Genomic DNA, 508,758 nt, shown 5'->3' on the forward strand with positions numbered 1-508,758 from the left:
GGTTGGTTTGTATTTTGATATAGATGCAAGAGAAGGTATGTTAGATCTCAGCACTATGTTCACTAGGCCCTGATGAATGAAGAGGATTTAGCACATGTGAGTAAAAGGAGGAGGAGGAAAACATCTTGAGCAAGACATTGTGATGCTGTGGGGGAAGCAAATGGGGGTAAGTTGTTGCACATATGAATTGTCCCACTCATAGCATTTTTACAAACCAGAGAGCTGCTATCAGTCTGGCCAGGAGTGTCTAGGTAGATCATGCCAAATGCAAGAGGCTGGATTCCTGTGAATCAGGGGAATTTTATGTACTTTGATGTTTCAAATGTGGAATATATGGTTAAGTAAATTGCTCGTGTCCTCAGGCAGATGGCTTTGATAAGTGTGTAAATACCCCCATCCAATTAGAATTCTTACAGATGAATATAATTATTGTATTATCTGTGTAGTAAGGACAAAGCTGCACATCCCTGCAGTGAACATGTTAACTGTTAGAGATGGCATTAAGTTCTGCCAAAGCAGGTGATATACTTTTGCACCAGCGATGGACTGGCTATGGAGCTTCTGTATACACCAGATTTGTCCATCATCAGCTATCAGGTATGCTTGAGGCTAGTTTTAATAATGCATTTTATATTTAGCACCCCTTTAAATTCTACCCTCCTACAATTTACACTACCACACTGTCCCTAAAGTTCATTAAGTCTCAGTCTGTTAAGTGTTTCTGAATAGTATTTGGTTTTCTAATTGCAGAACCCAAACACATAACACATTAGCCAGCTGGCTGGCCACTAATTACAGTCACTGCCTCTGGTCAGTTTTCTCCTTGTTCCACAGCTGCGGTTGGTAGTGTTTTCTCAGCTGATTGTTCTTGCTAAGGCACAAACTGTAGCTGATGTTGGTTTCTGTTGAATTTACCACTTCTGGTCTTGATCACACGATCTGGGTGCTGAATGTTGTTTTTGACAGCTGGAATTGTTCATCCTTGTCTCCTCCTTTGCTGTGCTGCTTCTGGTGAGTGTGGAGGTAGTTCCTCCCATCCCCAAAGCACTGCAGCCCAAGAACACCATCCAGGACTCCTGTGCTGCTCTTGGGCTCTGCTTCTCCAGGGGAGGGGCAGGACTGCCCCCACATTTATCAGAAACAGCACAACACTGGGTACGGGGCAGGCTCAGGTGCTGGCAGGGGGGAGTGGTGTGTGTGACCTCTTCATGCATCACCACTGATAATCATTCCAAACAAAACCAATTTGCACATTTTTTTCTATAAAAGGTCTCCCCTGCCTATACGCTTCCCAGGCATTCCTTTTCACTCTGTGAGTATCACTTTTCAGTTGCTGTCAGTGAGTGAAAAGTAACTACCTTCCCCGTGGAGCTGTGCTGTTGCAACAGTACAACACCTAGAGCCTAGGACAGGGGTGAACAACCCCCAGCATGGGTGTCAAGAGTGGCAAATGAGCCAATTTTCATCAGCGTGTGAGGTGGGAGCTCAGCCCTGCCCCTCCTCCCCCATGCAGCTGGGAGCTTGCTCAAAGCCACGCTGCCTGTGGAGTAACAAAAAACAGCTAATGCTGCCAACCGCCATCTAAATGGTAAAATGCTGCGTCTTAATTTATTGATTAATGAAGCTGTTGTTAAGTAGGACTACTTGTGACTGTAAAAAGTATCATCAGCACTCAGACCAGACATAGAGGTCAAAAGGTCAAATTTCAGTACGCTGCCTCAGAAAGGTTGCTGACCCCTGCTCTAGGGCCTGGCATCTGCACTGAGCACTATGGGTTTGTGCACGTCTGAGTATTTGGGAGCTGCAACAGCTGTCGTTAAAAAAAAAAAAACTTTTTTGAAAGCAATTTCTTGATGTGGACCTCAGAATCAAGATGTGTTGGCCTTTAAGTATTCATTCGATAGCTTTGTCATAATATAAAAGGTCTTTTTGGTATTTGGCATCATTATTTTTGGCCTCTAGCCACTTCTGGCATCAGAAGAGTTCGATGCCAAAATGGTACCTCTTGCTTGTCAGTAATGTGAGTCACCTACCTGACTGCATTGTTATGTATAACAGCTGCAAGGTATCCATATTTCATGCATTTGGTACATCACGTGGCTCTGGCTGGACAAGTATCGTCTCTTGAGTTTATGAATTTTTCCACACCTTGTGCAGGCTGAATTCCTGCCTCTAAGCCTGGGCACTCTCTCTCCTTGCTTCAGGGATTTTGCATTCATGACTTTCAACACTCATGTTTTCTGTTTATACTCTCTAAGCCAGTTTCAGGTTTTTCAACTTTCTCTAGGCCAGTTTTGCTGTTTTGCCAGTTCAGACAATTTTACTATTTGAATAGCTGTGACTTGGGTTAAATCTCTCTTCAGCAGATGTAGCTGTGAAAGGCTTTTATCTTTTAATCCAATAACTAGTTTGTCTTCTAAATTTCCATGTTTTGCATTCCCAAAATCACAGTTTTCAGCCAAAGTATGCAGAGCTCTTATAAAACATTCAGCATTTTCTCTGACTCTTGAATTTTCTGGTGAAAACATGCTTTCATATACCACATTTCTCTGAAGTATAAACTAAGCATCAAACATAGTCAGAACTAACATCAAAGGTTTAAATATATGCTCTGCCTGCTTCCCCATAGCATAAATTAAAGTTGATAACTTTATATCTCCAGTTTTTAGGTTGCATTTTTTTGCGGTTCAGAATCTTGCAGAATCATGTTTCAAGTCTGTCAGTTGTAAAGGTTTGTCAATGGTGAAGTTCTCTGGGGCATTGAATGGTGGCATGTTGATGACCTTTGTTGCTGTCCCTGCTGATTTAGTTCTTAGTTTACTTCTGACACCATGGCATGCTCCCCTACTAGATATGGATTGGCTGCAGAGCTTCCATATACATGCTAGGTATGTTTGTCACATGAACCTTTGATGTTGTGCTAGGTATAGCTGAGGTTAGTTGAAAATTGCTGTGTTACAAAGAGCACTACTTAGTGTCTGAACAGTTTAATGCATTTAACCATCCATTTTGTAGGCAAGTTTCATTGTGTGCCATCACCATGTACTCTGACAAACCCCTTGGAAAGACAGATTGCTAATCTAACAAGTGAAACATATAAGCTGTGTCTACACGTGCACGCTACTTCGAAGTAGCGGCACTAACTTCGAAATAGCGCCCGTCGCGGCTACACGCGTCGGGCGCTATTTCGAAGTTAACTTCGACGTTAGGCGGCGAGACGTCAAAGTCGCTAACCTCATGAGGGGATCGGAATAGCGCCCTACTTCGACGTTCAACGTCGAAGTAGGGACCGTGTAGACGATCCGCGTCCCGCAACGTCGAAATTGCCGGGTCCTCCATGGCGGCCATCAGCTGGGGGGTTGAGAGATGCTCTCTTTCCAGCCCCTGCGGGGCTCTATGGTCACCGTGGGCAGCAGCCCTTAGCCCAGGGCTTCTGGCTGCTGCTGCGGCAGCTGGGGATCCATGCTGCAGGCACAGGGTCTGCAACCAGTTGTAGGCTCTGCGTATCTTGTGTTGTTTAGTGCAACTGTGTCTGGGAGGGGCCCTTTAAGGGAGCGGCTTGCTGTTGAGTCCGCCCTGTGACCCTGTCTGCAGCTGTGCCTGGCACCCTTATTTCGATGTGTGCTACTTTGGCGTGTAGACGTTCCCTCGCAGCGCCTATTTCGATGTGGTGCCGCACAATGTCGAAGTTGAACATCGACATTGCCAGCCCTGGAGGACGTGTAGACGTTATTCATCGAAATAGCCTATTTCGATGTTGCTACATCGAAATAAGCTATTTCGATGTAGGCTTCACGTGTAGACGTAGCCATAGAGAGCACACAGACTGACCCCATCTCTGTATTCCAGTCTCTTGTAGATGGGTGTGTGTGTGTGTGTGTTTCAGAAAAAAGTCTAGAAATAACAGCATTAAAAAGATGACTGCCCTGTCATTTTCCAAGCTAACCCATCTGCCTGTGAATTGCTGAAATATGGTTGAATTCTGTTGTACTGGGTCTTGTATAGAAAAAAAACAAACCCAACATCATTTGCTAAAAGAAAAGCCAGACTGAATTACTTAGTCTGCTCCATTAAAATAATATGTAAACATGGGCCTCATCATTTAACTGTTACCCATTTTGATAATCTTTATCAACTGAAAGCCAGTTCTAACCCCTCCACTTTATTTTAGACCTTACTTGGAAGATAAACATCCCCCCATCCCTAAATCTTCCCACAATTTGCATTTAGATTGTTCAGTGCCCACAGTCTGAATAAGAGACTTTCTCGCTCTGTCAGACAAAACCTGATTGCCATTTAGTACAATGGCAGCCAATTTACATTTCCATTAATGCAGAGCCCAGACAATTATCTGAGGGGGGAAAAATCAGAATAAAGCAGTTGCTCGCCTGTTCTCCTTATGTTTAAGTGGGCAGGTGTGAGGGGACAGGAAAATGCCCATGAACAGGAGAAAATTAAGTTAAGTTATCCCATGTGAAAGAGTAACAGAGAAGGAGCTATGCTAGTCTATACACTATCAAAACAAAAAGCAGTCAAGTAGCACTTTAAAGACTAGCAAAATGGTTTATTAGGGGAGCTTTCGTGGGACAGACCCACTTCTTCACGCCATAGCCAGACCAGAACAGACTCAATATTTAAGGCACAGAGAACCACAAACAGTAAGCAAGGAGGACAAATTTCTATGTTAAAGAGACACTGAAGATATTTGGCTCAGTTCAGTGGTGTGTCTATATGTCCTTTGTGCTAGCTCAGAGGGACCATGAAAGAGCCACATATCCTCCCAAGGGTGCTCCTTGGATGGCAGCTTCACTGCTCTAAACCCCCTCCCCCAGCCCCGCCGAGGCCCTCCAGCCATTGGGCGTGTTTTTAATGTAAGGTGGCATGGCTACAGAATTCTGTGCCCTGACTATTCTCCAGATGCCACAAGGCCCCTTTGAGCCATAGCAGCTGAGGCTCAGGGTACAGTCCCATCCAGCAGCTTTCAGGTGGGGAAGATGCAGACCTTGGCCCTTGCTTGAACCTTGCACTGGCACACGAAAAGTCAGCCCTCGTGCCAGGCTGCTCCTATAGGACAAAAGGGCTATTTCTGTGAGTTGGGGATGAAGGTACGGCTAGCAGTGCTTGCTGGGCTGGCCTCAGGGAAAACTGCTCCCTGGGCAAACTTGTATTTTGCTGCCCTGACCCCAAAAGCCCCTGGCTCCCTCGGGCTCTCTGGGCTTCCCCCGTCCCATCATCTCTGGGCTCCGCTGCCTCCTCCATTGTTTAATTTGTATTAAAATAGACTCTAGAGCTCAGCCCTGGCACACATTAAGCACTGGTAGGGTGACCTGATACCAGTGTGTGCTGCCCTGGTTCCCGGCTCTGAAGGCGTGGCCACCGTTAGCAGCAGAGCAGAAAGAAGCGTGGCCTGGCGTATGGTGTATTGCCACCTTTACTTTTGTGCAGCTGCTGTGGCTTGTGGAGTCTGGTACTTGGGTATGTGGCTCAAGAGGGGCTTTGTGCTGTCACACGGAGGTTCGTCTTGCCAGAACCAAGGGCCCTCCCACAACTTGCTGGCTATTAGGTGCACCAGAGATGCCATTTAAGAGGTGCAGCGTGAGATCGTGACAGGAGATACTGAGGGTACAACCACCATGACACTGTATCCTGTTAAAACAAAAAAGCAGTAAAGTAGCACTACTGCTTTTTTGTTTTGATAGTATATAGACGAGCACAGCTTTCTCTCTGTTACTGTATCCTGTTAAATATCACTTGTAGTGGAACCAGAAAGAGGCTGTGGGTTGGAAATCAGGGCCTGATGGAAAGGCAGACGGCGTTCAGGAAGGTCACAGCAGAAAGGCAGACGCCTCCCAGTCCCACTCCTCTTTAGATGGGGATTGCAGGAGGCACCTGGGGAAGCTGATCTCAGTCACATTCTTTTATTGCCCTTTGCACCCACCTGCCTGACTTTGGGAGCAAGTGAGTGAAGCTTATTATTGGTGCAGGTGCTGGTTGGTTACCTCTCGTGTCCTGGTTCTGGCCAGCAAACGGGGAGGAGCAGGAAAGAGGTTGGCAGGCAAGCCCTGGCAGAAAACTGGGGCTGGGGGGCGGGGGAGCACTAATGTGACCCAATGCAATGTCCCCTACCATGATGTGTCACCTCTCTTCAGTGAAGGGATGGGAAGGGAGCAGGCTGATCCCAGTTAGCAGTGCTCTGTGCAGAGCTAAATGTGTACCCCAGTCCTGCCAGGAGCCAGGGGAAAGGGCAAGCTCATTCTTGGGCAGGTGGGGCTCTTGGTCAGAGGGGAAGAGAAGGGAGGTAGGTAGACCCAGACCTGCTCCACTAACACACCGCCAGGTAGCAAGGCTTCTCCAAGCCCCATCCCTGCCTGCCAGCCGGAACACACAAAGACAAGCTACGAACACACACTCCTCCTTCAACCCCCACATCAACATCAGTCACCCACCCTGATCATCCAAGACAGCCTGACCCACCCACTCCTCACATGACTCTTATGGGGGTGGGCTCTATCCCAGAAAAGTGGGGCACCTACCCCAGGTACCCACGTCCATGGCTGCTGCTCCCACCAGAGGAGTTACCTGAGAGCATGAGGCTATGCCTATGCGGCAGAGCTTTTCAGAAATAATGTATCTTGATGTTCTAACATTGAAATAAGTTCTTTCTGCAAAGAGCATTCACACTGCAAGAGCATTTCAAAATGGAACGTTCCCACTAGCGAGCCCAATTTCAAAACAGGGGATGCCTCTCTGGAGGCCAATTAAGTGGTAATTATCTCTGCTTAGTACATGCTGAGTCAATTTCAAAAATTGCAAGGGAGAGGGGTTGGCAAAAGTCATTTGTTTTGGTGGAGTTACTGTTTTGAGTTAAATATCCTCTTATTCCAGAATCACAAACTTTGCAGTGTGGACACAAGGGTTTCCCCTATCAAAAAAAGAGGCTTTTCCATACCACTCCCTGAGTGTAGACAAGCCCTGAGTGTATCAAGCTGCAGCCTGGATGTCTGTTTTTATTCTCTTGCTCCCCCACTGACCCTGGCAGGGCTGGCTGAAGTGGTTGGGCTGACCAACTTGGTGCTGATCACTGGAAAAAAACCTGGCTAGAATGGCTTGCAATGGGCGGATTTCTAAGTTTTGTATGAACAGTGTCAGACAACTTTACAGAGACATAACCGTGTACCTTGCACAGAAGACAATGTAACAGAAGCCACTATGATGCTTTCCGAGCAGCCATCATAATCCAAACCTGTAAAACAGTCAAACAGGATTATACAAAGAATGAGAATTGAATTACTGTACAGTACATCCCTCCTTTTCCCTTTGCTTTCTTTTTTGTCTATTCTGTGATGCTTCCCCCCACCCACTGTCAAAACTTTCAGCTTCTGCCCACCTCCTGCCTCAAAAACACATATGTTAAGGTGGTGGTTAAATAATTTTGAGGGAGCAGCGAACGGTAACAGATATTGGCACTAAGACTGATAGCAGAGAAAGCTCGATGAAAGAACAAAACCGTATACACTTGCTTCGTTGATTTTCAAAAGGCATTTGACAGTATAGACCAGAAAGTGACTTGGGTGGTGTTGGAATCATACAGAGGGGATAGCAGACTAATATGGTTGTTGAAGGATATCAATGATAATGCAGAGGCAGTGGTGAGAACATGCGGGGAGTTGGGAAGTTGCTTTAAAACAAGTAGAGGTACGAGACAAGGAGATCCAATATCACCAAGTATCTTCATTGCACATCTAGAGAGAGAGAGATGGACAAGATCAAGGAAGAGGTAGAAGGGATATCTGTTCACGAGAAAAGAATTAACAACTTGAGGTTCACAGGTGCTATAGCTATCTTTGAGGAAGATGAAGGGAAAATGGTGCAGGTATTAAACGAAGAAGGGAAGCGGTACGGACTGATTATGAACATCGATAAAACAAAAACAATGGTATTTGGGGATAAGGAAATAGGAAGGAAGATCAGTGTAGATGGTATTGAACTAGAAAATGTAGAGAAGTTCACATATCTGGGGAGGAACATAACGTATAATCTAAACTGTAAGAAGGAAATAGTGACTAGAATAGTGAGAGCAACAGTGAGTTTGAAGGCAATGGATAAGATCTGGAAAAGCAAAGCAATTAGCTTAATAATGAAACTGGGCATCTTGAAAACGTGTGTATTCAGCAGCATGTTGTATGGATGTGAGACATGGGTGATATCGAAAGATTCGAAAAGAAGATTGGCATTTGAAAGGAGTTGTTATAGAAAGATTCTGAGAATAGGATGGATGCAGAAGGTCACCAATGAGGAATTATATAGAAAGGTACAGCCGAAAGAGAATCTGCTGCAGAAGGTTATAAAACGGAAGCTACAACTATTTGGACATATTTGCAGAATGAACGATGAACGAAAAATCAAGACCCTGGTATTTGGCATAATGGACGGTTCGAATAGGAGAAGCAGACCCCACAGAGAATGGATAGATGATATAGTAGATTGGTGCGGAGCTAGTCTACAGAAACTAAGCCACTCTGCACTGGACAGGGAAAGATGGAAGAAAATAGTGAGAGAGGCATCAGACACCAACGGGTGCTGAGCCCACGGTTATTGATGATGATGAGGGAACGGTAAATGCTATAATAATATAAGATCAATATGCAACATATTGATAATATTGTTAAGACTATATTAAATTATGTATAGCTCTATGGCATTGTCACGTTAAATGACCCCCTTAGTATCAATAAATGAAAGGCAAAAACCCGCAATACCTTGGCTTGGAGCGTATGTACGTTGTGAGTGAAAGCAGAGCCATTCACTCAAGAGGGCTAAAATTTCAAGAAACTTAGCATCAAGGGATTGTAAGGCTGCCAGGCTGTTACGGGAGACAGTGATTGATTGCTGTGCATGTCCAGTAAAGGACAGAGGTAATGAATTTAATCTGCAGCAAGAGAAATTTAGATTAGGTATTAGGAAAAGTGGCCAACGATAAGTAAAATTATGCTCTGGAATGGGCTTGCAAGGGAGGTGGTGGAATCCCCATTGTACATCCGTCAGCAATGTGCTAGATAACCTTGGGCCCTTGTCTGCACAGGGAGTTGGACCAGATGACGCCTGAGTCCCCTCTAGCCCTACACTTCTATAGCTGTATTAGTCTGTGAAAATGCCAACACTCCAGCTCCAGCTAGAGCTCCCCAGACCCTTCTAGGCCATACTACTGCTATCCAAGGGATGGGCAATGATTTTTAGTGGTGGGGGGAGAGTTGCATGCCAAGAATCTTGCCCGCCTTTGGCCTAGACATTTACTCCCAGTTTTGTACGTGTTCGTTTGATATTTTTCCTTCTCCAGTTTAGTATTTTGCACTTGTCTTTCCTAACTTGCATCATGTTGAATTCAGACCGTAACGCCACTGGGCTCCGCCTGTTGGCCAGCTGTGGCATCACAGATCTTGCTGAGCTAGCGCCCCTCCGCCGACAGCTCCTCTCGCACTCTTGTGGTTTCTCTGCGTGGTAACTCAGCCGTGCGTCACCATTTCTAGTTCACCCCGTGCAAAAATGTCTTTAGCAGAAACAAAGCCTGTTGCCCTCTCTGGGGCTCATCCGCTAGCTGGTTTCAGTTCAGCCTGCAGCCCACTCACTGGCCTCAGTCAGCTTTTGTTGGGGCCAGTTGGGGAAACCAGGAGAAACCGCTGTCGGTTCTGAATTCTAGCCCACGAGCCTGTCCCAGGCACCTGTGTTTGCTACTTTTCCTTTGCTGCAATTGTTCCCTGGGCCTCTTCCGACCTGTTAACTCAGGTTCACATTGCTGGGGTCTACAGGCAGTTTGTTAAATGGCCCAGGATTACATGAGGTACATTCAAAATGGTAACTTCACAGTCAGGTGAAACATGTAAGAGCCAATGGACACAGAATTGGGCTTGACAGCTGCTTGGGCAGTGGGGAAATGCAAATTTGATACAGTTTTCTTTGTAAGAGAATCAATATCCATGTGACACTTGTTGACCAGGGCCAATTCCAGCGTGTCAGTCATTGGATGAGCCCACAGAATATTGGCTGACGCTCTGACTGAGGATGACAGATGGTCTGAGCAGCCCCCTCAACAGTATGTGTATTTGAAAATCTCTAACAAGCCAGTCGTTCCTCTCAGGATGGAGGCACAATAGCCAGAAAGGAGGACGGACGCCATTGGGCTCAAATATTTTCCCTCAAGCTCTCATCATATTTCAGCACAGTGTCAACTTTATACTTACTGGGCACCATTTCTGGACTATCTGACAATGCGTTCTTGGCATTTAGCTGCTGACTAAATGTTTGAACTGCCATTGATGCCTTCCTTACATCCTTCCCTTGCTCACTACCTCTTTAAATGCTGTCCTTACCTGCACCCTTCAGATGGTCACGAATTGCTCACACCCATGTCTGGTATGCACTCATCCGCAACCACCTCCCGGAGCTCCCATTTGCTCCTCAGCCACACTGTGCTCTCCCACTGTAAAGCCTTGCACTCCTCCAACTGCTTAGCTTGCATCAAGTCAGAGGGGACCAGAGGCCAACTCCAGGAGCTGGGGAAATGGATTGACTGGCATCTTTTCCAATCTATTCTGGGGCTCAGGTTGAGTTTAGAAGTGCCCTCATTTGGCAGTGAGGGGATAACTTTCTCTGCCTCTGTGATGCTGTGGGTGCTTTCTCTCTCTCTCTCTCTCTCTCTCTTCCTTTCAGCCTGAGGAGTGGGACCCCACAATAAGAGATCTTTTTTCCTCTCCCGTTTTCTATGGATCCCAAATGAGAAAGGATGTCTTTCCCTGGTTAGTGTTAGTCCCCTGCCCAATTCACAGGCCAGGTTGGGTCAATTTCATGGTCACAGGATTTTAAAGATGATACATTTCATTGCCTTGTGGGTTATCCTGGGAAGGAGCAAGGCTAAGGGAGTAAACCCTGACAGAAAATCCGGAGGGGAGTCCTAAGGAGGTTCTGTGCCAACTTCTGGCATTGACCTGGCAACTCCTGCAGCTGAGCTGGTGCCAGACGTAGAGGTTATCCTCTCCTTTGGACTATATCAGTAAAGCTGAGAGGGGAACACTGGTGTCTGGGCAGCCCAGGGTCCCAAAAAATTGCCCAAGCTCGCGCCTGGAGAGGTACTCCAGCATTGCTTAACAGCATTGAACCAACACGGGACGTAACAGATACCGATTATAAGCTCTCGCTCGATTGGCATAGAGAACGAGCGCCAGGGGTTGCCTTAGACGGTGGGAGAGATCGTCACATCTCGCTGGGCAGCCCCCAGCCAGAAGGGTACTGTCCTGCCACAGTTCACCTGCCTCACTGGGTGCGGGAGGCTTAAGGTTCCCAAACCTGACAAGTGACTGAAATTTGAGCATCAGGCAACCCAAGAAGAAAATCAACAAGAAAAGGACACCATCAAAGTTTTAAGCTTGCTTGCTGGCATGTGGGGACCATGCTGACTGGTTTGACTGAAGATCTTCAGGACATCAGCGACACCCGAAAGACCGCTGTCATCGATGAGGAACTGAAGAGGCTCCAAGTTGACACAGCTGCTCTGCAAGAGACGCGACTCGCAGATTCGGGATCTCTAAAGGAAAAGGACTACACCTTTTTCTGGCAGGGTGAAGCCCAAGAAGAACCCAGGGAGCATGGAGTTGGCTTCGCCATCAGAAACAACCTTCTACAAATGGTGGAATTAGTCATGGGCAGATCAGAAAGACTCCTTCAGGTCATACTTCAAACTTGCGCCGGTTCTGTCCACCTGATCAGCGCTTATGCTCCAACCCTGTTCGCCGCACCAGAAGTAAAAGACAAGTTCTATGATATGCTTAGTGCTGCCATAGCGCAAATACCTGCTCATGAACAACTGTACATTTTGAGTGACTTCAATGCGAGAGTTGGAGCCGATCGTGACTCATGGCCTTCCTGCTTAGGCCACTTTGGTGTGGGAAAAATGAATGAAAACGGACAGCGTCTTCTCGAACTTTGCACATACCACAATCTGTACATCACAAACACATTTTTCCAAACCAAGCCACAGCACAGAGTGTCATGGAGACACCCATGCTCAAAACACTGGCATCAACTAGACGTGGTCATCACTAGACGTGATAACCTCAGAAACATCCTTCTGACACACAGCTATCATAGTGCTGACTGCAATACAGATCACTCACTAGTTTGCTCCAAACTCAAGGTGAGACCCAAGAAGCTGTACCATTCTAAACCAACTGGAAGGCCCCACATTGATGCCAGAAAGACGGCAAACTCAGAGAGAGCTGAACAGTTCAGAGAGACCCTCAAGGAGAATCTGCGCAGCAGCCCTGGGGGTGCCGATGTGACACCCAGATGGCAGCATCTGAGGGATGCAATATACAACACGGCCTTGTAGGTGTTTGGAAGAAGAGCCAGAAACACAAATGACTGGTTCGAAGCTAACTCCGATGAGATGATTCCAGCCATCGAAAAGAAGCGCGCTGCACTCCTGGAGTACAAACGCTCACCGAGCCAGAGTACCCTGCCTGCACTCAGAGCAGCCAGAAAAACAGTACAGCAGACAGCCAGGTGCTGTGCCAACAACTACTGGCTCGAGCTATGCAGCAGCATCCAGACCAGTGCTGACTCTGGTAATCTCAGGGGAATGTACCAGGGTATGAAGAAGGCATCAGGACCCACCCAGAACAAGATGGCCCCTCTGAAATCCAAATCTGGTGAAGTCATCACTGACAAAGCCAAACAGATGGAGCGCTGGGTTGAGCACTACTCTGAGCTGTACTCATGCGAGAACATTGTGGCTGATACAGTCCTCGATGCCATCAAGTTCCTACCAGTAATGGACAAACTGGACCAGGAACCAACTGTGGATGAACTGGAGAAAGCCATCGATAGCATTGCAGTAGGAAAGGCCCCGGTCCAGGGTGGTATACCACCAGAGGTAATCAAGTGTGCCACAGACACTCTCCTGGAACCCCTATAGGAGCTACTGTGCCCGTGCTAGAGAGAGGGAGAGGTTCCACAGGATATGCGTGACGCTAACATCGTAACCTTGTATAAGAACAAAGGAGACAGAAGCGACTGCAACAATTACCGTGGAATCTCCCTCTTAAGCATCACTGGTAAACTGTTCACTCGCGTCATCCTCGGCAGACTCCAGAAGATTGCTGAGACAGTGTATCCTGAATCACAGTGCAGATTCCACGCAGAGAGATCTACCGTTGACATGGTCTTCTCTCTGAGGCAGCTGCAGGAGAAATGCACGGAGCAGAGGAAGCCACTCTATATTGCCTTCATCGACCTGACCAAGGCCTTCGACTTGGTCAGCAGGGATGGACTGTTCAAACTGCTCCACAAGATAGGCTGTCCACCACGGTTACTCAAGATGATCCAGTCTTTCCACAAAGACATGAGAGGAACCATCCAATATGACGGCACATTATCGGATGCTTTCAGCATCAGGAGCAGCGTCAAACAAGGATGCGTGCTTACTCCGACATTGTTCGGGATCTTCTTTGCGCTCTTCCTGAAGCATGCCTCTGGATCTTCAACAGAGGGCATCTTGCTGCACACAAGATCTGATGGGAAACTGTTTAACCTTGCAAGGCTGAAAGCTAAGTCTAAGGTGCGGGAAGTCCTCACCAGAGACATGCTGTTCACAGACGATGCTGCTGTAGTGTCACACACAGAAGACCAGCTTCAGAAACTGCTGGATCGGTTCTGCAAAGCATGCAAGGACTTCGGGCTTTCCATCAGCCTGAAGAAGACAAATGTACTTGCCCAGGATGTTGCTGACCCTCCATCAATCAGCATTGACAGCTATTTGTTCGAGGTGATCCACGAGTTCATTTACCTTGGGTCCACCATCACTGACACCCTGTCATTGGAGTCTGAGCTAAATAGGAGGATCAGAAAAGCAGCCACAACTCTGTCCAGATTCAGCGAGAGAATGTGGAGTAACATCAAGTTGTACACCCACACCAAAATGCAAGTCTACAGAGCCTGCATCCTCAGCACCCTCCTTTACGGCAGCGAGCCTTGAACCCTGTACGCCCGCCAGGAAAAGAGGCTGAACGTCTTCCACTTGCGCTGCCTCTGGCCCATCCTTGGAATATCATGGAAGGACAGAATGACCAACACCGCCGTCCTTGAGCAAGCTGGAATCCCAACCATGCAGACCCTCCTCAGGCAGCGGCGGCTCCGTTGGCTTGGCTGCGTCCACAGGATGAATGATGGAAGGATCCCAAAAGACATCCTGTATAGTGAGCTAGCCTCTGGCGAAAGACCTCCCGGACGCCCCCAATTGCGCTACAAAGATGTTTGCAAGAGGGACCTCAAGGAGGTAGACATTGAGCCGGACAGCTGGGAGGAGCTGGCAGACAATCGCAGCAGATGGAGGCAGAAACTACACAAGGGCCTTCAGAAGGGTGAGATGAGGATCAGACAGCTAGCAGAGGAGAAGCGAGCCCACAGAAAGCACAGTGAGGACCTGCCAGACACCCATTACACATGCAACAGATGCAGCAAGGACTGTCACTCTCATGTGGGCCTTCACAGTCACAGTCGACACTGCAAATGATGATCCCAAATGGAACTATGAAGGGCGTGATCTATAGTCTACGTAGACTGAAAGATGCTGCTGCTACTACTACTACCACGTCATTATTTCAATGACAATATTTAAATCTGAACGTGTAGGGGGGTTGTAAGTGTAGGGATCTAAACCATAAAGTGGTTTTGTGTGTGTGTTGGGGGGGTAGTGGTCACCAATTTATTGTCGTGGGAGTTGCAATACTGCTACCCTTATTTGTTTGCTGCTGCTGGCAGCAGCATTGCCTTCAGAGCTGGGCAGCTGGAGAGTGGTGGCTGCTGGTCAGGAGCCCAGTTCTGAAGGCAGAACTACCACCAGCAGCAACACAGAAGTAAGGCTGGGCTGGCCTGGTAACGTCACCCTTACTTCCGTATTGCCTTCAGAGCTGGGTGTTCAGCTAACAGGCACTGCTCTCCAGCCACTGAGCTCTGAAGGCAGCACAGAAGCAAGGGGGACAATACCACAACCTAGCTAAAATAATTTTGTGACCATCCTGCAATGCCCTTTTGGGCCAGCCCCTCACCCCCTAGTTTGCGATGCACTCGTCTGCACCATGCCATCACTATCCTGTTGCATAAAAGCATAGAAGATTTAATGGTAGGAAGCAGAGCCCACAGTCTGGGCAGGACTCATATTTCCATAGCTCTGCATTTGTGAGGGCCCTAGTTATTGTGTGCCTTCCCTTTCCAGGAGGGTGTTCACACTCTAGAGACAAGCACGAGCCTGCCTGGTCTGCAGAATAGCATTCTGCTCTGCGCACTGCTCATGCTGCCTGTTCCAAGACTCTGCGAGCACCAGCCTGGCCATTGCAGCGACAGGGAATCAACCTACTTGGCAAAAGGCTCCTTACCTAGTGGCACAGTCTAGCACTTGGATGTGGCTAATAGCTGAGCAGCACGTGAGAGCAGTGATGGTGAGCTCAGTCCATAGCCAGGTGTAGCATTTAACTCCAAACACTAAAGCTACGCTGAGTGTGCAATTACACATCTGTGGTTGGCTGTGACCACTGAGACGTGGCAGCTCAGACTGCTGGGCAGATGTAGCCATTTAGGTTTAGGCTGCTATGCTTGGACGCTCCCACCTTGCAGGGCCTAGACTCTGCCCTCCCCGTCTGAACCCAAACCTCTGCATTGCAATGAAACAGCCTGAGCCGCAGTGGTCAAACACTCTGGCATTTAATTTCAAAAAGGGGAATTACACTAAAATGAGGAAGCTAGTTAAACAGAAACTAAAAGGTAGAGTAATTAAACTAAAATCCCTGGAAGCTGCATGGAAACTGTTTAAAGACACCATACTAGTGGCCCAACTTAAATGTATACCCCAAATAAAAAAGCACAGTAAGAGACCTAACAAAGAACCACCATGGCTAAACAGCCATGTTAAAAAGGCAGTGAGAGAGAAAAGGGCAGCTTTTAAAAAGTGGAAGTCAAATCCTAGTGAGGAAAATAGAAAGGAACATAAACACTCCCAAATTAAGTGTCATAAGCTGCGTCTACACGTGCACGCTACTTCGAAGTAGCGGCACTAACTTCGAAATAGCGCCCGTTGCGTCTACACGAGTCGGGCGCTATTTCGAAGTTAACTTCGACGTTAGGCGGCGAGACGTCGAAGTCGCTAACCTCATGAGGAGATAGGAATAGCGCCCTACTTCGACGTTCAACGTCGAAGTAGGGACCGTGTAGACGATCCGCGTCCCGCAACGTCGAAATTGCTGGGTCCTCCATGGCGGCCATCAGCTGGGGGGTTGAGAGATGCTCTCTCTCCAGCCCCTGCGGGGCTCTATGGTCACCGTGGGCAGCAGCCCTTAGCCCAGGGCTTCTGGCTGCTTCTGCGGCAGCTGGGGATCTATGCTGCAGGCACAGGGTCTGCAACCAGTTGTCAGCTCTGTGTATCTTGTGTTGTTTAGTGCAACTGTGTCTGGGAGGGGCCCTTTAAGGGAGCAGCTGGCTGTTGAGTCCGCCCTGTGACCCTGTCTGCAGCTGTGCCTGGCATCCCTATTTCGATGTGTGCTACTTTGACGTGTAGACGTTCTCTCGCTGCGCCTATTTCGATGTTGGGCTGAGCAACGTCGAAGTTGAACATCGACGTTGTCGGCCCTGGAGGACGTGTAGACATTATTCATCGAAATAAACTATTTTGATGTCGCAACATCGAAATAAGCTATTTCGATGTTGGCTGCACGTGTAGACGTAGCCATAATGTAATAAGAAAAGTGTCATAATGTAATAAGAAAAGCCAAAAAAGATTTTGAGGAACAGCTAGCCAAAAATTCAGAAAACGATAGTAAAATGTTTTTTAAATACATTAGAAGCAGGAAGCCCGCTAAAAAAGCAGTGGGGCCCTTGGACGATAAAGATATAAAAGGAGCGATCAAGGAAGACAGTGCCATTGCGGAGCGATAAAATGATTTCTTTGCTTCAGTCTTCACGGCTGAGGATGTTACAGAGGTTCCTAAATCTGAGCCAGCCTTTTTAGGTGACAAATCTGAGGAACTCACTCAGATTGAAGTGACATTAGAGGAGGTTTTGGAGTTAATTGATAAGCTGAATAGTAACAAGTCTCCAGGACCAGATGGCATTCACACAAGGGTTCTGAAAGAACTCAAATGTGAAATTGCGGAGTTATTAACAGTGGTTTGTAACCTATCCTTTAAATCCACTTTGGTACCAAATGACTGGAAGACGGCCAATATAACGCCAATATTTAAAAAAGGCTGTAGAGGAGACCCTGGCAATTATAGACCGATAAGTTTAACATCAGTACCAGGCAAATTAGTAGAAACACTAGTAAAGAATAAAATTGCAAGGCACGTAGAAGAGCACGAATTGTTGGGCAAAAGTCAGCATGGTTTCTGCAGAGGGAAGTCGTGTCTAACTAATCTATTAGAATTCTTTTAAGGGGTTAATAAACATGCGGACAAGGGGCACCCAGCGGACATAATATACCTAGATTTCCAGAAAGCCTTTGATACGGTCCCACACCAAAGGCTTTTATGTAAATTAGGTGGTCATGGGATAGGAGGAAAGATCCTTTCATGGATCGGGAATTGGTTAAAAGACAGAAAACAAAGGGTGGGAATAAATGGTAAATTTTCACAATGGAGGAGGGTAACTAGTGGTGTTCCCCAGGGGTCAGTCCTGGGACCGATCCTGTTCAACTTGTTCATCAATGATCTAGAAAATGAGGTAAGCAGTGAGGTGGCAAAGTTTGCAGATGACACCAAGTTGTTCAGGACAGTCAAAACCAAAACAGTTTGTGAAGAACTACAAAAAGAACTCAGCAAACTGAGTGATTGGGCAGCAAAATGGCAAATGAAATTTAATGTGGGTAAGTGTAAGGTAATGCATGTTGGAAAAAATAACCCAAATTACACATACTACATGATGGGGTCAAATTTAGCTACGACAGATCAGGAAAGGGATCTTGGAGTTATAGTAGATAGTTCTCTGAAGACATCCACGCAGTGTGCAGCGGCAGTTAGTAAGGCAAATAGGATGTTAGGAATTATTAAAAAAGGGATCGATAATAAGACAAAAGATATCATACTTCCCCTATATAAAACTATGGTACGCTCACATCTTGAGTACTGCGTGCAGATGTGGTCTCCTCACCTCAAAAAAGATATATTGGCATTAGAAAAGGTTCAGAAAAGGGCGACTAAGATGATTAGGGGCTTGGAACGGGTCCCATATGGGGAGAGGCTAGAGAGACTGGGACTTTTCAGTTTGGAAAAGAGGCGATTGAGGGGCGATATGATAGAGGTATATAAAATCATGAATGGTGTGGAGAAAGTGAATATAGAAAAATTATTTACCTTTTCCCATAATACAAGAACTAGGGGACACCAAATGAAATTGATGGGTAGTCGGTTCAAAACTAATAAAAGGAAATTTTTCTTCACACAGCGCACAGTCAACCTGTGGAACTCCTTGCCCAAGGAGGCTGTGAAGGCCAGGACTCTATTAGGGTTTAAAAAAGAGCTTTATAAATTTTTGCAGGTTAGGTCCATAAATGGCTATTAGCCAGGGATAAAGTATGGTGCCCTAGCCTTCAGAACAAGGGCAGGAGATAGATGGCAGGAGATAAATCACTTGATCATTGTCTTCTGTTCTCCTTCTCTGGGGCACCTGGTGTTGGCCACCGTCGGCAGATGGGATGCTGGGCTGGATGGACCTTTGGTCTGACCCAGTATGGCCATTCTTATGTTCTTATGAGCCCTGTGAGTCAAAGGCAGCTGGCGGGGCCACCACCTGGCATTTAATTGCAGCACTGTGCAGACACCGCCTCACTGTCTCTAACACAGAAAAGGGTGGGAACAAGGGTGGGTGTGCTTGGCTCTGCCCCCATTAAGGCACCTTCTTTGGCTACTGCTGATCAACACACCTGAGCTTCATTCATCAGCGTGGCCTCTTCCATTGGGCTGGCTCAATTCAAAGGTTTCATGTCATGGCCCAGGCCTTTAGAGGCTTGCGAGAGGCCTGTGGTGCTGCTACTCAGTGGTAAAAACCAAGCAGCACACTGCATTCTGGTGGGGTTTGCAAAGTCACTGGAAAGACACCTATAGCCGCTTGGACAGTTTCTACATGAAAGGCTGGGCTGTGAGGCTGAGGCCTACTCCCAACTCTGTCATCTCCTGGCCACCTTGTTAGCACAGATCATTTGTTTGGGTTGGCATTGGCTGTAACTATCTAGCTGCTGGTTTCCCCATGCTTAAGGGGCAGCTGACATCAGGCAGTGCTTTTGGGATCAGGAAGCTGCTGCAGATGTTGCCCAGGTGGGTCTGCTTGCCAGAAGTATTCAGACTAGGCAAACCATGTGGCCATTTCTTTTAACCTTGCTGGAATGCCTATCAAGCATTTCAAAGTGCTCTGAGTGGACCCGAGTCTCCACAAGGCACGTGGCACGCATGGTCAGTCATATTTCTCATGTTGCCTTTTGGTGCTGTGCTCGTTAGGAAGATGATTCTGCTGAAGGGCTGAGGAATTTCTCTGTGGTTTATTTGTAGTTCTTTGCACCCACACCTGCCAGCTGAGCCGGCAGCGTGTCAGTTGATTATGCAAGGGGTGGCCAGCTGCATGCGGCTTCTTTTCTCAATGAAATGCAACTCCTGCTCAGAGCCGCACGGCTGGATGGTTCACCACCGCTTGCGCCGTGCCGCCGCACCTGGAGGGTGACGTGCGTGACTGCAGCAGCGGTGGCTCTGGTGAGACCCAGGCACTGGATTAGAGCCAGGGATGGGGAAGGACGGGTGTGCCTGGCTCTGGTGGAGGGGTGGGAGATAGGGTTAGAATGGAGGGGGCTGAAGGAGCAGTGGGTTAGAGCAGGGAAGGGGGTGGAGTCACGACTTTAGTAGCCAATCAGCAGAGTATATTTTGTGTACTTACAAAACATCTAATGTAGATTGACAGATAGATTAAAAATAAACATATAATATGTGGCTCTTTGCACTCTGGCTCCATTTTGGCTCTTAGTCTCTAACTGGTTGGCCAGCTGCAGGAGCCTGGAAACTGACCAGATCTGGTTCCCATCTCCCCTGCCACTTGCCAGTCAGCTTCCCCTTTCCCACAAGCTGGGAGCCAGGAAACAGGCTAAAGAGCCTTCTCCCTCCCTTCCCCCAGCTGTGCAGTTGTCAGATAGCCGCGCTGCTGGGAGGAGGGAGGGAGAAGCTCCATCCACAAAGGGAGGGAGAAGGTTCCAACCATCCTCTACCTTCATTTCTTTTTCAAAGTCACCTTGGTCCAGATCTGCACAGCAATGAAATTTCGGAGTCTAAATATCGCCCAGGACATAGAGCCCTATGACTACCTTTGTTGTGAACCTCAGGACACGTATTTTATTTAATCTCTACGACCGCCCAGGACACAAGATGCTGGCGATTGGTCATCAATGGCCTATGCTCCGAGATGTAGGAGAGGCAAAGGCTTACTACTAGCTAACTAAAGATGGAAAACTCACTCCTGTGATTTAATGTTTATTTTATTTAAAGCATCAGAAACACAGTCCTCATAGTCATTTGTACTCATCACCATCAATATTTCCTAAATCACGGTTACATTCATGTATAACAAAAACATTTTCTGAGCTGTGCAAAGTACAAAGGAATTGTTCAATTAGTTGAAACCATTTCTAAAATGGTAAATCTGGCACTTTACAAAATGAGGCTGCCAGAAGGATTCGTTCACTTTTTTTTTTTTTTCCTCTTGTAGGAAATGCACACACACACCAGGACTTCCTCAATGGCATTAGGTCATTTATCTTGCATCAGCGATCAGTCTTATGTTCTGCAGTTGTGCTCTTTAAGTGGAATTGTTCAGTTATCAAATTAATCCGTAACCACAACTATTTTGGTAAGCTGCAAACCGAGGCCAGAAACAGCAGTTTCCAAAATATCAAACACCAAAAAATATTTTGCCTTATAGCAGGCGTGCTTTGCCCTCAGCCATCTATTGTTAAAATTTATTATTGACCTGACTGCAAAAGCCATTTAAAAACGCTCACTTTACACCATGAATAGACGACCACAAATAGAGGGTGAGTTGCATGTGTGGCCTCTTGTGGCTCTGTGTCCCCTGCTTTGCCCCCCCCACCATGCACCTTTCACTCAGTGGGGCACTGGAGCCCTGCGCTTATCTGTCCCTCCCCCTCCGTCCCAGCACTTTCAGAGCACTGTGAATTGCCTGATGTGTACCCCCATCCCTGTTCCTCCCCATCTCTCCCGAGCGGAATGCTACGTACAGCTGATGTGCCGCTATTCAAGCTCTGGGAGGGAATGGGAAGTGCAGGGATGGAACATGAATCAGGAAATTTGTGGCTTCTCTGAAAGTGCTGAGGGGAGGCAGGAGTAGTAATTGTGGGGCTCCAGTGCCCCGGTGCCCGAGCTGTGCCTGGCGGCAGAGGGCAGCCAAGGGGTCTGCAGGCCGCTGCTTTGCATGGACACTTCTGTATTGTCTTGCATACCAGCATGTGTCCTGTTCGATTTAAGCCTCAAAACACTGAAATCTGGAATTATTTTAGATCTGATTGAATACAATGTGATTCGTGTCTCATTTCTCTGGTGAGAAATGCCGCACCAGTAAATATGCCTTGGGGCAGGATTTTAACAGCAATTTAGCCACTACAACTTGTCTGAAAAAATCTGTTTAAGACAATGTTAACCCAGAACTTTTTAAATGTACATATGTATCTAACACATGTTGGGGAAGCACTGTCAGTTTGATAGCTGACTAGATCATGGCTCAAAGTGCAGAGATGCCATTTTTGAGTTGGATGGAATGACTGGATAGCTAGTGCTCTCTCTTCTTAAATCAGCCTTCTGCTGAAGACATTCCTTAAAGCTCTTATCAGTTTATAGGCAATTTCCTCTGACCAAGAACCATTATTTTACTGATGACTGAGTACAGCCTGGAGCATGAGCAAATGCAGTAATGTTGAAAACACACTCCCCGCATCCTCCAAAATAACGTCTCCATGATTTTGAGGGTGCAATACTTGGGCACAGACTGTGTTTTGGAATCTGTCTGTTACAAACAACAGGAAGAGAAACTTATTTTACAGAGAAAAAAGTCATTCAGCTCAATGTAAGTAGGAGTGTTCACATATACACATTCTGATATGTGCTAGCATACATGGCTTGAATGAAACTACATCTTCAGCATAACAAATACTGAAAATAAAGTAATGTCATATGCCCATTGGGCCTCTTCTTTTTACTAATATCATTTCCAAGTTGCTGCAACTCTAGCATACTCTTGAATGACCCCCATATCCTGGTCTGAGCAAGCAGCCCATCACTAAGAAAGGCATTGTACAGGCATCATTAAGCATACTCTGTTGTTACAACTCGGCTATGGGAAACCACAACTGAATCTCTTTTTTAAATAGTCCCACACTTGCATTATTGGACTGTTCTCTTCTCTGTTTGATACCAGTAACTGCACAAACTCGCTTTACAATTATTGCACCATTAGGTCCCTTGAAGATGAAGGGTTATACTTCCTGACAGATTTTGTACTGTAGCTTGACCAGTTTGGAACAGAATTGAGAACTGTACATTTCTACAGTTAAAAAAAAACATTTTGACAATGCTAATTACAGCTGCTGCAGTTCAGCTCTCATCTGTCTAATGCAATAACAGAGGAAAATTCCACTACTTCTGTGCTCATTGGAACCTGCAGTGTTCTTTTTATTGCCATATAAAAGTCAATTAAAATTGCTCCTTGGGAAAATGCTCCCAATTCTTGAAACATTATCGTTGCCTAGACAGAGTACTGTGCTTTCTTCAGGTTCTTAAGAAACTACATATTCGGAAAGAGCAAGTTACATACACACACATATATCACCGCCTAATCTGATTTTTCTCTCTTGCTTCATGTAGTACTAGCAAACATTTTCATCCCGATGAAATCTACTCCCAGGACATTTCAGAATTCTGATGTTAAATGTGAAACCTGTTGATGTTTCTCTTAACAGTCCCTCTCTTAAGCCAAATAGGAGCTTCCTAATAATAAAATAATAGTAAGAGCACCAGATGTATGAAAAACAGGAAATGTCTGATCTATTAGGACTATATATAACATATCTATTATATATATGTATAATAATTCTTACATTAAATAGGTATTAAGTAGAGCAACAAGGTGAGTGAAGTAATATCTATTATTGGACCAAATACTGCATCACTCATCTTGCTCAATAGCCTGGGAACAACACAGATGCAACAACACTGCAAACAATTGAAAAAAAAGGTATGTCCTACCAAAGGAAGAAAAAGAGCAATGGAAAGAAGGATGCTGGAAAAATGCTGTACATAATATGGATAGACCATAAACCACAGGGGTTCTGCTCAAATGACTGTAATTTAATGATGCAACCATAGTTCCTCAAGGATCTGTCCAGTGCATCTCACAGGTACTTCAGATGAAATGCGACTCTGGTCACTAACACACTTACTGACATCCTGATGCAGCATATTTTGAGGTATATAGAGAGCATGACACTACCATTTTGAATTCTTCATTCTTTTTTGCACCATCATGCACAAATGTTTAGCTAGGTTTTCCCACACTCTCCCCTTTTCCCCCAGGAAAACTAAAAGCCCAGATCAAGAGCTCCCTACTCTGCCTCCTGCCACACTCAGCTCCATCTTGCATAGGCCAGTAATAAGAACACTGCAGCTCTGACAAATAAGTTACAGCAATATAACAACTTTTTAAAAGATATTTTCTCTGTAATTTACATAAAGGAGAACAGTTGGAGTTTAGTTTCGATACAAACCAAATGTGCATCCTCTCAGTCTAAGATTCCAAGTGGAAGGCACTACTTCAACATACCACTGTATGTACTGTACATGGTTTCAGAAGCACAGCAGCTACTGTGTTTCCGGAGCTGTAGAATGAAGGGCCTGGGGAGTCTTTGGACATAAAAATGGCAGTGGATATTTCAGTCACATTTCTCCTTGCTGTCTCTTCCTGTGCTACGGCATTTCCCCTGAAAGGTCTTTCAGTTCAGAGAGCCATGGTGGGGAAGCAATAAAACCCTCAGAAGCTCTCTACGAAGCTTCCAGGGAAGAGGCCCGTCCTGCCATTTCGTTGCAATGTCCCCTTGTACCAGCCATCCTCTCTTTTCTTGTGCACAAACACAATGTCGCCTTCTTTCAGTTCGATTTCTGCTTCGCTCTGAGGAGGATACGGAACCACCACACGATACCTTTGAAAACCGAAAAAAGAGACTTCATGAAACACAAATCAAATAGCATGACCTTGTTTTTAGAGTAGGTCCATCGCAAGGGCCCAGCCCCAAAAATCCAACTGCAGTCAGTCCAGAAGCTCTGAATGCTAATTTGGTTTGCCCCATATACTAGATCAGCGTTTCTCAACCAGGTGTATGTGTACCCTTGGGGGTACACAGAGGTTTTCCGGGGTACACAGGGGTCTTCCAACTCATCAAAAGATTTGCCTAGTTTTACAATGGGCTACATAAAAACACTAGTATAGTCAGTACTATCTAAAAGTACATTCAGACAATGACTTGCTTCTAGTGCTTCATATGCCTTACGCTGAAATGTAAGTACAGTATTTCTATTCCAATTCATTTATTTGATGACAAGACGGTAGGAAGACAGCACATCTCCAGTAGCTGTCTTCTGGGACATTTTTGCGTGTGTTTCTAAGTAAGGAGTTTTTAAGTGAGGTGTCAGTATACAAAACAAATCTGACTCCTGAAAAAGGGTGCAGTAATCTGGAAAGGCTGAATGGTGCTTGTTTCATGACCTCAGATTTCCTCAGGACCAGGTTTCCCAGCCGGTGGTACGAGTACCCTCAGGGGTACATGAGAGACGCTGGGGAGTACTTATAAATTTTTGTTTTTTTTAAAAAATGGGTACTTGATTAAAAAAAAAAAAGGCTGAGAAACACTGTCCTTGATCACTTACGTCTGCCTGAATCCACGCCACATCAGACGTGGGCTCGTCATCTCCGAGAGCTGTACAGGGTCCAGGCTGATCACTACTCAGCTGGGAGACTTCCCAGGAAAACCATAGGCACCATGTAAATGAGTTCAATAGATGACCTCTTCCTTCTCAGTCTGTACTGGCATAGGCACCTCACCTGCTCCAGGGGGTGCTTTGGAGCTGGAGCACCAAGGGTTAAAATTAGCAGGCCTGAGCACTCCCTAGCAGCCCTGGATCAGCTCCCCCTCCTACTCCAGCACTTCCCCGCTGATCAGCTCCGCCTCCTCCCTTCCTGTGCCTCTTGCCCACCACATCAGCCCTTCTGCCACATTCGAGAGGCTCGGGGTTGGTGATGGGAAGGAGCGATGATGTGGTGCACTCAGGGGAGGGAGCGGAAATGGGGGCATTCAGATGAGGTGGGGGGTGTAGCTAGGGCCTGAGCCACTGACTGAGCATCTCCTGGCATTTATAAAAATTGGAGACCTTGAGTACTGGAGCAATACCCCAGGATGTCATTGAAAGCTGCCTTTTTAATGATATAAAACAGCTCCTGGGCTCATGTGAGCATCACTGAGCCCATGGCATTTTTTTCAAAACAGGGCACATGGGATGCTGGGTCCAGCATCCTGGACAAAGTCCAGTTTAGGAAATGCCACTCGGACCTAAACGCCCCCTGAAGTTTCAGTTGGGGATGGGTTTCTTTCACACTGCTTGTGCTAGACTGTGGCATTGTGGTGCACCGCTGTACAATCGCCATGTGTGACTCCACTGGGGGCTGCAGCTCGTAGGAGAACTGCTTCCACCACTTTTAAATAGAGCCAGGTGAAGAAAACGTCACAGAAATGTTTGTTTTCACCAGTTCAGCCAGCATTCATTTTACACTGTTCTGGGATTCTTAGAGTGAAAGAACCTTTGCAAAGACACATCTGTGTATCCTTCTAAAACTGTGGTGTAAGTATCATAACCAGTCATGGTGTGGGACATCTGGGAGACAGCACGGTTGGCATTCAGGACATGACACGAGGCATTTAGCAACAGGTCAGGAGGATTATATTATTGGGAAGAAATGGGGTTAGAAGGATTTAATGAGTGAGTAGGTACCTAGAAATGGGGTTGGAATGGTCCCCTGCAGTTCTGCTTTCAAAGTGAGAGGGGCTGCCAGAAGTTACTTAGCGGTATGTGTCTGGCCTGGTGGGTCTGTCTCCAAATCAGTAGAACTTGTATTCATTGGCAAGTCATCAAAACCAATCGTTAGTTGTGAAACATTTTGGTTTCAACAAATTGGCATTATCCAGGGGTAGCCAGCTCTGGCAGAGAATTCCCAACCAGCTGTGTGCACAGAACTAAGCACAGGAGTCTAGCAGCTGGGTGTTCCTCCTCAGGACATGTCGCTTCAGCTGGCATTTAACAATCAGTAACTGTCTTGCTAATTGCCAAGCAACGAGTACCATAAAGATTGTTAAAGAAAAGCCGATTACTTAAAATTATTTAGAGATTATTACCTATTGCATTTGCTGCATGGTCATTAATTCCCATTTAATGCTTATAACAGTCAAGTGTTTATTTAAAATAATGGCCTGTCATAGTTAAATTAAATATGCACTGGAGAATCTCTAAGCACAGCACTATCCTAAATTCACTGAATTGATTCCCAGTGGATTGAGAGCACATCAAGGGCCTTTCCGAAACTGAGTGACAGTAGTTAATTTTCTTTGAAACCACAGCTTGGATACCTGCTGGCTGCTGTGAAACCACAGACTCATACATGTGAGAGTGAAATTGCTTGATCTGGCTAAAGGAACTGCTCTCTGCAGCTGGGCCAAAGATCCAATTACACATAAATGTTTGGCCCAATTTAGACACAAGAGCTCTGCTTTAAAACCTGGTTAGAATCTTTTTAGGTTGCTGCAGCAACACAGCATGTAGAATACATATCTGTGTCAAGAACCATCAAAAATCAATTAGTCATCTTTTTCCCTTGGCCACTACATTTAGCTGTCACGTTTTGCTGAGTGGAAGAGCAAATAACAGAGGCTGAAGAGTGTGGTGGTGGCTGGCTACACGAAAACACTTACTGTTGTTTGCAGAACCGCCACGCTTACATTATGAGGCTTTGCCAATGACAGCCATTATGTAAATGAATGCACACATTATTTCAGACACTGTGCTCCAGCGTTGATTAATTAAATTATCAGAACGGAACAATTTTAGCAAAGACAATGCCAAACTTCAGCTCACTGAATTCAGATCAGCTGAATATATGTTCAAAGCATTTGTCCTGTTGTGTTCCAGATCTCAGAGTTGTTTATGGACAAAAGGGATCAAGCCTCACAACAGCTCAGGGAAGCATTTTAACCCAATTTCACAGATGAGGAGATGAAGGCACAGAGAAGTGAACTTACCTTGGGTAAAAGTTTGCAGGAGTTCAGGAAATAGAATCGCTGTGTTATGGACTGGTATCTTAACCCCAAGATCATTTATTTAAATACATCATTTGAATAGAGAATCTTGCTAATGGCTGACAGACCCACTGCTATTTACTAAATGTTTCAAACCAGGAAGACAGATGATCAAAAACATCCTGTCTATCTCCCTCTAACGTTGGCAGTCCTTGTTTGTAACAAGGAGGCTTGACCCCCCACCTCTGGGGTCACCTGGACAGGCTAGGTGTCAACTTGTGTGTCCAGGCATCATCTGACAAGCCCTGATGTCTGTTTTTTTAAATCTGAGCATGAAGAGGTGGAAGGGCTTTGGGGAAAGAGGTGGAGAAGAGGTGGGACTGGGCCAGCGTGTTGAGGAAAGTGGCGGTGTAGGGGTGGGGCTTGGGGGGGAAGAGGTGGAGCTAAGGGGCAGGGCCATGTCAGCCTGGTTATATCCTACTGGAAAGGTGGCAATCCTAGGACGAAGGGATTCTTTAAAGGTCTAAAACATAACTCCAGGATACACTCGTCCCTCGTTAAACGCGTACTCTACTTACGAGTACTCGCTAAAATGAGGGACACACACACACTTAACTTTGTTCACTATGCGAGTGAACTTCCCCTGCTTATATGAGCCAGCTGTGGGGTCCCTGGCTGGAGGGCAGGAAGATCCACAACCCCAGCCACCCCTCTCCCAACACTCCCCCTGATGCAACTCTTCACACGCCCCCCCCATCCCCCGCCCCCAGCCTGGCCTGGCCTGGTCCCTGACGCCCCAGCCCGCTGCACCCCAGCCAGGTACTACTGCTGCAGCCCGGAGGAACAAGCCTCCACCTCTTCCACTGGAGCCGCCACCAAGTTTTAATCCTCCTCTCCTGCTCATGGCCCTAAACTACCCTCAGCCTTTAACCCTCCACAACCCTGTCCCCCAACCCAAGGTTCACTCACCTTTCAAAAGCAGTGCCACATGCTGCAACTCCTTCCCCAAGTTAGGAGCCCTGAGAACCTAGCAGAGACTTTTAGCTGTGTTTTAATGGAATTTAGTGTCTCTGTTATGCGTTTTCGCCTACGAGCAGTAAGTTGGGAACTAACCGTGCTCCTATAGCGAGGGATGAGTGTACCACATTACAGAAAGCACTTTTTTTTCACTTATTTAACAACTGTAATTCAATTTTAATTAACTAATCAGGATACTTCACAGTAGGACTGTAAAGATATAGCAGATTTAATTAAAAAAAAAAAACCTGAAACCTTAGCAAAGAAAGATCTTCCCTTCAGAGCTGCTAAGTAGCCTTTGTTGTGACATGGCTATATATTCTCCCCTGAGAATTCTGGGTTTGCAGACTAGGGAAGTGAAACTTATTGCAGTTCTGATGTACAAACCAAAGACTCATATGGCACTGCTGCCGCAAAGGGGCTGCTAGATGCCATAAATCATTCCAGTCAAAGCTTGTGATGCCATCAGAGGCCTTTCACTTGTTTTTTCTCAGCAACCTCCTTACAAATGCACATTACTCCTATTTTTAAATCTCCTCCATCTTCCTCCCCAGACATGCCCCCCTCCTCCTGAGAAATCCCGGCATGCTGTCATCCCCTCTCTGCTTCTCTTTTCCCTGGGCGCTACTTTGCAATAATAGGTTTTCTTTCATTTATGGCAGAACCTCTCAATTTATGTGGAACTCAGAAGAATGTTGGAATCTGTCACTGTCACACTACATTCAAAATTTCATAATTTAGACACACAAATACTTTGTGTCTATCACAATTATGAGCGCGTAATACATTTATTATTGAGGTTGCCTGACATTTCCCATTATGAGATGTTGTTTTCAGCTGCTTATAATTTTGCAAAAGTGTAACCATTTCAGTTGAAATTTTCCATGAGGGCTGGAAACAGGGCTTCCTGTTTCAGAGCAGGGACTAGAAATTTGGCAGAATGGGGCCTATTTGTCAGAGATCTGACAAATAACTGGGTGAGACTGGACTGAAGGCTAGAATGGGGAAGATGGTTTGTGACTGGGAGTTATGGGTGATGGTGGAGACTGGCATTGTGGTGGGAGGGCGAAAAGCCTGAGACTGGCAGGGCCAGGACACCAGGCGAGGGAACAGGGGGGGCCAACTGGTGAAATGGTGGGAAAACACCAATTAGATGAGGAGCTGGACTTAGATAGGGACTGGCTGTGCAAAGAGACTGGGCACACGGCTCAGGGAACAGGAGACTGGGAGGTGCCAAGGAAGGTGAGGGGAGAGACTGTGATTGGATGAGAGGTCCAAGGATGAAGAATGAGGATGGGGAGGTGGGGCTATATGATGATAGCCTTGTTGCCATGTGCTAAGACCCGAGAATGCAGTAAATGAAGTTTTACCATCGGGACATGGTGCCAACCACTGAGGCAAGCAAGCAACCCTCCCCACACCCCCTTAAAGTTTTCTCTTTTACACACCACAGTCTTTTCAACATTGCTGTGTGCGCATTTGTATTTTGCTGAAAAAGACTGCGGAGTAAAGTCCTTCTTTCGTTTAGAACGGCCCCAGGGAACTGACATGAGGTGCCTATTTTGCCTCAGCCCTATCAGCCAGACCTTTGAATCTTGCACCCGCGGTTCCTTGTGGGTAGCTTGAGTGATATCAGCGGGACTTGCTCCTGCGAGTGAGAGCAGCAGGGTCAGGTACTCTCACTCCCCCGCCCCCATCAGTACGGAGCGCTGCTGTAGGGAAGAGCCGACCTCCAGAACAGCTGTGGCATTCCCGTACCATGGCAATCTGTCAGCAGCAGCACATACATGCCAATATAAGGAACACATTCAGCCCAAAATGGTATTTGGCATTGCAATACTTGCCAGTTAGTCTGTGCAACACAGGGACATTCATAACAGCAACGAAGGGTCCTGTGGCACCTTACAGACTAACAGAAAAGTTTTGAGCGTGAGCTTTTGTGAGCACAGACTCACTTCATCAGATGCTGGTCTGATGAAGTGAGTCTGTGCTCACGAAAGCTCATGCTCAAAACTTTTCTGTTAGTCTATAAGGTGCCACAGGAACCTTTGCTGCTGTTACAGATCCAGACTAACACGGCTACCCCTCCGAAGGGACATTCATAGCGGCTGTGAATTTTCTCATCTCAACACCTGGAAATACCGAATGGTTTCTGGCATACAGCAGCACAGGTAAAGCAGTGTTAGGTGAAAAACAGTAAGAAAATTGCCCTCCAGAATGCAGTAACAGGTAATAAACCTTATAATCCTAGAAGACTGGTTGCACATGCAGCAAAAGACACAGGTAAACCAGGACAAATGTGCCTTCCTCTCCAGCCTGACTCCCCTAAAAACAAAACCAGGCTCTGAAAATACATCAGGATACCAAGTTAAAATTAAATTTCCTTTCCACTTTCTCTGCCCATGAAAATGGAATATGACTATAAAATTATCACTGGCTGTAATAAGGTTAATCTCACCTTCCTTTCTGATTTGCTGCAACTGCTGGACACAAAGGAGTGCCATGCAACAGGCAGAAGTCCTCTTTACCAGGTGAAAAACAAGCTGTAAGCCATTAGAATTCTTTACACCTCTAACACGGTACAAATGTCAAATGCTTGGTTTGTGTTCTGTAGTCTGTGTCTATTACCTACAGGAACTGTAACCCAATTTTAAAGAAAGCAGTGTCCTGACACTGCTGGCTGCATGCACCCAGTTGGAATGTTGTAAATATTAAGGAACGTGCTCATCCTTCCAATTTTGCAGTGTATAGTCTCTGTGTGCACTGATGGACACCGGGAAATTACAAGCCACTTATAGCTAAGCGTACCAAAATGTTTGTCAACTCTGCCCTTGTCTTGACTGGGACTCCCTCCTTTTCATAAGCCCATATATTTAAACTCTCCTCTGGAATGCCCCACTCATGCATCTGACAAAGTGGGTCTTTGCCCACGAAAGCTTATGCTCCAAAATATCTGTTAGTTTATAAGGTGCCACAGGAGTTCTTGTTGTTTTTGAAATGTTTTGAAGTTTTAGTCTCCTTTTTAATTTCATCCAGCATCTAAATATATTTATCCAATCTTTTTTTTTTCCCATCCATACAAATAAAAAATTTCTTCTACTGGGGACATGAAATACATCACAATTCAAACAAGCAAAATATGGAGTTCAGATGCTTAGCGCAAGTTCCTCCACCACCAGATATGAAATGAACAAGCAGTTTCAAAAATGTAATTTGTTAAAAAAAATAATTTGGTACTTCTGAGCAATTTGGTGATTTAATGAGCACAGATGGTTGTGGGATGAATTTAGAAAAGACAAGTGTTTTACGTATCTGCCTAGATTATTCCAGGACTAAGCATTATACTTCCTAGAGTGTGAAGGTAATTAATATTCCCCATTATATGCACAGGGAACCATATGATCAGTTAAGGAATGCAGATACACCAGCGACATGGAAGTTAATTCATAAATCAATTAGACAATCTTGACTGCTGTGTATAATTAAGATTATTCCAATTATAGCTTATTTTCAGACTTTAGACTCAGGAAATCAAAATGCTTAAAATCAGAACACAGTTTTACTACTGCATAAAGTATCCCTTCTCTGCAGATCCAGTTGTTCTCACTTGTAATGACACTGGTCATACAGAACTCATGCTATGTGACTTTTTTTCTACCACCACTCCATGTCACTGCAGTAAATACCGTCACCAGTTTCACTGTTAGGCACATCTCTAGGTGCAGTGTCAGACTGGAGAAATATGGGCTATGCTCCAGCATCTCAAGCCGCCCCCTTTGGAAATCAGCATAGTTGAAGTGGTGTTTTCAAAGCAATGCCACCACGGCCAGCACAAGGGATGCTGGCAGATGTCTGTCTTGTTTCTCTCATATTTTTTCTGGGGCCTTGTCCATGTCAAGTCTGCACTGGTTTAATTCAAGGTGATATTTTAAACTGACATAATTAAACTTGTTCAAACCTGGGTTATGTCAATTTACCTTTCCTTACTGAGTCAAGCTCAATAGATACATGTCCAAGGCAGAGAGTCCACACAAGATTTGGTTTTGCATTCTTTCAACTCAAATCGTTTTTAAACCAATTAAATCTCAAACCCTCATAACTCTGAAAACAGACAAGGCCGGACATCTCTGCATTTCCTTCCATTTAGTCTGTTCTCCTTTTTTCTTCCCCGTCTTTCTTTTTTTGGCATTGCCACCTTGTCCCCTCTTTCTGTGTTTGAAAAATCAGGGGCTTTATGGATAAGATGTATGGTGGATAGCCAAACTCTAGACTTATACTCTTTTTCTTTGTTCTAATTATCAGCCCCTTCTGGAATAAAAGGACTTTGGAAGCAGAAGACCTAGTAAATGACTTCAGTTACCATGAAATTAAAGAAGAACCTCGTTTACTGCTGCTTAATAGGCCACATATATTGGCAAACACACCTCCAGGGCTACTCAGTGTACCAAATATCGCATGACATTCCATTGTGATTATTAAAATAGAGTGCTCACCATTTAAAAGTGGCATTTGCCAACAGTTTCCACACCCAGTGGCATGAGATACCACAGCTTTCTCCTCCACTTAGAATAGGAAATAATTGTGTGATGAGCATGATTTATCTGTTGGTGGACACAGACAATTTAAAGGTGATCAGCATAGCTGCCTTACAAATGTTTTGGCCAACTTGCAAATATGCAGTTGGGCCTGAATTTTCTAATCCTAATACATAAGTGGACAATCTATAGCAGCCACATGCAGTCCATCAGGATAATCTGATTGCAGGCTGCGAGACATTTTGCTGATGTCAACCATCCGCAGGCACCCACTCACTGCAGCTCCCAGCGGCCACGATTCTCTGTTCCTGGCCACTGGGAGCTACAGTAAGCAGCGCCAGTGCATCCCTGTGGCCTCTTCACCTGTAGGTATCACCCCATAGCTCCCATTGGCTGGGAACAGAGAACCACAGCCAATGAAAGCTGTGGGGGACAGTGCCTGTGGATAGTCCCGCTGGCCACAGATTGCCCACCACTGAGCTATAGCCTCCTATGGCTTCCAAAAAAAAGAAGGTGGCAAAATTGCAATACTGCTCAGATAAGTCAAATGTTGACTGTGTCCCACAAACACACCTTTAGGTGCAAGCGACGGGGCACATAAAATTATCAGCAACCTCACCTCATAGGCAGAGGTAACCTCTGTTGGTTTCTAGCCTACCTTTCCCGGGGCAATGGCTTGGGTTCTGGCCGGATGGCTGCCATTGAAGAAGGTGGCTGCCTGGCAGGAGAAGGAATGGAAAAATTCAAATCCAAGGAGCCTGTTTTTCTGTGCAGTGGCTCCATCCCCATGGCGCCTTGCATCTCGCTTTCAATTGGGCATGAACCTGCCCTGCCATGGCTGGAGAGCGAGGCGAGTTCAGGACCCACTGCTCCCTGCAGAGCTCCCTCCACTGCTCCCTGGGGGTCTGGCGTTGGAGACACAGATGGAGGGGAGCGCGACTTCTTTTTCGTTGATGCTCCTGCTAAAAGTTTCAATAATCCGCTCTTCTTCTCTTTCTGAAAGGAAATCAACAGGCTACACGTGAATGCCCAGCTCGCGGGCTGGTATTAAGGACTTCAAGTAAACAGCACCATTCAATTTGTTTCACATCAGAGAAAAAGAAATCTCACCATTCCATATAATAAAATCTATAAAATATATGACTTTATGTGGGGAACCCATGTAATGTTTGCTCCTGTGCTAACAGAGACCCTAGCAGAGCACCACACTGCTTTGCTTGGTAACAGGGGAATGGATCCCCTTGTACCATCATGCTAATGGATATGTTTAAATATCTTAAGGGAAATGCAGCAGTTTCAGTGTGACACCTAGAATTTAAAAGTACAAACATCTCATCCAGGAATATAAAAAAAAATCAGCCTGCCAACAAAGCTGGTATTCAGCAAGAGGAAGAAAATCCTTTTGTATTTATTCATAGCAGACAGCAAACCAGCTACGCTTTCCTTATTCTTCTACTTCAGAGTTACTGATCAAGTTTTAATTTCTACCAATCCTCTTTTTCAACCATTCTAACCCTCATCAATGTTGTATCTCTTTTTGCCAGACCATCTTCATCGCATATATCCCATAGGGCTTAAAAGCCACTAAATGCAGTGGAAGCAGCTGCAAGCTCCAGCCCTGGGAACTAATGGTCCCTCTAGTTTTCCCTAAAGAGTGGCACAATAGAATTTGCTCAAGGGTAAAATTAACCTTTTTGTGGACAGTCTGTGCAAAAGCCTCCATGCTGCAAAGTCTCCAAATCCTACTGCATCTGGGGGTGTGTGTGTGTCGCATGAGTGAAGCCAGCAGGAGAAACGCTTGCTGGACTGAAGACACAATGCAAAAGGGTAGTGCTGGAGCAGGCCATATATTTGCTATTAAAGGAGATCCAAAGGCTTCGAATGTTCCCATAGGCTTCCTACAATGAATAGCCAGCATCTGCCTGCTGGAGGAAGTAGTCTAGCTCCTTAACTCTTTCTTAACCTCTGCATAAAGCCATCTCACTTGGCACTGAGTAGGCAGTGGGGGTGGGGTAGGGTGAACTTCGCCAACAGTCAATGTCTGTAGTATGAAACTTGTCGTCTACTGAAACGCAACGGGAAACCCAAAATTGCTTGAACTGTTTGAGGTCTGTTATCAACCCCTCACTACCACCAAAACAAAACAAAAATGTGTAAGAAAATCCCACTTCTGAAGAAACAAGGAATGAATAAATGTAAATTAGTGTAATGAAAAAGCAGCATTTTTACTAGGTCACAAACGTCCCAGTCCATACTCAGGCAAATCTCACAGTGGTTACAGTAAGAATTCTCCATCAACAAGGACAGAGTTGGAACAGAGGATCTAAGGTCTGCATTCCTCTCCGCCCACTCCCTGTCCTCCATGACTAGGAGGGAGCTTAAACATGCTGGTCTGAGATGGGGAAAGCAAATGAGGAAGGCGCTGACTCTGCAGAATGCTTCCTGCTCCCCCCACACCCTGAGGGAGCCTCTCCAGAAGAGTGCTGCACGGACGCAGATTTGCAAGTGCAGAGAGGATGGGACTGTGTCTCAATGTTTCTTCCCATGCCCAGGAGCAAAAGGGAACAAGCAGCACAGGGAGTCTCAAACTTTATAGCTTGGTGATCCCCCTCTGACCAAAATTACTACACCGCCCAGGAGGGGGAATGAGGCCTGCACCTGCCTGATCCTTTCCACCCTTTTGTGGGGAGGGCAAAGCCTAAGGTCCCTGCTAAACTCCTTCTCTATGACCCAAAGAACCACCATAAGAACCTCACTAAAAGCTCCAGAAAATAACTTTGTTTCTCCAAAGCTGTAATGATAAGAAATTGCCCTCCTCACAACATCAAGTTCAGAGATCCTTCATGAGGGCGGATATCTTCCTTTTCCCTATAGATCACTGACACAATGTACTTTAATGACAGTAGCACACTAGCTTCAGCCCCAGGCCTGGGGACTGTAACCTGAGCCCTACTGCCCACTACTAAAGCCCTGGGGCTTCAGCTTTGGTCCTGAATGGTGTGGCCCAGGCTTTGGCCCCCGTCTCCAGCAAGTCTAAGCCAGTCCTACTCATGACCAACTTTGGGGTCTTACCCCACATTTTGAGACCCGCCGAGTTAGCACATATAGAACATGGCTCCATACCCTTGTAGGCTGTCCCTAGGCAGTGGCAGCTTAGTTTGGATAGGACCCATCAGGCACACAGCAATGCAGAGCTGTAGGGCTTCCATGCGCATAGGTCATGCTTTTGGAACGCTCTCAGATGTGGGACTGGAGCCATGTCCTCTTTTCTCAGGGGGACAAACCCTGCCCCAATGGAAGAATTCCTGGAAAACTGTGAGTCAGAACTCACCCTAGCTGGTGATAAACCCAACTGGGGAGCACTAGGCCCTGAATAAGGATTTCAGGCCTTGGCTTATAATAATGAATATCAGCCATTATGGTATTAGTTTTTAAGTCTAATATACACACCGCTGCATTACCAGAAGTTACAAAACTAACAACAGTGAATTAAAATGCAGATAATTTATGAAACTTCACCTTTACAATAAACCATTGTCCTGATGTAGACATAGGTGCTGGAATTAAGAGTGCTGGGGGTACAGCTGCATCCCCAGCCTTGAAGTGGTTTTCCTCATGTATCCAGGGTTTACAGTTTGGTTCAATGGTGCTCAGCACCCCCACAATACAAAGCCGTTCCAGCACCCCTAGATATAGTAGCTGAAAATTCCTAAATGCCATGTTTTCAATTTGGAAAAAACATAGATTTCTGAGTCCTTGCTACGGAAATGCACCTTATCTTGTACTTCTCAATGTCATCTGGAAAAATTCTACCAGACATTTACTTTAAACACATGCACATTCAGAACATGAGCCTCTTCGGCTACAAAGTTGAGTGCGGGGAGGATGGGAGTGCATGTCAAAACAAGTCATATCCTGGAACACTGGGTACAAACTGAAATAAAATTGCAACCAGTACCTCCATAATGCAGTATACAGCAGTGCCTCCATTTACACAAGGGTTCTGTTCCCACGCACCCTCATGTAACCCATGTTTCGTCTAAGATGGGGTGGAGAGGGGCAGCTTTTCTCCCCTGTGGAACACAAGTTCTGCAGCCAGGGAAACAGCAGGAGTACCTGGAGCTCCTTTTGGAAGGTAAGGCCTGGGGCTGGGGGTGCAGGCAGTTGGCAGGATTAAGCCAGGTGGTGGGCTGGGGCTGTGGGGGACTGGGCGGGGGGGGGAAGGGGCATTAAGCGAGGGGTGGGTTAGGGCTGCAAGGAGGTGTGGGGGATGAGTTGGGGGGGCTGCAAGGGGGGGGTTTGGAAGTGGGACAGAGGGGTTGAGCTAGAGCCATGTTCAGGTGGTGAGCCGGACTGTGGGGAGATTGAACTGGAACCAAAGGTAAGGCGGGGTTGAACTGGGGCCACGCATGGGGGGGGGTTGAACCAGGGCATTTGAACCGGGGCTGTGGGGTTTGAGCCAGAGCCAGGCGTGGGGAGGGGGGTGAGCTGGAGCCGCACGCAGGTGTAGGTGGTGAGCCGGAGCCGTGCTTGGAGGGTGAGCCAGTGGGAGGTTTTAACTAGGACAGCGGGGTTGAGCCAGAGTCGCGCCAGAGGGAGTGAGCTGGAACCAGAGCCAGGTGTGGGGTGAACCGGAGCCTTGCATGGGTGGTGAATGGGCTGGGGCGGGGTGGGGTTTGAACTGGGACTGTGTGGGGTTGAGCCAGGGCTGGGCACAGTGGGATTTTGAGTTCTGGAAATCATGGATTTCAAGGGTTTACTGTACTTATAAATAAAAAAAAACAACCCATTTTTAACTATACAACCATGCCACTGCAAGGAGTCTGTTCACTTCTCTGTTATTGTCGATAAAGTTCAAACCATTACCTAATATTATATTAAAATATTCAGGCACATGAAATTTAGATTTATTTGGTCATTTGTTTTCTAACAGGATCCCTGCAGGGCAAAAAGCATAAAGAAATTGCAGTACATGTAGAAGAGAAAGCTTCTGTCTGTCTTCCAGGATAAACACTGTTTAGAAACATGAGACAGATTTTTATTTATTCTCCGTAGACACAATGTCTTGTGCAAGATTTACAGTGATGCTCTTTTACATGCTGATTACTGAATTTATTTGTCAAAGAAGCTTTAAAGAATGGAAGAGGAAACACAATGAAATAAATATAAACATATAGTACCCAGATTGAATTCACTACAATTCGCCTAAAATATCTAATATCTTTGCTCCAAATGTTTTCTGATGTGTTCTCTTCTGCCACGACAGAACAATAACAGAACAGAAAGGCATAGGAGAGCAAAAGCAATTTGCAAAGTGTAACTCGTACATGGTACCTCTCGGACTGATGTTGAAGTCTGAACCTCACCTAAAAAGCTAACCTTGCCACCAGATTTTGAAGAGGTTCAGATCCAACACTGTGGTAAGGTATGTCTGTATTTTATGTCTGACTCTATAAATTAAGGGTCTAATCATGTTCAGGTGCTGCTGATTCCAATGGAATCAATGGAAGTTGATGGCACATGACTCACGAGTCTGATGAAGCAGGTCTTTGCCCATGAAAGCTTATGCTCCAAAATATCTGTTAGTCTATAAGGTGCCACAGGACTTCTTGTTTTTGAAGATACAGACTGACACCGCTCTCTCTCTGATACTCAGTACTGCATAGGATTAGATCACAGCGATTAAATTCGTTCACTTGGCAATATCAGAAAATTAAAAAAAGGTCCCTGCCAAACACCTTCTCTGTGACTCAAAGAACCACCATAGCAATCTCACTAAAAGCCCCAGAAAGTAACTTTGTTTCCCCAAAACTGTAATGATAAGAAATTGCCCTCCTCATAATTAAGTTCAGAGATTCTTCATGAGGTTGGATACCATCCTTTTCCCAATAGATCACTGACACAATATACTTTAATGCCACTGGCACACTGTCTCAATATGTATTTTAAGTTGTTTCACACAGTACAATATCTACTGAATGGCTCCAGAGGAACAGTTACAGTGTATCAATGAGGGCTTTGGGAGCCTTTAACTGGAAGACTTACATGTGCGGAGTAACTGTATAAACAGCAATTAAATTTGCCCCTAGTATTTCCCTGAGCCCCAGTACTTGGAGTTTCAGCCCTGTGGATGATTCCAGGAGCTCCCACAGGTTTGAAAATAATTACTGGAGCTCTACTTCAGGTGGCTCTGGGTGAAGTTAAGTTCTGCTTAGGTGGTAGCAACTTTTCCAATTAAATAGCTCCGCAAATTGCATTTTCAGAAAAAAGAATCTACCTTACAGGCTGCTGGTCTCCTACAATTTATTTGATGATTAAAGCTATTTCTAAGTCACAAAGCAGATATTTTATCTATTTATAAACACACACACACACACATCCATAGTTTATCACAGACCTCTGACAAAGAAATATATATATATATATATATATATATATATATATATATATATATATATATTCCCTTCTGTAAATTAAAAAGTGATGGGGACTAACTTTTGAAAAGGTTGGCATAAATTTCTACACACAAGCCATATACTCCCCTGTAATAGGGAGGTAGAAGGAAAATGGTGATGCATCCTTAAGAGTGGTAATACTATAATAGAATCACATGGAAGCATTTTTTTAAAAAAAAATATTTTTTTCCCTAGCCTGATAAGCATTTTATAAACTTTTTAGACTAAGCTCTGGGTTTGAGGAAAAGACGAGACAACATGAGTTAATGGACTGAGTGTAGGACCGGTAGATGGGAACTTGGTACTGTCCTGCTAATCATATTTCCACCATTGACTCACTGTGTGGTCTTCACAAGACACTCAGGTGTAGGTGAACTGCAGAACAAGCCCGTCGCATTGGCACTATGACTACATTACAATACTGATACCTTTGATTTTAGACAACTCTAAACAAAATGTTTAAATTCATCATTTTCTCCCCTTTAACTAGGTCCTGTGAGTGCTGTATATCTGCTCTCAGCCTATTATCTCACCTTCCAATTCCTCCGAAGATGTTGCCAAAGCTCGCCGACAGAAGGAAAGCTCTCAGGATTTGATATTCAGGAATTTTTAATTTAAAAAGCAGACACAATTGTTTTGAACCTTCTATACTTGGCAGTTCACCATAAAACTCTGTGTCTGCTTCCACATCTGTAGAAGGGGAAGACATAAATTCTACCTACTTCACAAGGGGATGTAAGAGTTAATTAATGGTTCTCAAGTGGTACATTTCTTTAAGAGTGGCCAGCTTCTTCCTTGAGTTTTTAGCAGCACAGAAATACTGTACTCTTCACCCATTTAGCCTTCCAAAATGGAATCCCAGTAATGATTTATTTTAAGTGGCCAATTATGATGAATAAATTTAAAATTTTGGTGTAATAGCAGACATCATTCATCAGGAATTAATTTAATATTTATAGCTGTCCTGGGCAGGTCTTTCAACAGCAGTTTTACTGTTATTCATCTGAGCATTCATGAATGAACATTAGGGGTCGTCTACACTAGCCGGCTACTTCAAAGTAGCCGGCACAACGTCAAAATAGTACACGTCGCGTCTACACGTGCCATGAGCTATTTTGATGTTGAAATTGACGTTAGGCGGCGAGATGTCGAAATCACTATTCCTATCCCAAGATGGGAATAGCTCCCTACTTTGACGTTCAATGTCAAAGTAGGGCGTGTGTAGACAATCTGTGTCCTCCTATGTCAAAATAGCGGGGTCCTCCATGGTGGCCATCAGCTGAGAGGTTGAGAGACACTCTGTCCAGCCCCTGTGGGGCTCTATGGTCGCCGTGGGCAGCAGCCCTTAGCCCAGGGCTTCTGGCTGCTGCTGTAGCTGGGGGTCCATGCTACGTGCACGGGGTCTGCAAACAGTTGTCGGCTCTGTGGATCTTGTGCTGTGCAGGCTGAGTGTGTCTGGGAGGGGCCCTTTAAGGGAGCGGCTTGGGGCTTTGCTAGCTCCTTATTTCGATGGGGAGCGCTTGTGTGTGTGGACGCTCTGCATTTCCTTCTGGGGCGGCTCCTTTTGACATTCTCCTTCGTTACTTCGACGTTGAACATTGATGGCACCAGCCCTGGAGGATGTGTAGATGATAAGCGTTGAAGTAGCCGATTTCAATGTTCTTACGTTGAAATAGGCTACTTCGACATAGTGTGCTAGTGTACACATAGCCAAAATGTATGCAAGTTAGTTACAGAATCTAGTAAATTTTGGGTGAAGAAGCAAAGTTTTTGGAGGCCATAACTAAGGCCTCTCTGGAATAAAAGATTGGAATTAGGAAAAATGTATTTTCCTCTTGTCTTCACGGAACAATGTCAAGACTCCTTCCTTTGCCAATAGAAGGCAATGCAGATTCCTGGGTCACATTCTTTTGTCAGAGGTCTGTAATGCACTTTAACAAGCTTTGGAAGTATTTAGCTTACTTAGTCTCACAGTCAAATATTCATTGGATGATGAATTATGTTTGGCTCTGTCATTTTCCTAGATCTGCCATGTTGGCAGACCCACTGTATAGTCAATACCCGTTGGCTGCTGCCAACATCTTTAAATAGCAGCTAGTGTGTGGTTTGGTTTTTGATTATATGTTCAGAGTCTGCACTTGCACAGCACAGTTTTTGTCTGAGAATGGTTTGAGAGCAACTTTGATGAGATCATGGTGGACTATGTAACCCTAGGAAGGAAAATCAAGGAATTCGGAGCACAAGTGGTGTTCTCATCTATCCTCCCTGTGGAAGCAAGGGGTCTGGGTAGGAATCGTTGAATCACGGAGGTAAATGCGTGGTTGCGTAGGTGGTGTAGCAGGAAAGGATTTGGTTTCTTTGACCATGGGATTCTCTTTCATGAACAGGGATTGCTGAGAAGAGATGGGATCCACCTAACGAAGAGAGGAATGAGCATCTTTGCAGGCAGGCTTGCAAACCTATTGAGGAGGGCTTTAAACTAGGTTCCTTGGGGGACGGTGACACAAGCCCTGAGGTAAGTGGGGAAGGAAGAGGGAACAATCAAGCAGTTTTCCTGGGTGAAGAGGAGAAAGTGGGCCAATCAGCCACTTCTCTAAGATGCTTGTATACAAATGCCAGAAGCCTGGGGAACAAACAGGAAGAATTAGAGGTCCTGGCACAGTCACACAAGTATGAGGTGGTTGGAATAACAGAGACTTGGTGGGACGATTCGCATAACCGGAGCACAGTCATGGAAGGTTATTAACTGTTTAGGAAGAAGAGACAAGGGAGAAAAGGAGGAGGAGTTGCGCTCTATGTGAGGGAGCCGTATGATTGCTCGGAACTCTAGTATAAGGAGGGAGAAAATCCAGCTGAGCGTCTTTGGGTTAAGCTTAGAGCCAGAAGTAACAGAGGTGATGTTGTAGTTGGTGTCTGCTGTAGACTGCCAGATCAGGGAGATGAGGCTGATGAGGATTTCTTCAGTCAGCTAAATGAAGCTTCCAAATCACAGGCCCTGGCTCTCATGGGAAACTTTAATCATCCGGACATTTGTTGGGAGACCAATAGAGCAGCACACAGACAATCCAGGAAGTTTTTGGAGAATGTTGGGGATAACTTCTTGGTACAAGTGCTGAAGGAACCGACCAGGGGCCATGTGCAACTTGACCTGCTGCTCACAAACAGGGAAGAACTAGGAGGAGAAATAGAAGTGGGTGGAAACCTGGGCTGCAGTGACCATGTGAACGTAGATTTCAGGATCCAGACAAAAGGAAGAAGGGTGAGCAGTAACATAGAGACCACTGATTTCAAAAGAGCAGACTTCCACTCCCTGAGAGAACTGATGAGCAGGATCCCTTGGGAAACGAAGATGAAGGGGAAAAGAGTTGAAGAGAACTGGCAGTATTTTAAAAAGTCTTACTGAAGGCACAGGAACAAACCATTCCGCTGCATAGTAAGAAATGCAAACATGGTAGGCAACCAGCTTGGCTTACCAGGGAAATCCTTAGTCAGCTTAAACTCAAAAAGGATGTGTACAAGAAATGGAAATGTGGACAGTTGACTAAGGAGGAGTATAAACATACGGCTGGAGAATGCAGCAGTAATCAGGAAAGCAAAACACAATTGGAACTGCAGCTGGCAAGGGACGTGAAGAGTAACAAGAAGGGTTTCTACAGGCATGTTAAAAATAAATGGGTTATCAGGGAAGGTGTGGGGCCGTTACTGGATGAGGGAGGTAACCTAGTGACAGATGATGCAGGAAAAGCTGAAGTACTCAATGCTTTTTTTTGCCTTAGTCTTCACGGACAAAGCCAACTCCCACACGATGGTCCTAGACAATGCAGTATGGGAAGGTGGAGGGCAGCCATCTGTAGGGAAGGAACAAGTTCTGAGCTATCTAGAAAAAGCTAGATGTACACAGATCCATGGGTCTGGATTTAATGCACCCGAGGATACGGAGGGAACTGGCAGATGTCATTGATGAACCTCTGGCCATTATCTTTGAAGACTCTTAGAGATCAGGAGAGATCCCGCATGACTGGAAAAAGGAAAACATAGTGCCCAGCTTTAAAAAAGGAAAGAAGGACAATCCAGGGAACTACAGACCGGTCAGCCTTACCTCAATCCCTGCGAAAATAATGAGGGGCTCCTCAAGGAATCCATTTTGGAGCACTTGTAAGAGGGGAAAGTGATCAAAAGTAGCCAACATGGATTCACCAGGGGCAAGTCCTGCCTGACCAATATGATTAGCTTTTATGATGAGGTAACAGGATCTGTGGACATGGGGAAGTCAGTGGATGTGATATACCTTGACTTCAACAAAGCTTTTGATACAGTCTCCCCCCAAATTCTTGCCTATACGATAAGGAAATATGGGTTGGATCCTTGGACTATAAGATGGATAGAAAGCTGGCTTGACAGTCGGGCCCAATGGGTAGTGGTCAATGGCTCAATATCTGGATGGCGGTCGGTTTCAAGTAGAGTGCTGCAAGGCTCAGTTCTGGGGCCAGTGTTGCTCAACATCTTTATTAATGACCTGGATGAGGGACTGGATTGGACCCTCAGCAAGTTTGCGGATGACACAAAACTAGGGGGAGAGGTAAATACATTTGAGGATAAAGAGAGAATGCGAGTGACCTGGATAAATTGGAGGATTAGGCCAACAGAAATCTGATGTGGTTCAACAAGAAGAAGTGTAGAGTCCTGCACCTGGGACAGAAGAATCCCAAGCATTGTCATAGGCTGGGGACCAACTGGCTCAGCAGCAGTATGACGGAAAGGGACCCAGGGGTTATGGTGGATGAAAGGCTGGATATGAGTGAACAGTGTGCCCTTGTAGCCAAGAAGGCTAATGGCATACTAGGGTGCATTAGGAGGAGCATTTCGAGCAGATCTAGAGAGGCAGTTGTTCCCCTCTATTTGGCACTGATGAGGCCACATCTGGAATACTGTGTCCAGTTTTGGGCCCCCCAGTAAAAAAGGATGTGGATGTACTGGAGCAGGTTCAGCGGAGAGCAACAAAAATGATTAAGGGGCTGGAGCACAAGATCTATGAGGAGAAGCTGAGGGATTTGGGCTTGTTTAGTTTACGGAAGAGAAGACTTAGGGTTGATTTAATAGCAGCCTTCAACTTCCTGAAGGAGAGCTCGGAAGAGGAGGGTGAGAAACTGTTCTCAGTGGTGTCAGATGGCAGAACAAGGAGTAATGGTCTGAAGCTAAAGAGGGAGAGGTGTAGGTTGGATGTTAGGAAAAACTACTTCACCAGGAGGGTGGTGAAGCATTGGAATGCGCTGCCTAGAGAGGTGGTGGATTCTCCATCCCTCGAGGTTTTTAAGTCCCAGCTTGACAAGGTCCTGGCTGGGATGACTTAGTGAGGGTTGATCCTGCTTGAAGCAGGGGGCTGGTCTCCTGAGGTCCCTTCCAGCCCTACGATTCTTTGAATTCTTAATTTAACAAATAAAATTAAGCCCTCACAAATTTTTTAGTTTATGATTAATAAAAAAGTAATTGTAAAAGTGGAGCAGAGTTATAATTAAAATAATATATCAAAATATTTAAATGCTGGAATTTTCAGCTTCACAGTAAGCTGATGGTGCTTTTTGATACCTCAAAAACAACCTCACCCTGGGCTTATAAACAGCTCTTCTGTTAGCCTCAGACATTTTCCTGAGCCTAGGATGTGGATAACTGAAGGGTTTTCCAGTTTACAAGGTAACAATCAGACCATAGTCTAAATAAACACCGAAACCAAGGTGTTCTATGTATATAGAGAGAATGTACGTTTGCCAGACTAACTCAGTGTTTTTTTTCCCTGTAGACTAACAGATATTTTGGAGCATAAGCTTTCGTGGGCAAAGATGTTTCTGATGAAGCGGGTCTTTGCCCATGAAAGCTTATGCTCCAAAATATCTGTTAGTCTATAAAGTGCCACAAGACTTCTTGTTGTTCTCGAGCTACAGACTAACGCGGCTACCTCTCTGACACTTTTTTTTCCTGCATCCATCCTAAGAAACAGAAACTTTCATTCTAGCTTGTTCTATATAAACGCCCAATACTGAATTTCCTTCTAACCCAGACGCATTAAATGCATGAGGAAACTTTATTGCAGTTGATAGAAAAATGGGCTCCAGCCAATTAAATTAGGTATTTTTCATGTAGCACCAGCTACATCAATAGATAAGAAAGCCTGAGAGAAAAAGTCTTAATTAAAAAAATAGTTTCACTGCTATCATCTGGGAAGGGGGGTCAGTAAAAACCAGGGAGCACTTCCTCAGGTCAGTAGTTATAAACCACCATCCTGTGCTGCTTATTTAACCTTGCTGAGTCCTTGCTGCAGTCAGTATATATTACAGTCTGGGACACTGTGCTTTTTTTCTGCTATTCCAAATCACCATTCTATCAGCAAAAGCTAGGATACGTTATATGACTTTTGGATTAAGTCGTCTACAGAAATTGTTAATTCAGCTAAAAAAGGTCTGAATGAATTTTCAGACTTGGATCATGGAAGATTTTAATTGCTGGAATTGGAATTGGAATAATTACCTAAAGAAAGGGGAAGAGTATAGGAGAGAAGAGCCCAAATGAGAACACAGAAGCCGTGTCTACACGTGCACGCGACTTCGAAGTAGCGGCACTAACTTCGAAATAGCACCCGTCACGGCTACACGTGTTGGGCACTATTTCGATGTTAACATCGATGTTAGGCGGCGAGATGTCGAAGCCGCTAACCTCATGAGGGGATGGGAATAGCGCCGAACTTCGACGTTCAACGTCAAAGTAGGGACCGTGTAGTCGTCGCGTGTCCCGCAACATCGAAATTGCGGGGTCCTCCATGGCGGCCATCAGCTGGGGGGGTTGAGAGACGCTCTCTCCAACCCCTCAGCTCCATGGTGGCCGCGTGGAGCGGCCCCCTAAAGGTCCCCTCCCCCACCCTTTCTGTGCAGGAAGCCGAGAGAGCGTGCAGGCGGCAGCCCAGACATGCGGCCAGCCTGCACGCTCTTGAGCAGCCCCAACAACCCCCAACCAACTTCATGGCCGCATGGCAGCCCCCCCAGCGGACCCCCCTCAAGGGGAGCCAGGGCAGCAAGCGGCAGCGGGGCCCCTCCTGGACGGAGGCCGAGCTTCGGGACCTGCTGGGGCTCTGGGGCAAGGAGGAGGTGCTCCAGGTAATGGGGAGCAAGAGGCGGAATGCAGATGCGTTTGCTCGGCTGGCCGAGGGCCTGGCCGCCCGGGGTCACCTTGCCCGCACTTTGGACCATGTCCGGAGTAAAGTGAAAGAGCTGCGGCAGGGTTATGCCCGGGCCCGGGATGCGGCCGGCCGATCTGGGGCCGCCCCCGTCACTTGCCCCTTTTACAGGGAGCTCAGGGACATCCTGGGCCCCCGGCACACCTCCTCCCCTCCGGCCACTCTTGACACCTCGGCTGAGGAGCCCCAGCAGGCCCCGGAGCCGGAGTCCGCCCCAGAGGTAAGCCCCGCACCCCGGGGGCCCCCCCTGGAGCCCACCCCTGGGGCATCGCAGCAGCAGGAGGAGGAGGAGGAGGAGGGAGACTCCTCCTCCGCTGAGACGGGGCTACACATCATCCTCCCCTCCCGGAGCAGCAGCCGGGCGTCCGCCCCCTGGGTGTCCCCGGACTGTGGGAGTGGACCTACAGGTATGTACCCCCCCGGTGCACACCCCCGGGGTTGAGGGGCGGTGTAGACGTAGCCTAGTTTTGATAAAGCATGATTTGCTGAAAAACATTCAGTGATCATCATTCAAAAGGTCAGTATTTATTAACAGATAACCTACAGTGGTAAGCGGGCTAATGCTATGTTATCTCGTGTACTACATTGTGTGATTATCCAAAAAAAATCCAGGGACCCAAGTACCTCAGACCCTCATCTTATGTAGAATGAGCACACAGTGGCCTTATTTGATGACGGGCTACATTCACCATGCCATAACATTGACATCAGGCACTTGTGATTTTTTAGCTGGGACAATGGATGACAACCAGTGCCCCTTCACACCCTGGTAGAGTTGCCTCTGCTGGTTTGCAGCTGCATATTTGCATGACAAAGTGAACTTAATCTGCAGCAAACCTCTCAGGAGAGGCCCCCCTCCTATCCACCACCTGGAGATGTGCTGGGCAGAATGCAGCTCCACTCTCCAGGACCCGTTAGGCCCTGGTCCGCTCCCCATAGTGCCCTTGGGCCCAGCTCAACCCCTGCATCCAAATGGTTTATGAACCATGATTTGGTCACTGGTATCCAACGGAGTGTGACTCCTTATGTCACCCCAGGGAAGACAACCCTATGTGAAAATTCCCCACTGCCTTGTGGGTAGGTTTGGGAGATCCAAAGGCTATGGGAGTAAACCCAGACAGAAAATCTGGAGTGGAGACCCTAGGGCAGTGTAGGCACCTGGGGCTGTGGCTGTGCCCGTAGCTCCGGGCGGGACCACAGCCACCCCGGCTGTCCCGGGATGCTCAACGTTTGTGGCATGAGCCCAGCCCTCAGTTCAGGGCGGGGCAGCAGCACAAGGGTTGAGGAACAAGCCTAGCAAGGGCTTACCCCGTGAAGGAGGGGGTAGGGGGTCGCAGGCCCTCCCACACCACTGTGACCCGGCCCGGGGCCCTGTGGGTCGCTTACACATGGCCACGGCGGTGGGGATCCAGGCCGCAACACACCGCCATGGGTTCTGGTGCAGCGTTCCCCGGGCCACTTCCTACCTCCACCTCCGTCAGGGGAAGGCCCCAGTCCACCTGATCAGGGGGTCCCCAGAGGTCGGCCCCCTCCAAATCGTCTACCTTTGGGGGCTCCGGCCAGTCGGTCATCTCCACATCATTGGGGTGGTCTGGCAGCAGTAGCACAGTGGGTCCGAGGTGATCCTCGGCCTGGGGGCTGCAGGGGTCCGCTGGAACTCCGGGGAAGGCCGCTCCTGGGGCCTCATGGTTGCTAGCCCCTGTCTGGCTGGCTGGGCCTGGGGTTTCCTCCAAGGAGGGGGTCCTCCACCGGCATGAGGGTCCTGGCAGATGGGGGAAGTCCGGCTAGGTCCCCTGGGGCATCCGAATCCGTAGCTGTCCGGGCTGGTCTGGGCCGCTGAAGGCTTGCTCCTCCTGACTGGCCGGGCGGCAGAGGGTTCTCTGCCCCTGGCATCTGGGAGCCCACGAAGGCACCCACTCCCTGCCTGGAGGCCCAGGCTTTAATGGGTCCCGCACTCTGCCCGTGGCCCTTCTGGCTCTAGGCCCCGCCCTCTGAGGGGCAGGCCACTGGCGTTCTGGCTCCGGGACCGCCCACCAGGGCTTCTGCGCAGCCTCCTCTGCCTCTGAGTCAGTGGGAGGCCACAGTGGCTCACTACAGGCAGTTAGCAGAGAGGATTCTTCAAACCTGCTTTCCAGCATCTCCTTGCAGTCACTTCAGTTCCAAACATAGTGACTTCTGTCTTTCCTTTGCATTCAACTGCAGTGACTGAGAGGGGGATAGTGCCACTTGAGCAATGCACTTGCTCCAAACACTAGCCCAGGCCATGCAGTGTGTAAGAGGGTGCCAAATGGAAAGGACACTGCATCCTTGCTGAAAGCATGGAAATAACACAGGAAGTGGCAGTTATGAGTTATAAGACCCCCTCAACCAGCGAAGAGGAGGAGGCCACAGGTCACCTTCATCGGTGGGAGGAGTCATGGTGCTCCACTGGTCAGCTACTGCCCGCCTCAAGCTGGGCAGCCCCCGGTCAAGAAGGTGCTGACCCTCCACATCTGCCTTCCTCATGGGGTGCAAGGGGGTAGATCGAAAATCAAGGAGTAGATGCAAATGAAGTACCTGCTACAAAACGAAATAATAAATCAGCTTGCCTCCTGCTCATAGCTGGAATGTGCGGACCATGTGTCCGGTACCACAGGCCCATGACATTACGAACATGGCTCAAAACAGCAACCATAGATCAACAGCTAAACAAATTGAATGTCGACATCTCTGCTCTCCAGGAAACCAGGCTGGCAGATGCTAGGTCAGTGAAAGAAACCAACTACATTTTCTTCTGGAAGGGCCTGAGTTCAGAGGAACACTGCCTCTGTGGAGTTGGATTTGCTGTTTGGAATAATCTGCTGAAATCTATAAATATGCCCACGTCTGAATTGGAATGCGTTATATCCTTGACGCTGTGCACCAAGTCAGGATATGTCAACATCATCAGTGCTTATGCACCCACTTTGGCATTTTGCACCGAAGACAAGGACCACTTTTATTACAATCTTCAGAAGTTACTGACTCCTTTCCAACTGGCGAACAACTGTACATCCTTGGCGACTTCAATGAAAGAGTTGGACACAACCATCAGTCCTGGCTCTTCTGCCTTGATCATCACGGTATTGGGAAAATGAATGAAAATGGTCAAAGACTTCTAAAATTCAGTTATCCAAATCAACTCTGCATCACTAACACTTGCTTTAACTTGAAAGAGTGTCAGGTTTCATGATGCCACACCATATCTGGTCACTGGCAGCAACTTGACCTTGTATTGGTACACAGGAAACATCTCAATGCCATCAAATTTACATGCACGTACCACAGGGCAGATTGCGACACTGATCACTCCTTGACCATCAGCAGAGTAAAAATCATTCCAAAGAAACTTTATATGACAAAGGAATGCAGTAAGCAAAGATCAATACCCTCAATACCAGAGATGCACTGAAATGCTCTGTCTTCGCAGGTGATCTCACTTACAAAATAGAACACAAACCTGACCAACAAGCCGTTGATGAAACATGGTCCAAGCTGAGAGATGCAACATATGATTGTGCCAAATCTGCCTTTGGAACATGGAAATTCTCCAACAAAGACTGGATCAATGAAAATGCTGACATCCTAGACCTTTTCTCGAGGAAAAACACAAGGCACATCTGAATAACGTAAAGAACCCATCTCAAAGCACAAGAGATCAACTTTGACACGAAAGATCTCTTCTTTAGAGAGAATCCAGGCAGTGTGCGAACAAGTACTGGGCTATCTACGTTCTAATATTCAAAAGGCATATGATTTGGGCAACCTGAAAACCACGTATAATGGACTGAAGAAAGCACTTGGACCAAACATTACCAAAGTTGTCCCACTGAAGTATTTAAATGGACAGGTGATAACAGACAAAAAGCTGCAGAAGTCCAGATGGGTGGAACACTACGCAAGTCTTTAGTCCCATGAGCGTACAATACAACCTGAACTTGACAACCTCATTCCAACTCTTCCAAAATGTCTGAGCTAGAACCTGTGTTCTTGCCCCACCCTCTTCAGTATATTCTCTCAGTTCTACTAAATTGCTCATTTCAAAACTCACGCAGTGATGTATGTCTCCACACAAGATTAGATGGCTCTCTCTACAACTTGGCAAGACTCAAGGCCAAAACTAAGGTCAAGAAAGTCCTCATTAGGGAACTCCTTTTTGCAGATGATGCAGGTCTCATCACTCATAATGAAGACATGCCACAGTCACTGATGGATTCTCTGTCCAGAGCCTGCAAGTTGTTTTCCCTTGACATAAGCATGAAGAAAACTCTTGTATTCACTCTAGGTGTACCTCAGCGACCCAATGTCATTCTGGGTAACAGCTCATTAGATGTGGTTCAACATTTCTGTTACCTTGGATCTATCTGTCACCACAAACCTATCCATGAATAAAGAACTGAACATCAGAATTGGGAAGGCAGCTACTATTTTTGGCAGACTTACGAAATGAACATGGACCAATCCTAAGGTGACAGTGAAAAAAAGATACTAATCTACCAGGCATGTGTACCGCGCACCACCACTGCGAACCACCATCTCTTGAGACAAAAAGGGGCCATATACATATAAATATATATGGTGTGAAAATTCATGGCACATGTGCATTTTTTAATTGAAACCACAAGCCAAATGCTCAGAAGCATGTAGGACTTAAGAATAATATCTTTAGCTTTCAAATATCATGAGTTACAAGGCAGAGTCATGACCTATGGAGATTTTAAATAACTCTTTAACTTAATATGTGGTAAGCAATAAAACAAAGTTTTTTAAAGCAGATAAACCCTATCTACAGATCAATCTTTGTCAATCTGACCTGGCCATTTCAAATGAAAATTTCAAATGAAAGAAAAGCTGAAGCTACATATACACTACATCATGAAGTTGACTTCAAGTTAGCTCAATTTTACATCTTCACTGTGAATACCATCAGGCTGATTTTAGGAAGCACTAATGTTGATATTATAACACCATGGAAAGCAACTGGGTATTGCGTCAAGTTCAAATTTAAAAATTCGAAGTAAGGCTAGTGTGGAAGCACCATATCTTAAATCAACTTTATTAGCCTCCAGAGGTGCCCTGTATGTATCCCACAATGCCCAACAGTTGTCGGCTTTGGCCGCTCAGGTGCACAGGAATTCAGGAAGTCCACAAATTTGAATTCTACATTAGGCTGTGGTGGCTAGCCTGTGGGGTTATGGTTGTATGAGAGGCTGAAAAACTTCCTTCATTATGTACCCATTAAAAATACCTCCACCATTGAGTGGTTGCTACTTCCCTGCACAGGATACAGCAGGAGAGGCCAATTTTTTTGTTTTTCAGATCTGGTGCCAGGCCCGCTCCACCACATGGTAGCTAGGTTGTGGAGGTCACGCTTGTATGAGAGGCCGAGAAACTTCTTTTCTGCAATTCACATTTATACAGGGGCAGCCTCCCCCCCCACCTTCCCCCACAGGTGCCATACAGTCAGGGTCTATCCCACACCCAACAACATCACGTGGCAAACTCCTGACACAATAAAAACGCACGCCTGCACTGCAATGCAGACCATGCCAGACAGCACGATGTCCTGACTTGTGCATCATAAGGGAAAGATTTTCAGTGTCTGGCTGTTGCCGGGGAAGTCACCCTCCATGGCAAAAATTTCAGGGGCTGGCAGTTGCTAGGGGAAGTCTCCCCCGCCACAGCAAAGATTCTGAGGCTGGCTGATGCTGGGGGAAGTCTCCCTGCCCATGGCAAAGACTTTGGGGATGGCTGTTGCTGGGGGAAGTCTCCTTCTGAAGCCAGCCTATTTCGTTTCCTTTCCCCGGGGATTCCCTACTTTTCCTTCTGAAAAAATGGCTGTTCGCTTTTCACAAGAGGGGAATGAAGCCAATGCAATGTGGGAAGATGACATAACATACCCACAACCACTTGTGGGGCATTTTTTCTCATATTGCACCAGCAAAAAAACCCCAGAATGCTATGGGGCTGAGGGAACTGTCGGATTGGTACCCACAATGCACTGCTGCAACAGTTGATGTCTGGCAATTCAGTGTGGCAACACTAACTTGACTTTGTGAGGACTCTGTGGGGAGGTGAGGATATTCAAATTCGAATTTATAAAACCCATTGTTGTAAATTCAAATTTAACAAAATTGTATTTATATCATAAGCCGTGTCTACACGTGCACGCTACTTCGAAGTAGCGGCACTAACTTCGAAATAGCGCCTGTCACGGCTACACGCGCCGGGCGCTATTTCGAAGTTAACTTCGATGTTAGGCGGCGAGACGTCGAAGTCGCTAACCCCATGAGGGGATAGGAATAGTGCCCTACTTCGACGTTCAACGTCGAAATAGGGACCGTGTAGTTGTTGCGCGTCCCGCAACTTCGAAATAGCGGGGTCCGCCATGGCGACCATCAGCTGAGGGGTTGAGAGACGCTCTCTCTCGAGCCCCTGCGGGGCTCTATGGTCACCGTGGGCAGCAGCCCTTAGCCCAGGGCTTCTGGCTGCTGCTGCGGCAGCTGGGGATCCATGCTGCAGGCACAGGGTCTGTAACCAGTTGTCAGCTCTGTGTATTTTGTGTTGTTTAGTGCAACTGTGTCTGGGAGGGGCCCTTTAAGGGAGCGGCTTGCTGTTGAGTCCGCCCTGTGACCCTGTCTGCAGCTGTGCCTGGCACCCTTATTTCGATGTGTGCTACTTTGGCATGTAGACGTTCCCTCGCAGCGCCTATTTCGATGTGGTGCCGCGCAACGTCGAAGTTGAACATCGACGTTGCCAGCCCTGGAGCACGTGTAGACGTTATTCATCGAAATAGCTATTTCGATGTAGGCTTCACATGTAGACGTAGCCATAGTGTATTTGTAGCCTTAGAAAGGGAAATAATCTGTAGTAATTCCACAAAGCTCTTAAGTATTGCTTTACTAGGACTTAAGCATGTGGTTAATGTTAAGCATACACTTGAGTACTTTGTTAAATTGGGCCTGAGGTAGGACTTTGTAAAGAGATAAAGACACTTAACATATATTTAAATATTAAAATCAGGTAAAAAGAGGTCTTTTAAAATAACTAGAACCAAGTTAATAAGTTAACAAGGAAAGAAAAACTAGATATTGAAGTACAGTGAGTATTAACTATTAACAGTGTTCTTCAAATATGCTGCAAGAAACAGAAAAGAGAAAATGGGTTAACTAAAATATTGGAAGAGAGAGGTTAAACTACAACACATTCGTTACACTGGTATTTCTCTCTCTCTCTCTCTCTCTCTCTGTTTAAATAGAGGAGGAAGTTGATGGAAAGATGGCTGTCCTATTTCAGCATAGTTCCTGCTCTGGCACAAAGGGTTACAATGCACAGTGTACATTAGATATGATTATCACAAGAATGGCAACTTGTAAATTAGACAATGTATCATATGTCCAGACAACAACTTTCTTGCGAATGGGAATGCCAGTGGGAAAAGCTAAGACTCAACTTTATTTTTTACTAGAAAATTAGAAACTTTTCAATTAGCCTTATAAAATTATTCAACACTACACCCCACTAAAGTTGAATGACCCAAAAAAGAGTGGGTAAGAATTCTATTCCACTGATCTCAACGACCAACCTTTCATGAATTTAAGGTGGGGAGTTTCGCTTAGTGACTCTACTGGCTAGTGGCTGCACTGAAGAGTTCAGACGAGTGATATCTGGTTCTAGCTCTGCCACTTGCCTGTGACATGATCTGAACATGACATGGCTGAGGACTGTTTTTTGAAAACAAAAAGTCCAGGTAAATAGCTGCAGGCTTGGAAGGGACATTTTAAAAAAATGGAAGTTCTTTGTTTGACATTAGGGTAAAGGGGGAGAAATACCATAACACCACAATCTCTAATACTTAAATTATGGATGTAGGTTACATTAATTGAAGTAGAACTAGGGCTCTCTTCTAAGAAATCTTTCTAGCCCAGCACCTTAGAAACTAGGCCACTGCATGGCCATTTCAAAGTTTTTGGCTAGTGTAGACGTAGCCATAGAGTATTAAGAGCAGAGTCGGAAGAGATAATGCTATAAAACAATTTAGCACCATAAAACTGAGAGTCTCTATGTCTATCAACCTTAAGAATAATTTCACCTTAAATCTGATTGCCAAATAGGCACAGGGCAAGTTTTTTCTTCCACATACACATCTCTACAACAAATCATTAGATTCACTGAGAAATCAGTATGAAATGCGCCACAATTCTTTACATTTTTTGCTACAAAACAAATATTAAATCAATTATGTAGTCAGATAGTCAGACATTGTATTTTATGGAGCAGTTAAATGAATTGGTTGTACAATATAAGAATTTGTTGAAAAATATTTAAAGAAATAGAAATAATACATCTAAACTACAGAGGAATCTACCTTGTATTTACTGAGTCAACATTTTATCAATAACTTGAGATTCTGAAATGAGAAAAGAATTTATAAATAAATCAAATGTTAAATAAATCAGAATTAGTTTTTTAAATACCAAAATATTTAGATTATTGACTAGTTAACTCTCTGGTTCTAGTCTTCCTTATAAGAAAAAAATGGTTTATTGGCCACTGCCTGTTTTGGGGTTAACCCCCACATTTGGGCCATGTGTACACGAGCCCAAAACTTCCAACTGGCCATTTCGAAGTTTGCTAATGAAGCACTGAAATACATATTCAGCGCCTCATTAGCATGTGGGCAGCCGCGGCACTTCGAAATTGACGTGGCTTGCCACCGCACGGCTCATCGCCGCACGGCTCGTTCAGACGGGGCTTCTTTTCGAAAGGACCCCAGCTACTTCGAAGTCCCCTTATTCCCATCTGCTCATAGGAATAAGGGCACTTCAAAGTAGCCGGGGTCCTTTCGAAAAGGAGCCCCGTCTGGACGAGCCGTGCGGTGGCGAGCTGCGTCAATTTTGAAGTGCCACGGCCGCCCGCATGCTAATGAGGTGCTGGACATGTATTTCAGCGCTTCATTAGTAAACTTCGAAATGGCCATTTTGAAGTTTTGGGCTAGTGTAGACTTGGTCTTGGAGAAAGCCACAGCACACTAAATCGTTGAATAGTTCAATAAAAAAGAATCAACAACCAAATGTTGTGAGACACACTCTAACCTAATACATACAAAGTTAACACTATTTGCTGGCTTTCAAGAAGGTTGGATTTTATTTTGAAAGCAAACAAAATGATTTAGCTTTGCTTTGTAACCTTGTAAAAGGAGAGACAGCTGAGATTTGTAGTTTCATAGAAAGCAGAAACATGGGTAAAGTTTTGATTTTTTTAGAGGTTATCTTATTCCATATTTCTCATGTGTCTACTCCCACTTGGCAAATGCTGTTATGACAGCCACACTAACTCAGGCAGGAATTTCACCAGTGCTAACAAATTAAGCAATACTGAGATGGCCTCTTGTGCTCAGATGGGAGACTGGCTGACAAAAGTGAGGTGTTGGAGGAAGTGTATTCTTCTCTCAAAATCAAGGCTAGACCTAAAAAGAGGCCCCAGCTACACAATGCAGAATTACAAACTCTGAATGTACTAGAGCAGGGGTCATCAACCTTTGAATCTCTGCCTGTCATGGTAATCCACTGGTGGACTTTTACTGACACTGGCCATGCCCCTGCCTTCTCCAGGCTGGCAACTCCCAGTAGCCATAGATTGTGGCCAATGGGAGTTGTGGGAAGTGGTGCCAGCTGCAGGGACATGATAACCCCTGCTTTCTGCAGCTCTCATTGGCCTGGAACAGTGAACTGAGGCTGCTGGCAGCTGCAAGGCTGTACTTGTGGACAGTCGATGTTAGTAAAATGTCTCGTGATCCACCAGTGCATGACCCTGATGGGACAAGAGTCAAAGGCTGCCGACCACCATACTAGACATGGCTCATAAATATACAGCCATGAAATAATTTCACAAACAGTTCATAAATGAGGCATTTAATTACAGAATGAGCAATAAAACACGAGTTTATTTTTACAGATTTTATTACACCTCCAGTGAGTGTGCCCTAGAACAGGGGTGAGCCAGGTGGGGGGGCAGGGCCACTTCAGAAGAGGCTTGACATTTCAAAAGGGGAGGTGCAGCATGAGTCACTACTACATCTCAGGCCCATCCATCTAATTAAAATGTTGAAATATGGTTACCTTTTCTATGTACGTGTAGTCGCATTTATGTACCGATTAACAACGTTTTTACATTTCACACACTTATCTTCCTACCTGTGCCGAAAGGGATTTATTTTTTCATATAAACATAACCAAAATTTCCATTGATTTCGATTACCTTAGAGAGGTTGCGGGGGCCGGGGGAGAGAACCTGATAACTGCAAGGACAAAAAGTGGAGCTTGATATAAAAAGTTTGCTCACCCCTCACCTAGAAGCTAGGAGAACGAACGTTGCTACCCTTCTTACAGCATATTTTTGGATATTAGCAAAAAGCCAGTCATGCTGTTGTTGTGATAACATAATATTAAAGCTGAGGGCAGAATGAGAATTGTCCCATTGCTTGTTAAAAAGTTTCAATACCTGATCTGATCAGAGCCACATGAGCATAAAATGTCTGTCATATCAGTGCTTTTCCTGTCCGTGACAGAGGGCAATGCAGATATGTGAATGGGTTAACTTGTTCAATACAGTTACCAGCAAATCATTTCCTCCCAGATGTCATGACTCTTTGTATTGTAATTAATGTGTTCAATTTTGCAAAAGTTAACATGGCTTAGTAGAAGCTGCTTAAATTAAGCCTTTGTGAGATTTGTAATAGGTGTACCCATTCTGGCAGAAAACTCCCCTATGAAGCCTCTAGGGGTTCCATGCCAGTCCCAAGCCTAGATGAAGGAGGAGGGTTCGTCACATGAGTGTCAACGTGCTGACCGTAAAACAACAACACAAATGAAATCTGATGTCAGTACGACCAACTGATAAAAGATGCCGGCTTGGACTTTGCCTGGATAAACAAAGTCTGCAACTCAAATTGAGCAACTGGGGCAGGTCGATGACTTGGCTACTGAAAGAGAATTACAATTAACCCATATACTGTCCATTGGAAAGTGGAATGTTCAAATGCTGTGGGTGACTGGAAAGTTAGAGCTGCTTCAAAAGGAGATGGAGAGATAGTGATGCGATTTACTTGAACTGACAGAGATACACTGGATGGTATCGGGAGAGATGTGCAGTTGCAAAGTCATTTGATCAGGGAACAAAACAAAGCATGAGGCAGGAGTCAGATTCCTTCTAAGCAGAAGTGCTAGAGGAGCATTGTTAGGATACAAACCAGTGAGTGCGAGAATGATGGTAGGGAGACTCATACTTGTTCAGGTGTATGCACCCATGTCGGCTAGACGGGGAAGAGACTGAGCTATTCTAAAAAGACTTGACTAAGATGCTGGAGGAGATACCAAAAAGAGATGTGTTGATCATCAGAGGAGATTGGAATGTGAAGGTCAGAACAGATAACGACGGTTGGGAGAGAGTCATGGGAAGATTTGGAGGCAGAGAAAGAAACAAATGAGGCAAAAAACTAGTAGAGTGTGCTATGGGGCATGAGATGGTGATCAGCAATATGAGATTCCAACAAAAGGACGATAGGAAGTAGACACGGTGATCGAAAAATGGGAAGTCCAAGAACATGACAGATGTGATTTTGAAAAGAAGGAAATGGGCAACATCAGTACAGCACTGCTGAACTTTCCAAGGAATGAATATGGACTCAGACCACAGTCTAGTGATTGTGAACATCAAGATGAAACTCAGGAAGAAGTATAAGACACAGTTCAGGAACTGAAGAGATGTGGTGAGGCTAGCCACGGAAGAAACAGGGAATGCTTATAGAGCAGCGCTCGAAGAGAAGATGAGGAATGCAGCCACAGAGAAAGACCTAGATGAGAGAGTTGAAGAGACAGCAACAGTGATAGAAGAGGAATTTGAGCAGATGGTTCCACAAGAAGAGAAGATCAATAAGTGGAATACACAGGAGATGCTGAACTTGGTCCAAGAGAAGAAAGCACTGAATATCAGAAGGGATGTTTCTGAAAGGGCAGAACAGGGTGAAATTCAATGGCGTAAGAAAAGCAGCCAGAATGCATACGGTGAAATGGTTGGCGGAGCAGTGTGAAGTTGCAGAGAGTGTAAGATCAGGGAGGTGTATAAGATGATCAGGAATATTGATAAGAAGTGGCAGCTGAAGCAGATGGAGATCAAAGACAAGAATGACGAGGTACACATGAGCAAGGAGAAGATTGTGCAGTGATGGATGCGATATTGCACTGATCTGTACAAAGCACAGTTGGACCCACAGGTCTCAGAGAGACTGACTGAAGAACTGAAAGAGATATCACTGCCGAGCAGTGAGACTGAGACTGAGATTTTGAAGGAGGAAGTAGAAAGAGCAGTGAAATGAATAAATTAAAACAAGAACCATGGAAATGATCAGATCACAGGAGAGATTATCAAATATGGCTGAGAAAGTATGATTCAGGAAATACACCAACTATGCACTATAGTGTGGAAAGAAGGGAAGGTACCTAAGGAATGAACAAAATCTGTGCTAGTGACAATAAACAAGAAAGGAAGAGTGTCGGAGTGCAAGAACTATGGAATGATTGCCCTCACAAGGCCTCTAGGCAAGGTGCTGAAGATGATACTGATGGAGAGACTGAGATTGCAGATAGAAGAACATCTAGCAGATGAGGAAGTGGGATTCAGGAAAGACAAAAGTACTATACAGTAGATATTGGCACCTAGATTGATAGTGGAGAAAGTGTGACAAAAGAACAAGAACATCTACAATTGCTTTGCTGATTTTCGGAAGGCATTTGACAGTATAGATCAGAAAGTGACTTGGGTGGTGTTGGAATCATATTGCGTGGATAGCAGACTGATACGGTTGTTGAAGGGTATCAGTCACAATGTGCAGGCAGTGGTGAGAACATTTGCAGAATTGGGAATTTGGTTTAGAACAAGTAAAGGTAAGAGACAAGGAGATCTGATCTCACCGAATATCTTCATCATGCATCTGGAGAAAGCTATGGATAAAATTAAGGACGAGGTAGAAGGAATATTGGTGCACAGGATGAGAATTAACAACTTGAGGTTCGTGGATGATATAGTTATCATAGAGGAAGATGAAGTGAAGGAAGTGAGAATAGTGCAGGTGTTAAATGAGGAAGGGGAGTGGTATGGACTGATTATGAACATTGATAAAACAAAAACAATGGTATTTGGAGATAAGAAAATAGGAAGATCAGTGTAGATGGGATCAAACTAGAGAATGTAGAGAAGTTCACGTATCTGGGGAGCAACATGATGTATGATTTAGACTGTAAGAAGGAAATAGCGACTAGAATAGCAAAAACAACAGCGAGTTTGAAGGCAACAGATCAGATCTGGAAAAGCAAAGTGACTAGCTTAGCAATGAAGCTGAGCGTCTCGAAAACGTGTATTTAGCAGCATGTTGTATGGATGTGAGACATGGGTGATAATGAAAGATTCAAAGAGAAGCATATTAGTGTTCAAGAGGAGTTGTTACAGCAAGATCCTGAGAATAGGATGTATGCAGATGGTCACCAATGAGGAATTATATAGGAAGATACAGCCAAAAAACAACCTACTGCAGAAGGTTATACAACAGGGCTGTGTCTACACGTGCCCCAAACTTCGAAATGGCCATGCAAATGGCCATTTCGAAGTTTACTAATGAAGCGCTGAAATGCATATTCAGCGCTTCATTAGCATGTGGGCGGCAGCGGCGCTTCAAAATTGACGAGCCTTGCCGCCGCGCGGCGCGTCCAGACGGGGCTCCTTTTCGAAAGCACGCCACCTACTTCGAAGTCCCCTTATTCCCGTGAGCTCATGATTGTTCATGAACAATGCCTGAACAGCTGTAACTTTCTTTGTATAACCTTCTGAGGTAGGCTCTCTTTCGGCTGTATCTTCCTATATATTTCCTTGTTGGTGACCTTCTGCATTCATTCTATTTTCTGGATCTTTCCATAACAACTCCTCCCAAATGTCTATATCCTTCTCTTCAAATTTTTTATCACCCATGTCTCACATCCATACAACATGCTGCTGAATACACATTTTTCAAGACGCTCAGCTTCTTTCCTAAGCTAATCACTTTGCTTTTCCAGTTCCTATCCATCACCTTCAAACTGGCTGTTGATTTTGCATTCTAATAATTATTTCCTTCTTACAAGCTGATCATACGTCATGTTGCTCCCCAGATGCATGAACTTCTCTACGTTCCATCAACACTGATGTATCACACATAATTTTCAGAGATGGACCTCAGTGGTTTTTCAATGTGTGATGTTTTAGTATGCTCTACATTTGAATTCGTATAGTTGGAATCTACCAGGCTGCTTCTTCTCTAGGTGGCAGAGGGGTTGGCCTCACTATGATGTGTGCACCACAGATCAGAAAGTAAAGGGCAGGGCAAGATCACAGATGCTGAGTTTATATTGGCATTCATTTATGTCTGTAAAGGAATTATGACATCGTCTTCACAATTAGGAGCTACAGTCAGCCCACATCATCATCATCTACAAGGAAGCAAAGGAGTATGTATCACAGTCTGGGGCAGACCTTTACCAGTGCTTGGGACATGGGCAGTCCAGCCTGGCAATCAGCATGGTGGTCAGGAGCCAGAAGCTAACAGGCACGTCTGAAGTTAGAAGCTCTTATGTCTCAGATTCCAAAAGCTGGAGCCAGGGTCAGACAGAAAACAAGAGACAAAGTAATGGTCAGCAGTGAGTTGAAAGCCGAAGAGCCATAACCTAGGTTCAGAGACGGGGGGAGCGGTGAGAAACCAGGATATCAGGGTTTAGCGACTGGAACTGAGGGCAGGAGCCAGGACCAGTGTGATGTCAAAGTCAGGAACTTGGATTCAGGCAGCATAAAACAGAGTTTGTAGCAGCAGGCCACGATCCACAGTGTTGCACAGACAACTTCCCAGGCCCCTCTGCAGATTAAATTGCAGACCTGGCCCAATCAGGGGCTCTGGAGCTCCTCCACACAAACTGCTGTGTGCAGTACCCACGGTGGAGGATAAAGCTTAAGTCTCCAAGGCTGTGTCTACACTAGCACAAATCTTCGAAATGGCCATGCAAATGGCCATTTTGAAGATTACCAATGAGGTGCTGAAATGCATATTCAGCACCTCATTAGCATGCCGCTGGCCGTGGCTTTTTGAAATTGCCGCGTTTTGCTCCCGTGCGACTCATCCATTTGGGGGTCCTTTTCAAAAGGAGCCCGCCAACTTTGACATCCCCTTATTCCTATCAGCATATAGGACCACTATCAGCAGGTAGGAATAACAGGATTTAGAAGTTGGCACCATCTGGACAAGCTGCGTGGGAGTGAAACGTGGCAATTTTGAAGAGCTGCAGCTGGCGGCATGCTAATGAGGCGCTGAATATTCATTTCAGCGCCTCATTAGTAATCTTCAAAGATCTGTGCTAGTGTAGACGTAGCCCAACTCTCCCGTCCCTAACAGAGGTGTTGGATAGCGGAGTGGATGTAGCCAGGGCCTAAGTGCCAATGGGAACTGGTTCAGAACTGGTGGAGCCTCATGGCGGGCTGCATCTGTGAGGAGCTGCAGAGGCAGGCTGTGCCGAGTGCTGGGGGTGGACCAGGGAACCTGAGTAAGTGCTCAGGAGGGATACAATGCAAAGAGGATCAATGGAAGGGCTGGGGCTGTTCTCACATGCTAGCTGGGCAGGCTGCACAGCACTGCTGAGTACTGTGGGGGCGAAAGTGCCCCTTTACACTGGAGGGGAGAATATCTTAATTTACGTCACTCTTCTCCCAGTAATCTGCCTGTGACAGAGTTTTCATTTCACAATTGCCTAGAAAGGTCTGAGAAGGGAACAGTTGAGTGGATTGATCACACCTGAGGGGAAACAGGTGACGCAACTAATTCCAGATTGATGATGTTGAAGGAGGAGGCGCAGGTGGGGCTAGTGAAAAGCCTAGAAGTCAGTAGCAGATAAGGATGGCAGCAGAGAGCTGCGGGATGGAAGGCTGTTGTCACTCTCTGGGCATTAGAGGGGGAACGAAGGAAACCCAGAGAGAGAGTAGAAGCGCATGGAACCAGGCCCTGGAAGGAAGGGTTCTCCCAAAAGGGAGGGGGAGCAGAACCCTGAGAGAGGCAGAGCAGGAAGCATCCCAGGGAAACAGCAGCAAGAAGGGGCATTGCAGAGCTTAGCTGCTGATCAGTGTCCCAGGGCTGGAAAGCTGAGTAATGGGTGGGCCCGTGTTTCCCTATATTGCACTGGAGAAGTGGTACGGACAGAGCAGTGGGCCTGGACTTTGATAGAGGGTGGGAGGTGGAGGGGAGGGAGAGTATTCTGTTGACAGATTCTCGACAGAACTCTGCATTTGCCTGGACAGTCTTATCCCTCAAAAGTCTGAGGCAGAACACTCTGGCTATGTCTACATGTGAACGCTACATCAAAATAGGCTATTTTGATGAATAACGTCTACACGTCCTCCAGGGCTGGCAACGTCGACGTTCAACATCGACGTTGAGCAGCACCACATCAAAATAGGCGCTCCGAGGGAACGTCTACACGCCACAGTAGCACACATTGAAATAAGGGTGCCAGGCACAGCTGCAGACAGGGTCACAGGGCGGACTCAACAGCAAGCCGCTTCCTTAAAGGGCCCCTCCCAGACACAGTTGCACTAAACAACACAAGATTCACAGAGCCGACAACTGGTTGCAGACCCTGTGCATGCAGCATGGATCCCCAGCTGCGGCAGCAGCAGCCAGAAGCCCTGGGCTAAGGGCTGCTGCACACGGTGACCATAGAGCCCCACAGGGGCTGGAGAGAGAGCGTCTCTCAACCCCTCAGCTGATGGCCACCATGGAGGACCCCGCAATTTCGATGTTGCGGGACGCGCAACGACTACACGGTCCCTACTTCGACGTTGAACGTCGAAGTAGGGCGCTATTCCTATCCCCTCATGGGGTTAGCAGCTTCGACGTCTCGCCGCTTAACGTCGATGTTAACATCGCAATAGCGCCCAACACGTGTAGCCGTGACGGGCACTATTTCGAAGTTAGTGCCGCTACTTCGAAGTAGCGTGCACGTGTAGACATGGCTTCTGTCGACAGAGTACCATTGATATGAGTGCAGAGTAGACACTTCTTTTATTTGCATACATCTGTCCTTTATAATTTGTCTTTGTTTCCACTTTCTGTAGGACTCTTTTGTGAGTTTCAGGTCATCGAAGATCTCCTAGTTAAGCCATGGTGGTCTCTTGTCATGCTTCCTATCTTTCCTATATAGTGGGATAATTGGCTCTTATGCGTTTAATAATGTCTCTGATAAAATTGCCAACTCTCTCAAACTGTTTTTCCCTTTAGACTTGCTTCCTGTAGGATCTCACTCCAAATCCCAGAGTTAGTTGAAGTCTGCCTTTTTGAAATCCATTATCTTTATTATGTTATTTTCCTTTTTAAAACTCCTCAGAATCATGAACCCAACCATTTCCTCATCACTGTCACTAAACTGCCTTCCACTTCCAAATTCTCAATCAGTTCCTCCCTATTTATACAAATTAAATCTACAGCTCCCTCTCCCCAGTAGATTTCTCTATCTTCTGAAATAAAATATTGATTCTGAGATACCTCAAGAACTTGTTGGACAATCTGTGCTGTGCTGCATTGTTTTCTCAACAGATGTCTGATTAGTTGAGTTACCCCATCACTGGTAAATCCTGTGCTTTGGATGATTTTGTTAGTTGTTTTAAATAAATCTTGCCCACCTCTTCTTCTTGTTTAGGTGGTCTGTAGCAGGCTCCTATCATGATATCACCCTTGGTTTTCTACCCCCTTATTTATTTCCATCTCAAAGTCAGTCAATCATAGAATCCTAGGGCTGGAAGGGACATCTGGAGGTCATCTAGTCCAGCCCCCTGCTTCAAGCAGGATCAGCCCCCACTAAGTCATCCCAGCCAGGACCTTGTCAAGTCGGGACTTAAAAACCTTGAGGGATGGAGAATCCACCACCTCTCTAGGCAACACATTCCAATGCTTCACCATGCTCCTGGTGAGTAGTTTTTCCTAGTCAAAGTGTTTGCATTATTAATACAGTAAACTCTTTCATATCCAGCAGCCCTGGGGCCAGGAAGTTGCTGGAGATTCAAATATTCTGGACAACAGAGAGGTATCCCGAGCAATTCATAACACTAAAGAAAAACAAGATTAGATATTAAGAAACAAACAAAAATGTATGCAGAGTACTTTATTTACCAACAATAGTGGTACTGTACCCTGTAAACTTATACTGTATTTGCTATATTTATTTTCATTTACTTTTGCTGTACTGTACTTATAGAAAATATAACTAACATTTACTTATGTTTAAAATGCCGGTTATTTGACAGTTTCAGATGATAGACTGTCGGATATGGAAGAGTTTACTGTATATAAGGCAACAACTCCTTTCTTCCCCGCCTGTCCTTGCTGCAAATTTCAGTCCTATATTTTTTCACACAACATGCACAGTACTTCATCTTTTTCTTTCCACCACTCCCTCGTGTGTGCTTGTCATCTGTGATTTCTTTGGTTTTCCCCCAAGCAAAGCTAAGGATTTAGTAAACAACACAAGCCCTATCCACTATAAAATGAAGCCTTTGTAGATGCCAGCAGAATGCATTCCTACAGACTTATTTTAAAGCCAAGGTTTTCTCCAGTGACAGTTTCTTTGGCTTCACCTCCACTTATATCTAGCGCTTGTTGAGAAACAACTTTCCTACACTACAAGAGTTTGAGATTTCAAATCTTTCTAAACACCTTAATGTGAGGTGAAAAATCATTCTCTAAAATTTTTCAGACTCAATAATCCAAATTTTGGAGGAAACAGGTAAATCAAAGAATGTTTCACTTTTTATATATTTTAAAACAATTTTACTGTAAGTTAACTAAACTTTCAAGAATACCTGAAAAAACATTTTATTTTGTTCAAAATGGGGCACTTCTGTAATTCAGAACTTATTTTTTTTAAATAAAACTGGATTTGTCTAAACCAACTCCTTCTGATATATCTGATAGAGGAAAAAACAATTTTTTGTGAAAATTCTTGAGCGGCTCTATTAATAGCCACATGGTACAGTCCAGTGACATGATACCAAGAAAATTTCCCTATAGATATATGAAGGATCCTCCAATAACATTACAAGAAAAATGGGATTTCTGAGGTCGCTTCACAAGAAAGTCAAGGTGCGAAATTTCTGTGGGGAGTTTGAAAGCATTTACTAACATAAAAATCTGAAGAAGAAAAGGAAATTTTGATCATGCCTTACTGCCTTTGACCTAAACAAAAGAACTCTGGCCAGTCAAAAAGATAATCTGTTTTCTTGTAAAGCAGAAGTATGCTATGTTTTGACAGCTGGGGTTCAGACTTGCGGTTGGGTTAATTGTCAGTCTTGAAAGTATTCATCAGTTGGTTGCCAGGGTTGTTAGGTGTGGGTTTTTTTCTTTTTTTTTCGTCCTTTGATTGAGTGATTGAGCTTACATGATGGAGGGGAAAGCACTGGAGGGACTTTAAGCATGAACTCTTTACCCCAAATCTGCACTTTGTGGCCTGAGCTCACATGATCAGAAAAAAAGGCTTCCGTAAATCTACCAATTTTTTGGTGAATCACTTGATGGTCACAAGATGAGCCTGCTGAAGCATGGAAAGAGGGAGATGATCTGCAGAATATAGCCCACTTTGCTGTGTTGAAAAGAAATGGATCTTTCACAGTACAGAACTTATTCTTTAGCTTTTTTATATTTTTAATGCAAAACTTGACAATGCTGCTAATTTTGTTTTCTACTCTCAGAGGAAATAGAACCAGGAGAGAAACTAAAGTGCGGTGCTTTTCTTTATTTTTCCCATGCCTTTTTGTAAAATTCCAATTTCTTCTCAAATGTCAGAAATATTTTATACCACTTCATCTCTATTAAGGTTACTGAATTACATTTCCAAAAATACGATGTCAGTCATATTGAAAGCCATTAGTTTCTTTTATTCTTACTTTCACCAAAGTGATGATCACTATTTTGGGGATTTAAAACTAATAAAGTCAGGGGGAGATGCTCAGCACCTCACGGTTTAACTGATGTTAAATTTTCTAAAGGAAGAATTCAATTTTTAGTAAATGTAAAGTGATAATCCTTTTCATTTACACAAATGTTAATAATCTATGAAAGCTGCAAAACATATATTAAAACTTGGTCATTGGAAACTAAGGGAGCTCTGATCTGGTCTATTATGCAGTATGCTATGCTGAATATATCAGTCTGATGAATAGTGTCACAGTTTAAACAGGTAATCTAGATGAAGAATTTTTCTGTGAAATCAGGAAAAAGACAATCTGACACACTCTTAATTTACTGAACCAAATTTTCAAAGGGACTTCAAACCAGCTCCAAATTTGCATCTGTAATTTGTGACCTTAATTATTTTTGTGCCAAATAACATGAAGTTGTACGAGCAGGTGACACGTAAGGAAAAAGATATCTATCCCCTTTATTGTCTACTCAGTTTTTACATGCAAAACTGTAGGTGTATGTTCAGAGGCTTTTCCTGAATAACTCTTGTTAGCTTCACATCAGTAAACAGCAATCCCCATTGATGTGATCTGTTTAACAGATTTCTGCAGCTCCTACATAGATTCCAGGAACTTGTTTGTTGATTCTATCCTATTTTAAAGTTGCGAGCGGATTTTTTTCCCTGTATACTTAGAACTGTTTAATTTTGGGTTGCCAATTTTCAAACATTTTCTGTACATTCTTGTTGCTAAAGCAAAAAAGAGCCAGTAAAAGTTACGGTGCATTAACAGGCTGCTCACAAGAGCAATCACTTATCTTCAACTTTAGCAGACCCCATGCCAGACATTTATAGGTATTTAATCAAAATTCTCATCAGAAATGAAATGAGTGGATTTCACAGAAAGTTTAATTAGATTGGTCAAACCACTCAGTGTGACTTGATTGATTTCATTAAAGTAATAAAGAGCATGTTTAATGAAATGTTCATTCATTCATTCATTCATTCATTCATTCAAATAAGTGGCTTTATCAGTGGTGCTAAACAGAGAGAGAGAGAAAGAACGTGTGTGTGTGTGTGAGAGAGACAGAGAGAGAGAGAGACTGAGACAGAGAGAGACAGACAGACAGACGGAAGATATGATACAAGCTATTGGCTGAGGTGGAACTAAAGACTGTCCTGTAATTGCATGTTTTCAGATTCCTTTTACCAGCTGAATTTAGAGAGCCCTCATCCTGAGTGAAGAGGTAGGATCCGTGATTTATGAATACATAACACAGCTCTTTAGTTTCATTCTCTCACAAAGATCTCCATCTCCTTCTTTCAAATAAAGGAGGAGAAGGAGGGTGGGGAATTCTGAAAGTTTAGTGAGGATCACAGTTATATATTAAGTTAACAGTTGTCAAGTAACGAACTAGACAAGTAGTTGAAAGAATTCAAGTACAATTGCTACCATAAAATGAAGCCATTTGCATTCACTTCCATTTTTGGTCATTTTCCCTGTGATCTGGTGACATTTTAGGGATTCTCTGTTCAATCCCCTGGAAAGGAATCTGGAATGGTGATATATTATTCCTGGAGAAGAATAGTGTCTACCTCTGAACCTCATAATGGTTTAGGATGGGTGGTCTGTGGTGAAACCAATAAGCAGGAAATGACAATTTCCAATGGCCCCTTCCCCACTGAACACCTTCTGTCCCTTGAGTAGGTAGAAGTAAAGACCCAGGACTAGGAAATGATGAAGCACTTCTGGCAGGGAAAAATGATGTCCATTAGTCACACTTCCATTGTGCTTCCTTCTTTCTCCAGGCCAACTCAGAGGAAGGATCCTGACCCAGGAAGTGACTGGGCATTCTCCAAAAACAGCAGTCACTTGGTGAGTCAGGACCTGGAGAGAAGCCAGTTCCTGGGAGCAAGAGGAAACACTTACAGAGCTGCCTGTGGAGCAGGTTGTGACCACTGGACAAAATGGAAAATATGAATAGTGGTCTACTTGAATTGTAGAGGTCTACTTAAATTCCATGCCATGCATACTTGTTGGCACCTGCAGGCGGGAAGTGCTGCCTTCAGAGATGAGTACCAGGGCAGCAGCTGCTGTTCAATACTCTACCTTCAGAGTTCACCTTGAACTATAACTGGTTAACCCTCTGGACTTGCCAAGCTTCCTTTCTTCTGACAGCCCTAGTACAAGACCCTTCCACTTCACCTAGGTCTAGCTGCTGAAGCATCTTCACCGTTTGCCATTAAGACGTGGTACACCTGGCAGGCTACTGGTGCCTGAAGGGTTTGGTGTCCAGCAGCACTGAGCAGCCATGACAATTACAGGGCTTCCTCCACCATCTGGGTTTATTTGACCCTCTTCCCTGTTATGTATCATGCCTCCCACTTTCTGTGCTTTGCCCAGAACTTAGTGATTCTCACTGGGCCCCTCATCCTCTTGTCTGCCCCTTTACTTCCACCCTTCCTGCCATTCTGTGTAGTGACTCCAATTGCATGGCCCAGCTTCTACCACTTATCTATGTCTCCCCTCATGCTCTACTTGCCCTTTATTCTGACCTCAACCTTGTATTCCTGTGGTGTCTCCCTTGCCTTGGGGAGGGACTGGTTAGTCCTAGAGGAGAGAAATGTGGGAGAAGGTGTAAGGCTGAAGGCTTAAGGTTGCAATTGCACAGTTAACCCGAACACCTGCAATGTCAGACCTGCGAGTGGCTTCATGTGAAGTCAATGGATGCTTGGTTCCTCAAAAATCAGCGACCTTCACATAGTGCCTAAACATGAATTTAGTTGCCAGGTTGGAAAGTTTTGGCCAAGATGTTTCACAAATAATCTGAAAGAGAGGATTGGTGCCCCAGATTTCCAAAGCTGTGCATGGGGATTAATTTTGCTGAATGGCTCTATCCCCTGCACTGCTCTAAACAACTCAGTCCGGGGGGTTACTTTCGCTGCCTCACTTTAAACCACACTATGGGCTCATGACAAAATATGAGGATGTCTGGACTATGCTCATATCAGACCTACAGGGCTGACCTTCCACCTCTGTCCAGATCTGCACTTCATCTTCATGGCTCAAGCTCTTCTCTAGTACCGAGCAGCTCTAAGGCCATAACTAGCCTAAATCTCATCTTCCAACAATATCTGTCCAGATTGTGCATACAACAGGTGCACAGTTGGGACTGGACAAGCCTCATTCACCACTTCAGAAAAGAGGGGATAAGAATGAAATACCGTCTGAATACACTCAAGGGCTTATTGCTCAACGCACAGGACAATTAGGCTACGTCTACACATGCAGCCAACATCGAAATAGTCTATTTCGATGAATAACGTCTACACGTCCTCCAGGGCTGGCAACGTCGATGTTCAACTTCGACGTTGCTCAGCCCAACATCGAAATAGGCGCAGCGAGGGAACGTCTACACGTCAAAGTAGCACACATCGAAATAGGGATGCCAGGCACAGCTGCAGACAGGGTCACAGGGCGGACTCAACAGCCAGCCGCTCCCTTAAAGGGCCCCTCCCAGACACAGTTGCACTAAACAACACAAGATACACAGAGCTGACAACTGGTTGCAGACCCTGTGCCTGCAGCATAGATCCCCAGCTGCCGCAGAAGCAGCCAGAAGCCCTGGGCTAAGGGCTGCTGCCCACGGTGACCATAGAGCCCCGCAGGGGCTGGAGAGAGAGCATCTCTCAACCCCCCAGCTGATGGCCGCCATGGAGGACCCAGCAATTTCGACGTTGCGGGACGCGGATCGTCTACACGGTCCCTACTTCGACGTTGAACATCGAAGTAGGGCGCTATTCCTATCTCCTCATGAGGTTAGCGACTTCGACGTCTCGCCGCCTAACGTCGAAGTTAACTTCGAAATAGCGCCTGACGCGTGTAGACGCGACGGGCGCTATTTTGAAGTTGGTGCCGCTACTTCGAAGTAGCGTGCACGTGTAGACGCAGCTTTATATGCCATTCTCTCCTGCAGAAGGACTAAGACCAGCCCCTTTAAGATTCCAAAATATCATTTTTACCATCACTTCTTCCAGACTTTTTTGCAAGGGCTATCGGTTTTCAGCTATGTTTTACATTACTGAACTAATATAGGTAGTTTACTGATAATTGCCAATGAAGATCAAATAATCATGGCTTTACTTTTCCCTCAGACACATCATTAAATTTAAGCTCTACAGGTTTGGATAAATTTACAAATATTTTAGAAAACAACAGAATATAACTGTGCCTGTGTAATTTTAATGTGGAATCTTACAGAAATTTATCAGTAAAAATCTACACACATCTGGAATACTTTTCGAGTTTTTTAAAAAAAGTACCAAAATCCCACTGCACTAAGCCCTGCTGAGGAATACATTTCTGAGATTACATAGATCTTAAATAAATTTGCCAATATACCATAGGATCTTTTCCTTACAAAAGAAGTAACTGAGATTGCAAGTAAAAGTATTATACCATTCATGTATCATGGAACACTCAGTATTAATTAGGAATTCATTGTCTGCAAACAGATACCTAAAATTTCACATCTAGAGCAGAATTTGATGCTTTTCTTCTGACTGCTGAAAGACATCAAAAGCATGCACCAGGAAGAAGAGTAAGGCTGGATTTTAAAACTTGCGTTCCTCCTCTTCTGTGAAACTAGTATTTATCTGTGAACCTGTGCACATGTTTTATTTACCAAGTTTCCTTCATCTCAGTCAGATCTCTAATTACAGCGTTATTGTGTACACAGTGCATGTTTGTCCTACGCAAGTCTGTCACTATGGAATGACTTTGTGAATTTAGAAAAAAAAAATTCTGCAAGTCCAGGAGAAAGCTAAATTCCTCGCCTCTCAAGCTGTTCAAACACAAGCCACAGCTTGCTTACAGGCAGAGTTTACCAGTAGGCTCTCCTATGGTGGCCAGTGCACAACTCTCAGAGTGGACGCATGGGAACTGTTTACACAGGGCAAACTCTGGGTGGAAGTAAAATATTTGTTAAGAGTCTAAAAGGCTGAGAATGTTTAGAGCCCTGGCTTTCATTAGCAACATGTTTAAGGGGTAGACACTTGAATATCGTTTCCAGTGTTGATTCCTCAAAGCCTAAATCTACAATGTGTCAATTACATCCTGCAATGAGTCACAGTAATCCCGTTCTTTGTTTCACTGAACCATGGCAATGCAATTTTCCGGAAGAAATGAAGATGTTTACAGAACTATTAACAGCTCCTACCATGTATAAGTCAGCATTCTATTCTCCTTCCATCACCAGCCACCAAGACTTGTACCGCCTAAAACTTCTTCCATGTAATTAGGCTAAATAAATTTCTCACTTGGCCACCCGGTTGTGAAGCCAGAGACTCTCTAATAATGGCTACGTCTACACGTGAAGCCTACATTGAAGTAGCCTATTTCGATGTGGCGACATCGAAATAGGCTATTTCGATGAATAACGTCTACATGTCCTCCAGGGCTGGCAACGTCGATGTTCAACATCGACGTTGTGCAGCACCACATCGAAATAGGCGCAGCGAGGGAACGTCTACACGCCACAGTAGCACACATCGAAATAAGGGTGCCAGGCACAGCTGCAGACAGGGTCACACGGCGGACTCAACAGCCAGCTGCTCCCTTAAAGGGCCCCTCCCAGACACAGTTGCACTAAACACCACAAGATCCACAGAGCCGACAACGAGTTGCAGACCCTGTGCATGCAGCATGAATCCCCCGCTGCAGCAGCAGCAGCCAGAAGCCCTGGGCTAAGGGCTGCTGCACACGGTGACCATAGAGCCCCGCACGGGCTGGAAAGACAGCGTCTCTCAACCCCCCAGCTGATGGCTGCCATGGAGGACCCCACAATTTCGACGTTGCGGGACGCGGATCGTCTACATGTTCCCTACTTTGACGTTGAACGTCGAAGTAGGGCGCTATTCCGATCCCCTCATGAGGTTAGCGACTTCGACGTCTCACCGCCTAACATCGAAGTTAACTTCGAAATAGCGCCCGACGCGTGTAGCCACGACGGGCGCTATTTCGAAGTTAGTGCCGCTACTTCGAAGTAGCATGCACGTGTAGACACAGCTAATGTCTTTCTAAGCTGTTTTGACTATGTAAGATTGAGATACCAGCCATGTAAAATGCCAGAAGGCAGAAATGTAAAAGATTAACAGCTAACCTCATTTCTTGTATGCAAATGGATCATGCTTCAGCATAACAAGTGAACAGATTTAGAAAGTATGAAAATAGTTGTAGAAATGGATGCCCAGTGGGTACATAATGAAACGCTGCTTCTGCCTCTCACAGAAAACCTAGTGAGCAAAAGCATCTCTTGATGTTTGTCCTTTAATTCTCTTATTCAAACGTAGGAATGGGGGATATTTGACATCTACAGAGGATTAATTTATATACCTTTTTCTATGACAGTTAGCAAGGAAAAACCTTAGTTTGTAAATGCAGACAACCTGCAGGCTCAGCAAGCCTGTTAAACAAGATAATTTGGCAGATTAACCAGGGGAAAAAAATCACATCCCACTCTTCCCCAAGAGGCATTAATCAAAAATACAGGGTTTTAACAAGGAAGTTCAGTGGAAACAGAGGAAGAAAAGTAGAAAATTATGAAAGTTTTTCACACAGGCATGCTGCTTCCCCAACTGCTAGACAACAACAGGGAAGATGATTACCTTTTCATTCTTCCTCTCCTCTGCTTTGCAGGAGCTGTTGGTTGGGCTGGAAGTCACCAAGCTGATGATTGGCCCATTGCCAGCCTCTCCATTCAAGTTGGCCGCACTGACATTTGGAGGAGTGATGGCTGCTGCGGCTGAAGTGAGGGGAATGATGGGCCTGGCACACTGTGCTCCAGGAGGAACTTGGACAGAGGCCTGGTGGATGTGTTGTGGAGAAGCCATGGAGTGTGGCCGAACTGCAGTGGCTGGGAGCCGGGATGGGGAGTTCTGGGTTCTCAGTGGTGAGACAGTTGCTGTGGGTCGCTCTGGTACCTGGGCAGAGGGGTATGCTGCTGAAGAATAACAGGAGGGAAAACAAAGCGAAGAGTGCAACTTGTTATTGATGCAAGTCAAAGTGCCACCAATTTTATTATATTTTATGGTAAACACACTGAATGCCTAATGGTAGACTGTCCACAGGAGTGGTAAAAGTTTGTCTCAACATCAGAATGGATTGTACTGGAAGTAGAGCAGGGCACAATTTTTCATCCAGTCCCCTCTTTTTGCTGAAGAACTCAGATTCAGGTCTACCAAAACATCGTGGTTAACCAACAGGTCAACCAAAACCTTTGTGTTGACTCCGGCAAATTGTTTCATTCACATAAAAGACGTCAGTAATGTCTAAACCAACTGCTTTGACATTCTAAAAATAACACTTATGGGTTATCTGCACTGGATCCATTGGAGTACCATTCACAGAAATGAGAAGGAGAAGATTGGGGTGCTGCCAGCTTCCCTTGAACTCAGCAGCTCTGTGCATAGAGCACTCACTTGGGACAAGAGAGACAGGCTCGCATTCACACCTGGAGCAGGGACTTCAATCCAGGGGGGTGTCCTAATCACCAGACACTTGGCTATTGTGATGTGGTTTTCTCTCACTCTACTCTGCTGAAGCTGTTCTACTGTCTATCAGGCTGTGGCCACACTTGGCCAAAACGTCAAAATGGCAATTTCAAAGATTACTAATGAGGCACTGAACTGAATATTCAGTGCCTCATTAGCATTCGGCGTCTTCCAGCCATGGCCCTTAGAAAGCGCCGCTTTTGAACGCGCGTGGCTCAGCATGGCTGCACGGGGGTCCTTTTCGAAAGGACCCTGCACATTTCTAAATCCCCTTATTCTCCTCAGCTGAGAGGAATAAGGGGATTTCAAAATGCACAGAGTCCTTTCGAAAAGGACCCCCATGTAGCCGCGCCGAGCCGCGCGCGTTCAAAAGCAGCACTTTCGAAGCACCGTGGCCGGAAGCCTCCTAATACTAATGAGGCTCTGAATATTCAATTCAGCGCCTCATTAGTAATCTTCGAAACAGCCATTTCGAAGTTTTGGCCAAGTGTGGCCGCAGCCTAAAAGACCTGAATTGTCATTAGACCCCAGACAGAGAACACAAGACTGATTGTACAGCCTATGGTCAGAGTATTTACCTGGGAGTGGGGACCGCCAGGTTTCAGTCCCTGCTCCAATGGCAATTTAAGTGTTTTACACAAAGTGGAACAGCTTTAAGAGATACAGAAAGAGACTTGCTCTAGAATAGCCTATTGGTGGCTAGGGCACCCACCTAAGTGTGGACAGATCTTGGATTCACATCTCTGTTCCAGAGTCAGGATTCCTACCTAGGTCTCCTGTCTTCCACCTCCTAGGTGACTGTCCTACCCACTGGGCTTTCAGGTACAAGAGTGCACATGGGGACAAGAGGATCAAAAATGTAGGGTTCAGGTTAAACAGATTTTGTTTTCTCCAATTTTTCAGAACATCACTACTTCACATGGCACTAACTGAAAGTCTTCTCCTAATATGAAGCACACAGGCTGTGTCTACATGGGAGCCCACCATTGAAAGGACATAATCGAAAACCAGGAATCAAAATCTCGGCATTTGAAAGTGTACAACCACATGGCAAAGGCAGATCGCAGATCTGACCCCCTCTTTTGACAATCTGTCCCGTTCTTTCGAAAGGGAGAGTCCACATGGCTAGGAGCACTCTTTCAAAAGAGTTGTGAACAGGGTTGCATGGCTGCCAAGCCCTCCCAGGGCCCACAGCCAGCTGCTTCCTTAAAGGCCACCCCCTTCCCATTTCCCCCGCCTGGCACTAGCCGAGGCCCGCTGAGCTGCCAGAAGCGATGCAGATCCCAGTGCAGCAGCACCATGGCTGACAACACCCTGCTCCTGGCACTGGATGGATCAGTCGCCATGGCTGACCCCCTCCTCCTCGAGAGACAGAGCAGTGCCCCCAGGGACATGGACTCCCCTGCAACCTGCACCCTACCCCCAGCACCCATGGAGCCACCCCAGCAGTTCAGATTGGTGGGAGCAGTTGGTGCTGGGGCAATGGGATGATGCCACTTGGCTGCAGAACTTCTGCATGAGCTGGGACACATTCCAGGAGCTATGCCACTGGCTGGCACCCGCACTGAGACACCAGGACACCACCATGCAGCCTGCACTCCCCCTCGAGAAGCGGGTTGTGATTGCAATATAGAAACTGGCCGCCCCAGACTCCTACCACTCAGTCGGGCACCAGTTCGGGGTGGGCAAGGCCACCATTGGAGCGGGCCTCTTGGAGGAAAGCTGGGTCCAGGGCACATCCCCAGCATGCGGAAGGGGAAAGGGGCCCCTGGGCCTGAGGCACCACGGGGGGTTGCTGGCTGGAAGGGGGCTGGAGGACCCTGGGAGCTGCTGGACACAAGGGGGCATGGGGACCCCAGGGCGGCTGGCTGGGAGGGGGCATGGGAGGGACACTGGCCGGGAACATCCTGCCGCACCCTAACGAGAGCACATGGTCTCCCCTCCATGCAGGTTGTCCATGCCATAAACACAATGCTCCTGCACTGGGTTGACCACGTCAAGAACCTGGGGGTTTCTCATCGCTGGGGTTCCCAAACTGCTTCCGTGCCCTGGATGGGATGCACATTCCCCATCCATGCCCTGCCACACAGCGCCAGCCACTATATCAGCCAGAAGGGCTACCACTCGGTAGTCCTCCAGGCCCTGGCAGATCACAACGGCTGGTTCATGGACATCTACGTGGGCTGGGCATGGTGCTCCCATGATGCCAGGGTCTTCTGCAATTCCAGTCTGTGCCAGCATATGGACGCCAGTACCTTCACCCCCAGCAGGAGCTGCTGGTTGGGGACACTCCCGTGACATTCTACATGGTCGTGGATGCAGCATACCCCCTACTGCTGTGGCTGATACGGCCCTATATTGGCCACTTTTACCCCAGCTGGGAGGCCTTCAACACCTGCCTCAACCATGCTCGGCATGTGGTCAAGCGGGCCTTTGGGAGCCTCAAAGGGTGGTGGTGGTGCCTCTTTGCCTGCCTCAAGGTGGGGGTGTGCAACATCCCACAGGTGGTGGGTGCCTGCTGCGCCCTTCACAACATTGTGGAGGGTAAGGGGGATGCCTACATCCAGGGGTGGGCAGCTGAGGCCTCTGGAGGGTTCGAGCAGCCAGCCACTGTTGCCAGTCACCCGACGAACCACAAAGGGGTCTGGATCCAGGAGGCCCTCTAGGTGAGCCTCGCCCTGGGCTGCACTGACTCCCTCCAACACCCATCCTTCACCGTCCTCCCACGCATCGATCCCCCACCACATGCAGCACCACCACCACTGCACCCGCACCTCCCCCCAATGAGACTATGGGACATGGGCATTGGCATGCAACAAACCTTTAAAACTATCAACCACAACCTAATGCTTGTGCAATGTGCAACTATTTACAACGAGGGGGTTGGGGGCCAGCCATCTACATCGTGAGGTGGAGAGGGACCTGACATGGGAGGGTCACTCAGGGATGGGGGTTGTGGAGCGAGAGCCCTGTCAGCCCCAGGATCCCCTTCCCCCTGGGTGTGAGCTCATGGTGGGGCTGGGATGCGGCAGGGAGAGCTGGAAGGTAGGGGCACTGGGGGATGTCAGTGGGAGAGTCAGCATGGGGTGGGGTGGGGGCCTCTGCAGGGAGGCAGGGACCTCTGTGGGGGGGAGGGGCTCTGCAGGGGACTTGGGGGTTGGCCAGCGGGTGGGACAGCATGGCGCTCCAGGAGCCTTGCTACATTGCCCACGTGCTCCTGCAGGGTCTCATGGATGCCCTTCAGACAGGACATCAGCCAGTCCCACGCCTCCCTCTGCCAAGCAAGGTTGGCCTCCTCCAACCAGAGACTCTGCTCTGCCAGCTCGGCCTGGTGGAGGCTGGGGGTGTCATCTCCCGTGCACCGCCATGGCCTCCAGCTGAGGGCATGGTGCATTGATGCTGCTGGAGGCGCCTGGCCCCTGTCTGCTCTTCCTGGGGGGCTCTCAGGGACCACCGAAGCCAATGGGCTGTGTGGACCTTCAACTGCTGCAGCTAGAAGGGAGATGGACAGAGTGTCAGTCCCCAGTCTGGACCCCACCCCCCCATCTCCCTTGGGAGCCCTGTCCCCCTGGGAGCCCGTCTCTCCCTATCTTCCTGGGGCCTGGGCATGATGGGAGCAGCACCCATGCAGTGTCAGGAGTGCACTGGGGTTTCCCCACCCAAGGTGGGACCAACCCTGGGGGTGGACCGGCCTTGCATACATCCCATGATGCATCTGGGTGCCCAGAGCTGTCCATGGGGCCAGGTGCTGGGTGGTGTGGGCAGATGCCAGGGGTGTGCTGTGGGCCTTGGCCAGCTGGGGTGTCTGGCCCCAGATCTCTGGGCCTTTGCATGGCCCACTGGCGCCTGTGTTGTTCCTGTCCTGCCAGCTGAGGTGCGAGCCCAGCTGTGCACTTACCAGGGGGTCCCTCGATGAGCTCTGGTGATGCCTGGCTCCCTGTGGCCTGGCTAGACGACCATGAGGGGACGTTTATGATGAGGTTGCCCTTGTCGCTGGACCAGTCCGGGTTGGTGTCCCCCCTTGGCTTGGGATGGCTGGTCCTGGCTCCTCAATGCCCTCTGGATCGGGCTGGTCTGCGGACGTGTCTAGGACCACAGGGGGTGGGGGCTGTCCTGGGGCCCCAGGATAGAGTGGAGCTCCCAGTAGTAGAGGTAAGTGGTGAGACCTGCCTCTGAGCACCTGGCCTCGTTCTGAACCTGGGTGTAGCCCTGATGGAGCTCTTTAACTTTGCTCTGGACTTGATCCAGGGTTTGCGCCAGATGGCCATGGCTGTTCAGTCCCTCGGCCAGGTGGGCAAAGGCTGTGGCATTCCTCTACTTGACCCCCATCTCCCGGAGAATCTCCTCTTCTTTTAATAGACCTAGGAGGTCTTGAAGCTCAGGCTCCATCCAGGAGGGGGCCCTTTTTTTCTACAGGGCTGGCTCCTGGGACCCCTGTGAGGGCTCTGAGGGGGGGACCCTACAGCTCCAGAGGCTACCAGGTGCTGGCCATGAGGCCCCTGCTGTCATCGGGGCAGCTGAGAGGGCATGCTGTTGGCAGCTTGTGCGCTTGCAGCTCATCTGCTCTCAGCTTCCTGCCTCGGGGTTTCTGGGCCCGTGCGGCTTTGAGAGTGGCTGGACATGTGGATCATAGAGCCCTGCTGCTGAAGGGCAGAGTGTCTCTGTGCTCCAGCTGGGCACCGCCATGGAGGACTCCTCTTTTGAAAGAGCGTGCTGTGGAGCACACATACCTTCTTTTGATGTAGTTTTTTGATTGGGGGGAGGTTTCCCACTGCGGGATCGAGGTCTGGTTTTCAACATCTGAGCCGCATTCCTCCAATTTCCAATTGAAAAAGCTCATGGCACGTGTAGACGTTCCCTCTGTTCTTTCAAAAGGGGGCCGGTCTTTTCGAAATAACATGCACATGTAGACATACCCACAGTGTCTTAAGATAAATCCCCACAAGTCATATCATCTCATGTACACAGCGCTGAATGTACTGTTGACTGATAGAATAATGGTGCCTCCATGGGATTTATTATTCAAAGTAAACACAAATATACTCCTTATTAAAATAAATTCCTGCTTCCATTTCATTTTCCTTCCTCAGACAGCTAAACTCTGCTTCACCTCAGCTGATCACCACCATGTACCAGAGAATTACCGCTCATCTATGTAACAATAACTATAACACACTAACTATCAATGCCAGATCTCCAAGGATCCAGGAGACTATAGAATGCTTTATGTGTCAAAAAGTATAGCGCACAGCGCCACTTTCATTTCTGTGTCTGTCTTTTCTGATCTCCCAGCGGGTTTGTCACTTTGTCACAATCTGAATACTGGTTATGGCAAAGAATGTACAGTGGAGAGGAACAAGCCAGAGTTAGGCATTCTGAACACCTAAACAATCCTGTTGTTCTCTTATAATTCAATTTTTATACAGCAGCAAAATCAACCTGAGGAGTTCTGCAATGGGATCTTACTGAAAACATTGTTTTAGTGCAATTAAAAATATTTTCTATTCATATTTGTCAGAACACCACTTGCTCTTACATTGTGAGGGGTTTAAATCAGGAAAGGACATCATCCCCTGCTCCAAATACAAACCATAATGAGTTCATCACCATTTGAGGTCATGAAGCAATTCCACCCAAATCTCATACTTACATCATACACAGAAGACTGGTTGCCTATTGCAACGTTTTTAGTTTCTTCTTAAAGCATCAGATATTAATTACATATGGAAGGTAATCAGCTAGATGGACACTGGGCTAGCTGGTCCCTTACTATATTCCAGGACAGCAACTGCTACTGACTCTCTTTCCTAGTTACTCCCTGATCCACAGAGACAGCTTTTATAAGTGTTGCTTTTAGCAATCCAAACTGTCACTCATCTGCCTTGAATTTTTTGGAATCTTGTGTTCTAGCAAGAATCAACAAATTCAGATTTTTTTTTGTTTTGTTTTCTTTTTTACTTTGATCACCTGACAACATGTAATTAAATAAATGGGCCATCCCTAAATGCATATTAGAAATGGGTACAACTGATTTACTCCCACCTAAATCAGCTTATCCCAATCTTTAGGTACAACTGTATTTGTGGGTTGACTAATCGTATGACACTCTTCTTTGGGCTTTGTGTAATCCACAGTACCTTGCACAAGAAACCAAATCTTACAGCCCTCTACAAACCAACACTCAAGGTCTGAAAATATTGCAACAACTTGATGATAAAGACACAAATGATGGAAATTCACTGCATGCTGCTACCTCCCTCTAGATTTAAGGCTAATTCAATGGTCATATTGACACACAGTCTTCATTTAACACAGGTGTCAGTGTTTCTAGGCTTGGCGGAAACTAACAGTGCCAAAATCAGCTAAAAGAAATGGTCTGAGAAGAATCAGTTGTGAGCAAGGTTTTTACAGTCTATTTGGTAATTTCATCATCTTTGCTATAAACATCTGTGGGTTTGGATTGTGCTCTGTCAGTCATGCTATTCATTAGCAATGTTCAGTGAACACTTGTTTAGGACTGCTCATATGCCATTTTTTCTATCTTGCTACATTAGTGACTTTGTGAAAAAATTGATTTGCTATTCATGCATATTGCAAGCCAATAAGTACATGACTTGAATATTGTATATGTGTTTTTATTTAGCTTGGAATCACATTTTTTAAGGACATAGGATTAAGGTTTTCCTCTCTGCAAGATGAGATACATAGGAGCTCTGTAGGATTTGGGCTACTGGACAACAGCCTGTTATGGTCATTGTGGAATGGTGAAAGAGAAACTGAACTGCAAGATTCCTGAAGTCAACACTAGAAATCCTGCTTATTTTCACTTTACTGTGTGAATTACATGTTCAGGAAAGAGGTGGACAAATTGGAGAAGGTCCAGAGAAAAGCCACAAACATGGGTAAAGGTCTAGAAAACATGATCTATCAGGGGAAATTGAAAGAATTGTGTTTGTTTAGTCTAGAAAAGAGAACACGTAGAGGGGACATGAATATAGCTTTCAATACGTAAAAGGTTATTAGAAGGTGGAGGGAGAAAAATTATTCTCCTTAACTCCTTATGGCAGGACAAGAAGCAATGGGCTTAAACTGCAGCAAGGGGGGGTTAGGTTGGACATTAGGAAAAACTTCCTCACTGACAGGGTGGTTAAACACAGGAATAAATTCCCCAGGAAGGTTGTGGAATCTCTGTCATAGGAGATTTTTAAGAGCAGGTTACAAAAACACCTGTCAGGGATGGTCTAGATGGTGCTCGGTCTTGCCATGAGTGAATGGAATTGGCCTTGATAACATCTCAAGGTTCTTTCCACTTCTGCAGTTCTATGAGATTGTGTAACTGTGCATGATATATTTGAGGTTTTAAAATAAACCTCAAGTACCCATGGAAAGTATGAGAAGCACAAAAAAATATAAAATAAAAAGCCAGTAGAGCTATAGCTCATGAGTTATGCCACCCTCTGACTACTATGCAAGCCAAGATGTTGGAAACATTATTGAGACATGGTGTCAAAATCACGTGGGACAAGGAGACTGTAGGGAGTGTTGTAAGGTAGCTTTTGAAGGCAGAAAGTATCTATGTGGATTAGCTGAGAATGAGAAAGGGAGTCTTTGATGCATCCATCTGTGCTGAAATCATTTTGCAACCACATCTCTTCTATACATGAGAATACTTCTTTGTGGCAGCATGGAGACCTGAAGCAACAGGATCTGTCTGAAAGCTTCTAGGCTGCGTCTACACGTGCACGCTACTTCGAAGTAGCGGCAGTAACTTCGAAATAGCGCCCGTCACGTCTACACGTGTTGGGCGCTATTTCGAAGTTGAAATCGACGTTAGGCGGCGAGACGTCGAAGTCGCTAACCCCATGAGGGGATGGGAATAGCGCCCTACTTCGACGTTCAACATCGAAGTAGGGACGTGTAGACGATCCGCGTCCCGCAACATCGAAATAGCGGGGTCCTCCATGGCGGCCATCAGCTGGGGGGTTGAGAGATACTCTCTCTCCAGCCCTTGCGGGGCTCTGTGGTCACCGTGGGCAGCAGCCCTTAGCCCAGGGCTTCTGGCTGCTGCTGCTGCAGCTGGGGGTCCGTGCTGCATATACAGGGTCTGCAACTAGTTGTTGGCTCTGTGTATCTTGCACTGTTTAATGAAAGTGTGTCTGGGAGGGGCCCTTTAAGGGAGCGACTTGCTGTTGAGTCCGCCCCGTGACCCTGTCTGCAGCTGTGCCTGGCTCCCTTATTTCGATGTGTGCTACTTTGGCGTGTAGACGTTCCCTCGCTGCGCCTATTTCGATGTTGGGCTGAGCAACGTCGAAGTTGAACATCGACGTTGCCAGCCCTGGAGGACGTGTAGACGTTATTCATCGAAATAGCCTATTTCGATGTCGCAACATCGAAATAAGCTATTTCGAAGTTGGGTGCACGTGTAGACGTAGCCCTAGAGAGACAAAGATATATTATACTGCCAGGTCTGTGTAAACTGATGCTAACTTGGTTATTATTACAAGCTACGTGACATAGTGACATATTTGATGCTGTTTTCCAACAAATACTCCAATTGCACCTCATAAGTCTTCCCAAACTGTGAATATGTTTCAAAATACTCATGGTCTGACTAGAAAGGCTGATGGTGACTAGAAAAACGGATGGAGAGAAAACCTGGGGAGCTTGCTAATCTGTTCGTTTCAGCAGGACATAAACACACAATGTTTATAGGGGACGCAAAAGGAACACAAGCGAATGGTGTGAACAGCAGACTTATGGACAATAACAAGCTGTTTAAATCTATTAGGAAGAAAAAGTATCCTAAGAATGGTCTGGGGCCATTACTAGGCAGCAATCATTAATTATCAGTGGGTTTTCTGAAAGAAGGGAAAAAAAAAAGAGAAGTCAGTACTCAGCTCCCTGCACCCCCTCCCCAGCCAATCCCACGTCTGGGGCTGCCAAGGTGATGGTACTCAGTACCAGCAAGTATTGGCACAAAAAAAGCACTGTTAACTATAAGTACTGCACAAAAGGACTAAATATTCAATAGATACATCTGTTCTGTATTTGAAAATAAACTGGCAATGTACTAACACATAACAATTCTTTCTAGTCTGCTAATGTCATCTGATGAATTAAAACTGCATTCACTATAGCTAGAAATTTCTAAATCAGTAGGTCCAGATAACTTGCAACCAAGAATTTTAAAAGATTTGGGTGAGGAGGTTTCTAGACCACTTACTTTGGTTTTTAATAAGTCTTGGAAACCACAAAAGTTTTAGGAGACTGGAAAAAAGCTAATGTTGTGCCAAAGATAAACAGGATTACCCAAGTAATTATAGGCTGTCCATCTGACATTAGTCCTGGGCAAGATAATGGAGCAGCTGATATAGGACTTGATTAATAAATAAGTAAATGTCAGCATGCGTGAATGCTGTTTGTTGGCAGCTTTGTCGACAGAATACTTCACCCATGGTGAGGGAGTTTTGCTTTGTCAGCAGCAGCAGAATGCTCCTGTCGACAAAACTGTGTTCATACTTTCACTTGGCACAGCAAAACTTTGTTGTGCATTCTTTTTTTTTTTAGCATCCGTGAATAGCAGATGTTGAGTCACTCAAGTGCATGTGCAGACACAGCCTAAGTAACTATATAGAGAGTGAACATTCAAGAATGGGGTCTTTAATCCAGTGGAGGTACAACATGATCCAGTGGACAGACAGTGAAGGTGGACAAATTCAGACAGTATATTTTAACAGTGAGAGTCATTAACCAGTTTACAAAAGTTTGTGGTAGAGTCTCCATCATTGGCAATGGCTCAGTCAAGATAGGATGTTCTTTTAGATGATGCACCTAAGAATTATTTAGGGGAGGTCAAACTAGAAGATTACAATCGTCCCTTCTGGCCTTGGAATCTATGTATCTACTCCCTGAACTGTAAAAAAAAATTGTGATAATTAGATTATATCCTAGAGTGACTTCGCTGCATGTATTATGCTGCTGTTCAGTAAAATAAGATTTAGATTTATGTGTATTTGATTCCTTTTCCACTTGGCCTCTGTTACAAGGAGGTCATCAGACCAGATGATGATAATGGCCCCTTCCAGCATTATTGTGTGAATCTGTACTTTATATTGCAGCATACCTTATCTCGTCTGTTCTGAATTTCAAATCTTCAGTTGCTAACATCCCCCAGTGTTTCTCTATCTGTCTCCACAAACCGACGGGCTCAAGTCACCACAGAATATTAAAAACAAACCAGCTTTAAATTGTGCCATAAAGATCTACCATGTAATTTACTTTCAATTTACTCCACATTGCCACTATTTACCATCAGGAAAGCATTGTAAGTTCTGCTCCAAAAAGCTCTTCTTGCATGAAAAAAGGGAACTGGAAACAACACTGGCCTCCTGCTGTGTACACCTCTTATTCCCATTTCAAAAAAGTGGCACTATTATTTGTATATCTGAGTTCTCCTTTGCCTAACGTAGACTTTCATCCTTGAAGCCCAGTGAAATATTTCTTCATTTTAAGTCATGTATTACTTGCTTTGTGGTGAGTGCCATCAAAGCCAACTGAACTCAGAAATGTTAATCTTCTTAGAATGAGGGATGTGTTATTCTCTAAACTAAATTATATAAATATTTGCAACCACTGTAAACCTATTTCAGCTGTGACAACAGCACAATCTGATAAACACAGCATAGTTCCCAGAGATCAATAGAAGTCCATAAATATTAGACACAAATAAAGCATATCCTATTGCATGCTGGCTTAGCTTTGACTAAAATGAAAGACTTTCAGAGGAAACCTAGAGACTCCTGTCGGTACCAGTGGTTTGTTCACAGGGGACACCATGTCAAATTCTGAGAAGGTAAGGCAAGAGGCATTAGGGGGACCATACATACCCATCTGCATGGCACTGCGAGTCTGGCTGGCCATTTGCTGAGCTGAATATCTCATGCAGCTATTCATCTGAGGAGACACTGTCTGTTGCTGGGAATGAGTCTGAGGTGCAGTGATTGGAACAACAGGTCTGACAGCAGTGGCTGTGTTTGTAAGGCTTGCTCCTCCGGGGTGAACAGCTCCTGGGGATCCTTTTATTGTCTGAGCCCCGCCTGCTAAGCTATTCCTGGGCTGGCCACCTCCTACAGGCACTCTAAAGAGAAAGGAAGTGTAATGTGAAAACTCTGTTAAGATATAGTTACTTATCTATTGCAGAAATTGCTATAAGCTACCAGAAGGACCCTGAAATGGGACATGATACAAATTAAGGCATTCAAAAGAAGTAAAGGTGAAGTATTATACTTTGTTTATATTTCCCAGAAAAATTTGTATTTTGGTGGAGTTTTTCATCTTCTCTCCTGCCCCCAGGTGGGGGAACTCTCAGGTTCGAATGTTTTGCATATGATGCAAATGTTATAAAAAACAGAAAGATCAACTTTTGCTTCTCCCTCAACTGGCCTGAAAGCCAGAATTTCTGCTTTAATGTGTTCTAATAGACACCTGCGTATCAGCAGCTAAATCCAAAAGAAATGGATTTTGCCAAAATGCTGTTTTCTACAGCAAGGCTATTTTTGCAGGTGGCCAGGGACAAATGAGAGAGATAAGAATATTAACGTAGGGTCTGAGCTTCATGCAAATTTTCATGGGAAAAGAGATGGGCAGCATCAAATCCCTGCCGTATGCCTGTTGAATCAGTGTGGCTACATTCCCATTTGACTTGGGGGCCTCAGAAACAGTCGGTGTGTTTGTCTTTGGATTTTCATATGAACCATTCACCTAGTGAGCCCAGAGATTAAGTGAGATCAATTCACTTTACTTGGAAGGGAGATCTGTTTAAAAAATAAAGCACTCAACCCTATAAAACTGAGCCCTAGCAGGTTACTTTTGTTTGACACATTCTCCTACCTGCTTAGATCCAGAGACTTTTTTTATTATCCATGTAGTCTGAATGTCTGGGCAAGCAGAGAGAGGAGCATGAAAGTCTTATACTGTTTCTTTATGTAGCCAGCTCATCAGAGCCCTGTTTTCCTCACCACAGACTTATAGCAGCATAGCTACTTCACTCAGGAGTGTGACAACCCATACTCTCAAGCAAAGTAGTTATACCCAGCTAAGCCCTGGTGTGGCAAACACTCTGTCAACATATCTACTGCTTCTCGTGGAAGCATCTTAGTAATGCTGACAGAAGATGCAACGATGCTCCCATCAGTGTAGTAGTGTCTTCACCACAGCGAAGTTGCTGCTATAGCTTTTTAAGTATAAATCTGCCCTGAGTCTCATTCTTTCCCTCCACTGACATAGTATCGCTGCAGTCAGTAGGGGTGAAAATGCTTTACAGATGCCAGCTGTCTATTTGCTCTCACATGGACATGTATAGTGTATTCTTCTCAGCTATTCAAGTGCATGGGTCCCCCTTCACAACAGGTAGTGCTGCACACCAGGGCAAACAGCTTTGGTGCTATTCTTTTCCCATTGCCCTCCCTAATCCATCTCATTGTACTATGACCCATAAGAGGAGGAGAGAAAAGAGTCCAGGGTAAAATATGAGGACATGACACAGAAGGGGGCAGGGAGAACTAATAAGGTTGGAGAAAATGGAAGGGAGATTAGATCGGGGAGAAAAAGATAACAGAGGGTAACTAAGGGTATGTCTTCACTACAAGGAAGATCAACTTGGCCAGGGTCGATCTTCTGAGGTTCGATTTCATGTGCATAGCAGAGACATGCAAAATGGAACTATCAGGGGTCAACAGTCAAGCTCTTACTACACAATCTTGCAAGTAAAGGAAGTCAACAGGAGAGTTTCTCCTGTCTACATCCCTCAGTGAGGTCAGCCAGGTAAGTCAATTGTAGATAATTTGGAGACTGGGGGAGATACAGGATGACTGGAAAAAGGCAAAGGTAGTGCCCATCTTTAAAAAAGGAAATAAGGACAATCCAAGGAACTATAGCCCGGTCAGCCTTACCACATCCCTGGCAAAATAATGGAGGGGATCCTCAAGGAATCCATTTTGGAGCACCTGGAAGAGGGGAAAGTGATCAAAAGTAGCCAACATAGATTCACCAGGGGCAAGTCCTGCCTGACCAATCTGATTAGCTTCTATGATAAGGTAACAAGCTCTGTGGACATGGGAAAGTCAGTGGATATCTTGACTTCAGCAAAGCTTTTGATACGGTCTCCCACAACATTCTAGTCCATAAGTTAAGGAAATATAGTTTGGATCCTTGGACCATAAGATGGACAGAAAGCTGGCTTGAAGGTTGGGCCCAACAGGTAGTGATCAATGGCTCAATATCTGGATGGTGGTCGGTTTCAAGTAGAATGCCGCAAGGCTCGGTTCTGGGGCCGGTGTTGTTCAACATCTTTATTAATGACCTGGATGAGGGACTGGACTGCACCTTCAGCAAGTTTGCGGATGACACAAAACTAGGGGGAGAAGTAGATACGTTGGAGGCTGGAGAGAGAATCCAGAGTCACCTGGATACATTGGAGGTCTCGGCCAAAAGAAGTCTGATGTGGTTCAACAAGGAGAAGTGTAGAGTCCTGCACCTGGGACGGAAGAATCCCAAGTATTGTTATAGACTGGGAACCGAATGGCTCAGCAGCAGTATGATGGAAAGGGACCTAGGGGTTATGGTGGATAAAAGGCTGGATATGAGTAAACAGTGTGCCCTTGTAGCCAAGAAGGCTAACGGCATACTAGGATGCATTAGGAGGAGCATTTAGAGCAGATCTAGAGAAGTAGTTATTCCCCTCTATTCGGCACTGGTGAGGCCGCATCTGGAACATTGTGTCCAGTTTTGGGCCTCCCCAGTATAAAAACGATGTGGACGTGCTGGAGCAGGTTCAGCAGAGGGCAACAAAAATGATTAAGGGGCTGGAACACAAGACCTATGAGGAGAGGCTGAGGGATTTGGGCTTGTTTAGCTTACGGAAGAGAAGACTTAGGGGTGATTTAATAGCAGCCTTCAACTTCCTGAAGGGGAGCTCTAAAGAGGAGGGTGAGAAACTGTTCTAAGTGGAGTCAGATGGCAGAACAAGGAGTAATGGTCTGAAGTTGAAGAGGGAGAGGGGTAGGTTAGATATTAGGAAAAACTACTTCACTAGGAGGGTGGTGAAGCATTGGAATGTGTTGCCTAGAGAGGTGGTGGATTCTCCATCCCTCAAGGTTTTAAAGTCCCAGCTCAACAAGGTCCTGGCTGGGATGACTTAGTGGGGGGTTGATCCTGCTTGAAGCAGGGGGCTGGACTAGATGACCTCCTGAGGTCCCTTCCAGCCCTGTGATTCTGTGAGAAGTCAATTCCAGCTATGCAATTGCCGTAGCTGGAATTGCGTATCTACAATTGACTTTAAGGTCTAGTGTAGACCTGGCCTAAGACTTTGTCTACACTTCTAAGTTTTAAGCACTGGGAGAGCTCCTGTTGCATTGTGTGCAAACCACCTCCATGGTAACGGAACCGGAAATGTGCTTTCACTGGTTCTTTACAGCGCTGTAATGTGCTGTGCTCAGGATGTGTTTTTTCATACTCCTGAGCAAGAAAGTTAAAGCTCAGTAAAGTGACAGAGTAGACAAGCCTTAGACCAGAATGTAGGAGTCTGGATGGGTGAGAGGACTTTAGAGAGAGAAATAATTTAAGTGTGGCAGAGAGAGGAGGAAGTAGTAGAGGGTGTGTGGGGGGTGTTACACTGAACATGGAAAACAGATAAAGTGAAAGGCCAAACCAGAGAAGAAACTCTTAAGTCGTACCAAACGAGAGTGAAAAGAGGAAAACAATTAAAAAGTATTAAGGCTGAGGGAAAGTGTGTATTCAAACACTAATAAATGGATGCAACTAGCTGCAGTGAAAAATGTGAAGACAGTAAGTTAACCAAGAGAAGGAAGAAATGTACTAGAAATATCAATTGCTACATGTTTTCATTGCTCATTTTTACATCACTCATTTATGTTGTTTTGAATCCATCTTCAGGGTGGTGTGGCTGTTTTTTTGTTTTTCCCCAAACTGGAAAATCGTGAACATTTCCCCCACTTCCAGACCGTGAAGGGCGACACACGGTCTAGGGCTCTTGCCCCTTTTAGTTCCTGTGTGTCACCCCCAATGAAACTGTGAGAAGTTGGCGAGTAGGAAACAGGACTCAAAGGCCATGTCTACACGTGCCCCAAACTTCGAAATGGCCATGCAAATGGCCATTTCGAAGTTTACTAATGAAGTGCTGAAATGCATATTCAGCGCTTTATTAGCATGCGGGCGGCAGCGGCGCTTCGAAATTGACGCTCCTTGCCGCCGCGCGGCGCGTCCAGACGGGGCTCCTTTTCGAAAGGATGCTGCCTACTTCGAAGTCCCCTTATTCCCATGAGCTCCTGGGAATAAGGGGACTTCGAAGTAGGCGGCGTCCTTTCGAAAAGGAGCCCCGTCTGGACGCGCCGCGCAGTGGCAAGGAGCATCAATTTCGAAGCGCAGCTGCCGCCCGCATGCTAATGAAGCGCTGAATATGCATTTCAGCGCTTCATTAGTAAACTTCGAAATGTCCATTTGCATGGCCATTTTGAAGTTTGGGGCACGTGTAGACGTAGCCAAAGACAGCTGGCTAATTCATCTGCAATAGGCTCAATTCACCAATATAGCAACACACCCTGCCCCTGTGTGCACAAGTAGAGATGCATCCCTGAAGGTTTAAAACTCCTGCTGGGAGTCCCATAGGTACCCACCAGCAGAGGGAGCCTGAGAGATGCTTCAAATCAGGACGTTTCCTGGGTGCCTCATCCCTGTCTCCTTCTCAGCTAACAATGCAGAGCCTCCCTGCCCCTCACCACCCCTGGTATTCCCGGTCCCCCCGACACTCCTTGCCCTGCATGCTCCTTTGTTTTGCTGGCTGAAGAAAAGAAAACAGGTCAGCCAAAGGCCATGATAAAGGGGGAGAGTTTGTTTTTTGTATATTTTTCTTGATGTTTTCACTTAAGGTACTGCATATGAGAACAGGCTGCTTTAATTACACATTCATTTCTAATGGAACATAGAATTAATCATACAACAACTCATGTGGTGCAGAAAGCATTTTTGCCTTTTAGCACTTTGAGGTGTCTTGTTCTAGTTATGACATGCTGCATTTAGCAAAGTCTTGCTGATCTGGATCGCCAATACCACAGCATGAACCTCTCACTTGTTAAGTGCTAAAAAGTCAAGTACCCCAGGCAGCCAAGTTGCTGTATAAAAATCAGGTGTAGTAATTTAACTTAGTGAATAATTCAGGCATTACAAAGCTACAGTGTTAATTCTTTTGGCACTAAAATGCAGCCTTGAAATGTAAGAGTACAGGTGAGGCAAAGCAAACGCATTACAATTATTCAGAGTGTTGAATTTGTTTTGTTTCAGTTCAGATCATCAAACAAACAAACAATGGTTATTATTGGCTTGAATCAGTCTGAAACCAAAATCAATATTAGTGGGAGTAAATTCAAAAAGAGAGAAAGAGTTGAAACTTAAAACTGAAACTCTGCATTTTTCACCATTTGTCTTCAATTTTATATGAGTTTTCCTAGTTTTTTGTGTTTTCAAATAAATACAATTTTTTAACGAGCAATTTGAGCAAACTAAAATAATATCTGCTAATATTTACTCTGTCTTACTGGACATCTGGGCTACGTCTACACGTGCACCCAACTTCGAAATAGCTTATTTCGATGTTGCGACATCGAAATAGGCTATTTCGATGAATAACGTCTACACGTCCTCCAGGGCTGGCAACGTCGATGTTCAACTTCGACGTTGCTCAGCCCAACATCGAAATAGGCGCAGCGAGGGAACGTCTACACGCCAAAGTAGCACACATCGAAATAAGGGAGCCAGGCACAGCTGCAGACAGGGTCACGGGGCGGACTCAACAGCAAGTCGCTCCCTTAAAGGGCCCCTCCCAGACACACTTTCATTAAACAGTGCAAGATACACAGAGCCAACAACTAGTTGCAGACCCTGTATATGCAGCACGGACCCCAGCTGCAGCAGCAGCAGCCAGAAGCCCTGGGCTAAGGGCTGCTGCCCACGGTGACCACAGAGCCCCGCAAGGGCTGGAGAGAGAGTATCTCTCAACCCCCCAGCTGATGGCCGCCATGGAGGACCCCGCTATTTCGATGTTGCGGGACGCGGATCGTCTACACGTCCCTACTTCGATGTTGAACGTCGAAGTAGGGCGCTATTCCCATCCCCTCATGGGGTTAGCGACTTCGACGTCTCGCCGCCTAACGTCGATTTCAACTTCGAAATAGCGCCCAACACGTGTAGACGTGACGGGCGCTATTTCGAAGTTACTGCCGCTACTTCGAAGTAGCGTGCACGTGTAGACGCAGCTCTGAGGTGAATGGATAAATCTGAGTTTGGAGCGTGGGCCCTGTATCAGGTGTGGCACCTGGCAGGAAGAGATGCTCCAGGTACTGGAGATGGATCAGAGGAGGCTTGGTTGGGGAGGCACTGCATTTTTCTTTGAGTGTGAGGAGTTATTGTTAACTTCTGGGATCGGGGGGATTTCACCTCTTTTCTCTCCAGGGGCAGCCTCAAAGTTTGTTCATCTGTCTCTGGCGCCTCCTGCTGCCTAGGCCTGGCCTTAGGGCAAGGTAAGCAAGGACATTGCATTGGGCCCTGCACCTCCAGGCTATGTCTACATGAGAAGGTTTTTTCGACAAAATCGTGGTTTTGCTGGAGAAACCTGTGAAGCGTCTACACGTAAAACATGCCTCTTCACGTTCAGAAATAAGGCCTTCGTCAACAGTTTCCTGTCAACAAAAAAGCTGCATAGACGCTCGGGGGGCCATTTTGTTAACAGACAGGGCTTCCTGTTCTCTATTTCCAGCTGGCCCTTCTGTTGAGAGAGTGGCTGGGCAGTCTGGCTGCTTTCTGTCAACAAAGTGGATTGCTCTTTCGATCTGCTTTCGTGTGCGGACTTGCTCTGCCAACAGAGGTTTTGCCAGAAGATCTCTTCTGACAGTAATTTCTGTCGACCGATCACTGTAGTGTAGACATAGCCTCAGGGTCCTATGTCCCAAATGAAAATAGCATCCACCACCCACTGGCTGGGCCCTGCTGCTGGAGCGTTGCCTTGGGCTGCTGGGCTGGCTCCAGTATACAGGCTGTTCCTAAACTTCCTCTCTCCACTCCTACTCTTGTGGGCTAGCCTCCTTCCATTCTCATTCTCACGTCTTTCTTTTCTCAGTGCAGCAGAACCATTTGGAACTGGAAGTGTGCAATCAGGCAGCATTAGGGACAAAAAAAGGGTAAATACAATACAGTACTGTGTTAAACACAAACTACTGAAAAAGGGGCAAGGGGAAGCAGCATTTTTCATCTGCACAGTAACATTTCAAAGGTGTCTTAAGTCCATGTTCAGCTGCAAACTTCTGAAAGAGCCATAATGGTTTGTTCAGTGTCGTGAACATTTCAGAGTTACAAACAACCTCCACTTCCAAGGTGCCTGTAACTCTAAGGCAGGAGCAGAGTATGGGTTCATGGGGTCCTGGGACAGAGTCAGTGGGGGTCCCTTCTCACCTCTTCTGCCTGCAGGTCTGCCCACCCCCTGCTCCTTCCAGGGAAATTGAGTCGGGATGCAGGAGCTTGCCCTGTCTCACCCAGCACTCCTGTTGAGAAGCTGAGTCATGGCATGGGGGCTTCCCCTACTTGCCCATGAGTCCTGCAAGGGAGCAGGCTAAGAAACAGGGGCTTGCCCTGCTTTGCCTGTCAGGTGGGCAGGGCAGGGCAGGGCAGGGCAGGGCAGGGCATGTCTCCATATGCTGACCCCACCCCACAGCAGGAACGCCACATGGGCAATTCGTGAACTTTTTCCCAAGGGATCCCAGTCAACTGAAGTGTTTGGGAATGGGCCCCACTGGCTCAGTGGTTAATCCACTGCTGCTCTGAGGGTCTACTGTGTGCCGGAGCTGGCTTTTCTAACACCAATCACATGCTTATTTGTTATTTCGTTTTCTTGTTTTATAATGAAAATATGTTCACAGTTGTTTTTTAGAATATTGAGCTTAAAAGTGATGAACCTTTAATGAGTAGCTCATTTTTTTTTCACTCTGGTTCCAGTTCAGGTTTAGTAGGTAGGATAAAATTATGGATTGGGCTTGGTTCTGCTTCAAGTAAAAACAGCACTTCAAACTGGTTCACTGGTTTGGTTCTGGTTTCACTCCATTTATTTTGCTTCTCTTTTCAATTTATGTGTGTGTCTTTTGTTTTGTCTGTACTATATCCTGTACATTGCATATAGAGTAGGAAGGGATCATATCTGAAGGCGGTTACTTAGACCCTCCTTCTCAAATTTCCAGGTTGTCTGCAAAATGCTGTTAGAAACCACCTTTGTTTTGGAATCGCCAGACAAAATTCTGACCAATGAAATTTTGCAAAATCCAAAACTGTGTTTCTTCTCACCCCAGTCTTCTACTGAAGCACAGATGGTTGAAACATGAATAATTTATCAAACTTAACCTTCCACCTCTGAACTTTGGGGGTTTCTCATAAAATTGAACCTCATTTCCATTGACAAAGGGGGTGCTGTCGTCATCATGAACAAGTCAGACTATGAACAGGAGGCAGCTAGACAACTAACTCCACATTTTATATGCCTCTTTCCTCAGATACCACTTTAGAATTCCAAAAGAAACTACACCATCAACTTAAGGAATTCCCTGCCTCTACGGGAGACCAAATTCACTCAGACGCACCATCTGAGCCCTGACCCACATTATTTTTTTTACTGCCTAAAATCCACAAACCTGGAATCCCGGGATGCCCCATCATTTCAGGTATTGGCACCCTTACTACTGGACTATCCAGCTATATAAACTCCCTCCTTAACTCTACACCACCAGCACTCCTAGCTATCTCCGAGATACCACGGACCTCCTGAAGAAATTACAAAACATTGGAAACCTTCCTGACAACATCATCCTTGCCACCATGGATGTAGAGGTTCTCTACACCAATATTCCACATGAAGATGGACTACAAAACTATCAGAAATACAATCCCTGATGTTACCACAGCAAATCTGGCACCTGACCTCTGTAACTTTGCTCTCACCCACAATTATTTCCACTTGGGGACAATTTATACCTCCAGTTTAGTGGCACTGCTATGGGCACTCGCATGGCCCCACAGTATTCTAATATTTTTATGGCTGACTTAGAACAACAATTCCTTAGCTCTCGTCCCTTTTTTATCCCTCCTTAACACAGGCTACATCAATGACATTTTTATCATTTGGACTCATGGTAAAGAGACTCTGGAAGAATTCCACAGAGATTTTAACAACCTGCACCCTACCATTATGCTCAGCCTTGACTATTCCACATGAGAAATACATTTTCTGGACACCACAGTACAAAACTCTAATGGCCACATCAATACAACTCCCTACCAGAAACCCACTGACTGCTACACTTACCTACATGCCTCCAGTTTCCATCCAGCACACACCATACGATCCATTGTTTATAGCCAAGCCCTTAGATACAATTGCATCTGCTCTGATCCTATGGACAGAGACCGAAGACTACAAGACCACTACCAAGAATTTATAAAGCTTAATTATCCACCAGGAGAAGTAAAAAAGACAGATTGACAGGGCCAGACGAATACCTAGAAACCAGCTACTCCAAGATACGCCCAAGAATATCAATAACAGAACACCACTTGTCATCACTTATAGCCCCCAGCTCAAACCCCTGCAATGCATCATTAAACACCTGCAACCTATATGATACTACACTCCAGAAGGCCCTAGGTGACAGGCCTGTCCTCTCCTACAGACAACCTCCCAACCTAAAAAAGATTCTCACTAGCAATCACAGGCTACACCACAGTGATAATAATCCTGGAACTTCTGCTTGCAACAAACACTGCTGCTAACTTTGTCCACCTATTTATTCTGGAGATACCATCACTGGACCTAACCATGTTAGTTACAAGATCAAAGGCACATTCTTGTGTACTTTGACCAATATTATCTATGCCATTATATGCCAACAATGCCCCTCTACAATGTGCATTGGGCAGACTGGGCAAAGTCTTTGCCAAAGAATGAATGGACAAAGAGCAGACAACAGGAATCGCAATACACATAAGCCGGTCAGTGAACACTTCAACGAAGTGGGCCATTCTGTTAAAGACCTGAGAATTTGTGTCTTAGAACAAAGAGATTTTAAAAACAGATTATATAGAGAAAGTTGTGAATTGGAGTTCATATTTAAATTCAACGCATTAACAGTTGGTATAAACAGAGGCAACAATTACCTCACACTTTACAAGGACTGCTTCCCTTCCTTCTATGCTCGTAATTATCTCAGGCAAGACACTTAACACCCCCATCCCCTCTTCAGTCCTATGTACTTAATTTGTCAGTTTTTATTGCAATTCTTTTTTTGGACCTCTCTACTTATAGATGCCAGTTTGTACTGGAAATGAAATTGATCTGATGAAGCGGGTCTGGCCCACGAATGCTCATCACCGAATAAATCATTTTGCTAGTCTTTAAAGTGCTACATTTCTGCTGTTTGTTTTGTTCAAATGACCCTGAAGTTTTGGTTTTGTAAAACCAAAATATAAATGCTGAAGTATTGAAACACTAACCACAATCTCTCAGTTTGCTCATCCTAAATGTAAACACCTTTAGTTCCATTTTTGGGTATGGACTCCATAGCTTATAGGTTCTTTAAGATAATGGAGTAGGAAATCCAGATAAAACACAGTGATTTTAAGCAATTAATGTCTCTTGAAAATGTGACAAGCATCAGAACGGTAGCCGAGTTAGTGTGTATCTTCAAAAATGACTAGAAGTCCTATAGTTAGTTTTAAATTTCAGACTCTTCCCCAAAAGCTTTTCTAATGGGATTTTTCCATCTTGGTTTTAGAATCATTCCCACTTTCAAAAACAACAAGAAGTCCTGTGGCACCTTATAGACTAACAGATATTTTGTAGCATTAGTGAGCAAAGACCCATTTTGTCAGATGCATGAGTGGGGGGCTCCAGAGGGGGGTTTAAATGTATGGGCTTATGAAAAGGAAGGAGTCTTCCCTTGACTGAGACTCCCTCCTTTTCATAAGCCCCTATATTTAAACCCTTCTCTGGAACCCCCGACTCATGCATGTGATGCAGTGTGTCTTTGCTCACAAAAGCTTATGCTCCAAAATATCTGTGAGTCTATAAGGTGTCACAGGACTTTTTGTTGTTTTTGAAAGTGGGAATGATTCTAACACCCAAATCAACAAACCAAAATGGAACAATGCCATTAGAAAAGGCTTTTGGGGAAGAGTCTGTAATTTGAACCAACCCTACCCATTTTCCATGTTTCTTTAGAAGTTGGAAACCTGTCCTCCTCACTGTACAGTCCTGCTCCTATGCAGAGCTACTTAATAATCTCTGGCCAATGGTCCTCACCTGGAAACAGGAGTCACATAGTTGCCTGGAAAGACTCCAGACATTCCGGTTCTCAGAGATGTCCCCTTGAACCAGCCATCCTGACACTTCTCAATGACCCGATACATTTCGCCTTTACGCAGCTCCAGCTCATCATTCTTCTGAGGCTTGTATGCATACAGAGCCAAGTAGCTGCAGGGAAAAGTTACATACATGCTGAGCAAAGTGAGGATACCAAAACAAGTGATGTTCAGTCTATCAGCGCAGGAAAGCCCTGTGACACACACGCTGCTCAGAAACATTGATTAAAAAGCGGATATAATTAAGTTATACATCGTAATGAATAACAAAGAGCTGGTTGAGTGAATACTGCTATTCATCCTTGCCCACATTATGAGAACGAAAGGAATAATTTATTAAATTAAAAGGCAGCAACTTTAAAATGGACAGACAGAAATACTTTCTTGTACAATGCACAACTGGCCAGCAGAACTCACCGCCACGAAATAGCACTGAAGCCAAGACTTTAGCAGAATTGATAGTCAGATTATATATACCCATGGGTAGCAAGAATGTCCAGAATTACAATAATCAGGGTTTTTAAAAAGCCAAATGTCTTGCAAGGATATAAACTCATATGGTTCAGAGCTTACTTCAGACTGTAACTATGGGGATCAGGAAGAAACTTTTCTTATGAACAAATTATTTCATAAATGCCTGCTGCAGGGTTTCTTCATCTTGGGTTACCCACTGCCAGAAACAGGACTCTGGACTAGATCTACCACTGGTAGGGTCCAATATGAGAATTTCTGCATTTCTCTGTGTGTGGATAAGACAATAATCTTTTAAAACTTTCTTACGACCAAATCATGCCATCCTTATTCAGTCAACACTCCCGTTAAAAGCAATGGGATTTTCTCCACAGCAAAGACTCAAGGCTGGCTATACTATTTTTATTTCAATGCAAACCACTTAATCTTGATCTCAATATCCATAACTTTTAATATATTTAGTTGTACTTTTATTTATTCCGTTTCCTTTTATCTCTGTTTTGTTCCTGCTTCATTACTTCAGGGACATGACTCCTGCTATGAAATACTGCAATTTACAGCTGCTAAAATTAGTCTCAGTGTTTGGGGAGATGCTTGTTGAAAATTCAGAATGATTGCTTGTACTTTAGGGGATAGCGAGGAAGCCTGTTAAAGAAAAACAGTAAGAACAACCACCTCACAGCAACTTCTGTCTTATAAAATCAAGATTGTTGACCCCATCTCCTTGTCACCAATAAAATAAGGAACTTTCCAACCAGCGCTGTTTATGATTGCTCCTTACTGAATGCTGTTTTGAAGGCAGTACAGAAGGACTGGAACAAAAGGATAAAAACTGTGAAAATGTAGCAGAATACCTTCACGTTGAGGAAAGGTTAGAAGGGGTTCAGTGCATACCAAGTGAAAAGTATAACCACAGTAATGGCTGACCTGCAACCAATAAAAATGATGCTTGGCTATTTATTTTGACTCTTTTTGGACAGTGTTTCTCAACCAGGGGTACGTGTATCCTTGGGGGCACAATGAGGTCTTCCAGGGGTACATCAGTTCATCTAGATATTTGCCTAGTTTTACAACTGACTACATAAAAAAACCACTAGTAAAGTCAGTACAATCTAAAAGTTCATTCAGACAATGATTAGTTTCCACTGCTTCACATGCCTTATGTTGAAATGTACGTACAATATATCCATTCCAATTCATTTATTTGATAATAAGATGGTAGAAAGTCAGCAAGTTTTCAGTAGCAGTCTTCTGGGATATTTTTGCATGTGTTTGTGAGTAAGAAGTTTTTAAGTGAGGTGTAAGGTGGTGGTATGCAAAACAATTCTGACTCCTGAGAAGGGTACAGTAATTTGGGAAGGTTGAACAGCACTTGTTTCAGGACCTCAGATTACCTTAGGACCATTTTTCTCAACCGGTGGTATGCATACCCTTACGGGTACATGAGAGAAGTTTGGGGGTACTTATAATTTTTTTAAAAAGGGGTACTTTATAAAAAAAAAGGTTGAGAACACTGCTTTAGAAGATATCATTGAAAAATAAATCCTACTCATTTTTCCCATTTTATGTTATGTTACCTGCCAGTATATGTTTTTTCGATTTTTTCCAGCCAATAAATAAACAACAGTAATAAGTAAAATACAAAATATCTGATAACAGCTCTTCTGGGCATGCTTAGGTTGATGTATTTGGCTCCATTTAACACGTGCATGTGACATACTTCATTAGTCAACAGACAGGAAAAACTATTCTGCATATTATTTTTGTTTAGTTTGTATAACTGGGTAGAAATGACCAGGTCTGTCATCACGCACATGAAAGCTGAGGACATGAGAAGCCACGAGGCTGCATATGAATTTAAGAACACTGAAATACATCTGCCTCACAAGAAACAGGCTACTGTGCGCTGCCCTCACTACAGTGCTCTGTTAGGATAACGAGTGCAGCGGCTGCACAGCTTGGGACCAAGAAGCATGGCTCATCCCCGATTAGTACTTTTTGAGGTCTTTTTATTGTGGGCCTAATTGAGAGGTCATGTGTAAAGTGGTAGTACAACTTCATCTCAATTAGACCGCCTTCGATCTACCCATGCTCTCTGTTCAGCATTTGACTCGCACTGGAATGCCATGGAAAGCTGTTCCTGCACTTTGTTTGGCATGGATGCCAAAAGCTTGCAGGGTTCAAAAAAGCATACACATGGACAGCAAACAGGTGTAGAGCTACAACACAAAGGTCTTTTAAAAATACATAACTCTTTGGGAAGGCTATAACGTCTCATGCTTCAGGGCATGAGGAGCAAGCCTGTAACTATGGTTCTGGTATCACTAATAACTGTATCCCGGCACCTCTGGCAGTGATTCCACCTGTCCTGAGGTAATTTGTTGTTGAAATTGTGCATTCTGGAATTTTTTTAAAGAGCTTAAGCACAGTGTTATCAACAGATAAGGGAGTCGTCTCTTGCGGGACAGAGTTAGATCAGGGCATTGAACATCTGAAAAGGTATTAGGAGGGTTTGCCTCAATACATATCATCACATTAATGTTACACAGGCTCCACAGAGTGACTGCAGAATAATAATATGATTTTTGGGAGGAAGGGGCCTCTGGAAGAAGGACTTCCTTCCGGAAGAACCCCCAGGGGCCGCGCTTCTAAACCGTGTTTTGGAGTCCGGAAGAATGTCTTCCAGACTCCAGGTCACGAGACCTTATGCTAAAGAGGCACAGGGAATTTGCATCTATGCCTCATTAGCATATTTTGGGCCATTTGTTAGCATGCCACCTTCTTTGAAAGTGTCATGTGTAGAAACAGCCAAAGGGTTTCCTAAGGGCAGGCCCATGGACAGAGGAAGGGGTGACAGAGGACAAACAGGGCAATTCCCTGGGGCCTGAAAATTCAAAAGGGGCAGGAGCTGTCAGTTGTCTCTGCCAGTACTTTGTTGGCCAGAGCCCCTGGGCCTTTTTTTAAGTGGCACTCCCCAGGTGGCTTAAAGGCTGGTGTGGGGGCGTGGCACGGTCCAGGCGGTGCTGAGGGCTGACTCCACCTGAGGTCATGGCCCATTCCAGAAGCATGAAGCTGACCCTCCCCACACACCTTACTTGGGAGCACAGCAATTCTGTCATCCCAACTAAGGGCTAGATTTCATGGTACTGAATTTCCTGTTCTGTACAAAGTAGATCTGTCATCTCCTTTTACATGTTTGTGTGTACAAATTTCAGCTATTTTAGGGTATTATACATATATACATGTGTATCTCTAGGTTCACTTGTGTCTTCATATATTTTACTAGAAGGGGTTTGTAGGTACCCAATATATTCACTGGTCTAGGAGAGAATTATTATCACAGATCCTGCTGCTTTTTTACCCCTTAAAATGTTACCTTTGATTTCTTTGTACATTGCACGGAAGAATGTGATTGAACTGTTTTTATGGTTAGCCACTGTTCATCTGAATGATGGTTGTTTCAGTTGTTCCAACGTATGGAAGTGTGCCTTCCGAAAGCCTTAAATTTAAGGGAGCGGGCTGTCTCTAGCAGACAGACACTTCATGTGCTTCACAATGATTCATACTGCTGTAATAAATATTCTGGTAGCTAAAAAAAGGACAGTGTAAAGAAAGTTGACCAGGCCTTTCACTGTTCATTTTTCTATTCTAGCAGAAGGCTTCTGATAAAGATAACTATATTCAAAGAGCCACTGCAATGAGAACTACTCATTCAAATAAAAAAAAAAAAGAATTAAAACCACAAGTAATTTGCCAAATGCCTGTGTGTGATCAACATGAACAGGCTGCTTACATATTAAGGGGAAGTTGGATCTTTGTTGGTGTTCCCTGATCTCCAGCTATTGCACTTGTTCTGGGTCCAGCCACTGTAGCGGTTCCAATTGAGGAGGAATCCTGAAAACATAAAAATAAGAGATATAAGAAGTGAAAGCATTGCCTAAAATATAGGGTACAATACATCCCGTGTTAGTTTCCAAACAAATCCTATTTCCCAGACTTGCCACCTTACTTAAACTGTGTGACAACATGGTAGTTTAGCCTCAGAAATTCCAAGAATACATTTCAGGCACAAGGGACCCCAGCTTGTTAACAGCACTTCCACAGGCATGTCAGATTAGTTCAGCTGTAACTTGCATGTGAACCTTAAAACACATAGGGCTTGTCTACACGAACACCTTCCTTCGAAGGAAGGATGGTAATTAGGGTGTTGGGAGTTTACTAATGAAGTCCTGCCGTGCATAGGCAGCACTTCATTAAGCAAATTCCCCCCCACGGCAACTCCGAAGTTTTAAACTTGGAAGTACTGGCACATGTCTAGTAAGGAGTAAGGGGACTTCGAAGTTGCCCTGGCACTTCGAAGTACTGGCGGGTGCGCCGCGGCCAGAAGCGTGCTGGTACTTTGAAGTTTAAACTCTGGAGTTGCCGCGGGGGGGAGGGAGTGGAAGAATTTGCTTAATGAAGTGCTGCCTATGCACGGCAGCACTTCATTAATAAACTCCCAACACCCTAATTACCATCCTTCCTTCAAAGGAAAGTGGTAGTGTAGACAAGCCCTTAGAGAGCAAATCCACTTGGCTTGCTTATAATACCAGTTCAATATTTATGTTCCTGCAAAGATGGCTATTTGACAAGAACATTTTCTTTCAACTAGCTCATTTTCTTATCCCTAATATTTTGGTTATTTATTCATTCATTTATTGAAAATAGATAATTTTCACTCACTGAAATGTGCTCTTATTTGGATATTACTTTTTATGGTCAGAAATCTTTCTCTCCTTAAAGAATGGAGACACATGGCAGTGCAACTGGAAGCAAGGGGAATAGGTGTGGCTGAGTATATACAGAACTCGATGAGTACTCAAGACACCTTGCTTCAGTACTTAGCTCTGTCGTTATTCTACATGTGATGATGATTGACCTTTTCGGTGCCTCAGTTTCCTCATCTGTAAAATGGGGATTGTGACACTGGCCTCCTAAAAAGAGTGCTCAGAACAAGCTGCTGAACTAGGTCTATGGTCACTGTAACTTAAATTTTAGTTTTCCCAGAAAAGGTCCTGCCTGAGGGACGCTGGGTCTAATTACTAGATCAGTGTGAGCTGAGGAAGCCCAGGAGCTACTTAACCCATTAACTGGAAGAGCCAATAGGCACTCAGGAAAGATGTGCAAGAAGAGGGAATGAAAAAGAATGGGAAAGATTAGTCAGGCAAGGGTAGAGGGAGATCTCTGTGTGTACAGATCTCTTCCTTCTCATTTCTCTAAAGTGTTTTCATGTAAATGTAAATGTTGCTGCACATGACTGTGTAGGGATAATAGATGAGACAGCACAAACAATGGTGGTGTCTATAAACCAGAAGTATTAGAGCCAATTGTAGGAGAAGACAGATGCAGAGGGCCATGCCTGTCACATCTCCTTTACTAAATGCTTTGATATCTACTGATGAAAAGTGCTCTCTTAGATGTGCGTGTTATTTTAATGGGAACATTTGCAAACCTAAAGTTGTGGGGAGACAGGTCAAGATACCTTATGATGACCTGGGTCTTACAATATCTTTCTCAAATTATTGCGTGCTGCACCTTGTGATGTACTTGGAACCGTGTAAATTTACATTTTTAACTTCATCAAAGACCTGATCCTGAGAGTTGCTGAGCTCCCACTACAGTTATACAAGCCAAAGGCTGTGTGGTCCTTCAGCATTTCTTAGGATCAAAAAAAAATATAAATAAATAAAAAAAATCCCCCCAAACTATAATAATCCAGGCAACTCTAAGTTCAAAGAACCAAATACAGAAGCATTAACATCTGTGAAATACATTGCATAGACTGATTCTGAGTTAATATTGAAGTCGTTTGAAACCTTGGGTTCATGTCTGTAAGCAGAACTTGGTTGTGTACTTCTAGAGGTTGCCAAGACATATGGCGGTTATGTACTATAACTGGAAGTTTTTTGGGATGTGTGGTTCCACTCTGTATTACACACATGGGTATACATGTGTTGCAGGCACCCGTGTCCAGAAGTTCTTCCAAACAATTGGCGCTCCTGATCGAGCATGGAGGAATCAGTGCAGGCTGACGCCTCTCTGGTTCTTTCTCTTACTACAATCCCACAGGCTCCGAAGCAGAGGGGAAGGAGGGCAGAGAGTGGAATTAAGAGAAGAGCCACGCATTTTGAAGTCCTTACCACTCAAACAGGTAACTCATTTCTTCTTTGAGTGACAGTTTCAACGTGCATTACATGTATGGCTGATTGGCAGTCTGGGGTATTAAGGCAGAAGGACAACTGACACTGCTGAGTTTGGCTTTTGGAATTTCACTTGGGCAGATCTAGTGTCTCCAACATTCCAACCCTTCTTCTGCACTCCAGTGTAACATAGACAAGCACTACAGACTGGGCTGGATTAAGACTTAAGGTATATCCACACACACACACACACGTTCAGTTTGGGAAAAAGAAGATTAAGGGGGGTTATGATAGCGGTTTTCAGGTATCTAAAAGGGTGTCATTAGGAGGAGGAAGAAAACTTGTTCTTCTTGGCCTCTGAGAATAGAACAAGAGGCAACGGGCTTAAACTGCAGCAAGTGAGGTTTAAGCTGGACATTAGGAAAAAGTTCCTAAATCTCAGGGTGGTCAAACACTGGAATAAATTGCCTAGGGAGGTGGTGGAATCTCCATCTCTGGAGATATTTAAGACCAGGTTAGATAAATGTCTATCAGGGATGGTCTAGACAGTACTTGGTCCTGCCATGAGGGCAGGGGGCTGGACTCGATGACCTCTCGAGGTCCCTTCCAGTCCTAGCATTCTATGATTCTATGATACAGGAAGATCGATGCACAGGTAGTTGATCTGGGGTTCCATTTAACATACCTAGTGGGAACACACTGAATAGAACTGTTGTGGCACTGCTGCTGACACCGGTATGCCTCACAGTCACGAGGAGTAAGGGGAGGAGAAAGGGAAGTGTTAACCTCCCGGTGTATGGGTGGCAGCAGAAATCGATTTTAGATAAGTCGACTCCAGCTATGCAATTCTCATAGCTGGATTTGCATATCTAAAGTTGATTTTACCTCTTAGTGTACATCTTGCAACTCCGCCATGAAGCCTCTATGAGCTCCATGCCAGTCCCAGGCCTGGATGAAGGAGGAGGGGTGGTCAGATGTGTGTTGATGTGCTGACCATCAAACAACAATATGAATGAAATCTGATGTCAGTACAACTAAATGATAAAAGATGCCGTCTCGGACGTTGCCCAGATAAACAAGGTCTGTGATACCAATCTAGCGATTGGGGTTGGGTTGATAAGTTGGCTACCAAAAGAAAATTACAACTAAAATTACAACTAACACATATGCTATTCATTGAAACATGGACCGTCCGAACACTGTGGGCAACTGCAAAATTAGAGCTGCTTCGGAAGGAGATGGAGAGATACCGATGCAATATACTTGGACTGGCAGAGATGCGTTGGACAGGATCAGAAGAGATATGCGGTTGCAAAGTCATTTGGTCAGGAAATGAAGTGAAGCATGAAGTAGGAGTTGGATTCCCTCTTAGCAAAGCAGCAAGAAGAGCATTATTAAGATACAAACTGGTGAGTGCAAGAATGATGGTAGCAAGATTCGAAGCAGAACCATTCAACATCTCAGTCATTCAGGTGTATGCACCCATATCGGATAGTACGTAGGAAGAGATTGGGCTATTCTATAAAGACTTGACAAAGATGGTGGAGGAGATACCGAAGAAAGATGTGTTGATTATCAGAGTAGATTGGAATGTGAAGGTTGGAACAGATAACAAAGGTTGGGAGAGAGTCACGGGAGGGTTTGGATATGGAGAAAGAAATGAACGAGGTGAGAAACTACTGGAGTTTGCTACAGAGCATGAGATGGTGATCTGCCACACGAGATTCAAACAAAAGGCCTGTAGGAAGTGGACGTGGTGATCGTATGACGGGAAGTCCAATAACATGAGATATATGATTTTGGTAAGAAGAAGATGGATAACATCAGTACAGCAGTACCGAATTTTCCAAGGAGTGGATATAGACTCAGACCACAGTCTAATAACTGCAAACATCAAGATAAAACTCAAAAGAAAATGTAAGACACAGTCTAAGAAAAGAAGAGACGTGGCAAGGCTATGTGAGGAAGAAACAGAGAATGCTTACAGAACAGCGGTGGAAGAGAAGATTAAGAATATCGCAACAGAAAAAGACCTAGATAAGAGAGTTGCAGGGAGAGCCATCACTATAGAAGAGGCAGCTGAGCAGACTATTCCAGAAGAAGAAAAGATCAATATGAAGTGGATTACCCAGGAGACGCTGAAGTTGGTTCAAGAGAAGAGAATGTTGAAAATCAGAAAGGATGTTTCTGAGATGGCAGAACAGCAATATAGGGTGAAATGCAATGAGGTAAGAAAAGCAGCCAGAAAAGATAAGGAGAAATGTTTAGAGGAGCAATGTGAAGATATAGAGAGGCATTACAGCGAATGTAAGACCAGGGAGGTGTATAAGACAATTAGGAATATTAATAGGAACTGGCAACCAAAGCAGATGGCAATCAAAGATGAGAACAAAGAAGTGCTCATGAACAGGGAGAAGATTGTGCAGCAATGGACGAGATATTGCATCGACCTATACAAAGCACAGTTGGACCTGAGTGTCTCAGAGAGACTGACTGAAAAACTGAAAGAGATATCTCCACTGAGCACTGAGATAGAGACCGATATTTTGAAGGAGGAAGTAGAAAAAGCAGTGAAACGACTGCAGAACAACAAGAGCCCTGGAAATGATAAGATCACGGGAAAAATACAGCAGACAAAGCATGATTCAGGAAATACACCGACTACGCAATATAGCATGGAAAGAAGGGAAGGCACCTAAAGAATGGACAAGATCTGTGCTAGTGACAATACCCAAGAAAGGAAGTACATTGGAGTGCAAGAACTACAGAATGATTGCCTTAATGAGTCATCTAGGTAAGGTCCTGATGATGATACTGACTGAGAGATTAAGATTGCAGATAGAACATATAGCAGACCAGAAAGAGGGGCTCAGAAAAGACAGAAGTCCCATACAGCAGATATTGGCACTAAGACTGACAGCGGAAAAAGCTTGACGAAAGAACAAGAACGAATACACTTGCTTTGTCAATTTTCAGAAGGCATTTGACAGTATAGATCAGAAAGTGACGGGTGGTGTTGGAGTCATAAGCTGTGTCTACACGTGCACGCTACTTCGAAGTAGCGGCACTAACTTCGAAATAGCGCCCGTCACGGCTACACGCGTCGGGCGCTATTTCGAAGTTAACTTCGACGTTAGGCGGCGAGACATCGAAGTCGCTAACCCCATGAGAGGATAGCAATAGCGCCCTACTTCGATGTTCAACGTCGAAGTAGGGACAGTGTAGACGATCCGCGTCCCGCAACGTCGAAATTGGCGGGTCCTCCATGGCGGCCATCAGCTGGGGGGTTGAGAGACGCTTTCTCCAGCCCCTCAGCTCACTGGTGGCCACGTGGAGCGGCCCCTTAAAGGTCCCCTCCCCCGCCCTGACTCTGCAGGAAGCTGAGGCAACGTGCAGGCTGCAGCCTGCACATGCGGCGAGCCTGCACAGCCATCAGCCACCCACCCAGCAGCGATGGCTAGCCAGGAGCGCCCCCAGGGCCCCCAGGGCACCCCCCCAAGGGGAGCCAGGGCAGCCAGTCTGGAAAGCGGCAGCGGGGCCCCTCCTGGACGGAGGCCGAGCTGCGGGACCTGCTGGGGCTCTGGAGCGAGGAGGAGGTGCTCCAGGTAATGGGGAGCAAGAGGCGGAACGCGGATGCGTTCGCTCGGCTGGCCGATGGCCTGGCTGCCCGGGGTCACCCTGCCCGCACTCCTGATCATGTGAGGAGTAAGGTCAAGGAGCTGCGGCAGGGTTACGCCCGGGCCCGGGATGCGGCCAGCCGATCTGGGGCCGCCCCCGTCACTTGCCCCTTTTACAGGGAGCTCAGGGACATCCTGGGCTCCCGGCACACCTCCTCCCCTCCGGCCACCCTTGACACCTCGGCTGACGAGCCGCAGCAGGCCCTGCAGCCGGAGTCCGCCCCGGAGGCAAGCCCCACACCCCGGGGGCCCCCCCTGGAGGCCATCCCCGGGACATCGCGGCAGGAGGAGGAGGAGGAGGAGGAGGGGGGCTCCTCCTCCGCAGAATCCAGCCTGCAGATCCTCCTCCTGCCATCCTGGAGCAGCAGCAGGGCCTCCGACCCCCGGGGATCTCCGGACCGTGGGAGCGGACCCACAGGTAGGTACCCCTCTCTGGTGGACACCCCGGGGCTGGAGGGGCGGGGGTAACAGAGATGTGTCCAGGGCCCCCCACACGCTCACATGGCCATGGCCCCAAGGACACCAGGGCCATGGCCCTCACAGCACTGCAGCCATCAGCCCCTGCCCCCCCCCACCCTGCATGACAGTGCCATGCCCCATCCCCGGGCCAGGGGGGAGCGGAACCTCGAGGGGCCCCCGGGCGGAGGGGGTGGGACACCCCGCAGCAGCAGCAGCATGTGATGGAGTGGGGGGAGTGCCAAAGGGAGACTCAGGCTACATATGAGCCACAAGAGCCGAAGAGCTCCCAGGGCCAAAGGAGGATCCTGGCGCTACAGCTGGCCGGTGACACCTCTGCCCTGAGCAAACAGGAGGGAGGAGCCGAGCTGGCTTGGAACTGGGGGGCGAGGGCGGGGGCCACAGGTAGAGGCTAGGGGAAGGGAGAGCTGGTAGGCAGCCAGCCAGAGGAGGGGGAAAGCTGCATCCCAGAGGGGCCCCCCTTGGGGTCTTCTCCCCATGACAAGTTGGAAGGACTGTCTCTTCCGACAGCTGGTGCTGTCACTCCTGCCAGAAACTGGCCATCTGTGGGCTAAGAAAGCTCTCCTGCTCTCAGACCCTGCGGGGTGAAGTGAGAGTCGCTCCCACCAGGGGACGGGGTGCAGGGCAGGGGGACCCCTGAACCCCATCCATCACAGCAGCATCTCCCGGGGACGGGGATGGGGAACCTGCAGCACAGGGCGGGGGGGACAGAGGCCACGGCTCGGGGCCCACACTAACGCCTGTCTCCATTCTTCTTTCCCCCCTCCTCTCCTGTGTCCTGCACCTGCACCATCAGAAGGACTGGAAGAGAGCGCCGGCGAGGCCTCAGTTGTCCCGGAGAGCCCTCCGGGACCATCGCTCCAGGGCAGCCCCTCGGCCGAGGAACAACCGGCCCCGCGGAGGGCTAGACGGCGGACCCCGCGCCTACTACCGGCGACGGCGACAGACCCCCAGCTGCTGGCCATCCTCTGCCGGCAGCTGGAGGTCTCAGAGCAGCACCTCCAGCTGCAGGAGCGGGCGCTGGCCTGGCGCCAGGAGGCATGGGGGGCCTATATGCAGACATTCAACCGGCTGGTCGACTACCTGGCCCCCCATGCCGCGCCGGCTGAGCCATCGCCCGCCCTGCCCACTCCTGCAGCCCCACCACCAGCTGCTCCGGCCGTCGCTGGGCCGTCCACCATCGCCCCACCACCCACCCGCGAGGGCCAGAGCGCCGAGGGACCCCTGGAGCCACCTGAGACTCGCCGGCGCTGATACCTTCTGGTCCAGCCCGCTCCCACCCAGCCACGGACCAGACTGCAGGCACGGCGGGGCTCCCGGCCGGGCACGCCCAGTGCTGGGCTATAGGGGCGAGGGGCCCGGGACGTGGCCCCCCCCTTGTTGTATATAGTTGGACTCTTTTGTTTTGGTGCCCCCGTTTGCCCCGTCCCCCCGCCGTAAATAGTTCTCCCCGTTCTCCTCCCTGGTTTCCTTTTTTGATGGCGCACAGTTGTTTGCTTTGTTGTATTGTTTTATTTGTGCACATATTGCTTTTGTGGAACATTTGTCCCTACTTTTTGGTTTGTGTTTGACATATATACTTATTGACCCAAAAAAAAAAAAGTTTCTGAAAGACAAAAAAAAAGTTTACGTTCAGCCACAAGTTCGTGCTGTCATTTGTCCAGGACAAGTGGTGGGGGGTGGGGGGGCGGTGGGGTGCTCCATGGTGTGGGCGTTGGGGCAGGAGTGTGGGGGAGGAAGGGGCGGGCAGTAGGGGGCCTGGGCAGAGTTCACCCCGCGGCCTGTTGCTCGAAGTGGGCCCGCAGGGCCTCCCGGACCTGGGTCCCCTCTGGGTCCACCTGCCGACTGGGGGCAGCAGGTGGCTGCACGTGTGCCCTGCCGGCCTCCGCGGCCCAGCCCTGCAGAAAGGTCTCCCCCTTGCTCTCCACAAGGTTGTGCAGGGCGCAGCAGGCACCCACAATCTGGGGGATGTTGTTGGGGCCCGCATCCAGGCGGGTCAGGAGACATCGCCAGCGTCCCTTGAGGCGGCCAAATGAGCGCTCCACCACCTGGCGCGCACGGTTCAGGCGCTCGTTGAAGCGCTCCTGGCTAGCCGAGAGATGGCCCGTGTAGGGGTGCATGAGCCACGGCCGGAGGGGGTAGGCCGCATCTGCGATGATGCAGAAGGGCATGGTGGTGTCCCCCAGAGGGATCTCCCGCTGGGGGATGTAGGTCCCCGCCTCCAGCCGATGGCACAGGCCCGAGTTCCGGAAAACCCGGGCGTCGTGGGTGCTGCCAGGCCAGCCCACGTAAATGTCCTGGAAACGTCCCCGGCTGTCCACCAAGGCCTGCAGGACGACAGAATGGTAGCCCTTCCGATTGAGGTATCGTCCTCCACTGTGCTGCGGGGCGCGGATGGGGATGTGAGTCCCATCCAGAGCCCCGAAGCAGTTGGGGAAGCCCAGGGTGGCAAAGGCGGCGACAGTGGCATGTGGGTCCCCCAGCCTCACAAGCCTGTGCAGGAGCATGGCGTTGATGGCACGCACGACCTGCAGAGAAAGCACATGGGAGAGCCCCAATGAGGGGTGAGCAGGGTGTGCGTGGCCCTGCCCTGCCCTGGCCCCCCTGCCCTGGCCCCCCTGCCCTGCCCTGCCCTGCCCTGGCCCCCCTGCTCTGCCCTGGCCCCCCTGCTCTGCCCTGCTCTGCCCTGGCCCCCCTGCCCTGCCCTGCCCTGCCCTGCCCTGCTCTGCCCTGGCCCCCCTGCTCTGCCCTGGCCCCCCTGCCCTGCCCTGGCCTCCCCCTGTGGGTTCTCTTACCTCCATGAAGACAGCCCTGACGGTGGCCTTTCCGACACCAAACTGCTGCCCCACGGATCGGTAGCTGTCCGGAGTGGCCAGCTTCCAGATAGCGATGCCGACCCGTTTCTCCACAGGGAGGGCATGCCGCATGGCGGTGTCCCGGTGCCTGAGTGCAGGGGTGAGCCACTGGCACAGCTCCAGGAATGTCTGGCGGGTCATCCTGAAGTTCCTGAGCCAGTGGTCGTCGTCCCACTCCCCAAGCACCAGCCGCTCCCACCAGTCGGTGCTGGTGGGGTAGCTCCACAGCCGCCGGCGTGTGAGGCGGGGGGTGGAGCGGGGTGCTGCAGGGGTAGGGGTTGAGCCCTGCTGCTCTGGGGGCATCTCCTCCCCTGGGGCAAGAAGGTAGTCAGCTGCCTCCCACATGGCATGGGTCAGGGCAAGCCCTGCTCCTGCCGGGAGGGCTGGGTGGACCTCTAGCTGCTGCTGCTGCTGCTGCTGCTGGGGGTCCATGACTGCGGCGCCCAGGGTCTGTGTGCCTATGGCTCCTCAGACTGTGTGCTGTGCAGGCTGAGTGTATGTGGGAGGGGCCCTTTAAGGGAGCGGCTAGCTGTTGCCCCGGAAGCGCTAGTCCGCCTGTTGACCCTGTCTGCAGCTGTGCCTGGCATCCCTATTTCGATGTGTGCTACTTTGACGTGTAGACGTTCCCTCACTGCGCCTATTTCGATGTTGGGCTGAGCAACGTCGAAGTTGAACATCGACGTTGCCAGCCCTGGAGGACGTGTAGACGTTATTCATCTAAATAGGCTATTTCGATGTTGCAACATCGAAATAAGCTATTTCGATGTTGGCTTCACGTGTAGACGTAGCCATACAGAGCAGATAGCAGACTGATAAGGTTGTTGAAGGATATCAATGACAATGCGGAGGCAGCGGCGAGAAAATTCAGGGAGTTGGGAAGTTGGTTTAAAACAAGTAGAGATATGAGACAAGGAGATCCAATATCTCCAAGTATCTTCATCGCACATCAGGAGAGAGCGATGGACAAGATCAAGAAAGAGGTAGAAGGGATATCTGTGCATGGGATAAGAATGAACAACTTGAAGTTTGTGGATGATATAGTTATCATTGAGGGAGATGAGGAGAAGCTAGCGAAAATGGTGCAGGCATTAAAAGAAGGGAAGCGGTACAGACCGATTATGAACATCAATAGAACAAAAACAATGGTATTTGGAGATAAGGAAATAAGAAGGAAGATCAGTGGCGATGGTATTGAACTAGAAAATGTAGAGAAGTTCACATATCTGGGGAGGAACATAACGTATGATCTAGACTGTAAGAAAGAAATAGCGACTAGAACAGCGAAAGCAATAGCGAGTTTGAAGGAGATGGATAAGATCTGGAAAAGCAAAGCAATTAGCTTAAGAACGAAGCTGAGTGTCTTGAAAACGTGTATTCAGCAGCATGTTGTATGGATGTGAGACATGGGTGATATCGAAAGATTCAGAAAGAAGAATATTGGTGTTCGAAAGGAGTTGTTATAGAAAGATTCTGAGAATAGGATGGATGCAGAAGGTCACCAATGAGGAATTATATAGAAAGATACAGCCAAAAGAGAACCTGCTGCAGAAGGTTATAAAACAGAAGCTACAAGTATTTGGGCATATTTGCAGAATGAACGATGAATGAAAAATCAAGACCCTGGTATTCGGCATAATGGACAGTTCGAATAGTAGAGGCAGACCCCACAGAGAATGGGTAGATGATATGGTAGATTGGTGTGGAGTTTGTCTACAGAAACTAAGCCACTCTGCACTGGATAGGGAAAGATGGAAGGAAATAGTGAAAGAGCCATCAGACACCAACGGGCGCTGAGTCCACAGTTATTCATGACAATGTAGACCTTGCAAAAGGTACTATAGATCTGTGTCTAGGAGATCTGACTCCTGGCCTTGTAGGGTGATTTCACTATTTCAGTTTGCATGAGAAAACAAAACACAGTCTAGCACTTGTTGCAAAGAAAAACTTGAAACCATAGAGCAAATGTAACCAGTGCAGCAGTCCCTGATGCTGCAGACAGCCTGAAACAATAGTTCTGAGATATGTGCACTGTCCCATTCATATTCTGAAAGCCACTGGTCTGGTCAATCCCAGGCTAACACCACAGCAGAAACTGACCCTTTATGGCTATGCTCTGCTCATGTCAGCAGGGGCACTCACACTGGCTACGTCTACACGTGCAGCCAACATCGAAATAGTCTATTTCGATGAATAACGTCTACACGTCCTCCAGGGCCAGCAACGTCGATGTTCAACTTCGACGTTGCTCAGCCCAACATCGAAATAGGTGCAGCGAGGGAACGTCTACACGTCAAAGTAGCACACATCGAAATAAGGATGCCAGGCACAGCTGCAGACAGGGTCACAGGGCGGACTCAACAGCAAGCCGCTCCCTTAAAGGGCCCCTCCCAGACACAGTTGCACTAAACAACACAAGATACACAGAGCTGACAACTGGTTGCAGACCCTGTGCCTGCAGCATAGATCCCCAGCTGCCGCAGAAGCAGCCAGAAGCCCTGGGCTAAGGGCTGCTGCCCACGGTGACCATAGAGCCCCGCAGGGGCTGGAGAGAGAGCATCTCTCAACCCCCCAGCTGATGGCCACCATGGAGGACCCAGCAATTTCGACGTTGCGGGACGCGGATCGTCTACACGGTCCCTACTTCGACGTTGAACGTCGAAGTAGGGCGCTATTCCTATCTCCTCATGAGGTTAGCGACTTCGACGTCTCGCCGCCTAACGTCGAAGTTAACTTCGAAATAGCACCCGACGCGTGTAGACGCGACGGGAGCTATTTCGAAGTTGCTGCCGCTACTTCGAAGTAGCGTGCACGTGTAGACGCAGCTACTATGTCCCAATTCCCCAATCTGCCAGAAAGAGAAAAAAGAAGTGAGGCCCTGGAGAAGAAAAGTGGTCCAATCCATAAGCGTGCCTTGGTTGCCTTAATCCAACCCCAACGACAGAGGTGTCCTCTGTAGCCAGCCAGCAGAACCCAGCCCCATCAGGCAGAAACAAAGCATTCTTGGTGTCCTTTTCAGAAGCCTACATATGTAATGACACTGCACATGGTTATGGCTTAATATGAAACATGGGTATTATAAATCCCCATGTACCTGACAACATGGAACATACCAGCTAACTGGTGTTTCTTAGGGTCAGCATCTGACATCAGGTATGAATAAGTGACCTCCCAAGAAAGCTAGTGGGCACTTTATGTGTGTATCTGAAGGTTCTTTATCGACTGAATGGAAAGTAATATTCAGAAAAGGTGCACATCAGTATCAAATAAAGGGCATCTGAATATATATATGTAATGACACATATTACAGATTACAGCTTGGACTCCTGAGCAAATATACTTCAGCGACATGTTGCCTCTTGGGGCTGCTATCACTCTCTCTCTCTCTCTCTCTATATATATATATATATGTATTGAAGGACTGATAATGCCCTCAGAGAACAGGAAATTAAAAGTAAAGAACCTGGATCAGGGCAGAAACTTCATCCCAAATCAATTCTCTTGGTCTTTTCGTTTCCATTCCCTGCTGGTGTGACAACTGGAAGTCCAGTTTTCCACCTTCAATTCTCTGTCTTTTTTACATGTAAGTCATATCTTCACTGTTTCTTTAATGCCATTTTTGATGTTTGATTTTAAAAGACTTTATGCCTTCAGGGAACAACGGCATCTCTTGGTGAGACATGAGAGTTGTGAAGATAGTGATAAAATTGGGGACAAAGTACAGCAGTTTTGCAAGCTGCAGCCTTTGCAGAAAACTATGTTATCGTCAATAAAATCATCAACCAGAAATCCTGATTCTGACTTCAAAGCAAATCCAGCACAGTCTCACTGCAGGGCATTTCCACGTTCATTAATTCAAAGGAAAATGTCTCTTAATATTTTGAATGCATATTTACATCTTATTTCAAGGCTCTTTTTACTACTGTATAATAAGGGAGGAAACGCGGATACTCAACACATACAGGTTAATGCACCACCCCCCTGAAATATTCCAACCAGAAAACAGGGTAATGGTCCTTGAGATTCATACTACTCATTTCTCTAATTCACTGACTCCATAAAACAATGACTTTGGCAATCACTGTAGGTCTTAATGTTCCTAGAAATAATGCACTTAATAATAATGGACTTGATGCACGTCAATGCTACTGACTATTGATGAAAAGTGTTCTACCAAGATCAAATGGCTTCATGAAATGTTAATTACCAAAGTGGGAGCTAAGAGGGTGTTATCAGTTCCAGAAAAAGACTTTTTCCTTTGTAATGGTATATTTGTGAAAACGAATATACACAAATAATTACACCTGCAGCTCGGCAAATGCCACCTGTTACCTCCTTTCTACAAGTATTGTAGCAGATACGATTTAATGATAATTTACTTAGTGCCTTATATAGCCCACAAATCACAGACTTCTGAGACACTTAAGTCGCCTCAAGGTTGCGCATAGTTTGGGGTACAGCTGAGTACTACGTCAACCCTATCACAGCACCAAGTTAGCTTTTGTTCAAAATGGGACAAAACCCCCATGAACATCTGCTCCATAAGTACGAACATTGAAGCTGATCAGAGGTGGAGAATTTATGAGAACAAACCCCCTTAACCTCCACTTATCACTACCCCGTATTCTAAAGAGAGATTTGGGTTGGAAATAGCCTATTTTTGTCAAAACAGTGAGGCATCTTATAGAGTAGTAACAAATTTATTTGAGCATAGACTTTTAGGGTAAAAACCACTTTGTCAGATGCAAGGTGCCACAGGATTTCTCATTTTTGCAGATACCGACTAACATAACTACCCCTATGAGATGTATTTTTGTCAACTTCATCCATGCACACACTTTGTGTAAATATAAGCATGAACTCAGTCCACTGACCAAGTTCAGTACACTTTGCCTGGACATTGTGATACGAAATTTCCAAGCTCTCTAAAATGAATTGTTTGGAGTTATTCCCTAGAGGATCTGCAGGATATTTTAATCAGTTTTCTGCACTTTCCCCTTTTCTGTTTCAGAATTCCCCTTTCAGCAATTGGCTCTAGTGTGTTAGTCTTCCCTGAATGTTATTCAAGGAATATATCTTTTTTCCAGTGTATGACACAAGGGCGCCTTAAACACTCCTGGGGCCTCAAGTGCTACTGCAACATAAATATTAAATAAATAAATAGAAAATAACATCCGTAATTGTTTTTCCTAAAATATCATGCACACTACTATCACATGGTAGAAGAACAGGATGTTCTGATGCATTGTAAAAAGAAGCCCAACTTGCATATTTATATGTGCCTGATTCTCCATAATCAGCAGTTGATTGGCAGGTAACATAAATCACCAAGATTAATCTGCACAAAAGGATTACAATGATACAATATTTTAAAGTGTTCTAGGTTTTCTTCCTTGTTGAGAATCTGAAAAAAAAATCTTTTGTTTTGCTAATTTTGCAAGAAAGAGATTTCTGAACGGTTTAATAAATCTCTCTCGAATATGTTGTGTTTGCTTAACTAGCTGTAGCATACAACTCAGCTGTTGGCTTCTTGGAAAATCTTTCAAAATATATTGATGCTAAAATTATAGGAAAAAAGGTGTCTAACAAATGCTTAAACCAAGCTATTTCTTTAGGAAGATTGCTTTGTATTGCTTTCTAATTAGCTTTTACAACAAGCCTAGAGATTCAGTCAAATAACACAGCTTTAGATTTTAAAGGATTTGAAAACAAATGTAGTACAGGCTGCACCTCTTAAAACCAGCACTCTCTGGTCTGGCGACCAGACTGCGGATGCTCCTGGACCAGAGAGCCAGAGAACAGAAGGGCAGGCTGCCAGGTAAAAGGAGGTGGGCGGCAAGGGGCCAGGCCAGAGCCCCCGCAGCAGTAGTGTGGTGCTGAGGCTGGAGCCCTGCAGGAGCCGGGGAGGAAGCCAGAAACCAATGGAGGCTGAAGTTGAGCTCCAGACGATCTGGGGGGCCAGAGCCCTGGGACACCAGGGTTGGAGCCCCACGGTGGCCAAGGGCCGGAGCTCTGCTGCAGCCCAGGGGAGTCCAGTTGGGGCTGGAGCCCCTGGAGCATGGGACAAACTGAACTCTCAGAGCACAGAGCCCACCAGAGCCCCAAGAGTGTGGGGCTGGGGCTGGAGCCCCATACATGGTCCAGAGCCCCACTGCAGCTCCGGGCCGGGGCTGGACCAGAGCCCCATGGCAGCAGCGATGGGGCTAAGGCTGGAGCCAGAGCTCTGTGGAGCTGAGACCAGCGCCCCCCACAGTAGCAGGAGATCACGGCCCCACGGCAGCCCTGCAGCAGCATGGGTCAGGACAGCAGGAAGCCCCACAGCAGTTGGGCAAGGAGGTGAGAGCACGGGAAGCCGAAGCAGGCACTTGCGGACCCATGGCAGGGAACCTCCCCTGGTCCAGCAAATTCTCTCGTTCAGGTCCAGCCAGGTCCCGATCATACTGGACCAGGGCACTGCAGCCTGCAATTCAATTAGTATAGTACACACTAACAAGCCTTTTGTATTCTGTTGGCATGTTATAAAATACTTGGATAACACATCCCACACACGCGTGTGTGAACAACCCCCCCAAAAACTCTGTGCTTTAAACCAAGCATGAAGGCACAAGATTTCCTGATGACATTCTTTAAATAGAAATGGGCTGAGCAGGCTGCTTTTGGCTCCAGTTCTGGATATTTTTAGCCTACATTTTATGGTATGCAAAGGCCAAAGGGTGAGTTCAGGTTAAACCGTGCCAAAAACCTCTCATGCTGTTCTTATCAGACTTTAATCTCCAGTTGATATCACCCAATTTCTCTTATCTAGAATTGTGGAATTCTCATGAGATCAGCTGTTCAGGTGAAATTTCAGCTATGTTTGGGCAAAATCTCATAAAAAACCGTTCTAGTCAATCTTTGTTCATAGCTTAACTGGTGAGCAGGTGCTATACAGATTTGGATTTAATCTCTAAGTAGAACTAGCCCTGTACGGGTACATTAAATTTCCCTCCCCCAGTCCTGCCTTCTCTCACACACAAATCTGGAAAACCAAGAAAACAGTCCTGTAGCACCTTACAGACTACAAATCTGAAGAAATGCATCTTTCCCACAAACTCTCACCACCTGACAAACAACACTGTTAAAGTGCTACAGGACGGCTTGCTTTGTTGTGTGAAGGTACAGACTAATACAGCTACCCCTCTGAGACTACAGGCAAATTCAAGGTTAAGAATCAAGGTTCTGCACTTGGCCCAACTCCCATAATCCATATGCATGTCACGGTCAGCTCTCCCATAGTACCTGTCAAACTTAGCAGTTTGCAGTTTTAGAAGCGCTCTACGTTTACATTTTCTCAGATACAATTCAACACTTCCAAATGATTTAGACAGACAGGCATGTCCAGGGGATTCCTTGGTTTCCAAATACGGTCTCGTTTTGGGGTGAAGAGTATGTGCCAAGATTCATTCTTCTTGACCTGCCTGCAATGCGTGGCCTGCAGCTAGAAAATCGGCCCTTCCACACAAAGAATGACCAATAGAGTCCCCCGTACAAGGTGAGAACCATTTTAAAGTACAGAGATCCCACTCTGGCAACCTTTCTTCCTCACGCTGACACTATGTCGTATGCACAAAGCCTGTGTACTTCATTATTCATGAGAAGCATTTTCTGTCAAAAACCAGGGGACCTGGAGCAGGGCTGACCTATTACCTTTCTAGAAGCAGGGAAGAATAATTCATAAGGGCTGAAAATGGAAGCAAGATGAGCCATCTGAGGCTTACGCATGATTAGTGTGCTATGAGACTTCCTTAGCTGTCCAGAGTATCTCAGTTATGGACAGCTTCTCTGCACCAGTTACCTAATTCAACTTCAGTTTTATCACAGGCCTGCAGCATAACTACATTTTCAATAAAAATTCATTTCACAAACACGTCAGAACACTTTGCATGATGGACAGCCACTATTAGCTTTTCAATAGCAGTTCTTATGTTTAATGGCCTACACTCAGCATGCAGGCATGAAGCATACTACATGCAAATTCTCCTGAAAGCAAATTAAATGGAGATCAAAGCAACATTCTTGCAACAGAAATAATTCTTCCCCCAACTACTGTGATGTTCCAGAAAGTGCTGTATTTGTGCTTTTTTCCAGCTGTGACCATTTGCAGTTCATAATTTTACCTCCAAGCATCTCTAAGTTTTTAATCAATGAAAAGGTTTTTAGTCACCACTCATTACCAAATGAATTCAAAATAATGTAAGAAATCTATCTTCAAAATATTAACGAGTGAGAAGCAGCTGAGTCAATACCACTTCTATAACAATGAACAATTTAGTAAAGCTTGCACTCTTCAATTGTTGGTTAAATAGCATCTAGAAAGTCTTTTATTATATGTGATTTCATACTCTGATTTTGTCCCAGCACATATCACCGATGAACATCTATAATGCATGCCTTTCTGGAGAAATGAGTGGCTTATAATAACGTAGCATCTTACAAATGAACAAAGAGCATGTCAAAACAAGATGAAAGGTCTGGTTTAAATTAACAAAAACCACAATCTTTTTGTATTATAAGTGAAATGCAAAGGTCTTTTTTAGAGCATTGTCTTTCATATTTATGGGCAAGTATGTTAAAAAGAATATGAAATGTTGTGAAAAGGTAAAGAAAAATATTGAAGTGAAGTAAATATCAATCCTAGTACAAAGACAGGGTAGATGAGGTAACCTTTTATTGAACCAACTTTTGTTGAAGAAAGAGACAAATTTTTGAGCTACACAGAGCTCTTCTTCAAGTGTCGGAAAGGTATTCAGAGGATATGTCTACACTGCAATTAAACATCTGTGGCTGACCCATGTCAGTGACTGAGGCTCACTGGGTTCGGGCTACGGAGCAATTTGATCAAGGTGTACGCATTTGGGCTCAGAAGCTCTCCTTCCTCAAAGGGTCCCAGAGCCTGGCTCCAATCAGAGCCAGAACATCTACACCACAATTAAAGAGTTCTGTGGCCCAAACCCATGAATCCAAGCCAGTTGGCCTGGGCCAGCCATCAGTGTAGAGCTGCAGTGTAGACATACCCAGAGTGTCGCAATTACAGTAAACTCTTTCATATCCAGCATTCTATTATCTGGAACTCTCAAACAAATGCCACTTTAACCAAACGTAAATATTAGTTACATTTTCCATAAGTATCATATAGTGAAAATAAATACAAATAAATACAGTAAATACAGTGTACGTTTATAGTATGCAATACTAATGTTGGTAAAGAAAGTACTTTGCATACATTTTTGTTTGTTTCTTAATACTTAATCTTTTTTTTCTTTAGTATTATACATTGCTAGGGATACCTCTCTATTATCCAGAGTATTTGACTGCCCAGCAACCTCCAGGTCCCTGGGGCTGTCGGATATGAAAGAGTTTACTGTAAATATAAGGTAGACTAGATTGTTTAGCATAAGTAGTTAGCACTTATTCTAAGTGACAATTAAAGATGAAGTGGCCTGTTAACATCCCTGCAATCATCAGACAAAAAATTTAAATAAATAAGTGTGGGGGGGTGTCAGTGAGTTACAGATTGTTGTAATAAACTTAAAATCGAGTGTCTTTATTATGACCATGATTTTTAGTGCCTAGCAGAGTTGTGAATTTAAGCACCCAGGCTTCTACTTCAAAGGTGTTGTATGCAGGTTTCCTCTGAGGATGTGGACTGAAAGGTCAGATATAGAGTGATTCTTTTGTGAAACATGTGTGGCATGGTGGTTTTGTCTTTTATCATTTTCCTGTGTCAGTTCATGAGAGAGCATAGGACTTGGTTTCATCCACAAAGTTGCTACTGGGGCATTTAGTGCACTCGATGAAGTACACCACCTGTTGTGTTAAAAACAACAAGCAGTTCTGATATGTGATAGGTGAATACAGGACCTAAGGATCTTGTCTGGTGTGTTATGGGGGGTATTGATCATTGATGCACTGCAGATGTCTGAAGGTTTTGCATCTTTTGTTCTGCCAGAATGTGAGGCAACTTTGAGGTTTCTTCATCTATGGGGAGCTTGCTTCTGATAATGGGCTGGGGAGCGGCAGTGGGAGGAGGTTGTGTGAAGGTCAGAAGAAAGGATTCCAGGAAAGATTTCTTTAAGAATGGGGTTACAAGTATGGGTTGTAATTATTTAATGATACCCTGAATGGCCACAAGTGTGGAGTGGTAGGTGACAATTAAGGAGGTGAAGTCAGAAGTTTTTTTCCCCTCTGTTGAAGCAGGTTCTCTTGGTATTTGGGTGGCCCATTCAAAGGTGAGATCTCTTGCTGTGGTGAAGTGTCCTTGTTTGATGAAGAAAGCATTAAAGTATATATCCAAGATTCTCTCCTCAGAGCATTTGTTGTGGGATCTGACTGCCTGGCTGTGTTTGGGGTGGATCTGTGAAGGTTGGTGTGGTGATCTGTGGGTTTCTTGTATTATTTGTCTTTAGGGTTCCATTGTTGACACTGATTATGGTGACCAGGAGGCCAGTGCTGGCACAGGAGGTTCTAGACAGAGCTTAAGGAACAGGCAGTGGTTGAAGTTGTAGTTGAAATCTATGAGGGAGGTTAGGCCATGTGTACAGAGAACAAAAAATATCATTGATGTATCTCAGATAGATTTTGTACAACACTTGAATACTGCACTGTGCCCCAGCAATGATTATGCCTCTGACTACAAATACTGATTGCAGTGTGACCACATCACAGAGCTAGATTATGATCCCTTCACTCACAGTGACATATACCTAATTTCACTACAGTCCCAAAGAAGTCAAACTGAATACTGGTGGAGTAAGATAATAGTGTGAATAAGGGCACTGCAACCTGGTTCCAAAGGATTTGGAAATGAACAATTTTTGTTTCAGAAGATTTTCAGCCACTGATATGGTTAAAAGTCTTTCTTGCTCCCGCCCATTGTATCTAAGTACTGCTGTAATATTTCAGCAGAGTGGCCTTTTGTAGACAACTTTTTCTAATTAAAAAGTGGTAGGTTAAGCATGGCTTTTGTGCTTTAAATGTTAATTTCCTGGGCTATTAGTTCAGGTTGAAGCTTTGTATTATTTTACCAGTGTATGGCTACGTCTACACGTGAAGCCAACATCGAAATAGCTTATTTCGATGTAGCAACATCGAAATAGGCTATTTCGATGAATAACGTCTACACGTCCTCCAGGGCTGGCAACGTCGATGTTCAACTTCAACGTTGCGCAGCACCACATCGAAATAGGCGCTGCGAGGGTACGTCTACACGCCAAAGTAGCACACATCGAAATAAGGGTGCCAGGCACAGCTGCAGACAGGGTCACAGGGCGGACTCAACAGCAAGCCGCTCCCTTAAAGGGCCCCTCCCAGACACAGTTGCACTAAACAACACAAGATCCACAGAGCCGACAACTGGTTGCAGACCCTGTGCCTGCAGCATGGATCCCCAGCTGCCGCAGCAGCAGCCAGAAGCCCTGGGCTAAGGGCTGCTGCCCACGGTGACCATAGAGCCCTGCAGGGGCTGGAAAGAGAGCATCTCTCAACCCCCCAGCTGATGGCCGCCATGGAGGACCCGCCAATTTCGACGTTGCGGGACGCAGATCGTCTACACGGTCCCTACTTCGACGTTGAACGTCGAAGTAGGGCGCTATGCCGATCCCCTCATGAGGTTAGCGACTTCGACGTCTCGCCGCCTAACGTCGAAGTTAACTTCGAAATAGCGCCCGACGCGTGTAGCCGCGACGGGCGCTATTTCGAAGTTAGTGCCGCTACTTCGAAGTAGCGTGCACGTGTAGACACAGCTTATATGAATTTCTTTTTTATTAAGTCAAGAACAGAAAACAATAGATGGCAACACCTCTGGAAAGTCCAAACAAATTAGATCTGCATGAACTAAAGTGTGTGTGATTTATCTGGTGTGTTAAAGTCTCTGATCCATGTTTAGCACTTAAGTGTTATTTTACTTAAGTAGGTGTCAGACTTTATCATGGAATAACTACATATTTTGGCACATATACTAGACAGTGTGAGCCATATTCTCATCTCCATTTTTCAGCCTAGAAATGAACAGAATGAGCAGAATGTACAGCCATAAGGTTATGGAGAAAACAGGTGAACGGGAAATTGGCTATAGATTAGATTCTCCCTTGCACTCAGAATCCCTCGCAGCAGGGGTGGGCTAACTATGGCCTGTAGGGTACATCTGGCCTGTCAGAGCTTTTAATCTGGCCAATAGGATGGTCAGTCCAGTGGTGCAGTTGATCTTAGGTAGGCTCCCTCCCTGCCACAGCCCTGTGCTACTCTGGTCAGCACATCCCTGAATCTCTGGGGGTCAAGGGGACAGCAGAGGGCTCTGTGCACTGCCTTCACCAGCAGTCACCACTCCTGCAGTTCCTGTTGGCTGGGAATGGGGAGCTGTGGCCAATGGAAGATGTGGGGGGGCAGTGCCTACAGGCGAGGGCAGCATGCAGCACTGCCTCCGCCCCTGCTTCTCGGAGCAGCATGGAGGAGAGGGCAGGGGGCAGCCGTCAACCGGGAGCTGCCCATGGTTGGCGGCGCCTAGCTGGAGCCTGCACTTCAAACCTCTCCTGCAGCCCAGAATTGAACTCCCACCCACACACTGTATCCCCTCCTGTATCCCCACTTCTGCCCTCAACCCCTAGCCTGAATCTCCTCCTGCATCCTGCACCCCTCTTGCAACCCAACACCCTGCCCTGAGCCTCTTCCCACACCCCAAGCCCCTGCCCTACATTCATGGCCCGCTACACAATTTCCCTACCCAGATATGGCTGTTGGACCAAAAGGTTTGCCCCTGCCTTACATCCACTCATTCTACGGGTGCTGGAAGGGAGGGTAGGCTGTAAGTTACACAACCAGAATATGGAAGAAGATGCAAGTTAGAGTAAGGTGTAGGCTGTGTCAGCTTACACTTTCCAGCGCAGCTCATAAATTACAACTCACCCATTGAAGGAGTGCACACTCATTGCTCTAAGGGTGCATGAGTTAAAATACACACCACCTGTGAGCTGGCTCACCTCCCTGCCTTATCAGATCCCTGCCAGTCCTGGGTAGGATGTATATTGAAAGTTTCTGTCCAACTTCTGGGGAGTTTTCAAGAAAATTTGCATGGGCTCTCCCTGATGACATTCTGTGAGGGAAGAACATGGCCTCTGAAATTGGTCAGTATGCTTATTGTTGTATTGTGTCGCTCTCAGACCAAGAGTTCCTTGGCAAAGGCAGTATTGTTACATCACAGAGTATTTTCTTAGAGGAGTAAATTATTATTTATCTATAAACAGGGCTACGATTTGGTCACCGGTGTTTTTAGTGAAAGCCATGCAGGGCTGCTGACAGAAATGCTGAGCCCTGGGCAAGGCTAGGGGGCAGTGCTTCATGCAGAAGGGGTGGGGCTGGGGACTAGCCTCCCCTTGCCAGCCCTTCAGTGCAGCCCAGCCTGAGTCACCTGGCCCATGCTGCTTAGGGCTGTGGCAGCGATTTAAAGGGTCCAGAGCAGCCGCCCCTTTTTACCACTGTCAGCAGCCCTGGACGCCTCACTCTGCTGTGATTTAAATTGGCACAACTTAAAAGCATCAGGGAGCTCTCAGCTTCTACAGCCACCACTGTGACAGTGGCCAGGAATCCTGAGCCCTTTTAAATTGCCTAGGCCCATGGGCAGCTGCCCCCTTTGCTCACACTCCAGCCCTTACCACTGGCAGCCCAGAAGTCCTGAACAGGTCATGGGCAATAAGCAAAAATTCACAGCCTGGGCTGGCTGCTGCTTGGGAGGTGTCCTGGGGCTGCTGATGGGCGGGGGGGGTGGCCTGGAGGCTTTCCTCTCTCTGCCTAATAGTGAGGGGAAGAGGAAGAAGAGCAGGGTCCTGGTACAAGGGGCTTTAGTCCTAACTGGTGCACCTGTCAGTAAGTTATTACTATAAGATTAAATTTACCTTTGCTGTGTGCATTCAGCATGTGAGTTTCATAATAAATACCCAGGATGCTGCTCTTATTCATTGGCAGAACTGACAGGTTTGCTATTACAATATTCCATTTACAGCAGAAAGTGAGAACACCATTTGTATTTCTTTTGTCCTTGAAAATAATCAGACTACTTCTCAGGATTAAAATGTAGTTCATTACTATAATCAATTATTCTAACACGCTGCATGTAATCCTCCAAGCCCTTACTCCTTGTGTAGTGATTTATGCCCACAAGAAATGGATGCAAAATATTACCATATTACCTTTTACCCTGCTCTGTGCAGGTTTAACTGACTACACAAGGATAAAACAATGGAGCAGTAAGTATCAGAAGGGTAGCCTTGTTAGTCTGTATCCGCAAAGAGTAGTAGAACAACAACAACAACACACTGTGTGTTCAATAACTAGTTTACAATGCTAAATTTTATTGACTATTTTACAGTGTTTTTAAATGTACCCTTCACCAAAAGTAATTAGGATAAATTCTGAACTATTCTCCTTGAAAAATTATGCTCTTTTTTTTTTGGAAATGCAGTGTGTTGTAGCAGTGTCTATGCTGGGATATTAGAAAGATGAGGTGGTTGAGGTAGTCTCTTTTATCTGGTCAACTTCCGTTGCTGAAAGGGACAAGCATTCGAACACCACAGAACTTTTCTTCAAATCTTGGAAAAGTACTCAGAGTTTCACAGCTAAATACAAGACAACAGATAGTTTAACATACCGATACCATCGATACAAAGTGGAAATCTTTCCTGAAGCCACCTCTTGTTCTGCTCTTCAAACAAGGCCCCAACTCTCTAAGCTCATCGTCAGACCCAAGTTTCCTCCAGCTCAGCACAAATCAACTCAAACTGGCACCAGATTCTGCCAGAACAAGAGACACAGAGCTTGTAGATGTATCTCTGTGGCCACAATGATAAATATCTCCCACAATATAGCATGCAAGATCAACAGCTTCTACATATGCTTATCAGAACATACAGTTTGCTTCATCCAACGCACTAAATGCTCCAATAATAACTATTAGGGTGAAACCAGACAATCACTATGCTCTTGAATGAACTCTTACAGGAAACTGCTAAAAGACAAAAATCCCTCTTATGGGATCCGGGGTGGGATCAGTTTTCACAAAGTGTTTCTCTATATTCGCTCTATCAGTCCTCATCCTCAAAAGAAACCTCGCAACACTTTCAAAAGAAACCCAGGAGCTTAAATTCGTAACTTTGCTAGATGGCAGGGTGTTAATAAAGACACTGGATTCAGGGCTTATTACAACAATCTGTAATTCATTAACCTTCCCTTTTTGGTTCTATGACCACAAGGGTGTTAAGTGACTGGTCTCTTAGACTGGTCTCTTTCCAGAGCTGAGGAAGTGGGTCTGTTGCACAAAACCTCAACACCCAAAAAATTATTTTGTTAGTCTTTAAGGTGCTACAGGGCTGCTTTTTTGTTTTGTGCAGATACAGACCAACACGGCTCTCTCTCTGTGTGTGACTCTTAGAACATGTGCTAACTACTTATGCTAAACTATCTATTCAATCCTGTATGTAGCTGTGACCCGCAGAGCACCTTTTCCAGACCTGAGGAAAAGCACTGTGTAGCTCAAGGGTATGCATCCTGAGGCTCCACAGCCACATGCACCTCTTTAAGGACTTCTTTGTGGCTCCTGACACTATAATTGCAAAGTAAAAAAAATACCCTCCTGATTATTTTCGATAAATGGTGAATGTCTCAAAGCCCGAAAATGAATCACTCATATCTAAATAGCAAACAAAACGTGATCTTGAAGCGCTGGAAAACTCCCCCTTAAATTTGTGCAGTGCATTGTGGGATATGATACTGTATCTGCGTTTTGATTGTGTTGCTAATAAAAGAGAAGTTACTCACCTGTGTAGTAACGATGGTTCTTTGAGATGTGCCCCCGTGGGTGCTCCACAGTAGGTGTCGGGCTCGCCCCGGCGCCGCAGATCGGAAAATTTCCAGCAGTCTCTGTCAGGTCGCGCATGTGCCGATGCGCGTCGGTCCTTCGCGCGCTTACGGTCACGTGCGCGATCCAGTCCCCGCCAGTTCCTGATCAACCGCTCCGGATGCCCCCGAAAAACACAAAACAGAGCTCCGAAGTGGGAAGGAACGGGTGGGTAGTGGAGCACCCACGGGACACATCTCGAAGAACCATCGTTACTACACAGGTGAGTAACTTCTCTTTCTTCTTCGAATGGTCCCCGTGGGTGCTCCACAGTAGGTGACTACCCAGCAGTAACCCCAAAAAAGGAGGTGGGTACCCGATTTATGCGCAGCTTGCCCTTGAAAGGACTGCTGTCAACAGGTGTGTATCCTCATCAAACAGCCGGTGCATGGCATAGTGCTTGGCAAAGGTGTCTTAGGATGACCAAGTCGCTGCTCTGCAGACGTCTCTCAGCGCGATTCCCTTGACGAAGGCCGTCGATGCCGCCATCGCTCTAGTGGAGTGAGTCCTTGGCGGAACTGGCAGAGGAGTCTTACGAAGCTCATAGCACAGTCTTATGCAGGATACGATGTGGTTTGAAATCCTCTGTGAAGATAGGCCTTCCCCTTTTGACCTGGGTGTGAGGGACACCAGGAGTCTGTCCGTTTTCCGGAAAGGCTTAGTCCTATCTATGTAAAAGGCCAAAGCCCTTCTCACATCTAATAAGTGCAGCCGTGCCTCCTTGCTGGAGTTGTGAGGCTTAGGATAAAACGAGGGTAATACTATCGGTTCGTTAATGTGCAAGTCTGAAGAGACCTTTGGAACGAAGGCTGGGTGTAATCGTAAGACCATCGCTTCCTTTGAAAACACTGTGCAGGGCGGTGTAGCCATTATTGCTGCAAGCTCGCTCACCCGACGGGCTGATGTAATCACAAGAAGGAAGGTTGTCTTCATGGTAAGTAACCGGAGGGGGACCATAGCCAATGGCTCAAAGGGCAGTCCCAACAGTGTGTGGAGGACCAAGTCCAAACTCCATGACGGCAGTATCAGTTTCCGAGGGGGATACAGATTTCCCAACCCCTTTAAGAAATGCGTGACAACAGGATGGGCGAATATGGTTGATCCCTCCTCTTTGTGTCGAAAAGCTGATATAGCCGCAAGATGAACCTTTATCGAGGATAGAGAGAGCTCCTTTTGTTTGAGTTCTAGCAGGTAGTCCAGAAATGTAGTTATAGGGGCGTCCAGAGGTGTTAACTGCCTGGAAGAGCACCAGGAGTAAATCGTGTCCACTTGTGCTCATAAGTCCTTCTGGTGGAAGTCCTCCGACTACACTCCAGGACTTGCTTCACTCCCTCCGAACATGTACTCTCTAGGGTGCTGAGCCATGGATTAACAATACCTGTAGGTGGAGTTCCTGCGGGTGTGGATGCAGTATTGACCCCTGAGCCTGTGTGAGAAGGTCCAGTACTGCCAGTAGGGGAAACGGCCGGCGATGTGCCATGTGCAGAAGCAGCGGGAACCATTGTTGTTGATCCCAGGTTGGAACTATGAGTATCATGCATGCTCTCTCCCTTTTGGCTTTCTCCAAAACCTTGTGTATGAGTGTTATGGGAGGGAATGCATAGAGTAGAGGGCCCTTCCATGGGATCATGAAGGCATCCCCCAAGGATCCCTGTCCTATGCCCGCTCTGGAGCAGTACCGGGGACATTTCTTGTTGTTGTGAGTGGCAAACAAATCGATTTGGGGAAACCCCCATTTGTGAAACACTCGGCGGAGCAGGTCAGAACAGATCTGCCACTCGTGCGTGGGCGCAAAGTGTCTGATGAGTTGGTCCGCCTTTACGTTGTGGACACCCGGCAAGTATGAAGCTCTTAGTGTTATGTTGTTGGCAATGCACCAGTTCCACAACCGAACAGCCTCCGCACAGAGCGCATGAGATCTGGCCCCTCCTTGTCGGTTTATATGAAACATGGTGGAGGTGTTGTCGGTATTTATCCCGACTACTTTTCCGTGCAGGTAATTCCGAAAACACCTGCACGCATTGAACACCGCTCTGAGGTCTAGTATGTTTATATGCAGTGTCTTCTCCACAGGGGACCATAAACCTTGGGTGGCTTCATTGCCCATGTGCGCCCCCCATCCCATATGGGATGCATCTGTTGCGAGAAAGATGGTAATTTGTGGTTGGCGGAAAGGCACCCCTACTAGCAGGTTCTTGGGGTTTGCCCACCATGACAGTGACCTTTGCACCTCCACTGTGGGTGATACCATCCTGTGAACGATATGGGCTGTTGGTTTGTACACGCTCGCCAACCAATGCTGCAGGCCTCGCATGTGCAGTCTGGCATTTTGTACCACAAACGTGGTGGTTGCCATGTGCCCCAACAGCTGTAGACATGTTAGGATTGGAACAGTGAGGCTGTACGTTATTACTTGTATCAGGGATCTGATGGCGCGAAAATGGGCATCGGGCAAGTATACCCTTAATGTAGCAGAGTCTTTTTGGGCTCCTATAAATTCTATATTTTGCGTAGGCTCGGTTTTTGACTTCGAGAGGTTGATGATGAGGCCCAGTGAGGTAAATATGTTTGTGGTAATGCATATCATTCGTAAGACCTCCGCTTTGGAAGTTCCTTTCAGAAGGCAGTCATCCAAGTACGGAAAAATGAAGACGCCCTGTCTGTGTAGATACGCTGATACGACCACCAGGGTTTTGGTGAAAACTCTGGGTGCTGAAGAGAGACCGAATGGAAGGACTCTGTACTGGAAATGTTCTCTGCCTACTGTGAACCAGAGGAAACGTCTGTGTGCCAGATGAATTGTTATATGGAAATATGCATCCTGTAAGTCGAGGGCTGCAAACCAGTCTCCATCGTCCAGTGCCGTGATTATGGAAGCAATTGTAGTCATTTTGAAGTGCTGTTTGCGCAGATACCGGTTGAGGGCCCGTAAATCCAGGATGGGCCTCCAACCTTCTGTCTTCTTCTCTGTCAGGAAGTACCGGGAGTAGAAGCCTTTGCCCTGGAATTGTTTCTGTACTCTCTCCACCGCCCTTATGGACAAGAGGTGGTCCACTTCCTGTTTTAACTTTATGTGGTGAAAGGGATCCTTGAAAAGGGGCCTGGTGGGAGGGTTCGGTGATGGCAATGATTGAAAAGGGATTGTGTACCCCGTGGCTATAATCTTCAATATCCATCTGTCTGTGGTGATGCTTTGCCATTGAGAGTAGAATGGCTTGAGTCGATGGTGAAACATATGTTGAGATTGGCACTGAGAGACGGTCTTGGTTTTGCAGTCCCCGACGTACCTGTCAAACCTGCTGTCTTATGTTTTGTCTGGAGGGGGCGCAGCCCTGCTGTGGCCGACGTCCAGGGGCCTTGTACTGCTGTGGCTGCTGTTGGCGCCCCTGATCATACCCCCGTTGATACTGAGTGCGCTGTGGTTGATAAGTGAAACGCCGTTGCTGAGGGTAAAACTTTTTCCTCCTGTACGGCGGGGTATATATACCCAGGGTCCTAAGTGTAGCTCCCGAGTCGTTACTAGAGTGTAGAACCAAGTCAGTTGATTCCGCAAATAATTTCTGCCTGTCAAAAGGAAGATCTGCGATTTTTACTTGCAGATCCTTGGGAATGCCGGACGTCTGGAGCCACGATTCCCTGCACATTACCACCGCAGTGGCTGCGGATCGAGCCGCTGTGTCTGCTACGTCCAAGGCAATCTGGACTCCTGCTCGTGAAGCTGCGTAGCCTTCTTGGACGATTGCTTTGAGGACCGGCTTTTTATCCTCTGGAAGGAAGTCCATGAGTGAGGTGAGTTTAGAATAGTTGTTGAAATTGTGGTTCGACAAATGAGCGGTGTAATTCGCCATTCGTAGCAGTAAGGTAGATGATGAATAAACCTTTCTGCCGAGGAGGTCTAATTATCCTTGTCTGATCCCCCGGATTTATACTGGGACGTTTTGGCTCTGTGTTGCGAGGATTCAACCAATAGTGAATTAGGCTGTGGGTGACTGAACAGAAATTCCATGCCCTTGGCAGGGACAAAATACTTCTTATCCACCCTCTTGTTAGTAGGAGGGATAGAGGCTGGAGACTGCCATATGTTGGTGGCTGACTCCATAATTGCTTCATCCAATGGGATGGCTATCTTAGATGAAGCTGGAGGTCTGAGATTTTTGAGGAGCCTATGGTGTTTCTCCTGCACCTCCGCCACTTGAATGTCTTGTGACTGAGCCACCCTTTTGAACAGTTCTTGAAACTGCTTTAGATCATCTGGGGGAGAGATATCTCCAGGAACAACTGCTTCATCTGGGGAGGACGAGGAGGCATCGCTGTGATACATCTCCTCTAAGTCCTCAGGTTCCTGGCTCTGTTCACATAGTTGTACTTTTGAGGTTTCCAGGTGGGGTTCCAGATCCTTTGAACCAGTCTCTGACTGGGAAACTTGTGGTGTTCCCCCAGGGTGAGGCAGTGCGCTGTGATGTTGACGAGGCGTTGACGGGGATCTATGCCGAGACCCAGATCTCCTGTGCCCATGTCTCGTATAGTAAGGACAGCCATAGCAACAAGGGCTAGGGCTCGGTGATGGGGACCTGGACCACGACCTGAAAGCGTAGACATGATGTGTAGAATGGCGTGACCGTCGAGATGACACTGACATAGGCGGGGATCCCCTGTGATAGTATTCATAGGGATCCCTGCTTGAAGTTGGTGGAAAACGTCCAAGTCCAGGAGATGGTGGTTGAAGGAATGGAGATGGAGGCCTGTGGCAGGCTGTTGGAGTTGCTGCCCACTGAATCTCTGGGGGAGAGCAAGGTGATAATGGCAGCACAATGATCTCAGGGGAAGGGCTGCGGTGCTGGGTCTTTGCCTTTGCTTTCCCCCACTCGGGCGCCGCAGGTGTTCTCATAGCTGCCGGGGGGCTTGGCACCGTAGTCGGTGCTGTGCTGGATTCCATTGCCCCGGGTGCCGCATTCGGTGCCGCTGTCCTCGGTGCCGTTCGGAAAGACTCCTCTGGCACCATTGGGCTCCGTGCCGGGTGCTCTTGCTCCAGTGCCATCGGACCCACAAGGCTTGGTGCCGCAGAAGCCGGTGCCGACCTTTCCGGTGCCTGCAGAGCCCCCAGTGCCACCTCCTTAACAACCGGAGGCCCCTGCATGGGGACATGCGCTGCGGCCTTCCCACCATAAGAGGCCAGAGGGCCCGGGCCCCGTGTTCCACTCGTCCCGCTCATAGAAATAACTGGCAGGGATCGAGTTGGTGAAAGTTTTTTCTTCCTCTGCACAGAGGAGGTCAGAGAGGCCACCTTCCTCTTGTGCAAGCCTGAAGTGCCCTCCTTATGGGGCTTTTCCGATGTCCCAGGCTGGAGGGCCTTGTCGAACAGGAGCATTTTGAGCCTCATGTCCCTGTCCTTTCGAACTCTAGCTGTAAGCTTAGAGCAATGATGGCATTTTTGGGGGACATGGGCTTCCCTGAGGCACCGAATACATTTACTATGTCCGTCTGAGGCAGGCATGGCTTCCCGGCATGATTCACACTTCTTAAAACTCGGTGAGGACATTGTTTAAGCTTTAAAGTCTTTAAAGTCCTTAAGTGCTAACAGGGCACTTAGCAGTCAATCAATCTGGCAACAGATAACCATTAACAGTCAACAAACAACGTTCAAGGCTTTCAGATAGTGGACCCACCGAAGGCCGCCGCCTCTGTCCTTTTTCTCGCTCCCTTTTCCTTTTAAATCTATGCTAAAATTACTATAACAACTAATTAACAAACTATAATTATTAACAGTAAGTAAAACAGAGTTTATCTGTCTCAGGCGTTGGAGCCGAAGTGGATTCCGTCTGCAGCCGTTGGCGATTGAGAAGGAACTGGCGGGGACCGGATCGCGCACGTAACCGTAAGCGCGCGAAGGACCGACGCGCATTGGCGCATGCGCGACCCAATGGAGACTGCTGGAAATTTTCCGATCCGCGGCGCCGGGGCAAGCCCGACACCTACTGTGGAGCACCCACGGGGACCACTCGAAGAAGAAGTCTTGCTTTTGAAACAGAAAAGGAAAAGGAAGCTTGCGGCATTCCTGCTGTGAAGGGCAACATGAACTTTAAGAAAGAAAACTGAAATTATATATGAAGTAAAACTGGCATAATTAAAGTGGGTTCTGGAGTGAAAGTCAGGAAGACTGGGGCACAAACACACACATGTATCATGTGAGGAAACAGAATATGTAAAAAGTTTGTGAACATACAGCAGGAAATGTGTATCACATTACACATCATTGTGTGCACTCTGTTCTTAAAATAGGAGTTACGAAAAGTATGGTTTGACTTTATTTATTAAGAACTGTCTTGTATCACATGCATTGCGGCTTTTGAATTATTGAGTCTTTACCACATTTGAAAAAAATGACTCTACTTGAGATTTTGGTTGCCAACCCCTGGTATAGATCAAAAGCTTGTCTTACTCACCAACAGAAAGCTGGTGCAATAAAGTTTTATCTGGCAATATAAATGCTGTTTGTCAACACTTTTGCCAACAAAATACCTCCACCCCCTACAAGCAGGACTCACACTGTTGATGTGTTGAGAGTCTGTGGGTTAATTTAAGAGGGGTAAAAAACAAGGGTGATGTCCTTTTAGGAGTCTACTACAGGCCACCTAAACAGGTGGAAGAGGTGGATGATGCTTTTTTTTAGCAACTAACAAAATCATCCAGAGCCCAGGATTTGGTGGTGATGGGAGACTTTAACTATCCAGATATATGCTGGGACACTAATACAGCGGGGCACAGACTATCCAATAAGTTCTTAGACTGCATTGGAGACAATTTTTTATCCCAAAAAATTGAAAAAGCCACCGGGGAGAAACTGTTCTGGATTTGATTTTGACAAATAAGGAGGACTTGGTCGAGAATTTGAAGGTGGGAGGCTGCTTGGGTGAAATTGATCATGAAATCATAGAATTCACAATTCTAAGGACTGGTAGGAGAGAAAATAGCAAAATAGAGATGATGGATTTCAGGAAGGCAGATTTTGGTAAACTCAGAGAGCTGGTAGGTAAGATCCCATGGGAGGAAAAACTGAGGGGAAAAACAACTGAGGAGAGTTGGCAGTTTTTCAAAGAGACATTATTAAAGGCCCAAAAACAAGCTATTCCCTTATGTAGGAAAGATAGTAAATATGGGCAAAAACCGCCTTGTCTTAACAAGGAGATCCTGCATGATCTCAAACTAAAAAAGGAATCCTATAAAAAATGGAAACTAGGACAAATTACAAAGAATGAACACAGGCAAATAACACAGGAATGCAGGAGTAAAATTAGAAGGGCTAAGGCACAAAATGAGCTCCAACTAGCTACAGGCATAAAGGGTAACAAGAAGGCCTTTTACAAATACATTAGAAACAAGAGGAAGACCAAGGACAGGGTAGGGCCATTGCTCAGTGAGGAGGGAGAAACAGTACTGGGGAACTTGGAAATGGCAGAGATGCTTAATGACTTCTTTGTTTCGGTCTTCACAGAGAAATCTGAAGGAATGCCTGACATAGAGAATGCTGGTGGAAAAGGGGTAGAGTTAGTTTTTGAAATAAAAAAAGAACAAGTTAAAAACCATTTGGAAAAATTAGATGTCTGCAAGTCGCCAGGGCCTGATGAAATGCATCCTAGAATCCTCAAGGAGCTGATAGAAGAGGTAGCTGAGCCGTTAGCTCTCATTTTTGGAAAGTCATGGGAGACAGGAGAGATTCCAGAAGACTGGAAGAGGGCAAATATAGTGCCCATCTACAAAAAGGGGAATAAGAACAACCCAGGAAATTACAGGCCAGTAAGCTTAACTTCTGTGCCAGGAAAGATAATGGAGCAGGTAGTTAAGGAAGTCATTTGCAAGCACTTGGAAGGTAGTACAGTGATAGGGAACAGCCAGCATGCTTTTGTAAAAAACAAATCATGTCAAACCAACCTGATAGCTTTTTTTGACACGATAACGAGACTCGTAGATAAGGGAGAAGCAGTGGATGTGGTATACCTAGACTTTAGTAAAGCATTTGATACGGTCTCGCATAATATTCTTATCGACAAACTAGGTAAGTCCAACATAAATCGCGCTGCAATAAGGTGGGTGCATAACTGGCTGGCTAATCGCACCCAGAGAGTAGTTGTTAATGGTGCTCAATCCAGCTGGAAAAGCATAACAAGTGGGGTTCCGCAGGGGTCTGTTTTGGGACCAGTTCTGTTCAATATCTTCATTAATTTTTTGGATATTGGCATAGAAAGTACGCTTATTAAGTTTGCAGATGATACCAAGCTGGGAGGGGTTGCAACTACCTTGGAGGATAGGGTCATAATTCAGAATGATCTAGATAAATTAGAGAAATGGTCTGAAGTAAATAGGATGAAGTTTAATAAAGATAAATGTAAGGTGCTGCACTTAGGAAGGAATAATCTGTTTCACACATACAGAATGGGAAAAGACTGTCTAGGAAGGAGTACAGCAGAAAGGGACGTAGGGGTTCTAGTAGATCACAAGTTAAATATGAGTCAACAGTGTGATGCTGTTGCAAAAAAAGCAAACATGATTCTGGGATGCATTAGCAGGTGTGTTGTGAACAAGACACGAGAAATCATTCTACCGCTCTACTCTGCGCTGGTTAGACCTCAGCTGGAATATTGTGTCCAGTTCTGGGCACCCCAATTCAAGAAAGATGTGGAGAAATTAGAGAAGGTCCAGAGAAGAGCAACTAGAATGATAAAAGGTCTGGAGAACATGACTTATGAAGAAAGGCTGAAAGAATTGGGCTTGTTTAGCTTGGAAAAAAGAGGATTGAGGGGGGACATGATAGCGGTTTTCAGATATCTTAAAGGGTGACATAAGGAGGAGGGAGAAAACTTGTTCTTCTTGGCCTCTGAGGAGAGAACAAGAGGCAATGGACTTAAACTGCAGCAAGGGAAGTTTAGGTTGGACATTAGGAAAAAGTTCCTAACTGTCAGGGTGGTCAAGTACTGGAATAAGTTGCCAAGGGAGGTTGTGGAATCTCCCTCACTGGAGATATTTAAGAACAGATTAGATTAGTCTATCAGGGATGGTGTAGATAGTGGTCGGTCCTGCCGTCGGGGCAGGGGATTGGACTCGATGGCCTCTTGAGGCCCCTTCCGGTCCTAGTGTTCTATGATTCTATGATTCTATGACTGCAGAGTGTGCCTGCTGACAATGAGCCATTTACAATGCCACTTGCTCCCACAAAATTTTTGTCTTTCGGCAGTGGGGTGGGTTAAGCACCTGTGACTGACAAAAGTTTTGTTGCTCACTTGGCAGTGTAGCCAAACCCAAAAATATACTCCCTAACCCATCTAGGTTTTTATCTAAATCTTCACTGTCACCATCTTAGTTCCAGAAACATACTAAATATTTAGATATAGATCACTGTTATTTGATTGACTCGTGGGATTTAAAAATGGACACAGAGTTTATTTTGAAATTTTAATTATGGGTGGGGGAATTAGGCTATGGATGACACAAGCTGCTCAGCTGAAGTCCAAAGAGAATGATTACAGTATATATGAAATATGAAATTGATCTGAAGCAGTGGGTCTGTGCCACAAAAGCTCATCACCGAACAAATCATTTGGTTAGTCTTTAAAGTGCTACATTTCGGCTGCTTTGTCTTTTTTTCCCTCCCAAAACAGGGGTTTGCTTACAAGTAAGAACATGGCTGAATGGTACCACGTTTATTACTTAGAGAACTAAAGTGAAATACTAACATTTTAGGGTAGTCTGAAGTGGTGTACTTGAATAAAAGGTCAATGAACAGCAAAGTGTTGCGCATAATGTATAATTATACGTCAACCACATCCATGTGTTTAGCTAAGGTTCAGGTGACCCTGATATTGCTGGTATAATAAATGGAGCTATTTATCAGACCTTTCTCTTTCTCAGCTCAGTGTTACAGTTATGTTATGCATTTTTTACCTGGGCTGGAGCACTGGATGAAAGATGAGTCAAGTCTCCGATTCTGGCAGCAGCTCGGGGATCACTAGAGCTGATCAAAACTGGAGCACTAATTTCCATGGAATGCCTGTTCTGCATGGCCTGAGCGGATTTGTGTGTCATACTGAGAGCTGTGAAGGAGTGGCGTTTCTTGGCATTCTTCTTGCCATCAATATGCCGCTGATTGGCACTGACTGCGCCTGTATTGTTTAAAGTAGAGCACTGAGCAAAATTTACTGTCATGTTGGTGTCAGATGGCAAAGGGACATCACAGCCAGATGCAGCAGCTAAGCATGTCTTGTCCATCTCTATAAGCTGTTTAGCTGATTCGTTGAGCTAAGTGCAGAGAAAAAAAAAGAAGAATGGGGAAATTAAAGAACTGTCACATCTAGCCATTGAACCTGCTAGTACAAATTCTGCACTCATGATTGCAGTGTTAGGACTTCGCTTACTGAAGCACCGAAATCCTTCTAGGCATTTAAAAATAAATATTGGAGTCCATAATTCCAAGAACCTTCCACCCAGACTGAGTGCAATCCCATAGAAATCAACTGGACTACGTGTAGGTAACATGCTATTCAAAGCGGGCAAGATTATTAGATTTGGGGTTTACACGTGGCAAGCTTTGCAGTTCTAAACTGCAAGCTTTGGAACTGGCCCATTAGGAAATCTATCCCTACTTACTGGACAAATTGTGCACTTGGGAAACTTTTGTTTAAATATTAGCAATCTTTAATATTTTCAGAGGGGTGTTCTGTCAGCATACCAGCCAAGTCAGTACAAGTCAGGCTACAGAATTCAGCTTCCTGAAAGCAGCTACAAGCTTTTAACTCCCGAAGGCTCTGACAGAGACAGTAGAGTATTTCTATCCACTTCAAATGATATGACCAGAAGAAAGAAAACAAAGTAGTAAGGAATATAATTTACCCCCATTTTTAAGGCCCCTTTACACAGCCAAAACAATAAAAGAGGCTGTAAGTGTAAGAATTCAGGTCAGAGGGTCTAAAAGTGAACAGCCAGAAGTGGAAGAACTTAAATCTACAAGCTACTTACTAAAATGTAAATAGAAGTAACTGTCCTGAGACTAACTACAGAAGGAGCCTTTGTCCAGCTTGTGCTGGAACTCAATACTTCCTGCATTTCCTAGTCCTGAGCTCAATCTTCTATACTATATTCTTTCAGCTAGACAATGCCTCTCTCATCTCAAAAGCTAGGCCAGCGTGTCTGGCTAAGTTTAACAAAATTGTTGGCACTGAATAAAATGATGTATTTGTTATTCTATGTACTCATGCTGCTGTATCAGTAAATGTTACCAAAGAAATCACTAACCTCACTTTGTTTATGCCCTGCCAATGTCTCCATTATAATATCTCACTTTCAGAGGGTCAGTATAAATATGTGCTCTAAGTTTGTCAGACCAAAAATATTTCTTCCAAACTGTTTCTAATATTTTTTCTTGAAACATGATTTATATTCTTAAGTTGGTAGAAAATTAAATGCTTTTACAATTGTATCATTTCAATTGAGCATAATCACAATGGTTCCTAGTCTCATCAGGTGCAATTAAAGCCTAATGAAACGATAAATAGGAAACATTAAAATTTATTCCCAAGGACTCTTTTGCACAATTTCAAACTTAGCACAGAGTCCACATTGGGGAAGAGGCAGCATAATACTCATATGCAATTTCCACCAACTTTTTATGATCAATTTAACAGCTATCCATGGCCCTGCCCCCATCAAATGCAAGAACATTCTATGCAGAAATTCCATTTCTCTGACGTTCTTGAGTTTCCAGTTGTTATAACGCATATATCTTTCTTTCAGTTAGAGAAATTCTTTAGACACACATGGGGATGAGTTCTACAAGGCATATTCTGGAGTAAGAAGCATTTTCTAAAAGACTCTCATTGCCAATAGTCTGAGCGTCCCTTGAGAGGTGCTAACAGCTAGAGAAAGGGAAAAGGCACTTGGACAATAACCTTCAGCTATGTCTACACCAAAAAGCTTTGTCAACAAAATTGAGGTTTTGTCAACAAAACTCATGGAGTGTCTGCACATAAAATGCGTTTTGCTGACAGAAACTGTCGACAAAAAAGTCGGGTAAACACTCTGGGGTGCCCTTTTGTCAAGAGAGTGGATTGAAATATTGATCTGGTTTTATGTGTAGATGCAATCTTTTGACAGAAGTTTTGTTGGAACATCCCTTTCCACAGTAACTTCTGTCAACAGATGCTTCTAGAGTAGATGTAGCCTTTATGTTAAACTAGACTACTACACAACAGGGTTTGTATTCAATGAACAGAATCAGTATATGAATGGGATTAACTGAAGTAGACATCTCCACATCTTCACATACATTCTCATGTTCATTTAAGAAAAAGTACACTAAATATTATATTGGATGAATATGAAAATTATTATTGTTATTATTAAATGCTAATTATTACATTAACACTAAAACACCCTAGTCAAGCTTGGGCCCCATTAGGCTGCACAAACTTACAGAGTGCCATAACCTTCACCTTGGAGAGCTTACCATCCAAATCCAAAAACAAGAGAGAGCAAGTGACGATAACAGTAAGAAAAAGGGAGGAGTAATAGGACAGTGCAAGACAAGAATAACAATAATAAAGAAAAAATATGGAGATACACATCTCATAGAGCTGTTAGGGACCTCAGAAGGTCGTTGAGTCCAGTCCTCTGCCCTCTTGGCAGGACCGAGCACCATCCCTTTTTTTTTTCAAATCTATTTGCCCCAGATCCCTAAATGACCCCCTCAAGAACTGAACTCATAACCCTGAGCTTAAGAGGCCAAGGCTCAAAACACTGAGCTACCCCTCCCCCACAGGTAGCACCCTCATATAGCTGTGCTGTGGAACAGCTTAATGATTCCAAACCACTGTAGCAATGTTTTAAAACACAAATAAAATAACAGACTAATAACAGCAACATTTTTCTACAGTCCCCATAAGTCTAATGAACTTTCATCTCCAGTATACAAAGCTTCATTCCAAAGTCAGAGGTGACTGATAAAATGTTGGCATCCAGAAAATAAACATAAATGCTCTGTAATTCTTTCTCCACTCACAACCTCCACAATTAGTGACGTACTGCTACTGACAATGCTGGGACTAGCTGCTGGGAATAACTGATACCATTCAATTAGAAGGCCATTTTACCAGCTGCACTCCTCAATAAGGGACCATTATAGGAACCAGCATAGTGCACTGCACCTGCCAGTTTTTGCTTATCACAGCTGATCCCATTTGAAATTCTTCAGAAATGTCCATTATTTCTCACTTCATCATGTTCTAAATTGGTACAGCCTAATATTTTCCAGAAGGCTCCAAGTAGCAGCAAAACCAGATGGTTCTTCTCCTTTCTAGGTGTTACAGCTCTGCTTACCCAATCAATGGTGACACCCTTACTGAATTATTTAAAAATGTTCAGAAGTGAAGGGTAGACATGAGTTCCACAAATTGTAGCAGTAAGTCTCTTCTCTGGAGCAGAATGTGATGAACTATTGTGCTAGTGAGTACCAAATGGGCTAAGAATATCTGCTCAGAGTTAATGAAGTATTTTTTCAGCCATGCCTCATGGAGATTGAAGTGCTTCTGCTTTTACTCTTCTCAGAGCTATGACTCACTATCTAACAACACATTTATAAAACCCACTTATCAGTCTTAACAGGAATACATTAACAGGCAAACACTGTAGAAAAATGAGCAGGTTGGTGGTAGTATTAGTAAGCCTGTTTCACTCCTACATCTTGGAGCATAGGTCATTGACAACCCTTTGCCAGTGTCCCCTGTCCTGTGTGATCCTTTGCAGTTCTGACCAGATGTATCCGGTCTTTTTAGTGTCTGCCTTCAGGTCTCTGCACTAGGTGTTTCTTGAGAACTTTCTTTTCCTTTTTCTTTGTGGGTTCCGACTTAAGGCTTGCCTTGCAATGTTGGTAGTTGTTTTTCTAAGGGTACATTAAACCTTTGACATACAGACTAATGGGGAGAAGGGGTGCCTGTTAACACAGAAGGTCTGTTATAGCCAGGGGTTTACTCAGAGCAGTGACTCCTCTGGCTCTGAGCTGCTCACGCTCTGAGCTGAGAGTAAGGGCTCGTCCTGGCCCTCAGCCACCCACGCTCAGGGCAGAGTGCAGAGGCTCCTCAGGCTCCGACCCCAACTGTGAGAGGGACGACTTGGCAGTGGCAGCAATCCCAGTCACGGTCAGGGACCCCACAGCTGCAGGGAGCCCAGCCGCAGGGGCTGGGGAGGACCCAGCGGCAGTAGCAGTTACAGCACCTCTCCCAGCTGTGGCCAGGGACCCTACAGCTGCAGCGATCCTATTTTCTTTGCGGGGAGGATTGCTGACGTCTGTAAAACAGGGTCCACTATATCAAGAGTTTACTGTATATGCCGTCTTCTCTTACTGATTTCTTCTGCATTAAGAACGCTTATGAAGGAATGAGCTCCAAAGTTTACCGTGGGAGACAGTTCACAAGGAGCTCCAAAGTGAAGACCCAAGTCTGATAAGGCTGCTAGCTGTCACCATTCCTCTTTCTCCTGGTGTTAGACGGGGTCATGAAGACAACCACAGCAGGGAAAAGAAATGGGACCCACTGGACACTGTGGACCCAGCTGGATGACCTATACTTCGCTGACGATCTGGCGCTTCTGTCCTACAGCCAAGAAGATGTCAGACCTTGCCAACATCTCAGCTACAGTTGGCTTGAACAGCTAGGCTACGTCTACACTTACTAAAAACTTCAAAATGGCCATACTAATGGCCAAATTGAAGAATACTAATGAGGCTCTGAAATGCATATTCAGTACCTCATTAGCATGCCACCAGCCGTGGCACTTCGAAAGTGCTGCGGTTCACTCACCCGTGGCTCATCTACACAGGGGTCCTTTTCGAAAGGACCCTGCCAACATCGAAATCCCCTTATTCCTATGACCTGATTTTGATGTAGGCGGGGTCCTTTCGAAAAGGACCCCCATGTGGATGAGCTGCGGGTGGGTAAACCGAGGCGCTTCCAAAGTACCATGGCTGGCGGTATGCTAATGAGGCACTGAATATGCATTTCAGAGCCTCATTAGTATCCTTCGATTTGGCCATTAGCATGGGCATTTCAAAGTTTTTTGTCAGCGTAGACACGGCCCTAGAAGGGCATAACTAAGACCTTGAAAATCAACACCAGTAGCATAGTGCCAGTCATACTTGGTGGCAGGACACTGGAAGATGTTGAGGTCTTCCCATACCAGGGCAACATTATCAGTAAAAGCAGGGAGGCCGATCCTGACATGAGAGTGTGGATTGGTAAAGCAAGAGCAGGTATGGCACATAAAGAAATGCTGAAAATATTTAAGAGAAAAAGTGAATCAATATGTTCACAGCTGTATCCTTTCCTTTCCTTTTCTTTCCTTTTCTTTTCTTTTCTTTTCTTGATGATCAACATTCAGAGGCTTATCTTCTAGTGCTATTTCAGGTACAAATACATGCCTTGTAAAGGTACTATGGATAGGGATGAAAAAAACCAAGCTGGGAGACTGATTCTTTTTTGTAAATGGATTTTACAGCTTCTTACAAAACCTGAATACAAAACTCCAATTAAACAGTGAGAATTTATACGTAATCTTAACTTCTGTTGTCTTTCAGCTGATCTTCCTACAATAACTGTTTGCAGTGTCAAATCATAACAGAAAGTTCATTAAAACTTCCCAAACTTCGACCCTCTGATTAGCCCAGGAACTGGACATTTCTAGATCCACATATAACCTATGGCAATTTAATGAATCTTTAATTTCAGAATCTGCATTTTCTACCCATCTCTTTGGTGTAAAAATAAAGGCAAGACTTAGGCTATGTCTACATTATGGACCTTAGAATATGACAGCTGTACTGATGCAGCTGTGCCACTGTAAAATCCCCTACATAACTGCTCTCTGCAGGTGGGAAAGAGCTCTCCCATTGGCATAATTAAGTCAACCTCCAACAAGCAGTGAAAGCTGTGCCAGCAGGAGAGCACAGCCCATACAGCGCTGGATGCATGAGTACTTATGCTGACAAAATTTATCTCTCTCAGGAGTGTGCTTTTTCACACTCTCAAGTGTCAAAAGTGCAAATGTAGATATGGTTTTAGGTTGAAATCCTAGCCCCTCTGAAATCAATAGCACAAGGCCCCAAGAGGCTAGGTTTCACCCCAACAATTTATGTGACAAAGTGAGGCATGAGGACACCACAAAAAACTATGCACGTAACCATTCTGGCCAGGATCCTGCCGAGTGCTGAGCTGCATGACCCTGATGCAAGAAAGTGCTTAATTATAAGCTTAACTTTAAGCATGTGAGTTGCCTTTCAGTTTGGGGGCAGAGCTGTCAGCATTTTGGTAGATGAAGTCCTATATGAGGCTTATAATAGGAAGGAAAAGATCTACATTATTTGTACACTAGCAAGTTCTTTTGAAAGATTTTTTGAAAGAAAGGGACTCTTTCAAAAGAACCCATGTACTGTCTACACACAGAGAGTTCTTTCAAATGTAAATTGAAAGAATGTGGCACTCCTTTTGAAATCGCTCTTCCTTTCCCATTTCAGGAAGACCACTCCCTTTCGAAAGCTTCTTCTGAAAGAAAACGTGGGTAGATGGTCTGCAGGGCCCTTCTTTCAAAAGAACAGTCTTCATTTTTGATCCCAGGCCCATTCTTTCAAAAGAGTGGGGGGCTGCGTGGATGCTCTCTTTCAAAAGAGCAGATCACTCCTGATCCGCTTTTGTGTGTGTAGACACACCCTTTCGAAAGAAGTTCTTTCAGAAGAGGTCTTCTTGAACACCTTCTTTCAAAAGATCGCTGTAGTGTAGATGTAGCCCTAATGGACAGGCTCATGTAAGGGCTGAATCATACCAATAAACTTGCGCCTTATGTGAGATTGTCTATAGTGGCTCAGTTATTTGATTTTGGGTCAGACATGGCTAAGATATTTGGATAATAAAGTTTACTTATAGAGTTGCTGTGTCCTGTCCCTGTTAGGAAATGACCACAGTGATGGTAATTGCCCTGATAACTGGGTTTTTGTTGGTCTGGTTTTGTCTGAGAGGCTCAGAACAAGTTTCCTTCTGAGACTAGTTCACCTCCAGACAACTTTCACTCTCAAAAGGAACAACGATCACGTGCCATTTCATTCATGACTCTGGCATTTAGCCAAAGACGGTCCACAACCAGGTCAGAAAAAATGAACCAGGTGCTTTTTTCCCTCCAGTTCTTTATTTGGGTTTTGAATATTCTACTTGAGCTTTTGCCACATGAGCTACAAAAGTAAAAGTCCTAAGCTGGACCATTCAGGGCTACCCTGCTGTCAAAATTATTATTTTATTAGACTCCGAACAGTTGCTACTCTTCCACAGAACATATTACAATGGTTTTCTCTCTCACATACAGACATTTCAATCTCATGTGGCTGTTAAGAAATGATTGGGTGGAAATGCTATCGAAGTTGAGGTGATACAAGATTGAGCTACATTGTGAGTTGGACTACATATCTATACATGGGAGTAAGAATTCACTTTATGCTCTGTGTGACCTACTTCCTCCCTCCTCGAAGCAGGTGGAACAGACAATAGGGGAAGAATTACAAGCTGGCAAGCATGGATTGCCAGATTGCGTATGTGTGTCAGTCATAATTTGCTGCTGACGTAGGCCAATAGTTAATTATGCTTTTGCACCTACACTAGAAACTCTTGCCAGTATACTAATATTGCTTAAGCATGTGATTTCTTTCTCTATATTTTTATATCAGCAAAAAAGCTTTTCTAGTCTTCTATGCATTGGATTATAGATTTGCTTTTGAGTGATCTCAGGCTGACCACAGACACAACTTCTCTGTGGCCCTGATTCAGCAATTCATTTAAATACATTCTTAAATCCCATCGATGGGACTACATTTCATTGCTGAATAAGGATGGGATTACTCAGGAACTTCCAGTTAAGCATGTGCCTAAATATTTTGTTGAATGAGAGCCAGGGTGAGTTGAGGAGTGAAATTTGTGTACAATTGCCAGAAAAACAATGTTTTATGTTTTCTATGGACCTTTTTGGAAGGAGTTACCTAATGAAAACATCAGGGATACTGGTTTGAAAACAGGTATAAACAAAGAAGTTTTGCTGAGTTCATGCCCCATTAAAACAAAGAGTGGAAATCAATGTCTGTTTAATTAAAAAAGGATGCAAAGGTAAGGAAAGAAATATGTATTCAAGTTTTTGGTGGGCACTGTACTAGGGAGTTAAAAACAAATTAAAACTATTGATAAAGTTTCTTTACACTGTCCCTCTGAGAAGATTAAAAATGTTAGCACTACAGACTAGTAATTTTTTCAGCTAATACATATGAAAATGATTGAACACACTGCTATTTTATGCCTCTCAGAGACTTTGGTAACTTGTAGCTCCATGGCTGATTTTGTGATTAAAATAAACAGTATGAATTTATTATAGTGGCTGCAGTTCATAGCAGGTCTTTCTAGAAAAATATACTTCTAAACCTTCAGTAAGTTTGTTACACTAGGGCTACGTCTACACGTGAAGCCAACATCGAAATAGCTTATTTCAATTTAGCAACATCAAAATAGGCTATTTTGATGAATAACGTCTGCACGTCCTCCAGGGCTGGCAACGTCGATGTTCAACTTCGACGTTGCGCGGAACCACATCGAAATAGACGCTGCGAGGGAACGTCTACATGCCAAAGTAGCACACATCGAAATAAGGGTGCCAGGCACAGCTGCAGACAGGGTCACAGGGCGGACTCAACAGCAAGCCGCTCCCTTAAAGGGCCCCTCCCAGACACAGTTGCACTAAACAACACAAGATACACAGAGCCGACAACTGGTTGCAGACCCTGTGCCTGCAGCATTTATCCCCAGCTGCCGCAGCAGCAGCCAGAAGCCCTGGGCTAAGGGCTGCTGCCCACGGTGACCATAGAGCCCCGCAGGGGCTGGAAAGAGAGCATCTCTCAACCTCCCAGCTGATGGCCGCCATGGAGGACCCGGCAATTTCGACGTTGCGGGATGCGGATCGTCCACACGGTCCCTACTTCGACGTTGAACGTCGAAGTAGGGCGCTATTCCGATCCCCTCATGAGGTTAGCGACTTCGACGTCTCGCCGCCTAATGTCGAAGTTAACTTCAAAATAGCGCCCGACGCGTGTAGCCGCGACGGGCGCTATTTCAAAGTTAGTGCCGCTACTTCGAAGTAGCGTGCATGTGTAGACACAGCTTAGGAATGGTATTTATCCTTACAAGTGTGGTGACGTGGACAAATGAATGAGCGTGTAACTACATAAACTATTTCTGCACTTGACACAATAGCATCTTTAAAAGTGATCTCAACATCTATTTATGAGAAATCAAAACAAAACCTTACAATAGTCAAGACGCTTTCTTTGTACTCTCCAAGCTTTCAGCCGTAGTATTCATTCTGCTCCTGCTAGAGAGGAAAAGCAAACCTCCAATTGATTCAAACAGTAATAATATAAATTGCATCCTTAATTATGGATGCTTTAAAGGTTTGGGGAAAAATAAATGAAATTTAAACAGAAGAGTTCTGAAGACTTAAAAGTGAATTGATAAAAGCAAGTATTGTGTTAAAATTATACTAAATACATTTATAATTTCCACATTTATGGAAAGCCTCCCAATTTGTTTAAGAATGGTTTGGCTGTGCTAGATGAGAGTTAAAAAATACCTTCAGCAAGCACTAATTTATATACCCTTCTTTCAAATAACAAGGAACTAATAAAGTAAAACGTGAAAGAGGATATTGTAATGAAATCCAAAGCATTACTAAATAGTTCTTGGTGTTAATCTCTGTAAAAATTCAATGTTGCAAGTGTTCTAATATTTTGCAAAGTAGGGACCAGCAAATGTAGAACAGACTTTTCTGGAAATGATTTATCCACCACTCCCACAATCGCTCTCTTCCTCTGTGATTCAGAGATTAGCTCCACACAGAATCAGGCTGAAAATGAAGCCCCACACATAGACTGTGAAAATTGACAAAGTGACGATGGAAGTGGGGCCATAGCCACTGCTGGCCCCAGGGCAAGCTGGGAGGGAGACACAGCTCCATGCCACAGAAGGGGCGGGGACAAGGACAGAGGGGGCTGGGCCTAGGGCAGTCAGCCCTTAGTGCCACTCAGACTGCAATGCTGGGCCCAACCCCTCAAAGCTGCAGGGAGCAGCACTGCCGCACTGTTTCAAAGCAGCCTGGTTCTCTGGTCACCCCCAGTGCTACTGCTGTTGTGGTGACAGCCGGAGCTTTGGGCCCCGGTGCAACTGCACCCTTTGCTCTTCCTCCCCACTCCCATCAGCAGGCCTAGACAATGGGCATTCTGCTAGGACACACTGGCAACTCTAAACCCCATGTCTCTCTGCAGCTGAGATATGGGGTTCACTCAAATATAAAAGCCAGATAAAACTGTAATCTTGCTCTCAGAGGAAGATAAATCCCTAAACTCATGGCTATGCTGTAGTTGGCCTATATTTCTCTTAACAGACCTCCTGCAAATGCACACGTACATGATTGCCTACATTCTGCAAAAAATTTTTTTCACCTTAATACTGTTCCCTGAAAAGCTGAAAATATTTAATACTATTCTCCTTTTTAACAAGATCTCTCTTGCTTAGCACCATTGTCATTTCTAAATGACCTAGAGGCTGAAGGAATGCAGCATATTAGAACAATATGTTCTTGAAAGAACGTGTCATAGTGATCTTGCAAAATGAAAATAAATGATGCATGCAGCAGGAGTAAACATAACCCATGGGTGGTGAATTTGAAATACTTTTTTCTTTTCCTTTTTCTCCAACAGGCTTTGGACAGAAAATTATTCGTATGGACCTAGGACAAAAAACAGGTTGAGGAATCACATAAAATATATTGTATATTGCAAAGAGTAACTCATTATTCTTCGCAAACATAACATAAATTAATGGAAATTGCTGCTGATAAAAGGAAAGAAAAAAAGCCAGGAAATGAAAAGAAAACAAAAAAAGAAGTTCAGTTTTCTAATTTATCCCACATTTTTTTTGGAACAATTCCAGCTTTACAGCTTTCACCCTTCAAGTATGCTGACTATTCTGTCACTGACATGGCATCTCTAGATAAATGAATCTCAAAACTCCTGAATATCTCCAATGTTTCTTAGGATATTTTTCTTCATATTGACAAGTTTCAGAGGGGCAGGTGTGTTAGTCTGTAACCACAAAAACAACAAGAAGTCCTGTGGCACCTTGTAGACTATCAGACAATTTAGAGCATAAGCTTTCATGAGCAAACGTCATTCATGCATCTGATGAAGCAGGTCTTGACCCAGGAAAGCTTATGCTCCAAATTATCTGTTACGCTACAGGGTGCCACAGGACTTCCTGTTGTTTCTTCATATTGGTTCACTATCAGACAGCTTTTGTCACTCATCGTCATGGTGAGTAATATCTTGCTTCACAATTATCCTGCTGAAACCGATAGGAGAGTTAGCTGAGTAAGGTCCTATTAATGTCAGCATGGTTGTGTGATAGAATGCTAACCCCACATAGGCTGAAAAAAAGGGTTATGTGAGACTCAGAGACCAATGACTGAGATTGGGTGCACCCAGAAGGTAAGACAGAACTCATTATAAATAAAACCCAGATTGAGGGAAAGCAGGTTTTGTCTGTCTAAAGGGCGGGGCAATCCCTTCTGAGGAGAACCCAGAGGAGAGAAGATGAGGAAAAACAGTTACCCATCTTTCAGAACAAAAAAGCAGTCCCGTAGCACTTTAAAGACTAACAAAATAATGTATTAGGTGATGAGCTTTGGTGGGACAGACCCACTTCATCAGACCATAGCCTTACCAGAACAGACTCAATATGCAAAGCCCAGAGGTCCAAAAATTGTTATCAAGGTTGGCAAATCAGAAGAGTTGTGGGGGGTGGGGAAGTTAAGAGTTAGGAACTCTAGGAATGCTCTGGACTAACATTCATATTCAAACTCAACACATTAACATGTGGTTTGAACGGGGACAGCAATTACCTGGCCCATTATAAGGGTTCTTTTACATACTTTGATGTTTGACCTCACACTTAACTTCCCCAGCCCCCGCTCTTCTGATTTGCCAACCTGATAACAATTTTTGGTCCTCTATGTTTTATATATTGAGTCTGTTCTGGTAAGGTTTTGATCTGAAGAGGTGGGCCTGTCCCACGAAAGCCGATCACACTATTTGGTTAGTCTTAAAAGTGCTACATGACTGCTTTTCTCTTTTGATAGAACACAGACTAACGCGGCTACCTCTGTCACTCGTCTTTCAGACCTGTTGTACTTCAAGATGTTTTGCTTATGACTATTCCATGTGAGGTTTGTGCATGTCATGTGTACAGCCACTGAATGTTTTTCCCTGCGTGGTACTTATAGGGCTGGCTCTGGCACCCTCTGGAGCTCTGCACTCACGTGCTGGTATATGAGACATTGCCGACCCTGCACATTTTCAGTTCCTTCCTGACGTCAACTCAGACAGCATAGATGGAGGGTGGGCTATGGAATGGATATAAGCAACAGATACCAAAGACCAACAGTGATGAAAGACAGGTAACTGTTTTTTCTTCTTCGAATTGTTGCTCATGTTGATTCCACGTTCAGTGACTCACAGACAATGTCTCTGGAGATGGGCTCAGAGCTCACCAACGTGCACCTTGCAATATCGCTCAGCCAAAGCTAGCATTTTCCCCAAGCCTGCCAGGAAAGGGTGCCATGGGGTTCAAAGGTGTTGAGACATAACCAGGCAGCAGCTCGACAGATGTCTTGGGCACCTGGAACTTCTAGGTACAGCATGCCATTCATTGCACGGCTTAGCATCTCCTACATGCCAGCAACATGTCAGCAGATCTCCTCAGCAGCCCTTTGCCATGATTTTGCCTGTGTTGCTGTATCATTTAAACTCAGTGACACAAACATTTTCCTCTGATACAGACCCCATGCTCTGCACCCACATTCAGCAAGCAGAGACAGAACATATCCAAAGCAATGAGATTTCACAATTTTCTTTTACAATATGCACCACTATGATGACACTCACACAGAAGATATTAATATGACACTAATGGTGTTATTGAAACTCCTTGTAACCCCAGTCATGGACTCAGAAGATGCTGCACAACTCAAAGACAGTCCTTGCCCCAAGGAGTTCACGTCTAACTATAGGAGAAGAGACAATGGATGGATAACAGGCTGATGGAGGATTACAGGGAAAAATGAAAAAATATACATCAGCATCATAAGCAGTGGTCTCAGCTGTCAAAACGTGGCTTATTGTGAATAGGCTTGTAGGGAAGGATATAAAGGAAGGTAATGAAATGTCTTTGCACATATTTATAGGGAGGTTGTCACTAACATGAAGGGCCACATGGGAGAAAGCATGACAGGAACCTGTTTGAAAATTAAACAATTGTGTGATGGAGACTGGCACCATGGTATGGGAGTCAGTCAACATCTTGATAATGAATGAGAGATAATAGGAAGGGTCGGAATAGGTCTGGAAGGGCCTGGGAACTGAAGAAAGTGGCTTATGATTGATAAGATAAGCAATGAGGTGCCAGTGGAAGAATTCAAAGATGGGGGTCAAAGCATTGGGCTAGGGAAATGATTTTTGCATCAACATTCTGAACAGTTTCGATGAGTGGGGTTTGTGAAGGCCAGAGAAAATTATGTTAACTGTAGTCAGATGTGGGATGATGAGAGTCTGATCGAAGTTTTAGCAGTGTGGCTGGGTAGAGACAGACTGGAGGATCTTCAAAGCTAGCCCTCAAGAGAAATCTCAACTATTTTATGCCTTACAAGGGCAATTTTCCCACCTTTGATATTCACAGGAATGGAACACTTCCTACTAAATATGCTTCATCGATTGGTCCTACCAGTGACAGGTAACCCTTCTGTGCCTCTCTCCTCCTTCCTGCCTACCCCCTCTCCCTCCCTGCAACATAAACCCTAGATTCTATTGGTGTACTCCAATCATCTGAGGAAGTGAGTCTCACCCACGAAAGCTGATGACCTAATATATTTGTTAGCTGATAAGGTGCTACAGGAGGGCTTGTTATCTGTAAGGCCAAATATGTTATCTCTACTACCTGAGCTAAAGCAGAGCTTCTACTCCTCTATGGGCTAGCAAGAGCAGGGCAATAGTCACACACCTTTGTATCATTGCACACAAACAACAGGCAAAGGGCATGTGTACCAGACACCATTCTGTATGCAGAAAGTTAGCCCCAGCCCTGGAATACAGTAGAGTACTCCCTTTCACTCTGACCTGTGCTTTTAAAATCCATTTTTTTTATCCCTCCTTCCCCTAGGAGCTTGGTCGCTGCCATGAGGGATCCCCAGATGACCAGTCACTTTTACTTTTCCCTAGGGGCACTACACTTCTGCTTTGTCCTGGGCTCCAACCCCTTCTGAGGCCCCGCTCCAATCCCTCCCTGAGGCACCTGCTTACTGCTCTCCACTCTTCCCCACGCACTTCTCCCAGCTGCCAAACAGCTGATCAGCCGGGTGTCTGAACAGGTGTGGCTGTTGGGGGTCTGAAAATTTTTGTCCATGCGTGCCTGAGCCCTGGAGACAAGTAACTGACCCAAAATCCTAGACTGACTGGGCGAATGAACAGAAAAGACAGCAGTGGCACTGCTCCTCTCCTCATCAGAGAGCAGACAACACAGACCCTCCTATGGAGTTAGATAGCAGGGAGGGAGGCCAGAGAAACAATGAACCTCCCCCTTCCTCCCTACTGTGGTGTTAGACTGGAGAAGGAGAGAACAGAGTCCCAGTTAGAAAGCAGGCTGCCTTGGCTCAAAACTCACTCATTTTCCCCCGTGTGAGCAGGCAGAGCTAACACAGGAGGCACTAAGGACAGCTCACCTTGTGAAAAAAGATAAAAGAACCCACGTGTTTATGGTGCCCGCCATGAGCTGCCCCTAGCCATTAAACATGAGGAGAGTGTCCTCAGAGCAAAATTAGCCACAATGCCTGACCTGTGATATCACACGCATGCCTTTCCTGATTTGTGCGAAGCCTTCAGAAGTATTCTATTAGGCTATGTCTAGATTAGAGTGATTTGTGAGCAGAATTTTTTGTCAGAAGATATCTTGCAACAAAACCTCTGTTGACAGATCATGGCCAAACTGCAAAAGTGGATCAAAAGAGCGACCCACTCTGTCGACAGAGGGCTTCTGGACTGCCCAGCCACCCTATCGGCAGAACGGCCAACTGGAAGCACAGCAGACAGGGTTGTGCAAGTGTTCCAGAACCCTTTTCTATTGACAGAAGGCCCCTCAGAATGTTAAGATTGTTTTTTTTGTCAACAGATCTCTTTTGACAGAGGCATTTTTCCTCGTGGTGAGCAGGACATGGCTGTCGACAAAAGTGCTGCGTTCTGTCAATTTACTGTGAACAGAGTGCCCTTGGGAATCTGGACACTCCGTACATTTTGTTGGCAAAACACTCGTGGCATTTCCTGAGGTCAGTTCAGTTTGTCAACCCACGACAAAGTCAGATTTCTTGCAGGACACTTCTGCAACCTTGCTTATATTGAGACCCATGTCATGAACCTTTTCTAGAGAGTGCTTAGCACCACTGCAACACACATTAATAAATTCAAATAAATAATAAATTGGGGGAAGATGTAAGAGAGAGGCAGACTAATTTTTGGGTTCTCTGTCTCATCATTTAAGTCCGATCTGTTGAACAGAACTTGGAGTTTTGACAGTGCCTTCTATATATTTTCACAAGAGCAAATGGTGGTCCGAGACATACAAATGACATTGGGTTAATTCGGTTGTCCAGGGATTTAAAAGGCAAATTAAAATTTAAAAACATGAACCTGGAGGTGATTCCTTTCATTGGACAAAACAAAAACAACATAGGTGAACCTTCAAGAATCGCATGCTTACTGACAGGCAAACTGGAGGAAAGTGAAATTCCCAAATAGGTACTAATCTTTCCATTTTGTTACATTGCTTTAGTCCTCCTCTTGTCTTCCTATCTGCAACAGCAATACCTAAACACATACTTTTTGAGTTGAGGCTTGCTTAAAGCACCATTTATTTTTGGCGCAACTAAGTAGTTTTTTAGAATAAAAAAATCTCCTCTGACAAACTGCTTTTCCTTTCAAAATAGCTTTCAGCATGGATCTGTACTTTTGGGCCTTGTCACCTCTTGTGCATTGCACAGAGAAGGCACTAAAGTTCTAGAAACTTCTGTAATCTGAAGCAACAAGCAACTGGGGGGAAGTACTTGCTGAGTTTCATCAGAACATTCAGTCATTGCTCCTTGTTTGACAAGAGGCATAAGCCTAGCCAACCTATCGTAACTCTGCGGGTGGAAAGACGTGAAGCTCTGCAAAATGCTAGCTTCTGAGGACTACTGTATTATAGATAAGTAATCTGCTCTCTCTCTGCTGCTAAATTTTACCCTATTGATTTCTACTTTTAGAGCTTATTGAGCTTGAGAAATGCCAGGGCACAAAAAAAGGCAAACTCCACAAGCAAAACTAATTAAGACACACAATTTATAGCAACAACAGTAATAAAAGACAAATAGCAAAATGCCTATGAGTAATATGCAGATTAAGTATTTGTTGCTCTTGACATGGATTCCTTCAGGCCCTGGTTCAAAGTGGACAACTGTGATACAGTTAAAAATAAATGCAAACTGCTTGAACTGCTGGAACAATCTTCAGAACTTGGCTGTTGGAGGGGAGCAATGGTTAAAACACAGGCTCCCTACAGTGTGACTTCTCTGGATAGAGACCAGCATGACTGTGGGCACTAGAACGACTTCAGAACTCTGTGGAGTTGGTTGGGTACATTGCTGAATGGAAAATGGCACACAAGACCCCAAAACCTATCTTGTTTCTAAGACACCACCCCAAAACATGTGAAGTTGCTCAGAAGACTGAAGTGTTTCAAAGGCTATTTTTATGGCAAAAGCTAACAGTAAATAAAATACTTTTAGGGGGTCCTGTCATCAAGGACAGGAATAGGTATTTGGCCTCAAGTATTTTTCCACTCCCTGGCTACGTCTACACGTGAAGCCTACATCGAAGTAGCCTATTTCGATGTGGCGACATCGAAATAGGCTATTTCGATGAATAACGTCTACACGTCCTCCAGGGCTGGCAACGTCGATGTTCAACATCGACGTTGCGCGGCACCACATCGAAATAGGCGCTGCGAGGGAACGTCTACACGCCACAGTAGCACACATCGAAATAAGGGTGCCAGGAACAGCTGCAGACAGGGTCACAGGGCGGACTCAACAGCCAGCCGCTCCCTTAAAGGGCCCCTCCCAGACACACTTGCACTAAACAGCACAAGATACACAGAGCCGACGACGAGTTGCAGACCCTGTGCATGCAGCATGAATCCCCCGCTGCAGCAGCAGCAGCCAGAAGCCCTGGGCTAAGGGCTGCTGCACACGGTGACCATAGAGCCCCGCACGGGCTGGAGAGACAGCGTCTCTCAACCCCCCAGCTGATGGCTGCCATGGAGGACCCCACAATTTCGAAGTTGCGGGACGCGGATCGTCTACACGGTCCCTACTTCGACGTTGAACGTCGAAGTAGGGCGCTATTCCGATCCCCTCATGAGGTTAGCGACTTCGACGTCTCGCCGCCTAATGTCGAAGTTAACTTCGAAATAGCGCCCGACGCGTGTAGCCGCGACGGGCGCTATTTCGAAGTTAGTGCCGCTACTTCGAAGTAGCGTGTACGTGTAGACACAGCTCCTATATTGTAGAAATATATAACCCACACTTTTTTTTCTGCAGAGATTCTCTCAGGCACCAAAGCAGGCCTTTGAGCTTATCCTGCCACTCTTGCTGGACTCCAGAGATAAAAACCCTGGTGATTTCTCTGCATATTGAATCCTGACGAAGAAATGTTCATGGGTCTATTGCCACATTCCCTGCAAAGCTATAAATTCACTAGCCATGATGTGAAGAAAGGATTCGGTGGACAAAATGGGTGTACTATATCTAAGCCTGAAATCTGAGACTTCCTGTACATTAACATCTGATCTAAGCCGTGTCAATGTTTTATTAGTGACAGGTAATACAATGTGGAATTGCAAGACACAGCAACTGGAAAGAAGATTAATTATGGCACCTTTTTTCCTTAGAGTCACCTTACTTTCAGATGCAAACTTTTAAAATAAGTGTTATCACTTTTTATTTTGCTCATAGGCATTGGTGGAAATTTACAATACACAAATGGTATGAACACATTAAGGTTTTGACGTTAAAAGTGGAAAATTCTTACGTGGAGTTACCATTGTGCTGAGTGGATGTCACCTCTTTTGCTCTTTACATAATGTGTGTATCATATGGAAGCATGATAGAAACATACATGTTGAAGCTTTGGAAAGATTCTTTGACACAACCGATAGTGAGAGCCACTAGGGGGCTCACAAACTACTTAAAGGAATATAACCCAATTCCTACATGTTACAGCGGGTTTTGCAGCTGTTACTGACTGTTTATAATGTATTTCTAGAGTGCCAAGAGCCTGTTATACATGACTTTTTACTGTGCCAATCAAAATAAAGAAACTAAAAAGATCAGTTACAAGTACATAGTTAAGAAGGACAATATGCAATAAAAACAAAGATTGTTGTGTGCCATTCTAGGAGATAAGGGAAAAATGCTGCAGTTGTATTTTACTGGCCTCAGATGGTGTGGTACAGTGAGAGCGGTACAAAAAAATTGGTACCCCCCATGTACATTTAGCTAAAACAAAGATTCAGACAGAGAATGGAGAACAGTTAAAACATTGCACAGTTAAGATGGAAATGTTCCATATAACTTCAATAATCAGGCAAAACAAGGCACCAATGTGATTTTATCCTACTGCGTCCCTTTCTACTTGGATTTTTAGTCTGTTTCCCCTTTTATTGAAAATATTCCTGGTTTTGTTGATTGGCATCTTTGCCTTAAATTATTTATTTTCATATATAGAGTCATTATTAAAAGAGCCTGTTTCCTTAAAGCAAAGGGTTTTCATTCTTGCATTGTTTCTTACTCTCATGAGATAAGCAGGAGTACTGATTCCCACAAAAGCCCCACAAGACAACTTCAGCATGTTTTAATGTGAATGAAAGGTGCAACAACGATTCCTTCGCAATGTCCTCGCATAGTAACCTGTTTTTTGATAAGTATTCTGGTGGAATAGTCCATACAATGAGAAGAACAAAGAAAACATATTCTACTTAAAAGGAAAATGAGTAGTATAATCAGACAAAAGAATCTTATACAAGAAATGAGAGAGAAAGGGCAAAATTCACATAAATGGATGCAACTCCCTTCCTTAACTCCTAGAACTGGAAAGGGCTTTGGAGGTCACCTAGTACAGCTCCTGCTGTCATAGCAGGACCAAGCACCATCCCTTATGTCTACTTACCCCAACTCCTTAATAGCCTCATCAAGGACTGAGCTCACAAGCCTAGGTTGAGCAAGTCAAGGCTCAAACCACTAAGCTATCCCTCCCCACCTGCATACTTTGGGGTAAATTGGTCTTATGGTTTTAATAAAGGAAGCATTTCTGAAATGGCACAACTGCGCTATTTCTATCTTTCAAAACTGTATTTTTATTAACATTAAACAATATCAGCAAGGCTTGGCTGAAGCCTTCTCATCCATTTGGATGCTCCCCAGAGAGAGATTGCTTTCCACTTGGACTTTACTTCAGAGGCCATGAGCAAGCAGGATGATTTCCAGAAGGGTTTGTTCTTTGGGCATTTCTAAGTCATTACTCAAAGCTCTTTTCACACCTAGCATGTTACAAGGCTTTGGGGATAAGAATGGAAAAGAAATAGTTAGCTAAGATAAAGTCCAGGTTTCTCTGCCTTAAACAGAAACTCAAATATTGGGGAGGCATCATTGCCTTTTAATAAGCCAAGAGATGGGGGCTTCTCATCTGCTGTTGTGGCTCTGTACTCTGACTCTCCTTTTCAATGGAGTAGAAATTGCTGCTGTGCAGACCACATACCTTAAGGGTCAAAAAAATCAAGGAAAAATCTAATGTTCGTGGCCCTAACTTGTCAGCCCTAGGATACAAGCGCAATGAGGAACAGAACACATAGGAAGGAAACATTAAATATAATACAGAAAAGTTGGTCCACAAGAAAGAAAAGTTACTCACCTGTGTAGTAATGATGGTTCTTCGAGGTGTGTCCCTGTGGGTGCTCCACAGTAGGTGTCGGGCTCGCCCCGGCGCTGCAGCTTGGAAAATCTTCAGCAGTCTCCGTCGGGTTGCGCATGCGCCGATGCGCGTCGGCTCTTCGCGCACTTACGGTCACGTGCGCGATCCGGTCCCCGCCAGTTCCTGATCAACTGCTCCGTATGCCCCTGAAAAACGCACAAACAGAGCTCCAAAGTGGGGAGGAACGGGTGGGTAGTGGAGCACCCACAGGGACACATCTCGAAGAACCATCGTTACTACACAGGTGAGTAACTTCTCTTTCTTCTTCAAGTGGTCCCCGTGGGTGCTCCACAGTAGGTGACTACCCAGCAGTAACCCCCGCCCCCCGAAAAAGGAGGTGGGTACCCGATTTATGCACAGCTTGCCCGTGAAAAGACTGCTGTCGACACGCGTGTATCCTCATCAAGCATCCTGTGCATGGCATAGTGCTTGGCGAAGGTGTCATAGGAAGACCATGTCGCCGCTCCGCAGATATCTCTCAGCGCCATGCCTTTGAAGAAGGCCGTTCACGCCGCCATCGCCCTAGTAGAGTGGGCTCTTGGCGGAACTGGAAGAGGAGTCTTGCAAATCTCGTAACACAGTCTTATGCAAGACACAATGTGATTTGAAATCCTCTGTGAAGATAGCGCTTCTCCTTTTGACCTGGATGCAATGGACACCAGGAGTCTGTCCATTTTCCGGAAAGGTTTAGTTCTATCGATGTAGAAGGCCAGTGCCCTTCTTACGTCAAGTAAGTGCAACCGTGCCTCTTCATTTGAGTTGTGAGGCTTAGGATAGAACGAGGGCAGCACTATTGGTTCGTTGATATGAAAGTCTGAAGAGACCTTCTGAACGAAGGCTGGGTGTAATCGTAAGACCACTGCTTCTTTTGAGAAGATCGTGCAGGGTGGTGTGGACATTATGGCTGCGAGCTCACTCACTCTGCGAGCTGACGTGATTGCCAGGAGGAAAGTCGTTTCAATAGTAAGTAGTCGAAGGGGGACCATAGCCAATGGTTCAAAGGGCGGTCCCGAGAGGGTGTGTAGAACGAGGTCTAAACTCCATGACAGCGGTATTGGTTTCCGAGGGGGGTACAGATTCACCAACCCCTTTAGGAAACGCGAGACAACACGATGGGCAAATGTGGTTGATCCATCCTCTTCATGCCGAAACGCTGATATAGCCGCCAGATGCACCTTTATAGAGGATAGCGAAAGTCTGTTTTGTTTGAGTTGTAGCAAATAATCCAGAATCGTAGGTATGGTGGCGTCCTGGGGTATTAGTTGCCTGGAGGAACACCATTCGGAAAAATGCAACCATTTGTGCTGATAAGTCTTTCTGGTGGAAGTTCTCCGACTACATTCAAGGACTTGTTGTACTCCCTCTGAGCATGTAGTCTCTAAGGTGCTTAGCCATGGATTAGCCATGCTTGTAGCCGAAGTCTCTTCGGGTGCGGGTGCAGTATTGACCCCCGAGCCTGAGTGAGAATGTCCAGTACTGTTGGTAGGGGAAATGGCCGATGTTGAGCCATGCGTAAGAGCAATGGGAATCACTGTTGCCGGTCCCAGGTTGGGACTATGAGTATCATGTGTGCTTTCTCCCTTCTGGCCTTCTCCAAGACCTTGTGTATAAGTGTCGTGGGAGGGAACGCATAAAGTAGAGGGCCCTTCCATGGGATCATGAAGGCGTCCCCCAAAGACTCCTCTCCCATGCCCACTCTGGAGCAGTACTGGGGACATTTATTGTTTTCTCGGGTGGCGAACAACTCGATTTGGGGAAAACCCCATCTGCGGAACACTTGGTGAAGTAGGTCTGAACGGATCTGCCCCTCGTGAGTGGGCGCAAAGTGTCTGCTGAGTTGGTCCGCCTTGACGTTGTGGACCCCCGGTAGGTATGAAGCCTTTATGATTATGTTGTTGGCGATGCACCAGTTCCAGAGTCGGACCGCCTCCGCACAAAGCGTACGAGACCTGGCTCCCCCCTGTCAGTTTATATAAAACATGGTGGTGGTGTTGTCGGTATTCACGCCGACTATTTTTCTGCGCAGATAATTGTGAAAATGCCTGCACGCATTGAACACTGCCCTGAGCTCGAATATGTTTATGTGCAGTGTCTTCTCTGCGGAGGACCATAATCCTTGAGTGGTTTTGTTGTCCATGTGAGCCCCCCATCCCATATGGGAGGCATCTGTTGTAATGAACACAGTAATTTGCGGTTGGCGGAAGGGCACCCCTGTTAGGAGATTCTTGGGGCTTCCCCACCATGTTACCGAGCTTCGTGCCTCTGTTGTAAGTGACACCCTTTTGTGGACGGTGTGGATTGAGGGTTTGTATATGGTTGCCAACCAATGCTGCAATCCTTGCATATGCAGCCTAGCGTTTTGCACCACAAATGTGGTGGTTGCCATATGCCCCAACAGTTGTAAGCACGTGAGAACTGGAACAGTGGGGCTGTACATTAGTAGTTGTACGAGAGATTCGATGGCACGAAAACGAGCCTCGGGTAAATACACCCTTGACGTGACTGAGTCTATCTGAGCCCCTATAAACTCTATATTTTGCGTGGGGTCGGTCTTTGACTTTGAGAAATTGATGATGAGGCCCAGTGAGCTAAATGTTTTTGTGGTGATGTGTATGATCCGTAATACCTCCGCCTGGGAATTTCCCTTTAGCAGGCAATCGTCCAGGTACGGGAAAATGAAAACTCCCTGTCTGTGTAGGTATGCTGACACCACTGCTAAGGTCTTGGTGAAGACTCTGGGTGCTGAAGAGAGTCCAAATGAGAGGACTCTGTACTGGAAATGATCTGTGCCCACAAGGAACCGGAGGAAACACCTGTGGGCTGGATGAATTGCGATATGAAAATACGCATCCTGTAAGTCGAGGCTGCAAACCAATAGCCATGGTCTAGTGCCGTGATTATTGAAGCCATCGTAGTCATTTTGAAGCGCTGTTTGCGTAGGTACTGGTTCATTGCGCGTAGATCCAAAATGGGTCTCCACCCTCCTGTCTTCTTTTCCGTCAGGAAATACCTGGAGTAGAACCCTTTGCCTTGAAATTGTTCCGGTACTCTCTCCACCGCCCCTATGAATAGGAGGTGGTCCACCTCCCGCCTTAATTCCGGTAGGTGAGAGGGGTCTCTGAGAAGGGGTGCGGTGGGAGGATTTTGTGGAAGTAAAGACTGGAAGGGGATCGTGTATCTCGTGTTTACAATCTCCAATACCCACTTGTCCGACGTGATGCTTTTCCATTGTGGGTAAAATGTCTTGAGTCGGTGATGGAACATGTACTGAGATTGGCACTGAGGTACGGTCTTGGCTTCACGACCCTCGACATACCCGTCAAACTTGCTGTCTTGCACTTTGCCCTGCGGAGGCGCTGCCCTGCTGAGGCCGGCGCCTAGGGCCCTTATAATGTGTTTGTTGATGACGTCCGTGATTATACCCCCGTTGAAATTGGGTACGTTGCTGTTGGTAACCATAATGGCGTTGCTGAGGATAAAATTTCTTCCTTCTGAACGGTGGGGTATATATCCCCAAAGTCCGAAGTGTCGCTCTGGAATCCTTGCTCAAGTGTAGGACTGAGTCCGTCGATTCAGCAAACAATTTTATTTTGTCAAAGGGGAGGTCTGCAATTTTGACCTGTAACTCCTTTGGAATGCCGGATGTGTGAAGCCATTACTCTCTCCGCATTACCACTGCAGTGGCCACAGCACGAGCCGCTGTGTCCGCCACATCCAGTGCAATCTGCACGCCCGCTCGAGAAGCCGCATAGCCCTCTTGCACAATTGCGTTAAGAATTGGCCTTTTATCCTCCGGAAGGAAGTCCATGAGGGCAGTAAGCTTGGAATAGTTGTCGAAATTGTGATTCGACAAATGAGCGGCATAGTTGGCCATGCGGAGCAACAGAGTAGAGGAGGAGTAGGCTTTTCTACCCAGAAGATCCAGCTTCTTTATGTCCTTGTCCAATCCCCCAGATTTGTACTGGGACGATTTGGACCTGTGTTGGGACGATTCAACCACTAGCGAGTTTGGCTGTGGATGACTAAATAGAAATTCCATACCTTTCGCAGGAACGAAGTACTTTTTGTTCGCTCTTTTGTTGGTAGGAGGAGCGGATGCTGGAGTCTGCCATATATTAGTGGCTGCCTCCATGACTGCATCGTCCAGAGGAATAGCAATTTTAGAAGAAGATGGAGGCCTGAGGTTTTTAAGGAGTCTGTAGTGTTTATCCTGCACCTCCGCCACTTGAATATCTTGGGATTGAGCTACTCGTTTGAACAGCTCCTGGAACTGTTTCAGGTCATCTGAGGGAGAAATGTCTCCAGGGACCATGGCCTCGTCTGGCGAGGATGAGGAGGCAGCACTATGGTATCTCTCCTCCAATTCCTCTGGATCCTGGCTGTATTGATGTGATTGCCTTTGTGGAATTTCGAGGTGGGGTTCAATGCCTTTAGACCCAGCCTCTGATTAGGGAACTTGTGGTGTTCCCCCAGGTGGAAGCAGAACACTGTGGCGTTGAGGGGTGGTCGACGGGGATCCATAGTGAGACGTCGACCTCCAATGCTGACGCCCCGCATAATGATGGCGGTCGTAGCAACAGGGACAGGGGCCCGGCGATGGAGACCTGGACCATGACCCAAGGATGTAAGGGTGGTGCCTGGAATGTCGAGACCTCCGAGATGATACCGACGTACGAGGAGAGCCTCTGTGAGAAGACTCGTAGGGATCTCTGCTAGATGATGGAGAAAAGCGTGCAGACCCCTGGGATGGACTCCGAAGAAAAGGAGAAGGACGTCTGTGGCAGGCTGAAGGTGTTGCTGCCCGTCAAATCTCCGGTGGTGATCATGGTGACAGAGGCAGCGCAATTACCTCAGGAGAGGGGCTGCGGTACCTGGTCTTCGTTTTAGCCTTTACCCTCTCGGGTGGTCTTATTGGTGAACTTGGTACCGGAGCAGGTGTCATGTTGATTTCCACTGCTCCCGGTGCCGTTGTTGCCGGTGCTGTCGTCTTCGGTGCCGATGTCCTCGGTGCCGTCGTCTCCGGTGCCTCTGGGGAAGTCTCGATCGGTGCCGCAGTAGCCAGTGCCGGACTGACTAGTGCCTGCACGGCTCTCGGTGCTGTCTCCCCGGTAGCTGCAGGGCCTTGAGTGGTTGCATGAGCTGCGGCTTTACCAGTGGAGGAAGCCAGCATGCGCGGGCCCTTTGTTACACTCGTCCCGCTCCCAACAGTAAGGGGCAGGGATCAAGTAGGCGAGGCTCTTCTTTTCTTCTGCGCAGAGGAGGTCAAAGAGGCAGCCTTCCTCTTGTGCGATTCTGAAGAGCCCTCTGCATACGTTGCCTCCGATGAGGCAGGCTGAAGTGCTTTGTCAACTAGCAGCATCTTCAGCCTCATTTCTCTGTCTTTTCTAGCTCTATTAGTCAACTTGGTACAATGGGAGCACTTCTGGGGAACGTGCGTCTCCCCGAGGCACCGTATGCATCTGCTATGGCCATTCGAAGCAGGCATGGCCTCCCGGCAAGATTCACACTTCTTAAAGCCGGGGGATGGCATTGTTAAAACGTAACTCTGAGCCCTGAGGTGCTAATAGCACACTTAACAGTCTGTTAGGTGATGTTAATAACCGTTGGCCTTTGAAGGCCGACAAACAAAAGCAGCAGGCCTGCCCGGAGGCGGCCGCTGCGGTTTTAAGATAGTCTTTAGCTTTTAACAACTTTTAACAGAGTAACTAACTATAATAACTATAGAACTGCTAACTATGAACTGTTAAAAACTATTAACATGAGAAAAAATAAGATTTATCTGTCTCAGGCGTTGGAGCCGGAGAGGATTCCGTCTGCAGCCGTTAGCGGTTGAGAAGGAACTGGCGGGGACTGGATCGCGCACGTGACTGTAAGCGTGCGAAGAGCCGACGCGCATCGGTGCATGCGCGACCTGACGGAGACTGCTGAAGATTTTCCGAGCTGCGGTGCTGAGGTGAGCCCGACACCTACTGTGGAGTACCCACGGGGACCACTCGAAGAAGAATGTCTCATTTTCAAACATGATTCTGGGATGCATTAACAGGTGTGTTGTGAACAAGACACGAGAAGTCATTCTTCCGCTCTACTCTGCGCTGGTTAGGTCTCAGCTGGAGTATTGTGTCCAGTTCTGTCCACCGCAGTTCAAGAAAGATGTGGAGAAATTAGAGAGGGTCCAGAGAAGAGCAACAAGAATGATTAAAGGTCTAGAGAATGTGACCTATGGAGAAAGGCTGAAAGAACTGGGCTTGTTTAGTTTGGAAAAGAGAAGATTGAGGGGAGACATGATAGCAGTTTTCAGGTATCTAAAAGGGTGTCATAAGGAGGAGGGAGAAAACTTGTTCTTCTTGGCCTCTGAGGATAGAACAAGAGGCAATGGACTTAAACTGCAGCAAGGGAGGTTTAGGTTGGACATTAGGAAAAAGTTCCTAACTGTCAGGGTGGTCAAACAGTGGAATAAATTGCCAAGGGAGGTTGTGGAATCTCCATCACTGGAGATATTTAAGAGCAGGTTAGATAGATGTCTATCACGGATGATTTAGACAGTACTTGGTCCTGCCATTGGGGCAGGGGGCTGGACTCAATGGCCTCTTGAGGTCCCTTCTAGTCCCAGTGTTCTATGATTCTGTGATTCTATGATTAGGATGCGGTCCACAAAAATGTTTCAGAACCTATGATTTAAAGCACTGATAAACTACTCTACCCGAGAAGATTCTGTTCTTATCTGAAGAGCTACGTGATTCTCTGGATCTGCCATGATTGGATGCCAAGGACCTGAACATAGCTTTTTATTCATTTTAATAGTAACAAAAAAGATTTTCTACAAATAAACTAATTACAGGGATGTCAGTGAAGGGTTTTCTTGCAGACGTAGTCATCAATTGCAATTTGCTGATTTGCAATATTGAATAGCTATGTTACAGTTACTGCAATAGAGGAAATAAGTATACAGCTCAGTCACTGATTCATGGGGTTCTTCTTTTATCAGAGCTGCGGCTTCTTTAGAGTTCCCACTATAGTTAGAATTTCTGTTTAACAACTCTAGTTTTGAGTTTGTATTTCTTGAGTATGCTGGTGTGATCTGCCCTTCCAATTACTCGCTGTCCTCCTGTCCCCATTTTTCATTACTGCAGTTTTAAATCTACCAGAGTATGCTGTGTTTTTTCAGACTCCTCAATCTTCCACATGCTATCACAGTGCTAACACCTCAGACCAAAATAACAAATAAAAAGACAGCATTTTGAATACATAGTACAATTCTTAAAGGAGAATGAGCTAATACACAGGTAGCAAGACTCATTGGGTGGGCAAAAGACTATTTAGCAATCTCTTATCTTTTACTGTCATTCATAATTTGGGGTTAGTAACACCACATCATTCAAAACAATCTTGCTTTGTGTCTAGTTCCATGTACATTTCTTTTATAGTATCACTGCCAGTGTTTCCTCAGCAGGTTATCTAGAAATCTGCCCCTACAGGAAACAACTAGATCTCTGTCAACTACAGGTGTATCACACAGCAATGAAAATCTGAAGAGCACCAACAAGCAGCAGAGTGAAACACACTATAATGTTCGTCCCAGTTTTCAGAATAAATTTATTATCCTAAGGTAGCTCCAATATCAGGATGAGGTTGAAACATATCTAACCAGTTTTTAACATGCATATTATACACTTACTTTAAATTGAAAAACATCGCTAGATTTAAACCCCACCCCCCCTGCACACATTACTCAAATTAGCAATGACGTGCTAGGCAAAACAAATTTTGAATGGCTTTATCCATTACGGGAATTTTGACAAACTGATTTCCCACACCTGAATAGAAGTTTCATGTAAGGCTTTGCTTATTTTACAAGATGCATGCAGTTATACATGCTAAATATGCCTATCCATTTGCTATAATCCTGTTCTCTGATGTTTAAGTATCCCACAATGCCTCGCATTAGCTGAAACAAGCTTAGGTATAAGCACATAGGAAGATTGTTGTAATCAAGATGCATTCATTCTATTCTTATTACAAGCTAGGGAAGTACCTTCATGATCAGTACCAGGAATGTTAGCATCTAAAACAACGGCAAGGAAGGAACACAAAAAAAAGGTAGGAATTAGGACAAACTCAGGGGCTGCATTTGAAAGGAGATGTGTGACTTTAAAAATCATCAACATATTAATAGAATACTAGGTGAAACGCATACTTCTGGGATCATATCTTCTGCACAAGGTGACTGTATCACTGCTGTATGAGGCTGCTTCCCAGAGACTGGTATTGTACAGAAACTTTTTCCTCTACCGTACAGGTGGAACCGCTCTAGTCTGGCAACCTCAGTACCTGACGGGCGCTGAATGAGAGAATTTGACAGATCCAGGAGAGGTCAACATTGTCTAGAAGAATTGCCAACATTTCCACTGCTTACTGGTTTCTTAGAAGACATGTAGGGGGTAAATTGTGGCTAAATAACAGCACAGAACACTGACAGCCAGGACTGGTGGCTGTAAACAAACTTTATGGGAAACTTGGCCAAACTCTTCACCAGTGGTTGTCCATATATCTAAAATCAAGCCAGATTACGGATGTTGCTGGATGAGAGAATGCTGGGTTAGAGAGATTCAACCTGTAGTATGATTATCTCATACCAGTAAATCTGACTGACATGAGATATTTGGTCTCTTGAATATACTTCATAACAAACCAGTGTGGTCAAGCAATTTACTTGCTCGCTTATAAACAAAAGATAATATCTCAACCCAAAAACAGTCGTAACAGTCAAATTGTAAAACTTCCGGTGGGGGCACAAGCTCTACGTAAGACCTCTATCATGAGTACGTTAATTCAAACTGCTACTGTTACTGGAACTCAGTGAGGTGGAGTGGCCCCTTAATGACCCAGAAGGTGAAGAACCTCTCCCCCAGTTGTGGGAGTGGAGCCCCACACCTGCCCATTACCTGGCTGGAAGCCAGGGGGTGGGACAGAAAGTATTAAAGCTGAGCCCAGGAGCTCAGTTAAGCCCCAGCCACCAGAGGAACGAGATGCTGGTCCTGAGCTCCTGGGCTGGGAGACCGATACAGCCCTACAGGAGGCTCAAGACTTGCCAGGGCTGCCGTGCCCACAGCTAGACCTCACTGAAGAGGAGCTACCAGCCAGGTCAGAGACCCTGCACTACCCAGATATGCAGGAATCTAGCCTGCTGCCTTGTGAGATGTGACCCAAGGGGGAATTTGGAAGTGGCTCAGGGAGAGCTGAGTGAGCACGTGGCTGTTTGGATCCCCACTGATCCCAGTGGCAGACCAGTGTGCCACTGGTAGTGCCATAAGTTGGGGTACAGTGGAGTGGGTGGGCCTGTGCCTCCAGCACCCCTAATTCATGGTCTTTCTCTCTTGCTAGTGTAGGCATATGTCAGTGTTTTCAGCCCTCAGGCTTGTTAGGTTGCCCAACTGTTTGCTGCCCTGTCCTGTGCTAGGGCCTGGTCCTACATGGTGAACTGTTGGGTATCCTGCTCTGAACCTGGGCTTGGACTTATACGGTGGGAACTGTTTGTGGCACTGCCCTGAGTGAGGATTGAGGCCTGGCTGACTGTGTGCTCAGCCTAATCACCAGAGTGAGCCTCTGGATTACAGCTGCCTGCCCTAAGCAAGAGCCTGGGCTTGTTTGTCTGTCTGCCTGGCCTGACTCTCTGGGACTCTTATGGTTGTTAAGACTGATTCCTATAGTGAGGTGGAGTGGTCCCCCCTGACCCGGGGTGGGGCGGGGGGGGGGAAGAACCTCTCCCCAAGCCTGACCGGGCTACACAGAATCAGTAGCCGCAGAGTGGCAGAATATGCTAATTTACTCATGTCACCACTGGAAGACCGTTTCACTTAGGCCTACTAAACCACCACTCAAAGCACTCATACCCATGCCAGCTTTCGCACCGACAGAGGCCTTCCCAGCCATCCCATCAGATTTATAAAAAAACCACTGTTTCCCCCTGGTTTTGTAAACCTGGCTGTACACCCCTGCTCAGAGACTGTCACGTGTGGCTGTGCCGTTTATGCACTGCAGCATCTCCTGGGCCTGGTCATTCAGCTCCTCTGTTGGAGCCTGGCATTAGCTGCCCCTTCAGAGCAGTCTGTGAGTTACCATGCAGAGTCTCCTTTGATAGGCTGCTTCTGGCGGTCTTGGCCCCTCACTCATCTTTGCGCAGTGCAGCTCAAGAGAACAAAGATCAGGGTAACAGATAATTGGAATCAAGAAAAGGGGTAAGGGAGAGGTGAGAGAAGGATGAAAACTGGCAAAACTAATTGAATGCATCTTACAACTGGAGCAGAGAGAATCACTATTCATTAGCTTCCTTCAAGCAGCCAATTTTTCAACAACAGTTACTAGACATTCTCATTTTAGTATTATTATTCTTGTCAGGTGTGGCATGTGATGTTCAGGCTTTAATGAAACAATCAGACAGAGCACTAATTATCTTTATTTTGTCTCAAATCATTAACTAAGATATTTGGAATAGAACTAATTTCTGAGAGGACAGCACATGAATGCTACATACAATGGATCTGATTTTGTACGGTACATAAATGAAGAGTAACTCCATTGAAGTCAGTGTTTCACCAGTATAAGGCCAGGTCTACACTATGTGGAAAAATTAATTTAAGATATGCAATTCCAGCAATGACAATTACATAGCTGGAACTGATGTATTGTTGAGTGGTTTTCCTAGCCGTCCCCATACGACTCCCCCACCTCTTACTCCTTCTGCCAGTGAGAAGTACAAGGCTTGATGGTAGAGCCCTGATGGTTTGATTCAGCATGTCCGCACTAGGGGTGTGTCTACACTAGGAACTAATGTCAAAAGTAACATCTATGTGAGGCACTATATCAAAGTAGCCAGCAGAGTCTACATGCATTTTGCCTTACTTTGAAGTTACTTCGAAGGAAGCTCAACTTCAAAGACCTTTCTCCATTCCCAGGAATGGAGTAGTGCCCAACTTTGAAGTTTAACTTTGAAGTAGGGTGTGCTCAACTTCAAAGTTATTTTTGTAGTGTAGACCCAGCCTATGAGTGCTAAATTGAACCCTGGAAGACCGACCATGATCGAGTCGATCTTCTGATAAGTACAGACGTACCCTAAGTCTGAGAGCAGAAAAAGGCCCATATATTAGTATAAATCTACTAGTGCTTATAAACCAAACATGTTGTGAGCATGCTACAGGCAAATTACTCAAGTGTGTGATGCACAGAAGCTTTCTGCACCAAGTGATGCCGTTGATCAGCTGTAGGGGAGGAAAACAGATGCAAACTGGTATTTTGAAATGAAAACTTACCTAAGAAAAAGTGCTTGAGACAGGGATAGAATCCTCTGGGGGATATCTCAAGTACAAATGAATATGGAACACATTTAACCAAAATACGGCTGCCAGTCATATACAGGCAGTACTGAGGGGTAACGATCCCAAGCCAATAAGCCAAACAGCCAGTGTTGCCAGCCTCTGACTGGCATATACTGCTCCTCACACTGGTGATACCATTGCATAGGCTGGTGTTGTCTGTAATTTCTGTGCTCCTCTGGACACAGTGATTGCTGGATAGGTCTGCTAACCACCCTAAAGGTGACTGGCAGTCTGGTTTTCTGCAGGAGGACTGGAACCAGATCCTCACCCAGCTAAAATTGCTGTAGTGCCACTGAGATCAACAGCACTGTTCTGAGTTACTTTAGCTAAGGATTGGGCCTAGGGCAGGGGGCTGCAACCAAAATAGTGAGAAGAGCCATATTTTCAAATTCACTTACAAAACAAATATTTCAAGAGCCACAACGCATGTGAATACGAGACGGTCCCTAATAAATAACATCAAACTGTACTTTCTGTAACCCCTATTTTAAGAACAGTGCCCACACGATGATTTGTACCAGTTAGAAAATTTAAGTTACTTTTACCCCTGGATTGGAGGATTGGAAAGCAAATGAGGACAAGGAAAACACTGCGCCTGGGGATAGGCTTTTAAGCAGGAAGGAGGAATGCTTGCATCAACCCTCCAGGCCACAACACCCCATTTCCAGACTCTACCCCTCCTTGCCCACAAATCCACCCCCCATCTCCAGGCTTCACCCACCTCAGCCCCTAAATCTGCCACCTATCCCCAAGCTTTAACCCCCATCCCACAAACCTGCCCCCCATCCCCAGAATTAACTCCTCTGGGCCTCAAACTCACCCGCCATCCCCAGGCTTAACCCCTCTCAGCCCCAAACTGTCTCCTCCTACTCCTAAGCTTTATCCCCCACCCCACAAACCCACCCCCTACATCTGCAGGCTTAATCCCTTTCAGCCACAAACCACCACCCCCATCCCCCGGGTTCACCTGCCTCAGCCCCAAACCCCTGCCCCCATCCCCAGGATTAACCCGGGTCAGCTGACGATCTTCCTCAGCTGCGCATGCTGTCACTGCTCCTTTGTGGCCACCACCTCCTTCTCAGGAGGGCTGCATAGCTCCAGCAAGGGCACTTGACCACCCCTCCCCCAAGCTCTCCCGTGGGCTTAGCACTCCCCCCACCTGCAGCATGGGTGGCTCCCTGCCCTGCCACCACTGCAACAATGGAACTAAATGTAATTGGTTGAATGGCTGGATCCCTCCCGCTGCCCTGCTGGCCATTAAACCAATTAAATTTAGCTCCATTATTTCAGCAGCGGCAGGGCAGGGAGCCACAAGAGAAGTCAGCATGCGGCCCAAGTTGCTGACCCCTGGCCTAGTGTGTCCCTTGAAAGGGTAATACAAGGTTTTTGATGCCATAGTTCCCACAAGGAAAGAGAACGTCTGTAGTGTCCCCATTGAAGGTCTATGCTTTCACAGCACAGCTGACCCTAATTTCAGTTGTTTTTAACCTTGCTTTCTTAGTACAATCAGAGGCCCCAAATAGTTTGCAGAGAATTCAAACAACAAGGAATGTCATGGAAAATGGAATGCAGAGAAAAGGCTAGTGCATTTATTGGCACCTTCTTCTAAGGTGACTGCAAATCAGGCCACATAGTAAATTTTGTATTGTGACTATCTCTACTATTTTCCTTATGTATCCCTGAGATTACACCAACACCCCTTGACTGGAAGGCATTGACATTTCACAGGCATACATCCTGTCCTGTCAGATGGTTTAAATTAAATTGACCAGGATAAGAGTAAATTCATTGAGAGGCTTATATCAAAACACTGGGAACAGTTTCTTGTCTCTGCATTTCCAAAATATTTGTCCTCTTTTCAGGAACTTCAAGGTTATTCTGACCTGCTGCGTGCTTAAACAAACAACATCACCAAAAGAAAACATGCACTAACAGTTGTGAGCTTACCTCCACGTAGAGGATAGGGAAAATACCAATTTTATCTCCCAGCATTCCTTCTGCCCAGTTATCATCTACTCGTCTGATAACAGTTAAAATTTCATCCTAAAGTCAGAGAGAGAAAACCACATACAACACAAAATTAGATTTTATGTGGAAAGAGGAAAATGCTTTGATAATTCTAAATTCATTAGCTTTTTAACACATAAGATTTCTTCAGTCTGTAACTGCTTGCATGCTGTACAGAGGCTGAAATGAAAAAGTCAGCATTTGTCAACAACGTTATTATTCTCTATATTTCAGCAGCAGCTAGAAGCCCCAGCTAAGATCCTGGTGCTAGCCATTGCATGAAAACAAAGGGTGTCTCTACACTTGGAGCTGAAAGTTTAAGTTTCATCTCACAGGGACATAACTGGGCAACCTGATCATGCTAGTGCAAGTGTAACTGAGTGTAGCAGTAACAGTGCAAGGAATGGGAGACACTAGGTCCCTGGAGCCCAGCCGCAGTGTCTTGGATGGGTATTTTCTAGGGGCAGCTGCATGCTCACACCAGCCTGGGCACATTCCAATTTTTTGTATCTTAGCTCAATCAAGGCTAGTACAGTTGTATTTCCTCGCGCTTCCGCTGTGGTTAGAAGCAGTCTTTGTTCCCAGGAGCTTGCAGTCTAAATAGAAGACACAGATAACGGGTTCACAGAGGCACATGCCTATTAAGTGACTTGCCCATTGGCATGCAGTAAGCCAGCAGCAGAACAGTGACTAGAACCCAGCTTTCCTGACTCTCAGGCCAGTACTGCACTGTCTGAATCACACTGCTTACTGTAGGCATACAAGCAGTTTTGCCCTACACCTTGAACATGAAACAACGGCAGTAATTCTATGTTTATCAGAGGTGATTCGCTTTGTTAACAGCAACTGCCATGTGTTGTTGCATCTACGTTTCATGGCCAAATGCTCATGCTGGCCCCAGTCTTCATAAGTGGTCATGCTGCAGAGTGCACAGCGAAGTTCAGCTGGTCCAAGAGTAAGGGTATGAATATGTGGCTTAAAGCCTTATTTGTACCCATCTCCCTTCAGAATCAGTCTCCAAAACAGAAATTGTAATTTCCAACATAGCACAGGATATGTAACACATTATATAATGTGTCATAAAACAAAACAACAATGTACAAATCAAAGCAATGTACAGTTAAAGGTGTAGACTTCTTAGAGTACACTAAGGGTTGAACTTCTCTAGCCTGACACCCTCAGGACATGACCTGTGCCGAAGGAGAGAATTTGCTGGACCACGGGAGGTCAATATTGTCTAGCAGCATTACCAACACTTCCACTGCTCACTGGGCTCTTAGGAGGCAGTTATAAGTGAACAGCTATCTCAATGGAGAGCACTGTTTTCGCAGTTTCTGCTCACATTACAGAAAACAGCTCATAGATAAGGAAGCTTTCGCAATTGATTCCACTTGATGCAAGATTATCATAGTCTGTAGCTCTGGGATGTGAAACAACACAAATAAATTAAATAATTCACTTGATTTGTTCACATCACAACCCATAAGAAAGACAGTGAAAACAGTCAGAGACTGTGTGCTTGAGCTGCTTGTTACAGCTAGAGGGGTGGAGAAGGAGTTTATTCTTCTTGATGTTCTGGACAAAGAGATACTATTCAATGCCAAAGCCTCTTCTGAAATAACTATTTATGATTTTTGAAGAGAATTCCCAATACTTTGTCTCTGCAAAAAAAAGAAACCTTAATTTCTACACCATTCCTACAAAAGGGCTGGGTATTGTGGCTCCATCTACACTAGCAAGTTTTTTTGAAAGAATTTTTGAAAGAAGGGGGCTCTTTTGACAGATCCCATGGAGCATCTACACACAAAATTCATTCTTTTGAAAGTAAATCAAAATAATGCAGAGCTCCTTTCAAAATCATTCCTCCTTCTCCCTTTCAGGAAGAACACCTTCTTTCAAAAGAAAATGTGTGTAGACGCTCCTCAGGGTCCTTCTTTCAAAAGACCAGTCCTCATGGGGCCTGTATTTTTGATCCCTGACCCATTCTTTCAAAAGAGCGTGGGCTGTGTGGATGCTCTCTTTTGAAAGAGCTGATCATTCTTTTGATTTTGTGTGTGGACACACTCTTTCAGAAGTTCTTCCTCAAGAGATCTTCTAGAAGAGCTTATTTCAAAGGAGTGCTAATGTGCCGCGGACACACTCCTGGAAGCTCTACATGAGCTACTGTGCCTGTGCTGGAAAGAGGGTGAGGTTTCACAGGATATGCGCGACGCTAACATTGTAACGTTGTACAAGAACAAAGGAGACAGAAGCGACTGTAACAACTACCGTGGAATCTCCCTCCTAAGCGTCACTGGTAAACTGTTGGCTCGCGTCATCCTTGGCAGACTCCAGAAGATTGCTGAGAGGGTGTACCCCGAATCGCAGTGCGGATTCTGCGCAGAGAGGTCTACCGTTGACATGGTCTTCTCTCTAAGGCAGCTGCAGGAGAAGTGCAGGGAGCAGAGAAAGCCACTCTACATAGCCTTCTTCGACCTGACCAAGGCCTTTGACTTGGTCAGCAGGGATGGTCTGTTCAAACTGCTCCACAAGATAGGCTGTCCTCCACGGTTACTCAAGATGATCCAGTCATTCCACAAAGACATGAGAGGAACCATCCAATATGACGGCGCATTATCGGATGCCTTCAGAATCAGGGGCGGCGTCAAACACGGATGCGTGCTTGCTCCTACATTGTTCAGGATCTTCTTCGCACTCCTCCTGAAGCATGCCTCTGGATCTTCAACAGAGGGCATCTTGCTGCACACAAGATCTGATGGGAAACTGTTTAACCTTGCAAGGCTGAAAGCTAAGTCTAAAGTGCGAGAAGTCCTCATCAGAGACATGCTGTTCGCAGACGATGCTGCTGTAGTGTCTCACACAGAAGACCAGCTTCAAAAACTGCTGGATCAGTTCTCCAAAGCGTGCAAGGACTTTGGGCTTACCATCAGCCTAAAGAAGACAAACGTACTCGGTCAGGATGTTGCTGAATCCCCATCAATCAGCATTGACAACTATACGTTAGAGGTTGTCCACGAGTTCGTTTACCTCGGGTCCACCATCAATGACACCCTGTCGTTGGACACTGAGCTAAATAGGAGGATCAGAAAAGCGGCCACAACTCTGTCCAGACTCAGCAAGAGAGTGTGGAATAACAACAAGCTGTACACTCACACCAAAATGCAAGTCTACAGAGCCTGCATCCTCAGCACCCTCCTTTATGGCAGCGAGACTTGGACCCTGTATGCCCGCCAGGAAAAGAGGCTGAACGTCTTCCACTTGCGCTGCCTCAGGCGCATACTTGGAATATCATGGAAGGACAGAGTGACCAACACCGCCATCCTCGAGCAAGCTGGAATCCCAACCATGCACACCCTCCTCAGGCAGCGTCGGCTCTGCTGGCTTGGCAACGTCCACAGGATGAATGATGGAAGGATTCCAAAAGACATCCTGTATGGTGAGCTAGCCTCTGGCAAAAGACCTCCCGGACGCCCCCAGTTGCGCTACAAAGATGTCTGCAAGAGAGGCCTCAGAGAGGTAGACATCAAGCTGGACAACTGGGAAGAACTAGCAGATGACCGCAGCAGATGGAGGCAGGGGTTACACAAGGGCCTTCAGAAGGGAGAGATGAGGATCAGACAGCTAGCAGAGGAGAAGCGAGCGCACAGAAAGCACAATAAGGACTTGCCAGACACCCACTACATCTGCAAGAGATGCAGCAAGGACTGTCACTCTCGTGTGGGTCTTCATAGTCACAGTAGACGCTGTAAGTGAAGTCCTCAATTGAAACTGTAAAGGGCGCGATCCACAGTCTATGCAGACTGAAGGATGCCTACTACTACTACTACTAGTGTAGATGTAGCCTGTATGTGTAGAACTGTGATGGGTGTTCTCTCCCCACTGTCCCTGCAAGAGAAGGATTGGGACAACTAAGCCAAATCACCCACATAGACTGCAGTCTGAGAGAATTAAGCCTGGGAAGAAAGCCCTAATTAAGGGAAGTGCTGTGTGGAAACAGGGAGGGCTTATAAAGGCAGGAAACTGAAAGCTGAGGAGGCAGCAGAGAGGAAGTTTGCAGTCCCCTCTTTGAGGTAGAGAGGCGGCAGCCCTGTAGGAAGGGGTGCAGGGTGGAGAGCAGTAGGTAGTAGAGATGCAAACCTTAATTACAAGGCTCTGGTCTAGACTCCAGAGTAGAGGGCAGGTCTGGGATTCACCCAGGAAACATGATACTCTTTGGGGACAGGAAGACTACCTGAGTCATTGTTACAGGGACAGAGTCAGGGTGGTGGGAGTGAGGAAGGGGAACGCACTTAGTCACCTGGCTGAAGGGCCAAGGCACAAAGAGGATGGTGTGGTTCCTGGAGACAAAGCGGAGGTGCAGTCTGAGAGAGTGGCAGTGTGTAATCACCAGAAGGGGGCGTAGACCTAGCAAGCTATTCCCTAGAGTGAGCAGGACAAAGTGCCATCCTAACAGTGAATAGCAAATCCATCAAACAAGTCTATAGCTCAGGAGAGAAAATCGGGCAACCAAAAGAATAGATTGTTTCAAAATCCTGCCATAAATATTCTTCTATCCTAAGTTCTGTTTAGTTCCTACATTAAAGACTTTGGGTCAACCCTATATGCATCATTTTACACTTCCAAGGAGATCTGTACACCTTTATGGCCAAATTTTCAAATTCTGACTGATGCCTAAATTTGGTTTTCACTGCAGCTACCAAATCTATGTGTATTAGCAAATTAGGTAATTGTACATGTTGGTATCCAGTGCCATTTTTGTAGGAAAACAGGGTGCAGCCTTTGAAAAATCATCTAGTATTTCCTTGAGCATGTTCTTGAGAAATTCCATGGATCACAACAAATTCTGAAGTGTCAGTTAAAATTATTTATTTAGAGAAAGTTTCATGGCATTTGATAGCTAGCAGCATTCATCTTACATTTTGAAGAGGCAAAGATTTCAATGTCTAATATTTTGCAGCCTTAAATTACTTGTATTGTAGTACTACTTATTGACACCTAGAAAGGTTCCCAACAGGACCACGAACAGCAAAAAAGTCTGCAGCTCTCTTGTGAGTGCCATACAATCTTATGCACTTGACTATTATAGATAAACTAAATTGATTTCTAGGCGGCACAAATGAATATGAGTCTAAAACCTTATTTCAAAAGCTGACTGAATGTAGTGTTATTTCCACAGTGACACTGGGTGGCCCTACTTTTTCTTTTCTTCTTTTTTCCAACTGCCTTAGTATTCGTTACCACCTGACAGCCTCACCAACAGTATTCTAAGACCTGCAATCTCATTTTATAAACATTGTCAGAATGGAAATCAAATATAAATAATTTCAAACCAATTTGTCTTACTGAAAAATCAAACCTTTTGTGAAGAAATAACACAAAATTGTGTCTCCAATGACAATCACAATTCACAGCATGATATTTAATAGAGTCATTTACTGCTGTTAATGCACCAGTACAAAGCAGACTCATTTGCTGTTCCATGGAGATAATGCTATTGGTGTTAGAGAACTGGAAAGATTTCAGTGAAGGCAGAACGGCACAACAAATTACTCTGTGGAGCCTGCCATGTACACTTGCCAGCTGGCAAGAAAGTCCTCACAACAGCATAATACTACAGTGACAACACGACAGATAGAGAAATGCCCCTTGAATTGAAATGTTAATGTTAAAAGTCTGATGGCTGGGAGGAAATACATAATGAAAGTGACCACTGTGATTTTAAAAAAATGCGGTGTGGGGACAAACAAAGGGGGATTTAGCATAGGAGTGAAACTTTGGACTAAATTCCGATCTGAGTGTAAATCTGAAGAAACTGTCCTGAAGTAAGTGGATGACTTCAGGTTTACACTAATGTAACTAAGACTGGAATCTGGTTCCTTGTTGTAGTTGTAGATTGTAGCACTGATGAGCGACAGTGAGTATTTGGCAGTGGGGAGGGAGTAAGTAAAGTGAAAACATCAGTTAGACTGGATCCTGAGTTACTGTGCAAGAATCAAGTAAGTAGAGGTGGTACAGTTTGGTGCACTAAATTTTAATATTACACTGGTGCAAATTAGCTGTAACTCTTTTGAACTCAGTGCAGTTAAACTGGTGTAAAGCTAATATGAGATTACCACTGGGCTCATATAAACAGCTACTCAACTGCTAATGCATAAACTTCTAAAAGAGTTTTAAGCTTACTAGTTTAACTCTACTGAGTTCAAAAGAGTTGCAGGTTATTTGGCAATTGGTATAATATAAAAGTGTAAGACATAAAATAAAAATGTAAAATAAAGTGCCATTTTAAAATAAAATATCAACTATAATACAAAATAAAGTAACAAATATCAAAGATTTCTCAAAACTAATGCATTTCATTCCAGTAAGGATTTTCATTTCAATTTTTCACAGAACAAAATTGGTTGAAATGGACTCGTTCCCCAGGATATTTCTATTTAATTGAAATGGCATTTTCTGATGGAACAATGTTTCCTTATTTTTTTTTTACTAGCTTCAGTTTGCCTCAAAAACCCTACCCCACACTTCATTACATGCTTAGTACCAGTGTACTATCCTGTGGACAGAAGATGAGTCAGCAGCTTTCTGATGAGCTTGGTACAAAATGTCATTCCAAAATAAGGGTTTGACTTCTGATGGCTTCAGATAGGCTGCTGAGGATATGTCTAGTATTCAGACACCAAAGCTAGGTCTACATGTGAGCACTCTTTCAAAAAGGTGAAAATTGAAGTTTGGTGGTCGAAATGGCGGCCATTGAAAGGGAGCACCCGCCACCATTATCGGATCAGCATTTCTATCCACGCTTTCAAAGTGCTGCCACAGGTCTTTTGAAAGAGAGCATCCACATGGCTCCAAGCCCTCTTTCGAAAGAAGGGAGGCAGGAAACGCTGTGGACGGGGTCCCATGGCCAACAAACCCTTCTGGGGCTGCACCCAGGCGCTCCCTTTAAAGGATCCCTCCCTCCACTCCGCATGAGCCAAGTGCTGCCCAGCCTTTCCTAGTACGCTCCAGGTGGCCCTTGTCTGGAGGCTCTGCGCCAGGCAGCTGAAGGCAGAAGCATTGTGCCACTTGACCCCCATATCTTGCAGGACCTCCTCCTCCTTCAGGCCAAGGAGGTCTCGCAGCTCTCGCTACGTTCAGGAGGGGGCCCCCTTTTTTTCCTCCCCCTGGGAGCCATGTGGGGGCTCGGGGGGCGGGGCGTGGGGCTTGTGGTGGGGCTGGCTGCTGGCCATGCTGTGGCGCTCGAGTGTGGGGCTGGAGCATGTGAAGAGGCTGCTCCTAGCACACTCTCAGCTTCATGCCACAGGTTTCCTGCGTGCATGAGGCTTTAAGGCAGTCGAATGCAGGGACCATAGAGCCCCGCTGCTGCTGCTGGCTGGAGCGGCCCCACGCTCCAGCTGACCGGCGCCACGGTGGACCCATACTTCGAAAAAGCGGACTGTGGAGCATCTACATGTGCACTCTTTGTATTTAGTATTTCGAAAGGGGCTGATTTTCCTGATCTGGGATTGGGGTTCAGATTTCAACATCTGCGTCCTGTTCTTTTGATTTCCTTTCAAAAGACGGTTTTACACGTGTGGATGCTCCTCCCGCTTTTTCAAAAAAGGGCTGCTTATTTTGATGTTTTGTGCACAGGTAGACACAGCTCATGCATAGTTGGCCTGTTCTAGCTGGCTCAGTCTTGAAGGGCTTGGGCAAAGGGGCTGTATAACTGCAGATTTGGGCTTGGGCTCCAACCCAAACCCTGGGACCCTTCCAGCTCACACGGTCCAAGAGCTCCAGCCCAGTCCCGAATATCTACATGGCCAATTAGCCTGAGTCAGCTGGCCTGAGCTAGCCACAAGGTTTTAACTTCAGTGTAGACTAGACATACCTATTGTGCCCTCAGCTCCTGCAGACCTCACTGCCTTTGGTGGTAGTGAGTTCTGTCTCAGCAGGACGAAGCATTTTGAAGTCAAGAGAAGTTGATCGTCATGAGTATGTAGAGTAATTGGACTCCCGGATAGTGTGGAAATTCGCTTCTCCTTCCAATGCCTCGGAGCTCATGGACCTTAACATTCATGCAAGAGCATGTCATCAGGCAGGCAGGCAGGACTCCCTGTGCTGCTCCTTAACCTGGCTCTGGCATAATCACAGCACTTCAAGTAAACTACCATCCATAAGGAAGTGCAGTGTTACTAAAACTACTGTGTCCACTTGAAAAGAAATCTCTTAAAATTCCATCTTAAATGAAAAGATGTTCTCAGTTATCAGTTGCTGCTACATTTGAGGGTATATTACCCACAGCGCAGCAGCAGCACAACAAACACAACCTGAACTACACCAACTGTGAGTAAGGAGATGGAAAACTGCTTTTTACTTTACCTTGGTGAAGGTCAAACAGTCCTTGTCTTGGTCTTTATCCTTTATTTCAAAATCATAAAGTGCTTTGCCCTGAGGCGGAGCTTGTGGAAGGGGTTTGATACACTGGATGTAGCTGGCTGGAAAGAATCCATGGTTTCCGTTGAGCTCTCCATGATACCAATTCTCATCCACCTTTCGTCGTAGTATGATAATGTCCCCTTTATTAAATTTGAGGTCACCAGGTTCTTTTCCCTCATAAGGGTAGAGAGCTTTACCATAGGGCAATTGAGAAATACTCTGAAAAACACAACAGACAGTAATAGTAAGTAAAGTGATAATCTGTACCAACCCTTTCCTTCAGTTCTCCAACTACTAGTAGCTAAATGATTAGCAACAACAGAGCTGCCATTGTGATTACAATTTATTGCAATACAACCATAGTCTAAATTTTCCACAGAGGACAAAAAAAATCAACATTGCTACAATGCTTTTATTTAATGAGAAGAAGGATTCTTTCGAAGATGGGGTTTACTTTTGAAAGAGCAGCATCTACAATGGTTTTCTTCTTTCAAAAGAAGCTCTTTTGAAATAAGAATATGCAAATGAGGTGTGAGATAAGTAAAGTTGTACCTCATTTGCATTTTCAATTTACCTTATTTGCATACCTCTTTCAAAAGAGGAATGCAAGTGTAGACACACCCTATATGTGAAGAAATTACATCGTTAAGGTGAAAGTGCACTAAAATGCTGACACACTTGTACTTAGGTTTCAAAATGCTATATAATTATAGGAATGATATGTGTTTGCTAATTCATACATTTGATATGAAAATGGGAATTAATGATAAAAGTATACATAGAAAAAATACTGTACGCACAGCTTTTAGTCTTGGTTAGATTTGAAGTTGCCATTTGATACACAAAATAAACCAAGTTAGAAGGAAACTGGTTCAGTGACTTATAAGTTATGAATTTAAAGGCATTAAGATGATTTTTTACTTCATTTGTTACAACAAATCCAACTGCATTGCTATAGCTTTTGTGCTTAATAAACAAATCCTCTTAATCTTTTCAAACTGCCCAAATCCCTTGCTATTCACTAAGGACTACCGTATGGACTTGCATGAACTGATTTCCTACCCTCATTATAACTTTCTGTACTTTAGTATCTTTCAGACAGTTTACCAAAACACTTAGGAGATCTTGCAGCTCAAACTTGTCTCTTGCTTGCTCCCTAATGTTTCTACAGCTAGAGTGGCAACTCCAATTATATGTAATAGGAATGATAATCTCGGAGGGAGCTAAACTCTGCTAGGACCTATTCACACATGTACTGAAGTTTATGGCAAAATTCCTACAGACTTAAATAGGATTAGAATTGATTCCGCAATGAAGGTGATTGCTTAATCATCGCCTTGACCTGCTGGCGATGACTTCCGAAGTTGTAAATGTGTAGAAAAGAATGTAACAGAGTGAAATTCAGCAAATAATTTAAGAATGCGACCCAGCTCCCAAGTTCCATTTGGGCCACATCATGCTTTGCCCCTTTGTGAGTTCATGGGGCAGAGAGAAATGCAAAGAGCCCTCACCTGGGGTCTCTCTGAGGTAACAGACACCCTGCATGGGGCATGGCAATGTAGCCCATTGCCCTCACAATCACCAGCTTAGTTGGCAAGCTGTGCAAGAAACAGAATGCTTCACTGGTGCATTCCTCTGCCCGCCTCACAGCCCCAAGAGGGATTATGCAAATCCTTCCCACACCTCCTGCTGGGCTGTTGAAGAATTAATTCCCTTTCCTACCACCAATGTCTATCAGGAATGATTTGGCCCTTTGTTCCACAAAGTAATGACATGATATCAAAACAAAAAAGGCAGTCCAGTAGCACTTTAAAGACTAACAAAATAATTTATTAGGTGATGAGCTTTTGTGGGACAGACCCACTTCTTCAGACCAGAAGACCATTACTTTATAATAGAATTACAGTAGCTATGATAGATGGAGAGTTGTAACAACCTGTCTACAGTCCTGAGAGAAAAAGGCTCAAAATGCTCCATGGATTTTTATAAAGTGTAGGTTCTTAGGAGATTTCATTATAAACGTTACAGGGTTTTGTATCGTTTGTGTGTGCATGGATGTTATCTTTTATCCTCTCTTTACATTACAGTAACTGTCAGATAGGACAGGTGACTGCTGGAAAAGGTATAAAAATGAAGGTATTTTAAAAACTTGGATGTTTTACAAGATGTGTATGATTCCTTGATTTCTGAGTGGTGTTTTTTCAGCATAAAGGACTAGAGTTTTATAGGAACAAGAACAGCACCTGCACTTACATAAGCTAAGGTAGGAGTGGGCACTAATTTTTGAAGTCGGGGTGCACTGCAAGGATTTGGAAAATGTTCAAGGGCTGCACTTTTCCATGATATTAATGGAGGAGGGGAGGGGTCTGGGAGAGGGGATGGTGCAGCGGGAGGGGAAGAGGGTTTGGGTTACATAGGGTAAGGGTACAGCAGGGAGGGTAGAAGGTTAAGATTATGTGGGGTAGGGGGGCAGAAGACTGCGGGAGGGAGGATCTGGGGTGCCAGAGGCAGCTCTGTCTGGGAGAGGTACCTGGGCCACTCCCAGTCAGAACCTCTGCAGGACCCTGCGACAGGTTCTCTTCCTGCTGCAACACCCATGCTTCCAAACTGTTGCCTCCGCCATGTGGCTCTCTGCTCCCAATACCGGGGACAGAGGGAGGCTTCATGCACTGCACTGGCCTCCCAGCAAAATATTTCAGCTCCTGCTGGCTGGAAGCCAGCCAAATGGGAGTTGAGGGATTTTGCAAGAGGGTGGGAGCAGCGTGTGAAGCCTCCCCTTCCTGCAGCCTGATGAGCAGTGAGACCCACATGAAGCAGGACGCCACTTAAAGCAGCAGGGCCTGAGGTGGTCCACGGGCTGGATCCAGTGGCTTGGCCATATCTTGCCTGCCCCGAGCTAGGGAAAAAATAGCAAGGGCTATTAATTGTGATGATTCCAGGGCGAAGGAATGGAATGGTCAGGAAGAAATTTCTGCCCAACTTACAGTACAGGAAAAATAGATGGAGATAGTCTACACTCTGCACTTGACAGGGAAAGATGGAAAGAAATGGTCAGGGAGGCATTGGACACCAATGGGTGCTGAGCCTATGGGTGTTGATGATGATGATATCATATCCCCACAGAAGTCTCCTCTTTTCTAAGATGAAAAGTCCAAGTCATTTTAATCTCTCTTAATAGAGCACCCATTCTGAATCCCCAGTCATCTTCGTTGCCCTTTTCTGGACCTTTTCCAATGCCAATATATCTTTTTTGAGATGAGGCAAACACGTATGTATGCTGTATTTCAGATGTGGGTGTATCAAGGATTGACATAGAGGCAATAAGATATTCTCTGTCTTACTTCCTTTTTTAATGATTCCTAATTCTGTTCACCTTTTTGGCTGCTGCTGCACACTGAGTGGCTGTTTCCAGAGAACTATCCACGATGACTCCAAGATCTGTCTCTGGAGCAGTTATAGCCAAATTACTCCCCAACATTTTGTACGTATAACTGTGATTATTTTTTCCAATGTACATTACTTTTTATTCGGCAACGTTCAATTTCATTTGCCATTTTGTTCCTTACTTTTGTGAGATCTTTTTGAAGCTCTTCTCATTCTCTTTTGTTCTTGACTATCTTGAGGAGTTCAGTACCATCTGCAAATTTGGAGATCTACTATGGAGATTTTATGTCTTTCTCTGGAGCACCTGGCATCGCTCATGTCTACACACAGGATACTGAATTAGATGCACCATTGGTCTGTTCTGGTATGGCAGTTCCTATGTTCTTATGACCAGCTCTTAGTGTGGGCTGAGCAAGAACATCTGCCTGTAATTTATACTGCACCACATTGCCATATGTAATGGACCCAGTAGGAAAGGATTTTTCATGATCACTTCATAATTCATATATTGTGCTCATCAAAAGTCAGATCCTATATTTATCTCTGTACACTACTACTTTACTGGGAAGGGATTAGGTACTTAGGTGCTGTCTTGATTTCAAAAAGTGTATGTAATGGATTCTACTGTCTGAATTATAAGTTCCATCACTATTCCACATACGATAGCATTATCTCTGTTGTCTGGATAGGGATTTAATTTCACGGCCTCACAACACAATCTATCAAGGTTATCGTTACCAATTCATCACACTTTTTTGGCTCTATATGACACCTCCTAACCTACTGCTGGAGACCAACAGTGTGGAAGAAAGCTCTCAAACATAATGAAAAACATAATATTACAATAGAAAACCTCCCAAGAACTGCTTATTCTACAGCATCATCCTATGGTGAGTTAGTCATCCTGTTCCTGACGTTTATTTCTGCTGCTATGGTAATGTCCAGTAACACGGAAGCACTGCTCTTCTAAGCATTTTAAAGATTAAAGAACTTGCTGGTGTTACGTACTGAGGGACTGCATGTATCGTGTCAACTATTTCATCCTAGGAAAAACAATCTCATGCTTAACTGAAGGTAAGGTTATAGACTCTAATAGTAATACTGAGACAGGAGAGAAAGTGAGATTTATGACTCTAGGACTCTGCCTATGGAAGACAATCTCTGATACACAATAAATCCCTCGCCAAGTATTCACTACACACAACCCACAGCTGATCCAGTTAGAGCATGATACACAACATATACCATAACAGATCCTTCACTGAAAGCATGTCTATGCTCTGAAAAGTAACTCTGTAAGATGGAGATACCCAGGCAGGCTTAGATCAGATTCCTAATATTTCTGGTTTTTTTTTAACTATTTTTTTCATTATGATGAAAGTGACGTTCCAACAGAGCTAAGGGAAAGGAAACTGGATTGTGTTCTGGCTCATGAATCATTGCAAGAATTGTTTATTGAGTTCCATTTGTTGTTTCTTAATTGTGGGTAACGAAAGCTCTTCAGAATCTTTTTATCCCACTGAAAATTTCAACTTTCAAATAAAAATACAAACAAACAATCCCCCCATCCCTTACAAATATTCGGTCAAAAACTTTCAGCTGAGAACTGAAAAATTTGATTTGGAAATACGACTGCGGTACCTCACGGGAATGATTTTTTTGTTGCTTTCCTCTGAACCTCTCCAACTCATCCACATCTTTCCTAACAAGTGGCACCGAGGATGGTACACTTTACTGCACACATGACAAACATTAGCAACAACTCCCATTAGGCAATATAGAATAATGTCCAAAAAACGGAATCTGTAAGTTTTCATCTGAATTTTTTGTTTTGTTTTGAGTTAATTTTTTTATGTAAAGTCAACAATTTATGCGTAAAGCAGTCACTTTTTGTGGAAAACTTTGTTTAGTCAAAAGTGCAATTTACTGTGGAAAAACAGATCTGATAACAAAAACTGATAGACCCTGTGATTTTGAAAGGCAGCAGTTTGATTTTAAAAATAAACCAGGCTGTGTTTTCAGAACCCCAAACAGAAAAAAGACCTCTTTAACTGTAAACACATCTCAGATACTTAGAGACAGAAATATGAAACCTTATCCTCTCATTCTAGCAGTCATTTTTCAAATGAACTACAGTGGGCTTGGTATGGGTGCTTTAGAGAGAACTTCAACAGCATATTTGGAAAAAAATGAAAATCCTCCTTGTTATGATTCTTCCAGTAATTTCTTGGCGGTCACTCGATAATGAGTAGGATGTCTTTATGTCACCTTCCTATTAGTAAGTCTGTAGATGGCTGCTCAGCACAATTCTAGAGCTGCAGATCTTATCACAGAAGAGGCAGGTGCTGGTAGCTGTTGGAGAGACATAGGGGAGTTCTTGAGTCTCTTTTCTTCTCCACCTCTCCTCATCAGCACTGTGATGGGACCTCTCAAATTGCACCACTGCCTCACGGATTACACTTCTTCACTGTGGACAGTCTTGGGCAAGGTTCTTCCAAGTGTCAACACCGATGCTGCACTTTTTCATGCCTTCAGCATGTCCTTATACCACTTCTGCTGCCCCTAATGCTCCTCTGTCCTTCCTCCAACTCGGAGAACAGAATCTGTTTTGGGAGGCGCTGATCAGACATCTGAACCACATGGCCAGTCCAGTGAAGTTGTTGATGAATGATCATGGCTTCAATGCTGGTCATGTTCACTTCTTGCAGGATGCTAGTGTTTGGGCACCTATCCTTCCAAGAGATATTTAGGACTCTCCTGAAGCAGAACTGATGATGTTGTTCAAACACCTTCAAATGATGCTTGTGTGTTGTCCAGGTTTCACATGCGTACAGTAGCATTGGAACAACCACTGCACAGTATACAATGAGCTTTGTCATGGGATAGATGTCCTGGTTCTCAAAAACCCTTTGTCTCAGGCAGGCAAAAGCGAGCTTGCATGGCTCAGATGATGCTGGATTTCTGCATCAATGGTGACTTCAGCGGAAAGATGACTTCCAAGGTAAGGGAAGTTCTTCACATTTTCCAGAAGTTCCCCATTGACTTCAACAGAAGTTGCATAAGATTCCCCTTTGGCGAGGGTTGGTGGAGCACCTTGGTCAGTGTGAGGCCAAGATTCTTGTATGCTTCAGCAAAGGCACTTAAGATGGTCTGAAGGGCTGTGGGAGAAAGAGCAGCAACCATGTTGTCATCCACATACTAGAGTTCCATAACTGATGTCACGGAGGTCTTGCTTTTAGCTTTCAGTCTCCTGAAATTGAAAAGCTACCCATTTGTTCTACAGACAATCTTCACGCCACCTAGAAGCTTGTCGTCAATGAAGTGAAGGGTCATTGTGATGAAGATGCAGAACAGTGATGGGGCAATGATGCGTCCTTGTTTGACTCCTGTTTTGACCTCTTAACAGGTTGTTTTGGGATCCTTTGTTCAATACTGTGGCAGTCATGTTGTTGTGAAGCAGCCTCAAGATGCTAATGGAATTTTTGGGGCAGCCAATCTTTGAGAGGATGATCCACAAGGTGCTACAACTGACTGCGTCGAATGTTTTAGTAATTATAGCATAGAAGACAGCAAACAATGAAACTTTGACTGGTTATATTCATTAAATTATTTAGGGTTCCAAACAGGTAAACTCATGGAGCTTTTTTTGATTGTGATGGTGACACCAACTGTTTCTGTTAGTCTGTATGTTACTGAGTAGCCCATCAGACTGAAAGATTTCAGTAGGTTGGAAGAATGAACTTTTATTTAGTTGCAGTTTTCTCTCCCTGCATTAGAAAAACAGCAAAAAACCTACACAAATACTATTCACTAATTATCGTGTGACTTCCCCCACTTCCCCTGCAAGACATATCATAGCACATTCCTACAGATAGCTTCAAGCTTCACCAGCTAGTCTTCAAACCTGTGTGCAACCTATTTCTGACGTTATTACTCATCATTCTCTACTTGACTCCTCCAACAGTGCTGTCAGCCAAATTTACAATCTAATTCACAGTTGTAATTTTTTAAAGTTGTGCCTAAAAATATACGGTTCCCACTCTCTCTTGGCATTCTAGCTCCACACGCTTATCCCGTTTACGCTAGCTTTATGTTCCTTACAATACTTTTAGTCATATTTTATCATCTTTAATAGGCACAGATGGTCTTTCCTACAAAATTGTCTAATTTAAAACAGACTGTGACTTTGTCAAAATGAAAACCCAGGGAACCTATGTCAGGGAATGGTTTTGGAGGGAGCCAGAGAGATATGAATAGTAGTATTTTAGCAGTTGGCGGAGAAGGGAGAAGTTAAACACTCCTTTCTCAGCCAACCACTACCCTCCTTTTCCTCCATATCTTTTCTCCCTTCTCTCCCCTCCATTTTCCCAGAACAAAGGTTAGGCTGCAGTACAGCAAAGGTACAGTGAGACGAAACAAGACAGCATTTACTCCTTTGTACCCCCTTCATTCTTTTGTCTCAGGCCCACCCCCTTGACCATGTCTATACCTGCAACTCCAGTATCTCTAACAGACATAATCTTCTTTTCTGCTCTAAATCCTGCCTTATTTCTTACTTTTTTCCTTTATAGCTCAAAATGGCTTCTCAGAGGTTAAATTAGATTAAAACTGGAAGGGGACCTCTCACCCCACATCAGCCAAAGAAGAAGAACTGTAAAGAAGCAGGCTTCCCAACTGGGGGCAGGGGTGGAGGGCCAACTGTCCTTGGGCCCTGCAATAAAAACGGGCCTGGAGCACCTGGCCCTTGCTGCTGCTACTCTGGCTGTGGCCAGAGCCCCAGATCCTTTAAATTGTTGCTGGAGCCCTGGGGGCTGAGAGGGAAGGTGGCTCCCCACAGTCGAGGCAGGGCTCTGAGCAGGCTGCCCACAGCCCTGCCCCCTCTGCCTGAGGCCCCTGTCCCTTCCCAGGCCATGCAGCAGGCCACCCCACCAGTGTTCTCTCTATTTTTTTCCATCCATGTGTACAATAAGTTTGTTATAAGCACCAAGGCAACTGCAGATGTGCACCGCCAGTAGGAAGACATGCTGCCCATGGTGGGTGGCTATGGGCACTCTGCGAATCAGCTGGGCAGCATTTGCATCTCTCCCAGGTGGCTGCCCAACTGCTTGGCTTAGATGGAACACAGCCCTCCTGCCTTGCCTAGGGGCCCAGTGAGGCTGTTGGCTCCACTTTAGAGGTGTGCTGCTTATCCAAACCAGAGAGAGGAAGCTGAGGAACACTTCACCTTTGCTCCTCCTCTTACTGTGACCCTCACACTTTTCTCCTCCTGCACATCACCTCAACCAGCTATCCTCTCTCCAGTAATTACTGCAGACTGAGAAAGATTTCAGCTGGAAGGAATGAACACTTTCTTTGTTTCAGTCTTCTCTCTCTGCATTAGAAAACAACAGCAAAACCTACACAAATACTGCTCTGTCTTTTAGTGGTGTCCCCTCACCACCAGCACTTCCAATGACGCGAAGGACTTGGGTGGGGTGGGGGGGGGTGGAATGAGGGTCTAGATTCCTGGTGAAGCGGCCCACATCTACACGGTCAATCTGCAATTCAAAGTCTGCACTTCAAAATTTGCATGGCTGCTATTATGCTAATGAGGTGCTGAATATGCACTTTAGCACCTCATTAGCCTGCTTTGGATTGCCTCATTACCACGCCACCTCCGACAGGAGGAGAGGAGTGTAGAAGCGGTCTCAGCGTAGAGAACTTATCTCAGCAGGAGCAAACTAGATCCACATAAGGTTCCTCACCTCAGCCTCCATAGTGTAGACCAGGCCTTAGTCAATCACAATAGTAGCTCCACAGCCAAACAGCCTCTATATCTATGTTCTAAGAAATTGATTAGCCACATTGATTTCTCCTTGCATTTCCTAGGCTAACTAGAATTCAGTGAGGACTCACGCACTAAAGTTCAAGAGGCTTTGTTTAGTTTTTTAAGACATAGATTGAGGAATCACATCCCTATCCAACCTTTTTTTCTGCCAAAAAATACTTTGGTATGTTGCTGAATTCTGCCAAAGATTTCTTTTCCATGTTAATCAATCAATCCTGACACAAAAGCCTGGAGCATTAACACACTGAGAAACTCTTTACCGATGCCTTAATGATATGCTGGCAACTCAATAATTCTGCATTTATGTTACAGCAAAGTTAAACGGCAGCCGTTAAGCAACAGCCTGCTGGCAAATTGACAGAAAACAACCACAAAACAATTAAATGGAAATACTGGAGGATTTTTCATTAAAGCCCCCAAAGAACAAAAGAGTTTGTTTCCAGTAATACCCCCACTGGAAAGCTTTGTATTGCAAGAATTGCACACTTTCATAGGTCTTTAGTTATAAAAAGATAAAGCAAAGAAATATTCTGTAAATTTTCTTCAAAGTAATACAAGACTGGTAGACGCATCAAAGATATCAGCTCCAATGTGCAACAAAAGAGGTCACTACAAGCAACAACATCTATTCAGTTCTTATCACACTAATGAAATGCAGGTTCATACAAAAGACACTGTTGTTTCATAAATAAATTTACATTTTTTGGGAAGTGGAAACAAACAGCGTATTATGCAGCCAACCAAATAGATCTTGAAAGAGAGCATGTCACACCACTTAATGTGGTTTTACTAACAAGAATTTGCCAGGAAACACACATGTGCTCTGCTGTACACAAACATCTCCTTCAATTCTCAAACTAAAGGGGCAAATTCTCAGAATGGGAGGTGCATAAATAATCAATCAGATTGGGTCACTGGATTTGAACAGGAGCCATGAGCTCAGTGTTTTGACATCTTAAATCCATTCAGTTATCATTTATCCTGTCCTCCACTGTTACACAGTTCCCAGATCCAACATCAACAACAGTTGTAAAAAGAAAAAAAAACATAAAAAAACTCCTAAAGAGACTGAAATGTCCCTGGGATTTTTCATCACTATCCACAATTGAGATATTTCTGGTCACTGGCTTGCATTAAAACATACATTATTTTGATGAAATGAAACTTCTGTTTCACTGTTCATCAGAGCTGGGCTCAGGAGGTAATATTTCAAATTTGGAGCTTGATTCTGGTTAGGTGAGGCTTCAAGTTTGAACAAGGGTTAGGGTTTTGGCTCAGCACTGCTGAAATCTTGTGACCTCATCTCATCAATCATGACCAAAACACTAGTACTGCTCTATGCCGGAAACCCACTGACTGATATTCTTCCCTACATGCCTCCAGCTTCCATCCAAGACATATCACATGATCCACCGTTTACAGCCAGACCTTAAGCTACAACTGTATCTCCTCCAATCCCACTGACGGAGCCAAAAAAACTATAAGATCTTTACCAAGAATACGTAAAACTTAATTACCCACCAGGAGAAGTAAAGAAACGGATTGACAGGGCCATACCAGTACCCAGAAGCTACTTCATGACAGGCCCAAGAAGGAAAATAACAGAACACCACTTGTCATCACTATAGCCCTCAGCTTAAACCCCTCCAGTGCATCATTGACAATCTACAACGCATGGGGGAACATGATCCCTCACTCTCACAGACTTTGGGCGACAGGCCTGTCCTTTCGTATAGACAGCCACTCAACTTCAAGAAAATACTCTGTAGCAACTACACACTATGCACTAACCCAGGAACTTACCCCTGCAACAAACCCCACTAACAGCTCTGTCCACATATCTAGAGACACCATCACTGGTCCTAACCACATCAGCCACACCATTGGGGCTCATACACCTGCACATCCACTAATGTGATATATGCCATCATGTGCCAGCAATGCCGATCTGCCATGTACACTGGACATACTGGACAGTCTCTCCACCAAAGGATGAATGGACATAAAAACTGACACCGGGAATTGGAATACACATAAATCTGTAGGGAACACTTTAACCTCCCTGGACATCCAATAAATACAATGTAACACAGGTTGAACCTCTCTAGTCTGGCAGCCTCGGGACCTGACTGATGCTGAACCGGAGAATTTGCTGAACCATATGAGGTCAATATTGTCTAGTACCGTTACCAACACTTTCACTGCTTATTGGGCTCTTAGAAGATATTAGGGGTGTATTAGAACTAAATAACAGCACTCAACACTGACAGCCAGGACTGGCAGCTTTAAACAAACATTTAGTGGACCGCGGGAAACATAGCCACTTCCAGGATGAGAAAACATCTGTTGAACTAAAATCATGCTGGATGACAGATGGTGCCAGACATTTACAGGAATGGCACCCGTCCCACTTAACTTGCTTCTTCCACTGGTCCTATTAAGGACAGGTGACTTCCCCCCAAGCTTTTTTTTCCTTCTTCCCCTTCTCCTTCCTCCCACCCTCCCCGCTATATAAACCCTGGATTCTTACTCTTATTATCTGCTCCAAATCTAATGAAGTGGGTCTTACCCAGGAAACCTCATTACCTAATAAATAAACTTGCTAATCTTTAATGTTACAGGACTTGCCCTTGGTGCTGCAGTTGACCCCAATGGACATTCTCAAGTATTGAATCCCTCCTGTCTGTCCCTCCCCTTTTTTCTCCTTCTGTTCTCCTCCCTGTCCATGTTCTACAAAACAAATGGGGGACAGGGGAGAGATAGGTCCATGGTTAGAGCATTGGCCTTGTAAACCCAGGGTTGTACTCTCAGTCCTTGAGGGGGCCTTTCAAGGGGCTGAGGCATATTACATAGGTCCTACTGTGAGTGCAGGGGATGAGATATGTTTATCTCTACGTTTCAACTAGCCATTTTCCAGGCACAACCAAACCCTGACCTTGGTTTAAGTGAGGGTAACAGGAAGCTGCATACCAAATTTAATGTTCATAGCTCTTACAGTTTAATAGGAGTGCTTCAACAAACATAGCACTGACAGACAGAAAGACACCCTCTAAAAGATAGGTAGACAGATCAATCAATAGATAGACAGTCCATTCTTAAGATTCAATGCACAGGGCATATTTAGAATGAAACAAAAGTGTCTCATATTCACAGACCAGGAATACCCCAGGAGTACCAGGAGAAATGGTATTTTTGCACGGGGTGAAAAGGGAAATTTGCCATTCAGGGAACAGACTGTTCCCTCTGCTCTGTACTGCTTGAATGGTGAAAAGGCAGCAAAGAGTGAAAACTGCATGCATCTCCTCTGCTGGGGTTTCCTTGGGCACAGTGGCGTCCCTGATGGACACAGATATGGCACAGTCAGCTTGTGTGCCTCTTCTCTTCTTCCAGCTCTGATAAAGCGGCATGTTACAGGAAAGCAGGAGAGTCAGAGTATCCTCCACTCTGACCATTCCCAGAGGCAGGTACTCCTTTGAGGGCCCGCTGGAAGGACAGAGCTGGTCAGGGAATCAATGAGACACGATGAGCTCCCTGATAGGTCCTTTCCCCACTTTCTTGCACTAACAGAAAGAACTGTACCATGTATGTCTAGCTGTGGTGAAGGGAACCAAACTGCCTCAGTGCATCGTACCACACAGTAAGGATACTGATAATCATCAATAATACTGAAACATTTTAGAGCACACTTGAAACAAGCTCTATGAAACACAAAGGTATATAGTTCATTGTGACTCTTGAAATGTTATTGCTATGTCCCCCTGAAAATAAATGCCAGAGATGCGCTTGTTTTTCCCACTGAACTGTCATATATCTAATTTTTCCTTTATGAAGTATTCTCCATGTCCAAACATCACAGCCAAAGCACCGGCCTATCAATCCAGTCAAGCAAAATCATGAAAAGTGTGCACACGTGATGGATATATTGTAATTAAACACAGCCCACCAGTACAAGACATTAATACTAGTTAAACCCTATAATGCTAATTTCATGCTTCATTACCCTGAGGCATCACACAAATCTCTCACTCCAAGCGAGAGCGAATCCTGTAGCAATGTACAGAATTGCTGCCTTGTCTTCTGATTGGCAGGATATTCTACACAGGCAGCCAGGACCAACCTTCAGCATATGGTACCCTGTCATGCAGAACAGCTTCTCACAAAGCACATCCACTGTAGCAGAGAAGAGTGGGGGGAATACACACTACAAAAAATCTTGGATGGGGAACGGCATGCATCACAATATAAATCCTGAACAAAGAGTACCCATTTTAATGAGACCTGAGTTGACAAGGGCTAAAGGTCATGACCATATGATAGCTGTTTGGTTACCTTTGTGAAAAGGTGGTATGAGATCTTAAAAGAAGATGGGAAAGGAGGGACGGGACGTGGTCTCAGTCCAGTTTCAGGAGACAATATAACAAAGCATCTATAGTCACAAAAAAATTGGCACCCTCAGCAGAGGGCAAGGAATACAGAGAGCTACAATATGACTCTTGGCAAAATCCTCCCAGAACTATCACTGGCCATGAGATATCTCTTAAGGAGCCAAACAGTTTAGCCGCTGTGGGTGACAACCAGCATCTTTCAAGAGCAATGCATTCATTCAGACATAATAGAGTTGACAATTTTTATGTAGCGCTATGTGTATTACTAAAATGGATAGTCCACAGATATAGTCCCCTTCATGGGGAACCCCAAAGAGAAAACAGCACTGATATGTATGTAACAGATCAGGGACAAAGTCCTCTGGGAGGTTAAGTGACTTCCTGTGCATCTGTGAGCTAAACCAGGAATTGAATTCCAACCAGCCAAGTCCCAGGCCAGCAGGGTGCATTCTTTTAAACAGGAATTTAAATCACCCACCCCCAAAATCATTGATTTAAATCGTTACTGAAAAAACTAAGACTGACTGTGCTTAGAATGCACTTAATTTTGGAGTTAGCCCCATTGAACTCACTGAGACTTTTATTTATTGAGAAAACTAGTATAGAACAGGATTCCTTGGAAAACCTGAGCGATGCTGCAGTAACGTAGATTTATGGCATCACCATTATGGTCAGTGGCCATGAATGTCCAAAATAAGGGCCACATATTATGTAATATAAAATAAGAAAATGACTGTGGTAACTGGCAACTCTAGATTTCTCTTACTGCAGCTTTCTGTACTGTATACTTGAGTGATAGATTCCAAACCAGATTAACTAATTAAACAAGCCATAAGGATTAACTCAGCTAAACTTTTTTTTCCCAGCAACATCCAACACAGCAAACAGCATGCGAATTTACTTGTCATATTACACTTATATTGAAAGGCACATAGAAAGTCTTCAAGAATGAAGCATAACAAAGTGAATCATTTAAGTTACTATCCAGCTGATCCACTCAGCCACATCCACATCATTTTTCCTCAATAAGCAGTATTCCTTATGATGTTTCATTCTTGCAACTAGGTCCTGCATCAACATCTCGCACTGTGTACACTTGACACATTCTCCTGTTTTACCCAGGAAATGAATTCCTTCAAACTATTCCTAGATAAGGTGTGTCTTAGGCCCGGAAGCCAGGGGTTTTTCTGTGGCAAAAGTGTTGGGGAATATAGGAAGCTGTGTGTGTGCTCAATAATATCTTCACTTTCTTGTCCTAATCCACTCCACTGTTCCTTTCTAGCTGCTTCCACCCCTTCCAATATGTTGTCCCTTATATTGCCAAGCTCCACCACCACACAAGCACACAACAAAAACAATCCTATACAGCTTGTGCCTGTCTTTGCACGTTACTTTTTAGTTTGCTGAGAAACAGATACAGTAGATCCCCGACTTGTGCGGAGGTTGTGTTCTAGTACAACCCCACATAAAGCAAATTTTGTTTAACTTGGGGAGTCAGGAAACTGACCAGCACAGCAATGCTGGTCAGTTTCTGCCAGCCAGTCAGTTGGGGGCAGCTGAGGACCTAGCTCTGGGCTACTTGCTGCTCAAAGGAGAGGGGAAACTGACCAGCACTACTGCGCTGGTCAGTTTCCCCACTCCCGTCAGGGGCAGCAGCCTGACTCTTGCCACCCCAACAGAAGTGGAGAGACTGCCACCCCTGACAGGAGTCGGGAAACCTCTCCTGTCAGTGGCAGCAGCTGAGTGGGCTGCTGCCCCTGACAGGAGCTGGGAAACTGACCAGTGCAGCACCAGTGGTCAGTTTCCCTGCTCCTCTGAGTGGCAGGGAGCTGGCTCCAGGCTGCCTGCCATAAGTAGGAGCCAGGAAACTGACCAGGACTGCTGCTGCTGAGCTGGTCAGGTCCTGGCTCCCTTGAGTGGCGGATAGTCTGGAGCCAGGTGCCAGCTCCCTGCCACTCGGAGGAGTGTTAACCCAAGATACGTGCAACTCAAGTGTGCTTATCTTAGGGTTCTACTGTATTGAAATCCCAGGACTTCAAGAAGGAAGAGCAAGCAATTTGGCTGGGCAGACTAGAGCCATTAATTCATTTTTATGAAACTGTAATATGTGTAGCATGTTTGTCACGAGACTTAATCATAACTCTTATTTTTAAATGAGAAATTTAGTATTTTATTGATGATTTAAAAATAAAGCCTGATTTAAATAAAATATCCAAATTAAATAAAACATTTTTTTTAATTTAGTTTTTCTTTTTTGTAGCCACTCTGCAGGCCAGGGCCTTAAACACAAAGCTATTCCTGGTTCCGCTGCAGACTTTTTATGTGAAATCTGGCTGCTGGCCCTGTGCCTTATGCATATTTCCAGGGAATCGCGGAGGAAGAATATAATTCACTAAATTTTAAATTTGCAATGGGTACAAAGGCCCTAAATTCTGGGGAAGATTGAAGTCAATGGAGCTGTGACAATTTACACCAACAAAGCCTCTGTCCTCTGAGAAATTTTACATGCATATCTGGATTACTTTCAGCTGTCTGCATTGAACAGAAAAGAGCCTGGGGACATTTCTGGATGAAAGACACCATACACATATAAGTCAGTTACATCTGAAAACAGCGCTTCTAAAAATATTTGTAGCATACATCATATCTTAATAGCCACTGCCTCAATGATCACCTGACTTCCAATTCATTGCCACAAAACATCGCTCTGACAACCACAGCAATCACTTTAATGGAGAATTTATATTGGAAAAACTAAATATTATTTACTTTCTTTTATCGTGATCGAACATTTAGCAACACAGAGGTGAGTGAGAAGCATGTTACCTGCCGGGTGGCTCAGAAAATTTGAGGGTACGTCATTTGTAACATCTAGCATCAAACCAGTGTCGTTATTTTGACAATAAAAACAATACCATAAAGAATGAATACTTTATATAGGGCTTGCCTACACTTGTCCCCAACTTCAAAAGGGGCGTGTTAATCAGGGCCATGGGAGATTACTAGTGAAGTGCTGCGGTGAATACACAGCACTTCATTAGGCTAATTTTCCCCCACGGCAACTTCAAAGTGTCAAACTTCCAAGTGCCGGCATGTGTGTAGCCGTGGGCACTTCGAAGTGCCCATGCTCCTTTGAAGTTCCTTTACTTCTCAAAATTTTGCTAATTTCAGGCTAATTCTCCCCCACATGCTGGCACTTCGAAGTTTGAAGTATTCACCACAGCACTTCATTAGTAATCTCCTGTGGCCCTGATTAACATGCCCCCTTCAAAGTTGGGGGCAAGTGTAGACACAGCCATAATGTCCCATGTATATTGTAAAGTGCCAGGAAAATTCATAGGACTGTATACGTAAAAATAGATCATAGTAAAAATAACATTTAATTAAAACTCAGCTATTCGGGGTAACAAGGACTGAGTCATCAAATGTCTCCTGGAGTTTCAGGCATGTAGAGTGAGCATCCTGTGATCCAGGAAATCATGAGTGCCAACTGACAAAGGACACAGGGCTGTATAGGTATCCTCTGGGTCAGGTATCTGCATGATACAGGTTGAACCTCTCTAGTCTGGCAACCTCGGGACCTGACTGGTGCTGAACTGGAGAATTTGCTGAACCATATGAGGTCAATATTGTCTAGTACTGTTACCAACACTTTCACTGCTTATTGGGCTCTTAGAAGCTATTAGGGGTGTATTAGAACTAAATAACAGCACTCAGCATTGAGAGCCAGGACTGGCAGCTGTAAACAAACATTTAATGGACCGCGGGAAACATGGCCACTCCCAGGATAAGCAAACATCTGTCGAACTAAAATCATGCTGGACGACAGATGGTGCCAGACTAGAGAGTGCTGGATTAGAGAGGTTCAACCTGTAGTTCACTGAAGCATGGCAAGTGAGGTCTCTTCTGAAAGCCAGTAGCCCACTGGATATCAAACATTTTGAAAGGAGTTATTTATCTACACTTAAAACTATGCTCCTAAGGCCTTGAAGTTAAGGCAGGTCACGTGGTGGTGACACACTTGAAAAGTCTCTTTCGTGAAGGGCAGCTATGTCCCTGGCCTAAGCATTTGCGTTCTGGATGCCTTACACTGTGTGCATATTTGACACAGACCCAGGTGCCAACTGAGGCTGTGACATCTACGAGAGGAAACCTACAGGATGAAATGAACAGTAAGGCAAGCGCTGTTTGTGAATCAAGACAAACGGTTGTTCTGGTATGTGTTGGATCCTTCTCTTTGGAGGCAAACCGCCCGTGTGTCTGTCTCATGAAAGCCAAGTCACAGTCTGATTGGCTGTGCCTCTGCAGAGATGTAGAGTAAGCAATAATTTATTAGACACGGAAGTACCTTGATAATTAAATCTAGGCTCCAGAATGTCTGTTACGATTTCATTTGGCATGTTACAGTTTGGTCCCAATACTTCTACTTGCCCCTACTTTAGTCTCTACACTTTGTTAAATAGATTCATTTAAAGTGGAATCAAGATTCGGTGCTGTGAGTTAAGCACAATCTCAGGTAAAACTGGGGTGTACTTCTTTGAAATCAGCAAGTCTTAGACTACGGTGAGCATACCCGTCCTGTCTCCAGGCCCTGGGATTTTGAGTACCCTGCACTAGGGACAAGAGGTGGAAGGTTTAGATGGGGCCAGAGGCAAGTAGCAGGGGCAGGCAGTGGCAGCAGTAGGGGGTCACCTCCCCTCCCCCCCCGCCCCGTACTCACCAGGATGGGTGAGCAGCAGTCTGCTCTGCTCCACTGTGGTCTCCTGGCCAGCTGAGCCTCCCTTCTCTGCAGCAGCAGGAAGTTGCTTCCACTCTCAGCTGCCTGCGGGGAAGTGGGGCTCAGCAGGCTGGGAGGGCAGAGTGCAGCAGAGTGGAGCAGGCTGCTGCTCACACCATGTGGTGTGTGGGGGGCAGGGGGCTGAGAGGAGGTGACTCCCTGCTGCTGCTGCCACCCTCTGTCCTAGGTAATCCCCGGCCAGGCTGGTCAGGGAGGGGGTCTGGGGTCGGGCGGGGGCGCGGAGCAGGGAACGGCCGGAGCTGGGGAAGGGGTTCTAGGAGCCCTACACATGAGACACTGGGGTTCTCTCCCCTCCCCTTGGGACGGCCCTGAGTGGAACAGAAGCTGTGCACTTCACTGAGAGTGTTGCGGGCTGGAGTTTGCCTACTACTGATCTGGAAAGAGACAGTGTAGCCTGCGAGGCCTAGAGGGGAGTGCTTGTGTTGCCTGGGGCTGACACAGAAAAGGCTTCCCCATGCTATGGTGTCTCACCACCCTATGAGAACAAGAAGTCTTGTGGCACCTTCTAGACTAACGGATATTTTGGAGCATAAGCTTTCATGGGTGAAGACCCGCTTTGCCCACGAAAGCTTATGCTCCAAAATGTCTGTTAGTCTATAAGGTGCCGCAAGACTTCTTGTTGCTCTTGAAGCTACAGACTAACACGGCTCCCTCTCTGATACTTGTCACAGCCCTATGTATCTCTGGGAGCTCTGCACAGCCCTAGTAGCTGGTGCACCGGGAGGGCCAAGGATTGTCTTTTCTTAACCCATTTTGGGAAAAGCTAGCCTGTGGGGGAGGGGACAAGGAGCAGTCCTTATAGATGGGCAACTGAAAAGGGTAGAATTTTCAAAAGCGCCCAAATGGCTTTGGATCATAAGTCCCATTATCACAACTGAGTTAGGTGCACACAAGGATGAGTCAATATGTAAGACACTGAGCAGTTAGAGACAAAAATGTAAGTTAGTAGCTACAGTGTAACTGGTAGATCTGTCTCTGCAAAGTATGGGGTATAACAGTTCACAAAGCTCAGGATGGAACAAGCCTCTTTAATTTTCTTCAACAATGAGCAAGCGGAAGAACAGTTTACATTCCAAGAGCACAAGGTTATGTTGCAGTTTATATCACAAGCATGTTCAACTGTACGTTCCTTTATAAGGCTCTTGTTTATTTCAGGATGCAAAAAACCTTCAAACTTTTGTGTGCATGACAATGACATCCACAGCCCAGGCATTCCTGGAACTGAAAATATCTGCAAGGCCTTCCCTTTCATAACCTGAAAGGTAGATTCATTTGGAACACGTTGCTTTACCGAAATAAGATTTTAGTTTTACAAAGCAAAGATGTTTGTTCTGTGCACTTCAAAACCCTGAAAATAAGGGTGTCATAGGTATAGCTGTGTCAGTTTCATAAATGGCACCACTCTTTTTGCTCATTTAAGTCCCATCTAGCCTATCATACAGGCCTACTGTGCTGTATCCATCAATATTTATAAGTTCAAATATCTCTTTTTGCTAGGATTGTGTTTTTTGCAGTGAAACATTTTCAAACTACATGTAGTTCTGTTTTGCCACATGATTTTTTCAAGGTCAATGAAATCACACGTATCATACCTTAAAGAATTCCTGGGTAACAGGAGCCAGCTGTTAATTTGTTTCAGTATAAAGTCTATGCCACAGTTCCCCAATTGTATTTGGGAACTCTTTTAAACCTGAAAATATTTTGCAGAACCCCATTCCCAGGCACTACCCCCTCAACCCCCCTAACCCACCCCCGCATCTCCAGGCTTTACCTTCCTCAGCCCTCAAATCTTTCCCCCCATCCCCAAGCTTTACCCCATCCCACAAACCTGCTGCCCCCTCATCCCCAGGCTTAACCCCTCTCAGCCCCAAACCCACCCCCCATCCCAGGATTAACCCCTTCAGCCAGATGCACCCAGAGGAAAGAAGGATGGCTTGGAGGTGTTCTGCTGGTGGGGGTAAGCTGAGCCACGCCCATGGGAGATGTGTTGCTTCTTGAGTAGCAGGGTGACTCAGTGGTTCTCTGTGGCTCCCTGCCCTGCCTCCACTGAAATAATGAAATTAAATTAAGGTGGTTTAACGGCCAGATCCCTTCTGCCACTCTGCCAGGTATTAAATCCATCAAATTTAGTTCTACTGTTTCAACGGCAGCAGGGAGCCACAGAGGACACACTTATTGTAATGGAATTTTCTTGCTGAATCCTTAATTTCAATACATGGAGCCCCGGAGTTCTGCAGAACACCATTTGGGAAACACTGGTCTGTACTGTTTCCCGTAACCAGTAGCTTTCTTTAATAAGCCATACTATCACACAATGTAGGAACTCTGGGCCAAATTCTCTTTCATTTGGACCCCAATAATGCTATTAATTTTGATAGGGTGGCCTGCTAATGAGGCCCTGAATATTCATTTCAGTGCCTCATTAGTATTGGAGAGTTGTCTGGATGCCTCTTGTTCATAGTCTACTTATCTACACCCTTCTAGTTTCCATCCTGCACACGTGACTAGATCCATTGTTTACAGTCAAGCTCTTAGGTACAATCGCATTTGCTCTGATCCAACTGACAGAGACCAAAAACTACAAGAACTTTACCAAATATTCATAAACCTGAATTACCCACCAGGAGAAGTAAAAAAACAAATCAACAGGGCCAGACGAATACCCAGAGACCAGCTACTCCAAGATCAGCCCCAAAAAGCCAAGAACAGAACACCACTGGTCTTCACCTACAGCCCCCAACTCAGACCACTGCAACGAATTATTAAAGACCTACAACCTATCCTTAATCAGGATGCCACACTCCAGAAGGCCCTGGGTGACATGCCTGTTCTCTCCTACAGACAACCTCCCAATCTCATGAGGATCCTCACTAACAACCACAGTCTATACCCCAGGAATACCAGTCCTGGTATCTTTCCCTGTAACAAAGCCCACTGCCAGCTTTGTCCACATATCTTCTCTGGAAATACCATCACTGGACCTAACCAGGTTAGTCACAGAATCACGGGCACTTTCTCATGCTCCTCTACTAACATCATATATGCCATCATGTGCCAACAATGCCCAGATGCTTTGTATATTGGACAGACTTCTAACTCCCTTAGACAAAGGGTCAATGGGCGCAAAACAGACATCAAAACACTCCAGATCCACAAACCAATTAGTCAACATTTTAATGGAATGGGGCATTCTGTCAATGACCTCAAGGTATGTGTATTACTGAAGAGACATTATCGCACCGTTCTGGAAAGGGAAACAGCCAAGCTGGCTTTTATATTCAAATTCGGCACATTAACACATGGTTTAAATCGTGATGGGAACTGTCTGAGTCACTATAGGGGCTCGTCTGCATACTTGGCTCAATCAAATTTTTGACCTTCCCCCCCACCCCTCCACTCTCTGATTTGCTCACCTTGATTATCTTTTTCTGATTTGTCCTCCTTGCTTACTGTTTTTGGTTCTCTGTGCCTTAAATATTGAGTCTGTTCTGGTCTGGCTATGGTCTGAAGAAGTGGGTCTGTCCCACAAAAGCTCACCTAATAAACTATTTTGCTAGTCTTTAAAGTGCTACTTGACTGCTTTTTGTTTTGTTAGTGTATAGACTAGCATGGGTTACTCTCTGTTACTATTGAAAGGAGAGGGTCTTTTTGAAGGAACCCTGTCCACACGGCTGCTTTGGCTTCCAGAAATGGCTCTTCCGGAAGCCAGATCACACAGAAATATGCAAATGAGACACGAGGTATTCAAATCTGTGCCTAATTTGTATTTCTGATCACCCGCATTTGCATACCCCTTCCGAAAGGGAGGGGCTGTGTAGAACCAGCTCTACTGAAGTGAGTAGTAAGAGAGAGCACAAGATTTGGCACCTGACAAATGCAGTAAAAGCTAAAGGAAAAATCTTTCAGTATAAATTAAATAGGCAATCTTATTGCAAGGTGCTACATGAGATGCTCAGAGAGAAAGGACAGAAAAGTTGATTAGATATATATCCTGCCAGAATGGCAAATAGAACATCTTATAATACAAACAGAAATTCCATCAGGGCTCCATAAAAACAAACAAACCTACAAGAAAGCATGAAAGGAAACCTATTATAGAGACAATCTAGCAGATCTATATTTAAGGTTGCCACGTGTCATATTCTCAAACCATGGCTTAAATCCCTTATATAAAAATGAAATTGCACACTGATCATTCCCAAAGGACACCACTTCTGCCAGGAGCTAAGCTCATTTCCAGAATCCAAGCAGTGCTCAAGATTTTTTTCCTTTTTTTTCTTTTTTTGAACTGAAAGAAATTAAAAAGCCTTCTCCTCTAACATGTTTACAGTCTTATGTTTTTCCTGACTCCTTCACCTTTACAATGGCAGCATTTATGAAGCTGGAATTTTTACACAATGTTTTATTCTGCAGGGCACAACAGGAGAGAGAGAACAATTTTGGGGAGCAAAAATATTTTTAAAACAGCCCATGAGATGTATCTTTGTTATAACTATTTCATTTGTTTTTCTCCTGGAAGATGACAGCACGTGGGATCATTGAGGCAACTTCAGTTTTTTCAATGGTCTTGTACCTCTGCTGTCTGCCACCCCGATGCCCTAACCCCACTTCTCTATGTTGCTTCCTTGTTTCCACGGTTACAACCTTCCCCCTCCCCCACCCTTGCAATGCCTTTAGGTTTCCTCCCAGACTTTTCAGAACATCCTATGGTTTCGTCAAGTCAAACAGATCTGCTAAGAGATCACTGGAGCAAGACTTTCTTCAGACAAACCACAGAGGGTTCATTAGGCTGAGAAGCTACTTCCTTTGTAATAGAGCTATCAGCTTCACATGTCTGGTGACTTGCACCGCAAAGGCATCCTTTTCCACTTTGTCTCAGACAAGCCTCCAGTAGTTCAAGCTCAATAGACAGAGCTCACTCCAATGGACATTACTAGGATTGCTGGACTATGACCTTGCTGACAGACCTTCGCCAGTTGCTGGAAGTCTAGCTGAAGGCACACACTTGTGAAGTAGACAGCAGGGCTGCAGATGAGTGAGCAGAGAAGCCACAGAGTGAGTAGATAGCATTGCTAGCTAGCTTGCCTCTGCAGCCCTGCTACCCACACTGGCTTCTCCAGTCACTTCCCCCCAGCCTGCCTCCATCCTGTTCCATTTTACATGTTGAGAAAAAAAACATGATATCAGTATGTTGATGGCAACATTTAAAAGTGGAGGCAACATATTGCGGCAGTCAAGAGAGCAGAGCATAGAAACTACAGAAATGAAGGGAAGGTGAAAGGAACCACTGGGACATAGGGACTTCAGTGAACGGTGGATTGAAAGAAGAGGTATGTGGAAAAAAGGTGTAGACTGGCAAATGTAGGAATACAGGACATATAGGAGATAAAGAGGTAAATTACAGTGAACAAGAGACTGGGGGAGCATGTTATGAATGGGGAGAAGAGAGCAAATTCTCCTTCCCAACAAACTTTAGCAAAGTAAAAGATGCTCAAATGCATTTTATCAGTGTAGGCACAGTTCAGGGAACATGATCTTCTGCTCAATCTTAATTCACATGTTTTACCACCACCCAACATTACACTTTCAGAATCCTGCTTCTATCCTGTGCTTTATCATCATTTATTATAGGACCCAGAAGGTGCCTCTCTTTTTGTGTTATCTTGTTCCTATCCCTTGCTCATGGAACACACACAGCTTTGCAGTATAAAATGGAAAACATATGTTTCACTATCTTCTTGCCCAAAGTCCTCATAAGGCACCCTTTAAAAGGTGCTCGCTAGGTATTTTAAAAAGCGATATTCATGATTTCATAAAGAACAGATGAGCTAAACCACATCCCAGCCGAAGCTGTCAGAGTGAATGATTAATACAGTAAATAAGCTACATACAGGGTGGAGCTAAACCATTTGTTTATTCTGCTGTTTTGTTGCAAAACTTCAATCAATGAATAAATTCCCCTGACACTGGCACAAAGAGAGATTTCAAGCAGTTCTACCAAACAGTTAATGATTTCTCAGGAAGAACCAGTGAGTCACAGATGATGCCAATCAGGGACTCTGATGGATAGGTGTTAAATACACACTAAGAACACATCAGATGACGGAAAGGACTTTTCCATTCCATATTAAGCTGTCTAGAGCATAAATGCGTTTGAGAAAAATATCTGTGCTACGTTAGAATGGAAGCAGAAGCAATAACACCGACTGAAATGAAAGTAATGATCAAAGGCCTCAGACAGAGGGAATGCTCTTGGGACTGGAAGAATTCAAACAGACGCACTAAAAACAGGAGGCAAAATTCTGATTGAGTAATTAACAGAACGTGGGTGAAAGAACAAGTGCCACTAGACCAGAAAGATAGTATCATCCTGGCATCACCCATGTACAGTGATCTTACTCAGTGCACAGCCTGGGGAGGTATTGTATTTCTATCCATCCTAAGCACAGCATTGGTTGCTGTTATGCTGAACAAAATAAAGAATGCAGTGGATGAAATACTACAAAACAACTGGAGGGGTTCCTTGCAGGTAGAAGATGTGAACAGAGATTTACTTTTTGGCAGATTGTCAAAATTCACTGTTTGTCAAAAAACCTTCTTAATCAACTTCGCTGACTTTAAGAAAGTGCTTGATAGTGTCCATAATGATATCTGTGGAATATGGCTAGAAGCTATGGGATACCAGACAAGCTAATTAATATAACCTTGAGTGTACATGATAGAAGGGGGCGCACAGCAAGATTTGATACAGGCACAGGTGAGTGGTTCGACATATTGATAAGGATATGTGCTATCACCAGTACTTTTTGCACTGGCAATAGGCTGGGTGATGAAGCAGATATAAAAGGCAACATAGAGGGTGTAAAATGAGAGGTGAGCCCCTTGTCCTGCACTTTGCCAATGACACTGCTTTACTAAGTATGACAAGTACCAGAATGATTGTACTCATGTTGGAGATAGACTAGGAAGCAGCAAAAGTCAGAATGGAAGCAAATGGAGATAAACCCAAGATTATAAAGGCAGGAAACGGGACAAAAGATGCAAATGGTGCAGTTGATGGAAAAGAAATCCAAGAGTTCAAGGAGTTCTGCTACCTCAGAACGTTCATAGGCCTGTGTCTATACTGCAGCATAAAGTCGATTTTAAGGCAGTTAGCTCAATTTTACGATGACAGTCTCCTCAATGCAAATACCATTAGGTGGAATTTAGGGGGTGCTGAGGTTGATTTTCTTATGCTGACCGTGCGAATTGGTATAAGACCAACTTCAAATTTAAAAGGTCGGATTAATGCCAGCATGGAAACCGTGTTACTTTAAACAATTTTATTGGCTTCCAGATGTATTCCACATATATCCCACAATGCCCTACAGGTGTATGTTCTGTCTGCTTTCACCTCCCATGCTTTCCACGAGTGCATGGGAGTCATCAGAAGAGACAGGGTCTCAGTTCAGCTAGCAGACTTGCCCCCACCCCGCAACACCATGTGGCGGCTTGGCTGTTAGGATGAGACAGCGGCACATCAAACAGCAGGGCGACATGTCCTGCCCCGCACAGGCTGAAGGCTTCTCCCTATACTGGGTATAGCAGGAGAGGCTGCGCTATTTCTGGGGTTCACATTTGTATGGGGGTAGACCCCCCAAAAGGCGCCATGGAATCAGGAGTCTAACTACCACGTGGTTAGCCCTTGACCCAATAAAAACATGTGCCTGCAGTGCAGTGCAGACCATGCTTCCGGACAGCAGCATGACCTGGCTTGTGCACGGTGAAGGCTCCAAAGGTGGGAAAGATTTTTGTGGGCTGGCTCTCGTTGGGGGAAAGTCTGGTGCCTGCACCATGTTAAGTGGAGCCTTTCCAAACCCCCTGGATCAAAAGGCTTGGAGGGGCTGGCCCTGGCCAAAGCTGTACTATGGGACGTCCCCCCATGTCCTTGTGCCTGCACTATGCTAACAGGAGCCTCTATGGAGCCGGTCTGGGGGGCTGGCCCTGGCCAAAGCTGCATTGTGGGCTCCTCCCACCCCTGTGCCCCGGCTTCCCAAAGCACGTTGCTTGCGGAAGCTGCACAGTTTCTGCGGTGTTCTCTGTGCTGAATCTCACAGGGGGGAAACAGAGACCTGGAGAACAGACACTGTAATATGTGGGATTGACAGCTCCCTAATTTGCTGCCCTGCTCCACTGAATGCAAGAAAATTTACAGGTTTCCTGAAATGCTCATGGATGATTGTAGCCTGAGCACCTTTGCCGGTCCTTTTGGCACCTGTACAAATTTCTCAAGGTGTTCTTTCCCCAGGGCATCATTGAGGTTCCTGTTAGCATGGCGCAGACACCCTAATAGGTGGGACTGACAGCTCTCTGACCTGCTGCCATGCCCAGTGAAAGGCGTTCTTTCCCCAACGGACCACTGATTTTCAGTGGGAGGGTGGCGGGGAAGAAATCCTAGGCACTAAAAAATGAGTCACTTTGTCTTTCCTTCTCTTCCTCTGAGTGATGCTAACCACTGAACACCAATGCCCTCTGGGATTCCCCACTTTTCCTAATTTCCTTCTGAAAATTTGCCGTTTGGCTTCAAAGGGAGTGGAATGAGGGCAACGCACTCTGGGAAGATGATGCTGGGTGCTATCAGGGCGCATTTGGTTAAAAGGTCTGTGATGCAGATGGCTCAAACAATATCTCATTGGTGAAAGGGACATCTAAAAATGGCCTTTTGTTTTGAGGGCAATGCAGGGTGGGAAGATGACATCATACTCCCACAACCACTTGTGGGGAATTTTTTCCTATCATGCAACAGCAAAAAAACCCAGAGTGCTACGGGGCTCAGGGAACTATGGAACAAGTTCTCACAATGCACTGCTGCAACAGTCGAACTTTGGTGATTAGTGGGGACACACTAAGTTGACTTTGTGGGCAGGTGCAGACACTCAAATTCGACTTTATAAAATCGAGTGTTACAAATTCAACTTTGATAAATTTGGCTTTATTTCATAGGGTAGACATCCCCTTTGATAACAACAGAATGTAGCTGTAATAAAGATATTCTGATGAAATTATGAAAAGCAAACACAGCTTTTGGAAGAATGAGCACACAGTCAAACAGAGGTGCTCCCACTTAATTAGAGGTTAGACACTGTGCGATTGTTCTGAGTACGGAGCTTTGTGGAACGGAGATTTCGGTGATGACAAAGGCTGTCATACGTGGCTGAGGAAGTTACTAAAAATTTAATGGAAAGATGAAACAACAAAAGGAAGAGTGAGGGAGCTGTCAGAGCAGGGCATGTTAGAAAGCACCAGACAAGAAATATGTCTCAGGTGGTGGGGCTATGCACACACTATGTAAGACAGGAAACACACAAAGTAAACCCTGAACTGAACACCCAAGGGAGGACAGAGATGACAAGCAGGAACTGTCAGAAGACAGTAACACAGGACACTGAATGTGTGGTTTCAACTCTCACGGAAAGCAGCAGCAATCACAGTCAGTGGAGGAACTGGATTTCCCACTGTATCTGAAGCACAGGAGGACCTGAGGTCTTAGCTAAGAATATTAGGTCAGACTTACAATTGTATCTTACCTGCAGCATACTCATCCAAACAGCCCACACAAACCCAACCACATAAAAATAGCAACAGCTCTTCCTACACTGGGAAAGGCTTTAGCGTTTCTTAAGACAATTTTTTTTCTCACTAGCTGAAGAGTTGATGTTTTCTTGGCTCAAAATGCAAGCCAGAGAGAAGTTGCTCATTCACATACTTAGCATGGGAATGGCTCTACAGTACCTTCAATGATTCAGGACTTTTCAAACAAGAAGAACAGCACATTGCATCTATATCCCATGTGTGTGGCTCCATTATCTAAAAGCTATTAGCAAAACAACGTTTGTGCGAAGACTTCAGTACAGATTTTTCCCAGTTGCCAGCAATACTCTAGTAACATTAGAATGTATATAATTGTTTGCAATCCATTAAACGGGCAAGAAATAATTTTTAGAAATCCCTGAGTTTAAATTTCTGTTTATGGGAAAACTAACATTTTTAGACAAAAACTGCAAAAGATGTTTATATTTTAGGAAGCTTGATTTTTTTTAAATGCAGTGGTATTTCCAGCACCTGATGGTTTAATCTTTTCATCCAGATCCATCACACAGAGTGACTCATTAGCTGCAATTTACTGACACACACAATCTTCACAAAGACGATTAAGAACCACTTTAAAGTCTAAATCCTGCTGACAGCGTAGACCGACACCCTCTCATACACACATCCTAGCCCGCCTGCTACCAGAAGGCATGTAATCAGCTCAGCCTTGATAAGTGTTCAGCAGGTTGAGGAGACAGTGTGCTACAACACTGACCTGAACCTCTGACAGGCTCTGAATACTGAAGAGGTCAAAAAGCCACTCACACACTTACACATCAAACTGTCCTCCCTTCTAAAGCAGGACAGCTCTCTGTAGATGAAGGCTCCCATTAAGAACAGGCTAGCTTTTCCCTTACTTCAGCTGAAACAAACCCATCATCATTCTGATGTTATAAAGCAAGAGTTTATAGAAAAACCAAGGAAAACATGATGAAAGATACAAGCATCCAAAATGCAAATGAGGCTTTTATACCATTCCACTTAAATCCTTTAGGGAAGATTATCTGCACTACATGGATCAAAGTTATGCCTCAAGGGTCTTTCAGCGTTTTCATTCCTCAGATCACAAGGATCCTTGGTGCATTTACAGGTAATACTTTGACAAGACTATATCTTTGCCTAATGCCCAAAAAATCATTGCCTCCACCCAATCCCAATAGTTTCTTGAACAGTGAGTTTAAATGATATTCCCTCTCAGAACTCCACAAACGATTAAACCAAATGTTATGCAAGTCTGAAGGTGACTTAGGTTTGAAGCTCGGTGCCATTTCCAGTTGTAGAGAAACACTCAGGATGAAAAACAGGGATTACACTCTGTTCTCAGTTACCCATGTGGATTATGTTCATTACTATTATTATTTCTATTGCAGTAGCACACAAAAGCCTCACCAAGGAGTCTAGCACAGTGAAGACCTTACCGGACTGGTGCTTTTGGGAACTACCACCCAACAAATCAAATAAACAGCAGCAGCAAGTAACAGGAAGAAGGAATGACTATCCATAGCTCAGACAGAATCAGTAGGCTGGGTCTACACTTGCCCCCAACTTCGAAGGGGGCATGTTAATCAGGGCGATGGGAGATTACTCATGAAGTGCTGTGGTGAATACACAGCACTTCATTGGCTAATTCTCTCCCCCTCCCAGCAACTTCAAAGCGTCAAACTTCAAAGTGCTGGCATGCATGTAGCCACGGGCACTTCACAGTGCCCACACTACTCTGAAGTGCCTTTACTCCTCAAAATTTTGACACTTCGAAGTAGCCGCAGGGGAGAATTAGCCTAATAAAGTGCTGCATATTCACTGCAGCACTTCATTAGTAACCTCCTGTCACCCTGATTAACATGCCCCTTCGAAGCCATTACTGAAGAAAGCTCACGGGCTCTTAGACTAACCCCAGAAGAGCAGCTCACCAGTGGATTGGGGAGGCAACCCAGTCAGCGGTACCAGGAGTCGACAGATGTTGGAGAGAAACACAACTCTGGCTGAGCCTCATCTTCCTTCCTTCTTCCCACCTGGCTGCTGCTCTATCATCCATGGCCGCTACCCAGTCTTACCTGCTTTCCTTTTGGCCTAAGACTGAGGTTTCTGTGAGATTGCTCAGGCCTTCCTCCAAAACATCAGGAACTGTTGGCAAATGGAGAATTGGCAAGTCTTCCTCTAGTTACACTTGTGCAACGCTATTGACCTAGCATGCCCTAGATTACCTGAGAAATGCATTCTTAGTGCTCTAAAAGGAAAGAAAATCAAGATTTTTCTCAACTATTGTGAACTTCAAGGGGGAAATTTATTTCATCCATATTTGCTCTTAATAAAAATACTATATCCTTGCAATCCCTCCGTTACAAATGGCTGCAGTATTTTAGAATATTGCACTCAGAATTCACAGGATAGAAGTCCTTACCATTGTTCATGGCTTGATTCTGAATTCACTCATACCAACCTAAATTAGGAGCTACTCTACTGAACTTAATGAAATTACCCCCGATTTGCGCTGATTGACACAACATGTGGTCTGTGTCTCCTATGCTGTTGCTACACCACACATAATACTTGAAAAAATTAACACATGGAAAATGTTTATGTTGAGAATGCTTTGTTAACTGCTATACTCTGTAAAATAACCCAAACTGTCATAACTCCACGGCCAGGCATTTTGGGCAGATTTAAAGTGGTAAGTCTCTAAATTTTTTAAAATAAACAGATGCTCTCCCGGCAAAGATTTTCACTACCGGAAAACAAGTGAAATCAGAAATAAATGTGGACTTTAGCAATACAAAAAGGCTGAACAACAGAACAGGATAATACCAATGTACATCTTCTGAGTTAATTTCGTACCTAATATTTCTTGCTGCCATCATGATTTAATAATTCATTCACTGAGTGTCGGTAAGACTCTCCAGCTGCAGAACTAAATGGCTCTCACCAAGTTTTGAAAAATGTACTCCACACCTACTAGACAGATGACTAAATCTACTAACCAAAAAGGAAGAACCTTACACTAATGGTATGAAAATTGGTGGGTAAATTTCATTACACCTCATCCCTATTCAGTCTCCCTTTCCCCCAGCCCCTGACTTTGTGCCAGTCTTTATGAGGGGAGTGAGGCCTGAAGTATACGGCATTGGTGCCAGATTATTAAAGGTGCCTAAAGATGCAAACAGATTTACCTTTAAGAATTAGCCCCTTAGTGACTTAGTAGTGGGGTTAAGTATGGGAGCAGTAAATTGTATACTATAAAGCCACTATGAACAAGATTATAAACACATTTAGTATTTTGTTGACACCAAAACCACTCAAGCTTTGCTTTCACAGAATTTTTATGATGCCATCAGAATGCCTCAGAGTAGTTATTCACAGTTACATACATGTTGCCTCAAAGTATTTAAGGTCAGTTATATATATCTTCCAGTCTTCTTGTGCAGCTTATATATACATATGTACACACCTTGAAATGAAAGAGTCAACGTAATGTGGTCTTTGTTCAAGGGGCCTCCTCTTTGGTGTCTGGCAGTATTTCCAAGACCTTTAAATAGAGCTCTGCAAACCCACAGATATCTGCTTCACAGACGTATGCCAGCTTCCTTTGCAGAGCTGCTGCAGTAAGCTGCGAACACCTGATTGTCTGAGTTGGTAATATTTCAGGAATGAAAACTGTGAGATAGCTGCAGGCCTGAGAATCAACTCAGTGTGATACCAACTGACAGCTCTAAGTCTAACAGCATGCTGAGGATCCCTAGCTTGCACAGTTGAGAGCTAGTTCACTGAATGTCAATGGGGAAGGAAGGGAAGCTAATACGTAATATCTCTATTACCATAGTCCTCCCACCACCTTTCTCTCTTCTTTCCCTTGAATATTAAAATCCAGTGAGTTGCCCACATACTGTCTTGAATGGACCTATTTCAGCTGTAAAAATGTGTAAATGGAAGAGGAGTTTGCTATAGGGTGACCATATCTCCCTGTCCCAAATAAGGGACAGGGAGATACGTGGGCGGAGGAGGGGCGCTCCAGCAAGCCCAGGGGAGCCAGGAAGGAGGCTGCAGCCACCGGTGCTCCCCAGGAACCCCGGGGAAGTGTCATCTGCCAGTACTCCCCCTCCACCCTGCTCCTCTGAGGCTCCCACGGAGCTGCTGGCGGAAAAGGTCAGCGGGGGGGCAGCCCAAATATGGGACAATTAATCCCTTTTAAAAAATAAGTAGGGATGCCTTTTTGGCATCCCAAATACACGACTGTCCCATCTAAAACGGGATGGAGGGTCGCCCTAATTTGCCAGTAAAAGGGTGCATGCATTCAGAAATGATGGATAAGTTGTAGTGGTGGAGTTCTCTGTGTCAGCTATTAAGAGTATGACAATTACTCAAGTGCAAGAACCTGACAGTAGATATAGCACAAATATAAACCACTGCAGGATAAACAGAAATATGTCCCCTTAGATATTTCTACAGCTCTGAATATGCTGTAGGCAGACCAAGACTTTACTGATAACATTAACAGTTAAACATGAGAGGTACAAGAAGACAAATCAGTTAATGCAAGTAACTGCAGTTAATAAATTACCAAATTGGGTTCATTATACATAGGCAGATAACCAGAAAGGGAGGGGTTTAGAGTTGAAAAATTCTTATTTGTTGTGCAAAATCAAGTTGAAAAAAATCAAACCCTATGAAAAATTATGACTGATAACATTGCTAATTCAGACATTAAATAAATTCATGTTAAAATAAAAAATGCTAGTTTGAAAAGACCATTTTTTCAGACAATTTCAGCAGAACTTCCAAAGTGTTGATTACTTTGGAAAGTTCCTGAAGATTAAATTCTTGAAAACAATTAATCTGACTTAACGATGTCCAGAAGAGAAGACAGGAGACTGTTGCTTAAAGGAGAGCAAGCACATTAATTTTGGACCAAATTCTATATAAAAGGCATTATAGCAGCTTCAGATATTCCTTTCTAAGTTTGCTTGCATTAACCTTGTTAGAGATAATTATCAACGGCAACATCTTCTTCTCTGAACTCCCGTCATTTGCAGAGGCCATCTTCATGCATTAGCTATATAAATTAAAATAACCTGCATTTGTAAACTGAGACTTGGCCTGGAGTTTTATCCTGAATGTAGACAAACTCTATATGTGGCTAGAATTGCTAATGAGTGAAAAAGTTTAAAGCCAGAAATAACATGTGTTCAGCATACAGATATACAAATATGAGAAGTATTGCTAAAATCATTGTTAAACAGGGTGACTGACTCAGTACGGTGTCCAGAGGAAACTGAAAAAATCTGCCTGGGAGCACAAGACAAATTAGAGGCATCTCATCAAATTTTCAGGAACACCTCAGAGACTAAGTCCTATTTCCAAAAATGACTCAATTACTTCATGGACCAAAGTTCATTGAAAATCAGTGAGACAGCAGACTGCAGCCTCTTATACTACAAAAATCAACTGTAATGTAAGTAAAAGTTACATAGAACAATGTAAAGTTTGCCAGAAGAAAAGCAATTACAATTTCCATCTGCATCGTTACACAAATTGTTAACAAATTTGTAAATCACAATCATCTTACTCCAGATGATGCAATCTGTGTAATAGGAAGCACCCTTTCTTTGAGTATTACTTTGAGCATCTTTTGCTCACCGTGTGGAGTTTACCATCAGCATATTCTTTCTTTTATTAGGCACATGAAGCTGGGATAACACACAAGTCTTTCACCACTGGAGACCTGGATTCAGTTCCTGGCTTAGATGACAAGTGATAATGAGTTTGGTTATTGAATCTCCAGGGAACATTTGTTCACATTAGTAAACCACCACACAATTTGGCAAAATGCATCAGTAGGTGCTAAGAAAAGACTATGGGCAAAATTCTCAAATGACTTGCAATTTATGCATTTCAGCTCAGTCGGTGGGCCAAACTCATACCTGGTCTAACCTTTTTTGACCTTAGAAAAATCTTGCACGGTTTGCAAAAATGCTGAATTTGGCTTCGGGACTATAACAGAAGCCTGGATGCTAGAGCTCAAGAGCAAGGTGCACAGACACAGGTGATTGGGGAAAATATAAACAGGATCTGCTTTCCTGTCTTTTGTCACGCCTGAAACTTTACTATTAATGTTTTACTTTAATTAACAATCACATGAGAAGCTTTTCTGCAGCCTTAGGGTTTGCAAAACAGCAATGCAACTAAAAATGAGCCATAGCCTAAAAAATACAAGACTGTTAAAAACCATGAGATTTTAATTTTTTTTCTAAAGCCTGGGTTCTTTTTATTTTGTTTGCTCCTTTAGGGCTCACAATTTCAAGCCTTTCACCATAGCTGAAAGAGCTCGAAATGCTTAAAATGAGCTGAGAGTCATATATAATCTTCTGACTCCATACACTGGGGCATTGAGGAAAGACATCAAATATTTGCAAAATTACATTAGATATGCATGTTTGGCCTGGTTTTCATGTACACCGTAGGGATGTAAATACTTCTTTAAAAAAGTTAACCAGTTAAACCATTGAAATTATACTGTTTGACTAGTTAACTAAAGGGTGGTGCAGAGCAGCTGGGTTCCTGTGCCAGGGCTGGGGCCATCATGCCGGGGGTCCTGCCAGCCAGCCTGCTATGAGCAGAGGGCTCCTCTGGCCTGCCCTCCATGGGCAGGGCTGCTCCAGCTTGGCCAACGTGCTGCACTGCAAGTTGGGGGCTGGGGGAATGGGGTGGCTGGGCCCACCATGCCATGGCTGGGTTTGTGCCGGCTGGGCACAACAGGCCACAGCTTGGGGCAATGGGGGCTGCTCCCTCCAAGCCTGGCCCTTCAGTTAACCAGTCACCAGGAAAGCATGCCAGTAAGGCTAATGTTTAGGGGGTAACTGGTCAACTTTTTAATCCCTAGGACACAGCACATTGTTCATAATAAAGACCTGATACACGGAGTGCTATTAAGAAACCCAGTATAATTTCCTGGCTGCAACCACCTGATGTTGTATGAGGTGAACTAAAGGTTAATAGGTGAGACCCACTGACTAGTTTCACAGATTTAAGGGTCAGCAACTTGCAGAATCAAGCCCATAATGATGAATAACATACGGCAGAGTCTTTTCCTGTTCCAACAAGAATATCAGCACATTACTTTGTCTGTGGGTGGAGTTTGGCTGTTGCATAAATCTGGAGTGAAATGATGTGTCAGCTGACTCCAATTCTTTTTTTGGCACATGAGCCTCCCAGGAAGGATTGTAAGGAATCTGCCTAATCATTGGGGTATTTTATGAATAAAAGGATAAAGTTTGCTTTTCTTTGAATAAGGAAGTAGGGTGATTCCTCCTACAACAACCAAATATATATATGAAAAAAACATTAGGGAAAAAGAAAAAAATATTAAAAAGTGCTGTCTAATGGACATTCCAAAGTAAGATGCCAGTGAATAGTAACAGAGAGGTAGCTGTGTTAGTCTGTCCTCTAACAAAACAAAGCAGCCGAAACGTAGTACTTTAAAGACTAACAAAATGAGTGGGTCTATCCCACGAAAGCTCATCACTGAATAAAACGTTTTGTTAGTCTTTAAAGTGCCACATTTCTGCTGCTTTGTTTGACAGTGAATAAGTTCATCATCGAAACAGATATTATTCAAATTAGAATTCAAAGGTTGCCTGGCACAAGGAAACAATCCCATCTCAGTGAGCCATTTTGGACTTGAGTTTCAAAGCATTTTGTTGCCTGAGATGCTCAAAGAAAAATAAGTGAACCTGGAATTCCATTTCACAGACTGTGATAGTCAGCCAATTCACCGCGTACATTCCACTGTGACAGAGATTGGGCAGACCACTAAGCTTCGTTCCTTTCACCACAGCTCTTAAATTTCACCTGTGACCACAGGGGCTTAGGCAGTAGGAAATACAGTAAACTCTTGAAGTACGTGCCTTCGAGTTGTGCATAACTCGCTTTAACACAAGTTAAGCACAACCTGAAGTTGCTCTGTGGCTGTCAGCCTGCCTAGCTGCCTGCAGGCTAAAAGCCTTCTCCTTGCCTGCTCTGAGCAGGCAGCCACGCAGGCTAAGAGCTCCTTCTCCTTGCCTCCCCCCACTGGCGCTGATGTCAGGCTGACAGCAGAGTGGCTGATGGAAGGGAGGGAGAAGCAGTCAGGAAACTGACCAGCCCTGGTGGGCTGGTCAGTTTCCTGGGTCCTGCAAGCAGTGGGGATCTGGAAAGCAAGCGGCAGCCTGCGTCCTGGCTCTCCACCCCAACCTGCATGAAAATTTGAGTTACACGGGGTTGCAGGAACGCAACCCCCACATATCTTGGATTCTACTGTATACATTTAAGATAGAAATATGGGTCAGAAAGAATGTTACAGCTTCACTAAATCTATCAAGATATGAAATAATGTAGACAGTGTTAGAGAAACATTTGCTTTTATTTTGTTTTAAAGGAGGATGCCAAAGATTCCAAGAACATGATAAAGTGACAGAGGTAGACATCTGTTGCCTAGTTTGGCTCTTCTCTCCTGTTCTCCAGACTACTATTAAAGTCTGCTTCCGTCTGATGTAGTCCTTCAGAAATGTGCAAGCCTGTCTGCTCAAATATTCTACCAGCAGGAAAGCTACACCAGCTCCATCTTCATCAAAACCCATCATAAACCTTAAACATGCCAGAGAATGCCAGTGAAATGCCAAGGAAAGAGGAGTTTGTCTTTGTCTCTTGCAGACAACAGACATAATGAGCCATGAATCCTTTCACAATCAAGTACAAGTATGATAGTTTATTGCTAGTTGCAGAAGTATTAATAGCTGATATTCTCATGGATGGAGCTTTCCTGCTTCAAAGAGAAAACAATTTCAGACTCTTTCCCGAAGGATATGCTCTTCCAAAAACATTAACTGCAATATGAATCCCCTCACTGAGGCTATGTATACACTAAAGAGTTTTACGACAAAACTTGCAGAGCATCCACATTACAAATGTGTTCTGTTGACAGTAAATCGACAGAACGCGGCACTTTTGTCGACAGCGTTCTGCCGTTCCCCCATGAAGCAGAACACCTTTCTCGCGGTGGGGGTCACGGCCTCAGGGCTGTGTTGCATGAATGACTCATCATCCCTCTTCCTTGTTTTCCTTACAGCTGCACCATCCACGGGCTGGGCCAGCCCCACCGCGGCACCAAAGCAAGCCAGCCCAGAACTGGCACCGGGGTGAGCGGGCACTACAGCACTATGAGGGCATGTCTGCGACCAGAAGGGCCATCGCTGGACAGGCAAGGACCTCCAGAAGGCCCACACTGCCACCCTCTGGAGGCTGACCAACCTCCTGGAGTGACCACTGTAGGATGACCAGGAGTGGTGTGTGTGGGAATGGGGGTGGAAGACTTGGGCCTGTGACCAACTGATGTTCCACTCTGATGATGCCACTGGCGTCTGGTGGGACATGTTGGCCCAGCCAACTGCAGCTGCCACCTCTGCTTCCCTCACTGCCCCAGCTGTCCCCTGCTGCTGCTGCTCGCCCCACCCCTGTCCCTGCTGCCCTGCCCCCACCAGCCATCCCACAGGGCGCGCTAGACCTGGTGCAGTTGTTGATGGACATAGCTGCACCCCCACACTCCAGGCCCCTCCCATAGTGCTGATGGCCATCACGACCTCCAAGGGGAGGAGACCAAACACATGTCAGGGGCTATGGGGGGAGCCTCTGGGCCCTGTCAAGCTCCCCTAACTCCATCTCTTCCCTGCAAGTTCTCCAGAAGCCCCCTTGAGAGGCTGCCCCCCTCCCTGGCAGCAGGGCTGTGCAAGGCTGTGCTTCCCCTGCCTCACATCCCCAACCCTGCTTCCTGAGGGTCCTCCTTGGGTGAGGGACACACACCCTCTCGGGGCCTACAGCTCGAGGGTCCCTGACCTGCATGAGGGCAGCTCCAATGGTGGACTTCCCCAGGCGGAACTGGTTCCCGATGGAGGGTATCTGTCGGGGATGGAGAGCTTTCATAGGGTGATGGCAACCTGCTTCTCCAGGGGGGTGGCAGGCTGCAGCTAGGTGTTCTGTGTCTGGAGTATGGGGGCAAGCCAGGCGCAGATCTCCAGGAAGGACTCCTTCCAAATGTGGAAGTTCTGGAGCTCACTGATGGTCATCCCACTGCCCCAGGATCCGCTGGTCCTACCAATCGGCACTGGTGCTGGATCTCCAGACCCACCTGAGCCTATGATGGGGCGAGCACAGGTGGGCCCATATGGCAGCCATAGCATGCTCCTCAACAGGGGTGCCAGGCTCGCCCCTGCCCCAGAGGAAGAGGAGGATGGCTGTGATGAGGTGCAGCAGAAGGTGAAGCACCTGTGTGTGCAGCCAGTGCCAGCCCAGGGGCTGCTCTGGCACCATGGCGAACCGAAAAGCGCAAAGTTTCTTTCAGAAGGTACGTGAGCCCTGGCGTAGCAGCGGTGTGCTCCCTCGAGGAGGTAGGCAAGTTTCAGCATGGGCAGGTAATGGGCATCGGGAGGTAGAGGAGGGGCCCTCTAAGGGGCTCCTGGAAGGGCTTGCTGGCCGTGCGAACCTGTCCGACAGTGTTCCATGGTCCGTTCTGTCGTGAGAACGTCCGGGCGCCCTGGCTGCTGTCTGTCAACAGAGCGATCCACTTTCGTGTGTGGCCGCACGCTACTGACAGAAGTTTTGTTGGAAGATATCTTCTAACTGCACTGCTTTTTTCTCCAAAAAACAGGAGGTGGAATTTAAGCCCCACTCTCCCCCCCCCCACCCCCCCCGCACACACAGGGGCCCAAACCGCCTCAGGTGACTTAACCACCCTGTGTGGGGCCCAAGTAGAGTGGCCAGATTTTCAGAATGCATATGAGGGACAATACCCTCTCCTTCCCCTGCAGACCCAGCCCCCACAACTACCCCCCCCCTTACTCAATCTGCCTCCCCCAGAGCCAGGTACCCCAGCCCCCTGCTGTAACCCACTGCCCATTCCCTCCCCCAGAACCAGGTACCCCCAACCCCCTGCTGTAACCCAATGCTCTTCCTCCCCCACCCCCAGAACCAGCCACCCCAGCCACCTCCCCTTCCCCAGTCACCCAGGTGACCACAGTAATTTTTCCAAACTAAGTAGTCACTGCACTCTGACAAAAGTGCTTCCAGTTCAATAATGGCTCTTCTGGGGAACCACTGACAAGCTGGTTACAACATGTCCAATACTGGAAAAGCGCTTTTTAAAACCCCTTGTAAACTGCGATACTGCAGAATTTCCCTGGACGTATTTGCATTACCTCATGAGCTGGATTTATCAACTCAGTCCTGTGTGTGTGCTTTGGTCAGACATGCTCTAACTGCCTTCAGGCTACCTAATTCCAGCACACCCACTGCTGGAGCATGGAGCTGCAGAGCCTCATCACTGCTCTGGCTTTGGAAAACACATTTTTTTACTTCACACTGTGCCAAAAATCAGTGAACTGAAGAGTTTCCTATCTCAAACCACAATGATTTGACCAATTTCATATATAAGCAGAGATGAAGAGCAGGACTTGGTGGTGATGGGGGACTTCAACTATCCAGACATATGCTGGGAAACTAACACAGCAAGGCACAGACTATGCAGAAAGTTCTTGGACTGCACTGAAGACTTTTTCTTTTTTATTTCAGAAGGTGGAAAAAGCTACTGGGGAAAAGCTGTTCTAGATTTGATTTTAACAAATAGGGAGGAACTGGTTGAGAATTTCAAAGTGGAAGGCAGCTTGGGAGAAAGAGACCATGAAATCCTAGAGTTCATGATTCTAAGGAGTGGTGGAAGGGAGAACAGCAGAACAGAGACGATGGATTTCAGGAAAGCAGATGCTGATAAATAAAGATGCAGAGCTTCACTGTTCTGGTCTTTAAATCTCCGCCTGGTCAGGTGTTTTAAATATCTAAAAACGTGCGGGATTTTAATACAGGCTGAACCCCTCTTATCTCGAATTCTCTGGTCTGGCAACATCTGTGGTCCAGTAGGACCACAGATGTTGCTGAACTAGGGAGTCCCAGCCACAGAGGTTGTCTGGAGAGAGGCTTCACCTGTCGCTCAGATGGTCTGGAATACCTGTCTATCAGAGCAGTGGGGCTGGACAGTGTCTGGGACTACACCTCCAAAAAGTCCCTCCAGGGCGCCCACCGATGCTCCCCCTGTGGGGGTGTGGACAGTGCTGCAGGGAGATAAGTGTCCCACCTTCACCCCGCCTGCTCCCGTGCCCTCCTCCTGCCCAGAGCACCCTGCACTACTCCTACATCCCCTCCTGCCCTGATTCTCCCTCTTCCACCCTGCTCCTGCCCAGAAATCCACCCTCAGCCTGCTCCTGAGCCCTCCCTCCCACCCCGCACTCTCACCTCCACCCTGCTCCTGAACCCCCCACCCACTGCTGCTCCTTACCTCCCACCCAGACCCCAAACCCTAGACCCCAGCCCACTCCTGCACACTCCCTCCCATCCAGACCCCAAACACCCACCCCTAGCTGGCTCCTGCTTCCTCCCTCCCAGCCAGAACCCACCCACCCACCTCCAGCCCACTGGGGCTGGAGAGAGAAACAAGTCTGAAGCAGATTCTTCAGAGCTTGGTGCTGAGGACTCTGGAGGGGCTCTGGCCCCAGTGCCATGCCATGCAGGGCTCTGACCCCAGCCCTATGGTGGGGACTTTGGGAGGGGAGCTCTGGCCCTGCGGTACGTCGGGGTGGGGCTAGCCTTACACCGTACAAGGTTCTAGCCCTGGCACTGTGACGTGATGGGGGCTCTGAGAGGGGGCTCCTCCCTTGCATCACACAGGGCTTTGGCCCCAGGCCCTCGGCAGGGGTAGGGCTGTAGCCCCAGCTCTGCCCTAGCCACATGGCAGGACTATGGTGAGGCAGGGCACTGGCCCCATGGGATGTCCAGGGGGCCATGGCCCCACACCATAAAGGGCTCTGGTCTTGGCTCCATGATGTGGCGGGGGCTTGGGGTGGGGTCTCGGCCCTTGTGCCATGCAGGGCTCCATCCCCAGCTCTGTGCTGCGATGGCCCCAGCCCCCCAGCTCCAGGCCCACCCCAGCCCCAGCCCCCTTATTTCTCACCCCTCAGCTTTGGCCCCAGCCCCACCACGCACCTGAGCAAGGCCAAGGCTGGCACCGGGGACCTAGTGGAGCAGCAGGCTGGGAGCTGCATTTTAAAAATGGTGGTGGTGGTGGGAAAAAAAAGCTGGCAGAACACTTCCGCTGGACAAAAAGCCCTGTCCAACAGTATTTTCTGTCGACTGATCCCTCTAGTGTAAACATAGCCTGAGATTTGTTCTACACTAGGCAGGTAAGTCAACTGCACATACACAATTCTAGCTATGGCAACTGCATAGCTAGAATCAACTTATCCGCAATGGACTTATCTAACCAACAACGAGGAGTACAGGGTCAACTGCCAGCCCCTGATAAATCTATTTTGCACATCCCCAAGAGACACGCAAAATTCATCCCCGGAAAATCAACCTGGGTAACGTAGACATGGCCCGAGGAAGAATGTAGCTCGTTATCTTCTTAGTGGCAATGTTCCTCTTGATTTGCTTTGATATTTCATCCCATGTACTCCGGTGCCTCAGATCACTGATTGATATTTATATCCTATTTACTTACAAGTATGAAAATGCTTGTGAGGTAGAGCGGAAAGCAACGAATGGGTAGAAGTAAAGAATTAAATCTTAAGGCAAACCAAGACATGTTTTTCATGTATAGCGACAGAAGGGTGAACTGAGTTTGGAAGCTTACATCACAGTAAACTTAATTCAGCAACCATTACACTGAATTTCAAAAACAGAAACTGACCCGTGTACTTCAGGCTTGCAGACTGGAAAGTCAGCTTACCGCCTTGGAATGATGAGGTGTAATGCAGCTGAACTGCTCCTTTGAGATCTCAGAGGCTCCAAGGAGTCAAAATGAATGTGCAGTTTAGTCACAAATAACTGCCCAGAACAACACACGTATTTAGTTGTTGATATGTTGCACTTCTGTCTAGAGTGTGGTCCACAGTCACCTAAGGTAGACATGTCTCTGTCTCTCAAAGCAGACATGCCTGATTTTCCTTGGGTATTAATGTAAACCAGGTATGACTCCACTGAAGGCACTGATACAAAGACAGTGTATATGACAGAAGAATTGGGCCCAATATGATTCTAACAGCTACAAAGATAGTTCAAAGTGTACTAACAAAAGCCCAACTGAATGAAACATTGCCATTAAGAAATATTGGCTTTGCCAAATTAAAAACTGCACTAGCTTTTCAGCTGATATAAATAGATTTAATGCTACTTAAGTCAACAGAACTGTGGCACCTTATGCAGGATGACTATCTGGCACTGCACACTGTAGCATATATATTTGACTATACCACATCTGGACATCTCTGGCTCTCGCCAGGGAAAAAAAAACCTCCTGAGCCCATGTCTACACAACAGCTAATGGCAGCACAACTTATGTCACTCAGGGAGATAAATAAATCATCCCCCGAGTGACGTAAGTTACACCTACATAAGCACTGGTGTGGCCAGTGTTACGTCGGCCAGAGAGCTTCTGTCACTCGCAGGAGCTGGCACAGTTAAACCAGCAGCAGAGCTCTCTTCATTGCTGCTCTGCCTCTACTAACTCCCTATGCAGCCATAGCCTGAGGTTTCCTGCACAGGCACCCATGAGAAACCAGTAAATGAATGAGGGAAACATTTTTCTAGAAGGAAACTGCTTCTATACTATACATGTCTTTCAGACACAACAAAAATGGCTATGTTCTTTAAATAACGATTTATTCAGACTCTTTGTTCCAACTGCATGTGTTTAGGCACGAATGTAAAATGTGTTTTGATCCAACCACTAAAACCACTGGAAGATAAGTTCACATTTAGCAGGCATGGACCCATGCATACTCTACGTGCTTTGAGCCCTTTTTAAGAAAAGATTTTACTGCTTAAAATTGGGGCTCTGCAAATGGTGTGGTGGGAAATCAATGCATTTCAGTCGGCTGAGTGAATCTGAACTAAAACGTTTAGCCTCAGTCATTGTAGCAGCGCTGTGTGAGTACATTTTTATTGTATCACTATACTGTAATGACTGTTCTGGGCTGTAGACACTCATGCTGAGCACACAGAGAGGAGAGGGCCAACTACTTCTCCATGTAGCCAGCTTTCTCTATGGGGTGAGGCTCAGGCAGAACAGTTTCTTCTGAGCCACAGTGGTTCATATCCTGGGAAGCAGAGAACAATCCAAGTGCCAGCTTCTGTGCTGCTTTGGTCCACCATGAAGATGTGGGAATGAATTTTCCCACAACCCATAAAGTATCTGCACAGCCACTTTGCTGTCACCACAGGGATTGGAATCCCTTCTTCAGCTCCTTCCCCCTTGCTAGCTGTGTGCGTCAGCATATTTTAACGGTTCCATCTCTTTCTGTACCTACTCCCTTCACCCCACCTCAGCAGAGCCAAACTCCACATTACACACATCATGCATATATTCTGTGAGGTCCTCGACTCACATTCCACCAATGTACAGCACACCTAGCAGGACTAGCAGCGTGGTAGTGTCATAACAGTTCAGGTTTGTTGAATTCTGTAGCTGGATTCCTCTGGGATCACTTACCTCTCGCAAATGTAAAAGCAGCATGCTAGTACAATACCAAATCTGAAGACCTGGGCAGTGGGATAGACAATATGATAAATATTCCTTCTGTAGCAGAATCATTGAAACAGAAACTCTGCATACAAGATAAAGACCTAGCACTGCAGTACTCCCTCCTTAGTAAAATCTCTGCTTGCATTTTTCTGTATTACTCATTACCACTCTGAGAATGATTTATTTCAGAATGGGAGGGGAGAGGAGACACTTGGCAAAGCAGTTTCTAACTGTTCCAGTCCTCTGCTCTGTGAAAAGAATTCTGGCTAAAATACCAATGAACAACTGATTGCACATTATAAAGGAAGAGAAAAAAACACGTTGTGAATTCCAAGCTGATTCATATCCTGCCTACCCCTTGGCCCCGCCTCCCCAGCACACATTGCTCCAAGAGAACAAAATCCCTGCAAGGAAACAGTCTCTCTTTTAGGGTGAAATTCACTGCCAAAGGCCAGCACAAGATCTACGTCAAACTCAAGTCCCACTTAAACTCTAAGAGGACTACAAAAATTGATTGGTAAAGAGGCAACAAAATGACAACTGACTATCCACCCTCTGATGAAGTGGGACAATCAATAAAAATGGGCTAGCCAATAGTGACACAGACGGTAGATGCATAATTCATACCCTATATCTGTGGGAGGAGGAGAAGCCTGACGGAAGAAAAATAGCCAGCCAGCGGTTTGAGAAATGATGAAGCTCTCCAGATAACTGTGCAGTGCTGACCACATTCCAGAGATGAGAAGAATCTCCCAGTCTGCATTATCTCCTATATAATTTTATCTGATTTTTCTGTAGTGCTATCAAGCACAAGCCTATGCACTGCCTGTGTCCCTCTTATAAAGGAACACAGTGGTTTATAGGGCTTATGCTGACCTCTGACAAGGGATGAATTTTATCCTTGCAGAACAAGTCCATGATGTCACCAGAGAACATCAGATTAGAACATTTATTTTTAAATTTAGACTTACAGATTTTCTAAAAAGAGTCTCTATCATAGGTTCTATTCACCCTTGACATAGTTTAATAATACCTTCTAAGTGCCACAGTTTAAGATAATTCACTGCAAATTCACAACCCTCCCACTGAAACAATTCCCAAATGCCTTCAGGTACAATTTTCCTTCCTCAATTTCAAGTGTCCAGAACAGCTGAGACTGGCAATGACCCTGAAAGGTACCAGAAAAATAGGCAGAAAATACCACAGGTGAGCAGATTCTTCATAATCCTGTGCTATGTCCAGAACTACTCATTTATCCAGGAGATCATTGTCATTTTTCTAACTACTGGCTGAACACTTTTCTTATTGCAGGCTTCTCCTCCCACAGACAACTCATAAATCAGGTATTTTTATCATCTTAGCCAGCCCATCTTTCACTGCATTTTTGGTATCATTATCTGCTTGATGGACACTTCTTCTTGTTAGCTTACCAACCCCGTTAGACAACTCAATTTTGCGGTTATTTATGATAATATGGGGAGCTGGGCTGTGATGATTGTTCCATAGGGGACTGATTGAAGGTAAGGCTTGTAAAGACACTGTTACTTGTTACAGCCACCTGAATAAATGGAAATACTAACTGGATCACAATGAATGCAGAAGGTCAGGGTTAAGCATGCCAACAACCATATGATTTTACTGAAATCTGTGTTGACTCAGTGACAACTGTCAATTGCTTTCCACTGAAGCAACTCTGGGAAGGATATCTCTGAAGGATATGACTGTGTTTCATATGTCTCATTACACTTCAGCTTTCTCACGCCAACACTGGTACACAGGACAGAAACTAGTCTCTTCCATTCCTCTTTCGTCATTTGCCGCTGCTTCCATCAGTCCTACGGTGTGGAGATTCACTGTTCTTCACTCCTTGCTAAAGGTTGTTCTTGGGTACCTTCACTTCTTCACACCAGTTGGTTTCAATTTGCCAGCTTCATGTGAACACCCAGAGTACTTGCATCAAACATGTTCAACACTTCCTTCTGATTCTGATGTGAGAGCTGCTGGTTGGGGATTCTCAGATCTCTTCACTGGTAATGAAATTTTCCCAACCAATACCCAGAATATTTCAAAGATGTTTTAGTTTTCTGACTAATGTATTGGTAGATCACTAGCTCTCAAGGCCGTATGTTAGGACTGAGCTAATATCTGATTTGGGAATTCTCAGTTTTGTTCTGATGCTTTAAATCTGTCATTTCTACACATTATTAAGGTTAGTAAAATGCTGTGGATTCCTTTCCTACCTTTGATGTTATTTCCCTCTTCAGGTCTCCATTGGCTAGTATGTTGTTATTGGGAGGGTGAACAGTTCTATCTTCTTGCGATATTTGCCTTCTAATTCAATGCTACCCCATGATATCTGGATTTTAAAAGTTTGTTTTTTACCATAATTAATCTTCTGCCCTGTTTGACGTGATGTTTTTGCCAAGTTGTCTGTCTGTGTAACTGTGTGGGGATGTTTGTTGCTCGGTAGCACAATAACATTGGCAAAGTTTAGGTCTTTTAAACACTTCCAATCTATACATGTTATAACAGTGTTTGTGTTGCTAGTACACTTCTTCATTTGTTCAGCATTATAAAATGAAGTCCTGTTGCATGTCAGGGTTTCTGTGGAACAGAAATATATCCTACAACGTGCATCTATGCAGGCTCTCAAAGGCCTACTGAAAAAATCAATGAAATTGATGATGGGAAGAGTTATATTGGAAGAGGCAAAGGGGTGCATGAGAAAGTAGATAAAGGTAGTGAAAAGCAGCACAAAGTAAGAGAAATTAAGATATGTTGAAGATCTAGCTTATGAAATTGCTATGATAGGAAATCACAGGTGACCCAAATTGGAAATTTCAGAATAGAAAAGGAGTCCATAAAAACGAAGATGAAAATTTCTTACCACTAAAGTAAAACAGAAAAATAGATGGGAAGAGCATTTCCAAGAGGTCCTCAACAGATCCAGGCCCACTTCAGCCCTAGACTTAATGAAATACACAGGTCTGACCACTTAGACATCAACATGAGTCCACCAGAGATGCCAGTATAGGATGCAATCAAGCAGCTGGAAAATGTTGAAAATGGTGGGAGGTGATCAAATCACAGGTAAATGTAGTTAACACTACTGTACTAATGAAATTGACAGAGGTGTTCAATAAAGTTTTGAAAAAAGAGACTCCTTCTGACCAGTGGGAACCATGGAATCACTGTCAGAATGCACCAAAAAAGTTATCTGATTGACTGCATCGATTAGAGAGGAACTGTATTACCCTCTGTTGTATGGAAATCCTTCTGCACACAGTGGGATACTATATGGGATGAAAGTGGCAGTGGATGTAAAGTTTAAAGAATGGCTGAATCAGGGCCAAGATAACCTATGCAGATCAAACAGTCAAATACTAAGAACTATCATGCTATGTCAATTCTAGAAAGGCCCAATAAAGGAGTTTAACTACTATAAACATGCTATTTGCTGTCTTCTTTTATTAGGCCTTGTCTAATCTCATTAAATTAACAGTTTAATCAGTGGAAATAAACCATTCAACACATAAAACAGAGTAGGCATTAACAGAATATATGAACCGGTATCCCTGTGTATCAGAGGCAGAAAAACATCCTTGAAATCTCTTCAAGTAGGTTAAATCAGTGTGCTATTTCATTGATTTAAATGGTGTTGTACTGATTTACAACACCTGATGAGCTGCCAATTGACTTCTGTGCTTGTGCAGTCATAGGTTGCCTTAAAATTCTGTCTAGCTACCTGCCGTCTTCAAATAAAGTCCATCACAAACCTCACCTATTTCCCCACCTAGTACAAGGTGCCTTTTGTTGACTGTGCTTTTGCTAATATAAAAATGTAACGGGTATATTTAACCAGATACAAACAAACAAAAAAATCCTAAAGCATTGAATTCCAGCAAAAACGTGCTATATCCACACACGTCTCTCTCTAAGGAGGGTGAGAGAATAAACAACTTGCGACAGATGTGCAATCACATTGCCTACTGCACTGCAGAAGGTGCTTAGATGCTATGGTGGTTAGGTATATAAACCTATATAGAGAGTGGAATAGAAACAGTAAAGAGGGCAAATAATAATCTGTTTATTAAGGAATTAGAAATCATTTTTGCTCTTTGGCTTTGATCCTGGGTCATGTTCCAGTGTTAGACCACAGCCCTAAGACTGGTGGGAGCAGCCCAAGGAAGCTTTCAACTGCAAAGGAAGATCCATCCTTGTACAGAGTTGCTATGGTGGTATCCTCATATCCCCTACCAGGAGAGGACCATAGTTAGGACTCTCCTTTGTTCGGCCAACATTCAGCTGCTGAAATGGCCCCGTGGAGCTGTTGGTTGCTCGCATGGCATTGGGAACTGTACGTTTATATATATGTCCTAACTTTCCAGATAGGAAATCTGGAATGGACGGCTCTGCAGAAGCCCATGTTCTCTTATGCAGAAGGAGAACTGGGTCACTGAATAAAGAGGATCTTTTTCACACATATTGGGCCCTCACTCATTAATGAACACCAAATGGTACCAGGAGTAAATAGAAACTAAAGAAATAACTTGAGTGGGAGAATGGATGAGCTAATAGCTCCACTGGAATTAAACTCTCTGGAAATGTGGAAGACAACTTGAAGAGATTTAAATAGCCCTTTGCTCTGTACTGCCCAGGAGAGGTAGCCCTATTTCTAACAATAGCAGATTCTGGAACACTTGACATGTTGAGTAGTTTTCAGTTAAGTCAGGCAGAAGGTGCTAAGTATGAAACCGTATTACAGAACTCTGAGAAGTACTGCACTCCCCAGTGTAATCTATGAAAGAGATGTTTTTACCCTGAGGGCTCTAAAAAGCAAGTGAAACCACAGGGGAGCTGCTGACTAATCTACGGCTGAAGTGTCAGTCTTGCAATTTCTGAGGGGATTAACTGAATCCCTGATAAGAGGCAGATGATGATTGGAATCTGGAACAAAAAATCCCTCAGACAGAATACTGGGGGACCCCAAATTATGCCTTGCCAAGTAAATCAGAATTTACCAAGTAACAGAAGTCACCCAGTCTAGGATGAAGCTTATGGCAGCTGCACAGTGTTCCCAAAGTGTAGACACGCTTAAGAATCCAAAATACCACAAGAAAAAAGGCCTGATGCAGACAGGCACATGAAGGCTACGTCTACACGTGAAGCCTACATCGAAGTAGCCTATTTCGATGAATAGCGTCTACACGTCCTCCAGGGCTGGCAACGTCGATGTTCAACATCGACGTTGCGCAGCACCACATCGAAATAGGCGCAGCAAGGGAACGTCTACACGCCACAGTAGCACACATCGAAATAAGGGTGCCAGGCACAGCTGCAGACAGGGTCACACGGCGGACTCAACAGCCAGCTGCTCCCTTAAAGGGCCCCTCCCAGACACAGTTGCACTAAACAACACAAGATCCACAGAGCCGACAACGAGTTGCAGACCCTGTGCATGCAGCACGAATCCCCCGCTGCAGCAGCAGCAGCCAGAAGCCCTGGGCTAAGGGCTGCTGCACACGGTGACCATAGAGCCCCGCACGGGCTGGAGAGACAGCGTCTCTCAACCCCCCAGCTGATGGCTGCCATGGAGGACCCCACAATTTCGACGTTGCGGGACGCGGATCGTCTACACGGTCCCTACTTCGACGTTCAACGTCGAAGTAGGGCGCTATTCCAATCCCCTCATGAGGTTAGCGACTTCGACGTCTTGCCGCCTAACGTCGAAGTTAACTTCGAAATAGCGCCCGACGCGTGTAGCCACGACGGGCGCTATTTTGAAGTTAGTGCCGCTACTTCGAAGTAGCATGCACGTGTAGACACAGCTGAAGCTCCGTCGGAGTCACATGAAGATGCACATGCTGTGCCAAACAGTAGAAGATGAACAATCCTTGGGATCTGGAGAGGTTATGCAAGAAAGGCAATGGATTGCACCCCTTTGAAAGGACCATTAGAGTGTGCCCAGCATGGACAGAAAACAATGACAGCACACTAGCTCAGGTGAGTGTTCACAAGGGTAATGGACAAGATTGCAGCAGATGATGATTGGATCATCAAATCACAAGTAAATAGGACATTTATTAGTTTTGAATTAGACACTGGCACACAAGCCTATGTGTTGCCAGAAACACTGGTATTAACTGTGGGAGAAAAAGCAGCTCAAAGTAGTGGAATGATAACACATAAAATTCAGGACTTAAAACACTTGGCTAAACATGGAAACTGATGTATGGGAAAATAACAAGCTCAGAAAGATAAACTTTGTAACAATATCCAGGAAATAATCAGCATTGTTGGGACAGAAGTGTGCCATACCCTTAGTTTCATCAATATGGAGCACTCGTTGGAAGGTAGGGGAGTTTGACAGAGTTTGAAGACATCTTCCAGGGGACAGGGGAGCTCTCAAAAGAATCCAGAACAGAGCTGAATGAGCCCAACCCCCACGCCATTCACGACACAGGAGAGTTCCCCTTGTCCTAAGATGGAAACTCAAAGAGGAGCTGGACAGCCTCACTACTCTAGGAATAATAGGCTGGGCAGAACCACCAGCAGAGAGGACACATTTGCTAGCCATTGTTGAAAAAAAGAGGGTACCCTTCACGTACGTATAGAGAGACTAAGGCTTATAAGGTGATTTGATCTGTCGAAACACAGTAGAGAGAAGATGAGTAGGGGCTCTGAGCCAGTTCTGTAAACCGTAAGCACTGCTGAGTTACACCTAAACAAAAATGTAAGTGCCATATAATGTAAATAACATACCTAGTCGGAGACAAGTTAACACAACAAAGTGTTACAGTATGGTTATGTCTACAGTACATCATAAAGTCAATTTAAAGGCAGTTAGCTTGATTATACAATATCATTGTCTTCTCTGAATGCCACAAGGTCGATTTTAGGAAGCACTAACGTCGATATTATTACATCCACAAAGCGAGTTGACGTAGTGTCGAGTTTGAATTTAAAAGGTTGGATTAATGCTATTGTGGAAATGCCATTTCTTTAAATCAGCATTTTTGTGGCTGGGGGGCCAGTTGAGATGGCACAGACACAGTCACCTGGGTGATCCCAGGGCGGCATGGCAGTCCCCTGCCTGGCATGCTATTTTGCTTATTACGTAGAAGTTGTACCATCCTGCCTAGGCAGGGGTGGCTTTAAAGGGTGAAAGTGGCTGGGGTGGAGGGGGAGCTGAGATGTCACAGTCACCTGGGAAATCCCAGGGCACAGATTTCCCAAGTTGCTTCTGACAAGCTCCATGCCCTATGTTGGACACGTCTGTGCAGTGAAGTGGGAAGCAAAATATCCTTTCTAACTCACTACACCACAAATTGTCTTCCTTCCATTCACGAGTACAGGGAGCCGCAGGCTTTTCTGCTGCCTGAGGCTCTAGTTGTTATGGTTTGCACTTTCCTCAACTTTGCTATCCTACTTTTCCTCAACTTTTATGTTATCCTACTGTACTTCCGGCAGATTGGCCCAAAAATAGTGCACTCTGACTGCATCTGTCATCAACGAGTTGCACTCCAGCAAGCAGCCTGAGTTAGGGGCAGGCTTTGGAAAAAATGGTGTGAAAATTCCTTTGGCTATTTTTTGCAGCTGGTGGGGAGGAGGAGGGGTAGATATCACAAGCAGTAATTTGTTCCTGTATTATTTTCAGGGAGGATGTTTCTGGTTTGAGGGCGGAGGGTGTGGATGGCTGGGGGTGTGAGTTGAGATGGCACAATCATCTGGGTGATCCTAAAACATAAAGTCATTTTGGCACGTATTACAATCCCCTGCCTGGTTCACTAGTTGGCTGACCAGGCAAAAGTCATACATAAAGGTGTTCTTTTTACAGGAGGGAGAAGTGGGGAGCAGCTGAGCAACCAGCCTACATGGTTCATTCACCTTCTGAAGCTAGCCTATTTGGTTATCTGTTTCCTGGGATTTCCTAATTTTCTCTCCCTCCTTCTGAAAAAAAAAAATGGCTGTTTGCTTTCCATGTGAGGGGAATGAGGGCAACGCAATGTGGGAAGATGACATTGCATACCCACAACCATATTGCACCAGCAAAAAACCCCAGAATGCTATGGGGCTGAGGGAACTGTGGGATAGGTTCCCAAAATGCACTAACACAACAGTTGATTGTGAGTCAGTGTGGCAGCACTAACTGGACTTTGTGGGGACGTGAGGATACTCAAATTTGAATTTATAAAACCCAGAGTTATAAAATAATATTTAATAAAATTGAATTTATATCATAGTGTGACCAGTAGTTCCCAAACTTTTTGGCATCTTGACCCCACCTTTTGATTTTTGAGAAACCCTCATGCCCCCCAACCTCTTCTTTACAATCATCCAACCCCACTTTAACAAACACAAACTTCATATAAAAATGTTATTTAAAATTAAAAATAAGCACCAACAGTTTTTTCTTGGCCTCTTGAGGGCGCCTGGTGCAGCCCCAGCTGGCCAGCTGCCTGAGTCCTGTGCCAGCTGCCAGAGCTGCCCATGCCAGCCGCCCACCCGTCTGAGAACTGCTCCGCCAGAGCTGTCTGCCCGAGCCCTGCACCACCAGAGCCAGCCAGCCACCCACTGGGGCCAGCCACCTACTGGCTGCCCAAGCCCTGAGCTGCTGGAACCAGCCACCCAGCCACCAGGCGCCTGCCCCAGTCCGACACTGCCAGGGGCAGCCATCCGCCTGACAGCCTGAGCCACCCGAGACCCACACTGCCCGCCTCAGCCCCGTGCTGCCAGGGAGAGCCACCCGAGCCCTGAAAGTCCTGCAAGCTGACTGGGCCCCCAAACCCCACAAGCCCCGCGAGTGGCCCGCCTGAGCCCCTCACATCCCACAAAGCCAGGCACCACCAGCCCCATCCACCTCACCCGAGCCAGACACTCCCAGTGCCCAATCTAATCCCATCCTCCTCCTTCTCCCGCACCAAACCATACTCATGCAGCTTTGCAGGAGGTAGCTAGTTCCACATGGGTCTTCACGGGCTGCCTCCTTTTTATAGTGGTTGCGCAAGGTCAGCCAAGTAAAATGGCAAGGGCTGAGAGCCAGAAGCAAAGGCCGGATTTTTCTTCAGGCGTGGGGAATGATGGAGGGGGGGAAACTGAGTTGCCTCACGCCGTCCCTGAATTTTCTTCACACACCCCCAGGGGGCCATGCCCCCCAGTTTGGGAATCCACGGTGTAGACACAGCCTAAGGTTAAGACATCACTAATATTCTGTCCTAAGTGACAAGGAAGATTCCATAGTATGGTGAACTATGTAGGGAAATTTGTGCCAAACCTTACTGCTCAAATCAGGAACCTGAAAGTACGACTGTGCAAAGACGTCCAGTGGACATGGGATACAATTCTTAATAAAGAGGTGAAGGAGTTAAAAAAAGGCAAAAGTCCTGAGGTGCTGTGGCAGTAAGTGCAAAATTAAATTGTTCATGGATGCTTTCTGGAAGAGTATTGGCAGTCTTCTCATAGTGGCATGGTCAAGACTGAAGATCAGATGCTTACTTGTCCCAGGCACTAATAAAAACTGAAAGTTAATATGCTAAAATAGAGAAGGAGACATTCACTTTAGTACATAAGAATAAAAATTTCCAAGTCTTTATGTAGGGGAGACTAATCTTCACTTATATTGACCACAAACCACTCATTATAACTGCCAATAGGGGGCTGCCATCCAACTTCTCCCAGCCTCCAAAAAATACAGAGATCGTTTTTCAGTTATAGAGGTACAATTTGCACACCACATACAAACCTGGGAGACAGTGGTTGCAAACATATCCTCTATAGCATTTAGCAAAAATATTGTGAAGCAAATTCCAGTGCTAGACATCAAACAAGTCAATTTGATAAAAAGACCAGTTTGGCCATACATGAAATGGGCACAGTGATTGCCAGGAAAATAGTTAAGGATGAGAACTGGCAGGCAAGCAGGACACCATGTTCCTCACATCACTAATTCAGTCCTGAATTTTGTTTCAATACACTAGGATGGTGATTCTGAAAGTGTTACAGAAAAATATGTGATAAAGGATAGATGAAGGTCATTTGGGGATTGAAAAAAAAATCTAACGGAAGATCTAGTGAAATTTTAGACTGGCCCAAAATGAGCAGCAACGTTGAGGAAACTGTGAAAGTTTGTCTCCAAAGGTGCTACAACAATTTGCATAGTGGGGGTGCTGAGAACCCTTGAACTAAACTGTAAACACTGTATCTATGATGGAAACCACTTCAAGCAGGTGGGTGTGGTAACACCCACAGCACTCCTAGTGCCAGCACCTCTGCCAAAATATGTATGCCAAAGTATGCCAAAATAAAGACAAAGCCCAGACAAAGAGCCCTGATCTGCGGCACATGAAAAATTGCTTCCGTGAGGCAAAAGGGGCACAGATACGTTTATGTTGAATGGAAAAACTGTCAACTTGCTCTGGATTCTAATTCTCGCTTCCCTAAAGTAGCCTTACTAAAGGCTACTACAGCTAGAGAGACGACTGTACACACAAATCTATCTTTCCTAGGTAAGGTATACCTGGCATAGTCATGTCTGACAGTGGGCTTAAGCATTTTGCAGAGAAATTTGGGTTTAAAAACAACCACTAGTCCCCTTTATCCATGATCCAACAGGCTGGGGGAAAATAATACGAGAATAATAAAGCAGTAAATGAAAAAGGTTGTGGAGTCAAACACTTATCTGTATCCAGTACTGTTAAATAATGTGAAAGCACCAATGAAACATGCTTTATCCCTAATGGCACTTGAATAGAAAACTGAGACCTGAAAGGTTTGTAATGGTAGAAGATGATGCAAGAGAACCTAGGGACTTCCAGAAGTATAAAAGACAGATACAGCTAAACCAAAAAAAAAAAGGGCAATATTATTTGAGGGTCTTGTTAACGACGATCACTTCATGAACATGATGCACTGTGCATCTATGATGGAAATCAATGGCTGCAAATGGCAGTGGAGGCAAACGAGGTTGGCACTCCATACTATTAAATTCTGTGGAGAAATAGACGCCATCATCTCCATTCTCCAGAAGGGAGGAATATAAAGGAGCACTAAGTCTGCTGTTTTGTCTGCGTTTGTAGTCAGGCAACAACTAAAACAGGTTAAGACAAGTAAGCTGCAGGACACGGCATTGTCAGAACAAATGGATAGTCAAGAGAGACATGCAAACAAAACCCCAAGGGACAGTGTAAAGCACCTTAGAGAAGAACTGAACATTAAGTTTAGACACAAGGTTGGTTATAAGTATTTGTAACTGTGTGTTATATAAATGTGGTTTGTTAAGTGTTATTATTAAGTTTTGGCTGGAAAAGGAAAATAAGGTATTGGAAACTCTACCTTTATGTGGGTTGGTTTCCCAGACGGGAAGTCTGGGGGAGGAGGGAGCTACAGAAGCCCATGTTCTGTTATGCAGAGGCCATTGGCACTGTGTCACTGAATAAAGAGGATTGTTTTCAAGCAGCTTTGGCACAAAGCGACTGCTGAACTCCGCAGCTGGCAGAGTACAGCAGCCAAGCTACTCTGTTCCGACGTAGGGAACAGCAGTGTGTGGAGTGGCCCAGGACTGGGAAAAGCACAAAGGACAGCCAGGTACACGCTCCCCCTCCCTCATCTACACCATTTGCTCCTTGGCTGCAGCAAGGACCTAGCCTATTGTGCTGAGGTAATATATTCTTTTAATAGTACATCATATTAGCCTTCCACACCCAGGAGTGATATAAACCAGCAGTACACAGCAGATCTCTTCGCTCAACAAAATTATGCTTGTACTAGCAGCAGTGAAAATCAGCCTCCCATGCTTTACCATACCACGCCCCATTTGTGAAACTATTCACTGGCACTTTTCTTTATGAACCAGATTTTTTAAAATACTGACTTAAGCCAACCTCTTAAATTCCAATCGTTAGTGAAAATAGATTTTCATTTACGAGCTGAGTGTTTACAATACCTTTCAGTAAACTGTATGTATAACATTTATAAAACCTGGCAGTGAATCTTAACAATTAATTTTGATTTATGAATCATTGCATAGGCAAATCCATATCAGCTTTAATTACAGGGAAACAAACTACAACTTGCTATGCAACCAATTGTCCCAAAGTAACCTCACAAGTGGTAAGGAGCCCATCCACTTCACTGCTCTTAAGCAACTGGTCTTTGTTGGTCTCTGGTGCAAGTCCTTCAAACAGTTCCCAGGATACTATGCTTGATAGTTCAGGCTCTGATTGATTCAAAAATCAGGAAATAGTTTTGTGAAACCTGTAATATGCAAGACGTTAACAAATTGGAGGCCTGATCCTACAAACCATTACTCATGAGTAGTGCTATTTTGGGCCAACTCTCATTAGTCCCTTGAGAGCCCTGAAACGTCTGAAGAATTTTTCAAAGTCTCATTTTCTCAAGGCAACGGAGTACATCAGAATCTCAGATTTCATTAAAAAATAAGGAAAGGAGCAGGGCACTACCTGAATTCTATTAAAGACCAATTTGAGGACATAAGGAAAATGTAAGGGGCACGTGCGGCTCCTGCTTGCTCGTGGCACAAGGGTGATTTTAGCCTATAAGAAGTGTTCAAATGAACAAGCGTTTGCAGGACTGAGAGCTTAGGGAGTTTTTCTTGAGTAAAGGGTGCAGAATCAGGCCTCCATTTGGTTAATCCTAAAACTGAATGGGTTGATTTCCAAAATCTGACTTTGCATTTTGTAGTAGGATTTATAAATCCAGACTTTTACAAACACAATCAAATTTATGTTGTAGTGTCACAAGCTGTAAATCCAATTATGATTTATAAAAGTAATTTAGGATATGTAAATCTAGCCCTTGATTCTTAAACTTGACAAATGTTTTAATTAAATGCACTGCATTAAATAGTGTTGTCTAAATCAAAATTTTGTTCTGTTCTAAATCAGAGGCAAGACACTTTTATCTCAGAGTCTGAAAAATGCAGATGTATAAATCCCATTTGTGAAACAAACAGCACCATCGCTGTAAAGGAGACAATATTGTTCTGCTAAATATACTAGCATAGAACATAATTATTCATTGTAGATTTATTCCAAAAGAAGGTCATCTTTTAACAGGGATGTTATCAAACATGAAAGTCTGCTAAGCTGGTGCCATATGCCAAAAACTTCAGTGGTGTGGATGACAAACATTCCTGTCCCTTACAATTGCTTAAATGAAACTCACTTTGTAAGGCACTAATTTTTAGTTCTAATAAAAAATATTCTCCTTTTGCTGAGAAGACAAAGCATAATCTAATTTCCAAAATATCCAAAAGCAGATGATCATGAATTAGAAAATTGTGCATTCACTCAAATAATTTTCCTCTTGAAATGTCTCTAATCCCTGTCAATTCTTACGACACATGACATTCATAAATAAAAGATAATTTGCATGGCACATTTGCTCTAACAATTTACTAAATTAAGTAGCAAAACAGGGAGGGGGAAAGGAGCCCTTAGAAGAGAATAAAAAATTAGACTAGATCCAGGAAAGGAAATAGTGTGTGTACAGAGGCCAGCTCTACGTTAGACCTTAAAGTCGATCATAGATACACAATTCCAGATATGGCAATTGCGTAGCTGGAATCAACTTATTTATGATCACCTTACCTGGCCATCCTCACTGGTGGAGGTCAATAGGAGAAAATCTCCCATCAACCTACTTCTCACGAGACTGAGGAATACAGAGGTTGACTGTCAACTCCAATAGTTTGATTTCATGGGTCCCTACTATATGTTGCAAAATTGAACCCCAAAAAGACTGACACTGGGTTGATGTACTGGGCTGTGTAAATATACCCAGAAAGTGTTTACCTGAAAGAAGGGCTGAGACAAAAGGGCCAGGTTATGATATTCTGAGGCCTTAAAATATGCCAAGTGTAAGAGGCCACATAACATAAAAACAATAAATTCATTGTTTCACAGAACCGACACTGAACATATAAACAAGAAAGCTCTATATTTGCATGTATACAAAGACCAAGTTGTACTAACAGAATAATAATCTAACTAAAACATATCGTGCAATATGCATGCTTGCATTATAATATAGTTTCAAATTAATATTTTTGTCTATGATTTCTTAATTTGTAGATAAGAAAATTTTATATCTACAGCAACACGAGAGCAGTTACAATTACACTGACCAGCTACACTTCCAGTAGCGCAATCTGCTCTATGACTGTTTACACATCACATTAATAGTAATACTGAAATTTAAAATATTTGCTTTCACAATTTTGAACTGTTGGAATTTTCCTTTGGCCATACTTTAAAAATACAGTGAAGGTCCTGAAACTGACAGAGGGAAGCCAACCCCAACTTATGGTCCTCAAGTCCCACTCAACCCAAATCCATAAGATGATCACTTGCAAATGCAATCATACAAAGCATGAATAGCGCATAAGGCAGAAAGTGGTGTGCACGCTAAAATACACAATTGTTCACACAAAATAATAAAGAATACACTAACACAGTTAACAAAAGATGGCAGCCTTCCGGCTATGACCAGCCAAGGGGGGGTATTAAACAAGATGTCTCTCTTAGGATGAGTCCCATAGCAGTATAAGATTGGCAAGATTGTTCCACTGCGGTCTCCGATTTCACATTTTCCCCCACTGAGATTATTTAATTATTTAACTAAATTACGAAAATACATTCGGAATTTTACCATTAGCAGCTTGTCAGAAAAACACTTAGGGGACTGATAACAGATTTACTCATAGAAATACTACATCTGCAAGAGCAATTTTTATTTTTTTCTCAGCCCAGGCCCCCCACCTGTCAATAATGAACAATTAGTGAGGGGTAAGAGCAGGGTACAGGTATTTTGTGTGGGCAGATGTGTATATTTTTGTCATAGTTCAAAGAGAAAGTCTTTGTTTAGAGACAATCTTCTTTTTCCACATATCCTTTATTTATCAATTTATTTTGATACAAATAGAAATAGACTCATTTTTTAAAGAACCTTCAAACTGCAAAACTCTAAGCTGTAGCTCAGTTAGCTTATGCCTTAATCTGACACTGAGATAAATAACTAGACATAAAAGGAGCTTTTTCTCACTGGCTACGTCTACACTAGCCCCCTCCTTATGGAAGGGGCATGGTAATGAGTGAGTCTGGAAGATGTTAATGATGCACTGACATGAATATGCAGTGCTTCATTAGCATAATGGTGGCCATGCATAATTCAAAAGTGCCACTTTCAGAACGCATGCAGCCTGTGTAGATGGCGGCCTTTCGAAAGGACCCCCCAGACTTCGAAAGCCCCTTCTTCCAAAAGCCAAATAGGAAGAAGGGGTTTTCAAAGTCCAGCAGGTCCTTTCGAAAGGCCCCCCATGTACACAGGCAGCGTGCATTCTGAAAGTGGCACTTTTGAATTGTGCGTGGCTGCCATTATGTTAATGAGGTGCTGCATATTCACGTCAGTGCATCATTAGCATCTTCTGAATTTGCTCAATACCATGCCCCTTCTGAAAGGAGGGGGCTAGTGTAGACATAGCTATTTTGTTTCTTAACTAACTTGCCTCTAAAATTTAGACATCTTTATAGCTAACTTACCTACGCCTTACTGATCGACACTTACGACATCTGTTACAAGCAAAACCCATCTTCCATTTTTTGGTGGTCATAGTGACTTCTTGATACCAGGAATTTGTAAAGTTTCATAGCTCTGGGACTAAAGAACATTTAGGGCCAGGTTTGCTGCATTTCTTGCGTAGAGGAGATTATAAGATAATTTCTGCCCCCTGAAGAGTCAACTCCTTGAGTCAGTCAGCAGAATCCACTTCACTCCTTCCAAATAAGACCAACATCTGCTAACTGGATGTGTGTGTTCCATGAAACACTGCTAGTATAACTACAGAGTTAGTCTAGAATTGTGATGGTTGGACCCGACTTTCTCCAAAGTTCAGCGCTTAAGTTAATGTTTAAGTTCAGGGCCATTTCTGCCTTAAAATACAAAATAGTACCTTTAACAACAAAATCAGTAGTTGTTTCATCACAAAAAAACGACGAACTGAAAGTGGCTAACTTCAAAAATGCTAGCTGAAGCTGGAATACAACCACTTCAATCCTCCTAGCACTGCAATAATAAGACCCACAACCTTTCCTGACACAGGAGGAAGGCAGGGTTTGTGCTGAATAGATTAGTGAAATTGTTTAAAATAGTTTCCGTCACTTAAAATATTTTCCCAGTCATGCTGCTTAGGACAGCACCAGTTTGGCTTGCCTGCTGCTGTTACTCAAATGAAACATGCTTAAAGACTATAATTTTACGGCAGTACATATCTGGCTATAGCAACCAGAACATTTTTTTACATGGGAATCACATTTTTTGTGTATTTGTTTTCTCACTTCTTTTTCATACTGCTGACACAATTGGCCCTATTGTTATGACTAAACTGTGGTAAAAATTATAACATTCACCACATACATTATTGTAATAACCAAAAGCACAGTTCAGGTGTTCTACCTACAAAAATTCAAGCTTCTCCAAAGTTCTCTAATGATTATACAATAATAAGGAAAGACTATCCTAGTAGTGTCTAGCAGTAAAATCATTTATGTTCCGTAAGTGTGATTCCTGCTAATTATGCAGCACAAGTTTAACAAAAATGCTCAAGGAGTTGCCACTCAAAGGTTGTCTGTTGTTACGACAAATCCCATTTCCCTCAATCCTACTGTTTTGCTATTGCTGTGGTCTAGTGAAATACTGCATTAACATTTTTAAATTTAATGCAGAACATGTATTTATTGGGTAAATATCTCCACGTCATTTGCAGTTTTATGTCTTTGTAATATTTACTGGGTTCCGTCAATTGATCCAAAATCCTTGGCTCAGCTTCTCCAGACTTCATAGTAATTTCTGTATTTATACAATTTTAATTTTTGAATTTACCACTTATTTTTTATCTAATTTGAAATCTGACAAGGTTTTACGGCTTCACTACCGTTTACACTACAACGGCTCCCTTGACTTTAAGGAAACTTTTAGCATAATATTTTCAGCCCGCCTAATATCTAATCTACTAAAAATCTCCAGGAAGCTAGCCAGCATCATGGTAATTCTCCTCCACCACTATTGATTTTAAAATATTTATTCCAGGATGGACTCAGTTCTGATTTTCCTTATTGCTCTTACTGAGTGAAATTCACTTCTGTGCAGAAGGCTTAGTGTTGACTCTTACTTGTATAAATAGGCTAGAGCATTATAATGGGACATACTGCATGAGTAAGATGATGCTCAATGTAAGAATGACAGACTCAAGCTCTCCAACAGTTAACTAGCCTCAAAGGCTAATTTGGATTTTTCACTCTATTATTTAAAGCCCTTCTTTAACTGTGAATGTAACCCCATTAATTTTTATCTGTCAACCTGAAAACCAGAAAAGACTCCCTTCTCAAGTTGTGAGAGAATGTTAACAGAACATACTATTCTAATTGGCTCACTTGTGTGTCACACAGATTTAAATTCCCAATTTATGTTAATCACCATCTGAAAAATCTGTTTATGCAGGAGAAATCCTTTTTATTCTATTTACATTTTGAACTATAGCAGGGAAATAAAAACAAATGTGATTAACATTTATGTAGTCAACATTCATAGGAGAAAACAGGTAAAATATTCTCACTCTCCCACTATCAGAATTTATCCTTTCCAACTTTCCTTTGGACGTAGTTGACTATTTCAGGCTCATGTAAAGGAGGATTCCAGGGTAAGCCCCTCATTTCAATTTAGTAATTTTAGTTCAATCTTCTGTTCACTCACTTCCTATCTCTCCTCATGCCTTCTTGCAAGGCCTCAATGACTGCATCTACACTAGCAAGTTCTTTAAGAAAATCCAGCCCTTTTTTGAAAGAACATGCGGAATGCCCACACAAATCGAAAGGATGCAGTTCTTCTTCCAGAATCCCTCTGCCACTCCCCAATCAGGAAGAGTGGCTCCTTTCGAAAGCTTCTTTCAAAAAAAGCATGTGTAGATGCTCCACAGGCCCTTTTTTAGAAAGAGCAGCCCTCATGGGGCCAGATTTTTTGATCTCTCTCCTGTTCTTTTGAAACAGCGGGGGCTGTGTGGACGCTCTGTCAGAAGAGCAGATTGATTTTTCAACCTGCTTTTTTGTGTGTGGACGCTCTTTCAAAAGAAGGCCTGCCAAAAGATCTGGAAGATCATCTTTTGAAAGATCGCTGTAGTGTAGACATGGCCAATGGGTATGTATATACAGCTATTCTGGAACAGCTTATTTTGAAATAATTCAGCTACACACAAAATGCATTTTGAAATAGCACCCAGCTATTTCAAAAGACAGTGTCTACACACAATAGAGCTTGTTCTGAAACAGAGCCAGTGGACATACTGGCCGCGTCTACACGTGCACGCTACTTCGAAGTAGCGGCGCCAACTTCGAAATAGCGCCCGTCACGGCTACATGTGTTGGGCGCTATTTCGAAGTTGAAATCGATGTTAGGCGGCAAGACGTCAAAGTCGCTAACCCCATGAGGGGATGGGAATAGCGCCCTACTTCGAAGTTGAACATCGAAGTAGGGCACGTGTAGACGATCCGCGTCCCGCAACATCGAAATAGTGGGGTCCGCCATGGCGGCCATCAGCTGAGGGGTTGAGAGACGCTCTCTCTCCAGCCCCTGCAGGGCTCTATGGTCACCGTGGGCAGCAGCCCTTAGCCCAGGGCTTCTGGCTGCTGCTGCGGCAGCTGGGGATCCATGCTGCAGGCACAGGGTCTGCAACCAGTTGTCGGCTCTGTGGATCTTGTGTTGTTTAGTGCAACTGTGTCTGGGAGGGGCCCTTTAAGGGAGCGGCTTGCTGTTGAGTCCGCCCTGTGACCCTGTCTGCAGCTGTTCCTGGCACCCTTATTTCGATGTGTGCTACTTTGGCGTGTAGACGTTCCCTCGCAGCGCCTATTTCGATGTGGTGCTGCCCAACATCGAAGTTGAACATCGACGTTGCCAGCCCTGGAGGACGTGTAGACGTTATTCATCGAAATAGCTTATTTCGAAATAAGCTATTTCGATGTAGCGTGCATGTGTAGACGTAGCCACAATGGCTTATTTTGAAATAGGCTCTATACCCTATCTACACAGCTCCTATTTCAAAATAGCTATTAACTAATAGATTGAAATACGTGCTATTCCTCATGGAATGAGGTTTATTTATTTAAAAATAAGCCAACTGCTATTTTAAAAATATTTCAAAATAGTGGTTGCATTATGTAGATGCTAGCAAAGTTGTTTGAAAATAAGGACTGTTATTTCAAAATAATTTTGCTATGTAGACATACCCTCTGGCTGGGTCTACATGTGCCCCTTCCTTTTGAAAGGGGCATGTTAATGAGCAGGTTCGAAAGATGCTAATGATGTGCTGCAATGAATATGCAGCGCCTCATTAGCATAATGGCGGCCGCGGCGATTCGAAAGTGCGGCTTTTCGAATCGCGCGCCACCCGTGGAGACGGGACCTTCCGAAAGGACCCCCCCCAGTTTTCGAAAGCCCTTCTTCCTAACACCAGATAGGAAGAAGGGCTTTCGAAAACTGGGGGGGTCCTTTCGGAAGGTTCCGTCTCCATGGGCAGCACACGATTCGAAAAGCCGCACTTTCGAATTGCCGCGGCCGCCATTATGCTAATGAGGCGCTGCATATTCATTGCAGCGCCTCATTAGCATCTTTCGAACCTGCTCATTAACATGCCCCTTTCAAAAGGAAGGGGCACGTGTAGATCCAGCCTCTGTCTGTGTCTCCTCTTCTGACCTGATGCAGATGCTTCTATCCTGCTCGCCCTTCAACTCCCCACTTTCAACAACCCTTCTCCGTGATACTTATCAGCCCATGTCCACTCAACAAGATGCTATTTTCATTAAAATAAATATGTAGCCATAGTATTTTGACTTTCTGTTGGCCTATTTCTAGAATTGCTTCCTCCCCAACACAGAATCTGTTCACATAAAATGGTTCTACTTCACTTTTTAATCCTGTATTTGTTTTTTTGTTCTGAATATAGTATGATGTTTTAATTACATTTGTTTGCCTATCCAGTGCCCCCTTCCCAGCCCCCAAAGTGCCTTGGAAGGCAAAGAGATCAAAGTTTCTTACAAATTAAATCATTATTTAAAAACTGGACCATTTTGTATAAGCTGCATTCCTACACGCTATAGAGCTGCTTTCCTTTAATCGTATTCCAGGAGCCTGGACAGAACAGATTAAATGGAATTGCTTCATTTCTAATGACAGACTCATGGCATAAATAGCTCGGAGAGTCTCTTTCATGCAGTAGTTAGTGATTGTTCACAATTCACCTCCTGCTGACAGAGAAGGGCATGATGGAGCTAATTTAACATTTCTTTGGTCAGATTCCATTCGTATCTGAGTGAAAGATCAGTAAATAAAACTGAGGCACTGTTTATTAGGCTGCTGAAATTGTCACAGGTTAGGATATCACACATACCATGTGCTTACAGCAGGGAAATTAATTCACAGTCCTATTCACCAGACAGTGGTTGAAGAAGTGGTCAGTCCATGTGACTACTGTGAAAATCATTTGGGAAGCACTGTGCCCTTTAAAACTGTGGCTTGGTTAAAAAGTTTGGTTGAGAGAAACAAATGAAAGTGACAATTAAATCAAACCACTGAACAGGAATCAAATGTCTTGTTGGCTAGTGCAGTGACCTCTCTGCTGAGTGACAGACACCGGGGCGCTGCAAGGTTAGCACACCCCTGGAGTAATCAGTGATGCAGAAGCTGGACACTATCCAGTGCTTTTGTTGTGAAAAAAAGAAAGGGGAGCTTGTACTGACACTGACACTGACACTACCTATGTCTAACTTTGCACACAGATGGCCACAAACAGCACACAGGGATTTTAGCTCAAACATCAAAGCCAAGTTCACCAGGGAGCAGCCCTGCCTCAAGAATTTACTTTAGTTAGAATAAAGCAGAGACCAAACCCCTAGCTGCTTGCCACAGCTCCCACAAAGAGAGATAGTGCATCACAAAACTAACGGTACAGCTAACTCCTGACTAGGATAGTACTTGGTATTTGGGAGACTTCAGTTCAATTCCCCATGTTGCCATGAAATGCTCATGTGACCTAGGGCAAGCCATTTAATCTCCGTGCCTCATTACTCCATGACCACATCTATATTACAGCGATCTTTTGAAAGAAGTTCTTCCGGAAGATCTCTTCTGAAAAAACTTCTTTTGAAAGAGTGCATCAACCTACATACAAAAGCGGATCAAAATAGCAATCTGCTCTTTTGATAGAGCGCGTCCACACAGCCCTCGCTCTTTTGAAAGAATGAGCCAGGGATCGAAAAATACAGGGCCATGAGGACTGGTGTGTTGAAAAAAAGGCCTGTGGAGCACCTACACATGCTCTTTTTTTGAAAGAAGCTTTTGAAAGGAAGCACTCTTTCCGATCCGGGAGCGGAAGAGGGCTTCCAGAAAAAGAGCCCCGTTCTTTCGATTTCAGATCAAGAGAGTGCATTTTGTGTGTGGACGATCCATGCGTTCTTTTGAAAAAGGGGCCTGATTTGCCAAAAGAACTTGCTAGTGCAGATGTAGCCCACACACAAAAAGAGGATAACAGTACTTCCCTACCCCTGGGGGGCACCGTTCAACTAAAGATAAAATCATAGAAGGCAGGTCTGCCAGGCAAGGCAGGCACTTTCAGAGACAGGTGAGTCAGGTGACCAAATGGAACTAGACCACCCCGACAGATGTTTGTCTACCCTGTTTTTTAAAAAATCTCTAAAGGGGATTCCAACATCTCCCTTGGAAGCCAATTCCAGAACTTAGCCATCCTTACAGACAGACAATTTTTTCTCCTACCTACCCTAAATCTCCCTTGCTTCAGATTACTTCTTGTCCTTCCTTCAGTGCATTTGGAGAACAACAGATCACTCTCCTCTTCTAACAGCTCCCTTTGCAGGCGGTGGGCAGCAGCAGGGGGTTGCCTACCCTCACCACTCAGGCAGTGCAAGCGGCGGCCTGCTCTGCTCCACCTCACCCTCCAGGCTTGCTGAGCCCTGGGAAGCAGCCTCCACCATCTGTGGAGAAGCAAGGTTCAGAGGGCCAGGAAGGCGCAGCGTGGTAGAGCGGAGCAAGCTGCTGCTTGTGCCACCCATGTGCTGAGAATAGGAAGGAGGGGAGGAGAAGGGAGGCAACCTGACCTTTTCCAGGTAATCCCGTTGGTCGAGAAGGGGGAAGGGTGGGAACAGAGCAAAGAATGGGCTGCGGCTGCAAAGGGGGGTGGGGGGAGTTACACATGTCTGGGGCACAGGGTGGGGTGGGGGAGTGTGCCCCCAGGCCCTATCCTCACAGCCCTGTTAATCATCCATTTACACCCAGGGTGATGTATGAAATTTATCTTCAGCAATTCCTTCTATATAATTTGTTCCAGTATTTTTTCAGGACTCAAGAGAAGAAAGTGGGGATGCCTAGGCCACACTCTCATCCAGCATAGTCCATCAAGCTCTCACATGGAATCACAAGGAAAATGCAAAAGAGGATGGGCCAGACAATGTGTAGAAGATCTACTGAGACTGGAGGACAACAACTGGGGTACTCCTGGAGTCAGCTAGAAGTTTCGTCTTGAGACATAGTGAAGCGGAGGAGAGTGGTAGATAACCTACACTCCACCCAGGATGCAAGGGCTTAAGTCAAGTAAGTCACATTTCCACATACCAAATTAGGCTGACTGGCATATAATTCCCCTTGTCCTATCCCCTCTCCCCCTGCCCTTTTTTTTAAAGACAGGTACAAGGCTTTCCTTTCTCCAATCCCCTGGTATCTCACCTGTCCTCCAAGAACTGCAAAAACAATTGATGAAGATTCTGAGATTGTTTCAGCTAGTTCCTTGAGCACCTGAGCCTTCATTCCATGAGGCCCTATAGGAATGAATGCATCTAATTTGTCTATATGTTCTTTGACCTGTTTGTTCCATCTCTTGATTGCCACATCTTCTGTCTTGTTGTTAATATGCACTGAATTAAATGTGGTCACAATCAGATCTGCAGGTGTTTGGGGAGGGGAGGAGGCAAAAGGCACAGCTGCCCTGGGGCCCACCAATTCAAAAGGGCTGAGAGTTCCCATCCACCACTGCTGAAGGAGCAGCACAGGCCCTTTAAATCACCACCTGAGCGTGGCACACTCCTAGCGGTTCTAAGGTGTGACTAGAGGAGGTCATTAAAGAGCTGCTGATGAAGCCACATGGGCTCTTACTTTTCTTCTCTTTTCTTTTCATCAGGACAGTTTGCTACTGCACCTTTAACACTTTCTCCTTGAGAAACTATCACACTCCTGAACTCCTTATTCCCTTAGATTTTCTGTCCATGGGACCTTGCCTAACAACACTCTGAGCTTGCTAAATTCTGCTTTTTTGAAGTCCACTGTCCTTTTTCTGCTGTTCTCACCCCTTCCGGTATGAGATGCGCAGGTACAATAGGGACCATATAGATACCTAAGATAAATAGTTTTTCTTCAAAGACTGAACATTTCTTGCATGCTAAGAAAAATAACAAGATTATGCGTAGTGGCAACACTTCCATCGTAGCAATAGCATGTGTAAAAAATCCTGCTTCATGTGCACAAGACACAAGGATATGGAGGAGAAGGTTATTATTCCCATACATGTGAATCACATTACAGCACCTCATTTCTTCTATATTTTCTATGTTACACTCAAAGTGGAATGCTATTTGTGTATTTTAAAAATCTTCAGAAACAGAAAGAAATGAAGCAGAGAAACCTTGCCAGCTGGGAAGCAGAGGCCAGACCACGCTGGAAGGGAAAAACAGGGCAGAGACTATTCAGAGGGCAAAGCAGTGAGTAGATAGCAAGTGAAAATAAGGCCAAGCGAAAATGAGAACAGGGCAAAACAGAAGAGTCTTATAAACTACTGATGAAGAGGTGCTCGAAGAGACAGGACTACACAGGAATACTCCTGCATTCCTGAAGCCAGTCACAATACACCCATTGAGTTCACCGAGTGTGCAATAAAGGCCTACTTCAAGGCACCGGAAATAGGAAAAAATGAAGACTCCTTGAACCATTAGCATATTAGAGCTAAACCTCTCTGGAGTTTACACTTATACATGGAGATACATGTGTATCTCAAAGAACTGGAAGGGACCTACAGAGGTCATTAAGTCCAGTCCTCTGTACTCACAGCAGGACCTATCACCACCTCTGGAAGGTTTTTGTTAAAATCTAACCCATCCCACAGCCTTGAAAGGCCCCCTCAAGGGCTGAGCTCATAACCCTGGGTTTACAGAGTCAATGCACTAGCTATTGAGCTATGAATTATCCATCCCTCCACCCTTTTACACACACACACTCCCTCATCTTCCCTGCCCCCATTTTGCAAACTCAAAAATATTACATAACCATTTTGAACTACAGGGTGAACCTCTCCAGTCTGGCATGCCTGAGACCAGACCAGAGCCAAATGAGAGAATTTGACAGACCACAGAAGGTCAATACTATCTAGCACAGTACCAAAACTTCCACTACTCACTGGGCTCTTAGAAGTCATTTAAGGACAAATTTTAGCTAAATAACAGCACATAACACTGAGAGCCAGGACTGGTGGCTGTGAACAAACTTTATGGGACTGCAGGAAACTTGGCCACATCCATGATAAGTGGTTGTCCGGCGAACTAAAATCCTGCCAGATTACGGATGTTTCTGGATGGGAGAGTGTCAGATTAGAGAGGTTCAATCTGTACTGGATGTTTACCAGACAGACTGGGCATTCCAAATTCTTTCAAGCATGCAAGTAAGTGACTTTTAATGGTCTGTGTTTTTGAAACCCCAAGGATCAAATGTTCCTGTTTAATTTAAATGTCTCCAAAGAGCAGTGATATGCCTTCGTCAAGTTTGAAAGACACCTGAAGCTTCCCAGAACTGAGAGCTAGGACTTCTACAACAAAAAAACTACCGTATCAATTTCCCATACTTCATAACTCATTACAAAATGAAGGTGTCTGCAGAAAAAATGAAAGGAAGGAAAACTGAATTATTATGGAAAATAGAATATCTACACTACTGGCTATTTTAACTGAATTCACGATTGTGGACTATGATTTATTCTACTGTATATGTCATTCATTGGAATGTCATAGTTCATCTGCAGTTAGTGCTATTTGCCCCATCAAAGAAATCACACACTGTAATACAGCCCATAAATTAAAACAGGATATTTTCATGAACTTGGTCACTAATCAAACAACAAATTATTTTCCAGTTGCACTGTCAAGAATCATTATTATTATGAATCTCAAACAAAAATGCATTTATTAAAGCCACAGACTAGCTAGTAAAATATACTAAACACATACCCTGTGTCTACACATGCCCCTTTCGAAAGGGGCATGTTAACGAGCCTGTTCAAAGGATGCTAATGAGGCACTGCAATGAATATGCAGCACCTCATTAGCATAATGGCGGCTGCGGTGATTCGAAAGTGCGGCTTTTCGAATCGCACACCACCTGTGGAGATGGAACCTTCCGAAAGGACCCACCCCCAGTTTTCGAAAGCCCTTCTTCTGATCACCAGATAGGAAGAAGGGCTTTTGAAAACTGGGAGTGGGGGAGCCTTTTGGAAGGTTCTGTCTCCATGGGCGGCGCACAATTCGAAAAGCCACACTTTTGAATCGCTGTGGCCGCCATCATGCTAATTCCCCAGCCAGAGGGAATGAGATACATGCCACACCATCTACCATTTTCTTAAAATTTTATAAGCATTTGTTCAGACTGTTGAATTTTCAGAATGGAAAGGATGGTTTTATTTTATTTGCCAGTTTGCTGGCCACAGCTTATAACAAAAGGCAGTGCTGCAGTTCATTTATACTAGATTTTTATTTTTAGATGAGTATTTCTAACTTATGTCTATGATGCTTAAAGTATAACAGTGGCTGCCCTTTTAAATGTGTGTACAAAATTAATTTTTTCTGTGTAATGTGTTTTTCCCATCATGAAAAAGATATCAGAACAGAAATGGCTCTTTTATAACCAACTTTTCCCCACTTGCTTGCTCATAATAAAAAACCACACTCAAAAAAAGTTTGAACAAATGATGACGTTTTGTAAATACAAGAAAATAATATGCGACGAATACATTATTTTGACCATGAACATTTCCAGCATTCACAGATGCATTTGTGGTGCTGAGGTATTGAGAACCAAGATATTGTAATCACCAGGTAGGTGAGAAAATAAGTAATATATAATTAGAAAGGGCTTTGAGTTATGTTGAATAATATTTTATTACACTTTCATATAACACGATTAGCATGATAGTACAGACCTACTAAGCTCATACCCAAATTTACCCATATATGGAGGGCCTATACTTGAGTTCCACCTATTATTTTCAAGTGTGACTAATATGATACAAAGGCCTGTTCACAGAGTCTCGCAGGGGGTAATTTCACCCAATGGGTCAAATTCTAATACTCTTAATCACAGTGAATAGTACCTTACTCCACAAGTGGTCACACTGAAAATAATTGGACCATTTCTGGAGCAAGGTGCTATTTAGCATTAGAGCCTAACTGAACAAACAACAGCTAACAAAAAGAAATATACTGCCTTCCAATTTTTCTCTTTCATCTCTAGAGACAATATTTAAAAAAATAAGTGCTTTAACCAGCAAGAAATCTAGTCAATTGTTTAATGAAGTCCATTAGCAACTATTTCTTTATACATAATGCACCCCTTGATAAGAATTTACTTTCTAATAGTCGTTGAAAATGTGATCTAGATAATGAAACATACTAAACGAGTGTGTCTTAATGTGTCTTCTCTGCTGCCAAACACCTTCACTGGCTTCTGAGGTACTCTAATTCATGACAGAATGAGGAAATTGCTTGGCTAAGTCAACATCAGCTGAACATATATTTAAAAGAAAGAAGAAGAAGAAGAAGAAGAAGAGGAAGAAAAGAAACCAGGTTTGGGATATAGTTCTCTGTATAGTTAATCAACAAAGTATATTTTTCCTTCTCACATATTTGTTTCAATTAGAGCTTATTGAGTCATCTTTGCAGCCCCAGAGAGAACCTCAAGCAATCATCACTGCTGCTTAGAAGGTAATTTAGAATGCCGTCTGGAATAGTTGTCCTTTTTAATCATCTACTACATGCTGCTCTTTTAGGATACTGTCACTCAGAGACAGGAGAACAAAAAAGAATATTAAACTGAATGGGTGCCCATTTGAATTTGGCAATTCCCTGCATACAAATGAGATCAATTAAAAGGAAAGCCCAGCTATATTCAGGCAATACTCAAAACCTTGTCTGGCCTATTCCTCCAAGAAAATTAATTCTTCTATATTACTCAAATTGTATACTAGCAAGAAAGAAATTACTATATAGTAACCACTGAAAATGTGGCATAAGTTTTACAGCTAAACAAGAGAACAAACTTCCAAGAGCAAGTCTATCAATAATTTTTTTTTTGGTAAGTGTAGGTTTACTGGCAAATATACTATATCATTTTGCCCAATAGAGTCTGGTTAGAAAAGCAGAAAATAAAATAATGACACCAACAATCTTATTCTCGAATACATATGCATGCACAAACAGTCACAATGAGCAGAAGACAGGCTAAGTAGGCAAACAAATCCTTGGTGAAGATAAACAAGTGTTCCTAAGCTCTTTATCTCAAGAATCTTAACTGCATCCAACAAGTAGACACATAATTATTAAAGTGGCTGAGTACCGAACATACTTAATGACTGGGTTGGGAGTGCTACTGAAGAAAGTGTTGAGTCAGATTCTTATCAGCTAATGGTTGTAGTTCCATTGATTTATAAAGAGTTACAGAGAGGTAGCGGTGTTAGTCTGTAGTGTTACAAAAGAAACCAGCAGTCATGTAGTACTTTAAAGACTAACAAAATAATTGATTGAATATAAATAGATATAACCGGAGATACACATCTCCTAGAACTGGAAGGGACCTCGGGAGGTCATCTAGCCCAGTCCACTGCCTTCTTGGCAGGACCACGCACTATCCCTGACATCTATTTGCCCCAATCCCTAAATGGCCTCCTTGAGGATTGGACTCACAAGCCCAGGTTTGGCAGGCCAATGTTCAAACCACTGAACTATCCCTCCCCTGACTGGAGCAATGCCTGTCTGTAGGGGCTGGGCCCAATTCCCCACTCTGAAGGCAGGGAGGGATATTAGGCGGTGAGCTTTTGTAGGACAGACCCACTTCTTCAGATCTGGAAATAGTGGTGAAAATAAACTGTTTTGTGATTTCTAAAGAGTTATTCCAGATATACCCAATGCAAGAGAGATCAGAGGCTATTACAATGGAATAATATATTCCTTTAAAAATCACTTATTACAATCCAGGGATGTTTTGAACATACAAAATGAAAAAAGGCAAGGACGTGTTGTTAGAAGCCTTCACGATAAATAAAATTGCAATCAAAATGCATGTCTGCCAATTATTTGTTAATCATAGGATCACAGAATACTAGGAATGGAAGGGACCTTGAGAGGTCATCGAGTCCAGCCCCCTGCCTTCATGGCAGGACCGAGTACTGTCTAGACCATCCCTGATAGACATTTATCTAACCTGTTCTTAAATATTTCCAGAAGTGGAGATTCCACCACCTCCCTTGCTGCAGTTTAAGCCCATTGCTTCTTGTTCTCTACTAAGAGGCCAAGAAGAACAAGTTTTCTCCCTCTTCCTTATAACACCTTTTTATATACCTGAAAACCGCTATCATGTCCCTCCCTCAATCTTCTTTTTTCCAAACTAAACAAGCCCAGTTCTTTCAGGCTTCCTTCATAGGTCATGTTGTCTGGACTTTTGATCATTCTTATTAATCTTTTCTGGACCCTCTCCAATTTCTCCACATCTTTCTTGAACTGCGGTGCCCAGAACTGGACACAATACTCCAACTGAGGCCTAACCAGCACAGAGTAGAGCGGGAGAATGACTTCTCGTGTCTTGCTCACAACACTTCTGTTAATGCATCCCAGAATCATGTTTGGTTTTATTGCAACAGCATCATGCTGTTGACTCATATTTAGCTTGTGGTCCACTATAATCCCTAGATCCTTTTTTGCCATACTTCTTCCTAGACAGTCACTTCCCATTCTGTATGTGTGAAACTGATTGTTCCTTCCTAAGTGGAGCACTTTGCATTTGTCTTGTTGCAAAGCTGCTTTTGAAGTAAACAAAGCTCTTTCTAGTAAGCAACTGTTATCTCCCTTCTAAATTTCTACGTGACACACCATCTCAAACGTATATGGCAGCTACAGAAAAACTATTGTCTGGGCATATCTAAAGCACAGACGATAGTTAACATAGATTTTAATTGGGCTGCAACTTAACCATATAGATGTCTGGGACTACTCCACAGAAAAGTGTACAGTGCAGGTAAATCCATGTTTCTTCAAATAACTATCCAGGATTTCCAACAGCCCCTCCCTTCATTTTCATTCAAGTCACCCAGCCAATCCATGGTTTGGACCTTACCATCCACTCTTGCAGCAGACTGGAAGAATTACTTTGAGTGTCTGGCTTACAACATTCCTGCTAATATCTCCCAGGTAAACGTTTGATTTTTTGGAAACTGTGTTACACTATCGACTCATGTTTAGCTTGTGATCTCCTCTAAACGCCAGATCCCTTCCCGCATCACTCCTTCCTAGGGAGTTTTTACTCATTTTGTATGAGTGCAACTGCTTGTTCCTAGAGTACTTTGCATTTCTCCTTACCGGATTTCAAATTTCCAGCAAATTAGATTTACTCTTGTTTATAACAGGAACATAAACCAATATTGGTCCGAAGAGGAGCTACAAGGAGCTAGATTGTGCCTCCTGAGCTATGTGCATGGAGGGGACTCTCCAAGTACAGATCAGCTCTCTTCTACAGACCAAGAGGGATCAGCTGCCTTCCCAGCACTACCCCACTGACGCAGTGGACGCAGGCATCCGTTAGTGGAGAGGACACATGTACATCATGCTCCCTCAGCTCTGAGTAGAACACAAGAAGTTAGACAGTGCCCACCTGTAACCTCCCTGTACACCAAAGAATTCCCCTTTAAGGGAAGTCCCATGGAACCTCTATAGTGATAGCTCTGCGTGGCCAGTGGGCTGCTGGACGGCCATAAAAATCTTCAGGATCTGCAAGGATTGGGGACTAGATCCCCTCTTTCTTCCTCAGGAGGAAGCCCCATCAGAATCTGGAAAAAGAATAAAAATACCTGTCTGAGGAGAAGCTGGCAGAGCTTTCCTCCCACCACTCTTTGGGTTATTTTGGTCACAATCTGTCCTATTATAAATAGAGGGGAATTCCTTGAAATAGGGACCTAAGAAAAGCAGAAGATCTGTGAGGTAGAGAAAGTTTGTGTTTCTAAAAAGAACTCCATTCCTTATTTTCAAAATGTAAATTCCACCAAACACCCATTACCAAAGATTCCAGCTAATTACAGTAATATTTCTTGTGTATGCAGTACTGTACACAATTCCCTGAGCATTCCTCTATGCCACTCAGTCATCAATATACTCCTTGCCCTGGATTGGTTTTTAGAAATAAATAGCAATAACTCTAGTAAGCAACAACATCTTGCCTGAAGCACACTGAATATAGATCAACTTTTACTACTCCCGCTTCCTGAGATTTCCAAGCTACAAGTGAGAAAGGTTTAGTCTGAGAAGCATGGATAATCTGCTATGTTGAGGGAAATCTCACATGCCCTTAGGTAAAGTAATTATTGCAGACATGTGTAGTGTGTGTGTGTCTCTTGTATGTGTTTGTGTCTGTCAACATAACTTAAACTAAACACTTCATCCTCTAGGAATTTGGAAAATGTATAAGCAAGCACCATAATGAGCAATGACAGAGTGCATTAATTTATGACAAGTACTGAGAGCAAGAGAAAACAATGCTTTCCTTTTGGGTAGTTTTTATATTTTTTTCTTATAAAAACAGAAAAAAGTAAAAATAGAAATATTTGCAAAATGAAATACAGTTGCAAAAATGTCTTCTATTTTTTCACATCTAGTATTAATCTGATTTTGCAAGTTTAAGCAAAGTTCCCCTTCTTAGAAAATGCATGGCAGTAAAGTTGATCACACCTTTGTTAACATCAGAGTAAGTCAAGAATTCTTAATTGAATTAGTGATGGATAAGCCACGAACAGTTTAAGAGATACTACTTAGCTAAATGGGGACCATGGATCAGTGCTCATGTGCACACTCTGACAGCATCTAGACCAGGCTGGGGAAACTAATGAACCAGCCTATAGACCAAATTCAGGGATGAATCCTGCTCACGTGCCACCTGAGGCACACTGTGCATATACTAAGAAGATTTGGATAAAGTGTCCAGAAGCTTAGATGTTTATTTAAGCTTAGCTCAAACCTCTGAACCTCTTCAGTGTGCAAAATTGAATTAGATTCTCTTGAGAGCCGATCAGAGCATGATATTACAGTATTTCTTCTCATGAAAAGAAAGCAATGGTTTTTTTTTAAAAAAAAGCCCAATGATTTGATTAATAAATGATCAATTTCTGAGTCATTTTATGTTTGGCCATATTTTCATGTTCGTTTATTCATGCTGGCTCACCCAATCCCCACTGGTAAGTGAGGCTATTAGAAAAATGGGACCACAATAAAACTAGGGACTATATGGCAAATATTAGCTGTGGCACAGTGGTTTTAGCAGGCTTGTTTTTCAAATGGGGGTTTATGTTACAGCTTGCCTCGCTGTTCCTGGAGCTTAAGACTCTCTTAAGGAAAACCTCACCCATCAAATGAGGCCTCCCAAATTGCAGAAATGAAGGCTGAAGAAAGGAAGAGGCAGAAGGACCAGAAGAAAAGCAACAAAAAAACAATGTAGAGGAGTGACAGTAGGAAAGAAGCAAGGGGGACTAACAGAGAATTTGAGAATTGGGAAACTTTTAGAGGAAAGCTGAAGGGCCTATTTCTCCATTCTGTCTGAGCTCCGCTCAGTGCAGGAACAGAATAAGTGGCAAAGATGGGGCATGGACCTTAACTTGTTACCAGCTGTCCAGGCAGCGATGCAGCATACTTGACTTATACACTAGATAGCTAAATAGACAGATAGATTTTCATGGACTGTTCATGCTGGACCTGCCATTTATCCCCATTTCCCCACCCACTAAGGATTACTATTCCAAGACAATAACCCTTCTTCAGCAAGTTTGCCCTCCTCTCTTACACACTGACTAGCCTGCAACTTATTAAGTCCTTATTTGGTACCTCGTTGTCAAGCTACAGGTGGTAGTATAATTGCAGCAGAGAGATCTTTCAAATCCTTTTTCAGTCCAGGCCCTGTCCCAGGTAATCCTCTCCCATCCCACCCACAGGATGGTTTGGGTGGTCGCCATGGGGCCCCCAAAACATGGGACCTGGGGTAGTCACCCCACCTCATCCTATGGAGAGGATGCTCGCGGCCCACCCTCTAGGCACTGCTGGGGAGTCTGGGTTCATGCCACTGCCCTTTCGACGCTCTGCAGCCAGGGACGTGCTGCCTGCCTTCACCGCATTCTGGGACGGGGGTGCTAGTCTGGGGTGGGGACCAGCATCTGCAGTGGGGAGAGGGGGCTCTCTGGTCTCAGGCATGAAGGCCTGAAAGGGTGGGATTGTGAGCTAGCCTCCCTCAGCCGAGAGTTCACACACTGTCCATGACTGAGCCACAGTAAGTTGCACACTGGGGTTCCTCTGAAAGGTCTAACTGGAATCACTCAAATGTGTCCTTATTCATCCCTGTCAGGGGGCCCAGTAAATGCACTCTGATAAGCGATATCAAAACCTGCTAACATACTTTTTACAAATACCTACAGTCTTCTGCTCTTTGCCATTCAGTAGGAAATATTCCACTACAAACAACATGTTTCTGAATCACTCACCACAAAAAAACTTGGCTTAGAATTAAAATAGCTTTGACATAGCGTAGCATACAGATACTGCCTCAGTTACTCAGACACTTCCCCCAACTGCACCAGAAACTTACTTGCAGGCTATGTCTACGCTTTTTTTGAGGTCCCAAGGTCAAAATAAGTAAAGCAGAAAAATTGCGTTCACAGCCACAGCATTGCAAAAGGAGCATTCACATAAGCTGATAATAGCTGTGCTTTGTTCACATGCTTTCATTTTCTATCTTAAAATGGGGAGGAGGGTCAACAAAAGTCATTCACAGAGCTGGAGTTATTATTTCAAGGGAAAAGTACTCGTATCGCAACTTTTCGACCATGGCAGTGGAAACGTTCCACAATTTTTTCCAAACCCCCCTCCCCACAGGTGTAAACAAGCCCCTACAGAAACACAATGCAGACATTGAAATCCTGATGCTCTCGTTCTAATACAAACCCTTCATGCCAAGTTCAGCATCATCAACATGTATTCCAATAGCTGTTTCCCAGGCTCTGAGAACTTCGACCATTTCTGCCAGGCTGACCATTTTGGTCCATGACTAGAAGCTGTGGAACTGAGGAGGAATATGGTCTTAAGTGATAACTGGGCTGAGAGTGTAATGACTTACATGCCCACTAATAATCCAGTAAGGAATTATTTCAGCAAGACATTGGTTGTGCTCTACTGAAAAAGTTTTCAAATGCTTATTTTACAAAAAGCAAAGATTGGAACTCAGAATAAATTTGATGAGAAAGCATACTTCTGCTGAATTTTACATATAAATGACTGTGGTATAGGCAGCAATACAACTGTTCAAAAAGAAATTAACCCATGCAAAAAAACTGAAATTATACATAGGTTTGCAAAAAAAAAAAAGATTGCTACCTTCAGCCTCTTTTTTGCAAACTTGGTAGCAATAATGTGACACTTATACATTAGCTCAATGTGCATACATTTTGTATAGTTTTAGAATATTACAGTGTGAATGAGTTTTTGGTTTACATTCATAAAATCCAACTACAATTTTACAATGCAACTTACTTTGGTATAATTTGAAGACAAGTCAGTGAGCTGTCTACAAGCTAACCCTCAATCTCACAGTACAGCACTACTTGAGTTTGCCAACCAGAATGATTTTCTTTATGCTTTTCATAAGCCCACAGTCAATTGTCAATTTATTCATGGCTATGGTTTCGAGACAAAATATCCTATACCAGTCTTTGCATGCACTGCTACCCTTTACTTTTGCTGTACCTCCATCTGTTTTCACACAAGATCACTAAATCACTAAAATATTAAAGTCCCCAGTAGCTTTACGCCATCTGCTCTCTAGTCCCAACAGAGTAGCCACCTAACCTTTTACTCTGCTTCTCTAGCTAGAGATTAGAACCAGAAATTTCCTAGGCACACTACATACATCTTTTGATTCACCCAAGTTCTAGGGGTGCAGTCACAGTAATCTGAAATATTTTCTATTCAGTCACAATATTTCTGAGAAAGTAGTTGATAAAAAGACACCCAGTGCTCCTGGTTTCACACACACAAGCTAATATCTGGGGTAGAGTTGATTCCCCGTAGCTCAAAAATATTCAATATCCCCCCAAAGCATCAGGACAGAAATAAAACCTTCATTTATACTTATATGCATGATGTAGGGCCTCGGCAACAAATATTCTTGTGGATTATCTTTCTTTTTTGTTCAGCAATTGCTTTCACTCTCCGTAGCAAGGGAAAATATTTTATCACTATAGCTTCGTTTCCATTCTTATATTATGGCAATTTTACCCCACACCAAGCCTGACATAAACAAATAACAGTGGGTACATCATGGAAACACAAAATTGTTCCTGAACCATAGGAGTAAGTATGCTGGGTTTACTTACTCTTTAAAACAAATGATGTGGTCAGAACTACTGTCTTGGGGATTCCCAAAAATTGCTTTGCATAAAACTATAGGCACCACATATTTTGTAAATGCTCTGGGGCACTGATGTTCCCTCTTATGTTCTACGGCCAGGTGTGGAATGAATTTTGTTATGTGCCCCAACAGAGGGATGTGTGACATGTCCTCTATGTACTGGGGAACATCACAAAGCACATTCTACACTGGGACAGTCTGGAACAAGGGTGGGGCTGGGGGTTTGGAACGTGGAAGGGTATCAGGGTTAGGGGGATGAAGGCTCAGGCTGAGGGTGCAGGCTCTGGGGTAGGGCTGGGGATGATCGGTTTGGGCTGTGATAGGGGCTCAGGGCTGGGGCAGAGAGCTGGGGTGAAGCTGTGGCTGGGGATGTAGGATCTGGGATAGGGGACTTCAAAGATGCCCTGGCACTTTGAAGTACCGGCGGGTGAGCCGCTGCTAGACATGTGCCGGAACTTTGAAGTTTAAAACTTCGGAGTTGACGCGGGGGGTGAATTTGCTTAATGAAGTGCTGCCTGTGCACGGCAGCGCTTCATTAGTAAACTCTGAATAGCTTCATTACCACCTTCCTTCGAAGGAAGATGGTAATATAGACACAGCCCATGTCTAGATACTAAGTACTAAGGATTATGCATAAACCCATAATACTCAAAGATCTCTAAAATGCATTATGTTAATTCCCATCAGTGTTGCATAAAGGTAATTACATCCAGCGATTATTTTTATTGATGCTATTTGGTTTCCAACGTTCCCAAGACTGATCTGTTTCATGATTTAAAATTATATCATTAGGTCTTCTGTTTTCTCACAGGCAGGTAAACACCTTTAAATGGGACCACTGAAAAAGCAGCAATTCATTCGACAAACACATCATTTAACTGCTTTCCTGGTAACAAACATTTGGTTACTTAAGTGGCAGGAAAGAAGAATTACTTACAAGGAATTGCCTTCTGGCCCAGTGGTGGATTAATATAAGGGCAAAAGGGGCAGTTGCCTGAGGGCCTTCAGGCGTGAGGGGCCCAAGGCTCTGTAACTCCATTTTGTTTAAACCATTTGTTTTAATGGAAGAAAAGAAATGTGTCACGTCATTCTAACATTACATTAATATTTTAATGAAGGGAGGTGCTTATGACTGTGTTATCCCAGGTCCTATCTGTTCTTAATCTGCCCCAGGTCTGGCCTCTATTGTGCTTTTAACTTTCCTAGTTGGCACTCTTTGAGCGTTTTAGAAGAACACTCTTTACTATAAAGAAAGGCAGATGAATAGGTTACTTACTCGGCATAACAACAGGAATTCTTCAAGATGTGTGTTCCATGTCGGGGTGAGTGGATGTGTACATGCATTTGTAAGTGGATATTTTTGTCAGTACCACTCACAGATCCATGCAGGTGCCTCAGATACCCGAATGCCCCAGTAGGAAAGCGTATATGAGGGAGGAGGCAGATCTGCCACCACTCCAGCTCCTTCTCAGCTACGAAAGTCCAGCAAAAGGACTCCAAGGAAAAGGGGAAGGAGGGTGGGCAATGGACCACCCATCTCGGAGAATTCCAGGTACTGTACAAAATAAGTCACCTCTTCTCCTTCTTTAAGTAGTGTTCCCACGGTTGCTTCGTGTCAGGATATTCCTGGTATTCACTTAACCATGAAAGGTATTAACACTATCGATCTTGAATTGATTACTGAAAATACAGATTTCCAGCACCTCTGAATCATCCACCCACAGATGATTTACAAGAGACTGTAAAATGGATAGATATTGCATAACCTCAAATACAAATAAAACCAACAAGACATGAAACACCGGAAAACATTTTAATGAATCAGGTTAGCAGAAAGTAATCTCAAGTGGCCTACATAGGGAGCTACAAGACTTGAACTGTGGAGGCCTATGAGGACAGAGGCTTTCAAATCTGTGGAGCATAAGGACCTGCGGGAAACAGCTCTCCTTGATCGTTAGTCCTTGCCGCTTTGACCTGTTTCTTAGCTTCTTGGTACTCTCCTTCAGATCTATTCCCCTGTACTGCCATTAACTGCCCCACTTCCCCTTCCTTTGGTACGCTACCTATCCCCAACTAGGAGCACTTGCAGAGGGTGCCTGGTAGAAAATTACATTACTTACACCTACATTTATATTTATTCACTTACCCACTGAATCTGGAGAACAGCATACTGCAAAAGACACACACTCCCTGTGTACCACATTTTTGCTAAGAGCCCCAACTCCACGGAATTCAGAAAGAGTAGTTCTCAGAAACTCCTAGAGCAGATGGAGTTGCTGCTGGGCCACCAACTTCCATGTATCCCTACCTAGTGTATCACATCGTAGTGTTAGCATCCATCTACTAGAGTAGGTGTAGAGTATAGGGTAAACTACTGCTCTTGGGGTGGAAAGGTGGCTTCTGTTGAATAATCATGGTTTACACCTGCAACTTGAGGAACTGTACACTCATTCCACTAACAGCAATAGGAGTCTTCACCTTGATCTCAATGGCTATATCTACACTAGTGAGTTTTTTTGAAAAAGCCTGGGCTCCTTCAAAAAATCCCGTGGAGTGTCTACAGACAAAAATGTGTTCTTTCAATAGTAAATCAGAAGAAAGTGGTACTTTTTCAGGCATCCCTCTTCCACTCCCGGATGAGGAAGAGCACCTTTTTCCAAAAGATACTTTCAGAAAAAAATTGTGTAGACATCCCGTGGGCCCTTTATTCGAAAAGCAGTCTTCCATGGCACCAGATTTTTTGATCCATGGAGTTTCCTGACCCGTTCTTTCGAATGAGTGGCCAGCGTGTGGCCAAACTCTCTCGAAAGAGCCAACTGACTTTGATCCACCTTACTGTGTGTGGTTGCAATCATTTGAAAGCAGTTCTTTCGGAAGAGATCTTCTGAAAGAACTTCTTTTAAAGGACCGATATAGTGTAAACATAGATAGCCAATGGGACCAGAGAGATCGCCATGTTGGTCTGAACTCTAACAAAACAAAACAGGCAGTTATGTAGCACTTTAAAGACTAACAAAATGATTTATTAGGTGATGAGCTTTTGTGGGACAGACCCACTTCTTCAGATCTATAGAATTTCTACTCCAGATCCAATTATATAGTACAGGGGTCCAAAAAATTGCAATAAAAACTGACAAAGCAAATACATAGGACTGAAGGGGGGGACAAGGGAGGGGAGCAAAATTGGACTTCACAGAGCTAGAGCTACCAAACAGGAATATTTGACAAAGATGAATAAGAAAACATGCTTCTAATCTCCAGCCTCACAAAGATGGACTACAAAAGTCTAGTGGATTTTCCTTCTTTGAAACAGAGATTTTTGCCTGACAGTTCCAAAAATGAAACTTTCTTAAGTCTTAACATGTCCTGTTGTTATCCACACAACTCTCAAATGTTAAAGAGAGAAGCCAAATCAGAACTAGTCTTACTCAGAATACATGCAAACAGTCTCTGATTTTGAATAGAACGTGTCTTTATTACTCTCGTCCCATATTAAAATAAAAATCCCTATTACTCCTGCTACCCCATTAATCATAGGTTTTACATAGTTGAAAAAAAACTGTAAGAAAATGAGAACTAAAAGATAACTAGCTGTACATGCTTAATCCCAATTAAGACAAGAATGTTCATTCTCTTGAATTGTGAAGATATAATATTGATTATAAAGGCCATTTAATTCAGCTATTAACACTTTAGCCTTTTCAGGAGACTCAATTTTCACTCAATAAAAAGGTGTGAAACAGGAAAGTCTGTAATTTGCTTCCACATGCAATAGCACTCATCTGCCCATATCAGGAAAGACAAGATCCATGTGACCCGCATGCTTAGTTTTCTGGTCTTGTTTGTCTTCAATATACAGCAGCCCTCCCCCATGCTCAGATTCTTCCACACTACAATGATGAATTGCTTCTCTGTCCTGCTTTTATCTAGCTGCAAATATGAGATAAGTGAATTCTGTCTGCATATCGATGCCACCTGTTGCAAAGCATTAGAACAATATGTACTGAGGGTAGCAGATGCTTCCTACATTGTATTTATCTTTAATACCATGAATCCAGAATATTTTTTTTCCTGCAGTACTAAAACAGGCCAAAAATGAATCCATTTTAAAACCTCACAAGTACATTGCTGCAATCATATCGAAGAAAGCAAGGGCAACCAGGGAAGCGAAGTGGACAGGGAGCTGCAGACAGGGGAGCTTAAGAGGGAGTTTGACAGAGGGAGGCCTACGATGGTTAGGAAGACCCGCAACACCTGTGTCACCACTACTGCTGTCTCCTCCACCTGTGTCTGTAGCCAGACAGACTGCCTGACCATGGATGCCTCTACCCAGATTCTGGTGTGGCTTTGCAGTGACTGTAGCTTGCAATTCCCACTCACTGATATCCAGGCTGGGGGGACCATCCAGTGCGAAAGGTGCCTGCTGGTGGAATCTCTCAGGTGACAGGTGGAGGAGCTACAGCAGCAGGTGGCCAGGTTGAGGAGTATCCGACTCCATGAGCAGTTCCTGGACAGTATTCATGTGGAGACAGCTGAGGTGACTGTCCCAGTATGCAGGACAGCTGATAAACCACTGGTGGAGGAGGAGATAGATCAGGGTGGAGACTGGCAGCTTGTTACTTCTGGCAGCAGGCAGTGTTCCACCCCTGCTCAGAACCCTCCCACTGTGGTACTAGGAAACCGTTACGCTGTACTCTATACAAGAGACAAAGAATCGCCCCGTACGGCAGAGGAGAAGCCTCATACCCCCAAGGCTGGGAAGTCTGCTGCCAGCACTGCGAGGAGGAAACGTAGAGTAGTGGTCATTGGGGACTCTCTTCTGAGGGGGACGGAGGCGCCCATCTGTCGCCCTGACATTTCATCTCGGGAGGTGTGCTGCCTGCCTCGGGCCCGTATCCGAGATGTTACGGAGGCGTTGTCGAGGATTATCAGGCCCTCTGACTACTATCCCATGCTTCTCATCCATGTGGGCACTAATGATACTGTGGGGTATGATGCTGAGCAGGTCAAGAGTGACTTCAGGGCTCTGGGGGCACGGGTGAAGGAGTTTGGGGCGCAGGTGGTATTCTCCTCAATCCTGCCTGTCAGTGTTAGGGGCCTGGGCAGAGACAGGTGCATCCTAGAGGTGAATGCCTGGCTTCAAAGATGGTGTTGCCAGGAAGGTTTTGGCTTCCTTGACCACAGGATGCTATTCCAGGAAGGACTGCTGGGCAGAGATGGTGTTCACCTTTCGAGGAGGGGAAAGACCGTATTTGGACACAGACTGGCTAATCTAGTGAGGAGGGCTTTAAACTAGGTTCGACGGGGGCAGGGGAGCAAAGCCCACAGGTAAGTGGAGAACATGGAAACCTGGGCGATGGGTCAGAAATGGGAGGCAGCATGCGCAACAATGTCAGAGTAAAAAGAGGGTCAGGGCAAAACAGGGAGGCAAGATCAAAGCAAGATCTTAAATGCCTATATACAAATGCAAGAAGTATGGGTAATAAGCAGGAAGAACTGGAAGTGCTAATAAATAAATATAACTATGACATCGTTGGCATCACAGAAACTTGGTGGGATAATACACATGATTGGAATGTTAGTATTGAAGGGTACAGCCTGCTTAGAAGGATAGACAGGGAAGAAAGAGGGGAGGTGTTGCCTTATATATTAAAAATGCACACACTTGGACTGAGGTGGAGATGGACGTAGGAGATGGACGTGTTGAGAGTCTCTGGGTTAGACTAAGACGGGTAAAAAACAAGGGTGATGGCCTGCTAGGCATCTACTACAGGCCGCCTAGCCAGGTGGAAGAGGTGGATGAGGCTTTTTTTAAACAACTAACAAAGTCAAGCAGGGCCCCAGATTTGGTGGTGATGGGGGACTTCAACTGTCCAGATATATGTTGGGAAACTAATACAGCAGGGCACAGACTATCCAGCAAGTTATTGGATTGTATTGGAGACAATTTTTTATTCCAAAATATTGAAAAAGCTACCGGGGGGAAGCTGTTTTAGATTTGATTTTAACAAATAGGGAGGAATTGGTAGAGAACTTGGAGGTGGAAGGCAGCTTGGTTGAAAGTGATCATGAAATCATAGAGTTCACAATCCTGAGGAAGGGTAGAACAGAAAACAGCAAAATAGAGATAATGGATTTCAGGAGGGCAGATTTTGGTAAACTCAGAGAGCTGGTAGGTAAGGTCCCATGGGAAGCAAAACTGAGGGGAAAAACAGCTGAGGAGAATTGGCAGTTTTTCAAAGGGACATTATTAAGGGCCCAAAAGCAAGCCATCCCGCTGTGTAGGAAAGATAGAAAATATGGAAAAAGACCACCTTGGCTTAACCAGGAGATCTTGCATGATCTCAAAATAAAAAAGGAATGGTGTAAAAAATGGAAACAAGGAAAAATTACAAAGGATGAATATAGGCAAACAACAAAAGAATGCAGGAGAAACATTAGAAAGGCTAAGGCACAAAATGAGCTCACACGAGCTACAGGCATAAAGGGAAACAAGAAGGCTTTTTTAAATATATTAGAAACAAGAGGAAGACCAGGGACAGGGTAGGGCCATTGCTCCGTGAGGAGGGAGAAACAGTTACAGGGAACTTGGAAATGGCAGAGATGCTCAATGACTTCTTTGTTTCGGTCTTCACTGAGAAGTCTGATGAAGGAATGCCCAACATAGTGAATGCTAGTGAGAAAGGGGTAGGGTTAGAAGTTGAAATAAGAAAAGAACAAGTTAAAAATCACTTAGGAAAATTAGATGTCTGCAAGTCACCAGGGCCTGATGAAATGCACCCGAGAATACTCAAGGAGCTGATAGAGGAGGTATCTGAGCCTTTATCTATCATCTTTGGAAAATCATGGGAGACAGGAGAGATTCCAGAAGACTGGAAAAAGGCAAATATAGTGCCCATCTATAAAAAGGGGAATAAGAAGAACCCAGGAAACTACAGGCCAGTCAGCTTAACTTCAGTGCCAGGAAAGATAATGGAGCAGGTAATTAAAGAAATCATCTGCAAGCACTTGGAAGGTGGTAAGGTAATAGGAAACAGCCAGCATGGGTTTGCAAAGAATAAATCTTGTCAAACTAATCTGATAGCTTTCTTCGATAGGATAACGAGCCTTGTGGATAGGGGAGAAGCGGTAGATGTGGTATACCTAGACTTTAGTAAAGCATTTGATACGGTCTCTCATGATAGTCTTATCAAAAACACTAGGCAAATACAATTTAGATGAGGCTACTATAAGGTGGGTGCATAACTGGCTGGATAACCGTACCCAGAGAGTAGTTCTTCATGGTTCTCAATCCTGCTGGAAAAGTATAACAAGTGGGGTTCCGCAGGGGTCTGTGTTAGGACCGGTTCTGTTCAATGTCTTCTTCATTGATTTAGATATTGGCATAGAAAGTATGCTTATTAAGTTTGCAGATGATACCAAGTTGGGAGGGGTTGCAACTGCTTTGGAGGATAGGGTTATAATTCAAAATGATCTGGATAAATTGGAGAAATGGTCTGAGGTAAACAGGATGAAGTTTAATAAGGACAAATGCAAAGTGCTCCACTTAGGAAGGAACAATCAGTTTCACACATACAGAATGGGGAGAGACTGTCTAGGAATGACTACAGCAGAAAGGGATCTAGGAATTATAGTGGACCACAAGCTAAATATGAGCCAACAGTGTGATGTTGTTGCAAAAAACCCAAACATGATTCTGGGATGCATTAACAGGTGTGTTGTGAACAAGACACGAGAAGTCAGTCTCCTGCTCTACTCTGCGCTGGTTAGGCCTCAGCTGGAGTATTGTGTCCAGTTCTGGGCACGGCAGTTCAAAAAAGATGTGGAGAAAATAGAGAGGGTCCAGAAAAGAGCAACGGGAATGATTAAAGGTCTAGAGAATGTGACCTATGAAAAAAGGTTGACAGAATTGGGCTTCTTTGGTTTGGAAAAGAGAAGATTGAGGGGAGACATGATAGCAGTTTTCAGGTATCTAAAAGGGAGTCATAAGGAGGAAGGAGAGAACTTGTTCTTCTTGGCCTCTGAGGATAGAACAAGAGGCAATGGGCTTAAACTGCAGCAAGGGAGGTTTAGGTTGGACATTAGGAAAAAGTTCCTAACTGTCAGAGCGGTCAAACAGTGGAATAAATTGCCAAGGGAGGTTGTGGAATCTCCATCGCTGGAGATATTTAAGAACAGGTTAGATAGATGTCTATCACGGATGGTTTAGATAGTACTTGGTCCTGCCATTGGGGCAGGGGGCTGGACTCAATGGCCTCTTGAGGTCCCTTCCAGTCCTAGTGTTCTATGATCCTATGATTCTATGAAAGCAAAAGCACATAGTTCACATTCATAGAATCATAGAACACTACAACTGAAAGGGACCTCAAGAGGTCATTAAGTCTAGTCCCCGACCCTCATTGCAGGACCAAGCACAGTATAATAATTTTAACTTGTTCTTTTTGTTTTGTCTTCTAAACCTACCCTCTTCTCACTGGCATTCACTGTTAGGCATTCCTTCACCATCAGACTTCCTGGTGAAGACCGAAACAAAGAAGTCATGAAGCACCTCGACAATTTCCAAGTTTCCTTAGATTGCTTCTCCCTCCTCGCTGACCAGTGGGCATACCCTGTCCTTGGTCTTCATGGGTAGAGATTTTTTGTTTCCTCCACAAAGAAAATATCTAAGGAATTACACAGGAAATCTTAAATTATCTACAATAAAAAGGAGTCATCTAAGAAGTGGAAACTAGGTCAGGAATATAAGCAAATAACACAAGGGTGTAAGGGCAAAATTAGAAAGGTAAAGGCACAAAACAAGTTCAATCCAGCTAGAAAACATACTACAAATATATAAGAAGCAACAGGAAGACCAAGGAAAGGGTGGGCCCATTGTTTAATGAAGCGGGAGAAACAATAGAAAGCCTGGAACTGGCAGAGGTGCTTAAACACTTTTTTCAGTTTTCAACAAAACGGTTAGTGATGACTGAATACCTAACACAGCAAATGCTAGTGGAAATGGGATAGGATTGGAAGTAAAAATAGGAAAAGAACAAGTTAAAGGTACTTAGAGAAGTCAGATGTCTTCAAGTCACAAAGGCCTGATCAAATGCATCCTAGAGTACTCAAGGAGCTGATTGTGGAATGATCTGAGCCATTAGCTATCATCACTGAAAACTCATGGAAGTTGGGAGAGATTCCAGAAGACTGGAAAAGGGCAAATATAGTGCACATCTATAAAAAGGGGAATAAAAAGAAACCACAAAACTACAGACCAATCAGCTTAACTTCTGTTCCAGGAAAAATAATGGAGCACATAATTAAGGAGTTTATCTGCAAACATCTGGAAGATAATAAAATAATAGGGAGCAACCAGAATGGATTTGTAATTAAAAAATTGTGTTAAACCAATCTGATAGCTTTCTTTGATAGGATATCAAGTATTTTATATAAGGGAGAAGCAGTATGCAAGGTATGTCTAGACTTTCGTAAAGTGTCTGGTATGGTTTTGCATGAACTTCTTAGCTATAAACTAGGCAAATGCAAACTAGATGGGGTTACTTTAAGGTGGATGCATAACTGTCTAGATAACTGTTGTCAGAGAGTGGTTAATAATGGTTTGGTGGGACTGGTTCTGTTCAATATCTTCCTCAACAATTTACATAATTGCATAGAGAATATGCTTACAAAATTTGCAGATGATACCACGCTGGGTGGGGTTGCAAGTACTCTGGAGGATGGGGTCATGATTCAAGAAGATCTGGAGATACTGGAGAAGTGGTCTGACATAGATAAGGTGAAGTCAAATAAGCACAAATGTAAAGTACTCCACTTAGGAAAGAACAATCAGTTTCACAGATACAGAATGGGAAGCACCTGTCTAGGAAGGAGCACCGCATAAAGGGATCCAGAGGTCTTAGTGGACAACAAGCTAAATATGAACCAACAGAGTGACGCAGCTCGAAAAAACAAAACAAAACAAAACAAGGAAACATGTTTGTGGGATGCATTAACAGGAGTGTTGTGAGCAAGATACCAGAAGTAATTCTTCTGTTCTACTCTGTGATGATTAGGCTTCAATTATATCATTGTGTCCAGTTTTCTGCACCGCATTTCAAGGAAGATGTGGAGAAACTGGAGAGGATCCAGAGAAGAGTAAGAAAAATAATTAAAGCTCTAGAAAACATGACTTCTGAGGAAAGACTGAAAGAACTGGGCTTGTTCAGTTTGGAAAAGAGAAGACTGAGAGGAGATAAGGTAGCAGTTCTCAAGAACCTCACAGGGAGTTACAAGGAGGGAGAAAAATTGTTCTCCTTGACCTCTGGCGACATGGCAAGAAGCAATGGGCGCAAGTTGCAGCAAGGGAGGTTTAGGTTGGACATTAGGAAAAACTTCCTACCTATCATGGTGGTTAAACACTGGAATAAATTGCCTAGGGAGGCTGTGAAATTTCTATCATTGGAGATCTCTAAGAGCAAGTTAAATAAACATTTGTCAGTGATAATCTAGATCAGCCCCCGTTTTGATTTTTGAGAAACCCTCACACCCTACCACCTCTTCTTTACCATCATCCAACCCCTCTTTTAATAAAAAAAATTCATAGTTTAAAATAAACACAAAACTTGATATAAAAATGTTATTTAAAATTAAAAATAAGCACAAATAGTTCTTATTGCCCCCTTGTGGGTGCCTGCTGCAGCCCCAGCTGGCCAGTTGCCTGAGCCCTGCACCATCCACCACAGCACCCCAAGCCAGCTGCCCGCCCATCTGAGCCCTGTGCTGCCAGAGCCGCCTGCCTGAGCCCCACACTGCCATGACCAACCAGCTGCTTCAGCCAGCTGCCCGCCCACCAGCTGCCCAAGCCCCGTGCTGCCACAGCCAGCTGCCTGCCCAAGCCATGTGCCAGCCACCCCAGCCACCCCCCCACCAGCCTGAGCTGCCCGAGCCCCATGATGCTGGGCCTAGCTGCCCAAGCTCTCAAACAGGCCTCCTGAGCTCCACGAGCTGCCCACCTTAGCCCCACGAGCCACCTGACCAAGCCCCAGGAGTCGCCTGCCCAAGGCCCTCCCCTCCCCCAAAGCCAGGCCCCTTTTTTAACCCAATCCTCCTCCTTGCTCTCCTTCTTCCACCCTCAACCACACTCACTCACCTTTGCAGAAGGCAGCTAGCTCCACTTGGGTCTTTGCTGGCTGCCGGATTTTTATAGTGACTGCACCAGGTCACCCACGTAAAATGGCAGGGGCTGAGAGCCGGAAACAAAGGCCAGATCTTTACTGGAGTAGGCGGAATGATTCAGAGGGCTGGGTAGCCTGGCACCCCCCTTAGAATTTCTTCATGCCCCTTCTGGGGGCATGCCCCCCAATTTGGGACATCATGATCTAGATGATGCTTGGTCTTGCCATGAGAGCAGGGGACTGGATTTGATGACCTCTCAAAGTCCCCTCCAGTTCCAGTATTCTAGGATTCTATCATTTCATGATCCTGACAAAGCAACAGATTCTGCAAGTCTTATCCACCTGAGCTGACCTCCTGAATTAAATGGGATGACTCACATGAGGAACTTCATTCATGCCTTGCTAATTAATCATCTTAACCTTTCACTTATTCAACTTTGTCACCTACTTCATGTAGATATTTTACTGCCTTATATACATAAGGGCCAAATCCTTCCTACAAATCCTTGTGTAAATCTTCCCTTAAAGTCAGTACTCCAAATGAAATCAAAGTCACTCTTATACATTAATAATCTCTGCTGTTGACATGTTGACATCATGATATGCATTTTCCTTCAAATCCCATCTTTTGTGTGAACATACATTATTGAATGCACAGTAGCCTTTAAACCCCCTCACCATGCTAACCACTGCAATAAATTGCACGATTCCGGGGTTGTTTAACCAGTTTCTAAACATGGCCCAATAAAAAGTCAAAATCTATGAGTGAAAAAAAAAATTAAAAATTCACCAAGGAAATCATGGTACTAGCAATGGGGATTCTGCTCTGACCCCTCCTATCACTCAGAACCCACTTAGCATTCCCTGTGACATTGAAGGAAACCTCATCAGTATGTCTCAAAACACAACGGCTGGTTCAAAGGTTGGGTAATTCCATCTAGTTTCAACACAAAAGCATCCCATAGACTCCTACTCTGATTATCTACTCTACAATATAAATCAAGAGACTGTCCAAAGTGGGCACAGAGATCTAATAATCCTAGGTTTGTTTCAACTGGCCTTATCAATAGCCTGTTATCTTGCCCCACTTTGGTCTAATCTACACCATAGCAATCATGAAAATCAACATCAAGTCATGCATACACATTTATATTTTATGCGCGCTGGGTTAACCCATCAGTGCCAGTGAAACTACAGAAAGAAGACCCCAGAAAAGTAAGACAACCCACAGAAGTTCTTCAGGAAAAGACAGCAGCTACTGCTGTAAAGAAATGCTCCAACTGCAAAACAGCTTTTTAAAATGGTCAGTTATTGGCATGTGGATTAAGTTTCATGCTATTTCACTCTGTCACGTAAAATATTTATCACTCCATTATTGTAATTCAAGGCTTTTTTTCTGCAAGGTATTAAGAAATTTTAGTCAACATTTTAACAGTAACTCTAGAGTCTCATGGTGAAAGATACACATCTGTCATTTTTATTAGTCTGAATCACTGAATCTATTAGGGCCTGAGAATACAGTATAGGGGAAAATCCTACATTGCCAAGGGACTGAGAAGGTGTTTCAATTGGTCTCCAATATCTATTATTCTTTTAATGGATTTCACTATGTGAGGAGGGGGTGCTCTAAATATAAAGAAAAAGCATTTAATGTCTAGTAATATATTTAGTTATTATTTCCTTCAATTTACAAGAGACATTTTAGAAGTCCCTGCCTGAGCTCTGGAGGGCACATTTACAAAAGTATTTCGATTCCTACTGGGATTTACAGACAGGCCTAAGCCAGTTATCTGCTGAGACAGTATCCCACAGGGAGAATACGAACTCCTGCCAGACACTGACAGACAGAGCAACACCCAAAACCACATAACCATTATACTTTCACATTCTGATGACTTGAGGTGCTCTTGATGCATACTGTTTTCTTTGTGCGTGTTGTGCCTGAATCCGGAAAGTGCCAAGCACCTTCTTGAGAGAGACTCTCAGTTTCCACATGAGATGAAGATATTCAGATTCTCATAGGAAATGTCAATCCTCTTGCAGGATCAAATGGTAGGTTACAAGATTTTAGAAAGTTGGACCCTTTCTTTTTCATGTTCAGCCTGCTGTCAGCCTTCAAGTACTAGTTTTGTACTGATATTCACGACTGAATTCAATCATGAGCAGGAAGTCAGCCACAGGGGCTTTGTCATAAACTTCACTGAAAGCAAGACTGGACCTGCTTCCATTTATTAAAAAAATGAAAAAAAATGGAAAGAGCTGCTAGTTTAAAGCCAAAGATATTAATAAATCATATGATTATAATTACTTAAATAAAATCCTTCATAATACATTAGTTAATTAGGAAGTTTTATTTGTATCAACTTTCAATAAGATATTAATATAAAATACATTTACTTTATTATTAGTTTTCTGTCTAGCATTGCAAATGTGTGTCAAATAATTATTTCTCTTTCTCCTTTATAACTAAGATTCTGCTACCGCTTCAATATGCAGCAAACTTAAAATTCTGTGGATGTAACACATTGTGGTCAGTCCCGGGGCACAGATCCAGCAGTATAAACTCAATGTATGACCAAGCAGGAAGAGGAGATGAAGGCTGTGTCTACACGTGCCCCAAACTTCGAAATGGCCATGCAAATGACCATTTCGAAGTTTACTAATGAAGCGCTGACATGCATATTCAGCGCTTCATTAGCATGCAGGCGGCAGCCGCGCTTCGAAATTGACGCTCCTTGCCGCCGCGCGGCGCGTCCAGACGGGGCTCCTTTTCGAAAGGACCCCACCTACTTCGAAGTCCCCTTATTCCCATGAGCTCACAGGAATAAGGGGACTTCGAAGTAGGCAGCATCCTTTCGAAAAGGAGCCCCGTGTGGACGCGCCGCGCGGCGGCAAGGAGCGTCAATTTCAAAGCGCGGCTGCCGCCCGCAGGCTAATGAAGCGCTGAATATGCATTTCAGCGCTTCATTAGTAAACTTCGAAATGGCCATTTGCATGGCCATTTCGAAGTTTGGGGCACGTGTAGACACAGCCGAAATGTAGTGAAGGGTGGGGGGAATGGTCATTTAAACACAAATGTCCACTAGCCAATGTAGGAAGACATTGGATACGCAACTGGGTAATTTGACAACAGTATACTTTTAAAGATTTCTCCATTGTGGTAATGCCCTTTTACGTAGGCCATTTCGTAAATACGCACAAATCTGCACAAGTATTTTTTTAAAAAAATAGATGCTGTACAATTCTCAGATCACTTCATAGTCAGCCCTTAATGTAGACTATGATAGGGACAGAAGTGTCAGGGAAGATGACATAGGTATAAACATTCCATTGATATTTTAGAATCTATAATCATCCTGATTCATACATCTAAGTCAGGCCCAAGTCTAAAATATATGCATCTCAGTTAGACTGAAACCCTTCTCTGTCTTTTGATACAATATGGATGATTTACCTGTTATAAAATATACTCACAGATAATTAATGCACTTGCCCAGCTTTAGCGACTCTCTCAAGCTCAGTTAATTTCCCCACACATTCTTACTCTGGAAATAAAACCATCGTTAAGCAGATTCCACAATATTTCATGAAAGAAAAAAAAAACTTCAAAGATTTATCATTCATAGTTAACTGCATTGGCATAAAATACTTGGTAAAACTAGTGAAGTCACTCTTGGCAACTGTCATGTGCCATTTGCCTTATTTTAGATCACCGACATCTGTCCTCCTCTCTTTCCCCATGTTTCCCCCCAGGTATGATACACTTGAATAGGTAGGAAATGAAGAAGAATGACACATGTCAATCTTCTTCTCACAAGAGTCACCTAAGGCTATTAATTGACACCCCACAACTGTCCTTATTACTGTCACTGCACGAAGCACAAATGAGAGCAGTCCACATGTTCTACAAAGTTCTGAGACCATTAGGCTCAGGAACACTTGATATGAAAAATCCTTTGAAAATACACAAAAAGGAAGTCATCTACGAAGGGAATTACTGGCATGACGTAACAATTCAGTATGTGAAATGATCTTATAAGACAAAGTATTTTGTAAGGGTATACAAATACAATTCCTTCAGTAATTTATCTCAGCAACTTCATAAATAACATAACAGTTGGACTTTGCATGGAAAATCCTCCTGTGTATTGAAAGAACACAAATTTATATAAGAAATATCTGGTGTTTCAAACCAATTTATTGCAAAAGGAGAAGGCAAACTGATGGGAGGGAAGTTAAAAATGCCAGTCAATTTATTCTAAGAATAAAATACTTTAGGTTAACAAGGGTTATCTAAGGGGTAGAGTCACTAACAAATACGTAAATTATAGTGGTTATGATTAGAAAAAGTTTGATATACAGAGCACATTGACAGAATCAGCTGCTAACACAAAAACAGAAATAGCAGCTGATCAGGGGATTTCCATGTTGGCAGGGTCCTTTCAAAAAGGATCCTCATGTAGACGAGCCGCGGGGGAGCAAACAGTGGCACTTTCAAAGCGCTGTGGCCGGCGGTATGCTAATGAGGCGCTGAATATTCATTTCAGTGCCTCATTAGTATTCTTCAATTTGGCCATCAGCACGGCCATTTCAAAGTTTTTTGTAAGTGTAGATGTAGCCCAGAATGGGGAAATTGACTAGCTGAATTAGGACTGCCAAAAGACAGGATTAGGCAGATGGCATTTTTGAAGGTTTAGCTGAGGCTTTACACAAGTCAGTAGGGCTGCATCAGTGTAAGGCCATTAATACTTGTTCAGATTCACCTCATAGCAGTTGTCAAAAGGAAAAAAAATGTGTATGTATCTTGGAACAGTTCTACATCTGGTCAGTAGCTAGCCATTTCAGTGAATTAAATCCAGACAGTTCAGACCTTTGTGTGAGAGTGTGGGAAAGACTGGACAAGCATTGTGAGGAGGCAACTGATTTTATTGTAAGCATAAGAACAACCCCAGAGAGTGTGCAGCTGACAAGATCAGAATGAAAAAGTTCAAAACTGAGATTCATGAAATGCTTTAAAGACTTTAAATTGCAGAGATAACAAGGAAGCATGGTGAAGAAATGGGTTAGAGGTCACACATTTGGTTGATCCTTTCTATGGACAATATATTGCTCTGATTTTATCATCCAGGAGCACAAACCTGTGCGAGCAGATGTGGTGCAAGATCTACTCACATGGGGATAATAATTCCTTGCACTGAGTATGTTAGTGACTAGCACGTGCCATGAAAAGCAGTGAGAGTGAGACCCTTATCTGAATTGCAATTATAATCAGTTTGCTAATGAGATCTGTTTTATGCACCCATTTTTATATCATGCAGGTGTTGTGATTCTGGTTAGATACCACTAGGGCCATTACTTTCTAATAATACTTTGGCACTAAATTAATCTAAGCATATAAGGAGGAGAGTGTATGGTATTCCAGGCTTAACAGGATGTTCCCTAGCAGCCCCAGCTATTAGGCCAATTGCTAAATATTATTGTCATACCCTAGGGCTTTCACTTTGATTTCCAGTCACATCTGTTTGGGTTCTCATGGGCTTGAAAAGTCCATTTCAATATGCTGTAGTTGTATGTTAAAACAATTACAGCAAAAAGTGCCTTGACTATTACAGTGAAAATTTAAAAAAGACTGTTTGGCCTGCATACATAAATTGGAAAATTGAAAAGCTTTTTTTTTTCTTTCTACAGGGTTGTAAACGAGAAAATTATACTTCAGCTTCCAAGAGGATAATGCAAATATAAAGCATAAGAATCAGGTTCGGCCACCAGAAGATGGGATGGAAATTGTACGAAGTTGGAGAAAAAGAGCGTAAGTATCCAAAGACCAATCAGAAGAGCAGTGAAGAAGGAGAAGGGGGAGGAGTTGTAGAGGTTCTAAAGTGCAGGCAGGACAGCCATGCTGGAGGGCTCTGAATTTCCACCCCAACACAAATATTAAGTCCCTACCCTGAAAAGCTTACAATGCCTTCCGTACATGAGAAAAGTGTACCGGTTAAATTGTAATTGGTTGTTAAACTTTTATTTAAACTGCTACAAACTTAAATTTAAGTTTAACTGAAATAAACCAGGTTTAAACAATAAGGGATGTTAAATTGCTGTATTCCTTTAATTCTCCATTCCCTTTGCTAGTGAAAAGCATCTCCAGGCTCTCTTCACACATAGCCATTAGCACGTAAACCACAGCCAGCAAAGTTATATAAACGCTTTCCCAACCACTAATGAACTATACATAGGGTAACACCAGGAAATTCTTAGTTCCAACCTTGCAACTTGAGAAATGTGTGAACTGTACTGTTCAGCAAACTGCTGAAAAATGCAAACTCACTAACAATCCATCATTCAGTGAAAGAAAAAGATTAGTGACCAGCCTTCGCTAATATGAGTAGAGGTCAAACACATCAACCAAAACACATTGCTTTATATAAAACAAATGTATTAACTTGAGAAAGATATATTTTAAGTAATTACAGTAATAAGGCATAAAGGTCAGAATTGGTTGCAAAAGAAATAAAAGATAAACACATAAATTACAGTAAACGCTTTCATATCCATCATCCCTGGGACTGGAAGGTTACCAGGTTTTCAAATATTCTGGATAACAGAGAGGTATACACTCATCCCTCTCTACACAAGCACAAATGGTTCCTAACATTTTGCTTGTAGGCGAAAACTCATAAGAGGGACACTAAATTCCTATTCAAATATGTGTAACAGTCTCTGATTGGTTCCAAGTGCTGGGAGTGGAAGCAGATGGCACTGCTTTTGAAAGGTAAGTGAACCTGGGGTTGTGGGGGTGTGTGTGTTAACGGCTGGGGGCAGTCTGGGGACATGAGTGGGAGGGAGGGTTTAAAAAATGGAGGCGGGTGGGGCGGGAGGGGTAGGGGTCAGGCTGCTGCAGGTTGGGACTGTGGGGGGATGGTTAAGTCTGTGACAGTTTTGGTCTGAGGGGCCAGCAGGGTTAGGCTGCAGCAGTTTGGGTGTGTGGGGCGGTGGGGGACTTAAGTTTCGGCAGTTTGGGTGCACAGGGGCTGGCGGGGGAGTTTAGGTTTCGGCAGTTCGGGTGTGCAGGGGTTGGTGCGGGTGGTTTAGGTTTTAGCGGTTTGAGTGTGCAGGGGTTGGCATGGGGGGTTTGGGTTTCAGCAGTTCGGGTGTGCGGGGGTCAGCGGGGGGGATTTAGGTTTTGGCAGAAAGGCATGTGGGGGTCAGTGCAGGGGGTTTAGGTTTCTGCGGTTTGGGCATGCGGGTGTCGGTGGGGGGGTTAGGTTTTGAAGGTTTGGGTGTGCAGGGGTTGGCGCAGGAGGTTTAGGTTTCGGTGGTTTGGGAGTGTGGGGGTTGGCACAGGGGGATTTAGGTTTCAGCAATTCAGGGGTGCAGAGGTCAGTGGGGGGGGTTAAGCTGTAGTGGTTTGGGTGCGTGGGGGTTGGCGGGGGGGTTTAAGTTGCTGCAGTTCAGGTCTGTGGGGCTGGCGGGGAGGGGGTCAAGCTGCAGCAGGTTGGAGCCACAGAGAGGGGGTGAGTCTCGTATTAGTGGGGGGGTTCACTCGTCCAGTGAACAAAAGGTCAGTAAATGTGTCCCTCATTTAAGTGAGTGCTCATAAATAAAGTACTCATTTAACGAGGGATGAGTGTATCTAGCAATGTATAACACTAAAGTAAAACATGACTAGATATTAAGAAACAAACAAAAGTGTATGCAGGGTACTTTATTTACCGACAACAGTAGTATTGTACACTGTGAACTTATACTGTATTTACTGTATTTATTTGTATTTACTTTCACTAGCCCTACTTATGGAAAACACAACTAAAATGTACTTATGGTTAAAATGCTGGTCATCTGAGAGTACCGCATGACAGAATGCCGGATGTGAAAGAGTTTACTGTATTTCTTAAGTTTTAAAAAGGTAAATAAGAACTGAAGCAAACAAGTTTCTCACATCACCAGCTGCTGTGAACAGTTTACAGGCTGCATTTCCTTTCAGCCTTGAACACGCCTCTTAGTTCAGCGTCCTTCAAGTGTTCGCTGATGTTCTCAGCAGCACCATCAGGCTCCGTGGGCCCAGGGGCAAGATGGAAGGAGGGGGACTGGCTCCCAAGAGGGGGAGGGGCAAAGCTTAGGGCAGTTAGCCCTGGCTGCCCCTTCTCCCCTCCCCCCCCCATGCATGGAGCAGTGCCATGGTGCTTCATGGTGTTTCAAAGGGCTCTGGAGATCCAGCTGCTGTTGTTGCTACTGCAGCGGCAGCTGGAGCTCTGGGCCCCTTTGAAATGCTGGGCTTAGGGGCAACTGACCTCTTTGCCTCCCACCTCCTCCCCGTTGGCAGACCTGGGTGTTATGAGCAGACAGATGTAAGGTAAAGAGAAGTAATCTTATACTGGGAGTTCCCCTTTCTCATACCATTTGCCCTTTTTTGAGGATTACCCGCAGCTGAGATTCAGGTGCCACTCAATCTGTTTGCACCAGAGAGCTGTTTTCCATTACTAATATGCAATGTTCTTGCTCAGACCCTCTTTTCTGCCAGAGGACGGCCATTTATCTAGGTGAAAGTCCCTGATGTTCATTTGACTCTACTGCTTTGTTAGAGTGCCATTGTCTCTGAAAAGCTAGTTGAAGCTTGCTTTTCTAATTTATTAACATATTACAGTAAAATCATTGTTATACAGGACAGTCTGATAACTTCATATACAGAGTTGCCATGTATGTTTTGCCAGAATAATTATATTCAGTAGATTATGAGTTTTCACATGATACCTCACAAGGCATACTTTGTACAAAATATATCATAGGCACATAAAAGTGGCAAATATGAGGTACAGTATGTCATATGGGGTCCAGTATATCACAATAAGTCAGTCCACACGGGGCCAGGAGCAGCAGCAGCAGTGGGGCATCATCTCCCCAAATCTTTAACTCCTTACTGCATGGAGCCAGCAGTTTGGGGCACCCCCCTGTGGGCAGCCTATAAAAGGCCCCTTGGAAGGAGACAGACTCTAGCTCAGGAGTAGGCAAACAAGAATAGTGGGTGGCCCACCTTTACCTCAACTGCCCAATCCTGCACTCAGATCACCCTTCCCCAGGCTGCTCCTGCACCCCCTCCCTCCCAGACTCTGTACCTCCACCTTGACCCTTCCCTTTTACACCCTGCACCCTGAAGCCTCCGGACACTCTTCCTTCCACCCAAACCCTGAACTCCGAGCCCTCTCCTGCACCCCCTCCTGGGTCAGACCCCCACCTCCAGCCTCTTCATGAGCCCCTCTCCTACCCAGACCACCCACCCACAGCCTGACCCTGCACCACACTCCCACCCAGATGACCCATCCCCAGCTCGCACCTGCAAGAGTCTACGACCCAAACCCATTTCCTGGCAGCACCCTCCCTCAATGAAAACCTCAGTTTTGACTCCCCACTAGAGTGGCATCAAAATGTACTAGCTAGGGTACCACTAGGCACTGGGGTGGTGTGCAAAGGGAGTGAGGGAAGTGTCTCTCCATTTTTAGTTTTTCAGTCAGGGACCACATTGGTGAGGGGTTTTGTTTGTTTGCTTGCTTCCTTCTTTGGGGTTTTCTGGGGGCTTCTCACGTCTGTAGGTCCCTGACTGATTTTTCAGAGGGTCAGTGGTCTGCGACCCAAAGAAGTTCCCCCACCCTTGCTCTAACTGATGGGCAGGGACAGCATGGCCATCACTTTACAGAACCAGCAATGAACTGGCATGAGCTAGACAGACATTCCTCATTTTCAGGAATTAATGCTATTACTTGATTGTGAAACTGATTGCACAGATCATGCAATGATTGAGCTGAGAGATTTTCTTCCTGTCATTCTCAGGGACTCAAGGCAGGCGGTTGGCAATAGCTATAGTAACAGAGTGCCTCTGAGTCTTAACAGCAAAGCTAGACATCTGAACTACGGCATCTGGAATCTGGAACATGGGCTTGGTCTTTAATAATAATAATAGTATTTAAAATTAATCATTTTTAAATTTTATACATTAAGCTAGACGTGGTATATAAAACAAAATGGCAATGCTTAACCACAGAGAACTGATTGCATAGATCGTGTTAAATATGTAAAATATGTCAAGTGTTAAATATGTAAAAACCAAGAAAATCACATGTATTAAATAAAAAGACAAGCTAGAGACGTGGTGTACAAATACAAAATGGCACTGCTTATCCATGAAAAACTGGCATGTTAAATACATAAAAACCAAGATAAAGGCCTGCATTTCATAAAAAGACAAGCTATGTTTAAAAAAACAGCAACAACAGGTAAATCTTAGGTAAAATACACAATAAAGAGGGGGAAAGACTAGGGTTAAATACTAAAACATCTAAGAAAAGGTGAAAGTTCAATTGTTTTAAAGTAGACAAGGGTTTAATATAAGAATATTAAATACAACTAACAAGGTGGGTGCAGATGGGTGCAGATCACCACCCTGACCAATTTTATTATGTGTATCCTCTTTCCCTTCCATCATCTCTATTCTGTCCTTTTTATATGGTATGCTCTTGTATATATATTAACTTGTTCCAAGGTTATTTAATCAGTGATTAAATGAATGATTTAAATCACATTACCAAAAAAGCTAAGACTGACTGTGCTTAGAGTACACTTAATTTTGGAGTAAGCCCCACCGAACTTACCGGTACTTCTGTTTTCTGAGAAAACAAGTATAGAATGGGGAGTTCCCTTGGGAAAGCTGAGGTATGTTGAAGTGTAATAGGGAATAGACTCATGGTATCATCGTTATGGCCTGTGACCATGGTGTTCCAAAATTGGAGGCATGCATTATGTGATATGAAAAAAGAAAATGACACTTAGTGGCAGCTGGTAATTCTAGATTTCTCTTACTACAGCTTTCTGTTTTGTATATTTGAGTGATGAGAATCAACTAAGCTAAACTTTGTTTTGTAGCAACATCCAGTACAACAAACAGCGTGAGAATTTACTTGTCAAATCACTCTTATACTAAAAGGCACAGAGAGAGTCTTGAAGAAAGATGCATTTCAACGTTAATTAGTTAAGTTACTAACCAATTGATCCACTCAGCCTTATCCACATCAATTTTCCCAATAAACCGTTTTCCTTATGAGGTTTCATCCTTGCAGCTACACCCTGCATCATCTTCTTGCACTGCTTACCCTTGACACATTTTCTTATTTAACTGCAGGAACGGATTTCTTCAAAATCTATCCAGACAGAATCGCCTTATGCCCAAAAGCCGTGACAATTTTTCTGTGGCAAAAGTGTACAGGAATACAGGAAGCTGTATGTCTGCTGAATAATATCTTTCTTCTTCCTTTCTAGATCACTCCACTCTTCCTTTCTGTGCTGCCTCTGCCCTTTCCTATATATTGTCTCTCTCTCTTTAAGGCAACATCTTAACCCAGAGGTGTGCAAAGTGGGGGGCAGGCACCCTGGGGATGAAATATCATAAGGGCAGGTGCAGCAAAATCAGCTGATGGGTCTCACGGTCATCATCTCATTTAAAATGTTGAAATATGTTACTGTTTGTATTCTCATTTATATACCAGTTAACAAAGTTTCTACATACTTATTTTCTTACACATGCTGAAAAGGGATTTTTCGTATGGACATAACCAAAATTTCCATTGGTTTGGATTACAGTAGACAGGTTGGGGCTGTTAATTGCGTGGATGAAACGTGGGGCCCAATGCAAAAAGTTTGCTCGCTCCTTTTAACTAACTCCTCTAACGTGCTGGCCCAGGTCCACCACCACATAAGCACAGAACAAAAACAGTCCTATCCAGCTTACTATCTAGCTCCCTTACTCCTTGTGAGATTGAGGACTACAGGGGTCAGTTTTCAACCCCTGATGGTTTGATTTTCCACATCCCCACTTAGCGTGTGAAATTGAACCCCAGAAAATCAACGTTGACTGATTAGTGAAGACATACCCTCAAACACTAGTTACCAAAACCATATGCATTATACATATTTTCTACTTCATACCAAATGTTATTATTGTTTTTGCTCTCTGAAGCCATAGTACCTTGGACTGTGAATTTATCAGATCTCACAATTTCAGTACAGAGGGGCTAGCCAGTAGTTGCCTGGGAAGCCCTTAAAGAGAAGAGAGGGTGCTGCAGAAAGCATTGATAGCAATCCATTAACTACAAGAAGTCTTGTGGCACCTTAACGATTAACAGATATTTTGGAGCATAAGCTTTCATGGGCAAAGACCTGCTTCATCAGATGCATGAGTGGGGGGGTGGTTTCAGAGGGGTATTTAAAGAGTGGGGTCTCAGTAAGAGGGAGGGCCACAGCTGACAAGGTCTATTCAGCAAGGTGGAAATGGCCCAGTATCAACAGTACTTATCAAAAGAGGAAAAAACAAGTCAGATCAGATGGGGGATGTGAGCCTTTGTCAGAGCCTAATGGGGAGCTATTAGCACCCAGAGCAGAGAAACTGTCTTTGTAAGCTGTGAGCCACTCTCAGCCTCTGTTTAATCCATGCTTAATGCAGTCAAATTTGCAAATAAATTGCAGCTCAGAGATTTCTCTCTCCATTTGATTTTTGAAATTTTTTTGTTTCAGGGCTGTCACCCTTAAATCTGCCACTGAGTGTCCAGGGAGATTGATGTGTTCACCCACAGGCTTCTGTACATTACCGTTCCTGATGTCTGATATATGTCCATTTATTCTTTTACAGAGAGACTGTCCAGTTTGGCCAATGTAAATTGTAGTGGGGCATTGCTGGCACATGATGGCATATATTATATTAGTAGATGTGCAGAGAAAGGGGCCTCTGATGGTATAGTTGGTGTTAGGTCCTGTGATGATGTCACTGGTGTAGATATGTGAGCAGAGTTGGCAGCGAGGACTGTTGCAGGGGCTGGTTCCAGGGCTAGAGTCACTGGTTTGTGATTTGTAGTGGCTGGTGAGGATTTGTTTAAGGTTGGCAGGCTGTCTATAGGCGAGGACAGGCCTGCCTCCCAAGGTCTGTGAGAGTGAAAGATCATTGTTCAGGATGGGTTGCAGATCACCAATGATGCGCTGGAGAGGCCTTAGGTGGGGGCTGTATTTGATGATCAGTGGTGTTCTCTTGTTTTCCTTGCGAGGCCTGTCTTGTAGCAGGTGGCTTCTGGGTACCAATCTGGCTCTATCAATCTGTTTCCTCACTTCCTTGGGTGGGTATTGTAGTTTGAGGAAAGCTTGGTAAAGGTCTTGTAGATGTTTGTCTCTGTCTTATGGATCAGAGCAAATACGGTTGTACCTCAGCGCCTGGCTGTAAATAATGGATCGTGAAGTTGCCCTGGATGGAAGCTGGAGGCGTGTAGATAAGCATAGCAGTCCGTGGGTTTTCGGTATACAGTGGTATTTATGTGACTGTTGCTTATCTGCACCTTAGTGTCCAGGAAGTGAATTTCTTGTGTGGACTGGTCCAGGCTAAGGTTGATGGTGGGGTGGAAACTGTTGAAATCACTGTGGAACTCCTCAAGATCCTCCTTCCCATGGGTCCAGATGATGAAGATATCATCAGTGTAGCACAGGTAGAGGAGGGGCACCAGGGGACGAGAACTGAGAAAGCGTTGTTCCAGGTCAGCCATAAAAATGTTGGCATACTGTGGGGCCGTGCAGGTGTGCATAGCAGTGCCACTGATTTGAAGGTATAATTGAAGGTATAATCCACTAACTGGTATCCTTTCCTCAAAACTAGCAAGGTATCAGTACCTTAGCCTATTGCTAGTTGTCACTGTGCATTGAAAGAGAGTTAATCAGATGTCTATGAATACATATGATTAAAGATAAGATTGTCACAGAGCTTATGAATTGTGACCCTTTCAGAGACCTCTGTGACATTCTCCACTTCAGCCCTGGGACAGCACGGACACCCAGAGCTCCCAGCCATTGTAGACAGCACACAAACATGCTATAAAGAGAGCAGAGGGACACCCATTGCTAATGGTGGGTGCTGAACACCCACTCTCACTCTCTGCAGTGGGGCTCAAGCCTGCATGCCTCTGGGAATCTTGGGCTTCAGTTGTACCCATATCAGGCCTCCGTCCGCAACCCCCTCAGCCATTATTTTTTGTAAAAGTCACAGGGTTCCATGAATTCTTTTATTGCCCCGACCTGTCCATGACTTTTACAAAAACTGTGAAAAAATCATAACCTTACATGTATGATCATTAAAGATGCCACTACAGTTTTACAAGTAAGAGGCAGTCCTATCGCACCTTTACAGACTAACAAATTTGTTAGTTCATGAGCTTTCGTGGGTAAGACCCACTTCCTCAGAAAGCTCATGACCTAATCATTTTGTTAGTCTTTGGGTGCTACAGGACACCTTGTTATTTGTGAAGCGACAGACATACAGTCTCTCTGAGACTGAAGTTCTATTAAGAAGAGGTGTGCTAGCTCTGGTTTCCTGGCCAGATTTCAATTTGAGCAACCATCCTGCCTACCAATATACCCCTAGCAATTTCAGCTGCATTTACTTAACTTTCTAAACTAAGCTATTCTTTACTATTCCTCTGCCCTGTTAAAGAACCATCATGTTCCATCCCAAAGATGACTACATTCCTACTGGATAAAGAGAATGAATCTTGAATCTCACATCATGTCCACCTGTGCAAACTGAAAGTAACCCAACTGAAGTTATAGGAATTACAGCTGAGCAAAAAACTGGAGAGAGTATTAGCTGAGTCAGATCCACCGTAGACCATTTTAAAACCCTTTGAAAACCTCACACACAAAAGGTGCTATCTAACCATAAGGCATTTATTATATAACATTTGAATATTCTTTTGCTAATCCAAAATTGCTGTAGAAGTAAGAAACAAAAGAAAGTAAGCATAATACTGCCCACAGACTTGGCAACTGCAAAAGAATAAGATCCACTTTGCATACAAATTTACACCAGTTTAATTAAACTTGTGGTTTTTACAGATTTAATTAAACCAGGTTGTTCTGTAGAAAATCTTTGTTCAATTTAAAAGTGGTTTTGCATTATCTTAATTTTTTTTTGGAAGGATTAAGCTAAACCACAATAACTCACTCAATCCAAAATAACATCGTGTTTACAGACCAGTTTACATTGATTTAAATGAATGCATTCCTTAAATTGATTTCGTATAAGCTGATGTGAGATAAATCAACTTCAGACACTCATTCTTTTTCTTTTAAATTTTAAATTGGGAATGTCTACAGACAGACTTGCATCAAAATCAGCACATTGGTTTTAAGGGACACTTTTGTTGTTTTCAGACAAGTGTATGAACATGTAGGCCCAAAGTGTGCTATGATCATTGTATACACCAGTGTTTTCCAAATGGTGCTCCACGGAATCCCTGGGCTTCATGAAGTGAAAATAAGGTTTCTGCTAGAAAATTTCATTACACTAATATTTTATGATTTTAAAATAATAATAATTAATATTTAAGCAATTATGAATTTTATTAAAAACAGTTTTCATTTGTGTTTGCCACAGGAAGGGTCCCTGGGTAATGCCAGCTTAGCCAGAGAGTGTGAACACCAATATCACTACTCAGTGCTGCACGCGCAGTCAGTCAGTGGTGCAGTCACCTGTTATATAACCACTGTAAATCCCCGTACTGTGTCAGGGAGCGTGGATCACTTCAGTGTGGCTTGGGTCAAGAATATGCAGCTTTATCAAGACGAGCAATTCATCTGTTACCCTTCACCAGCACATACCTGTGCGAAACTGGATTATCTAATCACGCAGCAACAAAAACAAAATACCGAAATCAACTGAATGCCACGCCAGATATGTGAATCCAACTTTCCACTATTAAACCAAATATGAAAAGAATTTGCCAAGAAAAAAAGAAAAATTACTCTGTATATTGAAAACTGCCAATATAATGCATATTAGTTTTTGAGTTTTATTTTTATACACATTAAATGTCATTTTTGTTTTTGAATACATACAACTAAACTAAACGTTGATCTCATGACCTTGTTTAGTATTTATTTATTATTATCCTCACTTATTTGTGGTCTGCCTTTTCAGCTCCATATATGACTGCTACTAGGGGTTCCACAAAATTCTTTTGAGTTTAAAAGGGTTCCATGGCCAAATAAAATCGGGAAACACAAGTATAAACCACAGCGGTTCATACCATCTGTTGTTTTTGTGGAACATGGTTTACAATGCATTGGGACTGATTCTGCTTCCAATGGTGTTAGTCAAAGATAACTCTATTAAAATCAATATAATTACACCAGTCAAAAACCAATAACTGGTTACCATTTGTCTCAAAAACAAACAAACAAACAAACAAAAACCTATTTTTAATGGAATATTGATTTCAGTTAAATGGAAATGTAATTGAAAGTGCCTGTTTTCTACAGACAATTTAAACTTTTCGTTGAAAAAACAAGAACTCCTCTGACAACCAAATTTTTTATTTTGTTTTTTTAAACTATTTGAATATTCATAAAAATTCTCCATGGAGAAAAATTATTTCTGAATAGAATTTCTAGCAGTAGTAACCAGACTTCCCAGGGAGCCCTATGGCAAAGATTATTTTCAGTAACATACAAACATGCCAACTGTTGATTCTCATATTTGATATACTAAGAGTAAATATATCCAGGCAGAAGAGCTATTGGATTATTTCTAAACAAAGACTTTACAATCCACAACTTCTTTTTTCTACATATATTACAGCATGTGGTTTCATTCTTTTTTATTTATTTATAAACTAAATCTTGTAAATTTTGTATTCAAAAAAGTCTTATTATATATGTAATCAGCCTCTGCACATCCATACTAGTTGCATTTGCTGTTTTTTTGGCTTCCTTTAATACGAATCGTTTTTGAAGAAATTTATAAATATTTGCTCTGAATATGTGAACAAATGAACTATTTCCTGAGATGTGTCTCTTGATATTTTAAATCTGTGAGTATTTTGGCAACAGGCAATCTGTTCTCTTTGGCTACGTCTACACGTGCACCCAACTTCGAAATAGCTTATTTCGATGTTGCGACATCGAAATAGTCTATTTCGATGAATAACGTCTACACGTCCTCCAGGGCTGGCAACGTCGATGTTCAACTTCGACGTTGCTCAGCCCAACATCGAAATAGGCACAGCGAGGGAACGTCTACACGCCAAAGTAGCACACATCGAAATAAGGGAGCCAGGCACAGCTGCAGACAGGGTCACGGGGCGGACTCAACAGCAAGTCGCTCCCTTAAAGGGCCCCTCCCAGACACACTTTCATTAAACAGTGCAAGATACACAGAGCCAACAACTACTTGCAGACCCTGTATATGCAGCACGGACCCCCAGCTGCAGCAGCAGCAGCCAGAAGCCCTGGGCTAAGGGCTGCTGACCATGGTGACCACAGAGCCCCGCAAGGGCTGGAGAGAGAGTATCTCTCAACCCCCCAGCTGATGGCCGCCATGGAGGACCCCGCTATTTCGATGTTGCGGGACGCGGATCGTCTACACGTCCCTACTTCGATGTTGAACGTCGAAGTAGGGCGCTATTCCCATCCGCTCATGGGGTTAGCGACTTCGACGTCTCGCCGCCTAACGTCGATTTCAACTTCGAAATAGCGCCCAACACGTGTAGACGTGACGGGCGCTATTTCGAAGTTAGTGCCGCTACTTCGAAGTAGCGTGCACGTGTAGACGCAGCCTTTGTGTGTCAGAACATTCTGCAAAATAACTTCATAGGGAAAAGGCCAAAGTAATCTTTGGCAATCCTTACTAATAAAAAAACTGAAATTGAATTTTTTTTTTTAAAAAAGGAAAGCAGGATAGGCTAATCTTTAGACAGAGTTTGTGCTGAAGAAATGCCAGCAATTTTTAGTAGTCCTATTATTCTGGTAGTTTTGCTGTTGTCCTTCCTACAACAACAAGGGACAAGTTTATGGACACTTCATGTCAGCTAATCTCTTCCGGAAGGCGGATGATAATGAGCAGAGCAGAAGATGCACGTGAGGCACGGATTAAAATATGTTATGCCTCATTTGCATATTCCTGCTAGATCTCGCTTAAAGAAGACCCCCTTCCAGAAGCAAAAGCTGCCGTGTAGATGGGGCTCCTTCAGAAGGAAACAGAGGTCCTTCTGAAGGAAATCCCCCTTCCAGAAGACCCTTTTTCTTTCATGAGTATCATCCTACACAGGCATCAAACACACTCATCTGAGGCACAAATAATTCTGTGCATTTAATGCTTTTAGGGCAGTCAGCCTTATTCTCCATTTTTTCCTGAGGGTGTTACTCCAGGGAAATGTAATTTACTTCAGTGAGAATCAGGCTATGTCTCTATAAAGTCAACTGCTATTTAGCTTTCAATTCTCACAATTACATTTGAAAAAGATATCTGTCACTTCAGTAAAAATATTAAGCAAGTACAATTACTATGCATAAAGTTAGGTTCAAAGCATTTAGTTTCTAAGGGGTAGAGGGAAGGAAAATTTGAATATATTACTCTGTAAGTAGTAATGTTTTGCTCTCAGAAGCGCATTCACAGTTCTTACTGGCTTCAATACTAGGGACAGAATTGGGACTTTGGCACAGGCCTTGGATTTCTCTACTCTGAAACAGAACAACAACAAAACCCAGCCTGCAGCATATCGCCTTGGGCAGGGGTGGGCAATAATTTTGATGTGGGGGACACATCAAGATTTTTGTAGGGGGTCACGGGCTGCACTTTTCTATGAAGCAGGTGCAGGGTCTGGGATGGTGGCTGGGTGGAGAAGGGAGCTGGGGTTAGGGGACTGGGGTGCAGAAGATAGTGGTGGTCTGAGAGGGGGTTTGGGCGAAGGAGGGGGTTGACCTGAGGCAGGCATTGGGGCACAGGGTCCGGCAAGGCATATGGGTGTAGGAGAGAGATTCTGGCCTGGGGGAGGATTGTAGGAGGGATGCAGGGTCTGGGAGGGAGTTGGGGTGCAGGAAGGCACTGTATGCCAGAGTCAGGCTCTGGCTGGAAGGCGCTTACCTAAGCAGCTCCTGGCCAGCGGCACTCTCAGGCAAGCTTCCCAACATGCTAGCAGCCCTAACCCTAGACCACTCCATAGCTGCGTCTACATGTGCACGCTACTTCGAAGTAGCGGCACCAACTTCGACGTTAGGCGGCGAGACGTCGAAGTCGCTAACCTCATGAGGAGATAGGAATAGCGCCCTACTTCGACGTTCAACGTCGAAGTAGGGACCGTGTAGACGATCCGCGTCCCACAACGTCGAAATTGCTGGGTCCTCCATGGCGGCCATCAGCTGGGGGGTTGAGAGATGCTCTCTCTCCAGCCCCTGCGGGGCTCTATGGTCACCATGGGCAGCAGCCCTTAGCCCAGGGCTTCTGGCTGCTTCTGCGGCAGCTGGGGATCTATGCTGCAGGCACAGGGTCTGCAACCAGTTGTCAGCTCTGTGTATCTTGTGTTGTTTAGTGCAACTGTGACTGGGAGGGGCCCTTTAAGGGAGCAGCTGGCTGTTGAGTCCGCCCTGTGACCCTGTCTGCAGCTGTGCCTGGCATCCCTATTTCGATGTGTGCTACTTTGACGTGTAGACGTTCCCTCGCTGCGCCTATTTCGATATTGGGCTGAGCAACGTCGAAGTTGAACATCGACGTTGCCGGCCCTGGAGGACGTGTAGACGTTATTCATCGAAATAGACTATTTCGATGTCGCAACATCGAAATAAGCTATTTCGATGTTGGCTGCACGTGTAGACGTAGCCCATGTGAGTCTACACATGCTGCCCCTATCCCCAGCAAAATCTCTCAGCTCCTATTGGCTGCAAACCAGCCAATGAGAGATTTTTGCAGGTCATGAGGAGAGTGTGAAGCCTCTTCTCCCCTTGTCCACAGTCCAGAGAGCCACAAGGAGCAGCTAGCTGCTTTGAGACGTGTTGCTCTGCGCACAGGAGTAGGCTGGGTTAAAAAAGTTTGGTGGGCCAGAGTTGTCTCACGGGCCATATCTTGCATACCCCGATCTTGGAGATGGGGTGGGGGAGATCTAAATCATCCGGATCCCATGTTTATAGAAAACTACACTACAAAAGAACTAACCAAGAACATGTTGAAAGACTTTCTATAAGTGACACGCAAATAATTATTTGTAAATGCCCTTGATTCATTACATGCCAGATCTAAATTAATATTCACACTTAACAATAAAAATATGCTTGTGCTGTCAGAAATTCCTTGGGCATTACTATCAAAAGTCTAAAAATATCTGTTTGCTCAACATAATTTTTTTTCTGAAGTAAAGGTTTTCTTCCCACCTCTCCACTGCAAACTTACTTTCCTTAAATAAAAATAAAAAAAAACCATAAGCCAAATATAGTACCCACCACAATTGCTACTTCAGAGGTACCTAATCTCAAGATGAATGGTCCTGAAGGAACAGAGGAAATTGGCCCAACTGGTTGCCAAGAATTTTACTGAAAACATCTCTCTTCCTCCCTTTACTTCTCTTTCTTTCTCACACACAGAATTTCAACATCACAAAGATTTCACACACAAAAAAAAATCTGAGTCTCCGATGTATAAAGTTTCCTGTTAAAATATTCTGCTTATTATTCCACAACTATCCATTGCCAGAAGTCATTCTCACACGCACGCCAGTAAATATGCTGCAGCTGGCAGTACAATGAAATTGCTCATTCTTATATCTGTTTTGTAACCCTTGCAACCACAACCAAAGAATTTAAGTATGGATAAGACTGGTATTTAGTGGTGTGCATAATAGCGCCTCTTTCTTTCTCTCTGTCAGAGCTGGAATGTTCAAATTCATAGACTGATATGCTTTCTCCTTCCTTTCTTAACTCTCTCCCTGGTCTCATTTCCTGGAAAGACCTCCAGTCTGTCTGGTCGGATGAGTTGGTCATCACACACCATGATTTGTTGTTCTCTCTTCTTTAAAAAAAAATCTGAAATAGATGTTACTCTAAAGTAATTAAATGGTGGTTTAACAGCAGAGGTTCTGATCTGGTTGTTTTCCCCATCTTGAGTACGACTGCTCATTTTGGCCACATCTACCCATGAGGGTTTTTCTGGCAAAAATGGGCTTTTGTCAGAAAAATGTCAGTTTCTTGTTGACAAAACAGCCGTGTAGATGCTCCGTGGCCCTCTTTTTGACAGATGGGGGTTCTGGTTCAACAGGCAGCCCTGTTTGCTGAGCTTCTGGTAAGCCATTCTGTCGAGAGAGGGCCTGTCAGTCTGGCTGCTCTCTGTCGACAGAGTGGATTGCTCTTTCGATCTGCTTTTATGAGTAGATGCAAACTGTCGACAGAAGTTTTGTCGGGAAATCCCTTCTGACAAGTATCAGAGAGGTAGCCGTGTTAGTCTGTAGCTTTGAGAACAACAAGAAGTCCTATGGCACCTTATAGACTAACCGATATTTTGGAGCACAAGCTTTTGTGGGCAAAGACCTGCTGATGAAGCGGGTCTTTGCCCACGAAAGCTTATGCTCCAAAATATCTGCTAGTCTATAAGGTGCCACAGGACTTTTTGTTGTTCCCTTCTGACAGTCACTTCTGTCAACAGATGCTTCGCGCTGAGATGTGGACTCTGTGGATACTTGACAACGTGAGGGAGAGCAGAAAGATTGGGCACAGACTAATTACTGGCAAAGAGCAATGTGGTAAAAATATTAGGCATGAATAATTCATTAAAACAGGATTCTCATTTGCAGATGCTAAAAGAGAAGCAGCGTCTGTTGACGGGGATTAAAAAATCATAGCAAAAGCAATACATTATTTTCTGTCTTGATACAGTGCCTGGCAGAAGTTCAATTTTCTGGAGTAGTTGCTAAGAGCAACAAAGTTAAACCAAAAAGCAGAGATGTCAAATAAGTGTCCCTCACACCAAAGACCTGGCATTTGCTGGAAGCCTGGTCAAATTTGAAACAGGGCTCTGCTAAACTGTGGGTACCTTTCCAAGCAACATACTTTGGAAGCCAGCCTTGTAAATCACATCAATGCTTACATTGCTATTATGACATCCATTAGTGATCCCGTTTGCGCCAGCAGTGACTGTCCCCCCTCAGACTGCTCAGGATATGGACAACACTTAGACTTTAAAACCAAATTTAGAACACCCCTGCTACAAGGAAATACATCATTTAAAGTAAAACCAAGCAGCTAAACAGTTCTTCCATTTCCACTGTATTTTAATTGTTAACAAGCAGAATCAATAATGAGTAGTTTCCACACTGCTCTGGACAAGAATAAATTGCATTTGGTCTATACCTGGTGCAGCGTACATCTATTTTCCAATGTAACAGTTCAGCTATGCTACTTGATATGTTGCAGGAATAGGGAGGAAAACAAGACTCAAATCATTTCTACTCGCGTGAGGAATGGGAGAGGGACACAGTGCCACTACACAGCCTGGTCCCCCTACTGCTCTTTGCTAAGAGTAACTGGCATATGTCCCTTTATTCCCTTGTGCTGATGCACAGAATAAGTCCCCTTATGACCCAGTTCACATGCATAAGAAGGTCAATTGGGAGTGAGACTTTTTAAGCTGTCTACATAGATGTACTGCTCTTTCTGACACCCTTGATTTGGTGCTCTTCACAAGGCACAAAGAGGGCTTCACCACAGGGAACTCTCTCTCTCTCTTTTTTTTAAAAAAAAAACCATGGTACACATGTATAATGTTATGTTTAAACTTCTTTCTGATTCCTCTTTCTGATTTCAGCAGGAAACGATCCCTGATTTTATTGTCTGCTTCAACATTCATTTTCTACATGACAAAGCAGGAGGATTTCTATAAAAAGATATATGAGTATCACACAGAGGAGAGCATAACTCAGCTTAAATCGAGATGCACCACTACCACTGACTGAATTGCCTCATTAGTTATATTTGACATATATAACCTTGTGCACTGAGAATCTGAACAAAGTTTAATTTTAAAAAGGAAAATATGTACATACTGCACTGGTGATATTCCTATGTCAGGCAGCATTAAACTTCAATCACTGAAATTCTGTTTAGACATCCACCCGGGCATACTGAATGGCACCAAGTTTGTTTCTTTTCAATTCTAGTCTTTTAGGGATCTTCTTTTGCCATTCACAATTTTGTATTAATTCTGGATGTCTGGACATTTTCATTATGAGAGTGGGAGGAGGAAACCAACAGTAACTTATCAAGCACTATTCCAGTTTAGGTGCTCCTTTGAGACTTCCCTTGGACTCAAATGCATTTCATTAAGTCAAAAGGACATTGTTTCATGGATGTCTAATTAGATGGGCTTAATGGATTTCTTGTCACATATGTATGCAAATCTTTTTATGACCCTGCAGCAGAATTTGTTATCCGTAACTGCTTTTGCTTAATCTATTTTGTTATGTTTTTGTGGTCTTACAGAATTTCAGAGTTTTCTGAAATTTCTTGTATTTTCGCTCCTTTAATAGAGCAGAGGGAATTTTATATGGAGTTTTTATATTAAATATATTCATTAGAAGGAGTGGGGATTTGTGATGTGAGTTTTCCTCCAGTGATCTCTTTAAAAGTATTACAAATTCCAGAAATTGTAAATGTACCTGTTTCCATTTTAACTAAATGTCCACTTGTGGGGTATTAAGACAGGGGTACGCAAAGTGAAGGCAGGCCTCCTTGGGTGGTGTGAAATTTCATAAGGCAGGGCACAGCACAATCAGCTGCTGGGTCTCAGGCTCATCCATCTCATTAAAAATGTTGAAATATTTATTGTTGTTATATACATGTATTCACATTTATATACTAATTGATTAATGAAGTTTTTACATTCTACAAACTTATTTTCTTACACCTGCCAAAAGATTTTTTTTTTCAGATGAACGAAACTAAAAACTTCCTTCAACTTGGATGGCATTAGACAGGTTGAGGGACCCTGCTCATTGCATGGATGAAAAGTGGGGCCCACATAAAAAGTTTCCTCAGCCCTGTGTTAAGAGAAAGGAAGAACAGAAGCTACTGATCTACTTTCTCTGTAACATATGCTATTTTCTATTCTACAATATCTTTCATACTTTTACATTTATTTTGTATCTCCTTTTATTAGTCTCTTTTCTAGGATAAACAATCATATTGTTGTTTTTGGTGGCCCCTAATTATACTCATCACTCTTCTCTGAAGAGTTCTCCAATATTGCAATATGCTCTTTGATAAGGGTAACCAGCATATAGCATTCCACGTGCAGACAAATCTTTAATTTACATAACCACATTACAATATTTTCATTCTGTTCTGCATTCCATTCCTGGGATATCTTAATATTTGCTTGATTTTTGGACCATAGCTGCAAACTAAGGAGAAGTCTTAACTGAGCTGTTCACAATGATGATTTGGTCCCTCTGACGTTCCTTACAGTTTACTCTAGAATTGGCAATCCTAGATTTTGGAGTTTGTCACTATTCACTCTCTTTTCCAGATTATTAATAAAAATAGTAAAAAACAGATGTCCTGATTCAGAACAGGGAGGCACACTGCTGTTAACCTTTTGCCAAGATGAAAACTGACCATCTATTATTTTGAACCACCAAAATAATTTTTGTCACCCAAGAGAAGAGCTGAACCAAAGTCAGCACAGGTGAAAGGACAATAGAAACATTCTCAGATTGTACAGATCGGGAGTTTCTCTCATGTAGCTTCCCAGACTTCTACAATAAAGACCATAGCCTTCTCTGTACCCTTGATGGAGTAGGAAAATCAGGTCATAGCCTTCCCTTCTCTGTCTTCATCTTTGCCGCCCATCATATCCTACCGTCTTACTTTTTGCTCACTAGTTTTAGAACAACCACAAATGACCCAAATGACCCACTGTTTAGTCTTATCACAAACTAACTTCTGTCGTGAAGTTTACAAAAGGTTAACTAGTTAAATCACAACGTCACGCTCTACCCATCCAAAAAGTGTACTTGCCAAGAACTGTACATGAAAATTACCAAGTCACCCATACTCTTGATTTTGTAATGCTATCCACAATCTTATTATCTGTCTTTATGTCACTCACTGTGTCATTTTTATACTCAAGACCACAAACTTTTTCGAGCAGTGATCTGGCCACTTTGTGAAGTACCCAGTAGTGAATACTGTACTTTTAAACAATAACCACAAGGCAAAAATTCAAGCTGGAAGGACAGATTAATTTAAATGAATACTACTACAAACATTTTTAGTCTGAGTCAAAACATTATTACAGATTATTAATATCATGTGGTCTAAAATATTGCAAAAATATGCATGTCCTCTCTCCATTTGTAAGAGATACAAGAAGGTGGTATGTTTCTGACAGGGTGTGCCCTACTATTATCAAAAACCTTCGTAATTATAAAGGGTGGAGATTCTTCTCCACAAATATAGCACACCTTTTTATAAATGGAATCTATGTGAATATACGCATTTTCAAAAGTGACTAATGGTTTTGGATGCTCAGTTAGGCCCCTTTAAACTGTCTGAAGTAGAGCATCCAAACATTGAAGTATCTCAAATAACTAGCTGTTTTTGAAACTCTAAGCCATTATGTATATTTCGGTGGTTCATTTAATCAACATAAGCACAAAGTAGATATTACTTCTTGATTAAATATTCTCTGACTTAAAATTAAAGGAAACACATCCTCCTTCCTTCCTAAAATTGTCTTTTGCTAAGACAATGCTTTTTTGATTACTTCATTTCCCCAAGTTCCACCAGTGTCTGAATTCAGGCTGGAAAACAAGCACCTTTCATCCATATCATTTATTGTCCTTTTCAGTTTGGGTAAGAATTCAAATAGCACGTATTATGTATTTCATTACCATGGAATCAAGATAGGTCATTCATACATAGCACAGATCAATTGAGCATATTTCTGAACAGTGAATACACATATATAACAAAAAATTGGTCAAGCTGAATGCAGCTTGTCCCACTCATCTGTTATTCTTTCACACAAAGATTGTCAAGGGATCAACTTCAATCCACGCCAGCAATGACTGAAAGCAATTAATGCATATAATGGCTGTTGATTTGGTTTATACCAATGTTTCTCGATGACCAAACCGGCACTGGTGCATAGCATTCTCCTTCCTGATCCCTGAGATTTCCCCGCAACGATTTACGAAGGCAGCAACTCAGTCCTTGGTTACATAAAGATTGAGAAAAGCTGGTTCTATATGACACAAACTGGTGATCTAAATCAGGGCTAACGAACATTGGAAGGGCAACAAACAGGGAAAAACATACTGCCTATGTTTCACGAGGAGTGTGAATGAATAGAGAAGTTTAATATCTAGTGCCAGCAATTAGGTCCCCTTCGACACAACACTAAATTCATGTTTGAAGGAAAGAAAATAAAGGGATTTGCAAAAGTGCAATAAAGCAGAAGGATTAACAAAGAGGAAGGTGGTTTAGTGGATAGAACAGAGCCTTCTCCCTTGAAGTCCCAGTTAAAAGTATATGTGGAAGTGACATAGGGATAACAAGACAATATGAGACAAAAACATCTGAAAGACAAGTGTATTTGCGGAAATATTTCTAAAAAATGAGGATACCAGTGAGGGTAAAATAGTGATAGCAAATGTGCTGATGTAAGGCTTTCCCCTAAAGAGTAAGAGTTTAACATACTGAGTTTAGTGTCATGGTAACATGATTAAAGACAATTATTGGCCAAAGATTTTTCTAAGAGGTAGGGGAGTCAGAAAGCTTTCCGAGCATCACAAAGGAAGAAAAAACTATCAGCTTTTAAAATCCCTTGTGTTTGCCTGATGTCTGAACTCCTATTTTCCTAAGATTTAAAATCTACCCCGAGACTCAAGCTTCTTTTTTCTTTTTGATGTAATTTCTCATCATATTATATACGAATGTCTCCTAAAAGCATCCAAAGAAAAAAGAATAGTGATTCGATCACCAGAAAGGAAAAAGGGCTTTCAAAAACTGGGGAGGGTCCTTTCGGAAGGTCCCGTCTCCACAGGTGGCGCACGATTCAAAAAGCTGCGCTTTTGAATCTCTGCGGCCGCCGTTATGCCAATGAGCCACTGTGTATTCATTGCAGCGCCTCATTAGCATCTTTCGAACCCGCTCATTAACATGCCCCTTTCAAAAGGAAGGGGCACGTGTAGACACAGGGTAAGAAACGACAGTTACGGGTAATATTCTGGTGCAGAGAACTGACAAAAATATAATTCCGCAAGATAAAAAATGTGGTTTCTCTTTTATCTGACCCCAGAAATTTTGCAAGGGTTATATAACAAACAGGCTCAGTAACTCTATACAGACTGCTGAATATTTTCTAAAATATTAAAGAACCAAGAGAGCTCTAAACTAGGATCAGAACATGATATCTGTGCAATCACGTGTGTGTGTGTGTATGTGTATGAGGGTTCACAACGGTATGGAACATGAATGTTAATGAATGAATAAAAATTAAGCCCCCAATTTCATTGCATTTTCTTCCTCTCCTTTAATATTTTTCCCTCTCAGTGAATACATTATAGAATAAATGATGAAAAATACATCTGAAGGAGGTTTGAGTCAAAACATCCCTTTGTTGAGTCCCAGCTGACTCTGTATGCTCTTCAATCCCCAGTTCACCCTGCCTTGCGAAAATTAATTTCTTTTTCTAGAAGGCTATGAAAAATCCTGTGCACAGAACAAGTAAAAGTGCTATCTGGGCAACTGAAAAAATGAGAGATTACTTACTTTAAAGTAACTTGAGTTCTCTGAGATGTTTTTATCCTTATGTGTGCTCTGCTATAGGATGTGTGCGTGTCATGTGCTCTTGACTGGAGACAGGCAACAAGGTAGTGCCTGAAGGCCAATGCCTGCATGGAAACACACCTTGTGCTCCAAAAGAGGGGATATAGGCAGGCTTGGGGTATGTCTACACAGCAGCCTTATTCTGAAATAAGTTATTCTGGAAGAGCTATTCCAGGATAGCTTATTTTGAATAAGTCTGCTGCACATAAAATACATTTTGAAATAGCACTTAGCTATTTTGAAATACAGCATCTACACAAAGAGCCTATTTTGAAATACAGCCATTGGACACGCTAGCTGTATCTACACTAGCAATGAACTTCAAAGTTAATTTTGAAGTTAGGGGCTATTTCAAAGTAGAGTGTGGAGCGTCCACATATGTTTCACATTACTTCAAAATTAACTTCGAAGTAAGGGGGCCCAACTTCGAAGTTCTTACTCCATTCCTGGGAATGGAGTGGTGCTCTATGTCAAAGTTTAACTTTGAAATAGGATGTATGTAGACACTCTGCAACTGCTATTTTGAAATAACGAGTCTGCCCATGGTGGCGGCCCCGGAGGAGCCCATAGACGCTCTGGCCAGCTCAGGCAGGGCTCTATGGTCACTGCCAGCCATGTGTTAGGAAGCAGCTACCCAGCAACCCCAGGCAGGAAGCTGAGAGTGTGGCAGAAGCAGGGGGACTGTGAGCTCCCTGATGCACGGCCCTCTCTCGATGCCAGAGCCATGCCATCTACCCCCAGACGGCAATGGCATCCACCCAGTAGCCATGTGACTACTGGAGCCCACTGGTGAGTCTACCAACAGTTCGCAGCCCCTGGGCAAGTGGCAACAAAGGAGGGGACTCTCCTGGACTCAGGCTGAACTGCAGGATTTCCTTGGACTGTAGGGGGATGAGAAGGTCCTGCTCCAGACAGAGGAGCAGCACCAGAATGCAGGGGTGTTTGAGTGGCTGGCCAGGGGGCTCACCACCTGGGGGCACCCTGTCCAGACTGGGGAGAGCATCCACACGAAACTAAACTGCAGCAGGCATTCTGCCATGCAAGGGACTCTGCCTGCCATTCGGGGACACAGCCGACCCACTGCCCCCCTTATGAGGAGGTGTATCGCTTCCTGGGGGCGAAGAAGTTGCCCGTGCCACGTCACTTTGTGGACACCATCCCCGCCCTGTGCCCTCCGCAGACACAGAGGAGAAGGTGGGTCTGTCAGGCACCACCAGCCCTGTGCCGAGCAACCATGGCAATGAGGCCACGGGCGATGATGCGGGTTCCAGTGATGGGATCCTTGTCATTGCCCTCCCCTCCCAGACAAACAGCCAGGCATCCTTGAGCTGTGCATCGCCCAAGTTCCTGGAGGTAGCAGCGGGTAGGTATGGGGCATTTGGCATGCCACGGGGCCCGGGGACAGGGACCTCCCCTCAAACAGTGCCAGAGTCCACATGCCCAGGGAAGAAAGAGGGGCACTGAACCTGGTCTGACTCTCACCAGGTGGGAACCCTCCTGCACCCGGGATCCCCTGGCACCCCCCAGGCCATCAGACAGCAAGGTAGTGGGGTGGGGACCCATGGAGCAAGGTCCCCGGTCCCCAGGGTTGGGACACAGGACTCATGGGCTGTCCTCCTGTCCCCTTCTGGCTCCACAGGTCCGCCATCCAGGAGCCACTCCAGCCCTGTCTGGGACCAGCCCACAGCTGTGGAGGGCCGGGAGTCCACCTCCCCACCCCAGCTTGCACGCCCATGGGGCTGCCACTGGGCCAGACACCACCGACAATGGAGGGACAAGGAGGCGGTCACCAACCGTGTGGTCATGCGAGAGGCGACCACTGTGCTCCGGGACTGGCTGGCAATGGAGCAGGAGGTACACCTACACATCTCATAGAACTGGAAGGAACCGTGGGAGGTCATCAAGTCCAGTCCCCTGCCCTCTTGGCAGGACCAAGCACCATCAGGTGTGGGTGTGGGTGTGGGTGTGGGTGGCTGACAGCCTCAAAACCCTGACCCATGCTGTAGCCACCCTCCTCACCCAACCTCCCACTCTCTCACCAGCCCTCTCCCATCCACAGCCATACCCCCTGCAGCTGCCTCCCCTCTGAAGCTGCCCACCTCCTAGCAGACCTGTCCTTGGCTGCCCGCTTCAAATTGGCCTGGTGGCTCATGGCCAGTGCGGGCACCCTCTCCTTCCCCCGCATACCTGGGGAGGCTGAACTTGCAGTGCTCCCACCTCACCCCTACCTCCTGGCCCCATCCCAGCCCCACAGGAGGCCCCAGACCCAGGGCTGTAGAGGCACCTGCGGCCTCTGCAGCTCCCAGCTTTCCACCGTGGTGGACAAACGAGCGCTCCACCACCTCGGCCCCTCCTATAAGTTTGGTCCTCCACCCCAGCCCCATGCATCCCTCCTGTATATAGTTTCCCCCTTGTAAATAGGTTCAGGCGTTATTTGGTTGTTTTGAAAAAATATGTTTATTATGATAAACCCCAGTAAAAGATACTGTTCTAACCCTAATCCCGAGTCCCTAAGTGCGTGGTGGTGGGGGAGGAGTAGTGAGGGTGGGGGGCGGGAAGGGAGGTATGGCTGGGAGGGTCACTGCCGGACTCTGGGCAAAGGCCTCACGCAGGGCTTCCCAGACCCTCACCCATCCTTTTGGGCCTGGTGGCACAGGGCAGCAGGCAGCTGCTTCTACCCAGACTCTGAGCCCGCAGCCCAGCCTGGCATAAAGGGCTCCTGTCTGCTTTCCACAACACCGTGGAGAGCACAGCAGACAGCAACCACCGCATGCACATTTGGGAGGCTGATATCCAGCCTCATGAGGAGGCAACAAAACCTCCTCTTTAACCTCCCACGCACCCGCTCAACGGTGCCCCTGCCACGGTTGTGGCAGCTGTTAAAAACATCTTGGGGTGGGGTGGTGCATCCTGTGTAGGGCCGCAAGAGCCACAGGTGCAGCAGGTATGCAATGTCAGCCACAATACAGGGGAGCATCGTTATATCCCCCCAGCAGGAGCTCCCCCAGGGGGACATAGGTGCCCTCCTCCATCCGTCATCCCAGCCATGAGCTGTGATACACCCTGGCATCATGGGCCTTGCTTGACCATCCCCACAGAGGTCCATGAAGCAGCCCCTTGCATTGACCAGAGCCTGGAGAACCATCCAGTAGTACCCCTTCCTGTTCACGTAGGCACCCACAATGTGGTCCAGGGCACAGATCATGATGTGTGTTCTGTACATCATGCTGAAACAGTTCAGTAATCCCAGCCCTGCAAACCCAGCGAGGACGACGTCCAGGTCCCCAACATTGACAACGCGGAGAAGGGGAACGTTATTTATTGCTCGGATGACCTGCATGGGGTGGGAGAAAGACATGCCCATGAATGCCAGGCTGGGTGGTCTCCTGCCCTGCTCCCCAACAGAGCCCTCTCCCCTCCTCCCGGCAGGGCCCCCCTCCCCATAGTGGGTCTGTGGTCTGAGCCAGGCTTACCTCAAGCAGAGCTGCCCTGATGGTGGCCTTGACCACCCCAAACTGATGGCCGACGGACCAGGGGATGTCTGGGGTGGCCAGCTTCCATAGCATTATTGCCATCCTCTTCTGCACAAGGGCGTGCAGGTCACATTCTCGCGTCATGGTGCAGGAGGACTGGGGTGAGCCAGTGGCACAGCTCCTTGAACGTCTGCCTCATCTTGTGGAAGTTTCTCAGCCACCGCTCTTCATCCCAGTCCCCCAACACTAACTGCTCCCACCATTCTGTGCGGGCAGGGAAGGCCCATTGGTGCCGGATCACGGGGGGCTGGGGGCGATGCAGCCTGCAGCCCAGAGCCTGCAGAATGTCTGGCCTGCTGTAGGCAGTCTGGCATACGTGAGCACATGCAGGGTGGGGGGTGTGGGGAGGGGCCCTTTATGGGAGTGGCTGGCTGCAAGCCCAGAAGGGCTTGTCGGCCATGCGACCCCTGTCTACATCATTTCCATAGGGGCTATTGGTGTTTGGATGCTTCCTTCTGAAGTACTGGGCTGCTACTTTGAAATGAGGGCTGGGGGCTTTGTGTGTGTGGACACACAGCTCTGAACTGTGTTATTTCAAAGTTGGACTTTGAAATAAGCAACTTCAAAGTTAAATTTGTAGTGTAGACATGGCCAACATGGCTTATTTCAAAATAGGCTCTATTCCCTATCTTCACAGCACCTATTTCAAAATAGGCTCTATTCCTCACGCAATGAGGCTTACCAAATTGGAAATAAGCCAACAACTATTTTGAAATAGCAGCTGCGCTATGTAGATGCTAGGATAGTTATTTTGAAATAATGGCTGTTCTTTGGAAATAACTCTGCTGTGTAGACCTAACCCTAGTTACTTCTCAGTTGTGATGCCAGAGACTCCACAGCAGAAGGGGACGGGAAGGGCAAAGCACCCACTGGGACAAAAACACCTCAAATGACTGAAGTTACTATAATGTAAATAACCTCTCCTTCTATGAGCATTTGTCTCTTTTGGTGCTACACTGTGGGAAATTCCCAAGCAGTAATTCAAAGAGAAGTGGGTGCTGTGGAGGTATGACAGAAACCTTTTGGAGAAATGTATGACCAAATGCAATGTCATCTCTGGAAGCAGGTACGTTCGAAGAAGCAATAACAGATTTTCTGTCTGCAAGAGGATAACTACAGGGGAGGCTGGGTGGGAAGGCCAACTGCTAGCAGACATAGCAGCACAAGTTAGCAGTGAAACCAGAGAGTCTGACTAGATGGGAAGCAAAAATAATTCAAACACATCAGGACTGGAAAGAAGAAAAGTGGGAAACCAGAGCAATAGAACTGAGCTACCCAGCAGAGGGGAGAAGAGCCCCTTGGAGCACAAGGGATGTTTCTATGCAGGCATTGGCCTGCAGGCGCTAACCAGCAGCAGGGAATGCTACCATCTTGCAATGTTTGATATTTTCTTCATATCCCAGCTCCTCGACTCAAGTAATTTCATGAGAATCTCAGCTTTAGTCTGAACTAAAAGCCAGTGCCTAGCTCACATGGCTGCAAAAAAACAAAAAAAAATAATCTCAGTTTTTAAATCAACTTAATGATTTTTGAGGGGTGGGAGGTAGACTCACTGTTTTTGAGCTCTTGTGGTTGAAAATTCTTGGGATGGGCTTAGCGATGACAAGGTAATAGCAGTCACACCTTTCATCCTTGGAGAAAACGTGAGCCTTGGTTTGAATACACTACTTATTAGTGCATTTATAACACGGGAGGGGAGAAACTGCCTATAGGCTTTTCAAGTAGATGAAAAGGCCAGGAAGGCAAGTGGCTGTTATTTTTCATTTGAGGTGTATAGTAGGTTTTATAGGAAGACAAACTACAACTGGATTCTTGTATGTTTTGCTGACATAGCAGACTTAGAATCCACGACAGCTGATGCTATTGCTGAGGGAATAAGAACCACCTCAGGGGTTGCAAGGATCAAGAAAGAAGAGCTAACTGGCCTGATTTTAAATGGTGCACTGCAGCAATCAGCATGGGTTGTTCAAATTGTGGGCAAGCCAATTTTAGAAAAGATACAGGACATAACACTGTGAGGCGTATTGGCTACAACCTCTTGAGTTTACTGCATTGTAGAACAAAAAGAAAACAAAGAAAACTGCTGAAACTTGAGGGCACCAAAATGTTTATTACAATATAATTAATATTGCAAACAAAACCTTTATCAACTGTGATGGGTCCAGGCCATTAAGCAGCATATAGCCCCGCATGTGTGCTATCTCACATTAGGGTAGGTTCGGAGCTGAGTGTCAAATATGAGAATAGTTCATCTCCCAATCAGTATCTGTCCCAAAGGTCAGGGGGTTCAGACCACAGGTTATCACCAGGTAAGTTTTCTTCCACTCAGACTGTACTCAATTCAGACTAATAAATTCTGAGAAGCACTACCACATTAAGGAGTGAGCAAACAAATCAGCTAATGAAATCAAGGCTGCAGTAAAGCTTATTTTATTATAGTGGGTCGGTGGCACCATGACAGTTAAAGTTGAGACTAATTTACTGCTTTGCAAGTGATTTTTCTAAGTGCTGTAAAATCCAAATGCTTGCACAGATTGTCTTGAAAATTGCTGAGCCTCCTGGGATCCAGAGTAATGTGAATGGTCCAAATGTGTGGCTATCTAAGCTAAGGCTGGCAAAACACAGATTTCTCCCCATCACCCAAGAAATCATGTGACATCAAAATGTTATGTTTCTTATAACTTTTCTGTACACGCATGGAGCTCAAAATAGGGCACTGATCATCCCCAAACTGATGTTTTAGTTTATTTCCTGGTTTTCATATATTTGTGTGCAGGCTGTGATGTTATCTGACAGAAAATGACCCTATAGATTATTGTTTCAACCACTATTCTATATTTGCAACAGATCTAGCATAAATGCTATCAAGCAAGACATCTGTGAAAAGATTATGATTTGCTAGTTATGATTGTGCTATTTGCACGCCTGTATCATTTTTGTATTTGGAATTATGAGTACTGGTTCTGTACTGATAACAAATGTTCGACCCTGAGGTAATGCCCACAAAGTTTTCAGCCAGCATGTTTCAGGGGAACGATTCAAGTTGAATGGCTCATCGAAAGGACACAAATTCACAATGAAGCACTGGAGACAACCAAATAAAATGAAGGAAATTTCCTGGGAATATTCAGATTAGCATGTGTCAATGGCTTCTACCTGCAAAGAACTGACTCATCTATGGATAGGTGATTTGCCCATACAATGACTAATATGCAAATTCTGTCTTCAACAACAACAGATTGTGGCACCTTTGGATGAATCTACACTTCAGCCCTATTTTGAAATAAACTGTTCTGGACAAGCTATTCTGGAACAGTTTAGTTTGAAATAACACTGCTACACAGGCTAGCTACGTCTGCACTAGCCCATTCCTTTTGGTAGGGGCATGATAATGAGGGAGTTCAGATGACGCTAATAAGGCGCTGACATGAACATTTGTGCACTTCACTAACGATAAGCAGATATAATTATGTCAGCCTCTGCAATCATCCCTCATTCTTGCCTACATTTAGTATAGGAAATAACTTGTCATATTGTAAATAGTCGTCACGTTGTTGAAGGCTATCACTATGCTAGTAGTACAAGAGCCATATGGACTGTTAATGCCTTTGACACTTCGGGGATAGTGATTAGTTACTTTACAAAAATCCTCCAGAGCTATAGAGAAATTCTTTAAAAGAATTTATTATTTTTTCACAATTAGAAATACTTTCTCTGGGATCATCTTTGAGAAAAGCAGCCCAACTGGTGCTTTATTTTTTTTCTTTTCCTCAACCAGTACAAAGAAGTAGTGTGTTTTTGTTTTGATTTTTGTTTTTCTAAATAGTTTGGTCTTCGGGGGTTACTTTACACCAGTTTCTGATGAAAATAAGTTATACTGTGAATGTGGCACTGGAGAACTGGTGTCATATTGATTTTGCCATACAAGTTACACCCAACAGGTACCAATACAAAGGTAATCGAGAATAGCTTTTCTTAAGCATCAGATTTTCCCTGCAGATCAACAGCAGGTGCTACTTTCACACACAGGCTTGAGCTTTCTGAATTCAAAAAAGGGAAAATTGAATGATAATAGTGTTGTGATTATTTATAGCGATTAAATCCAAAATAAAAGACTTGCTAAGTTTTTGATTTTCCATGTAAGACTATACAAATCTGGGGGAGGAACATGGTCTGCGTAACATGTTCTAAAATGCCTCAATAAACAGCAAATATTCCATTATTATTATTCATTTTACTACCATGGAAAATGATCAATCTCAATTTTTTTAGTTATACACAAATTCAAATTGAGCGTCCCTTTTTATTTTTAACTTAACCATTTATAGTTTATTCTTTACAATTCTGTTTCATACCCAAAGAGCACAAGAAAAATGTTTCCACATTGTGACTTGTATTTTTACCACAGATATTTCAAACCCACATTTTTATTATGTTAATACTTTCAGAGACACTAAATAACCTATGTTCCATGTCTATCTTAATGATTACCATTTATTCTTCAACTGTGTTGTCCACATCTCATTCCGTACAGTAAATAATGTATTTTTCTCCATTGATTACAATAAAGTAAACAAACCCTTTAGATTAATCAGCAGACATACCATACTACTATTGGATTATACTGGTAGAGAAAAAAAATCAGCCCTTCATTGCTTTTCCTTTAATCGCACAACTCTTGTATGAGCTGTGGTCATTATCTGGATTTAATTAACCATACCTCTATAATGAACCAATATAATTTCTATAAGACTGTCATATTAGAAACACTAGAATAATATAATGGTCTACTGAAGCATAGCATAATCTGTTAAATTGAAGGTACAACAATTCTAAAACACAGCACTCAAGGCAATCCACATATTTCAATGCACTATTCAAACATCCATATTCAATTGCACTCACAAATATTCTTTTGAAAAACAAGTCTGTCTTCTTAGAACATAAATTGGTATGAACCAAAACATATATTGGAAACACTCTTTTGCTTCAGAATATTATGAAAGAAAAATGTGTTGGATTATTGTGGGGAAAAAACCTACTGTTTATGCACATATCCTAAAGTATCTTCTTCCAATATAGCTGTGTCTACACGTGCACGCTACTTCGAAGTAGCGGCACTAACTTCGAAATAGCGCCCGTCGTGGCTACACGCGTCGGGCGCTATTTCGAAGTTAACTTCGACGTTAGGTGGCGAGACGTCGAAGTCGCTAACCTCATGAGGGGATCGGAATAGCGCCCTACTTCGACGTTGAACGTCGAAGTAGGGACCGTGTAGACGATCCGCGTCCCGCAACGTCGAAATTGCTGGGTCCTCCATGGCGGCCATCAGCTGGGGGGTTGAGAGATGCTCTCTCTCCAGCCCCTGCGGGGCTCTATGGTCACCGTGGGCAGCAGCCCTTAGCCCAGGGCTTCTGGCTGCTTCTGCGGCAGCTGGGGATCCATGCTGCAGGCACAGGGTCTGCAACCAGTTGTCAGCTCTGTGTATCTTGTGTTGTTTAGTGCAACTGTGTCTGGGAGGGGCCCTTTAAGGGAGCGGCTTGCTGTTGAGTCCGCCCTGTGACTCTGTCTGCAGCTGTGCCTGGCACCCTTATTTCGATGTGTGCTACTTTGGCGTGTAGACGCACCCTCGCAGCACCTATTTCGATGCGGTGCCACGCAACGTCGAAGTTGAACATCGACGTTGCCAGCCCCGGAGGACGTGTAGACGTTATTCATCGAAATAGCCTATTTCGATGTTGCTACATCGAAATAAGCTATTTCGATGTTGGCTTCACGTGTAGACGTAGCCTATATGTTTATTATTTTTGTTCCATTTCAGGGTCCATGACATGCTAAAACACCACACACACACACTCTCTCTCTCTCTCTTTCTACAGACTCTGACCTGTGGAATCTACTTCTTCCCTTTCTGTTCATCCCAACTGAATGCACATTTTATTATTTCCTATACAAAATGACTTGTCTAGACAGGACAAATGAGTGTTTTGAAATGCCTCAGTTAACCCATGGTAATTAACATGTTTGAAACTTCACATAAGCATAATTTGCAGACATAGACTTTGATGTTTAAAACCTTCAGTGACCCAAGAGCTGGCCACAACTAGCTAACAAATTTTTAACCTCTTTGTCTTGGTCTATTCTAAGGGGATATTGACATTGCAGGGTTGCCACATGTCATGCTGTGCCTCTTGAGTTTTTTTTCTCTTTTTTGCACGTAGGCCCTCTCATCCACACTAAAATCCCTAAAATGCACATGCAGGTGCAGGTAGTTTTCCAATGGGCATGCCTGAGCTGGGGTATGGGTCAAAGATTTTGCTGACATGCGACTGTGCCCTGCCTCCCACCCAGCCATTTTGCAGTGTCAAGGTCATAAAAACTGGGGGTGCCTGGCTCTGGGGGAGGGGGAAAGTGTTGGCCTCTAGTCTAGATCAGGGTGGCCAACCCACAGGTCTCGAGCTGCATGCAGCTCTTTGAGTCATTAGTATTGCCTTCTCAGAGCTTCATGCTGGGAATGCCATCCACTGCTCCATGCAGGCTCCCCAGCACTAGGTGGGAGAAGAGCATGGTTGCTCCTGTGAGTTGCTGGCACTGAATTAGAGCAGGAGTGGGCTGGGGTTCCTGGTTCTGGGAGTGGGAGGGGGACTGGGTTGGGGCAGGGGGTGCCTGGCTGTGGGGGAGTGGGAGGGCATGGAGCCACATATTATATATTTATGTTTGTATATCTATATATCAATTGATATTTATTTTATATATCTATATGTAAAATATAAATATAAATAAATATATATGTGACTCTTTGTACTCTATCCACTGCTATTTTGGCTCTTCATGTCCAACTGGTCGGCCACCCTGGTCTAGATATTTCTCCACTTCCCTTCCCATAACTCCCTGAACTGGGATCTTCTATCCCATGTACGCACTCACTTCTCACACAACCTTCTTATATAGAAGTCACCTGCTAGTGCATATACTGCTGATCAACATTTAGCCCTTTATTTTCTATTGCTCCATTTTCTGAGCTAAGTCACACTTTTTCTAGATATTTTATATAAAAGATGGGCACCCTAGAAATTGCTACTAGCTTGCTAGAGGAGCAGAGCACTGTTCTCGTTACTTTCTAGCATGGGTATACTCAAGACCATGATTCTTCTGAAAGTTCCCGAAACATCCACCTGTATGACGGCAACTGAAAGAAGCTGGCAGAGCTCCTCATGCACCAAACTGAAAGCAGATCAAACACTGTACTGAAAGACCAGAGGGCATGCAATGTGATGGGTTTAACTTCAGATGAGGGTGGAAGCCTCATTTCCAGTTGACATATTTGCTGGATTCTTCTGATCAGCAAACTCTGAGCACGTCTGTGCCATCAACAACCCAGTGAAGTTCTGAAAATCCCAGCCTACAGACAGACTACCAGGGAAGATCAACCCACTCAGGGTCCATTATCTGGGGGTTTTGTTTCTCATACATGTGAAATGAGGCTTTCAGTGGTTAAAGTCAACCCTGGAACTCCTCGCAAGAGGCAAGAAATAAGGAAGGTCAATGGCAGAAATGCTCCCATCGACCTTCCTCTGTGTAGACAGACATCGAAGTTGACTGATGATAAATCAATTTTAGCTAAGAAATTGGCATAGCTAAGTTGCGTATTGACAGTTAACGTCTATGCCCAGTGTAGACATAGCCTCTATCTCTGAAAGAAAGTTATGAATCCAAGCACAGTTCTTATCCCCATCACCCTCAGACAACAATCACCTTATAATAAGAATCACTCACAGTCCCCCCACTATTACAACCCTGAAAACTGAGTTGTCTCCACTGAACTGGTTTGCAACAGCCATCTGCTGTAGCCAACTTTCGAAGGGCAATGGCACTGGTTTCTGCAGTGGTATAGCCTTCCCCATTCTACTCTACTGGGGCTGGAATGTCAATAAAAGTTCCTTGCAGAACTCCATTACAGTCTCCTTCCTCGAGCAGACATTCTGGAGCCACTGCTGGTCACCCCAGGTCTGCATGGGGGATGATGTGATCCAGCTGTGCTGTGCTAATTTTCCTGCATCAGAAGAGCCTGTCTACGTATGGGGATCATGCTTCCATATAGGATTCACCATGGCTTCAATGCTTCAATGAACCCATTCCCCTGCCCACCCTGACAGGTTCCTCATGTTGCATCACAAAGGGCTTCTTAACAGCTCTCTCAGCAACTTGCCTACTCCATTTCATGAAAAATTCACCTAGGTGCAAAGGAATGGCTTGTCCCTTGGTGGGAATGGACAAAAGTGAGGAGTCTACAGATGTGGTGGATTTAACACACTTCCACATGGGATCTGGGAAGGTCCAAAAAGTTCTCTAACAGTACATCACAATCACTACAGGTTGAACTTCTCTAGCATGGCACCCTTGGGACCTGACCGATGAAGAACGAGAGAATTTGCTGGACCATCGGAGGTCAGTATTGTCTAGCAGCATTACCAACACTTCCACTGCATTCTAAACTCTTAGAAGACACTGAGGGGTAGATTACAGCTAAATAACAGCACAGAACACTGAGAGGTGGCTACAAACAAACTTTTTTGGGTCTGCGGGAAACTTGGCCACACCCGTGATAAATGACTAAAATCATGCTGGACGATGGAGGTTGCCGAATGAGACAGTTCCAAATTAGAGTTTCAACCTGCAGAACAGCTCTAGTAAATGTTCTACAGATGCTGGGATATTCCCCCAGAAATCCTAGAAACACTGGCACTCAACACGTGTGTCTGGTGCCAGTGTGGCTCCAGGTATGGGTCACGTGTTGCTCTTCTGTGTGGACTCTTGAGAGATGGGCGTGGCTAATGCATGACCCAGAACACAGGTTCATGCTTCAATATACATAAGAATGGTCATACTGGATCAGAACAAAGGTTCCTCTGGTTAATTATCTTGTCTTCCAACAGTGGCCAGTGCCAGGTACCTCAGAGCGAATGAACAGAACAAGTATTCACCAAGTGATCAATTCTCTAATGTAGGCATATTCTACATCCAAATGCTGTTTCAAAACGTGTTAATTAACATGCACTGCTAATTCAGTTTTAAGCACCAGTCATTTTTTTCAGTCAAGACAAGCCCCCAGTGGATACAACCTCATTAGTGCCATTCAGACAATTGCTGCTTGCTGCAGCTCCTTTGCTCTCTAGATCAAAGCAATGAATTCCATTATCTGCCAAGTACTCTGCTTTAACGTATAATAGCCTGACCAATTCTTTATCTTCCAATATGCCTCAGAATGAAAATGTATCCAGCATGACTACATATTTTCAGAGATGATATCAATGGCCATCATAAATAGGTGGGACGTTCGCCGCAAAATAACCAGAAATACAGTCCACCTAATGTTGGTGCACAGTTCAGTTTCCTGAGTTTAGTATGTTTTAGTCATTCTTAAGATTAAAAGTTTTCTATAGGCTTAAAGGAAATGATTTTATTTGCTTTTAAATGACATGAATAAATATAGATGTACAGATTTTAGTGTACACATTTATTGTCCTATATGACAGGGATGAATCGTGGATGCCAATTGTGCATCAGTCATGAAACAGACTATAAATGCAAAAAATAAGTATTCTAAACAAATTGGTGGAGGGGTTGAAGATGCTCCTTGCCTGGGGCACCCTGACAAGGTCTAGGACTGGCTCAAAGGCATTTCTGAAGACCGTATCTGCCAGAAAAAGAAAAGAATTCACACTTTCCACTCAGTCACTGTCCTATAAAACAGATCTCATTATGGGAAACAACATGATACATCACATTATGCAAAGCATAATCAGATGATCACACTTATTTCAGCATAACCAAAGCTCCTGGATTGCAACAGAACTGGATAATTAAGCAGAAATCATCATGCATTTTCTGAATTGCTTAACAAGTAGTGGTGTCGTAGTAGTCTTGGACTTTGATTCAGATTTAGAATGTCAAGTGACGAGTAAAAGTCCTTTGAAAACCTGTAAAAAGAAAAATTAAACCCAGAAATATTTGAGTTTGTTGCTGCTGTCTTTTATGATTTGCCAGCAGGTGTATCCAAAACTCTATGATGAGACACATGAACAGTGCAGCATCCCACAGTTACAATTCGCTTAAGGACATAATTATTTAAAAAAAGATGAACTCACTCCCAGTTTTAATGTGGCGTATTTAGGGACATCTAGTAATTGTAAGATAGTAGTGCTGATGCAGTGTATTCAACCAAAAAGACAGCATTTAAAGTAAAAAAAAAAAAAATCTCTCTCTAAAACATGGCACGTTAGGGTTTGTTTCAGTGAAGTCAATGTTCAAAGGAGAAATTTCTGATCACAGAATGCTCCACATTTCAGATGAACTACCCGTTAGTTTTATTAAGGCATCTGCAAAACTGGCAGCTAAGAGGTAACATACCCAGGCACAAAGACCAGACCTATTCATACAATTTTAACTGTTAGATGCTGCCTCACTACGCTTATAGCAACAGGGAGGTAGCCATGTTAGTCTGCATTCTAACAAAATAAAACAGCAGTCATGTAGCACTTTAAAGAGTAAAAACTGATTTATTAGGTGATGAGCTTTTGTGGGACAGACCCACTTCCTCAGATCTATCTGAAGATCTGAAGAAATGGGTCTGTCCAATGAAAGCTCATCACCTAATAAATCATTTGTTAGTCTCTGTAGTGCTACATGACTGCTGGTTTGTTGTGCTTACAGCAGTTAACTAACTATGACAGAAAAATAAAAGAGGCTTTTAATATTTAAAAGTGCCTCAACCTGCATCTACAAATCTGCACATGCAGATCAACTACAATAACCCCTCCATATAGCGGACCCCATTTTACCAGACATCGATAACAATGGACGTCTGCTAGCCTCCCCCTACAAAGAAAGTAGAGTACAGTACTGTACTTTACAGTACTGGACGTGGGGACTCACCAGAAACACCACTGGTTGCCCCTGTGGCTGAGACCATCCCTCATCCCAGCCATGGGGGGGGGGGACGGGGGCAGGGGCAGGGGGGCAACAGTGGAGGCAGTCAGAGGAGCCACTGAGGTCAGGGAAGAGTGCGGGCAGCTGGGAGCCGGAGGAGCCACCACGCTCTGTTGGAGCCGGAAGGACCCAGGAAGGTCAGTGAGTAAACCCTCAGATATAACAGACTTCCAGTTTTAACAGATGCCCCTTCCTCACTATTAGTCTGTTACATCGAGGGTTTACTGTAATTCTGTTTGCAGAGGAAATGTATGCTTTCTGCACACCATACCCACACAAAACATAGGACAATGTAACTACCAATTCTAATTTTCATTTTTACCTGTTAAAATTTTATACAATTTTATCTAAATTTTCATTTTATCTGTTACCAAACCTGTCTTTCTCCCTGCCCCCAGTATTTGGGCTATAAGTTCTGATTATGTGCATTCTAAAGAAGCCACCTCTGTATGAGCTCTTAAACAGCAGCCTTCACTGCACTTAGGAAGCCAGAATGCAGTCTGAATTGAACCAATGTAAATAAAGAGAAACTTTGCTAATGCCAAAGAAGGTAACCTGGATGTACAATGATGCAAGAGATCTGAATTTGTCCCAGTTCTGCCCTTCCACTGAAAAAAAACTGCACCAATCTACAAAAGGGCAGCAATAAGCCATAATGTTAGATGACAGAATGAAAATAGGCATTTCTGTATCTAGATCAGACTTGAGTCATGATCTCTGTTAACAACAAATACTTCATCATTACAATATTGCTCAGTCAAAGAAGAATCTGGGAACCACTAGACACACCAGGTAGCATCTTGTGTACAGTGTCAAGCAACTTTAACCTTTTTATCGTATGAATTTTCTTTAAATTATATACGCTCGGGCTGCATCTACACAGAGCTAGGCTGCCGGCAGCGAGATGCAAAGGAGGGGTCTTGAAAATGCAAATAGAACTCATTTGCATATCTGCCTGGCTAATTTGCATAGTTGCGTGAGATCGCCCTGCTGGCAGAAGCTACTGCCAGCAGAAAACAAGGCGTGTAGACGTGGTTCGGTCAGCGAAAACTCCCTTTGTCGGCAGCCCCTTATGCCTGGAAAAAATCAGGCATAAGGGGCTGTCGACAAAGGGAGTTTTTGTCGGCAGAACCACATCTACGCAGATTGTTTTCTGCTGGCAGCAGCTTCTGCTGGGCAATCTTACACAATTATGCAAATTAGACATGCAGATATGCAAATGAGCATTTATTTGCATTTTTGAGACCTCTCCTTTGCATCTCGCTTCTAGCAGCATGGCTCCATGGAGACGCAGCCTCAGTGTCACAATCAGATCTGAGATCTAGTTAGATCTGATTTGTGCCCTCTCACAGCACAACACAGACTGAAAGTGGCCAAACTCAGAATTCTTTTTAGTGTGAGGAATTCTCACTTGGCATAGATCCACCCACCTAGCTGTGCACCACACCCAGGGTGTGCCAGGGATACAGGTGAGGGAAAAGGGACATAGATCATAAATGAGAGGAACTCTGATATCATTTGTAAAATATCCCACTTGGATTCTGCATCAGCAAGGCCCAAGAGCTAGCCCTTAAAATTGTAAGTAGGGGATGGTTTCCACAAGCAGAGCAGCCATGCTTTTTAAATTAAACTGTTTTCATTTACAATATGCAAAATATACATTCTAGGAATGATCCCTGGATCTTCCAGCAATTCAATCCTGTATTTCATAGTACAGGTTAAACCTCCAGCATTCTCTCATCCAGCAACATCTGTAATCTGGCATGATTTTAGTTAGCTGGACAACCACTTCTTATGGGTGTGGTCAAATTTCCCGTAGTCCCATAAAGTGTTACCAGATACCAGTCCTGGCTCTCAGTGTTCTGTGCTGTTATTTAGCTGCAATTTACCCCCAAACGTCTTCTAAGAGCCCAGTAAGCAGTGGAAGTGTTGGCAATGCTGCTAGACAACAATGACCTCCTGTAATCTAGCAAATTCTTTCATTCAACACTGGTCAGGTCCTAAGGGTGCCGAACTAGAGAGGTTCAACCTGTACTTAATATTCGCTTTGTAGGTTGAAAGGAGATGGACAAATTGAAAGGTGATGGACTATCAGGTATTTTCAGTCTGCTAAAACCATTCTGTGCTGCATTAATTGTGCAAAGTGACCTTATAAGACCCAAAGTATGTAAGACCTTAAGGGCCCCTCAGTGTCTATAGGCAGAGGGCCCATTACACTGTAACTCACATCAGACCCGACATATTCACTTCCCACAACACACTGTTGTCATACTATGTCTCTAAAACGTGTCATGCAAAGTACGATGTTATTGGATGACATGTTTGCCCCCCCCAAAATAACTGAGTGATGGATGTATGGGTTGTGTATAAGAAGTCTTATATGTATGTGCTGGAAATATGTTCTTAAAACATGTCTGGGAGGCAGTGCACTCACCAAATCTTCCCTGAATGCACGAATGTGGATTTACCCGTCTGACTGGCTTAATAAGATCCAGGGAACAATGAAAATATATCAACATATAAGGTAAACAAAGCCATCCAGTGGCACAGGAGATAATAAGCACACTGTCTGCACCCTACGAAGGCTTTCTGGTTCTTGAGGCAAAGACAATGGACCATGGGAAAACACAAGGGGAGAACAAAAGAACATTCTAGGTATCCATCCCTCAGGGAACAAAGGTAATGGTATATCATTCTGTGAGCATTAGATCCATTGGCCTGGAGACCTGGAAAAGCTGTAACCCGACGTCAGTGAGAAAACTACTTAGCCACCAGAATGTGTGTTTTGTTTTGGTTGTAGCCTGCCTTACTGCCACTTAAATTTCTGCTTGTTGTTGATAAATTTATTCTAAGTTTACCACTAAAACTCTCTGTGCTGCTACACTGAAGTAAAGTGGGAGCCCTGAAGTAAATAAACAGGTGGGTGTGCACACTGTTTCTTTGGAGGCTGTGAACTTGATTTCTGTAAGTATCCACTAACAGGGATTGGACATTGCAAAGAGACATTTCAGGGGGAAGTAGAGAACTGGGGTTCAATATATGTTACCAGCAAGGCAAAGTTCAGACTGACAGAGTCTTGAAGAGTTTGCTGGTGAAGTGAACAGAATGCTGTGGCAGGGAGCTGGCAGGGACTCTACAGTCCAGCAAAGCCCTCATTTTGCTGAGGCAGAGGAAGACCAAAGTAACTCACAGATTTGGGTGTTGTGACCGGGCACACTGACCCCACACTTAGACTGCAAGGGTTAGCCCTGGTCTCCTAGTTGGTGGTGAACCGGCACCCTGTGTCACTGACTCTAGCTGTGAGGCAACATTGCCCTGTGCAAGGAGAGCACTGTTACTAACTCTGCCCACGAGGCTGCATTCTCCTGTGCAAAGAGGGCGTTGTTATTGATTCTAGCCACTAAGTCACACTGCCTTGTGTGAGGAGCATTGTTAGTGACTCTGGCCGTGAGGCCCTGGAGGAACAGGGCTCTGCTGAGTCCAGCTGCCTAGTCTGGTTTGTCCAGGTAGTCAGGACTGTGGGTGAAGACCCAGACTAGTAAGTCCCATGGGGCCTTACAGGATGCCACCTCTTGAGGGGGCAGCCATAGCAGCCCCATAACAAGTGTCCTGAACGGAACATCATGGTGGAATAGTCTGCAGGCCTTATGCAGCTTGCTAGCTGACTGAGATTCACACCTTGGGAACTGATAGATTAGATTTGTAATTGATTCATAGCAAGAAGGCTGGGAACAGTCAGAAAACATTACAGGTTTTTGTTTTCTGCTTGTTTATTTTGGGTAAGGAAATAAAAGGCGGCATAACCATGAGCAACAGTGAAACTTGTATGAAATTAGAAACAACTGGAACCTGAACAGGAAGAGGAAGAATGGAAAGCTGTGATAGCCATGCGTGAAAACCAAAAGTAGAAAGCTGAGATGAGCACCGGAGTGGAAGGCAGAAAAACAACAAGAAGAAGTAACATACTACCAAACTCTGGAAGTAGCGACAGCTGCTCATTAATGAACCATGGAACTGAATGAGAGGGAAGACCAAGAAAAAGAGAGCATGAAAAGGCAGCATAACCTGAGCTGGTGTGAAAAGTATGGACAGATCCAATATCTCCTAATATTTCCCCTCTCTCCACGGATCTCTCCGCTATGCCCAGCATATAAAGAATCAGATTGTTATTAAAGAATACCTCACTGCTACTTTTGAAATATTCTGTGATTAACTTAAAATCCTGGGAGACAAGGAAGTCCCCACGCTGGCTGCAAGGCTCTCAGGAAAAGCACTGAATACATTTAATGAATTGGAAACTGAACAGTCTTTGAAGTATGCTGAATTTAAAAAAAAAAAGAAAAGAAAAATTAAAAAAAATGTATTTGCAGAGGTTTCAAATTATCCAATACATGTACAGGCTAAGGTCTAGAAACTTTGAAAAAGGGTAATAAAATGAGTCACAAAGATGTGGTCTGATGAAAAAGAGGGAAAACAGAGCTGAGAACTGAAACCAGTTATTAGACCTTTTTTGCACAGGGACATTTCCTGAACATACATTCTGAGGAGGTCAGAGGCCTGTTGATACGGCTGATTCCAAAGTACAAGCTAAAGCGGTGGTACTCGACCAGGAGTCTGAGGTCCCTCTGGTGGGCTGCAAGCAGGTTTCAGAGGTTCCGGCAAATGGAGCCAGCATCAAATTTTCTGGGGCTCAAGATAATTGTCCTGCTTGCTAGACCCTGACACCAGTCCCGGCTTTTATATAGAGAAAAACAGTTGTGGCATGGATGGGACAGGGAGGTTTTTTAGCATGTGGAAAAGACCTCAAAAAAGAAGAAAGGTTGAGAACCCCTAACTAGAGCATCTATGGAGTGCACATTACGAAGAGAAAGGGAGACCCCAGTGTATCCCTTGAAAAGGGGAGGGCAGTTGAGATCCCAAATGCTCATTTCCCTGCACCAACAACCCCCTGGCTTTTACATTCATAGATCCCCTTACAAAGGATTGGGTTCATTCAGTTTGAAATTTTCTGTTTTCATCTTCGATTTTCCTCTTTTTTAAGCCATTCCAACCCCATTTTAATTGTGCCAATTTTATTTCACATTTAAGCTGTGTCTACATGTGCATGCTACTTCGAAGTAGCGGCACTAACTTCGAAATAGCGCCCGTCGTGGCTACACGCGTCGGGCACTATTTCGAAGTTAACTTCGACGTTAGGCGGCGAGACGTCGAAGTCGCTAACCCCATGAGGGGATCGGAATAGCGCCCTACTTCGACGTTCAACGTCGAAGTAGGGACCGTGTAGACGATCCGCGTCCCGCAACGTCGAAATTGTGGGGTCCGCCATGGCAGCCATCAGCTGGGGGGTTGAGAGACGCTGTCTCCCCAGCCCGTGCGGGGCTCTATGGTCACCGTGTGCAGCAGCCCTTAGCCCAGGGCTTCTGGCTGCTGCTGCTGCAGCGGGGGATTCATGCTGCATGCACAGGGTCTGCAACTCGTTGTCGGCTCTGTGGATCTTGTGGTGTTTAGTGCAAGTGTCTGGGAGGGGCCCTTTAAGGGAGCAGCTGGCTGTTGAGTCCGCCGTGTGACCCTGTCTGCAGCTGTGCCTGGCACCCTTATTTCGATGTGTGCTACTGTGGAGTGTAGACGTTCCCTCGCTGCGCCTATTTCGATGTGGTGCTGCGCAACGTCGATGTTGAACATCGACGTTGCCAGCCCTGGAGGACGTGTAGACGTTATTCATCGAAATAGCCTATTTCGATGTCGCCACATCGAAATAGGCTACTTCGATGTAGGCTTCACGTGTAGACGTAGCCTTAATTTCAGATTTCTTTCTTAAAATGTGTGTTGCTCTTCACAGCAGGAATGTCTCAAGCTCCCTTTTCCTTTTCAAAAACAAGACTTAGACTTATCAGCAACATTATCAAAACAGATATATTATCATCTCCCACAATGCACTACACATATTAAAGGGGGATCCAACATTTCGAGATCCAGCATTTCAAACATTTATCCAACATTTCGAGATCCCATATCATTTGCTATTTAGAGATGAGCTGTTCATTTTTGGGCATTTAGACCTTCACTATTTATCAAAAATAATCAGAAGGGTCTTTGAGTTTTTTTTGACTTTACAATTTTAGTGTTGGGAGCCACAAAGAAGTCCTTAAAGAGCCACAGGTTGCAGACGCCCTGCCCTAACATGTTAAGCTGAGTGATTTAGAATGAAGAGCAACAACCAGAACCTAGGATCCTTCTGTCACATACACCCACATGCTCGAGCTGAGCAGATTCCAGACAGAGAGGACAACTGAACCTATAAAACATACTTCCAATAGCATTCAAATGCTGTAGTTTGTAATCAGTGAAGAATAATAGCACCATACCAGGGAACAGATCAATAAGAACAGGTCTATGCATATAAGATTTTGACAGTACAGCTATACCAGTGTACTATTTTGGCAAAGCACTCCTTGGCTATGTCTACAATACATGATGAAGTCGATTTTAAGGCAGTTAGCTTGATTTTACAATGTCACCACCTTCCTTGTGAATGCCATTAGGTCTCTAAGGTCAATATAATTACACCGATCATGCAAGTCTGCATAGTGCCAAGTTCAAATTTAAAAGGTCAGATTAATACTAGTGTAAAAATGGCATTTACTTAAATCCACTTTACTGGCCTCCAGAGGTGCCCCATATGTATCCCACAATGCCCCAAGGGTGTCCACTCTGGCCACTTCCATCCAGGTGCACAGGAAGTAGGTCACAGGAAGCATGTGAATTTGAATTTGGCACAAGAAAGCCTGCAAAATTGAAGGGGGGCCCTGGGCACATTTTGAATTCATTTCTTTATAATCAATACAGCACATGCATCCATGAAAAAATAGCCCCAGCGCAGGGTGATGGCTTCTTCCCTGCACAGGATGTAACAGGAGAGACTGAGATTTTTTCCAGCACTGGTACCAGCCTCTGCCCCAGGACGTGGCAGGTAGGCTGCTGGGGTCATGCTTGTATGAGAGGCCAAGAAACTTCTTTTCTGAGGTTCACATTTGTACAGGAGCAGGTGTCACCAAGCCCCACAGGCACCATGCAGTTGGGGTCTGTCCCCTGCCCAACCACATCACATGGCTAGCCCCTGACCCAATAAAAACACATGCCTGTGGTGCAGTGCAGACCATGCTTCCAGACAACACCATGTCCTGGCTTGTGCATGGTGAAGGCTCCAAAGGCAGGAAGGATTTTCAGGGGCTGGCTGTCTCCAGGGCGGAAGTCTCCCTGCTCAGCAAAGATTTCTGGGGGCTGGCTGATGCCAGGAGATGGGGAGTATTCACCTGCAGCAAACATTTTCAGGGGCTGGCTGGCTGTCATCAAGGGGAAATCTCTCCCCAGAACAAAGATTTTGGGGTCTGGCTGTCGCGGGGTAGAGGGAAGTCTGGTGCCTACACAATGCTAACAGGAGCCTTTCTGGGGCTGGCTGGCCCCTCATAGGCCACACAAGCCGGGGAGCCTGATGGCCCCTCAAAGGAAACATGATCTGGGGATCTTGGTCTTTCCTATGTTTTGGGCAGGGCAACACACACGGGGTGGAGCAGGGGCTGGCAGAAAGCCCCTGAAGGGACCATGTCAACTGGTCCTTCAGCTACAACCCTCCATCCACCAATGTATGTGGGGGGCTGGCCCTGAAGTCAATCATATTTGGGGCTAGCCCCCACCCCACCAGAGAAATTCTCTGAATGGACCATATCAACTGGTCCCTCAGCTTCCAGCCCCGGCCTATGGCGTGAACCATTGTACCAAAGCAAGCTTCAGAAAGTTGGCTTTCTTTCAAGAAAGCATTTTTTATTTTCAGTGCACAGAACTGTTTCCAATATTATTTGCAGTTCAGCCAGTGAATCTACAGAATGTGATTTTATGTTGGATTAACGGTTAGTCCTTAGCCTTCTTTCAACTAGTAACTCTCAGGAAACCAAGATGTGTTTAAATTAGCATCCTTGCTTTCCTTCAAAAGCATAAATAAATGACAAAAGAAGTATAACACAAGCTGTAATCTGTTCCCATAATATTTTCAGATATGTGTTTCATATGCTTTTTGTAAAATCTTTGATAATTCAGTATAAAAGCAAGAGATTTCAGTTAATTTGATGATCTTTGTTGATGCTTTCTTTCCAACCTTCATTGCTTTCAGTCAATTCTTCCTCAAATGGCTTCCTTAAGACAGGTCATACCATACTGTTGTTTCAAATGGGGGACAAGTAGCTGAGGGACCAGTTGACATGGCATAGTCACCTGCGCGATCTGAGAGCACATACACACTATGATTCCCTATTTTTCCTTCCTTCCTTCTGGAAACATGGCTGTTTGTTTTCCATAACAGGAAATGAGGGCAATGTACTGTGGAAAGATGACATCCGACACCCGCATTTTTTCCCCACACTGAACTAGCAGCAAAACCCAGGATGCTCCAGGGCTGAGGGAACTGTGGAATAGGTGCTCACAATGCACTGCTGCAGCAGTTGATCTTTGGCAATTTAGTGTGGCTGTGCTAACTTGACTTTGTGAGGAGGTGAGGATACTCAAATTCGAATTTATAAAACCCAGTGTTATAAAATAAACTTTATCTCATAGGCTGTGTCTACACGGGCATAAATCTTCGAAATAGCCATATTTTGAAGATTACTAATGAGGCGCTGAAATGAATATTCAATTCAGCGCCTCATTAGCATTAGGACATTTCCGGCTGCGGCGCTTCCAAAGCACTGCTTTTGAAAGCGCGTGGCTTGGTGTGGCTACATGGGGTTCCTTTTCGAAAGGACCCGCGCTTTTCAAAATCCCCTTATTCCGATCAGTGAGCGGGATAAGGGGATTTCAAACTGTGCAGGGTTCTTTCAAAAAGGACCCCCGTGTAGCTGCGCCGAGCTGCGCGCTTTTGAAAGTAGTGCTTCCGAAGCTCCGCAGCCAGAAGCATCCTAATGCTAATGAGGTGCTGAATATTCAATTCAGCGCCTCATTATTAATCTTCAAAATGGCCATTAGCACGGCCATTTCGAAGATTTGTGCCCATGTAGGCAAACCCATAGTGTAGCCATAGGCCTCACATGGCTGCAGCTCACACAGGAAAAATTACACTCCCTCTGGGAAAGTTTATGTCAGTGTCCCTGCCCAAAATGTAATAGACTATACTGTTAGAAGTACACTTTTGCCAGTATAATTGGATTTACACTAGGGTATTTTGTCAGCACAGGTGTTTTTGGTCACAAATCACACATCCCATGCCTGACAGACTCTGATATTCCAGGGAAAATTTGTAATGTACACCTGGCCTAAGTCTGAGTAGACAGCAGCAATTCTGTCCACTACATCTAATATAATTAACAAAATAAACATATCCTCTAATCAGACTGTGTGGTAATATGGATCTAGACTCTGAGGGCTTGTCTGCACTACCTCCCTACTTCAAAGTCCCCTTATTCCCATCTGCTCATAGGAATAAGGGGACTTTGAAGCAGCTGGGGTCCTTTCGAAAAGGTACCCTATCTGGATGAGCCACACGGCGGCGAGCAGCGTAAATTTCGAAGTGCTGCAGCCGCCCACATGCTAATGAGGTGCTGAATATGTATTTCAGGGCTTCATTAGTAAACTTCGAAATGGCCATTTGCATGGCCATTTCTAAGTTTTTGGCTAGTGTAGATGTAGCCTATATTAAGCTAATTCCCACCGAGGCAACTCCAAAGTGTTAAACTTCAAAGTGCTGGCTCCCCAAAATTTTGAGCAGTACAGGGACTTCGAAGTTGCCCAGGCACTTCAAAATAGCAGCAGGTTAGCCACGGCTACGCGCGAGCCGGCACTTAGAAGTTTAACACTTTGGAGTTGCCACGGGGGGGAATTAGCTTAATATAGTGTTGCATATGCAGCGCAGCCCTTCATTAACAATCTCCCGACACCCTACATACCATCCTCCCTTCGAAGTAGGGAGGTAGTGTAGACACAGCCTGAAATTTCAGTCTGCTATCTGACACGGATTCCCAAGGTATCTTTATATAAAATTCTAATTTTGTACCCTGCACTTGTGACCCAGTCTTCAGTAGTTCAATGTATTCCCCTTCCAGTGAATAAATCTAACTTAAAGAAGGAAACTGAGAAAAGAAAACCTGAGACCATGGAAACAAAGAACAGAGAAAGGAAGCAAATATACTGTAATCCATCCAGCAAATCATACTTCACTCCTCAGAAGCATGAGTACTACACATTAAAAAGTGGGGGAGGGAGAGGAAAAGGGACTATTAAAATTAAGATTTAGCTTCTTTTTCATTTCTAACAGTGTATTTTTACATTCCACAATTTTCTCTTAAATACTAGCACTGTGCATCTGCTGCAGAATTAATCATTATAACTGTTGGGGGCGGGGGGAGGGGGTTGGAGAATTCTGTGGATGATTATGAATTTTGCACAAAACTGAAATGATATCTTGGTGTCTCATACTACACCCCTCTCTCTGAGTCATCCTGGTGCACCATGTGAGTTCCTGATTGTGGGACATGTACTGAAGCTGGGGAACCTGTCCAAGGAAGGAGAACAGGGGCACTGGATACACAAATTACAAGTCCCGTAAGTCACAGAAGCAACGTTTCTAAATCAAAATTTCTGTTTTCAGAGTTTTCTGTTTTACAACAAGAAGTCCACAGTTCTGGCCACAACCTCCATGACTGAAATGATCTTATCAGCTCTGGCCCTCCTCTTGACTGGGCTCCCTCCTTTTCGTGAGCCTATAAATGTAGACCCTCCTCTGGAACCCCCCACTCATGCATCTGATGAAGCGGGTCTTTGCCCAGGAAATCTTATGCTCCAAAATATCTGTTAGTCTATAAGGTGCCATGGAACTTCTTGTTGTTTTGGGGAAAAATAGTTTTCTTTAAAAAAATTGTCTAGTCCAGTATCCTGTCTTCCAACAGTGGCCTGACCCAGGAGGCCCAAAGAGAATGAACAAAACAGGTGATCCATCCCGTGTCTCCCACTCCCAACTTCTGGAAGAGTAAACAATTAGTTTAATTCAGTATTTCTACCATACACACATCTGGATATAGCAAAGCCAGATCAGCTAGGTTTGATTACATTTATTTTTATTCAATTCCTTTCATTGTCCATAAAGTGTAGATACTGAATTATTCTAATAGCTGTGCTTTATTTTATTTTCTCAGTAGAGAACAGATAATTTGCTCATTTACTTCACTTTGTAACAGTGGGTGTGTCTACACTAGGAACTAACTTCTAAGTTAGACACTACTTCGAAGAAGCCAGCAGAGAGTCTGCACACATTTTCCCTTACTTTGAAGTTAGAGAGCCCAACTTTGAAGTCCTTACTCCATTCCCAGGAATAGAGTAGTACCCTATTTCGAAGTTTAACTTGGAAATAGGGTATGTGTAGATGCTCAACTTTGAAATAAGCAACTTGGAAGTTATCTTTGTAGTGTAGACAGAGCCACTATGTAAAAGAGAGTCACTGTCTAGACAAAAGTGAAATTGTGGCTCAAGCCAAAGCATTCCTGGAGTTTCAGTCCTGAATCTCTTGCTTATTAGACTAGGACAAATCACACGGGTGCAGATTTTCAAGTATGAGTGCTTGTGTATACAGTTCAGTGGACACAAACCCAATTTTATGTTCACAAAAATCTGAAATTGTGGGCCTCTGTTTGTTTGTGCATATATGCATATTTGACATTTCAGCACTTAACCTCTCTGTCTCTGCTCTTCCATCTGTAAAATGGAAGTGCTAATACCATATTCAAAGGGATGGACCAAGGATTTTACTACTTAATGGGTGCGTCTACACTAGGAACTAACTTTGAAGTAAATTCTGAAGTTAGGCACTACATTGAAGTAGCCAGCAGAGAGTCTACACACAATTTCCCTACCTTCAAAGTTAACTTGGAAATAGGGAGCCCAACTTCAAAGTCCTTACTCCATTCCTGGGAATGGAGTAGTGCCCTACTTCAAAGTAGGGTGTGTGTAGACACTCTACTTCAAAGGCACTTCGAAATTGACGTGGCTCGTCCAGATGGGGTTCCTTTTCAAAAGGACCCTGGCTACTTCGAAGTCCCCTTATTCCCATCTGCTCATAGGAATAAGGGGACTTCGAAGTAGCCGGGGTCCTTTCAAAAAGGAGCCCCGTCTGGATGAGCCGCATCAATTTCGAAGTGCCGCGGCCGCCCGCATGCTAATGAGGCACTGAATATGTATTTCAGCGCTTCATTAGTAAACTTCGAAATGGCCATTTGCATGGCCATTTCGAAGTTTTTGGCTAGTGTAGACATGGCCAAAGTTCCATACTTCGAAGTTGTACTTTGAAGTAAGCAACTTCAAAGTTATTTTTGTAATGTAGACACAGCCAGTGTTTGTGCAGCTTTTTGAAAATGCATTAAATGTCATGTCCTATTGTTATTAAAAACTGCATTTAAACAGTAACTTACTTTTTTTAGTCTCAAATACAATAACTTTAAACAGATGTTTTACAAGGTTTAAGATCAGTAAGTTTTTTTGATAATCTTATGCATTCAATTAGAATAAATTGAAAAATAAATAGAAAAAATAGTGCTTTGAAATAAAAGACTACTTTTTAAAAAAAAAACAGTAACTTTTGAAGAATAAGTATTGTAAATGAAGAAATGTGAAATTAGAGTGTGCCATCTGCTAATCTTATTATCAGTACAATTTGGATTTTTAATAACTGTGATTTTTCTCTTTTGATTTGTAGCTCTACATACTGTACATATAATTATATGAAACAGTTGTAACCAATAGTTATAGTCTAGTTATAAAGTAACAAACTAGCCAACTAGGTTACTCCCTACAATTAGTTTAATTTTAGCAAACTACCATTTCAGTACACAGTAATTACTGAAGACACCAAATCGATTGATATGGCCAATAAAATCCATACAATGTCAATCACTATCTCTGATTTACTGTTTCTATGAACAGATATCCTGCAGTCTGTACAGCTTATATATATTTATGCATCTTTCCATGTCTGGAATACAGAGCCTTAAACAAAGAATCAAGATCTTTCTATTCAATATAAAAATAATCGCCATTGAAAACATAAAGTTTGATAAATTTTCTTAGAAAGTTAATTAAAACATATGGTCCACCTGAAAAACTATTAAAGTACAGTCTGCAGGATGCAGACTTTTTCAATACTGTTTGTTACTTTGTATTCTTAAGGCATTTTAAAACAGTCTATTTTGAAACATAATATTTAACATATTTAAAATTTACATGTAGTTGAATTGATCAATCTACTATAACTGTACTTTAGCATGACCATGGGAGTACATATGCACTTTTAGTATTGTGAAAATATTACCATATTTAAGTGTGCCAAGGTTATCTAAAATAAGGTCACACGCTAATAAAACACAGATTGTTTAAAACTGGAACTTGTACATAAATGCTGTCTGGCATTTTGTCTGGTTTTGACAAAACAGCCCACTTATTATATAAAGTGGAACACTGTAAAATAAAGTAATATAAATTGTTTTTCTACTTTTCAGTGTTCACGTCCCAGTGATCAATTTATAGCTTGTACTCCTTTTAGTCTATTACTAATGTTGTACTGAATTACTGTTTCATTTAAATATAAGTATGTGTTATAATTTTATTTGTTGTACTAGTGCAGATTGAAGTAATCCACTGCATATTCAACTGGAAACGTTTCCCTTGCAGAGAGTGTCCAAGTACAAAACAGGCCTAAAGTAATAACACTCTCTGTGGAAGAGGAAATGGAGATTGTTCGCTGAAGACTGTTCTCCTAGGATGGCAGCTATGTCTATGGCTACGTCTACACTAGCCAAAAACTTTGAAATGGCCATGCAAATGGCCATTTCGAAGTTTACTAATGAAGTGCTGAAATACATATTCAGCACCTCATTAGCATGCGGGCAGCAGCAGCACTTCGCAATTGACGTGGCTCATCACCGCACGGCTCGTCCAGACGGGGCTCCGTTTCGAAAAGACCCCGACTACTTCGAAGTCCCCTTATTCCCATCTGCTCACAGGAATAAGGGGACTTGGAAGTAGGCGGGGTCCTTTCGAAAAGGAGCCCTGTCTGGATGAGCTGCACGGTGGCAAGGCACATCAATTTCGAAGTGCTGCAGCTGCCTGCATGCTAATGAGGCGCTGAATATGTATTTCAGCGCTTCATTAGTAAACTTCGAAATGGCCATTTGCATGGCCATTTCAAAGGTTTTGGCTAGTGTAGACACGGCCTATGTGAAATACGTTACACAAAAGGGCAAGACACTGCTGACTAATGATAAACAGGCACACAGAGGCCAGTAGGAGGTGCTGAAGGGAGTCAGAGCACAAATCTGATCAAGAGATGAAGGCTGGTGACCTGACTGGAGATTGTAGGGAGGGAAACTAGGGAGTTAGGTACTGACGGGGAGGATCTAGAGCAGTAGTATTCAGACCTCAGTGTTTCAGGAGCCAAGTTAGTGATCAACATTACCCAAAGAGCCAAAGTAGCGTTTGCTGTAGTATTATGTATTCATATTTAAACAGTATGATGAGAAATACATATATTATGTTACTCTCACCACAGAATGACTGACCAAGTAGTATTATTTATCAGCTTTAGTTGGTTAATAGCATAGTAAAAGCATCTGGATTGGTGAATAACTAAGTCATACAGTGTATTAATATCCTGTACTGCCAGAAGTGACGTATTCAAAAGCCACTTGCAGCAGCTAAGCCTTAGCCTAAGCATGACTGATCTGGAGCCTTAGCACCTGATCCAAATCTCACTGAAGAACACAGAAAAAAACTTGCACTTATTTCAGTGGGCTTTGGAGCAGTCTCCTAATGAAGAATCCAGGAGGACTGCCAGACTGGGACATGGATGGGCAGTCAGTACCATCATTGCTCAGAGAAGCCTTAAGATCCAGATGGGTTAACCATTGGTCACAGATAGCAAGAGCTTCAGCAAGAAATGCCACTTCTGATAGGGGAGCTTAGGAGAAAGCAAAAAAGCATACTTTTGCACACTGCACCTGGCTGAAGAAAGTGCTCATTAAAGTGTGCATGAAGCCTTTCCAAAGAAATAGATATAATTGTACGTATCTGGAAAGGCAATTGTGCTGCCAGCAATTATCATGAAAACCAAAAGTTTTAATCTAATAGTTATTGCACTGTCGGGTGGAAAATATTTCCGTTGAATGCTTACTTTGTTATAAAACTAAAGAATGGCTTTAACTTTAGTTTTAGTTGTGATGATACAATCCTATTGGTACTTATGACCCTACATCTACAATAAATACAGTGTCCCTGGTGAGAGAAGTGGTGGGAGGAGAGAGAGAAAGAGAGTAAGAGAAACAGAGAGAGCAGGTGTGTTAAATAGGAATATAATTTCTATGCAAATGTGTGCCATCATTTCCAAATGGATGACAAGTCCACAAAGGGAGGGGGCGGGGACAAGGGGATTTAGTGCTGGATGCAAATTTTGTTTGAGATTTTATAAAATCGTAGTAAGAATAGCATAGAAATGCCCCGCCTTTCACTAACTGGTTTTCCACAATTCAGATCTCCTAATTTGTACTGAAATGTTTTTCCTTCTTTCATTCCACTCAGTCTGCCAGATGGACCAAGAGAAAATGTTAATTTTATGCAATCACTGCTGCTCATAGTTCATTCAATTCAGAGTTCTCTGTCAAAACTTCCTTAGTCATGATTAAAGGAGGGAGTATCACATCTATCATAACCATCTGGACTGAGAGCTACCAATCTGGACTGATTGGATAAAAGCCTAAACTACACTAGAAGCAAAACCTTTATTTGGGCTTAGGCGATGGAATTCTACAATTATGAACATAAACCATGCCTTGAGCTTGGCACTTCGGGTCTAATCTCTATTTCCTGAAATGTGGTGTGTTTACTGAGCCATAAGACAGCTAAGAGCACACTAATACCGAAACAAATTGTTAGCATTTTGTACCCATTTTGCACAACTGTCAAGATTTTACTCCTGGGGGGAATCCATGTGACTGCACTCCTGCAGCAGGTGACCCACACCCTCACAGGATTCTTGTGCTTTCCCAAAGAAAATGGCCGGGAAACAAACAGAATCCCCCATGCGGGGGACCAGGGGAATGACCACTGGCAAAGGGCTTTTTTCTAAGTTGGAGGGGTGGACTGCACCCTCCCAAATAGAGGCGAGGCACAGGGTTACATGCCACTGACACCTCCCACTATGCACCATTTCTGCAAGCACAGAGCTGTCCAGCTGAAGTACGCTACATCTCAGTTCTGCTGAGAGCCTGTAGCTGAATGCCACCTCCTGGATCTTAGTTCCAATTATTTTCCCCCTCTGCATTCTGGGAGACATCCTATTTTCATGCATCAGTGAGTGCCCGCAGTGGGGTTGGGTACAGGCAAGTGGGGCCTACAAGGTAAAGGAGGTTATGTGGGTAGCGGGAAGAGAAAGTGGGGAAAAAAAGGGAGTGGAATGGGCCAGGAGGAAAGCAATATGGGAATAGTCATAATTTCAAAATGTTTGGCACAGAATTCCCTCAGGAGTAAACATTTACATAAGAAGAATTATACAATCTGAGTGTATCACATAATAAAATTGATCTCCTGAAATAACAAGTTTTCAGTTAAATCAGTGTGGATAAAAACCAATAATTTTATTAAAAATATAAAAATCAGATTTTCTTATTTAAATTGGATAGGTTTTGTTTTATTACATTATTGTATGTTTTTCTTCAAAAAAATAAGCCTCTTTAAAATAAAATTTGAATTTAATAAAAATGCATTACGGCCTAAACTTATTGTAACCTCTTAAAACATTTAAATAACAATTAAATATTATGAATCATTGAGCCACTATTAAAAACTGTGAGTTAAGCAAAAAAGAATCAAGGGAAAAACATCTAACTTCTGAGGTCAAGCTTTATAAACAGGACACAATAGGTCATGTACCATGGAAACTTTCTCACCACCTCATGGAAAAACAGTGATCTGGTCAGTAATTACCAGCCTTTGCTTGTGGATGATTTTGGGAATTTCAAGTAAACAGTCTTGCTGTGTCTCCTGGCATGGGTACAGAGATACAAATAAACAGGAATCCATTGATTTATCCTTTTCTCCCCCACCCCCACCCCACAGGCAAATAAAATACTTTAATCCAACAGGCATGTGCGTTATACAAACAGAAATGTTGGATTGTTTCTAGTTCTTTGGTTATTCTGAGGGGATGGGTAGGTGCGGGGAGTTATGCAATAAGGGAGAAGGAGCAGTGTGCACAGCCAGGTGACAGAGCAGGATACTGTGAAAAGACCAGACAACATGCTTCAGAGTTCAGCCTGAAGTGTTGATTTCAACGCTGGAATCAGGAGAGAAAAAAAGCTTTGGCTGCTGCAGGTCACAAAAGAGATGCTGAAGGCAAAAGAGAGGAGCACGTGTCAAATGCAAAACAGTGCAACAAAGAGATGCAGGACCTGGTTGTCAGAAAGAAATAACATTAAGAAAAATGCTCCTCAAGAGGCAATGACTTTGAAGATGTGGATATGTATTAACAACTGGTTAATAAGCTTTACTTATGCATTTCAAAATGTTTGTGTGCAAAATCCAACTTGCATCTTAATTTGTCATGGGAATATTTATTATATTTATACCATTACAACTTTTTAAATGATTGTAATATAATCAAACATCCTAGGTGAAGATAACCTGTTTTAGCATAAATATTAGGCATTCATGAATTTTATCATTTACAATTTTTTCAGGCCATATAGTATGTTGCTAGAGATAAGTATTTAAAGAGACACAGGTTAATCCTTATGATTTATTAATCTCCCAATAAAACTACGTTTAGAATCAATTATATCAGTTAAACACTGGTACAAATACAAATAACTGCAGTAGAGAAAAATTACGTTTACAATCTCACTCCTTTAACGTAATGCAGTGAGTGATACTTAGTAATACTCGGTGAACATGACCCTCTTTTACCATTTTGTTTCAGAATCTATTTTAGACATAAGAGTTTACAAACATGCATCATCTGTGATGTGTACAACTTCAGAGTCATCTGCTGGTACCACCAGCAGTGCTGCGATGCAGCATATATCAGACAGTAAATTATTTGTATCAAGAAAAAGATCTTTCCTCATCGAGTCAAAACATGGATAAACTCATCATCAGAAGCTACAAATCCCAACAAGACTGCATACATGAAAAGATTACTCAATTCATTTATGCAACAAATTCTCCGAATTGGTTTGGTCAAAATAAACATTTCACTGACATGGCGTAGTCATTTCACTCAGGCTACCCTGCACTGGGATGATCAGACATTGCTGGAGGGTTAATGGATACAGTGTATAAGAAGGAAATTCAACAGTGTGCAAAATATTGACAGGAAATTCATTAATCAAAGTTTTGATGGGTGGAGTAATGTTCACCATGATAAAGTAATAAGTGCTTGAGTGATAAAATAAGCTGGGATGGATTGTCTATTTTACAGAAACAATTACTACATTGGAAAATTTTCAAACAGAATATACTTCAAAGACTTCAAGGAAATACTGCAAATATAAGAAGAAATCTAAAACAGGAGAACAAACGGAACCTGAAAATCATAACAGAGGGAGGCAGGGCTCATTTGATGCATGTTTTCGCCAGACACTTAAGTACATCTCCAACAATACAGGAAAATGTAGCTGAAACTGGAAAACATGTCCAGAACAAAAATTTTGCTTCAGCATCCCTGAAGACAGCAAGAGGATTCACGCTAATTATTATCTAGGGGTATGATGAAATTCCATGGTTGACTGATTTAAACTATTTGTTAAGAACTGACCTATAATTGATGACAAATTGCAAAGACAATACTACCTTCACAGGTAGCAAAAGATGCACCAAATAAATCTAGCTGTAAATTAATGTGTTTTAATTCTTATATCAGCCAATAAAAAGGCACCTTTCCTTAGACTGAACATAACTGATGGAAAAATGGAAAAATCAGTTAAAATCTATTATTTAAATCCAGGATTTCCATTTGGTGATTTAAATTGCCTACGTGAATCACCTTAATTTAAACGAGTCTACCCTGAGTCCAATTTAAAAAAAGTCCACTAGAGAAACCTAGTTTTCTAAGGTAACACCTCTATATGCTGATTTGACTAACTGACCACTGGGACAATAGACTGAGGATGAAGTTTAGTTTAAATATACTCTGAGCTAGTAAAGTATAAGATTTACAGGGTGGAGGAACCAACTAAAAGAAATGGTAGAAATTAAACAACAAACTTTAGTTAGTCTGCAGTTTGCTTCTGCTGAAGAAGTCTGACTGGATCCATTGCCACTTCTTGGTATTTAGGAGCAGCAGTTGCTTGATTTCATCAGCGTGTACAATGAAAGTTGTACCCTTTTCATTTGGATGTGTACACTCATGAATACCCACCAAGGCGTCACCATCTTGAGAGCAGAATCCTACAATGCTCTCAACTTGCAAAACATCTGTAATCCACAGCTACAAAAAATATGATGGTCTCCTTGCTAAAATGGTGTTTCATGTTTGTATAGTAAATGTATAAACCACTGGCTACTAGATGATTTCTGGTGTTGCTTCTCATCTATACAACTCTAAGGCTGTGCCTACACTACAAAAATAACTTCGAAGTAAGCAACTTTGCAGTTGAGCGTCTACAGATACCCTACTTTGAAGTTAAACTTGCAACTAGGGCACTACTCCATTCCTGGGAATGGAGTAAGGACTTAGAAGTTGGGTTCCCAACTTCACAGTTAACTTCGAAGTAAGGGAAAATGCGTGTAGACTCTCTGCTAGCTACTTCAATGTAGTGCCTAACTTCGAAGTTAAGTTCCTAATATAGACGCACCCTAAATGAAACAGACGCCACATGTGAGTGACTGTTTCTGCTTCTGTGTGACAACATAGTAATTATGTTCATGTGAGGCTCTTCAGTTAGTTAAAACACCATGGAACTTTTGGCAGGGACTTTTTGCAATGAATCCCTTATCTCCAGATCTGATCTTCAAAGTCCAGATCAGGGGAACCTTAAGAGAAGACTTGTTTGTTCTCGCAGACTTTTCCTGGGGGAATGAGACTTAGAAGGAGAGGGAGGCTACTTATGTTAGAGATCATAATGAAGAACATACCGAGGACTGGGGAACTATTATCCAGGAAGTCCAATCTAAACTTTATTAATTGCATTTTTATAAACCTTGCACTTCAAATTACATGGGATGTGCCTAGATTTAAGACAAGTGCAGACAGAAACTGATTAAATAAATAAATAGGATGAAACACAGTGGTAGAAATAGCTGTGAGAAATTTGCTCTGCAAGTTCTATAAGGAAAAATTAGATCCAGGTGGAGTTTTATCTGATAGGAATATTTGGCTTATAAGAATGGCCAGAGGAACACACTTGTTTCCCAGATCCACTGTTCTCTGTTGCAGAATGTTTGGCTCCACTCCAAAAACTAACTCATCTATCAAGATTGTTTCACATACAGTGACTGACACTGGTGTATCTAGTACCCCTGATCCTTTCCATTCACCAGCAGTGCACACAGCAGAAGAAATGGAAAGTGATACAACCATGATGCAAACTGAGCATTTGTGTCCATTCTGTTTCCTGCTCATATGCAACTATTTCAAGTCTCAGGTGTTATATGATGGATGCAAGATAAGAGAACCTGAAAAATGTGAAGGGAAGGAACAAAAGTACTGGCATAAGGATACTCATCTCAGACTGGGTCTATTCCCCCCAAATTAGATGTGTAAATATGGGTATATCTACAAAACAGACTTATTCTGGAATATCTTATTCCGGAGTTATTCTTCCAAAATAAACTATTCAAAACAAACCACCTACACTACAGCAAATAAGCAAAACTTGTTCCAAACTACTGTGTCCACACACAATAGAACTTATTTCAGATTAGAACCACTGGAAGCACTGCTTCCAGGGGCTCTAATCCAAGATATTATGTGTACAAGGCAGCATTATTTCAGAATAAATTGTTCCAGAATAGTTTATCTCAAAATGGCCCTCATTCCCTGTCTGTACAGCCCCTATTCCAAAATATATATTTCAGAATAGCAGCTATTCCTCATAGAATGGGGTTACCAAATTCGAAACAAGGTGTTTGCTATTTTGAAGTCATTTCGAAATAGCAGTTGCGTTGTACAGATGCTCACAAAGTTATTTTGGAACAGCAGCCATTATTCTGAAATAACTTTGCTGTGTAGATATATGCAATCTGTCTACATTGGTGGATGTGAAGAAGATAAATCAAAGTTGATGTTCTTTTATTTTGACTTATAAGACACTTAGGCTGTGTCTACACTACCTCCCTACGTCGAAGCAAGGATGGTAAGTAGGGTGTTGGGAGTTTATTATGAAGTGCTGCAGTGCATATGCAGCACTTCATTAAGCAATTTCCCCCTGCCCCCGGTGGCAAATTCGAAGTGTTAAACTTCTAGGTGCCAGCTCGTGTCTAGCTGCGGCTCACCTGCCAGTACTTTGAAGTGCCCGGGGTACTTCGAAATCCCTTTACTCCTCAAAATTTAAAACTTCAAGGCTACGTCTACACGTGAAGCCAACATCGAAATAGCTTATTTCGATGTAGCAACATCGAAATAGGCTATTTCGATGAATAACGTCTACACATCCTCCAGGGCTGGCAACGTCGATGTTCAACTTCGATGTTGCGCGGCACCACATCAAAATAGGCGCTGCGAGGGAACGTCTACACACCAAAGTAGCACACATCGAAATAAGGGTGCCAGGCACAGCTGCAGACAGGGTCACAGGGCAGACTCAACAGCAAGCCGCTCCCTTAAAGGGCCCCTCCCAGACACAGTTGCACTAAACAACACAAGATACACAGAGCCGACAACTGGTTGCAGACCCTGTGCCTGCAGCATGGATCCCCAGCTGCCGCAGCAGCAGCCAGAACCCCTGGGCTAAGGGCTGCTGCCCACGGTGACCATAGAGCCCCGCAGGGGCTGGAGAGAGAGCATCTCTCAACCCCCCAGCTGATGGCCGCCATGGAGGACCCGCCAATTTCGACGTTGCGGGACGCAGATCGTCTACACGGTCCCTACTTCGACGTTGAATGTCGAAGTAGGGCGCTATTCCGATCCCCTCATGAGGTTAGCGACTTCGACGTCTCGCCACCTAACGTTGAAGTTAACTTCGAAATAGCGCCCGATGCGTGTAGCCGCGACGGGTGCTATTTCGAAGTTAGTGCCGCTACTTCGAAGTAGCGTGCACGTGTAGACACAGCTCAAAGTTGCTGCAGGGAGGATTTGCTTAATGAAGTACTGCATATGCAGCGCAGAGCTTCATTAATAAACTCCCAACACCCTACTTAGCATCATCCCTTCGAAGTAGGGAGGTAGTGTACACAAACCCTAAAATATGCAGCATATTTGGAAGATCTAGGGTGAGGGAGATGGAGTAATAATTTAGCTCTCCGTCACAGTTGCAAGTTTTCTAAAGGGTTTTTCATATGCTAACTATAAACATTCCAGTACTGACCAACAAAGTCACAAGTCTGACCCTCCATCTAGACCCAGACTGTATGTCACACATAGGCTACGTCTACACGTGAACGCTACATCGAAATAGCTTATTTCGACGTAGTGACATCGAAATAGGCTATTTCAATGAATAACGTCTACACGTCCTCCAGGGCTGGCAACGTCGATGTTCAACATCGACGTTGCGCAGCACCACATCGAAATAGGCGCTGCAAGGGAACGTCTGCACACCACAGTAGCACACATCGAAATAAGGGTGCCAGGCACAGCTGCAGACAGGGTCACAGGGCGGACTCAACAGCAAGCCGCTCCCTTAAAGGGCCCCTCCCAGACACAGTTGCACCAAACAACACAAGATCCACAGAGCCAACAACTGGTTGCAGACCCTGTGCATGCAGCATGGATCCCCAGCTGCAGCAGCAGCAGCCAGAAGCCCTGGGCTAAGGGCTGCTGCACACGGTGACCATAGAGCCCTGCCGGGGCTAGAGAGAGAGCGTCTCTCAACCGCTCAGCTGACGGCCGCCATGGAGGACCCCGCAATTTCGATGTTGCAGGATGCGCAACGACTACACGGTCCCTACTTCGACGTTGAACGTCGAAGTAGGGCGCTATTCCTATCCCCTCATGGGGTTAGCGGCTTCGACGTCTCGCTGCTTAACGTCGATGTTAACATCGAAATAGCGCCCACAACGTGTAGCCGTGACGGGCGCTATTTCGAAGTTAGTGCTGCTACTTCGAAGTAGTGTGCACGTGTAGACACGGCTATAAGTTTTGGAATCTGTATACACATCAAGACATTTGTGTCTTGGCACAGGTTTCTCCTGACTAGAGAGGCCAGAAAACCACTCTTTGCCATCTGTTGTGAACTGGTGTAAAAGCGCTCCTTGGCATTCAGGTTCACAGCAGAAGGTTTCTCTGAACAACTAAATTCAGGCAACAGTTCATTAGAGAAATTAAAATGGACTCAGACTTTTTGTCTGAGATGAGTATTGTGTAACACCAAATGGCAAGTAAAAAAGTTACTTATGTGTCACTGCTGGTTTTAGGACAGCTCTTGCTCTATTAAAAACCTCAGGAAGGCAATATGTTTTCATCACTGAATTAAAAACAAAAATAATCAGGAAGTGAAACTTCTTGATGCTTTAAATGTTATATTTTATCACTATCTGAATCAGATGAAAATTCCTTCCAAAAATTACTAAAAAGGCCAAGCCTTGAAAGGTGGAAAGCTTGGCAGAGTCAGAATTTATCGCAAGACTCACAATTTTATGCATAAAAGATAAAAGCCAGATTTACACATATTTTAGTTTGGATAAATGATATTCCTGTGTCTGTCTCCAACATGTACAACTTTGAAAACCTGGCCCAATGCATCTGCTGTTAGATATTCGTAACCCAATTATTAGCTAAGGATCTGACTCTTGGTTATGGTACATTTGCATCCAGGGTCCTTGTGCTGACAAGTAGCAGAGCACAAGGCTGCATAAAAGTTTCAGGGAGGCCCTGCCACAAGGCATCTTTTGAGGCCAAGAGAATTGTTCCTGAAGCCAAGAGTAGAATTCAAAGAAGGATTGGTAATTGCTATGATTAATGACATCTGTGCGTCCTACTTCATCAAAGGGAGTCATGTAAGGTTTCTGCTGAAAGGCTACAGCACCCTGATCACCCAAAATCCTCATGAAATGTATGAAGAATTAATACGTAAGGAATCGTGTGTGTGTGTGTATATATATATATTACAAACACACACACTACACTTTTAAGTGAGTTGTAGCAGAAGAGGACACATTTCTTTCTGGTGGAAGATGCTTATCTACCTCTGTGCCCACATGTAAACTGAGTATTGTATAGTTCACAGTGAATGCCTATTTACAGACTGAGGAAAATGCTAATCAAATGAGCAACATACTAGTTAAGAAATTGCAACATTTCCAAGGGATACTTCTACTGGGAAAAAAAACCAAGCAGCACTCTGGCTCAGAAAGGTTGCTGATCCCTGTTTTATACTAGCACACAAGTGAACAGGCCTCTGACCCTGACCTGTCCTGGTTTACCAGGGCAACAAACACACAATCTAAAGTCTAAGCTTAGTTAGAGACTCTCCTAGCTGAAAAAGGTTAGCTCGTCCAAAGCCACTATTTCAGTTCAGCTGCACGTCCTGCTTGGTGGGGGGGGGGCGTTTCCGGCTGCCAGTCCCTGTTCTAGTAAGAGGGAGATGCAACTCCTCCTAGAACCTCCTGCAGCACTTGCACATATCCCAGAATCCTACTGACATTTGAGTCTTCTGGTTTTCAATTTCTCTCTTCAGGGACACCTGGTAACAAAAGCGGACAGTGTACAGTGTTCTGAACACTCTTAGTCTTCACTTAATAACACAAGGAACACACAGAACTATATAAAATAAGGCACATGCTTCTACATATTTCCCTATCTCATGTCCCTCATCACTCTGGAACTTCTTTGACTCTGAGCAGATCCCTCTAAGATGTCTAGGGTCACTTCCTTGCTATGAGTGACTTCTCTTCAGAAACAGGGAGACTTCTCTAGACTCTGCTACCTTCCCTGACTTTGGTTGCACACATAAAACCAAATCCCTCTGGTCTGAAAGTGTCCCTGTCTGCTTCCCGACTGTAGAAAGTTTCCTGTCCATTCAAAATCAACCCTTAGATTTTAAATCTGCCACTGGGTGTCCAGGGAGATTGAAGTGTTTCTCCCACAGGCTCCTGTACATTACCGTTCCTGATGTCCGATTTATGTCCATTTATTCTTTTATTGAGAGACTGTCCAGTTTAGCCAATGTAAATTGCAGTGGGGCATTGCTGGCACGTGATGGCGTATATTATATTAGTAGATGTGCAGGGCAAGGAGCTCCAGATGGTATGGTTGATGTTAGGTCCTGTGATGATGTCACTGGTGTAGATATGTGAGCAGAGTTGGCAGCGAGGACCATTGCAGGGGCTGGTTCCAGGCCTAGAGCCACTGGTTTGTGATTTGTAGTGGCTGGTGAGGATTGTTTAAGGTTGGCAGGCTGCCTGTAGGCGAGGACAGGCCTGCTTCCCAAAGTCTGTGAGAGTGAAAGATCATTGTTCAGGATTGGCTGCAGATCACAAAGGAAGTTTCCTGTCCATCCAAAATCAACCCTTAGGGCTGATTTTTTTTTAAATCCCTACTTGGATGACTCTATCCCTTTGTCCAGCAGGGGGCCTTCCTGCTTTGTCCCATTCCCGCTACCTAAAGTCAAGTTGCAGGAAGTAGCTTCTCTGAGACCCACCCACCATTCTTAGCAAATATATGGTTTGGTCACAGTATAGCTGTTAAAGTTAACAATTTTCCATTGCTCCTGGTCTGCTATGCATTGTGCTGCAGACTATGTTCACATTGATGGTGGGCTACATTCACACAGAGGCATTCCCTGATTCAACAGCTTCATTGCATCAACCAGAATTTGTAAGTTACATACACATTTTCCCCAAATCATTATGGCAAAATTAAGACAAAACATGATGAAGAAAACAGACGAATGGGAGAGAGATGAGGGGACCAGGTTACAGTAGAAAAAATTAATATGCATAAGCAAATCAAGACAGTGTTCTCCATATTGCATGCAGTCACCAGCCTAACCAAAGCCTCACAGCAAAAGGAGGTTTTAAGCATGGATTTAAAAGCAAACTATTTGGTGGCTTTGTTAATTTTTATAGGTTTTCCCAAGCACAGGGAGCAATACAGTACTTGTGGGAAAAGCACAGAAGTATTTGTTAATCAGAGAGCAAAGATGGGACTCAACTCTGCAATCTGAAGTTATATTTAAAGGGTGCTTGTTCTGTTGATATTAAAGGTAAGCATCATGTGCCCTACAAGGTTGAACAGTTAATAATTATGGGTACTGTTTCTACATCATCTAACTTACTCCCTTTGAACAACTACCATAAAAATCAACTTTGTACTAAACAAAAACAAAAACGCATAAAAATGGTTAGTGTATTTGAAAGTCACAAAGTTTTTTCTTCTCTTTCAAAATCATCGTCTTTCACAAGGGGTAAAATTCCTTGTTGGACAGCTCTTCAGTTGCATTTAAAAGTTTATATTTAATATCTTTTCAAAAGCAAAAGAGAAATTTACAGGTAGTGCTAAGCTATTGCTGAGGTCCAATCTTGTTCCTTTTAAAGCAAAACACAAAAAGAAAGAATAGCGAAGACAGAAGATGCACTTTTGGTCTACATCCTTATCACTTGCAAACTGGCTTTTGGAAAATTACAGACAATTACAAACTAGCTGTTAGGAAATGTTGTTCAGGACTGTTGATATGGTCTTATCTGGCACTGGCAAATATTATTGGTATGGGGTTGAATGCACCATTTATAGATTTGTCTTTTTCATTACAGTAATGTTAACAAAAAATTTATTTGTTTTGGCCAGCTAAGCCAGACTCTTAAAGCCAAGTGAAAGATATGAAAGAGAAAAAATAAGGGAGCGAAATTTTAAATTATTGACCCACTGGGAAAGGGGAGATAACAGGAAACCCTAGACATCAAATATTTTGGTTAGGATGCAGGTGAACCTGGGTATGAGGGGGTATGAACTTCTCTCTCCTCAGCCAGGCTGTGTCTACACTATGAGATAAATTCAAACTTACTAATATCAATTTTGTGATTCTGGAATTTCTAAGTTTGAATTTGACCATCCTCACCTCCCTACGCCCTCCTCACAAAGTCGACTTATTGCTGCTACACTCAGCTGTCAAACATCGACTGTTACGGTAGTGCATTGTGGGAACCTATCCCACAGTTGCCTCATCGCCATAGCTTTCCGGGTATGCTCGCTGGTCTTTGGCATCATCTTCCCACATTGCATTTTCCTCATTCCCTCCCCATGATAAGCGAACATCCATTTTTCCCACTGGAAGGAAGGAAAAGTAGAGCATCCACAAAAATGGCAAAAAAGTTTGCAGAAATTTCTTTTGTAGCTGAACTCTCAGCTGGCCAACCACTGAGTGTCCCCACTCCTGTGACTGAATCCAATCCCTGAAAGTAATACAAGGACCCTGAAAAGCTTGAAGAAAGAGAATATAGGAAAGTTTTTAAAAGAGAGTTGCTGAAAGGGAGAGTCTTTTGCTTTCCGGTGCACTACAAGGCTTCGGTGCACAGGCTGTGTTCTGAACTGGCCATCCACTGAGTGTCCTCCCTCACATGACTGCATCTGATCCGTGAAAATAATACAGAAACCCAGACTGTATTCTCAAAGTTAGAAGAAAGAAAATAGAAACGTCTAGGAAAAATGATTTTTGACTTCCCTCTTCACCACGCAGACATTGCCGGCAGGGGTGATGGCAGTGCAATATCATACACTGAACTTATAGTGGAAAAAGGAATCTCAACTAACACCCCCCCATGTTTCTGAGGGGGGTCAAAGCATGAAGACAGACTTCCCCCAGAGGCTGCAAGCACCACTGGTCCCTTGCTAGGGGCATGAGGGGTTCTGTGGGAGGCCAGGTGAAGTGGTCCCCCCAACTACATTAGCCACTGGGGAAGACTTCCCCCCGGTGGCTGCAAGCCGCCAAATATGTTAGTTACTGGGGGGAGAGACTTCCCCCTTCCCCAGGGGCTGCAAGTCCCCAAAATCTGCCCCCCCTTGGAGTCCTAAACGCATGCAAGCTAGGACATAATGCTGAGTGGCAGCATGGTCAACACCAAACTGCAGAGACGCCCTTTTACTGGTTCAACCATGATGTGGCTGAGTGCAGGAAAGACCCCAACTGCATGGCATCTGTTGGGGAGGGAGGGAGGTTCATGCACTAATCTAAACTCCTGAGAAGAAATTTCCTAGCATCTTATGCAAGCACGACCCCCAACACAGCCTTGTTGACACACAGTGTGGCAAGGTAGTGACTGGCACCAGGCAGCGCAGAAAAAAATAAGTGTAAAGACACAATCACAGGGGATGTTTGTAATGGGTAGATGCACTCAAAGCACTAATTGCAAAGAAAGAAAGACGTTTCTCAGGTTCTCATTAAAACATGAGCCCACAGCCACAGGCTTGCTGCTCCCGCTTGGAAATTCATGGTGTTCCTGTACTTAATTCTGGCACACCTGGGCTGCGTCTACACGTGCACGCTACTTCGAAGTAGCGGCAGTAACTTCGAAATAGCGCCCGTCACGTCTACACGTGTTGGGCGCTATTTCGAAGTTGAAATCGACGTTAGGCGGCGAGACGTCGAAGTCGCTAACCCCATGAGCGGATGGGAATAGCGCCCTACTTCGACGTTCAACATCGAAGTAGGGACGTGTAGACGATCCGCGTCCCGCAACATCGAAATAGCGGGGTCCTCCATGGCGGCCATCAGCTGGGGGGTTGAGAGATACTCTCTCTCCAGCCCTTGCGGGGCTCTGTGGTCACCGTGGGCAGCAGCCCTTAGCCCAGGGCTTCTGGCTGCTGCTGCTGCAGCTGGGGGTCCGTGCTGCATATACAGGGTCTGCAACTAGTTGTTGGCTCTGTGTATCTTGCACTGTTTAATGAAAGTGTGTCTGGGAGGGGCCCTTTAAGGGAGCGGCTTGCTGTTGAGTCCGCCCCGTGACCCTGTCTGCAGCTGTGCCTGGCTCCCTTATTTCGATGTGTGCTACTTTGCCGTGTAGACGTTCCCTCGCTGCGCCTATTTCGATGTTGGGCTGAGCAACGTCGAAGTTGAACATCGACGTTGCCAGCCCTGGAGGACGTGTAGACGTTATTCATCAAAATAGTCTATTTCGATGTCGCAACATCGAAATAAGCTATTTCGAAGTTGGGTGCACGTGTAGACGTAGCCCTGGAGAGCAGTGGCCAGAGCAGAGCACCAGGGGGGGAGGCACTGTGGGTTACATACCAGGCACTTTTGGAGGCTAAAACACTTGATTTTAAGATGTGGCACTTCCACACTGGCCTTTAATTGAACTTTTAAATTTGAGCTTGATGCTATACCCATCAAATAATGGTGATATTGTAATCTCGATATTAGTGCTCCCAAAACCAAGCTAATGGTATTTACAGAGAAGACAGTCACGTGGTAATATTGAGTTAAATGCCTTAAATTCGAGTTTATCTCATAGAGTAGACGCAGCCCCAGTCTGGTGTAGGAATCTTTCAGCATCAGAAAAATAAAAGCCCAATAATGTGGTGATAGACTCTGAAAACCCAGCAAATGCTGGGCTTGGCAAGAACCATGATGGCAAAGTTATCTCCCTCATGCTGTTCACTGAACAATCCAGCTGTTTCGTCCAAAGGCCTTAGCAAGTTGTAAAGTAAACCCTAGAAACTGAGTCTTGAAAAAGGTTCAATCTTTTCTCATCCATCAAAGCATTTCCATTTATTCTGATTAGGAACATGTCCTCTTAGTCCAACACCATTTAAACTATTTCTGTAGCAAAGGCAGCCGATCAATTCTCTCAGCTTAATCATCTAGTTTTTACCAGACTGTCTTCAACTTTTGCTTAATTTTTTAAGATGTTTTATACAGGAGGCCAACCTGGACTTTCGTTAGTTTTCACCCACTGTGTACAATTCAGAACACAACCCTTCTGCATATGGCCAGGGCATAGGACGGAGAGCATTATAGGTGAGGAAATTAAGGTGATGAGGAACAGAGTATGCAGATGGATGGAAGGAGAGCAATTGACCAGGAAGATGTCACGTAAATCACTGGCTAAACTGTTTGACTACATTGGAATAATGATTTAGATGCCTTGGGTGAAATCCTAGCTTATTGGTGTCAATAGTTGTAAGGTGTACAGCCTTTATCTGCAGCCATATTAGGTGCCCCTACAGCAAGCAGATAAATGGGAACTTTGTCATTAACTTCCATTAAGCCAGGATTTCACCCCAGCAATAGTACACACACTGTATTACAACACCAAATTTGAACATCTGAAGAATATATTTGAGTTTGAGAAAGATCAGTACTGACAATATTAGATAAAATATTCTTAGTTTATGCATAAAGCAGCACTCAAAACAATGCTTTGAAAAAATATTTACATTATTATTTAGCTGGCAAAAGTTCTGACTGTTTAAAAACATGGATGTTAATTCTTTTCCATGTTCTTTGGTGACAAATATGCAAGTGACCAAACCCCACACCACATTCATTCACTTTATTTTGCCAGAAAAGAATGAGAATTATAATTTTGCACTTAGAGTATAGCTATAAAGCATCTGCGAGGGTGCTTCCCCAAATGTGTAGACAGACATATTAGCTCTCCTTAAACGGGCATGCCAGAATTAACAGTGTGGCCATAGCAGCACAGGCAGTGGCTCAGACTAGCTGCCAGAATATGGACTGAAGTATTTGGAGAAGAGGGCTTGCCTTGACTTACGCTAGCCACCAAATCAAAGAGTTTAGAAATTGAAACTCTAAAACATTTCCACTAATCTGCATGGGTGGTGGGTGAACTGCTGGCTTGCAGAGCCTCCCCTAGTCCCATCCCTTCCGTGTCCACCAGAGCCCACCCAGCCCCCACTGTGGCCACTGGCCCCTACCCCGACACCTCCAGCCCTGCTACTGTGGCTGCTGACTGGCCACTGCCAAAGCTAGGACCCCTTCACCTTGGCGTGTGAGGTTGCCAAGCACTGGAGCCACTGGCCCCTGCCCCACAACCCCAGCCTTCCCCATCCTGGCGCTCCAGGAACTCTGAGCCTTCTTAGTCCCAGAACGCTGCATGGTCTGGCAGCTGCACAGCCTTCCCACCCCATGAGCACTAGGTAGGTAGGTAGGTAGTCGGGGGCCTGACCTGGGATGAAGTGTGGGCAGGGCCACACGTCTGTTTCGGTAGACACAGCTTTCTCTTGTCTATGTTAACGTGATAATTTCCTCCTACCTCTTCTGATACATGCTTAGCTTGAGATCTTAAAAATAAATTTCAGATACAGGAGAGACTCAAGAGACTTGGCTAAACGTGTGGACACAGATTTTTTTTTATCATCATACACTGAACTAGGTGTTGTCATGGAAATCCTCTCTCTCCCCTGGATGTTTAAAGTAAACAGTCATCCTTCTGCCTTCCTTTCAGTTTTCATGAATGACAGCTTAACTACCACTGCCGCCTCTTATCCACAGGTGGTTTTGTGAGTTTAGGGAGCATTTCTCATATTTTTTCACTTAAGCCTGGAATAGAGGTCAAGGTGTCCCTTTCTAATCACTCACCTCTCCTCCCCTCAATTTCTTTTCTATTCCAGCTGACAGCCAAGATGCAGTGCTATTCATTTGTTCATCTATATTCATAGATCACAACTTATCTGTTGCAAATATCCCTTCTTTTACAGCTAAACAGAAGTTTTTATTTGTAGATGTCTTTCACTGTTTGGGAAAAAAAATCCTTCCTGTACACATGTAATAATATGTACTGTTTTCTCCAAGGAGGCTGACATTTACTGGTCTCTGCATCTATTAAACCAAAACGGCTATTACTGAGAACACGTAAGAAAATGAAACGCTGACAAATAAGACAGAAAAACTATTTTTAGTAGTAGGGACAAGTACTCTTTCCCTGAAATGCCATTGATGACAGAATCCTTAGCCACTTGGTCACATTTTAATCATATGTCAAAACACATGTTAAAATTCTGTATGGATAGGAGGTTGCTTCTTTTAAAGGCACTCATCTGTCTCTAAGAGGTTCTTTGGTAGTGCACAATACTGCTAAAAGGAGATCAATCCAGGAGGCTTTTCCTGCAGGTGCAAATTTACTTTCCATTCCTCATTCACAAGTGTACTTTAAAATGAATGACGATAACTAAGACACAGTACTTGCCATTTTCTCCCTTTCACAGTAGGAAGAAATAGCTGAACATTTAACAGCCAATTACTGCACTCTCTTATTAAATCTCTTCCATCTTCCCACGGTAACCATTAGTTACCACACTGCTAAATTCAATTAACAGTTTTCCTTAGGTACAGTCTGCTATTTAAGGTAAGAATTCCCAGAGTAAGTGATTTTTTGAAAGAAGTAAGGTTTAGTAATAAGAGCCAGTGCCATATTAGTGGCAGAATCCAATCAGCGGCTCAGTCTGATGGGCTAAATTCTAACCTGGTGTAAGCAGGTCCAACAGAAATCAATGGAACTGTAACCCCTTATACCAGGTTGAAATTTTGTACAGTCTCTATTGCTATATTTTAGTTTTAAAAAGCACCTGATGAATAGGTAAGACACACAGAATATTAGAGAGACAAGAGACAGATCCTCAGGTGTCTTGGTGCTGTACCACTTCACCACCTTCCTGAATCCTGGGGCTAGTCATTTGATTGTCTGGATACCAAGCAGCCTCAAGGCTGTTCTTAGCTACATCTATCTGCAATGCTCTCCCAATATGCTGTTCTAGCAATCTGGGATCCCCAAAGCACAAGAACCCTCTGGTCATGGCCTTTCTCTCTCCAATTCCACCCAGACAGATTATCACAGCAGATACCGTGAAGGGGAGTTACACAGGGCTGGCAATGCCAAGTCTACGTCACCCAGAAATTCCCCAGTGCCTGAGGAGGTCCAGAGTAGCTAACTAAGTTTGCTTTAAGGCTGTTTTGCACAGCATTTCAGACTTTACAAGGGCCAGGATCTAGCCTAGAGAGACAGAAAGATAAGAGATGGTTGACACTGTAATTGTAATAAGATCTTCCATTTCAGTATTTATTGACAGCAAAGTTACAGAAGTATCTGTGCAACTGCTTTTGTCTTAAATTAGACCATGGGTGTCCAACCTTTTGGCTTGCCTGGGCCGCATTAAGTGAAGAGGAATTGCCTTGGGCCGCATATAAAAGATATAATATAGTTAATGTATATAAATCACATAATAATGTTAAAAGTTTATGATCTTGTGGGGCCGCATTACTAGCTGTCCAGGGCCGCATGCGGCCTGTGGGCTGCGGGTTGGACATGCCTGAATTAGACAAAACATTTAAGACAATGTACTTTGCTTTACTGTTCAAAATATTTCCCTGTCCTCAGATTTAAGATATCAGTTCTTCCCTGACATTTGCAGAGCCACAGCAGCATGCTTATTAGTATATGACACAGACAAAATTGCTGTCTTGTACAACACAATGGTCTTCAACCTTACCCTACAGAAGGAATGCAATTCAGATCCATAATTTATTGGCTGATAAGCTGATGTGTCTATGTCAAAACAGCACAAGCTTTTTAAAAATATTTTTAGGTTTTGGATTACAATCAAAAGACTTTGTGGAAAAAATTGTGCTTTAAAGGAGGCTTCTGAATACAGAGATATTGTGCTGTTTCGAGAAACAAGAAGTGGGAAACCAGCTCCACCATTTGACTTGCTGAGAGCATGAGGGGCTGTATGTGTTTCTTAAAAGAACAAATATTTAGATTTTGCAAAAGTCAATAGCTTAGATCCCATAACTCACCACAGGAAACTTTCCACTCTTCCTTTTTTTCCACGCCAGCTCTTTTCCACCACAACATACACATAGTTACAGAAGTTCAAGTTACTGAAGTAAGATGAGGAGTGAGAGCTAAGTAAAGCACATGCCTATAGCTCTAATACCTGGCTTGGTGGATGCTTCAATGTAAACTCTTCTTTGCTCTTGCATTATTGAAATTGAGAACTAGGCAGCAAAGCAGAGTGTTCAGTAGGCTCATTTGCATGTAAATATCCTTAACATTCTTACAGTTTAGTTATTTCATAGAAGTGCTGTAACTGCTAAGCTCTGCAAATACACAAAGATTTGCAGATATCTCAGAATTTAAATGTTGTCTACTATAGTATATAATTAATAAAACTATTAAAAATGATCAACTACTTCTCCTGCTAAACACAGGATAGGAAAAATATTACAAAACAAATGCAGGTTATAGCATCATGTCTTGTTGAAGATTTTGGTTGACTAAGTCCTATATTGGCTCAAGGAGATACTTGTTCAGGTTGAAATAAATGAACAACTAACTCAGTAAAATCCATTGTTTAAATTTACAAAGATTCTTAGATGTTTTACTTTACTGCTTTTTTTGTTTTGTTAGGTGTTTTAAATATTCAATATTCCAAAAACATTTGAATTATCTGATGCAAGGCTGATTCTGCTTGTCTCAGGATGCAAACTACTCACCAGCTCCCAGCTGTTCTTCTCCCCTTTATTCTCACTGGAAATAGTTTCTGGGGGAAAAAATGGTGTAAACATACTGGCAGTGGCACTAGAACTATTTTTAGGGTGGAGGTGCTGAATTGCACAGCCCTCTGCTCAGCCACGCTGGGTTCATGCCTCGAGTTGCCAACTCTCCCAGTCTGGACACCCCTGGTGCGAATGGCATCCGGTTCATCAAGTGTGGGAGAGTTAGCAACCTAGTGACAGCTGGAGCCAGCTGCAAAGCCCCATGCCAGCAGCTGGACCTGATGTAGGAGCACAGGCTCCAGGGCAGTGACCTGGATCCCATGGACGGCAGGTTTCAGAGCACATGGGGACAGCGGGCAGCAAGACACCAGGGGATGCCAAAACTGTGGAGCTGGTGGGACACTGGAGGCTCAACATAGGGCTGGTGGAACCAGAGATGGGGCCAGACCCTGCCTGCAGGGAAGCCGCATAGAAAACCCCAGGATGCTGTAGCACCCGCACAGCTCCACTTCCCATACCTATGCATACTGGGTCTTTAAATTGTCAGGGGCAGGAGGGGGGGTCCTACATTTCAAGGCCTGCAGTTTTTCCGCACACATAATTCCCAGTGAAATAATTCAGCTATATAAGACACTAGGCAAAGTGGCTAAGAATCGATGATTTTAAAACAAAGCAAAAGATCAGATTTTTTTAATTTAAATCCGATTTTTATTGATATCAGATTTGTTTTATTTTTTAAAAAACATCCATAGAATAAAATTTCTTATTTAAAAATAAAAGTTACAATTTAATCTCATCACAGGCTGTGGTTACGCTACCAAGTTTTGATGGCAAAACACCAGTTTTGTCTGTAAAACTCATGAAGCGTGCACACACAGAATATGTTTTGTTGACAGCATCCGGACAAAATTCAGCACTTTCACTGGCAACCTTCTGCCTCAAAGCTTTGAGGCATAACACTGCTTTTGACAGATTCTGTGGACAAAAAAGCTGTGTGGCTGCTCTGTCTGCTGTGGTTCTGGGTGCCTGTTTTGTCGAGAGAGCAGCGGGGCAGTCCAGCTGCTTTGTCAACAGAGCTGAGCACTGTACTGATTGGCTTTTGTGTGTGGCCGCACTGTGTCAACGTAAGTTTTGTCAGGAAAACTCTCCCGACAGTGACATCTGTTGACAGCTGTAGTGTAACTGTAGCCACAAACATGCTACAAATACACTTGCAGTCTCATTGAAGTGAATTAATGGTTCTAAACTGTTCGCCTTAACTACATGATCTTGCTTCTTGAAAGTTCTGAGCTTTCAATGTCTGTTTCTCAGCAGTCTAAAAAATAACATATGCAAGGAAATATGCAAGCTACATAGGATCATTTTTGTTCTGTGCTTATGTGGTGGTGAACTTGGGCCAAGCAAAGCAGAGGAGTTAATTAAGACATTGTCTTAAGACAGAGAGGCTCGGTCTACATAGACCTGTAATGCCTGCAGCTTCATGCTAATGAACAGTCTTGCAATTGCAAATGGCTGCTCATTAGCCTAATCAAGTGGCTAATTAGCATAGTCATTCAAGATCTTGCTGCCGGCAGAAACTGCTGCTAGCAGTTAACAGGTCGTGTAGACATATCTCTGCTGGCAAAAACCCTCTCTGTCACCATCCCCTTATGCCAGCAGTGAGACCCCCATGCAGCTATGCTAATCAGCTGCACGATTATGCTAATGAGAAGTCATTTGCAATTGTGAGACAGATCATTAGCATGAAGCTGCTGGCAGTACAGGTCTGTGTAGACCTAGCCAGACACTATAGGAAAGGATGGAGGCAGCAGAGGAAGAACAGTGTTGTAAACTGCAAAGAAAAAGGGAAGACATTATTCAGCACACACAAAGCTTCCTATATTCCCCTATACTTTTGCCAGAGAAACACTTGTGGCTTCTGGTTGTAACTGAGACCCAATCAGGGAATATTTGGAATAAATGGGTTCCTGGGTAAAAAAGGAAAACATGTCAAGTGTAAAAACAAAAAGCAGTCAAGTAGCATTGTTTTCATAGTGTATAGACTAGCACGGCTTCCTCTCTGTTACTATGTCAAGTGTAAGTAGAGCAAGAAGATGACGCAGGGCCTAGCTGCAAGAATGAGCGTTATAGTGGGAGAAAATGATGTGGATATGGCTGAGCAGATCAACAGACTAGTAACTTAAATAATTCACTTTGTTATGCATCTTTCTTCAAGACCCTTTCTAATGCCTTTTAGGGTATGTGTGATTTGACACGTAAATTCACAAGCTGTTTCCTGTATTGGATATTCCTAGGGAAAAAAAAGCTTAACTTAGCTAATCCTTATGGCTTGTTTAATTAGTTAACTAGGGTTAGAATCTATCACCCAAGCATACAATACAGAAAGCTGCAGCAGAAGAAATTTAGAGTTGCCAGTTGCCACAAGTGTCATTTTCGTATTTTATATTACCTAATACATGCCCCTTATTTTGGAACATCATGGACACAGGCCATAATGATGCTGCTGTAAATCTATTGTCTGTTTTACTTCTGCATAACTCAGCTTTTCCAGGGGAACCCCCTTCTATACTTGTTTTGTCAAAAAAACAGAAGTTCCAGTGAGTTCAGTGGGACTTACTCCAAACTTCAGTGCACTCTAAGCACAGCCAAGTCTTAGCTTTTTTGTTAACTTGACTTAAATCAGTGATTTTTTTTTAATCCACCCTGACACAGGAGGCCCAACAGATGTAGAGGAAGGCAGCCGGGGATCAACTGCATGCTCCCAGAAGGGGAGGAGCCTCAGGTAGAAGGAGTGGAGCTGTGAGCTAGCCTCACCCTGTCAGCCCTCCTGTGCCATTCAGAACATATCATGCATGGCTGCAGCTGCTGCAGTAATGGCAGCATCTCAGAGCCATTGGTACAGAGCAGTGACCCACCTCCCATTAGTGGGCCAGACAGAACTTCCTTCTCTTGAGACTTTCTATTACATTTACTATAAGTTTTGAAATTTCCTAACTCAGTGACAAGTTCGGGGTGGGCGTTTTGTTTCCATTTTCAGCCCTTTAAAAGGTAACCAGGGAGCTGCAAAAAACAAAACAAAATAAAACAAAACAAAAAACAGTAAAACACAGAATTCTGGTAGAATTCATTAGGGATCTATTTCCTATGCTATAAGAAAATTGCTTAGCAACTCTGTGGCTCATTTTCTCAAACCAAAAAATGAGGACAATAATATTATCTTCCTGCTTTTGGGCCTGTGAAGTTTAACTTGTTAATGCTTGGCATTAGTTTATTTACCAACAACAGTAATATTGTGCACTGTAAACTTACAATGTATTTGCTGTATTTATTTGTATTTACTTTCACTGTACAGTACTTAGGGAAAACGTAGCTAAAATTTACTTATGGTTAAAATGCTGGTTATTTGAGAGTTCTGGATTATTTAGCATGTTAGGTTTGAAAGAGTTTACTGTATTGAGGGACTATAGTGGTTGGAACTGTATAAAGAGTTTCTGTATTGATGGGTTCCATGTACCTAATGGAAAATTGGGAAACATCACAAATCAGTGAATAAATGCAACAAAAATAACAATAAGCTGTTTCTAACTAAGGAAAAACTTCGAAATGGCCACACTAATGGCCAAATTGAAGAATGCTAATGAGGCACTGAAATGAATATTCAGAGCCTCATTAGCATGCTGCTGGTCATGGCACTTCAAAAGTGCTGCATTTCGCTTGCGCGCGGCTCATCTACATGGGCGCCCCTTTCAAAAGGACCTACAAACATAGAAATCAGCTGATAGAAATAAGAGGATTTCGATGTTTGCAGGGTCCTTTCAAAAAGGTCCCCTGTGTAGACAAGCCACGCGTGAGCGAAACACAACACTTTTGAAGTGCCATGGCTGGGAGCATGCTAATGAGGCGCTGAATATTCATTTCAGTGCCTCATTGTTATTCTTCAATTTGGCCATTAGTGTGGCCATTTCGAAGTACTTCCTAAGTGTAGACGTAGACGTAGTGTTGTAGGTAAAAGTCCTACAAAATAAAACTGAAAGCTGTTTCACTATCATTAAGAGTAACATTCACTGTTAACCAAGCATCTTTTTATGCTATTAAAAATATTGCAAAACTAAAAACTTTCAGCAGTTTAATGATACCATCATTAGCTTAATTTTGAACTCTCACTGTAACTAAGGCACCAAAAAGGGTATTACATTTAAAAAACAGTTTCCTTACAAAGAGACAGGTAGATTGGAGGCTTTCTATCTCAAATCCTAAAACAACCACCCATAGGCTTTTAACATGCTTCAGATGGAATGTATATGCTAAAGCTGTTGCAAAGTTTTCTATTTGCCTGGAGCTACAATCCGGGATGTTACAGAGTCTCTGCCAAAAATCATCAAAACTGTAGACTATTAGCACTTCCTACTTCTCCATGTAACAGCTTATGATACAGCCAAGAGCAATCTTGACGAGATCACTGCAGATTACGTAACCCTAGGAAGAAAGATCAAAGACTATGGAGCACAGGTGGTGTTCTCATCCATCCTCCATGTGGAAGGAAGAGGTCTGAGTAGGGATTGTCAAATCGGCGAGGTAAATGTGTGGGTTGCGTAAGTGGAGTAGCAGAGAAGGATTTGGTATATTCTGACCACTTACAGGATACATGCATTAAGATGGATGCTCATATATTGAAAAGAGTCTTTAAAACAGCCATGGGAATGGCCTGAGAACTGGAAAACATGCACTGTTGTGAAAGACTTAAGAAACTCAGACTTAAGAAGCTCAGGTTAAGAAGTGACAAAATCACGGTCTACAAGCATCTACAAGGGGAGGATATTTCTGACAGTAGATTGCTCTTTAGTCTAACAGAAAAAGATAAACCAAGATCCTGCTCCAAAGAAAGGTGAAGGTAGGCAAATTCTGACTCAAGAGGAGGCACAGATTCTCAAGTGAGGGTAATTAGCCACTGGAAAAACTTGCCTACAGATGTGGTGTAGTCTTTGTGACTTGAACTCTTTAAACCAAAATTGGAATCTTTCTAAAATATATTCTGTAGCTCAAACAGAAGTTATAGTCTTGATGCAGGTATCGTTAAGTGAGGCTCTATGGCTTGTGTTATGAAGGAGGTGAGACTTCCCTTGCACTCTTAAAAGTCTACACGTATCAGTCATTAAGGCTATATCTACACTAGAGAGTTCTGTAGATCAAACTGGGGTTTCACCAACAAAACTCGTGGATCAAACACACACAAAAAGCATTCTGTCAAAAGAAACTGTACACAAAAAAGCTATGTAGATGCTCTGCAGACTCTTTTGTCCACAGAGCAGGCTGAAAGATCGATCCACTTCTATGTGTAGATGCAATCTGTCAACAAAAACAACAAGAAGTCCTGCAGCACCTTATAGACTAACAGATATTTTGGAGCATAAGCATTCGTGGGCAAAGACCAGATGAAGGGGGTCTTTGCCCACAAAAGCTTATGCTCCAAAATATCTGTTAGTCTATAAGGTGCCACAGGACTTCTTGTTGTTTTGAAAGATACAGACTAATATGTCTTCCTCTCTAATCTGTCAACAGAAATTTTGTCAGAACATCTCTTCTGACAGTAATTCCTATAGACACATGCTTCCAGTGCAGATGTAGCCTAAGTGTTTTGATGGGGTACAGTAAGTACAACAGAAAACATAATTTAGTACACCATGTCTAGGTCTACACTGGCTGCAGAAGATCGAACGCTTAGATTCGATCTTCCCGGGTGCCGTTTTGTGCTTGTGCAAAAAGGCGCATTCCAGGGTCAATGTCGACTCTGGAACTCCTTGTGAGCCACAAGGATTAAGGAACGTTGGCAGGAGGAGCATTCCTGTCAACATTCTGCAGTGAAGACCAGGACCAATGTTGACAGCTGTAAAATTGATTTTAGGTACACAATTGGCCTGAAGAATTTGGACCTTAAATAGTTAGAGATTGAGAAGACTTATTTTAAAACAAACCTTTACTTTTAGATTTTTTACTGACATACCAACTTCAAGATATCATTGAAGGGGCAGAACAGAACTATTATAGACAAAGGTCAGGCTTTGCAAGGATGTGTTTTGTTGCTTTCTGACTTTTTCCATCTCCCACACTGGAGGGAAAACCTACACATGAGGAGGCTGGTAATTAAAATGGACTTAATTAATGTTTTAAGGGAGTAGTCATCTTAGGCCATTAAATGGGGCCCCTTTCTTTCCCATTCTCTCTCCATCTCTTTTCATCAAACATACCTGACCCACATCTATCCCCATTCCTTTTGCTCACGCAGACCAATTGTACTCTTCACGGTCTGTATCGAAGTCATGCATATTCTGAAATGTCAGCATTTGACCTAATCTATTAGCTCACTAATTTAATTCTCTAAGATCAGCAAAATGCACAAGACCTTGCCAACACCAACAGATTAAAATAAATTCAGAGGTTCTAGGACAAACCACTGTGTTAAAACAAGCCAAAAATATTAAATTAGGAGAACATTCAGTAAGCAGATTTGATTCTTCATGCTTCCCAATTACCTCTTCTGATTTGCCTCAAACTTCCCAGAAGAAATTATTGCCCAATACAAGTTCACATGTGAAAATTCAGGCAAATTAGTTTGTTTTCTGTGAAATTATTTAGTGAAAAGTCATGCTGCTAATGGAAACTTTGCTTCAATCTTAACTATGCAGAAAAAGCATCCATTTTTACACTCTATTCCTTCTCAAAATAAAAAATCTGTTGAAAAATTGCCAGAATTAATGCTTTAAAGAATTTTTATGATGCTTTAAAGAATTGATTCTTTATCAAATTTTAATCTATCACAATGAACTTCTTGCTGATGATACCCTTCCAACATTTCAGCTTTTCATTCAGAACACAGAGGCAATATAGACAGAGCTCTGCAGAACTGGTCACAAAATGAACAACACATGAGTAATTGCCAAGCTAGCAACCTCTGATCTGTTAACACAATGGGTACCACTACAATTTGCAATTACAGTAGACCCCAGACTTATGTATAGGTTGCATTCCTGGGCAACCACAAGTAAGTCAAATTTTGCTTAAGTTGGGATTGGGTGGGGGACGGGACCTGATGCCTTTGGGTCCCTCGATTCTGGCTACACCTGGATCCTTGGTCCCGTGAGCAGTGGGGAGTCCAGAGCCAGGCGCAGCAGCACTGGTCGGTTTCCTGGCTCCAGTGAGTGGCTGGGAGCCGGGAACCAGGCCGCCTCTCACAATTTTGACTCACGTTATTGCAAGAAATGCAGAAGTCAAAATCAGGTAAATTGGTGGCTTACTGTACACAATTATTCAAAATAAATACAATCCTGTACTAATGATTTCATGGTCACTTAACAGGTCTGGAACTTTCAGAATTACCATCTATACAGTTTGCACTAGCATATTGCCTGAAGAAATGGTAAGATACTAAACCCCAGGTGAAGTCATCCTGGTCTCAGTTCTGTCCTACAGTGGGTATGTGTACATCACCACACAGTGAAACAATCAGAAGCATATAAGAATGGACATCCTGGGCACCAGACCAATGCTTCACCTAGCCCTATACTCTGCCTTTTAACAAATGGCTGGTGCTGGATGCTTCAGAGGGAGTGATCAGACAAGGGAATTTTATGGAGTTATCCACCCTATATTATCGAGTCTGAACTTCAACAGTTTGGCGTTTAGGGACATTGAAAGCCCTACAGGTTGCATCCCTGACCACCTTGGCCGAGAATCATAAAGAGAACTATCCCCAATTAAATCTTCCCATTCTTCTTTGAACTCAGTCGTACTTTTGGCCTTCACTTCACCTGCCAATGAATTGCACAAGGGAAGACGTACTTCTTTACGCTTGTTTTAAATCTCTTGGCTGTTAATTTCACTGGATGACCTATATTTCATGGGCCATACAATGTTCAAAAATAAGAATAACTACATTTCGTTTTTCACTTTTCCCCATATCCTCACAATCTTAAAGGTCTATCCTATCTTCCCTAATTTACCTTTTCCCAAGCTGAACAGTTTCAGTCGTTTGAATCTCTTCTCATATGTACACTGTTTCACACTCTTCATCATTTCTCTTGCCCTTCTCCATACATTTTCCAATTCTAACAGACTTTTTAAAATGGAATAACCCAAACTGCTTTCAGGAGGAGGTGGACTAATGATTTACATAATGGCATTATGAAATCTGGTGTCTTATCATCAATCCCTTCCCTAATGGTTCCTAGCATTATAGCATGTTTTTGACTGCCACTGCACACCATGTAGATGTTTTCAGAGAACTATCCATGGTGAAAATATATTCAGTTGAGAGACTTTTAAATGGAAGTAACATATTTTAAAAATAGACTATGCAAGAACGATCAAATTATAAATTTACTCTGTTGTGCCTGCTTCTTCACTCGTTTACTAGGGCAAAATATTGTGGCAAAATTTTATTTGTATAGCACCAATGACAAAATGTTAATACAAAAGGAATGTATAGATGGGTACAAATCTTTGAAAGTAATAAGAACAAATAATTAAACTACAACAGCTATCTCAAAATTTTTAACTTCACAATATCAGAATTTTCTCTGTATTTTGCATGATTCAAGTGATATGCCAACCAACGTTACTTTGTATCTAGAAAAAAATCTATTGCTAATGCATGCAATGTACATTAGGGCTATAGCTACAATGGCAAGCTTTCTGGACAAAATCAGAGTTTTGTCGACAAACTCGCTGCACGTGCACACACAAAATACATTTTGCTGACAGTCTCTTGACAATACTCAGCACTTCCATCAACGACCTTCTGCCTCTCCCAGATGAGGAAAAACAAGCTGTTGACAAACAAGCTGTGTAGATGCTCTGGGGGGGCCTTCTGTCGACTGACAGGGCTTCTAGGACACTGGACAGCCCTGTCTTCTGCGCTTCCAGTTGGCTGTTTTGTTGACAGAGTGGCCAGGCAGTCCAGCCGCTCTGTCGACAGAGCATATCACTTTCATTCTGCTTTAGTGTATGGCTGCACTCTGTCAACAGATGTTTTGTTGGAAAATCTCTTCCAATAGAATTATCTGTTGACAGATGCTTCTAGGGCAGCAATAGCCTAGGGGGTGTTTTTAAAGACAGTAATACGTGCTCTTATACCTGAATAGTGAGAAAATGCCAGCAAGACTATAATTTTACGTCTATCCTCAACTTTTAAATTATTTCTTTAGAAGCCAGTTCTCCCTTCACATCATAAAGGTGAATGCAAAATCTTTATAAAGGTGTAGAAACTCACAAATAATACTGCAGAATTTCATACTAGACTAAAGTAGACTTCCTAACGAAAGTTGAAGTACTGTATATGGAAATGAAATTAAACATTATAAGAACATAAAATATACTAATGTTTTATATAGATATAAGCTTTCATGAGGGAGCCCACAGAGTTTTTCCTTATTTATACATGGGAAAGAGTTGGGAGGGAGGGGAAAGCTGACAGCCTCTTTAAAAATTCCTCTCAGATCCCAGCAGATTTTTTTTCCTTCAACGTTTCTTGGTGACTAAAATTTATCCCCACCTTCCATATTTCTAAAAGAAACGTCATGAGCACAGAATGGAGAAATCCTGAAGAAATATGTCAATCATATTTTGCCAGGCCAGCTGTAGCTTATTAGTTACCTCAGAAAAGTAACAGTAATATACAGTGAAAAGAACCTAAGTATACACTTGAACTCTGGCAAAGCTTATCAAGATGTAACTGTGTGGGCAAGCAAACGGGGACTTGGATTAAAAAGGCATGTGGAGCACTAACAGTAGAAACTGTTACATTTATTAGAAAATGATCAGAAGGGACGGAGTAGCACATAAGCAAAGGTAAGCTGGGTCACTGTAAGGTTGTTATAAAGGGATTGGGCACGAAAGTGACTCTGCATCACGGGCAGCCATCCAGCAGACAGACAGAATAGTTACCCTGACAGTGACAGGCTTGTATCCTGCATACATTAATGAGGCAGGGCAATGAGCACAAAGACCCCACAAGGGTATTCAGATACTAACATCTGTCAGGATGTGTGTAATCACAATTGGTCAATGCCACCATCTGCCATGGCTGTTTGGCAAGAGGCATTCCTTGTAACAAACGAAAGGAGGAGAAAAAGCAATGAAAAACTGTCAGTGTTGTTCATTTAGTATGCAAATCGCCAACACAGTACTCCTGGCTTCTGCGATTCCCTGCTGCAAGTCTTTTAACAGTGTAGGTCAGTGGTGATCAAACTTTTGCAGTTGTCCCCACACCCTTACCAGGGGAGCAGGGGGAAGGTGCAGGCAGCAGCAAGCAGCAATAGTGGGGTCTGGAAAACTAAGGAAGAGCAGGGTGCAGCTATGCAGCCAGACACAGAGAAGCAGTGGTCTGGAACCTAATACAATATAAATCTATCAGAGCTTGCTCTGTATCAGCATGACAGGAGCTTGCCTCCAAGTTATGCTGTACTAATAGGCTATAGGAACAATGCATGCAAAAATAATGAATAGTTGCACTTTTATTTAATGGTATTTCAGGCACGTTGTCTTGGAAGTCTTGTTAGCCACATTACAAGCTAAGATAAAGGTGAATAGAGGTTCACAATGAAACCGCTTTGGTTCTCAGGGCATACATTTGCATGCATGCTCACTGGTTGAAAGCTTCCAAAGTATTGACGTGACTCAGGAAACTAAGTCCCATATGAAAGAGTGATTTAGGAGCACAAGTGCAAGTCAAAGTCTCTGAGACTTAGGCAAGTAAGTACCTAAATCACCTCTGATTATGGGACTTAGGGATTCTTTGGAAATTTCTAGGTACATTCGTACCTCATACCCAAAGCCACACTGCTGCACTTGTACATTTTGGCCTTGTTTACACACACCCCTCCCTTTCGGAAGGGGCATGTTAATGAGGCACTTTGGAACAGCTTAATGAGGCGGTGACATGCATATTTAGTGCCTCATTAGCATAATGGCAGCCAGTTGCGCTTCAAAAGTGCTTCTTTCAAAACACAAACTGGCTATATAGACACGGGCACTTTGAAATAAGCCACTCTTCGAAATTCCCTTATTCCCAATTCATTTTGGGAATAAGAGAATTTCAAAGTGTACTTATTTCGAAGCACCCGTGTCTATACAGCCAGTCTGCATTTTGAAAGCAGCACTTTCGAAGCATGACTGACTGCCATTATGCCAATGAGGCACTGAATATGCAGGTCAGAGCCTCATTAACCTGTTCCAAAGTGCCACATTAACGTGCCCTGTCCAAAAGGGAGGGGCGTGTGTAAACAGGGCCTTTGAATTGCATTTTCAGTAGTGTCTTGATACGAGGGCAATGTTTCTGACTGAGAATGGTATTCATATCAGTATTTGCTGGGGGACACCATAGCAGCTGTCCTCACTTCATGGTGTCTCCCTCGAAGTACCTGGTACCATACAGACTTTGCACTTCCATGCTATCGAGCTACTAGGAGATTTTGCTTTTGCTCATGCACACCATATTTTACCAGCTTTACAAACATTTTCTTTCTGTCAGAATTGGAGCAACTGAAAGATGGCAGTGATGCCTTCTTCAGTGGAGAACACAGTTAATCTCCACAAACTGTGTCTACCTACCAAACTATGTGCACAATTTATACCATCTGTGAACAGCTTATTTGACAGAGGAACAGAAATCAAGGTATGAGTTCTGCATGACAGATGTGCTGGCCACTGTGTGTGGGAGAGGGAGAGAACGCCACCGCCTTCTCATCACTGTTTGGGTGTCTTATAGCTTATCCTTAGAGGCACTGGGGAAAAGGAGCCGCTGCAGTCCAGCTAGCACATAGACTGTGACCATGCCAGGCTGTTGCACACGTGAGGAAAGACGAAGGAGGCTTTTCATGCCCTGATTCCGTGATCCTAGAGCAGTCACACACAAGCTGACCCAGACTGAGCCCCATTAAAAACTGAACATTTATCAACGGCAATAGTTAAATTCACCATAGTGCAATATTTGCAATATTTTCCATTCTAAGTACTGAGAATATAGAAAATGCTGCAGTAGAGAGAAATATCTTTGTACAATTTGTGTCAATTTTTAAAAAGAAATTACACTGAATCTTCCACTTCCCTTTGACAAGCTGTGTAATCTCCTTCAACCACTTTGAATATGCCTTTTTGTTTTTCAGTCTTATAACATAAGAGGATATAGACACATTCTTTCATTCATACGTGCACAAATTTCAAATGCACAATGCCATGCATTTCTTTTCTGAAAAGAAGTGTTTAACTATTGAAGTAAAATTATATCTAGCCCTTGTAAACAAATGTTCCTTTTGGTAAACTTGTTTTTAAATATTGGAGAAGGTTCACCAATGTATGTAAAAAGACTGAAGTTCATCTCTGTTCCATTCTCTCCCAAAATTCTCCCCAAGTTATTGCTGTACTGCAGGCTATTAACATTTCTATACGGTCACTATTGTAGAATACTAGATAGGCAGTTTTACACAGAAACATTAATAGTAACGGTAACAAGTTTGGAGGGATGGAGAAGAAAATTGGACAGAGGAGTCTCCACATAGAGTGGCATGATAGAGGTTCTCATCGTTTGGTCTATTTGATATTAACATAGGAGGGCCACAGTCAAATACATGATTGGGTTTAAACTATGGTATTTGAACAAGAACTCATTATAAATAATCTCATTGATTATGAAAGGGATGAGCCAAATACTTCAGAGATTTAGATTTGCCAAGTCTGCAATGTATCAGAACTTCAAGATTTTATAATTAACAATATCCTTTATGACAGCCAAGCCAGTCAGCTAGAACAAAAGATAAAATCTTTCAGCTGGACCACTGAACATTTGCCAGGAAGACCACAATAAAATGTAGGTAATAAAATTTCTAATTAACAGCTACGAACTTGAGCCGTACTTCATAAAACAATAAAACATAAAGCAGTGGTATTTGATCAACTACTGTAGCTGTCACATGCAAAAGTCACCTTCACAAAGAAAAGTACTTTCACCATTAACTCACTACCTTCTTTTCCCTTCCTGCAATAACCTACAGGACTATACTTGGGGATTTAAAATTATAACACAGGAAAGTACATGAGAGGTAGCAGCTATTCAACCCACCCCAAAAACATAGAAAACGAGCTATATGTCAGCGAGCTGCACAAGTCTAGGAATATCTCTTTGCATCTCTGGCATATAGCACGCACAATGATTTATAACTGTGAGGACTGGATGGCAAGGCAGGGAAACCATCAGGGATTGGAGGAGCAAAACTTTGTACTACATGCTTAATAACAGTGTGCCTCTTTAAAGATTTCATAATTTGTATCATGAGCTCTTCTATGAGCACACTGTAAGTTGGTATGCTTATGTAAAAGAAAAGTCGAAAAAAATCTGATTTGGGGAATGACACTCATGAAGAAATTATGCCTTGAGACTGAAACTTTACTTTAATAGAGATCATTGTTTCCTGTAACAAAATAAGTAGAAAGGGCCAGATTCTACACAGTGATGTAAATTCAAAAAAAACTTTACTGATTACTGAATTAATGAAAACACTCCAGATTTTCCGCCATGTAACGGTGACCACATTTGGAACCCTATGTCTTGTTTCTAATTCTAAAAAGTACACTTAATACAGTTCATATATTTTCAAATGTCACAAATCATTTTGAGCAGAATAATAATTTTACAGATAAGAAAACTAACACAAAAATTTTGCATCAATGACAGCTATTTCAGGAACGACACCGTGTTAAACTGCCTGATAACTTTACTGACCTTTCCCTATGTGTTAGCTGGATCATCTTTTTTATTGTAAAACACTTGTCTGGGTGTCTGCAAGTTGGTGTGCATCTCCTCCATACACCTACCAGAACAACAGTTATCAGACAACAGTTTAAGTCACATGACTATCATAATACAGTTAGTTTAGTCAGAATATTTACATATAGCTTCCCTGAGAGAAGACCAGCAAAAGCACCTGGGTCACAAACACACATAGGCTAGCAAAGCTATGTAGAGTCTTTTCAAAGTCAGTAATAAAAATTATTAATTACCTTCCATGAACTATCTCCATTACTGCCTCTGCAAGCTGACATTCAGGAACCTTGAGGATTAATTACTTGTAATGAAGCTCACTTCTGCATTATGCAGTTAAACCCAACTCCCTACTGCAAATGAGTTTGACCTTTCCTGCACTGCATGCTGTGGAATCTCCTAACCAGAACTGTTCTCTGTTAATGTGTTCACTGAGAAAACGTGCTCATGTATTATCCATGTCAAGACTGGAACAAAATGTCCATGTTTTTTAATATATATATATATATATATATATATATATTAATGAAAACACTCCAGATTTTCCGCCATGTAACGGTGACCACATTTGGAACCCTATTTCTTGTTTATGCTTCTAAAAAGTACGCTTAATACAGTTCATATATTTTCAAATGTCACAAATCATTTTGAGCAGAACAATAATTTTCCAGATAAGAAAACTAACACAAAAATTTTGCATCAATGACAGCTATTTCAGGAACGACACAGTGTTAAACTGCCTGATAACTTTATTGACCTTTCCCTATGGGATCATCTTTTTTATTGTAAAACACTTGTCTGGGTGTCTGCAAGTTGGTGTGCATCTCCCCCATACACCTACCAGAACAACAGTTATCAGACAACAGTTTAAGACACATGTTATATATATAAAACTTGTGGACACTGCTTGGTGAGCTATTACAGATTAATAGAATCACTGAATATTAATGAGATAATTAAAGGCTTTTAAAAGTCTTAGGTGTGAAATTCGAACCCCGGCCTATCTCTGGAAATTCCCAAGAGCTGCATGAAATGCTGCAGAGATGGGATGCGGGTTCCAGGTTATACTGATTGGTGATCACAGAACAACTGATACAGTTGCTAACAGCACAATAAATAAATGTTCATGTATTCCCCAGTAAATAAATCCATTAAATAAACTGTAGTATGAAATTTAACAACTACCATGCAATCCATAATGAGTCTTTCTGGAAGAATTAAAATTCTATGCATGTCTGATCTCATTGACCAGGTAGGATTTGTATCATGTTAAATCAAACTCCCCACACTTCTGCCTGAAGCTCAAATCTGTTTGCTCAAAGAACAATGGATTTTTAGTGGCAATAAGCACAAAAGAAGCAAAAAGCAAGAAATAAATAAAATAAATAAATTGTTCATGAAAATACTTTTATTCTTGATGTTTGATATCACTCTAACCTCAAAATAGGTATAGGGAACCATTCATTTCTAGGTGTCAGCAAAATGAAAGCTTTGGCTAAAAGATAAAATTATTTAAGGGTTGTTCTTGCAAATTTTCCATGTGTGAAGGATTGTTGCTCACATAAAAAGCCACATTAAATGCAGTGGTGCTATTAAGGTGAACAAGGCTCTCAGGATCAAGCCTACAGGTTGTTTTCAAAAACAAAGGGAGCAATCTTTGAGTGTGGGGAGCAAAGGGTGGGTGGAAAGCACTCCACTTACTTTGACTCAAGCCCCTGGTGACAGGAGATCAAACTCTGAAGAAGTTTGTTTACTAGAGCACCTGGGATCTTTTGTTCTTCCTTGACAGAATTTAGGATAAGTACATTCTGTTTTCCACCCTAGGCGTAGGGACTGGACTATTAGAGATGGGTGAGAGATGCAGAGGCCAGCTTCAGAAGGCTGAGTCACTGACTGACCAAGTTTCAGCTGGATGGAAAACTTAAAAAAGCATATGCCTGACCCCTTTCTTCTTTTCCATGTATCAGGCAGTTACTTCTCTAATTGCTCTGCTGCTGAATTTAAGGCAGAGTAGAGCTCCCTCGTAAGCAGAACATTCAGCAAATGCTGCTGTCACGCTGCCAGGCAGCTAGGAGGTTAGTTACACACAGTTTACCTTTTTTAAGGTTCTCACAGTCATTAAGGCCAGAAACTCACTTGTTTTAATTAAAACATAAGTGTGGAACTTCCAAACACTGATGGACTTGGTCCTGCTCTCTTGGGATAGCTTTCCACCTGCTGTGGTAAAGTAGGGTTGCAAGTTTTTTTCTTTTAATATAGTAGTATTTGGTGAATAATTTGGGGACTGTCTATTTGCCACTAAGTATTGGCACTTTGGTATGAATTTCTGTGATGTATGAATGGTTCCTTCAAGTCACCAAAGTTTGTGCAAAGAAGTCCCGCATCCATTTCTTATTAGACTTAATTCTGAAACCCATGAACATGACAATTTCCACACGTATGAAGGAAAACTACTACATTTCATGAAATCTTGTGTGAGCTCTAACATACCTGATTATCAGCTAGCTTTTACATATCAAATGCGCCCAGCTGAGGATTAAAAATGGTTTGCTATCAGTCTTACATCAAAAAACATTAACGTCACTCTAATATTCTGTGATGTAAGGAGTAGCACAGCAGATGGAATAAACAGCCTTTGTAATCAGTCAGGCTACTATGGCCACACAGCAAAGTTATTTCGAGACAACAGATGTTATTTCAAAATGCCTTTGCGAGCATTTACACTATGCACACACCATTTTGAAATAAATTTGAAATAGCAGGCTTGTTATTTCAAATTTCGTAAACCTCATTACAGGAGAAGTAACACCTATTTGGAAATAGGTACTGTTAAGACACAGGATAGCACTATTTTGAAATAAGCCATAATGGTGTCCAATGGCACAATTTCAAAATAGTTATTATGTGTCTAGACATACTATTTCGAAATAGCTGGGTGCGATTTTGAAATGTACTTCTTGGCTACGTCTACACGTGCACCCAACTTCGAAATAGCTTATTTCGATGTTGCGACATCGAAATAGGCTATTTCGATGAATAACGTCTACACGTCCTCCAGGGCTGGCAACGTCGATGTTCAACTTCGACGTTGCTCAGCCCAACATCGAAATAGGCACAGCGAGGGAACGTCTACAAGCCAAAGTAGCACACATCGAAATAAGGGAGCCAGGCACAGCTGCAGACAGGGTCACGGGGAGGACTCAACAGCAAGTCGCTCCCTTAAAGGGCCCCTCCCAGACACACTTTCATTAAACAGTGCAAGATACACAGAGCCAACAACTAGTTGCAGACCCTGTATATGCAGCACGGACCCCCAGCTGCAGCAGCAGCAGCCAGAAGCCCTGGGCTAAGGGCTGCTGCCCACGGTGACCACAGAGCCCCGCAAGGGCTGGAGAGAGAGTATCTCTCAACCCCCCAGCTGATGGCCGCCATGGAGGACCCCGCTATTTCGATGTTGCGGGACGCGGATCGTCTACACGTCCCTACTTCGATGTTGAACGTCGAAGTAGGGCGCTATTCCCATCCGCTCATGGGGTTAGCGACTTCGACGTCTCGCCGCCTAACGTCGATTTCAACTTCGAAATAGCGCCCAACACGTGTAGACGTGACGGGCGCTATTTCGAAGTTACTGCCGCTACTTCGAAGTAGCGTGCACGTGTAGACGCAGCTCTTATGTGTAGCTGTGTTATTTCGAAACAAACTATTTCAGAATCTCTATTCCAGAATGGATTATTTCTAAATAACGCTGCTGTGTGGACACAGCCCAACAGACCTTGCTTTGAAGCAGTTGCCAAGACAACATTTAATACATGTTTAATAATCTGCTTACATGCCTAGATCTGATTTAATAAATGAATAATAATAATGAAAAAAATAAACTCACTTCTGAATCTGCTAACAAAAACAGCAAGAGCTTGATTTATAACCTTCTAACTCAAAAACATACCCTTATTTTAAAAAGTACATTATCATCTCTCTGCTAACAGCTGCATCTCTCAGTTATCCTAAACAGCATCTGGCTGCAGGTGCACCCAGGTGAAAGAGATTATGTTGATGGAAGAGGGAAACACTAGGAAAAGCTAACTCCATTACATCTGATGAAGTCCATAATCTTGGCGTTCTTTAGGACTCCTTGTTGCTACTAAAGAAAGCAACAAGGAAAATGTTGCCATGGGCCACCTATCATTCTGGATCTTAGTTCCTTGGAAGGTGCTTAGCTAATACGATGATCTATTATAAAAATCTGAGTGGAGAGATTTAGCCACAGTCTCTTTGATACGGTACTACTCTTTCAAAACAGTGTTTATATTTATTCTAACCAGGAGGAGAAGAAAGGGAATATTGTTAAAACTAATAAATCGATATATGGTCGTGCTGCTTTATGTTAGTTTATTGTACATCTTCATTTTTTCTTGTTTCATTGCCTACTTTGTGACAGATTCCAAAGATATGAATTACTTCTGTTGAAGAATATTCCAAAAATAAGCTTATTTTTCATATTTAATGATCATCATTGAAATCAAATAAGTAACTTTTCTGTGTAAAAGTTTAATTTTCTTTCTAGAAAGAAGGGCAAAAGTTTACAATACAAATGGAAATATTAATACCATTAAAGAAAAGGCTGGTGCCAACTCCTGCATCTAAATTTCGTATGCGCAAAACAGTTGATTCCCCATGCTGTATACTAATGCATGCCAGTAAATGTAAACTTGAACTAACATTTATAAAACAAAGAAGGTGAATCCTTATTTTAAGTGCAACACAGTCTTCATCAGAGAGACATCATCAGTACCTCCTGAATACTCAGTTCACATGAAACAGCAACCGATTTGACTGAAGAATCAATTTCCCCAGACTCCCATTCACTGCTTGGGGAAACAGACAAAATGCATCAGACTCAGCCAGAGCATCATAAGCTAATTTTTCACTTTTCAGAGTCAGCAGTTGATAAAGACAGCAGTTAAATCTTAAATGGGTATGTTTCTTGGTGCTTGTGCCTCTCTCAAATGGAACACAGACCTACAACCACAAACTCATCAGAGCACTCATGAACTAGTGGAACGTGAACATGAAAAATGTCAAATAGTGTTGTATTCTAATCTGTCTATAAAATTTAACCTTTATGTAGTTTACTTATCAAAGGATCTTACTTCACTGTTCCTTTAATAATGTATATTCCTAGATTAGGTCCGTAGTTTAAGGTAAATGAACAGTCCATAATTCTTAAAAGTCACACAAAATTTAATCTCTTGCTAATTGCTGCAAGATGACGTCTCACGAATGAACTGTGATGAACCAAAAAATAAAGATGCTTTACAAAATCACTAAGTTTAAAATGCTTGTTTGGATAAATATCCAACATTTTAACAGGCTTCAGGCCATCAGTGACACCCGAAAGAGCGCTGTCATCAACGAGGAACTGAAGAGGCTCCGAGTTGATATCGCTGCACTGCAAGAGACGTGACTCGCAGATTCAGGATCTCTAAAGGAAAAGGACTACACCTTTTTCTGGCAGGGTAAAGCCCAAGAAGAACCCAGAGAGTATGGTGTTGGCTTTGCTGTCAGAAACACCCTTCTACAAATGGTGGACTTAGTCATGGGTGGATCAGAAAGACTTCTTCGGATCACGCTTCAAACTTGCTCCGGTCCTGTCCACCTGATCAGCGCTTATGCTCCAACCCTGTACGCCACACCAGAAGTAAAAGACAAGTTCTATGACGTGCTTAGTGCTGCTGTAGCGCAAATACCTGCTTCTGAACAACTGTACATCTTGGGTGACTTCAATGCAAGAGTTGGAGCTGATTGGGCCTCATGGCATTCCTGCTTAGGACACTTTGGTGTGGGAAAAATGAATGACAATGGACAGCGTCTCCTTGAACTGTGCACGTACCACAATCTGTGCATCACAAACACATTCTTCCAAACGAAGCCACAGCACAGAGTGTCATGGAGACACCCACACTCGAAGCACTGGCATCAACTAGACGTGCTCATCACTAGGCGTAATAACCTCAAAAACGTCCTTCTGACACGCAGCTATCATAGTGCTGACTGTGATACAGATCACTCGCTAGTTTGCTCCAAGCTCAAGCTGAGACCCAAGAAGCTGTACCGCTCTAAACCTGCTGGAAGGCCCCGCATTGACGCCAGAAAGACGGCAAACTTGGAGAAAGCTGAAAAGTTCAGAGAGACCCTCCAGGAAAATCTGCGCAGCGGCCCTGGGGGAGCCAATGCGACATCCAAATGGCAACATCTGAGGGATACAGTTTACAACACGGCCTTGTTGGTGTTTGGAAGAAGAGCTAGAAACACGAACGACTGGTTTGAAGCTAACTCCGATGAGATGATTCCAGTCATTGAAAAGAAGCGCGCCGCACTCCTGGAGTACAAACGCTCACCGAGCCAGAGTAACCAGCAAGCACTTAGAGAGGCCAGAAGAACAGTACAGCAGACAGCCAGGAGCTGTGCCAACAACCACTGGTTCCAGCTATGCAGCAGCATCCAGACCTGTGCTGACTTTGGTAATCTTAGAGGAATGTACGAGGGTATGAGGAAGGCATTAGGACCCACCCAGAACAAGATGGCACCTCTGAAATCCAAATCTGGTGAAGTCATTGCTGACAAAGCCAAACAGATGGAGTGCTGGGTTGAGCACTACTCCGAGCTGTACTCACGTGAGAACGTTGTGGTTGACGCAGCCCTCGATGCCGTCGAGCTCCTACCAGTAATGGACGAACTGGATCAGGAACCGACTGTGGATGAACTGAAGAGAGCCATCGACAGCATTGCAGCAGGAAAGACCCCTGGTCAGGATGGTATACCACCAGAGATAATCAAGTGTGCCGCGGACACACTCCTGGAACCCCTACATGAGCTACTGTGCCTGTGCTGGAAAGAGGGTGAGGTTCCACAGGATATGCGCGACGCTAACATTGTAACCTTGTATAAGAACAAAGGAGACAGAAGCGACTGCAACAACTACCGTGGAATCTCCCTCCTAAGTGTCACTGGTAAACTGTTCGCTCACGTCATCCTTGGCAGACTCCAGAAGATTGCTGAGAGGGTGTATCCTGAATCGCAGTGCGGATTCTGCGCAGAGAGGTCTACCGTTGACATGGTCTTCTCTCTAAGGCAGCTGCAGGAGAAGTGCAGGGAGCAGAGGAAGCCACTCTACATAGCCTTCATCGACCTGACCTGACCTGGTCAGCAGGGATGGCCTGTTCAAACTGCTCCACAAAATAGGCTGTCCTCCACGGTTACTCAAGATGATCCAGTCATTCCACGAAGACATGAGAGGAAATATCCAATATGATGGCGCATTATCAGATGCTTTCAGAATCAGGAGCGGCGTCAAACAAGGATGCGTGCTTGCTCCGACATTGTTCGGGATTTTCTTCGCATTCCTCCTGAAGCATGCCTTTGGATCTTCAACAGAGGGTGTCTTGCTGCACAAAAGATCTGATGGGAAACTGTTTAACCTTGCAAGGCTGAAAGCTAAGTCTAAGGTGCGGGAAGTCCTCATCAGAGACATGCTGTTTGCAGACGATGCTGCTGTAGTGTCTCACACAGAAGACCAGCTTCAAAAACTGCTGGATCAGTTCTCCAAAGCATGCAAGGACTTTGGGCTTACCATCAGCCTAAAGAAGACAAACATACTTGGTCAGGATGTTGCTGAATCCCCATCAATCAGAATTGACAACTATACGTCAGAGGTCGTCCACGAGTTCGTTTACCTCGGGTCCACCATCACTGACACCCTGTCGTTGGACACTGAGCTAAATAGGAGGATCAGAAAAGCAGCCACAACTCTGTCCAGACTCAGCAAGAGAGTGTGGAATAACAACAAGCTGTACGCTCACACCAAAATGCAAGTCTACAGAGCCTGCATCCTCAGCACCCTCCTTTATGGCAGCGAGACTTGGACCCTGTATGCCTGTCAGGAAAAGAGGCTGAATGTCTTCCACTTGCGCTGCCTCAGGCCCATCCTTGGAATATCCTGGAAGGACAGAGTGACCAACACCGCCGTCCTCGAGCAAGCTGGAATCCCAACCATGCACACCCTCCTCAGGCAGCATCGACTCCGCTGGCTTGGCCACGTCCACAAGATGAATGATGGAAGGATTCCAAAAGACATCCTGTATGGTGAGCTAGCCTCTGGCAAAAGACCTCCCGGACGCCCCCAGTTGCGCTACAAAGATGTCTGCAAGAGAGACCTCAGAGAGGTAGACATCAAGCTGAACAACTGGGAAGAACTAGCAGACGACCGCAGCAGATGGAAGAAGGGGTTACACAAGGGCCTTCAGAAGGGTGAGATGAAGATCAGACAGCCAGCAGAGGAGAAGCGAGCGCACAGAAAGCACAATAAGGATTTGCCAGACACCCACTACATCTGCAAGAGATGCAGCAAGGACTGTCACTCTCGTGTGGGTCTTCATAGTCACAATAGACGCTGTAAATGAAGTCCTCAATTGAAACTTTAAAGGGCGCGATCCATAGTCTATGCAGACTGAAGGATGCCTACCTAACAGGATTCAAAAACAACTAGGTAAATTCATGAAGGATAGCTCTATCAATGACTATGAGCCAGGATGGGCAGGGACAGTGTTCCTAACCTTGGTCATCAGGGCTGGGAATGGGTTACACAGTATGGATCCCTTGATGACTACGTCATCTGTTTATTCCTTCTGGGGCACCTGGCAGCAGATGCTGACAGAGGACAGGATACTGAGCTAGATGGACCTTTGGTCTAACTCAGTATGGCTGTAAGTTCTTAAATTTACTAATGTCATCACCGAGCAGCAGCAATATCAAAATGAGACACTGCACCTGCAACTACTTCCGCTACCTTCACTAAATATGATTCAAGTCTTTTGTACAGGTTCCTCTGTAGAGAGCCTTCATGCATGATTTCATGTATAACCCATACTAGCTGTGTCTACACGTGCACGCTACTTCGAAGTAGCGGCACTAACTTCGAAATAGCACCCGTCGCGGCTACACGCGTCGGGCGCTATTTCGAAGTTAACTTCGACGTTAGGCGGGGAGACGTCGAAGTCGCTAACCTCATGAGGGGATCGGAATAGCGCCCTACTTCGACATTCAATGTCGAAGTAGGGACCGTGTAGACGATCCGCGTCCCGCAACGTCGAAATTGTGGGGTCCTCCATGGCAGCCATCAGCTGGGGGGTTGAGAGACACTGTCTCTTCAGCCCGTGCAGGGCTCTATGGTCACCGTGTGCAGCAGCATTTAGCCCAGGGCTTCTGGCTGCTGCTGCTGCAGCAGGGGATTCATGCTGCATGCACAGGGTCTGCAACTCGTTGTCGGCTCTGTGGATCTTGTGCTGTTTAGTGCAAGTGTGTCTGGGAGGGGCCCTTTAAGGGAGCGGCTTGCTGTTGAGTCCGCCCTGTGACCCTGTCTGCAGCTGTGCCTGGCATCCTTATTTCGATGTGTGCTACTGTGGCGTGTAGACGTTCCCTCGCTGCGCCTATTTCCATGTGGTGCTGCGCAACGTCGATGTTGAACATCGACGTTGCCAGCCCTGGAGGACGTGTAGACGTTATTCATCGAAATAGCCTATTTCAATGTAGGCTTCACGTGTAGACGTAGCCACTAAGACATACCAATAAAAGCTCAGTAGGAACAAAGTGTGAGCAGCCTGCCAAGAAACACATAGACTTGGCCCGTGAACAACATCAGGATCCAAGGCTGTGGAAAAGAAAACAATAAAGGGGAACGCAACACAAATGCCTCTTTCATTTGGGCATATGGAAAAAAGCAGCATGTTTTTCAGCAGCTGATTGCCTACGTAAAATATTTAAATCTAGCTCTTTGTAGTACAGTCAGCTGTTTTACAGAATCTTGAACATCTCTGAGGTCACCGGGCTCCTGATTATAAGAGAACAAAAAGCATTCTGGCAAAGTAAGAGATTACTACAGTTATGGAAGTAGCACTGGTACAACTCCTAACATTCGGGAAGCAAATTATTTTCAAACTAAATGTCTCAGGAAGACTGCTAGAGGTTTATAATACACTTTTTGAACTCCCATTACAGAAAAAGTTATTTTGACATAAAGCCCAATTTTTCTTCAGACACATATTATAATCACCTGCAGGGCAAACTGTTGTGAAGATTAATTATTTGATTATAACAACTTTTTTCTTCTGCTAATATTCAGTGCATACAGCTTAAAAATGTCCTAGCATTCAACGTGACATATCCTTACTTTTATGTGCATGATTACGAAAAATTCTTCCAACTACCTGAACACTCTGCAGAGTCTCCAGTGAAAACTGAATTTTACATGAATCTGCCCACACTTTCCTACTGACAGCATTATGTACATGCAACAAAATTCTTGTTTTTCTACTTAAGTATGAATTGAGAATCATTTGCTTTTATCAAACTCTGTTGGACTGTTTTAGCCCAGATAGAAATTATCAACTTTCCTTTAAAAACATAGCATTTTATCAACGGCTTTGTAGGCATCCTAACTGCTGACAAAACAGAAAATACTGTCTAAAACTTTTAGCTAAATTATTTCATAAATGACAGGAATCTAACTAGTGGTTTGGATACTGTTCCTTTCTTGGTGTTTGTCTTTATTGGTTACTAAAATAATAAATCAGATCCTAGGTCTATCTGTCCAGCGAGATAATCCTGATGCTCTTACACCATAGTTGGAGATAATGAGATCCAACTGATAACTATGACTCAGGAGTAACTGTTCTCTACATTCACAGTGAGCTCTCGCACCTTACATAAAAATGATTCAAGCATACATATAATATGGTTCTACAGTTCTCCATGCTAGGCAGTAGAGAATATATAAAAAGCTTTGTTTCAAAATGAACTTAACTTGAAATTTAACTAATGCATTTTAATGCAAGAATCCTAGAGATGGGTTCATGTCAAAAGAGCTGTCTCCAGAAACCTGGGTAATATCCTTGCTCTGCTTTGTGACAGATTCGGACCTCCTTGGGACAGTCACCTAATATGCCGAGACCCCACTGAGCCTGCTTCCCCTGGTAGCCTGGGCACCACTTAGCCCTACATAAATTCATCTTGTGCTATATATAGATTTATAGAGTATAAGCTCACGAAATTCACCCTCCTTAGCTACGTCTACATGTGAAGCCTACATCGAATAGCTTATTTCGATGTAGCGACATCGAAATAGGCTATTTCGATGAATAACGTCTACACGTCCTCCAGGGCTGGCAACGTCGACGTTCAACATCGACGTTGCGCAGCACCACATCGAAATAGGCGCTGCGAGGGAACGTCTACACGCCAAAGTAGCACACATCGAAATAAGGGTGCCAGGAACAGCTGCAGACAGGCTCACAGGGCGGACTCAACAGCAAGCCGCTCCCTTAAAGGGCCCCTCCCAGACACAGTTGCACTAAATAACACAAGATCCACAGAGCCGACAACTGGTTGCAGACCCTGGGCATGCAGCATGGATCCCCAGATGCAGCAGCAACAGCCAGAAGCCCTGGGCTAAGGGCTGCTGCACATGGTGACCATAGAGCCCCGCAGGGGCTGGAGAGAGAGCGTCTCTCAACCCCTCAGCTGATGGCCACCATGGCGGACGCCGCTATTTCGATGTTGCGGGATGCGGATCGTCTACACATGCCCTACTTCGACGTTGAACTTCAAAGTAGGGCGTTATTCCCATCCCCTCATGGGGTCACCGGCTTCGACGTCTCGCCACCTAACGGCGATGTTAACATCGAAATAGCGCCCAACACATGTAGCCATGACGGGCGCTATTGCGAAGTTAGTGCCGCTACTTCGAAGTAGCGTGCACGTGTAGACACGGCTCTTCTCAACATAAAACAGAAATATGCACAGGCTCCTTACTTTCTCAGGTAATTAATTACACTGGGGGCTTGTCTACACTACCACCTTCCTTCGAAGGAAGGATGGTAATTAGGGTGTTGGGAGTTTACTAATGAAGTCCTGCCGTGCATAGGCAGCACTTCATTAAGCAAATTCCGCCCCCGCGGCAACTCTGAAATTTTAAACTTCGAAGTACGGCACACAAAGATCTACCTGAACCCTCCATAAATATCAAAACAAATATGAAACATATGCCCTGGAATTCAGATATCAGGGGTCTGAAATCTAGATGTCAAATCTATGAGGTTAATAATAACCTGAGTATATCCAGCTTGCAAAACCTGAAACACAGCGGATAAGAAGAACTTTGACACAACAACATACCTGGAAGGAAGAAATTATGGTCCTATTGAATAAGTGGCATTAGCTTTGAGAAATATCACAAAAGACAAATTAGTGCAACTGACATTAAATGAGGTAGCACTTAAAAGATGGAATTTGTTTTCTTTCTACCCTTCGTTTGGTGTCCTGTAGCATTTAAAAAACAATTTGGATATAGATTTTAGGTAAAAGAGATTGCTGTAATTCACTAAATTCTGATCAGTACATTTCACCTTCTTGGTGTGATAAAACTAGTATTTCTCCCCACCCCAAACCTCTCCAATGCATTCCATATAATTTTCCTTTTGTACAATCACACAAGTTGCACTGTAATACAGTTACGCTAGCTATTTTACCAATAGTCCTTGCATGTTCAGATCTAATTTGCTACCTGCTATTACTCCAAAGTATGTTTTCCCCCATCAGATAGGTCAGTCTTTCATATGTTTTCTTCTTTCCTTTCATCTTCCAGGTTGCACCTCATTTGCTATATTATGCTCCAACTTCTATCTCCTCTTGCTCTATTTGTATACTTTTCTGTCTTTACTGGTACATACAAAACATCTCAATTTAATACCTTTCTGTGAAGTTAATCTGTATGCTGTTTACCACTTCTTTCAGAAGCTCAAGACATCTCACTCTAACAAGACATATTGCCTTTATATTTAGCTTGTTTATAATTTTTCATTCACTTTTTGATACACATGATACTGTTCACATCTAACCAATTACATTAATTTTTCATATGCAATTTTTCAGGCACTGTATCAAATGCTTTATCAGAGTCCAGCCATTTAATCAGAGTTGAAAAATCAATTATGTATAAAGAATCATTTAATAATAATATGAAGTAATAAAGCACTAGAACCGAAACAAATCTTTATTTCAACAGCTGCTGAGGAAACACAGGATTTCCTTAATTAAAATTAACTGCAGCAGTTCTATCAAGTGGAAAATGCTGCTTCTTAAAAGACTGATATTTTATTTTGTTTTGTTATATTGGCCTCAGCTTTAGGGATGAGAAGTAAGAGGCATTTTTCTTATTTTAATTTTTATGCACACCGTGGTTAAGAAATGACTCATTCTTAATGAAGAAACAGACATTTCATTTACCAAAGTTCTCTTCTCCCATCAAAATTCCATACAATCTATGATGTGTCTTACGAAAATGGAACTTCAACACAGTAAAATCATTCTCACAAACCTTTCCAATCTCACTTCAGCTGCTCCTGAACTCACTGCTGACTAAAACCTTCAGCCAAACAGCTCAGAACCATACTGCACACAAATTACCTCATGGTTCCACTGAGATACTTAATTTCTTTGCATAGATATGAGAGTGCAAAAGTTATAGCAGCTAATCCTTCCATAAATCTAACATACCATGGAAGTCCCCAAATTGTGGTTGGTGAAGTACTGGAATCCTGCAGAAATCTGTCGTTCGTATTTCTTTCCAGCAATTAAACTGCCTGGGAAAAAAGGCTAAAATACTTTCAGTATTTTCCTAAAATGACTTTCTTATGTAAGCAGTTGCTGCAGTTGCCAATGCAAAATTATGAGACAGGGAATGATAGGGAAGAAGGGCCACAAGCCAACCTCTCTGGTAATAAGATCCTCAGCTTGAATATTTGGAATTGCTGCAGCATGCCATTCTGATTTCAAGTTCCTGTTAACACATTTGATATTCAGGTGAACACTCATGAGTGTAGTGATTCCCAGTCTTATATGTAAGCAATCAGCCACACACACCTCAATTCATACATGCTTTGACCAACAAAGTGTGAAGGCCTTTCTTGTATCACATACAATCTGGTCTAACAGTGAAAAATGTCCTTAAAGCTAGTTTAAGTATCCAGTGGATGACCTCCCATAGCTCCCATCCCATGTGGGCGATGTATGATTGGCATAACAGCTGATACACTTATGAGGGACTTGGGTGTGAAGTTGAACTGCCAGAACACTTTGCAAAATCATTCCTATCAGTGAAAAGGAATGGAGGCAAGGGGGCTGTCACAGGTAAGAAAATTGCTGAGGCTCATGCTGCAAAGACTTCCTCCCAGTTACTTGGGGGAGGCCAGCCGAGAGGGTCAGGATTTGCCTTACCAACAGGCTATTCTATTTTATGTCAGATGCTAGCCTGGTAATCCAATTACCCTAGGATCAGAGGATGATAAAGATCAGGTTACTTTGCCCTCCCAAACCTTCTCTTGAGCCAAGCAGAGATTGGCTAGGGCAGGACCATACGATTTTTTTTTTCAGGAACATATGATCAGGTAAAAAAAAAATAAAATCAACATCTGCTCAGGTTATCTGTCCAAGGTTCAGTTTTGTGAGTTGGGACCTTTAGGAAACTATGATAAGGGTGACTAACTACAAGGTGGGAATTTCTTGTCTAGTGTTGCCAAGTGAAAATTTCATAGTTTTTTTCCTCCCTTTTTATTTGTTATTACAAATGAAAGCCAAACAGTACTGTCAGCTTGCATGCATAAAGGGAAGTTCTTCTTGCCCTGATTCTTCTCAGTGGTCAGAATTAAATCTCCAGAACTCAGTACATAAAGCTCTGGCATTATCTATCAATTTTTTTATATCTTACAAGGGAACACTATTTAGAAACAGCAAGACATCACAGAAACACAGAGAGAGTGCCGTAATTCAAATTCTGAGACATGTAAACATTCAACATAGGTAATACATTGTTCACTGTCTTGTGATTATCACATTTCTGTAGCATTCTAGTAAAATATAATCGAGAAAAAAGTAGCATAAATGTTTAGATTTTATTTAGTGATGATCTTTTTGCTGGCTCTCACAAATGTCTTTTTCAAATTGTACAAGCTCCAAAAGCATGCATTCTCAGACCATAACAAACTTTATTTAAACATGCAATCTAATGATTGCACAATCCAACTAATCAGATTGGGGCAGGTACTCACTAAATGGAGGAGTTGGAGAAAACAACGGTGACCATGTTTATTGATTAGAAATTGCATCAGATATTATTTGCTAAGATAACACATTTTAAACATTTAAATCTAATAGATTTGTTGACCTGTTAAGTGTTTAATTGGTTTCTCTTAAATAAACCAGATTTTCCTCAAGTAAAACATGCAGGTGAAGTTAAAGGTATAGAATAGGGCTCTCAAACTTAATTTACCATAGGGCCAATGCCAGTCGTCAAAGTCACCTAGGGGCGCCACTAGACGTCCCCCTTTGGCAGGGCTCCAGAGAAAGGGAGAGTTCTCCATGCATCCCCCAGCCTCCTGCATGCATCTTCCAGCCTCATCTGCTGGCCAGTGTGCTCCCCTGCCCACACATGTCCATTCCCGCCTGCTGCCACAACCTCCAGCATCTCAGCAGGGCTAGACTGGCTTCTGGTTCCTAGCTCCATGCCATTGCTGGCACATTCCTGTTGTTCTGGAAGTAGCAGAACTGCTGATCCTTCCTGCTGCGATCCGTAGAAAATAGGCCCCTGATGGGAAAACCCTACTTTCAGATCACCGCTTCTGCGCAAAGGGGCCACTTGTGATTGTGGCTGAGGTGACCCGCAAGGTGGTTGCACTGTCCGGGGAGGTAAGACGGCTGCAGTGGGATGAAATGCTCTATGCAGAAGTCCCACAGCCAGAGGGCTTCCTGACACAAGGGAGATGAGCATACACACCCATTTGTTGAAGAGAACATTGCTGTGTGTTGTCTGTCATGACAACCACACAATGGCCCACAAGGTGATCTCTGAAAACATGGCAAGCCAGCCTTACTGCTCTGAATTCCCTGGCATAGATGTGTAACTCAAGGTCCTTTGAAGACCACAGCTCCTGGGTCTTGAGACCCTCCACATGTGCACCCCATTCCATATCGAAGGCATCTATACAGAGGTTGCAAACCTTGGTTGGGTCGGTCCACCAAAGAAGGAACTGAACGACCATTTGAGGGAGGATGACTACTTTGTCCAGTTTGTCCCAAACTGGTCGAAACACCGATGCTAACCATGACTGGAGCAGATGGAGCCTCAGTCCGGCATGCTGCACTATGTAGGTACACGCTACCATGTGGCCAAGAAGTTTGAAGCAGGTTCTGGCTGTGGTCATGGGGACCTGACTGAGATTGTGAATCATGTGCTCCAGGGCCTGAAAACTTGGAAGTGGGAAGAAAGGCCCTTGTCTTGGTGGAGTCTAAAACTGCCCCTAAAACTGAACTCTAGTCTCTGTACTGAGAAAAGAGTAGACTTCCTGTTTATTAGCAGGCCAAGGGAGCTGAACGTGTTTTGATGAAGTGAATGTATGCATGCACCTGTTCACTCGAATGGCCCTTGATGAGCCAATTGTCCAGATAAAGAAATACTTGTTTGTGATACATTTTGTAAAAGCTCAAGGAGCTAATGAGAGGCCATATAGGAGGACGGTAAATTGGTAATGAGCCCCATTTACCATGAACCAGAGGTTCTTTCAGTGGGCTGGCACTACTGATATGTGGAAGTTGCATTCTTTACGTCAAGGGTGGCTTATCAATCTGCTGGATCCAGGACAGGGATGATGGAGGCCATATGAACCCTGAACCTCTTTAGAAACTTGCTGAGATGTCTGAGTCCAGAATGGGTCTGAGCTCCCCCACCTCAACTTTCAGTATTAGGAGAGACTGGGAATAGAACCCTTTCTTCTCTGTTCCTGAGGAACCTCCTCTATTGCCCCCAGTGAGAGGACGGATTTCACCTCCTGGATGAAGAGTTGCTTGGGAGAGGGGTCTCTGAACAGGGACAGGGCAGGGGGGCTGCAAGGGAGAGAGGGAAGAAACTTGGAGTATCCCCTTTCTACCATGCAGAGCACCCATTGGTTCAATGTAATATAGGACCAAGCTCAGCAGAAAGGGGATAGCCTGGAAGCAAAGGAGGCACGACCTGAATCCTGGATGCAACTGATATACCATCCTTGACTGTGTCCTCAAAAGACCTGCTTAGGGCATGAGGAAGACTTGGATTGGCCATTTCCCTGGTGATAAGATGGGTATTGCTCTTCCTAGGAGCATCCTGATGGCCTTATTAGAAGAACCACTGGGGTGGCTGGGGTCTACAATGCCTGTGCTGGTTAGCAGGGGTATGCAAGCCTTAGTATCTGAGGATTGACCAAGACTCCTTTAGGCTGTGTAACATTTTGTCCGTTCCCGCGGAAAACAGGGTAGCCCCCTCAAAGAGTAGGTCTTGGATGTTCTGCTGTACTCCGTACAGCAAGCCAGTTACTTGTAGCAAGAGGCTATCCAGATGGCAATTCCAAAGGCCAAGACCCTTATTGCCATGCCAGCACTGTCCAAAGCCACCTGTAGACCTGCTCTGTAGATAATTTTATGTTTGTCAAGAAGTGCAGAGAATTCTGATTGAGAGTCAGCAGGAATAAGCTCAGCAAACTTTGTCATAGAGGCTGAGGGGTTAAAAGCATATGTGCTAACCAAGGCTTGCTGGTTAGCAAAATGGAGCGGAAGCCCCTGTGTTGAACACACCTTCCTCCCAAACAAGATTAGCCTTTTGGCTTCTCTATTTTTGGGGAAGGGCCCAGGAACCCTTGGCACTCGCAGTGAGTTGCTGCATTGGTGACAAGTGAATCAGGTGGGGGATGCATATATAGCTGTGCATACCCCTGGAGGGCACAGAGTTGCATCTTTCATTATGTTTTGCTTTAGGGGATGGGCAGGCTGCTTCATGACTTTTGAACTCTTGGAGTTGGCAGTACAGTACATGGAAGTTGATAGTGTCTCCCCCTGTATCCAGGAGCCCAGACGCAGATGAGAAACCTACAAAAAACCTGAAACTGAGTCCTTATTCTGACATGCCCATGTTCTTGCTCTGGGATGCCTTCACACACCACCCCATCCATTAACATTCCCATCCTCGCACTGGAATCCTGGCTGACCCACCCCGATAATATTCACTTCCTGGCAATGGGATCCCCCACTCCTGCCCCTCGAAAATGAAACCCACCAGCCTGGGCCTGTGGGCTGCAGAAACATGTCAGGTTGGGTGGCTCTCTGGCCAGCACAATTTGCATCATGGCAGAGGCAGCCAGCGTGGCTTCCCGGACCGAGCAGCACCCTTGGCAGTTCGGGACTGTGTGCATGCTGGGGGCCTGGGTGAATCTCCACACACCACCTGCCCTCTCCCACCTCAGGCAGACAGACACACAGGCCTGATTACATAATTTTTTCAAACTATTTAATGGGCCGGATTGGGGGAGTGCTCGGGCCACAGATGCCCCTGGGCTGGGACTCGGAGACCCTCTGCAAGAATCAACTAGCAAAAGCCTCCTGCCTTGTTTTCCCTTTTAAGGTCCACCATTTCTTCCACCCATTCTTGGAAGAGGCTGCAGATTGTACCACCTCTTCTTCTCTCTCTTTGGGGACACCAAGTCCCTCATGGATCCCATGGATTGTGTTTGGCTGTCCCTACATTCCAACGCTTCTCTTCATTCTGCCTCCACTTTAATCCCCTAGCAGTGTAACTCTAATGGAACTGTGCAGTCAGAGTTTCTATCACAGAAATGGCCTTTGGAAATTACTTCTGTCCCTCAGACTGTATCATCTGAGCTGTGCCTGGTACAGAAGAAATACTGTCCATTTTTCCTGCCCTCCCCTCACACTTGCCATGGTGGAGGGTTCAAAAGAAAGCAGAATAGAAATAGAAATGGTATAGAAATAGTTGCACCCCCTTCCTCTATGGGGCGGAAAGAAAAAAATATACGGAGCATCTCTTCCATGAGCGTATCTCAGCTGTGAGCATTCCTGAGCCCTGTCTTTTTTTAATGTTGGAATCATTCTGGGTTTGGCCCACCACCCAGTGAGAATGCAGGATTTTTCTTGGTGTTATGTATTTAGATCTTTGAGCCAAATCCCACAGATTAATTAAAAGCTTTATTTCTATTACTATGTCTAGATTACAGGAATTTGTCAGCAGCAGTTTGTGTAGGAAGTTATCTTCTGACAAAACTTCTGTCAACAGATCGTGGCCAGACCTCCAACCCGATTGCAAAAACGATCTGCTCTGTCAACATAGAGCAGCTGGAGTGCCCACCGCATTATCGGCAAAACAGCCAACTGCAAGTACGGCAGACAGGGTTGCCCAGTGTCCCAGAAGCCCTTTCTGTCAACAGAAGTGAAGTCCCCCTGGAATGTCCAGGCTAGTTTTTTGTTGACAGATCTCTATCGATAGAAGCGGTCTTCCTCTTGGTGAGCGGGATACAGCTGTCGACAAAAGTGTTGCATGTTGTCAATTTACTGTCAACAGAACGCCCTTGGGAACGCCCCGTGGGCTTTGTCGACAAACCGGTTGTTTAAACATCAAAACCCTCTACTCTAGACATAGCCTAAGGAAAAACAACTTTGCCAACACAATAAAGCCATAATTACATACAGTGGTTCAGCAGTGGAAGCTTGTTTAATTTAATCAGATTCTCTGTTTCAAAAAGAAGAGCAATGCACAGAGTTTCATCATGAAAGGTGTTATTTTTCTGGTAATATTTTACTCTCCTAACAAATTATAAATACCACTTCGTTAGCGTTCTACTGAAATATTTGTTAACATAATGTTCCATCGCGTACAATTTCTCTAAAACAGATTGGTCTGCTGCGTGGTAAAGTTTTCGATGTGTAATTACCCACATTACTTTATAAAGAATTTCAAAATTGAAAATATGAGGTCTCTTCCACTGTCATCCTTTCTTACATTGTTGCTATACCAACCTATCACCTTTTGTGTGTGTACAAGGAGCCAAAGACAAAAAAAAAAAAAAAAGAAAAGAAAACTCCCCTCAGAGATAGTTGAAAAGAGCACAAGGAATTTTACAAGTTTTATTAGCCCAATAATATAACATATTTTCATAACTGCCTTTATTGCACTTAATAAAAATGAGCACCTGTAAACAATGCCTTCTGCTGTCTCTTAATGCAATACAGAGGCAATATCCTTTTCCTTTATAAAAGTCTCACTTTATGTGCTCACCATATACTCTGATTCAAATATGTTTATTCCAAATGAATTTGCTAACCCTATTTTCATTCCACTTAACTCTTAAAGTTAATCCAACCAATGAGACATTTTTATAAGACTGGCTGCCACTTGAATGTTTACATTCACAGACATGTAGAAAAATCAAGTAAATCTGACTGTATCAGCATTGCTAATTTCCTCAATTACCATGGAGAACAACAGGTGGAAACAAATGCTAATATAAAGATACTCTAGCCACACACTGCATTAGAATGAAAAGCAGTCAGACTCAGACTTTATGTAATATATAGCGGGTTCGATGAAAGTTAATGTGATAAGGTTTGTGTTGACTGACATGCAAGATATTTGGACAAGTGTGCTTGAAATGCATAGATGCACAGAGTAAACTCTCAAGTTACACAGGGGTTGCAACCCCCGTATAACTCAAACTTTTGCGCAAGTCAGGAAAGGGGGAGACGGGAACCAGGTTGCAGGAGCCGGGAAACTGATGAGCCCAGCAGGACTGGTCAGTTTCCTGGATGCCAGAGTAGCAGAGAGCTGGGAACCATGTGTTGGTCAGTTTCCTGGGTCCTGCAAGTGGCAGGGAGACAGGAACAAAGCGACAGCCTGGTTCCCAGCTCCCCACTTCTTGTGGCACCTGGGAAACCGACCAGTTCATGGCTGGTCAGTTTCCAAGCTCCCGCCAGCAGAGGGCAGCTGCAAACCAGGCTGCGGTTCCCAGCTCCCTGCTGATGTGGGATGTGAGAAACTGACCAGCCCCAGAGGAAGGGAGCCTGGCTCCCCACTCCCCTCCCCTTGCAGAGCCAGAAAACTGACTAGGGCAGCAGCCTCAGTCAGTTTCCTGGCTCCAGCCAGTGGGGGAACCATGGTCAGCCTGGCTCCTGGCTCTCCTCCCCTCCTTGGAGCCAGGAAAATGAGAAAGGCTGCTGCCCTGGTCAGTTTCCCAGCTCTACAAGAGGTGGGAAGTCAGGAGGCAGGCTGCTTCTTGGTTCCCAGCTCACCACCACTTGCGGATCCAGCAAACTGACCAGCCCACCAGGGCTGGTCAGTTTCCTGGATGCTTCTCCCTGACTTCCCCCAGCAGCACCACTGTCAGACTGACAGCAGTACAGGTGGGGGGAAGGGAGATAGGAGGGGCTCTTAGCTTGCATAGCTGCTGGTGACTCACCAGAGTCACCGCTGGAGTCACCAGGGCTGGAGGATCTGCCCCAGCGGCTGTGGCCGCTGTCACAGGTGGGGCCACCACGTGCTTCTCCGACTAGGGGAGGGGCACATGCATGAACAGGCAGCATTCGTGTGCAGCTCTAGGAGGAGCCACATTCAGAGGCTCCAAGAGCCGCATGGTGGTGAGTGGTGACCCTATTAGACACTGTGCTGCTGGAGACTGACGGTTAAATTCTCCAAAGAGCCTGTCTGCACTGGGCATGCCCCAGCCTCTCACAGGTACAACATGTCAGCCAGATTGCGCATGTGCCATTCCACAGAGCAGCTGACCCTATTCCATCCCAGGACTGCAGTTACAGAGTAGTCTGCACCTGCTTCTCTAGGGTGCTTGGGCTGCAGTGATGCTGGCCAGAGAACCTTAGATCTGTGCTCTCGACATCCCTCTGCTAGGATCATGAACTGACATCAGTAAAGATGACCTCTTTCAAAACGATCCTTGTCTCCTATTGTTCACAATGAAAATGAAGCCAAACTGTTTTCCTGAGAAACGGTGGCCTCTTTTTGTGCTGGGGAGGAGGCAGAAAGGAACATGAAGTAGTAGTCTTACAGACACTGTGGGTATGCCTACATTAAGGGGGCACAGTAATCAGCCCGATGGGAGAATACGACTGAAGTGCTGTGATGAATATGAAGCGATTCATGCGGTGAATTTTTCCCACGGCAACTTCGAAGTGTCAAACTTCAAAGTGCCAGCATCCGTGTAGCCACGGGCACTTCGAAGTGCCTTTACTCCCCAGAATTTTGTGTGGGACAAATCTCCCCACTTTGCTCATTCTGCACATACTGTTTACATGGTTGCATCTGACTCCATTCCACGCAAGATCCTGGCCAGATGCATGTGTGGAATACATTTCTTTTGGTATGCAGAAATCACCGATCACAGTTGGACTGTTTAGTGATGGAGAAATCTATACTGATGCTCCATCCTCATTAGCACTTTTACTTGCTAAATGTTTAATAATGACAAACGTCACTGTGCACTTGGCATACTGGAAAAGCCTGTTCAGAATATCACTGTAAAGAGCCCTGATTGCTTAACAAATCTTACAAATGGCTTTCTGGCACATTTTATAAACACATTCATTCTGAAACTTCAGTGTGTCACGGATAGCTCTTCAGAGCTCAGCTAAAGTGGCAACTAATTAGTAGGCAACATATTTAGAAAATGCAAGACCAGTATTTTAATTAGCAGCATTCCCATTTCACTTTTTAAAACTTTCAAAATAAGGATGAAAAAGTTAGCTACACATAATATATTTACATATGCTGTACCAAAGAATAATGACTAGGGAAAAGCCTTATAAATCAGAACTTGTGCTTGCTAGTTTCTATCATGTATTTCAGAAAAAAAAACTTATATAAATGATAAATATCATACATAATAGTACAAAAACATCATGCATGAGAAATGACTGCTTAGGAAGGAGTACAGCAGAAAGGGATCAAGGGGTCATAGTGAACCACATGCTAAATAAGAGTCAACAGTGTGACGCTGTTGCAAAAAAAAAAACAGTTATGATTCTGGGATGTATTAATAGCAGTGTTGTAAGCAAGAGCCTGTAATTCTTCTACTCTTACTCCACACTGATTGGGTTTCATCTAAGTACTATGTTCACTTCTGAGCCCCACATTTCACAAACAATGCAGAAAAACTGAAAAAAAGACCAGAGAAGGGCAACACAAATTATTAAAGGTCTAGAAAACATGCCCTATGAGGTAAGATTGAAAGAACTGGGTTTGTTTAGTCTGGGGAAGAGAAAAAATATTCTCTTTAACTTCTGATGATAGGACAAAAAGTAATAGGCTTAAATTGCAGCAAGTGAGATTTAGGCTGGACGTTAGGAAAAAACTTCCTGTTGGGGTGGATAGCTACTGGCATAAACTGCCTAAGGAGAGGTTGTGCAATTTCCATCACTGGAGATTAGTAAGAGCAGGCTAGGCAAACACCTGTCAGGGATGACCTAGAACAAGAGTGCACCAAGTGGGGGCGTGAAATTTCAAAAGAGGGGCACAGCCCAATTGGCTGCTGAGTTTCAGGCTCATCCATATTATTAAAAATGTTGAAATATGTTACTGTTTTCATGCATGTGTATTCACATTTACATACCCATTAATAAAGCTTTTATGTTCTACTTACTTATTTTCTTACACATCCTGAAATTAGTTTTTTACACAGGGACATAACTAAAATTTCTGTCAGATTGGATTACATTAGGTGGGTTCGGGAGGGCCCTGGTAATTGCAGGGACAAAAAATGGGGCCTGGCATAAAAAGTAAATTCACCCTGATCTAGAAGATGGTGCTTGGTTCTGCTGTGAGAGCAGGGGACTGGACTTGATAAACTCTCAAGGTTCTTTCCAGCTCTTTGATTCTATGACTAAAAACTATGTATTTTTCTGATGAATGCTGGAAACCCTGGAATTTCAAAAGGTAAGATTCCACTCTGCAAAAAAGCCCCCCAAAAACTAGTGCCACCATAGTCTGAAAGTTGACATATTCCAATATAGTCACCTAAAGTACATTAACACTGTCCTTTTAAATTTCTACAGGAGTTAGAAATGCAGGAAGGCACAAGTGGTTACAAGGAAAGTAAATGCTTTATCAAAGATTATAACAATTCCTGAAAGTGCCTTACAGCACAGTTTGTGTATTTGGATCTTTGGTGGTGGAGGGGAAGGGGGACATAATAAATTCTGGCATTCTATCTATGAATACATCGTCATATGTACGCTCTCTCCAAATTTATGAAAGTGCTTCTCATCCATTTAGGGTGAGACTTACTGATTAAGTAGTTAACCGTTAACATCCCTACTCCCTTCTGATCCATTATCCTTCTTATCTTTGTATGATTCTGGTGGACAGTGGAAAAAAACCGAGAGACATACCATACAGACATTGCCTAGCTTTGCACGAGGTCATTCACTATCTAGGCATGTATACTGTGTTTGTGTCCTCTCCATGTAGCTGGACATATATGCTGAGTCCTGATCCATGGAGAGGACACAGGGCTTTTCAATACTGTTTCCACATGTAAAAGAGGTTAATCACCAGACCAAACTAATTCATAGTAAGTGAAAGTATTTCTAGATACAGGTTCCACCTTGCTTGATCCAGTTTATATCACGTAAGCCTACATGTTCATCTCACCTTTCTATCATCTTCTGTTAACGTTCTTCTAAGATGAGACCTTGTACTTGACAGCATTCATCCTTAGCATAGGCCAATGATGGACTTCACAGACATCATATGTCTGTATTTACCATAAATCTGTGTGCTTTTTTAATTTTTCTTTCTGTACAAATCCCTCGTCAGAACTACCGTCCAAAAACAGATAAAAGTGCACTCCCTTCTTCACTAAACCAATATTGATGCTAATACCCTGGAAGAGACCCTGGGATCTCTTGTCAAATCAAATGGTAGTGACTTGGGTTAAAAAGAAAAGCTGCTGCCCCCACACACAATGGAAGAAACTCCCTAGGGGATAATAAAATGGGAATGTGGAGGTCAGCCTCCCTTAGGAACTTATTCGCATGTCCCTTAGTGTTAGAACTTAGAGTTAGGATGTAGAATTGCTCCAGTGTAATGAAGTTTCATTCATGTTCTGCATTTTGATGGCTGCTTGAGTTTGGGACAAAACTGATCCTGTGATTCTTATACAGCTGCCTGGTCTTAAAGTAGCTGAATTTCTCTCTCCCGGCCCCCACCACCGGACCCATTTTGCGTTTCTCAAAGATGGTTGTGGCCTGGGGTTCCAGGAAACCTCTTCCCTTCTCTACGGTATGGGATCCACATGGCTCTGCATGTTTCTGGACAATTTGAGCCTACAATAACAGAAGGGAACCCTTGAGAGGCCTGCAACAGAGGGGCCAGCAGGGCAATAAAGGTAGGCTTGAAGATCCATTACTCCTCTCTGTGGTGCTGTTGGCCGCGTCTGTGCTGTGTTCGGCACCCTCCCTCTATCAGGCAAGAAAAGACAAGGGAAGGAGGTGGACAGGCTGAGCTGCCGGTCACTGTGGAAGCCCACAGAAGAGCAGAGAACTTCAGAACTTCCCCTTACTGAAAGTGACTGCCAGGTCTGGTTCTTCCCCCAAGCTGCCAGCTGGAGTACTCATTGCAATAGATCTGGAGAACTGCAAATTCCACAGGAACATTTATTTTTGCAGGGGGTGTAATACTCTTTTTTTTTAATGCGCCTGAAGTCTACGCCATAAAACATATTAAGAAGTTAATGTTTTACCTTAGGATACCAGTAGATGTCTTCTAAATCCTTCTACATTCTTCTGTATCACAGAATCCTTTTACTTCCATCTTAAATTTAAAGGGAGATTCTCTCATTATTACTTTTATCAATTGCCTGTCAGCACTGCTGTGTTGAGTACTGGCTCATCAGCACCACAAATAGACAGATCCTGTAAACTGTATTAGAAGTCTTACTCGGTGCCTTTCACTCATTTTTTGCATTTACTAATTCCATGAAGTCCCATGAGGACAAACTACCTCACATGAAGTGTATTGGATATTTCCCTTCTAATTTTCGAAATGCTTTACTAAGTGGAACCAGATGAATTCCAGATCCTCAAATGGTTTCTGAATTCATTACTGGCAATTTGTGGTGAGGGTATTTTGTACAAAGACCAAACTGTTGTTTACACCTATATAGAGAAGCTTTTTATTCGCATTCACAAGATTTTTCTCCATTTCGCAGTGTTTCAGATACAAAGAACTTACAGGGCTTTTATTTAAAACTAATAGGGAAATGTGGCTTCTAAAGCTACTAGCACAATATGGCTCTCTGTTTTTATCTTACCCATGATGTTCATGATGCTCTTAAATTGAGTAGCCCAGCAGGACTTCCTTGAACATATTCCAGGACAAGACAGTAATGACACTCTCGGACAGATCATTCTAAGTGACAATTAAATGATCTAAAAGTCTATTGCTACTCCAGAGACATGTTTGCTGGCACTATTGTTCTTTAATATATAATTTTGAGAGCGTTGGGAGGCTCCTGCACGAAATACACAAAGGCCTGTTGAAGCGGAGTACTGGCTGGAGAGAGGATTAGGGGTGTTGTGACTCCTCAGACGCCTGTTTTATCTTGATGGGCAGAAAGGAACAGACTCATCTCAACATCTTACAAAAGCTTTTCATTTTGAAAGGACTGATAATAAGCATCATAAACTGTTCCCAATATGAGTGTTGCAGGTAGAAAGATAGCATCTTAGCCCTGCTAGATATCTGTGAGTGGCCCTGTTGCAGTAAATCAGAAATTCAGGCCTCATAGGGGAGCTGAAAGCTTTTAAGTAACTGTCAAGGTTGGGAACAAGTCACATACTAATAGAAATTAAAGTAACCCCACTTATAAAAGACAGGTAAAGAGGAGGTGTACACCCTGAACTAATCTCAAAAGCTCTAACTTGCATCCTGAGGCCAAAAAGAGCAAATCATCTGCTGTGCCTTCCAGCATCAGAAGCCCAAGCCTGGTCTTCATCGGTCATGTGTATGATTGTATTATATAGTTTAAAAATAAAAATTCATGTAACCCTGACAACTGAAAGAATAATTTGAATTTAACACTTAAAATCACAAGACATACAGTTTGCATTGTTCATTTACCTATTTCTTTCAGTAAGCACACACCACGTTTTTTAACTCAACTTCATCTTCTTCAGAAATTTTAGGCTGCCACAGAAATCAGAGGTCTTTGCTGAAGCACTGTGATAAAGTTTGCTGCTGAGTGCACAAGCCCTATGGTCATTTCACATGTATGACAGCTGTTTCCTTAAATTATGACATCCAGAAGCCATGGCCACAGTGCTTCACAGACAAAGGGGAATCCTAATCTCCGTAGGCACTCTGTGAGATCTAATCACAGAAGACTTGTCCTACCAAAGTAAACGGAAATTAAATGGTCCAAAAGCAGCGTATCCCAAAGTGTGGTCTGTGGCCCTTGGAAAATAAATATCAGCCCATAGAAAATATACAAATGATCACTATATACTATTATTATTGTGAATAAATAATAAACAGTGAAAATTTATTCATTTTTCATTTTTATATGTGTTTATATTTTTGGGATGCAAAAAAAGGTACTGGAAAAAAAAAACAGGTCCCAGCTACATAAACTTTGGGAAACCTTGCTCCAAATTGTAACCAGTGCAGATGTGTATAAGAATTCCTCATAAAGCCTAGTGCCCTTCTAGAATGTGAAGTGTAGTTAAATGTAAAGATCTGAAAATAATGAAATGAGGAGCTAAGATGTGGGATGTGAGACATTTCTCTTTCTTCATCAGATCTGGTAACATGAGAAAGAAAAGAGCAAGCTTGCCCTTCACCCCAAGGAATAGAGGAGCAAATTCTCAAAGCAAAGGGCCTCTAACACTGTAAACTCTACATTTACCTAAAATAACAAAACAATAGATGAAGGTTGGTCTGTACATATACTGAAAAAGGTCCTGACTTGTAGGCAGAAAGAAGGCCTTGAGAGTTATAAGGATAAAAGGAGTAAGTAGGTGGATGTCTGCTTCAAAGAACTAATGAGACAAGGGGAGCTTTCTAAAAAGAGAGTATATGATTGAAAGGGATGATTCCAGATGGTTTTACAAAAGAAAGAGAATCTACTTTAAAAGAAGTAAACCTAGACATTCACACTGTAACATTATTTACTTGTTGAAGGGCATCAAGAGTTATGAATTTGAGGGTTCTTTGTCAGATCCTACTTGATCACGTTGGCACATGTTCAAATGAGATGGTTTCACACAGGTTGGGCCTACTTAGAAGTATATTGATCACATACTTATGAATATGGTGGGACTTTTGGTGCATACTGCTATGTCATTCATTGCAAATTTATCCTGGCTTTAACTTCATCATTTGAGGCTACTATTGCTTTAGCATCATGGAATAGCTGTTGTCAGCGTAAAACACCTTTCGTCTCGATGCTTTCCTAGGCCATCTTGTTGTCTGATTTCACAACTGTTAAGCACTATTATTTTACCCTTTTATAGCAATTGTGTACACTTTTAGGCACAGTTGCCTACTGTCTTTAATGAAAGTTTCTTTCAAACATGAGCAGTTTTTACAGTTTTCAGCGCACATTTTCCACCATGTACTGTAATAGACACGGACCTATAGAACATAGAACACTAGGACTGGAAGGGACCTCAAGAGGCCATCGAGTCCAGCCCCCTGCCCCAATGGCAGGACCAAGTACTGTCTAAACCATCCCTGATAGATATCTATCTAACCTGCTCTTAAATATCTCCAGTGATGGAGAGTCCACAATCTCCCTTGGCAATTTATTCCACTGTTTGACCACCCTGACATAAAGAGCTGTGGCACCAGACCAGAAGAGACTAATGCCCGACCGTTGTGCCTGGCCACATTTTACCACCTTTAAGGTGGTGATGGGGAGAGGAAGCGAAGGGAATTGAGGTGTGTGGCCACAGTTCAGATACTGGTGACCCTCCTATTTCCAGAGAGATTCTGGAGCTCCCGATAGACTTCCCAATATGTTGCAATTTATAAATGTCACATTGCAAACTGCATGCAGTTCTGAAAACCCTGATGACGACAACTAACAAACCACTATTTAGTTAGGTACAAAAGAACAGGGTTTACAATATAAACATCTGTGTACAATCTTTTCAGTGCAGACGCCATATATGCAGTTGTGAGCAAAAATGATCTTTCAACATTTGTGTATTTTACAACATGCCAGCCTTGGCTGGTAAAAGTAGGTTGCCATTTAAAACTGTGCAGTGAAATGGGAGATAGAATCATAACTTAGGGAACCCCTAGGTATTAAAGAACCTTTTTTAACAGTTATCATATTGAGTTGTAAGGTATAAAAAAACTTTCATTTGGTTTTGCAGACTTAGGCTGCGTCTACACGTGCACGCTACTTCGAAGTAGCGGCAGTAACTTCGAAATAGCGCCCGTCACGTCTACACGTGTTGGGCGCTATTTCGAAGTTGAAATCGACGTTAGGCGGCGAGACGTCGAAGTCGCTAACCCCATGAGCGGATGGGAATAGCGCCCTACTTCGACGTTCAACATCGAAGTAGGGACGTGTAGACGATCCGCGTCCCGCAACATCGAAATAGCGGGGTCCTCCATGGCGGCCATCAGCTGGGGGGTTGAGAGATACTCTCTCTCCAGCCCTTGCGGGGCTCTGTGGTCACCGTGGGCAGCAGCCCTTAGCCCAGGGCTTCTGGCTGCTGCTGCTGCAGCTGGGGGTCCGTGCTGCATATACAGGGTCTGCAACTAGTTGTTGGCTCTGTGTATCTTGCACTGTTTAATGAAAGTGTGTCTGGGAGGGGCCCTTTAAGGGAGCGGCTTGCTGTTGAGTCCGCCCCGTGACCCTGTCTGCAGCTGTGCCTGGCTCCCTTATTTCGATGTGTGCTACTTTGCCGTGTAGACGTTCCCTCGTTGTGCCTATTTCGATGTTGGGCTGAGCAACGTCGAAGTTGAACATCGACGTTGCCAGCCCTGGAGGACGTGTAGACGTTATTCATCGAAATAGCCTATTTCGATGTCGCAACATCGAAATAAGCTATTTCGAAGTTGGGTGCACGTGTAGACGTAGCCTTACTCAATAGCAAACTATTAACAGCTTCCTTAAGGAAACAAGGGCATTATCTTCCCCTTTGATATTCGTGGGAATGGTACACATCCTACTTAATTTGCTTCACTACAGAGAAGTTACTCACCTGTGTAGCAACGATGGTTCTTCGAGATGTGTCCCCGTGGGTGCTCCACAGTAGGTGTCGGGCTCGCCCCAGCGCCGCAGCTCGGAAAATCTTCAGCAGTCTCCGTCGGGTTGCGCATGCGCCGATGCACGTCGGCTCTTCGCATGCTTACGGTCACGTGCGCGATCCGGTCCCCACCAGTTCCTGATCAACTGCTCTGGACGCCCCTGAAAAACACACAAACAGAGCTCCGAAATGGGGAGGAACGGGTGGGTAGTGGAGCACCCACGGGGACACATCTCGAAGAACCACCGTTACTACACAGGTGAGTAACTTCTCTTTCTTCTTCGAGTGGTCCCCGTGGGTGCTCCACAGTAGGTGACTACCCAGCAGTAACCCTCCCCCCGAAAAAGGAGGTGGGTACCCGATTTATGCGCAGCTTGCCCGTGAAAGGACTGCTGTCGACAGGCGTGTATCCTCATCAAGCATCCTGTGCATGGCGTAGTGCTTGGCAAAGGTGTCATAGGAAGACCACGTCGCCGCTCTGCAGATATCTCTCAGCGCAATGCCTTTGAAGAAGGCCGTTGACGCCGCCATCGCCCTAGTAGAGTGGGCTCTTGGCGGAACTGGAAGAGGAGTCTTGCAAATCTCATAACACAGTCTTATGCAAGACACAATGTGATTTGAAATCCTCTGTGTAGATAGCGCTTCTCCTTTTGACCTGGATGCAATGGACACCAGCAGTCTGTCAGTTTTCCAGAAAGGTTTAGTTCTATCGATGTAGAAGGCCAGTGCCCTTCTTACGTCAAGTAAGTGCAACCGTGCCTCTCCATTTGAGTTGTGAGGCTTAGGATAGAACGAGGGCAGCACTATTGGTTCGTTGATATGAAAGTCTGAAGAGACCTTCGGAACGAAGGCTGGGTGTAATCGTAAGACTACCGCTTCTTTTGAGAAGATCGTGCAGGGTGGTGTGGACATTATGGCCACGAGCTCACTCACTCTGCGAGCTGACGTGATTGCCAGGAGGAAAGTCGTTTTAATAGTAAGTAGTCGAAGGGGGACCGTAGCCAATGGTTCAAAGGGCGGTCCCAAGAGGGTGTGTAGAACTAGGTCTAAACTCCATGACGGTGGTATTGGTTTCCGAGGTGGGTACAGATTCACCAACCCCTTTAGGAAACGCGAGACAACACGACGGGCAAATGTGGTTGATCCATCCTCTTCATGCCGAAACGCTGATATAGCCGCCAGATGCACCTTTATAGAGGATAGCGAAAGTCCGTTTTGTTTGAGTTGTAGCAAATAATCCAGAATCGTAGGCATGGTGGCGTCCTGGGGTATAAGTTGCATGGAGGAACACCATTCAGAAAAATGCAACCATTTGTGCTGATAAGTCTTTCTGGTGGAAGTTCTCCGACTAAATTCAAGGACTTGTTGTACTCCCTCTGAGCATGTAGTCTCTAAGGTGCTTAGCCATGGATTAGCCACGCTTGTAGCCGAAGTCTCTTCGGGTGCGGGTGCAGTATTGACCCCCAAGCCTGAGTGAGAATGTCCTGTACTGTTGGTAGGGGAAATGGCCGAAGCCATGCGCAAGAGCAATGGGAACCACTGTTGCCGGTCCCAGGCTGGGACTATGAGTATCAAGCGTGCTTTCTCCCTTCTGGCCTTCTCCAAGACCTTGTGTATAAGTGTCATGGGAGGGAACACATAAAGTACAGGGCCCTTCCATGGGACCATGAAGGCGTCCCCCAAAGACTCCTGTCCCATGCCCGCTCTGGAGCAGTATTGGGGACATTTCTTGTTTTCTCGGGTGGCGAACAAGTCAATTTGGGGAAAACCCGTTCTGTGCAACACTTGGTGAAGTAGGTCTGGACGGATCTGCCACTCGTGAGTGGGCGCAAAGTGTCTGCTGAGTTGGTCCGCCTTGACATTGTGGACACCCGGTAGGTATGAAGCCTTTATGATTATATTGTTGGCGATGCACCAGTTCCACAGTCGGACCGCCTCCACACAAAGCATACGAGACCTGGCTCCCCCCTGCCGGTTTATATAAAACATGGTGGTGGTGTTGTCGGTATTCACGCCGACTATTTTTCCACGCAGATAATTGTGAAAATGCCTGCACGCATTGAACACTGCTCTGAGCTCTAATATGTTTATGTGCAGTGTCTTCTCCGCGGGGAACCATAACCCTTGAGTGGTTTTGTTGTCCAAGTGAGCCCCCCATCCCATATGGGAGGCATCTGTTGTAATGAACACAGTAATTTGCAGTTGGCGGAAGGGCACCCCTGTTCGGAGATTCTTGGGGTTTCCCCACCATGTTAGCGAGCTTCGTGGCTCTGTTGTAAGTGACACCCTCTTGTGGACGGTGTGGATTGAGGGTTTGTATATGGTTGCCAACCAATGCTGCAATCCTCGCATATGCAGCCTGGCATTTCGCACCACAAACGTGGTGGTTGCCATATGCCCCAACAGCTGTAAGCACATGAGAACTGGAACAGTGGGGCTGTACGTTAGTCGTTGTACGAGAGATTCGATGGCACGAAAACGAGCCTCAGGTAAATACACCCTTGACGTGACTGAGTCTATCTGAGCCCCTATAAACTCTATATTTTGCGTGGGGTCGGTCTTTGACTTCGAGAAATTGATGATGAGGCCCAGTGAGGTAAATGTGTTTGTGGTGATGTGTATCATCCGTAATACCTCCGCCCGGGAAGTTCCCTTTAGCAGGCAATCATCCAGGTACGGGAAAATGAAAACTCCCTGTCTGTGTAGGTATGCTGACACCACCGCTAAGGTCTTGGTGAAGACTCTGGGTGCTGAAGAGAGTCCGAATGGGAGGACTCTGTACTGGAAATGATCTGTGCCCACAAGGAACCAGAGGAAACGCCTGTGGGCTGGATGAATTGCGATATGAAAATACGCATCCTGTAAGTCGAGGGCTGCAAACCAATCGCCATGGTCTAGTGCCGTGATTATTGAAGCCATCATAGTCATCTTGAAGCGCTGTTTGCGTAAATACTGGTTCAGTGCGCGTAGATCCAAAATGGGTCTCCACCCTCCTGTCTTCTTTTCTGTCAGGAAATACCTGGAGTAGAACCCTTTGCCTTGAAATTGTTCCGGTACTCTCTCCACCTCCCCTATGAATAGGAGGTGGTCCACCTCCCACCTTAATTCCGGTAGGTGAGAGGGGTCTCTGAGAAGGGGTGCAGTGGGAGGATTTGGTGGAGGTAACAACTGGAAGGGGATCATGTATCCCGTGTTTACAATCTCCAATACCCACTTGTCCGACGTGATGCTTTTCCATTGTGGGTAAAATGGCTTGAGCCAGTGATGGAACATGTACTGAGATTGGCACTGAGGTACGGTCTTGGCTTCGCGGCCCTCGACATACCCGTCAAACTTGCTGTCTTGCACTTTGCCCTGCAGAGGCGTTGCCCTGCTGAGGCCGGCGCCTAGGGCCCTTATAATGTGTTTGTTGATGACGTCCCTGATCATACCCCCGTTGAAATTGGGTACGTTGCTGTTGGTAACCATAACGGCGTTGCTGAGGATAATATTTCTTCCTTCCGAATGGTGGGGTATATATCCCCAAAGTCTGCAGTGTCGCTCTGGAATCTTTGCTCGAGTGTAGGACTGAGTCGGTCGATTCAGCAAACAATTTTATTTTGTCGAAGGGGAGGTCTGCAATTTTGACCTGTAACTCCTTTGGAATGCCGGATGTGTGAAGCCATGACTCTCTCCGCATTACCACTGCAGTGGCCATGGCGTGGGCCGCTGTGTCCACCACATCCAGTGCAATCTGCATGCCCGTTCAAGAAGCCGCGTAGCCCTCTTGCACAATTGCCTTAAGAACTGGCCTTTTATCCTCCGGAAGGAAGTCCATGAGGGCAGTAAGCTTGGAATAGTTGTCGAAATTGTGATTCGACAAATGAGCGGCATAGTTGGCCATGCGGAGCAACAGAGTAGAGGAGGAGTAGGCTTTTCTACCCAAGAGATCCAGCTTCTTTATGTCCTTGTCCAATCCCCCAGATTGGTACTTGGACGATTTGGACCTGTGTTGGGACGATTCGACCACTAGCGAGTTTGGCTGTGGATGACTAAATAGAAATTCCATACCTTTTGCAGGGACGAAGTACTTTTTGTCCGCTCTTTTGTTGGTAGGAGGAGCGGATGCTGGAGTCTGCCATATATTAGTGGCTGCCTCCATGACTGCATTGTCCAGAGGAATAGCAATTTTAGAAGAAGATGGAGGCCTGAGGTTTTTAAGGAGTCTGTGGTGTTTCTCCTGCACCTCCGCCACTTGAATATCTTGGGACTGAGCTACTCGTTTGAACAGCTCCTGGAACTGTTTCAGGTCATCTGGGGGAGAAATGTCTCCAGGGACCATGGCCTCGTCTGGCGAGGATGAGGAGGCAGCACTATGGTATCTCTCCTCCAATTCCTCTGGATCCTGGCTGTGTTGATGTGATTGCCTTTGTGGAATTTCGAGGTGGGGTTCAATGTCTGTAGACCCAGCCTCTGATTGGGGAACTCGTGGTGTTCCCCCAGGTGGAAGCAGAACACTGTGGCGTTGAGGGGTGGTCGACGGGGATCCATAGTGAGACGTCGACCTCCTATGCTGCTGCCCCGCATAATGATGGCGTTCGTAGCAACAGGGACAGGGTCCCGGCGAGGGAGACCTGGACCATGACCCAAGGATGTAAGAGTGGTGCCTGGAATGTCGAGACCTCCGAGATGATACCGACATATGAGGAGAGCCTCTGTGAGAAGACTCGTAGGGATCTCTGTTAGATGATGGAGAAAAGCGTGCAGACCCCTGAGATGGACTCCGAAGAAAAGGAGAAGGACGTCTGTGGCAGGCTGAAGGTGTTGCTGCCCGTCGAATCTCCGGTGGTGATCGTGGTGACAGAGGCAGCGCAATTACCTCAGGAGAGGGGCTGCGGTGCCTGGTCTTCGTTTTAGCCTTTACCCTCTCGGGTGGTCTTATCGGTGAACTTGGTACCGGAGCAGGTGTCATGCCGTTATCCACTGCTCCCGGTGCTGTTGTTGTCGGTGCCGTCGGCGCCGGTGCCGTCGTCGCTGGTGCTGTCGTCCTCGATGCTGTCGATCCCGGTGCTGTCGTCCTCGGTGCCGTCGTCTTCGGTGCCGATGTCCTCGGTGCCGTCGTCTCCGGTGCCTCTGGGGAAGTCTCGATCGGTGCCACAGTAGCTGGTGCCGGACTGACTAGTGCCCACACGGCTCTCGGTGCCGTCTCCCCGGTAGCTGCAGGGCCTTGAGTGGTTGCATGCGCCGCGGCTTTACCAGTGGAGGAAGCCAGCGCCGCGGGCCCTTTGTTACACTCGTCCCGCTCCCAACAGTAAGGGGCAGGGATCAAGTAGGCAAGGCTCTTCTTTTCTTCTGTGCAGAGGAGGTCAAAGAGGCAGCCTTCCTCTTGTGCGATCCTGAAGAGCCCTCCGCATGCGTTGTCTCCGATGAGGCAGGTTGAAGTGCTTTGTCAACTAGCAGCATCTTCAGCCTCATTTCTCTATCTGTTCTAGCTCTATTAGTCAACTTGGAACAATGGGAACAGTTCTGGGGAACATGCGTCTCCCCGAGGCACCGTATGCATCTGCTATGACCATCCGAAGCAGGCATGGCCTCCCGGCAAGATTCACACTTCTTAAAGCCAGGGGATGGCATTGTTAAAACTTAACTCTGAGTCCTTAGGTGCTAATAGCACACTTAACAGTCTATTAGGTGATGTTAATAACCGTTGGCCTTTGAAGGCTGACAAACAAAAGCAGCGGGCCCGCCCGGAGGCGGCCGCTGCGGTTTTAAGATAGTCTTTAGCTTTTAACAACTTTTAACAGAGTAACTAATTATAATAACTATAGAACTGCTAACTATGAACTGTTAAAAACTATTAACATGAGAAAAAATAAGATTTATCTGTCTCAGGCATTGGAGCCGGAGAGGATTCCGTCTGCAGCCGTTAGCGGTTGAGAAGGAACTGGCAGGGACCGGATCGCGCACGTGACTGTAAGCGCGCAAAGAGCCGACACGCATCAGCGCATGCGCGACCCGACGGAGACTGCTGAAGATTTTCCGAGCTGTGGCGCCGGGGCGAGCCCGACACCTACTGTGGAGCACCCACAGGGACCACTCGAAGAAGAACTGATCTTACTAGTGACCAGTAACCCCTTTCCATGCTCCTCTTTCTTCCTTCTCTTCCACCCCCCACTGTCCTCCGCCCCAGATAATAAACCCTGGATTCTATTTGTCTACTCCAATCACCTGAGGAAGTGGGTCTTACCCACAAAAACTCTTTACCTAATAAATGTGTTAGTCTCAGGTGCTGTAGGACCTGTGTTATTTGTGAAGATACAGAGCAACACAGCTATTACTCTGAAACAAAGTGACCCTTCCAGTAAAGCACAACTTGAATTTAACACAGTGGGCATATATGCATTAAGTAGAATTCATACAGTTTCCATTCTCACACTTATTTCTAAAAGACTAGGGCATTTTGACAGGTGTGTGGCATTACTGTATTGGGGAGAAAGGTATCAATTAAGGGGAGATTATATCTAGGGCTTCTGGTTTTCAGTATTTATTGATTTTACTTTCCAAGGTCTATTTTTAGCAATTTTTGACTTTGGTGTAGATGTCCAAAAATAAGAGCTGTTTGGCCCTTTGCTTGACATTAATGTGAACTAGATGGCTTTTGGAGCATGACAGCTGGATCCACATAAGAACTTACAGCACAATACCATACAGTCCTGCTGTACAAATCACACCTTTCTAAAGTGCTTTTACTGTGTAGACCAGGGCTGAGCAAGATAAGGACCGTGGGCTGGATGTGGCCCACGAAGCTACCAGATCTGGCCTCAGATGCAGCAGGGAGACTCAGGCAGATTTCATATCTGCCCAGCCCCTGCATGCTACTGAGAAAAGCAACTGGGGGGGCCCTCTTTGATTTCAATAGCGATAGGCAGGGAGAGCGTTCACAATCTCATTGGCTGGTTTCTGGCCAATGGGAGCTTCTTGTTTGAATCACCCCTTCCTCTACCCTGAGGTTCACAAAAGCAAATGGCCCCTGACGTGGCCCAGCAGGTCGGCAGCCTTCCTGCGAAATTGCCCAGGTAAGTCTCCCAGCCAGAGCATGCCTCTGGCACTCCAGACCCTTCTTCCCCTGACCCCTCTGCCACCCCATGCATACAAAACCCTAATCCTCTCCCCTGCCTCCACCCACACCTCACATAACCCAAACGCACAGCCCTTTTTCCTGCACCCATACCCCTCCCACACCCTGCACCTCAGTCCTCTGCACCATTATCCCATACCCCAAGTTCCTTTCTGCACCCAACCGCTAACCCAGACCCCACACCTCCTCCTCTTGGTTACTTCCCAAATTCTTGCAGTGGCTCCCCATCAAAAATTATTGCCCACCTAGATGTAGACAAACCCTTAGATGAATGCTAGGGAATAAGGACATCACCTATACAAACAAATGGCACTGGAAAAGGGCTAAAGTCAGCATGAACAGAGTATCCTTGTTCTCCTGGGGTCCCCCTCTGGGGTTTGTTAGATAAATGTCATTTATGTATTTATTTATGGGTGTTTTATTGGATAACACAAAAAATCAGAAGCTTTCAGTGGAGCTGGAAACGAAAAAGGATATTTACAAATTCTTAACTGATTTGCACTGCAATTTGTTTTTCTCCCAATATTGTTCAATTTGGGAATCACTATTCAGCCAAGTAGTTCACATGTGAGATCTGCATACTTGGCTCAATCTAATTCTTGACCTTTCCCCCCACCCTTCCACTCTCTGATTTGCTCACCTTGATTATCTTTTTCTGATTTGTCCTCCTTGCTTACTGTTTTTGGTTCTCTGTGCCTTAAACATTGAGTCTGTTCTGGTCTGGCTATGGTCTGAAGAAGTGGGTCTGTCCCATGAAAGCTCCCCTAATAAACCATTTTGCTAGTCTTTAAAGTGCTACTTGACTGCTCTTTGTTTCAAACCACCTTGGGCTGCTTTAAGCAGGTCCAGAAAGCTAAGCAAGTCAAATAAGATCATTAGTTGGACAAGAGACACTTCTAATCCTGAGGAAAGTCCAGAATGCTGTGGAAAGTGATTATAGTAAGTAACTGGCACTTACCGCTTAGAGGGCCAGAACCCGCAAACACTTTGTGGGTCTGTCTAAACTAGGAAAATGTTTTTAAATACTAGTGGAGTCTGAGTTTAACTGTTTCAAAATGTGTTAGCATACAGCCAACACTAGAGAAGAGCGTGATCATTTGATGCAAATTGTTTATACAGAGACACAGGAGCAAGGGAACAATCTCACACACACTATCTCAGACCAATAACAAAGAGGAAGCCGTGCTAGTCTATACACTATCAAAACAAAAAACAATAATTTTTTTGTAATTCCTTTTCAGTAACACACATACCTTTAGGTCATTGGCAGAATGCCCCATTCCATTAAAATGTTGACTAACTAGTTTGTGGATCTGGAGTGTTTTGATGTCTGTTTTGTGCCCATTGACCCTTTGTCTAAGGGAGTTAGAAGTCTGTCCAATATACACAGCATCTGGGCACTGTTGGCACATGATGGCATATATGATGTTAGTAGAGGAGCATGAGAAAGTGCCCGTGATTCTGTGACTAACCTGGTTAGGTCCAGTGATGGTATTTCCAGAGAAAATATGTGGACAAAGCTGGCAGCGGGCTTTGTTACAGGGAAAGGTCCCAGGACTGGTATTCCTGGGGTATAGACTGTGGCTGTTAGTGAGGATCCTCATGAGGTTGGGAGGTTGTCTGTAGGAAAGAACAGGCATGTCACCCAGGGCCTTCTGGAGTGTGGCATCCTGATTAAGGATAGGGTGTAGGTCTTTAATAATTCGTTGCAGTGGTCTGAGTTGGGGGCTGTAGGTGATGACCAGTGGTGTTCTGTTCTTGGCTTTTTTGGGCCGATCTGGGAGTAGCTGGTCTCTGGGTATTTGTCTGGCCCTGTCGATTTGTTTTTTTACTTCTCCTGGTGGGTAATTCAGATTTATGAATATTTGGTAAAGTTCTTGTAGTTTTTGGTCTCTGTCAGTTGGATCAGAGCAAATGCGATTGTACCTAAGAGCTTGACTGTAAACAATGGATCTAGTCACGTGTGCAGGATGGAAACTAGAAGGGTGTAGATAAGTATAGTGATCAGTAGGTTTTCGGTACAGTGTGGTACTTCAGGCACTGTTTTGGAAAGAGAAACGGCCGAGCTGGCTTTTATATTCAAATTTGGCACATTAACACATGGTTTAAATCGTGATGGGAACTTTCTGAGTCATTATAGGGGCTTGTCTGCATACTTGGCTCAATCTAATTCTTGACCTTTCCCCCCACCCTCCACTCTCTGATTTGCTCACCTTGATTATCTTTTTCTGATTTGTCCTCCTTGCTTACTGTTTTTGGTTCTCTGTGCCTTAAATATTGAGTCTGTTCTGGTCTGGCTATGGGCTGAAGAAGTGGGTCTGTCCCATGAAAGCTCACCTAATAAACCATTTTGCTACTCTTTAAAGTGTTATCTCAGACCAGTGGTCCATCTGATCCAGTATCCTGTCTGCAACAAATGCTTCACAGGAAGGTGCAAGAAACTCTGAGGTAGGCAGATGTTGCACAATCCATCCTCCATGAGGTTTTCATCCTAATCCCTAATGGCTGCAGAATGGCCCAATGTTCCTTTGAAATTGAGTATTACTTGTAACAATCCTGAATAGTCATATTCTCTTTGAAAAATCCAAATTTCCTTTAAATCTTATTTCACAAACAATGCTATATTCGACCTTGTAAAGTGAGTGATGAATCAGTAATAAAATAATTCCTCAATACTTTAAGAGGACATTGAATGATTAATATTTCAAATAAAACACAAAACTCCAGTTCTGACCAACTGTGACTTTGCAAAAGTGTTACACCTGGTGTCTGGCCAAAGTCTAACATAGGTAATTTACCTTCTACCTACTTAACTCCACAGCTTTGGCTGAATACATTATTCTTCACTCTTTTTCTGCTCTATATGGTAATATCAAATAGTTCTGTGTTTCAGCTCCCAAGTAGTTGCAATGATTTCTGTGTATATGTATAGATAAATATTACAAAGGAGTTAGGGGTCTTTTGCATAAAAGCTGTTTTACAGCATCTTCTATTTCTGGAACAACACAGAAAAGATTTATTTAAACAATAAAGGCTGGAAAATTTTAAAGGGTGTACATGAGCTGGGGATGAACATGATGAGGTTTTGGAATATAAATAAATCAATTATATTTCAGTGTTTTGGGGTTTTTGTTTATTATAGCAAAATTTCAAAAACTGTAATCTTACACTGAAGTTTTTTTAATTAAGTCTCTGAATAAAGAAGAAAGAAACTTGGGTAAGAACCAACCTCAGCCTTGTAGAAAGAGAGATATAGTGAGAGGATTATCTGTGGCCCTTCATTCCTTAAATGTGGTGGGCTCCATCCTTTAAGAAGGGCTGCTTTAGACACAGTGATTTCTCAATTCTCAGTTATCCAAGTAGAAAATGGCGGCTTGGATCCATAAAGGATAACCAAACTACTAACTGTATGGAGCTAGAAATTCCTGTCTATTTTCCAAAAAAGGGTTATGTCAACAAGTGATTTAACATCTGTGAAAACTTTGGCCTTTAAGGGTAGATCTACACTGCCCCACAATGTGCTCTATGAGGATATGAGTAGCAATGTGCATCAAAGTGCTGCTCTGTAATTTCCCATGTGGATGGTGAGGACAAAAAATTGGAATCTTTTAGTTTGTGCTAACAGCATCCAAATAATGGAGCACTTTGATGTGCAAAAACTGCTATTCACATCCCCATAGTGTGAACTGCTGGGCTGTGTAGCCAAGCTGTAAATTACAGGATACCCTAGAGCAGGTGTGAGCAAACTTTTTCCATTGTGCCTCACTTTTCATCCCTGCAATTAGCAGTGCCCCTCAACTGGTCTAATGTAAACCAAACTGACAGAAATTTCAGTTATGTTCATATATTTAAAAAAAGCAAAAACAAAAAAAAACCTCTCAGCACATGTAAGAAAATAAGTATGTAGCATGTAAAAACTTTATTAATGGGCATATAAATGTGATAAGATCTGGAAAAGAAAAGCAATTAGCTTAAGAACAAAGCTGGGCATTTTGAAAATGTGTGTATTCAGCAGCATGTTGTACGGATGTGAGACGGGTGATAACAAAAGATTTGAAAAGAAGAATATTGGCATTCGAAAGGAGTTGTTATAGAAAGATTCTGAGAACAGGATGGATGCAGAACGTCACCAATTAGGAATTATATAGAAAGATACAGCCAAAAGAGAACCTGCTGCAAGTTATACAACGCAAGTTACAGCTATTTGGGCATATTTGCAGAATGAACGATGAACGAAAAATGAAGACCCTGGTATTCGGCATAATGGACGATTTGAATAGGAGAGGCAAACTCCACAGAGAATGGGTAGATGATACAGCAGATTATAGTGGAGCTAGTCTACAGAAACTAAGCCACTCCGCACTGGACAGGGAAAGATGGAAAGGAATAGTGACAGAGGCATCAGACACCAATGGGCGCTGAGCCCACAGTTATTGATGATGATGATGATGATGATGATGATGACGATGATATAAATGTGAATATGCATACATGAAAACAATAACACATTTGAACATTTTTAATAAGACGGATGAGCCTGAGACCCAGCAACCAATTGTGCTGTGCACCCTTATGAAATTTTATGCACCCTCCACACACACACTTTGTGTATCCTTGCTCCAGAGAAACAAGGTGGGTGAGGTACTAGACCAGTTTCTGTTGGTGAGAGACAAGTTTTCAAGTCACACAGACCTCTTTTTCACCCACTTTTTCTAATATCCTGAAACTGAGACAGCTACAACCACACTGCATACAACAGAACATTTTAATGATTTAATATAATAGTAAACATTTAAGATATTTCACAAGTGGAACATGTACACATGTACAATTACATACATCCTTAATACAATATCCTATCTTAAGTTTATAACAGTTTCCATTCACCAAAAGTTTCTTTACTAACCATTATGTAATAAACACAAACAACTAAGGGGAAGGTTTTTAAAAGCACAATGAAGAGTTGGGGACCAGTTTCCATCAGTGTTGATGAAAACCAGATGAATTAACTGCACTTTGTGCCTTTGAAAATTCCCCATGTAAACTGTAAAGAAAATGTCCTTTGTAGAACACAAGGTTTTCCAAACACAGATTTTTTAATACAAATGATACAAAAAAATAAAACAGTACCTGTTGCTGTAACAAAAGAGGAGCACAACAGCAATATTAACCCAGTAAAATAAAAAAAAGTCCCCTGACCTACCAAATACCTTTGGCTGACATAAAATGTATTTTGAAGTATTTCTATGACAGCAGTGAACATTATATTCAGTGGAAGTATTTTTTATTTGTCTATTGAGGTTAATGATTTAGGAAAGACAAATCAAGTTTATTTCAGACTCCCTAAGGAAAAACGAACCCATCTGTCCTTACTTGTGCCCTGCTGCTTAACAATGTTCATTACTAGCTCTTTCCATAGCACACCAACATTTATCCCTTTCTGCACCAAGAGCATTTAGCTCATAAATATTCCTGTCAAATGGCTTTACAATGCCACAATAAAATAAAAGTATCCATTCCCTAGGGAAATGAAATGTATAACACAGTGAAGGGATTGAGATGAGATCTAACCTGTCTACATACTGGCAGGACTAAAGCCAATCACTCGACACAATCTCATATGGCATTTCTCAGCCTAAATGGGAATGGGCAGGAAGAGGAACTGATGAGCATGCAGCACATTTCAATAAATAACGTAAGGCTGTTATAAATGACAGCGTCTTCACAACAGCTCGTCAGTTGTAGACATCACAGTTCGTACTCTCTATTCCTGTGTAAAATCGTAAACATTCAGACCCAGGCTATCTGGCTGTATAAATAATCAAAAAACAGTTCCAGTGGCAGAATGACAATCTTTATGTAAAATTTAACTTTATCAGAGTTGAGACTTTTTAAAAGAACACTATTTATTTCAATCCCATCTTCTGACAATGCCCATACACACACACATTGTACTCCACCCCACACCGCTATTCTTATAACCAGTGTTCTAAAACCTCTTGAAAAAAATCATATTAACTGGATTAAGATATAGCTAGGGATTGATAAAAAATTATATGTTTTCATGCCTGAAGTATGGATTTCCAAGCAAAATCAACAATGTGTTTTACACAGTCTTTTCAGTGGCCAACACTCTGATTTTACTAACCCATCTTAGTGGAACATACATACTAAAAAGCTGGAGGATGGACAAGGCAGTGTGTGAGAGGAAACGCAGGTTGAACCTCTCTAATCTGGAACTCTCTCATCCAGCAAACTCCATAAACCAGAATGATTGTAGTTACCCAGACAACCACTAATAATGGGTATGGCCAAATTTCCTGTGGTCCCATAAATTTTGTTTACAGCCACCAGTCCTGGCTCTCAGTGTTCTGTGCTGCTATTGAGCTGTAATTTACACGTAAATGTCTTCTAAGAGCCCGTAAGCAGTGGAAGTGTTGGTAACGTGCTAAAGAATACTGACCTCCCATTGTGCGGCTAATTTCCTTGTCCAGCATCGATCAGGTCTTGAGAGTGCCAGGCAAGGGAGGTTCAGCCTGTACTTTCACTTTACATATTCTTTCAGCTCCTTTGCGTTTAAATCACAGCAAATTGGATTCCCCGACAGTTCAAAAATGTAAACATAGTGAAGTGTGGGAGTGTAGTTGAATGTTCAAGTTCAAATTACTTCCTGAATGCTCCCTAAAATTGGCTTTAAAGCCTCATAAATTCCCTTTTTGTGGAAAAAAGCATTTAAGTTGCAGAAGTCCACACAAAAGGCTTGGTGTGTAGCTGTGTAACAAAGCCATGTTGTAGCAGGTCTCAAAGTACAATTGTACAAGAAAGGAAAGTCTGAGACTGATGTCTTGGGAAGCCACATAACTTTACCACACATACACAGGTGCAACTATAATATGGGACAAAACATGCATAAATTTACAATGAGCATTTGCAAGCCCTTTGTAATCTAAGGTGAAGTCAGCAATGCTCACGCTATTTACTAATAACCTTTGTGTTCGTGGAAATCCACCGACACATTAGTATAACACACATGGCAGTCTATGGCTGACAGCATCTAGATATTTCAGCTTATAACAGAAATAATTTGTCATCTCTTTTTGTAGCATATGACTTTTTTTCCCAAGAGTTTCCTACACAGTAAGTAGGATTTCTCCCATACTTCTCTGCTCTTTCATAAGTAACAACCCAATTTATGCTGCAGGGTAACATGATTGAAACAAGGTCTCAAACTCACAACCCCGGAGCCATCTGCAGCCTGAGCAGTTCCACAATCCAGCTCATGCACAGACTATTCTGTTACCACATAGTACTCATATGGGTTGCTCCATTAGCTTCACTGATCTCAGTTGCTAGCCTGTTCTGCAAGTACATTGCCTTGACAGAGTATGCTCAATATGAAGGAGTTTGTGAGTCCAGTTCTTTCCCAGAATGGCATGTACACTAGCAGCATAGCTACTTAGAGATGAGGGAGAGAAACTCTGATGACCTCACCTGTGTAGCTAGTCCGTCGCATCTGACGACATCTTGAGCTTGCACAGGCTCATCGGTTGTGGACTCGCATGTGGCTGAGGAGACCAAGCTTTGAACGGCATGGGCGTTCACAGTGGGGGCAAGGGAATTGTCCTGGCTCTGTTGGTGCAGCTGCTGATATTGCTTTCTTCCTCTCACGAGCATACGCGTCGCTGCTCTTCAGAGTTGTCATACACGTTTCGTACGAGAGCACGCCAGCTTGCTTGGGCTTTTGCCTGCTGCTCTAGCTGATCTGGTTTTAAACCAGCATGGGCAATGTCTGCCTTCACGCAGTCTTTATATCTCTTGTGAGGCCTACCTTGATCACTTTTGCCCTGGGAGAGTTCACCATAGAGGAGCTGCTTAGGGATTCTTGACTCCTCCATTCGTATGACGTGATCTGTCCAGCGAAGCTGGGATTTCAGAATCCTGGCTTCAATGCTCGTGGTTCCTGCTCTGTCCAGGATTTCCAGGTTCATAACTCCGTCCTGCCATTGAATGTGCAGTATGAGGGGTGACCTCACCAAGTCAGAAACAACAGAGAGAAAGCAAGCAACGCAATTTGACAAGAGTGGAAACACGCTTACAATAAAGCACACAAATGTAAAAATAAATAAATAACACATATTTTCTTCAAAGATTTAATAAAAATGTCAAGAAAGTTAGGAAACACTGAAGCTGAGAAGATGAACTTAACTGAATAAAAGCACAGCACTGCAAGAAAATTTCTGGTTACAAATTGTCTGTTTAAAAATAAAATGTTGCTGTACAACAGATGGGCTTTTATATTTTTTCCTCCTGTAATTTTTTTCCATCAATTTTCTGACTCTCTCTCTCTCTCTCTCTCTCTATATATATATATGACAGAATACAGTAGGGTCTCAACATTCACAAACCTAAGGTTGACGAATTCAAGTATTTGCAAGCAGCCATGAGTGTCCACTTCCCTGGGGCTCTAGGTGAGGAGCGCTGGCAGCTGCAGCTTCCCTGGGGCTCCCAGTAGCCAGGCTCCAGGCAGGAGTGGCTGCCATAGAGTACTGTATTCCCAAAATTCAACATTCGCAAGAGTTCTCAACATGGAACCCTCACGAATGATGGGACCCTACTGTACAGGATTCTACTTTACTGCAATCACAGTAGTTCCTATGACACCAGTGCAGAACAAGAATGTAAATGCCTATGCTGTTGCCTATTTTATTCATTTTGTTTCAGTTTATTTTAAAATGAAGCATAGAAGTGGCAAAAGCCCTAAAATTTTTACCAAAAGCAAAACACAGAGAAAAAGCTTGCCTCCAGCTGGAATTAAAAGTGCCTCTCACATTTGTTAAAATACATCCCAAGGCTAATTCCTAGTACCAACACCACAGCAGTATTAATAACCATGTCTTTCCAGTAAACACAATATGAGGTTGTAGAAAAAAAGATCACAGGATCAGCTGGGGAAAAAAGCATGTGAACTGCAGTGGGGCATGTACGCACCAGATAACTGTCATGCTAATCAGTGTCTGTGCAGGGATATTTGGACATCTATATGATCCTATCACGGACATTATCACTTAAATAGAACAAAACAAAAAAGCAACAATGTTGCAGTAATTCTTTAAGTCCTTAGACGGATGTGCCACAATACCTCACTTTGCCACAATAGTTCACTTCCATGTCAATCCAAGTTCTCGCCAATTCTGTGCTCGTTCAAGACTATATAATAATAACCACTATAACCTTGTTAGAACAAGGTAAGATCTTGTCCTTGTTTGCTCCTGTTAACATGTCAGACCTTGGAGATACACAGCTCTCAATATATGATTGCCAAGTGATTCAAGTTTACCTTTCATGAAGGTCTGAAAATATTATGCTTTCAAGGTAACTGTCGTACAGGAGGAAATGGAGAACACTCAATGTACGCTAAACCTTTGCAAAGATTAAAGGTCTGCACCAGTAGGCCAGATGGTCAATATAAGAAAAATACAACTTGCAGGAAGGAGCAAGTTAGCTCTCGCAGATGGCAACACAATAACTAAGATCTCTGTTGACACCAGGAAAATAAACAAACAAACAAACAAACAAAAACACCAAGCTTCTCTTGTGTCTTGGACCTGGAATTAGAGTCATGGTTTCGTATACCTGCTTAGCATAACAAATGGAAATACATTTTGGTTGATCAGGCTTAATTTAAAAAGTTTCCTGAAACTGCCAAGGACACTGCATATCCTCTCTTGTTGATATAACCATAAATAATGTGAATAAACATGGGACCAACCATAGCATGCCACTTTAGTCTCTCCCTCAACTTTGGGCTGAAAACAATAAGACTATGGTTACACTGAAATGCTCTGTTGACGGACGTCACTGTCGGAAGAGATTTCCCAACCAAACTTTTGTTGACAGAGTGTAGCCACACACAAAATCAAAACGGGAAAGCACTCTGCTCTGTCGACAGAGCAGCCGGACTGCCCAACCACTCGCTGAACAAAACAGGCACCCAGAAACACAGCAGACAGGGCTGCCCATTGTTCCGCATGCCCTGTCTGTCAAGAGAAGGCCCCCCACCACCAGAGTGCCCGCACAGCATTTTTTGTCAACAGAATCTGTTGACAGCAGCGTTATGCCTCATGGTTTTGAGGCAGAACTCTGACGGCGAAAGTGCTGAATTTTGTCGACAAACTGTCAACAAAATGCATTTTGTGTGTGGGTGTTCCATCAGTTTTGTTGACAAAACTGGGGTTTTGTCGGCACACCTCGCTAGTGTAACCATAGCCTAAAAGAACCGCTTGTTACAGATCTTGAGAAAAGAATCTGTGCTGATTCGGTCCCCAAACAACCCCAATGATGTAGCTTTGTTCTATACGGTTGTATTTTGTTTCCTAACCTTTGTTTTGTAGCAGCTGCTAGATATATATTAAGCTACTAAGAAATTGTTTGTAAGTGCAATAAGTCTTGTAAGAAATCCTGGCTGTTCCTTTTGTAAAAGAAATGTCTTTCTTTCTGAAGTGAGCTTTCCTTTGTGTGAGTGAGGAAAGTGTAACTCTGTGTGTGTGTGTGTGCGCGCGTGCACGCACATGCACATGCACACGCATGTAATGGAATCAGTCCCTGAAGCCAGCCCGTTCAGACAACCAACAGCCAGCAGCACCTGGATGGCCAGAGAATAATAGGAGCTGGGCCCTGCAAGAGGAAGAGGCCCCATCAAGAGAAGATCAAAGTGCCATCTGCTGTTAGCTGATGACTCACGGTCATACAGCATCCCGGGTCAGTGGGACAGGACAATTGAGACTGGACTGAAACATATAAAAGATGAAAGCAAAGCCAGAGGAGCTCTCTTTTTCCTTTTTCTTCTTGCTATCAGCTCTCTGCAGGAGTTAGTCTCCACTAGTGGGGTGGGAGTGAAGGAGGCCCAAGGCCCTGGATGTGGGCCCCTTCCCCTCTCCCCGGAAAGGATGGTACTGACTGCTCCAGAATGCTGAAGCTGACAAAGGGATGATACAATCAGTTCACCGCCCTGGATTCATAATTGCAGCCAGACACACTGGACCCACTATGCCTTGTTTTTTTCCACTGTCCCTATGCAACTCTTCACCAGTGAGTTCGCCTGTGTAAACACAGGCAAACTCACACTGGTGAAGAGGAGGGTATGAGTGTTTGTGGGTGTGTGCTTGAAAGCTAGTTCCCCTTTTCCTTTAGTTCAATAGTGGCATTTAATAAAATGCATGTGAGTGTAGCCCTGGGAATTCTAAAGTAGAATAAGGTAACAAAACCAACAAAGCTGTACAGAGAGTATATCATCATAGGATTTGGACACCAGCAAGGGCGCCATTTTGGCAAGGAGGTGAGGGAAAGTGGGGGGGCCACATCCATGCATAGTGGGGTGCTGCTTGCTCTTCTTCTAACTCCCTTGACTATCAGGGAACGACAGGAAACTACCACGTGAATCATTTCTCTGCCCCAACCCCTCACCAGCTGGGAGTCAGAGGCATGCACACAAGGCATGTGCTTTCCCCTCGCTCCCTGACAAGCCAGGGAACTGAGAAGAAAAGCAAGTAGTGTCCCCCGCATGGCTGCCCCCCTCATTCTCCCAAAATGGCTCTGTTGGACATCAAGATTTGAAAATGTCACCAAAAGGGACAAAGCAGTCCTGCAGCACTTTAAAGACTAGCAAAATAATTTATTAGGTGATGAGCTTTTGTGGGACAAGCTCTCTTCTTCAGATCTGGAAAATTCTGGCAAATGTAAGCTGACACAAAAAGAATTTAACAGAAAGATAGAGGGAAAACAGTGAGATGAAACTGAGAAATCAGCTACACACGACAGAGGGGCAGGGAGAGGGTGAAAAAGGTACGAATTGTCCCCTCAGCCATGAGTGTTCTCCACTCCCACCTGTCAAGCAGTAAGAAGGTTGCAAGGCAAGCATGCCAAGTTGAGAGGACAAAGATATAAAAATGATGTTCCAGCTCCATCACATTCATCAAGATTCCCCAGGAAAACAAACAAAAAACAATATATTCTGGAAGTACTTAACTCCTGCTCTTGTGTAATTCTTCCTAAAACAGATCAAGAATAAAGACATGTCTTCCCTGAAGTGTTAGCTCAGGCTATAACTTGAATGTTTCTCTTGCCCCAACTTCCACGAACACACAGAAGTCAAGTGGGCCTTTACATTTTGCTAGCTGGCCCATCAAAGGGTGTAGGCTACAAAATCTCAAGTGATGTTAACACTCAAGCCAGTAATGCAACAAGGGCTCATCTAGTGTGCTGCACATGCTGTAGGCTGCTTGAGTGTTGTTCCACGGCTTTTCTCTAAGTAAGGTGATCTGAGTGCAGATAACTCCTGCTAATACTGGAGTGCAGACAAGTCTTCATTTGGAACAATTCATGAAACTAACTAGGAAAATAAAAAGCTCAGTCATCCGGTGCTATAGATCAGAGGTGGACAACTGGAGGCCTGTGAGCCACACACAGTTTGTCTGGTTAAACTACTGGCAGGCTGCCAGACAGGTTGTTTACCTTGTGTCTGCAGTTCCCATTACCTGTGGGTTCACTGTTCCCACAGACATGGCTCCCCCAGCCATCCCTTCAGTATTGCATGATGTGCACCGCCCCAGGCTCTGGTAGTGTTTTAAGCAGGCCAGGGCTTCAGCCACATTCACAACAGCAGTGTCCAGGAGCCCTGGCCCTTTTCAACCTCTGCACCCCAGGAGAACTGCTTTTCCCCATCCTCTGCCCACCCCCCCAAGTCAGCATCAGTGTTCCCTGTAAGCTTAGTGCTTGGGCAGCCACTCAGAAGAGATTCAGGTCTTGCCCAGCTGATCAGCAGAGAGCACAGAGCCACCCATAGCCAGCCGCGCATGTTTCTACTGGTGGTGAACATCCATCAGTGAAAATAATAAAATTTATTCCACATATGGATGAAAAAATTAGAGGGAACATTGGTCAGCAGCCCTGGGTATTTGGAAAGCGCTGTGTTACCGTGGAAGACTGAATACATTTCCTAGCAAGCGTATTGTCTGTGCTTTCAACATTGTGTAGAATTCTGCGGTGTGTCCCCTTCTGGTCCGTGACTTTCCCCCAATTTTAGTGATAGGAGTACTATCTCTATTTCTTCCTGTGTTATAGGGTCAGCCAATACCTCTCTATCATTATATATCAAGGTAAGCATTTTAAGCAATGTGCCAGCTTCCAGTTCTCCCATGCTAGAATACTCATCTCTTGTAAGTAGTCTGCTAGAAATTTGTTATTCCTTTTGTGGTGGTGTTTTTTTTAAATATTCCATGTTTGTACTTATGGTTTAGCATGGCTGTGCCGCATCTGCTGTTGGAAATCAGTCAAGCTAGTATATATAATCTGCTAGATTTGTTGCTCCATTTTGATCTTAGACAAATAATAGAACTGACTACTTTTTTCTTCTGTTATCAATGCTTTTAATGTTCTCTGTTCATTCTTAATCTCTTGGCCCAAGTCTGCATCATTAGCTAAATTATATTGTTTCTGAACACTGTAAATTTATTCCTCTAAATCTACCTGTTTTTGTTTGTCTTCACCGCCCCAGATAAGATAACTTCTTTAAAGGCCTTACATCTAGTTTCTGGGGATATAGCACACAGAAAACAATTCTTAATGTAATTATCAATATAGTTTTCCATTTCATTCACAAATCATTGTCTTTCAAATGTGTGTCACCAATTTTCTTATTTTTATTTTATTCTTGAATTAGACTTTATTTTCATGAAGACAGGCAGCACATGATTTGAGATACGAATTAGTCTAATTCTGTTATTAAGAATTTATGTAAAATAAATTTTCATATAAAAATTAGATCTATCCTAGTATGTGCTTTGGACAAAAAAAAAAAAAAAACGAGGTCCCGAACGTGAGTTTGACCTGCTTATATTTTTTTCAGAATCACTGGAAAAATCAAAACTAATCATCATTTTTTGCCAAGAAGCTGTTTGGTGCACAATTGTAAATTCAGGCTTTTTCCTTCTAACATGTTTAGAATAATCTTGACAGAAGGAGACTCAGGTGCCCTCTTGTCTTAGTGCTTTCAACTTCTTGGTTATGTTGAGATTCAAAAATGGGGTTCTGAAGGCATGGCGTGGTCTAATCCAATGGTGGGCAACCTGCAGCCACAGGAGACATGTGATTTGTCTAAGTAAGGCACTGGCAGGCTGCCGAACAGGTCGTTTGCCTTGCAGCTGCAGGTATAGCTTCCTTCATCTCCCACTGGATGGGAAAGATAAACTGCATCCAAGGGGAGCTGCCAGATGTCATACCTGCAAACACAAGGTAAAAAACCTGTCTGGCAGCCCTCAGCACCCATACTAAGATGCTCACCACTTCTGTATGCTAATCCTATGATTTTTATAGAAGTTATAAATACAAGTTGGTCAATATTACAAGAAATAATTAGAGCTTTCGGTCAGGAATCTGGATACAAATTAAGTTACTCTAAATCAGAGTTTCTGCATGTTGGCTTTAAAAGATATCAAAAAAGTGTTTAACAGATCACTGAAAGTAGAGGATCATAAAATTAGATCTGTAGGCATTAACATATCACTTAAAAAGGGAGGTTTTTTTAAATGATTATTGAACCACTAATGAAAACTACTTACAATAATCTAGCAAGAAGGGTGTTAACTTTGACTTTGATAGGTAGACTGTATGAACTTAAAATAAATGTCCTGCTCTGGATGGTGTATTCTTTTTTCCATGATTCCCTTTACGCCTCCCAAAGTTCTGTTCAAGAAATTAATAAAATGTATTCACAGATACCTATGGTCAAACTGGAAAGCAATAATCAAAGCAGAATGGCTGGAATAACCAGAAGAGATGAAAGGCCCAGGTGCTACTAGAATTCATGGGCTGCTACAGGGCAGCCAAAAGTAGACCACTAGTGGAATGAATGTCTAAATAAGAGAATCCATCACAGGCACATATACAGTAAATCTGATCTCATTATATAATTGTATGCTGGTCTTATAACCCATAATTCCAGCACCCATGAAATATTGCCTATGACTTGAAAAGTACATTGACTAACTGGGCATAAGTGGGGCACTTGAGCAAACAGGAGCAGATATAGGGAATATAAAAAATAATAAAAAAATAGTGCTTTCTAACTCAGGTTGAACAAAAAGGGGGTTTAGGTTTGGAGATGAATGACACTAAAATAAATGCACAGATTTTTTTTCAACATAAATGGACAGTCCTTAAAACAGATTTAGCTGATATATTAAAAAAGAAAAGAATGTAATCTGAATTTAGACAGATTGCTTATTTTATTAAAAACACTTTCAGAGAAGAAACAGACCAATAAACCTATCTGTATTGAAAGTTTTATACTCCAATGGAAGATTCAGCAATAAAAATTATTATAATCTCATGCCTTTATGTGAAAAAGACAATACTCAAAGCAATAAAATTATGGAGTGCGAACTATGAATATGAAATGACAGCAAAAGAATGGAATGAAATAATGCAGGTAATACATATTGACACTCTTGCTAACTAAATATTGAAAGTTCTATTTCATTTACAGAATGTATGTTTCTCTCTCCCAGTGCAATATGATATAATACTGTCCCAGACAGCTGTATAAAATGCAAAAATAAGACAGACGCTCTTTCATATACATAAATTGGAAGGTAAAAAAAATGTGGAAACCCATCCTTAAAGAAACAAAAAAATTAGAGCTACACATCATACAGGATTGACAGGCATGCATACTGAGAACTGGCCTGTTTAAATGATTTAAGCCAGAAAGCTACTCCTATTCTTGCTCTTTATTTAAAAAAAATAGCAAATGTAGACGTAGAAACCCTGAGCCTGCCTCCCCACTCAAAGCCCTAAGCCCCTCTCTCCCATCCCTCCACCCCACCCCAGGCAGCTGCATTCCCACTTCCCCTCCTCCTTCCAATGCCTGAAGGCCAAAACCTCTTGTTCAGAGTTATGAACAGTCTCCATTCCAGAAGTGCCCGTACCTCTGAGGTTTTACTGTATGTTGATTAGTATGGTTGATTTTTTATTAAATTGCATGTTAAGACAATGTAATTGTAATGTGCTATTGTACATGACTTCAAATAGCAATAAATAAAATCTTTTTTAAGGAATTAAAAGGTAGGAAAGGTTTTCACCATTCCTCCAATTTCTTGCTTTTTCCAATTTCCATCCTACTCTTTCATTGGTGAAGGCAAAATCACGCCTAACTGCGTCCAGATCAATAAAGACTAACACCAGTTGCAGAGGTGACAGTTTGCAATGGGAAAGAGTTCAGCAGATCCCCTTCCAGGCACTCCATCCCAATCCTCAGAGCCAAGAGCGTCGGTATGAGACATCAGATATCAGAGAAACAGAAGAAGAACAGGAAACCAATTTACTACAATGAAAACAAAACTCAATAAAACTTCATTGCGTCCAATACCTTTAGCACTAAGAGATCCTTAGCAATGTGTTATAAATGGTAGACTAAAATCTTATCTCAGAATTCTTGAGGATGAGCATTAATTAAAGATTAAAGTTATGTTTATACTTTTGGTATATTCTCTTAACCTTGTGAGCATGTTATTGTAACATACTTTTTTTCTTAGCTCTTTCTATAACTATAATACATCCTTGCTATGTCACCACCTTGTTACAAAATCTAGGCTGACAAAGAGCAGAGAACTGAAAACAGCTCATTTTGATTTTTCCCCTTGGGTATGTACAGAGACACATTTATATTTTCAGCTAAGTGTCTAAGTTTGCAACTGAAATGTGTACACATTCCCCAGGTACCAAATAAATCCCAGAGTTGTACACCTCGAGGCCAGCAGAGGTGAAATAAGAGAAGAGCTTCCTCACAAAAGTGTAGAAAATATTGGCAGTAAAACCAAAGTGAAAACATATCTTCTGTGTTTACTGCTTTCCTCCTCCTCAAGCCTACTTTTGCAAACCACACCGTTCTAGGAACGAAGTCTTCTACTGCAAAAGCCCCATTATATCTAATTTGGACTACTGTAATAACTTGTTTTCTGGCTTCTCTGCATCTCACCAACCCCAATCCAATCTATGAGAAATGCAACTGCCAAGACTATAACAACTTTATATTTTCAAACATCTGTACAAGCATGACAAATTGAGGCCAGGAGAAGCCAGCTGGGCAGCTGCTCAGTCTGCTGTAGTGTTACATCTGGTTATTATCATTGTAAGTATTTATTTATTTAACACCATCCTCACCTGGCACTTCGGAGTTAAAAGTAGAGTTCCATCTTTCAAGAGTCTCCATTCTAAGTTAATAACAAATACCAACAATTATAATATGCCATGTCTGATATAAAACATAGAGAAGTGAGTGGCAGAAGAGAATAAATGATAGGAATAGAGTTCCCAGGGAGCACAATGCATTTTAACTGCAGAGAGTCAACCAACGTATGCGTGTTGTTTAGCACATTTTGTGTTGGCTAAACTGCAATAGTTTTAAACTGTTTTTTTAAATAGAAATTGTCACAGAAATATTTCTTTAATAAGTCTTGTCTGAAACGGAGTGTGGGTGCCCAAAAGACATAAAGTGTCTATATTTCAAAAATGGGGATATAACTTCCAGCTCGAGAAGACATACATGAGCTAACTCTTGCCTAGTAAGCACTCTAAAATGTAGCTATGACAACATGAGTGGTGGGAAGGCTAGGCACCCTAAGTACATGCCTCAAATCTTGGATGGGTACATAGGGTGGCTAGCATCTTCCTTCACTTGCGCTGCCATGACTACACACTATTCTTGGCATGCTAACTGAATCAGAGCTAGTCTGGGTATGTCTCCTCAACTACTCCAGGCTGAAAGGACAGCAGGGAAGCAGATGAGAGATATTTTCTGCCCTGTGGCTGAAAACTACAAGCTCACTAGGCAACTGAGTGTAGGATGTGCACTATTCTGTCATACAGTGTCATCACCAGTATTCTGAAGATAGTCAGCTGTATGTCTTACTTAAATTGATGCAAGGTTCTATCCTTTTATTCCTTTCACTATATGTGATCAAGACAGGAACCTGGACAAAAGAAACTTAACTAAAACTTAACTCTGGTAAGTTTTAAAATTATACTTACTGATTAAGGAACATAAGAACATAAGAATGGCCATTACTGGGTCATAAAGGTCCATCAAGCCCAGCATCCCCTCTGCTGACAGTGGCCAGTGCCAGGTGCCTGGGAGGGGGTGGACGGAAGACAATGATCAAGCTACTTGTCTCCTGCCATCCACCTCCAGCCTCTGACAAATAGAGACCAGGGACACCATTCTTACCCCTGGCTAATAACATTTTATGGCCCTAACCTCCATTAATTTATCGAGCTCTTCTTTGAACTCTCTTATAGTCCTAGCCTTCACAGCCTCCTCTGGCAAGGAGTTCCCCAGGTTGACTGTGCACCATGGGAAAAAGAACTTTCTTTTATTAGTTTTAAACCTGCTGCCCATTAATTTCATTTGGTGTCCTCTACTTCTTATATTTTGGGAAGAAGTAAATAACTTTTCTTTACTCACCCTCTACACACCACTCATGATTTTATATAGCTCTATCACATCCCCCCCTCAGTCTCCTCTTTTCTAAACTGAAAAAGAGGCACTATTGAATAATACAAAAATAAGTAATGATAATAGAAATGTACCAGGTGGCCTCAACAACAGCTATGGGAATTATGCCTACCTCTTGCCAAACAGCATTCTGGATAGCACCAGTGACCAATGACCTTTTTCAACTTACCTGGCCCTGCAGATTTCCAAGACCAGCATCTGACGAAGTGAGTCTGTGCTCACGAAAGCTCATGCTCAAAATTCTTCTGTTAGTCTATAAGGTGTCACAGGACCCTTCGTTGCTGTTACAGATCCAGACTAACACGGCTACCCCTCCAATACTTTTTCAACTTATAGATGATCCAGAGTCTCCAACACACTAAGAGGAACATCTCAAAACAGTCAGTCAAACTTTTGTCGCCTACACACCTGACCATCGCAGTAATCTCAACATGGGACCATACAACTGGTGCAAGAGGCAAAACTGGACACTCAGCTACCGCATGGAATGCTGGTTTACAGATCTCTGTACTGGCTTCTTATTCATTTCTGGATGCTGTACAAGGAGATGATGATCTTTAAAGAAGCTGCTTCTACTCCATTCTCTGTGATGGCAAAGGAGATTGGTTTTGACAAAATTCTCAGTTCCTGATATTGATATATTTCATACACATGCTGCCAATGCAATCTGAGCTTTAAATGTGGTGAGTGGATCTACCTGGGGCATCTTACAGCAGTTTCCAATACAGTCAGAAATGCAGTTTGACAGTCTCTTGGATAAGGCACAGCCTTCCTCCTTTTCGCAATGGAGACCAGCAGTCTTGGTGATGTCCTAAAAAGTTCTGTTCTATTTAAACCAGGTCTCTCCTGACAGCTAATGTAACATCACATCCTTTCTGAATGCATGAGATTTCAGGAAGAATGTTGGTAGAGGTATATGCTGATTCAGGCTGAATTCTGTCCCTACTTCGGGGGAAAATCTGGGGAGACTTTTGTGAATATCTTGTCTGGACTGAATATTGAGCATGGTGAGTCAGTCCTCAGTACCTAGATCTCTCACAATCTTCTGACACAAGGTATAGCAACCAAAAGTACCATTTTCATTGATACATGTAATATGGAACAAGTGGCCATGGGCTTGAAGGGTGGCCCTGTGAGAGCAGGCAGTAAAGTTTATTCCAATGGGAAAGCAAGAGATTTCTTGAATGGAGGGAACACTTTGATGAGACCTCTCAGGAACCTTTCATGCATTCATATGAAAAAGACTGTGGTCCTCTACCAGCAGGTGATGAGCTGTGATCACTGCCTGGTGAATCTTGACCAAACTGAGGAACAGGTGATTCTGCATCAGTTCAAGTAGTCTAGTAATGGAAGAATTGAGGAGTAATGTTGGATCCCCGATTTCCAGAGGTATCAGTAAGAAAATCCGCTCTGTCAAGTACAGTTTGCCTTGTTGAGTCTTTCCTGTTACTTATCAGGACTTCCCTAACAGAGATGGTGGGGAGCACCTCTATTCTATCAACAGCATCCACCTAGAAGGCATGTTGTGAGACACAGGATGTAGAATCAGTCCCTGGTTCTGTGACAGTAAGTCTGGGAATAGAGGCAGGGTTTTGGGCCGGGCAAATGAAAGGTACAGGAGGTCTATGACCCAAAACTGTCTGGGCCACCTTGGAGCGGTAAGAATTAGGTTGGTAAAGTCCTGCTGGATTTTGCGGAGCACCATGGGAATCAAAGGTGGTAGATAACCCCCCTCACCCTGTCAGATACACATCTGCTCTGGACGTCAGACTTATTCCTCCATTTGAGCAGAATTTTGGTACTTTTTGCTGTGTTGCATGGTACACAGATCCTTGCTGAGATCACCTTAGTCCCTGAAAATTTATAGCAAAAGCCCATCTTTGATGTCTGATTCGTTTTATGGGAGGAAGTGTCTGCTGAGGTCATCTGCCAGTCTGTTGAGCAACACAGATCGGTTAACCACTGCTAGACATATCTGATACTTGATGCACCAATTCCTGAGCCTGATGGCTTCTTGGCAGATTGAAAAATGTCTGAACTGTTGATATAAAACATTGTGGTCATGTTCCAGTCATAATCTGCATCTCCTTCTACTAGGTGGAAAAAAAAATTGCCAGTCTTCTGTACAGTTTTAGGTGAGTGACGTGAATTCTTTTCTCCCTTGGGGCCATAGGCATTGTATTCTCTATGGTTGTGTCTATGCTAGAATAATCTGTTGATAGAAGTTAGTGTCAGAAGAGATCTTCCAACAAAACTTCTGTCGACAGATCGTGGTCAGACTACCAAGCAGATCAAAAGAGCAATCTGCTCTGTTGACAGAGAACAGCCGGATTGCCTGGACACTCTATTGGCAAAACGACAAACCAGAAGCAAAGCAGACAGGGCTGCCCAGAGTCCTGGAAGACCTATCTGTTGACAGAGGGCCACCTGGAATACCTATTCCCGATTTTTGTCAACTGAATCTGTCAACAGAGTCATTCTGCCTCATGGGGGAGTGGCAGAACGCTGTCGATGAAAGTGCTGCATTCTCTCAATTTTCTGTCAACAGAACGCCTGGGGAATGTGGACCCTTTGTGTGTTTCATTGACAAAAGTCTAGTCTTATCTACAAAATTCTCTAGTGTACACATAGCCTATCCGTCCATGTAGGTGATTTTTCCCAATAAGGATACATCTGTGACAATCATCTAGGACAGCAGGGCTACGTCTACACGTGAAGCCTACAGTGAAGTAGCCTATTTCGATGTGGCGACATCGAAATAGGCTATTTCGATGAATAACGTCTACACGTCCTCCAGGGCTGGCAACGTCGATGTTCAACATCGACGTTGCGCAGCACCACATCGAAATAGGCGCAGCGAGGGAACGTCTACACGCCACAGTAGCACACATCGAAATAAGGGTGCCAGGCACAGCTGCAGACAGGGTCACAGGGCGGACTCAACAGCCAGCCGCTCCCTTAAAGGGCCCCTCCCAGACACACTTGCACTAAACAGCACAAGATACACAGAGCCGACAACGAGTTGCAGACCCTGTGCATGCAGCATGAATCCCCCGCTGCAGCAGCAGCAGCCAGAAGCCCTGGGCTAAGGGCTGCTGCACACGGTGACCATAGAGCCCCGCACGGGCTGGAGAGACAGCGTCTCTCAACCCCCCAGCTGATGGCTGCCATGGAGGACCCCACAATTTCAACGTTGCGGGACGCGGATCGTCTACACGGTCCCTACTTCGACGTTGAACGTCGAAGTAGGGCGCTATTCCGATCCCCTCATGAGGTTAGCGACTTCGACGTCTCGCCGCCTAACGTCGAAGTTAACTTCGAAATAGCGCCCGACGCGTGTAGCCGCGACGGGCGCTATTTCGAAGTTAGTGCCGCTACTTCGAAGTAGCGTGCACGTGTACACACGCCTTAGGAGTGCCCGGAATGGAGCCCCTTTTCAGATAGTCAATGAGTTCTTCCACTGTTTCAGTGAAGCATACTTGAACAATGCCACAAAACAGGATTGCACGGATAGATCGAAAAGTACGGAATTCTCTCAGGTTAATATGGCCCATTTGCTGGATTTCTCACAAGGAAAGAGCACTCACTTATGCCTTTAGGGTCTAAAGCCCCCATGGAGAGGACATGTAGTGCTCCCCAGTCAGAGGTGGGTCTCATGGATTTGGTGATCCAAAAGACCTGGAGGTGGGCTTCCTTGTGTTTCCTGCTTCTGAAGTTAAAGGACATACAAACTACATATTTGCTGGGAACGTACAATTCTCCCAGACAGATAGGCATTTTGAGTATTCATGTGAGGCTTAGACAGCTCCCTTGCACGAAGAACAACATCTGTGTCTGGGAGGGCCCGACAATGCCATCCCAAAGACAAATCACAAAATAGAAGTAAGGGCTTGACAACAGGCAGTCAATTACAAACTATTAACTAAGAACTACTAAAAAGTAGAAAAACTATCTAGTCAGGAAAGGCTGGAAATCTCTCAGGTAGTTGGGGGGGAGGGGTCTGTCTCTAAGGAAATGAATGGCAGCTGACACAGTTTGCTCTTTTCATGGAGCACAAGTAACAGAAGTGTGCTCATGTCATCTGGATAGTCAGCCAAAATAACTCTGACCTATTGCACATCAGCAGAATGTTCACATGGAGAAGCACTCTAAGGAGAACTAGGTATCGTGTAGTAAAAATAAGTTTTAGGTAGTTAGCCTGAATTTGGAACAATTGTATAAGCAGCTGTCACTGAGTGTCGAAGAAGAAATAACTAAATGATCCTCTGATTGTGTACACTCCAATTTTGTACACTCCAGCTTGCATCTCAAGCTTACTCCACCTGCAGGGCACAACACTGAAGCTGGGAGAACCATTCTATATCATTTGGGCAGCCATTTTTCACATCTGATTTTTTCATCATCCATTGTGCACTTGTACAGTTGCACAAGGAAGCTAGCTCTTCCTGATCAATGCACTGATGTTTCATGAATTCCTAATACAACAAACTTAAAGATTAAAAAGTAATAATTAGAGTGCAAAACTTTTGAAAGTTTTGTGATTACAAAACTTGGTGCAAAATCTGACATTTTCCCCACACCATGACCACCTCAAATCTATCCAGTGTTACTCTTACTTATTACAGACGAGGTTCAGATTAATTAAAAGTCTTCTATAAGCACCATCGGACATTTAACTACAGTAAAACCATGACATGTTTTTAAACTCCCTCTAGTATTATCATAACAATACCCAAAAGCCTCATACAAGACTCTCCTTTTAACAAACCATGATATTATCAAGGTACTTATTTTTAAATATAAAATGCTGTCAATGCTTCCTTCTTGCCTTCAGGCTAAGCACTAGCAGAATATTGATGTATTATCTCATACTTTTTTCTATCATAGTATAATATATTCACTTACCTCTCCAAACTAGATGCTTTATTTCTATTATAAACATAACACTTTGTAGGAAGCGCCCATAATTAAAAAGAAAATTCAACCGAACCAAACCATTTATTCATGTGCTAGATTCTGAAATACTACTATGTACTGTATTCAAAATGTTTGTCTTACAAAAAGCAATGATACATATTTAATAAAGTTTTGTTTTTGAAAAGTTAAAACAGTATTTTTCAGCTCTCCCGTATTTGGCACAACTTTTCTTTCCCTTCTGCACTGAAGTTTGAGTTAAACCTTACAGCTTTCTTCAAAGAAATTAATCTGAAACCCAAAAAAGAAAATGGCTTCAGCCATTCATAAAGATGCCTCTATTGTGAACAATATTCTGAAAAAATCCATTGAAGAACCTAAGAATTTATATTACTTGCAGATGGCTGCAATGTCACACTCCTGAATAAGTAAAGTGGAAGCCCACATGTGAGTTACTGGCATCATCCATGAGATCACAGAAATTCAAGGAGAAGTGCCACACAAAAAAGAAAAATTAATCTTTTGTAAAATATTCCCTTTCAAGTCACACTATGCTCAATACATAATTAATTACAAATACATCAGCAGCTGTAAAAAGAAAGGAGGCAAATCAATGAAAGCTTACAAATGAGGTTAACAAAGAAAAATACAAGAAGGATTACTGTTCAGAAAGGCACAGGTCAAATGCTGAAGAAAGCACTGCCAGTGGCAATTGCCTGCAGACATTACATACATGATTAGTGACTCAATACCACAAAAACAGTACATTCGATGAAACCTTGTGTCCTGAGGATCTTGACACGGAGAAATAATTGCAACCCAAGTAATTGCCTTGTTCCAAATGGCTCTGTAGCATAAAGCTATAGGACCTTTATCCAATTTTTCAGAGCACTGCACCATATATGTCAGTCAGTCTGACATGAAAAGTTTATGTTAATTACACCCTATTGCTGGCATCCAGAAAATTGCTAGAGCTTTTTGGCTTTCATTTGTACATAAAAATGTCAATTAAAATGTCTTGCTGAAAAAGGATACCTTTACTCTAGATAATGATTTGAATGATAGATCTGTGGTCTTCACAGTGGTATGTGTTTATAGGAACCCAAAATGAGGTTTTAAAAACTGCTGCACATACAGTATGAATGTATTTATTCCATTAATCATTACTATGGAAGAGTCATTCTCCTCTGTCCCCTTCCAGGTTATGGTAGCAACAGGAAATACTTGTTTTTGAGATGTTACATTGGCTGTTACATGGAAGGGATTTGTTAGCTGGAAGGGAGCTGTATGGGTTGCTACCCATCTAAAGATGGGAAGTGTCCCAGACGAGGGAGTTCACAGGGGTTAACCTTCCGGAACACATCAGATGCACCAAACTCCCAGTTACCTAGACTAAACAACCCTGCAAACCTCTTCATTTTATTCAATAACAGGAAATTATTCAGATGTCCTTTTACAAAGGGAGCCAACAAAGATAAGTAAATTACCTGCTTATTTTCCTGTTATGTACTATGAGACACCAAAGAATAAAACTTCTGCAGCCTTGAAGTGATGGAACCTCCTTTCCTCTTCTTAGTGCCTTTGCCTAAAGTTAACAAACCCATGGGAAAGGTGGGGCAGAGGGAGATACTGCAAATACTCAATTGGTTATATTCTTACTTTTCAGATCCACGGATGTGACGTAATTTTGTAAACACATACATCCCACAAAAAATTGCTGAGAGCACAATGCATTAGCACGTGCAAAGTGAAGAACAGACCAGAAACTCCTTGACAATTTGCCTGCAAATATGCTACAATAAGAAGTAAAACGTAGCAGAATATGGAGCTAGCGAACAGATAGAAATCTTTTTATTGTGCAATTGCCTTTTGGTAAGCGCTTTTCATTATGAAGATCAGCATTACATGCACAACATTAAACCAGCACCTAAATGAACGCACATATAACGGGTGAGCAACTCTTCCAAGGTGGAGTGTGGAAATTTGTACTTTTGACCTCTGTGTATGGTCTGAGTGCTGGTGGTACCTTTTAAACTCACAAAAAGTCCTACTTACAACTGCTTCATTAATAAATTAAGAGGCAGAGCTTTACCATTTGGGTGGGGTTTGATAGCATTAATTGGTCTTTTGTTAGCTTTAAGCAAGCTCCTGGCTGCCTTGGGGAGGTGGGATGGGGCTGAGCTTCTGCCTTGTGTGTCAATGAAAATCAACTTATGGATCGCTCTTGGCACCTGTGCTGGAGGTTGCTGATCCCTGGAGTATAACATGAATTTTTTTTCTAACTCACTTGTACTAAGTATTCTTTGCTTTAACAATTGCTTTATTAAGTGCAGCTGTGGTTCAAAAAGTGACTCGCTCATGGTTTCTATTAATTTCCAGCAATATATTTCACAATAAATTTATTGTTTACAAATAAAGAAACATTTTCAGTGCCAGCAGCATGCACATTTGCTGATCACACTTCATAAAACTAATGAATCCATGTAGAACTCACTCATATCAGACCTCTCTGAGAGTTTTGGCAAGAATTAATGACAGTATGTAGACCAAAGAATGTATTAGCCTTTGCTACTTTTGCTAGCAGGAGTATGTATTGTTCATTATTTTCCATTACCAATTTTGAAAATTCCAATATTGACCAGTAGCTGTAATCTGGGACAGCTGCATGGAAATAAATGTAAGTGAGGCTGATGGAACTGGGCTCTAACAGAATTGGTTTCTATTCAATGCATTTGCAATTATTTTTAAAACTGCTGCAAATGGCAGTCAGTTTCAGCACTGAACTTTTCTTCCAACGAAAACAACCTCTTCTGCTTATACTCCTCAATCCATCCTCAATTGAAAAAGTTGTTTTCCCCTGCTTCTAATACAAGTGAGTTGTATGCTCTTAATATTCTGAAGCAGCATTTTTTTATGGTTGCATATTTTCTTCACTGTGGAATTCATGTGATTTGCTAACTGAATACTTTACTATAGAGCCTGCAGGGCCCCTCAAATATCAAATAGAAAAGTGCACTTGCTTTTGAGTCTGCAATGTTTAAATTTTATTATAAATATTTATCGCCTCAATTATCACCTTTAACTCCTAAAGAATGTCTGACCTACTTGTGGCAGATGAGGATATCTTATATTGAAAAAATGAAGTATCAATGAGACAGCTGTGAACATTGTTTTCAAGAAACTCTGCAATGAAATAGCTGTATGTGATGACACACCCAGTTTTCATATGATTTTGTTGGCATTAAAGAATATGCTTTAGGCCTTGCAACCAGAATTTTCACACTGCATATTGATTACTCGTGAATCTTTTAGTAAGTTCACAGTATTTAATTAAACAAAGCATTTATGAAACTTGTTGCAATGCTCACCTTCATTTCTATTTCCTAACTCAAATAAACAGCAACCCTAAATTACATTTTTAGTTCTATTTTCTCTGCATTTTCTTTTGTCTACTATTATGTCTTAAAGACTCCAACCATGTTCTCATGTCCTGACATAGGTAAGACACTATATCAGAGATTATTTTATTTTAACTAGGAACAGTGAGAGAAATGTTAGAGTGAAATTCAGTAGCCACGGTATTTTCTATGACTCCAGTTCAGCTTTTTTTCCCTTCCTCTCTTCAGCAAAACAATGAAACACAGGCTTAACTTTGGACAGATGCTCATAGGTAAACATCCACATAAGTGCCTCTCCAAATGGCAATCAGCTGAAGCACACACCTAAATGCTTTGCTGAACTGGGATGGTAATGATTACTTTTTGCAGAGGGAAGATCTCAGAACAGAATGCTTCACAGTTTCATTAGGCAGCTAGTTTGCTTGTACAAAAAATAATCTTTGCAGGCACACCACAATGTGCAGAGACAATGAGAGAATCCAGTCTTACTAATTCTTCTCTTGCACCACTATGACAGTGATTTCTAAAGGGAAACTCCAAGAATTTGGAAAGTGATAAAGGGCTGCATTCTTCCATGATATTAATGGAGGAGATGCAGGGGTGGGGATGGATGTTAGGCACAGAAGGGGGCTTAGGATAAGGGATTGAGGTACAAGAGGGGTTGTTGTGTATGGTAGAGAGTTTGGACCAACTTTTGCCTAGGCAGGACTGTCTGGTTTTGAATAAGTTGCAACATACGGGGTAATTCAGATCTTTACTTATAATGTTGCTACCTATATTTCACCATGGTTATTATCGAGCAGCAAAGTATTAATTTTCAAATGGCATCTCACATAGTATATATTTTGTGTATCGGGTATCCATACAGGGCCTTATGAATCAAACTGGGCCTCGGAATCAAGGCCAACTTCATGCTTAGGACTATTTAGACAGAAAAAGGATTAATAAAATATAAAGATGCAATAAAAGCATTGGCCTTGTAAATCCAGGGTTGTGAGTTCAATCCTTGAGGGGACCTTTCTGGGGTCTGGGGCAAGTTAGATAGTTCCTGCTGGGAGTGCAGGGGACTGGCCTTGATGACCATGCAAGATCCCTTCCAGTTCTATGAAATGGGTATGTATTAAAAGATGCAAATTGGCCTCCAATTAGATGTATAACAAATACTCACTACGGCTACATCTACACTATCCCAAAACTTCAAAATAGCCATGCAAATGGTCATTTCGAAGTTTACTAATGAAGTGCTGAAATACATATTCAGTGCCTCATTAGCATGCCGGCGGCCGCGGCACTTCAAAAATTGCCACGGCTCACCGTCACGTGGCTCATCCAGATGGGGGTCCTTTTCGAAAGTACCCCACCAACTTTGAAATCCCCCTATTCCTATCTGCTATTTTGAAGTTTTGGGATAGTGTAGACATGGCCTACTTGTCTCACAGTTCCTTCTTTCAGCGACTATGCTCTAGGATTCATTTACAGCTATGGAACAACTGTTCTGTTTTAACTCTGTCCGCTGGAAGACCGTGTTAAGAAATAGGACTTCTTTATAGATGGTGCCTCTTAATCTCTGTCTCAAAGAAAAATGGGAAAATGACCTTAGTTTTACTCTCTCAAACAAAACTTGGGAGAATATCTAGTTTAATGTGAAAGATACTTCAGGTTCTTTATCCTTGTGATTCTTCCAGAACAAGATATTAAAAAAGGCATGACTGAATGCCAGAACACTTGTTTATGGCTAGACTGACAATGCACAATGAATAGACAGTAGCAGAGAGGTAGCCACGTTTGTCTGTATTCTAACAAAGCAAACCATCAGTCATGTAGCACTTTAAAGACCAACAAAATAATGTATTAGGTGAGCTGAAGAAGTTGGTCTGTCCCACAAAAGCTTATCACCTAATACATTATTTTGTTAGTCTTTAAAGTGCTGCATGACTGCTGATGTTTTTTAATGCACAATGAGTTATGGAGATACACTCACATGCCAACCTTTTGCAGAACCTCCCTGTCAACATTTCATGTAGTCTGGAATATTATATTCAGTGCTCTCTCAAAAACTAAATGTCAGTATTTTCCCTTATGCAAAGCTGTGTAGTCAATGGGTGCTGAAGACATTAAAATGACCAGTTAACATCAAGAAATAAAGTACAATAATTATTGTAGAGGCCAAAAGAGTTAAATCTAGGGTGATTATATTTCCCTATGTGAAATATGGGACACCTAGTAAAATTGCTTGGAGTTAAGTGAGTTCAATGGCAATCCATTAGAACTATGCAGTACAAACATTCAAAATAACATTAAGTTGACTGGGCACCCATTTAAATTATTTACTCCATTAGTATAACAAAAATAGGTAAAAATTAAAAACATGTACCTACAATTAAGTGGTTATGTCTCTATAGGGCCGTGTCTACAAATGGCATCAGCTCATTGGAATAAGGGGACTTCAAAGTAGGTGGCGTCCTTTTGAAAAGGAGCCCCATCTGGACGAGCCGCGCGGCGGAGACGCGCATCAATTTCGAAGTGCCGCAGCCACTTGCATGCTAATGGAGCGCTCAATATGCATTTCAGCGCTTCATTAGTAAACTTCGAAATGGCCATTTGCATGGCCATTTCGAAGTTTGGGGCACGTGTAGACGTAGCCTAGAAGTGCCTGCCTTGCCCTCATCTTGCTGACCTCCAGAGTGTGAGCTGCTAGTGTGAGGGCTGGTAATATGAGAGAGAGAGGTGCTGGAGCCACAGAAGGAGGCTGGCGTGGTATGTGGGGGAGGTCGGGGGTGTGTGAGTGAGCTGTTGGAAATCAGGGCTGGATGTGCGTGCAGGAAAGTAGGAGTCAAGGATAGGGGGCAGGAGTCAGGACAGGAGGCTAGGAGCAGGGAGGAGCCTTGGGGCGGTGTTCTGGAACAGCATAAGCCATTTGATATTTTTGCAGCAGTATAAAAAGAGGATGAAACATGCTAGGCCAATTTTACACACACGCACACACCCAATTTAAATTTCACTGGAGTCAGTGGATTTACAACAGAGAAATTATGGTCCCTCTTTGTTTCCTAGCTGCTGCCAGTGGGCCACCCCTTCCTCCTCCTCCTCCCCCCAGTTCTGCAGTCCTGGCCTAGCTAGCTCCCTCATTCACTAGGGCAGGGCCACATTAAGATAAGGGGTGTAGCCTGATGGTTCAAATACCCCTCCCCAAACAAATGCTAACACTTGATGGAAGTCACTTACCTAGAAATCCTACTCTAATTGAAAAGTCAAACAAATAAACAGGAGTTATAGTAATGTTCTTCCAGTTTTTAACTTACCTTGCACCAATTAGTAAAGTAACAAGAATATTTTTTTACAAAAATATTGGTCAGGTTTCAGAGAGCTACAAAACTCCAAAAGAATTATGTTGTAAAAAACATTCTTTCCCTTCTAAACCATTAACATCTATGCAAAGTGGGGCAGCCAGACTCCTTACCTCCACCCTGTTTCTCCCATCACCTCACCTTTTTCCATCTCCTTTCAAAGGGTGGGGAGCTGTGGCTCTGGCCTTCGGGAGAAGGCACAGGCAGAAAGAACAGATCAGGGGGTTGGCCTCACCAAAGGGGGAGGGGGGGTTCCAACCTGCAACACCTGCCTGAGCAATTTAAAAAGGTCTGGGGCTCCTAAGCCCTTTTAAATTGTAAGGAGTCCTGGTCAGTTGCCCCCTTTGCCCCACCATCCATCAGTGGGCAAGACTGAGCCCCCTCTCACATTCCAACCCCCTGGGCCCAAGCCTGGAGCTCCCTCCTGCTGCACCCCAAATCCTTCATCCCAGGCTCTACCTCAGAGTATGTACTCCTAGCTGCAGCACCTTCACCCCATCTCACACCCCAGCCTTCTGGCCCAGTCTGGAGCACCCCCTCCCATATTCTGAACCCAGGAGTTGTGTGCTCACCCCAGATCATAGAGAGCCCCACAAAACCTAATAGCCCTGGCCTCCAGAATAGTTAATCCAGCCCTACCAATCCTCCTCCATGATTCACCTTCTTGTCCCCTTCTTCCTGTCTCTGCTCCCTACTGAATCCTGTCCCCCATCATTCATGGGACTCCTCCAAACCCATGATACCCCATCTGACCACCGGCCTGGACCCAGCTGCCCTTAACTCCAGAGACTTGCCTGTTTGCACAGCTAAGTGCAACCCCCAGCAGCTGACCCCGCTTTACCCTGAGTGGCTGCCCCGCTTTCCCCACCACAGGCCCCTCCCACCCCTATCCCAATCTTATTACCTGCCAGCATGATTTTGGGGAGGGGAATATCTACAACACAAGCAGCCACACAGCCTGACCCCTTGGCCCAATTCACCCCCCTCATCACCCCGGGGGCTGCTGGCAACAGCGTGTTTAAATCATCTGTTTAAAGAGCCCACCCACCTCCTCCAGCCTCTCCAGCTAGCTCTTTAAACTGACAGCCCCTGCTGCTTAAAGTGCTGTCTCTTTAAAATTCAAGTCCCTATTGCAGCATATAGGACAATTATCCTGTTTTTTAAAAAACAGTCAGGACACTCTCCAGGGAGCTAAAAAAGGGACTGTCCTGGCTAAAAAGGGATGGATAGTCACCCTAATTAAATCTGCAGTTCCCTCTGATGAACTGACTGACTGAGCTCTTTCCTACTATATCTGTGAAACAAATGACTAATAGAATCACATGAAAAAATAACACAAGAGGAACTGGTCACAGCCAAAACAGCATGCCTTTGCAGTTTAGTATAGTCTTAAGACTCTGTTCTGTCTTATTTCTCTATTCTATCACTTCAATAATTAATGTCCTTCATGACATTTACAGGTTCAGAGGTTTTTCCCAAGCTTTTGTAAATAATGAACACTAAATTCAGCTTCCACTTTGTGTATGTATGTATTTATGCACAGTTGGTTGGTTTAGTTATGCGCTTATATTTTATATAACATAAAAAATAAAATTTAAAAAATCTGAAATATTGTTTTTAAATCCACTGTAATAATTCTACTTTGAAAACGAATTGAAAATTTTTAAAACAGTGCAGCAACTCATCAGTCGTCATTTCTGAACTCACTCTTGATCTGCTTTCTCCCAGCATATCAAGAAAATACATGCTATAAGAACTATATACACTGAGGCTGTGTCTACACTAGCCCCCTTCTTCAAAGAGGGCATGGTAATCAGCCTGATCGGAAAGCACTACTGAAGAGCTGCGATGAATATGCAGCACTTTAATAGGCTAATTCTCCCTGTGGCAACTTCGAAGTTTTAGGAAGTAAGGGCACTTTGAAGTCACACGGGTACTTTGAAGAGCCCGCAACTATGCAGCATGCTGGCAGTTTGAAGTTTGCAACATCGAAGTTGCTGCAGGGAGAATTAGCCCAGTGAAGTGCTGCATATTCACTGCAGCACTTCATTAGTATTCGCCAAGCAGGCTGACTACCATGCCCCCTTCGAAGAAGGGGGCTAGTGTAGACACAACCTGAATATATGAAATAGTTGTATTTGAATCAATAAACAGTTTTGCTAGCTCTTACTTCAGTTTCCAGGGTAAGCTCATCTTTTAGACTTTGTGCCCTTTTTATTCACGTTAGTCATCCATGCAAAACAAATCGTAAAGTGACTACTTTCTTTGATGGCCTATGATAAGGTCTGCCAAGTTAAATAAAAGGCACCCTGCTATTAATCTCCTCAGTGTGGTCTCGTACTTGGTTGAACCAGTTTGTCAAACCACAGCAACGGTTACAAATATTCCAGTTATAAGTAACAGTAGCTCCAAAACTGAGACAACCTACACAATTTCCAAAAATCAAAAAGACTGAACTAAATTAATAGTTTAGTTTAGTTTAAAACAACTGAAATTAATAACACTGGCTGCTTTCCACTTATTTCCTACAGTCACTGATACTTCAGTGTCAAGTTTAGAAACATAAACCACATTAGAAAACTAGTCAGTGCATCTTTAAAAAGTAAACAAAAAAAGCTGCATTTCAAAATGGCAACACGAGCATAAAGGCCTGAAAGTCTTGGGCCATTTCTTTTCAGAACAAAATAAGTCATCGCATCTTCAGCTTGTGTAAACCAGCATAACTTCACTGTCACTAATTTACACCAGCTGAGGATCCGGTCCAATATCTATTAATGTTAATATTTGTGTGCCCAATCCTCACATGTTTATCTGGTTCTTCCTCTACACTAAAGGAAGAAGAGTATCTGCCATTGTGACACTTTCCCCATCCTCATTTCTAGGTCCCCAAGGAAAGACATGTTTGTTGGATACTGAATACGTGTGTGAGAAGGGACCTTGAGAAAGTGAGTCTTCAGGCAGGAGGGATGTGGAGGTCTAGCCTATGGATCCTCTCTCCCAAATCCTGCCTAAAAGGCAACACTGTCCAGGTTGTATAAACTTTTGGGTGGAGCACCATCTGTGCCTGACCCTTATAGGAAAGGTTCTGGTGGCAGCCACCATCTCAGCAGTCCCTAACAGCATGGCTCCACTGGAACTGTAAAATTCTTATGTTGTCACACAACCTCTTCTTCACAAAACCTAGGACGTTCATGGAGACTGAGAGTAGAACTGATGACTGTTCCATTGTAGGACAAGCAGCTCATCTTAGAAATCCATTAAGGTACATCGGGAGGGTTTCTCTTCCCCCAGACACTTGCCTATGAGCATGGCAACAAGAAAGGAAATCCAAAGCTAAATTAATATCTCCCATGGCATTCTGATTTCATCAGCCTTCAAAGGAGGTGGAAAAATCAAGTTTTTACATCTTGACTCCCTGAAGAACAATATGCTGTGAGTGCGGAATTCAGTCATGATTGGTACGAAATGCATCCGACAATGTTTTGAATTCATTTACATTGTATTTGTGGTGTAGACACTACACTCTACAAAAGAAACAATTTCTTTTACGTGGGAAATTCTCCATCCTCCCATTAAGCTTTACGTGGGGAAGTTGTACTGGACACTGGATGGGGACAAACTTCTCCACCCTTGACCCACAGGAACAGCACACAGCCATGGCGTCCAACACACTAGCCACATAAGGCTATTCGGCTGGTTGAGTGTGGCTCGTTGGCTTGAATAATAAATATATTTTCAGGATAATGTGGCTACTTTCATTAGTATGGCTACGGCTTCAGAACTGGTTGAACATCACAGGAGAGCAATGATGCAACCTCTTTTTATCTAGCCACCATAACAGCCTTCAAATTCCAAACTTCTCTGTTCTCTTGTCTACACTGTGTAAATGACATTCATGCAGCAAACATGTTCATTTGTGAAACACCCTTTATTTACCCAGTGTAAACATATCCTGGCATGAAAGTCCTGGAATCCTTGTCTTGTGACAGTCCACACAGGAGAGCAGGCCCTGACAGCCCTGGCAACTGCAGACTGAAAATGACAGAATTCTTACTAGGAGATTGACAAGAACAATATCTACTTCAACCAGCTCTTGCTGGGGTTCCCAGGTAGAATATTTCATATTGGATATTCCAGGCATCACTGTTTCCAAAACTTAACTTTTTAAAATTTGCTGTTAGTGGCAAATTAAAAAAAAAATTGGTTTTCTTCCATATCTAGAAGCAAATTTAGAAATGTCAAAATTCCCCTCAAATCAGAAGCTCTGAGTTTTGGACAGCTTTAGAGCTCAGTTCCCCTGGCTTTTATAGGAGGGCATGTTGGAATGAGGAACAATAACCTAATCAAGAGGACTTTATCAGGAAAAATCTTTTTAAAAAAATCGATTAAAAAATCTATAAAACTTGGAAATTTTAAGAGATGCCAATCACCATTCCCTTATTCACTCCCTTTACTTTAAGTCAGTGCTAAGCAAGCTTTATCACCCAGTCTATGTCTACACTTACAAAAAACTTTGAAATGGCCATGCTAATGGCCAAACTGGAGAATACTAATGAGACACTGAAATGAATATTCAGCACCTCATTAGGATGCCACCAGCTGCAGCACTTAGAAAGTGCTGCGGTTCACTCACCCGCGGCTCGTCTACACGGAGGTCCTTTTTGAAAGGACCCTGCCAACATCGGAATCCCCTTATTCCTATCAGCTGACAATATTCATTTCAGCACCTCATTAGTGCTCTTTGATTTGGCCATTAGCACAGCCATTTTGAAGTTTTTTGTAAGTGCAGGCATAGCTCTAGTGACACACTTCAGCACTTGATAGACTTTCACAGCACACCCAATATACGTAACGCATCCCCCCCCCCCGCAGAACCAGGCACCCCCAGCACCCCACCAGCTCTAATTCAATGCCAGTGACTAACTGGCGCTGTCGCTGCCTCAGAGCCACCACCACCGCCCCAGAGCCACCCCCAGCTGCTGCCACACACTCCTCCCACCAAGTGGTGGGGCACATGTGCAGAGCAGCAGATGGAACTCCCAATGCGTCTGGCTCTGAGGCACACTAAGCACTGCTTCACGGCACACCAGTGAGCCACAGCACACCGGTTGTGGAGCACTGCTTTAAGTCAGGGGTGTGCAAAGAGGGGGACGGGGTCCTTTGGGTGGGCATTAAATGTCATAAGGTGGGTATAGCATGATTGACTGCTGTGCCTCAGGCTCCTCTATCTCATTAAAAATGTGGAACTAGGTTACTGTTTTTGGCTGCGTCTACACTTGCATTCCTCTTTCGAAAGAGGCATGCAAATGAGGGAAACTGAAAATGCAAATGAGGTGCAGATTTACATATCTGGCACCTCATTTGCATATTCGTCTTTTGAAAGAAGAAAAGCAGTGTAGACACTGCTCTTTTGAAAATAAACCCCACCTTCAAAAAAACTCTTCCTTCCCTTTTTTTATGGGAAGAAGTATTCTTACGAAGATGGGGTTTACTTTCAAAAGAGCAGTGTCTACATTGCTTTTCTTCTTTCGAAATAAGGCCATTTGAAAGAAGAATATGCAAATGAGGTGCCAGATATGTAAATCTGTACCTTATTTGCATTTTCAATTTCCCTCATTTGCATGCCTATTTCAAAAGAGGAATGCAAGTATAGACGCATCCTTTATGTACATGTATTCACATTTATATACCAATTAAAAAGTGTTTACATTCTACATACTTATTTACTTACACCAGCCAAAAGGTGTGGGTATTTTGGGTATTTTTTTTTGTTTTGCTTTGGTTTTTTTTTGCATTAACATGACCGAAATTCCTGTTCATTTGGATCACATGAGACAAGTTGGGACAGAGGGGGGGAAACCGCTAATTGCAGGAACAAAAAGTGGGGCCAGACATAAAAAGTTTACTCACCCCTGCTCTAAGTAATGTAATCGAAATGGAGAATCATTTACTAGAAGGGTACACAACAGGGAGACACCAGCACTTCATAAAATAAAGAAATAACCCCCCCCATGGACATGAAATTTATAGAAATTATTACAAAGTTGAGCTAAGCAATATGATTTTCTATTGTTTCAGCTTCCATAGATACAAAAATGCTCTGTATCCATAGATACAGAACAAAGGGCTACTCGAATAGAGATGTAAATCAAGTCTGTGCTTCATCTGTTCCTTTCTAAAGTCTGGCGTTTTCTGCACCTAGTACAATGGATCGATCGTGAACATAATCTTTAACACTTTCATGTTCACATCACATTAACAGCATTTACCCTTCCAACCTCATAAATATAATTATTCTTTTTGCCTCCAGGGTGAAAGCAAGGAGTCAAATCTTTTACCAGAAGGAAATTCACACACACACACACACACACACACACAAATTTGTTAGTTAAAAGCAAAAATAGCTTAAGGGGCTAATACAACCTCTGCGCAAACTACATATTCACAGTATTGCTCATTTAAAACAACAAACATTTTAGATGTTTGTTTTGGTAACTCACTTTATTACGCTTAAAGTTCACACATTTGGTTAACCACATATTGATGAAAGATAATTCATTTTACATACTGCAACAATCCTGTGATTTATGCATTGCCCAATTTTTGTGGATCTCAGGAGAATCTCAAGAACACTCAGTCCCTCTCTCAGGATGGGGGACAGGAATCACGGTTAACAGAAGACTGGCATATGAAGAGGAACTTTCCACAGCTGCCAATTCTTCTGCTCTACATGAAATACTTTATGCAAATTATTTAATGAGCTATTTCGCACCACAGAGCTGGTAACACAGCCTGTTATTAAGTTTGCCTAATATGTCCCATTCTAGGACTCTGTTTCAGTTCCTTTTAACTGTTTTAACCCCCCTCAGTTCCAGAGGGTTTGGAAATTGTTAGCCAAAATGTTCCCACTACATCCAAGAATGAAATTAGGGAAAGATACATAGCTTTTCCAATGTTAAAATATACTCAAGGCCCTTTCTTTGAAAACTTCTACTATCACTATGCTTTGGGGTAGAGTCTTGAAGTATTATACAGGGGCAGCTTCATCAGAGATAGTCTAGAATGGTGCTTGGTCCTGACATGAGTGCAGAGGACTGGACTTGACCTCTCGAGGTCCCTTCCAGTTCTAAGATTCTATATTGCCACATGCTCGGATCACACAGAGCCTCATAAGCAACACTCAGCACAAAGGTACCGAAACCAGGAGGCCATGGCCAACCACTTTTTAATATGGGTGTAGTTTGGGGGGTAAGGGGCAGTAATGCTCCCCAAACTGCAAGCCTCTAGCAGGGGCAGAACAGTACTGATAGGGGCCTCTTCCTCCCTCCGCACATTCTCCAGTTCTAGCACTATTTTCCTTCTCTGAAGTTTCTGACACCATTGACTTGGCATCCTATTGCACTGAGTTCTAAAACACTATGGCTGTGTCTACACCACAGTCTCCTTTCAAAAGGGGAATGCAAATGAGGCAAATCAAAAATGCAAATGAAGCATTAATTTCCATATCTTGTCTTTCATGTCCCTAATTGCATTTTCAAAAATGAGTCTTTCAAAAGAAAAACAGCAGTGTAGACGGGATTCTTTCAAAATAAAACCCCGTTTTCAAAAGCACCCATCTTCCTCAAAAAAATTAGGAAAAAGGGGGCTTTCAAAAACGGGGTTTTACTTCGAAAGAATCCTGTCTGCACTGCTGTTTTTCTTTCACAAGACTCTCTTTTGAAAATGTGATATGCAAATGAAGCATGAGATATGTAAACCAGCACTTCATTTGCATTTTTGATTTGTGTCATTTGCTTTCCCCTTTCGAAAAGGGATTGTAGTGTGGATGTAGCCTATGTGGAAGCCAATGCATCCAGTATCAACAGACACAGAGTAAGGTGTCTCCATATACAAACCCCATGTGCCCTGATTGTGAAATTAGAGAACTTACATGAAATAGAGCAAAGAACAGTTTGGCCATAAAACACCCCACTTAGTATCAGAGATGGGTATGTAAGACAGACACTGTAAAGCCTCTATTCTTAAAATTTGATTTTTGATAATCCATACACTAGGGTTTAACCAGTTAACCAATTAAATGCCTTGGGGGTAGCAGCTGGGGAGGCCACTCCAGCCCAGCTTTAGGAGATGCTGCAGCTGGGGTGGAGTGCCCCTGCTTGCAGAGTGCCGGGGACCAGGGCTGCTCTGGCCTGACTGAAGCATCCCTGCCTGCAGTGCTGTCATGCATAGGGACCATTCCAGCATGACCGGAGCAGCCCCCAACCCACGGCAGCCCCAGGCGTGCCATGAAGCAGGAGAACTCCCTAGCTTCCCCTCCCTCCCTCCCAGGCCATCATGGATAGTGCTACTCTGACACAGATGAGGTATCTCCACTCATGGCAGCTCTGTGGCACTAGAGCAACCGCCTGCCTGCAGCACAGAGGCTCTGCTCTACCCTATATAATACCAGTTAACCAATTAATTTTTAAGATCCCTACAACATGCAAAGAAGGGATGTTTTAGTATTTTCTCAAGAGAAGCGGCCCGAACTCTTAAAAAAAAAATCAAAAAGTTAGGACCCCAGGAAATAAATTCTGAAGGTCCCTCAAAGGTAATAATCACTCAGACCAGTGACACCTGATTATCTACTTCAATTTATCGTTGGGGAGGGGGGTTGAACTGGGTTTATAAGAAGAATCCCAGAAAAAGTTTGACAGCAGCTGTAGGATTTTGGGGTTCTTTTTTTTTTTTATAAATTTGTGAATTTTAAAGCCAGGCTGCTTCAAACCATCTGAAAATTCTATCTGCATTCCAAAAGTATGGAGCGAAAATTTGTCTGTCATAATAATTTGTGTTCACACTTAACATGGTAATTTAAATACCTCTTTAATTGAAAATCAGAATATAATTGCTTCTAAATGTCCTGGTAATACTCAAACTGAAAAAACAATTGTCATAATGTGTATCATGAAAGAGTTAAATACAGAAGTGTCATAATTTAAAGTAATTGATATTGCTCAGAGAAAGCAAATTAATTAGATATATTATAGGATTTACAGGGCACCTAGAACCTAAGACAGTTAACCGAATTCCTGGTAAGGCACTGAAGTTCAAACTAGATTCTATATTGTAAAATGCAAACTCTTTATTAAATAAAGCCATTTAAAGAGGATGATAATCCCTACGGCCTTAAACATGAATAAAGTGCAAAGTAAATAATAAAAGGCAAAAATCCAATTTTCATGCAGTCAACTTTCCATTTCTCTGCTGTCTCCATTAAATTAGCTTTTATTCACCGCACAGTAATGCCACTGAGGGCACATCAGGCTTCCTTGTAATACAATTACCATCCAGCATTAAAATTGGTTCTTAACTTGAGACAGAATTATGGAATATATTATTTGGCTACTTTTACATGTCAAACAGCATAGGAAATAGAGAACAAAATGTATAAAAGAGAGAATAAACAAAAGAGAAGTAAACACAAGTGAAAAAAGAAAAAATAATACAAGCAAAATAGGGTATTTGACCATAGCTGTCCCATTACCTTTGTAACAACCTAATATTAGTAAATGTAATACAGGTTGAACCTCTCTAATCCAGCAGCCTTGGGATCTGACCAGTGCCAAAAGAGAGAATTTGCCATGAGGGAGATTATGGGAGGTCAATGTTGCCCAGCAGCATTACCAACACTTCTGTTGTTTATTGGGCTCTTTGAAGACATTTAGGGGTAAATTACAGCCCAAATAACTGCACAGAACAATGAGAGCCAGAACTGGTGGCTGTCAACAAACTTTATGGAACAGCAGGAAACTTGGCCACACCCATGATAAGTATCCGGCTAACTCAAATCATGCCAGATTACGGATGTTGCCAGAGGAGAGAGCACTGGATTAGAGAGGTTCAACCTGTAGCAAAAAATTGCATTAAAAATGTGAATTAAAATGTATGCTTACAGGCCAAATATTGGTTTTTTGTATACTAAAGCAGGTGCATGATCACACTAATCAGCCCTGAATTTGGCACTATTCATCTATTACAGTCACTTCAAATAGAAGGTTAATCAAGTCTTTCACTAGGGCTTGAGCAGTTTAGAGAGCTGGACCGTGTTCCTACCTCTGCTATCAAGCTGTGTGACCTTGGCCACAGCTCTTTGTGCCTCAGTTTCCTCATATAAAATGGGGATAATGATATTTACTGTCCTTTTGTAAGGTGCTTTATTGATTAGATAAACATTAAATGAATATAGATAAAACAGCTAGTTAATGAATGAAAAGTACAATGTTTTACCATTATTATTCAAAGACAAAGCAGTCTAGCTGGGAAATATAAATATGAAAATAATGAAAATTCACCTGTTTTAGGGGTGAAACAATTTTTCCAGCCTGCCTTTTCATAACCCTTCTTTCAAAACAAAAGCTTCTCTATAGTGAATAGTCAACCACACAAAGAACACAGATAACTGCATCTTTATAAACTCTTTTTGAAATACATTATCCATACAGAAACTTTGTGCTGACGTAGCCAAGAAACTGGGGTATAGAATTAAACTATTCTAACCTCCAAAAACAATTATGTACAAAAATAGTTTATATTTTTACGTGTTCACTTTTAATTGACTAGAGATATTTTCAAGTGGTGAAGATTTCTGACTTTATTTTCTGTTTCCCCCGCCTCCTCAGGCTGCTCCAATTGCATCGGGAGCCATAAGCCAGATAGAAATTAGCTTAGGGAATACCCACACCAGCAAAAGGCGATTTCTCATCTGAAAAGAAGATAGAGAGCTACTGGGACAGAAACAGTTCTCCCTGTAAGCTAAGTGCGTGGACAACTGCCCAGGAGAGATTCAGGTGCCATCCTGCTGATTGACTGAGCTCCTGCAGCTGCCCACAGCCAGCAGCATGTTCCTATTGGTACTGCACATTGCTCATGCCTCAGTGCACATAACAAAATGTATTCTGCACATAGATGGGAAAAAATTGAGGGAACATTTGACAAGAGGCAACACAGATGGAGTTTGCTGCACTGTGCCTATTCCCTACTGTTGAACAAGCCAGAGGGGCTGTTGAGGAAAGGTGCTTTAAAACTAGCAAAGAGAAGTTACTCACCTGTGTAGTAACGATGGTTCTTCGAGATGTGTCCCCGTGGGTGCTCCACAGTAGGTGTCGGGCTCGCCCTGGCACCGCAGCTCAGAAATTCTTCAGCAGTCTCCGTCGGGTCGTGCATGCGCCAATGCGAGTCGGCTCTTCGCGCGCTTACGGTCACGTGCGCGATCCGGTCCCCGCCAGTTCCTGATCAACAGCTCTGGACGCCCCTGAAAAACAGAGAAACAGAGCTCCGAAGTGGGGAGGAATGGGTGGGTAGTGGAGCACCCACGGGGACACATCTCGAAGAACCATCGTTACCACACAGGTGAGTAACTTCTCTTTCTTCTTCGAGTGGTCCCCGTGGGTGCTCCACAGTAGGTGACTACCCAGCAGTAACCCCCCCCGAAAAAGGAGGTGGGTACCCGATTTATGCGCAGCTTGCCCGTGAAAGGACTACTGTCGACATGCGTGTATCCTCATCAAGCATCCTGTGCATGGCGTGGTGTTTGGCAAAGGTGTCATAGGAAGACCACGTCGCCGCTCTGCAGATATCTCTCAGCACGATCCCTTTGAAGAAGGCCGTTGATGACGCCATCGCCCTCGTAGAGTGGGCCCTTGGCGGAACTGGCAGAGGAGTCTTGCGAAGCTCGTAACACAGTCTTATGCAAGACACAATGTGATTTGAAATCCTCTGTGAGGATAGCGCTTCTCCTTTTGACCTGGATGCAATGGATACCAAGAGTCTGTCCGTTTTCTGGAAAGGTTTAGTTCTATCGATGTAGAAGGCCAGTGCCTTTCTTATGTCAAGTAAGTGCAACCGTGCCTCTTCATTTGAGTTGTGAGGCTTAGGGTAGAACGAGGGCAGCACTATCGGTTCGTTAATATGAAAATCTCAAGAGACCTTCGGAACGAAGGCTGGGTGTAATCGTAAGACCACCGCTTCTTTTCAGGAGATTGTGCAGGGTGGTGCGGACATTATGGCCGCGAGCTCACTCACTCTGCGAGCTGACGTGATTGCCAGGAGGAAAGTCGTTTTAATGGTGAGTAGTCGAAGGGGGACCACAGCCAATGGTTCAAAGGGCAGTCCCGAGAGGGTGTGTAGAACTAGGTCTAAACTCCGTGACAGCGGTATTGGTTTCCGACGGGGGTACAGATTCACCAACCCCTTTAGGAAACGCGAGACAACACGATGGGCAAATATGGTTGATCCATCCTCTTCATGCCGAAAAGCTGATATAGACGCCAGATGCACCTTTATAGAGGATAGCGAAAGTCCCTTTTGTTTGAGTTGTAGCAAATAGTCCAGAATCATAGGTATGGTGGCGTCCTGGGGTATTAGTTGCCTGGAGGAACACCATTCGGAAAAACCCAACCATTTGTGCTGATAAGTCTTTCTGGTAGAAGTTCTCCGACTACATTCAAGGACGTGTTGTACTCCCTCTGAGCATGTAGTCTCTAAGGTGCTTAGCCATGGATTAACCATGCTTGTAGCCCAAGTCTCTTCGGGTGCGGGTGCAGTATTGACCTCCGAGCCTGAGTGAGAATGTCCTGTACTGTTGGTAGGGGAAATGGCCAATGCTGAGCCATGCGCAGGAGCAATGGGAACCACTGTTGTCGGTCCCAGGTTGGGACTATGAGTATCATGCGTGCTCTCTCCCTCCTGGCCTTCTCCAAGACCTTGTGTATAAGTGTCGTGGGAGGGAACGCATAAAGTAGAGGGCCCTTCCATGGGATCATGAAGGCGTCCCCCAAAGACCCCTGTCCCATGCCTGCTCTGGAGCAGTATTGGGGACATTTCTTGTTGTCTCGGGTGGCGAACAAGTCAATTTGGGGAAAACCCCATCTGCAGAACACTTGGTGAAGTAGGTCTGAACGGATCTGCCACTCGTGAGTGGGCGCAAAGTGTCTGCTGAGTTGGTCCGCCTTGACGTTGTGGACACCCGGTAGGTATGAAGCCTTTATGGTTATATTGTTGGCAATGCACCAGTTCCACAGTCGGACCGCCTCCGCACAAAGCGTACGACACCTGGCTCCCCCCTGCCGGTTTATATAAAACATGGTGGTGGTGTTGTCGGTATTCACGCCGACTATTTTTCCGCGCAGATAATTGTGAAAATGCCTGCACGCATTGAACACTGCTCTGAGCTCTAATATGTTTATGTGCAGTGTCTTCTCCGCGGGGAACCATAACCCTTGAGTGGTTTTGTTGTCCAAGTGAGCCCCCCATCCCATATGGGAGGCATCTGTTGTAATGAACACAGTAATTTGTGGTTGGTGGAAGGGCACCCCTGTTAGAAGATTCTTGGGGTTTCCCCACCATGTTAGTCACCTTCGTGTCTTTGTTGTAAGTGACATCCTCTTGTGAACGGTGTGGATTGAGGGTTTGTATACGGTTGCCAACCAATGCTGCAATCCTTGCATGTGCAGCCTGGCGTTTTGCACCACAAACATGGTGGTTGCCATATGCCCCAACAGTTGTAAGCACGTAAGAACTGGAACAGTGGGGCCGTACGTTAATAGTTGTACGAGAGACTCAATGGCACGAAAATGAACCTCGGGTAAATACACCCTTGACGTGACTGAGTCTATCCGAGCCCCTATAAACTCTATACTTTGCATGGGGTCGGTCTTTGACTTTGAGAAGTTGATGATGAGGCCCAATGAGGTAGATGTGTTTGTGGTGATGTGTATCATCCGTAATACCTCTGCCCCTGAAGTTCCCTTTTGCAGACAATCGTCCAGGTACGGGAAAATGAAAACGCCCTGTCTGTGTAGATATGCTGACACCACCACTAAGGTCTTGGTGAGGACTCTGGGCGCTGAAGAGAGGCCGAATGGAAGGACTCTGTACTGAAAATGATCTGTGCCCACAATGAACCGGAGGAAGCGCCTGTGGGCTGGATGAATTGCGATATGAAAATACGCATCCTGTAAGTCGAGGGCTGCAAACCAATAGCCATGGTCTAGTGCCGTGATTATTGAAGCCATCATAGTCATCTTGAAGCGCTGTTTGCGTAGATACTGGTTCAGTGCGCGTAGATCCAAAATGGGTCTCCACCCTCCTGTCTTTTCCGTCAGGAAGTACCTGGAGTAGAAACGTTTGCCCTGAAATTGCTCCGGTACTCTCTCCACCGCCCCTATGAATAGGAGGTGGTCCACCTCCCGCCTTAATTCCGGTAGGTGAGAGGGGTCTCTGAGATGGGGTGCAGTGGGAGGATTTGGTGGAGGTAACGACTGGAAGGGGATCGTGTATCCCGTGTTTACAATCTCCAATACCCACTTGTCCGAAGTGATGCTTTTCCATTGTGGGTAAAATGGCTTGAGTCGGTGATGGAACATGTACTGAGATTTGCACTGAGATACGGTCTTGCCTTCGCGGCCCTTGACAGACCCGTCAAACCTGCTGTCTTGCACTTTGCCCTGCGGAGGCGTTGCCCTGCTGAGGTCGGCGCCTAGGGCCCTTATAATGTGTTTGTTGATGACGTCCCTGATCATACCCCCGTTGAAATTGGGTATGCTGCTGTTGGTAACCATAACGGCGTTGCTGAGGATAAAACTTCTTCCATCTGAACAGTGGGGTATATATCCCCAAAGTCCGAAGTGTCGCTCTGGAATCTTTGCTCGAGTGTAGGACTGAGTCGGTTCATTCAGCAAACAATTTTATTTTGTCGAAGGGGAGGTCTGCAATTTTGACTTGTAAGTCCTTTGGAATGACGGATGTGTGAAGCCATGACTCTCTCCGCATTACCACCGCAGTGGCCATGGCGCGGGCCGCTGTGTCCGCCACATCCAATGCAATCTGGACGCCCGCTCGAGAAGCCGCATAGCCCTCTTGTACAATTGCCTTAAGAATCGGCCTTTTATCCTCCGGAAGGAAGTCCATGAGGGCAGTAAGCTTGGAATAGTTGTCAAAATTGTGATTCGACAAATGAGCGGCATAGTTGGCCATGCGGAGCAACAGAGTAGAGGAGGAGTAGGCTTTTCTACCCAGGAGATCCAGCTTCTTTATGTCTTTGTCCAATCCCCCAGATTTGTACTGGGATGATTTGGACCTGTGTTGGGACGATTCGACCACTAGCGAGTTTGGCTGTGGATGACTAAATAGAAATTCCATACCTTTCGCAGGAATGAAGTACTTTTTGTCCGCTCTTTTGTTGGTAGGAGGAGCGGATGCCGGAGTTTGCTGTATATTAGTGGCTGCCTCCATGATTGCATCGTCCAGAGGAATAGCTATTTTAGAAGAGGATGGAGGCCTGAGATTTTTAAGGAGTCTGTGGTGTTTCTCCTGCACCTCCGCCACTTAAATATCCTGGGATTGAGCTACTCTTTTGAACAGCTCCTGGAACTGTTTCAGGTCATCTGGAGGAGAAATGTCTCCAGGAACCACCGCCTCATCTGGTGAGGATGAGGAGGCACCACTATGGTATCTCTCCTCCAATTCCTCTGGATCCTGGCTGCATTGGCGTGATTGCCTTTGTGAAATTTCGAGGTGGGGTTCAATGTCTTTAGACCCAGCCTCTGATTGGGGAACTTGTGGTGTTCCCCCAGGTGGAAGCTGAACACTGTGGCGTTGAGGGGGAGTCGACGGAGATCCACGGTGAGACGTCGACCTCCTATGCTGATGCCCTGCATAATGATGGCAGTCGTAGCAACAGGGACAGGGGCCCGGTGATGGGGACCTGGACCATGACCCAAAGATGTAAGGGTGGTGCATGGAATGTCGAGACCATTGAGATGATACCGACGTATGGGGAGAGCCTCTGTGGGAATACTCATAGGGGTCTCTGCTAGACGATGGAGAGAAGCGTGCAGCCCCTTGAGATGGACTCCAAAGAAAAGGAGAAGGACGTCTGTGGCAGGCTGAAGGTGTTGCTGCCCGTCGAATCTCCAGTGGTGATCATGGTGACAGAGGCAGTGCAATTACCTCAGGAGAGGGGCTGCGGTGCCTGGTCTTTGTTTTAGCCTTCACCCTCTCGGGTGGTCTTATTGGTGAGCTTGGTACCGGAGCAGGTGTCATGCTTATTTCCACTGCTCCCGGTGCCGTCGTCGCCGGTGCCGTCGATCCTGGTGCCGATGTCCTCGGTGCCGTTGATCCCGGTGCCGACGTCCTCGGTGCCGTCGTCCTCGGAGCCGTCATCTCCAGTGCCTCTGGGGGAGCCTCGATCGGTGCCATAGTAGCCGGTGCCGGACTGTCTAGTGCCTGCACGGCTCTCGGTGCTGTCTCCCCAGTAGCTGTAGGGCCTTGAGCGGTTACATGCGCCGCGGCTTTACCAGTGGAGGAAGCCAGCGTGCGCGGGCCCTTTGTTACACTCGTCCCGCTCCCAGAAGTAAGGGGCAGGGATCAAGTAGGCAAGGCTCTTCTTTTCTTCTGCGCAGAGGAGGTCAAAGAGGCAGCCTTCCTCTTGTGCGATCCTGAAGAGCCCTCCGCATGCGTTGTCTCTGATGAGGCAGGTTGAAGTGCTTTGTCAAATAGCAGCATCTTCAACCTCATTTCCCTATCTTTTCTAGCTCTATTAGTCAACTTGGAACAATGGGAGCACTTCTGGGGAACGTGTGTCTCCCCGAGGCACCGTATGCATCTGCTATGGCCATCCGAAGCAGGCATGGCCTCCCAGCAAGATTCACACTTCTTAAAGCCGGGGGATGACATTGTTAAAGCTCAACTCTGAGTCCTTAGGTGCTAATAGCACACTTAACAGTCTATTAGGTGATGTTAATAACTGTTGGCCTTTGCAGGCTTGACAAACAAAAGTAGCGGGCCCTCCCGGAGGCGGCCGCTGCAGTCTTTAAGATAGTCTTTAACTTTTAAATGAACTGTTAACAAGGTAATTAAACTATAATAACTATAGAACTGCTAACTATGAACTATTAAAACTATTAACACAAGAAAAAATAAGATTTATCTGTCTCGGGCGTTGGAGCTGGAGAGGATTCCGTCTGCAGCCGTTGGCGGTTGAGAAGGAACTGGCAGGGACCGGATCACGCACGTGACCATAAGCGTGCGAAGAGCCAACATGCATCGGTGCATGCGCGACCCGACGGAGACTGCTGAAGAATTTCCGAGCTGCGGCGCCGGAGCGAGCCCGACACCTACTGTGGAGCACCCATGGGGACCACTCGAAGAAGAACAGAGGCTTACTCAAGCTCCTAGAAAACCTGAGTACAGGAAAAACGCAAAGGCATTGAATCAGTGCTTCCCTGTGTATCTTTAGCGTGACAGCTGTGTCAACAGTGAAATTGTTTCTTTGAGTTTCATATGCTTATGTGTGAAGATAAACCTTTACATGAAAAATAAATTTTATCACTGCAAGTAGAGCTAACTGAATACCCATCAGAGTTAATGGGGAATAAAAGAGCAATCCCATCACTTCAAGCCATAATCCTGGATAATATTTGTACCAGGTCAATTAAATAAAACTATTCAAATTCCCTTCCTGGAGTTTTCCTTCCTACGAAGGGCATCCATCTCTTCAGCAAACTGGTTTGCTGAGAGCTATGGTACTACTACTTAACCCTGCAGCAATTACTACCCTTTCCACAGAACAAGAAATGGGATCATCATCCTAAAACAGTAATAGATTCCTAGGCTAAGTAACAGCCATTAATAAGTTCCCTATGGACAGCTTTGCTAACATAGTCCTTTTGGTCTCATCTACAGAATTACAAATCTCTCTGAATTACATGGAGGTAATACATATAGAACATATAAAAGAACGCATCCTTTCAACTACACACAGGGTTTTTTTTTAATTTTTTTCCAATTATCAAGTCAATATGGCCATACCCCACTTTGTTTTACTAAACAAAAGAAAAAGCACGAAAAAAGTGCAATTTATTTGGAACTCATCCTCGCCACGCTACTAAATAACTGCAGCCACTCTACCATGTTCAGGGCATTCTGGATGACCAACCACTTTTTAGGTTTTACAGCTACAGCAAGCTCATAACTTATTATTTTAAGGGCATTTCTATTATACTGTACTCTTCAGAGTAAGAAAGGCAGGCAATATCTTCAATCAAAATCAAAATTATCTGTATTCATTACTATCAACTTAGTTTCATTTTTACATGCACTTTACATACACCTTTACATGACCTTTACAAAATTACCTATGTCAGTTTTGAGCTGCCCACGTGTACATGCCATCAGCCTCATCTGTGTGCCCCAGGTCAATTTATTTAACCTTCATAAGAAAGGAAAAAGTGGTATGTGTAGCTGATAGTGATGTATGGAACCTTTCACCTGGGGTCACTGCTTCAAATGCAACTTAAACACCTCAGTGACTTAGAAGTGACTAAAAATCATCAAGCCTCCTGGTGCCTGTTTGAAAGTGGGATTTAGACACTTTAAAAAATTTTAGCCTAAATCATTAATGACCAAAAGCTTCCATCTGATGTCTAGTCAGCATATTATGTGAAGTAAGTTGTGTCAGCTCACTTCCAAGAAAACAGGTTTAGATTCAAAGTACTACTGTCACAGTTCTTATATTTGTTGGCTGTCACAGTAGAGTTTAGAATAAATTGAACTGATTCTCTATGTCCTTGTAACTCATAGGCTACGTCTACATGTGCACGCTACATCAAAATAGCTTATTTCGATGTAGCGACATTGAAATAGTCTATTTCGATGAATAACGTCTACATGTCCTCCAGGGCTGGCAACGTCGACGTTCAACTTCGACATTGGGCAGCACCACATCGAAATAGGAGCTGCGAGGGAATGTCTACATGCCAAAGTAGCACACATCGAAATAAGGGTGCCAGGAACAGCTGCAGACAGGGTCACAGGGTGGACTCAACAGCAAGGCGCTCCCTTAAAGGGCCCCTCCCAGACACAGTTGCACTAAACAACACAAGATCCACAGAGCCGACAACTGGTTGCAGACCCTGTGCATGCAGCATGGATCCCCAGCTGCCGCAGCAGCAGCCAGAAGCCCTGGGCTAAGGGCTGCTGCACACGATGACCATAGAGCCCCGCAGGGGCTGGAGAGAGAGCATCTCTCAACCCCTCAGCTGATGGCCGCCATGGCGGACCCCACTATTTCGATGTTGCGGGACGCAGATCGTCTACACGTGCCCTACTTCGACGTTCAACTTCGAAGTAGGGCACTATTCCCATCCCCTCATGGGGTTAGCGACTTCGACGTCTCACCACCTAACGTCAATTTCAACTTCGAAATAGCGCCCAACACGTGTAGCCATGATGGGCGCTATTTCGAAGTTGGCGCCGCTACTTCGAAGTAGTGTGCACGTGTAGACGCGGCCATAAAGTCCTATATACCCAAGCAAAATGGGTATCAAATTGTAATTTCCTCTTCACTGACACTAATGGGAGCATTTTCCATCCATTTGCACAAGTTCTACAGCATGCAGAATCAGGCCCACAGAATGTGAACAACCTTCTCTTTGACAGGGGCCTGGGAAGAGACCCTTTGGCAGGACAATATTAGGATGCAGCAGTAGCTGCAGTATAGTTACAGTTGTGTTACAGTGTGCAGATTGAATAGGAGATATATACACCCCAACTACAAGGGTTCTGGAAGCTAGCTGGTGCTCTCCTTCTACCCATCGTATGGCCTTGAGAGAAAACTGCAGATCGGAGACAGCCAAAGAATCCATCTGGTTTGGGCAGAAGCAAAGCAACAATCACAGAAACATAGAACACTAGAACTGGAAGGGACCTCTAGAGGTCATCGAGTACAGTCCCCTGCCCTTACAACAGGACGAAGCACTGTCTAGATCATCCCCAATAGACGTCTATCTAACCTGCTCTTAAACATCTTCAGTGATGGAGATTCCACAACCTCCCTAGGCAATTCATTCCAGTGCTTAACCACCCTGACAATTAGCAAGTTTATCCTAATGTCTAATGCATCCCTTGCTACAGTTTGAGCCCATTTGCTCCTTGTCCTATCTTCAGAGGCCAAGGAAAACAATTTTTCTCCCTCCTCCTGGTAACCCTCTTTTAGGTATCATGACCCTTCTAAGTCTTCTCTTTTCTAAACTAAACAAGCCCAGTTCTTTCAGTACTGCCTCACAGCTCATGTTCTTTAGACCTTTAAGCATACTTGTTGCTCTTCTCTGGACCTTCTCCAATTTCTCCACATCCTTCTTGAAATGTGGTGCCCAGAACTGGACACAATACTCTAATTGAGGCCTAATGAGTGCTGAGTAGAGCGGAAGAATGACTTCCTGGGTCTTGCTCTCAACACTCATGTTAATGCATCCCAGAATCACGTCTGGTTTTTTGGAACAGCACCAACTGCTGACTCACATTTGGCTTGTGGTCCACTATGACTCCTAAGTCCCGTTTTGCAGTATTCCTTCCTAGACAATCGCTTCCCATTTTGTATGTATGAAGCTGATTGTTCCTTTCTAAGTGGAATACTTTGAATTTGTCCTTATTAAACTTCATCCTATTTACCTTAAACCATTTATCCAGTTTGTCCAGATCATTCTGAATTCTGACCCTAACCTCCAAAGCAGTTGCAACCCCTCTCAGCTTGGTATCATCTGCGAACTCAATAAGCGTACTCTCTGTGCCAATATCTAAACCACTGATGAAGATATTGAATAGAACTGGTCCCAAAACAGACCCCTGCAGAACCCTACTTGTTATCCCCTTCCAGCATGACTGTGAACCATCTGTTCTCTGAGAACAGTTATCCAGCCAGTTTTGTCCCCCCTTATAGTAATTCCATCTAAATTGTATTTGTCTAGTTTATTGATAGGAAGATCATGCAAGACCATATCAAATGCCTGCCTAAAGTCTAGGTATACCAGATCCACCGCATCTCCCTTATCTACCAGACTTGTGATCCTGACAAAGAAAGCTATCAGCTTGGTCTGACATGTTTTGTTCTTCACGAATCCATGCTGGCTGTTACCTATCACCTTATTTTCTTCCAGATGTTTTCAAATTAATTCTTTAATTGCTTGCTCCATTATCTTTCCTGGCACAGAAATTGAACTGACTGGTCTGTGGCTTCCTGGGTTGTTCTTTTTTCCCTTTTTATAGATGGGCACTATATTCGCCCTTTTCCAGTCTTCTGGAATCTCTCACAACTTCCAGGACTTTTCAAAGATGATAGCTAAAGGTTCCAATACCTCCTCTATCAGCTCCTTAAGTATTCTACTGTGCATTTCATCAAGCCCTAGTGAGTTGAAGACATCTAATTTTTCTAAGCAATTTTTAACTTGTTCTTTTTTTTTATATTATCCTCTAAACCTACCCCCTTCCCACTAGCATTCACCATATTAGGCATTTCTGCATCAGATTTCTTGGTGAAGACCGAAACAAAGAAGTCATTAAGCACCTCTGCCATTTCTAAGTTTCCTGATATTGTTTCTCCCTCCTCACTGAGCAGTGGGCCTACCCTGTACTTGGTCTTCCTCTTGCTTCTAATGTATTTATAGAATGTCTTCTTGTAACCCTCTATGTCTCTAGCTAATTTGAGCTTGTTTTGTGCCTTTGCCTTTCTAATCTTGCCCCTGCATTTCTGTATTGTTTGCTTATATTCATGTGCACATTGAGAGACCTTTCTACAGTTTTAACTGAATCGTCATATCTATCACAATTGCATTTACAAACAGTCAGATCAAGAATGTCAGGCTAAGGCCAGCTCTACACTAGACTTTAAAGTCAATCGCAGATACGCACTTGGAGCTGCGGCAATTGTGTAGCTGGAATCAACATATCTGCAATTGAATTAACCCATCGACCTCCCATACACCTCATGAGAATGAGAGTACAGGAGTCAGCCATCAAGTCTGATAGTTCAATTTTGTGCATCCCCATTAGGCATGCAAAATTCAACCCCGAAAGATCGACCCTTTATCAGCTAGGCCAGGGGTCAGCAACCAAAAAGTAGCAAGAAGAGCCATTTTTTGTAATTCAGTAAAAAAATCAATAATGCGAGAGCCGCAATGAACGTGAATACAAAACACTCCTTAATAAATAACATCAAACCATACTTTTTGTAACTGTCAGGGATTTTTATCCCCTGGGCATTATTGTCCCCATGGGCCAGTGAAAACAAGCCCTTGGCTACATAACATCATGCAGGCACATGAAATATCCAAAGTTCCATAGGCTGCCATTTAGCAGCAGCACCAACAGTCACTTCTTGTCAGTTGGTCTCCCCCGGTAACCTGAACTCATAAACAGGTATTTGAATCAAAGGCTTCTGATTGGGTGACACCTGGAGTTTCCAGGACCTTCCCTGAAACAGAGGACCTTGTTGAAAACTGTGCAAATATGATAATCATGTCATGAATGATTCATGAGACTGCTCTATATAAGTAGAGCTCAGGGCTCTCACTGGGGGACTCACTCACTCCAGTAGGGGGCTGACAGCAGAAAGGTGTGGCTGCACAGAGCTGAGCTGAATCATTCTTGGTGTGGCTGCATAGCAGCGTCCACCTGACTGAAATCACTTCTGGTGTGGCTGCACAGCAGCGTCCACCTAACTGAATCACTGAGCCAAATCACTCTTGGTGTGGCTGCCTAGGCAGCGTCCACCAGAGCTAAAATCGCTGACAGCACTGCCACACCATTGCTGTGTTAGCAGCCCAGAGCACCACCTTCACCACCTGAGGCGTAAGATTTCTTGCCGGCACGTCATCTGCAGCGCTCACCAGCCTCAGCTGACAACGCTCCCAAAAAGGTACCAGCGCACCCAAGCGGTAAGCGGCCTCAGCAGGGACGTGGCTGGGTGGCGAACTGGCCCACCGCCGCCAGGCGGTGGGTACTGCGTACCCAGCCACTGAACCCCGAGGCCGCCACCACACTGGCAGCTTCACCATCTTGCCAGCATTACCATCTGTGCCGCCATCTTGACTGTTCAACACCGGCTACTTCATTACCGATAAGTGCACCTACCCAAATGTGACCATCACTGGACTCGACAACTCACCATAAAGTAACCACTGGACTTGACCATTTACCTGTAATAAAAACCACCAATCTTGACTATCTAATTTTATATAGGGCCGAGCCTAAAGGCTCAGGCCAGGTTCCTTCTGTAATATATATATATATATATATATATACACACACACACACCCCAATGTTATGTTAAGTATGTATAATTATTAGATAATATTGTTAGTATCAATTATTAGTTAGTATTGTTAGCATTAAGATCGTTAAGTAGTATAGTCAATTATTACATAGATAGGTAATATATAAAAACAATTGATTACCTTATCCCATCCCTATTGCTCAAATTCGCTTGCTATTAATTAGTTGTGGTAGGAAGCGGTACTACCTACCCGCTTCTCTTCGGAGATAGGCCGGTGTCATAGCATAGTCTCCCTGACACCAGCCGGGCCGGGTTAGCACCCCAGCCCAAGGATTGTGGCAGGGAGTAGAGCCCCTGCCCGTCCTTTTAGGCAGCTTGAGAATCTGAGCACATGCTTAATCTATGTATATCTGTACATATGTACACAGTATAGCATAGCATAGCATAATACAGTAGTATAGTATAGCCTCGTATAGTATAGGGTAGTATACATAGCTAGTAGTTCTAAATAGATAGTTGTTATTAACATATAGGCTGTGTCTACACGTGCCCCAAACTTCGAAATGGCCATGCAAATGGCCATTTCGAAGTTTACTAATGAAGCGCTGAAATGCATATTCAGCGCTTCATTAGCATGCGGGCGGCAGCCGCGCTTCAAAATTGACGCTCCTTGCCACCGTGCGGCGCGTCCAGATGGGGCTCCTTTTCGAAAGGATGCTGCCTACTTTGAAGTCATGGGAATAAGGGGACTTCGAAGTAGGCGGGGTCCTTTCGAAAAGGAGCCCCGTCCGGACGCGCCGCACGGCGGCAAGGAGCGTCAATTTTGAAGCGCGGCTGCCGCCCGCATGCTAATGAAGCGCTGAATATGCATTTCAGCGCTTCATTAGTAAACTTCGAAATGGCCATTTGCATGGCCATTTCGAAGTTTGGGGCACGTGTAGACACAGCCATAGTGTGTATTCAATAAAAATAGTACTTTTGTTGTTCACCACTTTCTTGTCCCAATCTTTCTCTCTCCGCTAGCTCCTCCTCTCTGGGTGGCCTTAGGTGGGGTCACGTGCATAGCCCCAGGGTGACGTGTCTCCTGACGCCTGGGGGTTGCAGCAGGGTCAGGATCGGGTCCTGGGAAACCCAGGGGGGCTTCGACCCTCCTCATCAGCGACGCTTTAATTAATTTGGCCACCATTCCCATCTATTTTCCATCAGCTCGTGCGTGATTGCGCCGCGACAGTAACCCCTTGTAGGAGGGAGCTCAGGCAAGGCAGGGGTTAAACAGGGCCTATTGGCCCAATCAGCCCCCTCCGGTTCACCTGCGGCCAGTGTCAAGCCTGGAGGGGGTATAAAGGGAGGGAAGCCAGCTCAGTTTGAGGCTGACCAGTGAAGAGGCAGGAGCTGGGTCTGAGGCAGAAGACCCCAGGCCAGAGCTGCCACCTGGTTAGCTGCCGGAGGGCGCAGCCCAGGACCCTCCCCCAGGTACTGAGGGGAGCGGGGAGTCCCTCCCCGTGGAACCCCTCTCCCGCCAAAAGGGGGAACTAGACTCTCAGAGCCACACCCCAAACTCAACCCATAGACACTTGGGTGGGAGCTGAAGACCCACCAAACAGGCCCTGGCCAGGGGGCCTAGCCACTAGGTCACCCAGGCCCAGGTGCAAATCACTCACACCCCTATTTTAAGAACAGAGCACACACAATAATTTGTAATACAATACATATTTACTGCAGGATGTTCACCATTTATCGAACATAATCAGGAGAGGTTTTTTGTTTTTTTTACTTTTCAAGGTTAGCATCAGGAGACACACAGAAGTCCTTAAAGAGCAGCATGCAGCTCCGGAGCTGCAGGTGGCAGACTCCTGCGTTAGGCACTGCACTAGTGAGCATAGTAAAGCCAAAACACCTTTAAAATCTGGGTTTTTGCTCCTACATCTACTTAAACAAACAACAGTTGTAAGTAAATGAACTTCTACCCACATAGGGAAAGGTTCCTGAACTCAGTGAGGTATTAATCCAGAGACTATGTCTAGTTCTCCCTCAAACAAAAGTTTAGACTGCCCGACAAACTCATTAGCATTTTGATAGCAAACCAGAAAGTCGTCAGTCATTAACTGTTTTAAACTGAAAGCCATATTTGTTATCTCATGGAAGCAAGTCATTTTAAAGCTCACACAAGCCAAATATATAAACCATAGTTTTGAATCAAGTTTTTCAAATACCTGAAAAAAAAGTTAGTGTATGTTACTGTAATAACAGAGACATATTCCAACCACAAATGAATGACCTCTTCTCACAATTACTGATTACACACATGCAAATGCACTCATGAAAACCAAAAAGAGTATTCATTTGACTTGTTTGGAAAATGAAACCCCAGCTGACAGCAAACAGAGGGGCAAATTATCCACTAATTCCCCAAAACGGGATACTATTCATGTGCAAGAAAATAATACTTTTACATCTAAGGGAGCCATTGCATTCCTGATAATCGTATCATGCTTCTATGGAAATTCATTAAAGTCATTTAATCAAACTGTTAGCAGAATGTAAGAATTCTTCCCCGTGTATCTATTTTTAAAGTTATTATGTACTTAATATGTAATATGCCGTCTCTCATTTTTGGATCCAACTATGCACAGGGCTGTTAAATATTGTGGTTTCCAAAACAGAACAAGACAGAGACCTCTATGTAAATTCTTTTACTATTATTTTGATGCGAAACAGAACGTTGCAAACAATGTTACCATTCTGCAGCCATGGACTGAACAAAAACAGAATAATGAAGACCACATTAAAATCAGCACTGTACTAATAGAACAGGAGAAGACAAATTCAACTTGCAGACTCATCCTTTGAAAGGGGAAAAAGATCAAGGTAATAACCAAATCTACTATACTTACATAAAAAGTTTAGGTTATATCTAATTCTGGTTTTATACGTTGTTCTTTAAACAGAATGAAATCTGTTAAATTATATATACGTGGATATAATAAAGTCGATGGCTACATTCAACCAGTGAGAGACTATGTTTTGGATAAATAGTCCACTATTTGTTTTTCATTGTATTTAAATATATTTTAAAAGTGTTTTCATCATCTGCAGTCAATAAGAAAATTACACTTACTGCAAACTGGAAACAACAGGAGTGTAAGTGCAGCTGTTGTGTACCACAATCAATTGATTAAAACTAAACGATCGTTAACCCCAAGTATTGCCCGGAAAAACATGATCACTAATGCCCAGAGGAGGAGAGTAATCAAGAAAGAGAGTCAAAGCTTACAGCTGGGTTTACTGTCCTCTGTACCCTACCCCATGCATTAGCACAATGGTTCCCATTGTTTTTCCTTTTTTAGTCTCTGTTCTGCTCTTGTCCTCTTTTTCTTTCCCATCTTTTTATTGTGTTTTACTTCTAATTTTTCTTATTTTTGATTATTTGTATTGTGACTGCCCATCATTGTCTTTTCCCTACCACAAAGCTATGTTCTCCTTGTACTGGGAACATCCACAGGGCAAGTCTATACTAGGAAAGTAAGTCAATTTCAGATATGCAGTTCTAGCTGCAGCATTTGGGTAGCTAGAATCAATGTATCAGCATAGACTTACTTCAAAGTGAAGACCTAGCCGCTACAATCTCATGTCGACTTCCCTTACTCCACATGATAGCATGGAGTATAGGGGTCCATGGCCAAGCCCAGAGAAACCGATTTTTCCACTTCTTTGCCACACACACAGAATCAAGCACCAGAAGATCGACCATCAGAGCATCAAATCTTCCAGTAAGTCTAGACAAGCCCATAGATTTTTTTCATGTTCTCTTCCACATTGTCTCAGTGCTACAGGATCAGTTCAGAGATTCTCAGACTAGTAAGCACTGCCCATGGCTGTAAACATCCATATATGAATAGTTACATAGATGAAAGCAGCTGAGGATTGTTTGGAAAACAGGGATAAATGACATATGACTTGAAGGAGCTCCTGTTGTTTCCTCCCCAGCCAAACCTGCCAATGGCAGGGAGCAAAAGGAGAAATTGCATAGGGGCAAGGTGGACTTAAGGAAGCCTTGTCACTGCAGCGGCCCTGCCTGGGTTCTTTTAGCTCTGCTGTAGCAGCAGCTGTGGGGAGCCCTTAAGTTCAGATCTGCAGAGCAGCAAGGCAGGAGGGGGACCCACAGCATCCTGAAGCTTTAAACCCTGCACTGGGGTCTGCAGGATGGAGGAGGAGGGCAGAGCTCCTAGTTGCTTTAAGCCTTGTGTTCAGGCTATGTCTACATTAGCCTGCAAGATCACTCAGGGCCACTCAGGGTCAATCTTCTGGGGTTTGATTTTCCATGTCTGGTAGGGATTCATGAAATCTACTTCTCGGGGTTGTAGTCAACCCCTGTACTCCCCATGAGATGCGAGGAGTAAAGGAGGTCAACGAGAGAAACTTCCTGCTGCGGCAAGCAAACTGCCAAAGACTCCTTCCTGGCTCTCTGCCCAAGATTCAGCTGCAAGGAACCGAATCACAACAAAATACAAGTTTACACTGCATTTGGCTGCACTGGTCACACGTCACCTCCAATCACAGACACAGCTCCTATTTAACGGGAATTTCACAGTCCCACTCACACGCTTGGAAACGAACAATCCAGATTCTCCCAGGCTCTGCCCCATGTGGGCCATTTTTAACCCCTGCAAAGCGACCTGTCCTGATGCTCAGCCCATCCTGCTCATTATCAACAGGGGCATTTCTAGAGTCACTTTCAGCTAACACACAGAATGGGGGAGAAACTCTATTTCCCAGGTGAGTGGAGCCACAACACCCATAAGCGGTGGCTGGAGCCTGTACAGGAACAGGGCACAAACATTTCACAGGCTCAACCTTGTTCACCTCTGCCCAGCCTCTGTGCAGAGAACTTCAAAGCTACTTTACAAGTAGTCCAAGAAGAAGAGCTGTGGGGGGCCAACTGCCAAATCCGGCTGAGTCCAAGCACCCCTCATTCCAACACCTATGTGTTTTTGGCTCATAGTGGTCACCCCTGTATAGAAAGGACATAGTAAAAACAGAGTAAATACAAATTGAGCAGAGATCAGCAACTGAAATGATTCAGGATTTGGGGGTATTAGCTGTAATGAAAAATAATCAAACTTCTTCTTCTTTAGGAAAAAAATTCTAAGGGCAGCTCTTTTCTAAGGCCCCACAAGAGAGTTGTTTCAGATAGGTACTAATTTAATAAAGGGAAATAACAGAAGTTGGAGGGAATATTTTTTTTCTGCATCTTAAGAATTATGTCTTACACAGGGGAAGTCTGAAATACCAAAAAACTGAAATTAGTGACAGAGGTAAACACAACACTGTGGCTCAATTCATAAGGGAGCCTGATCCACTTTTAGAAAAATGGATGGGTAAAGGAGATTCAGAAAAGATTCAAGCCAATAACTGGATTTTTAGGTTTAAATGATGAAAGCTCTAGATGGTAAGAAAAAGGCTTTACAGGCTATGTAATCTATGCACAGGTGTAAATATATCGGTGCTTTTGTATTTTACGTTGTCATTTTAGTCAGTAAATGGCATCATTTCTTTTACCAGCAGATAGCCTCACTGACCTACAAAAACAGACATGCACACACATTAAAAGCCAACATATCCATAGAGCTTAACCTGCTGGGCATCTGGCCAACGAAAGGAATTACATCCATGTACAAGCAGTTATCACAAGATTAGAAACAACGAATATTGTGTTCTGCTATGGAATTTAGCCTATGTCTATACCACATACCACCCATAGCAGTATGTAGGGCCACGGTGTCCAATACGTTCACCACATGTGGCGAACAGGACACTGTGGTTGGTAAATCTGGCTCTGGAGTCACGTGCAGCTCTTGGAGCCTTTAAATGAGGCTCATCCTAGCGCTGCACATGAATACCACCCACCTGCCTGCTTGCATACACGCCCTACCCCTGATGGGAGAAGCTTGTGGCGGCTCCGGCAACTCTGACAGCAGCAGCAGCTGCTCCTCTGGCCCTGGCAGCCCCAACTCTGGTGAGCTGCCAGCATTAATTTAGAATGGGGGCCTGGGGATGCCTGGCTATGGGGGGAGGGGAAGGGCATTCATTTGGAGCAGGGACAGGGGCTGTAGCCAATATAGGAGGATGACAACCACAAGTGTGACAATCTTTCAGTCCTATTGGACACCACTGGTATAGGGTATTTGTGCTACATGGTGCAGTGAAAAGCAGGCTACATCTCCGCTGCAGCATGTAGCCACAGATTAGAGACCAGTGGTTCCTAACCTTTTCATTGGTGAGGACCTCTGATTACCACCCCAAACCACTCACGGACACCACACCATAGATTTTCGGACAGGAATTAAATGACATTATTACAAGATATTTAATTTTAAAATAGTAATTGATTATCATTCTGCAATTTATTTAAAACTTATTTTCTACGATCGTTTTTATTTATCTTTTATTTTTTCACGGACCCCCCTGCAATACCCTTGTCTGCAGACCCCAGGTTAGGAACCACTATTCTAGAAGAAAGGAGAAAGCAGGTAGGTCATTTTCCCCATCGTCTCTCCCCTGCCAGAACTTGTCCTCCTAAGGGGTGTCTTTTCTTGCAGAAAGGAAATGCTCCTACATTAGGCAGGGAACAGGACACTCCACCTCTAAAAATGGCACTGTAGGTTATGAGGCACAGCTTGAGCAAGTAGCAAGCATGTGGGGTGCGTATTCAAGTACTCGCACTCGAGTCATGTCTTTACTTGCTTAAACTGTACCTCATCAGTTATTTGACTATTTACTTTTACGCCAGTGAGGGCAATGTGTGTTAGGGTTGCCAACCCCAAGGACTGCCCTGCAGCCTCCAGGAATTAAAGATCTTTAATTAAAAGATCTCCTCAATTTTATTTAATAGTAATATTTCCATTATAGAGAGTACTTTTTTACCTCATATGATCCCAAATTCTTTAAATACAACTTTATACTTATAGAGCACCTTTCATCTCAAGATCTCAAAGCACTGTAGGTGGGTTAACATTATTGCCCCAAGAATACAGGAGGGGAACCAGATAAAGAAGTTAATGCAACTTGCAGGTTAGGGCCGAGCTGTGAATAAACCACACTGCCTCCCAGAAAAAACAAACAAACAAACAAAAAACAGCAAGACTACACAACAGTTTACAACAGATAGGGAAGAACTGCCAGAGTTAGAATTCAGGCAGAACACAAGGCATTCTTGCAAACCTATGTATTTTATCTTTGAGTGGCTACTTAATGAACAATAGTAATTAAATCTTGTAACATTTGGTGATACAGTACAGCCAACCTTGAATCACTGAAAAAGAATGTTGTGCATCTCACAAGTGTGCAGTTTTAAGTTCTAATTCTGATACGTCATTCAAAAGTCATCCATACAATACCACGTCACCAACCACGTCAGATGTTACCCACAATGAGAGTAGCCCTCTCTTTAATATTGGTATTGTTTATCATACTTGAAATACTTTACTTGTCTGCTCAAAAATGTCAGTAACTCTTGTTTCCAAAGGCATCACTGATGGTATCTGTTAGATTTGTTATCACTTATTCACAGATGAATATAATAGTTCTGAATCCACTACAGCCACTGCACAAAGTCTCTTCCATTCATCTTTTTATTCTGTATTCACTTTGGCTCAGGCCATTGTTAGTGATTCCAATATGAAATAAACTAACTCCATTAACCAGGGGTAATTAGTGGGAGGGACATAAAGAGGGCACCAGCAGGGGTGTGGGGCAGAATTGTTCCCTTCCCCTGCCCTCTCTCCCCAACTCCTCCAAGTGGCACATTGCTGGGAGGTAGGGGTGAGGGGAATTCTCTCCTCTTTACTGATCACTCTCTTGGGCAGCCACTAGCCATACTGTTTGTCTGAGATGCTGCCAGCAGCAGCTGGGGGACTGCAGCCGCTTCAGTGCACTAGACAGCATCCCAGGCCACCTGAGAGGAACTGGAAGAGGAAAGGTTCTGGACTTCCCTCCCCTCTTCCAGCTGGCCCCTTGTTTTCACCCTGGGCTGTGTCTCCACTACAAAAATAACTTCGAAGTTGCTTACTTCAAAATAAGCAACTTTGAAGTTGAGCATCTACACACACCTTACTTTGAAGTTAAACTCCATTCCCAGGAATGGACTAAGGACTTTCAAGTTGGGCTCCTTACTTCGAAGTAAACTTTGAAGGGAAAATGTGGACTCTCTGCTGGCTACTTTGATGTAGTGCCTAACTTCGACGTTAACTTTGCAGTTAGTTCCTACTGCAGACACAGGCATGCCCCTCCCACACATTGCTCCCATCACCAATGAAAAATTCAAATATTTAATAGTTAATCAAACATTTCTCTAGAAAGTAACCATAAGATAGCAGCAATACCAGAAAGTTTGGTAAAACAGAACATACTTTTGATCTTTGCAAGATGAGCTGTGCTTTAAGTTGACAACTAAAAACAGTGACATCCTTAAATATATAACAATTTAGTATATTATTCATCGAAAGCATCATAAATACATTAACTGCATTTCTCATCTTTTACCCTCTTCTCCAACACACACATTCTTCTGATACTACAGCTTTCTTTAACGGGTTTGGGAGACAGAAATGTAAATGAAAACCCTAGTGATCCCTGCTGTTTCTTTTCCTTTCATTTCTTTTTAAATGTTTTAAGACACTTTTTAAACTTCCTGTGCTGAAACATGTCCTACTGATAGAATCAGGGAAGACAAAAGGGTTCAAGTTGAGAGCTACAAGTATATAGGATGTCAGGGGCTACGTCTACACGTGCACACTACATCGAAATAGCTTATTTCAATGTAGCGACATCAAAATAGTCTATTTCGATGAATAACGTCTACACGTCCTCCAGGGCTGGCAACGTCGATGTTCAACTTTGACGTTGGGCAGCACCACAACGAAATAGGTGCTGCGAGGGAACGTCTCCATGCCAAAGTAGCACACATCGAAATAAGGGTGCCAGGAACAACTGCAGACGGTCACAGGGAGGACTCAACAGCAAGCTGCTCCCTTAAAGGGCCCCTCCCAGACACAGTTGCACTAAATAACACAAGATCCACAGAGCCGACAACTGGTTGCAGACCCTGTGCATGCAGCATGGATCCCCAGATGCCGCAGCAGCAGCCAGAAACCCTGGGCTAAGGGTTGCTGCACACGGTGACCATAGAGCCCTGCAGGGGCTGGAGAGAGAGCGTCTCTCAACCCCTCAGCTGATGGCCGCCATGGCGGACCCCGCTATTTCGATGTTGCGGGACACGGATCGTCTACACGTGCCCTACTTCGACATTCAACTTCGAAATAGGGCGCTATTCCCATCCCCTCATGGGGTTAGCGACTTTGACGTCTCGCTGCCTAACGTCGATTTCAACTTCGAAATAGCGCCCAACACGTGTAGCCGTGACGGGCACTATTTTGAAGTTGGCGCCGCTACTTCGAAGTAGCGTGCACGTGCAGACGCGGCCAGGATTTGCTAATCTTAGCCATGAATTTGAGATCCTGTTTTGTTTAAATTAAAGGGAGTTTTCAGCCTGGGGAACAGTGGTCTGGGATCAGACTGCCTGGACCAGAAGCACTCCAGAATCAGAGGAACTGGGACTGTGCTGTCTATCTCTCCAGCACTCTGGGGATTGGGGTGCTAGCCAGGGTCAGGGGCTAGAAGCCACAGTGGGAGCTGGGCTCCAGTGGGCACAGAAGGGGCATGACTGGAGGGTAGACTCCCCAAGCCATAGGTTCACCCCCAACCCATAAGGGTGAAGGGGGCTGATATACAAGTGGGGCTTGATTTGAACCACAAAATGAGGTTTGCAATGGTACTTAGCTGCTGTGATATTTCCAGTCTCAAACATATTATCTTTGTAAGACCAGAAAAATCCTCAACTACAAACTTCATCAATTATTTTTTGTTTTGCTTTGTTTTGTTTTGTTTTTAATTGCTTGTCTGAAATGCCACCCCACAGCAGCTGGGAGAGTGCAGTACACTGTCATGGGCACACAGCCTGGCCAGAACCAGGAGAGGAAAGACTCTGGCCCTTGCCCCTCACTTGACGTTTTAAGGAGGGGCACGATGCCCCTCGCACACATCGCCCCCTGCACCAATGTAAAAGGGAGCACAGGGGCCATTTACTCTGGTTAGAGCCTGAGTTCCCAACACAGTTCTACACGGTAATGTAAGCAGAAGAGCTAATATACTACAGGTTGAACCTCTCTAACCTGGAACTCTCTCATTCGGCAAACTCCTAATCCAGCATGATTTTAGTTAGCTGGAGGACCACTTAACATGGGTGTGGCCAAGTTTCCCATGGCCCCATGAAGTTTGTTAACAGCCACCAGTCCTGGCTTTCAGAATTCTGTGCCCCGCATGTCCCTCCGCCCTGGTTAGCAGAAAAGGAAGTCCATAGGACTGTGGGGTCCCATCAAGTTCCCTTACTGGAGGTGGCGTGGAAGCCCAAATTAAGGTATGTTGAGTTTAGCTACATATTTAACTTAGTTGAAATTGCACACCTTAATTCAACCTTCCACTCTAGTGCAGAACTGCCATTAGCCTTCTACTTTATCCCCCAGGACATGCTAACTATTTCTGAATTTCCTCTTTCAGCTTCCAAACTTCTCTATAATTCTGACACATGGCTAGAAAAGGATAAGCAACTCACAGACTTAAGTGACCCAGAGTCGACCTTAAGAGACATGTTAGAAAAGTATGTAAATGGTAGTTGGGACCATTTCATGTTAAATAGGCTATTCTGCAAGTCTGAAATGCAAAGCTATATTGCTAGAGAATTAGAAGTAATATTAATTGAGTGTGTTTGCTTATATCTTGTTAGATATTAGCCATGTAAATACACACTTCCCGTCTATTACTACAGCTGTTGATTCAGAGATCAAAAGGGAATATTAACATTTAGATGAATCTTGGGCGTGATTTCATTATCTATATTTACCATTAAAATCTGTGGTAAACTGCTTAATGGATAAATCACCTTCTGTTAATCCATATAATTTATTATCATGGTGTTTTGGGAAACAGAAAGTTACTTCAAAAGCTTATTGTTCACTCAGGACTGCAAGGTTAAGAGGCTGCTAGAAAACTATATAAAATGATCCTTTTATCCCAGGTCTGCCTGACGCTTCATTCAGGGGAAGCTTAAGTAGTAAGCCTGAGATCTCCAGCTCCATCTGGATCTCCCTGAGTATGGACATTGGAGTCTAACCTATGAACTAATTCTGAACAAACTCTTTGCAACTACAGCGCTCATCATCTCTGCTAAGAAACCGGTCTCAAAACTGTACTCCTGTTTGTAGGCATACTGATCTTTTAACCAATGCATTCTCTTTTTAAATAAATTTTAATTTAGTTAAGAATAATTGGTTGTAAGCACATATTTGGGTAAGATCTGAAATATTCGTTAACCTGGGAGGTAATGTGTCCTATTCTTTGGGATTGGTAGAACTTCTTTATATGATGAAAAAAGATTTTCAGTAAGCCTAGTCATATTTCTCTTGGATGTTTGGGCAGAGGCCTTAGACTGGATTGTTTTACAGGAACTATGTTGCTGGTTTCTGAGTAACCTACGAGGTATTACAGAACCTATTTTGTGCTGGTTAGTAAATCTAAGTATTGGCATATCCATTAGCTTTGGGGATTGTCTACCCCATTCTTTACAGTTCACCCTAACTGCATCACTTCAACACGGGTCCCTAGACTCCAGTCACAATCATACTATTTTCCACTTGCACAGCATCATAATCTGACTATATCAAAACACGTTACAAAACTGGAGGTATGTGCTGTCACATTTTTACACACTGAAACAGAGGCACAAGCTAATTCACAGTTACATGTAAACAGAATTTGAATTATCTAGGGCTACGCTTACACTACAGCACTTTGTCAACAGAAGTCACTGTAGGGAGAGTTTTACATGCCTCAGCTGCTTCATTGGTTCATGCATAACATTGCGCAATTGGTAACTTTCACACTGTGGTGTAGAATCTGGCTGTGATTATGCATGATGATACCGCTGTCCACTCCATTAAAGTACCAGATAGCTCTCTTGATAACATAGAGCTCATACCTTCTGTGTGTGATGCACCCTCTTCTTCATGTCCTGAACAGATGAGGGTTTCACCTGCTGCCAGGATAGCTGACCAGACTGTGTCAATCTTGTCTCACACACACACAAAACTGCAAGCTTATACTGTTTATCTCCACTACAATCTGTGCTGCCTTCCCCACTTGAAACATGGTCCAAACATTCCACATACCACACTGGGTGGTTGTCCTGGGTGAGAGAAGAGTCATCTGTGGGGCAGCTTCCTTTTGGCTTTCCCTGCCATGTTTCATACTCATTCCAAGCAGATTGTCAGCTCCTTCCAAGACTTGTGTCATTGTAGGTTTCTTTGTAGATGTTTCTGTAACTTTTGCTTTTTTACGGATAGGGTTGTTAACCCAAAACCAATCCCTTTTACCTCAGGGAGAGGTGATCCACTTTTGTCTGGTCTCTACCCTTTGACCTGTCCAGTTTGGGTGACCCTTTCAGGAGCTGTAGCTCCTGCTGGCATAGTTCTCTGGGTCCTTGAGACACACAAGCCACCTCACCACAACAAGGAATGGACCATGAGGAAGTTGATAGAGTGCGGCCACACACAAAAGCCAATCAGAAGAGCACTCCACTCTGTTGACAGAGCAGCCGGACTGCCCAGCTGCTCTCTCGGCAAAACAGGCACCCTGAAGCACAGCAAACAGGGCTGTCCATTGTTCTGGGTGCCCTGTCTGTCCACAGAGGCCCTCTTGTGGCGTTTACAAAGCTTTTTTGGTGACAGAATCTTTCAACAGCAGCATTATGCATCAAACCTTTGAAGCAGAAGGCTGCCAGAGAAAGTACTGTGTTTTGTCCAGATACTGCCGACAAAACGCATTTTGTGTGTGCATGCTCCACAAGTTTTGTCAAAAAAAAAAAAAAGGGCTTTACCAGCAAAACTTGCTCGTGTAACCGTAGCCTAGGACAGGTAAAAACACTTTAGAATTTTAATGTTTATAAGCAGATCCAAGCCACATATCCTTGGATAATTGAAATATGTTTAGAGTTTGACTTATTTCTAGAATAAAATCCACAGTTCCAGTTCATAACAACTCCCTTTTGGCTTATGTTTCAGCACTTTTAATATAATGATATTAAATATTTGTAAAGATGCAAAAGAATAGCTGCTAAAGGGAATAAAGCAGCACATAGAACCCAAAGTTCTGTAGAAATGTTACACCCTTTACAACAACCTCTCTGAGTATCACCTCTATAACATTACACTTACGAAAAATTAAACATGTACACATTAAATCATAGACTTCTCTACCACGGCCTTAGCTGCTTTGTTTTGTTTTGTTTTCTTTTAAGGTCAGTTAAAATTCTGAGTGAATACACATCAAGTATATATTTTTAACACCTCCATCTGAAAATCTTCTAAATAAGAGTGAAGATCGGCAGAACAGACCTTGGATTCTCTGCCATTATTGTCCACCTATAAATACTGTTCTTCCCTAACTAAAAACTGTATTTATCATGCCCTGTTTCTATTACTACACCTTCCGAGTTATGATGATATTAAATAGGACTGTCAAACAATTAAAAACTGGTTATGATTAATCACACAATTAAAAATTAATCACAATTAATTGTGTGGTTAATAATAGAATACAATTTATTTAAATATTTTGGATTTTTTTGCATTTTCAGATATATTTATTTTAATTACAACACAAAATGCAAAGTGTACAGAGCCTATTTTATATTTATTTTTATTACAAACATTTGAACTATAAAAAGACAAAGAAATAGTATTTTTCAATTAATCTCATACAAGTAATGTAGTACAATCTATTTATCTTGAAAGTAAAACTCACAAATACAGATTTTTTGTTACGTAACTGCACTCAAAAAACAAAACAATATAAAACTTCAGAGCCTACAAGTACACCCAGTACTACTTTTTGTTCAGTTAATCACTAGGACAAAGAAGTTTGTTTACATTTGTGGGAGATAGTGCTGCGTGCTTTTTGTCTATCAACTGAAAGTGAGAAGAGGCATTCACATGGCACTTTGGTAGTTGGAGTCTCAAAATATGTATATGCAAGATGCACTAAAGAGTCATATATCTCTTCGTGCTTTGACCATCATTCCAGGGAACATGCATCTATCCTGGCATTCTATAACAATCCAAAGCAGTGTTCATTTTCATCATTTGTGTCAGGTGCCATCAAGAGAAGATTGATTCTGACTTCTGGTGATTCAAGTTCTGTCATTTCCATGTCAGAGTTTTGCTCTTTTAAGACTCCTGTAAACATGTTCTACACCCTGTCCCTCAGATTTTGGAAGGCACGTCAGATTTTTAAACTTTGGGTTAAGTGCTGCGGCTGTCTTTAGAAATCTCCCACTGGTACATTCTTTGCATTTTGTCAAATCTCCAGTGAAAGTGTTCTTAAAACAAGCAACGTGCAAGGATCATCATCCTAGACTGCTATAACATATGGCAGAATACAAATAAATCAGCAAGAAGACATACAGTTCTCCTCCGAGCAATTTAGTCACACTCTTAATTAACCCTTTTTTAAATGAATGTCATCAGCCTGGAAGAATGCCCTCTGGTATGGTGATCAAAGCATGAAGGGTAATAGGACTCTTTAGCGTGTCTGGCACATAAATCAACATGGAAGTGTGTCCTCTGGAATTGCGAGCAAAGCAGAAATGGACAGATGATTCTTCCGTAAATCTACTATACACATGTGTTGTGACTCCATCTACAACAGTGTCCTTTGAATACCTGTTCTCACTTTCAGGTGACACTGTAAACAAGAGGCAGGCAGCATTATCTTCCAGAAATATGAACACAGTTGTTTGTCTTAGCCAGTGGTACCCAACCTTTTCCAGAGGGGGACCAATTTTGACAATTCAGGAAGACTTGGTGACCCCAGGCAATTCAAAAACAGGGATGGGGTGGGGAGAACAGAGCCATAATTAGTTAAATTTGTGCCTGAGGCAAGAATATAGAATTGCGCCCCCTCATGTTTATATAATCATAGTAGTTATTTCATATAAAAAGGGGGTAATGCATTAATAATAGTAAAATAATAACACTATGTCTATTATAGTTCATTATTATTTTATTATTAGAGTTGATCTGAGTTGTGGAAAGACCCTCATATCAAAACTGCTCCCTCCTACTTGCCCAGCTTAAACCCCACACTCAGAGGCTGGAGGAGCTGGGGGGGAATCACACTCAGGAGCTAGGGGGTCACATGCAGGGACTGGGGGGGTCACGTGCAGAGGCTGGGGGGGTTGGGCAGCTGGGGGAAACACACTCAAGGGATGGGGGTCACACTCAGGAGCTTCAGGGAGTCACACTCTAGGGATGGAGAGTTGGAGTGCCTGGGGGGAGTCACACTCAGGGGCTGAGGGGGGTTGAGGGGCCACACTCAAGGACGGGGGGGTCACATTCAGGGACTGGGAGAGTTGGGGGGCTGGAGGAGTCACACCCTGGGGCACCTAGGGGAGTAACACTCAGGCTGGGGCAGGCTGGGAGAGTCACACTCAGCATCTGGAGGGGCTGGGTGAGTCACACTCAGCACCCGGGGAGAGATACAAACAAAAAAATGAAAACTGACAAATCAGCTACATAGAACAGAAGTGGGGGCAAAATGGGGAAATAGAGGAGGGGGGATGAGAATTACTTACTGCAAGAGTCTGTTAAGTGGCTTGCCTGAGATGGCTATGAATATCAAAGATGGAGAAGCTGTCTTTGTAATGTGTAATTGCTTCTCTATTTATAGAGAGAGCTACTCGTTGGGGCAGCTTCAAGGAGCTGCAAATGGCTTCTTTAAGAGCCATATCGAGCTCCAAGCTCCTGGCGACCCTTAACAAATCTTATCGCGACCCATGTTTGGGTCCCAACCCATAGATTGAGTATTGCTGATCTTAGCAAATGGCTGAACAAAAAGCAGGACTGTAGGTGCTAAAGTTTTGCATGGTTGTTTTTGAGTGCAATTATGAAACAACAACAAAAAATATCCTACTTTATACTTTCAGGATAGACAGTGCCCTATAGTATTTGTATGTGGTGAACTGAAAAATACTAATTATTTTGTTTCCCATTTTACAGTGCAAATATTTATAACAATATAAAGTAAGTACTGTGTATTTTGACTTCTGTGCTGTAAATGAAATCAATGTATTTGAAAATGTATAAAAACATCAAAAATATTTAATAAATTCCAATTGCCATTCTACTGTTTAACAATACAATTAAAACTGCTATTCATTGCAATTATTTTTAATCCTGTTTATTTTTTTTAGTTAATTATATGAGTTAACACCAGTTAACTGACAATCCTAGAATTAAACCATAAAAAGCGTGATTTGCACTTGCTGTCATAAAATGACCAATCTAAACCAATGGCTGAAATAAGAAACCATTTTGAAATACCTTCCAAGACAAGCAAGTTTTCAAAGATTGTAAATGTTGTATGCAGCATTATTTTAGCTATTTTAGTCCCAAGGTACTAGAGAAACAAGGTGGGTAAAGTAATTATTCTTATTGGACCAACTTCTGTTGGGGAGACAAATAAGTTTACATGGAGCTCTGTGTGAGTTCATTCAAGAGCACAATGATTGCTTTTTCACCCAGACAGTTGTTATTAGCGCATTTAGTGCATTGGATGAAGTATACCACATGTTGTGATAAACCTGTAACAACTACTGTGGGTTAAACAAGATAATCACTATTGCTCTTCAATGAACTCACAAAGGAAAATGATAAAACACAGAAACACCATATTGCCTTTGGGTAAACATTTTTCACAAAGCCATCACCTTACTTCTTCCTTCTCATCATCAAAGGAAATCTACACTGTACCTTCAAAAGACAAACCTGAGGGCTTAAATGCACGAGTTTACCAGACACTAAAAATCATGGACTGAACAGAGCCTCTGGATTTACGGCTTATTACTACAAGCTAAAATCCACTAAGATTCCTCTTACTGCAAGCCGTACCACCCCCAACACTCACACCTCTGCTGCCCCCCCCCCCCCCCCCCACTACTGGTGAGATGTTAACAAGCCACTTCACTTTGAACGGTCCCTTGAAATATGTGTTAACTACTTATGTGAAACAATCTGCTTCACCTTGTATTTATCTGATACTCTCAGTACATTTCTGAGACCTGAAGAAGAGCTCTGCATAAGCTCAAAAGCTTGTCCCTCACCAGCAGAAGTCGACTAGATAAAACGTAGTAGAAGGACAAGGTGGGTGAAGTAAAGGCTGTAACAAAAAAAAAACAAACCATAACTCCGCTCTTCACAGTCAGATCATAAAAAGAATAATTCCAAGCAGTTTTGTACTATATATATATTGTTTAACACAGATAGAGATGCTATATTTTGTTTTCAGAAAAGCTGTATCAGCAGCTTTAAGGAGGATTATTCTCCCCTACTGCTTTCTTAAAAGGAGATTAGTTCAGACTTTCTTTCACTGTAATGAACCTTGTAAGGATCAGAAACACGGCATTGATTTCAAAGATAAAAAATTGTAAGGTCATTCTAAAGGCTAAACAAATAGTTTCATGGAAACACTGCTCAGGTGTTCATTAGCAGAAGCAGGGGGAAAACTGTAGTCGTTAATCATAAAAGCTAGAGTGTGACTAAGTATTGGGCATAATACTGCTTTCTACCAAATTCACATGCATAAAATGTTTCAAGGAAGCTCCATAACAGTGTATAATTCCCTTCTCCCCTGCCCAAACAAAAAGCATTGGTCAGGCAAGGTAATTAAGATTAGAATGCAACCCTGTGTCTGAACATTAAATGAGTCCTTACTGGACAGTGAATTGTACTGATTGCTAGAGGAGAGACTTGTTATTAAGTTATTCATTTGTATTAATAATTAACACTCAACCCCTTCTAGTTTTGCACATAATCTGTATACTCAGGTGTTCCTATAACAGTTTCCCAGAAGCCCTCATCTTCCCCTTCCTCCCATACAGCTCGTTGTTTGTTACAAACAGGGATCTGCAATGCCTTGTCATCATTTAGACAGTGAGTGTGCAACAGCAGAAAATGTCTGTTTCATTACATGTTTATAGATATTATTCAGAGACTGATTTTGAAGCAGGAGCCATCCAAGTGTAAAGATTATCTGATCCCTTTGCAGAACAGAAGACCATAAATACAGAATATTTCCAACTCAAAACATATATTCAGATAATCGTGGGAATTTTCATATTTTAAAATGATCTAATAATTATAAACATCCTCTTTCAAGTATAATATTTAACACCTGCTCTCCAGAGTTGCTCTGACATCATGAATTGTCAAGTTTGAAATTTAAATGAAAGTATCTACAAAAATATAGTTACATTTTAAAGAAAATCAGTCTCCTCAAATCATTATTAAGTGTCTGAATATCACATGGCATTTGGACACAGTTAGTAAACAGATCTATCATCCCCAAAGCATTCCCAAACATGCTTCACTGTAAAGTTCCAAAATTTAATTTATGATAGATTCAGTGAATTATTTTATATGATTTCCTGGAGGTACAACACTAGAACCTCAACATGGATCACAAAGAATACCCCACTCGCTTTTCTCAGAAAAAGGTAAATGAATTAACTGAAATGCCAAGCGGAGGTCCAAAAACCTCACAAGAAATCTCTGTACTCTAGTGTGGAGGTTCTCAAACCTGAGGTGATGGGGTTGCATGGGGGGAGAGGGTACCAGACATGTGACCCTGTCCTGTCCCCTCCCCAACTCTGCTATTCCCATGTCCGCCCATCCCTACCCCTGCTCTGCCTCCACCTGCTGTTTCTGGACCATAGGGGGTAGTCCCCTCCTCCACACTCAGTATGGCGGGCCCTAGGAGTAGAGTGAGCTAAGAAGCTCACACTGATCGCATGCTGTGCCGCTCCAGGGGAAGCCCCGGCACCCATTGGAAGTAACTTGGTGCAGAGCTGACAGTGAGTGCAGGGGAATGCTGGGGAGGCATGTGACCTCATGTGCACACACCATGAGTCACCTATGTCTCAAACTGTAGTCAGTGGACCACCAGTGCTCTGTGAGCTCCATTCAGGTGGTCTGAGGATAGTTCCCTCTCAGGTGCATGCCTGGGTGGCCACACATGAAACAATGTAGGGCTGCTCAACTAATTAGTGGCTCGCAGGAGTGGTTCCACTAACTAGGTGTCTGGACCGTCACATGTAATGTGAAGTGATGACCCTGAAGGGGAATAAAGGACAGGTAGGAGGGGACAATGGAGTGAGGTGAGAGAAACAGAAGGTAAGCAGGGAGCAGTGGGGTGGGAAGAGAAGGTGGTGGGGACTTGTGACGTGCAGGGCTGCAGTGGCCAAAGAGACAACTTTCCCAAGCTCCAGGGCTGTGGCTGCCAGGAAGAGATGGCCCTCCTTCCCAGCCTCAACTCTGTGGCTACTGTAGGCTACGGGGGAGGCTCCTACTGATATTAAAAATATGAGTTGTGTGCTTTTATTTGTAGAACAAAAGAAAAAGAATTAATTATTGTTAAAGGTTTTTTGTACAGGCACTTTTATCCAAATGCTTTACAATAATTAGCTAATGGTACAAACAACATTAGAAAATATTAAGTGGTACACTGATCCTCCACAACAATTTTCAAGTGGTTCCCCCCCAAAAAAAACTTTGAGCACCATGGATCTAACCCAGTTTATACAATGTTTTGTAATTGTTTTTATAAGCAGAAGGCTTACCAATATGCTTACTAGTTAACAGGCCCTTGCCAGTTAACTCTGGCAGCTGCTAGATGCACTAAGCCAGAGCAGCCCTGGCGGCGGGACTCCAAATGCAATGAGACACCACGGCTGTGACGCACCAGGCAGTGGGACCTAGGTTAAAACAGTTAACCAGTTAAGCTTCACTATTTAACCAGCTAACTGTATCAACATCTCTTGACTGATCCCATTCCCATTTAAGTCAATGACTCCTTTGCCATTAACTTAAAACGGAACAAGACTGAAGAACAGACACGAAACACTTTCTAGTAACAAAAGCTGCGTCTACACGTGCACGCTACTTCGAAGTAGCGGCAGTAACTTCGAAATAGCGCCCGTCACGTCTACACGTGTTGGGCGCTATTTCGAAGTTGAAATCGACGTTAGGCGGCGAGACGTCGAAGTCACTAACCCCATGAGGGGATGGGAATAGCGCCCTACTTCGACGTTCAACATCGAAGTAGGGACGTGTAGACGATCCGCGTCCCGCAACATCGAAATAGCGGGGTCCTCCATGGCGGCCATCAGCTGGGGGGTTGAGAGATACTCTCTCTCCAGCCCTTGCGGGGCTCTGTGGTCACCGTGGGCAGCAGCCCTTAGCCCAGGGCTTCTGGCTGCTGCTGCTGCAGCTGGGGGTCCGTGCTGCATATACAGGGTCTGCAACTAGTTGTTGGCTCTGTGTATCTTGCACTGTTTAATGAAAGTGTGTCTGGGAGGGGCCCTTTAAGGGAGCGACTTGCTGTTGAGTCCGCCCCGTGACCCTGTCTGCAGCTGTGCCTGGCTCCCTTATTTCGATGTGTGCTACTTTGGCGTGTAGACGTTCCCTCGCTGCGCCTATTTCGATGTTGGGCTGAGCAAAGTCGAAGTTGAACATCGACGTTGCTGGCCCTGGAGGACGTGTAGACGTTATTCATCGAAATAGACTATTTCGATGTCGCAACATCGAAATAAGCTATTTCGATGTTGGCTGCACGTGTAGACGTAGCCAAAAAGAAAAAAAGAAAACCGATCACTGTAATAGTGAATTTATAATACATACCTTTTAAATGTTATATAATATGTTTAAAACTCAGAAATAAACTGTTATAATAGTAAGAATGGTTTTGAAGATGCATATGTAATTGTATTTACCACCCCTCAAAAACTGAAGAAAAGACTAATAGTATTAGCCTTAAATGTAGTGCTAATGGATTAAGTAAACCTTTCCAAATGTTACCCCTACATAATAGAAGATAGGTCTAGATCCTCAGCAGCAGCCTGAGATGCTGAAACGAGCGGTGCTGGGCGTTTCCATTATATACATTGTTTACAGTTTGGTTAAATGGCTCTCAGCAACCCCAATATGCAAATTTTTCTGGCACCTTTATTGCAACTAAGATTTGAATGTTGGAGATGGAAGGGCTGAACAAAAGTTATGTTGAACTTCGGCTTCAGTCCTTCAATACTGGAGCCACGCTAGTTTGTGGAATAATTTAGAGCAGTTTCAGGGCTGTTCTAAAGTTATACCCTATAGCAGTGGCTCTCGATCTTTCCAGACACCTTGTACCCCTTTTGGGTATTAGGTTACATAAGACAAATCTAAGTTTCACTTCTCTTAAAAACTACTTGCTTGGAAAATCAGACATGAAAATCCAAACAGAGAGGGAGCCGTGCTTGTCTATACACTATCAAAACAAAATAAATATTGAATTAACATTTCAGTTTATTTTATAATTATATGATAAGAAAGCATTATTTCAGTAGTAGTAATGTGCTATGACACTTGGATTTTTATCAAAACAAAAAGCAGTCAAGTAGCACTTTAAAGACTAGCAAAATAATAGCTATGGTCTGAAGAAGTGGGTCTGTCCCACGAAAGCTCACCTATTAAATTATTTTGCTAGTCTTTAAAGTGCTACTTGACTGCTTTTTGTTTTGATAAAAATCCAAGTGTCATAGCACACTACTACTACTGAAATAATGCTTTCTTATCATATAATTATAAAATAAACTGAAATGTTAATTCAATATTTATATTCCAGTGTATAGTATATAGAACAATACAAAAGTCTTTGTATTAAATTTTAGTTAGTACTGATTTCGATAGTGCTTTTAAAGCAAATTCTTGTAAAATTAGGCGATTATCTAGATCAGCTGATGTACCACACTGGAAGACCTCTGAATACTCCCAGGAACATCACTGCCCTGTAGCCTGCTGCCCCACTGGGAAATTATGGCAAGAACCAGGTACCAACAAGGTACAGTGATATCCCAACCTGCCCTTATACCATGGGCTGCCAGTGACGTGGCACTGAGTTTCTGCCACTGAGGGATCATCTTTACACAAAGGATATCCTCTGTGAGTCAGGGAACCACCACAGTGACTCAAAGCAGTCAGATTCTCCACAGGCCTATACTCTATATAGTCACTTACACCAATACAAAGTATGTGTGACACACTACCAAATCAGAATTCTTCATTCACATCAGACAAGAATCAACCCCTAATGGAGCCTGATCTTATTCCTATTACATTATAGTACATGGGAAAAATCCTTTCATTTCAGTGGGAGCAAGACTGGGCACATACATTTGCTATAAAACATTATGAGCAGTTTAGGAGTGAGGAAATAATGGTTTAGAACATCTTTCAAAACTTTGCTCAAAACACAGAGATTACAATGCATTCCCAAACTTATCACATATCATGGCAAAATATGCCTTTGTTTAAGTGTGATAGCATGCTTGTGACACATTGAAAAAACATTTTCAGCACATTTAAACATGTAGTTGCTTCAACAATGATTACAAGTCATGTCACTATATTGAAATGTGTATAGATTGGGATGGAGTTTAAAAAAGCACGTGTACCTGGAAATCCAGTTATAGAGACAAACCAAACGAACAAGCTTAAAATGGATATCCTGTTGAAATACTTTATATTTTAAAACATGAAATCATAATGCAGTACATACTGTAAACATTTTAGAATGTGTTTGTTCCTTTTACTTATGATTACATCTTTCACGTTCAAGTAACCATTATGTTTTCTTGTCTCAAAAACTAAACCCAGAGATCAGTCATTACAATGAGGACGCAAGGTGATAGAGAAAAAACTAGTTTTTACAATAAAGTCTTCAAGCCAACAAAACCGAAAACCAGCTCTGCAATCTCTATAAACTAATGTCAGGAGAAAGGGAAATACAACATACTTTCCCATGTTGGAATGTAAACATCCATGCAAGCAACAACCATTCCCTAATACACACAACCAAGACCTTAAAAAAGTAATATTTTCCAATCTCTCTACTGACAATGTCATCCCCACACTGAGAACTTTAACACAGAGGTAGCTGTGTTAGCCTGTACTCCAACAAAACAAAGCAGCAGAAATGTGGCACTTTAAAGACTAACAAAATGATTTATTCCATGATGAGCTTTCTTGGGACAGACCCACTTCTTCTTGATCTGAAGTGGGCCTGTCCCACGAAACCTCATCACCAAATAAATCAGTTTGTTAGTCTGAGAACTTTAGTTAGAGATTCCCAGCTCTACTCTAAATGCTAACTTCAAAGCTTCCCTTAGTTTGAAAACTGCAACCATAAACAAAATTAATGAAACAGCAATGATCTCCCAAAGGAGGTGATATGAGGAATAATTAACCAGCTCCTCTCCATTGCAGAGAGAGAGAAAAAGGAATAGGAAGAAGCTGTGTGCAGGGGGACTGAGGGCAAGGGATGTGTGTAGATAGAGAGGACAGAGAAAAATGAGGATCAGAAGCCTGTAAGTAAGCAAAAAAGGGAATGTATGGCATGAAGTTTACATCTACATGATCACTGTTCGAAAAAGGGGTGTCCAAGGGAGAGTGAGCATGCGGAAAATAGGTGCAGTCTGGGGAATAAATGAACAGTGTGAGAGGTGTGTAGATGGGGTAAGAGTGCAGGGACACAGAGGAGATGAGTTAAGTCTAGGAGGGGCAGGCAGGGCAGGGTGTGGAAGTGCTGGGTGTTGAAGACGGGACACAGCAGAGGGCTGGAGGTGCAGGAGTCCTCGGGGGGGCAGCAAAGCAGAGGGCTGGACTGTGGGGTGCCTCGAGGATGGGGAAGCTGAGGGCTGAGGGTAAAGAGCAGGAGGGAGCAGCAGAGAAGAGGCTGTGGGGATGGGAGCCCGCAGCCGGGACAGCAAAGGGCTGGGGGCAAAGGCACCCCGAGGAGGGGGCAGCAGAGCAGAGGCTGGGGGTGTGGGGAGCCCTGAGGCGCGGGCAGGCCGTGAGCGCCCCGCGCAGCGGCAGGGCTGAGGGCAGGGGCCGAGCCCCAGGCGGCGCTGCAGCGCCGAGGCACAGGCGCGGACCCACCTTTCCCAGCAGGGCGCTCCGGCTGGCGGCGGCCGCGCTGGGGGAGCCGGTGGCCGCCGCGGGCTGATAGACTGGCGACGCCGCCGAGTCGCTTCCTCCGCTGCTGCCGGGCAGGGCGGTTGCCGCCGCAGCTGCGCTGCCCTGCGCTGGGGGGCTGCCGCTGCCGGCCCGGGGCCGCTGGCGGATGCCGTCCAGGAGGCGGACCAGCAGGATGTTGGCGGGCAGCTCGTCCACCCCGCAGCCCACCAGGATGCGGCACTCGGGGCAGCGCAGCTCGTGGCGGGAGCTGACGATGCTCTCGAGGCAGCGGCGGCAGAAGGTGTGCTGGCAGGGCAGCGCCTTGGCCGTGGTGTCCAGCCGCTCCAGGCACACGGAGCACTCCAGCAAGTCCAGCAGGGACGACTCGTCCATCGCCGCCGCCGCCGCGCCGCCTCCCCGCCGCGCCTCCGCTCCCCGCTTGGCCGCGGCTGCCTCGAGCGCGCCCCGCCGGGACGCCCCTAGGAGCATCTAGAGCGGCAGCGGCCGCCGCGGCACATGGCGGCCCCGGCTTCCCGCGAGCGGCCTGTCAGCAGGAGCCATCAGGGCGGCGGCGGCGGGGAGCGCTGGCGGCAGCGCGTGAATCACCGCCTCCGGCAGCAGGGGGTGCAGCTCCTCCCGGGCGCCGGGCCCTCCGAGAGCGGGGGCGCGGCCGAGCTCAGGCAGCCGGGCTGCCGCTGCCCTGCGCGCCCAGCCCCCTGTCGGCGCAGCTCGGTCGTCCCGCGGGTGGATCCAGGGGAGAGAGCAGTCCCGGCAGCATGGAGCCGGAGGAGGGCACCTGTTTTCCGCGCCCTCCTCCCCGTCGCCTGTGCGCGATCAGCAGCTGGGCTGGGGCCTGACGCATCCAGGGAGCCGGCTTAGCGCCCCCGAGCCTCGCTGGCAGGCCTGGGGCAGGCCAGGAGCGCAGAGGCAAGAGGCCGAGCAGATCCCCCCGCTCTCCCCAGGGATGACTTCAGCACTGACCGCTGCTGCTCCTCGCCACGCGGCCCCTCCTCTGCTCCCCGCGGCTGGCTGTAACCCGATCGCCGCAGGACTCTCGCTCTGCCCCCAGCCTTGCAGAGCGGGGCCGCCCCCTCTTCGCGAGAGAAGGAAGAGCGGCGCGCGGAGGTGCGGCGCGGGGCAGATCCCCCCGGGGAAGAGGAGAATTAACGGGACGGGGCGAGACCGCTTTGCACAGGCAGCTCGGGGGGGCATGCTCCGGGCTCCTTCCCCGACCAAGCGGCTCACAGCCGCCCCCCTCCCCTCCAGTGCCCCAGCACGGACACGCTCCCCAGGAACCCGCTCAGCTCCTCGGCCGGAAACGTACACCGCCTCCTGTCGCTCCCGCTGGCTTTAGTTTTCTGCCCACGCCCTGCGATTAGCGCTGCTCGCTTGGCCGAGCCGAGGTCACCAGCAGGCCCAGGGACCCCACCTTCCTGTCGCTGAGAAAGGATGGCCAGAGATCAACAGCCCGGGGGTGTTGCTGCCTAGAAGGAGGCAGGCTGGAGGGGGCAAGCAAACTGACAGCGTGGCTAGCCACATGCTATTAATGCTCCCTCCGCAGGGAATGTGGTCCAGACTTCCCAGCAGACCATCCAGCAGCAACTCACACGTTACAGAACCTTCCCCCCTCGCTTCCCGGCTTCGAGCCCGGGTCAGTCATTCAGGAAACTCTTCAGTTCGGCCCAGATCCAAAGGCCGCCGCTAATATGTGCTGTAAAAGGGAGCCCATAAATCCAAGCTTCATCTTTACCTACTGCTGCAAAACCTCCCTTCCTGCTTCTCCTCCCATTTCAGGAGGGAAGCATTGCTGTCTCCTATCTGACCCCAGCCCCAGGACACCGTCAGAACAACGGAAATACGCACCCGGAGCAACCGGAGATGCTGGAGAAGTTTGCAGAAGTTTGTTCAAACTGTGCATGACAAATATATTGCTGGAAGTAGGTTTCCCCTTAGTGGACAGTCTCGGACATAGCACCTATTGTTGTGGTGCTAGAAAGGTATGGGTGGGGGGGTGGTTCCTTGGATAAATTGAAAATCTAATTTAATATTTACTAAAATGTAATACTAATGAAATCCCTCAGCTAGACAGATTGCAGAACTACTGCCGTTTGTCATTGGGCCACTGCCGGTGTGATTCAGTAGTTCTTTGTTTAGGACACCGTCTGGGAGATGGAGGATTCCAAGGCCAGTGCCCCTTCTCCAAACTCCCCTTTCTTAGTTAGCCAGAGTCCAAGAACTTTTACGGATGAGACTAAGGGAGTCCCACAACATCATATCTATAGCCCAGTGGTTAGAGCATCTCTTGAAAGAGGAGAGACCCCTGTTGAAATTACCTCCACCCTTCTGGCAGAGAGGGGCACTGAAGCAGGGTTTCCCACATCCCAGGTGAGTCTTCTAAGGGTATGTCTACACTATTCAGCTTTTTGCAGCAAGGCTGTGTCAACACAGCCCCATCCCTAAAAGTGTGTGTGTGAACATTGTTGTCACTTTTGCCCACAAAATACTTCCCACCCCAGCAAGGAGGGGTTCACTTTGATAGCATCAGAATGCTCTTGCTAACAAAGCAGCATTCACGCTTCCGCTTGCCCTGGCAAAACTTTGTTGTTTCTGGCAGGGGTGTTGAGCACTCATGAATGACAAAAATATTGTTGATCAAGTGCAAGGGTAGACATACCCTAATAATTGGGCTATATGTTATAAAATGGGCTCTGGGTTCTCAATGAGACTCAATCTAATAGAACAAAAAGCAGTCAAGTAGCTAAACTATTTTGCTAGTCTTTAAAGTGCTACTTGACTGCTTTTTGTTTTGATAGTGTATAGACTAGCACGGCTTCCTCTCTGTTACTATTCAATCTAATAGGTAGCCTCTGAGCTCACCTACCAGATCAGGCCTCTTGTGACATGGTGACTAAATGCCTGTCTGGTTTGTGAATGGCTCAAAGGCTTGGGCAGGAGATAGATGTCCAGATGACTAGAGTGAGGCAACAATACTTACAGACAAAGGCAGAAACATAGGCCCCTAGGAACATATTATTCTGAAAAATACAGGTAGCAAGTGAGTTCAGGTACCTGCACAGCTTGGCTGGAGTTTTGTGCACCCATGGTGCAGCCAAAACTTGGATTTACAGTAAAGGCATTAGTGTCTCTGCTAATAATTCCTGAGGTACAATTTCCTTCTCAGCAGGCAAGACTTCTGTACTAACCCAGTAAATCATATACTGCTAGTGGTCACTGCTTTGTCTCTTACACTTCAAATAAAAAGGAATATGTTGTATGCTGCACTTTGTTGCTCACAACCAGATGAAAATCATAAAAATCTACAAATAGTGAGGAACATCTGTTCCCCTATTAGTTCCCCTCTCACATAAACTGACCTTCATGGATTCCGAAGCTTGTATTCCTGCTACTCAGGCCATGGGGAAGAGCAGCAGATAGCCCTTCTCTACATCTTCTGTCTGAAGTGCCAGATGGTACTGAACAAATAGAAGTCATGTGACACCTTATAGACTAACAGATATTTTGGAACATAAGCTTTCATGGGCAAAGACCCTCTTCATCAGATGCATCTGGTGAAGCAGGTCTTTGCCCACGAAAGCTTATGCTCCAAATATCTGTTAGTCTATAAGGTGCCACAGGATTTCTTGCTGTTTCCAAAGATACTAACACGTCTACCTCTCTGATACTTGAACAAATAGAGCAATGCATGAAAAGCATCCTGCAACTGGAAGTACAAGGTGGCAGGCTTCTGCTCAAGACAAGTGCTCAGTCACACACAGAGCCCCCAGCAGGGACAAAAGAATGAAGCGCTGATTGAATTTCAACATATCTAATCATCAGCCTTGCAGGGTGCTTTAACTGCACTGGCCTCTGGACAAGCTGGCTGCAGCTCCAGACCTGTTACCACCCCTGTGGTTAAGGCAGCCACAGCCACCGAAAAGAATTAACAGAGCACTGGGAACCGTTAGGAAAGGTTAATAATAAAGGATAATAAGACAGATATCATACATTTACACAGTAGCACAATGATATTATGCCTACCTTTTGAATTCTTCATGCAGTTCTGGTTAACCCACCTGGCAAAAGATATAGTAGAATTTGAAAAAGTAGAGCAACAAAATGATTACAGTTACAGAACTGCAGCCATACAAATAGAGATTTAAAAGACTGGGACCTTTCAGTTTAGAAAATAGATGACCAATGAGGGATATGATAGAGGTCTATACAATCGGGAAGGGTGTAGAGCTAGTGAGCCGGGAAGTATTATTTACCCTTTCTCATAACACAAGAACCAGGAGTAAGCCAATGTAATTAACAGACAGCAGCCTGACCTGGGCTTATTAGGCAGCTGTGCAGCTGCAAAAATTGGAAGGGAATTTAGGATACAACCTTATGCTTGGGGTGTCCCTACACCTCTTTCAGAGGCTGGGATTAAATGGTAGGGGATGGCTCACACAATTGTCATCCTGTTCTGTGTATTCCCTCTGAAGCGTCTGATGCAAGCCACTTTTGGAAGACAGAATACTGATCTAGATAGACCTCTGCTCTAACCTAGTATTCTTAGCACTAAAATCCCTTCATCCTTCTAGCTACATGCTGGGTGCAACACAGCAACTGTTTAACAGGGAAGGTGTGGAAAATGTTCAAAATGTGCCACTCTGCTTTTTCAATTCGTGTAAAATGCACCTCTTTTTATTAACCCTGTTAATTGCTTAATTAGTTTTCAAATATTTACTTAACACCTGGAGGTTGAAGGCAGATGTTGTGGCAGCTGAGAATGGGAATTAATCATAAGTAAACACAATTTTTTGGTAGTGTAAAAATTACTGTATCTCCCTATTTCTTTCTTCAGTGTATTTTCCTCAATCTTTTGTGTGCTCAATATTTTTTCTATTTTTAAAACGACTTTTACTTTTATTTCTCTCTAACTTCATTATATTCTTGAAGTCTCTGTTGCTCATACACCTCCCTTCATCCCCAATGTTTTCTTACTCTTACACATCTCTGTGATCCTTCCGGCCTGATCCAGGGCAGTACCTAAAACAAGGGTTGAACTTTCAACATGTCCGCATTCCCTAAATCGTTCGTGCTTAAAATGTGTTTTGCTATGAAGGTCTTCTCTTCTAAATTCATAGACCTCCACTTTCTCTAATTTCTCACTGTCACTGTTTTCCCTTTAATTCTCCCCTTTCTTGCATTTTCCTTGTCCTGGTTCTAGTTCCCAGCTCTCAGTTCACCCGAGTTCAGTTTTCTATTCCTCCTCCTCCTCTGTGCCTCTTCAATTCTGCCTCGAAGCTTCCATCTCTCACCAATCCTTGCTTCTCTCCTGTGATTTAAAAAATCTGTCCCCCCCTGCAAGGCCTCTTGGAGCTTTACAACAGCTCTTACTCCCATGTCCTATTATTGTAGCAATCAGCAGATTTAAAGAGAGTCCTCTCCTTCCAAAGTGATCCAAATGCCCCCAACCAGCTGGCATTTCCAATGCCCTGCACCAGTTTCTAGTGGCAGAAGACCCCAAACCCATGCTCAATATTGGGTTCCAGCCCAGGGACTCTGTTATGCAGCCAGTAACCGTACAGTCTTAACCCTTGCTCCTATTTCTCTCCTCAATGAGGTTTTAATTTTACATACTAGCAATCCTTCTCTCTTTTGATTTAGATGAGCCCATCTTTCCAGGTTCCCTCTTTTCCAAGAGATTCCCCAGTTACCAATAAATCCCTCCTCCGAACACTGAGATTGCAATTCTGCCATGACATCCTGGACTTTAATCCCTTACCTAAATTTGGCCTCAAGGAATTTTTTTCCGAAATTTTTGGCGGACATTGATACCTACAAATACTACAACCACCAGTTTCACTCCAGCCTTGCACAAAAGTTTATCTAAATGCCTCAAAGAGGTGCACAGATTTCACATTTGGCAGGCAATTCACCGTGTAGTTCTCTCAACCATCACAAACAACTATGTATATTTTTTCTAATAATCATATCCACCAATAGTGTTGATTTCTGCCTCCTAATGAAAGAGTCCCTTACCCAAGAGGGGGTATCTTGAAGAGGTCATGACATCCTCTGGAATATTAAATTTGAAATTACTTTGAGATTAAAGGTGTTTCATAAAGGCAAATACAGTAATCTCCCAGTGTGCGCAGTTCTGATTTGTGCTTAACTCGCATCAACATGAGATAGGTGGAAATTGAAAGTGCTCCAGCCCTTGGCTCCCCCATCTGGGAGAAGCAGGGGAGAAGCTGGTGTTGGTCAGTTTCCTGGCTTCTGCCAGCGGAGGGGATCCAGGAGCCAGACTGCCAGTTGGCCCCAGTTCCCTGCCACTCTCTGGAGCCAGGACACTGACCGGGACTGGTGCCCTCGTCAGTTTCCTGGCTCACCTGTGTTACATGGGAGATTTGATTTACACAGCAGTTGTGAGAATGCAACCCCTGCATAAGTCAGGGGTCTACTGTACTATTCTAAGGAAGATAAACAGAAGTTTTAGGATGCTTTGGTTTGCAGTTGTGTATAAAGAAGAACCATCAGTTCAATAGGACAGTACATGTAATGCATCAGGTATTCTAGTGTTTTGATTCTTAAAAAATGCTGATTCTGTTTTCATGGAACTTGTTTTTTATGATCCTTTTTTGATATTGAATTCAAAGTAGGAAAAACTGCTGGCTTTCACTTTGCACATTTGGAGATTTATTTATTTTTATACACACACATACACATATATTAGATATAGATATATAGATGGAGAGGGGAAATGAGCTTTTAGCTTTGCCCTCATCCATTTAATGATGCTATTAGAGCCAGCCAACTTGTTTCCAGTCTTTTGCTAACTGCCACTCAGATTGTGTATGATTAAACATAAATTACTCTCACATTTTGCCCTTGTTCTTGCTCTGCTTGTAAGGGCCAGTGACGAAGTAACTATTCTTATCAGTTTTACTACCCAGCAATGATTAATGAGTGAAAAATGTTTGCACAGCACTTCAAAAACCATGAAGTGCTATAAAAATGCAAAGCACTGTTACTATTTTTGAAATAATCAATGTAATTAAACATGCAGCATAGTCAACGGCTCATTAAAAAACTATTCTTATTCTTGCATTTCCTGTGTGTGGTTTCAGATAATCACTGGTCTGCACTTACATTATCTATCTTATTTACATTGAGATATAAATCAATTGCAAAGGGCAATTTTGCAACTGAATCGCATTAATATTTAGGACAATTCAGAACTAATCTGTCCACACACTTTCCCCTCTACTCATGTCATTGTAGTAGTTCAGGGATTCTCAAACTTCACTGCATCACACTCCCCTGCTGACAACAAAAATTGGTAATGACCTCAAGGTGGGGATCAAACTTAGCCTGCCCAAACCCTGCCCTTTGGATAGGGGAGCCAATGTCAAAGCCCAAAAACTACTACCCCAGGCAGGAAGGAAGGCAAAGCTGATGCCCTAGGGCAGGCGGGGGCAAGATAAACCAAAACCAAATGGGAAGAAGCGACTTTTGAAGTCCGGGGGTCCTCTCAAAAGGCCCCCGTCTACACCAGCAGCATGCGTTTCAAAAGCAGCACTTTCGAAAAGCACACGGCCACCATTATGCTAATGAGGCACTGCATATGCATAGCAGTGACTCATTAGCATCTGCTGAAGTGGCTCATTAGCATCCCCCTTTTGAAAGGGGGGTGCTAGTGTAGCCATGGCCAAGTGATCCGTCCCTTGTCACTCATTTCCAGCTTCTGAAAAACAGAGGCTAGGGACACCATTCCTACCTATCCTAGCTAATAGGCATTGATGGACCTAACCTCCATTAATTTATCTAATTCTTTTTTAACCTGTTAAAGTCCCGGTCTTCACAAAATCCTCTGGCAAGGAGTTCCAGAGGTGATTGCGGTCCATGAAGAAATACTTTCTTTTGTTTGTTTTAAACCTGCTACCTATTAATTTCATTTGGTGATCCCTATTTCTTCTGTTATGAGAAGGAATAAATAAATTCTCCACCCCACTCATGATTTTTTACTTATTTACTTTCTCCACCCCACTCAGGATTTTATAGAGCTCTGTCATATCCCCTTAGTCGCCTCTTTTCTAAGGTGAAGAGTCCTGGTCCTTCTAATATATCCTTATGTGGCAGCCATTCCAGATCTCTCATAATTTTTGTTGCCCTTTTCTGAATGTTTTTCAACGCCAAGATATCTTTTTTGAGGTGAGTTGACCACCTCTGTGCACAGTACTCAAGATGTGGGCATGCTGTGAGTTTATGTAGAGGTAATAAGATATTCTTTTGCAGTGCTTTTTTTGTGATAGTATGCACAAGTACACTGTATCGTCACCATTTTTCAGAGTGGGGCCAGGAGCGGGAGCCCCTGCTGGCCCCACAGGTCTCGGAGTCGGAGCCAGGAGTCTGCCATGGGGCTGGAAGGCAGAGCCCCCAGACCTCCTCCGGCAGCCCTAGCTAAAGGAACCCGGGGGAGGGAAGAGGTAAGGAGCTGTATTGGCTCATCTTTTTTTTACAAAAAAAAGCAGTGTACTATCTTATCCTCTATCCCTTTTTAAATGGTTCCGTACATTCTATTGCTTTTTTGACTGGTGCTGCACACTGAGTGGTTCTTGTCAGAAAGCTATGCACATTGACTCCAAGATCTCTATCTTGAGCGGTAATAGCTAATTTAGTCCCCAATGTTTTGTATATATTTGGGGTTATGTTTTCCAAAAATGCATTACTTTGCATCTATCAACATTAAAATTCATCTGCCCTTTTGTTGCTCAGTCACCTAATTTTGTGAGATCCTTTTGATGCTTTTTACAGTCTACTTTGGACTTCATCTTGAGGTGTGCATCATCTGCAAATTTTGCCACTTCACCCTTTCTCCAGATTGTTTGTGAATATGTTAAATAGAATAGGTCCCGTTATGTTCCCCCACCGCCTCGGGACACAACTAGTTACCACCTCCCTTCTGAAACCTGTCCATTTATTCCTGCCCTTTGTTTCATTTCTTTTAACCTGTTATCGATACATGAGAGGACCTTCTGGCTACGTCTTCACGAGAGGCTTTTTCTGGCAAAACAGGGCTTGTGTCAGGAAAAGCCATGGAGCCTCTATATGCAAAATGTGCTTTGTCAACAGTTTGTCGACAAAACCCAGTACATCCGTCAGCAGCGTTATACCTCTCCCTGTTCAGGTATAACACCTCTCTCAACAGTGTTCTGTCTACAAACCAGCTTTGTAGATGTTCCAGGGCCCTTTTGTCAACAGACAGGGCTTCTGGTTCACCAGGCTGCTCTCATTCAACACAGCGGATTGCTCTTTCCATCTGCTTGTATGTGTAGCCACAGTCTGTCAACAGAAGTTTTGCTGGGAAACCCTTCCAACAGTGATTTCTGTTGACAGGGGCTTATTGTTTAGATGTAGCCTCCATCTTATCTCATGACAGCATACTTTACTTAAGAGACTTTAGTGAGGGACTTTGTCAAAGGTTTCCTGGAAATCTAAGGATACTAGATCTACTGGATTCCTCCCTTGTCCCCATGCTGGTTGACTCCCCTCAACGAATTCTAATAGATTAGTGAGGCATGATTTCCCTTTACAGAAACCATGTTGACTTTTCCCCAACAAATTATATTCATTCATGTGTCTGACAATTCTGTTCTTAACTATATTTTCAACTAATTTGCCTGGTACTGATGTTCGACTTACCTGTAATTTCCAGGATCACCTCTAGAGTCCCTTTTAAAGATCTGCAACAGCTTTTTAGATCTTTTCTTAGGAAAAGAATGTGATAGCAAACAATCTTAATTTTAAAATATTGCTTGAAGGTCACATCAGGAAATTTTAGATTTTTTCCATGGTTAGTAGTTGCTAAGGTCTTTCTGATCAAAAGAGATGTGTAGTTTTACAGTAAATATTATATTATGCTCTCGTGTTTGGATCAGGATCAACAATGACTTTGATTCCCAAACATTTCAGAAATTAAACATTATTTTACAATGCACAAATAAAAAAATGTACTTTAAGTCAAAATAGACTTATTTCAGACTAAGAAAAAGAGCAACCACTTTCAACATCTCTGTTGGAGATGAGCTACATCCATTCTGATTCTATTAGAACTGATGCCACACTCCCAACTCTATATGCCTGTTTTTTCATTAAGCATCTGAGGAGGTGAGTTGTATCTCATGCAAGCGTATGCCCTAATGCCTCAATAAATTTGTTAGCCTTTAAAGTGCCACCAGACTTTTTGTTTTTGCCAAAATAAACGTTTGCCAGAGAACAGTGCTGTTGCCATTCCTGTAATGGAGTGTAAAAATTCAGTGAACAAAATGGCTGCTGTATTTGCTGATGGACATTGTTCTTAGAAATATAAAGAAGAAATGCACAGAAAAGACTTCAAACATTCAGGCAATAATCACTGTAGTCAAAAATGTAATTCAGTAGGCATTCTTAATAGTCAAATATAAGTCAATCAACATCGCAGTTCAGAATTAGCTAAAATAACTTAAAATAGCTTTTACTAGAAGATAATCTGGGCTCAGCGCTGATAGTGAGTTCAGGGGATGGATGTTGGGGGTGCACATGACCCCCTCTCCGTATGTTGCTTATGCCATAGACCCTGAAGATGTGCGGATCACCAGCAGGAGTAGTAGAGTAGGAAATAGCCCGGGGAGGGGAGAGGGGATTAGCTTACTCTCAGGCCACGCCACTCCAGGGGATGGGGGGGACTTCCTTGCACTCACTGGAAGCAGTGTGGTGCTTTCACAGGAAGAGGCAGGTGTTACCTGCAATTGGGGCAGCAACTGAGCTTAGGGAGGACTAATGACCCACCAGAGTTTGGCAGAAAGCGGGTTGTTTATTACCCTGATAAGTAAGCTCGAGAAAGAGGGGGAAGGAGGCCACATTCACCCTCCCACACTCACGCTCCCAGGCCAGGCACAGCATGGGAGATGTCAGGATTCTGGAAGGTCAGTTTCCCACAGCCCCACGATGGACAGTGCAATGGAGACAAGTCTTCCTGAGGCACGATGGAACGCAACGCAGAGGACCACTGGCCAGGCAGCCCAAGCAAAGGGCCTTCCCGGGAGGTGCAATCTTGTGAGTGTGCTCCCCGAGCATCTGGCTCCTTGCCCTTTTGAGCACCTGCTCCCTCTGGTCTGTGGCTAGAGGTGACTTGGCCTTGTCTGACTGGTCAAACCCCACCTCAGGCAGTGCCCATGCACGAGGCATGTGACTGTGGCCTGATCAGGGCCCCAGATGCTTTGTCTACCCGGGAGCTGCTCAGACAGGCCAGTCATCTCAACACACATTCCAGGAAGGAGTGGGAGGGAAAGCCATCTCACAGGGATTCACTGAGACAGGCAGGGGGAGGTATAACAGGCCTTTTAGTCATACAGATCGTTGCTGCTCACACAACAGCAGGTGGGGGTGGAGCATGGATGGGGAGAGGGCAGGGTATGGGTGGAGCAGTGGTGAGGAATGAGTGGGGTAGGGATGGGAAAGGGACTGGAGCAGAAGGGGCATGAGTGGTGCAGGGTTAGGAAGGGGCCTCAGCCCTTGTACTAGTGGCCCTGCTCTTTCCAGGGTGTGGAGCCTGGCCCCCTTCCCACATTGCCCTGGGGCCCGCAGTGGCTCTTGGCAGCACTGCATTCGCAGCTGTGCAAAGGAGGCATAAAATGTTATTATGGAACGGAATGGTGGTGACTTAAATCCTTTGCATAGATGTAAGTGACAACAGAAGGTGCAAAAATATATAGAATCAGGCTCTCTACCCCATAACTGCAGAGTGAAAATTACAAATCCAATGACAGTCTCTACTGGGCTGTCCTTTTCACAAACTAGAGTTTTATTTTAGTCACCTTCACTTTGCTGATATTATTGCACACCGTAAAGATTGCCAGGAAACACCAGTGCAAGAATTGGGAGTGCAATGCAAAAGAGACAAACTCTAGGGCAAGGGAAAGATAAATTAGGAGAAGAGATAACACAGGGACAAGGCTGGGGAAGGAAGTGCTATCGTCCAGCAAAACCTCCCACATGCTAAATAATTTTCTCCACAAAGTTCTTGCGGAGAACTCCCCACTCCTCAATTTAGGCAGCAGAAGATCTGGTTACTATAGCAATGGGTGTGTGGCATTAGCGTGAATATATAGTGAATATACAAATAAGATCATTTAATAAATATCACTGGAAAATCTTACTCTGTGGTAAATAGGTAGGGTGATATACTGGCCTCAACAGTGTAGCATGAAATTATTAGCGTTTTCTGAATCACATCATTAAAACAGATGGATACATGTATGATAATGAAGGACCTCTATGCTAGTGTTTCTGAGGTTATGATTTAATTATTTCATAATGAATCAAGCTACATGTTTTGCAATGGATTAGTTAGAGCCTATAATATCAACTGTGCATTCTAAGCTTCTATAAATATTTCTGTCAAAATGAGCTGGGAAAAGAAGATAAAGCTTGTCTGACTCTCCCTTTACTAGGACTTATGTATGCTAACAAATGTTAATAATATACTAGAATGTAGAACATGAAACTTTTCCTAGTCCCTAGGTAGTCTGGACCTACTGCTGCCTCCTTTTCCTGTGCTCTGAGTGTACCCTTTACGTAAGCCCAGACTGGCTTTTTCTCGACAGATCTTTGTCAACAGAGGTGTTCTTCCTCATGGCAAGCAGGGCACAGCTGTCGACAAAAGTGCTGCATCCTCTCAACTTACTGTAACCAAATGCGACTTCCTGTAACCAAAGGGAAGTAGCAGCTCTTCCTTCCTTGTGCAGTTATCCACATGATTTCTTCTTCTGATGATGAAGCAAAGAGTGATTCGGGGCAGGAGTTCGGTGCTAGAGGTCTTACTTAAGCAAGTATTGTAGGACAGCTTTACCAAATCAAACACCTGATCTCGAAGTCTCAGCTAAAAATAATGATGGATAAAAGTGTGGACTGATCCCCATATTGGAGTTCTGTACATTTCTCTCTTCAGAAGATGGCTGAATCCTGACAGAATTGTCTCCAGTGCTCATAGATTGATAACAACATAAGAATGGCCAAAGTGCATCAGACAAATGGTCCATCTAGCCCAGCTTCTGTGCTCAGAAGAGGGCCAATGCCAGTTGCTTCAGGGGGAATCAACAGGTGATTCTCAAGTGTACCACAAGCTAGGGACACGTTCCTGCTTATCCTGGCTGATAGCCATTGATGGACACATCCTGCATGAATTTGTCTAGTTCCTTTTTGATCCCTTGTATAGTCTTGGCCTTCAGAACATCCTCTGGCAAAGAGCAGAGGTTGACCATGTCTTGTATGAAAAATGTACAGGCGTTCCCCGACTTACGAACACATCGACTTACGACCATTCATACTTGCGACCAACCTCCAGCTTGTCCCCACCCCCATGCATCCCAGCTCACCTCCCTCAGCGGGAGGGACTCTTTCTGCCCCTACCTTTCCCTGAATCTTCCTACCTGCTACGCCCCTCCCCCCAGGCGCACCTGGACCCAGCTCCTACTGCCCACCTCACAGCACCTCCTGCATGCTATGGGAATAGCTGACCACAGTGAGCGTGAGGCTCTGGGAGTGTGGAGAGGCCACTGATTGGCAGACAGGAGGTGCTGGAGGACAGGAAGAGGAGGAGGTGCTGAAAAGAGGGCTGCCACTCAGTGCTCAGCACTCACCGATTTTTCCATGGGAGCACCGTCCATGGAGCACCCACAGAGTCACTGCCTATGAGTTGGACTTCTGTAACACAGCCTATGTGACTTCTCTGAACTGACTCTTGTTTGAACTACTGCATATTTTTTGAGAAAAAGATCCCAGCTTGGTTTTAAAGTCCAGTGATTTACCCTATGACTCTTTGTAAATCATTCTAGTGGTTAATTACCCTCACAATTAAAAGTTTACACTTTATTTCTAGTTTGAATTCATATCATTTCAACTTCCAGCCATTGGATCTTCTAATGCTTTGTGTGCTAGACTGAGGAGTTCTCCATTATCCATTTTCTATTCCATGTGTAGGCTTTTTAACCTTCACTTTGATAAGCTAAATGAGGTTGAACGCCTTGGGTCATTGACTAGAAAGGCATGTTCTCCAGTCCTTTAATCATTCTCATGGCTCTTCTCAGAAGCACTTCCAGTTTTTCAACATCTTTCTTGAACTGTGGATACCAAACTGGACACAGTATTCCAGTAGCAGTTGCCCCATTCCAAATACAGAAGTAACATTAGCTTTCTACTTCTAATCAATATTCCCCTGTTTATACATCCAGCAATTTCATTAACCCTTTTGGCCTCAACATCACACTGGGAGTGCATATATAACCACCCACAGGTGGGCTCAAAACTGGGGCCTCTGTAGCTTAGTGCAGGAGCCTCTACAATTTGAGCTAAAAGAAGCTGCTGCTCAGCTAAGGCTGCAGAAGCAGCTCACCCTTTCTCCCTGCATCTAGGTGCCACTACATGGGACAGTAACCTTCTCACCCTTCCAACCCAGAAGGTTACACATATTCAGCTGATTATCCACTACAACTGCCAAGACTTGTTCACAGTCACTGCTTCCTAGGATAGAATCCCTCATCTTGTAAGTATAGCCCACATTATTGTTCCTAGAAGTATGGCTGTATTGAAATGAATACTGTTTGCTTACAGCCAGCTTAGCAAGAGATCCACCTATTCCCACAATATTTGTGCCTTCTGCAAACTTTATCAGTAGTGGGTTTATGTTTCCTTCCAGGTGACTGAAAGAAATGTTACATAGAATAGGGCTAAGAACCTTTCTTCTAGGGCCCCGAGGAAACATACCTGCTCTAAGATGATTCCCCATTGAAACTGCATTTTGAGCCAGTTACATTTTAACTCATTTCATGTGCCAGGTTGATTTTGTATTGTTCTGGATTCTATATCAAAGCATTGTGCATTAACAAGTCAAATACCTTAGAAAAAAATAATTATATTACATCACCTCTATTACCTTTACAAACCAAAGAATCTAATTTCACTCACCTGGGAAGCATGCATCCAGCAATGGGATCCATGTGGCCGGTCACTCATTGGTGCATCAGTTCTTAAGATCAGCATTTTTCCAGAAAGCCTAAATTAAAAAATATGGACATATTAGTGCCTTACTTACAGCCAATATTAGTAATCCTGCATATCTATTCATTAAATCAGCGCCTACTTATTACCATTGCTGATCAAAATGACCTTAAAGATAAATGGCTTATCGTATAAAAAATGGTGGAAGTGGAATTAATGACATTACAAATGTTTTACAATTTAAATTACAGTGACCTTTCTTGTGAAGTTATTTCTTTCAGTAGGTTCATTATCAATTTAATATCCTTTGAAGAAGAATTAGTGATATTAATACATTTTGCCATTCAAATTATGGTCCATCTATTCTTCATAGAAAGATTTCATTTCGTAAAGGAGACTAAAGTAACATCTGCATGAGGAGATTATTTTAATTTAGCCCTAAATCTTTCTGTGGTTAGCTAAGTTACTAAACAAGTCCAATCTGTCAACACTGACTTTACAGCGTAAAACTCTAACGTAAAACATGAGTTTTATAACAATCTGGAAATTTCTGTACCTTTCAACTCAAAAGCCCCCTTACAGCTGCCTCGCATATACATTATTTATTATCCTAACAGTAATCTGATCTAAATTTAAAACCTGGTCAAGGACAGAACAGTCATAGAGTCAATTAAATATCCTTAAAATATGTACATTTAGATTCACATAATTCACAGGGTTCTCCTCTATATCAAATTAGTAAACACACTGACCCTTGTTTAAAAAAAGTAAGGTAATCATGCCAAAGCCTCAGAACTGTTGGCTGTATGGAAGACTGAAGATTTATTTAAGAGATTTAATGACATCTTGTTATGCATAATGAATCTCTCTCAAATTAATAGTGTAAGAACAGAAATTGCAGACAGGCACAGCTATAGGTTAAAATCCAATCACACAAATCCTTCTGCCAGATAGAGTTGGCAGCAACAAGGGCCAGGGTCAGTATCTAGGGTAGGGTCAAGTAAGGTGGTGGGTGGGAGTAAAATTTCATGAAGGCTCATCCATCTCATTAAAAAATTAAAATATGTTGCTGTTTTTATGTAAGTGTGTTCATATGTATATACAGATTAATAGTTTTTACATTACACATACTTATTTACTTACACATGCTGAAAGGGTTGAATAGTAACAGAGGTAGCAGCATTATTCTGTATTCTATCAAAACAAAAAAGCAGTCAAATAGCACTTTAAAGACTAACAAAATAATTTATTGGGTGATGAGCTTTTGTGGGACAGACCCACTTCAGGTCAAGAAGAAGTTGATCTGAAGAAGTGGGTCTGTCCCACTAAAGCTCATCACCTAATAAATTATTGCGTTAGTCTTTAGACTGCTACTGGACTGCTTTTTTGTTATGCTGAAAGGATGTTTTTTTCACATGAACATAACTAAAATTTCAGTTGGTTTGAATTATGTTAAACAGGTCGGGTGGGGGATGGGGCTTGCTAATTACAGACACAGAAAATGGGGCCTGCTGTAAAAAGTTTGCTCACTGTGATCTAGGGGTTCCTTTTCAACAGTACAATAATAAACACATCTTTAACCCCTGTCCAGTGACCTGGGACCATTACATATCATTCCCTGGGCACCTCTAATACTTTCCCCTGCTGCAAGCACAGAGTCAGAGTGTAGCATAAAAAATAAATAAATGAAAGGATGGAAGTAACTAGCATTAATTTTGGATAATGCTGTAACTAGAGTTCATAAACATAACCCATGAGCCAAAAGTCCCTTTAACATGCCCATCCCTTCTCTGTACCCCATTCACAGTTACTGCCCTTAGTCAGTGCAGCCCTGGAGCTGAAAAGTTCATCTCAAGAGTGCTACTCCCAGCCTGAGTTGCAAGGAGGCACTTTACATGCTCCATTACTCAGGCTCCACTTGCTGTCTCTCTCTTATTTTCCTGTAGTCACACAGTCCTTGGGAACAGCAACTGTAAATTGAAAAATAATTATTAGAGCTTGTTTAACATAGGTAGGAGCCAAACTACTTTGGATACTAGAGCTAAGTACTAGAACACAGAGCCTTCCCATAGTGGAGAATATAATTTCAGGGCCTGATTCTACAAACCTTTACCCCATGCAGAGTCCCAGTGAAATCAGGCAATTAAAGTTTGCAGCACTGGAGTCTCAAATACTATTCTAGTAAATCTCACACCTCAAGCAATAAATGCTACTGGAGAACATAGTCCTTTGACTTTCCGTTTCAAATTCCCCCACTAAAATGACACAGAAATTGATCCTTTGCCTATTGTCCTTCTCTAAGCACATTACAAGAAGCAGGTGAACCCCAAGCCTGCTTGGTGTGATAATCTTTCCTCCCCGAGTACCTAGACCATCTAGAGATGGATGAGTCTACTATAGCCTTGACTAAGAGGCATATGCCATTGAGTTCATGCAGTAGAGAGTCACACAGTAAGTTTTAAAGGTCCCAGACTAGATTCTGCTTCTGACTAGGGCCTAATGGCATTACAAAAGCACATTCCAGCCTTGTGACACCGGCCAGCACTAACTGTGATGGAAAAGTATGCTGGGTTCTGGTGCTCAAAAAATCCCATCCCCAGACAACCCATTTTGCATCTGCAACTCTGCTACCCAGTTCTGTTGTCACAGGTGGGCTTTTTAGTATTAGTTGTGTTTTCCTTGCTTGGCTTTTTGGAAAATGTTTAGATGTGCCAATGTGTAGCTCATCCTATTTAATTTAAGGCAGCGAGGCGACAGTGCTTTCTCTTCCTTTCCTGTGTTTGTTCATGTTTTAGCTGACACTAATCATGAGATGGATCCAAGTTGTAAAGTTCAAATCTGGATCTAAATTGAGACTTCCCCATCGTTCAGAGTGTTTGCGTTTAGTATTCCAGTTCAGGCCCATCTGTACACCAATGTGAATCAGAAGTAACTCCAGTTCAGTTACTGAGCCTCAAGCAATATGGTCCCCAATCCTTTTTCAGACAAATTCTCCTCTGAAGGTCAATAGTCAGTTATGCTCGAATAAAGGGCGAGGAGGGGCCAGTGCCAAAGGAAGTATTTGTCCAACAAGAATGGTATCACTAAAGTGATGAGCGACAATGAGGGAAGTGCAACAGAACAAAAAACAAAAACCCCAAAAAACAAACAAAAAACATAACACACTTACTTTTTCCCCTTACATCATTGTGCAAAGAAAGTATTTAGAAAAGATAACTCCAACCACTGAAAATGTTCTGAGTCAGTCCTCTGAAGGAAAAGACTGAAACACGTTTTCAATAGCAGGCAGAAAAAATAAGCAAGTGTTAGTTTATTTACAGCACCGAGAGGTGTTTTGAAAAAGAAAGGAAGAGGCAGCCCGGTCAGAGAGTTTGTGTTGGTGTGTGGCTAGGTCTCAGATAGCTGCTCAATACATTGTCCTCTAAGGGCCAAGTCCTGAGGCATGCCATCATCAATCCCATGTAATCATGCTGTGCTATTTTCAGAAACCAGGATAAGGTAGAGAAGAGGTCACACTTTCACAAAGAGCTTGATGTTGAACCAATGAAAGGTGCATGTTTGTTGAGGGTAGTGCTGCAATTGCTCTTCAACTAGCCAAGTTCCTCAGCCCATCTCCTCAAGGAAGTCTGTGCTTGATAATCTCCTCCTCTAGGGACCAAGAGTCATGAAGAAGAAAAGTAGGTTATTTACCAGGAGTAATTTTTTTCTCAAAGGCCATGTCCACCCAACAAGAATACTTCAAAAGAAGTTCTTCCGGAAGAAGACCTCTTCCAAAAAAAAAGACTTCTTTCCAAAGAACAAGTCCACACACAGAAAAGCAGATAAAAAAATCTATCTTTTCTTTTGCTAGAGAGCATCCACACATCCCCTGCTCTTTCACAAGAACGGGCCAGTGATCGCAAAATCCAGTGCCATGAGGACTTGCTCTTTCAAAAAAAGGGCCCACAAAGCATCTCCACATGCATTTTTTTTCAAAGAAGCTTTTGAAAGGAGGCACTCTTCCTGATCTGGAAGTGGAAGAAGGCTTCTGGAAGAAGAGCTACATTCTTTCAACACGTGTTCTTTTGGAAAAGGGCTGGATTTTCCGAAAGAAGGTGCTAGTGTAAACGCAGCCAAAGTGCATTGCCTCCACAGAGTTAGTTGCCCCCTTTTCTCTTCTTTACTTTAGATGGTAACTCTGATATTTTGGGTTTCATTTGAGAGATGGTAAAAACTTTCAAGAGTGGAAACAAGATTGAAGCCTGAAATGTGATGACAGTGTTGCACGGAATAGAATTGCCTCAAAAGAAATTCATATGTACTCAAATTCTCCTTTTCCTTACACTCTATCACTCCACATTCCCCACTTGTGCATGCTAAATACTCAACAAAGGTCCCAAATGTGAGCCATTGCGAGCTTTGGTCATGAAATGTGCTACCTGTTTATGATATGAAATTTATACATACACAGCTTTACATTAGAAAATATGGCATAGTCTCTGGATTTTGCCTTCTTAAAAATACAACTTTTTTTTGTTTTGTCTTGTTTTCAGCTTGGCAAAATAACATACTTGAACTTCAGGAGATTTATCTTTTGTGCTTCTTCATGAGCTCAAAACACACTACTTAACACCAATGTCTGAAAAAAAAAAAAGCAGAAAGACTTCGTTGTACCGAAAATGTTAACCTGTATTAGTTTGACATGGTTAAGATATACTGAACATGAAGGTTTATAATGGAGAAGCTGATAGGACTATAACTCTGACTTTACTTGTGATGTGGCTTTAAAATGTACTGTACTAGTAATTGTTCCATTAGATTTCTGGTATTAAGACTGATCATAAAATGTTCATCAGCCTATACCCCAGGAACACCAGTCCTGGAACCTTTCCCTGCAACAAAGCCCGCTGCCAGCTTTGTCCATATATCTTCTCTGGAAATACCATCACTGGACCTAACCAGGTTACTCACAGAATCACGGGCACTTTCTCATGCTCCTTTACTAACATCATATATGCCATCACGTGCCAACAATGCCCAGATGCTTTGTATATTGGACAGACTTCTAACTCCCTTAGACAAAGGGTCAACGGGCACAAAACAGACATCAAAACACTCCAGATCCACAAACCAGTTAGTCAACATTTTAATGGAATGGGGCATTCTGTCAATGACCTCAAGGTATGTGTGTTACTGAAGAGACATTATCGCACCGTTTTAGAGAGAGAAGTGGACGAGCTGACTTTTATATTCAAATTTGGCACATTAACACATGGTTTAAATCGTGATGGGAACTTTCTGAGTCACTATAGGGGCTCGTCTGCATACTTGGCTCAATCTAATTCTTGATCTTCCCCCCCACCCCTCCACTCTCTGATTTGCGCACCTTGATTATCTTTTTCTGATTTGTCCTCCTTGCTTACTGTTTTTGGTTCTCTGTGTCTTAAATATTGAGTCTGTTCTGGTCTGGCTATGGTCTGAAGAAGTGGGTCTGTCCCACAAAAGCTCACCTAATAAACTATTTTGCTAGTCTTTAAAGTGCTACTTGACTGCTTTTTATTTCAAGTTAGGGAGCCAGTGTAGTTGTAGCCTGGGAGAGGTTGTTTCAAACCATAACTTCTCACCCTAGTTCTTATTTCAGATAAAGTTTTTCTCAGGCCAGAGCTGTTGTGTCTGACCTGGGTCTAGCAGTTCATCTCCAGCCCTGCCATTAGAGGTCTTTCATTCCAGATCCTTTCACGTATTCTCTTGGGATGGGGAGCAGTCTGTGAACCCAGCTGAAGACAATCGTTATTGTTTCCCTTGTCTTACTTAGAATTGTCCCAAGGTGGGAAGCCTTTGCTCAATTCCCCACCCCACTGTGGAAAAGTACAAAGTCAGATGGATTCCAGCATGAGACAGCATAGTCACATGTCTTTGTACAACCTAACATAGACCAGGCAAACAGGAAAAACAAGATTATTCAAAGACTGTTGTCTTGAGTACTGAGCCAGTTAGTTCCTTGAGTACTGCTAATGGCCTTTACTAGCATATCTAGATACATAAATGGGTTATTCTTCATAATTCTAATTTCATATATAAGAATGATACATGCGCACCAAGAGAATATATACCTTCAGGAGATTCCAAGCTCTCCAATGATAGCTCACATGTTTCCGTAAAATATGGGGGTGCAATGTCACAAAATGTATTAAAGTGTGTAGACACAGAGGTATAGGTGTTAGTCTGTAACTTCACAAATAACATACACTTCTTAAGGACTAACAAATTTATTTCTTAGGTAATGAGCTTTTGTGGATAAGAGGGTACTTTCAGGAGGAAGTGGGTCTTATCCACAAAAGCTCATTACCTAATAAACTTGTTAGCCTTCAAAGTGGTACAGGACCGCTTGTTATTAGAGAGTGTGTGTGTCTTGTGCACGAGTGCCAGAGAGAGAGTTTTCCTGAGCGGTACCTGTCAGGTTTTGAGAACAACCCGTGCCTATTGTGTTCTGAGATGAGGATATAAAGGACAAATTCTACCTCCCTCCCCAATCTTTCACATCAGTTGGTGACTCCCTAAGCCAGCCACGAGTCCACTGATTCACAAATAGTGGAATAAATGGCACAAAGAGGAGAAAAAGAAGAATAAAAATGAGTCTGGGGTCCCCAAAACTGGGTACCACTAAATAGGACACACAAACTATACATTTATAAAGGAACAACTAACAGCATGCCCCAGCTATCCACAATATGAAGGAACAGAAGGTTGGCAGGATGGCTCAGTTCGGAGCACAAGCATAGTTGCCCCTATGCGTACATCTTGGAAATATTCTCTTAAACCAATATAATGCACTTGAAGAAGTGGGTCTTTGCCCATGAAAGCTTATGCTCCAATTACATCTGTTAGTCTATCAGATGCCACAGGACTTTGCGTCATTTTTGTGGATACAGCCAAACACGGCTGCACCTCTGATACTCTAATACCAATGCACAAGATGTATGTGCACCTAGCATAATGCACATATGCAATCACTGGAAGAAGAGTACATGGCTTTAAACAGTTTAAATCTAAGACGTTCATGAAACAATTCTATAATTCTCAACAAAATGTAGAAACGAGGGGAGAAAATTTCCATATTCTTTACATATGCTACTGAGAGAGTAGCTGAATTCACTAATGTCTGAGATGCTGCTTTGACTTGCATGACAATAAAATAAATCCTACAGAATAAATTTTTGCCTAGACGAAGTAGTGTTGATCTTGACTAAGTCTGACAATATATAAAGGCAAATAATATTTGTATTTTCCTTGCCACCATACTTGGTACTAGAGGTAAAATGAGTCTTGTGAAGAGAACCTGAAAATAAGTAATAAATATTCTGCTGTAAAATACTACTTCTCGGAGGCTGACAATATTCCTGAATTGGGATTTCACGCAGAGTGAGGGGTGGCCATTCCCTTGAAAGATTTCACTGCATAAGAGCACTATAATGAGTAACATGCATTTTCTCTGTATCCTACTGAGACAAATTGTTCCTATCGGGAAAGTGGTTTTAAAAATCTACTCCATGGTGCCACCTCTTTCTGCTTTCTCCTAAATGCACTTTAAAGGCAAAATCCAGCATAGCTGGAGACACAGAAACACTCTATATTTCCATTAGAAAGCTATCTAAGTTTATGTACCAGCAGGAGACAATGCTATGTACTTAATGTGAGTTTCTTTTTTTCATTGTTATAGAAAACCATTATTAACTCTGAGAGAGAAAGCAGTTTGTCTACTAACTCTAGCTTATTCTATTCTGGAAGTAATCTGAAGCTGAGGACTTTTTTCAGTGTATCCTTTCTTCCCTTTAGATATTTATCTTTGCATTTATTAACAAACATTCAATCTTTATTAACAGACAGAGAGAGAGGGCTATGGAATCATAAACATTTGTAGAACCTCACAAGATTTAACCATGAGTGTTAGGTATTTCAGTATTGCTTTGAAAGTAGCATTTTTAAGACTTTTGGCTACATGCAAAATCTAAAGACATTCTCGGCAGTAGTACCTCATAAACATACCTTTGAACCGAGAAAGGCTGATCCAAAGGTTTGGAGGGCTGTATATGACAGAGTGGATGGTCCAGTGGTTAGAATGCTAGACTAGAGATTGGAAAATCTGAGTTTGACTCCCTTCTCCACCAGAGGCATACTGTGAGGTATTAGGGAAGTGCCTTAGCCTCCCTATGCTGCTGTAAATCAGGATACCTGTACTTCCTTAACTCACAGGAATAGCCTGAAAATATGCAGGCTGCACCATCCTGCCTCAAGAGTGTGTGTTCACTTTGGCTGACCAGTGCAGAGAGAGGTCACAGACTTGACCCCATTAGGACACAGTGCCCTGAGGAGCAATCTATAGCCATGTCTACACTAGCAAAGTCTTTTGAAATATAACCCAAAAGCCAGGGTGCTTCTGAAAGAGCGTGTGGAGTGTCTACACATAAAGACTGTGTTTACACTACATTCCCCTTTAGAAAGATGAATGCAAACGAGTGAGATTAGAAATGCAAATGAGGTGTGGACTTACATATCTTGCATCTCATTTGCATATTCATGTGCAACCGCGCTTCCGAAAGAACCTTATCAGTAAGCAAGAACAGCTGTTTAGGTGGTGCTTCTTCTAAAACACAATAGGAAAAAGGCTTCTTTCAAAAACAGGATTTATTTTCCAAGGGACCCCATCTACACAACTGTTTTTGCTTTGGAAAAGGCTTTTCTGGAAGCAAGATCGCACGAGAATATGTAAATGAGGCAAGAGATACGTAAAGCAGCACCTTCACTCGTTTGCATTCCCTTTTCGAAAGGGGAATGTAGTGTAGCTGCAGCCCAAATGTATGCTTTTGAATGTAAATCAAAAGAATGTGGTGCTTCTTTCAAAAGTGCTCATCCAATCCTGGGTCAGGAAGCACAGCCCCTTTTAAAAGATTCTTTCAAAAGATAATGTGTGTCGATGCTCCAGGGGCTGCTCTTTTGAAAGAGCAGTCCTCCATGGCTCCAGACAGCTGAGGCATGGAGACGCCCTGGCCAGTGTTCCCAGAGCTCTATGTTCCCTGTGTCCAGCTGCATTAAAGCTGCTTGGACCCAGAAACCACATGGCAGGAAGCTGGAAACATGCTGGCAGCAAAGGCATGAGCTGCTTGGAGCACACCCTCATAGCCACCCCTGCAGACCTGCAAAATCGCAATGGCCAGCAGGAGCAGCCCCCCCAAAGCCCTCACAAGGCTTACAGGACCCCAGCCAGCCAGCAAAAAAGAGGGCACCCTCCTGGACTGAGCCAGAATTCAAGGACCTGCTTGGCCTGTGGAAGGAGGAGGAGGTACTTGGGGAGATGGGTGTCAAGTGGTGGAATGTGGCCACCTTCACCCACCTTATGACTGGCTTGGCCTCCCAGGAACACCCTGCCTGAGTACAGAAGCAAGTGTGGAGCAAAATTAAGGAGCTCCAGCAGGCCTATGCCCAGGCCCAGGATGAAACCGGACAGTTAGGGGCGGGTCCTGCAACCTGCCCCTCCTATCAGGAGTTTTGGAGCCTCCTGGGGCCCTGAGACACTTCACCGCCACCTGCTGTCCTGGACACTGTGGCAGAGAAGCTGCACCCTGAGGCCCAGGAGGGGCTGGGACCCCATGGCAGCCCCACCCTGCTGGACATCGAGCCAGAGCCACCCTCTGATGACTCCAGTGATGGGAACCTGGCAATTGACCTGACTTTGTGGTTGTCGAGCCAGGCAGCAGCCAGCAGGGCATCGCCAAATGTCAGTGAGGGACCTTCCAGTAAGTGCCCAGCAGGGAGCACATCCCATCTCGTGGGCCAGGGGCACCACAGCTGCCAGTGGGCTACCCACATGCCCAGCAGACCCAGGCCAGACACATCCTGGATGGCCATGGCTCCTGGAACACTGTAAGGCTGCCAGTGATGCTCAGCACTGCCTCCGTGGGCAGAGCCACACAAGTTGGGGGGGGTGGACCGTGCCTGGGGACAGCCCTATGTGGGCAGGGACCCCCGCAGTACCCACAATACCACCTGGCTGTCATGCCGTTGGACTGGAGGGTGCGGGACTGCTGCCTCCAGAGGGTGGGGAGCATGACCCTTGGGATGGTAGTGCAGGACTGAGATGCTGTTCATCTCTCCCTCTCTATCTGTACAGATGCACCATTGGAGGGGCTGGGAGACTCCTATCCCCTTCGTCATCCCAGACAGCCCACCAGAGGCAGTGGAAAGGGCCCAGGCGCCCCTGCCACCAGCGCCATGTTGGGCCTGAAGCCAGAGGGCACAGAGGTGGTCAGAGGATGATGGTGCGAGCTGCCGCCAGGCCGAGGTGGCAGAGGGACACCTCTGCCTGGAGGAGGAGGACATGGCCTGGTGGCAGATGGTCTAGGAGGAGCTCATGGCCAGTCTCAGGGGCATGATGGTCATCCTGAGGAAGTACCTAGCCCATCTGGTCTGTTTTGTCCGTCCCCTCCACTTTCCTCTCTGCCGCTCCCCTGCTGAGCCCAACCCGACCAAAGCCCTCCCATGGCCCTACCTCCCTATGCTTCCTGCCCTATATGGGAGCTGATGGGGCTTGCAGCCATACACTCCTGCACTGGACTGATGCCCCCCATCACCCTCAAGGCTGAGGCCCCCCTCTTCTATCCCCCCAGGTTGGGGTCCCCCCTTCCCTAGCCCCCCATGTACATAGCTTGCCCCCTGGGCCCTGTTGTATATAGTTTTCTTCACCATTGGTTAAAACCACACAGCTTATAGTTTTGCATAAACAGTTTATTTTTGAACCATCTCTTTGTCCCGTGCTCATGGTAGGAGGATGGTGAGGGATGTATGTGTGTGTGAGAGCCATGGGGTGGGGATGGTGAGGGAAGTAGGTGCAGGGGGGCCTGCATCGGGGTGGCTGTGGGTTGGGGTGAGTGGGGCCCATGTGACAAGCTCTCCCAGAGGACCTCCCTAACACAGACCCAATCCCGGTGGTCCTGGTGGCTTGGGGCAGTGGCTGGCTAGTCATAGGTGAGGCCATCCTCATCCACCCACCCCACATGAACGCCTCACCCTTACCCTCCCCTATATTGTGGAGGATGCAGCAGGCACCCACCACCTGGTGGATGTGCTGCAGGCAAACCTCCAGGAGTGTGAGGAGGCACTGCCACACTGGCCCTTCAGGTGCCCAAAAGCCCACTCTACCGTGCTGTGGTTCTGGTTGAGGTAGGTGTTAAATGTCTCCCAGGTGGGGCTGGGGTGTCCTGTGTAGGGCCACATCATCCAGGGCTGCAGGGGGCAGGCAGAGTCTGCCACCATGCACAGGGGCAAGGTGAAGTCCCTGACATGGAGCTCCCGCCGGGGGATGTATGTCGTGACCTTCATGCAGTGACAGAACCTGGAGTTCCGGAACACACAGGCATCATGTGTCTGACCCATCCACACCACACAGATGTCCACGAAGCAGCCTTTGCTGTCCACAAACACCTGGAGCACTACTGAGTGGTAGCCCTTTCTGTTGATGTAGCTTCCAGAGCTGTGTTCCAGGGCATGGATGAGGATGTGCATCCTGTCCAGGGCATCAGAGCAATGTAGTAAGCCAAGCACAGTGACTCCAACAATGGCCATGTCCAAATCCTCCACACGGCCGACCCTGTGGAGCAGCATTGTGTTGATGGCATGGACGACCTACAAGGGAGGGAGGGCATGTGCTCTCAGGAACATGTGCGGAGTGTGCTCAGACCACTTCCCCCATTACTCCCCCCGGCTCCTTTCCCCCATGCCCTCTCCTGGCCCCCTCCCTCCATGCCTCCAGCTGCCAAGAGCCCCCCTTGCATGGGAGCCCCCTCCCACTTCCCTGAGGTGGGCACATGACCCAAGCACACCTTACCTCCATGAGGACAGCCCCAGCAGTGGCCCTGCCCACCCTGAATTGGTGCCCCACAGACCAGTAGCTGTCTGGGGTGGCCAGCTTCCATATGGCGATGGCAGTCCTCTTTCTGAGGGGGAGGGGGAGCCACATGTGGGTGTCCCGGTGTCTCAGGCAGGGGTGAGCCAGTGGCAGAGCTGCTGGAAGGTCTGCTTGCTCATTCTAAGGTTTTGGACCTCCTGGCATCATCCCAGTCCCCCAATCACCAGTAGCTCCCATCGGTCCCTGCTGCTGAGGGGGCTCCAGACGCACTGGGGCACTCAGGGGTGGTGCCAGTAGGATCCTAGGTTGGGGGGTTCCAGGGTCCCAGCAGTAGGGATCACCCCCAAGAGGAGGTGGAGGGCAGCTGCAACCACATTGGCAACAGCATTCAGGAAGGCCAGCTCTACTGACAGGAGTTGCCGGTGTCGATCCATCTGGCTCTGTGATGGCCATCAGATCTGAACACAGTCTCTAAAGGACTTGTGTCAGCTCTGCTGGCCTCAGCATATGCAGGGCGGGTGTGTTTTGGAGTGACCCTTTAAGGGGACAGATGGCTGTGGGCCCTGGAAGGGCTTGTCTGCCATGCAACCCCATCCACAGCTTTTCCCAGCCCATTCTTTCAAAAAAGTGCCCTGGGGCTGTGTGGACACTCTCTTTCCAAAGAGCACATCAGTCTTTCAGAAGAGCGAATTGAAGGCTAGGTCCACTTTTTGTGTGTAGACGCGCTCTTTCAAAAAGCAGTCTTTTGAATAGTATCTTCCAAATGTTCGCCTTTCGAAAGACCACTATAGTATAGACATAGCTCATGTGCAGTTCAAATGCACGATCTTTGCCTGTCTGGTGTAGTAAAAATCTTCTTGCATCCTCCACAACCTGCACAAGGGCTAACAGCAATCCAGCTTATGATGGACGTTGGGTAAGCTCAACCATCAATAGAGAGGTCAAGTCCCAGAAAGACAGGTAACACTTTTCTCATCATGATTAAAAGGAGAAATGAAAAAGAGATTTAGACGGTAGTGAAAGAAGCAGTGCTCTGGAACCAATTTTTGAGCCATCACAGATATTCTTTAAAATTCAATTTCAGTGATGTAAATCTGACATAGAATATATTATGATGTCCCAGAGGAGGTCAATAACATATCTTATAAGGTCTCCACATTATTTCATCAGGACTGTAATATAGATAAAATCTCATTATTCCACATGTTTTGCAGCTGCTCTAACTTAATTTCCAGGGGCACCATCATACAATTATCCAAGATGATTAAATTTGATGTCCCCATATCTTATAGGTTGGGTCTACCAGGAGAGAGTTCAAACCTATTATGTAATAACAAATATATGATTAGATTCCAAAGAGTGAGTAAATAGATCATACTAAGGTAAAAAGGGCAACATGAACTAGCACATTTATGGCTGAATTAATATTATATGAAGAAAAGATAAATTTTGAATACCTCCAATTTGCAGGTATGTTACAGAGGTTAACTTTTTTAATAGTCAACCAAATACCTGCGCTATGTTAGGTCCAGTGTGAAGTTTAGGCAAATAGAGGAATAATGAACAGGAACTTGAAGAAGATAGCATGGTAGGAGATTATGGTGGCAGAAAAGAGATCCCTGGGAAAGCTGCAACAGTGATAGGCAGATTCAATCAAAAAAGACGGGAAGCAGGTGAAGAAGAAGGAGGCAGGGGAGAAATTAAATTGTATATGTTTTGGATTTAACTGGCATATAGATGAGGTTGAGGCTGTGTACATTATCTAAGGATTTACAAGAAATTATAACAGAACTGATAATATAGAAAGGTTAAGAGAAATTTACACATTAGGATTTCTGGGTTTTTTTATGTCTGCTAAGCACAAGCATCTTTAGTTCTATAGAAATATTAATTACACACACATTACATTAAAAGAACACTGCTAATGTTGCAAAAATACAAGAACTCAAAAGTTAGGAAATGCCAGAATTAGGGTCGTCTGTTCAACATGGATTTAGGCTGACTGAAATTTACACAATTCTTGTCATGGTGAAACAGACCTAGCGGGCAGACGGCAGTGAAATGGACAAAAATCATATTCATTTTAATCTGGAACTTCCATGGCCCCTGGCTCCATGGCAGCCCCAACATGATGACTGCTGCAGACACCAGGATCACAGGACTTTCCAGGCTATATTACTATCAGGGCAGCTGGCTCTGCTGCCTGTGGGAGTCAGGTCAACAAAGTGTCTGCCGCCCTGCCAGCAGCTAACCCTGATGAACTGCATGCATCCCGCAGACCAAAGGTTCCCCTCCCCTCCTCTCAGAAGAACACCTTAGCTGTATATTTATAAATAATTAATATTTAATCTCTGCATCCCTCTCTTTCCTCTGTTGCATCTTCTCAGTTTTGACTGTGAATTCTTGGGAGCAGGCAACCATCATCTCTTACTTTGTGTCTGTATGATAAAATAACTCTCTGACCTTTGAGGGGACCTCTAAGCACTACTGCAAGAGAAATTAATAATATTTGCAGTCGCAGTTTAAAAGGAAAGACCACAATGAGGTGATTCCACTTTTGAAGGAAATAGCTATTAAGTAGCAATTGTCTGCAAAATGCTACAAAACTATTTTAGCTCAGGTTCCATTTAGCCAGAAGAAAATAGAAAGCAAGATAGGAAAGTGCAGCCTGGTAGTGGAGTTCAGTTGTAATTTACGTAGCAAGAAGTTAATATATGAAGTAAGCCACCAAACACAGATACTGAAGTGACAGATGTAAATAAAGTGTATAAATCTAACTATAGACTTCCACTAGGTGTACCACAGTATTACCTATGCTCCAGGTATCACCCTATGAGTCCATACTAGCTTACTGAGGATCACATTTGGACAATATTTTTTCCTTTATCAAAAGAAAAATACAAACAAAAGGCTAGAACATGCAACTTCTATGTGTGGCCCATCTACCTCTTCATTTGCAGGATTTGAGGTAGGTGTAGGCACTATGCAAGCCCTTTGCAGAGGGTAAATTTTAACTGTTGGTGAGCACTTAGAAAAGTTGTTCCCTTAACTTCACTGGGACTACTCCAATGAGCTCACCAACATAGGTAATAGGTTGTACAGCCTTGCTCAAAATGGTTAAGAGCCAAGCCAGTGACAGAAAATGCACGGAGGAATAAATGTAATTTAAAATAAAAGAGCATGCCAAAGTCTGAGTCCAATGTTCTTTGTCTCCTCCCCCTTCTGTGGCCACCACTAGTTTCTAAAAGCAGGGGTGGGCAATAAAAAGCAGCGGCCCTCCAGAGTTAGTCAATGGGAGTCTGCCAAGGCTACATTTATCTATGCCTCCACAGGTATCAGGCGATTGCAGCTTTCATTGGCCGCAGATTGAATGGTGATTTGCAGCCAGTGACAGTTGCAATTCCCCGATAACTGCGGAGGAGTAGGTAAATATAGAGGTGGGGGGTCCTCCAAACTGGATCTGGCCTGTGGGCCGGTATTTGGCCACCCAATGCTAAAGCATTATCAGCAACTTTGTTTTTGATGTTAGTGATATCAGCTGTTCCAGGAGAAACTCAGAACTCAAAACTCAGCTCCTGGCAATGAAACAAAAAGCATATTTGTAGACCAGACTGTTAGAGGGTATAACTGCTCACTCCCAGATGGGATGATATGGGCCTCCTGACTTTCTTCCAACCTAGAAACGTCTATGTTCATAGAAAGTAGTATTACAGAGCTGGGTTTGTTCTTATACCACGTTGAACATTTGAATTTTTTATGCATTGTGAGAGCTAATAGTATACCAGAATCATACATTACAAGCAACATGACACCATATTAAAATATGCATCAAATCTGCAAACCATCTAGGTTCACTAAAGCAAAAAATCTGCCAACCCAAGAGCTATAAACAAAATGGAACTTCTGAGCCATATCTTTGCTAAATGTGCTGGATGTGAAAATATATTAATTTTTGGAAAACACCCTTGAATTTTTCCCTTCCTTTTGGTACATAGTTAGTCCAGGAAGTTGGTGTTGTTATTAGGAATAATGGGAGAGTAAATGAATTTACAGAATCTGAATTTAAAATCTCCCATAATTGTAAAGAGGAAATACCGTGGATGTCAATAACAGCAAATGGAAAGTTACATCTCATTAGACCTCAAAGTCTGCTCTGACCAGACATGACTTAAAAATCTCTGATATTTTTGTAATGTAAGTAATAAAATGGATCACCAAAGTGGTCAAAAACAGCTTGTAGTCTTAACCCAATGCTACTTGTAGTATAATGTTGTGTGAACAATCAGGCTTTCAGTTAGGCTTTAGGTTTGGTCATATCATCCAGGGTCATGTGCAAATTATAAATCCAAGTGCTATTCATGTCCAGTTCACATTGTAAAATTAAATAAAAATCAAGTGATGCTACTAATTACGTAGCAGTAGGGTGTAGCACTATCCAATTGCTATCTGAAGAGCATACAGAAATTACCTATTGCTCTGTAGATTTAACAGTGCAAGAAATTTCTTACAGTGTTAGTGATTACAGAGAAACAGATTATTCCTGTTGTATCAAAGCATCAGGTAAATACTCCTTTACTTACTAAGGCATGCTGTCCCTACACCCTGAATTGTCCTTGTGACAAATATTACAGTCAGGTGGAAAGCTCTAGTTTCTTTCCGTGGAAAAAAGAGACGTGACTCAGTTTCCCCTTTGTGCTGATACCTGCCAGAGGGAAGACGTTAAATGTAGTTTTAAAAACAAGTTAAGTATTGCAGTGACTGGTGGGAAAGGAGGGAGAGAAGTGGTATCGGCATGATCCAACTATCAGGAAGTGTCAGCCTTTGAAATGAGCTATAGAACTACAGAATAAGCAAAGTCAATGTTCTCAGCTTTGTAAGTGTCCTGGGTATCCTTATGAGCCAGTGAGTGCTTGCATTTTAGCTCCATGGGGAAGTTCCTGGAGATACCTTCAGGAACTAAAGTTACTGAGAAGTAACTAATGCAAAGTTGTAGGTAAATAAATATGGAGAAAACCATCTGCTTCGGGCAATTGTATTTTCTGGTTTGAAGTGGTTACGGCAGGTTACCAGACCAAGAACTGAGAATTGTAGGAAGTGATCAGCCTGTGTAGAGGTGGGAAGCAGGAGCACCCAAGAACTGACATGGCACGATAACCAAGGGGTGCAGACCCTGGTTAAAAGTTTTGGAAACGTCATCAAAAATCACTGCTCTGATCCTAGGTCCTTTTTTCCAGGGACAAATTTAAAATCCTTGCTCCTAAGCAGAGGGATGCAAGAATTCATTAATAACACTGTTGTTAAAAATCTGAACATGGCAAAGCAACTTATTTTCTCTTAATCTTGTATATCACCATCACTGGAACTGGAGTCAGACAGCCAGTGTTCCCTGTAGTAAACATTATTGATGGAACACTGATGGAATGGTGTTTGAGGAGCTAGGCCAAAAGAACACAGCCATGTGGACAGGGCAGACCATGGAGTCTAATAATGTTTCATCTTAAAATGTGTCCACCTTCACATTTTGTGAATGAAACATCTCCCAGCTAATTAGTTTTTGAACAGCTAAAGCTATTTCTGAAATGTAAAGAAAAATTTAATCTGAGACATACCCAGCAAGGAAAATTTCAGCTTCAAAATCTGGCAAATCATTGCTAATAAGGTCTCAAAGTTTTATTCAGATGTAATTACAAGAATTATTTCCAGCTCCACCTTTAATTTCCAGTTGTATAGGTTATTTTTTTTAACTAAAACATCTTTGATAGCTTATAAGAAGTCAGCTTTAGAGGCCCAGATAGCTATCATTTTTCCTACCCTACATTCAGATTTCCCAATTAAAGCTAACCGAACATCCAGTTTTTGGGGAAAAAAACTAGAATATATTTGTTCACTAAAAGTTCAGAATTACTATTCTCTCTTCGTATAACATGTTTCCTGATGTGGTCTTAAAGAGGTGTAAAAACAATGATGATGACAGTGATTGGTCTCATGCTTTACAGTGCACCAGGAATGAGCGAATATATTTTAGAATCTTGATAATTTGGTTCATAAAGTGATTCCATGAGCTTTTCCAGGAACTTTAATATTAAACTGAAAAAATCATTTTTTACAAGATGAGACTGCATTCATATTTAAGCAGATGCTGAGATTCTGTGCAAACTCAACAAGATGGGGAGGATCAGAGGACTAGCCGTGTTAGTCTGTGTGCCCAACACCAATGAGAAGTCCTGTGGCACCTTATAGACGAACAGATATTTTGGAGGATAAGCTTTCATGGGCACAGAACTGCTTTGTCAGATGCAATGTAGAGGAGATTCCAGAGGCAGTTCTAATTAATTTTGCCCATGAAAGCTTATGCGCCAAAATATCTGCTCGTCTATAAGATGCCACAGGACTTCTTGTTGTTTTTAAGATGAAGAAGGATGATCGCATGTTTGCTCTGTCTTCAAAACACTCAAAATTTATCAGTGTACAACACCTATCTTTCACATAAATTTGTACAAGACAAAAATTGTTATGAAAAGTCTGGCTTTAAACTCCTTGGAACAAAGGCGGGTCCAGTTATTCTGCAATGCATTAATAAAATCCCCAGTAAGCTCAGCCAGAAAAGTGCTAAAAAGAATCTTGTCTGTTTAGCCAACTTAACTTTTTAACTACAGTAGGAATATGATGATTTTAATATCTTGCTAGAATATTTTGGTGAGCACCCTACCCTGCCACATGTTGTTTTTACTTACGTAATCATAGACCATATCAAATACAAGTACATCTTCATAAAGGTTTAAAGGAGAACACAATATACAGGGGACTACTAGATTTGTAAAAGTTCTGGAAGTTACTAATAGTGGCAAGAACAGCACAGATAAAGAGAAGAAAACACCACCATTAAGAGTCAACCTAGCAACATACACACTTCACACAAAATTCTAAAAGATAGGAAGACCACAGGTATGAAATCAAGATAAACACCTGTCATGAAGAATGCGATACGAAGAATTTCAGGAGAGAGTATAGGTGATGGAAATAAATTGGCACAACTCTAACTGGAATGAAAATACTTATTGGTATCCTAATTTTCATGTTATTATGAAAGTTTGGAACAGGCAATAATTAATTGAAAGGCAATTTAGCAAGATGAGCCGTCTCCCTAGCTAAAAATAAAATAATAATGCCAGTATGAAATACGGTATGTTTTATAGAAATGGTAATAATAAAAAAGGGCACCCATACTTAGTTATGTAACAAAGAACAAAACTGAGCCATAAAGAGAATTATTTGGTTAAGCACATAATTTTACGACAGCAAGTACAGAAATGCCAGCAGATGGGAACAGAGAAGGAATAGCCAAGAGTGAAAAATATTATAACGTGTAACCCTAAAACCATGTAGTCCAACAAAGATACAGAAATAGCAAAATTCCAGACCCACACAGAAACAGAGTCTTTGAGAAAGACATCATGGTAAGCATCCAATGAGCTCTAGTTAACTCGCTTTAAGTGAAGTAAAACTTTAAAGAGCTTTAACAGTCGTACCTAGCATCTAACTCTGCCTCATTGATTTCAATAATAAAACTCTAATTGACTTTAGTGGTACAGGTGCAGGCCTCTTCAAGTGATTTAGCCAATTGACATTAAACCCAGCATAGCTAACTTGTCTCACTCCACACTTGTGTCTGGCTGTTGGGCATCCCCAAGTTCCTTCCCCATTCATAGTTATCTAAAACCACTTCTCTGAAACCCTCTATTACCTGAAAATTTATATCTATACTTACATGGCTTTCTTCATCATGACATCCAGGTGCCCTAGGATTATGAAGATATTACTTTGGGGATAACAGAGTTTCAGATAAAATGTGCTTCAGATAGATGGATTTCTATTGCAACTGAAAATAACCATAGATAAAATTGCTTGAGATAACTTCCTCTCAAAGTTTTTTTTGTATATGTGAAGGCCATAAGGACAGCTGTTGTAATCTAGCCTGAGCTGCTGCAAAATACAGACCACAGGACTGCTCTGAAAGAATTCCTCTTTGAATTTCAATGTCCAGAGGGTCCTTTTGAAAGGCTCCTGTCTACAAGGACTGAACACAATGCGAAAGTGGTGCTTTTATGCTGCCATTATGCTAATGAGGCACTGCATATTCATGTCAGCGCCTCATTGGCATATTCCCAACCTGCTCATTACCGGGCCCCTTCCAAAAGGAAGAGGCTAGTGTAGACATAGCCTGAGCAATAGACTACCACTAGCATTGAAAATGTAGGGGTAAGCTAATAATTACACTCTTGTTCCTCTGTGTTTGCTGTCCTCCAGTAAGAATGCTATGATGCTGAAAATCAGAGGAATGTTAGAACTCTTTGACTAGCCTGACCTATGTGTGTTACAATTTGGAATGGGTCTCCGTACATGCAGGTTTTTGATCACTCTTAGTTTGACTGGTTGATTTCATAAGCACATACAAACCTCAAAGTTCTGAAGAAATCAGGAAGAGACAAGAGCCTGAAAAACAGGAGGGATTCTTGTAAACGGGTGGTATGTTCTTGAATGAGTCCTGTGTC

The 508,758-nt window shown here is 44.0% G+C and overlaps 1 protein-coding gene across 3 annotated transcripts; it reads right to left on the bottom strand.

Annotated features, from left to right (window-relative positions):
• Positions 1-20,535: 20,535 nt before the first annotated feature.
• Positions 20,536-476,833, bottom strand: SH3RF3 (SH3 domain containing ring finger 3). 3 transcript variants are annotated; one of them, XM_074990999.1, is made up of 10 exons: positions 473,281-476,833; positions 178,246-178,521; positions 169,825-169,920; positions 136,222-136,575; positions 100,972-101,072; positions 96,649-96,819; positions 85,127-85,377; positions 73,356-73,687; positions 33,632-33,969; positions 20,536-24,280 (listed from the first exon to the last, which is right to left on the bottom strand). In XM_074990999.1, exons 1-10 carry the CDS (start codon positions 473,785-473,787, stop codon positions 24,112-24,114), a joined length of 2,595 nt encoding a protein of 864 aa, XP_074847100.1. In that variant the 5' UTR covers positions 473,788-476,833; the 3' UTR covers positions 20,536-24,111. The 3 variants fall into 3 exon arrangements, with proteins under 3 accessions (XP_074847100.1, XP_074847090.1, XP_074847109.1); XM_074990989.1 differs by having other exon boundaries at positions 73,356-73,690; XM_074991008.1 differs by lacking the exon at positions 136,222-136,575 and having other exon boundaries at positions 73,356-73,690.
• Between the last annotated feature and the right edge of the window lie 31,925 nt (positions 476,834-508,758).

The sequence above is a fragment of the Carettochelys insculpta genome, chromosome 1 (assembly GCF_033958435.1).
Source record: "Carettochelys insculpta isolate YL-2023 chromosome 1, ASM3395843v1, whole genome shotgun sequence".
Lineage (NCBI taxonomy): Eukaryota > Metazoa > Chordata > Testudines > Carettochelyidae > Carettochelys > Carettochelys insculpta.

Bases quoted from the DNA above. Each gene is read 5' to 3' on its own strand.
- SH3RF3 (XM_074990989.1), bottom strand. From the start codon at position 473,787: ATGCTCCTAGGGGCGTCCCGGCGGGGCGCGCTCGAGGCAGCCGCGGCC. The intron at 73,691-85,126 runs GTATGTATGGTC...GTTATTCTTCAG, and splicing joins TCGCAGTGCCATGCAGATGG to CAGCATACCCCTCTGCCCAG. The intron at 24,281-33,631 runs GTAGGCTAGAAA...CGGTTTTCAAAG, and splicing joins AAGCCATTGCCCCGGGAAAG to GTATCGTGTGGTGGTTCCGT.